At 41.6% G+C, this 576,716-nt stretch overlaps 6 protein-coding genes across 16 annotated transcripts; 2 read left to right on the plus strand and 4 right to left on the minus strand.

Annotated features, from left to right (window-relative positions):
• Window positions 1-33,515: 33,515 nt before the first annotated feature.
• Window positions 33,516-397,602, minus strand: KCNQ1 (potassium voltage-gated channel subfamily Q member 1). Of its 4 annotated transcripts, XM_054828304.1 has the most exons (18): window positions 397,053-397,602; window positions 351,023-351,113; window positions 306,174-306,300; window positions 304,332-304,410; window positions 303,285-303,381; window positions 302,509-302,649; window positions 290,958-291,068; window positions 288,832-288,927; window positions 286,432-286,554; window positions 285,248-285,389; window positions 283,896-283,922; window positions 281,521-281,586; window positions 277,467-277,587; window positions 147,894-147,969; window positions 140,924-141,018; window positions 140,194-140,240; window positions 139,302-139,363; window positions 33,516-35,577 (listed from the first exon to the last, which is right to left on the minus strand). In XM_054828304.1, the coding sequence occupies exons 1-18, from the start codon at window positions 397,448-397,450 to the stop codon at window positions 35,377-35,379; spliced, it is 2,100 nt and encodes a 699-aa protein (XP_054684279.1). In that variant the 5' UTR covers window positions 397,451-397,602; the 3' UTR covers window positions 33,516-35,376. The 4 variants fall into 4 exon arrangements, with proteins under 4 accessions (XP_054684279.1, XP_054684280.1, XP_054684282.1 ...); XM_054828305.1 differs by lacking the exon at window positions 283,896-283,922 and having other exon boundaries at window positions 397,053-397,601; XM_054828307.1 differs by lacking the exons at window positions 351,023-351,113; window positions 397,053-397,602 and adding an exon at window positions 316,071-316,290.
• Window positions 397,603-422,016: 24,414 nt separating this feature from the next.
• Window positions 422,017-465,003, plus strand: TRPM5 (transient receptor potential cation channel subfamily M member 5). 2 transcript variants are annotated; one of them, XM_054827730.1, is made up of 26 exons: window positions 422,017-422,110; window positions 423,536-423,604; window positions 425,055-425,226; window positions 426,193-426,373; window positions 427,898-428,064; window positions 431,442-431,622; window positions 434,042-434,106; window positions 436,008-436,199; window positions 437,504-437,606; window positions 438,518-438,636; window positions 439,272-439,622; window positions 442,078-442,209; window positions 443,403-443,526; window positions 445,547-445,692; window positions 446,447-446,559; window positions 447,990-448,085; window positions 450,468-450,726; window positions 451,983-452,101; window positions 452,621-452,753; window positions 455,165-455,339; window positions 457,929-458,097; window positions 458,798-458,976; window positions 460,324-460,456; window positions 462,535-462,607; window positions 463,736-463,826; window positions 464,881-465,003. In XM_054827730.1, exons 3-26 carry the CDS (start codon window positions 425,110-425,112, stop codon window positions 464,973-464,975), a joined length of 3,513 nt encoding a protein of 1,170 aa, XP_054683705.1. In that variant the 5' UTR covers window positions 422,017-422,110; window positions 423,536-423,604; window positions 425,055-425,109; the 3' UTR covers window positions 464,976-465,003. The 2 variants fall into 2 exon arrangements, with proteins under 2 accessions (XP_054683705.1, XP_054683706.1); XM_054827731.1 differs by having other exon boundaries at window positions 439,416-439,622.
• Window positions 464,755-472,221, minus strand: TSSC4 (tumor suppressing subtransferable candidate 4). 3 transcript variants are annotated; one of them, XM_054827734.1, is made up of 4 exons: window positions 472,133-472,221; window positions 471,458-471,584; window positions 470,509-470,581; window positions 464,755-469,448 (listed from the first exon to the last, which is right to left on the minus strand). In XM_054827734.1, the coding sequence occupies exon 4, from the start codon at window positions 469,358-469,360 to the stop codon at window positions 468,314-468,316; it is 1,047 nt and encodes a 348-aa protein (XP_054683709.1). In that variant the 5' UTR covers window positions 469,361-469,448; window positions 470,509-470,581; window positions 471,458-471,584; window positions 472,133-472,221; the 3' UTR covers window positions 464,755-468,313. The 3 variants fall into 3 exon arrangements, with proteins under 3 accessions (XP_054683709.1, XP_054683707.1, XP_054683708.1); XM_054827732.1 differs by lacking the exon at window positions 470,509-470,581; XM_054827733.1 differs by lacking the exons at window positions 470,509-470,581; window positions 472,133-472,221 and adding an exon at window positions 471,920-472,115.
• Window positions 472,222-478,084: 5,863 nt separating this feature from the next.
• CD81 (CD81 molecule) lies at window positions 478,085-515,454 on the minus strand. Its single transcript, XM_054826071.1, has 8 exons — window positions 515,278-515,454; window positions 502,852-502,966; window positions 490,306-490,403; window positions 487,261-487,335; window positions 484,416-484,523; window positions 483,401-483,502; window positions 482,998-483,087; window positions 478,085-482,296 (listed from the first exon to the last, which is right to left on the minus strand). The coding sequence occupies exons 1-8, from the start codon at window positions 515,341-515,343 to the stop codon at window positions 482,234-482,236; spliced, it is 717 nt and encodes a 238-aa protein (XP_054682046.1). The 5' UTR covers window positions 515,344-515,454; the 3' UTR covers window positions 478,085-482,233.
• Window positions 515,455-524,725: 9,271 nt separating this feature from the next.
• On the minus strand, window positions 524,726-557,686 carry TSPAN32 (tetraspanin 32). 5 transcript variants are annotated; one of them, XM_054826072.1, is made up of 8 exons: window positions 557,479-557,686; window positions 555,274-555,388; window positions 553,835-553,932; window positions 546,759-546,833; window positions 532,994-533,095; window positions 530,581-530,673; window positions 528,858-528,941; window positions 524,726-526,625 (listed from the first exon to the last, which is right to left on the minus strand). In XM_054826072.1, exons 1-8 carry the CDS (start codon window positions 557,530-557,532, stop codon window positions 526,530-526,532), a joined length of 717 nt encoding a protein of 238 aa, XP_054682047.1. In that variant the 5' UTR covers window positions 557,533-557,686; the 3' UTR covers window positions 524,726-526,529. The 5 variants fall into 5 exon arrangements, 4 of the variants coding, with proteins under 4 accessions (XP_054682047.1, XP_054682048.1, XP_054682049.1 ...); XR_008577210.1 differs by having other exon boundaries at window positions 526,590-526,625; window positions 528,858-530,032; XM_054826073.1 differs by lacking the exon at window positions 546,759-546,833.
• A 7,776-nt stretch (window positions 557,687-565,462) lies between these two features.
• On the plus strand, window positions 565,463-566,917 carry ASCL2 (achaete-scute family bHLH transcription factor 2). Its single transcript, XM_054826076.1, has 2 exons — window positions 565,463-565,989; window positions 566,098-566,917. Exon 1 carries the CDS (start codon window positions 565,463-565,465, stop codon window positions 565,976-565,978), a length of 516 nt encoding a protein of 171 aa, XP_054682051.1. The 3' UTR covers window positions 565,979-565,989; window positions 566,098-566,917.
• The last annotated feature ends 9,799 nt before the right edge of the window (window positions 566,918-576,716 follow it).

The raw sequence follows: 576,716 nt of genomic DNA on the forward strand, positions 1-576,716 counted from the left end.
AAGTGTGAGGGGAGCACCCACCCTTCATCATACCCTGAATTCGGCCTTTTGGCACATTTTATGATGACTGATTTTTTTCGGTTTGTTTTTTTTCTTACTAAAGCTGTATTTGACCCCCCTTGAGGACCGTGCTGGGGCAGCCCCCCCCCTCCCTGCACTACATCGGGGCTGGGGCTGCTGACTCCCTCCCTTAGTAGGGACAGCTAGAGGAAGGTGACTGGTGCACGCAGACCACAGCCCCACAGTGCCCTCGATGGGTTCAGCGTGGGGGGAACGGGACATGACACATGACCCCTGCCTTGTTGGGGGGTGGTGTGCAAAGCCCCCCCTGCCCCAGCCGTGGGCCATCAGGCCCTGACCCGGAGCTCGAAGCTGTGGCTACTGCAGGGAAACACTTCGTGGTACATCTTGCCCAAGCCCAGCAATAATTTACAGGGGAAACGCACAGCAGTGCTGGGAAACCAGCAGTTCCAGCTCCCCGTAAAACGGGAAAAAAGAAAAACAACAAACAGGCAAAATACCCAGCATTTTGGCATTAACGCTTTGGTGGCAGTGCTGTTGCAACCATGCGCTCCCAGGCAGTTTGTGGGGGGCACCCCCATCCCCTTGGCCCATGAGCGGGTTAAAGCCATGGGATCCACACGCAGCCTGATGGGATCAGGGCACGCGTCCCCACTCAGCATCCCAAACCCTGCACTGCTCGGGGAGGGGAACGAACCGACAGACCAGGTCCGTTCCCAGCTGCAGCTGGCACAAAGGTTGGGGTGCTGGAGAGCACAGATGTCATGCAGGGATGCAGGAGGGGAACAGAAGTCCTAGAGGCACAGGTTCCAGCTGGACAGATTTGTTGCTTTCAGACCCCACTGCCTGTCCTGTCACCTCCCTTGGAGCATTGCACCCCCATGCTGGACCCAGTGGCAGGGGGGTGGGGGGGGGAATGAGGGCATTGCTCCCCAGTCCTATGAGCTCTGAAACACGATTCTCTGTCACGGAGGGGGAGGGAGCTGAGAGAATAAGGCTCAGGGTTTATCCAAATCATCTTCCCCTGGCCCCCGCAGCGCTCGTTTCTGCCCCCCCGTCACAGCCGCCAAACACTCGTGGCTGTAAAAGTAACATTGATTACCTCCAGCTCCATGATCGCTTAATCAGAACAGGATTATTTTACGCACCCGCATCAGTGGCCGCTGACTCAATACGATTTTCCCCCCCTTTGAAAAGAAAAATAGCTTTTCCCTTTCCCTATGAAAGCCAACAATACCCGGAGTGAGGCAGCTGGATCCTCCAGGATTTATGGGCTTTTCTCTCGCTTTCATGAAAGCAGGTGCCTTTGGGACCTCCATTGTCCCAGCCCCCAACTAATAATAGGACTTTCTGCAATGAAAGATCCCTGCTCCAAGCTCCCAAATACCTCGGCCAGAGGAGCTGCCGCCTGCCCGGAGGTGTGCCCAGCCCATCCCGGGAGGAAAGCTCTCACCCTGGGGAAGCGTTTAGGCAGGGGGTTCTCTGTTAAAGCAAATAATTCCAGCTCGTAGGCATCGTCTGAGAGGAGCCGGCAGGTTTCCAGCCTGCCACAGGGAGGGCCGCTTCCCACAGCCCCCCCGGGGCTCCACTCTCCTCGAGGGCTGGGGGTGCGGGAAGGTGTGCGGCCGCCCGCCTGCCACCCCCTGCCCCACCCAGCCCGGCCGGCCCTCCTCGCCCGGCACAAAGCACACTGCCCCTATTCTTTCGGCCTTTGTAGCCATATGGCAAATCCATGTAGACACAGCCAACATCCATTTATTCAGGCACATAATGTCCCGCAACAGGGAACAATTGGAACTTTGTTTGCTTCTATTATTGATGCGAATGGGCGACAGAGAGAGAGAAAAAATCATTTAACTATAAGAGATATCCAGCTAATTATGAACCATATGTGCCTATAGTTTCAAAGCAATCCAATGAAGTTCATTTTAAATCTAGACTACTTTATTAGTACAGAAGACAGATGTCTCAACAGTACATGCTTCAGAGGAAACCATGTAAAGAAGTTCTTGAAATATTTAACTAGGACTCATTCATTGTCAGAGGGGCTTTAAAGTGCCCTTTATCATGAGAATGCATAGGCAGAAGCGGAGGGAGGCTGCTGGTTGTTACCACCAACCCACTTACCCCTTAGCAGTAAATCCCAAATTCCACTTTGGATTTGAGGACAGGAATATTTTTGGAAAGGATTCAAAATATGAGGAGTCTTGAAGGACCGAGCTTGCCGCTCATTACAGCTACAGAAAGTCAGGTCGTTATTTGAGCCGCCTTAATCCCAGGCTGAAGCCAGCTACACAATTAGAGGAATAATCTACCCCAAATCAGCACCGCTCCCTCTCCCAAGAAACAGAGCCGCGTGTTTGGGAGATGGCTACTGCAGTTCCTCCCCTGCCCCAAGAGAGACGGAGACAGAGACAGGAGCATTAATGTTGTCGGACCTCCAGAGATTTGTCTCATATGAGCATCTCTCGATGCAAATCCTGTGGCAGGTACCTAAAGGGAAAGGGCACTGCAGGAAGACTGGAAGGGAAGCTTGGCAGGGGAAAGTCTTTCAGATTTTTTTAAAATATATATATTTTTTTATTTTTTTTTTTTTTAGGAAATGCAATTATCAGCAAACAATCTTGGCAAAAAGGTTAGGGCTATCTTTATGAGCACAGCAACATCTACCAGTAATTAAGCCACTTCAGTTAGATGAATGCAACATATGGTTGACATGGGGAATCATTCTCCTTCCTAGCCACAACTTTTCTTTCTGGGCCAAAACTTGTTCTATTATTGCTTAAAATAAACAAAAAGCTGCTTTCCACTTCTTGAGCAAATATTTGTCACTAATGAGCAGGACGTGTAGGTAACAGGATGGGGGAAAAAAACCAATCACTTTTAAAGAATAATTTCCCACGTTTGGGTCCAGAAATAAAATAAATTCACTAAATGCCCAATTCACTTGCAATGAGTTGCAACTGCTTAGTAGGATGGCTACACGGGGAGATCTGTGCAAAGAATGCCTGCAGGGAGACAGAAATTGAATTGATCATGTTTAAGCAGAGAAACAAGTATGAACAGAAAGAGTGCATGCATATATACGAACACATACAGATATATATACACACATGAAATAACTAATCGGGGAGCTGGATTTTTTTTAGTCACCTTGTGACCTATTGTTACAGAATAAACTCTCAATGGTTTTCCAGTGTCTTCCCCTTCCACTAGCCCAGACCCTCTCAGAAATGTTCTTCTTAACAAGCATTTTTGGAACAAAGCAGGCCAAAACACAAACCAAAAGTCTTTTTGTAAGATGAAAGGATGGGATTATATCTCTTATTCTGACTCATAGCAAAAGGAGAATCAAGTATCTCCTCTCCTGTCACGCAGTATCTAGTACTAAAGATCACACAATCTCTTTCAGTCTCAGCAGTGAACTGCTCAATGAAAAGAACTTCATGTTTTTGTTTGTTTTTTAAACCAAGAGGATTTTTAGCTATCTATTTCCAAGAAACTTTTATTGGGACAGATTTGGGGGGGGAAAAGGGAGAAAGATAGATGCTAAACAGTTAGATGAGCTGTACAGAATGTGAAAGTCCTGAAGCAGGCCCTGATGAGAGATAAAAAAAAAAAAAACAAACAAAAAACCACAGCTCAAACTCTCTTAAACACAGGACAAACTAAATTTTGGAGCCACTTTCCCCAATGCGCACAGCCAAGCCTCTGCTCCAGGAAAACCTGTGGCCAGTGGTGGTTGTGCAGCCTCATGTCTGCATCCATGGGGTCCCAATCTATAGGATGGGGATGCAGGGCGAGGGAACAGGAGGCAGGGATGGGGGGGCAGCACCAGAAAACACCTAGGATGGGGATAACAGGGCACAGGTGGGGCAGAAGCATGGCTGAGGCACACTGGAAGAGGCTGGACAGAGGGCACCAACTGCCTGTGTGCGTGAGGGGAGAGAGAGAAGACGACAGGCCACGACATTTATATTCTGAATTATATATTAATTTGTATTCTGCACATTCCTTCAGAGGCTGCTTGGCCCCAACACACCTCTGCTGCCAGCAAACACCCATGAAACTCATCCGGTACCATCCCATCCCTCCCATCAACTCATCTACAGATGGGTGCTCATGATAATCTGCTGGGTTTTATCCCTGTGGCCCAGGTCAGTGTGGGATCTAAAATGCCCTAGCCTTGCTAAGGAGGCACTAAGCTTCACATCACCCCAGGATTACTCACTCTCCCCTACCAGATTTGCTTTAGCATGCTCAATGCTCTCTCTTGCACACGCACTACACTCCGAATAAGGATTGGGAAGGAAACACTCAAATTTTGGAGGTGTCTGAGCTGTCTGTATGATTTCAGCCCAGAGCCTTTGCTCACGGTGCATTTTCACAGGCACGCACACCATTTCTTCCCCCAGGACGCATACTACCCACTTCACACAGCGCTTTCCCTTACCAAATGAATCTGGGCTGTGCGGCAAAGGGGAAATTGCTGGGTAAACTCCTGCCAGAGAAGCTGAGAAAGTAAAGCAAGGGCCTGCAGGATGCTTTTGTGCTTAATCCAATGCCAACAGTTGGATACAGGTTTTTTATTCTTTGGAGGACAGTTGGCTCCTCCTGACCTGCTCCTGCAACAGAGGCTTTGTGCAGTCCTGGGAAAGGTGCTTGAAGCTTTCACAAGCAGCCACTAATTGTGCCTACCTTTGTTGGGTATCTGATACGAGACGCTTGGGTCCAACTTGCAAAGGCACCGAGCTGTGGTTGGGGTCACCAGGCACCAGGCTCTGCACATGTTTTCAGCCCAACCAAGCCCAGGACTTAGAAGGGGTCGGCTATGAGGTACCTTGGACCAGCGCTCCAAATTAATTATTAGCTCCCATCTCTTTTTCTGTTGGGTCCCCATCATTACACAGGGATAGTAACACTCACCATTTATATTTTAATCCATTAATGTTTGGAAAGTGCTCAGATATTATTGTGAGCAGCACTGTATAAATCTGGTGGGGAAATTAATAATGTCTTTGATCAGGGTTTGAATAGTGCACAGTTAATAAGACATAGCACCGTCCATTGCACAGTGAGAAAAACAAAATTGAGCAACTGCTCATTAAGTGAGCACCGTTCACTCTGTGCACTCAATGCAATCATTTAATTAGAAGATTTTATCATCGTGCGCAGACACAAGGGGGCAGAGCCAAGGCCCTGTCTTCCCTCATCCTCAGCTGTTCCTCATCAAACACACCAGAATATTTCTTGAATGTAACCTAGAACGGAACCTAAAAAACATTAAATATTTTTTCAAGCCCCTACACTAACAGAAAGCACTACCTGATGTTTGACAAGTCTTTTCACCTCACCACATCTTTTTTCTCCTGCCTGTCATTCGTCCATCCCACTCTCACCCTGCCGACTCTCCAGGAAGGGGGGGTACAGGATGACCTTCCAAACTCCTGCAGGCTCAGCACCCCCACCCCAGAGCATGCTCTCCACCACCCTTGCCATCACAGCAAGCCTAAGAAAAAAATCACTGCTGTGCCTGGCAACAAGGTGGGGGGAAGGAGAAGAGTTTTTCAGAGCTGGAAGATGCTTTGATCGCGACCATTTTCGTTATATAGGATTAGAGGGACATGAGCGCACAGCTCCTCTCTGCAAGGGCTGGTGGCAATACACGTGCAAGCTAGCCACCTTAAAACCAAACAAATGGAAACCACAACCATCCTCTCCCAAGAATACACCATCACCACCCTGTCTGTTTTTACATGAAAATACTGAGGAAAATTCCCTGAGTCATATTAAATAGCTGGAAACATACTGCCACCTGAAGTCTATGGCAATTTACTCCAAAAAACAATGGACACAAATCAAGTTGTTTTTGTACATCCAAGGGTAATTGGTTTAGCAAAGCCTGTTTTTCCTAGGACCTTCATTCAAGAAGTTTTCAAATGTGCTTCTAGTTAACATAGCTTCAGTTTTGCTGGGGCTGTACAACATCCCATCTCCTGGCTGGTGATCCTAAAAACTTTGGATCTTTTATCTTTAGGTTTTGTTCTCACACAGAAGAGTAAGCACCTGGTTCTCCATTTTGTTCTGCACATCTTTAGGCCAAACCTGTTTCTTCATCCCGCTAACCAAGAGAGTCTGAATGCGTATCCCTCCAGAGAAAGAAGCCTGCCTTTCATGCCAAGACCAAACCTTTTGGAGCTATTACAACCAGGCTTTTCTGCCCAGAGAGCTGCTGGAGAGGGTGTGGTGGTACCTGGAACCCACCTGTGCACTCCCAGACTCTCATCCCTCCTCTCTGCCAGCCAGGACTGCTGTCCTGTGCCGTGCAGGTGAGGAGCCCAGGGAGCGCAGCAGGGGGTTGGCAGCACCGGGGAACACAACGCGTTTAATTTGTGCCAGGATGGCAAAAGGCACCTCCCTGACACAAAGTCCACCCCTCTGCCAAATGTCACATTCCAGCACCCAGGGACATGAGCGGGGTGGTAGGGCATGGCCGGGGGGGGATAGGGGGAAGCCCTTACCCCATCAGCACAACTCCCAAGCCAGGGTGTCCTCCGAGAAATGGCCAGACACAGCCTTTCTACAGCATAACAACATACAAGCAGCAGTTTGCGTATGCTACTGGGTGTGCAGCACAAGACAGCACAGCTCCAAGCAGCAGCAGCCACCTCTGCAGGGGAATACAGCAGTAGACGTGGGGATAATTTCCATAAAAATCACTGTTACCAAACACCCATAAAACATCGTATGCAAACACACCTTATCAGATGGAATTAGCTGCAAATTAAAAGATGTGCTTGTTGGTTTTGTGCCTGTCTGCAGGATTTTGAAGACTTGGTACAAAAATTCTATTTAACCATATTAAATTAAAAAAATTTCCCAATTTCATTTGAGAGCTATTAACAAGCAGAGAGAAAATACAGAATTTATATCTGAAGCTTGATCTGTGTTCACCGAACTATTCTCTCAGAGAAAGGACAACAGCAGGGAGGAGAAGAAAAAAAAAAAAAAGAGAATAAAACTTTCCCAATTATCATATTTCCCTGAAATTTGGCTATACAGAACCTGGATAATTACAGGCTGAGGAGAAATATTGAAAAAAGTCAGTACGGAGGCATTTTTTTTTCTTGACCCTGCAGACTGTAACAGGAGATAAAGAGATTGACCATTTTGGGAGGAGGATGCCTTCATTTCTCGACGTGACTGTAGATTATTTCGGCTTCAGGAGACAAGAATGTCCCTTTAACATCTGACCTGGCCTTTATTTAAGAGCAGCACTTCACGGTTCAGGAAAGACAGACAATTTTCTAATTCTCAGCTCTGCTGGAGGCTGAGGCAGCAACTTCCAGACAGGACACCTGCTAACACTAGAGAAATGGCATTATTATGTCTACAAGTTTACAAATCTGAGGATCAAAAAGCCTTTGCTTCTGCTGCTACTCCACAGGCCAAGGACGACGACTTCTTCAAAACAGAGTTTCACAGAGGTTTTTCTCCCCCCCCCCCCCCCGCCCCAAGAAATGGTTTCTTTTCACTTTCAGCAGATCAGTTTCCACGTGAAAAAGTCAATAGTCAAAGAGTTTCCTAAGTTTCATTGGTGTGTAGCAGAAAGGGGATTAGACCTGGGGCCTTTTTACTGGCAAGCCTTTAAGCAAATAAAAGTTTTTGAATTCTTAGAGAAACAAATCTAACTTAAACAAAAATCCAGAATATATGGGATTTGCCCCTCCCTGACCCAAATTAAAAAAAAAAAAAAAGAGAGAAACAATTACTAAAGATTTAAGGGATACTAGGGTTTAATCTTTGTCTACCATATTTTTGCTAGCTATCCCAAAGGGAATGGCTGTTTCCATATTAGACCATATTCACAGTGAGTTATTAAGCCCTAATATCCAGTGTGATACAATTGTTAATTTTTAATAGATCAATTCAATCCAGAGCGGTGATTCCCCAGCAGTGACAGAGGCAAAAAGCAGACTACATGCACGCCACCTCCCCCCCTCCCAGTTCAGAGTCCTACCTGTTAGGCAAAAGCATTGCTTAATTCCTTCTCACCCACAAACCCCAAAGCTGAAGCCTGCAGTTTCTCTCTTAGGTCACAATCAAATCACAATGGATGATGATTTTTTTTTTTTTAATGGATACTTTTCTTAAACTCCAAAAATCACAACAGACAGATAATTCAAAACGCAAAAGTTTAAAATGTAGCTTAAAATGTATCTGTATATGCATATAGATATATAAACATTTTGTACTACCTGCCAGCCAAACGTTGCTCCAGAGCAGCTCCCCCAGCCTGCAGACGTAGATCCAGGTGTCTGTGCCAGCAGTGTGCCAGCAGTTTGCCAGCATGCATAACACCTGGATCAGCATTCACAGGCTGCCTTTAATTAAGAAGAAAACTTAAGAACTCAGGCAAAGCAGTTGGCTCATATGCTCCAAAGTCAGCAAGAAACCATCAGCATCTTGGTCTAGCAAAACAAACCATACAGGAAAAATAAAGTGTAGATTTGTGACTGAACACAAAATGATAAGCTGTTGACTAGTTTGTGTCTCTGCACTGTTAAATAGTTTTAAAGACTTTTCTAACACTAATATATTTTTCCCACATCCCCTCCATCATGGGGACAGGCTGGTAGCACTTTTAAGAGACCCACATACCTCTGTGAGCCCAGTTTGCAACTCTCCTCTGCCAGGCCACTACTGCCATGTCTGTTTTTACCATAAGCCATCCTACAGCTCTGCCTCTGCACACTCCCAGGGCCACCAGCTTTGGTCCAGCTGAAAACCTTGGCGGTACCTAGCCCATACCTAGCCCCATCTGCAGCTAGGGCAGATCCCTGGGTCTTTCCTACCACTGAGGGATTTGCTGTAGAATACATTTCCAAACCAAGCACCACACAAAATGCAGAAGTGCCTTAAAAATATGGCTGAGGGAAAAGGAATTGGTGTTTTTTCTTGCTGTGTTAGCAGCACAGCAATTGGAATGCTTACCCAGCTGATGGGTCTTAAATAACCCTCCTTCTAGCTGAGAGTCCAGGAGTCAAACCCAGGCCTGCTACACCAGAGGCCAAACCCACCCTGCTGCTGGGTGAAGAGGGCACAACCTCCTTTCCTTCCTCCCCAAGTTACAGAGCCTTGAGTGGGGGGCTTAAATACCCAGGAGAAGGGGCAGCCCCAGCCCATGGTGCCACCCTGAGCTACCCCTGCTCAGCTGAGCTGCAGCAGCCGATTGCCAACATGCAGTGAGACACCTTAACTTGCACCCCGATAAAAAGGAGACAGGAAGGAGTCTGGGTTTCACCCCATGCAATTGCTGCAAGCACTGTCTAACCATCTTTAAAGATGGAAAAAACCCACCCTACTTTTGCTCTTTTTGCACTTTTTTTCCCTTGTTGAGAGCAAGCATTTAGGTACAACCACTTTTAAAGCATTTCAAAGGCCACAGACTCTGTTTGGGGACAAGCGCATCCTACTAAACTTGAGTGAGGCCCTAGAGACTCCCGAGGAGGAGGGCACACCTCTCTCAGCATCTCTGCCTGACCTGCTGCAGTGGCTCTCCCCTCTGCATCACACGTTTTTAGGTGGCTGGTTCTCCCCAGGGGGGGTTGCACCACGGCTGCCCTTCTGTACACCCCAGTCCCCATCCCCACCACCAGATACCCAGACCTACGGTGGCACCTGCTCCCCTCTTCCCATCAACAGCAACACTTGCCTTTTCAAAATGAAGTTTTAAAAAGAGAGAAAACACTTATTTTCATCCCAAATCCATCTTTATGACACTACTGATGGCAAGATGCTAGCTAAGAGAAGCTTATTTTCCCATCACTCCAAGAAGATGAATTTTCCCTGGATTCAGGCAAAATCTACCCTGCCTCCTACCCAAAATTGCTTGTGCCAGCTCAGGAAAGAGAAGGATTTGCCTTTTTCCTGGGAGGAAAGTGACAGGCGAGGTGAGGAAGGAGGAGAGTTTTAAAGGGAGGGAGTGAGGAGGCCGAGCTCATGCACGGATTTTAATCTGATCACTTCCCTGTCAAACTAATCCCTGCCTGACTCAGATCGGATTTTTAGAAACGTGCCTGGAAACCAAAAAGCAAACCTCATTTGAATGAAGCACACACTCCGCAGCCCCCATCTGCAAAGGGCCGCAATTAAATGCAAAAAAAAAAAAAAAGAAAAAAAAAAAGAAAAAAAGAAAAAAAAAAGAAAAAAGGGAGGGGGGAGAGAAAATTAGCATTTTCCGCGGCCATCTGGCATGAGGAGCAGGCGATGGGGAACAAAAGGAGATTTAGGCAAAGGGGAGAGGCGAGTGTGCCATGGCATTGACCTGCAAATGAGCCTTTGTGAGCGAATTAAAGCTTCCCGGACCCCCCGGGACACCCCAAAACAGGCACCATTACAAACCATCCGGACAAAAACCCACTCATCAAAATTGTCTGCGTTTGAAGGGGGGAGAGACCATTTAAATCTGCACCTTCCCTGCCCCCACCCCCTGTAATAGGCGGTTAATAAGGGCTTGGCGGAGGGGGGCGAAGGGGGACACGGCCTTGCTGCACCCCCGGCCCTACACCCCGCTCTGATGGTATAACGGGGCGGGGGGGACGGGACACCTTAGAAACGTGTCTCGTCCGTGAAACCCAACCGAAACGTTATTTATAGCCCTAGCACTAAACAATAGGGAAGGAAAAAATAAGAAGAGGGGGGCATTTGGTGATATATTAGCTTCCAGATGCTGTTTACTTAATTCCCGGGGGGGGGGGGGGAGAGGGTTTTTTGAAAGTATATTTCTAAAGCAAATATTAATCTTTTTTTTCCCCCGGGGATGGTAGAGAGAAAAGGGATAATCGGGGATGCCATGGCCCAAAAAGAAATGGAAAACCGTCAGGGTTAGAGCTTTTGTCTCCTATCCCCCTTCCCCCATGACTCTTGCCTTTAAACTGGGAAAACTTGAGGATTTTGAAGTGAAAGCTAAGATTTTGGCCTGGGGTAGATACATGAAAAGCGGGGGGACACGACCCATCTCCCCCCATCCCCTCTCCAGAAAGGACTAAAGTCGGGGGCCAGCTGGGGGAAACTTGTAAATGAAATGTGTTTCTTTCATGGTCCTCCCCCCCGGGGGACAGCCCCATTATAACCCACCAGCTATATAGACTCAGCTGCCGCCTCCCCGGCCTGCGGCAGGTACACGGGGGAGGGGCGGGGGGGGCTGCAGCCAGCCGGACCCCTCCACCCGCGCCGGAGCTGCACGGCCCTCGCCTTAGCTGGGCTGGGCTTTGCAAAGCCGAGCGGAGACCCTCGCTCGGGGAGGGGAATGTGCATGTGCATGTGCATGCACAGATGTGTATGTTAGTGCATGCACGTATGCATGTATGTGTGAGTGCATGTGTGTGCGTGCATGTGTGCATGTGCACGCGTGTGCCCCCGCGCCTTGCAGCAGGTGAGCGCTCTCCCCCCTCCATGCCCCGCGGGCTGAGGGGGGGCCGGCGCTCGCAGCCCCCCAGGTGCCGCTCCCCCGGGGTTTGTTTGCAGTCAATATTCATGTGTTTCTGTCACCGGGGCGGCTCTTTTCACAGTGATCAGCCGGGCAGAAGGCTGAATGACAGGAGACTCGTGGCTCGGCTGCTTTCGGGAGGGAGGAGGGATGGATTCAAGCCGCCCAACCCGCTGCCTTTGCTTTTTTTTTTTTTTTTTTTTGGGGGGGGGGGAAGGCTCAGCCCCTGTGGGAGGGGTTGTCCTGCTGGGGGCCGTCACCCTGCCCTGGGTGGGGACGAGGCAGCGGTGCTGGACACCGGGCACCATGTGCCTCCCCCTGTGAGCAAGCAGCTGGGGCTTCAGGGGGACCTCCACCCCAAATACACCCACACATGGGGACTGTGGGCTGCAAGGGCTGTGGGCCTGGTCGGTCACCCCCCATACTGTGTGGTGTGGGTGACCTATGGGTGCCCAGGGGTCCTCCATGGTGGCCGTTGTGGGGTTGCTGGAGGCTGGCAGAGACCCACAGTGCAGAGGGGAGCCCCAGGATGGCCACGAGCCGGGCTGGCTTGAACAGGCAGGGTGGCACCGGGGCTGGAGGGTGGGCTACCAAAACCTTTTGGGTTTTTCTGCACACTGAGGACCAGGAGACCAGCAGCAGCCTGCACCTTGCACCCTGGTTGCTGAGGGCACTGCGGTGCCATGGAGCAGCACCGCTCCTCCGGGTGCACAGCTCTCCTCGCCCCCCGGGTTATTTCAAGGCTGTGCCGGCAGCGAGGGACGAGGGAAGAAATTCCACTCCCAGCTGGGCATGGTGGGGGCTGCCCTCCGTGGCGGTGTGCATGAGCCCTGTGATGGAGGAGCCGCGTTTTGTTCCTTCTTGCTCGCCCAGCAGCGCTGCTCTGTGTGCCTGTGTTTTGTTTGGTTTTGTTTTTTAAAAGTCCACAAACTTGGGATTTTCTGTGTAACTTGCGGGGGGGGGGTGGGGGGGGGCGAATCAGTATGAGGGAGCGCCCTTCTCATTGAAACTGGAGGTGAATAAATTATGAGCAGGCGAAAATTGGAACAATGTCTCCGAGCGAGTGTTTTCTAGAGAGTTACTATTCCAGGCTTTGAAATCAATTGATACATAATTAGATTCCTCAAGAGAGGACAAACAAGGGCTGCCATTCACCCCCTCCTTCTCCCACATGCATCCCAAAGAGAGACCGGAGGCTTTAGCAGAAACCAGACAGCCAGCATTCTCCAGCACTAAAAACATATTCTGGCTTTGGGTGTTCATTTAACAAACAGATCCTTGAACCTTGCTTCTGTTTTCAGTTTATTTCGACCATGTTTCTTTGTGTTCAGTTCATTAAAACATGTCTCTTTTGAGATCTATTTTTACATTTCAAGAATCCAGTATTGTACTTTTGCGGTGGCAGATGGCCCTAGACATCCAAGCATAAGCTCTTTCCTGCTTTTTTCCCCCTCTTTCTTAGGTCCTTTCTGCGCTGCACTTGAAGCTGTTAGCAGCAGCCATTCCTCTTTGCAACGTCTGGGGCTGGCGCGTGGTTCAGCACCAGGGTACAAACGTGTTACAGTCCCCACTGTACCCTCAAGGTGTATTTTAAGAGGAGCAGATGTTACTTTCTGTAAGATAAGAGCGCTCCACAGCTGGATAGGTCCTGGTGATGTGGGTGGCATGCTAACTAACTTTGCATCTTCACCTCGTGTTAATGTTCCGTAGTCCCCCACATGATTTTATTAGCTGTTAAAGTTGAGTTTCATTCTTGAGGGAGAGAAAAGGTAGATACAATAGCAAGGCCACACAATAGGATGCCTGAAACTAAAGATTTGGTTTTGTGAAAGTGCTCTGAAGGAATGGGAAAAAGCATACAGTGATTAGAAAAGACATTTTAAAGGTTATTGAACAAAACACCATCACTTCTGGCCAGGTGGGCCACCAAACTGAAGGCAACGGCTAAGCTCCTCTGTCTACCCTTGCAACTGATGTACTAGCAACAACAACTTCAAAATATGGTATCAAACATGGATCAGAGTGCTGAATCTATTAGCATAATTTATGTCAGCTATGAATAGGATTTTAAAAACCCACCTGTACCAGCAACAAGAAAAAAAAAGCTGCCTGAGCTGCCATAGACCCATCTCTCAGGTGAGGTGCCAGTACTATAGCCTACAATCAGTTGGGTGTCCTAAAGACATTACAAACAGAATGACAAATTCCTACGTGTTTTTAAACAGTGGGATCTTTAGGAGGGCGTAAGGTAAATCTGACATAGGTGTTGTTTGTAAATTAGGCAGAGGTAAATCTGTGTCCTCTGTAATAAAAAAAAAAAAAGGCTGAGAAGTTTTTCAACAAAGATGTTTGGCTGGATAATAACCAAAGCAGAAATGCTCAAATACATACAAGGCTATTTTATTTACATTTGGTGCATGGATGGTATATATTTATATCTGCATGTGTGTATGTGTGTATTTCAGTATCTGATTTTGTGTGGTTCACTGTTTTACCTGGGTTAAGCAACAGGCTACAGGCAGAGCCAGCTGGAAGGTCTCAGTCAGTGCAGGCAAGACTGGATTTTGCTGCTCCGTGGATGGTGCACACACGTGCCGACACAGTCTGCTCCCTGATGGGAAGCACGACAAGCTCAGGAGCACACAACGCTTCTTCTGCAAGGTGATGCTCTTCCCTGATGGCTGCTCCTGTATCTCAGCTTTGACCACAGCGGTCACGGTGCTGTGGCATAGGCAAAACAGCCTGCAGGCCAGTTTGCTCTCTTAAGCAGTCTGTTGCTATTTGCCCGCTCTGTGTCCTGAGCCAGCCCTGGAAAACTGTAAAGGAGGAGAATATGGGTTGGAATTAGCCTCAAAGGATTTTGGTTTTTCTCCCCTCTAGCCTTAGTGCAGTCTAGAAATCCCTGCATACATCTTTTTCCCTTTCTGGTGAATTAGGACAGGAGATTAATATATATAGCTGGGTGGAAGAGGTTTCCATTGCTGCTGCAATTCCTCTTGTGTTGCTGGCCCTCCAAGGAGTCCCGGGTTTCCAGGAGTACGCAGGAGGGGATGCGGCAACACAACCTCCTTCCCTTCCCCTCCACGTGGCTCCCCTCAACCTTCTTTTGATGGTACCACACTCAGAAGTGAGAAGTGGCAGAAGAAATCTCTGTTAGAAGCTATTTCCACCTCACAAAACACCTTGGACTTCTGCAGGCCAGAAACCATACTTTTAATCTCCTTTCAGTTGCCTCCTCCCTCCACCCTCCAAGTTCAGGAGGAGCGTGTAGGCGGAAACCATTTGGGAATGGAACAACCCACAGGCTTACAGCCTGGATAGAGGGGACCTTGGCACCAGAGAGTATTAGAGAGGTAAGCAGGAAGCGCTCACGGGGCAGGGAGTGTTTTGGACTTGTCAGGAAAGAAAAGAAAAGAAAAAAAATCTCTGCAGATCCAAGCTTGATTACTCTTAATCCTTCTTAAAAATACCCAGGTCCTTCCAAAATTTGCTTTTTTCCTTCCCCATTGTCTTTGTTCTTGCTTGTCTTGATGAGTTGCTTAAAGTGTATTAGACAACTCCAGATCTTTTACTGGTAGAAGCATCAAAATAGAGGATAGGTAGTATATATCCACTACAAACTGTCCCACAGTTAGCACAGTCCTCCAGAGTGACCTGCCAGATAATGGCTTTTGAGAGGAGCTTAGAGACACCTGGAGTAGCCATTTTCCCCCATTGTACATAGAAAATAAAGATTAGATAGGGCACAAGGATGAGCTAAGAATATAATCAAGGGCAATGGACAAACTGCTGTCATATCACTTATCTGTGTTTCTGACTTCAGGTCTACTCCTGCAAAATGGTTTGTGCAGATTCCCCTGAAGTCAGTGGGTTTCTGCACAGGTGGAGGAGTTCCCCGTCAAGTATGGGTTTGTGAGTCTGGGGTCTCAAGTCACTGGGTCTTTGGGGTGGTTTTTGTCTATAAAGCAGCTGGCCCTTTCTGAGTGCTAGATGCAGAAATCAGGTTTTTTTGATGCATAGGTCTTGTCATGAGTCTTTTCTTTGTATGACCTGGTTTTCTTTTAAAAGTTTGATCATTTTCGTGCAAAAGATGTATTCAAACCAGTCTTGCATCAAGGACCACTAGAATTTGGAACTGAGGACAGTTGTTAGCACTGTTTGGGCCCTGTCTCTCATCAGAGCACGATAGCTCCAGCACCTGTAATCAGGGACATGAACAGTGACGGCAGAGGTGATGGTCACCCCATTTCAAGCATCAACAGCGTAATGGGGATGGCATTCCCAGAAACAGCCTCTGCTTAAAAAGAAATGTGGCTATTCATGGTTAAAGAGATGCTCTGACCGACAAAGCACAGCCTTACAATTCTTAGTGCGCGTTTCGCCCCCGCAGCGGGAACTGCCCAAATCACGTCGCAACGTAAAATGATGGAAAAAAAATAAAATAATAATAATAAAAAAATCACATCGCGCAGACTACAGCCGGCGTGGGGAAAGGACCAAACGTGGCAGTTTCGGAAGTACCTTCATTTCCCCCCGAACACACCCAGCTCCCGCCGGCCGCGGAGCGGGGCCCGGGGCCGCAACAGCACCGCGTCGCGTGCGCTCCCTCTGCTGGCCCCGCCGCGGCAGCGCGCGCCTCCGCGCCCCTCCGCGCGCCTCCGCGCCCCCGGGGCGGGGAACGATGAATTACCCTCCCGAAGGGCCCCCGGCCGCTCTGCTGGGCTACGGCGCGGCTGAAAGCAACCACCGCAATAAAAATTAATTAAATAATTAAATAAAAACACACAGCAAATTTCTTCTGGGGAGGGATTAAAATCCCCTCGCCCACACTGGGGTGCTGGTGTGGGTCGGTGCGTGGCAGGCAGAGGTGGGAGAGGATGGGAGCCTTGGTGCGCAGCGCCCCCCCCCCCCAGGCATTCTAGATAAAAAGTAGTTTGAGTCATTTTCCAAAGTGTACATTGCAACCAAGCCATACAAATGCATTTCCCCCCCCCCCGAGACTGCTGAGCATCCACCTGGAAAAGGAGAGCAGAGGAAAAAACGTCTTAGGCTCACACCATGTCCCATTGCAAACTCCCCTCCCACTTTGGGTGGATAAGGGAGCAAGGGGGAAGACAAGCAGAGGCACTAAGGTACATTTTCCCATGTGCTCCTGTGTTTCTGGTGAAGAGGCATGTGCAGAGCCCTTAACATCGAGCAAGAAATGAAGCTGTGACTCCAGACTAGCTGAACTGGGCTGCTGTGGAGACAACCCATGCTGTCTCCAGTTACAAGGCAAGCAAAAGAGTAACAGGTAAAAAAGGGCAACAGATAAGCAAGTCTCTTTCGGACTGAGACACCTGGCCCAAGCCACCTACCAGGAGCTGAAGTCCCTTGCTCAACCCCAGTGAGGTACAACTCCAGTGTCAGTGCTGAGCTTAACACAGCTGATTTTAGTAACAGCTACAAGATCCTAAGGGGCAGAGCTAATGATACTGGAGTGGGAAAATGTTTGCACTACTCCTCACAACGGTTGGACTTTTCAACCAAGATGTATGGCACTGGAACTGTTCATATCTAATATTACCATTTCAGTGCAGCTCTTCAGAATTACCTTGTCTTTGAGATAAGGGAGGCAAATTGCATTGACTTTAAAATTACCAGTTGAGATTCCTCAGGTGCGCTTTCACAACCTTGAGAGTTTTGTCTGTCTTCTCAGACCAAAGGTGGCAATAAAAAAAACCTTCCGACTCATTTGATATTTAAGATGTTTATCCATGTGGTAGTGCTAGAAATTTTGGGTGATTAAAATTTTACTTGTATTTCACTGAAATGTATTCCTGTATTCTGTGCAGGAATAAACAGAGAAATTTTTTACCCTTAATTGCCATCCCACTTCCCACCTACTCCACCCATCCAAACCCAGACGCCAATCTGACTGCTGCAATTAGAAGAGAAATCACAGAGCAGTGAGTGTTTTAATTGGCCACAGAGTATATGTGGCACGTTTAAATCTCTAGTGATAACATAGAGAACATAATGAGTAACCTTGATGATTTTTTTTTTTTAAGATGAGTATGTACAGTTTTAAATTTATTGCACAAAGAAAACACTTGAAGTGATTTTAAAATGAGGATAATGTTTTTTTCACAATAGCCAGCTGAGTGATGGTAAAATTAAAGCATTTAAGTGTTGATCTTTGAATAGATTTTAAATACCGTGTCATGTTAGATAATGTTTCATTAATAATAACTGCTGTACATGTAATTTGGCCAAAGAGAGGTGGCAGAGTTGTTCTAGGAGCAAAAATCTACCATTTTACAAACCCAAATGTATTTAAGAGGAATATTTAGTAAAAGGGAAAAAAGGTAACAAAACGTACAGAATCCCAAACTGGAAAATGAGGGAAAAAAGGGATGGGAGGAGGATTCAAACAGGGGAGATAAAGCTCAAATCATAACAAAAGCTACCTGAATAAACATATTAGAGATCTAAGAAAATATAAGACAACTAGTGAGGCCAACACTGGGAGTGTAAAGAAAAAAGTTTTAATCAAAGCAGTGAAGAACTGCAGGGTTGTGACAGTGTTTGGAAAATGTGGGTGCCTCACGTGGGGCGATCTCAACTGGTCCTGATTTTCAGCTGGCCGGTGCTTTGTTCTTGACAAAAATCCGTGTTCACGAGGGTTCAGGCTAGGTTCATTGAAACACAGGGACCTAACATGGCTGATTACAATGGAAAACTTGCCTTAACTCGGTTTTGTGCTGTTGAATACGGAAAGGGAGGCAAAATAAGCACGTGGAATTGCAGTGAATGGGGCTGCGGAAGCGGCAGCAGCCCCAGGGGAGCCCTGAGCTGGCAAAGGAGCACACAGGTTATAAACAGACAGGCTGGGGATCAAGTCATTGCGTCGTGAAGGAGGCAGCTTTAAAAAACTGGCCCAATCTGATCTGCTTTGGCTCTTTCCTAGAGGACAGCCACCCTCAGCTGAGCATCTGCTGAGACACCTGAAACATTTCTCCATCAGTAGCAGCTCACAGCATTCGTATAGCTGCCAAATGGCGTATTGATTCCCCTGTACAGTATACCTGGTTAAAACCTAGATGTATATATGTGGATAACATCAGAGATGGCAGTGCTTTTTTTTTAATGGCTCAGTGCTTGTTTTCTGCTTTTGATTTTTGCCTGATGAAACAGCATGGAATAGGCTTCTCAACTAGGGGTAAACTTAGCTAACAACTCCAAAATACACCAAAAGGAAAATACCAGCCTAAACTCTCCTTGCTTGTGGTTATCAGAAAAATGAACTGTGAGGTGTTTTGTACACTCTATACAGGTAAATACAGAAAGATTAAAACAATAACACCACCACCCCACACAGGTGTCCCTCCATCCTCCTTGGGAACAGCTTAGTAGTGCTACTACTCACCTAGGACACGGTCTTTTCCAAGGGTCCCTGCAGAGGGAATTAGGTAAGCAGGGTCAAGCAAAGGATCAGCAGGGAGAAGGGAAGCTTTATTCGTGGCTCTATTCCTGCTTCTCAAATTGCTGGCCATCCCACATCTATGAGCATCCTGGATCTAGCAAAGGGCACAGCAGCGCTCAGAGGCTGCAAGCTGAAGTCAATTATGTGCCAGGTGTGTACAAATCAGTTTTTGTTGGCTTTCAGGATGCTTTGCAATCTGATCACGCTTCCTGGCTTCCCCCCCACCCCCAAACAGAGAGGTCAGAAGCTACTTTTTGTAACAAAAGACCTAAGATTCTCATGTACTCCTATGGCTTCAGAAGCTGTGATTCCCAGAAAACAAGCCACTGGATGATCACTGGTCACAAGTAATGGCCACGTTGCCATTTTAAGCGGCGATGTCTTCCCTGGTTGTAGCCTAAATACCATTCATGTCAAGCTGTAGCGTGATATCTAGCAGTGAATTGGTGTGGCAGGCTGGTTTCCTGGGAGACATCGACCTTCATCCTGCAATTTGTGTAACCAGAAGAACGCGAAGCCTGGCTCAGCTCCCAGTGCATCCCCTTACAGTATTTTCACCCACTCCAGCAGCAGGTACATTAGGCCTGGAAGAACAGTGCATTTGTGCAATCTCAACGAATCCTCATTGCAACAAGAGTAGAAAACGCCTTTTTGTTTCACCTGCGAGCAGTGAATGTGTCAGAGAGGAGGCACAAGGCAGCTGGAGGAGAAGCAGTCCTTTTTGTTTTGCGGACAGCACGTTATCTAACAGGAGCTACCAACATGTTCAGTAGCTTTCTATCCTAACCTTTAAGGCAGGGTAAAGCTAGAAGTGCCACAAATACTCTCAAAATAAGTTCAGAAGAAACTACCATCTGGGTAGTCCTTGTGTCTGGCATTTTCTCCATATGCTTAGTAAAAGATGACATATTTTGCTATAGGTGGGGGCCCAGTGTTTGAGATAAGCGAGTTACAGAAAGTCCATCTTTTATATTTAGATTTTTAAAATATATTACGCAAAGACTTTTCGGGGGGGGGGGGGAAAGACAGAAGCTGCTGAGAGGAGCCATTGGCATCACCCTCACCCTCTGAGGAGAACAGGAATGACACACTCGCTAACCCTGCGTAACATTTTGAAGAATACAAATTGTTCTGATAAACCTGCATTTTCCCCATGCACAACTGGCTTTGATGGAATCCTACTCCTATCAGTTGGTTACTCAGCAACTTCCCAAGAACCCAAAACAGTATTAGTCCATAAAACACTTTCTTGGGCTCTTTTTCTGAGGACAAGAGCTTAGAAGAGGAGGGGCTGAGTACTTCTATTTCAAGTTACAGTTCAGTAGGCAGATAATTCTTCTAAACTTGTGAAAGGACATTAATCAGCACAGAAATGAGAAATTCTTACGGATAGCTTATTCTCCAGTTAGAAACTGTAGGGTTTTGTATAATTTATTTTTCCTAAATATAAGCCATTGTCTACTGCAGAGATGATGGACAACAGTCTGACCCCTCCTGGCAATTACCGTGTTCCTATAGACAGGTTTTCGCAGGCTTGGAGCCTGATCCATTCACCATCGGCTGCTGGATTTCACACTGTATTAAATGTTCTTTTTTGCAGAGGTCTTACTTAAACAAGCTTCACTGGCACAGTGAAACGGCTACCCTAAAATTCAGATTCAAAACAGTTTCCAGGAATCGTCTCTTCCAGTAATTTTACTGCTAGAACGATCTTGTATAGCTCTCCCCTACAAAACGTGGAGCCAAACTCACGTCGATGTAAGCCACCCAAATCCAGGCTGCATTTCAGATCTCTCCAGTGGGTTTATCTCACAGTGCACGTGATGCGCATCTGCTCACTTCATAAAACTCCTTGTCATTCCTGAAATTGTGAAACAAACTCCATCCTTTCCTGGAATACCTGTATTGCTAGGCTTACCCAACAACTTTAAGTAAATACCTTCATTTTGGTTACCAGGCAACTTAGTCCTCAACAACAGAGCAAACCCCATCCCTTTTTCAGGTTTTTTTTTTTTCCTTCTTTAGATCTGTGGATTACCTTGTCGTAACTTGTTGGTTATGACAGCTAGCCACAACCAGAGCAAAACTGTTATTCTCATTTTGTGGGTATATTAATTAAAGCCAGGCAGCAGGAGGAGGACTGCTGCTGCTGTGGTAGGGGCCTGAACTACTCCTGCAGGTAAAATCTCTCCCAAACTCTATCTGAAACTGCACGGGTAAACATAGCTACATTAAATACAAAAATATAAGTTAAAACAACGTGAAGGCTTCTACAATTCAGAACAGATTTTATCCTTACTGTATAACTTACAGGTTTGGCTGCACACTTTCTAAAGCCATTGAAGACACTTGTTCTGTGCATCTCCCGTTCTGCCCATTTGTCTCTTTGCCTGGATCGTACACCTAGGCTGCCACGACCCATACTTCTACTCCGACCCTTAAAGAGTTATTTTTAAGCAAATGCTCTGCCTTTGTTCTGTTTCCACACCAGCCAGCAGCTGGTGCCGGACACGTTGTAATCAAGGCCTCGCTTACGCTGCGACAAGTTGGTCTCAAACTCTGTACCAGGCTTCCTGGATTTCTTTTGGTCTGGCAGAAACAAAATTCTGCAAGAGGATTTCTGTGAGCTCGAGATGAAAAGAAAGAATAAAATAATTTACAATCTCTGCCAGTGGTTTTGATAAAAAATTCAGTGCTCTACTCTGCCTGCTCTCCTCCAGCTTTCCAGAGAGCTGCATGGTTTTGCAGTATTGGCGCCCGGGGTGCAGCAGGAGGAGGTCCAGGCAGTTGAGCAGGGCTGTTGGGGCAGGCAGCATGTGGTGAAGCCCAGGGCTTGTGTCACGAGCACGTTAGGTGGGTAATCCTGGCATTATGATTGGCCTCAGAATCGTTAACGTTGGTATCGTGGGCTCACAGTACCGCTGGGCGATGTGCCAGTACTCGGTCTGGTGTGATGTGGAGACCACTCAGCGCCTAATGAGGTAAAAAAACCCCAAAGGATGCACCAGACTGTTTACAAAGTACATATTTTAGCTTCTGTGTTTTTCCTCTGCCTTACAAGGCTGTGATATACAGTGTCGGCACCAACAATGCCATAATCTGGCAGCCGAAGCGCACAGAGTCATAAAGAGCTATTTACTAGTTATCAGACTTTTCCTCCCCCTGCCCCCCCTTCCCCCATTTGCTGCTCATTTCCTTATCCAGCCCGGCTTGCATCTTGCGAAGGGCATCTCATTTGGTAGGACACCCACTCAGAGTGAATCCAGACACGTTCGCTCAGTCACACAGATGTCAGACTTTACAAGAGCATCCATAGTGATGCAATAATATAATAATTAAATATAATAACGATTACAAGCCCAATCCAAACCTCCCTTGATGTGAGGGGAGCTGTATCAAGTCCAACAGCACTTGCCAGTGCCAATAGTCTGCATGAGGCCATGTGTAATTAAAGAGTAAGAGGATGCTGGTTGCAGCTGTGGAGGTGACAAGGCTGATGTAGTTCAGGCTGTTGGAGTTTTCTTTCCACAAACCTAGAAACAGGACTTTGGAGAAACTGTCAAGTTTGGGAGCATTCTCTGGTGGTCTGCAGAAACATCCTTCATCACCTGCCACAAAAACGTCACCCATGGCTCCCCTCTTACAGGTTAGTGTTACGGACAGGTTGTGGTAGCATCTGTGTGGGCTTCGAAGGACCTAAGCATGTCATCTGGCACACTGCTAGCATTGGCTAGAGAGTGATGAAAGATGGTGGAACTGGAGATGAGACCCCAGCCCAGAGTGCAGCTGGAAACAGTGCCAGTGGCATTGCTGTGCAATTTTAGAGACTATAGGTGCTGTTTTGCTCCAGAGGTTGACTGCAGTAAAGCACACACAAGTTGTATTTATAAATATTGCTGGATTTTAAAGTTTCCTGGAGAAGCAATGCAAATTTGCAAATCCAGAAAGAATATTGTTGGGACTTGTTGAAGTGCTCAATATAAACTGTAACATGCAAGCCATTAAAATGAAGATACTTGGCATTCGCATTCACACATATGGGCCTTTCAAAACCATTCTTCTGGTTTGGCAGCTCCTATGCTCCTTGAATGATGCACAACCTACTTTTATATGTTCCCGTAAGATGCTTCTGCAAAGTTGGCATTTTTTTAAAAACTTGTGGAGAAGAAATCTGACGAAGAAGCACAGATCTGATGGAGAGAAACTTCAGAGACCTACTTCATTTGCATGAGTCCTTTTGCAAATCATGGCTGATATCTCCGCTTTGTGTTCGGTTTTTCGTTTGGCTGCTTCTGGATGCGCAAACCTGGAAGCAGACTTTTCAAAGCAGCCCTGAGCCAGGCTTTGCAAATGAAATGTCAGCGCTGTCCGAGGCCGGGGACACTTTCTGTGCTGATAAGCAACTCCTGTGAGTGGCCAAACTGATCCATCTCCTGCTCTGACAGTGCCATTGTCTAACCTGACTGTTGAGCGAGGCTTTAAGGCTAAGCAGAGGATAAAACCCTACAATTGACCATGTCCAATGACTGCCTCCATCATGTGACATTTCCTCCATGTACATAAAGGCATAATTGACACTTTGGACCTTGCAGATGTTTTGCAATTCATTTGGTTCCCACAAAGATAGCAGAAAGTAAGTCTCGTGAACTGGCAAGACCGTGTTTTCCTCTGAACACGTTCTTATCTCTAAAACGTATTTAGATGCAAATTGCATCATGTCTATGGCCCCACTTGTTTTGTTTTGCTTTTTCCTCTAAACAGACTGCAATATTTTTTTAAAAGTATATAAATATTCAGGTGTTCCTAAAAAAACTGAGTCCATTTGACTTCTTAGCAAGTGATCTGCATCATGCGTGAATGGCAGTATGTTCTGCCCTCTGCTCATGGCACTCTGCTTTGTGCTTCCTAATTTAATTTGCCTTTCTGACTCTTCAGTGATCCCTTCCAAAGAGAAACCTCTTTGCTAAGAAGCCATTTGCTGTGCTCTCAACAGAAGCAGATGTTATGAACAACTGGTTGGCTTCGTCTGGGTCTCGGAGGTGCTATGCCACAACGGCATAGCAGCGAGGTCAAGTGTGGCCCTCACGCAGTACAGAGATGTCTTAGTACAAACCTAGCAAAATTATCACCTTTTCATGTAATTGAGCAAAGCTTCATCCTCTGTGGCTTGTCCTTCTTCTCTGTAAAATGGGAAAGATGGTAATTCCCTCCTGATTCGTTAAAGATTTTTCTTATAAGCAGCCTTTGCTTTCACAGATGGAGACCTCTTGTGCTTAGCCTTACAATCACAACTCCTTTCACCCCGGTTTGTTCCTAATTAGCTGCCCTGAAGTGACAGGGCTGTCCTGGTTATCTGCGGGCAGAGACCAGAGGACCTCAGTTACCATGGCTGTCAGTCTGCACCTACAACAGCACTAAATGTATTTGAAATTATTTTTTAAATACTTGGGAAAGGACAATAAGACAGACTTGGACTCCTGAATGAGGATGGGTCTACACCTTTTTAAAGAAAAGTTGTCCATTTTAGTTGTGGGAGGATTAAGGCTGTGAAAAACCTCAGGGAAAGGAGTGGATCTTGGTCTCTTCGTGCCAAGATTGAATGACTTTTTGTAAGATAACACTTGAGTCAGACAAATTGCTGGGCTTAGCAAAGAGTAACTGGGTGAGATCTATCGTCTGTGTCGTACAGAAGTTCAGAGCAGATGCTCTAATGGGATCTTCTGCCTTTAAAACCTATGAAATACTGGAGCAGCAGGGATGTCCTGAGTCACGTGGACCAGTTCCCTGCCTTTGCAGGCAATCATAGTCTATGATCTCTATCACAAATTAATCAAGTGACATCTTAAAGCTGGGAGGTTTGGCCCTCCATATTTACAGTGGGGTGCTGTTGCCCCTTCTCTGATGTTTAGAAACCTTCAAGAATGTACTATTGGACAAGTTACATGTTTGTTCTTGCGGTAACGTTATTCTTCGGGTGAAACAGCACTTGTCCTCCCTGTATATATTTATCAAGAGCAACCTTAGCCTTTTGCTTTGCTAGGTTAGACAGAGAAACTCCTTACACAGGTTCTCAGTTCCTCTGACCGCCCTTTTTACTTTTCTTCTGCTCCATGCCACTCTCAGGAAAGACTCATCCAGCTCAAGGAACCAGACTACTACACAACACTCCAGCTGAAGGCATGCAGCTTCCACAGTTTCTAAAGAAATACCTCACCTGATACTATGCTCAGACCGAGAGTACCTTTTGCAGGTGGGGACTGCCCGCTCTGGTTCATCTTCAGTTGTTCTCATGTTCTGAAGCTGGAGAGATGCTGAGGGACCTCAGGACTGCAGACCTCATCTCTGAGGTTGGAAGAGGTTGGAAGAGGCGAGGTAGGGAGGGCTGCAAGAGTGGGAGAAGGGTTGCACGGCTGAGACCTAGTTTCCAATCTATGCAATATCAGTGTACGGACCTTCTTTGCACGCTCACAAACGCCACAACCCCAGGTGATTTGCCTGTACCTTCCCAGCTGGCCCAGCTCTGTTGGCCAGGATGGAGGGCTTCGCACCTACAAAGATAACCCAGAGACTCTGGTGGAGGAAATTGCTGATAACTTTCAATAGTTAGATAGAAAAATAGGAACTCTGTCCAAATCTATAACAAAGCGAGGGTATTTCCAGCCCCTCCTCCTCGCTATTGAAAGCTGCCAAGCAAAACACAGCTAAGCAAGCCTTGCCCACGATCAGCTCTATCTCCTCTTGCATATGGACTCCAGCGTGGTCTCTGCTTCTATGATCACATGCCATCTCAAGCATGTGACAAAGTAAAAACACTTAGTGCCATGGCACACCTAATGAACAGGTCAGGGGCGAAACATGCTGCAAATCAGAACTGAATTTCATGAGAACGTTTAAAACCAGTCTTCTGGCCCAGGGTTACGTGTCATTGTCATTTTCTGCCACCAGCTCTGAGGTCTACAAAACAAAGGTTGTTTCAGGCTGGGAAAACCCTAACATTTTTTTCCTCTTTTCCTCACAGTAGATCTGAAATAGTTTAGGCAAATCTTTTTTAAAATTGCCTTTAGGTTGTATATATATATTTTACATGTGTTACTTTGAAAGTAAAATCTCCAGACAGTTATAAATGAGTGAAAATAATGAATCGGACTTAACATTGTAACAAACTTACCACGATAACAACATATATATGTTATTACTCTTTGATACATAGATAGAGAACCTCTCTTAACTGTTATTGCTGGTTTTCTAATACGTGACCTTAACCTGAGATATGATGCAGTATTTTAAAGTTATTCATACCTTGACTTGAAGAAAGCACTTAGGCCTGCAGTTCAGCATATTTATGCTTAGACATCACTGGTATTTCCTTAATTGTGTGTTTTTAATACTTATTTAATGATGTTTTAATTTTTTAAGCAAGTATTTTTAACTCCATTGGATGAACAGCCTACCCTATGCAGATATAAGATGAATTTGGGGGATTTTGGTTAGCTGTGACAACGACAGATATCTGAGGAAGGTAACATTGCTAATATAACTGTTCTGCAACAGAGTAAAGAATTCGGTGGGACATATGTCTTTTATTGGTGGAGAAAACATCTATCTACTACTTCTGTTTGCTGATTAAGCTATCATCTGACTTACATTGCTAAAACCGAATTTAAGAGTTCTATATATAGTCCCTGTGCTTGATCGTGGTTATAGTCCAGACCCTGACTCTTTAATTAAGCAGAGAATATCAGCACTCAAAACCCACAGTCACTTCAGAAGAAACCCCTTAGAAATCTAAAATGATAGTGAAACTCCCTTCCCCCTCCTGCCCCGCCAAATAGTTCCCAGCAAGGAAAAATCCAGAGACCTTCAGTCAATGAGCAGACCTACTTCTTCAAGAGCTCACTTGTCTGTGGAGGCTTTAAGCTTTTTTGGGGCCTGGATTAAAAAATGCAAACACCTAAAGAAACTGAAGCAGACAAATAAATAAAGTCACCTCAGTGCTTCACGGATACCCTGGCTTTTGCAAAGGCTTGTCCAACCACAACCTAAATAATTCAAACCATCGTTGTCAGGCAGCAGCGCAGTCCTCCTCAATAGGCACTTGCCTTATCACTCTACAGCAGATGCTTCAGCCAACCATTGGATATTGAAAACATAAATAGTGAAACAAAATTTGGAGACAATGGTTTCTGGGCCGGGGACAAAATACTGATGGATATTGTCAGTCTCGGAGTAACCAAGCAGCAAAAGCTCAAGTGACAACAATAGGGAGGAGAAGAATAGGGACAAGTGAGGAGCCCTGAATCTCAATAAGGCCTGGAGCTGCACATGCTGCTGTTACCCTAGAAACTAACCTCTCCCCTGAAGAGGTTTGCCGGGGCATTGTCCAGGGGACACAAGATGTGTCATACACCAGATGGTCGTGTGCTGTATAACTCAGTTATCTGAGCGGTGGAGTGGAGGAATGCACGCTGCAGAGCGCTCCGGAGGGCTGCCCAGGGCACCATCTGTTCTTTCAGACCCAAGGCACTGCTTTGGCTTTGGCTTTTTTTTTTCTCCTTCCAAGAAAGGAGGGGAAAACAAAATTAAAATGATTCACCATTCAGAAGGGGGAAAGAAAAAAAAAAAAAGCTTAATACAGTTGCCATATCTAGCTTTCATTTAGCTAATTTTATCCCTGGGTTTTATGTCAGGTGAATTGCTTTTTTACGCCTGGGAGAGCAGCAATTATTTCTCTCTCAGGAGTCTATCATTTATAAATAAAACCCCTTTGAGACCTCACCGGTCATTTACCATCTGAAAACCCCCAAACGCTTTTAGCCATATGTTCTCCAAAGTCTCCTCTCTCCTCCCCAAAGCTCCCTGCGAAGGTTTCGGCAACGTGGGGGAAAGAGCATTTTTCTTTTCCAGGAATTGTTCTCCCCTTCGGCTGGGAAGGGGGGAAGGAGGAAAACAAAAAGTCAGAGTCGAAGTGGCGGTCTGAAGGACTGGCGTAGGAAGGAAATGTTAATCACAGGCTGCGATGCCAAGGAGCAGTGACTAACGCGCCTGCGAGGTGCAGGCACCAGGAAACATCCCGGGGGCCCGTCTCAAGTGCCAAGGGAGCCAGCCGACAGCCTCGCTGCCTTCCACCAGCTTTGGATCCGGCCCCGAATCAACTTGGGGGAGTGGGAGAACCAGATGGAAATTACGGTTCAGGACACTTCAGGGTACTTTAAAGGTGTATTAAGGTTTAACACTTGGGTGCAAGAAGATCAAGACAGGGTAGTAAAAGCGATGCTCAGGTTGCGAGAAACAGGGACTGAAACGTGTGCCTGGGGCAGTATTTTTTGCTTAATGACAGGACCTGTCTTCTGGTCCACCTTTCTGCTCCCCTGCTCCTGGCTTCTCTCCCGTGGCTGCTGAGGAACCCCCACCTCGCTGCACAGGAAAGAAAATAAATGGAAAATCAAATATTTGCTTGATTGCCGACTGAAATAACAGAGAAACATTTGCAACCGTTTAAGCAAATGCGTTATTTAAAATCTGCTCTGTAATGGCTGCAAGTGAGCACATGTCGTGCTGGCTGCGAGTCCGCAGCTCCTGCAGCATGGGCAGAGGAGGGTTTCAGTGGGGTAAGCACATCTGTCATTCAGATTTTAAAAGGCACACTAGGATTAAAAAGATGTTGCGGCTTGCAGAAAACTCCCTCGTGCAGTTGCAGTCAGTCATTATGTGGGTAACTCTTACCTGATGGTTCCCAAAAGTGATCTGAAGGGCACGTATCCCTCTGCCCATCAAACCCGCATCCAGTGTTTCAATTAGCACTTAGAAAGAAATCCCTAGGGAAATCAAGGAAAAGAGATGGAATCAAAGCAGAAGATTTACATACAGAATAAGGGCCAAGGATGCAAAAGGAGTAAAATCTGAATCATGTTTACAGGATTTATGTAAAAATCTGAATTACCTTTATAGACAGCTCAGTTAATAACCCCATTAGGCAATCATTAGGACTAACAAATTATTAGGCAATGCTTAAACAACAGTTGCAGACGATAGCATCTCAGAAGCTGCTTGTAATCCTAATACTTCATATGAGCTTATCATTCTTACAGCACTGGTAGTGCTTGTAACAACTCTATCTAACATATTAATCTTTCCGAATTAATGATCAATATACTCCTAAGGATATGACATACAGCAGGACTGAAAACTGAATTTATTTTCCTCCTTGGCTTCTTATTTTTTGTTTCCTTATAAGACTGCCAGCACAGAAAGCAGCAGTGATGCATTTCAGCACAGCTGGCTTTAAAGGTTGTGTGAAACGCACAGGCACTGGGGGTTTGGAATGCGATGCTCCCAGACTTGGGAAATCATGGCAAGAAAATCTCTAAAGATTTTTCTGCTCACCCCTGCCAGGGATTTGCCCCTCTCTGATCCCAAAGATCTCGCTGAAGGCTGCCTAGCCCACTTTCTGCACCTGGCCGAGTGATTGACCAGCAACTCGACGGGGTCGTGGAAGCTTTATTTCCTTTGTTCCATGGGTGTCTGCCATGGAGAGCCAAGTCTGGATTAACCGAGCCTAAATCCCTGGGCAGCTCGCCAGAGCAATGCTAGCTCTGAAGCAAACGCAGCTCCAAGATGGTTTCAAGACCGGCTTTATAGATCAGTTCTTCTTAAGCACAAATCCATGGGCAGAGAGCATAATGCCTCATGTCAGGCCCCCCGGGAAGCCTCTCCCCGCAGGCAGCAGTTGCTAGCCCATGCAGGAGCAAAGTGAACTTGGACAATGCCATTTCTTTCGGGCCAGCCCTTCCCCGGCAGCGCTCCCTTGCCAGCAACGTAGACATCTTTTCACTGGACACCACGCCGTATTACAATAACGCACATGGACGTGTTTCATAATACGCCTATCTGGCACCTGCGTTTTCTTTGTTGCGGTGCCAAGCATTTTGTTGGATTAGCTTTTAGGTCGCTGTCATTTGGAGCAATATAAGAAAAAACCACTATTTCCCAACATCTTTCAATAGCTGATCCAAAGGAAAGGTGCACCAAGCCTTGCAGGAGCCACCAACCCCCAACAACATATCTTCTGGGAGTCCCCTCCTCACCCCATGAGTTACAGGTTGTCTTCTGCTCCAAAGTGCGGGGTTACATCTCTTCCAGACCTCTGGGTTTGGGGGGGGGGGAGAGGGGACTTTTAGCCTAGTTCCTGTGGAAACAAGGTTAATGCACTCACGCTGTGTTTGTTTTGCCTCCCCCTAATAACTTTTGAACCTGTCAGCCTTGTTCAACTGAACTTGACAGAAGGTCTACAAAATAATTAAGTTCTTACATGTTTTGTGAAAATAGGCACTGAGGTAGAAGCAAGAGGGGCCCAGTATCAGTGTCCTTGCCGAGGAAAGGCTGAGCACAAATGCACATCTCATTGGGCACCAGGGGAACAACACAGAAAACAAACCTGCTCCACATTGCAACCGCAAGAAAAAAGCTTCAGCTGAAATTTGCACTTCTTAGACATCAAGGTCAGCCCATGGACAAGACAGAAAAAAGCCAGCGTTCATAGAATTAATTGCTATTTTGGATTCAAACTCAACAACCTTTGATTACTGCATGGGAACGAATCCTTCTTGGGACATGGCTAAGTGTCACCTCCACATGGCACTGGCGTAACAACTCACTGCCTTTCATGCACCTTCGTCAGAGCTACCGCTGTTCAGGGAGCCCAGGATGCAAAATGTTACACAAGCACTTTTGAATTAAATTGGAAGACATTTAAAAAGCCTTTGCTGTGTGTGCAGAAACATTGCATTGCATCTGTTTGAGTGGGGTAGGTAAGGAAATTCATATTGCTGAAGTGGAAAGAAATACCTCTAATTGTTGTGGCTTGAATACGTGAGTGGCATGCAAGAGTATTATAAACCAATGATTTGAAAACAGAAATGGGAAACAGAAACTTGTGAATTCACATGGCTCTGTGATCACGAGGAAAGCAATGCTGCATACACAACAGAGCCCAGCTTCCACTGAAAGACCATGGAAAGATGTCTTTACTACACATTCTGAACTTGCAAAGGCTTACATTAACGTGCACGTGCATGGACTGAGTAGTCCCACTGCAGGCAATAGCCCAACTCCTGTACATAAATGAAGCACATGAGTACATTTTCCCAGGAGTAGGACGTAAATGGGAGTTGCATCAGACCTGTAATCTTTTTCCTTTTCCTCTCAATGCCCCTCCTCTTCCCAAACCACCACCTCGTCAGTAAAACAAGAACAGTAATACACATCTCAGCAGGGTACACGAGGATTAGCTTAAAATGTTTTTTACCTTTTCTCCTTTAAACTCCCAGAAACAAAAATCTTCCTGTATTTCACTTTTTTATATTTCAGAAAGCAATTTGTTTCTTGCCCAGACCTTTTTAGCTCAGCACCCTGGAATATTTCCACCTTCCTCAGAACTGATGGGTGATAAATCAGCCCATGGGTGTCTGCTAGCAACAACAGCCCTTAACTTGCTGCAGTAAAACGGCTGTTTAATCCACTGACATCCAAAGATTTCTGCCTCAGCTAGTATTTGAGTGTAGTGCTGGCCCATTGCATTAATTGAAACGTACCTGCTTTAAAATGCAAGAGTGAAAATACCGGACTTCTGGTCTTCTTTTGTAAGATACTATGTCAAAGGGGATCTAACACCCAATATCCTCTAATTGTCAGTCTGGCAGCAGGCACTTCTAACTCTGAAACTCCTTGGGCTCAGAATAATAAAGGCTTTACATATAGCAGGGCTCCAAGGTGGCTTTTACCTCCTGAGTAATTATTTATATGAGAGTGGTACCTCAAGTCCCCAGAGAGCGGGTCCCTTTGTGCTAGGTACTGAGCAAACATATAGAAAGGGGCTGTCCCTGTCCCGAAAAATTTGTGGTCTAAACAGACAAGTGGGCTGAGCAGAGGAAAGCAAAACAGATGTGGCCAAACAGGTGAAGTGACTCACCCTGAGGTCACACTGTAGGTTAATGCTGATGCCAGGCACAGTGCTTCTGTCTCTTGAATCCCAACACAGCCCCCTAACCAGGAGCCCATGCTTTTGCTCATCTACTAAACCTCCTCCCTCACACACATCCCCTCCTCCTCCCATTAATCTTTCTTTTTGCAAACTTGCACGGTCATCTGCCTCTGCTGTGGAGTGAGACAGGCTGAGCTTTCATCACCACCTTCAGCTGGGCAGCCCCATGTTTCTCCTCCTCCGCTAGTCACTGGCTTCCTACCTTCTGTATCTGGCATCCCCTGGTAGGCTGAGGAAGCTGAGCCAGCTCACATTTTTTAAATGACTTTTTTTTTTAGCTGACCTTTAGTTTTTTAGGCAGGGACGGGGGTCCAGGCCTAGCTTCCACCAGCCTTGAAATGCAAACTGCTATTGAGCTGCTCTAAGAAAGAGACTCCCTTCTGTAGCCTCAGATGCCTTTATTTTAACAAAGTTTACAAAAAAGGGGTAGAAAATTATCAAGTCAAGGCTTTGCCTACCTTACAGTTTCCTTTGCTTCCTTTCAAGCAAGCTATTTAAAAACATTTCCTACCCACTGAAAAAAAAACCCGCTCTGGACAGTTTGGATGCACAGTGGACAACAGCAGGTAAGGTTTCAGCAGAAACATATACTCACTGGTTACTTCAGGTTGGTCCGGCGTTGGACTGTTCAGCTCATCTTCCTGCTGCTGCCGTTCCTCAATGCTCTGCGAAGGAAAGATGCTGAGGTACTTACTTTCAGGAGAGGTCACTGAGGTATGAAGCCCCAGCAGGCAAGATAAATCCATTCTGGTCCTCTGAGCAGAGAGGTCAGACCTTTCTCCGGTGAGCACTTGGGAATGGTTAGCTCCAGGCAGCTGCACAGCAAATTTGGATGGCTCATTTTGTGACATCCCTCTTCAGCCAGGAAAATGGATCATCTTCTTTCTTCTTAGGGCGAGGTGGATTATCAGATTTCAAGTGGCAGATCTCAGAGCTGGTGCTTTCCCTGAAACGATCAGCTGGACCTAGGTGAGGAATCACCGACCTCGTGACAACTCACCAACAGCCTTGAGAATCTGTAAAACCTGGTTATTCCCAGCATTTTGGTAACGGTGATTTTTGGATGGACATAGACAAACTGACACATCAGGAAAGGGAAATTATCTTTCGCACGAAACATTTGCTATGCCAGACTGTTATCACTGAGATTAGCTGCTGAACAGAAAATGTAGGTATGGTCTTGGGAACGAAGAGGTAGGAATGGATGCATTTTCTGGTTAACACAATGCCCCTAGAAATGCACAGACCTGGCTGCTTTCAGCTAGGGCTACAACACACTCCCTTCTCCCCAAAGCCATCCCAGCTGATTAAGTCCTATTTTTCTTTTATTTCTTTAGTAAAGAATCAGCAGAAGGTTTCCAGTCCTGCATTGCAAATAAAACATCTGTACATTGTACAGTGGACTAAGAGAAAAAAACAAAAACAAAGCTTTCCTATGTGTATCAAGTGTTTGGATTTTAGAATAACCAAAAGACATGGCACTCTTGTCCTGTATTTTATTAGGAAATTAACAGGCTGATTGATAACCTGAAATTACATAGTGAATCTCATTTAAAAAATGTTCAAAATCATGACAATAATTTTGATTTCTATAAAACATAATGCCCAGATACAATTCCTGTTTATGCCTGTAAATTTCTACACCCTTAACATTTATCTACTGCGCAGCAGCGAGGCTGGATAATTGTAATATAATCTGTGACGTTAAATACAGTATACTTTGCAGTCCAAATGAAGGAGATGAAATGTTGAAAAGAAAGCCCGGAATACGAGCAGCACTATGAGAAGGTTCCCTGCGATCTCAGTTCACTACACATCGGTATTTCAGACTGCTCAAAGATATTAAAGACTGGTGACGTTAACTGCTGTGCAAAGTTATGAGGCTTTAGGGCATCAGTTTTCCAGGAGAGGGAGAGTGACCGCCGTGGGGTACAGGCTCTGCAGTGAGGAGAACAGGGTGCACTGGATGTGCATGATGCTCAATGTGCAAGAGCTGATAAATCTGTCTACATCTCCCTCTTTTGCCAGTGGTATGGGCTACCACCCCTGCCCCCCCCCACGTTGGACTAAATAGCTTTTTCTGACACTCTGTCAGCTTTAAAGATGTTCCACGTTCAAAGCAGGGCTATTATGGTAGAGGTACCTTAGTAATCAAAGCCCAAATCCTGCTCACGTTGCGTACGTGAAAAATCACACTGAGCCAAGCACTGCTGGCTTTATGGCAACTATCGTGGGGTAAGGTGGTTCAGCTCTGTGGGTTGTAGCTGAGGCCCTCAGTCCTCTAAATTAGAGCTGGCACCTTTCAATACCAAATTACGCTTGTAGGGAGTTGAATTTCTGAAGACATTATTCAGGAAACTATCAAATTGTCGTATTTGCTGTCTGGATGAGAGATGCTTTCCTGAACTGGGGCCTTGATTCCTGCGAGGATTACGGATGCTCAGCGAGCGGCCAGCTCAAGCACTTGACCAGCAAGTCCAGTCACTTCAGCCTCTTGTACTATTCTTGGTGACTCTAAGCTAAAACCCAGTAGATTTAAGAAGTAGTGGGCCTTCTTTTTAAAAAGCTATTTCAGGACAAGTACATTCAGACCACTGTGTTTTCTATTTATATATAAATTCTTTGGCAACAATTTTCTAGAAAGCAGAATAATTTTTTCTATGTAATACTTTATTGTCTCCCCATGAAAAACTGGTATCTTAAAAAATCTATAGCACTTTCCACTATAAATAGTATTGTTCCAGATTAAGGATTAGTTCCTCCCTGAAGAAAAACAGATTTAAAAAACCTGGTCATTATCTGATAACTGTTTATGTAGCAACATTAAAATAAAACAGAAAAAGAAAATCATTCAGTATGTGGTTTGTCATTCTCTAGAATCTTAGTGTACGTTTATACAATAAAAACAACATAAGTTATCCTAGTTTGTTTTAAAAACCTTAGTAGTAGAAATATATTGCTATCTGCAGATTCATAAACAGAATGCACTTTTTCCATCTAAGTTCAAGTATTATTAGAATATTATTATTACTATTATTATTATTAAAGGAGCTCTAAATCCTTGCCATTTGCCTGTCTTTACATCGTTTTGGTCTTTCTGAAAAATAATGAGTTGTGATCATTTATTTGTGAACAAAATCAACGTGGAGCTTCAGTAAGTTTTGCCTGGTAGAAGACGGCCTGGCAATCCTTCGGCTACTACGAGCGGCTTTAGAAGAGCGTATTTGAGACTAGTGGTATAGATACAGTAGTCGCGTGTTTTCTTGGATGGCTGAGGGACTTAATTCCTTCCAGGTTCTCAACGTTCAGTCCCATTTAAAGGAGTAGGGTGGGAAGAACCCAACCCGGACTTATATCACATCAAGATATATCATCTTCATTTCTTCTCGGTACTGTCAGTTGCTCATAGGTCGGCAGGGTGTTATTAGGGAGGAAAAGATCCGAATTGACATTGTTGCCTCTCTGAGATGACCTGTTGTTCCCTTGATCCCCCTGCTGACGGGAAACCAGATGATGCAGCATATCTGTGATGAGGTTCAGTTTCTGGTCCATTTGTGTAACCTACAAAGGCAAAGGGAAGGTTTGTTTAGTAGTAGCACGTGAGAAAATTGCAGCAAACCATGTGATACAAATGCAATATTAAAATGACAGTTTTCTTAATTAGGATCACAGCAACCTCTAAGAAGACACCACAGATTCACAGTTCATCAAACAGAGCACTAGAAATTTAATGCAATAGGTCAGAGTTGGATGAGGACAGGCCTGTTAACAGTCACCTCTGGGTATGTGCTTTGACACTCATTTTATACCTGGATGAACACATGACAAATGGGCTTTTAAAGAGCTGTGCTGGGATAGAGAACGAAGTCCCAGAAATGGGATTTTTGTTATTAATGTGTCCATATTTTTTTGAAAACATGATCAACATGCTCCTGTAAATATCTGCTCTAGTCGCAGTGATCTAATCAACTCTATGCTAGGACTGACTGATGCTCTTTGTTACATTTGGGCCCAATTACCAGCTCAGGCTGCAAAATGCCCCACAGATATTTTTGCTGCCGTGCGTGTGAAGCAGCTGGGGTCTGTGGCAAGAGCTGGGAGTGGGGCATGATTTGGTTTTACACTCTCACCTCCCCAGTGACACAGCGTTCCGTAGGATTGCCGTTTGAATGACATGATTCACAGCAAGCCAGAAACTCTTCTAAGATGGGTGAAAGCTAATTTTTCAAATGGGGGGCTGCAGGGGAAGGTTCAGCCTGAATCCATAATGCTCATTTTCTTCTACCTTTAGACAGAAGCTCCTTAAATTATTTAATTCCTCTTTTTTTTTTTGCTTTTTCTGCTCTTTCTTCTAATCTTTAGGAGAAAATATAATGAAAAATCAGGATACCTAATAAGAGGCTAGGTTATGGATTTGTCCAAAATTTAAACTCTATTTGGCGTACATTCCTGGTACTCAGAAGAAAATCAAGAATGAAATGTTTCTAGGAGCACCACAGATTCAGTCTCTGGTTTCTTGCATTTTCCAGTCAAGAAATAACCTGTTTCACCCCTTTTATCTGGCATGGGAAGCCTCCTCTCTGGCTGACTCCAATGTACGGAGCGAGATGTCCAGAGGGGAAGATGGGCACTTCCAGCTTCAAAGTCCTGCCCACTTTCTGCCCCTTGGCATGGCAAGCATTGAAATTGGGCGCTAAGAGTCTGCCTTACCGCCTCCTACTCTCTTCTACAAGCGTAACGAGAAAGCGTCAATTTTGCCATTGTAGTCTCTGAGCCATCGATCCACAGGGATCCTAAAACACTAAGTAAATTCTAGGCAAAAAGATGTAATACGTTTTAAAAAGGGAAAAGAAAGTAAGCAGAAAAAACATGATAGGAATAAATTGCTGCCTAAAATATCTGCTAGAAAGTAGTGAAAGGCACATAAAACCGCCAGAGAGAGCATGAGTGGGAGCAATTTATATGTGCCTGGCTATCATCCAAGTATCACACAGGATAGTAAAAGACAGTAAGGCTGAGCAGAACATCAACAAACTCGGAGGATTTCAGCAGAGACTAAAATTTTTCCACCGTAGAGAAAATGCTGGTTTTTTCAAAGACACTGTACAACTGGTAGAGAAGCAGATACAGTGATTTAAAAATATGAGGTGCCAGAGATTTATACTTTGCAGCTGGTTTTGAAAACATTAGCCAAAGCACCCTAGATGGTACATGAAACACTAGTAATTCTGGATGGGAAAGGCTGTTGAAAGATGAGATTCTTCAAATGAGGAAGCTGAAGAACACGTAAGTTCAAGATTTCTAGAAGGAAATACAGATGGAAAATTGAGCAGATCATCAGGTTTTAATTTAATCACTATTTGTTCATTCCCTTAAAAAGAGGCATGCTTTGCCCAAATGGTGCCCATCACAGATAGCAAACTCATGATGCTCCAAGCGTTGACAGTACAAATCAGTGCTAGTGAAGCCTGCAAAAATATCTCATTCCTCCATTCCCCGCTGCCCAGGTATCACTTGCTTTCTGAGACAGCTGCACTGGAAGGACTGTAGTGGAAGACTGCAGACAAACGGCTATCTTCAAAGTCCGAAGGACTTTTCCTCTAACCAGAAATGTCTTTTTGCTAATTATTCTAAACTAACCAGGGGATTTTTTCTATATATATTTCTTAATTTGTGATTCCAGGCAGGGATTACCAGAGGAAACACAGACTGAAGATATATCTGGAAAATGTGCATTTATGAAACTCTTGCAGTGATGAGCTATTGAACATGACAGTAGATTGGACTGAGATCTGGATAGTCCTTCAACAGCTGTGCATCTTGGTGATGAAGTACTGGAGAGAAATGAGATGTGAATATTCTTGCTGGGAAATAAATTCCCAGAGATAATTGTCTAATTTTTTCTAGGGAACAAGGTTTGGCTGCTGCAGCTGTGGAGTGCAGGAGGCCCACAGAAGCAGAGGCAGAAGCTAATTGCTATTCAGCTGAGCCATATGAGATAAAAAGTAAAGACCTTTGTCTTCCATATTGCTCCTTATTGGGGTAGGGCTCTAAAGCCACAAAGCTTTTCTGGAGGGAGGTCCAGATAGCTGGTTGTGTTTAGCTGTTGTTTAATCAGTTTTGCTTTCCAGTAAAGCAAGCCATTTCCCAGGGAGTTCTGCGCCCGTGAAGGGCTTGCTCCAAGACACGCTGAAGTCAGTGGCAGTTTTTGGCAATCACAGACTTCCAGTGACTTCAGCGGGCTCTGGATCAATCTTGGACTGAATCGTTAATCCCAAATAGTAACACATTCTTTGGATATTACAAGAGAAGGAGCAGTCTGGATTTCTGTACGTTGCTTTGCTCATGCTTCCTGGGGCTGGATCAGAACAGATGACTACAGGACGATGGGCCCCCCTCCTTGGTTCTGACAAAGGGGTGTCTGCTTAAAATATGAGACATTTTAAAGAGAAAAGTAAAAGCCACCAGAAGGCAACTTCTACTGTCATCACAGGCCTCTGATGTATAAGAATAAGAGGCTTGCTGGTGAATGGCCTTGCTTATTAGCATGCCCAATCTGCCCCTTGTCATCCAAACACACATCCTGAAATATATTGTTCACTTGTTTGCTGCAGAGATAATTATACCCACCAGAAAAATGTCATCGTGTGCAATACTCTTTTTATTAAACTAGTTTTATGCACTTAGCATGGAGAAGTGTATCATCTCTCCTGAATCATACTTTCAAACACATTTACTTGATTAGAAATTAACTATGATGCCAGAATGAATGAAAGTAAAGCAAACAGAAAAACTGCTGATGTTGCTATAATCTTAACTGCTTTGGACAACTCTGATCCCTCTACTTAAAACAGCAAACAGTGTTAATTATGTAGAAAAATAACTCGGACTGATTTGTTTCTTTTAGGAAAAACTAAGTAAGCTCTTTCTAGCTGATTTATGTTTCATTAGAAGCATGATGTTTGTATGATCAAATTCTTTATATGCAAATAATTTCCTTTGTATTTTACAGTTATTGAGTAGAGGAAGTGGTGTTTGAAACTCTTCAGAAATTACACACCACAGTTATTCCTAAATCTTACTGAAATATTGTATGAAAACAAGATTTTTCCATCCTCCGAGATAAGTTTTTTAAAAATAAAGATCTAAGGATCATAGATTGAGCACAGATGGAAAGAAGCAGATTTAAACAAGTTTTGAACCTAGCTCTTAGAAATTAATGAAAAAATCCCATCCGTGCAGTGCACTGAGAAAAAGAAACCAACCCAAATAGTTCTTCACAAAGGCTGAAAGATGAGAGCACAAGTCTTAAATGGCACATCGTGAAGAAATGTAGCTATGTTACAGAACGGATTTTTGCTCTCCCTAAAAAGTCACAGAGGCACGTGACTACGCTGACACCCCACACAACTGACAAATGGCGATGATGTAATTCCTGTGAACCAAAAGGTCCTTTTAGGTCATTTTTTCAGGAGCAACAGTCTTCTACAACTGGATATAAAGTGACATGCCATCTTTGTTTTTTTTTTTTTTTTAGGATTCAAAGGCATTTCAGGAGAGGCTAGTGAACTTCCCTTGTGATGAGAGGAGAGAACAAAATAATGAGCAATTTATCTATTAAAATTCCACAGATCTTCACATTACAATCATTTTAAATGCTCTATAATTTTAAGGATTCATAACAAATTCATGGTACAATTCAGAACATAAAATGTAACAATGAACTTCTTTCCTTGCTTTTTAAAACAACAACCACCAAAGAAGCCTGAGTAGCTCCAGGGAAATCTGGAGGAGAATCTCCTTTATGCACCCCTGTAACGGAGAACTAAAGAGCAGCACTCTGGAGACCCACTCCCAAAACTAATTATAGGGATTTACTGGGAAGGGGCAAGGACAGATGGAATTACGGAGCTGAGGGGAACAGTATTTTCAGCCATGGATATTCAGGATAGTGGGGAAGCTGAAGGACAAAATTTGGTGTCTGGCATAATTTAGGCCACAAAGACCACAAATTAACAGTAAGTTATGCCAAGTGCTGCTCCGTGATCTGGAGGGATCAAGGTTCATTAACGCTGTTGATTAAAGCTGTCTCATCTGCCCTTCGTTCTCATTCTCAGAGATTTCTAAAGTAAATATTATTAAGGGTAAAAATCACAGTCCCTTTGGACAGAATGGTGGTTTTTAACTACCTATGTCCTTAACACGGATGACTGATTAAACAAATAATTCGTGCTTAATCAAGAGATTTTTTTATCAGCAGAGTGCTCACTCAGTGGGTTCAGGGGGACCGTGCTTGTTCTTAATACAGAAAGCCAAGTGTGAAGCTGCTAAAGGAGAAGAGGAAAACCAGAACACAAGCAACACTGAACGAAAAACGTGATAAAAGAAAATTTCAGCTGCTTTTCCAACATGAGACTCCCCAGTCTGCTACTCTGACTTATCTTGTCGTTCATTCTTGAGGGTGCAGCTTTTTAGCTCAAAGTGAACCATCTCTTTAAGGCACTTTTTCAAAATACCTGAAGATGATTGGGGAGATCTTCATGTATTTATCACTCCTGGTGGCCTGTTAATACGCAGGACCCTATTGCTCTGCAGTGTGGCAAACTTCTAGGGAAAGAGAATGATGCTTTCGCCATCTGTGCATCCTGGTAAGCAGTGTTGTACAGAATCCCTAATGTGTTTGCTATTCAATAGCATACTCAGTAATGAGCTAGCTTTATATTTCAGAAAAACACATAAAAATATCCTATCTATTAACAAAATCATTGTCAGGCACACGATTCAGTTGAAGAAAAGATAAGAAGCAAAAAATACTCCAGAACTTATGATACTTGTTAATGGTAATGATATGAAGGACGGTATCAGTATCGAGCAGTACTTAAGGAAACAGTGAGTGTGTTCTGCAAGCAAAGGTGTGGTTATAAATCACGTTTTTCTTTGGTGGGATCCATCCTATTTAAGTTCTTGAGAATATCTGAGGAAACTACAGAGAGCAGCTTCCCTGGCTCCTCTTCTTGCTAAATCCCTACACATTTTGATATCTCAGTATTTCTAAAAGTTGATGCTTTAGTTTTGAGGACCCTGTGGACAGGAACAGATACAATGTTAAGAGTGGCCTTCTAGAGAATTTCAGGGATAGGTATGGGAATCTTCACAGAGGATTTATTTTAAACATTTCTCTATAATAGTGGCAGGAGAGACCAACAACTTCAGTATTATTAAAGAAAGTTTCTTTGTTCAGGTACATGGTTCTTCAAAAATCATGGAAAGAGTCTTCCTTCCATTTACAGTACCCAAGATCCCAGATTCTTGCAAATCCTCTTATCAGAGCTTCTGGCTTCAATTTGTTTATTTTGTTGCCAGAGATTAGGCATTAGTCTTGCTGGAGGTTATATACCCGTTGCTGAGGTGTTTATAGGAGAATGTAATCTGCACGAAGGAAGATTTGTTCTCCAGGCTGTCTGTACTTTCTCTTGAGAGCTGGCCAAAGAAGGGAGTATGCGTGCAGTGTCTGGGGGAAGGATAGAGGAAGCGGAGCCAGTGAGAAAACACTCCCCTCTACTATAAGATTACTCATCGCTAGAAAAATATAAAGGCTGAGCTTCTGAGGAACCAAATAAACAGGTTTTGAGGGTTGCATGTGACAAATCATTTTCTAGTCAATGAAAATATTATATGAACCACTGTCTTAACAGACAAATAAAATGGATAACTTTGAGACAAAAAGCATCTTTGGAAAGAAAGGCACTCATTACACACTGTGTCCTAAAATCAGCTCTCTTGCATAAAGCTATCAGTGCCAATCTCTTCTTCGCTTTGAGATACTAAAAATTGTTCTGCTTTTTCAGTAAACCGAGACTGTTGCTGGTCTCATCTTACTCTGCATTTTTACAATAAAATATTTCTCCTACACTTCTCAAAGTGTAAAAAAACCTCTTATTTTTTTGTAGTAGTAACCCTTAAATGGTTGCTGGTAATTCACCATTAATCAGGGTGTGCCGCTTGTGCTTTCAACAGAGGGTGATGACCTGGGACTGGGAAGAAACTTCTGAGTCGTTGAGTTGGGGTCAGAGCTGAGAAACAACCAGGATTTATAAGCCGGCTGCTGGCTCCGATTCTCCACAAGTTACCTTGATATCAGAGTGAACTGCTATTAAAAAGGGCTTGACTTGGCATAGTAAATTCCTAATGCACTGTATAGAATTACAGTTTTATCACACATTTTTCTTAATTATGTTGGGAAGTAAAACAAACTGGTAACACCAGCATGTGGCCATTTGATTACTGACTATAACACTCGTGGCATTTTAAAGTAGTTTTTGTTTGTTTGAAGAATTTTGTCCTGACCGTGCAGCACAAGCTGTAAGGTACCAGGTGCTCAAGCTAAAGGAAATGGGAGAAATGACAGGGTTGATTTATGCCTTCTTTCTTTCCATCAGAATTGGGAAAGCAATTTTGATAAGCAAGTAACTATACTGCAGAGAATTATTTTTCCTTCCCAAATGTCCTTTTCCCTGAAGAAAAACATCTTTTTCTAAAAGCTTCCTCAAAGTTTCTGGAAATGTGACATCTCTGGTTAACTATTCACTCAGCTCCATTTCTTTCATGTGGATTTTCATGATTCTTAGTGTAGATTACATGTAGTGTAGATTTCATGATTCTGAGTGTAGATTACAACCATAATGTCGTTTTTCAGATTAGACGTCTCCCTTGAATTCTATTTGAAATCAACAATAGTAAGAGACATGCTCTGACAGGTCAAAAACTGGTATGAAGAAGCCACTTCAGTAATGTGTGATTAAATAAATAATATAATATAAAATACAGCATATATGTTACCAAACACAGAATATTGGCAGCATGTTTTCATAACTGCCTCTTTTATGATACCGCCCTTTTCCCCCAAATCAAAATGAAGATGCAGCCTTCAGGAACAGCAGCAGCTGAAGAGGATGTTAAGCAGTAAACCAGAAACCTTCACAGCTATCTTTGACTATTTCCAGCGCCTTACACACAACTCGTGTACATAATCCTTATGTGAATAAACGCTGCAGATCAGCAGCAGGCAAAAGTTCAGGTACGAGAGGTCTATTAAATAAGAAGACCTGCAAAGACACAAGTGGCAACAACAGATGCTGTGCTTATATAAGACAGCAATTCCTTTAAGATCTTAAAATTTACGAGACATAAAGAGAAATCAAAAGTTACTAACATACAAGTTGATTTAATTTTTACATGTCACTTTCATAAAATTACCTGGCTATAACTTGCTGCTTAACTAAAGGAAGCAAGGTAAGATGAATATATACCTCTCCTTCTAACAAGGAGGTCAGTAGGACACTGGCAAATGGAAGAATTAAGTTACAGGAGAGTCAAATACACTTGGCCATGGACTATTATAGAGTACAAGACCTCGAAAGCTGGAAAGCTTTTGGGGCAGTGCTTATTTTAGAAGTGGAGAAGATTCAGAAAGGCCCAAGGGTAAAAAAAGTCAGAAAGGCGTGACCTAAAATGCTGCTAGTCAAGACAGAAACGAGGACCACAATGGATGTGGCTGGAGGAGGTGGTAAGAAGCAGAGACTGGATACGGCTGCTACTTGAGAAGAGAGAGCTGAGAACGGTGGCCCTGGTTCAGCGCTTTTGTTGTTGCTATTAACAACTTCTTGCAAAAATATTTGGCTTATCTGAAACACCCAAACTGTTGGAAATCAGCTTTTCTTGAGAATTTTTCTTTAGCTCTAGGTGTAGATTTGGGCCATGAAGCCCCTCTGCCTGCTGATGGCTCCCCAAGCTCCCAGGCCAGCCCTGCTCACCTCACAAGTACCGCGTGCGTGCCCAGATGTGCGCAATGCTTGCAGATCTATCTGGCATCCAGAGGGCTATGGCCAAGCAATTAAAATTTGTGGTTGACTCTTATTGTAGATAAATGAGACAAGACTTAAAACACATGGAAATTTTCAAGTTAGGACAGTGTCCAAAATCTACAGTCTTTGGCCCAGCACAGCGTCAGGATACAGCATTTTTTTCTCTAAAATATTACAAAGGTCAGATTTTTTTTTTTTTAACCCTTTCCTCTAAACAGAGTAGCAGTAGATGAACAAGGGAGCTTGGAATGTTTTCCTCTCCTTGCATGAAGCCAGGAAAGTGAAGCTTAGGGTCTTGTCTCTAAATATAACTTTTATCAGAAGCTACTAAAGAAGATAAAATCCCCCTATCCTATTAACTGACTACTCTGGATTTTTCAAGAATTTGCTTATCTTTGTTTACTATAGTCCCACCTTCAGGAAATAATATCTCTTTGACCAGACACAACTGTCTTCCATTTAAAAATAAGACACATGTTGGCAAGGAGAGAGGGATTCTTTCCTTATAAGTGAATCGATGATACCAAAAGTATGAGACATCTATGCGTCCACAAAAATCACTGGACATCCGTCATCATAAACAGTTTCTGAAATTATGCTTAAATTGAAATCCAGCCTTATGGAGGGTGTCAAACAGACTTGAGATAACAAGAAATATAAGGGAAGTATTCATCAAAGAAACCAGGAAAAAAAGCCCCTTATCTTTATACAATAGTTTGGATATAGTTATAGAATAAATGGTGGTTATTAGTGCATCTTATATCCAAAGCACTGTGTAAACCTCTGTGTATCTATACAGTACCAAACTGCAGTAGCTACGTACTGTTATTGCTATCACAAAGTGGGGAACGCTGAGGCAGTAAAGTTAATGGCCCATCTTCAGATATGCTAAACATCTTTAAGTTCAACTTGGAAGGAAGAGCTTTAGCAAAACCTTAAAAATCTTCTCCCTTGCCCTGGACAGATCTTCAGATCTCAAAGAAAATTTCAAAGCACTTTTCTGATTTTTAATGAGACAGAAGGCTGGAAAACTGATTGCTTTCTCATTCTCAATCACATTCTTGTTCAGCAAAACATTCCTACTTTGGGTCCTTCTGGTTGAGCACCCCGGTACCTATCTGAAGGGGAAAGACAGACTCTTTGTTTAGCCAACAGGCACTTATATTAGAGATGCTTCAGTTCCACAGATGTGAAGAAAACTCCCCGTGGTACTTGCCTCTGGAGGACTCTTTCTGCTGGTTTAATCATGGCAGTACAGCCTCTGAATATCACTCCATATTTTTGTTGTCAGAAGTTTGGCTATCAGACAATAGCTTTCTCCTAGCTGTAGATTCCTGTTTCTAACATGAAACAGTGGCATATTTACAACACTTTAGGGTTAAAAAAAAAAAAAAGTAAAAGACCCAACTAGCATAAAAATATGTCCCAAACTCTTCTCCACAACAAAATAACCCCCAACCCAACCCCCCCTACCACCCTCACCAATTAAAGAAAACAAAAGTGACTAATCTTGACCTCTCTCCAAAGGGGAATGTTTTCCTTCTTGAATCCTTGGCTCTGGCTCTCGTATGATACTGGGACTATGACTAATAACCTCTTGCTGAGTACTGCTGATAATTTCACCATCGAGTAGCTGTTCTTGTTCTGGATCATCATAGTATGCATTTAAGTTGCCAAGATTTTATTTTTAAAAAAACAAAGAATAAGATATACACTCACAATCCCTAGTGTTAGAAATACATTTTTCAGCTTTAACTGTTAGGTTTTGCCTGACAATTTTTCCTCCTTCCTCCAAACTGTTATTTTTCAGATGCCTGCTATGAAACGGTTCCCTTTTTCCTTACTTTCTCTCAAACACTTTTCCTAATTCAAACCAGATTTGAGACTGCTGCTCTTTCTAAAGCAAATATGCCATGTATCACATTGAGTTAGGTCAGCATCGCTTATGTTGTGTTTCACACTTCACCCAAATGAGGCATCCATAGTGCTTTTCAAAGGGAGTAAAGCCAGATTAGGTGCACTGGGTTTTCTTGTTGGAATAGAAAGTGAGATGCATTCACAGGTCATGGATCTGATCTTATAGCATGGCATGAGTAGGGAAGGGCACCACTGTCTGCTTTTTGCTTGAAATGTTAAAAACCAAGATGACTTCAACTGTTTTTTCAAAAACAGATGTTTGGCCAGTTCCTTTTTTAGCATCTGTAAATCCGTAATGTACTCATAGTTTATGATTTGAAAGTTACTATATGGGCAAAAAAAAAGGACATAAACTCCTTTGTCCCTAAAATGAGCTTAAAAATTAATAACCATGCGATGACTTCTGCAGCAATCAAAAATGGAAGGGGAAAAGGAGTGAGGGAGAGAAAGGGAGAGAAGCAATTATAACAACAGCGAGTTTTGAGATTCCCTGAGGGCTGCTGGTAATTAAACCAACGGCAACATGAATCTCCGTTTGATGTGGTCACGAATTTGTTTTCAAAAGAAAAATCTTTAAAAAGATTCTTTCAAGAGAAATTTCTAGAGAACAAGCTCAGCATGAATAATTAGACCAGAAATACTTTGATAAATATTATTATGGAGAAGTCATTTATGGGCCATGGCATTTGAGCGTTAGAAATCCCGGTGATAAATAAGGTGGCAAGTTTGCTCCCATTCTGAACACATGAAACCAGGGCTGTATTCTTGTACGCTTGAGTCAGCTCCTCAGAAAGGAGGTGGCCTCTTACTTTGCCATTGCATTAAGCTTTACAAAGATGCAAATGCAAGACAGAAAATTTCAGTGGGAAAGCTCAGTGGAATGAAAGAAAACCACACACAATTCCAAAGGCACTTTTCATTCCCAGGAGCTGCACAGAGATCAGAGGTGAAATTTATCGGTGATAAAATGTCTGCGAGCCCACTCTACTCCTCCAGCCTTTCCAACCACCATTCAGTTCTGCTGAAATCATATCCTTGGAAATACCTCCTTCAGAATACTCTAAAAATAAAAACGCTTTCATTTTGTAGAAATGTGAGCACTCAGCAAAAGCACTGAAATCCAGAGAAGATGCAGGTGCTCTGCACCTTCTAAAATCAAGTTGCCTTGGACACCCCAAAATGGCATTCCATTTGTTTACTGACTGCTTCAAAAAGTGGAAGCAGATACAATCAATCACAAGCCAACAAATAACCAATGAGTGAACCAGAACCCAATATATTTACCAGTGGAAACCCCTGTTTAAAAGGAAAAGAAACTGCCTGTTGGCTGTCATGGCATTATTCATACAGGCAAACTAGCAGATCTTATGGATACCAGGAGCAAAACTACAACAAAGGCAACCAACTGCTAATGAAGAAGGGTTTTCAGTCAAATTTCATGGGTCATACAAAGTCATTACCATGCCTGCAGGAGTTCAACAGCTCTGCCAGTTGAATTTGGGGGAAATGAAGTGATTATTTTGTTATGCATTTTGTACTTTTAGACATTTTTCTTTAAATTCTAAGTTCTGAAGCCAACCGGCTATGCAAGAATACTAGCTTCAATTTCCCGAGTTAGCTTCTCACCAATATTATTGCAGAGAAAACCTTAAAAAAAGGTCTTCAGTGTACACCAAGGTCTCAGAAACTAGATTTTAAAGACTCTGATATTTCCTTTTTTTTTTGCTTAAAAACAACCTTATGGCTTTAAGCCAATTTCCTAACACTTTGGGGGCTTGACTAATTTTGAAAACTAACAGACAGATTGTTTGGCTACTGCTGGTAAGTTCTGCATGGGTTAACTTTCCAAATCAGTTCCATTGCAGGTTTCCCTCTGGTTTTGAGTCAGTTAAAATATCAAGGCTCTTCTCCATAACATTTTAAGCTATAATGACTTCAAAAGTAAACAAATGTTTCCGATAATGTGTTTGAAAAAAATAATGGATGACAAAGAGAACAAAAAATCCTTAGTGCTTTTCTTTGTCAATAGTTTCTTCTAGGAACACAGCCAGGCTGGGCATTTATTTGGAGTGGTAAACAGTGACTCAAAAAGTGAATCTATTGGCAGCGTAAGCAACTGTGCAGTGGTAGAAGCAAAAGGCTCACAGTCTTTCCTAGCTGATTAATCATCATGACAGGCTTGAAGACTAAATGATCTGCCCAGCTTCAGATGTTAGATGTGCATCCATCTCTTGCTATTCTTCTGGTTCATAGGCAGTAGCCTGGATCGTTCATTCTTAAGATAATGATGATCATTACTGTTCAAAACAAAAAGGATTTGGGCTTTGTAATTTTATCCTATGATAGACGAGGCTTCTACACAAGATAACACAGTACATAAAGTCTAGACATGATGAAATACTGGAAGATCCTTCAGGCAGAGGTGGTGACAGTCTTGCACATAGAGCTTTGTGATGTTTCCCTTCTCCACTCCCACCCCCTACCAGAACTGTTATCAATTTCGCAAAGGAGGAGCACGAATACATAGCTGGATCTTTCCCCTCAAGCCCCTGCCATTAAGGGCTGCTCTAGCCCCTGTAAAATCAAACCCAAAATGTAGCTTCTCTGCAATGGGAGGCAGCATCTGTTTATGTAACACGGTAATGCCCCACAGCATTTACAGATAGGAACAAAGAGTAGTGATATGACGAAAGCACAGGAGAACATCAAGGTGGCAGAAAGAAGCTACCCAACCCTGTCTAAGACAAAAAGTGCTACAAGATCGTCAATGGTTGCGGGTGATCAGAGACATCACTTTAATTCTCATCTAAAGGATGGTCCTCCACAGAGGGACCAAGTTTGTCTTGGGCGTCAGTCAGGAAGGACTTCATTGGCAGTGGCACTCCGGGAAGGGGACATCAGGGAATCAGCTTTCTGAAGCAAGCTGCAGCCCGTTCCTCCTGGACATTGACCATTTGTGTCATAGAAGCCAGACCATGCTTTACTTAGAAGATCTGAGTCTTCCGCACAAACTGGTTTAGCTGCAGTCATTTCTTATTTTCCCTTTGTGTATTTTCCTTGAAAGAGTGAAAGAGGTTACTACGGAGTTATTTATTTCCCTTCTTCTGCTAATCTCTTTTGCTAAGTAGTATCTTCCTCCCACTCCCGAGAGAGAGAGTAATCAGCTACTCAGTGGAGAAATTCATTCACCCCTAATCATTGCAACCCTTGAAAAGAGGTTGTCAGACAGCACCTACTAAGGACTTTACAGATTAAAATGCTAACATCATTCTGCATTAATTAAGACATTTTCATCCATTTTCATGGATGGCTTTATGTGATTCGGCTAACAATTCTAGGTCTGATACATCTGCTCTGAAATGTGAAAGGAGTTTAATTCAGTCTCAAGCATCACCGTTCCTTTCAGGTATAAGTTGCTCCTTTTTACCTTATAGTACCTGCACTGTTGATTTATATATTCAAGCAACAGTCTTTTCAAGTCAAGAAATAATCTCAAATTATACCTAAGTTTTAAGATAGATGCTGAACAACAGTGGGAATAATAAAAACAATAAAAATACCAGGTGCTTCTGTTTTCATTTTTGACCTCCAAGCTTCAAAAAGCTTTATGATACACAGTACTCACAGCTGAGGAAGTGGAAACAACAGAAGGTGAAACGACTTGCCTCAAGTCCTGCAGAAAATGATGGCTGAGTCAGGAACAACACCTTCACGGCCTGAAAACCCCACAATAACCACACTCGATGCATCTTTCTAGATGGGACGTGGGCTGTCGTGACGACGCAAGTGTCTGACACTGCCTTTTAAAAGCTGATTTACAGAGAAGGCAGAGGAGGTCTGGTTACATTTATCCCTCTCTGGCTCAGCCAGTACTCACAGTGTACATTTGCAAGTGAGAAGACCATGTGTGACCAGCTCCGATATGCGTTATTTATATAACAGTTCTACTGACTGAAAAACTAATAAATCCACAGCCTGCAGATGATGTGCAGACATACAGACACATCATCACAAATATCATTTTATCTTGATTCTTTGTCTTTTTTTTTCCCTGCTGTGGCACAACAGAGCATCCAGTACAATAGCAAAATAAGCCTCTGGCTATAGAAGAAGCTTGAGTAAATCATAGTGGTTCTCCACATGCAACTGACACAGAGGAGTAAGTGTCATTTTCCAGGGAGACATTTCTATATGAGTATTTCACATCAGTCAAACTTTGTCAAACCTGTTTGTGACGCAGTGCTGCCGGGTGCTCAACACTTCCCTTACTCTCTGAGTGCCCTTGACACCCAGGCAGCTTTTCAGTGAGGAAGATCCATGTATTCGCGAAGAAGTAAGTACATGTGAAACGCAAAGTCTATAAATTTCCGTAACAGCGACTGCACAATACAAGAGGTCAAAACGAGGTTTCTCTCCTGATGTATTGTAACCATGGCCTATTTATAATTCTACAGTTAATTTAGGGCTTGTATATCCGTGCTGGACAAAGAAGCTTGCCATGTGTAGAAAATGACATGAACTCAATCTTTGCAGACAGTCCCAGAGCCTACAAATGCTTTTGTTAGTACGGTGAGCACCTGTACTAATTACGCACTTCACTCACTTGGGGGTCATTGCTCACGGCAAAGGTTTTAAATCAGCCACCCCAGGAGACAGACATCATTATACTGCTGGAGCAGCAATTCTGATGCTGCAAAACTAGGCAACCCTGAAAATATACTCACTCTCTGAAGTCTCTAAAGGTGGAAAACTGTAATACCCCATTGCTGGGCACAAGAAGACAGTCCAGAACGTTTGAATGAATAAAGAAATTGAAGGACTAATCAGATACTGTTGTTGAAATCCAAAGTTTAGCATTATTTTTAGATTTAAATATGCATTCTTCTAACTTTCATGTAAATGACATTTTTTCCATCTCTCATTGTATAGTAATGCCTGACCCAGCAAAACTTGTAAACATGTGAGAAATGTCAAATAATTTCATTTTATTCACTTTGTGATTCATAGGTGCTATTTATGTACCTAAAATTATGCTCAAACTCAAATGCCAAGGTCAGCGTTCATTTTTTTATGGATGTAGTTCCCCATTCAAAATCATCTTCAGCCACTGCAGCTCTCCCCAGGCGGTCCCTGCTCACACTGATGCTAATCAGTGCTGGTACTTCCTTTAGCTCGGTGTGCAAAACTTGAAGAATCAATGGCATATAACCTCAAAGCCAGCATCTAACTGGTCAGAGGGGGCAGAGATACCTGCATCTCACATTCCTCTTCTCCTAATCTGTCAGTCAGCACTTAAAACCCATCAGTAGATTTCTCACTGGCAAATCACAGAGCGGAAAGTTATTTTAGGGAGGTGCTTCCTTCAATTAAATACACTCCAAGGTTTCATGCTGTCCTCAACATAAAAGTAACACCATTTCTACCAAAGGCAAGAAGCACCCATGGTGTGAGCAGCGTTCTCCACCCAGCTGTTTACAGGCGCTCTGCACCACAGTACCATACAGTGGGGGAAGTAAAAGGGGAGAAGGAGAAGAATTTGTTCAGTAACAGCAAAGAACAGGAGCAAGGGCAGAAAAGTAATGAAGGGCAGAGAAAGGATCTTTGAAGCGTTCAGTGTTTTCACAACTGCATCTTATGGGAATGTTAAAAAGGTTTTCAAGGATGTGAATGACCAAATACACAAATTCTTCATAAGGTGCTAGGAACTCTAACATTCAAGTTAAAGGCAATGAATCAATTCATTTTATATCAAATTATCTCCAAACTCTTTAATCCATGTTTCATCTTGTAGTTTACAAGCACACAGTATAAATTTTCACAGGCATATAGACACAAATTTTCTTTACCATTTGCGTGATCTTTTTCAGTCAGATTCATTAGGAAACATTATAAAAAAAAAAAATCCCTTGAGGCCTGTGTACCACATGAACCTCTCCCTCCCTCCACTGTGACTCAGGAACAGGACATAGAATAGTTTGAGCGGAAGGGACCTCAAATATCATCTAGTTCCAAACCCCCCTGCCATGGGCAGGGACACCCTCCACTAGACCAGGTTGCCCAAAGCCCCATCCAGCCTGGCCTCGAACACTTCCAGGGAGGGGGCATCCACAACTTCTCTGGGCAACCTCTGTCAGTGTCTCACCACCCTCACAGTGAAGAATTTCTTCCTTATATTTAACCTAAATCTACCCTCCTTCAGCTTAAGGCCATTAACCCTTGTCCTGTCACTACTTGCCCTTGTAAACAGTCCCTCTCCAGCTTTCTTGTAGGCCCCCTGTAGGTACTGGAAGGCTGCTATAAGGTCCCCCCATAGCCTTCTTTTCTCCAGGCTGAACAATCCCAACTCTCTCAGCCTGTCTTCACAGCAGAGGTGCTCCAGCCCTCTGATCATTTTTGTAGCCCTCCTCTGGACTTGCTCCAACAGGTCCATGTCTGTCTTGTACTGGAGGCCCCAGAGCTAGATGCACCAGAGCGGAGTAGAGGGGCAGGATCACCTCCCTCGACCTGCTGGTCACGCTTATTTTGATGCAGCCTAGGATATGGTTGGCTTTCTGGGATGCAAGCACACATTGTGAGCTTCTTGTCCACCAGTAGCCCCAAGTCCTTCTCCTCAGAGCTGCTCTCAATCCATTCCTCGCCCAGCCTGTATCCATGCTTGGGATTGCCCCAATCCAGGTGCAGGACCTTGCACTTGGCCTTGTGGAACTTCATGCGATTTGCATGGGCCCACCTCTCCAGCCTGTCGAGGTCCCTCTGGATGGCATCCCTTCCCTCCAGTGTGTCGACCGCACCACACAGCTTGGTGCTGTTGGCAAGCTTGCTGAGGGTGCACTCAATCCTACTGTCCATGTCCCTGACAAAGATATTAAACAGTGCCGGTCCCAGTACCGACCCCTGACGGACACCACTCCACATGGATATCGAGCCGTTGACTGCAACTCTTTGAGTGCAACATCCAGCCATGTTTTATAACAATGTCTCCTAAAAATACAGTAGTCCCAATTTGCTTCTCTTTCACCCCACAGTAAATGAGGAGTAAACTTATTGATGCCAATGGGATTAAAGTAATGTAAAAGGCCTGAAAACATGGATCACTGTTAGCACTCATAAGAGTACACTCCAAAGGCTCGTCCATTTGCACACAACATATCCCCTATAGTAATAGTATATAGTAAATAGCACATATCACTGCAAAGAACTCACGTGACTAAATGGTTTAAAGCAGATCTTTCTTCAGTGCACAGAGAGCATTTTCTTTTACTCTTTTAAAAACCAACCCTGGCATAAAAATTCTAGCCATGTCTTCATTCTTCTGTTACTTAAATTTCCTAAAACTGCACAACTTCACAGAAAACATACTATAAAAGAAAAAAAAAAAACAACCGACCAAACAGAAAACACCAAACCTGGCAGAATGTATTCAGAGAAACTATAGTTTTGGAAAAGAAATGGCCAGGTTTTTAGTATACACTATAAAAGTAATGATAACCAAAAGGTTATCTGAAGTGTAATTTAAAGAAATGTGTTTGCATTGTTTTCAGTTAAAACAATCCCGAGGCCATGAGTAAAAGTTCCGAACTGCAGGACAGTAATGAGTTTGTGAATCAGGACTGTAAATCCCCTGTGCTGCGAATGTGGGAGCCATCAGGAGCACACACGATTGAGTCAGCAGTTACCAAGACACATACATACAGCACAGGCCACTCAAGTCTCCAAACTGCCATTTATCATTTCCTGAGAGAACAGTTTCTTGGCAAGCCTCCTTTAAAAACATTTTTTTTCCAAAAGAACCGACCATTCCAGCAGGCTATGAATACCACTATAATTTGGTCTATTTTTCATATCAAGTAGACTATGGGCTCTGGTTTTCAGTTAATTAAAGAAACCTTTTTTTCAGATTTCCAAATGTTGTTTGCAGCAGGGTAGATCCCACAACGAGCCAGCTCTAAAACAGTGCCAGTCACAGCCTGAATCAGATGGAGAAGGTGAAAAAAAAAAAAAGACATAAATAAAACCACGGTTTGAAGTTGCAAAGCCCAACTTACATAATGCCAAATTTGTTCACCCTGCCAAACTGTTAACTTTCGTCTCTGATGAAAATAGCTGTCTTGAGCTTGACTGCATTAATACTTCAGAATGTGTAATGGCTCAGAGCTGTCGGTCAGAATTTGGACTCCATCTGTTGTCGTCATCGTTGTTGTTGTTGTTATTAATATTATTATTACTACTACTACTACTGCTACACACTAATAGCACTTAGGGGCCTCATCTGAGATCAGAGCCCTGACGGGCTATGAGTTCTCCGCACATACAGAGAGAAACAGCCCTTGTCTTGAAAAATGCATGATCTGAATAGATGAGATAAAAAAAGGGGTGGGACAAAGATCATATTTTCATTCCTGTTTTATACATATGGAACTGAGATACAGAGGGATTAAATGTCTTGCCTGTACTCACACAAAAAATATCTGGGGCAAAAGTTAGGAATTGAACCAAAGTTTTCAAGTTCAAATCAACTTCGTCTTCCTTTATTAACCCTATGCTTACTAACTCCAGGACGGTACTCAAATCTCTATTTATAAGCTGAGACATCAGAGCTGTGTTCAGCCTTTGGGCACACAGGGCCTAAGCACAGGAGGGGAACAACATGCCTCTAACCTCTTGTAAGAATATGTATGTTCACATAGCAATAGTTACTTGTGGCTTTGCTTCTTGAAGCTTTACAAAAATCAAACTTAGGAAATAAAGTCCTATATTTTGATTTCCTATTTGGTGAAGGAAGTCTGGATTTTGCTATTTCTCTGCAGAGTCCTTTGTGCAAGCGGCCACAGAAACAACAAACTGTGCCATGCTTCAGGAAAAAAGTAAATAATCACTTAATGGGTTTCTCTAAACATCTGACCTGCAGTTCACACATTCTTACTAAAAAAAGAAAAGAAAAAAGGAGTAGTTATACATGTTTTAGTAAAGAACTATTATATTACTTTGTGTTCAGAAAAAAACCTAGTAGTTTTCTACTTCAGAAGTAGTTTCCTTCTGAAAATCAAGTAGTTTCATTTATTTTTTAGATTGTTATATAGAATCAGAGAATATCTCAAGTTGGAAGGGATCCAGAAGGATCATCGAGTCCAACTCCCTGCTCCCTCGCAGGACTACCTAAAACTAAACCATATGACTAAGAGCATCATCCAGATGCTTCTTGAACTCTGACAGGCTTGGTGCCATGACCACTTCCCTGGAGACCTTGTTCCAGTGACCGACCACCCTCTCAGTGAAGAACCCTTTCCTAATGTCCAACCTGAACTTCCCCTGACACAGCTTCATTCCATTTCCTCGTGTCCTGTCGCTGGTCACCAGAGAGAGGAGATCACCACCTCCCCCTCCCTTGCCTGCCTCTACCCTAAGAATGTGCGATTTTAGAGGCTCTCACTTTGGCCAAATAAAAGGTCAAGGTTTTGTTTTGTTGTCAGTTGGTTTGTTTGGGTTTTGTTTTAAGAGAAAGAATAAATGTACCTGAAATTAGGACAACTTCCAGACAAATTTCAAGTCTTCATTCCAAAGTATGGATGTAGGAGAGCATCTTAAAACACTTACAAGATTTAAAAATAATCACAATAATACAGGCAAAATTATGTGTCTCTTCCTAACTTTCTTCTTGGGATGGCTGAAGCTTTTCAGCTGAAACATTCCCAAAAATTTTAGTCTGAGATGCCCAAAATGGAAAACTTTGGGTCAGATGGTAAAAGGTGCACACAACTAAACCAAAGTCTTACAGTGGGAAATGTCTTATAAAGTTTTGGTAAGGCTCTGAAGCACTCCCAATGCCCAAGAACAAGCAGGTGAGTACACATAATAAATCCCAAAACACGTTTACATGGGAGACCAACTGTGCTTCATTACTTGGCTTCAATACCACACTTTTGGATACTTTTACAGAAAAGAAGATTGTCATTACTTGCCCTGGTCAGTAAACAGAGTTTCTGTTGAATGGGAAATTATGGCATATGACAATTTTTTTAACCTCTCAAAATACTGAGATATTTCAAGGAGTGGAAATTGCAAACTATTTTAATTTGGAAACACTTACATGGCTTTAGCTTCATAATGAATGTTCATAGTACTGAAATATTTAATTAAAAAAGTAAAAACCCTATCGCTATCCCAAAGTGCCTAAAAGGAATAAAAAGATAACAAAACAGACTAAGTGCAGCATTTCAATGTCCTTGGATTAAAATGCTGATCACAATGAAACAGTCTAAATCAATGATTCCAAGCAGGTTTGACTGAAAATGTTATCCAAGCAGCCTTGTTCACATGTGACAAGACAGAAGTTTGTACTGGGACCTCTATTTTTTTTTCCAAAAGGCTAATTTTTGCCAGCCCTATCTAAAATAAGGTGTTTAGGACTTCTTACTTTTTGAATAACCCCCCTTCTCCCCAACAAAACCCGACCATGTCTCAGTCCTTCCTTGCCATTAGCTTGTCCTCCTGAGATGTTGACACAAGTGCCTGTTCATTGGGGAAGCGCTTTGGAGTGGGCCTCTGAAGAACCGCCTGTCATGAGGGCTATCAGTTTTAAAATCATTTACAAAACTGAAGAATTTCCTGTTTCTGTAAGTGGCTCTAACTAGTTCTTTCCAGCAGAAATCCCTGGAGAGGCAAATTGTTTTTCCATGTACAGAACTGCAACAGCTAATGCTGCAAAATAACAGGGCTTCCAGTAACCTACGTATGGTCCTTGGATGGCTGAAGTGCACCTTTCTACCTCCAGCTTTGCCCAAGGTGAGTAGGTAGCAAGTCCTACCGGGGAGCCTTCCAAAGCAGACTGTGTTTTGGGATCGCTGTGTAAAAATATGATAGGATGGGTGTCCTCTAAAGCCAGTGAAACCTTTGCCATTGACTGTAAAAGGAGCAGAAGCACAGTTGAGAATAATTATTTTTTTATCAACAACATATTTACTTTAGGATTAGCCCCAGGAGCATTCAGGTCAGGGCTGGCCCTGGAGACGTTTCAATCTGAACAGTCAATTAGTGTCAATGCTAGTCTACTTTTTCAAGTTTTGATAAAAAAGTATCTCCAAGACTTTTAGTTGTGGAAATGGATGGAAAATATAAATCCATGCAATTATTAGAGGTGACAATTTTCCATTAAACTCTCGTGTTCAGTTTCAGTGATACAAGAAACCATCTTGATCCTATAGCCCAATTTGTTAAGCCAGTCTTGTACACATTGATCTAATTACCAGGGAAAATACAGAGGGGAAAGAAAACAGTAAGAGCTGGTCATGTGGTTTGATGAGACATGGGTCAAAAATCTTAGCCTGATTGTCTCTTGAGGACTGTATCAAACTCGGGTTTACCAAGAATATTCCCGCTCAAGAAGAAACACAGCGAGATCTGTAAGCTGCATGGGATAACACTGAGCTCCATGACGCAACCAGCAATACCAATGGAGACTCACAACCACACCTGACCAAACTAATGTACCACCAGAAACACTGTGTAGAAGGAATTTAATATAGAAAAAGAAGATTCTGAGGATCGCTGCATGGAAAATCTAGTTGCACAGGGCAATTCTGGAAAACATGGAGGGCATTGCCCTTTGAAGGAACCTTGCTCGGGGACTCCAGCATGTTCTGTCCACCTCCCAGGAATGCTTGCAGGTTGATTTGTATTCAGGGAGGTAATAAGGATAACACGTATTTCCTGGAAATCAGGGTGTGCCTGCTGACTTTCTTAATGAAACCTTTACCTCTGCTTCCGACAGGACTTTTGTACCAGACTGCCAGCTTGGCTGCTGGAAGCCCTCCTCCGCCATCCATAGGCATCTCCCTCTTTGGCTATAGAAGTTTCTATATAAATTTTAAAATCCTGTTTTCTAGACAGGCTCTCTACTCTGTGTAATTATGACATTGTTTCTGATATGAATGGTTCTCCTTGCCACCAACCTCCTCCCTGCCTTTCCCTCAAAATAAAAAATCCTGGTTGAAAACCAAAACAAATAGTAGATTTTATCACATAGAATTTGTTAATAATACTTTCCCTGAAATAGTTCCCAGGCCTTTTTTAATGCTCAAATAAAGGCCCAAACATTTACAGCCAGCACTCTGAGCCAACTAATAATTTATTTGAGCCATACTGAAAAGCTCAAGAGGGATTTTGAATGAAAAATTTAGTGAATAAACTGATAGCCAAATACTGCCTTGGAGTCCTGCCACTGTAATACACAGGATGCATGGAGCTCTGTTGGTGACCAAGGCATACAATGAAAAACAAACAATCAGATGATAGTTGAGTCTTGTCAATCTAAAGCAGAAAAGAGAATGTCTTCTAGTAAACCATGAGCCTTAATATTTCCTAACTTCAGTGGCACACAGATGACTGGGTGTTAAACTCCTACCGCATTAATTTTTTTTTTTTTTTTAAGATATTTAATCATTTGACAATGAGATAAGAAAGGCAAACCTCTGCTTTCAGAACTTCATGGGAAACTTACTACATGGAGAATTCCCAAAGATTTTACTGAGTGTTCCAGAATCTGCATGTACAGACCAGGATTAAATCTTGTAGCATTAGATCAGAAAAGACAGGTCTTTTTAAAGTCACTTCAGAACTTTAAAATTTCTTTGAGGTAGCTGAAACAAGATGATTTTCAGGGCTTAGGCTGCCATCTTGCCAAATGTAAAATAAAATATACGTCAAGAAGTAAAGAATTTTAAGGCATGTAAAGAAACAATCTTCTCAACTGAGTTTGTTTAAAATTTCTTCAAATTCATTATTTTGCAGCATTGTGAACCATGACCATGAAAAAGGTCATTCTGTAACTGAAAAGATTTTTTTCTTCCTCCTTTTGTTTTCTCTCAGATTTTTCACCCTATTTTCTAGCTGAAAGAAAATGAATTCATATAACAGCAGCAACATGAAACAATAGTCTTTACAATTTACGGCACAGTAGTTTGTTTCCAATATTGCAATAGATTGGAGTTTCGTGCACCCTGTGGCTTTGGCTGGACTGAGAGGACTGGTTTAGCCTTGATTTGAACCTGCTGTTTACAACACACTCTAAGCCCTTCCCATACAGCAGACTTTTAGTGAGGGCTGTGTGAAAAAACCCTCACTGCTAACCAAAACAAGGAAAAAGTAAAACATTTTGCATGTGTATATTTCTTTTTACAATTAGTTTGAGTGCAAAACGAAAGAATTTATATTCTGAGAAAATGTACATTTTACTCTGACAAAATAATCGTGCTGCTCTTTTGCTTGCTTTTTGGCTTGCATGTAGCATACAAAAGATGTGAGAAATTTCAGTTGTAGCCTATGAGGAGACTGGATGTCCAAGCTGTTGGGGTCTTTGCAGCTTTACTGAACTGGGCTCCTGGTGCCTTTTAAATATTCTGCCCCGTTAACCACCTCAGGGATATTCTGTGCATGTGTGTATTTAATTGATTGTTTCACCTTCTGAACTACTCGGAGATCTGGAAATTACTTTCAATGAGCAAAGAAACCATTGGATTCAACTCTGGAACTTATCTCAACCTCTGGAGACTCCAATGTTGAGCTAAATACACCAGGAAGCCTGGACTTGTATTTCAGCACTTCTGTTTCTAACTACAACCCAGAATCAGAGATGAAAATGAGCAGGAAAAACAATTTACAGCTAAATTACAATTAAAAGATAATTTAGCAAAACTAAATTGTATAGTATTTCAGGTGTCCCAACCGTCCCTTTACTGCGTACGCTTAAGCCCTAACCAAGACTCATGGATGTGAACAGCTATGTGCACTGAGAGTATTCCTCATCCGCTTCAATGGTATTTCTCAGGGTGCAGAGAGATAAGCGCAAAGGTACGTCTTGGTGATGCCTGGGCTCTAGAGCATACTCCATCTGAGAGCAGCAGAACAACCTGAAGAAGAAAGATGCTGTCATAATTAAAAGTATACAGCCTGGGCTCATGAGATTTGGGTTAGTAGGATCTTGAGTGGATTGTTTCAGAGAAAGGTCTCTGAAATGTGCAAAGAATTTAACTACTAGTCCCATGGTTTCGCTTCAATTTTTCATCCTCAACTGTGCACGCTTTTCCCTGTTGCCACAGTTCCCAAAGCGTAACATACTTCTTTGACTCGTAACAACACCGTCATGGACATGAACGCATCTTGTCTGCTGAGTGTTCACATTAGGCCAGTAGACGCCTACCAGCTATAGGGGTGGGAGGAAAACAGATTTACAATTGCAAACGTGGAGTTGAGCCTCCCAAATAGAAATGAACTGGAAGCAAACTTCTGAACTTTGGGAAAGTTTAAATCTGTCTTTTCTCAACTCACAGCACTCTGACTCAATACTCATCTCAATGGCTCACCGCAGTTTGGGGAGACAGGGAATAATATTTTTATTATTCCCATTCTACAGATGGTCGAACCGAAGCACTGCAAGGTTTATTGACTTACTCAGAGTTGCACAGCATGCTTGAATGGAAGCAGAACCCCAGCTGGCCTGATTCCCACTCCTGGGCTTTAAGCTGTTACACTGTATTTGCTCCTTTTAACATCTGATTATTTTACTGCTCTAATCAGCTCTCCATTTAATACTCAAATTATTTCTTTAAGTTACATTAAACCCCTTTGTCATGATACCCAGACAAAACTACAGACATTTTTTTCCAGAAATGCATGGGCAGAAATTTAGTTTCTTTTGTTTAAATGCAAACATGCATAGGGTCAGTGAGAGGATCCAGCCACTGAGAAATTAATTCTCTCCTCATTTTCATGTTCACAACATGAATTAAATTAAGAGCAGAAATTATTCATAAGTATCTTCACTGTATTGACTGCAAAACTAATAAAACATCGCATTTTAAATGCTTGTTACTGCATACTTTTGTTAGCATATCACCTCTCCCAGTACCAATGACTAAACAAGTAACATAACACAGTAATGTTTTCCCTGTATGACTCTCTTGCTTAAGCAAATATGAAATAGCTGGATCTTGGCTGAGGCTGTTATATAACAGCAGGAACACTGGTGAAGCATCTTCCAAAAGTGAGTTATTTATCTGGCCAGGGAGCTTTCTTCCCCCCACCCCCTTCTCTCTTTTTTATTTCTGTGCGCGCTCATGAACCTGACCCAACTTGTTTCCAGAAGAGACTCTGCGGTTGTTGTTGCCAGACAATGCCTGCAATCATTTTTCTCCAGCCATACATCCAAACTGGGGGGAGGGTGAGGGGGAAGGAAGAAAGAAAAGCTCTTTTGTTTGGAAGTGTGAAGAGCTCTGTCGAAACACGTCTCTTCAGGGTAGTTTTAAGTTGCAGAACTGATAAGAAAAAAACCCTACATAATGATTTCCCTCTGCTTGCTGTGCCTACCCTCCCAGCACTCTCCTCTGCTCCTGGTGCCCATTAGGAATGAGATAACTCTTGAAGAAAAGACCCTCCCGTACCTCAGCGGAGATGAATACATTCACTAAGCACATTTTTTTTTTTAGATTTTGTAACGTTTACAAAAATCTTGTCCCTATAATTCTCCCCCACAGCACCACCAGGTACTTCCCCAAAGGGCTTCTGTCTCCACATTAAATTGATGGAGTGTCCCAACGTATCTGACAGTCTCTGCTGACCAGGCTGTTGTGTTCAAAACTGATGGACTGTGGGGCTTCCAGAGGGGAGGGCCAGTGCTTATTTGGAGGCTCTCTTCCATCCAGAGTCTGAAACTTATGAGCTGGGGAAACTGCTGCTGGCCAGAAACCAGCCCAGACAAGTTTAAAAAAAAAAAAAAAAAGAAAAAAAGAAAAAGAAAAAAAATTCTCTTAATGGCTTATCAGTAAAACCATGGGATGTGCTGGAGTGTCTGAGAGTCAGAGAGAGTTAGCTTGCTGATTCAACGTGGTTCCCAAAATTGAAGGAAAAGCATCATGCATAAGCAAAAAGGGAGTAGGTTGCAAAAGCGGTATGTAAGAAGCGATGGAGCATCCAACAGGCAAAAGTTCTTCATTGTAAGGAGAGCGGGAAAACAAGCCAAATGGTTCTTTCCACACCGATTAATTAAATAAATAATATTCCTGCCAAAACATTGCCAACCACCTTCAAACTGAAGTGGAACATGTTCATACTGGATCAGCCTAGGAACGTAGCAGTTCCTGTCCATTCCTGTTTACAAATGTCTTTTTTTTTTTTAATTGAACAAAAAAAGGCGCCTTTGCATTGGAAAGAATTTTCTAGTGTGTGACTACTGTAATACATAATAAATCAGCCTGCTTAATCTTTTTCTGAAAGATGAACAAAATAGATTGGTTTTTGTTCAAGTTTGTTCTAGAAAAGAGCTGGACTTAATCCTTTCATAACAAGCCCTGAATCTGCTCATACACTACTTTAACCATTTTTCAGATAAAAAAAAATATGTACCGAAATTCCAAAGTACCCATGCCGCTAATCTGGATGCTGCTATGCTAGGCTAATTTGTTAGACCAGGTTTCTTTTCTCTTCAAGAACATACCAGAAGAAACAAATGGGAATGAGCAATCAGAGGAAAAACTACAGTTAGCTTAGGGAAAGGGTACTTTCTAGTTTATATAGATGTGCAGCCAATAATAAGCATAAGATGTTTATGCAACGAGCATCAGCATTTTACCAAGCCTCTGTCAGGCTGTGCTGTCTCACTGTTTAAAACGAAAATTCACTGCACGTGTGTTACTCTGTCTCTCTGGTCCAGGTGAATAATGTCCTTCAGAAAGGCAGGATGACTTGTTTCCTAAAAGGCTGTGGAAACGGAGTTCTCGTCTGAAGCTAATACTAGGCAGTATTGACCCAAGTATTCTTCCCTGACAGGCCTTAACACACACAGGAGTTTGGAGTCTCAGTGCAGCTTTCCCTGGCTCAGGTGTCAATGGCAGAGCTTATGTTCAGCTGAACCGTGGATGAGTAGTTCTGGGTTGATGAACTCTGCTAAAATATACAGGAGAGGCTTGAATTGACTGGAGTTTATCTCCAGCACAGCCAATAACTTTGAAAAGAAAGGGAAAATGTTTAGACTTTCCCTCCTCTCTACCTCAACAACAGAGTTTTGCATTTCTGCATGGTTAAAAACAGGTCTGAGGCAGTCTTCAGCTTTCCTCATGTGCCAGGGAGGAAAATATACCTAGAGGATACTTCTCTCTCCAATCCTAATCAAATCAATCAGTTACTTCTATGGATTAGTAACTTAAGGAAAAATAGGCAGGCTGAGATAGGGGCTCAGAGATAGACAAAAGCATCTACCACATCATGAAGAAACTCAATACATTCTTCCTTTACAAAACATGTCCCAGTACTCAGGGGGCATCTGGAAACTCACACGTTCCTTTTGAAAAGGTTTTACTTTCATTTTCTTCAAAATTACTAACAATTTTAACGTGCTTCCCCCCCCAACTCTGAAAAACCCCCACTTGAAACCCAGAAAAAATGTCATGGTGTTAAGGAATAGCCACAAACAACTTCAGGGGCTTTTTTGGACATTGGATGCACACAGTCCTTTCTCCACAAACACAGACGGTGATGATAACATGAATCTTTGGCACTGATGGAGCCAAAGGAATGCATAAGTTTGTAGCGCTGCTGCTACCAGCTTCCTCCTCACAACTTCTGTGAAGGCCATGGGAGAGGAATAATGTCCCCATCCCTTTACACTGATCCAATGAGCAGGTTGGGTAGTGTGCAGCTGACAAAGATTTCTTGAGGGCAGGGAAGATCGCTTTTGTTTCCACACGCAGCCCAGGGTCCTGGCTTCAGACCAGACCTCCCTCCTGTGACTTCTCTTGGGCCAGCAGACCTCTCCTACCTAGATGCGATTCAGAGGCCAGCAAAACTCAACTAGAGATCAATATTTTTTTCTTCTTAAGTTTGCTGGCGTAAATTGTACAACAGTTTCACCTATCAAGTTCCGCAGATGTGTCAGCACACTGCTGTTTTTACACAACACGCGATGATAAATCACTAATCCCAAACTAGCTTCTGTCCTTCACAGAAGTTTCCTGTTCTGAAAGCCCTCCTGTGCCTGATAGGTTCATCAGCTGCCGGAGAGATTGTGAATAAACTGTTCTTTATTTATGACGTGCTGTTCACTTCTCTGGACATGTGTTCTGCTTAGTTTTACAGCTGTAGAAATCCTTCAGTAAACAGATCCCTGTTTAATCACGGCATAGGACAAGAGCGTCAGAAAATGCTGTTACTCCAGGAGCAGAGAAGGGACTGATACAGGGCTGGAGTCCTGAGGCTTATATACTGCACGCTACCCCAGACAATGCTCATGTATTTCTTACCAAACACTACCTTCAACATACTTACAATATCATGAACAAGCCACTTTGTAAACCGGCGCTTGGAGAGCGTAAATTTTTGCACTAACTAAATGCAACAGTGGGAAATGACATTGTAAGTTCCGTGCTTACACAGCAAACAGCTAGGCTTTATGAAGGGAGTTATTCAGATAAGTAATAGCCTCCAGCTAATCTTTTCCTGAAACCATAGGGAAGGCAATAACCTTGTACAAGCCTGAACCAGCTGTCCCTTCCGCTTACATCTTCAAGTTGCCTGACAGTAAATTTATTTTTCCTTTAACCAAAGAACCCTTAACTGACTGTTTTATAGGGTTTGATCCAGCTTCCAAGGAAGCCAATGGCAATTGAATTGTGTCCTTAAAATGCTTAGAGAAGAAAATGAAAATTATCTGAAACCACTACATAGGCAGAAAACATTGCAGTGAGTACATGTATTAAGCAAGGTAGCAGGCACATACAACAGTGTATATAATTTCTAAAGGACACAGAAGCAAGTTCAGAAATTGTTCTGCTTGTACGTGATTGCTCAAACCAAAGGTAGATTTACTTTCATCTTAGTTAAAAGACAGAGAGGAAAATCCCTTCTCAATCATAAGTGAATAATTACAAGATGCTTGCAGTGACAAACATTTTCCATTTCAAATCCTTTCTTAAAAGTTAATTTCACAAGTATGAAGTCTATGTGTCAATGTCTAACCTAGCCCTCTTTTGAACTTAAGTTTCCTATGAATGCCATGACCCCCAATCTTCCTCGGGAGACAGCAGGTCTGTTCCCAACAACAGTAAACCTGGAGAAGCTCAAGAAGCCACAGAAAAACTGCTGTGCAGAAATGCGGTGTGAAGGTACGCTACAGGAATTCCTTGCATGTTTATATCACATGCATGAACAACAAAAATTACTATCAGTTGTACTATGTATTTATCAGCAGAGTCCCAGGAAAAACTAATCTGATCAGGACTTCAGGTGTACTAGACTCCATATTAAAAAAAGAAAGAGAACAAGGGGAAAGACAGTTCCTGCTTCAGATGTCTTCTAATCCAAGTGTAATACAGTGACAACAGACAAATAGATGAGGAACAACTAGGACATAACAGGCAGGAGGACAGGCAGTTTATACTGGCATGAGTTTTACAGAAGGATCTGAAAAAGCAGAATACCTTTAAGTTATTCATGGAGACTGACTCTGAGCATGTATATATGTGTCATATATATATATATATATGAGACAAAGTATGGGCTTCTCTAATGATACAGGAAGTAGGTGATGCAAACTGGTGTGAGTGATGAACCGAAGGCAAGGTGGCAGACAGGAAGGAGATAGATCACGAAAGGTCTTGAAAATTAATGTAAGTGCTATACGCTTAGTATGATGGCGAAGGAGTTAGAAGGATGCAAAGAGAAGGATGAAATGTCAAAGCTGTGGACTTGGAAACAGCAACAGATACTTTTTATGAATTAAGACAGGGTGAAATTGTTTCTTTTAACGTCAGAGAAAATAATGTTGCAATAACTGAAATTTAGATGACAGCAGCCTAAACAAGTCTTAATGTTAATGAACAACAATAATTAATATGGTGTGATCTAACTGAAAACAAAATGCTTGGGATTTTAGGCTGGATTTTCATCTGGGATAAAGTGCTATTTCCACTGAGTAAATGGTGTTACAACAGCTTACACCAGGTAACTACCTATGTCCTCACAACTCAACAAAACAAAAACATTTTAAAGAAACGTATAAAGTTTTTGAAGAAGTTACTTTGTCTTGCGTGGAAAGGGATAGGCTGAATATGCTTTTAACATAATTAAAGAAAAGTCACATGAGTTTCTATGCTGTTACTCAGTTTTGCAGTATTAAGTTCTGTACTATAAAAACATACTCTTTCAAGATTACAAATTCTGGCATCCCGTGTCCATAACTCATGTTACAAATGTTTACAATTACAGCTGTATTTACTTTTTTTTTTTCTCTCCTTACAGTGAAGCTGATTTATGTTAGCACTGACAATTAGAAGTAGGAAGAAAAATAAAATTTTCATCATCTTTAGTTTATCCAGTTTGTGATGGCTATTACAAAGACAGATGAAAGCATGAAAGAATCACCCATGGTTTCTTCACAGTGAACTGGATTTTAACAGGAAATGGCATAGGTACTCTCTGGCAACTTGGAAGCTCAGTTGAAAAAGATTTGGAGCTCTGAAGAAGTTTCCACCACCTTCTTCATGGGTTGTGCTTTGTGTCAGGTTAAGTACAGACTTTGACATCATCTGTACTTGTGTCTCATTTAATGCACAGCAGTGAGTTAGTATTAGCCTGTAAAGGCACGTTTTAACAAATATTTGTGTCAGCACACAAGTATATGTATTAAGAAGTATCTATTTTACATTCAAAAATGACAAAACATATCATTTTCATACTCAGAAAACCCCAATAATCAAAACCAATTACTGGAGACAACTGCACAGATGGAATAGCTAATACGAAACCCAAACATGATGCTCGTGAAATGTAGAACACACTTCATCCATCCAAACTGTACAAACTAGCAAATAAGTTAGGGAGACTCACACACCCCATAAAGCCTTCCTACTCATTTCTAGGAAACCCTTGTTGTTCAACATACTCAAAAGCTTAACAAAAACTTCCACAGAGATCTTCATTTTATATCTGTATTAATAAGTATTACATATGTTAAACATATATTAACAAACCTACACTTCCAAATGTCGCACAGCCCATGCTTTTGGGAAATCTTCACACTGCTGAGGACACTGAAGGATTCGTCCACAAAATAAAAATGTGGTGGCTTCTACTTGGTACAGTATGAAGTCATTCTGGATATAACACAATTCAGCACCTCTGGAGCAACACTATGTGAGTGGTCTAGATTACTGGCAAAGACGTATAAAGAAATTTGCCAAGACAAATTGGAGAATAACCTATTTCTCAATGATTCAACTTTCAAAAGTGTAAAGCTGTGTCATCAATAAACCCCAACTGAACTAAAATAAAGTCAATATTATCACTTATAATAAAAGCTATGCAACTTCATACTGGGTGGAACTTGTTTTAAAATGGAGATTACCTGAAGTAACCTCTGTTCCTTTTACAGGACCGCATTTCCAGCCACGTCAGCTACTATTGGTCACATGGAAAATTAGCACTAGAACAGTAGATGAGGCTTTGAAACTCTGCATGACTACTTACATGGTAAGGCCACCAGTGGGAAACACATCATAGCTTGAATAGGCTATACTAATTTTACATGCCTTATGTAACAATAGTTGGCCATTCATATGGAAAATTCGCATAATTATATACCATGTTAACCGAGAAATCCAACCTACGAGACAGTTTGTGTTTCTATCCCTTTTTCACTTGAGAGAAATTGATTGTGATGCATCCTTCAAATTCCTACTGTAAAATTAGGCCTTAGCACTGTAAAATCTCACAGTTTTTTGCACCAGAGACTCTAAAGCAAACTCTGGAGCTGAGCAACACAGGAATTTCTTGAAGTTAGGGCTCTAGAGTCAAACTTTACTCATAGCTCTTAACTACATCATATCTCAACTGTTTCGCAAATTCTGACAGAGTTCAAACCCAAGTATTGGCTTATCACCAATTCATACTTTTAAAATAGCACTTATTAAAATCATTGAAGATCTCTCCTTTGACTTCAATGAATTTTGAGTCAGACCCATAATCCATCAATCTCTGGTCTTCCCCCTAATCACAAAATTACCTGCAGGAATACATTTTTGCAATACAGCCCTCTGTTTAGCAGAACACTGGCATGGCTCCACAAAGCTCACTTCAGAGACGATACAAGTTGTTACCTCTTTCCATCCTCTTATGTTAGAAAAGAAACACTTGCTGAGTTCACGGCCCTCAGATTAAGAGCTATGAGATGCACAAACCAACAATATACTTGTTTTTGGTATTGCAGACACCTTGAATGTTAGACTATGAGAGAGACTAGGGGGTGGGAGAGGGGAAGGCACACAACAACGTCCAATGGCCTGAAATATATGAAGAAATACAATGTGAAGAGCGGGCTCTGAAAGTTAGTGTCTACTCATTGTGGAAAAGTGTTAAGGTTATGAATTTACAGGGATTTTTTTTTTTAAATGGGTTCCCTTTTCAGGCTTTGTTTTATTTTTGGAATCTGCAGAATGCTGGATTTGGCAATCGATCGATCAATACAATTGAACTGAGTTTCTGATGTCGAATAGCCCATGTCAGTACTGAATCACCTTTATGTAACAAAACCACTACCAAACCCGTCACGTTAGATGTCACAAACCAAAAGCAAAAGCAAGCCCTTGGGTAAAACTGACTTTCTTTCAGTCATGCTTTGTGCTAAACTTCTCCTCCTTGCTTGGAAGTTCAGTTAAGCCTTATAAACATACCAGGGCAGAAATAGTTGCAATTAATTGCTGGAAAATGCAGTCTACATCATTAACTTTTTATTGGCAAAAACATACCAAATCCTTTCCTGCACCTCATATGAATATATAACAACAGTCAACTACACCACAACAGACAGGCACTATAACTTATTTTGGAGAATTTCTTTCCTGTTTAGCTGTCTCTCAAGAATCCTGCTTTGGATTTTGGGGCTGGAGAAACAGTGCTCTGTTAACTTTACATTACTTCACAAGCTACTTTTCATTTCACCTGTTTCTTCCTGGAGTTACAGCTACAGGCTCACAAAATTGCCTGAGCCTGGAGAGAGAAAAATCAAAACCAAACCAAACCAAACCAAACCCCCCCACTATCTTCTTTGCCTCATCCCCAAATATCTCAGTTTGATAATAACGCAAATAAAGGGAGGTACCTCTCTCCCATGAATAATTTTTTTTTACCTCTCCCTGCAAGTCTTCGCAGTAGTGGAAGGTTTTATTAAACTGCATCTTGCAAGATTCAATGGCTAAAGTGACTCAGGCATCATTGGAGCTCAAAGTTTCTAAGTCTTTTGTCAAATGGTTAATAAGCATGCTTTCCTCCAGGCAAGAAGGAACAGATGCAAAATCCTCTTCCTTCTGCTTCTGAAGAAATAACAGATCCAAGCTAGGAAATGAGCTCACTTCTGCACTGGCATGCTCCACTTCACTTCAGACACTAGTCTCCTTTGTGATTGCAACACCTGAAGTTGAAAAGTTTCATTTCAACCACAGTAGTCATTCCAGCTGTCATAAAATTCAGGGCACTGACTCATTCAAGCAACCGATGGCAGTTCCATGTGGCAACATATGGCTCTTAGTTTTGGAAAGCAAATTTTAAGATTATAACCCTCACGAGGGAAATCTGTCTGGCAGTCGAGAGTACCATTTCCTATCATTATGGGGTTAAGGACATACTAAGTGGGTCTCATGATCTATAGAAATCTCATTAAGTGGACGTAGACATAAACATAATGGTAATGAAATACTTTTGGTGGTAATGTGACAGCTCCAAGCTACCCTATGTTTCTGCACTGATTATGGTCTTGGAAACACCTGCTTGTCAAGGAAGCCTTTTCCAAGAAAAGTAGAATAAAAAAAAAGAGAAATAATTTAGTAATTCAATGGCTCGATTAACACAACAAGCATCATCACCAGTCATTGCCTCATCCAGTTCGTCAGACAGAAGCCCATTCTCAGAAACATGGTAGTTTTATGGCTAAATGTAGAGTCCCTGTGACCTATTTGTTCTAAGTCCTTTGGATGACATAATTTCCAGCAAATAACAAGGAATTACTAAAGAGAAGCTAAGAGCAATTTGACTTAAAGCAGGGTATATTTTAAAATTTCCAGTGCAAAGAATTAATCAAATTTGTAAGATTTAGGAATATTTCATCCTGACAGAGATGAATCCCAGAGCAGCGGTGCATATTTGCTTGCTGCTTGCGTTCCCTGCCCAGCTGGAGGATTCCCTTTCTCCAGGAGAGTCCTGGGTGCCGGGGAAAGCTGACATAGATGATTGTATCACTATAGGGAGGTGCTGTGTGGAGAAAGCACAAGCAAGAGCCAATGACTATTTGTGGAGCACCCAGCCCCTTAGCTGATGCTGCAGCTGAGGTTAGATGACGACTGCCTGAAGGCTGCTCAACGTAATGCCCAAGCTGCAGGGCACAGACTGCCTATTTAAAGCTACCTTTCCACACTTTTAGCCAGATCAGATGAAGCACCAGCTGCAAAGGAGAACTGATAATGCTGGTCAAACATCGCGAAGCGCATTACAATGTTATTTAAAAGTACCAGTGTACCCACTTACTAAAGGACACACAGAGACAATGAAAAATTAAGTTGCTTTCATGAGGAGATGGGTAGAAAATGGCTTCCCTATCTGTTCAAAACATAAAATATTTCTTATTTTTTGCTTTCCACTGGGGACAACCTCAAAACCTTGCAAATCTATGAGCATAAAGCCACAGAGACAACCTCAACTCCTTCCTCTTTGGGACAGCAGAGTTTAGTGGCGAGGAAGTTATCAGGAAAAGGGGGAAACCTAGGTCCGCATCGGTGCTCTGTGTGATTCAAACCAAGAACCAGCCTTTTGCACCCCAGGTGACAGCCTCAGCCACCATGGCATTACCAAGTCCCGCAACCTCCTCTTTATGCAAAATATTTGCTGGAGCAGAGATTTCAACCACAGCCTTCTCCAGTGCATGCGAGCACTACTGGCTCCTCTAGAGGAGGCGAGAGGAGGAGGTCCTTTGCTCTCTGGTTTTCCAGGAATTCCAACCTGGGCCCCTGAAACATCTTCCCATTAAAGTTTTGTTGAAACTGGCATGGTCTTGGTTTTTTTTTTTTTTTCTCTCCTTATTTTCAGTTTTTACTAATTTGACACTCTCTAAGGGAGAAAAAGCAACAGCACGTTGCTGGAAAATTTTTAAACAGCTCTTGTTACAAAGCATGGCTGTGCCAAACCCAGGAGCAGAACCTAGGGAGTCTAGCAAATGGTCACAGCTCTAATCACTCAGCTGCGTGCCTTCATACCACTAATTTGTCACAGAAAAATAGATGGTGATGGTGGTGAGCTGGGCCAGATTCTTACACCTCTTTAACATTTATGACTTGTATTGCAACAGCATCTTTGGGATTTCAGGAAGCCTGGGGCCCTGTTATGTTAGGCACTGTACAAACAGAGAGTAAGATACAGTCTCTGCTCTTAAGAGCTTCCTGAGAGACTAAATAGACAAGACAGATAAAGGGGGGAAGAAAACCAGAGAAGTGATTTGCCCAAGGTCACATAGGAAGAGCTAGGAGTAGGTCTCAGATCGCAGGTCAATGTATTTCCACGTGTCCAAACCCCCTCTGCAAACAAACAGCTGTGACCGTTAAATCACTTGCTGAGCCTCTAAGAGCTGTAACGCAACTAACCACTGTTAACTACCCTATTTTTTCCTTCAAAGATACCAGGAGAAGTTCACCAGCATGACAAAGATGGGCATCATCATTACTGTACTCCCCAAGGACACAATCGATCCCAGAACATGGGGTGTGCAGTAGCAAAGTGCTGTGCAAAAGGGGTTTTTCACATCAGAGAGGCTTTATGCAGAATGTTACATTAAAATACACTGACTCTGAGGACTAGAGAAAACACCTGCTTCCAGTAGATCCCAAACACCATATAAACTCATCTGGCCAAGGGCTGAGGCACCCTTTGCCCTCCGGTGTTTTGCTCTTATACCAGATTCACTGAAGAGAGGCCAAATGCACTTTAACCCGTTTTGTATCATGTGTTCATACAGATACTCAGCAGATGCACGAGCATGTGCGTAAAGTTTCTGTCTTTTAAAGAACTGTCTTACAATGAAGGCATTATTTTTCATGTGGAATAACTGAAATGTAATCTGATGGGAGGCCACAGCTACTGGACTGCAAGGATATCCATTGTTCCACGATACATGTGCTCTACTCAGGCTGACAAAACCCATGATTTTTCACAAGAATTCTAGCAGATGCCAATTAACAACTGCTTTCTCAGAACCTCATGAAAAATTATGTATATTCTAATAAGTTCAAACGCAGTTCAAATGTTTCACTGTAGGCTTGCTCTGTTCCATGCTGTTCCCTGCCACCGGCGGGACAATCAGCTAGATGGATTTCCCTTCTGATCAACACATCCCCTCTCATGTCTCATGATAAATAGGGACCCGAGGCATGATGGCACCAAGGCCTGGACTCATCCTGCCCAGAAGTGCTTTATGTCAGAAGTCCAATTGGTTTAGATTCCTGGTACGGCCAATGGGACACACTCTGGAGATCCCTATTTCTAGACAACTGTAGGAGGGTAAACTCGTATGGAATGAGCCCAGGTTATATGACTGTATAGTTTTTCCTAAAATAGTGCAGGAAAATATATAAGATTAGAAACTGAATCTAGGCCAGCTGAGTCCAAGGGGTTCTAACCACAGAGATATCTTTGTTAGCTAATAATAATAACCAAATAAAGCATAATCACAAAACAAGCCGTGGATATGCGCACCCTCGCCCTCTTACCCTTCAGACCGCGCATTCCCGTTTGGCGCAGAACAAAAGATAAGGGGAGAGAGTTTTCCAAGTTTGGGAACCAGCGGCTGTCTCTGCATCGGCAAGCGAGGCAGTGCAGCGAGGTGGACACAGCTGGTGCACACAGCTGGTGTGGCAGAGCCATCAGCACCACCGCGCGCCTTCGGAGGCGGGTTTGCTCCGGACTAGCTCTACCCGGCCCCAGGGAGGGAGTGCGCTAAGTGTAATCCCAGAGCACATGTACAGTTTGGTTTCATTCATAACTTTCTCGTGTTCTGAGACTGCTCTCAACAACAACAAAACTGTAATAAATGGGGATTGTCAGATGATTGCTTCAAAAGTGCATTCGTGGTCTGAGCTAAAGCACCAAGGCAACCAGTGAGACCTACACTGCAGTATGACCACTGATTTTTTAAAACCAAACAATATCAAGTAATTCGGTGTCCAAGTTCACATTAGGTTTGTTAAAAACAAAAAGCAAACAAATCTAAATTCTTAATATACTTAGGAGTGTTTTCATCGCTCATTTAATTGACTTTTCCCCTAGAGCTTTTGCAATCCCACTGCGCTAAATTGTGAGGCAGGAAAGAGGATCTTCACTGTAATAAAGTCTGACAAGTTAAATTCTCCCAAATTGAGCAAGCAGAACAAAGTTAAACAAGATCTAGAACAACTGTATTCACCCAGGATACGATAAGCTAAAAAAAAAAAAAAAAGATAAAAAGAGAAAGAACTTAAAAAAAAATCTTGATAATCATTCTTTAAAATTATTGGAGTAAACAGTGATGGGTGCTGGTAGCAGCTCTTGTTGGGAAGTTTATGTGTCTGTCACCGTACTCTGACCGCCCATCCTAACGTCCCACTGAGCGTGGCAAAAGCAACAGCAAGAGTTTACAGAAGAATCTCTGGTGCTCTCAGTTAACAGTATTTTTTTTTCTTCTACTCTTTGCTAGTTAGTGTTGCAATCTTCGCAGCATATCAGGCTATCGCTAGACGTTCCTGAAGGGTTTTAGCACTTGGCTAGAAGACAGCAAGACACTTCTCTCTGTGTGTGAGGACACTGCCACACACTTAGTGCAACTGCTGCCCTTTCAGGAGGGGTATTCGCCCTGTCCTCCACTTGGAATGCACTTTTTATCACGTGGATACCTCTAGTAATGCAGAAAATGACTGGCTGTGCATTGAGCAGTACTTCAGGGACCGGAACATTAAAGATACAGATTTTGATCTATAAATTGCTGTGCAGTTAAGAGAAAAAGGGGAGGAACTACCACATTCCGTAATTGCCTGCAGCCCTAAAGGCAGCTGGGATCTGAGTCCTAGCAAGAAATGTTGAGCAGATTGCGGGTGCTGGCTTTGGGGAGTGGTTTCTCGCTGGCATGGGCGCCGGGCGTTGATTCAGTGCTGGCAAAAGCTCTCCTCTGCACCCACAGAAGTGAAATCCTTTATCACCTCTCAATGAGTGCATAATGATGGCAGAAAGCTTTTTTTTTCCTAGCTGATGACAAGGAAGCCTGTGAGGCTTTTCGAGGATCACAGAAAAACCCCCACAACCTGATAATGCCTTCTGTTTCTCTAAGGTGATCCTCAGCTTCATGTAATCTTGTTTGGGGAGTGAAGGAGATTCCACGGTGAGCTGGCAGGGAGCTGTGCAGAGCTCCTCTGAGTGGGAGCAGGGAGAGGATGGGTGGGCAGGATGTCAGATGGGAGGTACCACTCACAGCCCTTGTCCGAGTGACTCTAATTCCATCCTGTGCCGCTGAAACAAGTAAGCTGCCAGTATGGATTTTAGATGTTCAGAATTTATGGCTTGCATTTTAAATTTAAGGAGGCAACAAAGAAATAAAGAACAACTATCCTTCGTGATAAAGCATGGCACGTCTCTCCAACAGCAGCCACCTTGTGCTGCCTTAGAGAATACCTGGGGGAGTAGCTGACGTTTACACTGCAGCATATAAAAAGTGACGGCAGGGTTGCATTTGTTACACGCACACATACCACTCCAGGAGCTGCGCTTCTGTGTCCACTGCTGTTGGGAGTCAGGGAAACTACTTTCTGCAGTGCGTGGTTATACTCAATAACCAGAAAGACAGACCTTGAAGGGGCAGACCTGGACCCAAGAGAAAGATCAGGTCGCAAAATGCTGCCTGAAGGAACAAATTAGCCAACAGAAGATGAGATTAGTTTTAGTTTCTTCTGCTATAAGTTTTTCACCAGATGTCTTTGGATGAGGTAAGAGAGATTAACTATATCTCAGGTGCAAAATTCCAGTGTAATTTTCTGACAAAAATTTTAATCATCAGGTATTTATAATTAAAAATTGAGGCTTAAAGGGAAAACTATTAGTGATCTGTCAAATTCAGCACCATGGGACACAGCCTTCGTGTAAATCTTTTGCTTTGGTTGGGTTTGTGGGCTGAGGGTTAGGTGTCCCTTGGTTTCAGTTCGAGGTTTTGACCCACAAACCACATGGGAGCTGGATTTTCCTCGCGTTGCCATGTGAAACCAGGAATCAGCTCCAGTCTGAGTGCAAGAGGGCCCAGTTTTGCTGAGCAGTCTGGAGAACAGTCGCAAAATTTTCCACACACCTGGACTGGGGCTTTGAGTCTGTAACAAAGCTGAAAGCTGGCCAAGTTTCTCCTGGCTTTGTTACCAGGCTTTTTGCACAGATCTCTTATTCACTGCATTAATTTTATTTATTTTTTTTTTTAAACTGAACCATTGGGGGAAAAAGGTTGGAGAGAGGGAGGAGAAAATGTAAAAGAAACAAAAGCGCATGTTTGCCTGCGGCAGGGAGATGCAACGCTGCAGCAATCAGTACCACTGCACGCACCAGCAGCTACAAGCAGGCTGATAGCGTCGAATGTAGGGCAGTTCGGGGGAAAAGAAAAAAAAAAAAGAAAAAAAAGATAGAAGACAGCAAGAGCACTGTTTGTCTTGGCTAGTTAGCACATAATCCCCACCTGCATTTGATTCTGCTCAGTCTCCGGACTCCTCCCTCACTTTGGAGCCATGGCAATACAGGAAGGCAGGAGGGGAAGGGAGACAGAACACTTTGTACTAGCAGCCAGACCACTGTTTAACTTCTTCAGCCAAAAAACCAAATATGAATATGGAAAGATTTTATGGCGAGATACATCAACAGACTGAAGCGGTTCTGAAAATTCTTCTACAGTTGCTCATTCAAGGTTTTCAACCTGCGGACTTTTCTTATGATTAATCCCAGTGTTTGTTTTGTAGTAGCAGTACTAAGCATTTATCAAGTGATGTGAACCATCAGTTCTGCCACAGAGAGCTCTATCTGCTGGGAATATTTTCTGGTCTTCATAATTTGCATTCATATCTAGCCCTCATTGCTTTTTCAGTTTCACTATGGTTTGAAAATGAAACCCAGAAAATCATCTCTGTGCTTACCAGCACCGAAGCCTGGGTGCAGTGCACTAGAAATACAGCAGCCTTGAGCTTTTCGAAATGCACATACCAAGCAAAAACTCTGTTGCAAACTATACTTTTGTATGCACAGTAAAAATGAAATCACTCTTTTATTTACTTAAAAAAATTCTTTTATGTCAGCCTGCTTTTGCAGATATTCTCTCTCTAGCTGCAGAGCAAATTTTAGCAGCACCACTGCTGTGCACAGACTTTAGGGCCATACAGCAGTGTAAAAGATTAAATTCATTTTTTGCAATAAGAAGTCTTGCAAGCCTAGATTTAATTTATTACCTACCTAAAACGAAGATATGCAACTAAATAACTGCAGATTCAACGCAGAGCAGAAGGTAAAGCTAAGTATGCTGAATCTGGCAATATCCACCCAAATGATGCTGTGCAGAGCAGACAGGACATCCTCCTCCCTTATGCCATAAGAGAGCTGGAACTAACAGTTCATCTTTTTGAATGGAGATGCCTCATATAAAGAGACATCAGAGAAATTAGAGGTAAAACCTGCAGGGCACATGATGGTACTGTGACAAGCACTTCTGAACCAGAAAGTCTCAGAAACTGAGGACAGATAGCTAACAGCAAAGTGTCTCCCTGCACCCACAGGCATCACATCATTGAAACACCCTGATCTCTTTTAAAGCCTTGGGCACGGTAAACCAGTCTCAACTTTTCATCTGACACACAGAAAAAACAAAGTTTCTAAAAAGTTGAGCAAATCATAATTAAAAATGTGAAATACACTACTTTCACGAGTCATGTGATTTTGTACCAAAGCCTGCCACCGTAAAACCATGGCACCTAAAAGCAACTGCTTACAAACTGTTGAAAGTGAATGTCCAAATAGATATTCTAGTACAACTTTACAGCTATCCTGCACATTCATGTATTGATTATTGATTTTTTTCCATTCATTTATTTTTAATTGAAGGAGAGAATGGCACTCTTTAGTGGATGCTGCAATGTCAAATTACAAACATTTGAAAATGGGGAAACATAAAATTGACTGTTAAATGAAAACAAACAGCTAAAAAAGCAAGAAAGGGTAAAGACCAATTCAACATGCCTTCCTCCTTCCCATCTCCTCCCCCTCACAGGCACTGGGGAGCGTGCAAATGGAGGGCTTAGGAACCACAAACAATCCTGATCCCTGAGTCACTCCTGAGTCTCACATAGAGGAATGTTGCTGAATATTGCTATATGTACTGTATTGTTGTCCATAATGTAACAACACTGATAGCGTGACTTTCCACCTAAATATCATGGTGGGACTTTTTTTCTATGTCATTTCAGTTCTCTCCAGCAAATGATCTTTCTGTAGGTATCAACACAGATGTGTGTTTTGGAGCTAGTCATACAGATGCTTTTCATAGTCAGCAGACAGAAATGGGCAACTAGGTTGTAGCCTGTGCACTTTATTTCAGATGTCTATTTTAGGATGAGATGCATCATGCTCTAGATATGCCCTTTGCCCTCCCCTGACCATTGAGTCTAGACTTGCAGATGTCTTAGAGTAAAATACCCAAACGGTCAAGATGAATCGCCCTCCCTCTGGGCTGAAACCTTTGCCCCACTGCAGTGCATAAGGGTCTGCCATTGACTCTGACGAAACCAGAACCTCACTTCCCATTGCCCTGTCTTCGTTTCAGCCTCACTACTATACCATGCTATGTCACAGTCAACAGACCAAGAGTCAACAACTTTTTGAGGCTGTGGGCACAGTCTTTTCCAGTTTAGAAGCTAAAGATGCTGTCCAAAACCCAGTGGGAACAGGGATAAGCTGCTAGCAATAACAACTTGCCTCAGCTAAGGCAGTGGCTGCTACAGAGCTGGAGCTCAGGATGAGGTGAGAATGGGGAGTCAGTGCCTGGGTTCCCCGCAGCAATAATCCAAACCTTTACACCTCAGCTCGAACTGAACAGCCAGGATGCTCATCCTTTTCCTTCCTCATTACAGGAACATTCACCAACACAACTTTCTAATATCTACAAGAATCTGTTTTTTTGGTAGTTCTTTAACTGGAGCATCTTAAACCCAGCAGTGAAAGAAACAAATGTGGACTTTCAAAGCAGAGTAATTTTTGTGACAACCTTCCAAAAAACTATGAAGACATACTAATTTTTCTCAAATCAAAAATACCTTTTCTTATTCTCCCCAAATTTCATTATCAAAGCTTAAGTGGATGGGGTTGAACATAAGAAATTTTTGAAGACTGGTGTCTGAGGAAAAAAAAAAAACTGAAGAGAGTCAGAAGAAAAAAATGGTTTCTTAATGAAAAAAATTGATGGACTATTCAGGAAAGAGAAGCTATGGAATCACAATAATAAACCATTTTCAAACAAAATTTCATTGCCTTTCACTCTGTTAATTATGCTTCAGATTGCCCTAGATGGTGCCAGAAGCAGTCTTAGAAGTAGAATAAATGATCTTAATAACACCAGTTTGGTTTTGTGGAGCCTTTATAACTGGGTGGCACCTAAATAAAAGCATCTAAAGCACCAGAAGCCAATTTGCAGTTTGGTTTTGGATTCATTTACAATTTGATTTGGTTTTCAAACAGATCTAAGATTGGGGTAGGGTACAAAAACACAGAGCCCTCTTATTTCTGTGAGGTGGGCAAGGTTTCTATTTCACCATCACTGATTCGTGGTTAGCCTCTTCTTTTGGCTATTAAATTTAATCAAGATTATAGAACTGTTGGTTTCTCAAAGCACTGCTAGAGTTAATGATGCTCTGCAAACGTCTACATCTAAGCTTGTGCAGATGTGACTGCAGAATCAGGCCCAGAATTTGGGTAGACTAAGTACATCCAGAATAGGGTGACATTTACTAAAATACAAGATGGGTAGCTTAAGTGCTGACTACCTTAAGGTGACCTAGGAGAAGTGATCCAACATACCATTTTAAGTCTTCCACAACAGCAGTTTCACTGCACAGCTTTCTATTAAGAATTTGCAGGTAATGAAATCAGGCAAAAGTACTGACAGCTATATGAGCATTTAAGCCGTATGCATTTATAAGAGGCTTAAATAAGGAAAATTAAAACTAGAATGGCATAACAGACAGAGTTTAGTGTTTTTGACAATGTTTAAAATATTAATAAGATCCTTATGATTTATGAAATCCCTTAAGATGACTGGAGTATGAAAAGTGACATGATAACAACATGCCTGGTTCTAGGGTTTCTTTATGCTGGAAGCCATACATGTAGGGGCACATACCAACTTTCTAAAAACGTAACTAGGTCAAGTTACACAATTCTCAGAAAGGAAGAGGAGGTGGTTATTGTTTATTGCATTTAGATCTGCTCTGATTGTCTTTGTGCTGCACCTTCCTTCTTCCTACTTAAACTGAGAAAATGGGGACTCCAAGAGGTCTGTCCAGCCCAAGTACAAGGGTAACAGCTTGGCAAGACACTGATCCTTGATATTTTTTCTTTCATTTTAAAATATGTGTGTAGATATATAGAATCATAGGATCGTTTTGGTTGGAAAAGACCTTTAAGATCATTGAGTCCAACTGTTAACCTGGCACTGCCAAGTCCACCCCTAAACCACATCCCTGTGCACCACATCTACACAGCTTTTAAATACCTCCGGGGATGGTGACTCAACCACTTCCCTGGGCAACCAGTTCCAGTGCTTGACAACCCTTTCGGTGAAGAAATTTTTCCTAATATCCAATCTAAACCTCCCCTAGCACAACCTGAGGCCATTTCCTCTTGTCCTATCGCTTATTACCTGGGAAATGAGACCGACACCAACCTGGCTACAACCTCCTTTCAGGTAGTTGCAGAGAACAATAAGGTCTCCCCTCAGCCTCCTCTTCTCCAGGCTAAACAACCCCAGTTCCCTCAGCCATTCCTCACAGGACTTGTTCTCTAGACCCTTCACCAGCTTCCTTGCCCTTCCTTGGACACGCTCCAGCACCTATAGACACGGTCCAGCACCTAAAACGTATGTGAAAACGCATCATTTATATGTTTTAGCACATGCACACACAGACCTTATTGAACATTCATGGTCTCAGGTTCCCAGATACCCTTCTTCTAAATATATTAAGGACAATGACAGCGTTTTAGAATAAACCATGTTTCAAAGAAGGATCACAGAGATTATTAAGGGAGAAAGAATAAATCCTGTGATAGGAAAATAGGAGAAGTTGGCTTGTTCAGCCTCATAAAGCAAAGGCCAAGAAAAGATATCATGGCCCTATATGACTATGTCCGTAGACCATAAGATCAAATTGCAATAAACTGGTCATGAATAAATGTAGTTAAAACTAGGAATAGGTTTTTAGCTGTCTGAAGAATGAAATTCTGTAAGCTGCTTCCACATGAGGCTCATGGTGACAGGATGCCTAAGTGGCTTTCAGATGGATTTTGAGCGGATTAGGGAAGGGACTGAGTAATTTATAGAGAAAAATTCCCAGAAAATGTGTTTCTGATGGACATCTGTAGGTATCCAGTGTATTGGTACATACAAAGGAGTTTGAAAGGGGAATGTATCTCCATTTGTAGTGTATTTATACCAAATTAACTTCAAGCTTTCGTACCTTGTCATGGCCAGAAAGAATTATTCACCCTCCTGCCCTTGTTTCTGATATTCTCCTCCCTTCGCTGAACAACTAGAGACTGGCAGTAAGAGATGCAGACACACTCACACTTTATACCATTACATTCCCTTCAGTGTCTAGTTGGCACGTCCCACTGGCACTCACGAAACAGCACACATTTTTCCTTCAGGTCATACTGGCAGGTACCCTACTAGGTTTCCCTCCTTCCTCAGAAACAAAGGTTATTAGTCAGCTTTTTTGTCACCTGGGAGTTGTATTTCGTACACAATCTCATTTTGCAATGCCTTCATCTCTCCTGTTATGTTCCTATGGCACATTATAGTATGGCTTTTGACCTTCCACTATAAACTTGTACTTTTAGAGGCTGGTAAAAAGTATTTTGTGTGCTATGATTACAGGAACTGAAGGTCTGTGCGCTCCTGAACTGTGCATCTCTCTCATGGTTGCAACTGTGGGAGATTAGCCTCAAAGGCAGAAGGCGGTTCTTTCCAGCCCAATGTTCCTGAATACCATTACAAACTATTATAAAAGACCTGCATATCCATGGACACAGGCATTGGAAAAAAGTCAACAGACTTTTTGGCCTGGGTGACATTCAATAATTGCATGGGAGAAAAGAGCTGAAAACAGGTTTAGCATGGATTCATCTGAATCATGAATTAAGTAGAACATCCAATTCCTTCCTCACTTTGGCCCCTTTGAGGACAATTTTCATCCCAGACACTTCAGGGCCTCAGCTTTGAAATGCACATAAAGGGAGATAAAACAGACAGCTATCTGGCAGGCAAGAAATACAAGTGGAACAATGATAGGAAGTAGAAAAGGGGAAGAGAAGTCTGGCTTGGGAAGAGAAGACAACGAGGTTGGAATTGCAGTACCCCAAGGAATGGAAAGGCCAGGAGGACCTGACATTTTGTGATGTGCCTCTACTACAAAAATATACCTTCTGGATTTTCAAAGAACCAGAGAAGCTGCAGCTAGTTTATATTCAGAGATATGCTTTGAAACAGGTACGTTGCATTTTAGTGTTAGGAGAAAGCAACAGATAGATTTTCCTACCAAGAGATGAAAAATCACCCAAGGCGAAGATCAGAACTCAGGACCTTTTTCTCTCTGTCCCATATTTACTCCTCTAGAGGACACTGTTGTATAAGAGCAGATGCACACTAAATGCTAAAAAACACCTTTTCTTTTTTTTTCTTTTAAGAGACAAGACCCATGAATGTCTGGTATTCCAGGAAAGTATAAGTCCTCAATGATTTCTGCAGCGCACATATATGTTTCTTGGGTGTGAGAACTTGCTGAAGCTCTGGGTGGGTGATACGAGGGTTTACCACTCTGTAACAGCACGCTGCCATTGCCATCACTAAACCATCCATGGAGCCGCCATATATACAGCCGTACCTTCTCCTTCAAAGCACCACCTCGCCATGGTGGTCTTTAGCTGAGGGGGATTGGGTTGGGTCCAGTGGGCAGTCCTTCCTCTGTGCTCCCCTTTCTAACTTAAAAACCAGCACAATGACCACATAATTGCACCACGGAAAGAAATGTTTAGAATTTGTTAATGGGGAAAGAGAAAGGAAAGAAAAAGCTTGTAGCTTCCTCGGGTATTGAGGTGGAAATGGGGTAGATGCTAACTTGGGTACAGCTCTTTAATGACTGAATTAATAGCAGTAATGAGGCAGTTCCAAAGTTTATCAGATGACTGTATTCATTTGCTCTAAATATCATATTTAGTGATTTGTGCTGATTCTTCAGTTTGTGGGATTAGTTACAGTTCATTGTAAGTTCTAACTGTATTTCCATGTATTGTGTTAAGACCTGATTCAAGAGTAGTTTTATTTGATAAAAACCAGATGTTCTTAAAAGAGACTCTCTCCTTCACAGTACAAAACATTATTCTTAGCAATTGTATGTACCTTACAAAATTAATAAGCACAGCATCTCCCTGCGTGACATATGACATTATTATATTTTTCCCTGTTGAGGGACTTTTAAGCCGTTGGGGTCATGACCTCTGTGCCTTATGAGAAATGGAGAAGCACATGGTTCTAATTTTATCTTCAACCCTGCCCTCCTGCTGACATGTATGTTTACAATACGGTTCATCTGTTGACCCTTCACTCACATTTAAAATATTAGCTAACATTTTTCGGTCCCAATCACAACGGTGCATGGCGATTAGCTTTTAAGACCAGTTGTTTTCTTTATTGCCTTTTGACATGCACATCTTATCCAAAAGCCCTTGACTGTTTTTCTAATTTGAAAACAGCACCAGCCACAAAACCAACTCCAGTTTGCATGGACGCTTCTGTTCTCGTTATGACGCAAGGCACTTCAGATCTTTAAATACATGATATCGCCCCACTCGCAGAGGAGATGGAAAACGTCCCGCGGTGGTTAGAGATATCCCTGAGGAGCCGGCTGGCTCAGACCCTGCTCTTGGCCGCCTTTCAGTCCCGAGCCGAGGCGCGTCGGGGTGAGCTCAGCCCGATGCGTGCCCTGGGGGACACAGTCTGTCCCCCGAGTCCCCCTGCACAAGGCTCCCTGGAGGAGTGGCTGGATCCCACTACGGGCAAGTCAGGAAGAAAACCCTTCCAGAGAAACCAGCCCTTTCCCTGGTCTGTGTCGGGTGCTGAAAGAACTCACTTTTCAGCATGATGCAAAAGAAAGTGCAAGCAGATAAGGCTGACTTTTTGAAGGAGGGGGCCCTAAAAATGAGAGCGCTGTTTATTCTCCACTCTGTTTTCCCTTACGTCAGAAGGAAGGTGAAGGAAAAAGGAAAGAAGGATGGGGGCAGAGAGAGAAAGAGAGAGAAAATCTTATTTTATTTTCTTTTTAACAAGGGGAACACTTTAACAAGAAAAATAAAAAATACTTTCCTTTTCAATTAAAATAACATAGAAAATTTAGAAAGATACCTTTATCACTTCAGTCTCCTCACGATTTTTTGTTTTTCTTATTTGAAATTATATTTTTAAATTTTAATCATTTACATCAACAATGTAGAATGCACTTTGGTAACATGATTGTGAAAAGAACATAGAGCACTTTCACTTATATAAAGCAAAATTATCTACTTGGTTGTTTTCATCATACTGTATTAAATGATACCATATTAAATGAGCTCATATAAATGTATGCCTTAGCTTAAACTGCATAATAGGGCATCACATTCATCATTTGCTCAGTTCAAAATATTTTGATAATTCTGAAAGCTCAGCACTCTCAGTTTCCCTATAATCCACCGTCCCAGTAGGTATCTTCAATGTGTTTATTGATGTATTTGGCTTCCCATAAAAATTCTGTAAATAATTTCCAGACCTGAAATGTACCAAGCTTATTACGCTGCTAAAGAGACCTTCAGAAGTGTTAATGCCTTATTTTTAGGGAGTGAGAGCAGGGTCTCTTTTCAGTGGTTGTTATGGGAAGACATTTCAATGAAAACTGGGCAGATTCAGGATTACCTTGTTTCTTGGAGGAAGAGATATAGATACCACAGCTGTAAGTCAGGCTCTGAAAACACATGGTTCCTGCAGGTTTCAACCATCACATATCTCCTCAAAAACCTTGAGAAGGGCTGAATAACAAGGTAGAGGAAGGACAGAGAGAAAAAACTTCAGACAGCTGTAGGCTAGAGCCATTGCTTTGTACTGCGGAAAGAACCAGCAGAGAAAACTGAAGAAAGATGCTATCTTCACCCTAATGAGCACAGAAGTACACTCAGACACCAAGGAGACATTGTTGTGTACAGCTATAATCTCATGGTAACTGCAGAGAGATTTCCTGTCCTATATATTTGGGTAATCCCATGCACCCCCAGGGTTATAATTTGGCTATATATACACACAAATTTCCATATATATATATATTTGTTTAACAGCAACCAATGTATTCCCAAGCTATCCTGTAAGAGTCCAATCCATAAATAATCCCACTTGAAGTGTTGAAGTCATTGCTGTTCACAGTGAGTTGATATTATCTAGAGAACCAGACCCTAAAATTGTCTTTCTTCGTCACTCCAATGATTCCTTTAATCTTTTTTTTTTTTTCCCCTCTTTCTTGATGGCTCCAGTTGCCAGAACGGCAGATATCGGCCAAGAGACTTGGCAACCCTGTGTCTCAGTAGCTGATGCCAATGGCAGTTGGGGGAGCAGCACTGATGTTCAGCATATTTGGCTTTTTTCCTTTGGGTAATGAAGACATCATACTGCTTCTGCCCTTCCATCCCCATAACCTCTGATCCTGGATTTGGAGTCTCTGGGCATGAAACATGGAGCCTCTCACTGCTGCATAAAATCAATCAAAGCCAATGCCACCAGGGAGGCTGTTACTTGCCATGTTGGCAATTCACTAATGGCTTCCATTATCACTCCGGCGAGGAGGACAGATGGATGCAGCACTCCTGAGTCAGCTGCAAACTGTGATCAGTTTCCACATACAACTATTTCCAAAAACTTCTAACACAACCCATCTTTTCTTGTTTGCGTCTTTGGCTTATGCAGAATTTAAAACTGCATCATTAGCACTTTGGATCTGTGCCAGTTAGACAGGCATGACAAAACTGCATTTTTCCCTTCAATAGTTGGGTGCAACCCAACTTTTGAAGAGAAAAAAACAATCCATAAATTCACCAGCTCAAATTTATATTGTAATTTATTAATCTGTCACTGCAGGAGATTGGATTTCCTGCCTTCATTTCCACCAATACATAGCAATGCAAGTAGAGTACTCGAAGCTTTCTTAATGCCTGCTTGCTCACAATTCCTTTAATATTGTGACAGCAAAGAGCAGATATATTTGTTGCATAATACTTTTTCTATCAATAATGGTAAAATAATTAAAATATGGCCATACAAGTATTCTTTACATGCTTAAAGAAAAGGATCAGTAGCAGTAAGGCATAGTGATCACACAGCACTTTGCATCAAAGCCTTTCATATTGTACTTTTTCCACCATTTCTGAGCTCACCATGAAACTACTCATCAATAAGGAAAAAGACAGATTTTTTTTCAGCGTGACGACTTTTCCAACATGACAATGAATGACTTAGTACAAGAAAGAAAATCCAGTATGTCTCAGCTCTCAGTTCTCTGCTCTTTGCTTTCCACTCTGCCATTCCACTCTGCCATTCCATAAGTTAATGGACATTTTACTCTTCATGCAACAGTTTACAATGCTGAAGCTACTTCTTAGAGTAGTTCATGGGAACATACAGCTTTAAGCTATGGAAAACAGGCGGGAAAACTACACCAACAGCTACTTCTACTAAGGCCTGCCTTTATGCCAGAAGAGGTCTTTGACTGCTCCAGTTCTGATACAAATCTGCATTTTTGGTACATGGAAGAAAAAGTTCTTAACTTTCTCATAACAACATAAGCATAGAAGTCATCACATAGGACCTTCCAAGATGATAAAGTGCTGTTGTGGATGGCTAAGATACAGAAGAAGAGGCTGATGTACATGAATATGAGCACTCCTCTTCTGTGAACAAGGCTGCCACTATCAGCACATTCAGTAAAATGTCAAAGAGAGTTGTCTGCATAAGCTGAGTAAACCCATGATATAATATAAATTCCAATACAAAGTAAACTACTTCTCATATGTAAAAATTTGCCACTCTGGAAATAAATACTGTTAAGAAAATCCCTATTTTTGCTTTAAAAGAATTTACTTGTTTAGATCCATCAACTCTTTAGAAGATGGAATCTTTCTAGCTTTGTAGTCATGTGAACCAACTCCTAAGAAAAAAGATCCTCATACAGAACATCTCTCCACTCAAACCTTCGCTGCCCTGATGCTGAAGAGCACCACTAAGCATTGTGTATCCCTGCTGATCTGTGAGTTCATTTCTGTGCGTATTTGTGTGATTAGTAAACATGATTAGTAAAACACGAGAAGCCACATTTTGCTAACTTTTTATGTCAGCCCCGTGGTTTCAGGGCTTCTGTGGACCAAGTTTACTTGGGAGGACACTGTAAATGGTGGTGCTGTAGCAACCAAAGGGATCTGCAAGAACGTGCCTTGTAGTCACATTGGCTAAGGCCCAGTATATCAAGAAATAAAAAGTCAGGTGGGGCTGTTTCATCTTACATCTTTACGCTGGTTGCATTTCCTTGTTGTCCGCCTCCGATGTACGAATCAACACTAACTTACAGTCACTCACACAGATTTACTTGTATCTCCAATTACATCTGATTCAAATTTGACACTGCATGCTTCTAGCCTTAAACCAGTCCTTTTTTTGATTTCAGGTTGGTAAACCCAAACCAGACCTGCAGGGGCTTCTTTGAAGAAGCCCTGGAAACAGAGTCCTTCCAAGGGGAAGGGTGGGTTGCTGGGTGCTCCAGGGAGTCCTGCCAGCTGGGAGGGGAGATGGGCTGCAGCAGGTACCCCAGGGCTGGAACAGGGACCCTGGGGGGTACCAAGGAAGCAGCTGCAATGTCAGCAGCAACACGGCAGCGGACTCTGGCTAGGAAGAGCGTACTTGTCCTCTGTACTTGTAGGGGGATTACTGAACAAATTCAGTACCAGTTACTGCAGTGAGACATACAAGATCAGATCCTTAGTGGCAATCAGTGTAACTCCATGTTAAACCAATATATAAGGGGTTAAGACATGTTTTTCATGCACTCTTGACAGCTTCTCATTGCTACAAACCTCCTCTCTGCTCCCACTGCCAGTCAAGAAGAGGATGTACAAGACTCCTAAAAGCTGCTGACCTACTTAATTGCTTCTTGGCTGTGGCTGAAAAGCCTGAGGTACTGAGCTGAGGTCAATACAAGTACCAGAGGTTCAGCCACATTGCTACAACACATGCAAGAGCACTCAAATGTATTTGACTCTCCAAATCAATCAAACTTGATTATTTCTGATTCCTCTGACACATATGGCATCATCACCATCAGTTCAGCTCTTCTCCTGATCTGCTGTAGCTCACTGTTCCTCCTCTCCATGCCTGGTTTCCAACTGATCTTTTGTCTGGGACAGGACCCTCTCTACTCTTTTTTGTAAAAACTTAGGGAGAAGAGGGCTGGGTCTTGAGGTACTACCATAATTCAAACATTATGGTTACTATTAATAATAACAAGAGCAATAAGAATAGGCATATATGTCACATTAATATTAGAAGCTCTGTGTTGACAGTTTTACTTATGCAGAGGTAAACACTGATGTTTAAAACCATAAAAAGCATGGGAACGTTAAGTGTATGCTGACTTAAAAGGAGCTTGCTTGAACTGTTACAGCACTGTGGAAGACATAACAAGAAATGCTTCAGATACTACATATACACAGATTTATGCACACATACACTTGATCCATTTTTGCCTGATGGATTTTCACACAAATCCTTTGCTGAAATTCAGAAAACCATCAAGTTTTCCATTTACTCAGATAAAACAGTTACAAAACATTAACTCTACAGAGGGCGATTTGAACAGAGAAAGGAACTCAACAAAGTGAAAAAGTACTTTCAAATTCTAACCGTAGCAGATGTTGTTTTGGTCATTTCTAGCTGGCTGTGAAGTTAGAGCCCCAGAACTGTGGTTTCATATGTGGTTCAAGTGTTGGCTGTATTTATGCTGGGGAAAAAAAAAAAAAAAAAAAAAAAGGATGCTTGCATGCAGGACCTGGCATGCATTGTTTAAAAAAAAAAAACCAAAACAAAAACCCAAACTGTGGCTGTCTTCAATTATTTTCCATTACAGCATTGTCTGCATATAATTGCTCCATGTTTTCCATTCAGGAGTGCCAAATGAATGAGTATGTTAGAGTATAGGATGTACAAATTCCACTGGTAATGCTGCCCCATATCAGTAAATAACATGAAACACAATCTCTCTTGACCTGTATGATGTTTTTATACAATTAATCTGCGTTTTTCAAGTGTCCAACATTATTTACCGTATCTTCCATCAACAACTGAGACAGAGAAAATCCGGGCAATGGGAAGTTAGACAGTGATTTTAGTGAGGTCTTAAGTGGGGCTAAATGGTCAAATGCCTTGTAAATGGGCTGTTGCCAGACCGTGCAGACAGGGTTTTGGGGTTTGTCTTTTTTGTCTCGTTTTTAAAATCTGAGAGAACTACACATCACATAGGTCTTTTCTGTGCATGAAAATAAAGGACTTCCACAGATTTCCACAGATTTGAAGATCAGGCCCCACATGTCATTTTGGTTGCTTCCCAAAATCAACATTTTTATCACTAGTCTTTCTGTAAGAGGCTTTGTCTGCTACTTGGATCAGACTTATTAGGCTGGGGACAAGAGGAGCCCCCAGGAGCTGGTGCCTAGGGATCCCTAGCAGCCCCTTGTCCAAGCAGGGCTTGGGCATCTCTTCCCAAAAGCAGAAGGCATGCGACAGCCATGCACAGCGGGAAGCATATCGTGCCAAACACGTGCAGGGTCATTTCTATGATGGAAGAATCCAGGAGACATATTGTCATTTGCCAGCTGTTAACGTCCTCTGGCATAGAGCTGAGCCTGGACTCAGCTTGGTTGCAGTGAAGTTTTGCTTTATCATATCAGTACTTATTAACACCCATAATCAGAAAATATAGTACACAACCCAGAATAATTACATTGTAGAGCAGAAGTTAATATATCTGACCTATAAAAATACATGCGTGACTACTTCTGCCAAAGGGGTCTCAGTAAGCAAATTGGTTAGGTTTGGCAGTTCATAAATAAGTTGTAATTACACACTGGAAACAGCATAATTACACCTTAATTGCAACATAGCAGTACCCTTCTCTTATTACTCTGACCAATCTATCGAGATATATATGTCCAAACAAAATAAATCCAGGATCTTCACGTTATAAAGATTGTACTACTGCATCCCTTCCTTCTTCCTTCTCTGTGCACTGCCCCTCTCAGCAGTATTAGTTGTAGACTCGAGACTGCACACCCTTGGGTATAGCCAGCTGTGCTGCAAGATGGGAAATTTGAGCGTATGCTAGCTCTAAAATGAAACTCAAATAACAGCAGAGAAAACAAAACAAAGCTTCTCATGAAAAAGAAGACAGTCACACTATTTTACATTAATGAGGGAATGATATCCAAATGCAGACTGATAGTCCGACACAGAAACATCTGCAGAAGGTTTTGAGAAGGTGAAGAAGTTATGATTTGCTATGGAAAAATACTCAACTGCTATCTGAGCTATTCTTAATTGAACTTGACAGAAGACGTGTGCGCTGACACTACTAGGACACTCAGAAACTGAAGCTGGATCAGCTTCCTAATGGAGCAAGAGAGAAATATATCAACTGTTAAAGAGGCTGAATTTTCACTGGAATGGTGGGTTTTTTAAAAAAACTTGATGTGATGGGGAACAACAGCAATTACAGGACACATTGAACAGAATACATTTTAAGTATAGCCACTAATTCTTACTGATTTTGGGGGGAAAAAATTAAAAATACAAAATATAGATAGTTTTTAACCTAGTGGCATGATCATAGCTGAATATTTGGTTAAGAAAAGTAATTGGTTATTTGTTCAGACTAATTCCAAAAGACAAGTGCTTACTCTTAAAGCAAAAAGCCATTTTGCTAACAGAGCAGACTTTTACATGTATGACAGCTATCTGTGTGCTACGGGCTTTGAGCTTCTTCAGGCAGGATAGCTGCCTTCCGTGCCTTTAAGTAACTCCTAATACAATGCGGTCCTGATGCTAACTGGATCCTACTGCAAGAGAAACCACCCCTCCTGCTCCTCCCTCCAAAAAAAAGGAAAAAAAGGAAAAAGACTATATATCTGAATCTGTTTGATGACAAGGATCTGCTTCAAAAAACCACTCACTGCAAAATGGAACCAAGTCCTATTCTCATGCCCATTTCACATACAGCTTGCATCTAGTTAGCAGCTAAAAACACATTCCTTAAATATTTTCCTTTCCAGAAAGAAGACACCTCCAGTATCAACTTTCTCCGGCCCATACCATGGTAAACTAGCATTTCCCAGAGCTTTTAATTCTACCTCAAGCACCTTATTCTGTGAGCAATCACTCCGGCTACAGAGGAAAACTGCTAGTACTGCTCAGCACGTTGGGATGCACGCAAGGATACAGTTTTAGACAGCCAACACTGAAACAGGCCAGCTGGCTGTATTTTTTTGAGATGGGAATCATTAGATTCTCTCCTCAGATGCACATGCATAAACCCAGAACTCTTCCCATGCAAGGCAGCAGTGAGGGTTGGTGCATGGGCTCAGCTGGGTGGGGACCAGAAGACCCCTTGCAGCTCTTTGGGAACATCTCACTGTCTGCCAAGTGCTTTGTAGCATTTGGCCTTCGGTCGTAGATGCTAACGCTTGCACAATCTTGCCATCGTTTCTTATGAGAAAGGGGTAAGAGTAAAATCCTGGTCTAACTGAAGTGAAAGCATTTTTTTCATCAACTTAATTGACTTACATTTGGATGCCCCAATCTGTGCTTTGCAGTTTTTCACAAAATGGGAGTAACAGAAATCAAAGGCGTGGAATTGTGACTGCCACATTTTGCAAAACAGCACATGGAAATGAGTACAACTGAAATGCAGAAGCTGGTTCCATGTACAGCATTCCCTGCTATGTCTGAGCTCAAACCTGCCACGTCTGAGCTCAAACCTCAGCTTCAGAATAGGGGATCAGAAAACAAAGAAACAAGGAACTCTGTAATCTATAGTGACCTAAAGAAGAACAAGAATAAAAGCCCCAAGTTTCTCACAGTAGGTGAGAAATGAGGCAAATCAAACATGTGTTTCTTTTACCCCTAACTCTACCAGTGCCTTTCCATGTCTTTTCTACATGTAGGAATGGCACGTGTAACTGCGAAATAATAATTTTCTAGAGTGTGCCTTTTCAGCAGCTGTTAGAACATCTGGATAGAAATCCATCTGGTGCTTGGTGTAGCAAATGCCACCATAAACTTTCAGAGTCCCCTTCCTTTTGCACAGTTACATGAACATGAAATGGCAACAAGGCTCTGAAGTCAGTTCTGTTTCCAGGACAGGAGGTGGGGAGCTGTGAAAAGAAGGCAACTTTCAACACGGAACTTTGGATACTAACAGAAAAAGTCCTGATTCCCTACAGAGTCTCAGGGACAAGCTTTTGACTAGGTACTCCATCCACCCCAGGTCCTCCCTCCGCCCCAGGTCCTCCCCAAAGGCAGCAGCATCTCCAGAGAACTGTAGAGAGTTTGATTTCATCTCATCCCATTCTTTCCAGGGTATTTTTCCATTAGGGTTTTGCACAGAGCCCGCAGGATTAGGGAAGAGCCAGATCTGAGTCTGTCAAGTTGTGGTTCTGTTTTCAATGGTTATATATATTGTGCTCTGTGTTGAATTAAAACAACAATAAAAGTCCTCTCACTTGTTACTGTATTTGTGTAATGTTCAAATTAGACGGGAACAGTTATTTGAGAGAAACTAATCCAATACATATCCAAAACCACATCAGGTTTTAATATAGAAGCTATCTACTAACACACTGCATGGTCGAGCGGGAAAATTCAACCAGATCTGTATTACTCAATGTCAAAGACCGGCAAAACTGGCCCTTGTGATTGCCATCTCCCCCGCTGCCCAGGATAACAACATGAGTTCATATAATTGCACAGAGTGAAAATCTTCTAGGCAGGATGATAGCTTAACATGATTTTGCTCTTCAAAGGATCGGTCAGCTGCCTTCACGTTCACGATGGAAGTCCTGGCACCTGGGAGGTGAAATGTTAGGAGGTGGCTGGGCTACGCAAGAGTTACAGATGTGTGTTACTAGAAGCAGGAGCATCTGAAGTCTGGAAGGAGGATCCAAATTCAGGTTTCTGAGCAGTGTCATACTAATGAATATGGGACTGAGTTGTGAAAGAGCCATGGTTAGAAGGTATGCGGAGGAGTTTGTAGGCTCCTTGAAATATTTTGGCCCCTCATTTTCTGTATATGTGTAGCCTGGCCTATATAATTTGGATGGGGTCCAGAGTCCCAGGTGGCTGGTTGCTACGAGGGATGCTGATAACACAGGATCTGTTAATCAGATTTTGAGTTTGGCTACATGAAACAACTTCGTATTTTAAGAAAAAAAAAAAAACAAACAACAAAAACTTGCTACTTTTTTCAAGAGCAATGTGGATTGAAAACTGGATTTACACTGCACACGCAGAAGTCAGGTATGAGGTCTTAAAAAGAATTATCCTTCGTATTTACATAATATCTATTACAACAGTTTTTGATGTTTAAATTGGTACTAAATCATCTTTCATTAACGAGCTGTTCACTGCTAGCAGTAAAGATCAGAAATACTAATTGCAATCGAAAGTTAAAGATGACATGGGAAAAGTCCATAAAGTTTAATACTGGAACTGAACCGCAAAAGTTAGGAACATATATGAACTGGAGCTTTTGTTCAACCATTCAGAAGATGGACAAAGACTGGGGGGTGTTTGCATTGGCAGTTATGATTTGAGGACTTCTGGGGACTGGTACACTTGTAAAGTTGGATCAGAACTTCAGTATATTACCGACATACATATATTTAAATATATACAGTACATTACCCACATATATATTCAATTTAAACAGTAACATCTCCAACCTGAACAAGCCTTTTGGCAGATCAACATGGGCACAGTTTTGTTTTAGAAAGACACAGTTAAAACAAGCGCTGCTCAGGGCTGCATTCTGCCCTGAAGCTCCAACTGAATTAATTTCTTGTGTTACGTAGTTTATCAGGATCTTATCCATGGAATAGTTTGCTAAATTAACAGCTCAGAACAGATTGCATTAAAATGTTGCGGGTCAGGGGAAAATTAACTCCAAAGTATTACACTCCCGAGCCCAAACCCTACACTTACGTTACTGTGGATTTACGCCAGTGTAAATGCGAGTAGAATTTGGCCCCTGACCTTCTCCAGGCAGGTCATTATAGTTGAAATAGTAACTGATCTTAGAAAAACATTTTTGCTGCGAGGTATTTATTTCTGTATAAAGGTTTATGGAACATCATATTCTTTGCCCTTTAAGACTGATACTGACATATGTAAACACCACTGGGCTTGGTGTGCCATAGCTTAATCCAGCCTCTCTAAATCTGGCTAAAACAATGGAAATATCTTCTGAAACCATTGTGGGTTATATCCAATATAGTTAAAAACATCTGACTGCAACCGCAAATATGCTGGTATTTGGTTGTGCTATAAAAACATTTTTATGTCAAATACAACTGGGACTAATACAGTAAACTACAAGTACAGTTAACCCTTAGAATGAACCACATTTAGATGCTTGAAGGTTAAGGTAGTCTGCGTTGGTTGCATTTTCTTATGAAGAGCATAAAATGAACGTAGGGTATAAAAACTAATTACTAGTACTCATAGAGTAATTGATATTTATATAGCACCTTCCATGCTATACTATAAACACACCAGCAACGTTAGAAACTTCTGTAGCTACTAGCTATGGACCTGATCATGTTCTGCGTGCTTGAAGAAAATCCCCAGGAGTGCCCAAACACTGCTTCTGTTAAGTGACTAAACTTGTGCCCCCTTTCCTCTCCACACCTACATGTACTCACATGCATACACACATGAGGACTGTTTCAACTCTCACCAAAACACGGTGCTGCCAGAGGGCTAATCAACGCTTGGAAAAGCACAAATGAGGAGGGGAAGGGAAAGCAGCGCTAGGTGGGTTGCAAGGGGAGCGTTTAGCTGGCAGGTACCCAAAAAGCAGGCAAGGACATCGGGGGCTCTTGGTTACAACTAAACAAAAAATTTGATTTAAATAGAAGTTATTGAGAAACTTTGTTGAGGAAAATGTTTTCCAAGTAAGAGGTGTACCCCCATGAGAGAAGGGATAGGCCTGAGCATACTGCAGGATCTCAGTTTGCTGCTCTGCAGTTCGAGGCCCCTGGCAGTGCTGTGCTGGGCACTGGCTCAGTAAGAGCATCTCTTGCGACAGGTCAGTCTACCATCATCTGCTCAACACACAAATAATAGAAATGCGTGTGCTGTACAAATACTTTAATGTACATTTTTAGATAAAACTGGTATCTTAAAAGTTAAACTCACATAAATGCATAACCTGCAATAACATGTTAAGACATGCTCAGGAGCCCATGTACCATGACCCAAATGGACTCAAGCACCGCGAATCCTACATCTCATCAAAAGCCCTTTTGGACAGAGGTTGCTGAACAGTCTTGATATGGTGATACAAGAAGATACTACCCCTAACTGCCCCCTCTAGGTGAAGTTGTTGGTCTTTCTTACAGCAAAGTAGGTGGAAGGGAGCGCTGTGCCCCTCCAGGGACACTTTCCTGGAGCACAGGCATCACGGCTCAAAGCCCCGATCTGCCTGCAGTGCAGATGCTCAAACACTTGATGAAGCAAGGCTTGCGCCCTTGCACCACAGCAATGCTTTGGAAAGTTACATTTATTCTGTATTATATTAATAAGATATTTATTATGTATAAAATGTTTGTTTCATTCTTTGTGCCATTCCTAATTCTGTACAGCATTTGTATATAGCAAGAATGTTTCTCTCCATATACATTGCTTTGTATTTCTTTACACTGAATTTCATCTGCCACTCACTCAGTATCATGCAACTCCACACAATTAGTTTTAATTGCTGTTAGCTGGAATAATCTTGGATCCCTAGCAAACGCTGTCAGCTCACTGTTGTGCAGATTATTTATGAACACATCGAACAGCTCAAGCTCCAGGCCAGATCCCTGTGGGAATACACCACTACCTCTCTAGCCATTTACTCACAGCCGTTGCTTGCCATCGTTCAAATCTGTGAGTGATCCATGAGACCATTCTGAGACCATTTAATCGTCTTTGTCAAACCCCTCTGGCAATCCATACACAGCATTTCAAACAGGTCACTCTTGTCCACATGAGTGGTGGCTCCTGTATGTGCTCTTACACTATTCCCTGGCTGGGAAGTCATTAAAATATTGTTTCCTACTATAATATAAATCTCAGTTTTACACTTCTAAAATAAACAAACAGGGCTGCTGTCGACTCCAGCAGTAGTCATTTTACAGTTATGTGTAGAAACAGTGCAAATAAGATAACCTTCCCCAGCTGCCTGCAAATCCAAACCTGCCCAAGTTTCCCTGACCTTCACTACTAAGTCGTTGGTAACTTATTTCAATTAACTCACAAAATTAGTGCCATCTGGTTTTGTATCAGAAAGCAGGCAGTGGTTTTTATTTGCACATTCACTAGAAACTACTTCATCCTCACAGTCTAACTACTTGCATAACTTTAATAAGATCATATATATGGCTGAAGACACCGAATACCCCGACATCGGTTCATCAAAGCAGGTACACGAGCAGGTTCCTCACTTAACTGCTATCCCCATCCAGCCACACACTGAGTCTCACTGACCTTCTCACACATCTCTGCCTGTGAAGAACATGAACACCACCCGAACCTGGACCTGATCCTGCTCCATTCAAGTCAAAGGCAGTTTTTCCAGCAATGCTATGGAGGTACAAATGTAGTACTACGAAAGCTGTCAGCTGCTCAGCTAAAGCTCTCAGCACCTTCCAGAGTCAAACCAACATCTCCCTAACAGTTACATAATGAATCTGGATGCTAATAACTCAAATTGCCGTGTCTGAAAATATTACTAGGAAACACAGTTAGTTGCTACTGAGTTTAACTCAGCCATTCAGCCTTTTCCTTCCGTAATAACTTTGTAATCAGACGGGGAGTACTGAGCTCCTGTCTTTGATCGATGGTCAATATCCATCACAGCAAGAAAACAAATAACATCCCTTAATGCACTTCACCACTAGGCATCCTTTCTAAATGAGCTGTCAGCATTGTTAAATGCTGACATTTGAATTGCAGATTGGTTGATCCTTATTTTCGAGGTGGATAAAGCTGAACAGACCCAAATGTCAAAGGTTCTGTTATCAGTTCACATCATGATTTATCAATAGCTTCAACTGCATATTGTTAGTCAAGAATATGAGTCTCTGGTTTAATACCCAATGCAGAAGAAACAAAGTTATCCTCTACAATATAAACAACAAAGTTCTAGTACCTTATCACAGAGATGCATTTGCTTACTTCATATTTTGATTTGAGTATTTAAACTCATATCTATATATTTCAGTACGGAAAAGCTTGGTGAACTAGGTAAGAAAGTGTAATGTGTATTTTACTTTCTGATATCAATGAAATAGAGAAGCAGGCTTAATTGTGTAACTCCTCTGATCTTTATAATTGAGACCATCCCATTTGTACTGTATTCATATGTAACCGATGAAAGCAAATGAGTGGGGGATGAATTTATTTGATTTTCAGAGCTATAACAGCAGCTGGTCAGCAGGCTCAGTCCAGTCCTGTCTAGTAAAAGTGGTTCAGGACCGGTGAGGTTTAGATCTTTTATGAGAAGAGGTTTGGGAGGAAATGCAAATTATGATTCAAAACCAGACAGCTGGAGGGCAGGAAAAGTGGGGAGCAACCATGAACCATTAATAAGTGCTTGCTATTCTAATTAGTCTGCAATGAGAAAAGAGAGGCATATGTTGTATCTATTACCCTCGACCTACATGTATTTTAGTAGGGTATTTATATACACCCTATTATACCTATATATATTTTAACTTGTTTCTTTTAAGCAAATTATACCAAAATGAAAATCCTGCCAAGTTCTGCCGAGAAGTCCATCCCCTTCCTGCTTCTCTTCCTTCCCTTGAATGGACACTGCCAGCACGCTAGTGCTGAGCAACAGCTGAGAGACGGACAAGGAAAGCACAGAACGATCTTAGTGTAGCGGCAGTCAAACGCTCAGATACAGGAGTGACCCCCCAAATAAATATCCTTCTGGCTCCTGCAGAAGAAATTAGAAGGATGAGTTAGCACAGCAGAGCTCATGTATATGGAGGACAACACCACGTATCTCTGTAGGAAAGGAAAGAGCACAGCAAATAGCCATTTTGCATCCATCTGATTGCCGAACATCTTAGCTGGGGGTGGGGGGAACCTTCAGTTTTTCCCCAGGCAGAGGTAGGAAGCCCACAGCCTTCTGCTGAGCCTGGACAGAACTTAAAAGCAGACCACGATTTTCAAAGCTGACGGTAACTTGTCCTGTATTATCTCTAGGCTGCCTTCTCAGAGAACATGTACAGAAAATAAACTGCACAGTGGAGGAATACTTTTCATGCCTTCCATACTGCAGCACACAAAGACTCCAAAGATTTTATTAATTCAGTTCATCTGCACTCTCAAACCTTTAGGCAGTAGGGAGTAAGCTATTTATCTTTTGGTTTCTTGTAAGGAATTCACACTAGACTCGCTGCTAAATCATTTTCCCTGTACTACTAGTACAGGAAATTAACTATAAATGAACTATGAAAACAAATCATTCTGCTACAATTTTCCACCGATATTACTTTACAGTTTTAGTACATTTAGGAAAAGCAATATAGATTCAAAAAAAAGAGTTACAACTTATTTATATACTGATCCTTAAATTATGCTCTTTCCTCTTTTAACAGGTCCTACTTATAAGATATTTCTTGCTTATTCTGCAGTGCAATACTGAAGTTGGAAGCATCTTTGTGACTACAGCATCATAGCATGGTTTCATAGTCAACGCTGAAGACAATTTCACTTTGAGACTACTATTTACTGAAATCTGTGGGGGAGGAGAAAAAAGTCAGTTCCTTGTATTCTTTACTATAAAGCAAACAGCTTCTGACTGTTTATATAAATGGCGATATTGAGATATTCTGTGTTTTTTCATAATTTCCTCCCTTACAAACACTACTGCATTTCTTTAGAAAGATTCAACACCAAGGATTTATGCCTTCATTAAGGTCTATGTTTTTCACCTGTTTAAAGAAATAAGAGACGGCGCACTCTAAATATGGAACACGCCATTTGCTCTGAAAATGGTTTTTAAGCAACACACGGGGATAATTGTGGAGAAGTTCTGCAGTTCTGGGTGGAGGGGATCTACTCCATACTGTTTGAAACTCCCTTGATAAAGTCTTACACCAAGAGATTGTCAAATCATTTAACACAGAATATCTGCTTTTAATGAAATTTAATGTTAAACTACGAGTATGCTACAAGTTGGGATTTGAGATGAGCCATGTGGAAATGAGGTTTTCCACCGCTACAGATTGCAAGCTGGGACTGGTGGCTACAGACATGCCCATCCATTTTAATGTAGTTTACCATTTAGATAGCTAGAGTCAAATTCTACAGTGAGGATTTGGAGTTGTCATCTTTACAGGGGTGAGTGGGAGCAAAACGCGCTCCTGTTTTTTTCCTAGCAGTGCGGTTAGAACTGGTGGAGAAATGAATTTTTTTCATGAAAAAAAATAAATCTGCAAATTGAAATCTGCAATTCAAAAAAACAGTTTTCTGTGTGAAATCCTGAAGCAGGTATTTTTGTGTGAAATCCTGACTCCACTGAACTCAGGTAGAAAACCCTCACTTCCTTCACCGGAGGCACCATTTCACTTTTTGTTGGAATTTCTTTCAAATTAACATTTCCCTGCAGAAAATGTTTAAACTACCTTTCCCCTCCTCCCCCCTCCCCTCAGTAGGAGTTGCTTTTTTGCTAGAAGCATTTTGGTCAGGAGCTATAGACAGAAGCCATGAACAGATGTCCTCTTCGGGACCCTGCTGTGAGTTGGAAGAGGTTACTACTCTCAGCTGCTCAGCGCCATTCCCTGCTCTCCTCATTAGGGATCACCCCCACTGATGTGCTCATTGAACAGTTTGTATGACACTTCCTACAAGGCCCAGCTTCAGGCTGAGCCAGTTTCTTGGTGCAGACCAACAAAGAGCAAAACAAATGGAGTTGATTTTGCTTAAAACAAATGAGGGACCTCCTACACAACTTGCTGTGCGAGTAGATGGAGAGGGCAGCAGCCTTTGACAGGGGAAGAGCAGTAAGTAGCTAAAGGTGGTAACTTCTTCTGATGACATGGCTGGATTTGGAGAAGTCTGTCCATGGCTTGGAAACTAGCAGTCTCTCCAGTAGGTAATGCATGTAGAGTTAGTTTGACTTCAGAAAGAACCTGGCTCCAAGACATACAACTAAAGAGCATTTGTCCTGAAGGTGATACTACAGACAGCTACAGAAATTACAGAAAACAGCTACCCAACCTGTAGCTGATTCAACAAGAATCAGAATTAAACTAAATGATGGTGTAACTTCCCACTGAAAGAGACATTTTGTAGATTCATGAACATCACCATCCTCCAACTACCTGGATACACACTCGCGGGTGTATTTTGGGCGGTGAAATCTGCCCCACGTAAACCCTGTGCTGGAACCCAACTGCCCTCACCAGACAAGCAAACAAGCAAACCTCCAGGGCCAGCATTCCTTTCAGGAATCCAGAAACATTCATAGGGGTTCTCACATCTTCCTAACCACAACAAATAGTTAGTCAAGTTACCTTTGTTAAGCAAACCAATTTTCATTGCTTTCATTCAGACGGCCTTAAAATAGAATTCTTGCCTGCTTTATTTTGTCAGAAGTAAAGAAAACTGAGAAACTGTATCCATTGTTCCTTAAAAGAGCTTATTAGTGAAACAAAGACCTTTTTTTTTCCCAGTGAGTGCTGTTTGTGCAGTTACTTCATGACATTTATTTGGATTTGGTCCCAGGAGAAAAAGGCCAAATTCAGTTTCAGCATTTGCCTACTACAGCATAAACACAGTCATTAGTTAACAGATCTTTTTTGGCGGTCTTTATGTAGCCTCCAACATCAAAGCACGTGATATTCATGAAATAATCAAAGCAACATATGTACACTGAAGCATTGTACGTACATTATTTTTCAGTAGCCTAGCAATCCTCAGAAATTTGAAGAGGTTCTCCTAGGCCTTGAGCCAAAGCCCTTGGAAGTCGATGGAAATTTTTTTTTTTCCTTTGACTTCAATGGATGCCGAGTCTGGCCCTCGGATAATCACTGCCATGTTAATGGCAAACTACTTTCCATTTTTGTATTAATTTCCTGCTCAAGGAAGATACAGGGCCAAAAGCACTGGAGAATGAAATCGTTTGCCCTATTTCTACACAGGGCAGAGAAAGCCAGGGTAATAGCACTCAAATCCCCCCTTAGGGCTTCACTGATCCATCCTACCCATGGGATGGAAGAGCGAGTGGATATTTCCTTTGCTACAGCTCTTCCCCTTACTAAGGACGCTGTTAGCAGTACAAATAACTGCAAACCCTCACAGTGGTTTTTGTGCCTTGCCCACTGGGATTGGGAACGAGGCCAATTTCTTTTCTCCTCGAACACCGAGCTGCTGGCGGTCATTTCTCCTCCAGGTGCGAATTTCTAGGGAGATCCTAGCTATCTCATACCTGACTTTGCTGCTGAAAGGGGGACCTTGAAAGAACAGTTTTTACAGAAATTAACTGGGTTGATTAGGTCTTGCTTTAATAACCATTAACTAGTCTTGAGCCCAAGAAAATTGCTAAGACAGCAGAAAAATTGCTGATGTGAAAATTAGAGGATAATGGGTGGCAGAAGGATTTAGGAGGGACATTTGCAAAGGCACCGCTCTGACTGACCTCTCTTAATGCCACTATGGTCCATGAAGAACAGTGATTTTTATATTGCTAGGAGTCTAGATCGGAAGAATGAATGCACATGCAATCAGAAAAATTCTACATACTAGCACTGAGAGCTGCTCAGTGATAGAAGCCTTTAGGCTCAAGATTGGAAGAGTTAAATTCAGTTTTGCAATACTAGAAAAGAAAGCCGATGCCTTTGATCTAAAAAAACCCCACCAAACCACAAACAGACACATGGGGAGCCACTTACACACACTTTAACCTGAAAAAGAAAGGTGGACTGGTAAAGTTTTGGGTTTGTTTTTTGTTTTTTGTTTTTTTTTTAAAACTGCTGGCCAGCCACTTCAGCTGTTTGAGAAGGAACTTTACTTTTGACCACTTTTGTTCAACACTGCAACAGGGGCTGCTCCTTCCCTGTGTGTGCACATCAGTCCAACACAACCAAGCGCGTATCTTGGTTGTAGTCCTTCCTGCGCTGCAGTGGTACGACGAATAAAAGAGGTGATCTTTAAGCAAAGTGTGGAAAACAAGACTAACATTTAATAAGGCTCTCAAGTTCACTGTCTAAAATGATTGTGAATACATGGCCTGATTTGATTAAATTAAATCTATTTTAATGAAAGAAATTTGTAATGTTTACTGGCAAAGAGGTACAGTAGACAAGATTTGCTGAAGTTGAAAGAAGTGGCAGAGTTGGCTTGGGAGGGACATATATCCTTATGGAGAGTGAAACCTAAAACTAAACCCCCATAAGGACCAATGATCAGTAGTTTATTGTTAGCTGAGTGAAAACAGAGTTCTGAAAAGAGAGTGAGAGAGTGGGAGAGCGAGCGCATGGGCAAAGGACTACAACAAGGTTTGAATTTTACAAGAAGCAACCGACGGAATATAAAGACAGTATTCAGAAACATATAAAATCCATGAAGGTCAAATGGCAAATCATAATGAATTTTAAAATAAAATAACTTTGAGACATACTTGAAGGTTGAAAATAAAATGAATTTAGTGGAGCTATTAAATACAAGATCCAAATCCCAATGAAGTTGGTGGAAAGACAATCACTGACTCCTACAGAGTTGGACTGGGACCAAAGAGAACAACAAAGAAATTTCCAGTGACTGAAAAAGAATCAAGAAAATCTCAGTGGTTTCTTCACATCTGTGTTTGATAACAAAGAACACTGGCAATGTTCATGAAGGATGTGTCTGTGGGTACTAATGAGGACAAAGTAAAGGAATCTGTGAAGTAACCAAGGACAGGAACGAAATACAGATAATAAGTAGTAATGGATTATACCCAGAGATGAAGCACAGATGAAGGCTAATTTTTTAAAATACTTTGTGTTTTTAAAAGATTAATGTATATATTGGCAATAAATTAGTAAATGATATTGACATTTTTAGCTATTATTTTCAGAAATACTTTCTTCACAAAAAACAAGCCAGGACATGATTTGTGATGAAACAGGAAGGATTTAGACTGAAGGTCTGGACTCCTGCTTGTTTCAGGTCACTTTTTAAAAAAAAAAAAAAAAAAATCATATCAGCAATAAGCAAGCTAAAACATTTCCGAATATGAAATACCACATGCAATATAAGCACAGAGCACACTCACTAGATTTAAGTATGTCATCATCAGAAGGAGCTTAGGCATGTCTGAACAAAATTCTCTTTATCTTTGTGTACGAACATGCCCACTGGCAATCCACGGTTCTTTGTCTCAACACACCTTTAGGAATTGCAGTGAACTGGAGGAGTGTAATTTCCTAGGCTATCACCTCAGCAATCCTTTCCTGCACCCTACGCTGTTCCTTTGTTCCTGTAGGACACTGTCACAGGAATACAAATGAATACAAAAGTCTGGACTGATGAATACTGTGGGTTAACTGCAAATTGCTAAAGGTGTTTTGTACTGTACTTTGCTGTTTTACCTGCTACGCCTGTTCCAGCTGAAGAAGTTGGGAAGACAGGACAGACCCCAGTAAAGCATGCATATGCACTGTAGCGGAAGAAATAAAGTGGTATTTGCAAAGTCAGATGCTAACACTGTTTAAGGGAAAACCATCAGGATGTTATTCCTTTGGGTAAAACAGAAAAGAACAGATCATTCAGAGACATAAACATGCAGTGCTACTCCTTGAGCCCAAACTGACTGCAATTCTTCCCTCAGTCAGTCCCTGTGAAACTGTTACAATCTCATGACCCAGCTGTGAACTGCTCCCTTCAAAAGCAATTCCTCTGGGCATTGGGCTTCTGATTATCCAAGAGAGCCAGATGCAAACAGAAGACCTGCACCACATATTTTAGATGCTATTGAAATGCAAATAAGTATAAGGTATATTCCTTCTACTTCTCCTGGAGACACATATTTCAAGTTGTTTCATTTGCAATGCAAATTTATTAAAGGAAAATATTGTGCTTTAAAGTCACAAAGACGTAGCTTACTCTTAAAGGCCTCCAGACATTATCCTGTTTTCTACCCTCCAAGAACCAGGAAGACTTTAGACCTTTGTGGTTTCATAGGTAGGATTGCAAAAATGCCCTGTGGTACAAGCTCCTACACTTCAGTCTGAGCTGTTTTAAACGCCCAAAAAAGATGTAGCCTCTGGCTGTCCATCGTTTCCTCTGGGAGACGAGTTCTACTATGTCAGAGCTTTTCTCCCTGCTCTGTAATACATAGCCCCTACTGATATTTAATGATATAAACCACAACAGATGGCTGGCAGAGCACTGTTCTAAACTAATAGCAACTCTTTTAGGCATTTAGAAGCTTGAAGAATCTTGGAAGAATGCTCAAGTATGGATTGTAAATAACATAAAAGGGAGCCACTGAGATAACATTATAGATATTTTTGTCCTACTTAAAATTTAGCACCTGTCACTGTTACCAAAAAAAGTGAGAAAGATTTTATCAAAAACTGAAAAGGAGTCAAGGAAAACCCCTCCTTATACATAAACTGAGTTTTCTTTATGCACGCAGTAACATTTTGGCCTGCTTTCACAAAAAAACATTTTGTATATGCTGCTCTTTTAAGGTAAGACAAAGTAGCAGGTGATGGTGTTTCATGGTGTTACACATCCTGGCTGAAAATTCCTGAGGGAACATCCCAGTTTGGGATCCCAACAGGGAGGACCAGCCCAGTGTCCATTCCCCACTAGCCAACTGTGCGGACATGGCAGGTCCAGGCACGGGTGTGGAGCTGGGTACCTGGAGGAATGAAGAGGACATCACTAAATCTGACCTTGAGACAAAAGCCCCCAACACATTTGCTCTATCAAAGTGAAGTGAAGTTCAATGTCTCCAAAATCCTTCTCCTGAGCTCTAACAGTAACCTCTACAGGATATTTAAGTGTTCCACTCCCACTGACTTCAGCAGCATGTAGGTACCTAAATACCTCTTGGTACCTGTCCGGCAAGAACAAGAGCTACTTGCTTGAATAATTTAAAATTTGAATGAAGAGCCACTTTTGCCTCTTTTTCCTCCCAGTCCTTCCAAAACCCATACATTTTACTATCTTTAGACCAGAACTACCAAAAATCAAGTACAGCATTTTAAAGTCCTTTCCCTTTTGCTCCTCACGTTTCACTGGCTGTGAAAGCGGACAGTGATGTATTAAGTGCTTTGGCTAACGATGCTCCAGCCTGCGCTGCTGCGGGGCTGCACAGCTCGGCCAATAACCCGTCACTGCGCCGCCCCGGCTCAATCTGTTTTATGAAATGCTACTGTATTTTCTTACATGGAAAACAAACAATGCCCCCGAGCTGTGCCCCGATCCCCAGCAGCGATGCTGGGGAAACTAATAACGCCAAAGCTCAAGCTACAGGAGCACGAGGCTGCGTTTTTGTCATAACTTGCGTAGTATAACAGGGTCTGCAGAGCTGCTGATTTCTGAGAAAGAGCATATTAAATAGACTTTTATAGCTTGAAGGGTGGGGGGACAACGACTTTTCTGAGATTTTAATGAACAGACATTAAGGCTCAGACTATAAATGAGTCACTTGGAGGACTGGTAGGTACACACACTCATGTAACATTCCCGTTGATTTTATTTCCTGCAATTACTGCCCCTGGGTGGAATGACAGCTCACGGTTACGGGGCAGGGGCTGGCTTGGCCAAGAACCCTCTCAAAGGTGGCAGCTCTCCTCCACGCAGGCTCGGCATGCCAAAAGGGATGGGCTGGACTCGAGCAAACAGAAGTGTAAAAAAAATAAACACTTCAATATTTCAGTACTTTCAAAACTTTACAAGGTTTGTAAAAGGGAATATGAAATGCTCATCTATATTTAGGTCACTGATGTAGGGTTGAGTTTACTTTGTAAATCTACTACCTCTCCTTTTTCCCCCCACTCCTCTCCATGCAAACCAGGTGCCTTTCATTCTTAAAAGCACTGGTTTGGTGTTCGGCACAGTCTTCTGGCATCCATCCTACCTTAAACTTTGGGTAGGAGAAGCTAGAAGGATTTGCAGGTTAAAGAGTGAGAAAGTTCTCTTCTATAAAAATATCTTTTTAAATTCAAAAGTTCAGAAAAGTAGCAAAAGTTGTTATACAAGGGTTCAGTTCCCAGGTCCACACCAGAGGCTGGAGGACCACTGGGTCTGGGCCTTCTCCTTGGAACCTTTCCTCTTCCAGCTGGGCTGGAAGAACATTCCTGAGATGAGTGGGTAAAGCTGGTGTATCTTTACACTTTGATGTTTTTTCCCTCCTTTTTAGTGTTCACCGAACCAGAAAATCTAGGTCACAGAGAAGCAGCCAAATAGAATGGCAAACTGCATTGGCAAGGGAATCTAGAAATGACCATGTCAGGGAAAAAAGATGCTGCTTTAACATATTTATCAGTTGGGTTTATGATTTTTCTTGATTCTGGGGACACCAAAGTGTGGAAAAAAACAGGAAGGCAGTAATTTGAAAGAGAAACAGTGATAGATCAGGAAATACATAGTTAGCACTTTGTATTAAGTACTACTTATAGTGCTTTTCCAAAATATGCCTGAAGTCTTATGTGTTCAGCTCTGAGATCTATTTTTGGTTGTTGAATTAAACAGGAATTTTGCCAGTGACGTCTGACCGACTAGGGCCTGGCCATGGCTTTGCCATGCACTATTAAGGCTGAAGTTTCTAAAGCACAGTTTCTTGTGCATTACAAAATTCACGTCACCTAAAGTAGTTTCTGTGAACTGTCACTGTATTGCTTTTTGCCACTGACCACTGACACTTACCTGTTCATCTAAACATTTTTGGAGAACACATGCTGAGTATCTCTGAATCTTCCTAGAGCTCTGACTGCCAGATCTTCAGAGAAGTCTAAAACCAGCTTGGACTCGATGAGAGTTACACACCAGCTGGGAAGTTTCTTTTTGGCTTGCTATTGCCAAAAGTAGGTGCAGCGCTACAAAATATTTAGTCTCTTTCATTTTTATGTTCTCAGTAAACACTAACAGACGTCAGTACCCATCTACTCTTAATCTAAAAATAAAACTCATTCACACACTACAAAAACACTCTTCGCTATTACCATGATGTAAAACGGCCTTGCCTTCAAAAGCTCTGAACTGCTGATGAATGTAGTGGCACAGTTTTAAAGCCAGCTTAAAAAGAACAGACAGCAGCAAGTATTTAGTGGTTTTTTGGTAGCTCCTTCCACTTGCAGATCAGAAAGTGCTTTAAAAAGCAAGGAAAGTATCATTATCTCGGTTGCACAGACAGGAAAACTGAAAAATAGTAGAGATTATTCTCCTAGAGACTCCCCCACAAAGTCAGCGCTGGAATCCAACCTCATGGACATCACCCACTCTGATACCCTGCCCAGTGCAAGCCAGCCTCAGGGTGGTGAGGTGGCATCTCAGCTGCCTGCTAACAAATCAAACATTTGCCTAGGACTTTGGTGCCTGTGCATCTTCTATGAAAACCTACACTGACTACTTGCCATGCCAAGTTAACGACGGGGCTAACTCCCCCTGTTTCTGCAGATTTCCGTAGAACCTGAAGACCTTTCAAGACATGCTCGGCATGCTGCGCAGCAGGGTTTTTCTTTAAGAAGAGAAAACAAGGATCCTAAAAGTACAGAATAATATATCTTTTTCTTTTTTTCCCCCATGTTAAACAAGAAAGTGAACTGGGTCAAGCTAGGATATCAGTGAATAAAAATAGCTTTCTTCAGTAACATGCAAGAATCACTCAGGTAAATTGCAAATCTTTCAGAATTAAAGATTATTCTGGTCAGAGAAGTTGTGAGCTGAAGGATCCTCACCGAAGCAAACTCAGCATCATTACCTGAAGCTAAATTTAGCTGACACACCACCTCTCCATGTGGTTGGTAGGGCTAGCCTTGGTTTCTTGAGTGGTTGCTTTGATGTTACTAATTGTGCACAATATTTAAGAATTCAGAATAAAATTGTGGCCAGTTGGCTCTTTGATGAGCAATTATTCATAAGCAAATGGGGAGGTCACTGTGAGGACACACTGGGCGTAGCTGAGGTTAAGCACAGCAAAACAACTGTTCTGATTTCTAATTTGGGCAACACAGCAATTACTCCTCCCTGACTAACCTGGAAACCAAACAGAAGAGTTCACCTCTTCCTTTTATTGACCAGACAAGTTTAGTCACACATTTTTCTTATTCTATCATCACCACATAATTGCTTACAAATCTTCAAAATTAGCCCGATACTCTGACAGACTTAATATGGAAATGGTAAGAAAAATACATTATAGAGTTGCTTTCTTCATCCAAACTAAACAAAACATAACCTCACTTTAGGGCCTTTATTTTTCCTTAACATTAATGCAAATTTCCTTTTCAAATCATTATACTTTTACTCAACTGAGTGCTATATCCTTTGAGTGGGGGATGAGCAGGAACGACCCAGGAGGCAGGTGACCCTACACTCAGAACCTGATTTAGGTGCTGGTGACTGTAAGCTGCAGATAGGTAGGATGCCAAAAAATTTACAGGCTGTGTAATTCACTTATTCCAGAGCCATGAAAAATCACATTTGCTAAGAAAAGGTAAGAGTGTGAAAACCAGGGACTAGGATGGCGGACAAAGAGGACAGAAACAAAAGAATCAAAGCATACCCTTGCGTGAGAACAGTACAACAACCCCTGCCTGTTTGTTCATTGGGTCTAATTCATTTAGTGGCACCTGGTTCAGTCAACCCGTACTACCTCTGGTCTTTACCCCTGCTGTGACGATAAATACCGAGCCCGTTATTGTGGATGGTTTTGCAAATACATTGCCCACATACATAAGCTCTCAGGCACACGTCTAGTTTTTGGACCGCCTTGCAACACTTGGTCCTAAGTGCAGAAAAGATGTCTAACTCAGTTTCTACCACGCACATTACTTGTCTACACTTACAGTAAACAATGCTGACTACCAAGGTATACAACTCTGAAGTCCCAAACCAGGAGCTTCAAAAGGACCCAGAAGGACCTCTTCTTGAGATACTCTTCCCTCAGAAAGCAGGCTGACATGATTTCTAGTATCCCTACTTACAAGTTGCTTCAAGTTCAGGCCCTTGCTACAAGCCACATCATACCAGAAAGCAAGCAGAAGACTGACCTGTCGTGCCACTGGGGCTCCAGGATATTGCCGCTAGGACAAATACGACCCCTTCTTATCAGTTTGCTGGGGCCCACCTGAACAAGCAGACCTTTCTCTTCTGCAACCTGCCCAGGCTTGCCCAATGTGGACACATGCTGGAGGCTTTCTGCCCAATGCTAGGGGAGGTTGAATTTTGTGGAGGCCAGTGCTTCATTTTGAACCTAGAGGTGGCACTTCCCGTACAAAACGGCGATACCCGTCACAGCCCCCTGTCCCTCCTACATGCTCCCACTTTCAGTGGCTATTGAGAAGCTAAGCTCATAGATTTCTTTGAAAATCCAAGCCATAATGCACAGGAATGACATTTATTACCTTTCTATTTCTGACCTGATGTATTTTCTGCCATTATATGACTTGCTTCCAGCCTAATAGTACCTGTGTGAAAATCCTGCCTGCCCCAGAGCTCACACACCGTATGTGAATGGATATTGTCCAAAGATCTCTGCATAAAACGCACTCTCTGCAGTGCGTCTTACTGGTAAAAACAGTTAAATGTTTTACCATCTGACCAACTGCTGATGCGCATATTTGATTTTCCTGGCATTAAGCGAATTTAAGCGTTCTAGGCACAGAATCAACATTCTGGTAATTTTCTTATACTTTGGCTTTCCCAAGGGCAAAGACAGAAGAACACAGAAACCTTTCCACGGGCAGAGTCACTCCGTATTCAGTTCTGCAGGTTCAATCGGTATTAATGCAACCAAAAAACCAGGAAATCTTTTAATACTGGTATTGCAATACATGATTTCTTTTTTGTAATGTTATTTTCATTCTGTATCAGACAAAAATTTACTGCAAATCTGAAATACTGAAAATATTTTCAGAGAATGTGATTAAACAGTAAAAAACCCAAACAGAAAATAAAATCCGCCCAAAGGTAAATAACACAGCATTCTTCACGCCATGAAGTGAAAGCCCCGTTTACCTAGGCGTGCAGAACTGAAGCTTTAGAAACTAAGGGAATGTCTGCATCTTTTAATGCCTGTCTTGTAAACATCCTTTTCTAATACTGTCAAAACACAAAACAGATCCCAATCTTTAAATTAACTTGTCAGCATTTGTGAGATGCTAAGCTAAAGAGAAAAATACAGAAGCTGTATGTGGCTGCATATGCAGATTTTGTATATTCATGATGTTTTCTTTTGCTGTGTTGATGACCTCAGTCCTTCATTCCCATTAACCACAAGAGAGAGAGATGCACCTGTAGCAACTCAGAGCCTGGAAATCAAGCCTTTAAAAATCAACTTCAATTAGCATGCCTCCATGTCACCTGATGTACATCTGAGGCGAAAAAAGTGGATATGAAAGTGTGTTTGTTTTCCTTTGCCATGCCTTGCAATAAGAAATTTCATTCAATATTTGTCTAAGGATTTCAGTAGTAAGTAGAGAGTTTGTGGCAGTTCAGTGAATGTTTTCACAGTGCTGTTGTTACTGCAGTTGTAAAGTTTCACTTATGATTGAATGTTCGGGGCTGGTAAAACCCTGTGTCTCTTTACTGCTCACAGATGTGTCAGAAAAAAATTTACTAAATGCCTGTTTTTTATTACTGCTCCGCTGATCCTTTTTCTGTGGACATTCCAAAATGCAAGTTAAATCCGATGGTGAATGTATCTTCCAGATATTCACATTAAAGGACGTAATTCATGTAACATAAAACATACTACCATAACAAAGCTGTAAGATTTAAAAACAGATTTTTTGGAAGCAAGATCTAATTTCATCCCTCACAAATGTTCTCAATTCAATTCTTGAAATAAATATATACGTGTGCATATATGGTTTATACATATCTACTTTATAAAAATATATGCAGATAAATGTAGCTATCTGCAAAAGGAACTCACAGGTTCTGCCTGCCTCCGAGGGAATGTTTACAAATTTGTACATAGGCATTAAAGTCTACTTTGGCATTTTGTTCATTTACTTCATCTGACTTTGAATCATTTATGTAGCGTTTCCTGATATTTCATGGTATCACAGCCAAATCTCAGAACTCATCCTACATCCAGCGTAAATAGTCCTTTGGTTGGACAAAGCTGCCAGGAATTTTCTGCAAGTCAAAGGTCAAACACACACTGACTGTTCAAGGTCCTATTTTTATAAACATTAATGACCAATGACTACTAGGAATTTCTTTTCCTCTTTTAGGTCGATAACACACCTTTTTAAATACTAAGTTTTAGAAGGATGGCAGCAACCTGCCATCCCCTCCCGAATGGTACCAGAGTCTGTTCCACCAGTTTCACAGCGCTATCAGACTGGTTCACACGTGTTGGGTTTTTTAATGCCATTACAACTTCTGTGGCCAACTGCACAGAACAGATATAACTGAACAGTTTTTTTCTGGAAACACATGAAGCAGGGAAAGAAAGCACTTTTTCGATAAGCGGAGAGAAAAAAATCATTGGCATCTTGCAAGACCAATTAACTTCATGTATGGTAGTCACCTATAACAGATACTGGTAGAAAAATGTTTTAAATATACAGCAGCCCAATACAACTCTATGGGCTCTTGATCTTTTATATAATTGAGATGATGTAACTTTGCACAAAAAACTGTAATCTATTTCATCTAATAAACTTCAGATAAGACTGAAACTAAAAGTTGCCAATACCTCCATTCAGACTGGAAAGTATGTTAGATGTACCACAGAGCAATGCTGCAATCAACATCTTGATTTTATTACTTTACTCTGCTTTTGTGACCATACAATCAATTATTTATGTTACCAAAATGGATTTTCCTGAGATATATGACTAATAAACACTGATGCTCAAGCACCTGCAAAAGAAACATTGCTGCTTTGTAGTCTTTGCCATGAACATTTCACCTTCTATCATCTGAAATGATCTCAAATTCTTCTCATCAAAGTATATGTTACTGAGGCAAGGAACCTACTTTAGTACATTAAACACATGTTATAACATCAACTCTATTTAATCTTCCTGCCGTTTTCCTCTGAAAAAGATGCTGTCATGTATGAATATACTGTTCCTTTATGCATCTTCAGCCACGAAGCCAGCCACGTATTCCACAAAAGCTTTTGCCTTTGTTGTGGTTCACTGTCTTTTAAAATTATCTTTTCAGCTGTATTGGAATTAGTTATCATCCATCATGCTATGAATCCAAATAATAGATTTCATGAAAACAAAGCTTAATTTCATAGGTTTTTTTTCAATGGAAACAAATGTCTTTTATGCCTGTGCTGTTGCTAACCAGATGACAATGCAGATACTAAACATCTCCTGAGGTGCCAGAGGTGGGGGAAAAGTACCATCTCCTTCCAGCTCTCAGGAAAACGATCCGTGCCGGTATTACAGAAAGAAATTAATGTTAACCATACTGAGGTAAACACCATTTGTACAGTGATAGCATAAGACAGAGCTGTCTCATCAGATTGAATCTCCGTGACCGAGTACCTGCTTCTTTCGCTCAGAGCGCGCTTACTGTCCTTTCACCAAAACAGCTGTGAAATACATCAACTGTTATGAGATGAGATCCACCATATAAAAAAAAAATGCTGCGGCAATTCAGTATTAACTAGTTTTGACACAAATTACATGTGGCATGCACCATCTGGCTTCCTAAAAAAAAGCAGACAAGGCAAGGAATAGACCGGGAGACTCCACCGCCTTTCGTGACTGAGTACGATCAGAGAAAAGCAAGCTTGAGCAGCGGAGATTTGCTGCAGGTAATGGTATCAGGGTATAAAAAATGGCAGCTGTCAAAGGGATCCTGAACTTGTTTCAAAAGGTGCAGTAACAGAAGGACCTTTGCTAATTAAATATTCTATAAAGCAAAGGAAAAGTACAGGACAAACAATAAATCACACAGCCCCTTAGAAGTCACCGCGCTTTGAAAAAAACCACGGTGATTTTTATGTGAGGAAAAATATTTCAAAGTGAATATTCTGTGCAAAGCCATACGCAGAAAGCGTTTCTGTGTCGTGTAAACTTGATAGAGTTCTTCTGTTCTCAGCTCTGTGCCTCTGGGACCCTGTCTGGCACCATTTGACCTCCAAGGAGCTTTAATGAAAAGCACATCAAGCCCAAGCAAGGGACTTTTTGATGTTAGCACTGCACATCACTAAAGAAACCAATGCATTTCAAGTGGTGTTGCACCTCCTCTGGTAAAAGCAGCTTGTGCTGAAGACAGCAGCGTAGGAGTTTGAAAACGCAGCCACTAACTCTTGTAGCTCTCACGCTTGCACAGAAATGCCCATGAGTCTACTCATGACAATTCTCACGGGGAAAAAGACTATCAATGAGTTTATCTTATGGTCTAAGTATACCTCAGCAGAAAATGTAAAGTGCCACAGTGTTGTACATGAATACAAACTCCTTTTGGAATGAGTAAAATAGATATTGCCAAAATGGTGTTTCTGAAATTGGCAAGACATTACATGATGCCCACCTGGACCAGCAGAGCTGTCCCATGGCAAAAGCAGTTCAGACGGTCAACCCCCTCCCATCATTCCAGATGGACCGTGCTCTTTAGCTGAAATGCATTCCCCATAACGCACCTGACCAACCAGCCCTACAGCATGGAAACCCCTGAGTACAGAGTCTTAATAGGGTCTTAATTCAGTAAAGAACCTGGTTGAGATGGGAGAACCATAGAATTATAGCATTGTTTTGGTTGGAAAAGACCTTTAAGATCATCAAGTCCAACTGTAAGCCTAGCACTGCCAAGTCCACCCCTAAACCATGTCCCTAAGCGCCACATCTACATGGCTTTTAAATACCTCCAGGAAAGGTGACTCAACCACTTCCCTGGGCAGCCTGTTCCAGTGCTTGATAGCCCTTTCAGTGAAGAATTTTTTCCTAATATCCAATCTAAACCTCCCCTGGCACAACTTGAGGCCATTTCGTCTCATCCTATCGCTTGTTACCTGGGAAAAGAGACCAACACCCACCTTACTACAACCTCCTGTCAGGTAGCTGTAGAGAGCAATGAAGTCTCCCCTCAGCCTCCTTTTCTCCAGGCTAAACAATCCCAGTTCCCTCAGCCACTCCTCATAAGCCCTGTGCTTTAGACCCTTCATCAGTTTCATTGCTCTTCTTTGGACACGCTCCAGCACCTCAATGTCTTGAAGGTGTGTCTTCCAAACTTCAGTCAGATAATGCAGCAGCTCACCTGCACACACCAAGCCAAACTTAGCTGACCTCCAGAGACATTTTAAATAGTGCCTAAGCAGCAGACAGCATTGTCTGGTCATCAGAACTTTAGACTGATTCCTTAAATGAAACTTAAGCACTTCAACCAAAATGTACTTTTACAAATATGAAATAGACATTGCAAAATGTATTTTTACAAAAAATATTTTTTTCTGATAAAGAAAAAGTACCATACTAAAACTTTCTGGCACAAAATTCTCAAATAGCTTTTGAAAACAAATTTAAAAATTTTAAATTATGAAAAATGTAATGAGATTGCTCCCAAGCAGAATTACATATCCACCTATAATCAGTGCTCAGTTCCCCTCAGAGCGGAATACAGGTCACTGAAATTTACTGGCTCTATAGGTGCTACTGTCCTTAAGTGTAACATTGCCTAACTTGCTACTCATGATCCTACTTCTGATCTTAGAAGCAAGGTCATGATCCTACAACCCTAAAGTTAATTGGCAGTTTTTCCACACACTTTGATGTGAACCGAAGTGGGGCTCAAAGCAATCATGGATATACTTAAGTTCCTTTAAATCAAAGTGACTGCGGGGAGGGGAAGACGGCAGAAGCATTGCCCTTCGGAGCCACCCTGTAAAAATGGAAATTCTCCCTTCCTGAAGCAACTCCCATTCCCTGCATATCTGGAAACTTTGTCAGCAGTTAGTAAATTAGTTATACTTTCTCTCACAATTTGCTCTTTCAACCGCAAGACATCTATAAAACATCAGAGGTTGCACTATGAAAATATACATGTAATAATATTCAGTGTAAAATACTCAGTGTCATAGCTTCTCCTCAGTATTTATTTAACAAACTATTCTTGATGGACAAGTAATTACTCTTTTAGAAGAAAAAACCCAACACGTTATCCGGAGAACAGCTGGGAGAAATGCCAGATTATGTACAAGCACACAGATGAATGCTTTCATTGGAAAACAATGGAAAGAGATGTCATGTTTGGCTTAGGAAGAAGCGACAGCTATTGTTATAATCACATTAAATGCAGAATTTCCCACTTCCTATCAGTAATTATTTTTGTTCTTATTTTTTAGTCTTTCAAGGTTTTGTTCGTTGTATCTTTTTGAAGAAGCTGCTGAAGGAGACTCATATTTTCAGTAAAATATTGATAAAATGATGAATTTTGGGGTTCAAATGTAAAGTTCACAATGAGTTAACTCATGGATTTTTTTTTTGCCATAATTTCTGTAAAGTTACACTGATTGCATATAACCAAAGAACTTAATTCTACAACATTTCCATGAATTTGATACAGTTGTTGTGACTCTGATGGGTGCACCATGACCCAGGTGTCTCTTTGAGTAAGTGGTATTTAATTCAGAGACCAATGGGCAACAAGAATGAAGTGAGACAGGAAAACAGAAAGAAAAATAACAAATACCCAAAATGCCAGATCATGGGAAAACCCTCTGGAGAATATGAAACTGGTTGGTTATGCGTTGATTAACACATTTAAAAAAAAAAATAAAAATACTATGACACAAAGCCTTTCCCGGACTCTGTGTGCTTCCCTGCTTTGCCAACAGCTTCTCCCACTCCAGCTCCTTCTCCGTTGTCTCCGTCAGCCTGGGTTCGCATACTCTCCTTGGACACATCCCGTTTCAACCCGACTTTTGAGGATGTCTGCCAAATCACACTCCGTGCCTTGCTCTCTCAGACCTGTGCACAAGTCCGCCAGCAGATTTAGCTAAATGGCAGGAGCGTGGAAGTGACTTATTTAGATTTTTGGCCTCTCTCTCCCAATTTTATCTGTATCGTCAGCTGCACTGACAGTAGAGCAAAGAGGGTTATCAGCCATGACCTGAATGCTGTTGAGCCAGCTGCAAAGAACTTTTTAGTTTAAAATAAACAAAGAAAGCAATAAACAGACGGAAGGAAATATCCCATAGGGATTTAATGTACCCATATAATAAAGACTAGGTCTGCAGTTAGACTTGGGCCTTGCCAAACTAGTGTCAGAACCCTCAGCCTTTACATAGGTAGCCTGCAGTTTGGGTTTGGTATTTAGGCTCCCCACGCAATGTGCGGTGAGAGACGGGTGACTCAGGCTGGGGATGCTACAGGCCATGTTTTGAGCTGTTTTAACCAGCAAATGTAGCAGCGTTGAGAGGAATGTGTGCTGCGTCCCACCCCTCTGCGGCTGTAGGCATCTAGCAGGCTGCTGGGAAACATGCAGCTAATCTCAAGGTTTGCTGCCTGTGACACACTGGGAGATGCCGACATTTGGCTCTGAATTGATTTACTGTGAAGAATATCGCGGGGAAGGAGCTCCCATGCAAGTCTTCTGGGCTTTCCTGATGCCTAAAACTCATCACTGTTCCTCCTTACGCACCCAAGAAGCAGCGACTTTCTTATTTTTGCAACCAATTTCTCTCTAAGCAGCCTTCACAGTTATGTTCACTACGAAGGACCTGTTCCTATGACTGAGATGTGAGAAGACTTTTTGATTGCAGAAAATAAGAAAGAAATTACATGTGGACCTACCTTGCAGACATCTCAAAAACACTTCCAACTCTAATCATACCCTGTTTCCACTAATCTGTACTGCCATGTGAGATTTATCAGTAAAATATAGTATATACTATACAACAGTGCTGACTGCTGAAAGGGAGTAAAGGGCTGGAAGGAAATCTCATGAGTCCTGCATAAATGAATGGGACACATGGGACTCTGCTGCTTTTCAGCAGTCAACACTGTAATATGTAACTTATTGGCACATAAAGCAAGCTTCTGAAGTTGTTTAGCTCTGATTTTACTGCAGCGATCTGATCTTTGGGAATCTGAAGTTTTTGTCCTGGTAAATTATCTAGTCCTTATCCCCAGAGATAAGGAAGTTAAAAATTTCTAGCCATACATGGATTTTAGGGCATGTGGTTAGAGTCCTCTGCTTTTACACACTAAGCAGGATTTATACATACAGAGACAAAAGGCCACGGCAGTCGTGATTCAACTCTCCTTGTAAAAGCTGGAAGCTTCTTAAAAACAGTAAAGTCGCAGTTGTTTTTAAAGTTAGGAAAGAAAAAAAGCCCCTAACTACAAACGAGGACCTTTGTTCAACAAGCTACTTAAGCAGAATATAAATCTGAAGCAATAGTACTTCCAACTGAAGTGGACAGTAATCATTTATACTTACACATGGCATGTACTTAAGTACCTTGCTGAATTAAAGCCAAGTGTGCAACATTAAATTTGGGAACAGTCTTTTTCAAACAAAATGTTTTTACAATGAGCAAATAACCTTGAAATGTGCTACAGCTTAAGCTAGTGCTTCCAGAGAACGCAACCTGCTACAGCGAAGGTCAGCGGAGTCCAGTGGGTTAAAGCAGTGTAATTAAACCAGTGTGTAATTGTTTATTTGTGGTATGGTCAGACTTGCAAGCACATGCCAGGCAATTCTGTATTATCCCAATGTCTGCTCCCTGCTAAGTTTTATCATTCACATGCATTTTATTTTTTCATGTTTCAGTGAAGTGTTTAAAGGAGAGCATCTCTCCTTTAGATTATGGGTTAAATACAGCTATTGCTGTTCAGCTCCTGGCACTTTTCAGAGCCAGCTCTAGCAACTTACTGCCCTTTTCTCTTGTGTGCTTGTAGCCCTATTGACATTAACGAGACTTACACACTGGAAGGCAGAGTGAAAACAATCTCTGAAACAGCTGACTGAATTTTAAGCACCAGTGTATTGCAGCATCATCACTAATACCAAGGAAAGAGCCTGGCAATTTTACTCAGATTGGTTGCTGTAAAGGTACCCAGAACAGTAGCGCAGGGCAAGTTTACCTTTATCCCTTTGATCGCCTGGCTTCCCCTTTGCTTTTTAATTCCACTTCAGCTCACCCTCCTTTGAAGGTGCTATCTGGCTGGTTACAAGGAGGCACAGGGACCGGGAGTCCCCCTGCGTACAGACTGCTGCACTTACTACAGAGATGTGCTGCCTGACACAGTGCAAGAGGACCGTGACAGATTCAAGGCACTTGCAGCTATGGACATTCATTTATTTATTTTTATTACAGCTAATGTTTCAAAATCTTCTACAAAAAACAAATTAACACTTGGGTAGACATGTATATGCATACATGCATGTGCGCGCACACACACTTTAGTACAGAACTATTTTTTCATTTCACTAAATCTTCCTAATTTTTGAGCTTTCCTAGAACTATAGCCTTATCTAGCTAGTGCAGCAAATTGCTTGTCCACTGATTAGTAATACTAGCTCACCATACTGTTTTTTTGGCAGAAGCAAGTATTACAGGCTTTAGAAGACTGACAAAAAACCTCCCTTTCTACGGTCATAAAATCAAATCCTTAAGTGGGCATTGCATTTCCTCTTTCAGTTAGCATTGAACATATGCTCAACTGTAAAAGGTTTTATAATCATCATCAAAATGTATATTCAGAATTGTAAAATGGGTCAGACATTCACTCAGGTAATAAGAACGGTTGTAACTAATACGTTAGCAGTTGTATAGTCTATCCTATGCTTCCTGTTAGATGATAACTGTTTAGTAATTCTGCCAAAGTACAACTCTTGGGCTTGATTTTTTTCATGCTGAATATCTGCCTCAAAGTCTTTGGGAAATTTCAGACAAATTAATTGCCTTTTCTAAGAGCAATGTCAAGAAAAAATGAATTTATGTTAAAAAAAAAAAAAAAAAAGACTTTTTATGAAAGTCCTGGCCCTCCATCCTCTGAATCAGAAACCTCAATTCTGATAAGGCAACATTTCGGACAAAGGATGTGCTTTCTTGCTAATCATGTGAAAAACACAGCATTACTGTCTGGAAAATGGCAGCTTTTACCTTCCTAGTACAGAGATGCCAGCGGCAAATATCCCTTAACATTCTGTTAGCCCATGCTCCCAAGCAGCAAAGAACCAGGACTTTCATTTTGCGTGATAGTCAGGTCTGGTGTGGGTTATGCCAAGCCTGAAATCACCACAAGCGAGTGCAGGAGACTTACCCAGCACTGCCAATTAATCCTGTCTGAGCCAAGACAACACAGAAAACAACTCTGATTCAATTGCAAATGAAAGAAAGAAACATATATAAGGATGGAGTGGGAAATACCTGGAAAAAATTATAGCAGAGGTGAGCTTGGGAATGGTGGGGAAATGAGATGATAAACACGAGTGAAGTCTGGAGAGAGTAAAGGAAATCAACTTCCAGGCCTCGGGGCTTCAGAAGAAAAAAAAAAAATCTGGGAAAAATTCATTGAGGAGTACAAAGTAGAAGACATCAAATCTGTCAGAAAATGGAAAGAAAAGTCTGCATCCATCAAAATGCCACCGCCTGTCGTAGCCTTGAAAGGAAACCCCAGTTATCAGGGCTCACCAGTCCCTGGTGGCAACAAGCAACAGCAAACACGTGGGTTGTGTGTCTGGCCCTGGGGCTGGTCTGTGGTGTGGATAATAAACTACTACTGTTGATTAAACTGCTTTATTCATGTAGACAATAGAAGTTTGTGGGATTGGTAGAAGATCTCCAGCCCAGTTAAGACATCACATAACCATACGGTTGCATTTAATGAACCTTCTCCTTTGCTCTGTTAAATTTCTGAAAACCTAGTGAGTAACAATTTCACTGCATGCTTGTGTTTCGTTTTTTCCCAAGCTTTCTCTGTCTCAGTAGCACCCAGGATGGTGCTATTTAATTCCCTGAATTAAATAGCAGGGACTAACAAAGAACATGTTATTTGTCAGATCCTGTTTTACCCACTACAAAAATTGTAGGTGCAACTTTACTTTTATTTTCTTTTGTTTGTTTGTTTTCTCTACTCTATTTAGGGATATGCATAGCCATATTATCTTGCAAATGTATTGATTCTATAAATAAGATGGTCCAGTGCTTAACACAACATTTACTGCAGAAATTTTCCTCATTCCCTATAGCCCCTACAGCTTACATCTGCTCCGGTTGTATTCCAAGTGAGGTACATCACAGACCTATGCAAGAACATTACTATATTCTCATTACTGAAGCTATTAAGTTGCATTTAATGTATTTGTGATTAAGACTACTTCCACGACATGAGAGAACTCATTAGCTCTTTTTCCAAATCCTACTGTGTCAAACAAGTTATTCAAAATAACCCCCTATCCAAATAGAAAGGCAGAATGATAATCCATCTCTACTCAAGGACTTTATTCTCTAGTAAAACAATTTTATTATTCACCCATAGGCTATAAAAGTTTCTTTAGGAAAACCAAAGAACCCCAAATCTAGGCACTTCTAGATATTACCCATAATCCTCTTTGCAAAATTAAGAAGAAAATGTTTCTTCAATAGGTGGTATTAAATTATTTCCTTGAAAAGTCTGTTGAGGTCCTGGACATCATAGCAGAAAGTGACCTAATAGCAGAAAAGGTCAGGTTTGTGGTGCCTGCATGTGATGTGCTGTGGCACTTGCACCCAAAGGAAGAATTTGGACGTGACTACGGTTCAGACCGGGTATTCCCATACATCTCTGTCAACAGCAGGAGTGCCTCACCAATGCTTTCCATCCCACTCATGATCATGTGCATTGTATCCCTCCTGTTGGCCACCGTTCATCATCAACCTTGCGACTCTGCACTGACTGCTTACAAGAAACAATAAAATACCAGTATAATATTTAAAAAAATGGTTTATGTGTTTTGATTTCTTCTTATTTATGCATTCACAAGCTGGAAGAAAGGAATAAAAGCCTGAATTATGTGACTGTCCAGATCTCGACTGGACCTGAGCTGACAGCTGACAGCCCACAGGCTGTCTTCTAGAAATTGTTATATTTCAGTACGTAGCTCAGTATTGGCACATCTATAGCTCAGGGGCTGGCATTACGCGATGCTTCTGCCTCAAAACAGACAAACCTGTAGCTTGATGCAGACAAACCAAAGAGTGGAGGATCAACCACAATTAGTTAGAAAACAAACCAAAACCAAAACCAAACCCTTCAACTAGAGGTTGAAGACACAAATCTCATGATTTCCACATTTGTGTAGTTTTTATCTGAATTTTTGCCCAACAAGAGAACAGGAATAAGAAATAGATGAAGCACAAACTATATACAAGTCAAGGCAGGACGAAGCTTCTTGAATTCTTGGGGGACAGAAGGAAAGGTAGAAAGAGGGTATCAAGAATGATACTACAGGATACAAACGTTTTCATTCAAATTCTGCTATATGTAGATGAAAGGCTTTTTTTAATGAAAGACATATCTTTCAAACATAGCAGAAACACTGTTGTGATGCAAATTGTATTTTTAATTGTATTATAATTATTGTGTATGTGAATTCAGAGCTGCTTCTCTGATAACATTTTAAGTGCTTTATCAAGACAAGTTGTATCATCCCAGAAACTGAATTACTTGCCTCTTCCCCTCCCAGGAATTCCTCCTAGCAGGGCACTTGCAACACAAGATCAATATAATTCATTTCCCAGGGCTGTTCTGACTAGCACAGTTTTGTAATTTGTACAGACTCTAAACTTGCAACCAGAGATGTAGGCAGACACATTATTGCTGAATAAACATCACTTAAGTGCAAAGAAAAACAGGATGAATACTAGAATTGGGTCAGAATTCTCTGCTATAAATATGTATATTAAGAGCGCGCACGCGCACGTGTGTATATGTATATATATAAAAGAAACTGCTGACACAGCACTGTGGAAAGCACTGCTAAGAGAGCTTTTGGCTGTTGCCAGCAACGTCATCATAAATCAGAAAGATTCTCAGGAGCAAGTCTGTGGTTAACCTGTCTGAGGATACTGAACAACAGCCCGTTGTTGCCAGAAGAGGACTACTTGACACTCCTTGGCATCACCTCACACGCTCACTGAACTAGACTTTATACCTATTTCATATTTCTTGCTTAGCTTAAGCAGAGAACCAAAAATAACTAGTATTCCATAAAAATCAAAACAGGCACCAGTCGATATCAGGAAAAATGTAATGCTCTCTCCCCGATGGCTAGCAGTTCTCCAACCCATTTGTTTAAAGGCAAATATTTGAACACCTTTATATCAGATGTACTTTTAGAAAACCAGGAAGTAAGAGAAAAAGAGCACAAGAAATGCTTACTTCTGGAAAGGTTTCATTGCAAGACCTACCATCTGTGGATATCCCTGCAAAAAGCTCAGAATGGCCTAACTTGCGTAACGAGCAAAAGCAAGACATTGCAAAGCCACCTAGCAATTGCACCTCAGCACTGCACGCTGCAGCAGCCTTGGGTTCACCCCACCTACTCTGCAGAAGTTCTCTTGAGGATAAGGTCTTTCTCAGCTGCCTGGAAAAGGATGTTAGTGCTACAGTTCCACGTGTCTAAAATTGCATGAAATTAATTCAGGCCTTCGCCTCTTGGTTTTATCAAAACCAAGGTCCCATACTCCAAAAATACTGGGGCTTTCAGGAGTTTGCTACATGAACCATCATTAATTCGGTGATGCTTTCTGAGTAGCAACCAATAGTGGAAGAGATGTATGGTGCTTAGTAAGTGTTTTCTAATATTTTAAAGAAACATACTATAATGGCAAAGTTTACACAACTGTTACTTGAATGTAATGTTTATAGGTGCATGTTTCTTTTCTTCCTGTCTTTTATTCTGCCTGAGGCAAAGCTTCTGCACCCTGGAGTAACATGTGAATGTGATTTAGTGATCGTAGAGTGACAGCTCCGGTTTCAGGAAGATGAGAGCAAGGTGAATCATCTACTCGCAGGAATAACTATTTAAGATCCTTAACCCCCAAACTCAAGGTGCATCGGTGTATTTGCTCCCAGAACAACAGTACATCAAGATATTTCACATAAGATTTCATTCCCCGTGTGAACAACCAAAGCACACGGGACTCACTGGGAAGGAAACGAAGATGTGGGTAACCCTCACCTCTTCTGATTCCCCAAGAGCCAAGGAACATCATAAGGATCATCAGATTTGCAGGAAAATTCTTCCTGTTTAGTATTTTCTGAAGTTTTGTTTTGCCAAGGCTGGGTATTATGCCCCTTCCTCCCCCCCCCCCGAAGTTTTTAGCAATTTTGCCTACTCAACACTGTCTTGACACAAGGAACTGCTGGGATCTTAAAGACCTCAAACTGATTTCATTGTTGAAAGAGCCATTCACCCTGCAGCCTTCACGTACCTTGCCTGGTTACCTTCTGACCGAATACAGATCTCTCTTTATACAGGAAACTTGAGACTCCATGGCACTGTTCCAGAGGCTAAACAAAAAGAGGTTGTAAACTTTAACCAATCTGCCTCCCTACAACTAGCTACAGAGACTAATTTTCCGAAATCAAATCCTCTTGTCTGGAAACAGAACATACTTTTGGAAGGGCTTTAGGTCTACAGACTGCCATGAACCAAAACCAAGCTATTCTCTTCTTGCCTCGGGTAAACAAAGATAACATCAGAAAGTCTTTGACAGAAGCAATCAAATTTGAACACTTAGGGAAAGCATCACCACCAGCAGTGATAGGGAATGGACAAATTTGAGGTGAAAAGGAAAGTGAGGAAAAAAAAAAAGGATGCAATGTACTGTTCCCTATTGTGGGGAAAAGCCCTCTTCTCAGAGTGGAGAAAAAAAATCACTGAAAAAAATATGGAAACTTTTGATCACTGCAATCTCTTTCACCATTGTGTTTTAGAGTAGTTGATTATCGATGCATAGGCAATAGCTAGGGATGACCAAATAGCACCTGCACAAAAAGTTCTCATTTGCAATATTCCAATACTACAGTGATGGATCTCTAGCAAAAATATGCATATAAAACCTCAATAGTCAACTCCCCCTCACCTGCTTTTTGTCTTTATATTCAGGCTTGGGCAGTTTCCTGTACCTGTGCAGGAAAAGCAAAGCGAATTTGCAGGAGATACTCTTCCTCGGCCTCATCCCTCATAGCACAGATAGCATTTGCCAATTTTGTGCAATGAATAGAAAACAGGAACAGAAAGATCCCTCTTAGATACTTTCCAATTAAAGGTGGGTCTCCTGTTTGTACTTGAATGGAGCCTGATACATTTCATGCTATTATTATAAGGTTAATTACACCATTATCCCAAATTACAGATCGTTCAAGAACCTTGTTGAACTCTACTCTTTCTGTTTTCATAGAGATTAGCAAGGGTAGGTTTAGCTCTTCTGATGCTCAGTGTCCTCAGTGTGAAAAGCTGTCCCTCCAACCGTGGGCAGGCAATACGGCATTATATTCCTGTTCAGAGGAGAGGTAGGGGCTGATTTTTAAAGAGATGCTGAGGACCCACAGTGTCTGCCACCACCTCTGAAAACCAGGCTATCGGGAGATGAAATGGGGAGCAACAGAACTAGATCCTCCTATTGTGACTTTACTTCCTTTAGCAGCATGAACAATGGAAATCAACGCAGATATTAGACAATTCTTCCAGAGTCAGTCAGTTCAGCTGACCACTATTACAGCACATACATGGCTTTTCAGGTTTTTCATGAAAGTTTATCACTTTTTCTAGCTGTCCTGAGTAACTGCAACCCAGTCACTGTAAGCATACTAGCAGAGGACCAAAATCATGGTAGAAAAATTCACTAACAAAACACCTGGACAGTCTTGCCAAAAAAACCCTCTAAACATCTCCCACAATCATAATGTTTCTTTTTCCTTTTTTCCCCCAGTAACTTTCTTTGTTCTTAAACATCTATAACTGTTAAAGAAGTATTATCAATCTAAAAGCAAAGAATGTGTTTGTTGTTGTGTTTTTCTTTTTAAAAAAAAACTTTTATATTCAGCAGAGCTTTTTGATTCTATGCCCAGATACCTACATTACAAAATATAAGACAAAATTATAGGCACACAGTGTGCCAAGAAAATCAACTTAGCGTGGCTTGCCCAGGCTTTTTGAAAGAAAACATGCATAGTGTGTCACTATTATGATTTAAAATAGTTGGGCCTCCAAAGTCATAACACTACTGTACTACAGTACAAGGTGCCTGCAGATGCCTGTAGCAGCAAGCCAACCAATTAGCTTCAGGACTGCGATGAAAGCACAACTTTGATTTCTGTTCAATGTGTGTACCTCACAGCTTCATTTTGGTACAAAACAAACCTACAATGAAATGAAAGCAAGCTTAGGAGCAGGGCAGAAATAACCTGAGTCTTTTACAATAATCCTCGTTATTATTTACTATGGAGCGCAAACTTCTCGGTTTCAATGGAGAGAGGGATTTTCTATGGTAAAGCAGAAGAAAATGCAGTTTTACATTGTAAAAGGACTTCTGCTTCTCTGGGGTTTAAAACAGGGGTCAGAAAAGCTTACAATTCTCTGATCTCAAGGCTTGCTAGACATAAACAGGAGTTTGTACGTACATGCACACACATTATCTTGTCAGAGAGAGCCCTCTTGCATGCTTCCAACTTTACCTTCTACCTTCTGCATTGCTGAGAATCAGAACAACACCCAAAGAGCTTTTGGATGTGCTCTGACACTTTTCCAGACCAGTTTTTTGCAACTGGAAAGGAATTTTTATTTGTTGGCACCTTTTTTTTTTTTTTTTTTTTTTTAATACAATGCCCTCCAGCTGCTCTGGGATCCTGGTTAGAAGTAAGGTTCAAGCTGCTACAAGTTCACAGGTGTCACGGGATTCAATACAAGTTCTCACTAGCACAGCGAGGAGACACGTTCTGGCCCCAGCTCCCTCAGCCTCATGCGAGGGAGAGCTATTCCAGCAGTGAGAGGAGGATATAGACATGATAGAGGAAGGAGAGAAGATCCCTATTCCGTGAATTATTGCACAATAATTGCCAGCTGACTTTAGCTAATACAATTTCATCCTTAATTAAACCTCTAATTAAACCACACTCTGCCCTTACCTTCATACCACCTTCAAATTGTGTTATCTTTCTTAGATGATTTCAGAAATATATCTAGCTGTTTCTTAAACTGATGTGTACCATATTCTTCAAAGGGCTTCCTGGATGCTTTGCTGACTAAAATATTGGTACTATTCCTGACTGAAGTATTGGTACTATTCCTACACTTTTCCACCCGTGGCCTAAAGAGAAAGCATTTCTGAGTGTGACCAGTATGAAACCCACTCTGCAGATGTCATTTTACTCTGAAGAAATCCTTATATATTAAGGAGATAATCTAAAATAGTAATTTTTATTTTGAACGAATAATAGACTTGTAAGAGTCTTCTACCAAAAGGAATCTCAATTTAAAGTTATCCTGCCTGCCTTTACCAAGGTTAGCAATAAGTTCCTCCAGAAGAAACTGCGATCAAAACATCACACATTTTTTGAAATAGTACTACATATGTAGCAATTGCATTTTTCTGGACTGACATTTAACCCAATTTACTTCTAATAATTAATCTTGGTAACTGGTTTCCTTTTTTTTCCCCATCACTACAATCATACTACAAAAATGGATGAATCCACATTTTTCTATGACAACTTCTGAAGTTCTTCCTTGCTTTTTAGAGTCCTATTAGCTATCTACTAGTTATTTCTCTAGCACAGAAAATACCTATGTTTTGATTTGTTACTGCTATATTTGCATTGTTTTTACTTTATGTTCAAAAGCCTAGGCATGTATTATGCACAAATCTTCCAGGCTAGAATACTGTTTTACTGTTTGGCATTGATAATCCCCAAATTCCAGCACCACTGGAAAACAGAAAAGTCCCATCTAAACACGTGACAGGGCTGGAGGTCAGAGAGCTTACAGCCTAGATGGGCACCCCAGGCTCCGCTCAGGAGCAGAAGCCAGGAGGGATGAAGACGCCTATTCAAGGTTACGATACAGGTCAAAGCTGTGGAGAGATACAGGGCAGCTGGAGAGAAAAATGAATTTAAATTATTATCAAGTGAGAGCTGGACTAATTCCATTGCTTTATAATGTTTCTGCATTGCAAAGAGGCCATAAATCCCAAAGACTTCAACCCCCTCAGTGCATCTCGATGCCTCCTCCTTTTCATATATTCTGAAGACAGAACAATTCATTTTTTTCTAAGTTTTTCTGCTGCAGTCATCGGTTTAAGACTTATTTCCTTCACGGTTATTAATTGGCACAAGCCCCTCTCAGGAAGGGTGTGGGAAGGGTATGGAAGGGGAACTTCAGTGTAGAAAAATTAAGGTCAATTGTTTTTAGGACTTCGTTTCATAGAATAATTCACACTCCTCTAACATACAGCTCTTTGAATAATAATTTAAATGTAGCAGTCACTGATATATCTGATGAATTTACTTGTGTCCTAATTTAATTACACCTTCAGATATGCCATAAAATAAAAATGAAGTTGCAAAGGCTGCTGCTTTCCTCCTCTCATCTTGCAGCCCTTCCACCAGCAGTGGAAAGAAAAGGTGCCAACCCTGTAGTCATGAAAATCAGTGAAGCATTTGTAAACAACTGCTATGCATGTGCACTGTGCTTGGCCAGGTTTTTATGAGAGCAGCCATCTCGGGACTGAACGAAGGTGGCCTGTGTGTTCACTGATAATAAATATCAAAGGGATGGGAGAAAAGAAGGAAACTGTTTGGATTTAGAGCAAAATAATATACATCAAGCTGGACTCTCTGGATTTACCACAACTAACATAACCAAAAAACCCACTCCAAATCAACAACAAAAACGTTCTCATTCTGTTTCAGGTCTGATATGATGATCTGTTATTGATTTTTCACTGAAGTTGTACAGTCAGTGCACAGAAAACAAAATGAAGGTGACCTTGTTTGCAGGACAATCACCGCCCCTTTTGGTTCTCAAGTGTAGCACCATTAACTGATCCTCCTCCCCTTTCTCTATGCAAAGGAAATTACTTTCCACCGCCTTTTTTTCTAGCTGACATGGGATTCAGAAATCCCTCTACACAGAGATTCAGAGGGCTCAGGTTCAAAACCAGCTTTCTCAACCACTACCTTGGAGCAGCCTCTGAACAACCCATTCATTCTGAGCATCGTGCCAAGCTGGCTACAATCAAAAGCATGCTGTAAAGAGAGCTGAACCAGTGTTGCCCAAGCTTAAACCAGAAACAGCCGGACCTCTGCAAAGCATCATGCCCAAGCTAAAAAGCCATGCGTGGATGCAGTGCCACCCAAATGCTGCTAGATGGATCTCTGGGCCCCAGGGCAGCGTGCCTGCTGTGCACTGTGTCAGATGGTAGAGTATGGGGTTAGCGCTATAGCAGAAACTGCTGCTCCTTTGCATCGGTGAATAGGCACTGTGTTCCTTCCCCAGTCACTTCTTCTACCAAAATTCTCCTGAGAGTTTTTGGCAACATCTCTGAGAGACTGATTATTTGATGCCAAAGCTTGGCCAAAACTCCCTAATGCAAAATCAAGCAAACACAAAAGTAGAGGATCCCTGATTATGGCTCAGCCAGTCTCTTTTTGAGACATAGCAAAAATTATCCTTGCACATTTCCTTTCTAAGGTGTTCTGTAAAACTCCTCTGGTTGAAACCCTCTAGAAACTTGGGAGTAGCAGAATAAAGACTTCCTTCAGTACCCTGATGTCCACAGCACGCAAGCACAGACACTGGTGGCACAACTGGAAAGTTTCCAGAATAGTTTAGCTATGAGGAAGCAAGGACCCCAAGCTGACATTTTGAATTTATTTTACTCTTGGGGTTTTTGTTTTGACTGCCTCATTTGGCAAGAATATCAGACATGATAATCAAGCCAAGTCAGATGTCTTTGTTGCCAACATTAACTAGAGTGGCACAACTAATACTTGCATATCCAACTACCCCAGGACAGATAAGCTATGGCAACCAGAGACAAAGAACCGTTGAAGAATCTGCACAAAGCTCAAGTGAACAGGAAGAAAATCACACACGAATAGTGGCTCCATCATGAAATGATAAAATAGAAAAAGGACAGCCCAGGCATGGCAAAGAGCCAACCTGCACTTGAATTAGTAGACATGTACAAACACAGACATATATGTAGATGTAACTTCCGTTGTCAACATATTTTTTTAATAGGGATAATTTTAGAATATTTATATGGCTGTACACATTTTCAGTTTGGAAACAATGTATTTATTCACTCTTTTTCTATGGCTGGACAAAGGGCAGTATTTATTAGGTGTAGTGTCTGACAAAGCCTTTAGTGCTGTTAATCACACTGGCTTCCTTGATATATTAAGGCTATTAGGACTTAACTAGATAAAGATGCACATGTTACTAAGTGAATCACCTTCTATCTGTCTAATGGAAACCAAGTGTTGATTTAAGTGGAGTCATCTGTTTAAAAAAGAGAGAGAAAGAAATTGAAATAAACCCAAGATTAACAGATGTCGGAGAAGGGTCAAAGGCGAGCAATGTTGGATCCAAGACTTTTAAAATAGAAACTTATATGAATATTTGAACTCACTTGAATATTTCTCTCTGCTTGACTGTGCAAATATAGCATTTAATATTATTTGTGTAGCTTTAAATATTAAATGCATAATTATCTATACGTAGGACAGTTTCTGTGTCATGTAAGCATGTTCAGTCCTCTCCACCCCTAGGCTCCTGGGCTACAAAATTATGTTAGTGGATTAATTTCTAGACGATTTAAAATCTACTGTCTAAAATAGTCCCAGTACATTTATATTGGCTGGTTTGGTGTGGTTTATGTGTTTACATATGCTGTTCTCAAGTACTGGATGGTTTTAGTATTAACGGGCTATGATTATGTTGAACACTGCACTGGCCAATGTAACTATTCAAAACTAGAGGGGCTTTTAAACACAATAACAAAAAGGAATGCTGATCTGTGTCCCAGACACGGCTTAAGTTCAATTCCTGGCTGTGCCACAGGTGCCACTGTGATACCTCAGGCAAGTCACTTCCTGCACCTTAGCTGTAAAAGAGGGAAACAATATTTTCTTTCTCCCTTCCTTTCTCTATTTTGTGTGTTTCATCTGTCAGAGGAGGAGCTCTGAGGAACATAATGAAGAAGGTCCATCCTCAAGGGAGGCAGCTCATCGGACTATCACGCCCATGGCACACAAGGGCAATCCCACTCTGCCAGGCTGGGCTGCTGGCTGGAGCTGGCCAGGTGTGGCATCAGTTAACTGGGGAGAGAAAGAGAACCTGGGACACAGGTTCACAGCCCTGTGCTAACTGCTGAAACAGTGGGATACTTTAAAGACGTGTAAAAAGTCAGCATAATCATATTTGTTCCAGATTTTTATAGAAGTTACGCAAATCTTGATTTTCTCATTGAAAGATGAATTGTGGTTTTGTCACAACCCCAGTGGGAAGGACGCAGGAACAAAGAAAGGTTTGAGGAAGCTGTATTTGCCATCTTGGCTTCCTGAGCTCTAGGAGGGGTAGGTATACTTTGAACCAGGTGTTCGTATTTCTGCTTTTCATGGACTGCTTATTTTTCTTCTTATCTTCCCTCTGACTCCCATAGCTCGAAGTAGGAGTCAGACGGCAAAGGCTCCTTCTCCTATTTCTCTTCCTGCAATCTAAGCAGCACTGGATCATTTCGGGTTTGCAATTTTTATTTGGGGGTTGGGGGAACAGCTAGGGTGACAGAAGGTACGGACTTTGCGTAAGAAAGGGAGTATACTTTACTGTGAATCTTTTCCAAGAGCTGAATAGATTCCAACCTGAAAAGACTGCAGCCTGAATAGAGTCCTTTCAACTCCATGCACTTGTCCTCCCTGATACTCAACTGCAAATGAAAAAAAAATATTTTCATTCCAGCGAGATCACTCTAAAACTAGATCTTTGACAAGGAACAATTTCAACTTTGATGCATCTGACTTCAGTAAAGGTTCATCCCAGGGTATCAAAAGCAAAATTTGCCATTTACGTTAGAATGTTTTTTGGTTGCTCATCTGCAACACACACAAAAATAAAATGCAGACATGATCTTATAGTAATTTCTTTTCGTTTAACCTATAAGAAAGACAAATAACTGTCTTCTGTGTAGCACGCAGTGCGCATGTGTTGTTCACTTAAATCTCTTTTCTCTGATCTGCTCTACAGGGTATTTAGTCCATACAACTGTTCCACATTCTCTCTCGGCATATTCACCATGCATTTCCATTCCACATGAAATGTAAACAGTCTATGCACAAGAATGATGGAGGCTATGTTTCAAATCTTGCTTGGGTTTATCTTTGAATGCCAGACAAAACAGGCTTTATGTGGTTTAATAAAAGATCGAGTCATCTCAATTTGCAGACCTTACATCCACTTGCATACCTACTCAAATATAAACACAAACAGCTGATTCCCAAACCAGCAACTTATCTGAAGATTGTTTAAGATAGTATCAACTGCTAACACATTATTTCATTCCTCCATTTTCCCCCACAAAATTCCTAGATTTTATAGGATGTATTGCATGTTACCTAAAATTCCTCTGGGATTTCTTCTCTTAATAAGCACGTAGACAGCTATGCAGATCACAAGCACACAACCATTGCCAGTGTTAAGAATTCAAAACCCATTAATCAGATCCCAAACAGGGAAGAAAACAATGAGATTAAAAGAAAAATAACATATATATATATATAACACTTTGTATTTGTAAAGGTTTACACTCTGCCTTCAGCATCACGCTTCCCAACTACTGTCTGCATCCAGAAGTGGTAGAAATTTGGGGTAAAATCTACAGCAACTGACTTAAACAGAAAGTCTTCTCTTTAGGAGTATTTCACTTTTGCTTTTTTACTTTTCATGAAATATGTAGAGCAGTATCACAGATGACTGCATGCAACTCAAGGACCAGAGCTTAATTAGTCATTGCATTTGAATACTAGCACAGCAGCTGTGTGCTAGCTTCAACTACCTTCAAGTGAACTACCTTCAGTCACTCTTCTCTAGAATAAAGATAATATTTGTCTTGCTTAACTTTATTTTACAGCGTCGAAGAAGTGTATACTCAATTCCTGCAAATAAGCTAAAGAGCTGCAGGATCCTCACTGTCTGTGGCTATGTATATTCAATGCTAGATTTGGTTTTTTGACATAATCATGTTTCCTCTGATCCAAGAGCTGACACTTCAGAAACAGATCACAAAACATCACGATAGCTTATAACACTGCTCTGTAGGCCAGGTCTGTAACTATATCTAAGCCGCTGCACCTAGATAATATCCTATGGGTTATAGATAGTATTTAACACTGTGTATACTAAACAATTTCAAAATTAACGCAAAAAATGATTTTTTTTTATTTGTGCTGCAGTAGGATCTAATGATCTTCAAAGAGATACAATCAGTGCTAACGAATAGATGCAAATGAAGGCTATTCCAAAGACCTTACAGTCTTCAGGGTATGGTGCTGCAAAAACTCACATGAATGTCCTCCAGACAGGCACAGGGGTCTGCTTGCACAGCCTTCATAAACAGAGCAGGTTTAAGACACTGCACAGCAACGTTCAGCTGCGTGGGGCTGTATGGGTGACCAAATCCAGTGGCAAGCAGCTGTTAACAACAATCTAGCATAAAAATGGCTATACTGGACAAGACTGAAGTTTATCTCCCCAAGTTATCTTGTTTCTGGTGTTGCCAAAGGCTTATAGCAGAGTCTAAAACCAAGTGTAATAAAGTACATATACGTAAAATCATGCTTTTCTTTTTTTTTACCAACTCATCACTGACTACTGTTTAAAGTACTTGTTAAACTGGAGTTTACATACAGACATCCTGTTTAATAATCCTCAAGCGAGCCTTTCTCCACGACTTTGCCTAACGTCTCTCTCAGTTTGTTTCTACTCTGGCTACCAAAGCTTCTGGCAGCAGTGAATCCTACAAGTAATTATTCTTTGTTTTCATTTTTAACATGTATGTCTGACAATTTTATTTCATCGTAGCTGGGGAGATGGAAAGCATAGGATATTGGAAATGAAAATCTGCAGTTTGTCTTTGTTTACCCACTGAAATATTATCAGATTGGTGAGAAAAAAGCTATTAAAATTTTAGGGCTGCCTAATGACCTAGATGGATGAAGGATGTGCTTAGTTGTAGTCCAATTTATAGAAAATGGGCATCCTCCATCACAAAGTTCAGCACCGAAATTGCTTCCGTATGCTTGTACTTTGGCATCTGGAAAAAGACTAAGGATTAAATTAATAGGGATACTTAATCTTCCATATGTCTCTTAATATTCCTCCACATCCCCCAGGTTATTACTTCTGCATTATTGCAAGAACTACATACAGGATGAGTAACTGCTTGGCGGTGGTTCTTTTGATTTTTATTGATTTCGCATATCTTTTAAAATTTCCATCCAAACCCACAGTTTTTTGCTCTGTTTCTATCAGGAAGGCAAACACTCACACACCTATTGCAGAAGCTGCCAGTATTCAATACCTGAGCTGCCTCGCATATGTTCAGCCTGCAAAGTGCTGATTATTTCCATGCCAGACACTTTCTGAAGCCATCTCTTCCAACTCGTAACTCATGGCTCTAACCATAGTTTCCAGTACTGACCAGAAAGTCAGAAGATGGTTCTTTGTCAGTCATTTACCATCAATTTTTCAGCATCATTATTCAATTAAAAATAAAGCCAAAATGTCCCTATCCATTGCATACTGATGTGCAAGAGGGCCATCACCACTCAAGGCCTTTTTCAAAGTTTGCAGGAATTGCTACGTTACACCAGGGAGCACAGTGACTGCTCCCACAGGCTACGGAATACCATAAAAAATAAGACAAAAAACCCCACCAAGTTTTGGTCCTATGTTAGATAAGGCAGATATTTCACAGCAAGTTGTGAGACTGGCCACACACCAAGAATTCTTTTCGGTGAACAAGCTGTCAACATGCAACCTGGTACTTGTGAACCCAGGAAGAGGTAGATGAGAGAATACTTTTCTAAGTAAAATGTTAAGCTACCTAATGTATGCTCTTACGATTTTAAATACAGAGCGTTTAATAATAAGACACATATATGTACAGATTTATACTTCCATTTATGAGAGAAGTGCTGTCATGCAAGTAACACATCCGTGTTACCGAGCAAAAGTGTCCCACAACAGCCAACAGAAAAAATCCTCTCAAAAGCATACAACTTTGATAAAACTTAATGCTTCTTCCTACCCTGATGAAGGAAGGCTGAAATGTTGGCTCATTGAGGCTACCTTATATTTTGATCAAAAGGCCTGCTTCACAGCCTGCCAGGTCAAAGGAAAGATTCCCATCACCTTTAACAGGCTCTGGAGCATGTCCTAAACCTTTCTGCGTTGGATGGGCTGGGAGTTCATTATTAGAAGTGGCATGGTTACAATTTTCCTTGTGATACAATAAAACCACAAAATTATTAATGTTACAGTGAAATTCCTCTGCAATATATTACCCCAGTTCATGTATTTTTCAGCAAATCAACAAAAGAAATAAATTAGGTCTGAAACCTTTTGCAACAGGTAACTATTAGTTGATGAGGAAGCAAAAGCAGGAAAGAGCAAGAGTAAAATCAATAACTAGATCTAGACTTATTCTGTTCAGCTGGACTGTGTTTAACAGGGTTCCAGCTAAACTAGTTTCTAATACACATGGACAGAATCAATGCTCTGGTGAAACAATTACAGAATATTACTTAGCCAGAAGAAAATGTCATACCATTTATATAAATGTTGTAACATACACGTCTTAACCACTTTTTGAAAGCCACCTCAAATAAAGCCTTTGCACTTGCTTCTCTTTAAAAGTTTCGTACTCTGCACTCATGGTGAAAAATGTATCAAATATATGCCATATCCTTACAGTTTTACTGAACATGGGATCTATACGTTTAATAATCAAAGACATTGTAGATGGAAGGCAGAAAACCAAATCACCATAACCAGAACTCAAAAGAACTGTGCAAAAAAGAGAACTTCCTTTCAGTTTTGGTTTCCAAGATCAGATTTCCAGTAGGCAGCACTCAAGCAGCACAGTAGCATCTATTGTAGGGTAGATGCTTTCAAATGATAGATTTGTTTTTAATCGATTTAAAAAGTGGTGCAATCTGCTTTTAAAGTAAATCTGAAAGTTTGATATGATTCTCTGTTCAGTGCTGTGCTGCATGTTTGAATTTCTGCATGTTGGCCTTTGGGTTGGTACTATTCAGAATGCAAGGGTTCATGTTTTCAGCTGTATGCAGGCAAAATGTGCATATGCTTGGAATTAATATTGCCTTGCAGAACCGTTGGATTCACATTAAAAGGTGTCACATCTACATACCTTCTGTATGAAGAGTAATCTCCGTTTAAATCTCTACAACCTAAAATTTAGCCAGTAGATAGCATTACTCCTGATGTTCCATATAATTGAAAAAGATGTCAGTTGTGACCTTGGCAATACTGATATTAATACTGTACTTCCTGTAAGGAACAGGAATAATTCTGAGTATATAGAAGGGACATCCAGAAAATTGCTTTGGATTGCTGTAACAATTCTTAAAAGGCAAATTTTAAAGCGCCCAAGACATTGCAAAAGGTCAAGTCCTACTTTTAGAACAACTTAACAGAGAACAAAGCATAATGTCTACTGCTCAGAATGGTTTTTAAAATTTTTTTGTAAATCTGGGTTCTGTTATTCTGCTCTAGGAGGTCCACAGGCAGGACCTATTGACATCTGGGCAGTCTGGCAGGTAGGCACAACAGCCTGTCGAGAGTCCAGGGACTGCCAATTTTAGCCCTCGTTATATATTCTAGATGATTTTCTGCAGCGCCCATACTTAAGAGCGAATTATCTTAGAGCAGTCAAGCAACAAGCCCAGCTGATTACCTGAGAAGTGCAAGCTGCACCTGTCATATCGCAATTAATGGTCAGCAAAAGGTTAAAAAAGAGCAGATTAATTTATTCTAAAAAGTTAGCATTACAGTCATTTATACCCAAGCTAAAATTAAAGCAGTGAAAAGGAAAGAGGAGATGTAGCATACAGAAGCACTGCGGGCTTGTTCCTGGATGGAGCTGCTGGGCACACCCAGCATTAAACCACTGGCACACAGTGCTCTCTGCGTGAGGATTAACAGCGCTGCGCACACGCAGCTGCGCCTATCTGGAAAAACTGGTTTTGATTTTGATTTTGGTAGCAAGCCAGCAGCGGCCAGGTTTCTTGAGGGTAGGCTGAATAGTCACTCACAGATGTTTCAGGAAAAAAACAGAGAAGGCTGGTCGCCACAAATAAATTGATTTGCTGCTGTAATCCTGCTCAACAACGTTCTCTGAGGGACCGTATTGGCGTATCTACGTGCACACGCTTGGACCATTGCTACTTAGCGGGGTTTATGAGCTCAGCCTGGGCACTGCAGGCCCGCAGTTACGTGTCTTCTGCGGGCACGCTGGGTGCCTGGCACTATCTGCGCTCAGCCATGGCAATACACCTTTAGAACAACATAGCATTTGCTACCCACAGCTTTATAGCAACAGAGAACAATGGCAAAGTCAAAATATGCTGTGATTATACGTTGGATTGTGATTTCTTTGCACGAAGGCCTATTGGGTTGCGTGGTTTCTGGTTACATTTACAAAACCACCTTTTCCAGTTGCTTGCCAAAATTAAAAAATTCTATGGGAAGGAATCTGCAGGAAGGTTCCTGCAAGTGTGATTCTTCACCCGGCTTTTGCATATTAGGAAACAACCTTTAGTTACGTTATCACAAACTGTATATATTACCAGGTCAAAGTTTCACTCAGTGCACAAGATGAACAGACTCTGCAGATACCAACCCCCTCCAAATAAACATGTTCCTAAATTTAAAAGGAGAAAACATTAATTTTTGCTGATTTCCACACTTTGAATTTCAGATTTGTGCCATAAAGTATCATAATTCCTGTCAATATACTGCTGTTTGACTCTAAGCATTTTCTATTTAAAATGTCCCTTTCAGGTGCCTTCCCCTCTGTACTGCCAGCCACACCTGTGCCTCTAGAGCATGTTCACTTGTGCCACAAGTACAAAAGCTTTGCAAGAGTGACACGATGTCCCAGAAGAACGATTAAATACTCTTGAAGACAGAATTAGAGTTATTTGTAAAAGCTTCTCAAGTTAAAATCCACCTCCACAAAAGCTTGTAGGAATATACATAAAATTGGATTCTGCCTCTGCGATGTGCAAGTAGTAGATCCTGTGCTGACAGCAGGCATCCATAAGCAGAACCACCCAAAAGTTTAAAAAACGAAGGTTCAGGGTTTCTTCTCAAACCTTCTGCTTTAACACAGACTTTCTGACAACTGTACACCAGCCTTCTGCTGCAATGAGTATACTAACCATCACCGAGAAAGATCTACTAGAAGAACTCAGCTTATTCCTGTGGCATGGGAAGTACCGTGTAATTTCTCATTGTAGCAGGAGTGTCCAAATAATTTTAGAAGGCTATGGCTCATTTTAAACTGACTTAAAGGAGATTTTTCAAATGCACAAAAGGTGGTCAGATGCTAACACTAGCCTGCAGCACCGAAAATTTCTCCTTCAGAAGTCGAAGATTCAAAACTAATTCACAAACTAAATGGGATATAACTTTTTAAAATATGTAGTCACCTTAAAAACCAGCTGATACAGATAGCCTTTTTATAGTGCTCATCTCAGGAAGGATATAATTGTATGTTGAAAGCATACCAGGTACCATATACTTTACGGGAAAGAGAAGGCCAATCTCTGAGAGCAAATATACCAAAAAACTAGCTTTGGCCACCATCTGCAGCTGCAGCAAAAATGTGATCTCAGCATTGCCAGTGTGTTTTCATGTACACCACTATTTGCCAAGTCCAACCGAAATTCTCTATTTTTAGCCTTTCAGCTACTTTCAGATAAAATTCCTGCAGATAGGACTAGCTGTATAGGGCAGATAACATACAACTCTGAAACCACACATGACCTCATGCAACTGCAAAGAAAGAAGGGTCTGTTACTTAAAACAAGGCTAAAATTTAACCCGGCTATACTAAAATTAAACAGGGAGTGTTTTACAGTCCCATTACAAGACATAAAACAACAGTCACTATAAATCCACGGTGTACTTATTTGTAAGGATGTAAAAAGAGTAATTAATAACCCCAAAACAGCTTATCTCTGAGCCACAACACCAAAGCTTTCCCAGGCTCGTTGGAGATTTTACAAATAGCACCGAGAAGCTATTTTAGCTGTCATTTGAGAATTATTTGTCCAAACTGAAAAGTCATTGCTCTTTGTCACAGGTCACAAGACATTTTTTAGTGTTCCACACTTTTAGTTGACATTACGGAGAGAAAATAAATAAATGTAATCCAAACTTTCTGGAAAGGGCTTCCATGTGTAAGAACACTTACCAACCACAGATCCAAGTGAGCACTGCACAGTGATTCTTCTTCGTGCACAATGCACTGTACCTTCCTATCTTCTACTTCACCCTTTCTATGTGTCACCCTATATACCAAGAGGCACCTCTCCCCTTTAAAATGCCATTTATTTGGAACAGATTGAAGTACAGTTCTGAGTACTATCATTCGTAAGTAAGTTTATCATAAGTATTTAAGGAGAATTGTGTAAGGAATGGATATGACACAAGTGAATTAGTACAGATCAGGTTGTTCAATTTGCATCCTTTGGGATGCGTTGCTCACAACTCTTTTGGTTTGCAGAACATTTGCTGGATATTTCATCAGAACAAATCCTTCATGAGGTTATCACATACTTCCAGTTGTGGAAGAAACAATCTGAAAGCTCCTTTCTTCAAGAAAAAACCCCACTCCTTAATACCAAATGAACAGTTTAGCTACATGAGTGAAATAATCCTAAGGTAAAGAAATTCTTTCACCCTGTCACGAAATCACTATAAGAGATCTTCAAACCATTTCTCTTAACCCTCCCTTTCTTTCCTTAATACCAATGTAGGCAAACCTGTATTTTTTAATAACAATGTAGCCTCCACCTGTCATTTAATTTTTCAAACACTGCCAGCATTGAAATAAAGGGTTACAAATCACTTGACTGTTAATTTGAGATTATAGAACAAGTCTGATTTTTTCTGGCTTCGCGTCACTTGAAAGGAGAAACTCCATTTGTCATAACGAATGAAAACCAGGACAGAACAAGGAATTGTAGGTGGAGTTATATAAACAACAGAGCGACGATCAAAGGGAAATCTTAGGAACTGTAATATACCGAGGTATTAAAGGAACAGAGACTTTTACCTATTGAGAAGGAAGAAAGTAGAGCATTGAGACGTGTAACATATACAACTAAAAATCAAAAACCCAAGCGCATCCCAAAAGAGACTGAAATCAATTAGAGTCTGGTTTTTTTCTTATTCTGTTAAAATGACAAGAAAGAACTAAAAATGCAATCCGCAACAAAAATTATGCTCCATCACCTGGAAAAGCCAGACATTCAACTCTATTTTAAGCTGAAATTTCCCCCACATCCTATGAAACAAGCACTGTTCAATCACAGACCATATCCTCATTCACTGCCAGTCTAACTGAGGCTTACCTTGTCCTCCACCCTGTTCAGCCTGGCACCAATCGTGTTATTCCCTCGATCTTTGCTTTTTTCTGTGGAACAAGAAACATTTTCAAATTAATATATGGTGGTATAACAAAATAGCAGCAAGCCACAACAGGGTGTGTTTAACTAGCCCACCAACGCAGTGTAACTGAACACCTTTCCCAGGCTGGTAGTTTTATTCCTTAAAAGCAGCTTTTTGTTTCTTTTTATAGCATTAGCCCATGCCATGGCTTTTAATAGCCCTTAAGTTTAAGGCACTTTCAAACTGAGTTTTATGCTTTAACCTGGGAGAACAAAACTGTTCCCAATTTAGTTAATGTCTTAATTGCCATTTAAAAACAATCTGGCACTATGCAAAAGACTCTACAGACAGCTTGAACAATGCATTGGGTAACATTTTATCTTTTTTCCTCCCCTATGAACTATATAGAAACACGAGTCTGAAAATGACACTAACAGAGAGTTTTCATTCGCCAGACTTGTCAGAAACAAACTTAGTACTTTGTGCTCCTCTTCCAGTCTCTCTTCAAAGCTATCAAAGCTCTGTGTGAATATTATTGATTTCACAGGAACTCTGTAATCATAATCAATTGATCACAATAATTTTTTTATTGAAAATATGGTGAGTCTTGGAGAGATTAGAGCCAACATTTTGAAAAGTTCTGTGAAAGTAGGTGCTTTAAATATCTAATTAAGAACAACCCTATTTTAAAGATATTGATGACTAAATATTATTGTAGATGCCTAAACTTCAGACCACAACTGGTTGGCACTGTTTAAAAATTTGGCAATAAAATAAACAGTATTTTAACAAGTATTTTCCATTAATTATATCTTCATCAGATTAACTTTAGACACATCCTTCATATTAACTTACCTGAGACGGAGATAAAAAGAGATGGCTTCCCTATGGACTGGTCCAACCTATCAAACAAAAAGGATAATTTCTAGTTTTTATCAGCCTGAAACAGCATTTCTGCTGGAGGGGGGAGACCTCTTCACAAACAAGTAAAGGGAAATTCAAATAGTTCTGGTTTGTACTGTAAGTGAAGCAGTTGCTCTGGGCTAAGAATAGCTTGAAATTAAAAAAAAATAGTAACAAAATGGCCTTAGACTTATATTGGGTTTTAGCAGTTTTAACCACTGTAAAGTTTTACCATGCCTATAGCTTTTCCATGTGAACACCATTGTTTCCTCTTTTCCTTGTTCTTCTGCAGCTTGCCTGTTGCATCTATCTGTCGTCTCTTAGTTTGCTCTTAAGTGCAATTCTATCAGAGCAGCAACGGTATTTCACTCTGTACCTATAATACAGCCCCTAACATAGAGGGTTTACAGTGTATAGTCAAAGCTAGCAGGGACTGAGGCAACATATCTAAGTATAAAGAAAACTGCATGTCCTGATCAGGAGATTTTTAAGCTCTTCACCTTTTCCTTCCTGCATGAAAACTTTAATTGAATGTCATTTTGTATTCCGTAACTTTGCAGTCCTACCAATATGACACCTGTAACCCTGTCAGTTTTTGATCCTCAACCCCAATCACTGGTTTATTTACAAACATCCCTCTGTTGATGTTTACAGATACAGACACTGAACTTTATTGACATACCTCCTCTGTAACTCCTTGATTCGCACCATCAAGTTGAGGTGACCCTGCGAATACTGCTCAATAACGTCTCGGACATCATAGGGCTTTCTAGCTTGCTGTAAAATAAAAAACCAAAACCCATGCCTTTAAGCCACAGGGATGCAGGAATGGTAAATGGTAATGTAGATTTTTTTCAAGAGTAAACAGTAAGTTCTTTTAAGCCCTTTTAACATTGTGCAAACATTTGAGATATTTTGATTGTTGCCATGATCACACATTTTTTGTGGAATAATTATGACAGTTTTGATTTCATCCACCTTTTTGTTACTGCAGGTCTACATGCCTTTCAAGAGATTATCCACTGAACCCGAGGCCAAAAGAACTTGGGGCCAAAAAAGTATATCTGGAATTTTGCTGAGAAGTTTGTGGTCACTCTGGTTTCTTCCGGAAATAAGGTTCATACTCATCGGCCACCGAACAATAAAGAGGTCTTTCACACATGCAAGCCTTTATTCTCAGTCAGCAGCAAGACAGCTGGAGTTCTCAGATCAGCGCTTACCATGGGAAGGTTAGAGTAGGGTCCTGGCTGAAGGTGCATGACTGATTTCCTCTTCCAGAAAGACTGGCTGAGCTTTCAAATCTACTGGGAAATACTGGGAAAATATTGGTGCACGGAATGACCAGGGAGAAAGCCCTGTGTCTTGTAATTTGCACTTCATACATGGGAAGGCCTTAATCTGACCTATGAGTAACAAAAACACCTTTGTGTAGTATTAAAGACCATGATTTTAACCAATGAACACCAAGACTAACTGGAAAGGAAGTGAATGAACTTGTTGAAGTGCAGTGACAAATTAAAAATATCTTAATCCTACATCTAGAAACTAGAGTCCAGTCAGCATCAGAACTACATATGAGAAGCAGCAATGAAGCTCTAACACAACAGAGAAGAGGAGAGAGGAGAGGAGAAGAGTGTGTGTAAACTTCACACATTAGACTGAACAGTAACACCTGAACTTACGATTCGGTAGAAAACTTTTTCTTAAAGATGCTAATCGAATCAGTCAAACACTACAGTAACAATAAATGATATGCCAGCAGGTCGAGAGAGGTGTTTCTGCCCCTCTACCCCACCTGGAGTACTGTGTCCAGCTCTGGGGTCCCCAGCACAGGAAAGACATGGACCTGTTGGAGCGGGTCCAGAGGAGGGCCACAAAAATGATCAGAGGGAGGGAACACCTCTCCTATGAGGAAAAGCTGAGAGAGTTGGGGTTGTTCAGCCCAGAGGAGGGAAGGCTCTGGGGAGATCTTATTGCAGCCTTTCAATACTTAAAGGGGGCTTATAAGAAAGATGGGGCCAGACTTTAGCCGGGCCTGCAGCGATAGGACAAGAGGTAATGGTTTTAAACTAAAAGAGGGTAGATTCAGACTAGATATAAGGAGGAAATTTTTTATGATGAGGGTGGTGAGACACTGGAACAGATTTCCCAGAGAGGTGGTAGATCCCCCATCCCTGGAAACATTCAAGGCCAGGTTGGTCGGGGCTCTGAGCAGCCTGCTCTAGTTGAAGATGTCCCTGCTCATTGCAGGGGGGTTGGACTAGATGACCTTTAAAGGTCACTTCCAACCAAAACTATTCTACGATTCTACATTTCTGACTCATTCATTATGCTGTTTATAGATACTCTGTAGATAATTTTCAATGATTAGTAAAAACCTTGGTAACACCGAGTTACAACTTTTCCTTTCTTGCATCTTTTGAGAACAAGGAAAAGAGTTTACAGTGGTAGCTTTTAACATACCAGAATTTGTATCCCATTTGAGGTCTCAGAAATATTTTGTCACCTGTACTTCAAAAGCAGGAGATACCTCTGCACTGCTTAACCTTATTTCACAAGCTGCAGGTTTTCCATGCCACAAATACCTTCTTTTTTAAGCCAAAGGAAAGCAGGATACAATATAAAAATCAGGCTGTGGCACCTTCATTGAGTCTCCTGCACCTACCTGGGAGGTAGCTCCCACATTTTAGGAATCATTACTTTAATAATCATTACTTTAATAATATCACTTCATCAAACAAATTATATATTTCAGTCTGCCAGATTCCCCAAAGCCAACTGCAAACCTTGGGTGAATGTGAGATACTCTCCAGTGGAAGGCTAAACAGGAATGGGAACTGCTTCAATCTAACCAAAGAGCACACAGAAGAATTCCCAAGAATCCCAACTGCTTGCATACATATAAATCATAACATCCACAAAGAAAGAAATGTGATTCAATGATGGCTTAAGCCCATAAGTCTTTCCATGGACTAGTACTGTAAACATGACAATATAAAAAAAAAAAAAGAATTCTTGGATTATTTTTGTATTATAAACAACAAAGAGAAATCTGTAAGATCAGCTTGAAAACTCCAGGTTCAGAAAAGCTGTTCAGTAAGAACAAAGGTGCAGAGCTTTCTCCTGCTGTCCTTGTACTGTGATGCAGGTGTCTGACAGTAGAAAGAGTAGGTATGTCCCTGCCTGTTTTTCAGTTACTGGGCTGCTGCTTCCTCTTTAAAACAAGAACTGAAAACTTGGAGTAAATGGAATTTCTAAATGAAGCTTGATTTCTGAGTAGGATAGGGTATTTAATAGTCAGTACTGATTATTCTGTAATTATTTCATATTGAAAGCTGATCTTTCAAGAGAAAATACTCTTGATGTTGACAACATTTTAGTTTTGTAAAAGGAAAACAATCTGCAGCAGGCAATGGATGAGTATTAAAGAAAGAAAAGTAAAGCCCACCCCACAGCTTTCCTTAACTTCTTTACTTTCATCCCTCTGCTAATTAACCAATAATCATGGCAAAAATCTTCTTAAATGAGTTAAAATTTCCTCCATCATATACAAAAGTTTGCAAAAGACACAAAAGCCAACACCAAATATTAAATGTGCACCACTGGCCATGGCTGTTCCCTAGTAACTGCGTGCGCAGGGAGGCAGACCTGGGAAAGGGAGAGGGGAATCCGTGCAAGGGGAATTTCTGGGAAATGTAACCAAATAACAGTCAAATAAAATGGTTAGAATGTCTTTTGAAGCACACAACACTCTGAACTACATTGTTTGGTACAGCCCAGTATGGAGATTAGAAAAGATTACACGCACAATTCATGATTCATACCACGACAAATGAATTACATAAGTTGATGGATTATAAGACTATAAATGCAAGATTTTCCAGTGAAATTGTAACAAACCAGGCAACAGTTACGTCATCAGTGGAACTGCAACCTGTTTATGCTATGTATAGAATATTTGCCATGGTGAAAAACATAACACAAGTTAAAAATGTATTTTAGAAGGAAACTGTTTACTCAACAGGAAGAATTTACATGGAAAGAGAAAAAAAAGATTTCAAAATGACAATGGGAAACCAGATGAAATCCCTGGTCTCTGGATCTGTGATGGATATTGCAGTTGTATCCACGTACGTAAGTCTTAAGACATTTAGAAGCTTTCCTAATTGGAAGATAACAGTTATTTACTCATAAATCCAGCTAATGGAATAACCAAGTACGGTGATTTTCTTTCTGAAATTCAGTTGTAAGGTTAGACTGTGCCAAAGACAACTGATCTATAATTAATATATTAAACTAAGGTGGGGGTCAACAAAGCCTAGAAAACCATTAATTTCTAAGTACTGTTTTGCCTATAATCTATAGAATCCTTCCTTAACCGTGAGCCATTCACCTTAACTGAAGCACAGGACTTGTGTTGACTACTAGTAGAATATCATCTTTCCTACACAATTTGAAACAGTCCTACAGACTTTACAAGAGCATAAACACATCCATAAAAAAGGTATTAATTCTTTATAATATTATGCTGGGTTCTTACATGGACATTATCACATGGAATATATTCAAACCTGGACTTTAAAACAGAGCATAAATTTCTCCCCTTCTTTTAATGAGGAAATGATGCCCAAGTGTGATGCTTCACAAATTGCTTTTCATGTTCTTTGAAATTTCTTTGTATCCCTCTTTAGCTTCTCTTTATTTATTTTATTTAATTTTTTTAAACAGGAAGGCTCTGCTTTCTAACTGACTTTTGTCCTTGTGGTGCCACCACCCCATTATTAATGGACCTTTTAAAAAAATGTATTTAGGCAAATTCAGGCATACAGGTGTATCCTGCAAACAGCTGGTATAGTTTAAGAACCATGCTGGGTTCATGCTGGGACCTATTTTGCAAAATTTTCCTCTTCCTCTCCTTCTTCCTATGCTTCCCTTCCTGAAAATCTTCAGAGGCATCTCTAAAAAATACTCCTTTTAAGTGCTGGCCTTGCAATTACTTATGTCCAATGGACTTCAGCTGAAATTTGTGGGTTTTTTCAATAGTTATAGGAAAAAATATCTGATTTCTCTTTTAGGAAGATACATTTCCCATAAACACAAAAAGCTTAGAAGGCAAATATCTGCCAGAAAACAACTATGCAGACCTCTTAAATGCTGAAAGATACATTTTTAAAATGCATCTTCTGCTTTACCTTCATTTCAGATATTGCATTGGACTGGCTATTAGAAACTGTATAGTCATTACTTGGCACATGTTTAAACATTTTAATTTCTTATGACTATTTTCTGTGCATACAATAGAACAAAGCAGATTTACAACATACGTTTGCGGAAATAATAATGACAGTGGTTATCTCTTAATTACGGGAGAGATTTTCAAAAGCACCTTGTAGCTTGAATTTCCAGGTGACTTTGTGCATTAAGTTACCTAGGTGCTTTTGAAAAACTGAACCTTTGGTGCTCTCCAAATTTTTAAACTCGGTCATAATCTTGTATTCAGAAATTATGGAGAAGTATCACTTATCCCCAGTACATTCCTATTGGGAGATTCTGCTTCTGACAGAAAGAGCAGTGTATCACTTGTACGCAGCAGTGACTTGAGGTACATTTCACTTCAGCCTAACTGACATTTTTAGTTCTTTAGTAATAGCTAATATTGATAGAAAGAAGAAGAAGTGCTACTAAAGAAGGATGAGAGACAACCTTGTTGAGGTATTTTGTGGATGGCCAAGAGCAGGTCTTTTGCAGACGTGAAAGCGAGAGTTCAACTGAGAAGCCAGATTAGCAACCGGGGATACCGAGTACAAACAAGTTTTAAGTGTGAACTGAATAGTCCCATTCTCTTCAGTCAAATGCTTTTTCAGCTTCTATCAAATCATCTGCCGCAGGGGAGTTTCGTTTATTTGCCAGGTGGATAATGTTGCACACAGTGTTCAAGCATTTTCAAAATCTGTTTTTGACAAATACCACTTGGGAGGTAGATATATAATGTGTAGATTTCTTGTTTCTAAGCAGTTTAGTTAATACCATGGCAAATATTTTATGATCTAAATTTATGAGAGCAGAGATTCAGTAATTGCCACGGAGCAAAGGATCACAATCAGGTCTTAGAATGAGAATAAATTAAAGTTTAATGGAACTGGCCACATTCAGGCGGTTTTTCACAGAATGGCAGTGGACACATCACTGGAATGGGCCACGTCCCTTGCCAAGTTACAAGTGCTGGTAAGCAAGTGTTAAGGAGCTTCTCAACAAAATGACTAAAAAAATTATTTTCAAGTAGTCCAGACATTGTGCTTGTCTTAATTTTAGTCTAATAAAAATAACAGACGAAATGTGCTAGCAGAAACTTTCTGAAAGCGTTCTCTCCAAGAAAACCCCAGACATGGGAGATTTCAGCCTAAATAGTGACAGCCTGAATACATTATACATAGCTGAAATGAATTTCTGGAAAGCTCAGGCAACCTTAGCCATAAAGTAGCTCATGAATTTTAGTAAAAAGATTCAAAGTAGAAAATTGCTAAAGAATTCAGTGCTTCTAAATTTCAGTGAGGAAGTCAGAATCATCATTTTGAAGTACCAGCAAGCATTGCCTTACAGAAACAATGATCTCTTGGACTATTAGCCATCATCATCCTCGCCATCATCTTTTTGATCATAAACTTTGTGCCCTTCAGATGTGAAGGAAAAAAACCATCCTCCCTTTTTTGCGGGGGGTCTAGATTAAGGGCAGGAACGTTTTTTAGTCTATTGCAAGCAGTAGTGGCAAGGTCATATGGATGTGGGCAGTTAAGCCCCTCTCTTTCTTTGCCTTTTCACTTGTGAAGCCTGTTCTCCAGAGACTGTCCCTTTTTAATTAATTTTAAGAAAAGCAATATATTTCTTACATGTATATATTCACCTGGTTTAAATCAAGCTGAAGGCTGTTGACATGTGTTTTTACTGGATTAATGAAATTGATTTAAAAACCACATTCTTAGAAAGTTTGCAGTCAGAATTTTTTATTCAGAGCAGGCAACAAGGTTAATTAGCTACTGTTAAATGCTTACGGTATTGCAACATCACAGCAAGTGAAGTGGCACACAGGAAGCGTATGTCAGTGAGGTCTAGAGGAGTAAAGAGAACCGGTATCTCACAAACTGGGAAGGTCGTCTCCTACCTATGCAGAGGGGAGAAGGGAAAAGGAAGGCGAAACCTTCCAATACGCTAACAAATTTCCACCCTGGTTTCTTATCAGGACTTCATTATCATTGAGTAAGAGACAGAAACAAGGCTGAGGCAGTATTTTAATCTCTAATCCTACTGCCTCGGCATGACAGTAACATACAGCTCAGAATTAATGGAGACATATGAGAATGTTTGCACCACAAGAAAGAGACAGCGATAACAGAGGGTTAAGGGTCAAGTCCATTAGCAGAAAATAACATTTTAATTCAGGCTGCCTTTCAGGAGTTTAGCCTATTTCCAGTGCATCCACAGTTGACTAACCTGCTGCTAAACAACCACCCTATTGAAGGAGGAAGAGAATAGTGGGTGTAGCTCACCATTACTGAAATGAATTGTGTTAGTCTCTCTTAAGTTTCTAAAAGAAACAATGAATCAGGAGAATAAAAGGGTTGATTTAGAAAAGGAGCTTTCTATTCACAACTCACCTGAAACTTTTTCTTTGCCACAAAATACTGCATCCTACGAATCACCTTAATTGCAGCGCGGTGGTGTTCTCGTAGCCTGTGGGAAAAATGAGGAAGGTGAGTGGGGTGAAAGAGCATCTCCATCCAGACAATAAATATAACAGTCTGCAGTAAATGCTTCACTAACACGTGAATGTGTAATGTAAGTAGTTGCGATTCAGCCCGGGAGCACAACACACTATTATGTTGACCTTCCCCACCTTTCAAGAAGGCTATAAAACCCCAGGATTTTATCTGACCTATGCTAGGTTTGCATACATTTCACGGTAAAAAGAGGTGTACACATAACCTCCTCCTATGTCTAAGCGAACCTCCACCTATCTTTCCCAGCTTCATTTCCACACACGCACACACACAAAAAAAAAAAGCTATCAAGTTTCTGCATATTCAGCCATGCACAGCTTTTATATACAGTCACTCTAGAAATCCAGCTTTGGGGTTTTTTTGTGGGTTTTTTTGTGTTCCCTCCCCCAAGTCCTGTATTATATGTTTCTTCACTTACACAAATGCGGTTTTCAAAAATTATTTTAAAAAACACTTTAAACATTTTTGAGTTGTTGACTGCTAAACAATCCAAATGATCTTCTGGTAGCTGCATGCAACATCTACATACGCATGTATCTCAAATCTGAACTGTAAATGTATATAAAGACAAAAGAATCTGTAAGGTCTTTAAACAAATATATCCCCTCTTCATGCACATGAACTGAAAACAATTAAAAATAATAATTTGCTCTTTGTACTTTAAAATAACAGATTCTCATAGTATCTGACATTATTTTTTAACAGTTCATTAAGAGCAACAGATATTTTAAATTTTTCAAGGCTTGCAAAAATGATGTATTGTTCTTCTTAACATTAAAATATCAAATCAAACATTTAAGCTGTGTCGATGATTTATTCTACTTGCTCATTTTATTACTTTTATCAAGATGTGCTTGAATGACATTACTGCACAACCTTTATTTCCTTTTTAAATGCATAAATATGCAGCGTTTCTAACTCTCATCCCCAACAGACTTCTAGTGATGGCTTTGGGGAAGCAGCAGTAAAAGCAGAATTAGATACTCCAGATGCTTTGTCTTTATAAAATTATTATTAGTAATACAGATAGACCGGCATATTGAGATGTCACTAGGCCGTGCTTTCTGTCTGTACTGAATCTGACAGCATTCATACTCACTACGGGATGGAAAAGTCATATTTAAGTTCTGTACAGGTCTGGGTCTTTGGTATGATACCGCATGGTATAACCAAGCCTCTTCAGTTAACTATAACCTGGAATTTTAGTGAGTATTCACATATTTCCTCAGGACAAATTTCCCTCAGCAAACAGAAGTTCTGCATGTGCAAATGGTGAATGCCTGTCCTCTGAACAGCATGGCAAGTGTAGTCAGGGCATCCCCTTCCTGAAAACTCACACATTTTAGTGGGAAAATAGCTTTCTGCAAAGCCAAAACCAGAACCACAACGAGCTCTCATTTTCTGCTTGCAGCTACTGCCTCTCAGGTGGTTTCTTTCAGTTACAGAAATTATTCAGATTTAGCAATGACAGAAAAGATTATCGTGTTAAATATGGTTACTTTCCAAACTTATAACGTATAGCTTTTCACCGCAGGTCTACAGATCGCAAAAACTGTGAGTGCATTTATATAAAGCAACTGCCTCAATAATTATGCACCAACCCGTGAATCTGCAGTTGGATCTGTACAGGGAGGCCCTTCTCTCTTACCGCCTAACTGCGGTGTCTCGGAGAGACTCTCTCCCCGTCCCTGCTCCCGCAGACCTGACTGCAAGACACTGGTGCGTGTTACAAAAATGGAAACTCGCTCCTCCCTAACTGGGATGGCTGCCTGTTTGGATCAAGTCCCGGTGAACGGAGTTAGCCTAATGCTAGTTCACGGTATCTCTGTTCTATGAGCCCTTGCTGCAACACTCTGCTCCTAGGGACAAGGATGACTTCCCCAAAAAACGAAGGAAATTAAGTGTTTGGGGGTTTTAAGTTCTGATTCACAGAGATGGGAGCCAAAAAGATAAATGCTGCTTACTTTGCTATTAAATATCAAAGGCATGAAAGCGTAACTGTCATGCAGCTATACATCCTATACATAAACGTACACAAAAACATGACAAATAGAAATAAATTTCAACTGCAATAAAACTGCTTGTAGTATTTTGTTTTATGTTTCATTTCCTTTGGGGTGTTCTTCACAGTCCATTATTTCTAAGTACAATATTTTTCTTTGGGACAGACGGTCACTAGTAAAGCACACCAAATCCTTCATTCTCTATCTAGATGACGAGTCCGATCTATAAGCAAGACAGCCAGATAATAAAATGATATTCACCATTCAGTGAAATAACAAAACTATACCACCAAAATGATTTTCCAATGCAGCTACTTTACATCAGTCATTGTTCAGCGCTAACATGAGCTTCCATGCCAGGAGGGAAAGTTAATATTCTCATTTTATTCCTTCCCATTTCCAGCTCCAGTAGGAAACCTTACAGTAAGCTTGTTTCTGCTTATGCTGTAAAATCTAATTCTACACAACAGGCTGTCCTGATTCCCCAAGATTAAATGCTTCTGCGATGAGAGAAGGGAATAAAGGATTTAATTAGTAGCCAAGGTTATGATTCACAGTTGTTTGATCTCTTTTGCAAACTCGTAACAAATGTTTTAGTAAATTGAGAGTTTAACCATTAACTGGTGATATTTGTTTGTTCAGCCACTTGTGACATCTCTGAATTCTGGCTACAGAATGGCTGTCTGCAACCTCTGGGGACATACAGCGTGCTTAGATGCCAGATAGCCGCTCAATACATTACTGGCCTCAGAGCAAGGGTTTCGTGAGTACTTTTTTTTTTTTTTTTAGGAGTGTGGCGGGAAATGACATCATCTGAGAGTGCTACAGACAGCAGCAGCATACCTTTGCCGTGCTTGAATCCTCACAGCAAGCGGGAGACACCCTTCGGAGAAGTACTGCCATGCAGAGCGAGTCCCCGATGGCAGAGTCGCCCTTCCTCAGCCCCTACGGACGGAGTTTTCCAGGACTACTGGGATACTCCGGAGAGCCTGCCTGCTTCAGTGTGGCTGTGGGAGCTAAGCTCTCTTGTGATTGAAATCCCTTATCTTTTTACACATTTGGTTTTGCCTGACTTTGGGAGAAAGCTTGTTTGATAAGTGCGTTAGCAACAGGGTCCACAGAGAAGGTTTTTGCCCTTTTGTTAATGAGGCTATTTTCCTCTCCTGAGCGTTCGTCAGGCTTTGAGTCTTGCCCTCACCATACCCATTAACCTCATGATAACCAACAGCCGAAGGGACTCGCCAATCACCGTTTGAGTGATTCCAATAACCATCAGCATGTTGCCTTCAAAAATAAACTGAAGTAGTTTGTATGCCCATAAAATCAAGCTACAGATCACTGCATCCACTACTAGACAACATCTCAGCCTGTACCTTTCCAAAGAAAAAATTGCCAACAGCTTTCACTGGCTACCAATAATTTTCTTTCTCAATACAAACATGACATCAAGATCACCTTGAACACAGTACATACTGTGTGACATTTCCCATGGACTTAAACTCATAGAATTCGGTCCTGAAGCCACCAATGAAGCCGTAACATTGTCAGAACCCGTAGGAACGATCCAGAAGACTGAAGGAGGATATAACAACTCACCAACAACAGAAAACCATCCTGGTAGTAATAGGGTCAATAGATTCATACAAACCTACATGACTTGTAGGTATAAACTAGGTTTGCTTTATTTGTGCACTGAAAAAGTTAACCTGTTGCAGATGCAGGTACTCCTCAAAGCATAAGAAATGAGGATTAAAAAACCCTGGCAACAAAATAAAATGGATTGAGCATGCACATTACAAAAGAAAGCCTGACAGAATAAGACGACTAGAAATCACTAGTTTTTCCTGCCTCCTTTTGTTGTTAGGATACTTAACCTACAACAAGTCATTTGGAGGAAACCTGATCCCTTCATTAGTCCACCAGAAATCTGGACTGGAATTTCACATAATTTAGAAAACAAGCATGCCGAACAACGTCAGGTAATTTTACAGACGTTCTCATTTGGTTGGAAAGTTGTTATACATTTATATATGCCCCAAACTATTGTAACGGAGCTGTTTGTACATTTGACTGCAATATTACTAATTTTTTCACAACACAGCCAGCCAAAACCTCAATAGGTTTCCCAAGGTGTGGCTCACTCCCCAGTCCCGCACTCACCGACAGCCGCAGTGAATGTCACTGGCTTTAGCCAGCACCCGCCTGCCTCCTTCCTGCAAGGGGACCTGCAGGGTCACCCCAGAAAAATGTTTTCTGGGAAGAAGGCTAAGATTTTTGGTTACAAGAAACAGGTGGCTTTACAAAAAAGGGAAGTAAGCAGTTGCATGGTTTGGTTGTTTTATATTTCAAGAAAAATAAAAACTTTTTTTTTTTAAATGAAGTTTTAGAAGATTAATCCCTATTCTGAAATACACAGTTCTTTCACTAAAGAACAAGGAAGGAAAAACAATTAGTAATTAGAAATATTTATTGCCCTTACAAAGCTGCTGAATTTTATATCAAATCCTTCGTAATGCCATTAGAAGTTTGTTCCCCTTTTCATCTCAGGAAGGTGTTCTACATATTGGTTTAGTGTTAACAGAAATATTAAAGCAACAAGACAGAGGAAAGGTGGTGCTAATTTCCTATTTATAACACTTGCCTTTTTGTTCATTTGTAGAACATTTTATTATCAGGACCATAATGTCTGGCACAGACCTCCCAACGTACATGGACGCTGATATTATCAGAGTTAAAAGGTCAACGCTGTCTATTCAGAATGAGTTTAATGAGAACGAAAACTCAGTAGGAGAGAGCCACAGATTCATAATAACTTTTACAAAATGCCCATTTCTTACTAAACCTAACACTGATTTGAAGTCAAGCTCAGTTTTCAAGCATTTTTAAATTCTCTGCGGTCATCTTAAATTTCTGACTTAGGACAGAGCTGAAGTATTAAGAAAGAAGGCTGAAGTTGGTTGGCCTGAAGTTTTTGGCACTAATCATTATTTAGATGAACTTTATCTTTAACACATCAGATTTTAATAATATGTTGTGCATGTGAACTGAAATAATTTTTCCATTTAGGCACTGAAAGCGTTCCTTGTCACAGAATCTGGTGGACGAGGTTCAGAGTAACTACATTAAGCCATTTCATTGGTGCATTTAAGTCTAATGAAATCTTTCATTTTTAGTCCTCCAGGCGCTTTTGGTATAGAATTTGCTGTGGCTCAAGGTTATTCTTGTCTTTTCACACGTTCTGTCATTCTCTGCCCATTACAGTTGACTAGAGTCTCTCCGTACTAGGCAACGTTTTAGATGGAATAAATTGGAAGGGATTAGGTCACATCGCTGTGTATTCTGTAATGGGAAACGCTTGATCACCGTACACAGGAACAAAACGAGAATCACTGATTATTTCAAACAATGTGGGTGACCCAGCTTTTCCTTTGATTTGTTGCTAGAGCTTGGCAACTGTTGTTTGCCATCTTTATGATACATTTATCGTGGGTTCTCAAAATGTACCCTGGCCCATAAATGATTCACAAAAACCATCTTAAGGACAAACCAGTAAAAGCTGCCCAGAAGTGTTAGTAAAGTATGATGACACTTGCAGAGCAAACCAGTTACAAAACTGAAGTTTTAATATATGGGTTTCAGCCAAGCTTAGTGTTTACATAAATGCTCCCATAGCATTTTCAATTTATGAATGTATTTTTTTTAATGGACAGACATTCTTTACTAGACCTTGCCCTCTGGACTTCCCATCGATGCGTGGACGTAAAGTTAGAAACTAGTAACAAGACAAATGACATGAATTCAGCTATCCCCCACAGTCCTCACCTCCAGGATCTTCACAGGTTTAAATGCAATAGGAGCACAGAAATAATAGATATACGTAGAACAAGGAGAATCACAAATAGCAGGTAAGCTAGATGTTTAAAACTTTTTCGTCTTAGTAGTCAAAGGCATTCTAGTAATTATTGGCGAACAAGTAATCTGGGTATGAAAGATCTACATCTGCTGAACTCTTATTTGTGCTTGCAAAGTGGTCATGAATAGTTAAGTTTTCATCAAATACATTTGTTCATCTAAGCACTGAATAATTCAATGCAGCAAATGATTTCTATGAAGACATTTGATTAATAATTTCTATAGAATAGTATGTTTCAAGTGTTTAATTTTAAAAATACAAGCTGCTTTGACTTAAATGCCTGTGTCTTAAAATATAATTTCTGTTCCCTACCTAGGGGAATGCAGGGGCTGACTTCCCATAGGAGTATTAGTGATTATAAAGTAAAGAATCGCTCTGCAAGAATACTCTGTAAGAGTAATGTCAAATTCACTCTTTTGGTGAACGCTTCAACCAGTAAACATCTTGGTTATTATTTACTGAATGTGAACATAGCCCCAGGGGAAGTAGCTTAAGCTGAATTAACATTTGTAGGCTCCTCCCCACTATGTATTCTCCCAAATATCTGTGGTTGGTCTTTTTTTCTTTTAATTTAAAATAAGTCATTTTAAACCCACAGTCATCTTTTAATGGATTTGTATTTTATTTTACAGCAGCTTTCATGTCTCCCTTCTCAAAAGTCACTGGCTTAACTCAGAAATCCTTTCATGTAGTTCTAGCAATCCTCTTTACAGATAGTCTGGTTTAGCTTGGTTTCTGGATTTTTAAGAGACATACAAAAAAGAACAAGTTTAAAAAATAACATTGCCTTTGCAGGATTTTGATATTTTAATATCTTCAGTTCATAATAAAAATAGCCTACAATTATAAGAAATGTTTTAAAAAGGAAAAAAAAATGGTGTAGGTTTTTCATAGTCACGCCATTGAGACATGGTATGTAAATGGGGGAAGCCTTTGGAAAGACGCAGCCTCCCTGTGGGGCGGGCAGCTCAGCACCCACAACTTGGAGCATGATGTGATCTCCCCAGGTCTCAGCTGCATCTCAGCAGAGATGTGACACTGGCCTACGGCTGGAGAAAGGCCCACACGCTGGCTTCAGCACAGCACTGGGGCTTTTCTCCTGCTTTGGGAGCCTTCGCGCAGCAATGGCAGCTGGTGGGAAACGTGATCAGAGGCATTCGGCAGGTCAGAAAGAATCCCGAGCTCCGTGCCGGTGGCCTGGGAGAGGTGTCCAAGGGGCGGTAGGGAAGCAGGAGGTGGGGGTTCATATGGAAAGGGGAAAACAACCTCAAGTGACTTGACTTGTTTCAGGCACTAATAGCAATTTGAGACTCAGAGTGACTCTGGAAAATACAGCTCATCAGTCTAGTCCTTTAAAGTATGCTTATATCAAGGCAACCTGAAATTAACATTTAAATGCAGGCCTGAGAAGGGAAAGAACCATTACTCTCCTGACCTTTAGTTAGCACAGGTAAAAATAACAACTGCCATGTGGATCAGCAAGAGATGGCACAAAGCGCAGAATTTTTTCGAAGCTGTTTTTCTGATAGGCAACACAAGTCTCACAAGGGGCTTGGCTTCATAACTCACCCAAAGTACGAACTCTCTAATATCTATACTGCTGCACGATGACTATATTGTTGTAACTCAAGGTGGATTTTCAAGAACAGCTTTCTGCAAAGCATTTATGTGATACTGGGAGACTGGACCCTGGATAAGGAAGATAAACACACCCTTAAAAGCAAAGTTTTCAAGTGTGCTGACCCTCTACTCCATTCCCAGTTGTCCCTCTATTCCTCAGCATATCCTGACAAACGAAATAAAAACTGGTTTCTGACTAAACAGAAGAGGATCCAGAATAGCTAAGCAGCATAGGATTTTGGAGTGCAATGCTCAAATTTGTTCAGCTTCTCCTAGGGGAAATGGTCCAACACATAGTATATCCAGAACCAAGACAAATTGCTGTAGATAGAATAAAGATCATGCATACTTTTTCAGAGCTAATGGTATGCTGGGGCAAACAGATGTAGCATCAGAGATTTCCTTTGTGGTCTGCCCACAATGATGCTAGCTAAGAACATAACCCTGACTAGAAAAGTTTGTGTTGAAATCAGGCAAGAGCATGAGATTTCTTGCACATCCTAAATTGCCTTTGCTGTATATTTTCACAATTCTGTTTTTTACTTATGTCTGTTACCAGGGTACGAAAAGTTGTACAAAGGACATGGGGAAAAAAATAGGAAGACAAAATTATTTTGGGGACCAATTACCCTGTAGATAAAGCAGGAAAAAATATAAAAACCAGTTGCCATGTTGTCAGAATTGGCTATTGTTCCCCAACTTTGGTGATATCATTATCAAACACCAATTAATATTGACACCCATATCAAATCACAGTGGACCTTTATTCAGCTCTTTGCTCTCTGCATCTTGTTGAGTGGGAAGGCAGTTGCTTTTTCACATGGTTTCCAGGTCAAGCAATTTGAAAGTAACTAGACACAAATGAGATGGCAGATAAGTAAATAATAATGTACAGCACTGTCTTGCAGACATAGTCTGACACATTAAACTCCTTTTCTAAAGAAGGTGAAGACAAAACACAACAGAGCTGTAGTTCAGTGCACCCGGAAAGCCATGGACATTATTATTTTGCAGCGTCTGGCTTAGAGCAATCTTTTCAGGTTAAAAAAAAAATATTTTTTGCAGAGCTCATCATTCATGGCTCTGAATTATACAAGGAAATGCAGGGCTACCATCACTGACACTAGGAAGAAATAACCACATTGCCTATGGTTACTTGCCTCTCTATTGTTCGCCTGTTAAACTTACAATAACCTTTAAATATTAAACTGGCTGATGTTACACTACTTCATTATGCTTAAGAAGCTGCTAACACTAGATGGTAGGTCTTTGTTGTATTCATTGTAGGGAGTTACAAGACCACTGCAAACTCAAGGCTGAGTTTGGCTTTTCTGTTTGGCTTAAATTGCATCGCCCAGAATACACATCAGATACAACCTGCACACAAAAATATCTAATGCCAACTATGAGATGTAAAAGCATCAAAATTATGATCAACTCATTAATTATCAACTATTTGTTTCCACTCTACATAATACTTTAACATGCTAATTTAATATATGCTGTATCCCACATCTTAATTAAGACTCATCACGTAATACTACTAATAACGTCCCATTTAACCTTTTGTTTTGAGACAAAAGATATAAACTTTTATTAGGTCAACTACTGACGCAGTTCATAGGGGATCCATGGAAGGTCAACAATATCACACTGCTACTCATTTAACCTCACACAATGACTTTAGCCAGAACCTCCTTCAGTATTTTCCTGCATCTCAGTAACATATGTATTTTTAAATAATGGTGAATACAGACAAAAAAAGTTGTTTTTTCTTTGTAAAACAAATTACAAGCAAGAGGTTAGATTCACTCATACACCCTTGCAAGTTCAGGCTATTCTACCAAGGCAAAGTAGGTAAATCGGGAGAGTATTCAGCTGTTCACCACAAATGAAAGGCATCACACAGTTGTGACTGACAAAGCAAAGCAGCTCTCCTGTTGCAGAGACAGGAATTATAGCAGGAAAAAATCTCTGTAAGGAAAAGGCCATTGACCTGAATAGCAATATTTACATTACCAAAATCAGTGCTAATACTATTTCAGAAATCCTAACATTTTTCATGTTGTTTTCTACTACAGAGATGATTGGCAAATTCCCCTGCCACTTAATGATGATAAAGAGAAGCGGAAGTTGCTGCTGTGAAGCTGTTTCTAAGCACTATATTATGAAATCATACTGTATCAAAAAAACCCCATCATTGCCACAGAAATCAACTGAAAAACATGAGGCCAAATTCTGCACTGATTTACACCAGGAGACACTAGAAGGGACTGGAGGCTGATGGACTGTTAGGTCACCGTGGCTTCTGGCCTGCCATCTCTGTAGGGGCTCTGGATGTAACTTATGCAGAATGATATAAGCGTCTGCTCACAGCTGCATTTTTTAGTGGGTGTATCCTCCAAAAATAAAGTGATAGAAGACTATAAACGTAAGGGTGTTGCTATAGTTTGCGTAAGCCGCAATGAAAAGCATGGCAAACCTTGGATAGATAGCATTAGGACAAGGGGACTTCACTTCCCACATCAATGCCATCACTTCAGAAAAAAAAAAAAAAGCTGTTATAAATGTAGTTCAAAACTGCAATTTTTGCAACTGGAAGCTTTCTCAAGGATTTGTTATTTTACAATGGTGGAGAAACACATGGGATTTAAACTTGCGGAGAACAGCCTTTTCCTATAAATCACAGAGCGTAATCTGAAACCTAGAAACAGCACAGGGGCTCACATTTATGGATTTAAAACAGATGAAGAGCAAGCATGCTCTTAACCCTTTCCCCATAATTTCTTCCCAGTACAAAATGAAAACGAATACGCAAGTACTGAACAGAAATGAACTTGGTAAAAATCAAGATGAATACAATTCTGTAAACACGGAAAACTTCAGCTCTTTGACCAACTTCCCTAAGGACGCAAGCACAGAATTGTCCTAAAGCAAAGCACTGTAAAACTGTTACAGCATAATCCACTATTCGGACTGTTCTTTCATCAACTTTTATTTAAGCAGTTTATCTTGTTGAGATTAGGATCTCTCTTATAGAGCAAGACCTGGCAAACACAGGCCTCTGGTTTTGAATATCAGGCTATATTTCACTGGGAAAGAAGTAACTAGCAGCCTGTCGTCTCACCATAAGGTTATAAACTCCTTAATCAGGCAACAGGAGAACTAATACTAACACATTAGTGATAATTTCTCTTCAGAAATATGTAAGAGCATTAAGATGCTAGAAAGAGCGTTTATTTATTGTCTTTTAAGATCCCCAACCGTTTCTCTAACATTTTAGCCTCTCTTATGGCTCACTGGACAAAAAAAACCCCCAAACCCAGCACAGCCTGTTCAAACTTGAATCCTAAGATGCAGCCTTTTTTTTGTGTTTTTAAATAAAACCCCACAGCGTAACAGAATGGACTGGAATATCAGCATTGCCAAGAGGCATTAGTCTATACCTTGTCAGGGTCAGAATTCCAGTACTTCCAGAAATTCACTCACATACGTGACACAACAGTATGATTAAAAACAGAAATGGGCTCGGATTGAAATAAAGTATGATGCTACGTCATGTTAAATCTCTACACCAATGTAGCATTTTAGAGCAAACTCTAAATCAACCAACCCAGGACAGCTGAAAGGAGAAGAGGAAAGATAATTTTAAGCTCACTGCAAGATCACTCATCTACATACACAGTATTTGCCCATGGAAATCCAGCCTCTGTCCCTTTATTGGCTGCCATTCAGGGAAGTGGTACTTTTGTCCTTGTCTCCTGATGAAAAGCTAGGGTGTTTCAGTACTTCACACGAAAAATGGCTCTAAAGTGGCAATGATGGGCAGCTGAATCTTTTTTTAAGTGGAGTAGCAGCTACTTCAGAACATTAAACACAGTATGAAAATGAATTCAGTATTAGCTACTGGACATGTTATGGGAGCATCCAAAAAATGCAGTCATGGCTAAAATTTTGAGCTGTAATAATCAGAGAGGCAACATAACAAAACCTGAGCCCTTTTGAAATAGCTTGCTAAAACTGTTTTATGTAATTTTACTTGCAAAGAAAGATTTGGGGAAAACAGAGAGTGTAAGAGAGAATTTATATTATTAGCACAATTCTCTCTTCTGACCAACATTTGACATGTCAAATCATGTGTTAGCAAATCTCAATAACCATAACAATCACCACAATTTTTAGGGTTTTTTTTTTTAATAATTTCAAACCAAAGACTGACTTTTTCACAATCTCACACTTTTTGGAAAATTTAAGATTAGACCCTCAACTGCTTCACCTTCATCCTCTTATCCCTACAGCTTTTTAAAGCTGCAGTCCAATTTCAAATCCAACCTCTCTTGCTTCAGATGCTCAGATCCAGATCTCGTCTTTATCTCTTGCGAACCCAAGATGATATTTCCATACAAACACCTATGGATGTCCCCAGTGAGATTACCAAAGATATCTATCAGCCCATCTAACTAGGTTGGAATACACAGCTCTGAAAAATCTCATGAGGTACCTAAATAACTGTGATAATCTGACCTATTCGATATGTAACTAGATGTACAAATTGTATGAGTATGAAGGAAGAGGAACTTCACAGCTTGAAAGCCACTAAAAATATGAACTGTATCACATTTACTGAATTATTTGTCCAAAATGGCTAGATAGATAAAATGTTCTTTAAAGCACATCCTGTGCAGAAGTTCCTGCCTAAAGGTACAAAGTTGCGTTGCAGCCCCCATCTCACCAAAGTGGGTGCAGGATGACGTGCAGGAGTCGCCTCATTGAAGTCAATGGGAAGACACACGCCTGAACTTACACACTTGCTTTGCGTGTTGAGGGATCAGTAGAAACTTGAAAAATTTGTATATACAAGAAAACATTTAAGATAGCAAATGTAGATTATATATTGAGGAGAATTGTAGATACACACTTACTAACTAGGTTCATATCTTTTGTATGGGAAATCTGGCCTGAATCATCTGAGGTCTCCTGTTCTATCTAATAGTTAAAGAATATGTTGTGTTATTACTATTACAAAAAGACAGGAGAAATTTTATGAGCTGATATGCTGGAGACAGAAACTGGCTGGGACTGACTACTCTGGTATGTGAACTCCATTTGTTTCTGTGGCTTCAAAGCACGAGCACAGCTCAACAACGTGTTTTTTCACCTAGAATTATTCTCTAGTAAGTTAGATGTGGAAAACAGCGTGTGTTTTAATTACTTTCTCCCTCTCAATTCAGAAACTGTTAACAGCCTGTTGTACCTTTCAGCTTAAGTACTGTTACACAGAAAAATACATTTTGCTTAATATTTCCATGTCATTGTTTAAATATGTGATAGTGAGAATTATTTACAGTCAAGTACTTTGTTAAAAATATCATCCCACTTTGTAACTTTACAGTTTTGTAACACACACTTCTGCAAAGCAACATTTCTTTCATAAGGGTTGAGCTCAGCATAGCAGACAGGAATCTCTTCATCCTGGCCGGTTTTAGGTGGGCTCTATTTATTCTAGAAATCTTTTTTTTTTTCCAATGGTATCAATACAGTTAAGGAATCCAGTAATCAAAGAACTAATATGACCATGCATTTCTCTTGGCAGTATCAGTACAGAGAGAGTCAAATGGAAATGAAAACTAATGTCCAGAAGTGTGACTACAATCCAGGATGGACAGTCATTTGAGGGAACATAGTAGTAGTGGAATTAAAGAGGGCTCAGCATTGCCACCATTTGTGTTATACCTGTCTGAGAATCTGAAGATTCCCACCTCAAGATTAACATAGTACATCATACCACAAAACACATAGCAAATGTTATCTTGCTTGGCTGTGACACTGTGATAATTTACTTTCTTTGGGTGCAAGATAAGACACATATAACTCACGTGCATATATATGCCCACCCATCCACCCGCCCTTCAAATGTCTTACCTGCAAAAGAGATAGAATCAGAAGCAATTAGCCAAACTCTCAGCTGGTTCAAATCAGAGCTCCACTGATTTAATTAGATAAGCAATCCTGAAAGTCTTATTTAAAAGAGCACTTCATCAGGTCTTATCTCTTTTTTTCCTGCTGTGCCACTGTAAGGCAGCTCTCTTCTCTAGCCACCTTCCTTCACATTAACTCTTGGCCCCTCTCTTCTTTTCCTCTGACTTTCCTACACTTTCCAATTATCTTTTTCTCCCCTTTTTTTTCTGCATCTGTCCTATGGTTCCTCCTCTCTGTTGTATCGGTCATTAAGTTACTTATCCCCATTTTCACAGCCCTTCATAGCCTATTGTGACTCCAGCTATCAAATCTCCTGGGTGTCTTCACTCTGTGTGCTATCGCTCAATAATCATGCAGGCACACTTCCTTCCTTGCCACCTTTGTACCAAACAACACTGCAATATAACTTTTTTCTATTTCTCCTTACTCTTTGGCTGCGTGGCATCTCTTCACAATGGAACACAACTCTGAGAATATACCCCTCCGTATTTTGAGGAGCACAAACACTAAATAGAAGCATAGCAAAATTAGGCTTTCAATGTAGTTATTAGTTTTGTAACTGTGCCTTCTGTGTCAAGCTAATGACAGGGATGTCCTAAAACCAAGCAAGAACTTGCTCATTCAAACTTTTGTGAGGAAAAAGGACTTTATAAGACACACTTTTCCTGGTGTGCTCTTCCTAGTAAGCACTTCACAGATAACACTGGTAGTACAAGACCACAAATTATTTCCATCTTTGAATATTTCATAAAAATATCCATTAATATAAGCTAATATACATAGTAATATATTTATATGAAGGTATTCATTTAATACAAGGCAAGTAAGTTAATGCAGGTTGCAGACAAGAACTGGAGAGAAAAGGAATAAATTCTGAAAATACTGGAATCAAGAAGGTAATTTAAGGTGATGAGAAGTCAAAATCATGATTAACAAGAAGACTTTCAATAGACATCAGCAGTGATTCTTCACTGAAAAGCTTCTGAGAAAGTTGGGAAAATCAGTGGTACTTTTCTACCAGCTACTTTTGCACCTTGTATATGCCTCTCTATCCATGAGTTCTGCACAAGCCAAGAGCAGAGAGGAGAGTAGGGTAAGCATACGCAGGAACACTGAAACAAAATTAATGTTGTTTGTATTCTGGTGCTTCACAGAGTTTTTACCAGTACTGAAGGTGCTAGTGGACGATGCCACCCTCAAATGAAGAGCAGAGAGTTGACTTGATGGTTTACATTATTCAGGTCTTTAATTTCAGTCTTTATTATTACAACTCTGCTCACTTTGGGGATTGAAAAACAATTAGGAATTTTGAAACAATGGTGAATGGGAGTAGGCATGGCCTTACTGAGCCCATTGAGCAGCTTTCTGTGCAGCTTTAATACTGCTTTCCTCCCTGCGTTGTACGGAAAGAGAAAGCAAGCCAACTGTATTCTGCCTGCGGATGGTGCGATTTCAGCTAAACCAGGCTCTGAGGCTATATTTGCTCTTCCTCCCTTCTATGCCCTTTTCATTCATATTATTTTCCTCTCCTTCCAGTTTATGAAAGCATACTCTCACTGGATTAATCGACTGAGACCTTAACTAGAGCCTGAGCAATACTGTAGGTATTTGTGCAAATAGGTGATCACCAGGATCTGGGCTTTTCCACATTCAAAAGTGGAAGTGCATGGGATATTCCCCCCATTTCTCTTCTCTACATATCTTTATTACTCAACTGTTCAAGGTTTTTAAAATACAGAAGAACAAACATTAGAAGAAAATGAGAGTTGCCCTTTCTCCCAGCATTTCTGAGTTTGTATTAATTTTCCTGGAGATCTGCTGACAAACAATTCATGTATCCTGAATTCCACTTTAAAATCCTATTAAATGTCCTATAGTAAGCAACTACTAGGTTATCATAAGAGTTGATATCACATCATTAATACTGTTTCATATATGAACTGACAGCCTGGTCAGAACACAAGAAAAACCAAGATGATAAGTTGCTTAAAATTCAACCAAAACCAGACAAATCGCAAACAAGTTTGGGTAACAGAGTAGGTGACTACAGGCGGAGACTCCACCCTGGCGTGCCGTAATGGGAAGCTGTTAAAAATCACTGTTTGCTGGCTTACGCAAAAAGGCAGAGGCTTTTTACACAGCCAGCTCCTCGTGGGCAGAAAATGCCTGATGACAACATGCACGACACAGTGACTCTGTTGTGCGTCTCAGAGGTCAGGGACTTGGCGACGACTTTTTTCAAGCCAGGCCTGATGTCTGTTGGCAAACAGCTCTGTGGAGCTGTGACTGCTGCTCGTCCCCTGGGCAATTTATCCCTGTAGCAACGCCAGTGTGAGACCTGTGAAAAGTTACGTCTCTTCAGAATAGCAGGGCTTAACACGCAAGGCAAACCTGCTTTTTGCAACTGAGAATTGCAGCCTCTAGCACTTCTCAGTAACATCGGGTTTTTTTACACGTATTAAATAAATTCCTAAAGATGTAAACAGACAACTAACTACAAAACACTTAGGCAAATCCTACTGATTACCCATCTGTCTCAGAGTTGCCTTATACCTATAAAAGTCTGGCCTTTAATTGAAACAGAAATAATTTCACTTAATCTCAGACCAAACCAGAAACAAATGGTTTGGGCTTTGGAAAAGTTTCGGACTTTTCACATTTAAAAAGGCTTAAATATCTTTTCTTCACATGATTTTTTCTGTTTGCAAGCCAAGACCTAAAGCGCCAATGATGAAATGCCACAATAAAGAACATTTTCGCATAATTTCCAGTCTGAATTGGAAGCAGGAAAAAACAAACAAACAAAAAATCAGCTCAAACTCTTTTCCCACAAGACTTTAATGACCCAGTTTGAAAACTCATGAGATTTGGATAAGTGTGAGAGACTCCATATGAAGCAATCTTTACTCAAACTTCTGAATGTTTATCCACTGCTAATTTTATTGAGAAGACTAAGATGGCATTGCTCTCTAGAATGGATTGTCAAATTGGTATTGTTTGTCCTGTAACCAGATGGCCTCTGCCTATGTTTAACTGCAAGTCTAATATACCTAAGTATTCGTTCCTCTCTATTTTTTAAGTTTAAATACTATTCTCTTTTGAACAGTATTTACATATGTTGCCTGTGTGTACATATACATAAACCAGATAAAACAGAATCATAGAATCATTTTGGTTGGAAAAGACCTTTAAGACCATCGAGTCCAACTGTAAGCCTAGCACTGCCAAGTCCACCCCTAAACCATGGCCCTAAGCACCACATCTACACAGCTTTTAAATACCTCCAGGGATGGGGACTCAACCACTTCCCTGGGCAGCCTGTTCCAGCGCCTCACAACCCTTTCGGTGAAGACATTTTTCCTAATATCCAATCTAAATAGAGCAACAACAAACAAATTATTTATATTTGTATAATTAGGTGCCTAAATTGAATTTGTGCTGGGTTTTTTCATGTAGTTCCTTTTTCCCCCAGAGGTATGGAATGTCCTGAAATGTTTTATCCTGCACAGCAGCCTGTACTGACACCTCTAGCTGCTGCTTCCCAAGGACACATTAATATCAAGCTATTAGGACAATTATTTGCTTGCCGTCAGGCCTAAAATAAAGGCCAAATAAAATCCTATATGATTTTGCATATTAGAACGCTTTCCTGAATCTGAGCTGAAGTGAGTGCTGTTATGACGCATATTACTGAACAGCAACTGCAGGGTCCTTAAACATGCTTGCTGCTTAAGATTCACATTCAGACAAAATTAAAGTGCTAATGGGCTAAAGACAGGTTTTTATAGTACAAAGAGCTGTCCCAAAGATTGTTTTTATTCTAATGCTTGAAATTATTAAAGCAAAGCAATGTGAAAGTTCACCTTCAATTACAATAATGGGCATTTCTTAAATAACAATAGCTGCATCACAAATTAAACTATGTCCAAACTATATCTAGACAGTCCTTTACCATATTGATTTCTTACAAACTTCTAGACAAAAAATGGAATCTCACTTCCTTTCATGTTAAAGAGTAGACCACAAAATGATTTATCAGTAGCAGTAGCACAATCCTCACAGTTTTAACAGAAAAATAGCTTTATTTTCTTCCCTTGTGTGTATACATAAATTTTTATATATATATATATTTGCTTGATTATTGGGGAGTGCTTCTACTGAACTACAGGTTTAGTTCACTTTTTTTTTCTTTTTCAGGTAAGGAGAATATTAAAGCAGTTGGTTTGAAGGAAAAAGGACGTGGAATACGAAATGGAGGAAATGCTGTATCCTGTAAATGAGGTCAGGCCCTTTCAAGTTTGTAGATTCTTGCAAGGATTTTATATACAGGACTAATGTGTAAGCATTAAGGTGCTTTTCCACTTAAAAACAAAGCAGGTAGACACCTAACTCGAAGGTCCAAAAGACAGAAGAGTCGACGCATCCTGTTCAGTCAGTGGCAATTCAGAGAATGTAAGTGAGATAGATAAAACAACTTGTATGAATCCAGTGGAATAAAAAACCTGCCCTATTACATGTTACTCATATGTTACTCAGTTACTAAGACAGCCTTAAATAAAAACATGTGGATTATATAATAACACATAATTGTTTAGTTTTTTGTAATTTACTCTCACCTAAGTAGATAATTGGCAATGAGGCCTGAACATGAGAACTTTTGACCTGAAAGCCATAGTTGTTTTCTGAATTCAACAGGAACATACTCTCTCTTTTCTCAAGACTTTGAACAATTTACAATGGTAATGAATTTTTTATTAAAAAAATGTGCTTAGAGAAGATTGAATAGTTCTTGGAAGCTCAGCAAAGGTATCCAGCATGGTGGTAGCTATCTTTAAACAGGAAAAATGACAACATAGATGCTGGCATTGCCAGTGCTCAAATCAGTGTTCAGGAAGTATCAAATGTATAATCACCTGTTAGTGAAAGAGAACCAAGGGAATGTCCAGAAGAGCATTTATGCTTTGTTTTTCTCACACATCATAAAGTTAAGTGTTCAACTATGCATTCACACCAGTTCTTGAAGAGAACATAAAAGGCAGAGAGGTCATAATACAAAAGAATGTGCTCTAAAGTTGTTTCTCATCTTCATCCATTTGCGGAGAGCTGTTCTTTCACAAGGGTTAGCACGGATCTGTGACGGGGTGAAATTTTGGCCTACTGAAGTCAATAAAAGTTTTGCTATTGACGTCAGTGGGTTGGAATTCCTTCTATTATCTTTAGATACCTGGAGAGCTGCCTGAACATCTGCTGAGGTTGTCTCTAAAAAGTCAAAGTGCAGTTTCTTAGAAATACTCAGATCTGCTGGTAAGGATAATTTCATCCCATTAAAAAAACCATACAAATTAAGGGTTCATTAGAAGTTGCTGTGCCTGACTTGTTTGGTAGATTTATTATGGAGATATTAGATGAGAAAACATAATCAAATACTTTCTTGCTTCACATAACCACCTTTTTTCCAGACCCCTGTCAAAATGTGGTATATTAAGCAACTTGTCCAAGGTTACACAGGAAGCCTGTGGCAAAGCCAAAAATTCTGAGTTCCATGGAATTATTTGAACACGTTTCCTTTTTTTTTTTTTTTAAAAAAAAATACCAATCAATAATGAGAACAGGAGGGAAAAAAGAGGGAGGTACGTACTGGTGAACAAACATTTTTCTAGCCCCATATTTCCTACCAGCACAATGAATTAAAGCGCAAAGAAAACATAGTACACGCACACGTGCACAAACATAGAACAGGTAATTTCCCAATTTATGATCAGATATATATCAATACTTGGCCACAACATATTCAGGCATCTCTGCTTATAAAGGCACAAAGAACAAGCAGTGGTCTGCACAGGAAGAAAGCCCTGGTTTATGGTTAGAGCCAAAGCGCAAAACCCAAGTGCAGCACTGCATCTGCTCTCAAACCTGCCTGTATAACAGATTTTCTCAGTCCCCAGCTCTCCTACCTTTTTCTGTGCCTATGAATGGCAACATTTGTGTGACCATTTATAGCACAGTGACAAAACAAGAATGCAAAATCTGTATTAAAACAGAGAGTTTAGATAGATTTCTCTATAGCTGCTGATTTTCTCTCCTATTAACACCTCTATTCACATTTTGCTTCCATCACTCACTTTTTGTATTTAATGGAGTTTTCTTAACTAAGATTTGCAATTATACAGATTTCCCTTTAAATTTGCCATTCCGTGCAAGAAATAAATACCTTTTCTAAAAATGACTGGTTTTATAAAAACAGGATCATTGGCAGGAACACAGCCTCACTATGCTCGCTGATGTTAAAAATAAATGAATGGTATAGTCTAAGTTCATTAGTCCAAAGCAGAATTGACTGATATATAGGTGACATTAAACACTGCTTGGCCACACGCTCTTGCTATGTTGATGTTCATGCAAACTTAACAGTACCTGCCTGTCTCAAGGGTACGTGTCCTGAAGAATGCTTTCATTCTTTTAATATTTCACTTTATCTGCCATCACTTCAAGCAACTTGTATTCAGCTGAGCTAATACGAGTAATTTGACAGAACATTTTCAGAAGTATTATAGCAAGAAACATCCAGCCTTGCTATAAGACTGTGCAATGCTGCAACAGGACACAAAGCCCCTCCATCTCCATCCACATCCCTAAAAATCTCCTTTTCCCCAGACTGTGCAATGCACTTGCTTAAGGAAGCATAAGACGTCACAACAGCAACAAAACATACAATAGCATTTAAACGCCGACATTAAGCTCAACCAAGTATTTGCAGGGACTCAAGAAAGTTCTTGGTTGAGAGGAAAAAAAAAATTGCTGGGAAGACTGAGGAACATAAAATTAAAAACTTTTGTAAATGACCATACAGTCAGCATATTGGAACCAGACATGTATGGGGCTCCAAACTATGTGATTTATTTCCTGTTGAAGGGGGGGGAGGGGACAGAAAAAAAAAAAGGAAGAAAAAAAAGTGTTTCTGGCATTTAAAGCATTAGGGCAAACTCAATGTTTTCTTTCAACTACTTCTTCATGGGAAATTACAAATCAATTGTCTTGAAGAACTGGGACCTGAACTGATAACATGACCTAAAATAGACATGATGAGACTGGTCATAAAAAGTCATGAGAGTTGACCCACGTTAAAGGTAGAAAAACAGGTCCTAAGCTATTTTTTAGCTTTGCATTTAGCACTGGCTGAGGAAAAGCAGGATTAAAGCTGGGGGCTCCATGCAGGTGACTTCCCTGCTCTCTCCATTAAAACCTGGCTCCCAGTATGAAGAGCAAGATGTTAATACTCATTCCATACATTGATGTACGTGTACGTTGAATTTTTAAATTTGACTTGTTTGGACTCCTTTGTTACCTAAACATCAACAGTCATTCAAATTTTCCATGGAGTTTGCAGACACAAAAACTTGATGAGTTTATATGAGAAAGAGTCTGTCCAGGAGTCTGAAACAAAAGACATTCTAATTTAACTAAAAAGATCTTGCAGTTGCAATTCCATGTTGCTATGAATATATGAATGCTTCCACTGAGTGTGCTGGGCAATACCTCATGTGATGTAAAGCACCCTTGTAAGATTTTGTAAGGATGAGGCCTAAGGTTTTTTGCCCCCTTGTAAGTGAGAAACAGCTCACCAAAAGATTGCTTTAGGAAAAAAACAGATTAAACAGAGGAGTAACACATTAATTTTGCAGAACTTGATGTTAACCAAAAGACTGTGGACTGTGAGAGGTACAAATATTCAGCCTGATAATATTTATATAGTGAAGTTAATACTTACAAATATAGTGACAAAATAGAAAATAGGCAAAGCCCATGCAAGGAGACCCTCCGGATAAAGACGCCGTGTGAGATGGCATATTTCTACTTGAGGCACTTTGTCACCTACTTTCAAATTTAAGATTCCTCCGATAGACCTTCTACCCCACGTACTGAGGTCTTGTAATGTCCAAAACACTTCAAGACAAAATTTACAGCTTCTTGGGAAATGCTGGTGCAAATAAAAGCTTCACAGAAGAAGCGTTAATACAGTGAAGGGAAATACCCCTGGCAATTTTAAATTCAGATCAAACCTTTGTTCCAAGCTCATTTTCAAAGTGCGGTATGTCACTAGCAATTTTCTATTACAATGCCATGCTGTTAAATTTAAAGTGGTTTACCAGATTTAGGGAAATCTGATGTACTAAAAAAATACAAACAAGAACCCACTATTCCTGCAATGAGTAATAATCCTGTTTTTTCAGCTTTGCCTTCAGCATATTGCTGTCTCTGGGGAAGGTAAAATTCAAGCAAGAGAAAACAAGATTTTACTTTTGTCCTGCTTAATTTGCCAAGCAATTCTGTTTCTTGTGAATTTAGTAACATACTACAGCCTTTAGTGAACAGTAATCATTGGAAGTATTAGGAAACAGAAGCTAAGGATTAACCTTGCATTAAAACTACTGTTGACCTTATAAGAGTGATTATTTATTAGTCTGTGAAAATCATGACATAACCTCACAGCTCATATAACTATTCAGGTGTATTATAAAAATAAATAAATACCATCCTTCTACTACTACCAACAGTACTACATTTGAAATCACTTGCACTTAAATCACTTGAAGTTTTAATACTGATGTTTAACAGGTCAACACAAATACAGCATGAGATAATTGTTAAGATTAAAAATTAATTAGTCAATGTAATAATTGCTGCATGATTAAAAAACTGCCCGTTAAAAAGAAAGACTCAAACCTGCCTTGTATTTAAGATGCATCAGGAATTTTGCTTAGAATACATAGAGTTAAAAAGCAACTACTTGGTCGTACTCAGTTGTTTGTGCAGCACCAAATTTAAATCCAAGAGAGATTATAAGAAAATTTGCTGCAGGCTGTCAGACCTCATTAAGTTAATGGAACTGGTAAATTGGCTCATTTCCAGCACATTGTAGAAAGAAAAGCGCTTTCAGCTCAAGAGTGAAGGAGATCTAGTTTCGGCTTGGCAGCTAAAGGAGATTATTAGCTATAAATAATGGCTGCACTGAGATGACTTATATGGGATTGCTTGACCAAAATGAAGGCGAAGAGACAAAAAACATTAACATTTTGAAACGAATGATACAGTCTCTTTGTTGGATGGAATCTAGATCAGCTTTGTAGACATTTTCCTTTTAAAGCCTTACTATTTACAAACCCATCTAAAAGTCTTTGTAACAAGCTTAGCTACCACTAAACTCATTAATGGAGAGAAAATTCTTCTCTTTGTTGGGTCTCTGAATCTCTTTAAAAGATGTTATGAAACCAATGGTTCAGCGTGAGGCGGTGATGTGCTGTGATGTAGTCCCTAATATAAAAGTATTACATTATTTTGGTCTGAAATACTGTGGAGTGTTTTCAGAGCTAGGACAGCAGAAGGGGATCCAGGCAGGGCAGGGAGCAGAAATCAGTTGACTCAGGAGATGCTAGTTTCCTGAGTGACCAGAGAAGACAAGATGCTGAAGAATATGACAGAGAGAAATTTCCCTTCTGACAATAAGATGTGCATGGTAAGACATTTTTCTTACCTCAAATTTCTAAATGGTACACTTGCTTTTGACTAAAGATGACCAGATTATCCTCTGAATTTATATCAATAAACCCAAAAATTGTTTCTGAAAAAATTAACAGTACAACACGTGTCTGGATTGCAAACCCTTCAAAACTCTGGGCCTTACCTAGATACTGAGATCTGCAAAGTTCAAGTCGAGATTTCAAACATCCCTGTGGCCAGGAACTGGTTCTGTTTGTTTATTTCTAGTTAGGTTTCTCTCTGCTTTGAAGTCGACTGGGTATTCTTCCACTCTTCAGTGGTGAAGTTTTTTGAAACAGGTGTTGATTCACAGCACTAAAAAAACAACCAAGCCCTATTTCTTCTGCATAAAATGGGAACAGGATTCTACTGTTTACTTCACTCATTCTTTCTTTGTCCTCTTATTGTTTCTCAGGAACACATTTTAAAGGAAAATTAGGCCAATTTCTATGTGCATTTTGGCCTCAGCTGCTTTGTCAAGCAGTTGGTGCAGGGGCGCGTATGCGCTTGTGAGCTAGTTAGGTAAGAGCACCTGTCACCTTGCAAACTGGATTAATGTCACATAGATCCCTTGTCAGCATTGCACGGGAGGGACTTTTACTTCTGAGCAACTCAGTCCAAATTGAAGCCAACTACCTTCGCTCATGATACGACCAATTTCCCCAGGCACCCGGTCACAGTGGGCATAGGAGGCACTTCGGTATCTGTACATGTCTGCTTTTATTTTAGATTTACTAGTGAGTGATTAGTGAATTCTGCCAAAAAAAGTAAACATCGAGTTCCCTTCTTATGAATGAAAGCTTTATTATGGTCTAAAAATTTCTGCACAGAACATGCTGCCTCCACCAACCAGCTGAGCACCACTTTCACCAGGGATCTGGGGGAGGAATATATCAGACCGCAGGAGCACCAGTCATGTTCTGATGCCGTGGTGCCAATTTGACGAGTCAGGCATACTTAAAAAAAGGCACTTTTTACTTTTAATACTGTTGAAGAATAGCTTACCTCCTGCAGACAATAAAATGCCGTGTGTGATGTGAATGTTTCTGGAGGAATACTCGCTAGGAAAATTTAGTGCTTAGCTACTCTGAAACATGGTACCTATTTACTTACATTAAGAACAGCATTCCTGCAAAAAGTCCTCTCTACCCTTTAAGAAAGGATACATGAAGATTATATTAAATAGTTTGCCCAAACATTCAGTTTGAAGAGAAAACAAAACTGATTATTTCTTTTCTAAGCACCGTGCATGACAGAAGCCAGAGAAAAGGTATATGGAATTAACATCATGAAGACTAAAAATTACACATGAAAAAAAAAACCTACTCTAGTTTTGAAAAAGTTTTAACCTTTTTTCCCCCCTCATACACAGAGGAGTGAAGAATGCCTGACCACAGTTTCAATTTAATGTTAAATGTCAATATAATATTTAAATAACTAAGTAATAAAACCCCATGCAAATATAAACAGGCAGTTTCTCCTACTCATCAAATAATACAAGAATTTTTTTTTCCCTTGTAACTTTTCAAGTACATAAGTAGATTTAATTCTCTTCCATTACAAGATTATACACTTTATGTACTACAGATTTATAACAAAATATCTCATTAATGTACCCAAGTAATACAGACAGGATCCTGGTCAGCAAATACACCCCAGGAGACCTAAGGACTAAGTACCTTCTGATGTTCTTTAAACATCTAAAGTAAATTAGGTAAAACATACATGACAAGGTTCTCCAAACCTAGCAGCATTTGAGATTCTGCAGTCTAGTCAACCTCATCTTTTAACTGGACTTTTGTTACACTTATGGATTACGCATTAAATTTAGGCAAATCTTTTCTAACCAGCTGAATGTTATAAACCTTGACAAGAGTGAGGATTGTTCATATTTCTCATGATAAAGTTACATCACTGTTTTATATGGATTCTATGAGCCAGAATAAGTATGTAGATGCCTGAAAGCAGGAATGTCCTAATGGAGGTAAAGAGTGAGAATGGTTAGTGAGTAACCTGGAAGGAGAGAGGGAAGGAGCTGATGCGGTCCCATCCGCAGGCGGGGCAGGAGCCCAGCGCCCAGCTACAAGGAACAAAACCCAGGGAAACAGGGAGAGAAAGGAAGGAGCAGAGAAAGGCAACTGAGAGCTGCTCGAATTGAGGGAAAACAATTCAGGGAGATATTCGAGCACATGAATAGACTTGAGAGAGACTTGGTTATATAGTTCATTTCTTTGAGGAAACAAGTTTAAAACAGTCCAAACAAAGTGTCCTATTCTGATCGCAAGATATTCCAGAAAAAACAATATTCAAAGAACTGGGATATTGTTGCTTTGATATGCGCTGGTTTTTCTGTAGCTGAAAGTGTCAGTATACTGAATTTTACTGACTTTGTAGATCAAAGTATAACCTTGCATACAGCGGTGTTACACACTACATTGTATCAACTGCCTTCCTGTTTGGACATATTAATGGAGCATTCTTTGACCACTTGTCTACTGTAATTACATTGATTTCCACAGAGGTTTCACCCACTTCCAGCTGTTAATCATGAACCTTTCTGTCCTTAATGTATTGCAAACAAAACAGAAGCCAAAATTACTTGTTTGCTATTCAGCATCTGTCTTTTGGGTGCATATCAAGACTGATACCTCAAAGACATAGTCATTAAAGTCCACATGCTTGTTCATTATGACAATGACAAATAAACAAATGAGATGCTTATGGTGAACTTAGTAAAAAAAAAGTCTTCTTCAGTCACAAATTGCTAATCACTATACAGATAAGCAAAAGGAAAACAACAGGATACTACAGCAATTACACAACTTGGTGACTCAGAAATTCCACCTGGCTATGTAAAATACAGGCGAGTGGTACCTGAACGTCACCTTCCATGAAACATCTCAGCAATTCAAGGTCGATACAATTTATCAATGTAAATAAGCTGAAATAATTCATTCAGCTTTTCCTCAAACACAGAAACGTACTAAAAATCTTACATTTGCTAAACATTTCCCAGAAGAAAAAAACCCATTGATTTTGCACATCCTGAATTTTAACCTGAAGTTATGCCAATCACTTCCATACATCCATTTCTTGATGACATTTAATTTAATTTTCTGCCTCCATATAGCCAAAAATAGTTATTCATAAATAGTACAGAGTGAAAAAATATTTTAGAAATAATATATACATATACATAGCCTAAGTGTGAAAGATTAATACTATTTACAAAAAGGAATACATTTAAAAAAATAAATTACAGCCAAACACATGTGTTTTCAAAGTGCTGCATATACTGCCTTGCAGAAGTCTGGAGGTGTGGAGGGGAGTTTCAATAAAAATCATAAATGAGGAACTTCCTTCCAGGAATGAACTATAGGAGTATGTACTTAAAGATACTTGAAATTAAACTGAGAAGAGCATACCAAATATACCTTATTATAGCCACTTCTTTTTAAAAAAAAATTGTATCTCTGGCACTGATTGAAAACTAATGCTTGCATACACAGATAAAGAACACAGAGAACGTACAGATACCCTACCCTCCACATATAGTCAGATGTGTTTGAAGCAACGCATCACTTATACAAATAGGCCTACATTCTTTTACAGAACTTCATTTTCAACATTGAGATTATTTTTTACAACTATTCAGGATTAAAGAGAGGTCAATAAACCAATTACTTTGGGCAATGGCACAAAATAAGTACTAGTAAAGTAATTAATGCCCTTTTCATTGTTTCCACATCATGGAGTGTTAATAAATTGGGCTTTTGTCACTATCCAGTATTTTCTTTACAACAAATTTCTTCATTCCAATCCATCTTTTTTTATGGCTCCCTGTTAATACTTTAAAATACCAGACTAATTAGATTTGCATTACAACTATTAAGTCACAAGCTCCATTTTCATCTCTGTTCAGACTCTCTATTTTCTGATATTTCTAATGAGGCAATACTTTTATTTAAAGGGTGTGATCCTTTAAAGAATTTCTAGTGGCTTATTAGTTATGTGAAGAGGATCTTTCAGGAGTTCCCACGTATATCGCTTAAGCACAGCGCAGCGGCACACACATTAGCGATAAACACTAGCACACCATTAAATCCAAAACCTCCTGTAACCTGGAGTTCATCTTTTTACAGGATCAGCCTGTTTGTAACTGCAGCACTCTAATTACTCCCTCCCCTCATAGGATATTTTGATTCCTTTCATGCATTTGAAATGTGTTAGCTTGACCAGGGCACTAGTTAAACATCTTATTTACCTCTGGGAAAGGTGAAGAGAAAAAGCAAGACTGGGCAGTGTCGTCATCTATGAAGACTGCTGGGCGGAAAAGAGTGTTTTCCCCGTATTTCAGCTGAGTTCTGTATTTCCCAAGGAATCATCAATAAATACACAACTCGGTAAGGAGGCTGGTGTCACAGACAGCAGTCCACTCAAGTATTTTTTAGAACCGCCCACATGAAAAAGGCTCCTTTTCTGTAAAACACAACTTATCTCAAGTCAGGAAGAGGAAAATGGGAAAAGACAGTAATTTCTCTTCTGCAACATGAACTGATGTGAGTTTTTGCTCTGAAAGGGAAAGAAGCAAATACCTTGAGCATCTGCCTTTGAGAAGGAAATTGCAACAGTAGGAGGAGCCCTCTTGCTGAAAACACCGCATAAACCAAAAATCTTTTAAGGAATTTTTCTTCTTGGGAAGAAAAAAAAAAAAAAAAGATATACTCTCCTGCCTAGCTGCTACTACTGAGATTTACAGAGAGAAAACCAAGGTCACACCAATAGCAAGGCTTGGACCTCATCAGATATATGGAAGAATGAGAAACCTTGCTCTAAGCAGGCAAGCCAACCAAACTAGAGAACAACTGGGTTTCCTCCAGAACGCGAAGAAAACTTAAGGATCTCTGCAGTCCAGGCCTTTTGTACAGTAAACTACTCTGCATGGTAGGTAGCATCATGAGTCAAATCAACAGTCAGTACCACTGTACCCTAAACGCTTCTCATGCCTCAGAAACATGTTTGGAATTAGCCCTCCATCATCAGATGCTGAGATTCTACATGTTGACATAAATGCTGTGATGAGTTAAGCTACAGGCAGCACTGAGATCTGAGCGCATACGTCAAGTGTTTCTGAAGCCAACAAGAATTACGCCTGTATCTTAAATGTAACTTTGGCCCATGTGCATTTCTGGTCCTTCTCCTGTTTCTGAGTAGCTCGCGGTGAAGAGAAGGAAGGCATAAGAGCCAAACATGCCAAATGCAGCCTACATCACCACCTCTGCTTCACGTAGTGGTGAATGAAGTCATTAGCTTGAAAACCTGGATCTGGAAGAGGCTTTGAAACCACTTACAGCCTCCAGTATTCCACCTGGGACATAATTTGCCAAGGTGCTAAGTGGAGACAGAGCCAAGGTTCCTGGTTCAGCCAGCCCAGCTGCATGGCAAGAGCCTCCTGCCAAGAACATGGAGGTACAGAATTGCAAAGTCAGATATAAGACTGTGCAATTCCCACAATCATACACCCAATTTAAATCCCTGCGCTGATGTTTGTAAAAAGCCTTGAAGATGAAAAGTACTATGCACAATAAGTCCTAAGTAAAATTATTAAAACCAACACTTCATGAAAAGAGATTAATTATGCTATGACTGTTTGCACATGTGAGTTTTCCATAAAAATAGAAATCTGGGCCCCAGTTCAACCAAGCAGTTTAACATATGTCTGACTTACAAGTACACAAGTAGTCCCATTTAAGTTAATGAGACCACTCCTGCTTAAAAGTGGGCTTCACTACTTGGGGCCTTGGGATTAGAGACACAGGCTCAAAGAAACAGGTACCTAACACCTCTTTAAGCTGCTTGATCTCAAATAGTGACGTGTTTTCTCTACCTCAGAGGAACATAACTACCTAGATACCAAAGCTTCTGCCCATAAATGTCACCTCATGCCTAAAATTCTGCCACACGGAATGTACCACTATGTCCTGATACTGCCCTAGAGGTAGGCATCTACAGATCCTGAGGTAGACCTCTCCAGAGGTGTCTAGTGTTAAGGACACAAATACTGGATGAAAACTTGCCCAGATCTTGGCTTTGAAAAGGTATGACTTCTACCACTTGCCAAGTATTTAAAGCATTCACTTGGGAAGAGTGAACCCAAATTTCCCTTTTCCTTTTCCCACCTTTGCTCAGTACAAACCAAATTGAATGGAGATAACTCCAGTGGTACAACTGCCTGTAAAGCTTTTAACCACTGTATTGAGTTTAAAGGGTGCACAGCTACCTTTGAGGGATAGGCTTAAATACCATTTAAATACAAAATTCAGTAGAAAAATGAAAGCAAAGGTGAAAAATTATTGTTAAGCCCTTCAAATAAAAGATGTTAACATATCCAATTCTGAGTGAATACTGGCTTTTAAGGAAACACAAAATTCTCTAGATGGTATCTTTCAGTAGTTCCCATTGCAAAGACCATTCTTGTGGTTCCTTCATTGTATACACTTTTTTTACTGACTTGAAAGCACAGTTAACGCTATCTGCACTTACCTCGCTTGTTTAGATTGAGGATGAAATATAACAGCAACCAGAACTTTACGGCTTATCATATAGTTTATGTTTCTGAAGATATTTATTACTTTTATGTTCTTCATTCTTTAAAGGGTTGCTTGGGCTCCTCTTGAACTGTTTTCTTTAAAAGTTAAATTCAAGGTGTAAAACAAATCACAAAGCAAAAAGAGCTCAAGACTTTTCATTTTTTTTACTCTGAACAATGCACAATAACTGCCCTTTCCTGTAGCAACAGTCATTACAGAGAGACCAGGAGGAGGTTCTTTTCATTGATTTATATGTAATTGCCATCCTGAGAAAGAGACCCTACAACTGATTTTTCCTTCCTGGAATGGCTTATGGATTATGTACTGGCACATGGATTCATTGAAAGAGAATCAAAGGAAATTTCTCAGAAAAAAACCCCCCTCTCTTCCTTGTTTTAGTGATGCATATATCATTTAATGACACAAAAAATCTGTCAGACACTTATTAGTTCTTCTAGTGAAGCATATACTTTGTTCCCAGAGATCAAATGCTTTCTATATTTTCAGATCGATATAGCAGCAATTTTTTCAACGTCCAAATAACCTGCAAATTAAATCTACACAAATGTTGACATTTGGCAGCCAGAGCTCTCTTTACTGCTTGAGGAATATATGTTTTGCTTTGCAAGCGACCTTCAAGTGACACAACTAAGAGCCCCTAAAAGCCTTCAAGAAATAAATGAAAGAAAGGCGGCAATTCTGGCAGACAGAGAATATAATTTTAGGTAAAGAAACTTTGCACCTGGTACCTTCTTTGTGAAAAAAAAGTCATTTATCTGGAAAAAAATCCACTTTGAAAGAAAAGTCTGGATAAAGTGAATACTAGAGAGAAAGTAAATCACTTATCTTTTTGGAATAAGAACAATAGGGTTTTTTAATTACAGATATTTTATATAGAAGTAATTCAAATGCTATGTAATGAAAACTAGAGTGAAGTACAGAAACTAGCAGGAAACTTGTGAATGCTGTATTTAACAGCCACATAAACCACCTTTATTACTTGATGTCCTCTCGCATAAAAGCCATCGCTAAGTTTTTCTTCCTACATTTAATAATTTCCACTTGCTACTTTACTCTGCTTTGACATTCTCTTACACACACACACACACACGTGTAGATACACTCCTTATAGCCAGCTCTGTGAGAACTCTCCATCTGGTCTGCAAACTGTAGAATTTCCTTTCCCATCTATCTCAGAAATATAGTCCCATGACCCACGGGTCACCATCTGCTCAGTTACACTGGCACAATGCCTAGTATGCTTGAGGTAATGCCACCATCCTTTCCTCCAATTGTAAACTCCCAACAAGGCAGACATCTACCAGAGTGTTTGCACACAATGAGGCAGCTCCCAGTGAGATTATAGTTAAGACACCACAGAAATTCCCTTCATCTACAGTAGCCTAGGATGTGGGAATGACCAAAGACACATGCAGTCTCTCTTGATCAAAGGTCATTCGAAGGAACAAAGCAGTCAGTGCTGATGTGTCCAAGATAGCATAATATAACACACACACATAATTGTGTCCGGCATGTGTGGTTCCCCCCCAGTTCCTCTCTTAATGATCTTTGCTTCACTCAGTATTCATTTGCGTACAATCTCCTATTCTCAGGATGCCCTAGAGCAGAACAAATTATACTAAACATAAGTGAAATCAAACAAAGTTTTCATTGAGTACCATTCATAACATTTACAAACAAGTCTCTTGTGTTAAGTTTCACAGAAATAATTGGCAGGTTCAGTTTTACACAACTAGATATTTTTTTTTAGGTGTACCTATGCAATACAGTAACAAAAAATCTCATGTGACTTATTTATTAAGAATAAAGGTAGTGGAAAATTGGGACAGTTTTTATATCATAAAAAATCCAGTAGATAGGAATGAATATAAACTTTCATCAACTTATAAAGCGTGCATTAAGATATTTTTTACTTTTTTTTGCAAGCATTATTAGATTAAAAAAACTCCTATGAATGAATGTTCACCAGTTTCTGTAGTAGACATTATAGTTAAAAGTCTTCTTTTAAAGTATCCCAGTATTTTAAGTCCAGAGTAACTCCAGTGGCTTAAGTGGAATTACTGCAGGTTGATCTACTCACTCACTAAAATTCTCATAAAAATGAAAATTCAGTGTTCTGAACTTGAGAAAAACACTATTTTTCTGCTTTTGATTCACCTTCAGTTTTTAGCATAGATAAATGCCTTTTCACTTTGCAGTACACACTGGGCTTCTATTACAGAGGCACATCTGTTAACGAACAGAGAAATGCATTTGCAATTTACCTCTCTATTGTACTTCCCTTTTCTGTCCCACTGCTCAGAAACACTCTGTGCGCTTTTTGTTACGCGCTTATCTGTGGCTCACTAGCCAGCAAGTGTTTTGAAACAGGAATATGTCAAAAGCCCACTGGCAGAACAAAACTGAAATAGGCCGTTTTCTAAAACATTGTGCAATTTGTAGCATGTGCTTCTCCCTGAGCCATCATTTGAGCTTCACTACTCAACTACGTAACACTTTGTTCAGGTAACATCACACTGGCAGAGTAATTTCAGCAACATTATGCTTATTAATCTTCAAGAATGCCAGAGCTAAAAATAAAATCCCAACAGTGTGAGAATCTAGGCAGGGTTACGACAGCATTTCTCAAGGGATCAAAATGTCATTACGTTTACTCCTTAGAGGGAATTTTCTTCTCAGCCCTTCAATCTTGCAAGAGGAGCGGTCAGCCCTCTAGCCGGCTGCGCATGCATGTGCACGTATGCCGACATAGGTGTTTTCATCAGGATGGCTAAGCACGTTGCTAGGGATGATGCAAAGCTTCAAGGACTGTAGCCTGAATTCAACCCACTCAACTAAAGTGGGTTTGGGTGCAGAGTAATATACACAGAGAAGACCGCCAGCAACTCTCTCCCTTTTTAACTGTAGGAAAATGATCGTCACCAACGTAACACAGAAACTCGTGTCCTTTGAGCACTCCTTGACAGCACTAAATAGTAGCATCAGTGATTTAACTCAACGGTCATCTATGTTTTTCATGGGAAAACACCTTTTTCTTTCTGTCTGGGATTTAGCCATAGCAAGCCACTCCAGCTGCACTGTCAGATGAGGCTCCTGGGATTCATGGCAGGTTGGTCTCCAGGAGGTAGATTCCTGCTTGTGGGGATAAGGGGACAAAGCTGCCTACAATGACCTGTTTCTAAGCGAGCTGAGTACCTAAACAGATCGACTATTTATGGTAATCCAACTAAATATGCAGTTACTTTGGTGTCTTAATATCTTTGAAATGGTCTGAATTCAGAAGAAGCAGAAGCATGGGTTAGTAGAGAGAGGGAGAGCTGGAGCTGGTGGTGGTAAGGATGTGTGTGTCATTTCCACACACACATGTATGAGAGTCATCAAACATGAAGGAATGAGGAACAGCTTGCTTAGCTGGAAAACAGCTGTAAGTGACTCCTAGAACCTTTTCCGTGTTATATATTTGGAGTTAACTGTTGATTTTGCTAGTTAAGATCCATATTATTTCTCAACCTCTACTAATGTTTCCGCATGTGACTGGACTACACTTTCTTTTCATTATACCAATTTGCTAAATCGTCTTACTAAATTTTAAATTAAGGGACAGTTATGGCAAATGACTGGCTACAATCTTCTGAATTATTTCCTGCATTGTTACTTAATATTCAATAGCCAGGTGTCAGAGAACATAATAGGAAAACAGTCTGTGTAGATATAACCAAGGGCATGGGTTATAAAACGTTGTAGGATAAACTTCTGTGTCTTTCAGATAAAAGCACACTGTTAGTGTATTAACATTAAGGAAGTTTTTGCAGCAATTACTATAGGAAATTAACTTTGAAAAAAATCAAATTGCATGGAAAGGTTACGACAAACCCTCTGAGCAGAATGTGTAAGGAACCTGACATTTACTTCAGAGCATGACATGGATCCACGTTCTCAAGTACGTGCTGGTTCCATGCCACATCCCTGCCCCAGGGGACATCATGATTTGTCCTCGCTGTGCATTTCTTCAAAACAAGTTCGTTACAGAATTAACTGGTTTAAAGAAAGGTGACCATACAGAGCAGAAAGACGGCTGAAATATGAAATTTATTTTTTCCTGGCTCAGTGTTTATTTTTTTGCCTTGCTTAGACCATTCCAGTAACGTCGTTGGAATATAAAAGTAATCCACAAGTATGAGACTAGACCGAATGCTGATTAATATAAGTGTCTTAGATCCACAGCTTCGTGTATGAGCTAAGCTTGGGTCAGAAATGCCAAGTTAAATAGTGGCACAATTCTTAAGAAATAACTTGTGACTTGGCCAATCCGTAAGGAATCAATAACAAATTAAAACCAGTCAGTAGCAGTGAACTGAATAAATGAATCATTCTTCCCAAAACAAACCTAATAGTAAAGTTCATTTGTCTATCAGGAAATTAGTGCTGTATTTTTGAAAGGTGCTAAATTACTTTTAAAAGATATCATAAAGCCGATATTGAAAACCAGAACAGTTAAAAGGCAGCTTTCCAAATTGTTTCACTCTTACTTAATAGGTAAAAGTACGTGTTTATGCTTAGTATTTCATTCTTCAAAACTGAGTAGAAAATTCTTTTGTTTCACTTTTGAAATGTTTACACAGCACAGCTTTCCCAAGAAGCCTTCTGGAAAAGTTTCCAAAGGATTTGGGAAAGATTATAAAATAATGTAATTGTGGATTAGCTCTGAAGCAGTAACTGAACCCAGAACACCACTGGAAAATGGGCAAAAAGATATTCATTATGCAGTGTTAGCTGAAAATCTAGTTTGATAAGAATCAGGGCTAACAATTTTGATTTTTTTTTCCCCAGGAATTCCAGGAGTTGTGACTAAGTATGAAATTGTTGTTCAAATTTAAAGGAGTACAATATTGGGTTATTCCACATCAAAATAACATTTAACTAATTTTAAATGCATGCATATTCAAAATGTTGGAAGAAGGGGAAGAAAAAAAAAAGACTTGTATTAAAGGATTTTAACAGCAAATTTGTGCTAATAAATTGTGCTTTAATTGAGATTAATTGTATTCTCCCTTTGCAAAAAATTCTCAACAATACAATTAAAATCATATTTAGCAATTAAAGAACTCTCTGTTTTGCTGACAGCAAGGCCACCAGGAATCTTTCAATGAGCTTTGAATCAGTTCCTAACTCCTATTTCAAGTACGGTAACGCATGGAGCAAAATGTTTTCTTACTTTCTGTCAACAGACCAGTTCAGGTAAAACTGACCAAGAACAACCTTTCTTTTGGACGTTTAAGTATTTCCTCATATCGTTTCACATTATTACAGCTAGAGAGCAACTTCTTAGCTGAGGCACCTCTACCACAACTTACAAGAACTGTTAGAGCTGGGCTGATATGTGCAACCAAAGATCCAGCCCCAGTGCTCAACCCACAGCATCAAAACGCAGTGCTATTGAGCAGTAAGTGCCACGAAATATACTGCAAAGTGTACCATTATGCAACTGCTGGCTTCTTACTCCAATACCGCAGTCTATTTCTTCTTACTACTGCGGAGAAAATTCTAAATATGTTTACACAAAAGAATTTACTGAGTAGAAAGTACTGGCTTTTCAATGCTATTTTTTTCTCCCAATTCTCCATTGAAAATTTTCTAGAAATAATTTTTCCCTCCAATTAACATGTGTTATAAGAGCAGCAGAAAGATCATAAATTATTGTAGCTGTAGGCTTTTCGGTGTAATTTATTACTGAAAAGTCACGAGCACCGCTTTGGAAATGCCAGCCTGTGAATCTGTAAACGTAGGAAATTATGAACTAAGCTGGTCTCTTTTCCCTGAGGTCAATTAGAAATGACACCAGCAGACTTCTCGGTGACCTGGGGAGATTTATAGCTTACCACGTTAGGCCTATGGTTCAGCCAGAAGATTAAGATCAGAACAGCACCTGGAAGACTGTCATCAGTTAAGACAGGCTGGACCAATGGCTCCAGGCTAAAATGTGCACAGGAAAAGAGGTCATGTCACGTAGCCTTTGTTTTTACCAGGGCTAAGGCACATGTGGAGGGAACCCGTCTGAGAGAGAGCTGGGCTAACAAAGGTCTAATATACAGGCATTGGACTCTCCTGTAACAGGAACAAAGGCAGCAAGTTGTCAAGGCACTCTGACTTCTCCCGTTACTAAAAATCACCTCCAAAGATATTCGCTACTTGATGAGGCCTCATGTGATTTGCAAATCTTGTTCTTTATTGCTTTTCCATTGTGATTTTTACAAGTGCAGCCATTAGCTACAGAATGCCTCGCGTTGTAAGCCCTCACGATTTAGGATAAAAACTTGATCACTTCACTCTGCTGTGAGAATCTTATAAGAAAACAAAAAAAGGCTGTGTCTTTTAGCCATTCATAAATATTTTATAATTTGGTAAGAACAATAGCCTACAAGGTTAAAGTTCAGGTCCGTAGTAGTCAACGATATCCTTGCAAGACAGTAAAAGGGAAAGCTACCCTTTGTTTTGTAACAACTTTAGAAACAACTTCAGAAACAACTTCACCAAGGCGGTGGAAGCTTACAGACTTTCCATTGTATTCCAGTCAGTTGTGCGAGTTGCCCTTATTACAGCTTTGATAAATGACGTTTGCAACAGAAAAGCTGTTTAGTGTTTCTGAGCATTGCGAGTATTTAGATCCACGTCAGGTACTCGACAAGGACGTACAGAATAGTACACAGCTTAGAAAGCAAATGTCATTTTCTCAAATGACCACCGTTCAGGCTCAAAGAAATATTTGCTTAATTTCATCTACTGTACGTAGGCCCAGGTAGGAGGGCAACAGGGAAAGAGGAGAGCAGATCATAATGTTTGGGTTCTCAGTGTTTCATTGTGTTTAAATGGGGATAAAAGAGACATATGACTCACAGTGCTGTGAGGCTTAATTAATGCTCAGGATCCTATTTATAAGCTGGATAACTGAAAACCTTGGACAAGTAATTACTAAATTTTGGTACTTTTGAGAAGTCAGTACAACAGGTGAATTCTTTGTCTCTATTTTGTTCTATCCTTCACGGTATAAAATTAAGCCTTCTAAAAAAAAAAAAATTAATCTGAAAATGTCCTAACTGAGGATTTAGTAACTTAAGCCATGGTGTTCCTCATTTTGTTATTCTCTTTTGGTTCATAAAGTCATAGGCAATAACTCTAGACATGAATCTGAACACTAAGCTGTATTACTTATCTACCAGATTAAAACACATCTTGCACCAAGCCATGTGCCCAGAAAAGACGAACCCCAAATTTCTGTTTCCAGCTTCAGATTTGAGGATGTCACTTCATAGCCATCCATTTTTGTGCAAATGATTTCTCATTTCTGCTTCAAAAGTTGAGGCTCTCACAATGCCTGGACAGTTAGATTTATTCTTGTAGTTAAATATGGACAAATAAAAATGCCTTGATTTGACCTCGTTTGTATTCTGAGCTCCTCCTAGAATTCTTTGACTCAGCTGAGCACTACTGTAGTCTTAGATGGAATGGGAAATTATGATCCGTAACAGTCCTTCAAATTAAAAGAAGTACTTTTTAAAAATCACTGAAGCTTAACAAGTTTTTGATACAGGTTTGGTTATTTTATTTTTTTTTAAGTTTGTTTGATGTCCTTAGAATCAAAGAATAGTTTGCTCAACTAAAAGAACTGAAAAGCTTTCCTTCCCTTCCCTCACTCTCTTGTCTAAGAAGGCGAGCCAGTGCATGCCATGATATATTTGACATCAATCTACTAAGAACTAGAGTTTTGAAATGGGTAGCTAACAAGTCTCTAAAGTTCTATACATGCAAATAAATGGACTATCTATAGAAATAATACTAAATACCCACCTACTTGATGGAAGTGACTGAGAGAAAAAAAAAAATTACAATGAAGTTACAGGCATGACTTTGGGAAAGTCAGGAAAGAAGTAGGTGTAACAGTGTCAGCTGGCTGCAGCATTCATACGCAGTGGTTTTCCCAGCTGTTTGATTAGACAAACATCTGATAATAATCCTGGAATACCAGATACAAGCACAGAGCGTAGTGCTTTTCTTGCTGTTCACGATTGATGCAAATAAACATCACAAGTCTCTACTTCCTATCTTTACAATGATCTGTTCAATATGGACTTAAACTACATTTAGAATATTACTTTTTCCTCAAAATTTGATGTTCCTCACAGCGTATGAAATAGCTCCACAGTAACCACAGTCAGGATAAAATATAAATGTTTTTAAATGTTTCAAGCTGTCACATCTATGTCCTCCATGAGATCGGCGAAGGAATAAAGTCAAACAGCTCTTCTCCCAAGGCAACTTTTCCCAAGTGATGTAGTCCAGAGACTAGCTTGTTGGCATGTTATTATAATCAACTTTCCATAGCTTTTACCAAGGCATAATCCTTAGTATATATTTAACCAATGCAGATAGATTTTCAAGTCATACAACATAAAACAAGTGCACAGGGTGTTATGCATCATCAAGAACACAGTGGATAATGTTCAGTTATCCACTTCTTTTCTACTCCAATTCCATCCCCTTGGATGCTCTCAACTCTTATTTGAATGACCCCAGTGTTTTAGTCTTAATAACCTTCACAGCAGTCCATTCCAAACATTTATTACTCCTGGGTTAAAAAGTATTGCTCAGCTACATCTGTTCTTAATTTGCTTTTGTAAAAGTTTTGGGTTGGTTTTTTTTTTTTTTTTTTAAAATGCATGATTTTCAATGGAAGAAATATACCTAAAAGCTCTACTTAGGGAAAAAATTACACAGGCCAATGCATGTAAAAGGGTGTGGCAAGCATGCCTTTTGTCAGAAAGCCTAATTAATGGGCACTGGCTGATATTAAGAGCTTGTGGGCTTTCTTGCCAGAGAAATGTCTGTCATTTCTGTGGACGTCCTCCACTCAGAAGTTGAAATATATACACACAAAGGAAAAGGTTCATGCTGGGAATCCTACTGTTGCTCTTATTTAAGTATGTGATGAACAAGATATCTTGGACACATTCAGTTCTTTTTCCTTGCATACTTACCACGGACAGCATGTGGCAGAGAGGTCCAGTACCACAAAGATACCAGGGTAGCTCGGAATCCTGCAGCTCCAACCGCCGCGGGCTTTGGGCAGCTATGCAGACCATAAGCAATGCTGGGGAATCTGATGAAAATTAAATTCTCTGAAGCTGTATTAACAAAGCTATCTTGCGCTGAGATAGCCCAGAGCATGATTTATACCTGGCCAGTTTTGCTCCTACTTGCTCACCCTGTATTAATGCACAAGGGATGCTCATTGCTGTATTAGGGACTGGACGAGTCCCTGATCAGCTCACGGGGGCTGCGAAGGTGGACAATAACCCACCTCAGTGCTCCTTTGCTCACGGGCCATCTGCAATTCGTTGCTTTTTTCAGTATTGGCAGGGCTGTCTTGGAGATAACCCGTGGGCACTTTCACACACTGACAGATGCCGCAAGTTAACTGAATTGTTCCTATTGTGGGCTGCCCTGGATAAGCTGTAATACGGGGTGGGGGAAAAAACCTCAACAAATAAAATCAAAGTTCCTGCTAAGCTTCCAAGCAAACCCAAGAAGAGTCGCACAGACAGATTTTCTATTCCATTTTACATATCATGATCAGAAAGGGCTTCTGCTTTCCTCTGAGTCACTCTTTGAAAGGGCACTTTTTAATGCTTCATAGAGCAAAAAGGAGACTCTGCCCACTGAGAGGGAACTTTATGAAAGTTCACATCAATCGACAGCAGCAGCAGCAAAGCAAACCATGCTACATCTTGCTTCAGTGCCCTTCTGGCACTGCTCTGATTGCAGTGCAGACAGTAAACAGTAGTGTGTTTGTGTGCAAATAGCATTCTCCTGAATGATGTCTGCACCTGTGTAAACTGACATCAGTATCTTTTTTAAAAACTCAGTTTATTTAAGGAGTTCACAAGAGACACCTGTTCCGTGCACAGGCACAAATGACATTCAATGAGCTGGAAAAAAATATGTCCTGGGGTGGGAGGGCAAAAGTGACTTGCATGGCTCTATACGCAGGCATGTTTATATCTCCTGGTCCTACAGCAGACAGCTGCTGCTGCTTTGATTTCTGGTCTTCCTGGTCTAAGCTGGTATTTCCAAAATAAAATACAAGTACACTGAGTTTTAAATACTGGGGACGAATGGAAGAGAAGGGCTGGAGCAGGCCCCAGCCATCGCCTCTGAGAACAGCAGCCCCTCGGTCTCTCAAACACTATAAAATAATGACGGCTTATACAGGAGCTGCTATGGCAATTTTTCCTGCTTCGCTCTCTGGCCAGGCTCTATTCTTCTCTATGCCCTTTTACAGCTGGCACGCTACCTGGTTTTGGAGTGCTTTGGTTTCTTTTAGGGGTTTTTTGGCAGTTCGTTTTTGGTTGTGGTGTTTTGTTTTTTTGGTTTTTTTTTTTTTGAGAAAGGGCATGTAGGCTCTGAAGGTTTGGTCTCCACAGCAGTCACACTGTTCTGCGAGGACCCCGCTCCCATCCAGGACCCCTGCCGCAGATAAAATAAAGCAGGAAAAGACTATTTCTGCTCTGGAGGGAATGGAGAGACAGAAGCTGCTCACATCCCATTTCACTGAAAGCATTTCAAAGAAAGCGCCATTGATATTTGCAATTGCTAGCCACCTGGTTGGTTCTCTTTTACTGAAGTAATAGTTAGAGGAGGAAATCAATGATTTTGAAACACATTATTTGGAAAATTAATAGAATGCCCACAAAGTAGCAGAAGTTGGGTTACCGTGTATGGCCTTTATAATACACCCGTCAGAAGAGGCAAATCTGGAGGAAGAAATGTATTTGTGCCCTCAGACAAAAGCAGCCTTCCTGCAAAAAGAACAGCCTTGCTCATTTCAGTGAAATAACTATGGAAATCAGGTTTGCACCATATCAGGACTATGCATCCCCAAAGCACTGAAACCTTTTGCTTCCTTCCTCTGGCAACAAATAGCACATCTCATGTCAACACTTTAGACTTTTCAAAAATTACTGTAGAGCATGTCATCACCTAAAGTAGGGCAAATGCAACAAAAGATAACCAGAAGCTTATTTTAAGGCTATCAAATGTACCCATTTTTATCAGAAAAGCACACAAGACCTCACACCTCATTCACTCTCTACTATGTCCCTTCTTTGCTGATAAAAAGCATTTTCCGGAGCAAAACATCACTAATGTTTAAACACTGGCTTTTACTTCAATGGAATTTGAATGTTTTCATTTTACAAGTAATTTTGGCCATAGTACTGGATTAACAACTCACATCCTCTTGATGTTTCAGTGTGATTCTAGCATCACACCCTAGTCCTTTCCAAAGAAGGAAAAATCCCAATGTTCCCAATCCCAAAAAGCCAGTCCTCTCTCTCCACAACAGTAACGACGGGAGGCAGATGCACAACTACTTCTTAATCATGAGGAAGACCACATCACGAAAACAATGTGATACAGAAACAACAGAGGTTTAACAGTGAAGACCCCTCAACTAACTTTACAGTATATAGAGGTGTTAAAAGAAAACGCTTGAGAAATTAAGTCTGAAGTATATTCTTTCACATGATCATAGAATTGTTGAGGTTGGAAGGAACCTTTGGAGATTTTCTAGTCCAACCCTGCTGCTCAAAGCAGGGTCAACTGGAGCAGGTTGCTCAGGGTTGTGCCTAGTCAGGTGTTGAGTATCTCCAAGGCGGGAGACTCCACAACCAGCCTGGGCAACCTCTGACAGTGTTTGAGCATCCTCACAAGCAAAAATGCTTTTTCTTATGTTTTAACAGAATTTCCTGTCTTTCTTGACAAATACAGTAGAGTAAGGCAATTGTTCCTTGTGAAAAAGAACGCTTGTATTTGTCTATAGGTCTGTGCCCTGACATCATTTAACCGCAATACCATCGTGCTACCTAAGTGAGAGCCAGGACCAACAATCCATTCACAACTTGTATACTAGCAACAAGTTTATAGCACAGAAAAAGACCAAGCTGATTAACTGCTTTTTAATCTATGGAAATTGAAGACAAAGTTCCTTTCATTTGTCTTGTGATAAAGTCCAGGCTTTGACATTTTTTGCAGTGATTTGACTTTATTTAGAAATTATTTTTTTTTAAATATGCAGAATTGCTAAAGTCAAGTCCAGTTCTACAGAAAGAGCCCATCTCCCTCTTGAGGATATTTTAATTCTTTGAGATGACAGTCTGGAGAACACCACAATTCTTAGAGCTCTTGTCTCAGCATTTCACATACAAACCCTTTTGTGCCCTGTCAATTTTAACACAGCTTATTGAGAAGTTCAATCTAACCCAGATGTTTGCTGACAGAAGTTTTACAGGTGATGACAAGATTCCATTAACTCAATGCGCATGATGTTAGTTAATGGGAGTTTCTGAGAAATCTTATTCTATGCTCCTGGCCCTGTATCCTCATCTACTGCTGTGCAAAAGCCTTTTAACTGAAGCAAAAGACAAAAACAACGTTTGCACGAGTTACTGAGTTTTACTTACTCATATATTTCTTCTTAAAGTGTGAAACAGACATGTTATGTGATGGTTTGTGAAATAAACCGCTAGTCTGACAGCTAGATTAAAACTAAGAGTAATTGCACGCTTATAGATGCAGAATTAGACAGCTGGATGGGATTTACAAAACCACGTAAGCAAGCCAGGTTCCTAAGTTTTCTCTGGTATTTCCCAGATCCAATCAGCTTTAGAGTGACTCTGCGTGACAGTTTGGTCTTCCATTTCATTTTCTGACTGTAACACTCCAGCTACATGAGGCAGCGACTTGTCAGAATGGGAATCCATTACTTGGGGCTGGACCAGCCTCCCAATACCCATTCTGCTCAAAGGTTTGGGCTGCGAGGGGCACACAGCACTTGGGAAAACAAAAGCTTCCTCTCTTACCTTAGCTATCTCAACTCAGCTTGATAAATTAAAAATGTGTAACTTTCTGAACTATTATAGGCTATTTTTGTCCAATGTGAGGAACACATGCCTAATTGCAAAACCAATAGTTACTTCTCTTCCAGCGCACACCTTCTCTCCCACTGCATGTACCTATTCCTCTTCCTTCCTCACCCTCTGAAATTTCTTTATCGCTGCAAAGAGATATGGAACTTACATATTATGAGGGAGTAATGTTACTTTGATTGCTCATGGCACAAGGCCAGACAGCTACTAAGGCAAGTCATTATCAGACACACCAAGTCAAATTTCACCACTGAAATGGATGACAGAAAGGAGCACAGTAAAATGAAAGCAGAGGCACGAATTTAAAACTGTCATTTAAAGCAGCTAGGAATCCTGCAGTGCACAAGAGAACATGCTTCTCACTGTGTCTTGGAACCCTTAAACACATGGATGGCAGAGCAGAAGAGATTTTGAGAAACTACCCTTACCCTCCTAAAAATATAAGGTATACATCAACTACACATGCACCTCGGTCACATGGAAGTGGAGTACAAGAAATGCATCTTCTTAAAGAGTATTGATTCAAAGAGTATTGATTCAAAGAGTATTGACTCAAAAAAACCCCCAAAACACCAACAAAAAAAAAAGCAGGAAATTCAGATTCTGATGAATGTAAATCTGATATTTAAAACAATCACTACAGCACACCTGACTAATGGTAGAGCTTTACCTGTCACTGAGAATTTCCTTGATTTAACATTATTTCATTGTAATTTATTTTAAATTTCATTATATTATCTCAAGGGTGCAACAATGCAAGTCTCATTTCTTGACAATTATTCTTTCACATAAAAAGAGAAGTTCTTCAATATACACTATCTCAGAGAAACAGATTATCTCACAACTCATTCTCTCACATTCCCATACATCAAATAGCAGTTGTGAAAAAAAAAAAAAAGTTTCAAATGCATGGAAAAGGTCAAACATAATTTGCTCTCACACCAAGCTCTCTTACCTCCAGCCACTGCAAATTCAGTAAGTCAAAGTTGAGAGAAAACTCTCAGAAGAAGAAATCTTAACTTTTAGCCTTTACCTAAGTGTGACGACACTTGCAGGGTTTTTTTTAAGCCTCAGTTTTGACAGTGATGTGACAGATGAAACCTGGCAACTCACACTAATTTTCTGACCTTCCTCCAAGCTATGTGGAGTGAAAAGTTTTTAATGAAACAGACACTAAAATATTACTAGTGACCCCTGGTTTCAGAATTAGGTCTTTAGGGTGAAAATAAAATTTTAAAAAAATATAAATCAAATGTTGTAAAAATTTTCAATAAAATCATAAGAACTGGAAGTCCTGAGTGTAAGCTGAGAATAGAAATTAAAGGCTCTGAAACCTGCATGTATGCTAACAGAGCTGGTCAATGACAACAGAAGCCTCCAGTATTGTTTGTTGTGAGATTACTGTTCCCTAAATTTAAACTTTCTATGTAAAGACACCTTAGCAGTACAAACACAGGTTGGAAGAAAAAAGAAAAGCAAGCAACAAATGACACATGACTCTGGAGCAATACACAGGATGCATCGCCAGCCCTTTGTGATCTTCAACTTGTGGTAGGAATTCTTCCTCTTCTTCTAATTCCATTATTCCAAGGAAAGGCAAGGAGGTAAGGAAGAGAAGCAGAGATTAGCAGAATGTTCAGAAGTGATTTCACAGTAACATTTTACCTGAAGGCAAATAAGACATTAGTTTTCAATGATGAGTAAATTTGATCCATTTAAATGGAAAAATCTGCCTTACTTTCTTCTTAAAAGGCTGAGCAAAGTTTTCAGCTGACAACGTTTCACAGTGTTTCTAAACATGTGCAGACCACTTTCTGGATCTAACTGTTGAGAATACAGACCTGCAACATGTGAGAATTTACTTGGTGAGGGAGACTTCATGTATCAATTAACAATTTTGCACCTCTTAAGTGGTAAACATAGCGGTCATTTCACAATTCATAACTCACTATGGCTGCCCCATTTAAATTAAATATATCCCCAAATCCTGCCTCAGGAAATAAGTTGTGAGTTCAGTTAGTTTCTGAACAGCTTAAGTATATCATTAGTATGAAAATGATCCCTTTTTATGAGGTGCCATTATTTCATAGGATATACTTAATGTTTAGGAATGTGTACATCATATACCGAAATTATGTACAACATATAATGAAACACGTATAAAATTGCAGTAGCACTAGGAGCACCACTGCAGTTAGGACCTGGACAGACTCTCCTTTATAAACTTACATTTTAATAATACAGAATTTCAAGATGAAATCTGAAAAAAACCCTCCAAACCAAACCCAAAACATTTGGAGGATATGGGCTACAATTTGTGTTTTCTTCATACAGAAGCAAACAAAGAAATGCAAAAAAAATTCTGTCCTTAGTCTGTGGTACATTTTCTTGTTGGAGGGTGCAAAAAAGTGCTTTGCAGATTACAAGGTTTCTAGTTCCTGGATTTGAGAATATATTTTTTTTTTTTATTTAGTGTATTTCCTCACCTCCCCCTCCTCTTTTTTTTCCCCAGTGAAACTCGGCAAATTTACCGTCTGCCATAAATAAAAGCCTGCTTGTCGCTCTGCTTCCTTGAGAGAAGACCTTGTAGGGAAGTGTGACTATAAGTCCCTATAATTCCAAAAGCAAATGTTTCCGCTTTTCACTAGATCAGTAGAGATAAGCAATGTAATCAACAAAAAGAATGTCTATGAATATACTTTAGCATTGGGGGGTGTGTGCATGAGTGTAAAAAAAAAAAAAAAATCACAGCACACATACACTTTAAAATGGAATAGCTTGAATAACCATTTGATTTATTATACTTGTTTCTAAATGCATATTTTTATGACCAAAAGCAGGATGCTAAGTACATAATCTGATGTGGTGAAGAATGCTTAGAGGCTGTCTGCATGCCTATAGGTATAGGTATTTCTCATTTCATGGGATCATTGAACGCACACCTACCTTTGTTACTGTCAAAGATACGTCTCAAGCCACCTTAATCAAATCTTATAGAAGTTGCATCCTCTACTGCCCAGACAAAAGTTAATTCAGAAAATAACCAACTACCTTGGAATAATGAGACATAATCTCCTGGGAAAAAGATTAGTCAAGAATAACTGTAAAGCAGATTTTTGTGCAATGAATTTAATAAATGCATTTGCTCCAGAAACATGTAACCTGAAAAAAACCTCTTGCATGTCTGATGTCAAAACCAAGACTATTTATGCCTTAGTACATTGGAGAAATTGTTAATGCCTACGTAAAGATTGCCCCCATGGTGTTTCCAAGGTCAGCAATTTGCATGGAATTTGAATCAGAATTCAACAATGCCTGTGGAAAAAAGAGACTACTTTCTCCCTATTTTATGATGAAGTTCAATACTCAAAATATTTTTTTCCAAGTTATATATTTTTCAAGTTATAGATCACCTCTAAGAGCCAAAGAGATTTTACACTGTCCTGTTCTAGCTAACGCTTCTGTTAATGTTATAGAAAACTGCTTATGTACCACTGAAGTGGACATCTGTCTAACAAACTCCAAGGCTTCACGTCATCCTTCGGTAAGAAGTTACGCAGCAGAATCACGTTCCGCTTATTTACATATTTTTCAAGAACCAGCTTTTCTGTCCTTTACTCAACCAGAAATCAGCCATCATGGACAAAGGCCCTCAATTAAGAAACCTCTTAAAGTCCAGCAATGTATACAAAAGCAAGTGCATGCTTAAACCTTCTGCTGAATCAGCTGAGTGGAGAGAAGCAGGCTACACTGCATTCGCACAGGGAGAACTTTCTTAAAAGCAAGCCCTATATGATTCATTTTCTCCAGAAGTTTAGTAAAATGTATCTACCCATATGAGCTATGAAGCGAAATACTTAACATACTTTCTAATTAAAAATAGGACACAGCAGTGATCTACAAGTCTCTTAAAATTCCGGGGAGGGAGGAAGTCTAGCCTCATGTGTTGTAAACCATTAGATCATTTTCAGAAAAAAGAGTCTTTTTCAAAATTAGACATATGTTATGACTCTTCCTCAGTAACAATCCTCATTTTAATAACTCATTCATTCTTACAAAATGTTCTATAACAGAATCTTCACATTTCCAAACATAAATTCCCACTTGTCTTGCCTATTGATAAGCTAAATTTCAGAGACTTGAAATGCAAAGTGCTAGGTAAATAATTATATACCATCTAGAAAAGTATTTAAAGTGTTACATTAAACCATGTTATACTCAAATGTAAAGTTGCTTACAAGACTCAGAAGATTTCCAGAATCTAATACTGGAAGTTAGCGTTTTGTTCCAACTGTTTCTCTTTTGATTAAAATACTTACACAGCACTCACCAGTAGGCAAAAATAAACCATGTGTTTAACGCTCTCCACAGCTTTTGAAGCAGAGAAAAGCACGTTTCTCATATTGTAAAAGGATAGAAAGAGCCTACATCAAACCAGTTCAAGCTAACGGAAAGGGAGATCCTGGAAACAGTTAGTCCTGAGCAATCATCCTCTTGATGGCATCACCTCCGGGCAGGGCGGCCAGGCTCCCTGCCTTACTTACAGGTGGGGAAGGAGCAGGCAGACTCCCCAGATAATTTAATGCAACAGTCCGAACGTCTTTTGGACAGAATGGACATGCTTTCCTATTCTCCACGAAGAGAAATGTTCACGCTCCTGCTTAGTGTTAACAGTAAAAGCAGAACGTAATTGCTGGTCCATTGATTTAACAAGGGAAAGCCTTAGATTTTCTAACGTACCAAAATATTATTGCATGACAAATTCTGCCAAGTTTCAGTGTAAGAAACTGGAGATCCCAACAGGTAATTCTCTTTCTAAAGCTCTCAATATTACAGATATTCTTGCAAGTTACATCACTGGTGACTTTCAGCCCTTAAATGCACGCTCAGGCTGTATTTCATAAGAAGGAGACCAGACCCTGTGCCAGAATATGAAGTAAAGAATTCTAAAAAAGCAATTGTGGACAAGCTGAAAACAGAGCCAAAAAACATTAGGGGAAAAAACAAAGAACAAATCAAAACATGTCTTGGATACTGATAAATCAACAATACCTCAAAGGTATCATATCAAAAATATGATACCACCCTACAAATCTAAAACCAGGTCTAATATTTCACAGTGAAAATTAATGCAACAGGTTGTATGCTATACTGTTGTAAGACAAATTTGGTTTCCATTTTCTGGCTACTGGACAAAGCTATTTCTACATCCAAATGTAAAATCCAATACTCTATCACAAAATTTTTCCTACTCTCTTCCATTGTGGTCTACAAAGCACCCTGGAAGAGCCCCAAAAGCAATGTTTGCCCTTATTGCTGTACTTCTTTATGTTGTGTGCTCTGCAATTATTTAGACCGTTTAAAAAAGGAGAGGGAGAACAACTGTGAAACGCATTGTGCAACTGCAGATGACTTCATGTTAACCCCTGTTACTGGGTTCCACCCTCGGGTCAAATGCCTATGAGTCAGTGTCTAGCACAGATGAATGATGTCATCCTCACACCACCTCTTTAGCAAGAAAATGTGGTGGAGCCTTTCATTGTCTGATCTTAAGAGACCCTGGGTTACTAAATGAAGTTCCCCGAGATAAAAAAAGAATGTGCCTGAACTTAAAAAGACAGGAAATGAGCACATCACTCCAACACCTTTGAAATATGTTCTAAGAAAAAGACGGTGATGGATCATATACAGCAAAAATAACCAACGGGAAGCATGTGTTAAAAGTCAAAAAAAGATTTGCATACCCCGCTCCCCAAAAGCCAACAGACAAGGGCCATAAGTATCTCATCTGTCCATTATAATAAAGGCAAATGACCTAAAATGAAATAAAATGGATGCAATCTCTCTTTCAGGTACTCAAGCGATGATAGATCAGATATGCAAGGAATAACTTGAGTTCAGTGAAACCTGAATATAGTACACCTGTGTGGATTTAAGGAGATAGTTCGATATTGTTTTAATACACTGTAATGTGCAAATAATTGGTTTGATTGCAGTGCAGTTCTTCTGTCAAAAAAATCTTTGAGAAGAGAATCTTCAGATGCAGAATTACTGCATCTGAAACCATCAACTAATTAATCACTTTTTTAAATACAGGAAAGTATAGAAGCGAGAAAGAAGTGGAAGGGGTAAGGAAACAATAACACGTACTCCTGGATGAAGAACACAAAAAATTACTCAGAAAATATTTAAGGTGGAACCCCATGTGACTTCAAACGTGTTCCACAGTGCCTTCCTGGTTGTGAAAGCTCCTCTGTATGAGGGCTAGTATGACACGTCTGTGCAGGAATTGAGTTCTGCAAGGAGGAAATCCTAATCTCCTCAAGTCCAAAAATGGAGTTTCACAGGGGAAGGAGAAAGATGCACCAAGTAAAGCCACGAAGGGAAGCCTTCGTATCATAACTTTATAAACCCTGACTGAGAGTTCAGAAGTATGGATTTAACAGAGTTCTTATTAAACAGATCCAAGGTGATCCAGCTGCACATGGAAAGAAAAAGCAGCAGCTACTGTTTTCTGTAAAGTTGCAATACTAGGACAGGATTTTTATTTTTTTCCTAAATGTAAAAATTATGTTATTTCCAAAATGTATTTTTAAATAATGTGACAGTTGGTATAGGTACTGATAGACTGGTGTCTCCATGAGGGTCTAGCCACTGTTAATGTAACATTGGTTAGGGATACCGTTACGATGCTTGTTCTCTTTGCTAGAAGAAATATTTTGTCTTCTTTTACTCTATGCTCTGCTTTCTGAAAACAAATATTAAACCAGTCCAACATTCAAACAAACCATCTTTCAGAGGAATTCTAGTAGGAGTGAAATACATATAACGAGGAATATAAAGTATCAAATTCCATTTCTGTTTGACAACGTTGGCAGCTAATAAATTCAAATATATACATACATAAAGGTCCGCCCTTATTTACATTTTCTTTTCTTTTTTGTCCAGCTGCCATTTTTTGGCATATAGAAAACAATCCTCCTCTTTTGAGTTAGATTCCACTGTAACAATGCCCTTTCTTGGTAGTCCTCCCTCTCACCCTACACCCACAAATCATGATACAAAGCTGCTCAAAAATCAATCTACACTTGAGCAAACACGAGCCTGTTGTCTTTGCTTTTTTCACTCTTGTCTCTATTCATACTGTTTTGGGGGTTTTTTCCCCTCAAAAAACCAATCAATTGCTCCAAAGAAGAAAATCCATGCAATTTGCCTCAATGTGGAGCTTACCCTTCCCATTGTCGTGACAATTTCTATCCCTTGTTTCCCCATCCACCTTCAGTAGGTCTGTGGTTTTATGGTCTTTCTCTACTCCCACAGCTCCTGCAGTTGGCTACAGTCTGTCATTCTGATCCTAGCTCTGAGTTTCAGTCTTTCGTGTTATACTGGAAGCCTTCCCTCATCCTTCAAACAGGTTATATTTACGCTAGACTTTAATTTTCACGTTCCTTGAGCTCACTGTCCTCTGTAAGCCTTGATAGCAACCAAAATCATAGGCCTTCTCCAAACTGAAGGCTTCTTCCAGTCCATAAGGTTAACTTCCTTCTCTCTGTAGAGTCTGTTTTAAAAGATGAGCTGTACTAATAAACAGATAAAGGCTATTTAGAACTGAGGTTGACTTTAAAAATGAGCTGGATGTAGCTCAACATCTACAGTACAGAAAGAGGTCCCCGATGAACCCTCTAGAGCTTGATACGTGTGTTGTACATAAAGAAAAAAGATAACCATTGTGGTTGCTGTACCACATAATTGTCATTTTAAAGTGACTTTTATCAGGTGAAAACCATTTAATTTTTATGTGTATTTTTTACATGGCATGAAGAATCATCTTTCCTCCCTCCAATGGTGTCCCTCTGTGCAAAGATGAGATCAACACAGGACTAAGTGCACAGGCTATTTAAAGACATAATTGTATAATTTTAATATAATGCCAGGTGGTCTGAGTGTGTAAAAATTCATTATTAATGAAATGACGCTATCATCAATAATATTTCTTCTGTTTATGTATCACCTTACCAAAGTGTGTTAACAAAGCAAAATGCAGTAGTTCTGGATTTGGCTTAAAAAGATTATGAACATTTTATTACACATAAGCAAATGAACACCATTTTAGTTCAAGTAAAAAAGAGCTCTGTTTCCAGAGCTAAATGCCAAGATCTGAGGTAGCAGAGTTTCAGGTGTGGGTTCTGTATCATCCCTGTGGTAATTTCATCTTTCTCCCCAACGCTATGGGTAGATTACAGTTCCACTTCTTGAAAATCAGTTTTGCTAAATAATCACAATAATTATTGACATGCTATCTGGGGAAGGAAGGGTTTCAGGATTGCTGCTTTATTCTTAGATGGAAGAAGCACGAACACAGTAAGATAAATCTATGCTCTGCTCAGTTCATACATTCAGTGCCTAAGTATCCCCATAACCTGCAAGCTCTTCAGTGCACAGCTTTACTTAAACAACTTCAAATAGCATAGTAACAATTACATAAAGTTACTATACCAAGCTTCTGACTCTTAGGCTTCCAAGACCAAATATGCACCTTTGAGAAGAGCAGATGCTCTAGCTATTTGAGGTCTAGTAAATTTGATCTTCTTGGATGATTTTAGTACTGGTAAGAAATCTGGTGCACCTGGTGCTCTTACCCTTGGCAACAGTATGAAAGGCTGAAAGACGGCTTGTGTAGTCTGGCTCGGAAAGAAGGAGGATTTAGCCTGTAGTGTCTCAAATCTTAGTACACCTCTCATCTGAGTAGTGAAATACAGACAGCAGTTCTAGTGCTCAGCTTTTTTTACTGTAAACTTCAAATGATAGTCAGGCTGAAAAATTCCACTTGCTTTTTTCTGCACCTTGGTATAGAACTGAACTCTTCGAGCACTAAAAATGTTAATGGGCGCTTTCAACCCAATAGGAAGCCAGAAACTGTAATGCTGGTTTAGAGGCAGACAGGGATGTATAAATAAGACTATTGTTTCTATGGAGTAAAGCTTAAATATTGTTATATGGTAGTTAAAGCAGAGTATAATAGTCTATTGTTTCTATGAATAGGTTCTCCCAAGCACCAATCAACACCTTATCGTTAACATTAATCACTAGGATATCTTCTCCAAGATCAAACAAACACTTTTTGAGAGTTCAAACTTTGACTTCAGAAAAGCTTAGGTGTAATAACAGATTAGATTTAAGTATCGGCAACTATATCCTTATTCAATGAATCTCATTTTAGTGATTAAATGTTACATTAGCTATTTGAAAAGTTTTAGGAAGATTGTAAATAAATGTGAAAAAAAAAATCCAGCAACCAAAAGTCTACATTTGCCAAACTATCTTTGGTTCTGCTCTTAACATCTGGTATATGGAACCATAATCCCATTTCTATAAGGTAAGATTTTTAGAATTGCTCTGATTAACAGTATTGTTTTATCAATATACCAAGTTATTTCATTTTACTATGTTTGTAAATATGTTTTAATCTTCTCTTGTTGTTAGCAATGAACAGGCTTTTACTTTTAGAAAGAGGAATGCAATTCTGGATCAAACTGGTCTGCAGGGTAGCCAGGGTCAGATGCTTCAAAGAAAGAAATCTGATTTCCAGGCAGTTTTCACAAAACATTTCCCAAGCGCTCATATACTCCAAGGCTCAATAGTTGTCTGCAAATTGGTATTCCTTAAAGCACAAGTGTTTATACTCCTGAGTTTTTAAAAAATATTGGTTCTGTAATTCAAAGTTCTTTTTTCGGATATACATTTCCAATTCAGCTCAATACTCTTCTCAGATGCTACAGTTCTCTATCCTAAAGGTACAAGTCAACCTCTTCTACATAATGCAAAATTTGACAATAATTCAAACGTTGCATGTAATTTACAGTTTCTGTCACCTCCACTCAAAAATTCTCTACTTAATTTTTCTTATTTATGTTGCAAATGTTGTTGCGCTTTTGATTTTTTCCCTTAAAGGGAACATTGGTGCAATATTGCTTCCATCTACAATTTTTTTCTGTAGACCTGAATGGGATCACATGAAGGTCAATGCCAAATACTTCCAAAGAATTATTTTTATAAGTAATAGTTTTGTTCCTCTGTCTTTTCATTATTCTGCAGCGAGGAGCTTTTTCTACATTCAGTGCAATACAAAATTTGTAGGAAAGAATAATTCTGTATTACTAAGGGTTGCATCAGTTTGCAGAGGTGGAATACCTACTCCCCAAATAGTCCAATCTTCCTGTTTTCTTCCTTTTATTCATCTCAACCAGACAAAACAATGTGTTTTCCAACAGGTAAAGGGATATTTCCCATTAATGCTGGTTTCAGTACTGTCCCTGAGGCTACAGGCAGCTGCCATGTATTAGAGAGCAGCCCAGCTCTGCTCCCCACTGTGTTAAAAGCATCTCACCTCATATATAAGATACCGACTGCCCTGGCTGGCCATCAGTGCACTTTGAAGAACACGGGTCACAGCAGGACAGGGCACAAAAGGCCGCCTTCTGAACAGCCCTGCTTAGCTACCGGCCATGAGCCAGGGGCTGACCCAAAGACAGCGCCAGTACAGCTTCCTCCTCTCGAGCCGATTTTTGCAAAAGTCAGAGAGTGTGCGCTTAAGCACTCCCATCTTTTATGAAAAGGGGAGAATATATTTAATTATCCCCTAACATCATTCCAAGGACGTACTTCAAACTGATGCAAGACAATGAAGATTGTTGCAAGGTCCATTTTATCGCAATAAAATCCAGATATCTTGATTTCACCGAGTTTTCTTCTTGAAAAGTTTCTCTACAGCAGTAACAGTCCCCCGCAGCTTCATGTTATTTTTTTGTGCCTGAGGGTACCCGAAGGCCAACTGCACAAAAAATTACTTAGACTTCTTTCAGAAATCTCTTTCCTGAGATAACAGTAGCAAAATCCTTTCAACAAATGTTTAGTCCCTTCACCTGTAGCAACAGAATGTAAAATTGTTTGCAGTTCCTCATACTTTCCCATGGAAATGAAATAATTTGAGAAATTCTTGAAGACTGTAACTATACCGAGGTTTAAGCCAGGGAAGAATAAACTTTCTCTGCGAAAACAGTTCACATAGTCTTCCATTTCTGCAATACGTCCTGTGTGCTTAGGAATGAACATTTCTGTGCAACTGAAAGACAAACTTATTTAATGGTTTTGTGCTACTAAAATTAGCAACCAAATCCTTATCTTACTCAGCAAAGTCCACAGGGGAGTGGGCTGACTAGGACTGTACTCCTCCCAGTTAGTTTTCTTTCCAAAGGGCAGTTTTGGGATTCAGCTTTTTTCAGTTTATCAACCTGACCACGTATACTGTGGGCATGAAAAATAAGCAGCATTTTCAGATCTGCTACACACAGTATATTGACAACAAGGTAAAGAAAAAAAAGAGAAGGTGAGTTGCAAATGGAAAAAGAGCGTGAGTTGCTTTAAAAAAAAATACATAAACAAGCATTAAATAATGCAGGGAAACAAGAAGTCACAAAGCTGACAGCGACCAACATTAATTCTGTTTTGTTGATAGTGGTTTTCATTGATGAAATTAATATAAAGTGATGGCCTATAACCAACAGGAGGTAAGCTCTGTTAGACAAATCTTAAAGACAAGTTGTTGCTAGGCTAAGGAAAAATAAGGTGTGGAAATGGAGTACTCTGTAAAAGAAAGGAACCTGTTAGGAACACACTGTCACAATTCTGGTTAAGGCAGTTGCTGCATTTGATTTTAGCTAATAGAAGGAACAGCTCAACAGGACACAACTATTTGTTTAGAAGTTGCTTTAAACTTTTAAAGGTCTCTAAATTTAAAAAAGAAAACAAAAAAAGTCCTCTCCTTCTTAGATTCACAGTTCACAAGACAGCCTCCAGCCCCAACTCCATCAGTTTCTTGCTAATCTTTCTTTTGTGCCGTAGAAAACTGGGTGAGGTGATAGCAGCCTTCCAGCTAAAAGCTGGCCAGGATCCTTTTGAGAATCCACCGAGCAAGACACGGCAAACTCTCTCCTTCATGGGAAGGACTATAATACTGACATGAAAATCCAATAGTCTCCTATGATGAAATAAGTCTTGGTTTTCTTCTCCTTCTGAAGGATGAGAAGGGAAAGGAATGCTGTGGGTCAGCAAAACACTGTACAAAATAAGTAACGAACTATCCGATCTAACACACTCTCAGGTAGGATGGGAGACCCATCCCATACAGAATATTTTAAGTTTTCTGACAGAAACCCCCTTAACCTTATCATGATCTCACATAAAGTTTTGCTTTTGCTGAGAGTGCATTTTCCACTGATGGAAATCTAGCTGGAAGTTTCCAACAGTATCATTTTTAGGATGTATGCCAGCGCAATTTAATGTCCATGATGTCATTTGGGTCGATTAGTCCAAATACGTCAAACAAAACTGAAAATGAATCCAGTCGTCAGGAAGAAGTATCAGTTGCCTCCTGTAGCTAACCCAAACCAATGTTTATAACAAAACCAAACCACCATATGCCTCATGTAGTTGAGATAGTGAATAAGGGCACTTGGAGCTCTGAAGCTTTCCCGCTGGCTTCTTCATATCCTTACACATACACTACACTGCCCTGCCAAGAACTTAGTATGCTGGTTTTTGAGCCCTCTTTCTCAAACCTTACAACCTTTTTTCTTATCTACTACCTGTTATCCACATAAAACTGAGCATAAAAAAAATTAATTCCCACTCCCTCAGAGTCTGGACTGAGGATCCATGGGTTTCTACCAGTATGTTTTTATGGAATACTTGCCTCAGCTAGCTACTACATCCAGGGACGTTTTAAGTAAATAACGTCATTCAAAAGACATGATGGCAACGACATCTTTATGTTTGTTTTCATTCCTCTCCAACAGCTGAGAAAAAATATTTTGCTCTGCAAGTTCACAGAAACTAACATACCTTGCTGCTAGTGAAGTTCAAAACTGCATGACAGTGAATCCATCAATATGCACCTTGCAGGTAAACATGCTTGAGACTTTGTTCCATGAACAAACACGATTTGAGGGAATCAGCTACTTTCATTCTCATCAAGGTTCTCTAAATTGTGAGAAATAAGCTATTAGAGACATGTGTCTCTAGGTCACTGAATGAGTTTCTATTTTTGGAATTGCCAAGTGAGCAGACTTATCTCAGAAGAAAGACAAAAGAAACAATGCCAATAGTTTTGGGATCAATTCAGATCAAGTTGGCCACAATCAGGTAAAGTGACAAGTATTTTGTTATTGTCACATTGTCTGAACTTACAGCAAACAGTGGTTTCCAAGTTCCAGCCACACACTGGACGCTAAAGGTGACCCACGGCTGGGAGGATGCATCAAGCAGTTGTACAGATGGCAGCCTCTCACAGCAAGGATTATTTTTGTTACTCCCAAATCACCATTACAAGTATTTTATAAACCCTACTGCATTTATGCATGTGTACGAAGATATTTTGAACACTTGAGAACACTTGCTGACTGGTTCTGCTAATTCACATAGTACCTGCTGCTGCAGCAAGGAAGGCTAACAGCGTTAAAAACTTACAGAAGGAACACGTTGACCAAACGAATAATTTAAGGTGATACCTTTAAGTTGAAATACTGGATGCAGCATTTAGCTCTGCCTCTGTTGAAAACCAGCTCTGACACTTATAAAGCTTGTAAGGTGTCAAAATTTCACTTAATGCTTCATTCAACAATGAGATATGAAGTAGCACAGTGCCTTTTCCTACACCTCAGAGCAGGAGCTTAAACAGCCTAGGTTTAGATGCAAGCAGAGAGACATGTAGTGCTATTTTAGGCACTTCTATAGTATCCATGACACCTGCAAGGGGTTGGCAGATATGACATCAGACCCATGCCCTTCAGGAGAGGTAGTTGTAGATCAGGCAAGATAAGTTAGGTCACCTAAAATGGCACTAGGCATTGACACCTGAGTCTCTCCCAGTAGAATTGCCTTCTACAAAGCCACTGAGACTGCCATTAAATTCTCAAAAACACAAATCCTGATTTGAGTTTTGCTTTAAAATCTGAAGAGATTTCCATGAGGATGACGGGCTGCTGCTTATAGAAAGCTTGCTGCACCTATTTGATGGTTAAAACGAGATACTTGTTTTGAAAGCATTTTGCCAGTGCCTCAAAGTTAATCCCTGCACATGAAGGGCAGCTTGCTATAGCTCTCTATTCCCTGCTATTTTCTGCAGGGACGTTGATAAATCTAGTCGTTCTTCTTAAAGTACCGAGTCTATAAAAGTAGATGGGCTTGTCACTTGCCTAAATTGGGAGGCATCAGTGTTGTGTGCAAACAGACTGTCATACCGTCCTCTCTGTCTGTAGCAGCAGGGGGAAAAGGGGCGACAGAGGCTGAAGCAGAGAATGTGTTGCAACAAGGGAAGCTGAAGGATGCTGGCAGCAGTGGGAGTAAGGTGGCTTCCTTACTCTTTTGAAGAAATTAAAGTAGCAGTGTATGAAAAATAAGGAACAAAGTTTATTCTTAATGGAAAACAGCACACATGCGTTATTAATAAAGCATACACGCTTTACGCACAATGCCAAGTCACTCATTAGCATCAGTATACTCACATGAAAAGGTCAAAGACTGCACATTTTAGTGTGACCGAATACTTCTCAGTTTCTCCTCCCTGGGAAACAATTACAGGACACTGGCTGCCAAGAAAGGAGGATTTCCCTTGAAACAGTGGGCAAATGGACACTCTAGGTCAGGAGTGACCGGATCAGAGGGTGGTGGGAGCTATCCTGAGGGAAAGTAGGGAGGTTTAAGTGAAAGAGTCTAGCAGCACTGAAAACTACGAAGGGAGCCTGCTGACAGCATGTGTTGTACATAGACCTGCCCTTTCCTTACTCAAGCTTTTGGCAGGGCATCTGCTTACCTTTCATCTTGCAAAGCCCTAGCTACGGTTTGTTTGAGGTGCCCTCCCTTTTGTCTAGTTGCAAAACCGAGCAGTTTTTCTGAAGGTGCTCTGTAACTCTTCTCCTGCATGATGGCTTACTTCAGATAGCATATAAATTTCCCTCCATTCCAGGGGCTTTATTGAAGTATGACTAGACTATCCAAGATCTCTGAGCAGAAAAGAAGCTTCGCGTTTAAAATTGTGAAGGTAAGAGGCTATGTCAGCTTGCGGGCTCCTAAAACTTTAAACCTCATTGGAATGATTGCACTAGCCTGTCAAAACATCATTTGTCAACCTTACCTAAACTTTCCGCTACTCTCTGGTCACGGATTTTTTTTTTTTCTCACATTAGTTTTGTCCTTCTCCTGTGAGTACTGTTTTAAAGGCATAAACAATTACACCAATTTTACACCTACTGTTATTCTTGGGTCCAAACAATTTCATAACAAACAATTCTCGTGAGAAATATTACTCCAGGAATAGAGCCACACAACAGATAGCCAGATACCTAAGTAACATCACTTGCATCTACTGGAACACCAATTTCTGGGAGAGAAAAAAGAAGTTTTCTTAATAACAACAAATTCTAAATGCTTTTAAATGTGTTAGTTATTCCCCATTTTGCGTGAAGAAACTGGAAAAATTGCTTTTCTGGTATTTGACAGCATCTCTTATTGAACGCAACTTAAATAGGAGACAGATAGGGACAGAAAGGACTATATGACAGCCTATTTGCACACAACACTAATCACACTTGACATGTTTGTTTAGAGATCTCCTTGTATACTTCCGAGCTCGAATATATACTTTTTTTTTTGAGTCTTAAGAATAATTATTTATCCACGGCACCACAGCTTTATGCATGAAGTAGCAGTCTGACCTGGTAAAATACGGATATATTTTGTTCCTCTGTATTTGTTCCAAGCCAGGCTACTCTTTGCTAGAATGCTTCGAATGAGGACGTACCCTTTCATATCCTTTTAGTTACACAAGCAGGAGTTTCTATTTCCTTGTTTATCCTCAATGAAAGGGTGAGCAGTCAAGTCAAGCATTGGGCAATGCAGCAGATGTGCACAAAGCACCCATCTGACAATGGCCAGGGTCCCCACTGAGACTTTTGAGTAGAGAATAATTGCACTTTCTTTTGGCATGAACCAAGGGTACAAAATCACATTTACGTGTGCAAGCCTTTGGCCTCTCAACATGTGTTCTCAGCTGCATTAGAGTAGCTGGCGAAGGTCAGTTTGATTTCCAGTCCTAAAAGCAAAGAGTGATGGTAGGAATGTGGGAGATTGTAACATTTTAAAATATAGTATTTCCTCTCCTTCCAGCTGCACTTAGGTTTTCTTAGTAGGGTTTGCAGGAAAAAATCTTTTAGAAATGTCACTCAATAATAAGCAAGCTCAGGTTTTTCAAAACACAGAAAAAAAAGGAAAAAAAAGAAAAAATCTCATATTGCACAGAACTACATTTTTTATGCTCTCATTTCCAAAAGAAATCTCTCAAATTGACAAAGAAGTTCAGTATGTGGTTTCAGGTTATATGCTGTTTTCATATAATGACCCCTCCTGTGGGTTTTTTGATGTTATTTGCCTTTCTGCATCTCAATTCTTTCTAAGCATAAAGGACTCTCAATCTAATCTTCCATCTGCTACATCATTTGCCCTCTTTTTCCTTTCCCTTTTTTTTCCTCTTTGATCTATCTTTTTTGTCTTACCTCCTTTTCCCAACCCCTGAATTTTCTACTACCCCTTCTCATTTGGGCCTCCAGTTCTGGGAGTACTTAGCTTTTTGCCTTCTATTAGCAGCACGATAAATTTTACCTGAATCTCATCTCTTGAAATGGAACTGAACTACATCTTGATTTGCTACATTCTGGATGAGAATTAAGCTGCAAACCAAGAACCAGAAATAAAAACCCCCAACATTCTGCAGACAACCATACACACAACACTCTGGAAACAACAGTTCCTAACATACTGATGACACAGCAAAGAGTTCATCCTCTGAGATAAATGTGTGCTAGTTCCACATCTGAATAGCTACGGATTGGAAGGCAGTACTCAGTCAGAAACAAAGTGAAATTTGTGTGCTAAGTTCTCCAATACCTAGTGTAAAACTAGCTCACTTACCTTAAAATAGCAAGAAAAAAACCTGCTTTTCATACTTTTATAAAGACACAGAACTTCTGACTTTCAACTGTATGCTTAATTTTCATACCGTTTTGATTTCTTATGGATATAATTTTGAGAAGACAGTAGCAGATATCCATAAGACTCCCAACCTTTTTACTTGGCAAGACCTAATCACATATGACCTTATCAAAACAGAAACCCACAGAGTGCTTATAGGTTCATACATCCCATCAAACCCAAGACAGAGAAAATGGATATATTTCTTGAAAAGTAGATGAAAAGACCAATTAGAATGAAACCCCTTGACTAACCAGCTTTTCTGCTCTCCCTGCAAACTACTTAAAAGGTCACAAACTAGATATTTGAGACTAATCCACCAATTTTCTGTCCTTTTAGTGAAGAATACCCAACCCTTTAATAACAGGATTTTGCCTCAGCTCACTACTAAATTGATGGTACTTCACACTTCATCCAGCCTAACACTTTCTCCAGCACAAGATCCTTCCCTTGTTCTCCCTCAAAGTAACACGCTTAGTATAGTAGTTAGGTAGCAGTATACTACTCTCATTAACTTCTATGCCATGTTGTTAATGCTGGAAATGTGTCTGCACAAATGCAACCAATGCTCAGTGAGAGATGCATCACCACCACTCCATTTCAAACAATTTCTAACAGAAACTGCAACTATTTTAAGCTCACTTGAAAAGGATGTGACTTGCAGGGACATTTAAACAATTAGGTGAGTGTTTTGGGGGTTTCCTGTTGTGGTGGGTTGACCCTGGCTGGAGGCCAGGTGCCCACCAGAGCCGCCCTCTCACTCCCCTCGTTCACTAGACGGGGAGAAAAGGTATAACGAAATGCTTGTAGGTCGAGATAAGGACAGGGAGAGATCACTCACTAATTATCGTCACGAGCAAAACAGACTGAACTTAGAGAGGGAATTCATCTAATTTATTACTAGGCAAAACAGAGTAGAGGAATGAGAAAATAAAATCCACTCTTAAAACACTTCCCCCCACCCCTCCCATCTTCCTGGGCTCAACTTCACTCCCGGCTTCAACCTTCCCCCCCTCAGCGGCACAGGGGGACGGGGAATGGGGGTTACGGTCAGTTCATCTCACGGTGTTTCTGCCGCTTCTTCATCCTCAGGGGGAGGACTCCTCTCATCGTTCCCCTGCTCCAGCATGGAGTCCCTCTCATGGGGTGCAGACCTTCAGGAGCAAACTGCTCCAGCGTGGGGTCCCCCACGGGGTCACAAGTCCTGCCAGCAAACCTGCCCTGGCGTGGGCTCCCCTCTTCACGGGTCCACCGGTCTGGCCAGGAACTTGCTCCAGCGTGGGCTTCCCACGGGCCGCAGCCTCCTTCAGGTGCCTCCACCTGCTCCGGCGTGGGGTCCTCCACGGGCTGCAGGTGGAATCGCTACACCCCCTCATCCTTCCTCCATGGGCTGCAGGGGGACAGCCTGCTTCACCATGGCCTTCACCACGGGCTGCAGGGGGATCTCTGCCCCAGCGCCTGGAGCTCCTCCTCCCCCTCCATCTGCACTGACCTTGGTGTCTGCAGAGTTTCTTACATCTTCTCACTCCTCTCTCCGGCTGCAAAAGCTCTCTCTCTCTAAGTGTTTTTCTTCTTCTTAAATATGTTATCACAGAGGCGCTGATTGGCTTGGCCTTGGCCAGCGGCGGGCCCGTCTTAGAGCCGGCTGGCATTGGCTCTATCAGACACAGGGGGAGCTTCTAGCAGCTTCTCACAGAAGCCACCCCTGTAGCCCCCCCGCTACCAAAACCTTGCCACGCAAACCCAACACACCTGTAACAAAGCAAGTTTTGTGGAACCTTTGTTTTGCCTTTTAAAAATTTATTTTAAGAGCTCCCTCTGGCTCTAGATACAATCATACTGCTATTTGTCAGGACAGCTGTTCTGAAGTCAAGGTACATTGACTATGTGCGACCCCTGCTCCCAGATCACTCGGTGCTGGCCATCCTATGAGAGCGGCAGTTTAAGGGTTAAGCAGCAGAGGGCACAGACCACCACCATCTCGGTTAGCCCCAAAACAGAGCTGCCCACATGGACCGAAGCCTGTCAGGCAGCACTGCCTGTGCAGCCCTGGTCACTGTCACAGGCATGAGATTGTTTCCCACCAGAAGGTGGGAGATCCCCCTTCTTCCTCCCCATCATTCTCTGAGCTCTTTCCAGGTACAAAGGCAGTAAACAGTACCTTACTAGGCTGGCAGGGCTGGAACTGGCCCATTGCAGCTGCTCCCCCACTATCAGACTTCATGGATCGCAAAATTAACTGAACTTCCCCCCCTAAACTATCTCTTGCCAAATCTGTAATTTGCCAAGTGCAAGTTACTTGGCATTTACAAGTCCAGGTACTATATTTTGGTCTCATCTGGAAAAGCAGGTGCAGGAACAATAGGCAGACAAACTTGTTATGAAATGATTGGTCACATAATTGGGGACGGGGTGGGGGGAAGGAGACGGATCAGCCAAACCCCAGCTGCACAGAATAACGTGCCCTCGTGAACAGTCCAGAAGATCTGACATCGATTCATATGGGTAAATATATCCTCGCATCTATAAGATGCTTTAAGAAGGAAGGAGACATGCACTCAGACAGACAGACAGCAGTAACCATTAAAACTCTCAGCTACTGAAATACTTCTGGCAATTTCGATGCTTTGATAAAAATTGCCAAGCAGGGTGTTATGAAGCTGGTACATTTATAAACTCAGGCAATGAATGAAAAAAGCTCAAATGCGAGTTAGATACACCATGTATTTAAGAAAAAAACAACTCACAAAGACAGGGAAACCAAAGCTGATGGAAGCTGAACTGAAGTTGAATTAAGAGTGAACTCAAAGCTTCACAGCATGGGATGGTTTATTAGCAGCCTGAAGACAAAGGCCACAAAGCAGTTTTACTCCCTTAGAGAGAGGAGCCCTATTATGGAGCCTTTCAACTCCCCAAGAATTGCCTTTTAACTCTCCCTCCACAGTAGGACAAACAGGGGAAAGAAATTAGTCTTGGATGATGTTAGCTGTTTTGTAACTTGTAGTGCTAGTCCCACTGGAGCTCTTCTGACTCCTGTCAGATTTATCCTCTTGACATTCAAAATGGATTAACCTAAGGTATCTTTTTATAAATAAAAAACCCCAGATCAACACAACAAAACCAAACCCATAGCATTTTCTCCCTCTCCCTCCAAAAATATGGAGATTAGTTAGATGGCCAAATGATATTTCCTGGATTTAGTAGTAATCTCTCCTTGACTGTAGTGCTACAATTAAAGGAAATGCTGTATACTAACACAGAACCTGTCCAATCACCTACATCATGCTGTCACCTACCTACAGTGTAAATACATAAAAATATCCAAAATCTCCTTGTGCTTTCAGAGATCTCTAAGTCATTGACCCTGAAACACTATAGCAAAATGCATTCAATACATCAGTATATCCCGCTCAGCTTAAATTAGCGTGTTCTTACCAAGAAGAAAGAAAATTATTATTTTTCAAAAAATTAAGAACTCAGACAAATTACTCAACCTTATTCTGGCTATCTGGTGCAGCTTACTGAAGAGAATTTTCTTTAGATGTGCCCAAATTCTGTCTGCCTGAAAACATCTCATCCTTAGGTCTTTTGCTCTAATGCTAATATACAGCTAAGTTGTATGGCCCGTCGTCTTATATTATTTTGTTACTGTAGGTTCGTTATGAGAAAAAAAAAGCAATGTGCTTATTTAAACATCACTTCAGAGCAAAAGTAATAAATAGATATCTATCTTTGCTCCTGTAAGAAATGGACATGCCATATAAAGTGGTGTAACTTGCGAGTGAATTTGCTTCATCTAGGGAGGTAGAGCTCAAAGCAGAATTTGACCCACATTATATGGAAAAATGCTGCTACCGTTGTGGAAAATAAAGCTGTATGTTAGAGGAAACAAGAAAATCCACATGACACAGCGGCAATACAATGATCACGTAAAGAACTTGAATCTGCTCTCACAAGACAAATTTCATGAGTTTGTGTTGCTGGCCACAGGCTGTAATGCCCCACATGAGGTGCCATGTTGCTTTAAGAGTATTTTCCATAAATGCGTCTAATAGTATAACACATTTTTCACCTGTAGGGCACCAGCTAAACACCTCAAAACAACTAGCTTTTTTGCATTGTCACAATAGATTCTCATGGGGCTGACATGCTGAAAAAAAAAACCCTGACATGGTGAAAAGCCTTCAGAGGCAGGGCTATCTGATCAACTTTCCAACTTTTATCACGCTCCTGGTTTTATAGCATGCCTGGCACCATAGCATCTGCAAATTATAACTGTGAAAATGGTCAGTGTGGATTTTTCCATGTGATTAGCAACTATTGGATTCATGTAACTAAACCACTGCATGACGCCCTAAATATCTAAGGTATCAATGTAAGTTCTAGCAAGACAATAGTATCTTTCTTATTCAAAAGAGGAGCAGAAATGTTTAAGTGCTGAGCAAATATACAGTGGATTTATATCCTAACAAGAAACACCCAGTATTTCAAACATCCAAATTTTTTGTGTCTGCTGCAAGAGCCATCCTGAATCGCTATACTTTGAGCTATAATAAGGTGGTCTAGTCTGAGAGCCTTGTCAGTAGTCTTAGAAGAAGGATTGATGAAGAACAGAAATTGAAACAGCACAGAAGAATGTGAATGAGGGCAGAATGGAGAAAAAACTTGCACTGGCATGCGTTGTTTCACATTTAAACAGTATTATGCTAAAGGAAGAGCTAAACTGAACTTGTCATCACAACTATTTGCATGAAAAATAGTATAAGCAAAAAGTAAAAAAAAATATTACACAGTGTAAATAAAAGCTTACTGTGGTTTTTTTGCACAAATGCACGTGCATCCCTATATACATCCATACACAGAGACAACAGGCAGTCAAATGGGTCTGTCACTTAGGCAACATTTCTTTAAAGACAGAGATGCTACTTTCTGAACCTTCAAAGCATACATTGCAGCTGTATTGAACCTGTGAGGATTTAGGTCAAGAATACACACTAGCAAGGAATCCTTCAGGATTATGGCATGATAAAATGAACAGGTTCAACAAGTCCTATGCAGTAGTCCATGGGAGTAATTAGGACCCCACAGCTGCCCCCCTCCACCTTTTGGGTTTTGCTAGCAGGACACAGAGTTTGTTTTCCAACAGCATCTCCTCTCAGTGTCTGATTTGGTGTCCCTGACAATGTATCTGTTCATGCAGTTATATTCCAGCAGCCCCACAAAATAACAAGCACTGGTTTTGCTGATTTGAAGCCCTATTTATGCTAACCTCAAGATTCACATTAACAATTACTGTTCAAGCCTGACACTCATAGTTCACCAGCATTTATGTATTACTTTGCTGAAACTTTTTCACATGCATCCATACTGTTATTTCAAAGCATGCAGAATAATCTTTTGAACAGTCTCTGCTGAACAGCTAAGCACACACTTCGTGTTTTGATCAGGATTCATTACACAAAGTGTAGCAAAATACTGAAAAGTGTGCTATTCATTTGGTCATGTACAAAAACACCCTCCAAATCAACTCTATGAGAAGTGGAGAGTTTTTAAACTGGATTTCATTTCTTAAAATGTGGGGTCTTCCATTTTTATGACTTACTGTAATTGCTTCTCTCTTCAAACTGGTGATTTTGTCTAGTAATGTAGCAGTGGAACCGATCAGTTAAATGAAGCATGAACTGCAGCCTGCAGAGAGCTGGATTAAAAACTGCTGAGTTTTCAACAGGATCCTTAATCAGAAAGGGTTTCTTTTAGAGGAAAGAAAATGTAAGACATAGGGGGCAGGGAGAAAAGGGGTAGGGATGGGATAATAGTGCTCTTTTAAAAACAGCAATGCGTTTTAATTTTTATATAATACGTAAACCCACAGCATCACAATTCATAAACATGTACTTCCATTAATGATTATTAAAGACTACCATCATGGCTTAATTCTGGCTTTTTCTATGTTCATACTGCAACTTTTCACACAGGCTGCCCACAAGACTTATGCAAGACAAATCATTTAACAGCAGTAGCGGCCTTAGCCTGCTTTCACCCATTCTAGCTATAGTCATATACATTCACAGATGACCCCAAGATGCTAAACTCACAATGTGTATTTTAGTTTTGCATTGCCCTGGAATGAATAACCTTAAAGGATCAGGAGGCATCTGTAAACTGTGGCTTTTGTGCAGATGAATAAAGTCCATTTCTCGAATAGCTGGACAAGTGAAAAGAATGGGACAAGGAATGAAACGAAGGAAAAAAAGAGAGAGGAAATGTCACGTTGCTTGCCCGCAAGCGCTGCCAAATGGACATACTTGGAAAGCAACCCATTTTCCCAGTTAATGTTGAGGCTGTTTTCACTGCTCCTGAGCTCCTTTTTCTTTTTGTTAATCCTGTGCCTTGCAAGGTTCATTAACCTTGTTTACACAGAAAGGTTGGGTCAGACTGACATGCTAACAGAATGCACGTATATCTGCACATACACATATATACTTCAGTTTCTTTTTAACAAGCTTTCTAACTAAAAAAAAACCTGGAATGTATGTGGGCTTTTTCCCCACTTCATTTAAAAAAAAAAATCAAAAACAACTAGCAAGTATAGCACGCACTTTTACAGAGAGAACTAAGCAGGAAGCATGAACCCAGAAGAAACTTTTCACTAATACTTGGTCCCTTCCTTCTCTAAGGTTTTAGAGAAGCAGCACGTTACTCCAAGAAAATGGCAGCTACAGATGGACCAGAACGCTACCTCATCCAAAGGCGCCCCAGAGCCCGGTATTAAATCCAAAGACCAGTGCAACCCCAAAGCAAACACTGAACTGCAATTTGCTGGTTTACCTGGGGCAGAAAAGAGATACTGCAGCAAATTTCAAGTTGAATGCCTCTAAACCAGTACTGGTATCTAGGCTAATGCAAAACAATGTTTTGAACATCTCTGATGTATGTGAAAGCCTGAGATTACCTCAAACAAAATCCTGACATGGGGCTTAACAGAGATTTTTTTCCTCATGGGCTATACTGAATCACATGTAATCCTGTTTATTAAAAGGGCACTTGGTAGGTGCCTTCCAGTGGGTCTGGAAGAGCTGCGCGGACATTTTATGAGAGAACTGTGCACAAACAGAAAGAGATGCAGCCCAAATCTAAAGAGATTTTAAAGTGCAGATCTTAACACTTCTGGCTTGAGAGAAGGTGAAAGCTCAGAGGTCTGCCTCTCAGGAAGCACCATGACAAAACAAAGGGATAGAAAGCAGTTTCCCAAGCAGAGAAGCATCTTTCCCTAGAAGGCAGAAAGATAGCACTGCCTTTTCACTTTAAAAACAGAGCATTTTCTCTTTCATTTTCCTGACAGAGTTGTCCTGTTTTTTCGCAGACAGCGGAAGCAACTCGATCATCAGCGTGTCTGCGGCACTCTATGAGCCAGTCTGACAACACCCAAAAACCAGCCTGCAGTTGGACTGTTGCGATCAATACGCATTTGACAGAGGTATAAATGAGAGACCTAACACAAGCCTGTTGGCTTTGTTAACCAAAATTTCAGTTTTATGAGACTTGCAGGCTCCTTCATGTGGGGAAATAAACTTACCATGATTTTAAACAACTCAAATGCTGCTGAACAAGAGCTGGGTATCAACGGTACTGCGGCCCAATGTTGTACACAAAAAGCAGTATGTGTTTTTTGGAAGTCCCTTTCCACTGCTGATTCAATAATTCATGGTGATACAGTAATATATAGAAGAACTGTGCCTAAATGTTAGCACAGCAACAACCTTACTGTTTATTCATCAAGTCTCCTATGCTGAATTACCGTATCCCAGTAAGGAGTCTATTGGTAGTCTGCAAAAAGGTATTTGGAGAATCTACAGAAATCCCATTTATGACTTTGCAATAATACTGTCTGTCTTGATCTTGCCAAAGTTCACTTGAGTTTATGGAGGAAAACTACAGTCAAATTCTTCTTAGCCAGCTCCATTATGATACAGAGAGAAAGAAAGAAGAATAAGATACTGATAGGCAAATCAGGTACAATTCTGCTCCACATTAGCCTTGTTTTAATTAAGTCAGCTATGATCTCATGGCAGGATAATGTTTTAACGTTGGTGTTTAGGAGAAAGGCTTACATTGAAGGCTAGTTTGGCTGCCTTTAGTTAAGAATGTGATTCATGTGAGTGGGAGAAAACAACGCAGCAAAATCTACATTTTTGTGTGCATACAGAAAATAGGAGATTTGTATGCCAGAGAAAGAAACCAAAAAATAGAGCATACATCTTTTGTTTACTTACACTGTAAGGAAATTCACTACAGGAAGTGATAGCTTGTCCCAACAGCAACATGACTATTAATACAATACGAAGTCCATACTGAGTATTCATGCGTCATACGCAATTGGTGCTTGTTTAATCATCTGTCATCTGAATTGTGCACATTCGTTTCACTGCTCTGAATTAACAATAATATACCATGCTGTATTTACATTTGTGAATAAAAATAACTCTAACCCAGAATGTTGGGGTGGTTTTTTTTAATAAAACATAACATAGTCTGAACTTCTTAATTACTATAGTGCATCTTTCATTCTTTACAGAAAATCACTTTATAGAGAAATTCTGAAGATTTCGTTACTGAGGCTCATTCATTTCTAGTAAGAACAGATAATCTGATGGTTTCTCAAAACATGTGTTTTAAATTCTGAATCTTATGTAATCTGTTTTCAAGGCAATAACACATCTCTTCAAATAATAGCCAAGCTGAACACAGTGTCCTATGAGCTATGCAGATTTTCACTGGTAACTTATACAAGTGAATCGGACAAATGCATTAAGACACAGTTTGTAGTTAAGCAGAACGTACGCTCTGAGTTTCACTGGCCTGAAACTCCTGATTGTAATGAATTTCCATGTACCTATTTAATACAGGGGGGAAAATCCCATCATTATAAAAAACAAGTTTTCACTGTAAGGCAAACAGTATCATTTACAATATTATTCTGTCACTGATGAAACTTAGAATTTCTTGTCTTACTTTTTTAAATACAACCAGATGCAGAACTGATAGGCAGAAACCCTTAAAACAATCATCATCTCTCTCAAGCTGCTTTCTTAGTAAAGATACTCTAGAGCTGTTCAGATTAGTTTCTTCGTTTGAGTTGTTGTTTTGAAAAATTGTTATTTTGCTGTATATTTTTCTCATTTTGCATCATACTGCCTGAAAAAAAAACCCGTTGATGCCCCTTATCTCGCCTACATCTTCCAAGACCAGCTGGGACTTCAATGTTTTTTCCAAAACAATACTTTCGCTAAAAATATTTAGACTTTCCCTTAATAACACAGGATACTAAGTCATGTTTTCAGAAATGACTTAAGAACTTGCTAGATTAAAGGCCTGTCTACACATGGAATTATTTAGTAATGACTGCTTAAGAACAGCTATTCCCGAATAACTCCATGTGTAGACACACTTATTCCAGAATAAGGTTGCCTTATTTCTATTTAATTTAGCCCATCAAAGTGTGTTAAGCTAAACAGAAACAAGAGTGTCAGCACATGGAGTTATTCAAGAATTGCTGTTCCTAAATAATTCCATGTGTAGACAAGTGCTTGCAAAAACTGAGGATCAGCTCTGTTATCCCCAACCACGTTATCTCTGGTATCACAATTAACACAAGGCACTTTCTGGTATATGCAGTGCTTGTTATTCTGTTGCTTTCATTATTTCAGTTCAAGAAAAAAAAATCATTTTAAATTCAATGTTTATTGTTAAATGTGAGCTGAACACATACAATTATATAGTCACTCTTTTTTTAGACATTAAGTAAACATTTTGGCATATTTTGTTTTCTGAACAAACAAATCTTTAAGGATGGCATTTAATTCTTGTCAACTGACCGTGCACAAAAAAGCCAGCTCTTTATGAGGTACTAGAGACAACTGAAAGTAATTGGGATTTGGTTTTCCTGAGATGGAACTAATATGTCCAATTGCTGAATTAACATTTGGATAGTCATTCCGTTTTGTTTCAGGTAATAAAATAAAGAATTTGTTCATCTTGTTAGAAAGACTCCCTACCGGGTAATCAATCACAGCACATGCTAAAAATCAGATTTTCAGCAAGGCACAAATCTGTCAAAGTGTAATTATTACTGAAAAATGTTCATAAATGCCTATAATTATTTGACTTAATAGTAACATGTTAGGCTTGTCTGGTATACGGTGTTAGTGACCTCTAGGCTTTTACCTCTGGAGACCAAAGTTCAAATCCAAAGTGAAAATAGATTTTGATAGTTCTACAGCACCCAGTAGACCAAATCACAAACCCCAACCCAGCCGGGTGTTACTGGAAGCCTATGGTGGGGAACGACCCCTTTGCTGGAATATCAGGGGTAAAGCAGATGCACTTCAGTGCACCCCTGAAACTCCCGCAAACTGTGCTTGATTCTAGCCATCATTTTAAGGGACATTTTCCATGACCATGTGAAGATGTGAACTACAAAATTATATCTTTTATATTCACCTATAATGCCCTATGTAATAAAATCAGTATGATAGCGCTAGTGTTTTGTCTAGCTGAATCATTGCTTTGTATTAGCTAAAACAAATGTATGTTCTTAAAAACATTCATGACTTTATTTTAATTTTGTGTAAAAGCATGTGCTTACAGCTGAGAATGAACATGTGCCCATGATTTGCCCTAAATATACTTTACCACAAGAGGATCTCAGAAGGGAATAAATAGTTAACAGAAGAAAAAAACCCTAACATTGTCATTGTTATAATAATTTTATCTGAAATTGAAATTAACTACTTTTTTTTTACTGAGAAGGTTCAAAAAGCTTACAAAGTACCTAACTGTCAGATAACCAACATGATATCCTTAATATGTGACTGGATTTTAAAAAAAATTGAAAGAAGTGCTAGAAAAGTATATGCATGGAGGGTTATTCTATATAATCTCCTATTGCTGAGACATGCACTCACAAGGTGACAAGCACATAGTACTAGTCCTCTTTCCTTTAGCGTTATCGTCCAGGCTTTAACTAAATGTTCACTCACAGCTTTTCTGTCACAGCCCTGGAAACCTGAGTTCACAGAGGGGACCACTCATTCTATTCTATAAGCATTTTGTTTTCTCCTGCTTATGAATTGTGAGATCCCTTCTTTATTTGCTTCACATTCTCCAACCCTTAGGATGAATACAGAATGATTAATTACTTCAAGGTCTTTTCCATGAGTGAATATAAATATTTTAGAAATATCACTACATTTAGCTTCAAAACACTCCTGGTAGCCGACTGGTATGACAACACACTCACTTTGCAGATCAAAACTAGAAAGGCTGTGTGATTACGGCCAACAACATCAACTAACTTTACATGTGTAAAAGCTGAATTTTTCAAAATGAAGGTACCTCTCTGCTTCCATGATCTGATCGACCTGAGGGCAACTGAGGATACTTGAGATGATTCTACTGGAGTCAGCACCAGGACCCACTGACCATCTATGCTGAGCAATTCATGTCTTCGTAGCATCTTTTTCAGTATCACCGTACAGTCTATCTGTATTTTTGGTCATGAAATGAAGAATCAATTGCAGTTAGCATCACATGACAGTTGACAGTCAAGTACCGCTTCCATTGATTTCAGCTGCAACTACTAATGTCAACCTTTCCCAAATTCAGATCTTTAGATCTCACATTCCACCTCCAGAAAATGGGAGTGTTTTATATTTAAAAGAGTTCAGATCACAAAAGAATTCAGTAACAGAGATGAGATAAAAAACAGTGAATGCTCCCCTGGGGAACCCAAATATCAGTGTTTAACTTTTTACCCTAGTGTTATCCTAATACCAAAAAATGAGTGTAAAAATGTTACAAAAGCCACATGTGCAATATTTTGTTATGAAATCTGAAAACTGCGTTGGTGTTTCCAAAAGGTTAAGTAAGCTTACACTACAAGATATGAGGGAAAATGTGATGGCATTATAAGAAATGTTTTAGGAGGAATCACATAAAGAAAGTGTCAAATAACAAGTACAGAACTAATTTTTTCTAGTTAGCATTGTGACTTAATACACACTTTCTAAAAGCTGAGCAAACAGAAGATAAAAGACTAACTGGGGGGATTTCCACAAAATGCAAGCCTGTATTTACTTAGTCCAGGTATTCATTTAAAATAGCTTCTGCAGTGTAAAGTGCCATTAACGCGCTGCTAATTTCAAAACACTGTTAGATCCATGCTTAGTATAAACCACCTTATATACCAGAACTTTTACTCAGTCATTATTCTCAGTGAATCCAAACAGGATGCAGCTTAATGGTTTACAAGACTTTTTTAAAAATGAAAAACTAAGCACAATGTTTTGCAGGTTAATGAAATCTATTCACTACCTACCAGAGATGTTTAACATAGTTTTTGGTAGAACTGCCATTTCTGTGTTTTAAAAAGTACATTTATAGCTCACCACTTCTGAGATCTGGGTCTGGATTTTACATTTATGATTTGTTGGGGTTTTTTTCCAGTCCAGAGCGCTTACTCTGAAAGGATGCCTATAAAAACAGAGATGAATTTAGATTATCCGCCTTGTAATTATAAATCAGAACTACCTCCTCAACTTGGGCTTTGAGTAAATTCCAAGAGATAATATCCGAATAAACTGCCAAGATTTTCTTACGGCAGTGTTCAGAAAAAAAGTTGGTGTTAGGCAATTTTGACTCAAAAACTTTCACAGGCCACTGTGGCATAGCAGTGCCCAAGCCAAAGGATGCTTTGCTAAACCTGAGGAAAAAAAGAAAAAAAAAAAAAAGAAAGAAAAATGAGGCTCCCTACTTTGGTATCTTGAGTGAAGCCAGCATTAAAAACAAAACCTCAAAAAAAAAGCCCCCCAAAGAAAGAATTTTCTGTATTTGATATGCCAGTGAAAGCTGGTCTATCACAGAAGCCTGGCTTGTCATGAAATGGAACATGCTAATTATACAAATGGAATACAATCGAAAGAGGTAACACCTATCAACCTAAAAAGGAAAAAAAAAAACCTGAGTATAATTTTTTTTCAGGTAAGGATCTCAAACCTGGGTATTTATAGTGAAATTCCCACATTCATAGATTGGTATTAAAAAAGCCCAAGTAACTTAAGAGCCAACCATATATGAATCCTAAACGTGCCAGGAAAAAATAACTTTTAGCAGTCAGATTATTTTTATTCAATATCTACAAAGAAGTTTAACTACCTGACTCTACCCTCCAGGTTGGAAATCACTGCCTCTCATTTATTTACGGAGCAGCTCTAGGTAATATTTCCAAATTCTACACTTTGAATACTCAAACTGGTCACCCTACTGCAATGATTGGCAATGCCAGATCTTTCTTATATTGTTTGCTCTGATCTTTTATGATTCTTCCTCATTAGTCTCAGAGCAGCTTACTACCCCACCTCTCATCCTCCTACATCCAGGAAAAACAACATCCCATTCTCACTTCATTGCATGGAAAAGTTGATGTTACAGCCTGTTCTCAACACTCCACCCCACCAAAACACGTCCCTTCTCCTCCTTCCACTTCCAACACCACTGAGGCTTATTCCGTAGCTTCCAGGGAGGAAAGCTCTGTGCAATGTGCCACTCACATTTATTATGGATAAACATTTTTATATTGTTCTCAGACAATATTATTAAAAAGCTTGAAAACTTCTATTGTCAGCAGAAAACTGCAAAAGCTTAGAAAGGAACACAATTTTGTTAAAATACAGGACTTTCAAAGTTCAAGTTAAATGTGCAGAAAAGCCACATTTGAAAAAAATTCTTTTTCAAAAATAATAGTGCCATGTTGATGTCACTCTTCCTCCTTTTTTAAAGTCCCTGTCTTTTTTCCCAATTAGCAGGCATGCCTTTCTTGTGAGTGTTACAGGTCTTGCTGGTATGGTAAATTGAAATTAGCAGGGGAAGGACATTCCGTCTTATTGGCATGTTCATATCTCTAAAAATTAGATGGCAATTGATTAATTTTCAGATATCAGCAGAAGTCTAATGGATTTATCCCTCAACTTAATCTACTTGAGTAAATTCAACACTAATTTTTAGGTAAAAACAAAGAGAGCAAGCAAAGAAGCAGCAGGTAAATGCTTCTACCAAACTGTCACAAGTGGGAATTCCTCTGCTCTGTATTTAAATTAGGAAAAGAACATTTATCTCAGGAACAGGCTTCTTCTATCAGTTTGGAAGTAGACAATGTAAATTATTTCTGGCAAACATTGAAAGCAAAAGAATTCCAGAGTGAAATGTATTCATGAAATATTTTTTCTAACTTTGAATCTAATTCAATATCCAAATTTTACCTTTATTCTCAAATACACGAGGCTACCATTCACTGTAGTTACCTCCCAAAATATAATAAAATTAAATTTCCACCTCAGCTGCTACCTTTCACTGTTCCCTTCAGAATCCAAAGAAATGCAGAAGTGAAAGCACATGACTCACTCCCACCACTAGCAAAACTGCTTACCATTTATATATTAAATCAGAGTCCTCTGCATTACCTCTTCTGTCAGACATGCTTTGGGTTTGTTGGGGTTGGGGTTTTCTGCATATAAAAAATTCTTACTTAATCTACTACAGTATATCTGTAATTTACCAGTAAATCAAACAAAAACTAACATAAGGGTGAATTTAAAGTGTGACTATTTTATTTTGCTATTTTTCCTCTAAGTATAACAACCACCGGATTTAGAAGCAGTTAGCTGAAGTATCACTCGAGTTCCACGGCCAAAACTAAAGGCATTATCTTTGGAGTCAATGAAGTCTGCAGCTGCTGGAATCTGGAATGGAATGCATCCTTTCATTAGGCTGGTGCCAAATTAGAAATGCCTGCTCATCCAAATGAACCATGAATGCAATACTTTAGAAATATCTGCTCTTCGCATGTAACTCAGCATGCTAGAGAATGTGACAAGCCTCGTAACACTCCAGCTTTGGCACTTCTGAGGGAACGAAAAATGCCACTGCCAGTGTCCTCGGCTGAGCACTCACGCTGTTGCCCTGTCCTAGAGGTGCAAAAGCAGACTGAAACTCAGGCTCTGTTCTCAGCTCCACACTGCTGCTCAAAATAGAATATTTTATTGTGAGATTACTTGGACGGAGAGAAGATCATAAAGCCCCAGATAACTAAAAACAGAGCTGGAAACCACAGTAAGAACCAACAGGCTGTTACCCTGCTTAATTTAAGAGCGTGGAAATATGACTTGCTGCTGAACATCACAGTACAAACGCATCTCCCTCAGGTAACACACTCATGCTTGCTTGCTGCCTTATCAGCCTAAAACTCTATCTGCTCTTTCTCTCTCCTTCTCTGAGCATGTTAGCCCAGAATCACAGGTTGCAGAAGGATTCAAAGGATCTATGCCTTTTCTTCCTTTCTTCCTTTCTTCCTTTCCCCCTCCCAATAGACTAGAACTTGCTGCCTTGCTAGCATGTTGCACTGGCTGAAATTTCTCAAGCAGTGAAGGATTCAGTGAGTCCAGGCACCTTTACATAGGCAGACAGAAACTGCAGCAACTTGCTGAAGAAATAACAGGGGAGAAAATGAAATTAATCAAACTCTTTTGTCTGTCCCTCAGCCAATGTTCAACGTATGTTATCCTTGAACATTCTACAGCATTCAGTTTTAAAAGCCTCTAAGCACAGTGATTTCAAAGCCTGCTCAATGGAGATCACTCCATGGGTAAAGTGCCCTTACGAAAAAAATCTTTCTGAATTCCTGAACTAAAAAAAAAAAAACCAAACCTTTAATTTTTATCACTTACATCTCAGTGGATCAAAACTTGGGGTTTGTATGCTCTGGACCATATCCATGTAACTACAATAAATTAAAAATAAAAGGGTTATTTAACCCAAACTCACTTGCACGCAATTCTGCTGATATTTTACTGATTATATCTAAACTTATTACTAAGTATTAGTCAGAGAGTATGGTTAAATTTCTCTGACACTTGCACATATAAAATACTCTCATTAGCCGATGCAAGAAACTGTAAAGGCCAGAGCATACAAACTTCTATCATACAGAATCGCGGTGTTTATTATCACAAGCAGTCCCACTGAATGTCACAATTCATAATATTCATTAAAAAAGAAAGTGCTACAGTAGTGAACATTACAGCCACTTTGACAACCCTCATTTGCAACAAGAAGTCATTAGAGAAAGTCTAGTCTTTGAACAACTAAGTCTTTAGTCATCTTGTTATTGCATATATATCTGACAACTTATACTATGAAACAAATCCTAAAATTTGTTTATTATTCCCAGAATGACTTAGAATCGATTGTACATGGTATACCACACCACTCAGGGGAAAAATACAACAAAATAAGGGCAAGAAACCTGCCAGCACTTACAACAGACACCTTAAAAAAAAAAAAAAGTCAAACAAATATTTCCTATAACTATGGTTGACAGAAGTAAGACACAGCGTGGCCTTCTCTCAAGAAACAGCAGAAACCCAAGCTTGAGAGTTGCTCACGTGTTTCACATCACAGCCAGCTTCAAACAGCCAAACCAACTGATGCTACCTTTCCAATATTTTTAACTTATTGTAATGAAAAATTGAAGGAGAATTCGTTGTGCTCCTTTCTTTGATTTTACACACACATACACACAGAGATAAATACGTTAAGCAAGCAGTGAATCAAAACAAGAAGCCTATGTTCCTGATGCCACCATGGAAGGAAGCACACGCATAGATGCATGTAAAGTACCAAGCGAGCGGTTGCTGCTTGGCAAACATCCGTTAGTTTCGCAGACTGATGACAGCAAACATTGCTGTAACTTACCTCTAATATGGAGCTTTCAATCGGTACATCAAAAGCACTTTCCAAAAAAGATGCATCACTTCCACTTCTTCAAACAGACAACTGAAAGTTGCCCATCACTATTTCTTAAAGGCAATAACGTGCAAAACTAGTATTACAACTGACAAAATCTTATCCTAACTGGAACCAAGAAAAATACTGGATATTGCCAAAGATGGAATATGCAAGGTGTGCAGCCACTAAAGATGGAAGTGGAAAGAGAAGCTCTAAGAACAATCTGAGCAAATAAAAAGCTCAACCCCAAATCCCTGGTTTGTTGCAGACACTGAATTCAGTCAGGGCACCTGCACTGTGCAGTGCCAGAGAGCAGGACACTCTCATCATGTCCTGTGTCACTCTCAGAAGCTCCACAGGCAGTTTAGGAAACAAATATTTTTTCTATTTAGGAAGGAAGTATTTTGTAGAAGAATATATGTAAAGAAATACTGCTCTTGTTATTCCCATAGTGCCCCAATGAGCCCTGAAGCATGAGAAGTTGTCCACAGCACACAGAAGGTGCCTCCCTCCTGTACCCCAATCCAGAGGAACCTCTCTTTCTGGTAAGTCATGACCTGTTTTGGCCATGCAGTAAACCCCAGAAATTACCCAGAAAGGCATGCACAATATTTCTGTTCTTAATACAGGCACTTCAGTATGTGCCAGAGGGTCTCTACAGCATGAGACTAAAATAAGGAAAAACAAATAAATTTAATTAATTCATTTTCAATTCCAATATTCATGAGCCTTCAGATTTTGCTGGTTAATTATCATACAGTATTATATCATAATGACAGTTATTATACCAATAAAAGGCCACATATTGCTATTTAAATTTTAAAAGATTAAGAAATGGACTACTTGAGGTAGGTATGTGATTTAGCAGGTCACAAATCTTAGCTTTTTTTATTGCTGCAAAATCAACTTGAATTCAAGAGATATTAGTTCCTTTATGCCCAATAAGTTTTACCCTTAGGTGTAAAATTACTATAATAGACATCATTCCACTCAACTATGAGCTATAAAGACATTACAGAAAAGAAGTTACAATCTATACAAATATATAACAGCTCCACTAGGCATAAAGATTAGATCCACATGCGACTTTACTAAATGTTTCAAACGTTACATCACTAATTATGTGATACTGTCACTTCTGGTAAACCACAGATGTAACATGAAAAATATTCAGCTTGGTCTCATGTAGATCTTATCTCAACTTGCAGGTTCCAAAAAAAACTGAACCAACCCTTTTGATCTCTGCACTGTATTAGCTGTTAGCTTAAGAGTGAGCTTGCTGAGCCGAGGAATTTTTGCAAGACTTGCTTCAAATCTCCACATGATAGAGGTAAGAGGTTGCACTTTAAATATGAAATGCTAACTTTCATTTAAATCACATACTGGAGCGTTTATGTAAATCATCAAGGTTAGCTTATGTTTTTGGTATTAGATACAATGTCCCTTAGAGAAGTCCTTGTCTCTCTCATTCCTCTGGATTTTGCATAAACAAAAGTAAAGTTCAGTTCAACAGCTTGCTGTCATGTAACTAGCTTAAAATTAAAATTTCACCAACAACCACAAAAGCACTACATCAAAACATTTTATTGGAAAAACCTGCGGGTACAGGTGATATTGAATTAGCTGTACCTCCTTTAAATAACGAAGGTTGAAACTTCATCTAAGTTAGTATTTCATTCTTCCTTGGTCTCCAAGGTTTCATTTGCAGTGCACATGAATCAGGTTTCAAAGGACAACAAGATTTCACTTGGGCACAGCAGGTCCCAAAGCAGACGCTAATCCAGCACGTGGAGCGTGGCTGCTGGGTGGGGAAAGGGATAGACCAAGAAATAAAAAAAATGTGACAACAAGGGTGCAGGAAAGGGAGCCAATGTTCAGTGGAAGGAGAAAACCATTGAATGAGCAAAGCCAGGAGAGAGAAGAGGAAAGGAGAAATAAACATCAAACTGAATGAAACTACAGGAAGAGAAACCGAAATTCTCAAGTTTTACATCCAGTGATTAAGAAGCCAATTTCTAACAACTACAAAGCCTTTACTCTTTGGAGCACTGCCTTTTTGATGATTCAGAGTAGTTCACACAGACAGTACTTGGTACCAAGATTTTATTACTCCTTCAGGTACAATAAATTTCCTATGCAGGCCTCTTGGCAGCTGAGGGGCTACAAGTGATGCTGAGAGAGCTGTTTGCAATCTCTGCCTGTCCCTGCACGTGGCTTCTGGCCCGTCGAGATAAGAGCTCTCACTGGCCCCCGACCCCTTCTGCTTGGTGGACATAAACACATCTGAAGCACCGATGGAGGTGGCTTCGCAGAAAGCAAGCTTGCTTTTGGCAGTCATATAATGCCAACATCCCACAGCGATGAGCAAGATCCGGAAAGGTGCTTTTTTCTTTCTCTCTGCTATCTTCCTCCATCTTACTAATTTTATTTTACCATATAACTGGCTACTACACAAATGTTCACAAATCTCTACAGTAGCTGCTATCATCATGCCAGCCACCCTCTGAGACAGGACACCATACCCTACAGATCACTAATTTGGATCTAATATGGTGAGAGAGTAGCTTCATCCTGGAGCCTGCTGTACCTGAACCTTCCTGAAGGAAGGATGATGGGGGAAAATCCTGGCTTTCTCACATCTAATACCTACAGAGTGAAAATTCAGTCTCCATCATAGCCGGCAGACATTTCCCCATGAGTTCAAGAGCACCAAAGAGGTGTAAACAGGTTTTCATCTCCTTGGCCGCTGGCTATAAACACATACAGAGAAAGAACAATAAAGAGAGTCCACAAAGCAGGGTGCTAATATTTTCTTCTATACTGGAGAATACAGTAAACAAAATTCAACAGTTGCTCTGCTTAGGTTCTTCAACCCTTTTGTAAAACAACGGGAAGAGGAATAGGGCCAAGGTGTTGGTTGGGCAGTGCAGGAATTCTCCTAAGAACAGTAATCTGTAGAAGAAACAACCATGGGCAGTTTTGCAAGGCTGAGCTGATTTTTTTCCCTGGGGTTTAATAACTGTCCTCTGCAGCAATGATAGCAATAAACACAAGGAAAGAATAATCTCACAAAAAAGGAGGAATAAAAAGCTGCAGAACAGCAGGCAAAGCAGCAAAGAAATCAGGAGAAAAAAAAAAAAAGATTTATGAAGTTCCCCCTCTTCCTCTTTTGCTGCAATATACATTAATCAGAACTCCTGTCTTTTTTTGGGACCTTGATGAAGATGAGGTGAAACCAAATATGTTTAACGATGTCTGAAATTAGGCATGAAATTGAACCATTGTTTGATTCTGTGATGCCTTTGCTTTCATAAGCAAGGCAGTTCTTTAAGCCTGGGTGGTACACCAGCATTCACTGGGAGACTGCTGAAGGGAAATATATTTTGCTTTCATATACTGTTCTTCTTCCTTTTTAAAGCTTAAACTGACTAACTGGTTTATATACATCATCTGAACATGTTGCATAGATGACAAAACATAATATTTAGGATAAGTAGGTAAGGACAAAGAAATGTCAGAATTTTATAACCTAAGAGTAAAATTGGAGAAAAGAAAGAATATAAACAAAGAAAGGTTATCTAGGAAAAAATCACCATGAAGTGATCTAGAACAGAAAAATTCTAAATGCATTGGAAAATTTTGGAATTAAGTTATTTGAAAATATGGGGTTTGATGCCTTTACAATACTACTCTGATATAAAAGCTTAAATTGGGGGACTTGACACTCCAACAACTAAGTTTATAACCGTTTGCCTTGTATATGACTTGATTTTTAAAGATACTGATACGACAGGCCTGGAGCTACTCTGTAGTCATTTGTTATTAGTTTATATCAACCTCAATGCTAGGATTAACAGCAATATAGTGGGATTAATCTGATAAAGCATACAGTGGAGGGAAGGACCACCTGCATTTCTATGATTTCAGCAACCACATCACAGAATTCCTTCATCAATTCACTCAAGAGCTGTGCAAGTACCAGTTTGGTTCCGGCTGTTCAAATTCTGTTGGAGGACAGCTCCAGAACCTCACTTTTGTGCAGGCAGGTCTTCCTCTCCCTTGTCCAGCCTCAATTCATTCACGACTAGCTGATATCCATTCATGCTTTTACTAGCAGTTCACTGCAACCCTCTTCACTCTTGGTTTTTCTAGCTATTACTAGCAGAACATGGCTACTGGTTTATTTTCTCCATATATTCTTCAGTGTATATCACTCAACTTCAGGGTTGAGTCCTAACACCTACAAGCACAGCTCTCCTATTTCTCACTGACAAACAGGCAAGAGGTACGTACACTTCAGTTACTGTATAAACCACATGGGACTGATTGCTGCCTTGTTAGAAAAACAGCCCGAAAAAATAAATGTAGAGTTTTGGATAAAAATAGCAGCAGCAATGTCAACTGTTCAAGAATGCTTTCATACAAGCTTTCTATCCCTGTTTAGCCACAGTACACACATCAGGGATAAGCATCAGATATGTAAGAAATGCATGTAAGATTCACCCTGGCTTTTTTTTAATGTACGTATTTATGTTAACTGAGTACATATAGATGTACACACACACACATTTTAATACAAATTTTTCCTGTTAGAAACCATGCATATTTATGCATGCAAATGCAGCCAATTTTCCCATGGATCATAGCAGTTGAATTTGTAGAACTCAAGTGCTGCGTGTTTGCATGCAAATGAAAGAAAAACAGAGAAACACAGCAGGAATTGGCATCTTCCATACAAATGATGTGTTGTGTGTATTAACAAATGAACAGCACACTCCCAAGGGAGTCAAAGTGCATGGATCAGAAGTTCACTTCCTTGCCAATTTATTTCAAATATTTCACTAGTTGTTCTTGCTGCAAAGAGCACACAAATACATTTCATGTCCAATCAAACCTCTTCAGTTTTTAAACAGTTTCCATTCTATTTTTAGGAAAAAAAAATGCACTAGAGAAATAAACAGAACATTAAAAATTAATTATTCCATGTTCTGTGGCAGCATAATATGCATGCGCCTTTGATTAGCTGATATAAGTCAAGTTAAATGTATCAAAAGGCTATATTATGGTTGTAATTAATTCATAACAATGGATTTGAATAGTTACTCAAAGCAATGGCAGTCACAACTGAATGTAATAAAGCAATTCCAAAAGTAATTTGAATGCATAGTTTATAAAGCTCCTAGAACTCTTTTAAACATATTTCTTTGATTAGAAACAGCTGACGTACAACAGTATATTCAATTTTTCCAGCTATACTTCCAAAAAATATTACATTCATAGCATAAGGTGAACTAAGTCATGCTATAAACGCAGGCTTTGTGCATGATTTTAACAAATCATAGCCCAAAATATATCAATGCCTAAAAAGCTCTATATCCAAAAAGTTATCACAAAATTTCCCAAGCAAGTTCAATTATACTAGCTGTCCTTAAATGACAAGCCTGCTGGATTTTAGCAAGGTTTTGTGAGTCAGTGGCATGTCAAATATACACAAAACTATTAGTGCTGAGCCTCCACTTTGCCACTGTCCTCTCTTCAGAAGAGGACTAGTCCCCAAAGGACCAGTCCGACTCACAGATCCACTGCAACTCAGAAGTTTTTTGAAAACATCCTCTACGGTGTCAGAATACATACATTTCCCATTGAAGCCAAAAGATGATCAGCTCCTACTTGCAGTATGATTTGAAAGTCAATATAATGTTAAACTCCACATAAACTAAACCTTTCAAATGCAAGATATATTCTCTTACCAAAGTAACATTAAAAAAAAAGCACGTGTGGCTGAGCAGGGGGTGAAGACAAAGACTACATTTTCCTGCAGCTTGTGATCCTTAAAATAAAGCAGCATAATATCAGTTACTTCTGCATCTTGTCCAAACGTATGGTAAGTACCATTTGTACGTAAGGGCTTTTAAAAATTTTGGTATCTATTTATGCTGATGAAAACTTTCTTCCATGAATAGTTTCTGTGAAATCAGTGTGACTTCTAGGCAGCACAAGGCACTACTTCAGCGTGAGCATGGACATCAGAATGTGACCGTACATCTCTGCTTCCTTTGAAACTGATACAGCTAGCCCACACTTCAACAGAATATCAGGTTAACACTTCAAGGGGCTCATAGAAGTGTACAGGGCAGATCCTCAGCTAGTGAACAGATTCAAGAGCTGAGTGAAAGAGAGTCTTTTTGTTCTGTGAAAACATATATGATTTCAGAAATCTTTCCCATCCCAGAAGACAGGAGGGGAGGGGAAAAAAAAATCAAAAGAGGATTTTCAAATAAAAATGTAACAATGCTCCAGTTTTGGTTGAAGTACTTTAAAAGTTGGTTTTTAAATTCCAAGATAGGTTAGCTTGTACTTCATTACAAAGTGTTGCCTGAGCATGAAAGACCTTTTATTTAAAAAAAAAAAAGTCAACAGGGACATTTTGACTATCTCAGATCTTTTTTCCCCTCTTTTTTTTTTTTTTGACTTGAGCCATAGATCAAAACAGACTGTGTTATAAAAGCTTTTTTGAAGATAAGCCAGATTTCTTTTTTGACAGCTCTCACCTCTAAGAAATTCACAAGAAATTGCTGACTGGTTCTAATGATTGAACTTCCCTGTGAAAATTTTCCCAAATCTATAGCTGAAGCCAATCTTCATCAAGAGTCACCCATGACCAAGCCAAAAGCCTCTAAGTAATTTAAATGACATTCTGTGAACAGTAGGGGATTATCATCATTGCCAGGAGGAAAAGAGATGTTCTTTCCTGGAAAGTCCTGACCAAGTTTCTAAAGAGACCTCCATATTGAGAAGTCTAGACCTCAGACTAAGTCAATGGAATTATCTTCTTCAGGGCTTTTTCAACATGGAATATGTGTTTCAAAACGATTTAGGTAGTTTTCCAAATAATACATCCCCAAATTTTAAAGCTTCTGAAGAAGGGCATATATGCAGATACTAAGGGACAACATCTCTAGGTTTTCTGACTACTGAGGAGGGAAGTTGAAGGTGCAGGATGAGCACTGAGTTGAGAGCAGCCCTCATGGAAACACAAGAATGAGTTGGTGTTATAGCTTGTAGATGTATGAGAGCAATAGTGCTGTGCCTAAGCTAATAACCCCACCTGATGCTGTTATGAAGAATGAAGAGACATCAGAGAAGCTTGAAAGAAACAGCCTAATGTTCAGCAGGGCCTATACTCACAGTAAGCTAATGAACCTCACTAGAAATAAGGTCACTGTATAATCAAATAACTGTACAGCACTGCCTACTGTGAGTCAGCCAGAATCTTTTAGCTCCTATTATCCCAGGTATTAGGAGTTCAACAGTTAACAGTTATACTGGTCCTCCCTACAAAATACTTGCAGCAGGAAGGACACAGGTATGAACAATCCTTGACCATGCATGAACTCGCCAGACTTGTTCAGTATTATCTACTGAATGAGGCAGGGAATTACAGAAGGGAAAGCCTTATGCTTGAGGCCAGGGTATATATTCATCCAAGAAAACTTAATTCCCTCTTTACCTTTGCAACACTGAGCACAACATTTCAATACAATTTTTATTTTACAGCCCTTAGTGTGCTGTGGATACACAAATTGAGACACCTGGGATCTACTACAGACCTTGAGTGGAAGTCAGCAGGACTTGATGTTCAACATTTGCAGTAAGGAAGTGTAATCTGGAGGAAGTCTTAAACGGACTTTTAAAAATGGAATTTTAATTCTGGATTTGTTATTGATACTTTGTTATTTTTGAAATAACTCTTCCTGCTGGGTTGACAATATTAATGGAGATAAAGCTGATAATACATGGATGGTGCTCAGTGATAAGGCCTGCCAAACAGAACAAGACTACCTGCTCTGGATTCAGTATACACTGAATGTTGATGATAAACATAATTAAGCAGCTGTCCTACTAATTAAGCCCTGATTCCCAAAAGCACTGAAATCTGTGCATCAATCAAACTGCTAACAATCAATGCTCAGCCCTAAAGGAGCTTTCGCACTCAACTCCAGCCCTTCTACTTCTCCCTGCGTAGTCACTGAAACTACAACAGCCTCCGGAAATCAAAGACCTCTGGCCCCTTCCACTCCAGCCCATGAACCCAACAGCTTCCTCAACACTGTGCCTCACCAGACAGCACCATTTCTATAGATTTACATCTATTTTGAAAAGACAACTGGCAAGAAAATCATGGTCACTGACACCAGGTTACTGTTAGGCAGAATATCTTTTCTCAGACAAGCCACCTGGGAAAGAAACAAAGCTCTTGAGCTAGAGTGCCATCGACAGAAGGTCTGTTACACTAGAGAACGGCCTGCTCGCAGATTCTCTGCTAAAATCCATGAAGCATTTGTCAAATATACTGTCTCTGGATACTTCATCTTGTCCAACTTGTCTGTTTCTCTTTTTGCTTGGTTATTTTTTTCACTTTTACTGTTTCATGATACAGGTTTTAGTTGCAGAACTTCTTTGAATATTGCGGGAAGGGAGGAACCAGGTGAAGAATAACCTTTAATAACCCATTTAGTGCTTTAATAATCCCTAACACAAGTTACATCAGGACAGTATACTTTTTTAGCAGAGCATCGGGTACAGAGGCACACATTTATAGATGGCCCCTGTACCCGAATAAAACTCAGAATAGAACAAGTCACCATTCACTGTAGAGATGATCTACACAGTTGTGTGCCTGGCTGGCGTTCACAGGATTCTCCCGTAAACATTTCTGATATGCTGTTGTATGTCAAGCTAAACTCCAAGGGTGACAGAAAAGGATTGTGGTCTGGGATTCTTGATTGGCATGTGCTGGAGAAGAAAGGCAGATATTTTTTGACCTAACCAAATTGTCCTAAAAAAGGTATGTCACGATTAAGGTTATCTTTTGCTGACGACTTTTAGCTAGTTGACTGAAATTACTTTTGCTTCGCCATAGAAGCAAAATGATGTTTAAAGGGAGTCTCACTTGAGTCAAAAATACATTTTCCCCCCAAATCAACTTTCTTAAAAACCAAAACCACAAAAAAGTGTTTCTTACACCACACCACCACTGCACCACCCCCCACCCACCCCCCTTGAAAAAACCCCAAACCCAAATGAACCTGAAATACTGAAAAAAAGTAAAAAAAGGTCTCACTGAACTCAAGATAGGATGAAGAATATTACTGAGTTTAGCAGTAATTTAAAAACTGCAGTTCAAATGTCTACTCTAGAGATATATGCTGCTGTCAAACCAATTACTGAAACTTACTTGAAGAGGAATTATGCTAAATATTTTATTACTCTGCAAAGCATAGATATGCAAAATTCTGTACTCTAGACTAGGAAAAACTGTAATAGACCAATTCTGAAAAATGACAGGCTAGACTGAAAGACAGCACCTTCTGTACTTATGTATTAGCTGAGTCATGATGTTGATGTTTCCTTGTATTGGTACAGCCTTTTGCAATACTGTGAAGTTGTATTTCAATGGAGAAGTATGAGACTGGCATATTACTGAGGTCTGTTTGATATACTCTCGTGATAGGAAAATTATTAAAGAAACTCAATCTCTGGGCTCAGCTTACAGATTTTGATTACTTTTCAGATTTTTAAGTTTAAAATTTTATAAAACAAAGTGAATTATGAAAGCAAAAAAAAAAAAATCATGTTAAACACTGTAGCCCTCGGGCACTCTTGCCTACTCTTGCTATAAGGAAATACACAACTTGGTTTCTGTTGCAGATGATCTGCGATGTCCCTTCTATGTTTTATTATGAAGCTGATAAATGACTTGCTAGAAACATGGTGAAAGCTTTTGGAATTCATTGTGCTATGGAAAACAAATTAGAAACTCAACTTGTTGCATGAGGGATTACCCTTCACAGCATGGCCTTTATAATGTGAAACTAATTATTGCAGGGAAGATTTATGGTGTTTACAGTCAAGAATTCAGGGTCAGTTTGACCAAATTCATGTAACTTTAGACCTCAGGCCTGTCTGACTCGAAATAGAATGACAACTTCAACAAATTTAAAGATAAAAATAATACTTTTTTTTTCTATTGAACTGCTTAGCAAGAAGCTGGGAAATAGGGGCTAAATAAATCTAGGCTGAAATATTTAATCTGAACGTTTTTTCTTTCTGAACAGGCAGATAATGCAGTGTGTCAGAAAAATGTGTTATAATTTCTGTAGTTAATTTAACAGGAATCCACCAGAGTGTTAAACCCAGGAACCCTCCAAGTGTTTTTATACAATCATTCAATGATCTAAATATGTGCTACTGATCTGGAAATATGACTGGCTGCATAACGAAGAGGCCAAGCTGTTTATCTTAAGTGGATCATTAAAAGTGACTTAAATTTTAGAACAATTAAAAAAGCCAACATTTAATACACAGTATCTAACAGGGAAATTGGTTTATCCTAAACTATGAAGTGAAACAAACACTTAACAGAATAGCAAGTGATTTGTGTGTCAAGAAATTATTTCTAGTAGATAAATACTTATTTTTAAGGGTAGGACTTACTGCATTATATTTTGTTCTTAAGATATATCAAATGTTTTCTACCCGATTTACTGTCCCTCCTAGCTTAGGCGCACAGTTTCAACGTGCTTGAAACAATTGTCTTGTACATAAGAGCGTCCTGCCTACTATATATTTTTCCCAGATCCTCACATATTCAGAAAAGGATTTAAGCTTGCTCTTTAAATGATACAGTAGCTCCTTCAACATGATTTAAGAACCTCCTTAAGCTTTGTTGAATGAGGACTGCTGTATCTGAACCTGCAGATCCTGGCTATATCCAGTGGAATATCTTCGGCTTCTGCGAACACCCATAGGAGTTAAGCAGCTGCATGAATAATACAATAAATGGCAACAGCTAACTTATTTCAGTTATGCTTCCAGCCATGTTAAAAAGTGGACAATTGCTGGTGAAAGCAAATAATCCCTGAAGCAAGACACAGGTAACCCTACCAAAATCAGCATCGCCATTTTCAGCTACAATGTCTTACCTCGCAACTGTTGACACAAAGATACATCACTGTTTATGGAAGACTCAATTCAGTCAAACCACTCTGGTTTATCTCTATCCAGAAGAAATGCAGGAAAGTAGATCTTTCAGACTGAAGAGCTGATGCATAGCTAATCTAATTAACTGTGTGTCTAATAACATTTCAATTTACAATGTTTTTCTTGGAAAACACTAGCTCATACATTTAGCAATGGCCTAAGCACGACCTGAACTTCTCCTGTAGCCTTACCAGGAAGTGATACCCACTAAGTAAAGAATTTGGAAGAAAGCTGGTCAAAACCAAGGACAAAATACTGACTCCAAAACCAACACACAGAGGAGAATTACAATGGGACCATACTCTTATATTGCTTAAAGTGATGATAAAGACTGTCTGCTGATTTGATAACTTAAGAAATATTACAAGCTTATAGCAATAATTATTACTGTGATAGGTTTTATCCATCATAACTTATATCAATGTTATTGCAGGCTGTTTGGAACTGTATTGTGGTGCATCAAAATAAGGTCCTAGTTATAATTGCTTATTTGTCATCAGCAATGACACAGGAGCAAAGAAACACCTCTTGGCTTTCAGATTCCTGGATGAGTTTGCGATATAGGCAGTATACATATTCATTTTGAAATCAAACCATCTGACAGGTAGTGAAGTGATGCTCTTTTTATCCTTTTTTATTATATAACCTTAAATCAGCCACTTTCAACTAAAAAGTGACCCATATGTATTATTTGTTATCCATATTAGCAGCTAATGAGAAACAGAGAAATCAAAGGGAGATTTTTTTTTTTTTTTTAAAGAGGTCCACACAGGGGTGAAAGGTGCTCTGGTTTCCCTGAGGGATCCCACCCTTTTCCAACCCAGTTCCTCCACCTCTATCAGCAGTAGTGCTACTGTATTGTCCATAGATTTCAGTAAAGGCAGCTCCTTTCCAGGCTTCTGGAATCCTAGTCAGAAGCAAGAGCAAGATCTCAGTACCGCACTGACAGCCAACGCAGGGGCAGACACCAGCAGACAAGAGAACACTGTGCCAGTGGCAATGGGGAATTTGAACACCTGGTCTAGAATTTAGTGCTACAAGAGAATTGGTAGAAACGCAGTTGCTCGGAGCCTCTTACATGCAGCTACTGCTCAAACAGAAGTGCTGCCTCTGCCCCAGCACACATATTTTGTGTCCTGCTTTTGATGTTAGGGAACATGGTACCCTGATCCTGAAGTATCCTAGGTGTCTAAACTAATACCTGCGCCTTGACTGTAAAACCTTCAGTGGCCCCATGAACTGAAAGTTGAAAGAATTCTTTTTATTTTCCCTATTACTTGTGTTGAATTTCATGTTGCTGTGTATAAGATTTAGTTACTCTTAGAAAGAATCTTATTTATATGATTTTAACTTGTCTATTGTGATTAAGTAATTTGTTTTTATATACAAAAGCTATCACCATTTCTTAAGAGAGCTTATCAGCTATGTTGCAGGTAGATTCTAGCACATATTAAAAATAATCCCAAATTTGGCATAGTTTTAGAATAGCTGTCAAAGTTTGGTTCAAGAAGCTCATGAATGATGTATTCAAGTCCAATATATAACTTAACCAGACAGCACTACACACTCCTGAAATGGAAACACTTACTATATTTAAATGCTTTCATAAGGGACTAGGGTTATCAAATTATTCTTGCTATTTGCCAGAATACTCAGAGCTAAAATAGAACTGCATTTTAAATGAAATCATAGACAAGCTATTTGTTATGTATAAAAAATAGACTAAAAAAAATCTAATAAAAATTGAAAAGCATGTAAAAAAAAATCTGCAGACTGACTTTTTTCTGCTGTACACAAATTCCTCTGAAGGAACGCTATTTTTAGCTTACCAATTGAAACAAATATTTCATAGATGAAACCCCCTAGAATGGACACTCCGAAGAGTGAGGTGTTCCAACCCACATTTGGAACACACTGCAGGCTGAAGACCCACTCCCAGTGTGCGCAAGTTTTTCTCAGCTATTCAGTCTCAGAAACAAAGACAGCAGAAGAACTAACACTGTAAGACTTTCTGATTAAAAAAAGCTGCAAGTCAAAGCCTTGGTCTCATTCAGTTTTTGCCTAATTATTTGTAGAACTTATTAAGCAATACAAACTTAGTATTTCAAAGATCTGACTCCTATTTAAAATGATCAACCCTTCCCCCCTTCCTATGCACACATACAACTATAATTATACTTGCAAATATAACGTCAGCAAACCTGACAGGCCACATACTGGCTGCTCCTACTTTGCATGGCATCACACATTTGGGTTACGAATCACCAAAGTCAGGTTGATGAACAAGCATCGCCCTATTCATCGGAGAACCAGACACTTCGTAACAAATTTCCCATTTGAATGGAAGGAACAATGCTGGCAGAAGTCCCAGAACTGCTCACACCACGAAAGGAACAATGTGACAACAGCATGGCAGGTTTACGATAAATATTTCAGAAATGTGTCTTTTAGCAGGAAAGGATTAATATAGACCTTGGGGATAAAAATATTCCCAGTAGTGTCTAGTTGGCATCTCCTCTATGCAAAATAACAAACACAGCGCAGAGGGTAATTTCTGTTTGTCTGAATGCAAATTCATGCCTATTAGGACCAAAATCAATCGTAATTCATTTTCTGGTCTGTCACTGGGAAAATCTGAAGAAAATTGTGTCATTTAATTCTTTGTTCTGAAAAGCTCATCTGCGTATTCTTTTCCAGGATTTTTAATGCGCATCCAGTGCCAATGGGCAGGATGGAAAATCACCTTGATAGGAACTGGGTGAACAGTTCACCATCACCATTTCCTCCATTTCATTTCAATATATGATTTAGCAGTTTTCACTTAGTGGGGAACAGGGGTTATACACAAGACAATAAAACGCAGAGGAACCTTGCAACAAACCCAAAGGCACTCCGTTCAAGCCTGTTTTGCTAGTCACCATCGTGAACTTGTGTCCCCAAGTAAATAACAAATAAACCCCTCAACAAAATAGAGATAAAAGAATACTTACAACATTCAGGTACAGTAAAACAAGCTATTGTCAAAACTGTAAGTGCTTCTGTGTGTATGGAGTGAACTTTGCTTAATGCAAACCCCCTCTCTGTCAAACTGGTAATGAACACGAGATCGTGCTATTTGGCTGTACGTCAAGAACACCACAAACTAGATCTTGTTACAATCTGGAGGAGGTATACTGAACATATAACACAGATTATTTGTTTATATAAAAGGAAGGCCCTGCACTGCTAATTTGGGCTCACGATGGCTTTAAAAATCCCTAACATCTCTGTCAGCATTTCGGAGGAATTATATGAAAAGTACAGCCTAAGAGGCAGCTGGCCTTCACAGTGAGGTTGCTCTTGAAACAAAGTCACGCATCTCCAGTGTGTTTCTTTGCTTTTCTCTGTAATATTTAAAGTTGTCATCCACTCAAGGTTAGGCAATGTAAAAAACATACTAGAGAGAGCGAGTAACAGCTCGCTCTTACAAAAGCACAGATATTCCGAAATGAAGATGCTTTACGCTGAAGTTCTAAGAACAATATGTATCAATAATGTTACAATTACCAAAATTTAGTCTCATAAATATTTATTTGAGTATAGATTGTTTTAAGGCAACATTACGAGTAATGAATTTATGTTACTTCCCTGCTAGGGGGGAAGAGAGAAAGGTCTTTAAAAGGAAAAAAATATGGTAAATCTTTTAACATAAGCTTTTGCTATCCAGTGAGGTTCAAGCACTATTAGTTGATAAGACACTGAACACTATCTACACACTGCTCTCTGTTGTTCAGATAAATAAAATACTGTAAAGTGATTTTTGTATTTTGGACTATTTCATGCACCACAACTCCAGGTGCCTCTTTTCTGGCTAACTGTACATAAAGTTTTAGGCTTTTGGACTGCCTCTACAAATGCAAAAATGTCGATTCTTTGTGCACAGGAAGATTGAACTCAATTAATAAATATGTATGTATAAGGCATACAAATCCAAATGCACTTGATATTACATTTTGAAACTAGAGAGAAAAAATACATGCTATTATAGTCAAGGAACAAGGAATGCATAAACAAAAAAGCAACGTGCATTTTGTTAAAAAAACATGAGTGACAAGAACAGGCAACACAAAACAACTCAACATTAACCCACTATTACAAATTCAAGATGAGTCGTCTTTGATCATATGGACATTGTTTGCATTATTTAGTACATACAGTTTGATTCAGCTGTCACCTTTAAAGAAATGTATGGAGTTCAAACATATAGGCACTTTATGCAGCATGGTGGTATTGTTAGCATGCCAAAATTGGCATTTGTTACTAAACCTGGGCAAAGCTCTTCACTGCTACTACATTTCATTTGTCATACGGATAGCTCTCCTGGGTGAGCACTGGAACTATTCTCTCTTGCCTGCCCTCTTCCTCCAAAAGAGCTCCAATTCCTTCATGTGACAGTAACATGTGAATTATCAATTGAAGTTCACGCTTTTTCTAATCTAGCTATTTCTTCTTTTAGTTGCTAGTTCTTCTACAGGTGATTATTTTTATTTTTTTTTAAACTAATTGATTAGACATTTAATGGGAATTCCACTACTGCCCTACAAGAGTGCACAATACAGAGTGAGAAGGCAGAAGTTTGGCAGGAAAGCTGTCGATCCAGATCATTACCTAAATTTACTCACCTATTGACTCTAAGAAAGCTATGCCTATTACACTGATGATAAGCTTGAACTGTGCCCAAAACAGTAGCAGAACACCAAAAAAGCCAGCTAAGAGCTCTGACTTCACCACCAAGTGAAATCAAGTACTTATTACCCCAAGCAGAGCACCCGAAATGGAGAAGTTGACAGAGCACATCCCAATGTAACTGTTGACAAACCTTTTTCGCTCTATCGCCAACCATCACTTGCCCATCGATCACAGCTTAAGAAATTCCTGGTCCCTTCTGTAACCTCACCTAGACACACTCAAACACACCTGGTGGGTCAATGGAGACATGCACAACCTCAAATCAATGAACTAACTGGTGGGTTTTTTGTACGCCTCGGCTATTGACACCCAGTATGTCAAGGAAACAATGTGATTTATAGCCACAGCAGAAAAGCTGCTTCCAATGTTCATGAAAATACGTATTAGCTATGGACATGAATAGAGTACAGCACTGTGCAAACAAAGGTCATTAACCTTCTTGATCAGACTGTTGAAGCAAGAGCTAGAATAATATGCCATTAACCACTTTAATCTACCTTATGTTCCAAAAATAACACATTTTACAGCAGAACATTTTAAGTTACAAGTGTGTGTTGCAAGCACAGTATTACTGGTTCTGCTGATCTGCGCCTATACACATAGGGCCAAATAAATTTTTTTGTCACATTGATTTAAATCTGAATTATTTCCCCAGCTTTGAATTAATTGGCCTGGATTCTGTGAGCACGATATAATGAGGGTTTAGGTTCTCCTAATTTTGTGATCATATGTTTTCTGATAATTTTATAATTATAATCTAAAAGTAAAGTTTAAGCAATACTTTGGATTGACCCACTGACAGCTGGACAACACATGATAATGAAGAGACACACAAATGATGAGGCGAATCTTCACAGCTCTCTAGATGGCATTAAACTACACTGACACAGTTGTATTTCAAAGCGATGAATCTTCCAGACCCTGAAATTTTCATGTGATCAAAAATCCTATAATACTTCACACACTTTGGAGAGCTAACACAAAACAGAGCTTTGGGAAAGGTTCACATAGAGGGAATAACTGCAACTCTATCACCATGGTGCCATCCTGCATGGTCTCAGCAGTCCCTCTGTTTCAGTCCTGCTTTTGCTGGTAGTAGGATGTATACACAGTGTAAGAGCCACGTGCAACTCTAGTATCTTCTCATGTGCTGATCACCCTGATATACTTAGTATGAATGGACTGAGTATGCGTTAAAGAGAATGTACGGCAAGAAACCCTGTGATTGTACTATGCATGAGGAAGCAGGTTTGGAATGTGACTTTGAAGGTAACCACTCATATCAAAGTGATCATTTAATTTTGCAAAATTTATCTAAAACCCTTCAGTAATAAAACAAAAACACAAGCCCAAAATATTTAGGAGACACTTGGCTCTGTGTACACTTATAACCTTTTCTTCTTTAACATGAATCATGGTGGGAAAGCAGTCTCTTAATTTCTTCAAATTTCTCCACTCTGAAGTGTTTGGGCACACCAAAACACGTAATTGTACGACGTCCCAGTCACATAACCACAGCATCGAACAGCTGTGACCTAAAAGCAGGGCTAGACGTTTATGGAAGACTGTCCTTTATACAGTAATTAAAGATGCAGACCTATTCAATACAGGGATATTAGTAATTTTTGCCCACCTTTGTTTTGTACAAAGTCCTAACAGTATCTGCACTGACAGGAAACAAAGGCAGGAACAAGACAGCAAACATAGACCTTATCACCAGATTCTCTAAGTAAGAATTTATTTCTTTAAACTATCTCCAATTCCAAAGTACGCTGGAATAAGGATGGAGACTTGGTGCAGAGCAAGGAATCTATAAAATGAAGATGTATATGAATGTATAATCAGAAAAGGATAGGATGAGAAGTCAGTTTGAGTTTAGTGAATAAGCACGCTGCTTATTTATGCCAGCTTTAAACCACTATTATTGGCCTCCTGACTAAGAGCACCACTGCCATATTCCATGGATAAAGCACTCCTAGAATGGCTTAGTATGCAAAAGAAACCCCTCTCTGGTTCCAACTGCAATTATTAATCTTCTAATACTAAAGCAGCTACAGTCAGAGTAGTCAACGCACTGGGAAGGAAGGGCAGTGGGATAACGAACGTCTTAATGAGAAGGGAGCATTGTTGAACTCCAGATTACCAGCCCATTAAGCAAACAGTAATGACCCTTGTTGCAAGCAGTAGGTGAAGTGCTGCAATACACAGAGTACTTTGCCATTGCCTAAGACAGGGTTTTGAATACTCCAGTAACTGAAACTCCTAAGATAAAACCAAGACACTTTCTGAGCAGATGATTTACTGGTTAAACAAATAAACAAGTTATATATGAAAAGTAATACTGCAATTGCCCATTCACAGATTATTTTCTTTATTTCAATTTAAAAAAAAATGCCAAATATAATGCTTTTATATTTTCTGAAATAAATCTCTAAAACCATAAAGGCAAAACACAGTATCTAGTGATAGTGTATCACAGAATGACTACTCAGCTGCTCCAGATGCAAGCAGCTCTCCATCACACATTATCAGCAAGTATCTCTGACCCAAAGCTAACATTTAGAGCATTTTTTTAAAGATTTAAAGGAAAGAGGAGATACAGACAAACGTGCAATCCATCCCCTCAAGAGGATGGAGATTCAAACCAAGGACATAAAGAAGGTGCATATGTTCGGCTGGGGATACCTGAAGAGGTGGGGACATGGGAAGATAAATATTCATAGTCACTTTTGAAGTACTAAACATGCATACCACTGGAGTTGGCTGCCTAGAAAAAACAATCATAGGGAGTGAAATAAGAAGCTGTCAAAACTTTTGCCAAAGCCTGAAAGTGAAATTATTTTCTTTTTAATGTTTACAAAGTCACATTAAAGAATTTTTTAAAAAAAGTTTTATCCTTACCCTGGTCCTCCCCACAAAGAAGGAAGGATAAAAGGACTGCCTTACCTGTAACACTCCTCTCATATGCTTCACAATCCCTATATGCAACACTTAGACTGATACTTGAAAACTTCTGTATGCAGAAGTCTGATGACTGAAACCATCACAAGCTAACTAAACGATTTCTCCTGTTTTTGTAAGAAGGAAGCATGGGCCTATGCATGCTAAACTTGTATTTCCTTGCTTTACTGACACACCACCTCTGAAAGATGTAAGTAGAAATCAGAGTTCTGAACAGCCAGGGGGAACCTGGGAGGGATATACACAACTGATGGGGATGCTTGCAGCACTAGTTTTCTAAGGCACAGGTTCCTGGATTGTTCCTTTGCCCCAGAAAAGTGTTCGCTCCTAGGAATTTACTTGAGAGAATAGAATAGAATAGACTATTTCAGTTGGAAGGGACTTAGGATGATCATCTAGTCCAACTGCCTGACCAATTCAGGGCTGACCAGAAGTTAAAGCATACTATTAAGGGCCTTGTCCAAGTGCCTCTTAAACACCAACAGGCTTGGGGCATCGACCACCTCTCCGGGAAACCTGTTCCAGTTTTCCTGACCACCCTCTTGGTAAAGAAACGTTTCCTCACGTCCAGTCTAAACCTCCCCTGGCGCAGCTTTGAACCATTCCCACGCGTCCTGTCACTGGATCCCATGGAGAAGGGCTCAGCACCTCCTGCTCCACGTCCCCTCCTCAGGAAGCTGTAGAGAGCCATGGGGTCACCCCTCAGCCTCCTTTTCTCCAAACTAGACAAGCCCAGAGTCCTCAGTTGCTCCTCACAGGACATTCCTTCCAGCCCTTTCACCAGCTTTGCTGCCCTCCTCTGGATGCATTCAAGGACCTTCGCATGCTTCTTAAATTGTGAGGCCGCACCAACGCTGAACACAGCGGGACAATCACCTCTTTTGATTGGCTGGTTACGCTGTGTTTGATGCACCCCAGGGTGCCGTTTGCCCTCTTGGCTGCCAGGGCACACTGCTGACTGGTATTGAGCTGCTGTCGACCAGCACCCCCAGGTCCCTTTCTGCAGGGCGGCTCTCCAGCCACTCCTCTCCCAATTTATACTTGTGCCCAGCGTTACTCCGTCCTGGGTGCAGAATCTGGCATTTTGACTTGTTGAATTTCATCCCATTAATCATAGCCCAATGCTCCAATCTATCTAGATCCTCCTGCAAGGACTCTTGTCCCTCAAGAGAGTCAACAGCACCTCCCAGTTTGGGATCATCAGCAAACTTGCTTCTGGTGCATTCAACTCCTGCATCCAGATTGTTGAGAAATACATTGAACAGAACTGGCCCTAGAACTGAACCCTGAGGAACACCGCTGGTGACCAGTCGCCAGCGGGATGTAGCGCCATTTACTACAAACCTCTGAGCTCTGCCCTTCAGCCAGTTCTTCACCCAGCGCACTGTGAACCTGCTCATCCCACAGTTGGACAACTTGTCCAGAAGGATGCTGTGAGGGACAGTATCAAAAGTCTTACTAAAATCCTGAAAAACTTCACCCACTGCATTCCCTTCATCAACTAGGTGAGTGTCCTTATCCTAGAAGGATATTAAAGAATCATAGAATACCAGGTTGGAAAGGACCTCAAGGATCGTCTGGTGAAATCTTTCTTGGCAAAAGCTCTGTCTAGACAAAAGCACCTCCTAGACAAGATGGCCCAGCCCCCTGTCCAGCTGAACCTTGAAAGTGTCCAATGTTGGGGAATCCACCACTTCCCTGGTGAGATTATTCCAATGGCTGCTTCTTCTAATTGCAAAAAATTTTCCTCTAGTGTCCAATCGGAATCTCCCCAGGAGTAACTTGCAGCCATTACCCCTTGTCTTTTCCATGTGATATCGAATTGGTCAAACAGGACTTTCCCTTTGTGAACCCATGTTGACTGTGCCTGATGATTGCGTTATTCTTTAAATGCCTTTCAATAGCACATAGTATGATCTTCTCCATAATTTTCCATGAACTAAGGTTAGTCTAACAGGTCAGTAGTTCCCTGGGTCTTCCCTCACACCCTTCTTGTAAATTGGAATAACATTGGCTAGCGTCCAGTCAGCAGGGACCTCCCCAGACCTTTAGCAGATGATTGAGAGAGGTCCTGCCATAACATCCGCTAGCTCCTTCGGTACTCTGGGATGAATCCCATCAGGCCCCATGGACCTGTGAACATCGAGCTCGTCCCTCACAATTTCAGTGTCCACAAATGGTAAGTCACTGGTTCCTGCACTCATGGTCCTCCGACTCAGGAGACTGGGCAGCCCAAGGTCTATCCGTATAAGGCTGAGGCAAAACCACATTGAATGTCTCATTTTGTCTTCATTCCTATTAGTCAGATGACCATTTTTAACAAGTATCAGTCCAGTGTTTTCTTTAGACCTCCTCTTGCTATTAACGTACTTAAAAAAGCCCTTCTTGCTATCTGAAATAATACTGGCCAGTTTCAACTCTAATTGAGCTTTGGCCTTTCGTGTCTTCTCTCTGCATATACGAACCGTGACTCTGTACTCTTCCTACAAGGCCTGATCTTGCTTCCAGAGATACCCAGAGCTAAAAGCCATTACCTGGAGCCAGGAGTTAGGGAGCTATTAACATGATCGGTACAGAGTAGTGTTTTTCCAGGAAGCCAAACTGGGTTGTGACGTCAGCCTTCCAACGTTTATTCTCTTCCCAACAGAACGAAACCTACAAGCCATTTGATTTTTCTCCAAAATACAATACTCAAAAATAAATCAAGCATTTCTGAAGACATCGTTCTAAATGGAAGAAAGGACATTGCCAACAAAAATTTTGTTCTTTAAAAGAAAATAGCAAAAGGATCTGACACTACTGCACTACCTAACTGTTGCCAGCTGAATTTAAACAAAAGGTTGGCCTAAAAGTAAGTGTCAAGTCTATACATCCTCTAAACCTGGGCGGGGAGAGTTTAAGATTTGGATTGGAATTCTGCAGCACAAGCCCATCTTTAATTAAAATGAATTAGATTTAAGAAGGAGAAAATAATAAATACATAACTTAGACTCCTGTGTTGACAGCAGTCTGTGTGCCAAGTTCTTGCCGAGGGCAAATTTCTATGTTCAAACTATAAGACTATAAAATAAGGACTTATCATAAAAGTACTTACAGATGCTTAACTAGAGCAGTGCTTTCAGAGACTACTATAACAAATGCCACCTTGAAAAGACAAGGTCCACAGTCCATTCACCCTATGGACTGTATTTAATTGCAGTGCTGATTCAACCTTCCTCTTCCCAAAGAAACAACAGAGCACCACTATCAACTCTAGTATCTCAGATGATGCACATTCCAGTAATCCTGCAATGATGTTCTACTTATCAATCAGTTGCAAGAGGCTTTCTACTTATCAATAAGTTTCAAGAAGCTTTCTGAACTGACTTTTTTCCATCTAAAGACAATGTACATAAAGCATGGGTATAAACCAGCTCTTGCAAAGTTAAATACCTAAATCAAGCACAATGATTCCAGAAGAAGTTCTGGATAAACACATAGCAAAAAGGAAAGTAAAAGGTTCAGCCAAAGACATTTCAGAATATGGTGTGTAAACTTTTTTATAAGTCTAATTTTGGAAGACAAAGCTTTTCATTTTGTAATGAGACACATTGTTTATAACAGACTAGAGAGCCAAAGGTAATAAAATGAGGCACTACAACCTTGAAGGTTATCTACAGCTGCCAGGAAGCTTCCAATTAAGATGAGCCATTTCAACCAGTAATCAGAAGGGAGGCAGTAGGGACACATTACCATTGGCTTTCCCTCTCCAGGGCTCTTATCAAGCCCTAATTCTCTCTTCCTGACTGCACAATAATCACCTCTCCCTCCTCTACCAGGGAAACGCAATGCTGGGTCTGTATTAGGCATAGGGGTATATATTTAAAAAAGACCATCCACAGCCAAAGTAAGCCAGAGATGTGGTTTCAAGATTATTCAAACTTTGGAGAAGTTCTCCTAGAAAGCAGCTATGAAATATGACTGCAGACACCTTTATCTACTCACAGTCATGCCACATAGTGCAAAAGGGTACCTCCAAAAGCTGAGCTGCCAGGCTAGTGCCAGCCATATGTCCATGCAACTTGCACAGGCAAATAAGACTCGTTCATGAGGGCTAATGCAAGCACTGTGAATCCTATCCTTGTGTCTATCACTTTAGATGTGTGTCTTGGAGATTTGTCATATCTCACAGAATCATTTCCCATTTGACATTCTCCTGTAGCCAGAGGTTGAACCTAACACAGTTTGGGAACTGCACTTTGGTCTCTTTGTCCATGTAGCCCTGTGTCCTGGACACAGCTAGGTGGCAAGGCTGATGGTTCGAGGATATCTGCTGGATCGCCACCGAGGTAACAGCAGTCGCAACAACTGTTTCACTTACCCCTTCATTCCTACACTTCTTCTGTACTTACTACAGGTCAGAGATGCTACAGAGGCTGTGTAGCTGGGCCTAAACTGGCAATATACCAAACAGTTTTATGGCTCTCTCAAGTTACCCGGCTATTGTAAAGGGGCTGCAATTCCTTTTAACATCTGGATCAAGACTAAACAGTCCAATGTGTGATTCAAAAAAAAAAAAAACCCAAAACAAAAAACCCACCAAACCAAAAACCCAAACACAAACCAAACCACCCCTGCTTGCAGCTTCATATGTCTTCTGTATTTCTGTCACTGTGACCACTGTTACCTTTAAACCAAATATATAGCATAAGCTACATAACTGAGCCACAAGTGCTGTTATAAACACAGGATTGAATTTCATCACAAACTTTTACATAGTTATGGAAAAACACCAGGTTGATGAACACACAACTGGTATTTGGGGGTTTTTGTGGTTTTACTTTCTTCCCAGTGAAAAAATTTATGCAGTAGCATTGTTTCTTTAATAGCACAATTATTAGACTTACAGGTACCTGAATGGTGTAAACCACCAAGGACAGCAATGAGAATTACTTTGCTTAAGTTCCTGGAAATTTGTGTCTCAGTAATGGTCTGAATTTAAACAAAGTTAACTTTAGTTTACAGAGCAACAGAAAATTTCCTAACAGTAAAATCTATTAGACTGTGAACCAGTCTCTTAGGGAATGCATGATCAACTTGAGTCAGATAAAAACAGACAGTCTAACACCAGAGGGAAAATACAGTAGGACACAATCCTGCATTTGCAAGAGTATTAGCCAAGATGATCTAAATGGTTTTCTTCCTTCTTTGATTTCTGCAAAGTGTGAATTGTTCATAATGTGATTGCAGTGGAATATGTCAAAATAAAGTATTCAGGACCCCACACATACATTGGCTATCAGTTGTTCCCTTTCAGCTTTCCACAGCCTTCTTCCTACCAAATATAACAGTACCTTTTAACCAGTCCAAAAGGAACAGAGCCTTTCTGCAAGGCTGCAACATCACCCTTTCAAAGCCTGTGCACCCTGGAGTCACTGCATCCTACCGAGTACGCACACTTTGAACTTTTCAACAATTCTTAACACCTACTGTGTCTCTGCTTGGTCTCTTGTAGTAGGATTAACACAAGTATGTGTGACAGGAAAAGCGGCTTTGATTTGCTTGTCTTCAATTCAACGGTCAGTGCACTATTTCTGAACTGCTCAGACTGCAAACTAGCAGTGCACTAGTTCAGAATAACCATCAGAGGTTAATTATTTCACAAGCATCACAGACATTTTTTAGGTTGGTTTCAAGTCAGCATCTGAATTAGACCTGAACTTTTATCTTTTCAAAACAACAACAACAAAGACAAAACCCAACAAGCCTGGTTTCTCCTTTGCAATAAAAACATTCTTAGTCTCCACTAAACCAGGTACGTACTGTTCATCAATATCCTTCATGCAGAAAGGTTTACCATGGTTATGAGAAATTTACAGCAACAAATCCTTTATTCCATTCTGCTTGCAGAAATGACTAAAATACTGCTTTAAAGGGGTAATGTGTCAGTTCAGGAAAATATTCAAGAATGTGCTTCATTCTAAGCATATCAACAATCCCATTAACTTTAATTAGATTCAAGGAAATGCATAAGTTGTTTGCTCAGTAAGGATGTGATTTGTAAAATCGTTAAAGCATTTGTTAAAGGCTTAACCTCAAGTATATACCTATACGCCCTACAAAATGTACACACCACTTCAGAAATTTACCCAGAAAGCACGATGGTGGTAAATACTAGCAAAAAGTATGTAGAGATGCCACAGAGAAAACTTTTTCATAGAAATAAGATTTTCAAAATAAAGTCCATTACTACTTTACTTAAGGATACTGCTTTGAAAAATTCTTGCAGATGTAGAAAAAGTTCAGGGACTGGAGGAGGCCGCAGGTGACTCAACAATTTTTTTATACTCAGAGGAAAGAGAGAGAAAAACAGTTCAGGTACAGTTCTCTGCCTGAGGCCACAAAATATAATTCTATTACAAAACAAACGGTAAACATCAAACATTGTTCGTCAAAGGGCATAGTAAAATAGTCCAGGATAGTTTTTGACCTTGATGTCAGCTCCTTCTCAGGGTTTAATGTACTTCAATAATCTATGCAATATTTTTCACCAGCAGAATGTAAAAGGATAGTAAAAGTGGGTATTGTCCTTAAAATTAGCCAAGGGCGTCAGTCACAATTTCCTATCCTGAGGTTTTCATTCTATAGTTTTTAAGGAAAATTTCAATCAAATTTCTCTTAAAAGCTTACTCTAACATTTGCTAAAATAAGATTTTAACTAAAAGGTTTTAAACAAGTTCCTTTTCATCATTATATTGATTAGCTTTTGCACATGTTTCAAATGGACAGTTATATTTAATTTCTTCAATTAGAGTTTAATTTTACATCTTCATTCTCCAGTGCTAGAAAGCTCTGCACTTCTTAGCAACTGGAACGAACACTCTGTGCGTGGTCAGTACTGCAGTACAAAGTTTTCATGTAACTTTGTGTTTAGCAGGCATATATCATTTAGCAAGTCTCTCCTACAATGAAGCTTTTTTTTGAAAACAAAACAAACCAAATTTTATTAGCTTAGAGTACTATTTAGGTATCATGAGAACAAATGAAACTATGACTGCTGTAAATTGTAAATAAGTTGGGGCAAACTGGCACTGGCAGAGTTACTAAGAATAAAACCTGTACTTTATTTCTTAGTTCTTATATGTTCCTAACTTAGCATGAAATGCTTGCTTTATTGATGCTTTGCTGAATAGAGACTTATATCTTTGAACTGCCCTGTTCTGATGCTTCTATGCACTCCAAAGCATGCGTCTGCCCTGCACGGAATTACACCATGTTGAATACTAATTCAGAAAACTGGATGTGTTAGATGTTTCTAATGTCCCTAAGGAGAGGACATGAAGCTTTTTAGCTTGGTGTGTATCTTTATATCCAGCTTTCTGCAGGCCGGTTTCTAAGAAACACATCCATCGTGCTTACCTGCACTTCTACCGCGCTAATCAGCCCCCTCCCTTCCTGCACCACCGTTCATTATCACGTTACAGCTGTTGGGTTGTCTTCTGGTACGTTCAACTTCAATGCCAGCTTCGGTACTAAAGTAATTCAGGTCAGTTTAAAAACCATAATCACAAGCACACAGATCTTGTTGAGACTGGCACTGTTTCCACTGCAGCAGTGTCTGGACCCTCAGATGAGCGCTAAGTTTTGATTATGCCATCCAGGCACTGTACAAAGACAGCCCCGGCACATAAGGTTACAGTTCAGGACAAATCCTGGAAACAAAACAACGCTGAAAACTGTGGATAAAATCTAAGGCCTGCTCAAATTTCTGGCAAAACCCCTGCTGACTTCCATGGAGCCAGGAACCACGCACCTCCTATCTCACAACAGAGGAATGCTATCATTGAATACGAATTTAAATGTTGCCTGCTGTGGCCATTTTTGTGCAGCACGCAAAATACACACATCACTGCTTTGTAGCACTGAGTTACCAACTCCCAAGGTTGCCCAACCTGCCGAGGCCACTGATGCTGTTGAACTAAACCCAAGTAAACAAGTGTCAGCCAAACTTTTCTTTTCTCCTTCCCTTCCCTGAGCGCTCTATGCAAAACACTGGGGGAAGGAGAGGGGGAGGAGGCACAGATTATGTTTCAAATTAAAATAAATGCAGTTGTTCCCAAACCAGTCTCCAGCTGCCATTTGTTGTCTTCTCAGAGCCACAATACAGGTTGTCAGTACTTGAACTGCCACCTCAGAAGAGTTCAAGGACAGGAATACACAGGTTACGCTGCTGAGATATGGAAAAGCTGAGTGTAGGAAGCCTGTATCATCCTCCTGCACCACGCACTTGGAATTTCCTCAGCATCTTTTAATTATATGACATTATCGAACCAAAATAAGAAAAGCTGAGGAGAGGAGGGAGAAACAAAGAAGAAAAGACAGTCAAAAACGTATCCACTAATGGGGAAGAAACAAAAAGGAATTACAAATTATTTTCACACATTTTTTTAGAATGCATTGGTAAAAAAAATACTCTAAAAGCTCTTTAAGTCAGTTTCTTTAAAAAGGCAGTCTGTGTTAAACACAATATTTCTCAATGGAATGCTTTCTACCAGATTTCACTCTAGCATGTAATGCTGATCAACTCATTCCTGGTCCAAGACTGCTGACTTCCCACCAATGTTTACCACCAGGATTATCATCTTTAGGAACTGCAGAAATAATGGTATAATGAATAACAGTCAATGAATCAGGCATGACTTCACTGCTGAATTATCATAGAATCATAGAATTGTTTAGATTGGAAAAGACCTTTAAGATCATAGAGTTCAACCATAAACATAACACTGCCAAGTCGACCACTAAACCATGGCCCTAAGCACCACATCTACATGGCTTTTGAATACCTCCAGGAAAGGTGACTCAAGCACTTCCCTGGGCAGCCTGTTCCAGTGATTGACAACCCTTTCAGTGAAGAATTTTTTCCTAATATCCAATCTAAACCTCCCCTGGCACAACTTGAGGCCATTTCCTCTTGCCCTATCACTCGTTACCTGGGAAGACAGGCCGACACCCACCTCCCTACAACCTCCTGTCAGGTAGTTGTAGAGTACAATAAGGTCTCCCCTCAGCCTCCTTTTCTCCAGGCCAAGAATTGTCATTGGTAATGGAAGACACATTTGGGAAATTAAAAAGCTTTCAAGCTATTACTTTAGTTTGTTTCAAATCCCAGACAAAGGAATGGAAAAGGTGTCAACTTTTCCTTCTGAAAAATAAAAGTTTCTTACATTTGTTACCAAACTCCCAAACTGGAGTTGCACCATTTATAGTAAAATTGCTTTCAAGCCCACATTGCATTCAAGAAACGCAATGAAAACTGACAGCACTGTGGATCTGCCCTTTGTAAAAGAGTCTCTGTGGTTACATCTTTAATAATTCTAGCGAAAGACGAAAAAAGGAATTAATTTGGTGAAAATGTCGATATGCAATTCCATGTAGTTCTGATTTCCCACACAATGTTCCTATTGTTGAGCTAGCACTTCAGCCAAAGCTGATGGCACAAGGTACAGCTACACTTGCACACAAACAAAAACATAACCACACCAATTAATTATCGTGAATTCTTTAGAAACAATCCTCACTGTTAGCAGTGCCAATATACAAATGCCCTACCTGAAAAGCAAGTTGCCAAGTGGCTTTGCTTTCATCATAGCTACATATTAAAGAGTAAACAACATTACTTCAGGAAAGATTTTTAAAAAGAAATGGGTGATAATTTATTAGGTGTTTTGACTACTGTTTTTCTCTTTTGTGAACTTTGCTTTGGTTGGTTTGCAATGGTAAGGGAGTAAGGGGAAACCAGCTGAACATAAACTGTTTGATTTGAAAGTCTGCATCTGTAAAATTCTGAGAGAGCCTGAGGGAGGAGGTGATAATTCAGTATCTTATAATAGCAGGCAGCATAGAGATCAAAGAGAAGGAGGACTTGGCTGAAACTATGACTGCTTGCCTGTGTGAGGTACTAGTAAAAATAAGGTATTTTTGATGCCTGAAGAAGACTGAACTGTAGCCCTGTACACCTTCCACTTTCTGTGCTGTTCTGGGCTTTCTTGCAGCCACAGCACAGTAAGAGCCTCCCGCTGACAAACATGTCTTTGATAAAAGTTTGGACTAGATGTGAAGGCTAGACATTGTACATTTGCACAGTCTTTTAATTGAAAATACAGTTTTGCATATAACTAAAAGTTGGGGCTTTTTTTCCAGCATACAAAGACAGAAGCTAGGAAATTATGGAAACTCAAGCTCCTTGTGGTACAGGTAGAGATTGTATCACTGTGCAACACAGAAATGGGTTCCTATGCACCAAATCAGCACGTGGACTAACATCCCAGTACGGAACACTGACTTTTTAGAAAAATGAACATTGACTTTTTCTAAAAAGTCAGAGCAGACTATTTCACAAATTCTGTGTTCCATTTGGGTGGTTTTTCTGCTGATGTTCATTAATTATGCCAGACTGCAAGCCTCAGGGTGCGATTTTGTACGTCTCTGGGAAGACTCTGGAGGCTGGCTGCCCTGTACACGCACACACTACTTCTTTCTGTAAACCTAAGACAATTGCATGCCTAGTACCGCACATGTTTATCCAAATGCTACTTAAAACTTTCTTTTGCAATTTTTTCAAGGCATGCAATTGCCAAAGAGTGCCTAGATTTCAGCTTTCTATCTACATCCTATCACAATAGCAAGTGATCCAGCCCAAAGGTAGGCATTTCTCGAGATCGGAGAAACATATTCAAGTAGAATACACTGGGCTTGGGATGCCTTGAGGCGCTCTCTCCTTTTTTTCACACCTCTTTGGATTGCACAATGGTGCTGTTAGGACGGGCAGCTCTTGGAATGATCCAGGGGTGTTGCACAGATGTGGAAAGGGCTTTTGCCTTAATTCATGTCCAACTTGTTATAGACTCAATAGAAAAAACTGCATTCACTTATCCATAAGCTACAAATCACTCGATGCTCCAAAAAACACTTAACATAGTGCTTAAATCCTGCCCAAGCCAATAGCTGCGTAATATCCACTTTGAGCAAGCATGTCAAAGCATTTTGCTGAACTACAGCTTTAGAAAACAATGTAAGGCCCACTGAATTCCACTGGCATGACCTCAGCAAGTGAAAAATAAAACAAGAAAAAAATTTCCTCCCCCAAAAATAAATGGAAGTATGACAGAAGCAGAAGGAGCGACATCATCATATACTTGTGCCAATTATGGCCTGGGTGCTAAAATGACAACTCCGCTGAAAATAGATGTGAAAAAGTGATACCATATTACATTGATATGTTGGGAAAAATAACGCAAAAAGGATTCTTCATCCTATATCAAGACATCCAATGCTGTTACTGACAGTTAAACCATTTGCAATTCAGATAACAACACCACCACCTCAAGGTTCCATGCAAATAAAGAAATAATTTATCTAGCAAAAAGAATTTACTAATTAATGTGCTTATAAATAGGTTCTTTTAAAAAGCATTTCTTACTCTCCTCCAGACTTTTCAATTTGTATGCTGAAGCAAGACTGCATGTTTCAGATCAGTAAGGCTTTTTTTCTCACCCCTCTTTGTTTGTTTCAAAGATGCTGATTAATCTAAATTACTACATATTGGACTTTTAAATTGTGAATGTTTTCAAGCCAGTGTCTGCCTTACATCTACATTCCCATTTAAGATATAAATATTACCACAGAAAATGCTTTGTATATAAAGCACTGAAAAACATATCACACAAAGAAGAATAGCCTGTGTTGTATATATACGGCAGACAAACAAAATTCCATGGAAAAACACACACTGTAAACATCAATGCCTTCCCATTGAGGACAGCTGCTGTAACACAATCCAGGATGCCTGCTGCCAGGATTTTCCACATGAGTGCATCTTCTTTTAACCGCTGCTCAAACACTGGCTGAAAGAGGAGCTGCTAGACTGAACATGTGTCTGCACTCGGACGACAAACACACGGCACAGCAGTGGAATGCAGAGCAAACCTCGGGATTTGGGCGGGAAACGAGCTACCCCCTGTCTACCTTTGGGTTGAGTTCACAAACGCTTTTGCTCTGGTTTTCAGAAATTCATTTTATGCTTCCCGATAAGAACTAAGCGTGCACGTTTGTGAGAATGCATGTAGCGACAGAGATTTGAAGTAGAAAGCATCAATAAATGAACCTCAATTTATGACAACTGTACCAAATATACATCTCCATTGGTTGCATTGGCTGCTGAGTAGAAAGGAAGGATAACTCTACTGGACACATATTAATTTTTTTAGATTCAAGAAAATGGATATTGGCAGAAAACTTCAGAGATATAAAATGCTGGGGGGAGGAGATGAGAATAGGTCACTGCAGAGAATCTGTTTGTAGTATTAAACTGCAAAACAAGTCACAGATTAGATAGCAAATGGAATCGAGTTTCCCTGCACAAAAAGCACCTCAGCTGCCAAAAGTACAAGAGCAATTAAGGAGCACAAATCAGCTTAAAAGCAGAGAGGAATAAATGGTGTCGAAAAAGGGAAGTGCTCACTTGAATTAATGAGTTTGTAAATGAACATACACACACATTTTTACATACACACACCCACAGCCTTTCATGCCATCGGGGTAAAGCATCCTCACTGGGCATACACCAGGCTGAGGGGTCTGCTCGATGCTGGGCTCAGATGATCTCTAGTCTCCCCCAGCTCAAAGGGCTGAGGTACTGGGTTGTTTCCTTCTGCTGCATACTTTCTGCTACCCCATTACAAAAATTGAAGCCTTTTACCCAGGTATCCTAGGCAATAAAAAAACCACCACCCATTCTTGACATATTTCTCATAGGTCAAGCTCACAAACATTCTAGATTTAAAATACCAGATATGTACCAGCCAAAGCAAACACAAAAATCATAGTAAAAGTTGTTTTAACTAGTGAAACAATAAAGGTTTCCTTTTTATCTGTGCCTCAGTTTCTTCACTATCCTTTAGTCTATTTTGTGCATAGATGAGAATCCTCCAGGAAGTCAGAACCGTCCTCCCTCTCCAAAGCCATCAACTGATCTGGTTCCCTCTCTCTGGGTGACGAAAGGAAACAAAGACAGAGGATGTATGTGTGTGTGAGAAAGGTGATGTACAGACCAAGAGAGAAAATTTAAGGAAAAATTGAAAGATCGAAGCTTCAAGGATTTATGTGAACACTTTGAATTTTTAAAGTGTATTTCAAGCTTTACAGAAGGGCTTGAAACTATGCGTAGCCTAAGTGTTAAGAGTTAAAAAGAGATGCCAGTGCTTCCTTAAGTTTTGTGATTCAGCAGGGCCTAACTCACAATTTATGACCTTTTCGAGGCTGGCAATGCTATGATTACTCAACCTGGCTCATAGTTGGCAGACACAGTCCAAACAAGAGAATCGGAGAATCTCAGTTTTAATCCCTGATCTTTTACAGGGATTCAGCTGGATCTGATTCAGCAACACATGCAGGCACATGCTCTATGTTAAACAAAATGTTACCTCCATTGAAGCTATTAAGACTCAGAAAGCGCTCAAACTGCGTGCTTAACCAATTACCTAAATCAGGGTCTACATGTTCACAAGACAGCTACTCCCAAAAATTGTGTATTCTTCCTTTGGCTTAATTACCAACTCAGCTGAGTGTGTTTGGCATTTTGCGGGAAGCATGGAATGGTCAATACAAGAATTACTGTTCAATAAAATGTATAGTACAATATTTAGTTGTAGCAATAAACAAAATTATCAGTGCAGCTACTAGAGCAGAAGCAGAAAGCACAGCCTGACAGCTTCCTGCAATCTTAGAACAACCCTTTTACTTTCACCATACCTTGTCTAAGAAAATGTTTCCCAGAACTTCTAGCTCTAGCACATCTTCTGGTCATTGACTAACCCTGCTAAGTCTAGTTGCTTCAGTCTTGGCATGATTTAGTCCTAGCACCTCTCAGCTTCAACAAATGGGGAAACAAAGATGAAAACAAACTGCTTACAATCTTAAGAGAAGCCAGAAGGAATCCCACACTGATCTTAAGATTCTTTTGGATATAAATGACATTAACACACAGGCAGAGCTAAGAAATACATGAGCTGTGAGATCTGTTTTAGGAATCTTGATGAAATTTCATTAAAGAAGAAAACTAAATGGAACTATGATGTTGAAAAATTAATAATCTTAATACAGGAGATGGATAAAGTGATATCAGACAGAACAGAATAAGCACAGGATGTAAGGTCACTAATTCCAAAATATATGAGTCATTGAGCACACCTTGAAATACTAAAAGTCTATGCTTTCCTTTAATGTTAGAATTGCTCATGATTTCCTCATTGACATGGTGGGACGCATAGTAGGCCAGTAAACACTGGTACTTTCAAAAATAGAACCAGGTACAGTTGGAGATTAAGAAATTCCCACTTTTTGGATCTCTTAGAAGATCACCTTAAGAAAATGGAAGAGCCTCAAACCATTAAAGAGAAAAGTTTAAGCAGCAAGTATGTGTACGGGACGACATTTATTCTTCTGTGAAGCCACACCATTTAGAGACCAAATTCCTTTCACATTTCACATAAAAATGTGAACCCCTGCCTACAAAGTTAAAGGGATCATGGCATGCTTTACTGTGAGGACAACCACTGAAGTCTGCATCCCTGTAAATGAATATCCACAATATCAACTAGAGACAAGAAGGTACCTGGCGGGGGGAAAGCTCAGCATGAGCACCAAGGGTCAGACATGGCTATGCGCAATCAGACATTTAATGAATTGCTGCAGACAGCTGCTTACATAACTGTCAAGCTGTCCTACCAGCCCTTCAAAAGCACTAAGGCATTTCCCCTTCTTTAAGGGGGGGAAAAAAACCCAAACATCCCACTCTGAAAGATAAGAAAAGCAAAACTCATAAGCTGCAATAGTTGCAATTACTTATATTAGCTTATGACTACACGGATTAAGCTTTAATTATTACACTGTTGCTATTTGTCTACTATTGGATGTGTGGAGAAACCAGTTCTAACCTGTCAGATATGATGGACTCATGTTTTCTAATGTTTAAAGAGCTATAGTTTGCCCTTGCCTTTTGCCAGCAGTATATTTCCACAATTAAAGGAAGTTATTTTATACTATTTTAAACAAAGGTTGAAGAAATTTGCCGTAGGAACAAACTTCCTGAGTTTCATTATCCAAAGCTTTAAAATGACTGGCAAGCTTCACTTTTGAGTCATATAAGTTAATTGATGACACCATAATCACGAGGAGTAATGCTAGTCTAGTCAGGTATTCTTTCTTCCTGGTAAATACAATCCAGGATACCCTGAGGGATTCTGCTAAGCACAGATGTAGAGAAAAGCACACAGAAAAAGAGGACAGGAACACATTTTTCAACATGTCTTTTCCCCTTATTCAACTGTCGAAGAGAACAAACGCATTGTCCAATGGGGATTATAAATGAGCCTCTGCCCAAAGTTAAAACTGAGCTTCCGAAAATATACATGCTACCACTTTGAATTTCATCCTTCAGATATTGACAAATTTTATCCTATGGCAATGATTTACAAGAGAAAAAGGTATTTTTAAAAATCATTTAAATCCACAAGACAGATTATGAAGTTATACACTTTGTCTTTCCAGTGAAAAGAAGGGACAAAAGGACAAAGGAATCTGGCCACCGATTCATTGCTCATGTGGTGTACACATGTACACTTACTATAGGGCTTCACTTTATTAAATTACAGGCATTTCCCAACTTTCAAGCTTAGGTATCGTCTCATCCTCTAATAGAAGAAATAGTTGTATGCACAGAGGAATTTACAAAATTTGGTTTCTTGGGCTCCCTGTGTGGATTATGCCTTGTCTAACAGTAAGACTGAATGCAGACTAAAATCTTTCACTTCAGTGGAGGAACCACCTGCGAGCTCTCCCTCTTCCTCCTCTCCTACACAACTGCTTATTTCATGAAATTGAGTAGCATTTCAACTTAACTCCTATGAAATTAAGGTAAGAGCAGACAACTTGTTCAAAATCTATCTGGGGATTGGTGACTGGTGACATGCAGACAACAGGATCACACTGGCCTTCTTCCTCGCAAAAAAGATGATTTATGCAGCAGTGCATGCACATCTGTGGGGTTTTTTCCTTGTTAATCTCACCTACTAAGGAGGTTAAAATAAGGGAACTCATGAAGGAGAAGTCATCTGAATCTTTTTTTTTTCTTTCCTAACAGTAAAGTATGTCGTACAAGATGAAAATAATACTCAGCCCAAAAAAATATACAAAACAAATGCTGTCAGCCATGATAAAGAAACCGTTAAAAAAAGAAAAAAACCCAACTGCTCAAGTACCATAGTTTTCCAAGTAAAAGCCCACATTCTACAATAATGACCTCAAGTGACACACACCAGGAGATGGCAACATAAACTTTAGGATTATCACCCATCTGAGTCACTTACACCCTGTTTACGTTTAGTTGAAGGCTCAGTAGTTCCAGCACTATTTATAACGTTTTGTCTCATCTTTCAAGGGGTTTTCCTCCCTCTATCAATAGTTTCCAGAAAGCAGGGAGATTTCTGACATGCTAAAGTGACAGAATGCTACAGGTAGCCTTGTTCAGGAGCAGAACACTAAAGCAACTAACGATGAGATCTATCAGCTTTTAAATATATGATCTCTCTTAATAGGATACAGGTTCCAAACTGGAAGTTAGACAACATGCTAAGCTGCTATTTTTCCTCCCTGCATTCTCCTCTAAGACCTATTCTCACCATGGACCTATGTTTGAAATGTGTTTGCAAGGCTAAGTTTGAGACCTATCCTGCAAGACTTGTTCGGGATGTGTCATGACAGATTAGGATTAAAATCACTTTAAAACTATAGTTCTGAAACTCTGTGCTCATGCAACATCACCTACAAGGCAAATCAAGCAGATTCAGTTTCATGTTGAGAGTAGTTGGATCTTTCAAACAAAAAAATAGAAGAGGAACATGACCCAGGTAAAACACTATCACTGTCTAACAAATTTAATTTTCAATGCTTCCCAACAAGCACTGAAGACAGTAATTGCACTGAGTCTTCACTAATTGTATTGAATATCACCCAACTGACCTTTCCAGGAATGCAATGAGCAGGGATGTGAAAGAGGGAAATGAGGCTTCTCAAGTGCTATCCTATCTCCCGTCCAAAACAAATTTGGAGAGATCTCCTACTCAATCCCTCTCACAGAATCAACAATCTTTAAATCAATTCCACTTTCCAACTAAAATCCTTTGTATCCAGAGTTTTTAAAAGATATATTATGTTTAGATTTCCTTTTATTCCCCAGTCCTGAGGAGATATTAACAAAGTGTGGAAAGTACTGCAGTCATCTCATCTATGACCTACATTATCATATACATGCATGTACGTATATTTAACCTGTAAGAACAAAGCACTGGGTTTATCATACATACACAGATTATTATTTTTTTTTTTTTCCAAAAAAGGATTACAAATAAATCTTTCCTAAAATCCTGGCAGCCATGCTACTTGGAGCAGCATTGGTGAATCCTGCTGAAATGCAAGACTCCACTCATCCACTCATGCCACCCTACAACACTAATTTTGTCATCCAGTTGACTATTAACCCATGGTTGAGTAACTCAAAAGTAGGCATAATTTCATACATAACATGACTGCCCCCTTGTGTCAAGCTAGATCCCCTTCCTTTAGTAGAATGATTTCTCAGAACATCTCTACTTATTTCATTTCCTAATATGAAAAGATATATAAAAAATAAAATTAACTAGTTTCCTGAGTATGAAACTAGAGCTCTACAGTTCTTGAAACTATGACAAAACAAAACACAGGGTATGGATGATGGAAAGCAATTTGGAAATTTGCAACATATATTTCCAAAGTGATACAATCCTACATCACTGACAGATTTATTAACAACAACTGAAAGGGAAAAGCTGTTTCCCTCTCAAAGCTGTTTTCTTTACATAATCCCTTTTTTCTTATAGGTCAGTTATAAAATTAATTATATGAAATCATATAGCAAGAGCGTTAGTTAACTTCAAGCTAGACACACAGCATAATTCACTACTAGCTCTGAATACAGAAGCCTACGTCAACATGCGCAACATACCATACTCCAAGCGGAAAATTTACAAAGGACATCAGAGGTCCAAGTGGGCACATAGACATATACAGGATATATGCTTACATTTAAAATTATTTGCTCAAACAAAACACCACCTTTGCCAAACACATTCAGTTTGCAAGTTCTGAGGGATTCATAAAGGGCTGTAATGTTTTTCTAATGAGAATTTGGTCCTATGCATAATTTACATATATTAGTACACGACGTGCTTGGAAACTATTTCAAATTATTTCAAATGAGTTACGAAATGCTATGATTTGTTCTTTAGCATAAAGAACCAAGAGAGTTATGTGGGATTTATGCAGGTATCAGTAACCCATGTGGCACCTGCAAAGTGCTAAACAGGGCTCTGGACTCAGGCCAGATAGGTGAGTGCTGCCATCAAGGAAACATGGACAGATTTTTATGCTCTTTTTCCCTTTTTTTTTTTTTTATGTTTATTGTTAAGCCAAGAGGGTGAATGCCAGTGAGAACCGGTCGATGATGCTAGCAGATGGCAGGCAGTCAGAGTTAGATTAGATGTTTGCCATCAATAACCAAGGGAAGAACTGGGTGCCCTTTGTTTATGAGTAGGGGAAAGGAAATTTAAATAAATAAATAAATATAGAGGCCCTCTGCCCAAGGAAGAGAAAACTGAATTAGAACTTTTTCCCCTTTAAAACCCAGGCTACAAAACTGCCAGAGAAATTAGCCATCTCCATCCTACTAGCACATACCCTGTGGGAGGACACACACTAGTTCGGAGTGACGGTAAGGAAGATGAACAGGGGAGAAATAAATGATTTCCTAGCTGCAGAACTCTACTCAGAAGTCTGTGTCTTCTCTACATAGAAGTCTGGGAGGCAGGATAAAGCACTGACGTGGGGAGAAATGCTGGGCCAAGGTGTTCCACTGAACCTTGGAAAAGGGGAACTCTGAGGGGAAAAGTGAAGAACTGAAACGAAGCGGAGAAGAACTGAGTTGAAGTGATGGAAACAAGCAGCATATTCTAGAAGATCAGTATTGTTCAAAGCAGATTTCACAGTTCTGTATCAGGAAACCAAAAGCTTTTGGATAGAAAGGTAGAGGAAAAAAAGGACAAAGTTAATTTCCTAGAAGTTGCTTCTCCTGAACACACATCCACAGCCGCACAGTTCCTAGAGGAGTACCAAGTGTCAAGGTGCCTAGAACACAGCATCACTAATTTAATATCTGAAAAATATGAAGCCATCAGGACATCTTTAATAATCTTTTTGAAATACACCAATGCCAATAGAATTTTAAAGGCATCACATTCTAAACATAAATACGTCCAACGGTATCATCAAGATCAGCCAAATTTTCTCCCATATCCTCAGCTCGTTTCCTCCCTCTGTCACTGCTGACTTGACTATCCTTCCTGTTCACTGAAGCTTATATCCTTCAATTACTCTTTCCTCTTCTCTCCTTCCCCTACAATCCACCTGCTTTGTCACAGCATCTCCGAGACCTCTCCCCTTCCTCTCCAACCCTCAAAAAAACCAAACCAACCAAACAAAAAACCCTCAAATTCATTTAGGCATTTGTAATGCTCCAGCCTTTCAATGAACTGACCAGAGGAAGTTCAGACGGGACAAGGGGAGGCCAGTAATTAAGGTACAGCTTTCCAACTCATTTTACTTTCCAATTATCAAAAATCTTTCTCTTTTTTCAGTCTCTGTGGTAGATCTGTCACTACTGCCATGAGCACCTTGAATGTTTTCTCCATCACGTGTAACTCTGTATAGCTATCCATCTCATTTCTTTACTACATGTTTTATTTGTTCTGCATACTACACAAACGTCCTGCTTAATCAGAGAGGAATGGAACTCGAAAGCTTGCAATTCAGATGTGAACGTTCCCAGACCTCAGACTCTTGGTTTGCTTTTATCCTTTCCTCCCCTTCTCTCTTTTTTCCTCTTTCAGTTCTTTTTGACACAGGGACACCTTGCATGCATTAAAAAAAAGCCATTAACAAATGACAGACTCCTGCCATTCAAATATTTCTAATAATTCATACTTTTCTTAGGGGATCTGCAAACTATAATGACTACAGCTCCATTAGGCATGATTTATATTGCAATGCTTTTTGAGAAGTTCATACCTTTAAACTGTACTTCCCTCAGAAAAAGAGGGTTCTTAGAAGTACTGTCTTAAATATGCCATTCGTGGTAATGCTACAAGGCCTATAGTATACATTATTTGCCAATTCATAATTTACAGTAAAATACCAAGAGCCTTCAGACAAAAAGACAGAAACAATTAAGAGCTCTAATAATCTGATCCTGCTGTTTGCAACAATGATTTAAGATTATTCATGTGTTTCAATATGGAAGTGATTTAACATAATTTAGCAAACCTGAGACCTACATTAAGATGTAATAATGATGAATGGATGAAACACAGCACACACACAAAAAACCTCAGAGTCCTGCAGAGCAAAGGAAGTATCCCTTATCCCTGAAGACCTGGCAGGTGCCCCCATGTGGGTGGCCAAAAAAAAAAAAAAAGGAAGACTGCAAATAGTCTTTTTAAAAAAAATAAAAATAAAAGATCAAGATTCTAGAGCGTAACAAAGCGTGTGGATAAGAATGCATTCCAAATTAGTATCTGAAAATGTTACATAGACAGGACTGGATTAGGTTTCTAAAATAAAAAGCAGATGGACCAAGAACACTTACTAAATTCACTAAAGAACAAATACACTGTGGTTGCATCCCTTGGTTATTTATTATCGCAGCAGCCATTTTAGGAATATTTCTCGTACAGTACTTTCCATGACCATGGTTCTCAGCACAGGCTCCACACACACCAACAAGCCCAGTGCAAATCCTCTAGGACAAAGCGCACGTGCAAACCTTTACCCTTCCTTCTAAATAATAGCATTGCTCACAAGGCCTAAACATTTTGAGGTATTAAGTTAATTAATTAAACAAGAAGAAGAATAAAGACTGGCATTTCAACTTTTTAGTGTATTTATCACAGCTAGAACATAGATGAAGTTTTATAACATGTTTAATGATGCACCTGACTTCTTATTTCCCCTGCATTACTTACTCTATGGAATAGGTAATAACAAGAACTATTAAATATTACAGTTTGAAAAATAGCTAAGAGTACAGGATGGAAAGAGAAGAAAGAGGAGAAATTAATGTTTGTGCTGCTGACCCAGAATTTCTCAGTATCAGAGTGTAATTTTTTTTTTTTTCTAAAACCAGATGAGTACAGGAGAACAACAGCCTATGATAGCGTCTATTAATCCCAGTTTGCCAAATTTTCCTCAATACTGTGCCAAGATAGAGTGGTGTTTTCAAACTGAGCTTTCTCTCTGTCCCTTTTCAGGAGGGACAGGTAGAGCATAACATCCCCAGACAGGACTCGGTGTTTGCATGCATACTGCCAACCACAGCAGGACTCCAAATCCAGAGTGGGACTTCTGGAAACTGTGTTGGGTTTGCGTGGCAGGGTTTTGGTGGCGGGGGGGCTACAGGGGTGGCTTCTGTGAGAAGCTGCTAGAAGCTCCCCCTGTGTCTGATAGAGCCAATGCCAGCTGGCTCCAAGATGGACCCGCCGCTGGCCAAGGCCAAGCCAATCAGCGCCTCTGTGATAACATATTTAAGAAGAAGAAAAACACTTAGAGAGAGAGCTTTTGCAGCCGGAGAGAGGAGTGAGAAGATGTAAGAAACTCTGCAGACACCAAGGTCAGTGCAGATGGAGGGGGAGGAGGTGCTCCAGGCGCCGGAGCAGAGATCCCCCTGCAGCCCGTGGTGAAGGCCATGGTGAAGCAGGCTGTCCCCCTGCAGCCCATGGAGGAAGGATGAGGGGGTGTAGCGATTCCACCTGCAGCCCGTGGAGGACCCCACGCCGGAGCAGGTGGAAGCACCTGAAGGAGGCTGTGACTCTGTGGGAAGCCCACGCTGGAGCAAGTTCCTGGCCGGACCGGTGGACCCGTGAAGAGGGGAGCCCATGCCAGGGCAGGTTTGTTGGCAGGACTTGTGACCCCGTGGGGGACCCACGCTGGAGCACTCTGCTCCTGAAGGTCTGCACCCCATGAGAGGGACTCCATGCTGGAGCAGGGGAACGATGAGAGGAGTCCTCCCCCTGAGGATGAAGAAGCGGCAGAAACACCGTGTGATGAACTGACCGTAACCCCCATTCCCCATCCCCCTGTGCCGCTGAGGGGGGAGGAGGTTGAAGCCGGGAGTGAAGTTGAGCCCAGGAAGATGGGAGGGGTGGGGGGAAGTGTTTTAAGAGTGGATTTTATTTTCTCATTCCTCTACTCTGTTTTGCCTAGTAATAAATTAGATGAATTCCCTCTCTAAGTTTGGTCTGTTTTGCTCGTGACGATAATTAGTGAGTGATCTCTCCCTGTCCTTATCTCGACCCACAAGCATTTTGTTATGCCTTTTCTCCCCTGTTTAATGAATGAGGGGAGTGAGAGAGCGGCTCTGGTGGGCACCTGGCCTCCAGCCGGGCTCAACCCACCACAAAACCAATACAATGAAAGCACACATGTGGCAGCTCAGCATCCTAGACTTCAGGTAGGACAGGAGAAGAAAAGGATGCGTTTCACCTCTGCAACCTCCCTATGCTCCCAACACAAAGCTCTCGAACACTTCACGTTCAACAAGGGAGGGAATTTGACCCCTGACTCACAGACCTAGGTGAATAACGAATGCTTCATACAAACCTTATTTATTTGGTTTTTGACCCCAACTGTGGTCAGCTAAGCACCGCTGCCAGCTCATGTCACTAACAAACAGAAAACTGATGTCCCGCACTGGTGCTGTCCTGCGTGTCCCACCATCTGTGGGACAGCCCAAGACAAGCTTCCATTTCGTGTTAAAATCAACTTTAAAATAATGGATTGTGAGGGACACAAAGATATTTAAGGGACTGGAGCATCTTTCTTATGAGGAAAGACTGAAAGAGCTGGGTCTGTTTAGCCTGGAGAAGAGAAGACTGAGAGGGGATCTTATTAATGCTTATAAATATGTAAAGGGTGGATGTCTAGAAGAAGGGGCCAAACCCTTTTCAGTGGTGTCCAGCAACAGCATAAGGGGCAACAGCCACAAACTGGAACACAGGAAGCTCCATCTCAATATGAGGAAAAACTACTTCACTTTGAGGGTGACCTAGCACTGGAACAGGCTGCCCAGAGAGGTTGTGGAGTCTCCTTCTCTAGAGATATTCAAAACCCGCCTGGACACGATCCTGTGCAACCTGCTCTAAGTCATCCTGCTTTAGCAAGAGGGGTGGACTAGACGATCTCTAGAGGTCCCTTCCAACCGCCACCAATCTGTGAATCTGTGAATTTTCAAACCATTCACCACTGCCTAACGCCTGCAAAGTCCACCATACTGAACCTACAACTTGAAAAGAGATATAATCATGGGGATAATTCAAATAAGTTTCACTGCCTGTATGTTAAAGGTTTCAAAGTGAACTTACTCTCAGATATAGACAAACAAGTCATTTCCAAATGCAAGATCTCACCAGACACAGCTCTGTGTTCACTGCCCTTCGTATTCCTGTGCGTAAACCAAACTTTGGTAGTGATTGAAAAACATTTTTGGCATCCCCTGGTATTTTCCATTCATACACAGCCCGTATTATGGATCTAGCCTGCCTGAAAGTGCCACGCCTCAAAACCACACTACACCTACAAAACGCAGCACGGCAATCTCCTGTAAACCAGGAATCACTTAATGAGTGTTACGTTTCTGCTGTGCTCTGCTCACTTCATCGGCTCTCTGCAGGACATTGCATCACACTGAGTATCCCCTGCCTTTATTTTCAAGGCTCTAATTCATATGGGCCCAAAATTCCTAAAAGGTCAAGTCCTTGGGATCCCTGCCACTCCCAATAACTCCTGTTTTCGGGAAGAGTGACATCTCTGTACCAATGACGCTTGGCCGCACAGGAGATGGGTCTTGGTTGTGGGGCAGGCCCCTGAGCAACAGGACATGAAGACAGACTGACAACAACAGTTACCACTTTCCGTTCCATTTCCCTTTTGACATTATATTTATGCATTTTACATATGGAGAATAAGGGAAAAAACTGAACACAAACACATCAATTTTCCTTGGGAAAGACAGACGTAGAGGAGTAACCGGACATAGCGATGACTAGCTTCTGTATTTACTTTTATCCCAGGAGGAACTCAGTAACCACAGAAATGGGTGTGATACAGGAACCTGAGAAAAAACACAGACCAAAATACAACCATGAGCAACAGGTCAGGTGCTTTGTTTTAGTTTGCTAACAGTGTGACAACTACTGTAAGGTATTTAAGGTATTTTGCCTGCAACACAATGAAAATGCTTTAGCTTTTCCCAGTTTAACTTCCTGTGGTGAGCAAAACAAAACATACAGTTCTACACATGAGAATGACAGAAAGTCCCAGTGTGAAATCACAACTATTTTCAGTCCTTGCAGTCATGTGAAGAAAGTAAATTTCAGTCACCAGCTCCATGACCTCTCCAGGGCAAGCGCCCGAGGCCAGGCATGCTGCACCTCATGCATCCAGTGTCCAGGATGATGCGTAGAGCCCCCTTGAATTACAGCTCTGGCTTGGATTTGGCAAATGTTTCAAACAAACCCTTCCACTGCAGTAATCAGGCATTTTCCAGCAAAGCTTTGCTGCATCAGTAGAGTGTTAAGCATACTTGACCATGTTTTTAACTTTGGGGAAAAAAGTCATCAATAGAGATCAGAAACAGCAACTGCAAAAGAAACTCTTTAATGTGTTAATGCTGTAAAAGGATCTCCAGAGAAGTACAGCAAGAGGAAAATACTACATTAATTATGAACCGGGTCCTGATCATACTGGGAACAGCATTTACTTGTGAAAAAACCTGCAACTGCAGTATTTATCTTCGTAAAACACTGTGGAAGGAAGTTAATAGAAAAAATCAACTTGTATTGATAATATGTTCGAGCAATTTTCAGATCAGTTTTGCACACAGAATGTACAGCATGCAGTTTCCTGAACAATTATAGTATTACAGCAGGTAAACTATCCCATTTACACCTTTAGGAAGTGTTCTCCTGTGTGTTAATACTGTTACAAAAAGGTATTTTCCTTCAGCTATTGCTGTCCTGTTGCACTATCCAGCAATATGTAAACCAGCTGTCGATTTTCATTTTCCCAACATAATGCATTTTACTACAAAAGATGCCCTCACAAGACCTTATTAGAAATGAAATGCTATCCAAGTATTAACATACAAGGGTCCCTTGGGTCACACGTGCTATTGGTTTTTAATACCATAATGTTCCATGCCTGGATTTGATAGTTGAGCTTGGAATGAGATGATTAGGTCAAAAATACATTAGATAAACTATTTGCTTGTTATGCTGTGTTGGTTTCCAGCTCTGTCTACCCCAAACACAATACAAATATCTGTAAGTATGCTCACATCCACAGCCATTGTTTCACTAATTAAAAAAAATGTTTACAAATGCTAACATTATTACCATTATTAGAATTATAATTCTGCTAAAAATGCTCATTTACTAGTCTGTACCTGCACATGAAATAAATCTCAGTGGTCAACTATGCCTCTTGGTTGGCACATAAGAATCTTGACAGGCATTCCTACAACCTTGTACTGATATCAAATTGATTCTTGCTGGAGAGACGCTGTGCCAAATCCAGGTATGTTTGCTACACTGATTTAACATAGTATACGCAGCGTGTGGGGGCATAATGCTGCCTGTAGATTTTTAAGTATGCTAATTTAATTGCTATTTAAAAGCATTACATTTTATAACCTCATAATGAATATTTTGTTACCACATTAGCAGAAAACTATTATTTGTCATAATATCAATAAACCATTAAATGCAATTTCTATCCTGTTTAGTGGATAAAATAACTCCCACCAAAAGAAGCGCACACATTATAAACTACTCAAGTTTTGAACTTCTTTTGGAAATCCACAACATCTAAACAAAAAGTAAATCCATTCTCTTAACAGAAAGAGAATATTTATTTATGCTTTGAATTTTAATTCTGGAGTTAACTTAAGATGATCATAAATTTAACTTTTTAAAATGACAGATAAAAGAGGGACATTTTTATTGTTTCTCTTTCCTCCCCCTCCAAAAAAAAAAAAGTTTTTGCACTTATTATTCTGCATGGTGCTTAAAGTAAACAATGATAAAAGTTAGTAAGTGGAGAGTTGCTTGTTGTTTTTACAGCATAGGAGCCCTGTACTTCTGAATCACTAAGCAGCTGGAGTCTGGTTTAATTACTTAACATCAATCAAGATGTAAACCAGCACTTGGAGACCAAGGAATGCAACGTTCATCTGCAACACAAAAGAAATAGCTAAGCTATTTTAGCTTCTGCCTAGACGGTTTGTACACTAGGAAAAGTCAACACATTACTTTTATACTATGTCAGTAACATAAAATAGCCAAACAGTAATTTTATGCTGTACTTGAATACGTAAGTGACAATTTGTAGTAAGGGAGAAAAGATCATGAGAAAATTATTTCATAAAGCCTTGTAACCTCTAACACGGAACATATTTGTTCAGTACTACTTTCTGGCAAATAGCAGCACCAGTATATGATGGCACTTCCCTCTCCAATAAATAAATAGATAGAAAATTAAAATAAAATAAAAGGAGAGACGAAGTTGCAAACTCTAGGTTCCTGCCTGGATTTTTCACCTGTTAACTCCCTAAGCTTGTGAAATACAATTCTTTTATTGTGTTTTTGCTAATATTAAGAACACAGCACAGCAATGCTGCATTCAACTCGATGGAGCGCTATACAGCCTGTCTTTTACAAGATCAAAGGAGATCTAATTATCTAATTATCCCTTCTGGTCTTCAGATCTACACACTCTATCTAATCTATGAAAAAAGCAACCACCCACCATTGCGCACAAGAACTTCTCCCTAAAGATAAAAGAAACAAGTAACCACATGGGACAGATGTTAGCCACGTTACTTATTGCGCTGTCGGAAGCAGCTGAGTTACTACAATGTTGAGGGTGAAATAAGACACCGTGAAGATCTGCCCAAAGTCTTCAGCACATCTCAGGTAATCCATCTACAAAAACGAAGATTATAAATAGCCGTCTGCATCATGGAAGACACGATCAGTCAACTTCAGCCAAGTCTGTAGCAGACATTGGATGCAGAACACAGAAACTGTGTGCTGGGATCCAACCTATTAGATGCTATACAAACACAGAACAACAACAGTCCCCGACTCAGAGTTTCCATTCTAGGCACAGGATGACAGATTAAATATATACATACAGAAAGATGCACTGGCACCTGGAAATAAGATATCACATTTGTCTCAGCACAGCAGTGGCTACAGTACTGTTCAGGTGCAGGGAAGATTTTCACAGTGATTTTGAATCAGGGCAGCTGCACACGAAAATGCATGACACTGGTACTATTAGCTCAGTGCTACAGTGGGAATGCCATAGCTATTTTGGCAGTGCTTCTAGCTGATATCAATACCCATAAGCCAGAAATAAAATTCTTATAAAGTCTGTTAAACATACTAAAATACCCATTTGCCTTTCAACATTTAAAGAGACAAGTTTATGTTCTCGTCCACTACAACCACCTAGCTCTTGAGCTGCAGATAAGCTCTGCAGCCCCCTAAAACTGGGACTACCTAGCAAACTAACAATTTCTTAACTTAAATCAGTTAGATGCTTTGAGTCCTTTTTGATGACCGTACTGTGGTCATCATTGCTTACTTAAGGGATTAGCCATATTTAGGACCGGATTGCCACAGCTCTTTTCCTCTCCCTTGCAACCTGCAATGAGAAACCAGAATGGGATGATGCCACTGAAATCAATACAGTGTCTCATTTACCACCGTTCTGGGCTTTCCATCTGAAAAAGAAACTTTCCTGATTGCTTGTTCAACCAGCTTTAGGGACACTTCATATCCTCAAGTGGCTCAAAGCAGCTGAACAGATGAGAAAAATCAGATTATTGATATGTCCAGATATCCAGGGTCGATTTCTATGGCCAAGTTTATGGTCAATTTATACCAAAAGCACAGAATATAATGATGCTTCTCTGTACCAAAGGGAATAAGTCAGGGAAACAGTCCATACCCCCACTTTTTAGAAAACTATTAAATCAGCAGAGATTGTAAGCGGCATTTCTAAGGGAGTTTGACTACATACTGAAACACGCCGAATGAAAAAGGGATGCTGCCCAGCGTACAGCAAGCACCAAAGACTCTCCCTGTTGCAAGTGAAGTAAATGACTGAAATATCAGCACATAACAGTAACCAGAGATGTTTGAACATTAAGCTCTGGTCTTAACTGAGGTATGTTCTTACATACAGTTGCTATCACTGCAGTTCTTCTAACATGCCCTGTCTTTAATGATAAAATGAACCTCATGCAAATCATGGTTTAAATATTGTTAGCAGCATTTCAGAGAGAATTCTTGTGACAGCAGAAGTCAGCCGTTACATCTGGCCACTCGAGAGTGGAAAAAAAATATTTGCTCAGACTTCAGAGCGTCATTTTGGTATAGGATAGGAAGATAAAAGCAGGAATCTTTTACAATATGAGCTAGCAAGTCAAAGCAAATAGGGATTCCACTCACTGATAATCCAACAGAAGAGAGACAGTTATAAAACACATTGAGCACTGTTTGTTCCAGGCAACGGTGCTGTATCTCATACCAACAGATTATATGCTAGTAATTAAAACATAGAACACTTAATAAAAATCTTAAAGGAAAAAGAAAGAAAACATTATTTCCAAGAAAAGGCAGTGGTAACCGCAACACCATGGATGCTGCACTCAAGAGTTTACCAGCACACTTATTTTGATTATTTCAATTACATTTCAAAGTGTCCAAAAGCATTCATTTCAATCATTCAGAAAGATCCATCTGTTATCATTTCCTCTTAATCTGGGAATTATTAAAAAGCACTTAACTTGTTTGCTTAATTATTTGATCTATCATGCTGTTTGACAAAGAAGGGTTTATTTTTAAAAACACCTCCACCATTGGAGACTGCCATTTACTTGTAATACAATGCCTAAAAGCTCTACCACACATAAGACGCTGATGAAGATAGTACAAAAGATAAAGCTGATGTCACGACACAGTTTTTGAGGATAGAAATGCACTTAACAGAAAGTGCTTTTTGTTTTTAATATAATGCTTTATTTTAGTGTAAGCCTACTATATTAAATCTAAGATCACAGCAGTGTGCCACTGCAAGAAAGCCTCCATTGAAAATTTATTTTATATGTATACTGACAAAACCAAACCTTAAACTAATGAAATATATTTTCATCACTCCAATAAAGAGATACATTAAACGGGTGGGGGAAAAAATCATTAAAACATCAAGAATTATTGTTATTTTGACCATACAGACAATAACAGGATCACAAATGTGCAATGTTAGCAACTGCTTTCAGCAAGAAATACATTCCCTGAAGTCAGCTGGATCCACAGTAATTCTTTACACAAAAAAAAAAAAATAGTGAGAAAGATGTATATGAAGTAATACCGTACTCACAATTTAAAGATCAAGAATTTTGCCGGCAATTTGCATAGTTAGAGAGTATCTTGGTTTACATAGTCTTATGACAGTAAGTATTCGTTTGGCATGATACTCAAGGGATTAGAATTAGGTTTGGGTTGTTCAAGAGGTCTCACCAGTTTCTTTAACCTTTGTGAAAAATCAAGCTACTTTTTATATAAAAAGAGTTTAAATACTGTATCCAGAGACAAACTTTGACTTAGGTTTCAATTTCTGAAGCAAGTTTACAATACATTTAGAGATAGTATTTCCCTAAAAGATTACTCTTATTAAGAAGCAGAAAGAAATACCAAACATTGTTACAGCAGAACTGATTAACAAACCACTGTCTAATGAGCTGCTGAACCCTAAGAATGGGCAACTATAGAAATATCAGACATCAAATTATTTTTGATTCAGTAGCATTTCTGAAATAGTCACGGAGAATTCAGAGCTTTTTTAAACTTCTTTAAAAAGGTTAGAAATATTTATATAAATATATATTAGATTGAGAGTTCTTCATTATTTTCTTCTCTTCCTTTTTCAGGTCAATTCCACCCACTTGCCTCCCTCCCTCCCACTTGTATCCTTGGAGGCTGGGTTAATTTCTTTTTGCTACTGCAGCTAATGTTTTTAACTAAAAGTTAAAAAAGGTGCTGAAATCAAACAATTACACCAACACATGGAAAGGACCTCTTGGCAGCCGAGGTTCGATTTTCCACTGCTTTAAAATGCAAATAGAACAAAAGACCCAATGAAGTGAAACAGGGAACAGGAGACAATATGGGAACGCACTGATTAGAGAGAAAGAAAACAGTGAGAAGTCCAAAGGAGAGGTGTGGTATTGCTACAGTCTAGTTTCCTAATTCACTTTTACAACAGAACAGACCACAATGATCACTAAACAAACCATTGAAGAGCCAAGACTTATCTCAAACACCACAATGGGTACTGCATTCTTCAAACTGTTACAGTTCATTTTACAGGCGAGATCTGTAATAGCCAATTACACAGATTGCTCTGCTTGAATCTACTTCTTCAGCTTATAAGATGTCTCACATAGAAGGAAAGCGCAGTCACTCTTCCATGCACTATCTTATTCTATATTTCCGCACACACCTGCTGCAAATCTGTTTTTTCTATGACATTTTAATCACTTTCCTGTTTGAACATCAGGTCTCAAAGTGCTTCTATTATTATTTTTGTTTCCTCAAAGGGGTAGTGACAAATGATTAACTGGTATATCAATCTTTCCACATGAAAGATCTCACATTTCTAATTCCACAGAAACAGGACTACATTTAGTACAATATTTATTTCAAAATAGATTTAAAATACAGCCAGCAGTATGTCCTGTCCAAAAAAATCCCCACACCCGCATTTTTATTATTAGACAAAACCAGTCCTATTAAATTCAGCAGGAATCTACACCTATGTTTATAAAAAGAGAATATTTTTTGCATAAACAAGCAGGGCACTGAAATACAACTTAAAGGGGATTTTAGGCATAGCTTCTTACAGCCCTTTACCAGTAGGGCTAAAAGATAGCATTGCCTTTCCATGACATAATGCAAGTGAGAAATCAAACTCAGCCTCATTCTTTTTTAAAGCCATAATGATGCCAAGTGTTTGCCTGTCAGTAACAGTAGGTACCCCACACTTTTGCCAGATTTACATTATCTGTCAAAAGGAAATATTTTTCATACTGTCAACTAAAAGTCACTTTCCAGTTGCATGCCTCCAATTAACTGTGTAATACTCACTCATGTATTTATGACTTTCAAAAAGTAATGTTTATTCTGGAGTCACTTTTCTGTGGTTTATGGATAAACTAATTCATGTTGCAATAAATATATAATTGACCAGGAAATAGTTCTATGAATCCCAAATCCAGGCATCCTTAGATCAAGAGTTTTATATTATGCTACCATTTCTGAAACTGTCTTCATGCTTCTGTTCCTCTGATAGACTATGAATTGCTTTTAAGACCTGAAACTAGAGATATTTGCACTTAATTTTACCTTTCCATGCTAATTTGTTTCCATAGCTGGTGCTGTATTTTTGTTAAGTACTTGGTTTTAGACCTGTGTATGGTTGCTTATTTCCTTATCAACAAATCTGGAGCGATCATACTGTATGATGGCTTTAAGGAAATAAAATGCTTCACAACTGGGGACATCAGAACAAAATAATTCATCTTAGGTTCTCTCAGGCACAGCATAACTTTCAAGCCTGAATTAAACACACACACAGACATGGATCTGAAATGACTAACCACTTTTATTATACAGAAAATTAGTATGTGGCTTTGCACACAGAGATATATCTATTGCATAATTCTAAATTTGATCCTTAGTTCTACGCCCACATGTCTAACATGCAGGTCCTACTAAGATGTATAACCAGCTCTTAAATATTTGTTCCCTAGGACTTTGAAACGAAGAATGAAAAAGAAGCATTTGTCTAAATAATTCATGGAAATTGATTGGTCTCCAGCATCTAGCAACATGGGTACCCAGTGAAACCCAGCACAGCAGCTTGCTTTTCAACCGCCTCAAATGCAAGCAGAATACACAACCCAACAGTAAAACAAACATTAAAATATTTTTCATTTCAAAACATTTGGGATTATCTGTTACCTAAATGCCAACACTCCAACTGACATTACAAAACACAGGGTTTTCACCAACTTTTTGCCAAACCCTTACATCTATAGGCTGATCTGACATTGTTTCAGACCTTTTAATAAACTGCATACAAAATAAATGCACTTCTAAGTTCTCAGACTCTACAACATTTTGGCACCCATGCTTCAAAAGGACACATTTCAATTAATATTTTATCCAGTTTTGCCTTTAATCCAATTTATTCAGTTTTGAATCTAAACCCAAAGTCTTAAAAGAAACAATGCTTTCCATTTTCTTCCACTCTAGAAGAGATTCAATTCTGGCAATATATGGGGACATGTTTTGTACCATCCCATCACTCATGACCTAGAGCAATCTAGGGAGATTTCAACAAAGGTTACAACCAAATATTAAGGAGGTAAAAGAGAAATATATAAGTTACTAATAGCCTAGAGTGTTAAATTGGTAAAGTTCTTCAGCTGATACACATTATCTATATCCTGAAGTTTCCCACAAGGAGTCCATAGAAAAAAATTAAACCTCAGATATTACACAACTTGGACTTAAAAGTGATGGAGCACACACCTTATTATTTGAAAAACATCAATGAAGGTAATAATGAGAAATAACTAAATCATTCTGGAATCCAAAAAAGATAATGGAAACTCCTAGCACCAAAGCTTATTTCTCTTAAAGAAAGCCTGTAATGTTGTGGTAAATTAAAGTTTAAAAAAAAGCTACACAAAGGAAACTTCTAGATCTGGTTTTGCTGCTCCGTTGTTCTTGTCTAAGGCTTGAGGAAATTTATGACTTCCTCCTCCTGCTCGTGCCACTAAGAAATCTTCCAGAATACAAGTCTCCTAAATCGTCTGCCTACAAATATATGTACATTTAGGTGATTTGGCTAAAAATGCAAGACCTTTTGTTTGGGGGCAGGGAAGAGTCCTCCGAAATCTACTTTTTTTAAGAAATGCCCTTCTAAAATGGCTATAAAAAGCACATTCATGCTTCTCTGTTATTTATATTGCATAGGAAGAAGTCCTGAAAATCGGCAGCAGTCATTTCTGCATGTTTTGTACCTCAGAAATATAAGTATGCCAAGAATTTTCATCTCTGGTTTCACTGTAGAAATCCTCAGATTTCTAGGAACAGGAGAGGGAAAAATTGTCTCATTCCTCTGCTAGAGAACATACTGTAACACATCTACTATGGTAAATAATAAGCATTTGTCAGGAGCTTGAATTAAACAGTGACAGAACATCTTTTTTTTAAAAGGCATTTGAATAAAAAGCTTTTGCAATTCTCAATTTTTTAGAATAATCTGAGAACCTGGAGATAACATTTTAGCATAAAAGATGTGGAAAATCTTCTTTTAAAAGGAAAAAACCTAATAAAATAAAAAAATATACAGGCCTATTTCAGATCATTTTTATGTACCACAAAGCAGTAATAAAGATCAAACCAGATCTTTTCTTCCAATGCAGATCATCATTTGACTGTTAGAGAAGGTGCTGCTGAAATGGAAAGGCTGGTATTTCACGTAAGCAGTATTTCAAAATTTGCACTTTACAGCTATTTCACTGGAAAATGGTGGAGAGAGTAATATAATCTCAACAGGCAAGTACTCCCACACATTGTCTCCATGTGAAAATATTGAGGCTATCAACCACCAGCTGCCCACAGACATTAGAAAAAACCTAAAGCCTTGTGTTACAGCCAAGTGAACTTTTCTTTAGGTCAGCACGAAGATTTACTGGCACTCAGAAGAGTATACACCAACTTCAAGGTAAAAAGAGTTTGACGCAAATATCTGAGATAGCCCTATCAGCTCCTCCCACCTGAATTGGCTTCTCTTGTCTAAGTCAACTAATGCACAACTCAATAGCCTTGACTTACTGTGAGATGTGAGTTATTGGGGTCAACAGTGTCTCACCCTCCAGGTCAAGCTCATCAGCAAAGCTGTTGGTCCTGATGAAGGGTCCTGTGTTCACATCTAAAAACGTCGGGCTTTTTTTCACTGTGAGGAAACATGCAGATAACAGTTAAGGCAATAGCATTCAGCTTTTTTGAGAAAGGTCAACCACTTGTTTGGATCTCTGAAATACTGTACATTTTAACAGAATATTGAAAACAGAGCTTACTACAAAAAAATTGCATATACCACAGAGTTCATGAAAAGTAAAATTTCAACTCTTCTTCTACCCAAAGAATTTCAACTTCTGCTGAAGATTTAAAGCTATTTTTTTCTTTTTTTTTTGTTCATATTCCTCATACACTAGAATGTAGAGTATCTATATCACAGGCAGCTTCATGCATTATAAATCTTACTGTACAATACTCAGCCATACCATGGACCACTGCTCTACAGCAACAGTGCACGAGTGCAATTCGATGACAAAATCAGGTCCTTTTCATATCATCTCTGCTTCATGTTTTAGTTTATAATACCAGTTTCTGAGGTGCAGTTAGTGTGACTAAGATCCAGAAACCAGGCCTAGATCAACAAAGGAGTCTAGACATTTTCAAGGTGAGCAGTCAGCTCCTGTCCTGCACTGTCTGAGCCAGTCTACTGGTTCCCAATCCCTCTCTCACTTAGGCACAAGGATGCCTCATCGATGAGCCCAGACATGAGACAGGTGAACAAGATGTTCCGTTCATCCAAGATGAGGTCCTTCATGGGAAGGCCATTTCACAAAACTTCAGATATTGCAAGTTTTTAGTGGCAAAGTTACTTGTTAACCAACACTTCCAAGTTGCATCCAAGAAATTAGGCAGAGTATCGTAGATTTCATTTTTAAACTCAGGCTCCTAAATTCTGCCAGACTCTAACATTAAGAACCCTAAGTGCTTTTTCCAGCATAATCCTAACACTTCTTAGAGAAGCCACAAAATTCACATATAAATAAAACCACTATCATATTTATACTTGCACTTGTAAATGAATTTTATAGGTAATAAAAGCAACAAGTAAAATTCTGTCAAAATCATAGGTAGATTGTGACACTTCCATAGAAATCTTTATCTGTGCAACTGGTTGGATCATTCAATGAAATAATTATAGTGTTGTAATTTACGAAGTCTCTACTGTATTAAATAAAATACTTTATGATATAACAGTAAATAATGTCCTGCCAAAATGCAACAGGAAAGGTAAAGGAATGCAGCAGAAATAGCTAACTTAAATGCAGCTGAATTTAATGAGAAGTGGGGATATCAGGAAACAATTTTTTTTTTCAAAATGCAATCATTTTACTCAAGTAAGTAGATATCTTCACGTGGCAGAAATGGATTTGAATTTCTACAAATAAGGAGAAGAGAAAGCGTTATTATATCATTAGGCACACAGCCATTCAAAATTACAATGAGAAAGTTTGCTCTCCAGAAATTGTAATAGGAGAGGAAGACCTCTGAAATCACAGTTTAAAAAAAAAAAAAAAAAAAAAGAGACACTACTGCCAGGAGATGAAGTTATATTTTAAAGACAAATTAAAAACATGGGACACTTGCAGCACTTAAAAATGAAAATTCTATAGTAAGTTTTAGCAAATGTTAGCTTCCTATATTTTGTTTTAGTGTCATGGTATTTAATCACTTCACTGTAGCCATCATCCAAGATAGTGCCTGGGAAACAAGCAAAATAATTTCAGATTCAGATATGCAGCAAAATGTCTTTAAAACAGACTCCTTTTGGCTTCCACTAAATTAGTTTTCAATGTTTTCATTTCTGCAAGCTATAAATGAAACTTTCCTGGTTTCTAGGAAACAGCCTTTTTAGTTTTCCTGATGACAAGTGGTAAAACTGCTGAACCTAAAACCACATGAAGTGTTTGCTGAACACTCACTAAACTGTGCTTATGAGAGATACAATACACAAAGTACACAAGTGGATTTGCAGAAACAGCTATTCTTGGATCATTCACAGTTTTTGCTTTTCAGTTTCATGGGAGGGAAGAGAAGGAGTGGCACAATGAAAAAGGAACAAGAAGTCAAGACTGTATCTCAGCCTATTTGAAAGTGCTACTATCTGAGAATACAGAGATGAAGAGCTGCTTAATATGAGGCAAACATGGTATCTCCCTCTCTCTTTTTATTTTAAAATTTTCTAAGATCATAACTAAGATTGGTCAGTTCTGGTGACTGGTGCAGCCCTCTGCTCTTTATGCTCTCATTCTTAAATATATGTTGCTGCTTCCAACATAAAGGAGGAATCGCTCCAAATACTACCAATGCAATCTGCCTGCACAGAGAAGGGAAGGGACCAAGGAAAGAACACGGTATTAATTACAGTTTCCCTGCCACAAAATGCCTTGAAGCAAGGCTGTGCTGGTTTTGGCTAGGATAATTTTCTTCATAGCAGCTGGTATGGGGCTGTGTTTTGGATTTGTGCTGGAAACAGCGTTGATAACACAGGGATGTTTTCGTTACTGCTGAGCAGTGCTGACACAGAGCCAAGCCCTTTGCTGCTCCTCACACCACCCCACCAGCGAGTGGGCTGGGGGTGCACAAGGAGCTGGGAGGGGATGCAGCTGGGACAGCTGACCCCAACTGGCCAAAGGGATATTCCATACCACGTGACATCATGCTCAGCATATAAAGCTGGGGGAAGAAGAAGGAACAGGGGGATATTCCGAGTGATGGTGTTTGACTTCCCAAGTAACTGTTACGCATGATGGAGCCCTGCTTTCCTGGAGATGGCTGAACACCTGCCTGCCCATGGGAAGTGGTGAATTAATTCCTTGTTTTGCTTTGCTTGCGCGCATGGCTCTTGCTTTACCTATTAAACTGTCTTTATCTCAGCCCATGAGTTTTCTCACTTTTACTCTTCCAATTCTCTCCCCCATCCGCTTGGGGAGGGGTGGGGGTAGGAGTGAGCGAGCGGCTGCGCGGTGCTTAGTTGCCAGCTGGGGTTAAACCACGACAGAGGCTCAAGCAGACCACTAGGGAGCATATGCTGCCACAGCGTATTTTTTTTTTATTTATAAAAATAAATTCATAGCCATTTGACTTTGGAGGAGTCTTTCCCATAAAGCAGTGTTGAAAAAAAAGTATGTTAAAAAAAGACACTAAATTTCCAAATCAGTAGGCTAAAGGAAAAAAAAGGAAGCTTTAGAAACTCATTTTCAATGGATAATAATGAATGAAAAGAAACAGGAAACAGATGTAGTGAGGGACATTTACTATAATTCAGGGGTTTCCAAGCTTTATTTTCTCTATTTTTGATGGGTAGCAGCAGCTATGGTAACAGGCATGACTATCCAACTGATAAAGCCGAGCCAAGTACTACACTGAAATGGCAGAAAATATACTCCCCACAATATGAGAACCCCTGCTTTAAAACAGAAATTCTGAACTTTCTGGAAACATTCACGGTCAGGTTGGATGGGGCTTTGAGCTACCTGAGCTAGTTGAAGATGTCCCTGCTCATTTCATGACTAGATGACTTTTAAAGGTCCCTTTCAACCCAAACAATTCTATGATTCTATGAACTTTCAATCAAGGATTACAATCACAGTAACAAGAAATTACTGATGGGTTTTCTATATTTCTATATTACCAACACAACAATTTTGTATATAATATGACATGTATGCAGTTGCTTTTCTGGTAGTGGGGTATTTGGCTAGCAAGACAGAGAATAGTTTACACTTTCTCTTTTGCAATCACAGACAAAATATAAAACACTTCAAAGCATTTTTCACGGAAAATCTGAGTTTTAATTAATGCATTTATAAAATACCTCTGTTCTACAGAATTTTTTTTTATTATTTAAACATTTGCAATTTACAACCTGAAAAACTTTCCAAACTCAAAATTCTACTGACATGCCTATGCTTTCTTTAAAAACCAGCACTATAATTTTCTGTGCCACTTCAGGCAACTCCAGACAGAGCATTGGAAAGACTTAGTAATTAACAAAGGTGATGGAGCAATGAATTATTATGAGATTTACCTGGAGAGGAAGGAGCGCTGGAAGACTGCTGGTCTGTGGAAAAGGATGGCCAGGAGCGCTGACAATCTGAGTCAGAGTAAAGATGCACATAAAACAAAGAGATAGGAGATGGGAGGGGGGAAAAAAAAAAGAAAAAAAAAGAAAAAAGGCTCCAGACAGGCAGCTGAGGAGATGCAGACATACCTAAAATACAGAATATCGTACCTGACATCTTTAAAAACAAAATAAAAAGTACTGTGGAAAAGAGTTTGTATGAAACTTCTAGCATGTATTACATGTTAGCAGAACATTAAACCACCACCAGGGGAGGCATCGTGTCTCTTCAAAACCATTCTTCATGACACTGTCACCTGCTGCAAGGTATTGCTCCCTACATGCCAGTCCCATTTTGAGGAAAGTAATCTATATGTTTACCCCCTCCTTCCTGACTTTAGGGTTTCCTCAAGTGTTTCCCTTTGCAAAGTGTACAACCTCATATGGCTCATACCCTTCACAATATAGCTAGCTCCTGGTCAAATTTCAGTGCTGTCAAGTGGACAGACCAGTACTGCCACCCACGTTTGAAGATGCCTGACACATCCCATTAAAAGCATTTGAAGCTGCCCACTTCAACCGTTTAAGCCAAGTGCCTGCCTCAAGGTGAATTTCTTGGGGAAAAGTTTCAGGCAAGCAAGAGGAGTCAATGATGAGAAAGAGACTCAGCAAAACATAACATTTATGCTATGTTTCGTTCTTTTGAATAGTGCTATCCTTTTAATAACTACTTCATTATTAAGAAATGCCTGTGGACTCGCACCCTAGGAAAGAGTGATATTTTTCAAAAGTGTTGTCTTCTTTGCAAAGAGAAAAACTCTCAAAATATAAATGTATTGGAGTTGAAAAATCTGGAGAAAAAAAAAAGTTTTGCAAGTGTTCTGTCACTGCTAGGTATGCTCCAGCCTTGGCTCTTGGGTCTTTGAGAAGAGACAAGAAGGTGGAAATCTCTGGTTGCACAGGGATACTGGCAGCGAAGCCAGAAGGGGATCCAGGAGCATGCAGACTTGAAATGTAAGTGGGCAGCCCAAAGACAGAACCAGAATTTACTGAATATGAAAAAGCAGCATATGGATATGTGACTACAGGCTTTCTGAGGACCACATTAAAGCTGAATAAGCATCCTTTATTCTTGAACTTCCTAATTTCTTGCTTCTGAGCTTTTGACTTGGCAGCTTCAGTTTTCTGTGTAGGTAATCTTATTCACAGTAAGTACAAATACACTCCTCTCTGGTCTTTATTTCTTTGAGTCACTGTGAGAACAGTGTTAGGTAACCTCTCAGGTGACGCTGCCTGGCTAAGAAATAGAAACTGAACCTATGGTGGCTGGCAAAGCTCTTCTGATATTTCCCCAGGACGAAGACATTTCTTGTTCATGTAAAACAGTTGCCTTCATGGCTCTTGCTGCTCTCCTGAGCTTGTTCCACAATGCTAACCCCGCTTTTACAGGAGAAAAGTGGAAACCGGAAAATGGGTAAATCAAGGATTGGTCAGAGGGAGTCAAGGAGATTCAGTTTGTTTTCTGCTATTTTAGCACCTTAATTGCACCTGTGTTCCACACGGATTCAGAGGAGAAACTGAACCTTGTATTTTCAGACAATTTAAGTCGGAGCATCCATGCACTCAATTACTGAAAAGAAGCCTCTATTGTCTGTAGTGGCTGAGACAACTTACAGGTGGCTCACAGCACTCTCACTAAATCACAGAGGTTTTGTGCCCAGACCTACCTCTAATCCTGGAGTCTTTGGGGAACACTCAGTTGTTAAGAAAGTACCTAAGCAAGCACATTAGAAACATCACAGGACTACATGGCTGCTTAAGTGATCACAGAATCCAGTCAAATAGTAAAATAAATTATTTAATTTATGGGTCCCTATCTGTTCACAAATATCTACAGAGCATTTTTACAGGAACAGATGCATGTACTTCAGAATACACAACATCGGAGGTCAAATTTGGAAATTTTTCTTCTATTTCAATCTATTTGTTTAGAAATTAATTCTCAGCTATATGTTCAGATAACTACTAGATGAATTATATTTTATTTATATGCAGATTATATTTTTCTATTGGTTATATACACAGGAGCAATTTTTCTCAATCATAGAAAACCAGAGATCATCTACTTATATAAATGAGTGCTCACTTTTCTTTTCGTAATGAAACTGTGGGTGCAATTGTGATTACAAGTGTGACAATGCACATTTTTGTCTGTCTAGATCTCCTTGGCTGCAAAAGATTTCTTACAAACTATATGGCACTAGACACACATGAAAAGCACTGCAAACATTACATTGTCATAAGCTGGCATGCCATAGACAGAATTATTTTCCTCAACTTACCAAGCAATTTTAACATTCCTGTTTGTCCTGTATACTTGTAACAGTTTAGAGAGAGCAGAACACAGATAAAAAAGAAAAAAAGATAAGTGTCAGAAGAAATTAGAGAAAATCCTTTTATTAAAAGCTATAGAGATGATTTCTGAAGTGGCAGTAGTAGGCTGCCTGGAAATCATATTGTCCTTTAATCAACTTAGAAACTTAGTGAGTGATAAAAGGTGGGACTTGACAAATCTAAGCATTTGTACAGTTCATTCATTGGACTGTTTTGAAAAAAGGTATCTGTGCTCAAAGCCTGAGACACAGACTAACTTAGTACTTGTCCACCTTTTAACAGCTGTGTAATTTCTACCACCAGATGCAATTCGCAATCATTCCTTAACAGAGGCCAAGGAGGAGTGGAAAAGCATGGATGTTACAGAACAAGACAAGACAGAAGCGTACCAAAAAAGTGCATGGAAGGTGAGACTTTCTGCTTGAACTAAAATACGCCTGGTGCCAGCCCACATTGCTATCTGATTTTAAAGGTCACTAAATTTAATCAGGTCAGCCAAATTCTTGTTAGGAGAAAAAACATAAGTACTTAAGGTATCTATAATCAATAAAACAAACCTTAAAACTCAAACCTCATTCTCGCTGCCAAAATTTGAGCAATGCACAGTAAAAACTTCTAATAAAAGTACATTTGTAAAAAAGCCACATTGTAAATTCAGAGTTAGTCTGGAAGTTCATTACAGCTAATGCAACTATAACTAAGCTATTAATTATAAGGTGACTATCAAAGTCCTTTCTTCATCTTCCTCATACAGTACCATTTTGTATAGTCACAGTTAATACAGATGGTTCCACATTTATCTTAAGTACTTCTGCTTTCAAAATTTGATTCACAGCCTACTCCACTGAGCAGATGGCAGGAGCACATGATGGTTTCATGTACCAGACTACGTTCAGTGCAGCCAAGACGTGTCAATCCTTTTTGGTTGACATACAAGCACAATAGTAACACATCTTGGGTAAATTTCACACGGAAAAGCTGGCAGCTAATCCCTGTGGTTTCAGTAAGTTGCAGTATTGGGGAATGTATGCACTGGCCTCAGAGACAGTAGCTCTTCTGGCAGGTAGAAATGACAAATAATCTCAGTTTGTCTGCAGTGGAGCATGCTTATTAAAGGAATAGTTGAATCTCATCCAGAGAAGCCAGCAAGCAAAGTCAAAAAGCAAAGTATTCTTGCTTTAGAATGACAAAAGCTTGTTGTGTCCTCATCCTCTCTCCTACAGATAGTAAAGAGGACCTGTGTGTAAATCACTAATAGAAGTCATTACAGTTACTGGCATTTTATAATGGAATTTCTTACCAGAATTTTCATATGGTTCAAAACTGAAATCAGGTTTCCTGTCCTCCGTCACATGGTCATAAGTGATGTGTGGAACAGTTAACATCCTATCTGGAGAAGAAGGTCCATTGTCCTTGTCTAACTTAAATTTCTTCTTTTTAACCTAAAAATACACATACATTAAATTGACTTGGTTTGAGTACATTTAGGTCTCTCTTCAGTAATGTCTTCAATAATAATGCAGTCCCCAATGAGCTACGAGTCAAAAGAGTGCCTGACCAATTACATTTTCATGATGCTACACTCTGCGTTTCTCAGTAAGATCTCCCCCTATCCCGCCAAAACTGGCTAATGACTAGAATTCTGCACATTGTCATCAGCAAATCTCTTGCCTGCAGTAAAAAGGTCTGCTAGCTCTGCAACAGTTTAAATAAATCAAACTATTCTAGAACATCTTTACTACTATATGGATACAATAAATCATACCTTCAGCAAAAAGCAAACAGATATATTGCTACAGAACTCAGATGAACCTGGGATACTAGGGAAGATTTTTGCACAACAGCCTCTCCATCCAACTTGAGAGTACTGTACGATACTCTTACAACAGAGAGTATGAAATATTATGTAATCTAAAGATTCTGACAAAGGGGTTTTGTTCCTGTTTTTTAAACAAAAAATTCTGAACTTGTGGAATCCGTTGATATGAAAATACTACTGTATGTAGGCACGGGATGTCTTCACCATAGTTTAGAAAGCCACAAAATCAATATCTGAGAGAAGCAGCAGTTTTGTTGGTGTTTAAAAAAAAAAAACCAACAAAAACCCTCCCAAAAACCAAACAAAACTCAAAACAATTAAAAGTTACTGTTTTGAAAATAGTAATTTTCTTTTTTTCCTTTGCTTATAGTTTTCCAAACAACACCAGTAAGTTACTGATTGATGTGCCTGAGTTAGGTCATTATTACTCTTTTCCAAACCCATAGATCCACTAAAAGAGTTAAGCCTGGGAACTGAAGCAAATTATGTTATAATTTAAAATGTCTGTATACTGAAAATCTCAAAACTGAAGTGAAAATGAAACTTTGAAACAAAGTAATAATCTGTAAAACAAACACAACAAATAGCCTCTAGAGAGTAAACAAATTCTATCTAATTTAAAAATTTTACTTATTACTATAATAGGAAATGTTAGATACTGGTACCATCACAGATTTCTTCGGTTTTGGACTGGGTGACAGCAAATGATAATTTCTGGCAGGTTTTCGAATGTATATTTTCCATGTAGAAGAGTCTGGGTTTTCTGCTGCATAGCATCTCCATGCAGTCTAGAACAAATGTTTTTAAGCCACAGAACAATTAATGCAATTGGATTTGTAGCTATCTGTACTACAAAGTAACTTGAAATTAGCGTGTTAGTCATTCTTTATTTAATAGGATTCTTGAATTTTCCCATTGAAAACAAACTCAGCATGTTTAGAATCCTTATTTAGTAAACAGAAACTACATAGTTTGAACTGGGCAAACCAGAAAGGAAGATGTCCTTTCAAGTGCAACTTTTGTTCGCATTAGCAACAAAGAAATAGCAAGAGAGAGTTCTAGACTGGACTCAAAAGATTGGGGTTGAATTTCTTGCTCTGCCCCAGTTTCCCTCTCTGAGCATTTTGCCTATTGCATCCTGTGTTTCAGGCTCCTAACACAAATTGTTCTTCCCTGCCTCACAAGAGTACTGTCAGAAAAAGAAAAAAGCAATTGTGATGTGGTCAGTAGGACCATATTCATATGAAGAAATAAGACTGACAGCATGAGGGAGCAGCACCAGTGGTTAACCAGGAGCCAAAACCCAAACCCAATCCTCCCTCTTGCCAACCACCAATGATTAAAGTACTAAGACAAACAGGAGAAAAAGCAGGGCTAGGAAACAAGACCAGCCAGAGACAAAACACTACTACATTCTCTCTTAAACGTGTAAATATATCAGAGTTGATTAATAATTAGTCTCCAAATTAAAAAGGTAGATCCTCACTTACAAACTACATGAAAAAAAGGACACACATATACGTACACAAAATCTAAAGTGGGAAAGGCCAGAAAACATTAGATGAAAGAAACAAAGCAAGGCAGAATGACAGAGGAAAACAGACAGCAGTCGGAAATCAAAGGATCAATCACAGGATCAATCGCCATATAATTCATTCCTACCATGGTTAATAGGATACTGAAAGAAACAACTGGCCTCTAGAAGAAAACAAGGAGTACAGGAAAAAAGTATCACTCATTTCAGCTGCTGTCTTGTCTTGTACTTATTTCATAAACTTCTTGTTTCAGAATAATCTTTTTGTAAGTTACTTGTAGAGCACTTATTAAATTGGGCCTTTAGAAGTCTGAGACTATTAGTAAATCGTAATTATCACTACTAAGAACAGGTAGTCAGCAACTCATTGTCCATCCTCCACTCCTCCTTAACATTTCAGATGGAGCCAACTACAACATTCTGGACATGCAGTCTCAGTCTTCCCAATAATTTGGGGTTGATTTCCCAAAAGAATCAGTAGGAACACTAAAAATCCATTCTTTGTAAAACCATACCTTTTTTTGACCATGCAGTCCAAATGAAACACACTGAGTCTGAAGATTTTTGGCTAATCTCTGGCCATAACCAGGGCCCTAAATTTAAACCTTTTTCACATTAACTCTGGGACTGTTTAGTTTCAAGCATAAACTTTACAGTTAGCTACTGTTTCCATAAAGAGCCTGACCTGGAAACCCATGTTCACTCATGAAGCTAGAGAAATAAGTCATATGAGAACACAGAAATGATATGGTTTAAGTGTACATCTAGATTTCTTTTAAATTTGATTCTTGTGCTTCTAAAGCTATACGCAGACACTGAGTGAGACAGGAAAAGCTGGAAAAACCTAGAATGAAACAATATTAATTCTTCTCCAGGGTGAAATGCTGGCTTCACCAAAGTAAAGGATAAAATCTCATTGACCTTACTGACACTGAACTGCAACTGTATTTTTAACAGAGGGGAACAGAATTTTTCTGCCTGTATGTTATCCTAAACAAAAACCCTGATTTTGCAGAATCCCAGTGGTTCCCAGCCACCTATCCTGGAGCTGAAAAATTCAGACAAGATTTTACTATTTAATATTCTGACTTAATTCTTATAAATTTGAGATTTTTAAGAATTTATTAGCCTCAAGGAAAATGAAGCATATCTGACATTTGTCTTTACAAGCAACAAAGTATTTTTTAAATTTTACATTGTAATTTTACATGAAGCTGCTTCTCTGGTTTTTATTACTGCAAGCATAGTATTTAATAACATTTTCCCCAGGTAAATTGCTCAATAACTACAAAATAGCCTTCAGTTTTGATTTTAACCAATGGAATTAAACAGTTTGCACTGATTTAGGAGTGAGCATTTCTGCTCATTAGTTTACATTAAAGGTGGGATTTCCAAAACCATTTAAAAGACTTGCATCTGTAACTCCTATACAATTTTTAATGGGAATCAGGCATGGAAATATTGCCAACAGTTTTGAAAAAAACTATAAATGGAAAGAAATGATAGTATGCAAAATGCAGGAACTTAGTACCTGTATGAGAGAGGCAGCAGCTGGAATTTGACGGTTGAAATGCTTCTGCCTTTGTTTCTGTTGTACCTTTAGGGCAAAGCCTGAACCAAGAATCCCCTGTGGGAAGAAAGAAAATACAGATCTAAATTTTTAATTTTTTTTTTAAGGGAGGGAAAAACCACACATAAGCTTACCAATTTATGTTGCATTAATAAACTTCTATTCAGCATCATAAAACCTAACTAATTATTTAGAGGAAATAATGACTTAATACTGTTAAGTTGCTAGACTCAGTTAGTATTACTTGTTGAAACCAACTATGAATGCTATCATGCCCTGATCCAAAGCCTGTTTAAGTTAGCTGGACTCAAATGGTAAAGAGTGTGCAAAAATTATATTTCATACCCTCTAAAAGCCTCATAAATGCTTGTGCAGGGGAGCGACAGAATAGGGAGAAATAATAACCTGATGTGCCTAACTCCATTTTTATGAGAAATTAAGTTTTGGCATGGCATGATTCAGTTCACAAGAAAGACCTTTTAACTGTAGTATGATAATTTCTCTTTCCATATGTTAACTCATGGTAGGAGGGGAGGACAAAAAAGAGGAAAAGGAATATTACAAAATGGTCAGGACTTCAATGAGTTCAACACAAGGCCACCTAATCCACTCTCAGGACAAGGGACATGGACTAATGCCACTGGATAGTGTACAACCCAAAATAGCCTCCAAATGTAGCATAACTATTAAGTCCAAAATTAAGTATAGAGCAAGTCATTTATGTAGTCATCTGCATAGCTATACACATATTTAATGGAAGTTTTAGTAACACAGATAAAAATGAGATGATCTATAAATCAGCTTACACGACTACATCTACTCAATAAAAGCATAATGCATTTTCTTCCTATGGTAGTTGAGGTGTCAGAGCAGCCAATGATCTTGGCTCAGCCTCTAAGAACTGTATTACTCAAGTGTTTTGAAAGGAACAGGAAAGACCCTTCCTGTTATGTTCATTTAGTAAAGATCAAAGAGTTAGAACGAGGCGGGGGGGAAGAATACGCTTTAAAGGCAAACTGATGCTGAAGAGTCTAAAAATCTACACTTAATTACTCTCCTCTGCAAAAGGTTGTGGACCTTTCAAGTAATGACTAATTTTAAAAAGCCACTGGACTTTTAATAGTTACTATTTCATATTGTGAAGAATTTTTGTGATGGTACTGGCATAAAAGTATTCTTCTCATCCATCCCGTACTTATCCCCACTGCTTCCCTGCCACAACTACACTAATATCTGCTAATGCAACTGTTGGTGTCACTGAAGTGAAAAACTTGCTGAAAAATAAACATTTTAACAGCATGTTTCAGGTTGTACAAACATTTTAACAGCATAGTTCAGGAGTATTGTTAAATTTGTGCAAAAAAAAATACTCTTAACTACTTTTGGCACTGAACATTTTGGGTTTTCAAACCACAGCCCAGGTTTCGCTAATTTTGAATTTACCCTTGGTACTCAAGTGCCTTGTTTCTTGTTAGAAAGTACTTGGGAACCAGTTTTCAGTGCAAACAAAGTGCTGTAACACTTTTACAAGCTCAGCCCTAGGTTGCTTTTAAAATTGGACTTTGGCCATGGACAGATGCTAATTTGGCAAAGAGCTGCATCAGTGTCCCTGGCTGCTTACTGTTGTCTCTCTGCCAGTGACACCTTTTCTGCAGCTTTGCTAGAAGAATGCTGTGTATGAGAACTCTCCAGGTCACCCTGAACCTAATCAGTTGAGTAAACTATGAGTGAATGCCTTAAAAAGCCAAAACATCACTAAGCCACTGAGTCCAGAAGTAATTAGCATGAGAAATAATTTCCTTTACGTTTCTGAGATGGGCAGAAAAAGTATTTTAAATTCAAAATCACTTTATCAAATACATACCAAATCTAGTGTTGCATACAATAAACACTACATGTTTACCTTTTTTAGCTACTTATAGAAGCTTTTTTGCTTCTACAAGCTACGTATATTTTAACTACAAAATAAAAGTTGAATACAAAGCTTTCATAACATCATGTTAAATGAAAGGTTAAAGAATCAATAACAAAAGTTTCCTCTGATGACTAATGAGTCAAATTGCCAGCAAAAGCAGAAGATAACCTACCGCAGGTAGTGCAAAAAATGAAATTGCGAATACTGAAAAACAAGATGCAATGGTCTTTCCTATCCAGGTCTGAGGCACTTTATCCCCATAGCCAATAGTTGTTACAGTCACCTGTGAAGAGAAATACATAGAGCATTACAGGAAGTATTAATGTGGCAGTTTCGGGTTGTTGTTTTTTCTTCCTTTTTTAATTTATTTTAAAGAAACATCAGTCGTATTCCCAACTCTCCGAATGACAGTGTGTGTGACATTAATGAAGGTAACTCTTCTCTCTGGGTTTGCTTCCCCACCTATAAAGGTACAGGAAATTGAATTACAATAAAATACACGTTTAAAATCTTGTAAAGTAAAACCATTAATTTAAATCTTCATGGCTGAGGCAACTGCGACATGGGCTGCCTACCCACGTCATACACTTTCCTTAGTGGGAGGCTGCCAACAGTTCTGAATTACTGATTTTCTTTATGGGCAAGAGATGTTTGCTGAGAGTATTACAAGGCTGTTGCATAGAAAGAGTGTGTGTGTGTGTATATATATATAGTAACCATGGACTACGATTGGGGTCAGACATGAAGTATTCTAGAGAATAATATTGGTATAAATAGCAAGAGAAGCTGAAAAATTTCCATGTAGTAGAGATCCTGAAAACATAGTCTAACAAATCACTAATTCATATAGTACACCAAGAGCAAGAACAGATAATTTAATGCACACATGCAGGAAACATCTGTTGAGTTTGGGTTTCAAAACACTGAAGTAAAGATTACCACTGGGGTGATGTAGAATAACAAGGCTTAATAAGTCATTATTTGCATGAGCTCAAGGAAAGAATGGATTTGTTTGAAGCAGGAGGATACATTTGCCATCTGAGAGCAATTTAAATTCACCTATTGTCCTTGTTTTGGCTGCGATAAATTTAATTTTCTCGCTAGTAGCTGATATAATGCCGTGTTTTGGGTTTAGTATGAGAATAATGTTGATAACACACCGATGTTTTTAGTTGTTGCTAGACAGTTGTAGTGTCTACACTAAGTCAAGGACTTTTCAGCTTCTCACGTCCTGCCAGGTGCACAAGGAGCTGGGAGAACACAGCCAGCACAGCTGACCCAGACTGGGCAAAGGGATATTCATGCTCCGTATATAACTGGGGAAGCTAGGTGGGAGCTGGGATTGCTGCTGGGAAACAGACTGGGCATCAGGGTTTTTTTTCCCCCCATAGGTAGTGAGAAATTGCATTTGTGCATCATTTTTTACATTATTATTATCATCATCATCATCATCTTCCCTGGTTATCTTAGTAAACTGTCTTTATCTGAACCCACAAGTTTTTTTTTCCATTCTCCTCTCCCTCCTACTGGGGAGGGAGGGGGGAGCGAGCAGCTGCGTGGTGCTTGCCTACTGGCTGGGGTTAAACCTCAACATCTATGTCACAAGCTATTTCTGAACTTGGAAATTAAAGCGATTTTCATCTGTGACTTTGAAGAAGCCTAACCAAATCAGAGCATGTGAAACCACATAAAACTCTCAAGCAGTCGAGGCACACCTCAATTTTTGGTTGTTCAGGTTTTCTTCTGACGGTATGGGCTTCAGCCGCCCAGGACCCAGAGAATGTTAGTTCCAGGCAATAATATACATTCCCATCTTGTCCTGCAGTTGTTCCTGCATACTACCACTGAGCTACTGCAGAAATGGCGAGGGCAGGACCTCTAGGGGAGGAGAGAAAGGAAGGGCAGATTTATAGAGGCAACATGTTTGCTAAGGGAGTGAAGGGATGGAGACACTAGGTTTGGGGAAATAGAGAGCCATGACAAGTGCTTCAGGACAAGTGTGGCCGTCAGCCACTTTAACAATTGTCCATTCCTACTAAAAAATGGGACACCACAGGGAAATCCTGTGGATGTAAGTTCCAACCTGAGCCGTACCTCAGAAAAACACAAAGCCATCCATACTTAAACCGTCCACCTCCTAAGCAACGTCATTGCATGTCTGTCAAATAAACAACAAAGGGAGTACTCTAGCTGCTGGAGGTGGTGATGTTAAAAGTTTGTTGCAACTTTCTGATACTCAAAACATTCAAGTATTAGCATTTAATTTTTAATACAAGTTTTTAAAATGTGGCTTGTTTCCAAAACTGTGTTGTATCCTACAAAAGTTTTTTAAGAATACATATTAAGATATTTTAAGACATTATCTCCTTACCTACATTAGAGGGTCAGTTTAAAAAAAAATTAAAATCATAGAATCATTTAGGTTGGAAAATACTTTTAAGATCATCAAGTCCAACCGTTAACCTCACACTGCCAAGTCTACCACTAAACCATTTCCCCAAGTGCCACATCTACACGGCTTTTGAATACCTCCAGGGATGGTGACTCAACCACTTCCCTGGGCAGCCTGTTCTAGTGCCTGACAACTGTTCCAGTTGGTCGTGTAAACCAACCCATGATCAAAACCCCCAAAATTCTGCCAGTGACACCAGGCTTGGAGCCAGGTATTGATCTGCTGGTTCTTCCAGCATGTCTTACCTCATCACCCCCTGCAACTGGAAAGACAGAGAACACTACTATTGCTCCTGATCCCTTAACCAGTTGTCCCAAGGCTCTGAAGTCTCTCTTGATTGCCCTCAGACTTCTTATTGCAACTTCATTGCTGCCTGCCTAAAAAATCAATAATGGATAACAATCTGAGGGCCATACCAGGGTAGGAAGTTTCCGCATCACATCTTCAACCCAGACCCCAGGGAGGCAGCAGACTTCCCTAAGAAGTGGGTCAGGTTGGCAAATTGGGCCCTCTGGTCCCTTCAGAAAGGATAGTCTCCTATGACAATGACCCATCTTTTTTTCCTTTATGGACATGGTTTTGACACAGTGCATAGGCCGACTTAACCTCAGCAATACCTCCAAGCTAGATGAACCATCGTCCTCGTCATTGTTCGGTTCCACTTGCAGAGCCTCATATCTATTATGCAAGGGCACCTGGGAAGGTGGAGTAGTCACAGAGAAGACGGGCCTGATGTGCCAGGCAAGAACTTGTCGTCATTGTCCCCTATCCCTTAAGTAACTGTGTTCAGCCAAGCAAAGAGAGGATAGCGAATCCTCTGTATCATGCATCCTGTAACAAAATCCTAAATTCTAGTTACAATTTACTATTCAAAAAATGTGGTGTAAAAAAGGAAATATAATTATGGGAAAAGTGATGTCTTCTAGCACCTTCTTACATAAAAGATTATGAAAGAAGATAGTGGGTTATGCTTCTGTTTTTGAAAAGATTTACAAATCCTTGTCAGTGAAGTTTTATCAACTATTCTGTGCTACAATCTAAACATCATGTTGAAATATATACATTAACTAGAAATGTGAAAAGAAATAGGTGCTTTTGAGCTGACTGAAGTATAATTGAAGAAAAATTTCATATACAACTAAGTAGTATTTGTCTCTCTTCTCCCACCACCACCCCGCCCATCCCTTCTGAATTGGGCTATATGAAGCATCAGTAACACAAGAGATGTGTTTTCTGTGCTGTTTGCTTAGGAGTTTTTTTTTTTCTTAAAAGCATTTTGGAAATTGGGTTGCAAATCAAAGTGTGTGTTTAAGTTACATTTTTCTCTGCCCTCATAACTCTAATCCATCTACAAATATATTGTATTCCAAAATTACATTTTCTTCCCCCCCCCCCCCGATATATGCTGTTGAAACCTTACATGCCAAGTTTCTGCCCTAAATGCATTTTTACAGCCAGATTATAACCCCCTAAAGAGTACAATACTAATTTTATGGTTGTAAAATAGGATCTTATAATGGAAATACTGACTCAACTTCTACTCTAGCATAGTAAATATGTTGACATAATTAAATTAAATTGATACAAGAGCTCACACATTAAATTTTCATTGAAAAGCAGCATGTAAAACTAATTGTTTTAATTAGGAACAAAATCATAATCATCCATTGACTATTTCACAACTTTGATGTGATGTACATCACCACAGGCTTTGGTATTAAGACTAATCTTGTTCCTATTAAATACGCATCAGTAGTCTGAAAGAGGAAATACGAAGCAAAAATTCACACAGCGAGAAGAAATAGTAACGTTCGTCAGCACTGAATAGGGAAGGGATTTTATTCAAGGCTATCAGGCCAAAGTGTGCACAGCAAACTAATCAGGTGAGTAACAACACTCCGTTGATGAAATCCTTCCTGCAAAAATTTTGATAGTTAAACAGCTACAAAATACAAGAACGCATGATTCAGAGATATTAAAAAGGCAGACATCACAGGACTGAAGAAGAAACACAAGCAAAATGATTAAAAAAGCCAAGCGTTAAAGCAAATAAGGGAAACTCACCTTATAAAAAATACCTTAACTACTTTGTTTGTAAATTTGCAGCACTGCAACTTCAAAATCAATTGCACTAGGTGTTGTTTTGCATACCAAATACCCCTCAGAATTTTCTGACCCACTCGGAATACCCATCTTGATTAAACCAATACAAGAACAACATCCAGTGATATACCGGAAACATTGACTGGCTCCATGACTTCTTTGCAACTATAGTAAATTGCAAAATGGTTTGAATGCTCTCCTGTACGCCTAAGTGTAATGAACACATTAGAAGCCTTTCTACTGCTTGACATCTTATTCAGTCAACTGCATTCATGCAAGTTGAATATAAAGTAGAATCTTTCCAAGTTGCTGAAACCCATGCAGCACAAGTGCAAACATTAGACACTCATGCTTTTATTTTACTGTGAACTATGCAATCTGTATAAAGCTAAAAAACCCCTTAGTGATCTTTCAATATTCTGAATCCTTTTCCAAATGACAATATTTTTTCTTCCTTGTGCACATAAGGACATTGGCAATAAGAACCAATTCACGAAACAGCTTCCACTTTCTGCTCCCAATCACCTCTATGTACATTGCAGCACTCTGAAAAGATTCGAGTTACATCCTTCTGATGAACAAGTTAAGAGACTATGTTCTACAGGACACAGATGTTTTGAAACATTGGAAATAAAACTGTAATCCAAAGCTGAAAAAAGGACTCCCTGGTCACTACCAATACAAACATTTAAAGGGTATGTTTGGATTCTTTTTCTTCTTAAAATTTCAAAGTAATTTTCATACAGTTAGCATTGCAGGCTGGCACCATCATTCTTGATGCAGTTGAAGTACATAACTGATATACAACCACATCTGAAGGACACTGAAACACTTCTAATAACTTAGGATATGAAATTAAATAGAACTACACATCCAACTGCAAACACAACAAACAGAATATATTAACTTCAGTGTGTGTGTCTCAAATAATAGATCCACAGTGCTGCCTAGCCATCACTCTTGGATCTTACTTTAATACCTCCTCAAGGTGTCATTTTCAGTCATCAATCAGTTCCAACCTCCTAATCAACCGGTGGCCCAAACTAAGCATGTCTACTTATGAGACCTCAGAGATAAAACTAGAAGAATCTTAAAAAACACAACTGATGAAAATTAAGTTGCAGCATTGAGCTCAGCTAAATTTGCAAAGTCTATTCTGCACAATGAAGAAAAGGGACTACAGCAGCTTTAACCAAGTCAGTAAGAATACAAAGGGTTGAAGGTATTTTCTGGTTGCTATTCCTACTTTCTGACTAGTTCAAGTCAGCAACATGATATCATCTCATTCACTGTCTCTTAAAAATGCAACTCCATCTGAAAATTAATTGGCTTTCTGTTCCTGTTGGGACATATTCATGAATCTCATGCTTTTGATGGTACCAGACATTCTTGTAGGCTCCTGTCTTCATATCTGGAAGATAAGTTTCCAGTCTTGTTTTTCTGTTCCACCATTTCATAGTCTCAGTTTATTCCTCCCCCCTCTTCTGTTGCCTCACTCATGCAGTACACACACCTGCAACACAGCACGCTCCAAAGGCCACTGAATCCCCTTCTCGGTGCGTTTAGCCTCACAAAAAAGGCTGTTTTCACTCATTCTTGTAAAATAGTCTATTCGTCCCCTTGATCATCTTGACAGTAATTCTCAAGGATGACAAGACACAAGGCATAAACTTGCATAGAGAGATTTGTTCATTAGTAGTGAAGGTATAGGCAAAGTGTTGGGGTTCACCTGTGCTTTTTCTTTTTTTTTTTTTCTTTCCCCTACAAGCACCCCTAACAAAATACTAAGGTGACTAAATCAGGTAAATATATTCCAGCAAAAAGACTTAAAATTTCCTAGGAAGATGGTTATTATCTTTTTTTTAATTTGATCGTTATTATGATCATTTCTACTCGGAGTGAACAATTTTAGCTCTGAATTCAGTAGTAAATGTATACATGGACACAAGCAACACAACTCATAGGAGATCCAGCAGCTTTGTATCCTAGCCTGATAATTAATCCACCATCAGCTGCTTAGATTTTACAGTACAGCGATAGGCACTTTCTTTGGGAGGCCGCAGCATACCAGCCCCTCTCTGCTTAGCGATCAGATGAATGGGAAATGGCGGGAGGTCTGCTGCCCACCATCAGTCACGCTGCTGGCAAAGTCAACAGCGAGCTCTGCCTATTGGACTTGATCTCACCAGTGTCTCAAGCACATGCAGGTCTTAACCTATAGTAGAGGAGTTTCTCTTATCTAGATCTATCTTATCTCTTGCTCAACAGACCATTTCTGTACTAAGAATGTCAGAAAAAGCAGCCAGCTGAAGTAGTACCCTCTAGATCTCAGTGCGATATTGAAGTAAGTGCTGGGGAGAGGTATCAACACATGCAGATAGTTTGACTACAATTTCTGAACTGTTTGTGGAAATTCTGCAGCTATTTGTTTTCCATTCAGTATTAGTCCTACATTACGCCTCACAAAATATAGTAATTACACTGAAAAGAAACAGTGTTATCTAGGTACAACAAGGGAAAAAAGAATGCTTAAGCATATACAAGGTAGCCAAATATCTTAGGAGGAAAGTTTTAAAACATCTTTCTACGAAGATAATTCTAGCCACATGACAGGAGAATCAGAGTGGTTAGTTTCAGCCTCCTACAGACCCATTTCAACAGGAGCACAATTTGTGTTAATTACTGAAATTTAAATGAAAGCTAAATTCCTTTATTATAATTATTTTTCCTAGATCCTGACATAGAAAATTACCTATATTTTACTTTACTTTTGTTTCATCAAATGCAAAGCTACTGTTGAAAATTTCTGGATTCTTCTAGATATAATTTTTTCCTAGCTCCTTGATATCTTTCAATAAAGGTTTAAATATTTGGGACTTAAGAAAGTAAGTCCCAAGAGTGTTCTCTAGATATAAGAATATCTATATCTGCACTTTGTAAGTAAGAATTTTAAAAGGTTTCTCCACACCTACCCCACAGATCTTTATTAAATGAGAACAAAAGGTAGTTGGAACTGGTCATGGAATTAAAGCTCAGAGATGAGAAGGCAGTTGCAAGATGCAGAGATTGCATACAAAAATAATTTAAAAACACTAACACTTACATCTTCTGACCCCCCGCTCCAAAAATTCTTAAAATAACCAACTCCCTTCCAAAAAAATCCAAACACTTCATCCCAAAACTTTGGCAGGGGAGAGGATATAACAAGCCTATAGTTGGTATTCTTGACTTGTAAACCACAAAAGAAATAAAAATGAAGTGTCTCCTTCTGTCTAACATTGAAGTCAGTGTACAGTCCTCAACAGCTTTTTCAATTTAGAAAGGGGAAAAAAAGGGTTCTGAATAACACAAAACCTCTTTTATGTGGCAATTTTTCAATATTTGTGTTCAACTATTTATAAATTAAATCAGATTTGCTCTAATTTAGCAAAAATTCCATGCACATGTAGTTTCAAGTGGCATTTCCTGTAACTTTTCAGCAAAGCTTTCCCGCAATTTTGATTTTCAATTTACATTAAACACATATTGAAAGGCTTTGCTAAATAGGAACATGGTTTTATGTATGCTTAGAAATAAAGAGACTTATCAATGTTTTGTTGAATTAGGTCCTTGGTGATAAAGCATATATCGATGAATTAAAGGAATAAGAAACTCTTAACTAAAGCTGGTACTTGCAGACAGTTGCTCGATCAAATTCAAACCAATTCAAAGAAACAGGCACCATGTAACATCCATGCGTGACTATATTCAATAATCGCTTGTGGCAAATAATGTTCATGATCAAAGAGACTGCTAGCACAATCCACATAATGGTTTTCCTGAAGGATGTTTGTTCAGATGTGAAGGTTGGAAATTGTGTCTCATTCAGTGGATATCAAAAGGAGAGGTCCCCTCAGTCTGCCTGAGGCACGACTGAATTTAATGCTTGGGGGGAGGGGGACACGGGGGGGACGATGCCAAAAAACCAAACCAAAACAAAACAAAAACCCAAAAACCACACACACAAAAAAACCCCAGAGACAGTGAGTCGATAACATTCCTTGAAGGTGGTCATCTTTCACAGATTTGGTGAGAATATTTAGTATCTTTTTTTTTTTTACCATCTTTTCTAAAAAAAAAAAAAAAAAAATTCTTTCTATTGTCCAGAATCTATACTAGGTCTTTTAAGACTGTTAGTCTAGACATGAAGGACAACATACGCAGACTAATTTTGAATACTTACACTGGGGAGCTGAAAGATGCATCATGTTACTTCTATTTTACTTGCAAATATTAAACTTGTCTTTTGAAAGACACACAGATATGCAGCCATTGGCAGAATTATTTATACAACAGGCACTGCATTCAAAACCAGTAATAATACAGACAAATTGTTACTCTATGCCACAAGGTAAGCTTAGGTTTCTTCAAGAAGCCCATAAACTGGAACAGCAAATAGCTACAGCCAGAGTTCTCAAGGAAATGCAATTAAAGCCCAGGAGGCCAACTTGCATATGGAAATGGAAAAGCAATATAGATTTATAAATAACAACAATGACAATGAAGAACATTTAATTAAAAGTTATGCACCCTATGGGTATGTCTATAGTCAGCAAAGCATAGTAATATAAAAGTACCCTATTCCAGATGCAGTTTAGTTGTGGTAACACAGACCTTTTATATGGTTTACTTTATGCTATGCTACCCAAAGAACTTGTTTAGTAGTGTAAGCATACGCTGAGATAACAAAAAAGTGCCACTTTGTAGAGTGAGAAAGGGGCTGTGAAAACTTTATCAAGTACTTTTAGAAGTGTTCTCTACTACATAAGGTAAGTGCACTTTCAGAGAAGTAATACTAGCCACGCTGCCAGACAGATCACATAACTATGATTTGTCTCTGAGATAGGAGCTGTGAATTATCCTCTTCTGTGTGTCCAGTTCAAAACAGACTGAGGTTTTCAGTGACCAGAATTTGTGGTGTTTAAGTGATTCTGAAAATTCTGGTTAAATATAACCAAAAGTTTTGAGACCTCACACTTTGAGAAGGTTTTTGTGTGAGTTTGAGACCTTCATGAGGAAGCATCCTGATACTTAATGACCTCCCAGTTATTGCTTTAACTTTACAGAAAGTAACCTAGCAGAAAGCATGAAGAATATTACAGTATCAAAACACCAGAAATGGACAGATCTGAATCCATTTCCGTTTTGGTTTGCTAAATCCTTTTAGCAGTGAGCACAAGTATAGCATCTGTCTTCAGAGAAGAACAAAGACACTGAATTCTATTTTTAATATTAAAGAAATTACACTATGGGTTCTCTGAATGCAGTCTCACACTTCAAGTGGCATGCTACAACATAATAGAAGTTGTAACAGAGAAAGAATATTATCATAATTAAACTTATTGATTAAATAAGTTTGTTGTAATTAGAAAGATAAAATAACTGGCTTGCCTATTAACTGAGCAATAATTCCCTGAAAAGAGAATATTTCAATATCCTGACAGATTGTATCGCTTCTGTTGAAGGCTTTACTGTATTTTCAGTAAGCCAGTCTGGTCTGTCACACACTCAATTTTTAATGCCGATGTCAATGACAGCACGTGTTTTAAAATGCAGCTACATCTGCCACCGTTAATTACACAGTCATCTGACCGCCGTACTGGAAAATAAAAATGCCGTGATGACATGAAAGCATTGCAAAAGCTACTTGCAGAAAGCCACTTCCTTGTGCTACACAGCAAGTTTTCTGATCTTAAGAGAGGCTTTATTTAACCATGGCAGACAGCAAGAGGAAAAAATTCTGCAGCAGATCTTAGTAGAAACCTAAACAATATGCATTTCAGCACCAGAAACCTGTTCATCAGTAGATCTTTCCTTCCTGAAACAGCAAGTGGTACTCTTTGTAGAGAGAAGACTATGTAAGCACACACACACTGAGGTTTATTAAAAATACTTCTTAAAAAAAAATGTTTTATTAGTGAAACAGAGGTGTTAGCCCTATTGGTCTTGTACTAGTAGTCTCATTTTTAATGAAGAAAAAAAAAGTCTTTTCATTTAAAACAGCAAAGAGAAGACTCTAGAAAATCAGCACATCTTGAAAATGCAAACATGGAATCATTAGTGATGCCTACGCATTTTAAAGATCTGTAGCACTTAAAGATGACAGCTTGTTTTATTAAGCTACATACAATTAAAGCAGATAAAACCAAGTCACTGCTTGAACGCTAATGATAAACAGCTTCCAAAAAGTACCTTCCTTTGACCTGTAATAGGAAAAGGAAAGGGAAACAATCACAGACGGGAAATCCCAGAACAGAGTAGCCAACCTAATTGCATATCACGCAAGAAAAGAATTATTACTAGCAGAAGCAACAAAATTAAAACATTTACTAAAATATAATCTCAGAATAGAGCTGCCAAACTAGTAAGTACATATAATAAATTAAAAGAGAGACAATTGTCACTAGCAACAGCAAGAAAGCAGAACTTTATTAGCAGAATTAAAGATACATCTACATCACTAAGTATGGCAGAACCTTAGAGAAACCTGAGAAAACACTGAGCAAGATGGTATGTTGACATAGCACAGACAAATGCCACATAAGGATACTAAGTGCATTCCAAAGCAATATAATCACTTTAAAACAGTCCTGTGCCTGGATTTCTTAAGTATCTCAGATGCTCCTTGTTCTGGAATTAGTCCATTCTGAATAAACAAGGAATTACTGTCCCAGGCCAAACTGCAAATCATAAACACCTGTTGAGTTTGTTTCGTTTTTAAAAAAAAAAACAAGCCACCCCAAACACACACACACAAACACCCAAAATGCTAGCCCTGATTTAGCAAGACTCTTACCACCTTAGAAGGTTGAACCCTACCACAAGAAAGGTAGCAAGAAGTAATGACTATAAACAGAAGGGAAGACAGGATAGTGAAATAAGAATAGATGTTTCTACATCTTGTATACATAATTTGATCACTTTGGATCACATAAGACTATAAACATCAAATAGAACTACTGATCATCTATAGTGCTTTCTCAGTTTCATGGAATTACAAAACCAGAAAGTGTACTGAAGTAATAAGAGGCCATTTCAAAGTGCTGTTCTTACTCCACGCTTGCTTGAACTTTACTCCATATTTGAAGGTGTTAACTACTTTTAGTACATGTGAAATTGCTATACTTACTACTCCCCACCACAGGGCATCTGCATAGCTGCCAAACTCTGTTTCTCCAGAATCATTTACAGCGTCTTTTTCAGCCAGGTACACAAAATAAGAGGAAAAAATCAGGCCCAGAAATCCAATGTAGAGAGTAGTTATCAGTTCCTGCAAAGAGAATCAAAATAACAGCATTATGATATTGTTGAGACACTTAAATTACTTATTACTGATATTTTTTAAAAGATAATTGGAACAGAAAAATGTAATTTCAGCAATTAATAAACATTGACACCGACTGCTTGTTGTGCAAATTAACAAATATCCACTGAGCTCAATGGCGAAAGAATTTAGACCACAGCTGATGACGTGATCCAGCATGCACATTTCAAACACGGAGTCAAAACAACCTCCTTACTTGCAAGCATGACTCATTAACCTTTAGGTCACCAAAAAGTAGTTGGGTAATTTTTTAAAACAGTGTCACATTCAAAATAATTTTGGAATTTAGATATATATTTTTAGAAATATTCAGACTACTTTTCAGAAGTCTCATTGTCTGTGGTTAAGTTCAACTAGAAGTCAAAAGTTTGTGAAAATGGAGGTGAATATTTTTGATCTCTTAGGAACTTTTTGTCCCTTGAACAAGTCAGAACAACCATACTTGGTAAAAATAAATGACTGCATGCCACCACACTAAATATATTTGACATCATCAGCAGCATGTCTGCTTATATGCTGTTCTGAATATAAGGACTTCTGCATCAATTATTACGCCACTCCTCAGAGTACTCAAAACTTACTTGTCTGTGTATGAACACTACTGATCCCAGCAGCCTCCACGTACCACCCTGACGGTCAACATGCAGCATTCGTAAAATCTGCAGAAAACGGATGCCCCTGGAACAAAATTTTTAAATGAATGAAGAGTCTAAACATACAAGAGAAGAAATAGAAGCAGGGAGAAGTCTGTCTCTTCCAAAGAACCGTTTTGACACATACACATAGTATTTCATGTTAGACCTAGCAGCCTGTCTCTTTTTAATCCATTCACCATAACGAACAAGATGAAAGGTAGAAGACAGGGTGGGGAGATTGCACAGGAGGATGGACCTTTGTATACATGGCTAGTGAGAATAACTCAAGGATTCAGAAATTTTGGAGACAAACTGTGAATGCTTTAGACATCATCAACTCATATTTGACCTGCTCGCCAGGATGGGAAACAACATACAGAAACAGTTAACTAAAGATCTGAATTCCTCACCTTTGAGGAATTGCATAGGCAATTTGCACTAGACAGTCCAATAATATTTTAAAATATTCTTTTTAAAAGAGTCACTACAATTCTAGACCACCACTGCAGCTAGTGTGCAGAGCACAGTACGCTGCCCTGTACTCTCTCATTCAAGAAAACCAAGTAGCGTGACCATCCTGAGCACAAGGTAGATTCAGTCCATCAGGAATTCACAACCACTAATTTTTATGAAGAAGCACCTTGAAGACGTCAAAGACTTGAAGCACGAAAGCGTTGCTATAAAACTAAGCCAAGAAACTAAAATAGGATTTGGGTAGAACCCACCTAGTTAGGGGAAAGGGGGCAGGGGTGTGTGCACCTCTACCCCCACCAGACATAAACACATTATGACCAGACAACACACACAAAATTTTATTTCCCCTTCACTTAATGGGATGACTGTTTCACCTCCATACGTGATTGGTGATCTGCTCTGTTACATGACTCTCTGAGCAGTGACTTGTTTTCTCCTGTAAGAATTGAAATAGGAGGTAAAAAAAGAAAAAACCCATCACCTTACTCAGCACTATTTTCTTTTATTGCATATAATTACCTGATAGCTGAGGTTGCAAAGACTTGACCTTTAGAGCCCACACAAAGAACTATCATGGAAGCAACGACTACAATTAAATCTGGAAAATAAAAGTCAATTGAAAAAATGAGTTAGCAGCATCTTGCAATACTTCTGCAAGACTGTTACTGGAACCAATGCCAATATTACTTCAACAATTTGAAGAGTCATCCCAAGTTAAGATTTTTGTTTATATATCAAGAGATCTCTGCAGTAACATATAAAGAAAATATAAATGTGTGATATGACAGAAAGGTGTTACTGGGATGGGTCCAAGATGGCCACATTCTAGAGGAATGACAAGAGTGAAATGAGCTACTGTAAAGCAGCCTCAGCAGCCTGGAATCCTTATTAGCTATAACCCATGAGGAATTTCAGCAGTTTCTACCTATTATCTCTTCTGTGTATCTTATTTTCTCTGCTGGTTTAGACAGTATTTTATTCATTGACAGAGGTTTTGTGTTTTATTTAATTCATAAGACTTACTATTATTTTATATACATAAGCCTTACTATTATTTCATCTGTCCACGTCTAAAAAGGGAGAGAAAAATTGGAATTACTGTATGAGACTAATTTACTTTAAGTCGGGCATTGCCCTTGGACTGTACTCTAAGTCTCTGTGCCTCGAGCCTAGTTAATTTTGTAAAGGAACCGTATTTTGGAGAGTGAAATAGTTCTTGATACTGGGAACAGGAAATTTTGTTTCACTTCCCAATCTGAAATAAATTGGATGATGTTTCAGAACCCCTAGCGTTCTAGGTGTCAAGAGAAAGGGACAGAGGGCAAAGATGCAGTCAAAGCCGTTTTATAGTTGCAGTCACACCTGCAATACAGTTGTTACTTATAAATAGGCACAAAGAAGCTAAACTAATCTATTTTATGATTATAAAAATATCCAGATACAAAATTGCGTAAATTTTCAGCAAACTTGTAGATAGCTTATTAAAACCTATATCCTCTACTCAACAACAAATAATGCTTCCAAGTAGTGGAAAAAACTATGTCACAGAACAAGGATTACTATGCTTCTATAACAATACTCCTCTTGCAAAATCTGGTTTGTTTAATCTATTTATATTTTAAGTGCCTCAGGGCTAGGGTCTTTACATATCTCTCTCAATATTGGCTAACAAAATACAGATTGATTTTGGATTATTATTTTTCTTTCAGTGAAATTGTTAAATGCATGACAATCATTCTAAAAAATAAAATAATGGTTTGTGACATATATGGAATATATGGATGTAATTTCTAAGAACACTGAAGTCAGTCGGGAAGACAGCTGCAGTGAATATCAAGGGAAGTCAGGTGCCCAGTTCCAAATGCATCACTGAAAACTGTATTTTAATCCAATAGATACACAAAGTATCCACAGTGCATCTATCATGCTCTACCATGCAGTATGTAGCTCAATTAGAGTGCAAAATAAACTCATAATAAATTATTCAAATGGCTGTTGGGGAAAAAAAAGAAAGGCTGTTCAGTATCTTTAAAAAATACAGTTGTAGCTATTGTACGGTGTCTGGGATCCTGAGGTCACAGGAGACAGGACTACGGCCAAGACTTATTTCTGACGAAGCATCCAATCACTTGCGAAAAAGAAAACACTCTGCTCTTCTGGGAAAACAAATCAAGCTACATTTGTTCTCAAATGACAATGCCATGGATTCCTGAAAGGAAATTCATATCTACGTTAACACTAATGACAAAAGCTCTTGCTCTAAACGTGGCTACAACTGCTGCAGAAATTCCACTTCTCAAAACTTTCAAGGACAAGTTTTACTCAGTCTTTATGTCAACTTTGCAAGCTGTGCATACTCACCAATGATTGAAATAGGCTTCCTAGCAAAACGAAGCCTTCCCCATATTCCAACATATTTACTGCGGCATCCTGCTGACCATAACCGAACCACATATTCTGTTCCAAAGAATACCACTAATACAATTTCCTAAAAGAAACAGACAGGGAACTAGATTAATTCTCTACTGTATGTCTTTCATCTTTTTGCAGAATGCATTATAAAGCGCTAAAATAAAATGTAAAATTTGGAAGGTGAAAAAAATGTCATCTGTACCAAAATGATCTAAATTAACATAGAAAAACCTGTAAGAGTAAAGAAAGAAAAGATTAAGAGCAAGTTTAAATACTTCAATTGCATGCAGTTTGGCTTGTCTGCACACGCTAAAACCAAAAAACCATTCTGTGCAACTAATCTGGTCTAATTCAAACAAAAGGTTTCCTGACTGAGCCAAAGAAAACAAGCGGTCTGCATTCAGAAGATGAGTATTTTGCTAGCATATTTCATTTCGGGAAGAGGTGTGCTTTACATTCCATTTACCATATCAGCTTAACCTCCCACTTACTTATACTTTTTTCAGTCTTCCTTTAATCTCACATGGATTGAAGAAAGATTTCTAATACCCATTACCAATATGTCAGTTTCCAGGTGCACTGAAAACATAGTGAGATCTCCAGTACGTCTTTCCCATCCTCTTATCAACAATTAGAGACTTCAGCAGCAACACAGGTCTCGTCCTGAAGCACTGCTGGTATCAAGCTATGTGTTACCCACAGGTTCACAGATTGGTAGGGGTTGGAAGGGACCTCTAGAGATTATCTAGTCCAACGCTCCTGCTAGAGCAGGATCACCTAGATCAGGTTGCACAGGATCACATCCAAGTGGGTTTTGAATATCTCCAGAGGAGGCGGCTCCACAACCTCTCTGGGCAGCCTGTTCCAGTGCTCGGTCACCCTCGAAGTCTATGCTAAGGTATGACTTTGGAAATGCCTACAAAGTGATAGATGTCAAAGATATCTGACATTCTTCTTGATTAGACAGAGGTACAATTATGTCAGATTTGGAACTTAGTCAACATGCAGATAAACCTTGCTTTTCTACAGACTGGCTGAGCATGGCATACTCCGCAGAATTTCCTTGAGTATTGCAGGGAGCTGCAATGCTTCCTTATTGGCAACTCTATTAATAACTGGTCTCATTCTCTATCAGAGCCAACAGCAAAATCTACTAATTGGAACGGTAACAGTGGCTTATAATTGAAAACACACAGCACATGGCATAGGGAAAAAGTAAAGCAGAGAAGCCAATCATAAGGTATGACAGTTACATAGGATATTGCAGATTAAGAGAACACGCTGCTTATTTCATACAGTGATGTAATATAAAGAACAACCACAGAGAAGATGAAATGCTGCTGAACATTTTATCCAGCCTCCTTACATTTCTGCAGGGCACACTGCTGCTTTTCGTAGCAGATTGGCAAACAGGACTCAAGATGGTACCTATGATTATTTTCTAAATGAACTGAAATAACCAGGGTACAACCGTAGTCCAGTCAAGACGAGTGGGAGTCATATTATCAGCTTCAAAAGTGCATGGGACATTGCCCTGAATATGCAGTAAAATAATAGATCTGTACACAGCAAGAGGAAAAATGTTATGCATCAGTTGACTTCACTATAGCCTTTTTGTGGCTCTAAAACACCAGTCTCCTGATGGCGTAACAAACTGCTCATCTCAAGGCACTACAGTGTTGAAGTTCGACTCTGTGACACTTCTAGAAAAGCTAGAAGAACATTAGCCAGGACTCTTCCGTTTAGTTTTGACAATCTCATGACCTGTGCAAGATGTCAGATGCAGTTGAACAGCCATCACGATTGTTTATAGTCACTTGTATTCCAGTTAGACTTTAAAGATATAATGAAACTGTCCAGATCATTGGTTGTAATAAACATGAAGCTTGGACCCTTCAACCCAGCCAAGAATCTCTTCTGCAGCTTCATTCTGAAAGGATCCGCCAAAACTCTTAATCTTTTTTTTTTTTTAATATTTTTCAACAAAATACAGTCAGAATTAATGTCATATACCTAAAGAAACAGCATCTGCAGCAGATGCTTTAAGTGAAGCCTGTGTCTTATGACAGAAGCTTCAAACACAAGGAAATTCTCCCTTTGCCTAATTTCACCTAACATCATTTATGAACCTGCAGTGAATGACAAAATTATGAGCCTTGGTTTACACAAGCTGCTGTTGAATTGTCACAGCAAAATAAAGCACCAAAGGCTGTCTTTTCTGATCAGGTGATTGTATTTGTTTCACAGATATGGTCAATAAACTCTAATATGCAAGTGCTGTTCTGTATGCAAAAAGGCTAGTACGTCTCCTTTCATCACTACCACGGAGGAAACTCCCTTAACAAAAGACAATAGCAACTGTACAGGGAGCAAAAACTGTCCTTCCTTCAAAATAACTAATTTGAGGAAGGAATGTATGGCCTCACATCATATGTGTTAGCACAGACAATACTGTTCAGATATCAATTTAGCAATTATGGAAAGTAAAAGAACTACAACAAAAAATTATCTTGAGAGGCAAAAAAAACCCCAGAGAAAAGTTAATGTTTTGGCACAATGAAACCACAAACAGCACTCTGACCAGGAACCGTGGCCTTGTCAGGATCACAGTTTCAGTTTTATAGCAAGAAGGTAGAAAGTGAAAGCCTGGATTGTGCTTTAAAGAAGCATGCATTCTCTGCGTAGAAAATTTGCATTGGAGTTGTGCGCGTATGTTTTTTAAAGGCCCTCCATGGTTCATTGGATAACAGGCACACCGGCAAGTATGCAAATGGGGGCTGTCCCAAAGACAATGCGACAGACATGCAGTCAATGGTTACTGTCATCCAGCTCTTTGCGTGACATGCAGACAAGCTTAGAGAACATTGATTGTCCTATAGACTCCGGTGACTGGAGGGAACGACCAGTCGGCTTACACCAAGACACATTTTTCACTCCTGACGTTTTGATAAAGGCTTATTGACCTAAATGAGACCCAAGTTATTCAGGGAACATCGGGGGTGAAAGTGCACAAGCTGTTCTTCATGGTCATACACAAAAACTCCAGGTATCCATTAGCAACTGGCAAATTCCCCCTCCCCTGCCCGTGGCTGTGTGACAGACAAAAGTGTTTTTAATATCTTGTGTTGCATAAATCTAATAAGTAGTCTCCTGGGGGTGGGGGAGGCTGATGATTTTCTGTTGGTACACACTTATATTAGCAGCCAGAAACTTGCAGACAATGAGGAAAAAGTACATTAGAAAATTATGGCTTCCTGAGCTACTAAAATATTGCCTATATTTTCCCAATTAACTGCTTAACATGAAACTTTACATTAACTAGAAGGGTGCCAACCTGATTCTTCATTCATTTATGCTGGTGGTAATTAGGGCTAATTCCATTTAATAGGATTTACCCTGTCAGAGCACAGCAATGCCTCACACCTGAGAACTTCAGCAAACCTGAGTTACAATACAGATTAATTTGGTCCACTGTTTCTTTGATACTTTCTCCTAATTGTCTGCTTAACTAAGTGCACCGTAAAAAAGTTTGTGCTTCTCACAATGAATCAGCTTGACTGAAACATGGCTTCAAGAAGCTGATACAGAAAAATGGAAAGGATAAAGTGCTGAGCAGACAGAGAGGATGTAAAGAATGAGTCAAATAACAAACAAAGCAACATTCAACACAAGGGAAAAGTTAAAATACAGAGAAAATTACTGCCTGCAAAACACTAGTGGGGGTGGGGATTAAAGCTCAGTGGAAGAGTTTTCTTGCTTAAAATTAGACACATAAGAACTGCACTGTGCAAGGAACACGCTCAACCTTATGCAACTTAATTGTGATCTCCTTTCAATAAGGTGAAAATAGAAATACAACACCGAGATTTAAAAAATTTATTAACATGGTAAAAAGAGCCCTCTGAGATGTAACAGTTGTGTACCTTCATACTGTGGGCATACAGGAGCCCTCTTGCTTAAGAGGAGAGACCGTTTTTTCCTTTTAATTACCGATTTATACATGATACCTTCACTTCTGCCTTTCCTCCTGCTCAACCCAAGCATATGCTTCATGCCTTCTCAGCCACATGATCCCAACACAGCCAAGTCCCAGATTAATTCTGGATGAAAAGGTAGAGAAGATGAACATGAGATAAACGTGTATATTGCTTTTCTCAAGAACTCTATCAGTGTCAGTAACTCTCCAGCTGTGAGCAACTTACAACATGTAAATTCACAACACTTTCAACTACAAGGAACACATAGACAAGACTAGTGTAACAAGCCTTGGATGTTTTTACTGTGGTACAGTGCTTGGTGAAACTACAGTAGATCTCCAGGTAGCCATTTAGCAGATGCCAGGGAATTAAATATTTCTCATAAAGACCAGTAAAGGAGCTTGAATCCTCACTGGTACATTGGTGCAGGAGTGGGATTAGCATGCAGGGTCCATTTCAGAAGTCTCACGACAGATTTTTTCAGTGCATCTCACTACTCACTTTCAGAGTTTTCACATGGAAACAGAAGTTCCTTTGAGTTGATCAGGTACTACATGAACAGCTTTGGGAATTGCTTCAAGTATAAAGAAAGAGCCATCAAAACATACAAATTATCCTCAGTCCAAGACAGACATGTCATCATCTGGCTAAAGTACAGCTCTCATCACCTAATGAAGGACCATAGGCAGGTCCATAAAAAGAGTCCCCCAACAAACATACCCATGCTATCTGTCATTACAGCCCATATCTCCACAGTTCCCATAGAATAATCACAGTTTCATAATAAGCCCCCACATGGAACACACAGAGAAGGGCTCAAAGAACAGCTGTGATGAAAAGCCAATGTATTAGGTTTGACTTACACTGAAAATCTGGACCTGCTATGGATGAGGACACCTTAACTATTGCCCTGACAAACTTCAGGATGCCATTAGGCAAAAGAACAAGAAAGTCCCTTCCAGAGGGCAACAGGGGAAAGTTACTTATGAAAAGGACTGTGATGGAATTGAAGGAAGAATCAGACTTCCGCTATGTGACTGGAGAGTCAGATCTATCAAAACAAATACACACAAGTATATTAGCAAAATGAATATCTGTTTTATTTGCTAATAAATGCATCTTGAAAAGCCCTTCCTTTACTACTCCACCCCCACTGGATTGGAAGAGCTACTATCTAACGTTGGGAGGCATCCAACGTCCACACTGTGAGATAAACTGCAGTAGCAACTCCAGAAGGAAGGACAGAGTCCCTAAACTTAGCTGAAAGAGATGTTTTTAAGCAGTTAGACAGATTAAAAGCTTGGGGGGGGGGAAACCACAACAAACCCCTGACGTAGGATGGATCATGACACCATAACAACAGCTATTTAACAGATACAGAAATTGTCTCTGGAGGCTGAGAAAGCATCTGTGTAGAAAATACATTGCCTGAGGCTCTGCCTGTAGACCTCAAAGCTGTAACTGGTCATGGACTATCACAGAGGTTCATGCAGCCATTTGATGTGGGAGGACTGGATGAGGTCATCTGAAACTGGTTATGAACAAGAATGCCTTGACTCTGAGTCTAGACTTTTTTCAATGAACTCCATAAATATAAAAGTACATATACATGGTTTAGGAGCAAGGAAGCAAAGCATACCACTATCTTATTCTCATTGGCTACTGAAGACTGAAAATCGAAGGCAACATACAGCTTATTCCATCTGCCATAGAGGTGGCTGCCCTAAGAGGAAAGGGAGGTAACAAGCACAGGAAAACAAGAGGCATTAATGAGGGGGATGACTTTAAGCCTCATAAGCACATACTTCTTGTACTGTAAGAACTTCCTCCCACCCCTACATTTTACTGGGAATACAACTCCTACCCACCTCTGCCATATCACAAGCTCTATTACGTTATACTCGTTGGAGGGATCAACCACATTATTCCCACGATTCTTTCAAAGCTGGCTTCTTTTGAATTCTAGTTTCAAGGATGACAAAGTTCCCATGAATTCCTTTAAACAAGGAAATAAGCTCTCCCATAGCTTACATAGGGATCGCATGCCAACCAGCATTACCTCAGCTATAAGATTCCTGTGGCACCACTTGCACCGATACCTATTTGTAAGGCAAGGCAATGGAAGAGTTCTGCTGCCAACAGTAAAGTGGAACAGTAACCTCCGTGCAATCTCAGGCAGCAGTAGTGGAGCAAGGACACTGCCAAAAGTTTTGTTCAGAATTCGTGACAACGAGATTTCTGAAGGAGCCAAGAGAGGGGACAATAGATCCGCTGATGCTAATGCAAAGTGACGAACGGGGCACTTGCCGTCAGCCAAGGGCTGTGGAGCTGGATTGGGCAAGAGAGAAACAGGCTCAGCATCTTTGCAAGCAAGGATGCAGCATATCCTCTACAGCTACCGAAAGGTCAAAAAAACCCAGGAATGTGTCTCCTGTAGAGCATAGGTTGCATTTACACTCAGAGAAGGGTAGCATGCAAAAAGCAAACCACGGCAGGCTACACGTTAGTTTGGAGAGAGCTAGAGTCCACTTCACAGCACACTGTTCACCTGACACATCAGGGCTTGGAAAACGCTTCAGACAGCACTTGTGTATAGCCAGAGCAGGGTATGCAAATTAACAGCAGCAAAGGCAACTGTTTCTTCTAATCTCACTCATTTTGTATAGAGAGGCCCCTCTTTGTTCTGTTGAGAAAGGCAGGATTTTTTCCTGAAAGCTGTACTGTGTTTTCTAAGATACACAGAACAGCAAAATCAGATGGCTGAGGCAAACAGACAAAGACAGACACCAAGCTCAATAAAGTAAAAATCCCAACTTGATGAAGTACAGATCAAAAATAAAATGTTTTTTCATGTATATAAACACTTACTGATTAACAGCAGGTGCCAAAAGCACTATTTAGGATTGGGGATTTTTCTTCCCCTACTTCCAAAGATTTGTAAATTGCATCTTTTCAAGTGAAAAACAGCAATGATAAGTTTTTTTAAAAAATGGTTAAAGCCAGAACACTCGGTGTTCCTTCCTTTCAAAAAGCTTACTATCATTTGCTAAAATTCTTTATCTAGCATATTTGGCACCAAATGATTAAACAGACAATGGAAAACAAAAACCCCATGGTATCAGTATCACATTTCTATCTTCAGAGGCCCATAATTAATCATAAGAAGTTACTGGGCATCATTAAAGTCCCCTTATTAATGTTTTTAATTAAGATGAAATAATATTTACGTAAGCGGTCATGTTCAGAAAAAAATGGACACCTACTACGAGGCAGAGTTAGAACAGTTGACTGTGCCGAAGTTTTTCTATTTTCTCTTAATTGGTGCCGAGAGCAGAGAACAATAGCGCTGGGACCAATAAGGAATACTGCGGGCCTGCAATTTTAGGTTGAGATTTTCCAAAGGCTCCAAGCAACTAAATCCTACTGAATTTCAATAGGAGTCAGGCACCTAACTCCCTTAGGTACATTTAAAAAGCCTTTAATTGATTTCCTTAGCTCTCTCCTCACTGGAAGTTTCAGCCAAATCCAAACGCGGGCAGCTGAAATTTTTCCACCACCTACAAAAGGCCTCAGATGTCGGTGGTGTAACCTTGCACATGAAGGCGCGGTCTCAGAGCACTGCTGCCTTAGAACAACTTTCCACACCGTCAGCCCTGCACAAGTCTCTTCATAACGCAGATGTCTTTAGCTTTTGAACTTAGTTGCTAATGATATCCACCAGGAATTTACAGGAGTATAATTAACCTGGGCTTGCACATTTAGTTTACGATACTTGTTTTAGTGGGGAGTTCTCCCCCATCACAAAGCATGCTCAAGAACTAGACTTTAAACCCAAAGTATTTGGCAAGAGAAAGGAAGTGTCAACATGCTAATACTGGCGTAAAAATGATTAAACCCCCCCACTCCTTTCTGTTTATTTCATGAACCTCTTATTCAGGGCTTCATAAAAGTCTCTAGAAGGAATTCCTACAGGTCCCTCTCCTTCAAAGTGAAAAATGCTCTGGCTTCTACCCAGTGCAGCATATGCTTAATTTTATATCTCACTGAATTCAAAAGAACTATTCACCTACTTAAGAGTAAGAACAAATACACACAGTTCACAGAGACGCATACTCATTCATTAGTACATACAATATGCTAATATGAGTAGAAAGGAACTGTTACAGACCATTTAAAAAAAAATCAAAGCCAAGTTTTCTATATTTTTATATTACAGAGAACCTTTCATATTAACGCTATTTACACAGTGGCCACTTTCCCCAATCTGATTATTTTTATCCTGTCAAGTATCTTGTTGCATGCCTTTTATTAAATGACCTTCCTCATTCACTTTTAAAAAAGCTATTTCATGTTCACTGAGCAGTTCATAAGTCCTCCCTTTGCTCCACAGCTAACTTTTAATTTATTGGGGGACCTGATGAAGAGACTGGTTTTTTTCCAGCTATAAATGACAGGGCAATAAAAGCTATTGTGTCTTCCAGCAAACCATGTTTCTCTTACACCCTTAGACTGTCACTGTTACAACACTATTCCTTTCTGAGAGAAAATAAATATCGCACAATATCTCTTACCTGAAAGCAGAGCCACATGAAAGGAAGAATCTGGCCATTATCAGCCCAGCTTAACCTGCAATAGCTTCACTTTGTATACTTAAAAGGGAATGTAATGGCAGATTGCATTTTTAAGATGTAATGGCCAAGCTCTGGTCACCTGCTACACAGTTTGGTAGCAACACTTGAAATCTAGTGGTTTCAGACATGCTAACGTACTTTTTTTTTTTTGTTTTAGGCCACACTGTAATAGCAGCCAGGAAGCAACAATACATTTTAAAACAGAAATTAGAAAGATTATTGATGAAAAAAATTTTTGTTCCATTGGTTTTGAAAAGCAGAAAATAACTAAGCTTTCTGTGAATATTCATTTTTCAACCTTACTCATTTCTTTTCATTCTATTAGAAAAGGGCAGAAAAAAGAGGAAAAAGACTGGTAAAGATGGGAAGCTAGAAATCTCTAGTTTTCAATTATCTTTTACATTAAATCAATGTTTGCTCTTGAAAAATGGTCTTTTTTAATGTATAGAGTTTTTAAACAGAAGATGTATGTCTGCAGAATCATCTGCAGATTTAAGGCATGAAAGGGAATACTTTTTTATTATTAAGCAGAAAATTTAGGAACAACATTTTTCTCTCTAGAAACTTGCAAAACAAGGACTGTAAAAACATAAGTTTTAATGAAATTAATTTTCCTTTTTTGTTGTTTCTCTCCCCCTGTACGGTCACCAATTGTCCAAGGATATCTACATTCCCACTCTGCAGTAAACCTGACCTCTGAAGCTCTACTAGATCTCTGAGTGTCTTTCTCCTCCAAAGTTGACAGCACTGCACACTCATCATCTCAACCTCACCCACAGCCCAGCCTTTCTGACCTACAAAGATTTTTCAACTTAATTAAGGGCTATCCAGAGTCCAAATGAAGAGAAAACATATCCACTAGCTGTAGCAATAACCCTTTTCATTCCCTGCATTGGCAAAAGTCAGGAAGACTGCAAAGGTACAGAAGATCAGAGCTTGTCTTGTTATCCACCTACAGGTTTCTCACAGGGCTTTAAGCAAACCACATGCAGTCTTTAACGCTGTTCCCAATCAGAGAAATCCACTACTCTCACCACTCTCGCCCACACAAATGCTCCAAGACAAGGAGATAGTAGCACTATGTATGGAAGTACAGCTGGATATGCACAGCAACATCATGAGGCCCTCACATCTAAGTCCCATCAGCTATTACGAGCTATTTCAACAAATTGCTCCTGCAAAAGCAGGTACAGAGTACGCTGAAGAGGAACTCTTTCTGAGGAAGTTCAACTTCTTACCTCTCTTGTGCAGCAAGACATCTCCTCCAAACCCACCCTCCTTCCAAGAAGGGTATTAGAAAATGGTACTGCGTGACAGACAGCCTTGTTCGGGATTCTCAGCTCTGTCCTTCCAGCTCCTTTACGTGGTTTTCGGCTTTATGGGACCCTCTCTGGGTTGTGGTATGTGTTCCGCAAGTAGGACATTTCCAGAAGAGTGAGAGGTCACCAAAAACAGGATGTTACCTCTACTTCTGCATCTACTCATGTTATCCTCTTTTTCTAGAAGCAGCATGTTTTCAAAATTCATCTGCCAAAGTAAGATTTCTGGCCTGAGCAATGACCATGCTCTTCAATAACAGTTTAACAAAAACTATATTTCTAGTGGACTAACACTGTTTTCAACCACCTCCAGATAACAAAAGGAAAAAAAAAAGTTTCTTTTTTTTTCCCAGACTGGCAGGACAGCGTTACAGGATAGAGACGTCAAGTTCTGTAACAAAATCCTACAAAGTCAGAAACAGGGCATGTCCTTTCACACACCTGGGCGACCGCCGCTCAGTTACTGGTATCAGGCTCAGCGTTGATAAGAGTTCAAGTGTCATATTTCTGTTTGACATTCCCATAAACACAACCTGCTTTTGCCTCAACATACTTGAGCTCTCTCCCAGGCCTGCTCCAGGGAATACGCATCATGCTCTTCCACACAGCTGCAAAAACAGTCACACACTAAACCTGTAGTCCAGGCACTTAATACTCCTCACAGGAAAACACATGTGCTAGTTTAAGCTCATAAAAAACCTCTCAGATGCCATATGTACACAGCACATTCAGTCAGCATTTTACAGTTGCCTCTAAAATTTGTGAAGGAGGAGAGGAAAATTATTTGACATGCAAAATAAACCTAACTGAAGGCAACAAAGTCAGCATTTTCAGCTAAGTGGCAAATACGTTTTACATACTGAAGGCAAGTAGTTTCCTCCCCGTGCCAATTTCCTGTGCTCGTTCCAATCAGCGAGCATTAAACAGTTGCGGCTATCATTCAGCGCATCAGGATTATAGCATACCAAAATGGGAAGTTAATTTATACCAACCAAAGCACATGATTAACTCAGTGCAAACTCTCCCTAGAGCTTTGATAACGTTCCAAATGGACCAAACTAAACTTACATTTGCAAAATGAAGATATAAGCCAGATCTCTCTGAAGTTGCATACCCCATTAACCAAGCTACCGTTATGTGCAAAGACTTATATTTTTACTCGGATTCATGTTTCTATCAGTTTTGGGTCCAACATAAATAAATGGTGCAACAGAGGCAGCTCTCTGCAGAATTCAAAGTTACGAAAGCAGAACTCCAGCTCTGTGAAACTCCCTTCACTCACTATCACCTTTCCCCTGCTCCCTTTACAAATAAAGGACAAGTGCACTATTCATTGCTGGAAGAAAAAAAATTCTTAAAAAAGCCATGGTCTTCTCAGTGGCAGCTGGTCTGAGCTTCAAGACATCAAATACCTCAGGAAACTAATAGGCATTATATGGAATGAATTTAACAAAAAAACCTCCAAACTGATATTTGGCAGAATTCAGCAACACTGTACTCCAAAACTCTTTGGAAAAGGAGGGACTTTATAAAAGCAACGCCTAAGACATGTCAAGAATAAACTAAAGGCTCTGCAACAGTACATAGGCTAGCAGGCAGCTGATGTAGCAAGCAAAAGACACCCAAACCAGAAGAATCCCTCTGTGGAGTGGTAGTTAAAGAGAAAAAAAAATAATTGCAACTTAAAGGAAGGGGCACAAGGAGCATGGTTTAGAGACAGATGAGCTGCTTCTGTGCTGAGACACTGTACAATGCAGGACAGATTTAGGATCTACTTGAAAATACACCTTATTAGAACAATCAAAGCACTGGTTATGCATTTTAAATGCATTAACATATGTTGTGGTTTAACCCCAGCCAGTAGCCAAGCACCACGCAGCCTCTCGCTCACCCCTTCCTCTCCAGTAGGATAGTAAGGAGAATGGAAAAAACCCACCTCGTGAGCTGCAAAAAAGACGGTTTAATAGGATAACAAAGAAAGAGAATAACAACGACAACAACAAAGTGATGCACAAATACAATTGCTCACCACATGCAGAAGGGAAAAAAAACCTCAACCAACCAAAAAAAACCCAAATAAACAACCCAATGCCCAGTCTGTTTCCCAGCAGCAATCCCACCTCCTGGCTAGCTTCCCCAGTTCCATCCAGAGCATGACGTTCTATGGTAGGGAATGGTAGGGAATATCCCTTTGCCCAGTCTGGGTCAGCTGTCCTGGTTGTGTTCTCCCAGCTTCTTGTTCTGGCTTAGACTTAGTCCTTGACTTAGTGCAGACACTACAACTACCTAGCAACAACTAAAAACATCAGTGTGTTATCAACATAATTGTCATCCCAAATCCAAAACACAGCACTGTACTGGCTACTAGTATTAACTCTATCTCAGTTGAAACCAGGACAACATATCAGAACATCCAACTGGTTGCAGTGGAGCAGGACTTCATATTGCATTACTATTGCACTCATGTTTCTAAAGCTTGAGGCATATCTTTTCTTTACGTGAGCTATACTTCCAGGTGATTCATGGCATGATTTTTTTCCCTTCAGAATAGCTGAATTTTCTAGGGCCTTTTCTCTGATCTGAGATTTACTGATTGCTTAAATGGGGAATCAAACTAAACACATCTTTGGAAATGCCCAATTTCCAAACTCTTTTTTCCCCAGTACCTTATGTGATAAAGCAAATGGCAGTCTTACTCCACAGCCAGATGAATTCTGGCAGTAATTATAAAAACATTTTTGGGTTTTTTTGTTGTTCTTTTTTTTTTTAATAAATGTCAAAAGATCATCCAATTTTTTAGCCTTCCCTTTACATCATCTCTGCAGTTCTTAATACTCACTGTTTCAAAAAGCTGGTTTCAGTATGCCTGTCCTGCTTAAGCCTCTCAAGATCCCATCGTGTTAGATGTAAGTTTAGCCTGGACACCAAAGGTCTTACTGCCAAACCAGAGAGCTAAAGTTACCAACTGGAACCAAAGATGCTCGTCCTACCCGAGAAAATACTTGTTCGGCAATGGAGGAACTAGTAAGAACTGACACTTGTACCAGTTGGCTTAAGAGAAATGAAGCAAGAGGCTACATTCAAGAAAGGTGACTCCTTGCTTTAAAGCTACTCAACTTTAGTATTTACTAACCCAATATGCAAGCCACCACTCTGTGACAAACAACTGAAACGTGACATTTTTCACATCATATCATTACTGAGAGGTGATAGTGTTCCTTCCACTGTAAAATATTCTTTTAAAACGGTATTTTCTCAGTATGCAAAATAAATAGTTATCGGGTATGTTCTTTTCTAGGACTAAGGGGGCAGAAAAAAAAAGGGAGTCTTGATGCACAGCAATCAAATACTGACACGAATAGTGCATGTGATGAGTTTAGATTACATCCTTTTTTAATGGATTTACAAAAGGAACAGTATCTCAAGTGACCAAGACCTCTAGAAGTGATTGAATGTCAAAGGTTTTAGCCAACCTTACAGATCTTACAGGAGGAAGAGGCTACTTAAACTGAAGTTCAGTTTGGGTAGTTTTCTAGTTTGCTTAAAGCATCGGTAAAGGTGGCTAAAATATGGAAAGCAGGGTCAGAGGTCTGTCCTCTGCCGAAGGGAGCAGTTACCAAGGCACTGAAACCAAACTCACCCGTTTGGCCAGTTCCTTCTTGGTGAATTAAACAAGTGGGTCTGCCACACTCAGATAGATCTGTGTCCTATTTCCAGCTCTGCTAAAAATGGCTTTAATGACAACCTTGTGTTTGCCCTTTCCTGAACACATAACACATTGTACACTTAACTTTGTACAGAAGTGTCAATTGATGTACTGTTCGGGGTGTAATTAATAACAATTACATTACACTAGAAAAGGGACTGCTTTGTGTACAATGTGCATTTCCTCATCAGCTGGATGGCAAAAGGAAACTTATTAGACATGAAAGTATGGTACAGCTGTGTCCCATAACCGGGTATTTGAATATTTATAAGCTATTGCACTTGGGATACCAAAGCTGATGACATGAATGCATGTTTTAATAAGTCCATCAGCAAAGCTTTCCTCATTAGAAATCTGCCCCTAGCATATTACATCAGAGAATTCTGTTATCATGAACCATATTACTTGTCCCAAATGGCATACTGTTTAAGCCAGAAACATTATGCCTATTTAAACAGCATGCTTTACGGTACTCAAAGTGGTAGAACTCTCTGGTAATACTATCTGTGGTTTCACACCTTTTAAGTAATAGTAATGAGTATTTTATGCTATGAAGACATGAAATGTGTTTATCTCGGGTGCTAAATCACCCTGAAAAATGCTATGAAAGCCCTCTTTATAAATACTTTATGAATGATTTGCAGACTGTGGGAATTATTTTTTCAACAAATTTGATTATTTTTATGTTTAAAAAGATAGCAAACAATGGTGGCTGTAGAATAAGCAATCAGTTCTCGGCACAGTTCTCAGTGCAACATTGAGTAGTTACCACCACCTGCCTCCTAGTATTGCTGTGAGAAGTCATGTTTTACTGTTTCAATCTTAAGTACAGTATTAGATGTGGATACATTTTTTTTTTTAACATGGAGAACAGGGTGAACAAGCTTTGAGGAGAGAGAAAAAAAATCTATTGCAAACTAGAGGTATTTGTATACTAACTGGCTACTGCACTGATGTTTTCCATGGAAATTCCAGCCGCATTAGTTTTGGCAGCAATTAAAGACTACTTCTGGAATCCTTAACAACATTCAAGGAGTTCCTTTTAACTTTACTTCATGTTCTGTAGTTCTTTCTACTCTTTAAAGCAAGGAAAGCATTTTTGGGTGGGGTTTTGTTTTTTTTTTTTCCAACTTTCAACTTGTTTTACTGTTAAAATAAATACAAAGATAAGTCAGTCAGAATTCAGGCTCAAAGGAACCCCACTGAAGTATTTATTCCTCTTTGAGAGGAGCCGAGAAGCTCCTCTTTTGCTCAGGTTGCACCTCTTACGGTTGCTTAGTACATTGTGCAACTCTGCCTGTGAGCCAACACGATCATAAGACTCAATGATAAAAGAAGCTATTCAGAGTTTTGGCAGGAAGAATACTTCTGACATTTTGTTTCATCTAGATCACAGGATTAGACTTCAGCTCGGGGCTTTAACACTAAGCTGCCTGTGCTACATCACGTAGAGCTGATTTCTGACACCTCTTCCACTGTAGATCACTTTATTCTTGAATATTCCCATCCAAGTCAATGGGATGGACCCTTGAAGCAAGCTCCAATCCATAACAACCAAGCACAGTTGAACCTATCTGTTGAAAAGGGAAGATTACGCCCTTACACTACACATATCTAAGTATTGAGCCACATAACCAACGATTTATGCTTCTTGAAAGGAAAACACAAACAAAAGCCAGCATGTATCCAGGCATCAAAAATGTAATTGTACTATATTTCAAATACCAGCCAAACTGTTAAAAGCCTATGTGACCACGTGATGTATTTCAAGCATGTTCATAACTACAAAACAATTACACAAACACCATTAGTATTAATACCGATTAACTAATTTAATACTAACTGCCTGGCTAGAAAGCGACTTCATGGAGAATGGCAACTCCAAATACTTGAATAGACTAATTATACATAGCTTTTTTTTTATATATAATTAATGGAGAGGAATAGTCACATACAAAGGGAAATTCATCTCAACTGTCCTAGGCACCTTAAGATGTAATAAACTACGCTTTCAGGAGCATCTATCCTTTTCCATGAAGGGAAAGCCTATGTGATTGGCTTATGCTACCTAAAAGCTGCAAAAAACTTCAGAGTGTGCCTAGAACTGCTTTGAATTCTCCAATAAAGTATTCTCAGCTAGGAGCAGTGGTATAAAGAGCAGAGGAAATTTACTATCGGTTCTCACTTGAAGGAGAGGATTATGAGGGGTTTCTACGGCTGGTCTCCTTAGAGAGGTCCATGTGATTACCTTGTCTACCTCCAGTTTCCCTCTCAAAACTCCCAAATCTACTAGTTGATCTGGACAGATCAGAAGGTCAGGCATGTCAGAGGAGATTTAAACTTCCTGAAAGTGTTGTGAAAATAAGGAGTCTGGCAGAAAATACCCTCTCTACAGACTGATAGAAAAGATTAATCACATTCATTGGGATTCTCTAATCTTTACAAAACATCCAGCTTTAGGAAAACTGAAGTTTCAACAGAAGCCATTCAGCTTCACAAAAACAAAAAAACCCAGAAAGGCAGGCAACCATCCACTTCAAGACCGCCAAAGCCCCCTAGCTTAATTTTTTCTATAATAATATAATTTTTCTATGATTAAGTAGAATTTTTCCTATTGATTCCTGTAACCTATATTTACCACCCCCCACCCTCCCCCAAAAAAAAGGTGACTAAACACAAATCACTTTTAGAAAGAAATTTGTTGAAACTACAAAACCTTTTTCAGTATCAAGGACAGTTCACTTGCTATGAAACTCAATATGAAGTTAAGAGTGAAACAGAAAAGACTTCCTCCATGTCCTCTCTACCACCACCTACCCACATACTTCTCCACATTGTTACATGACTGTTTCCAGGTAGGAAAAAAAAAAAAAATCTGACACCTAGTTTCAATGGTTTAACTCCAGAGATATAACTCTTGATTCATCAGAGCATGAGCTCAGCAGAGAAAGCAAAACAATGAATCTTCATTGAATAAGGAATATGTATTCATCATGTAGTCACTTCTTGAATCAACTCTGATTGATTAAACTTCTTTTATTAACTGATTTCAGTTCATCTGGTTTGTTAACATCTATGTAACCCACCTAGGGCCCTCGAACATCTGCTGCCCTTGTCTGACTTGTTTTAGGAAGCTCAAGCCCCTTTGTTTATTATAAAGATTTCTTAGATTTCTGTTGAGACTTTTAGATTCCCCTGATCTTTCTTAAGAACTATGGCAGCTAGCAGTTCTTTTTCTCCGTATAATCATTTACTGCTGTTGTCCAGCTGAGCTGATCATACTTCTCTCATTCACAGATTGGTAGGGGTTGGAAGGGACCTCTAGAGATCATCTAGTCCAACCCTCCCTGCTTGAGCAGGATCACTTTGAGCAGGTTGCACAGGATTGCATCCAGGCAGGTTTTGAGTATCTCCAGAGAAGGACTGCACATCCTCAAACAGAAATCATGGGTAGTGCTTCTCAAAGATTGACAGCTCTGCTGGTCTTCCATAAACGGAGACATACGGTTCAGGCTTATGTCTGTCCACGCATTTTCACTTTCCAGTTCATTGTGGTCATAACCACCCACTGAGTTCAAATATTTACAATCAGGAGTAGATGTCAGTAGTGGGCAGTGTCAGTGGTAGACAGATCAAGTATTTATTTGTGCCCCACACAATTAGGATGTTGCTCTTGGGCCTCGTCTAAGACACTTGTCTGCATGCATTATACTTACAGAAAAGTTACTGTGCACTACATTCATTCATTGGCATATGAAAAATACATAACGATGTCCTCACATGCAAATGGAAAAAAGTTTCCATTCTTCAATTTCCTCCAAATTTTTGAATGTTACACAGGATAGCATGAGCTGATAAATTTTATGGTAAACAGAAAAAACAGCATACCCAACCACCATATCCTCAGTATAGTCTCTGCATACCGGATGCTGAAATTGTTCTGCAAAAATCAATTGGGAATTTTCCTGTATTGTACACAAAAAATATGATCTTTAACTGATTTCAGTGATGTTAAATAGCTCAAGACTTTTACACATATTCACCAGTTATTTTGAAGGCTTATTTGTAGCCACATGAGCTGTTCAGAATGTTTTTTTGAAATTAGTCAAGAGTTAATTGACTCAAGATTTTCGGGGTGGGGGGTGAACTTTCTAGAGTACAAGCCACAGTATGTTAACACAGGCGGTATCTCACACTATACTGGGCTCCACTAAGATGAAAGGATTAGAGGATTCACTGTATAATAAAAAGAGCTCATGTAAGCAAAAGAAATAAATATTTACAAAAAGAAAACTGCCTTTAAATTCCTAAAACCCACCCCACACTGAAGAATCACCATCATATTGGACAGAAACATGCCCACAGGGAAGAGCGGGGCATAGGGGAATGAGCACAGGCAATAGCTTTCCTTAAAAAAATATTTATCTAAAAATAATTAGATAATCTTTGACACTTGAAACTGCTGAACCAGTCAGTTCTATTTCATGTTCAGCATCATACTATTAAACTAAGTCAAAAGTTTCTGTGGTTACTATCAGATGAAATGAGCTCATTTCCCCTGAGAATTGGCTACACTGACCAGATGTCTTTAGCCAGCTACTCCCCAGATCGAGCAGGAGAAGCACATGCAATGCCTTCTCTGTTACTATGGAGATGTGTTTTCCCATCCACTACACAGCCGGGCGTATAGTAGCTACCAGCTGTTGTCTCGACTCGTGCTCCATCAGGAGTGACTGAGGAAAGAAAGTGGGAGACGTAGGACTGAGCTTCTCCCAGCCCTCGACCTCATAAACTTTAACCACAGCGTCCAACCCTCAATCTTCTTAACCGCCGCTTGGGTTTGTTGCTATTGTTTAAAGCTGCCTTACAGTGCTTCCTCCGCTGCTTTTACAGTCTCGTAACAGGTCTGCGGCAGCACACAACCACTTGGTATAACATGTTCGATCGCTGGGCTGGAAACTTAAGGCTTCCTCAACTTGCACTTCTAGCCCAACATTCCCATGTAAATGGTTTTATGAGCTTAAATCTAAATCTCCAGCAGTAACCCATTTCAGGTTCCTGACATTATTCTCGCTCCATACTTTCAAAGAAAAACTTTGTGGATTAATGGCTCCCTATCCTTCCTGCAAGGCTGGTTAATACCTTCAATTCCCATTGCTTTTTAACTCCTGTGGAACTTTAATCCGTCTCTGACCATGCTGATGAGCTGCAGAGAAACAACACTGGTTAGGATTTTCATTCTTGCATTTTCTTTTTGAATGCAGCCAAGTTCAAATGTCTAATTATAACATTGCAGAGTTAATGATCAATTTAACGAAGGCTTTAGCGTATCTTTGAAGTCATAACAACAAGCCAAAGCGGGGTTTAAAACGTTAACTGCACAGGGAGCCTGTGTAGAGAACTTTCTTAGGATTATCTCTCTCACTTAACAAAGTTGAGACATTTCAGAATACTTCCAGCAACGCCATGGCTTGATCTGGTTGCCACATAGCACAGAGCTCTAGCTGGTGTTTATTTTATAGCTCTGAGCAGCACCAATCATTACCCTATTAATTCAAGCATGTTTAATTCAATGTCCTTCAACTACTCAGTCATGCCTATTTGTAACTTTTAAGCAACTACAGAAAGGTACAGCTTGTCACCACATTTATACCTAACAGGCGCTAATCACTAAGGTTAGATATACAATATAAGTAGGGTATATATTAAGACAGCTACAAGTGATGTTCACTTAAATGCATGATATGCAGCCTATGCTCCTTTTGCTTTAGGCACACTTCTTTCCACTTAGCACACAGGCTGAATTCGCCTTCAGATGTACGTAGCTCCTGCTGATGTCAGTGAGCTATAAATACACATCGGAGGACACACTCTGACCTGTTTACTTTTTTAATCTGACATATGTAGCCACTCATATTTTGTATATATTACGCACGATTGCAATGCTGAATCAGCACATCCAGAAATAACAATAAGGGCATGCTCAGCCTGGAGTAGCACACAGAGAAAGCAAGCTCCTCCTCACTTTCCTTTTAATAGCAATCCTGCCAGTCAGCATCATCAGGTGCGCTTTGCAGAGGGCTTTTTGTGTGTCCCCTCAGGTATCAGACAAGGGTGAAGGTGAAAGGCATTAACCTCTTGATAAAAGGTTAAGCAAGGAGTATTAGGACAGCAAAGGCATTATAGATGAGGGGGGCAGCCATTGCTGGTCCTCCAAAGTGAGCTGAGGGTGAAAAAATCAAAACCTCAGGCTGGCCGCAAGATCTCCACCAGCACTTTTCATTTGCACTACACTGAAGAACGGGGCTGGACATTTTTCCCCTTTAAAATTGCAAGTGAGGGAAACTTCCATAGCAAGAAGCAGAGACAGTCTCTAGAGCCAGGCACTGTCAGAGGAACATTTCACAGGTTTGATCAATCAATTTAACAGCCGCCCTGTGGCTTGCGCAGAGTGACAGGGCTGTAATGAAGAACTTCTAGGCACACAGGGGCTTATATATGGGGCATTATCAACAATGAAAACGTATATATCTTTTTTCCCCAGCGCTGCAGTTATAGACCACAATAATTGTATGGTGACATGTAGGATAAGTAGAAGCTGGATAAACTACATCAGTAAAAATCAATGCTTCCTTTCTAAACCAGCCAGTACAATCAGATTTCCTTTCAGACCTCCTGGGAGATTACATCGTACTGCTTTCTTCATTTAAACCCAACTTCCCTAGACCTTATCTATGTGGCAATTTCCACTTCATGGTAAGTTTGTTCATTACATTCAGGTACTTACCCTTACAGCCCTGCCACAGCAAAGGATTACAGATGCTTGAGTCTAAGGATCACTTAAGCTCTGACAAAATGTAAAGCAATAAAGAAGTGAGAGCAGTCAGCCTGCATCATGCTAAAAAAGGCTTTCAATGACTACCCAAGTACAACACTGCTGCAACAAGACCACGGAGTTGGCTTCCCATTTTGGGGGGAGTTCACTTAAACTCCAGAGAATGCTAGTCTTTCCAGAGATGATCAGGGCACTTACATTCCACAGAAGGGGATGATTTTTTTTGTTCTATTTTTAAAGCAATTTTGCTAGAAAAATCACATGATGAAATGGTATTTGGACATTATATCACAACCATCCCTACCATTCTTTCAAAGTGTACAACACAAATATTGTACTGCAACAGCAGTACAGAACTGTGTAGTTACAACTGCATCCAAAAAAAGGGAATGAGGTATCAAATCTGTTTGCTTCTCAACACTTGGAAAGCATAAGGACTTTGCTTAAACTGCAAAAACAAGCAAGCTCTTTAGCTCTCCTGAGGACATATAAGACCCTAAAATCAGGGGTTGCTTCCAAGGCACAAAATTTTTGGTTGGTATAGCTACACAACAGCTACCATTATGCATTATATCCTGAGACAAAGTCTTCACAAGTGTTTCAGTGGTTTAGTAACTGCTATCATATCTTCCAAAGTGATGTAAGCACTAGGAGGAAAATTTGCACACCTGTAAAGAAAGCTGGACTCTTTAAGCATAAACCGTGCCAGAGAGATGGTGGTGACAGGACATCTGTCAACTGACACTTCTTCACCTACATCAGGAAGATTCACCCATGTTTTTTAGAGATTTTAGAAGCTTATATTTCATTTCAGAAATGCAATTAGGCCTGCATTTGTCCCACTTCACTTTCAGTTCTTAGCTGGAAAACCCATGGCTCCATCGATAAATCTGTGCAGGAGAGGGGCACCTCCAGAAACATGCCGAGACCCTAATTTTGACATGTCAGCCTCAGGTTAGATGGCATACATTCATCTTTGAGCCTCAAGCAAAAGCAGCACTCAGGTTCCTGAGAGCTATGAAGTACAAACAAAAAAACCACCCAAACCAAAAAAGAGCTTTGCCACACCACAGTGAGGTAAACACACTGATTTTCTGCCAGATCCAACAGCAGGGATAAAAGCTCTTCAGTAGACCATAAAATTCTCATTCTATTGTATTAAGTTAACCTGAGACCAACAAAAGTTTAAACCAATGATTCAGACTGTAAACAACTGCAGCAGCAGAGGAGCTGCTGCAGATCACTGTCTCCCACCTCTTATTGGAACAACACTCACTCAGGGGGACAGGCAGGTGAATTTTTGCATCTGTTGATCCTAACTCAAAACAGAAACCATCTCATAGATGCTGGCTTAAAGGTTTCTTTTTGAGACAGAACCACCTCAGTACAACGCAGCATCTTACCGTTCCTGCTCCTCATTTATGCATCTCAGATTTTGAACACCTAAAAAATTCAGGAGAGATATTCCTCCATTTTAGGCATTATGTTTTGTGGTGCAATATCTATTGAAAAAGGTGCTACTGCTAGCTTGTCACTTTTTGTGCCAATTTATCAAATGGTTTGTATCTAGCAGATCATAGTTTTAAGCTTTTGGCACAAGAAAGCTCCTTAACATATTTATATGATGACAAAGGCCTCTCTCTGTTTAAAATCAACAGTTATGTCTTTCTCTGTCAAAAAGGGACACTGTTTTGAATCATAATCACTGCAGACCCCACAAGTGCAAAAGAAGTGGCAGGCACCATGACAGTACCTCACAAATACTAAAGAGAACGACCTGCAGTACAAGGCTCTTACAGCTGCAGTCTTCAACGTTTTCCTCCAGAACATTGCAATGTACAGGTGCTCCAGACAGTATAAACACTAACAAAAGCCGAAATCTTCATCCAAACAGGACTAAGGAGCAAGGTTCAATATATATGAGAGAGGCTAGACAGTATCATCATTTCTCTTAACCTTTTCCGTAATGGCTTGTTTACGTAACTAAATGATGTATTGATTGCCAAATATGTTTAAATGCACTTACTACAAGACATGCACATTGCACTACAATAATTTTTGATTAATTATATCAATTTCTAAACCAGATAGCTATGTAACTTTTAGAATCCACCTGTTTTGATTCATCTAATGCCATGCACTACAGCAAGATAGAAATAAAATGTGTTATTTAAAGCTTTCCATAACAGCACATTTGTCAACGATACTTGATCAAAGCGTTTGCTTTGACTGTGCCATGTTTGTTTAATTACTACTACTGCTTATTTTAGCCCATACTAAAAGAGTTCTGAAGAACATAACCTGGGCAGATGCCAGAAGAACGTGGCTTTTAAACATAACCTTATATTCAAAGAGCGAAATGAAGCTCTAACAATATAAGCAAGCAAAATTCTGTCATGTACACAAGCCTTTCCTGTGCATTTTTTATCTTTTTTGAAAGATTTAGTGGCAAAACCAGGATTTAAGTAGTTTTCCTTATAAATATTTCAGAAGACAGTACAGAAATTCATGCATGGTCTATTGCAAGAGCTATTGGAACAAATTTAGTTTTACTTTAGTATTTTGATAATCAGAAAATGAAGGATTTCACATCAGAGTAGATTTCACTGACTTCTGTGTGGCTTGCTTTCTTGAGGTCAAGTCTTTTGGGAGGGGTGGTTTATTGTTTTCGTTTGGGGGTGGATTTTTTTTTTTCCATCTGATGCATTTATCTGTTTACCAGAATCACATTCTCACACTTCAAGGTGTTTTCTGACTTTATTACATTGCCATCATTTTTCATTTGATAATGGTCATTGATTCTGAGATATTGCTTAGAATAAATATAATATCTTTCTACACTCAATGTTCTCAATTGCTCTTAACTGTTCTTTCTAAACTGCAGGGTACACTGACACAAACGACTGCAGAATAAGAATCACATGTGATCAAACAATGCACATTCATAGATACGCAGACTGTTCTGTGCACATCTACTTAAACTGAAGGGCAAAGAAAAACATTTACAGCAAATAATGAGGTAAAGTCTTTTTACACATTTATTGTGCAGAAAACTGTAAATATATTTCTTTACTCTGACTTGGTAGTAACGCTGCTCTGAGTAAGACAGTGACGATACTTTTCTGAACCCCAAAGGTCCACAAAAGGCCACAACTTGATTTCAAGTGCACTGAAAAATGTAACAGGTAGGTACCAGACCTGAATCTAAAATCCTGTCCATGTGCAAAGAAGGAATAAGTATCTGTAGCTCACCATTTTAACTTATAAGTGAAACCTTTGTATCAGATAAAGCTTAACAGCAGCACTGCAGGCACTGACATTTTGGGCTTACAAATGTATTTTCAGGCCTAGTCCATATATATTCCTGGTGCAGCTGGCAGGGAAGATCAAAGCAAAATGCAGCTGAAAACACCACTTTTCATCTGACTTCAAGGTTTGTCACGTTTCACATTGCTAATAATAAATCTGTCCCTGCCAGCTGAATTAATTACACCACCAGATGAACACAGATTTCACAGGGCAGGACCACTGAATGGTTCAAAACTTGGAAAGGTGCTCCAAATTTCAGGTGGTGACAAACACACAGGAAATTTCCAACCAGCAGCGGTAGTTACCTGTTTAAGATCCTGAGAGCAACCTCTCTAAACACACCTACATCAAGGCTACTGTTAGCACCACCAGCAGCACTATAGGAAATTGAAACAAATACAACCCGTCATTCTTGAAAACAGCCAGTGAAAGATTTTAACGTAGCTGTTCTAGATCAGCCCACTAGCAGTGTCTCTCTACTTTGCACTCACATTAAAATGATGTTTTGTACAATTCCACTTCACACAGAAGAGGACTTCTGGCAATCCAGGAGTCAAAAGCAAGCTCACAAATATTTTTGTTTCTTCTAGACAAAAACAAATCTCCTCAAACCAGACTGCAAAGAGCAAAGGCCTTTGCAAACATAGAAAATGCCTTCAGCTACTTAAAATACAATGTTTATTTTACTTCAAAGATTTTTAGACTAAATTACCTTAAAGCAAAAAGTGCAAGCAAAACAGTTTGGTCTTTTTTCTTTTCTTTCCCAACCTCTTAAAACATGCTGGTTGGTCTAGACCTACATATCACAGGCTAACATAAATAACTGCATCTTTCATAAAATTTATTCCACAAACAGGAGCTAGACCACTGGACAGATGCAGTAGCTGTATTTTAAATATTTTGGCATCCTTTTCCACCCCTGTTTCCGTCTCCCCGCACCTTCCTTTTGATCTGGCTCCACCCCAGGAGTCAGTCACCTTCCCTGGTGGGTGGATGTAATGGCACAGCTCAGCTCAGCCAGATTTTTGAGGAAAGTTTCATTCCCTCCCTGCTACTTGATCAAGAGACAGAAGAGGTACTGCCCCGGGCTGAGGTTCCCCTTCACTGGCTCTAGTTGCGCTTTCCAACTTGTAAATTAATACCTAAAATAAGAAGCCAGTTGACAGAAGAAAACAGAGGGTAGCACAAAAGAAAAGATACCCTATTTATTTGACGGTTCAGACCTCTGTCATTAAGTGCTAACAGGTACTTTGCTACCTACAAAACAAAGCACAGATTTGGAGAAGATTGTCCTTCAGCTCAGCCCACCTACAGCTTTTATTCTTCAATACTTAAGTCTCCATATCACATGTGGGGCCAAAGCACCAAGGGGTCCTCATTTACAGCCAGCTCCAAGGCACCGCAAGTAGCATATGAAATAGCAGCAGCAATCATAGAAGAACCTTCTTGGGAGTTCACGGGACCCAAGGTGGAGATTCGTGAATTCTTCTCTTGCTCAAGGACAGGCTTGCCTACTTTCCTCCAAGGTCTTCCCCAGCTAGGAAAGCACGAAATACCTATAGGCACATTCCCTGAAAATCCTGACAGCCATAAAGGTATTAGAGAAGATGGAAGGCAGGTTGCAAATTTTATTAGCATTTACTACATTAACTATTACAGATTTTTCTTTCAAGAACTGACATTGTCAGAGAGGTTGAGAATCCAGCTATAGACTCTTAACACTTTCTCTTAGTCTTTCCTGCAATTACACCTTATCCTTCCATGGAAACATTAGCTTTCATTTTGTAAAACGTTAAAGTAGACTGAAGAACCACAGTTTTAGAATTAGCCCATGAAATAAAAAGCGATATATTCAGACACACGCTCAAGCGTAACCCTGCAACTTCCTGCTTTTTTATGAATTTTCTGGCTTTTGAGGTAAAAGTAATGAATCTAGTAGTCTAGCACAGTTTAACAAGTGATACAGTTTTCAAAAAAAATTTTTCTCTTGGGAAAAGGCTTGTCTGGTGACATTGGCAGCTCTGGCGACTGACCCCTAGGGAAGTGGGACAGTCATACACAGATGGGAAATAGCTGGGAAGGAGCTACATGGAAGCACTGAAACGTTAGACCCTACCTAGTGGCTGAAAACTCAAGTGCGAGGTCCAGATGCTAAAGTCTGAATGTGTTAGCATCATTGTTAGTGAACTGATACTAACTGACAGATAGATTATATTACATAAAGTTCAATTTCTGGCTGCCCACAATGGCTCCTAATTCAAACAAAGGCCTGACAAGCTACCGACAATAAATAAATCAAAGTAAAAAGCACATTGCTTTGAAACTTTAGCCTTAAAGACGGGAACATTACAGTAAGCTCGTTTGTTAAAAGGACTGCTTGATTTTGACCTAATACTACTTTACCAAAGCAACTGAAAATTATTGATTTCCTGTGTTATGAATTAAGATGAATAAAAAACTAAGAGATTACAAATAAAAAGCCTTCTTTGTTCTGTATATCACTTCCGCTATGCCAGTCAGTCAGATGCCATTGTTTTTCCTCCTGGTCCCACGGCACATGGAGGTTATCTTACTGGGAAAGAAAACAAAATGAAAAGAGAGAAACAAAAGTCTTTTCCAAAATTTTTACTGTTTGTTTTCAGTCTTACATCCAAGACTAGGAATAAACAAGAAAAACAGTAGCAGTTTTAAAGAATGCCCCACACTAGTTCAATTTTCATCTCTGTTTTAAAATGTTCACAATTCTTTTGGTCCTAAAGCCTCCTGGGCTAGAGGCTGGGATTAATATTTACATAAAAGTGATTAAAAGACATTTTAATTCAAAAAAGCTGAAGCGCTTCATGAGCTGCCTCTTCCATGCAGAGTTTGTTCCAACTCTTAATCAATGATATCTATACGCAGCTCTGGACCCAATAAATGTTTCTGCACTGTCTTGAGCCACAGAATGCTATAAGTTGTGGGCAGCACCGATCAAGGAAGCCAGAGGAGAACAAAAGGATGCTCCCTACCACCATGCAAAAGGCATGCTAGAGTGATCTCTGCTACATCCCTGCCCTCTTGTAGATGGCAGGCAAGGAACACAATGCAAGCCAAGTGATACTGTGCATGGAAGCCTAAATGCACGTTCAGAAAGGCAACATAAGTCACTCGCAACTCAAAAGTGGCAGAAGCTGCCCCAAATTTGAATCAATATTGGCTTTCTGTGTGTTTGAATTCTCCACGCCTTGTAGGCTGCTTCAGTTGGTAACAATTTTTAAGATCAAGGTAGGGAAGGAATGACAGAAAATACAGTTCCACGATGAGTGACATCTGCAATTAAGGAATTATAACACTCAAGAAGTCTGTGTTCCAAGAGGTGACAGAAAAACAGAAATGACAAGAAGTATCTAATCATGTGCTGCACCCCTCATCCAAGCCACTTAGCACTTTTTCCTCCACCTCTGACACCTTTGCACAAAAGGTTTCACTAACAGTCTCCATCATCTTGCTTCAACTCTCCAAAGCAACTATTTTTTGTAAGTGAAAAAGCTCTAGCTTGACTTCTTCAAATATTAAGGAAAAAACCCTATTAGCAACTTTCTCAATGCCACACCAAATTTAAGAGCAAGGAGAAAGAGACAATTGTTTCAAGGAACAGACAACTCAGAGTGAGGTCATCAGAAAGAAGAGATGTTTCTCCTGCTTGTGTCCTTGTTCTGTCCTTAAACTAAGACTATGCATGATGCTGTTCTGCATTTTTATGTCATTCTATGCTCAAAGAGGCATAGCAGCAGAATCTCCCTCTTCTCATCTGCTGTTTTCTAGATGATCACCCTAGCAAATGCAAGTAGCAATAAACTCCATGTTTTAGGAAATCTACAGGAACCATAGTGCTGAGGAGTTCTTATATTAAAAAGACATTAAAATCTAGCCCCCTGTTACCTGACTCTACTTAATGGAGATTTAAAGTGCCAGAGGATATTTGAATTAGCATCGATTCCCTCTCCCTAGCGCAAGCAACACCACAGTGAGAAAAGGACTGAAAGAAAACACCTTACCCTACACATTTACAAACACTAGTCTCTTCTTTCCAAATGAAAGTTAATTGCAGACACAAAATCGGAAGAAATCAGCAATTTAGATACAGATCACAGACCTCATTACATATCTACAACGATGTGATTTGGTTTTAAAGACAGAAACATCCCTGCACATCAGCCATGAAACAAATGAAGGTGCCTGGGATGTGCAACCTAACGGTCCCTTCTGTCCAAACATTTAGAAACCAGAGTTCATATGCTTTCCAAAAGCGGAATCAAGTCCTGAAACAGCTTTCTCTTAATGGCTTCACTAGCATATCAGAACCATGGTTTGTTGACCCTGAGAAAGTAAAAATTGACAGGCTGCCTGTTTGTTTTTGAGTTTTGTCATTTGATTGAATGGTGACAGCGCGCATTTTTGTGTGACTTGATGCATGGCTGAGCTTCTCACCTCTGACTCTCATTGACCATTAACCTGACATAAGCAATTAAGAAAAGAAAAGGAAATTTCATGTTATCACTACACTACTCGAAAGCATTTTTCCTACCTGTTAACGTGGAGTTTCCTAGTATGTTACCAAAATATAAAAATAGGGCTTTGTTTATAAAGAGTTACTCATTTTGATTACTGCTGCAAACCTTGTTCTGCTTTTAAGGTCTACAAGATCCCAGATCTATTCGCTCCACCTTACTTACTGTATCACATATATATTCCTAAGTGCATACCAGTGGGAAGTTTGACTTCAGTACAGTCAGTATAGTGCCTCTAATTTTCTTGCATTTACTTCCTTGCAGATGAGATAGCAACTCACGAAGCTTCCTGTTCAGAATTTGGAGTAAGGGAAGAATTTTTTCTTTACATTCTTCTAAGCTGTGTTTGCTTTAAAAAGGCAAATGACTCATAGTGGTTAAATATTTAAATATTTCACTAATGAGCTGGATCCTAACATGCAAGTATGAAAAGACATGTCATCATGTCTGGGGGAAAAAAAAAAAAAAATCACACTCGTGGCCAAGCAGCTTTTTTTGATTTATATATTTACATATACACACACGCACGCACTAGGAATCTATAAGGTAAATTGCTATCTCAGAACTAGTCTACACACACGTTTAGTATTGGTATTCTCTGTAGAGATATGTGGGGTTTGGGGCTTGGCTGTGTTTGGTTTTTTTCCCTTTTTATCAAAATAGTTGCAGTAATTCAAACGCAAATGCCCTGTTATTGTATTAATAATAATGATGACATAATAGTGCAATTATACCCTATGGAACTAGGCTATACCGACACATGCAACCATGTGCTCATGATCACTTCAAAGACAGTAAGAGATTGAAGATATTACCACACCCAACTCTTCATTACTGCACCCCTCATCTTGGAGATTACCACCCACAAAGCTGAACAATAGTAACCCATTGTGGAAGTGCTCTTAGCCCTCCTTCCATCTAACCAAATTAGTTTTAACCATCTTTGGTGGTAAACAAAGCTTTCTGGGGCAGCAAGGCACTGCAGCAGACTATGAAAGCAAATGCAGTACAATCTAATTCTAGGCAGAGTGAAATCCCGTTGAGGGGCAGCAGTGAAGAGCTAGCAGATGACTGCTTCTTCAGCTTTTCCAGAGAGACATGCTTCTGCAGCCCTATCTACACCCTGTCTGTTCTAGCCGAGCTTGAGCTTTTGTTTGTAGAGACAGCCTAGCTGCCAATTTGAGTTCAATAACTGGCTCTGGATTATAGTAGGCATGCCTAGACCTATAGGATAAAAGTAATTTCAGTCAAGTTGGTCTAAATCAGCTGTCAGGCTGATATCCTGCTGTCCTGCACCAAAACAGATGCAAAGTAAACATAAAATGCTACTTAATTTGTTATTCAGTCAAATCAATACAAGAGATGGACAAAGCTAAGTATGTAAAATAAGGGCCAAAATCTCCGCTTTCATATTAAAAAAAAACCTTTCAAACTTCTAAATTAAGAAATTAAATGAAAAATTAAATATATATTTTTTCAGTGTGATGATTGCTGAGGTCCATCACCAGACCTGAACACATGGAGCAGGCCAAACCTGGGACTTCTGTAAGTTATGTTCTTTCTCTGCTCCAGCGCCTGGCTGCACAAGAGGGTACGCACACTTCCTCCCACTCACCTTTTCATCACATTGTCTGGGCTGCAAGGTCTACGAGGGTAGGAACTATCTTTCAGAGCATGTTGGCCACCTCTACTAGGTGTTGTACTTGATCTTACAGGCAGGGCCCTTTGAATGGGGTGTAAGTAAATAATAATAATAACCTTTCTCAGAAGAATAGCACACAAGTCTGCTTGTAACTTATATTGCAGATAAAGTTTCCATCATGTTTTTAACCATCAAAAGCTAACAAATCTTACTCTACAGTTCCACAAACACTTTAAGCCAGTACTGCTGCCAAAAGAAGCAATTTCATCTGGCCAAAAAAAAGGTTAGTTTGAACCCATCTGGGTTCTCCAAGGCAGTTTACAACATAGCTGCACAAATGCTTGTGTTGGCACAAGGAATAGAGCAGCAGGACCGTTTCTTCAGGTGGCAGTGCCAGTTTATGCAGGCCGAAACCCATTCTTGAAAGCGCAGCCCAGGTTCTCTGAAGGATTTATCTTACAAGGCCAAGTTAAGGTGGAAAAGCTATGGGTCACCCAATTTTACTCATAAAACTGCTAATACTCACCTCCCAAGAATGCTGCAAGGTTAAGTACATTTGTGTTTGTAAGGTATTACAAAGTACGATTAGTAAATATTTAATTTTCTCTCCTCCCTTTTCCCCTGCCCTGGCCACTAAGTATAACTCGTTCTGAGCTTCATATACTAAATCAATGACTTGGAACAGGTCCTAGAAGGTAGCTGTCAAGCTCCCTGCCTGTAGGCCAGATGGAGGTCAGTCATCATACACACGTATTCCGATTTAAAACTGTTCTGCAATGTTGCAGCCAAAACAGTATCTAAATACTTTGTACCCACGCTGCTGTGGGGAACTGTGGAATAGTCAGATTACCTCTACAGCAGCCATCCTTTCTCACCTTGTTCTGGGGAACAGTTGCAGAGGGATAAAGGACAAGTAAATCAACTCCTTTTGCATGCAGTCCATGTGCAAATGCATCCTGTCAAGCTGACAGGAACAACGATGAAAAGGAGTGTTTCTGAAAGGTTGTTAACGGCATGCTGGGGGGGGGGGGGGGGGGAAGGTTAACCTCAATGTCATTAGCATAAGGGAAACACCATCAAAGTAAGGCAGTACATAGCTTGCTTTCACAGACGATATGAAAACAGGCATTTTGGTTATTTTGTTAGTTCTTCAAAGTCCTGCAGTTTCCAAGAGCTAATAACAATTCTTGACCCCTCCATCATCTTAGAAATATGCTAATGTTTGATGGGTCAGGTAGAACTACCTGATGTAAACAATACACTAAGGTACAGGTCGCTGAAATCAATGAACAACTGGCATAGCTGAGCAGTGCAGAGGTTTTAGGACATCTGTCCCAATGTTTGGACCCTGGAGGCCACTCAGAGAAACCTACAGAATTTACTCTGTTGCAGTCTCTGATGCTGTCACTACCAGGGCACATGGGCACTGGTCCTTGTTTGCAGCCAAGGCACAGGACATGCCAGGAATGCAGAACAGAAAACACAGCATGCGGCAGCTCTCTGGACTATCAAAACTCCTCCAGCAGCTCAGTATAAACACCAAGTTTTAAGCTCTACCACAAAATTAATTTCTTTTATAAGCTCAGATAAAGTGTAAATGCCCATGCTATGTATTACTAGCCACTGAATCAACAGCTCTAAAACTCTTTCGCAAGACCTTTCTAATTACTGAGATAAAACAGGACTGGGCCTTGTATTACAACAAGAACAATCCTAGAAATTCTTTGTGCAAGACAAATCTAATAGAACTGATGCTTCGGTCATGCTGATACTTTTCATACTACCAAAATAAATTAGATAAAAATAAAGTTAAAACATTAAATGTGAGATAAATACAACTTGCAGTTACATAAATCAAACTCTCATGCTTCCTAGATTATTCCTAAGTACAAGCAGACACTGTTCAAGAATGCTTTCCTATTATGCCCCAATCCTGTTAATATTTATGAACACAGGAAGCTCCACTGAAGTCATGATGACTACTCACATGCACAAAGTTAAACATACTGCATAATTGCAAGTCTCATGCCATAAAAACTTCACTTATAAATGTAGAACCTAATTTGGTCACCTATACCCATACACATAAAAACCCCAGCATATAGAGTCTTGACTTTTTTTTCCCCCCTCTCCTAAAATCTCTCAGTAGGGCTGGAGGATCTACTCAATATAAATGAAATCCAGCTAGAATTACTTTTTCTAATAATTGCTAAAAATAGAAATATGTTCTATATACAGAAAAATATATATGTAAAGAAACATACATATAAATATATATTAAGAAATAATAGGGTGATCTCTGTACCTTCTTGTTCCTTCTGTGTGCACAAAGTCAGGTATTTGTCACTTTTTTCATGGTGTGGCAAGTTTCTAACAGGATGTTCATTTACTCATTCCCCTTCCAAGAACAGTTAGTGCTCAATGCTGAGATGGTCTTTCCTACCATCAAATGCAGAAGACAAGAAATGAAATAACAAAGTTTTGCAAAAATGAACTCATAGAAGCTTACTTTAGAAGCTGCCAAGAAAAAGAAAGCCACCAAGAAGTCCCCTTGCTTTTGTTTAGCCAGTTAATTGAATCCACTTAATCCGACATCGTGAAATAAAATTCTTAATACATTCAATTTGTTTGCGTTACTTTCTCTTTACTAACTCCTGGAACCTCCTTTCTTCCAAGACACTGGCACTCACTGCTCTTCCGCACTACAATTACACCACACCTGCAGAGTTTATTCCAGTTTTGCCTACTAAGGGCCACTTAAAGCCATTCAAGAGCCACCAGCTAGTGACAGCTGGCAAACTCAAACCTGTCTCAGTAGTCTATCATATGTAATCAATTGCAAATAGAACTTCAACAGACTCATCCCATTATTTCCTAGCTAATTCCCCCTGGGAAAACAAGCCAGCAAGCTTCCACTTTGAATCATGAAGCTAGTTTTGCCTCTGTCCCTCCCTCCCAACTTCTTCCTTTCTCCTCTCTTTGCATCAGTTCACTGCACTGTTTCAGCTTTTCAGCTTGATATCCGTTATGTTATGTCAGCTGTTACATTACGCGTAAAACAATAGACTCCAGCTGGCTGAGGTCAGATGTGAAAACAAGGACCTAACAAAGCCATAGACCCTCCAGTTATACTGAAATTGAGATACACACTGAATGTAGCACTTAATGACAAACTCCTTTCCAGACATTTGGGCAAAGCATAAAGGAAACACCTGTCACTGCAAACATTGCACACTAATCCAGATAAACCCTAAATTTAAAAATCTTTCTTTTCGCTACTTGGCTCTACTACGCACCAGTATTCCACAGTTTAAATTTTTTTCCAAGATGGAATTTGTATTACTCTGTTTACTAAAATATTAAATAGTGAAAAACTGCGTATAATTTCAAAGAAAATATGTTTACCATGTTTCTTTCAGAGTTACCAAGCAAATGCTCTGAGCTTGACATGGATTTACACCCCAGAAAAGTTTAGTCAAATTTTAACCCTTAAGTAGAAAGCTCAACAAAAGCGAACAGAAGATGTAACAGTGAATGAAACCTACTTTTTTCAGTGATGGTATTTTCCTGGACAGACCTTTGAACAGAATTTACTGGAGTGCTGCTATACTAAAAATAAAGAAACAAAACACCAGTGTACTATGTGACTTCTGAGAACAAACACAGGATCTTGAGAACAGGTGAAGTAACAACAACTCTGGAGGCACATATCCCCCTATTTTTCAAAATGCTGCATACAATATAAAAGCAATGTTTTCTGAAGACTGTCACACTACTGTAATTCACATATGTAAAAGCCAGGATGCTTGCTCAGCGCAAAAGGACCACTTGGCACTGTGCTCGTTTCAGTCTTTGGCCAACACCCACACACTGCCAGTGAGGGAGATCACCATGTCAGATCATGTAGGCCACCAAGCAGCCAGCAGACGGCACCGATCTATCACCAGTGGTTCATGCTGGCCTGCAATCTGTCACCAGCTCCACCATGAGCTTGGGGAAGGTCACTCTTCCCAGAGCCTGGCTTAATCTTCAGAGTTTGAGCCCCAACAAATGCTTGGTGCTTCATAGCCATCTCATCCCAATGTACTGTGGAGATAGATGCTAAATCCTGACTCCTCTACTCACAGTGACTTAGTTGTAGCCTTTATTTTAAATGACAACATTCAGGTATAGAATCATAGAATGGTTTGGGTTGGAAGGGACCTTAAAGATCATCTAGTTCCAACCCCCCTGCTGCGGGCAGGGACACCCTCCACTAGACCACATTGCCCAAAGCCTCATCCAACCTGGTCTTAAACACTTCCAGGGATGGGGCATCCACAACCTCTCTGGGCAACCTGTTCCAGTGCCTCACCACCCTCACAGTAAAGAATTTCTTTCTAACATCCAATCTAAATCGACCCTCCTTCAGCTTGAACCCATTACCCCTTGTCCTGTCACTACACTCCCTGATAAACAGTCCCTCACCATCTTTCCTGTAGGCCCCCTTCAGGTACTGGTAAGCCCCAATTAGATCTCCTCAGAGCCACCTTTTCTCCAGGCTGGACAATCCCAACTTTCTCAGCCTGTCCTCATAGGAGAGGTGCTCCAGCCCTCTGATCAGCTTCGTGGCCCTCCTCTGGACTCGCTCCAACAGCTCCATGTCTCTCCTGTACTGGGGCCCCCAGAGCTGGACGCAGTACTCCAGGTGGGGTCTCACAAGAGCGGAGTAGAGGGGCAGGATCACCTCCCTCGACCTTCTGGTCACACATCTTTTGATGCAGCCCAGGACACGGTTGGCTTTCTGGGCTGCAAGCGCACACTGCCCGCTCATGTTGAGCTTCTCATCAATCAATACCCCCAAGTCCTTCTCCTCAGGGCTGCTTTCAATCCATTCCTCGCCCAGCCTATAGTCGTGCTTGGAATTGCGCCGACCCACGTGCAGGACCTTGCACTTGGCCTTGTTGAACTTCATGTGGTTCGCACGGGCCCATCTCTCCAGCTTGTCAAGGTCCCTCTGGATGGCATCCCTTCCCTCCAGCATGTCGACCACACCACACAGCTTGGTGTCGTCGGCAAACTTGCTGAGGGTGCACTCGATCCCACTGTCCATGTCACCGACAAAGATGTTGAACAGTGACGGTCCCAGTACCGACCCCTAAGGAACACCGCTCGTCACTGGTCTCCACTTGGACATTGAGGTGTTGACCACAACTCTTTGAGTGCGACCATCCAGCCGATTCCTTATCCACGGATTGGTCCATCCATCGAATCCATATCTCTCCAATTTAGAAACAAGGATGTCATGCAGGACAGTGTCAAATGCCTTGCACAAGTCCAGGTAGACGATGTCAGTTGCCCTTCCCTTATCCACTGACGCTGTAACCCCATCATAGAAGGCCACCAAGTTTGTCAGGCACGATTTGCCCTTAGTGAAGCCGTGTTGGCTGTCACCAATCACCTCCTTATTTTCCATGTGCCTGAGCATAGTCTCCAGGAGGGTCTGCTCCATAATCTTGCCAGGCACAGAGGTGAGACTAGTTCCCTGGGTCTTCCTTTTTTCCCTTCTTAAAAATGGGGGTTATGTTCCCCCTCTTCCAGTTGGCAGGAACTTCGCCAGGCTGCCAGGACTTCTCAAATATGGTGGAGAGTGGCCTGGCCACTTCATCCACCAGTTCCCTCAAGACCCGCGGATGCATCTCATCAGGTCCCATGGACTTGTGCACCTTCAGGTTCCTTTAGATATTCTTGAACCTGATCTTCTCCTACAGTGGGCAGTTCTGCATTCTCCCAGTCCCTGCCTTTGCCTTCTGTGACCTGGGCAGTGTGGCTCAAGCACTTGCCAGTGAAGACTGAGGCAAAGAAGTCGCTGAGTACCTCAGCCTTCTCCATATCCTGGGTAACCAGGTCGCCTGTTTCATTCCGGAGGGGACCCACATTTTCCCTCGTCCTCCTCTTATCACTGACATACCTATAGAAGCTTTTCTTGTTGTCCTTGACATCCCTGGCCAGACTAATTTCTGTCAGGGCTTTGGCTTTCCTAACCTGATCCCTGGCTGCTCAGACAGTTTCTCTGTATTCCTCCCAGGCTACCTGCCCTTGCTTCCACCCTCTGTAGGCTTCCTTTTTTTGTCTGACTTTGCCCAGGAGCTCCTTGTTCATCCATGGGGGCCTCTTGGTGTTGGTGTGTATGCCACCACAGAACTCCAGGTACAGAAATACATGAAGAGGAATATATATTTTTTTCATAGTTCTTAGAAAAGGCAGAAATGGAAGTAACCAGTTTTCTGCATCCAAGCTTATCTTTATCAAATACACTCTCCAGTGTAGCAAACTGAAATTAGAATTCAAATCCAGAACATTCTGAACCTCCTAGAAAAAAATGTATGCAATACATATAAAGAGAGTTTTATTTTTTTATAAAAATCACAGCTTATTCTTATCATATACATCTCAAAGTAATTTTTGGTGGCAACTTCAGAGAAGTTTAGCCAAATAAACTTTTTCTTTTTTCCCCACTGAAAAGGAAACATTTAAGACAACAGCAAGAACATACTGGAATAACATAATATACTGGAAATCTTCCAGTACATTAACAAGTTTAGTATCTATTTCCTTCTCCTCCATGCAAATACTCCTCCAATTCATTTCTCTGAAAGCTTTAATTGTTCTCACTTTTTTCTGAAAGCCATTCACATGACAAGAAATCAGGTAGGCCAAACAGCATGAATTTTGTGGCTACAACCACAAAGTGGCCAGAGTTGTCCCTGGCAGCAACATTAACACAGCCTTTTTCTTCCACCCTTCTCTCCCAGAATTATTTCTGTTGATTACTTGTTTAAAATTCCTCAAGCCCATGTGAAAAAACATCTCTTTATTAATAGCTCACTTCTTCCAAAAGATATTTTTATCTACTTCAGGACATCATCCAAGGTCTGAATCCAGCCACCCCAAATAGGACACAGCATGGTCCAATGCTGCCCTCTACAGATTTTTAAAGGGAAACTATAGCTCCCTTCTACAAGTGTTTGATTTTTAGCATATGTAAAAGGAAAAAGCAGCTCATCTTTACCTTACTGGTCTTAGGCATACTTACCTTCTATATTACCTCTTCATTCCTTCCTCACATTCCTCTTCAGCTCAGACTGTCTACACCAAACAATGGGCTTTTTTTTTTAAAGCCCATTTCATTAAATTGGTTCAGCTGTCACTACAGATAATCTTGTTTCCACTTTAGAAGCATCTGATTTGACTCCCTCAGATCTGTTCAGAATGTACATAAAGCAGAATTTAAGCTGGACTAAAAGCATATTCATGCAACCTTCTGAACCAAATTAATTAAAACCCTTGAACATCACATTTACATTAAACAATTCTCCTGCATAGACCAGGAGAGTTGACAAGGTACTGCTTTGTGAACAGCTGGAACAAGTTAAGATGTTATTACCAGCAGCATTTCAAACCAAGGCAGCTGATTTTGCAATGAAGCAAATTAGAAGCACTCACAGTATCTGCCAGCACAGCTCCTCTACAAACATCAGAACCACAGACTGAAGTGCAGTGAGAAACACCTGAGTTCAGATTCAGAGGAAGCTACTTGTTCCAGCTACTAACTATACTGTCACCTAATTAAAAGGGGGAAGGTAATTTTCATTTCTATTCATGTTTCTGAACCTTCAAATCCCTCACATTTGGCCTTTTAACTACAAACTAAAATGTAGAGAAGGTGACTTGAAATGAAAGCTGAGATTCTCAACTTCAGCTATCAATGGAGTGACAGAAAGGAAATGCTGCAGTGAGCGGTTCCCTGGACAGGTGTATCTGCAGGTCTAGCAAAGGAAAAGGATTAAAGGGCACAAGTCCACCATGCACAGGTCTTCTACGCCAGCTGACCTCACTCTGGGTCAGACCAGGGGACGTTGCTAAGGCTGCAAAGAAATTTCTTCACACTCTCAGCTACAGTTGTTCTTTAGAGAGAGTCTGTAGACTAGATCAGTCTGTAGAGCTATCACCAGGCATACTTTACAGACATTAATCCCATTTAATTTTTCAAAAGGATGAAAATACACCAATGTCCAGATTGTAAGTCTCTGTCTTGGCTTTCTTAACCAAGGAAGCTAATCAGAAAAAAAAAAACAAACCACCAAACAAAAAAATCCAACCCAAGAACTGGAACCACTTCAAACTATTTGAACCATTTGTTTTCTGTGAACACCATCTTCAGAATGACAAGCTGTAGGTATTTTTCTCTTTCTTTCTCACAAGACCCACAAAACACTCCTGCAAACAAAACCCAAGGCTTATACTCAAAAGATTATATTAAAAGAATAAATAAAAACTAGATTTCTCACAGGCCTAGACTCTGTGCCACTTTCTTAAATGTAGGAATAATTTCAATACCAATAACATAAATGTCAACCACCCAAAACTATTACCTTTTATCTTAATTGATAGTCTTTTTAATATTTAAAAATTGTTTAATCTCTTCAGTGAGAAGTATGCTAAAGTAGAAAAGGAACTCAGAAAACAGAAAGCTGGAAAGAGCTTATACTTTCATCATAAAAACATACCCTTCCTTTTTTTTTTTTTTGAATCAATATTGAAACGAGATTCCTACAAGAAAATAGCTTTTTCAGGCACACTGAATATCCCTTGGTTCAGCAGAATATTTAATCCCCTTGGATCAGGCACTTGGATTTTCTTAGATCATGCTGAGATAACAGCATTCTGCTGTGTTCTGGCACCATAAAATCCTTGCTTATGAAAATAAAAGAAAAATATGGCCTCTCTGGGAACATACATCTCTGAATTACTTTTTTCCATAGTTTAAATATTGTAGTCTCAAAATCAATTTTTACACAGATATACCACATTCTCTTTATGAGTCATGGCAAAAGCTCTCCCGCACCACTATTTTAAATGGGCCAAGTGTACATAGACCCTTCAAAATGATGATCCTTTCACAGTCTTGGCTCAGACTCCAGTTCATGCTGGGCAAGTGCCAACGAGCAACTGGAGTCAAACCCCCTCCAACAGCACCATCTAGTGAAAAAAAAAAATAAACACATGCAAATTTAAACAGTTTTCACTGCATTCTGGAAACTAACAAAAGGCCAATTCTCTCCTAATCTCCCATTACAACTGCATTTAGGTATAGCTTTCATCGAGACTCTTTGCCTTGTGAAGTGTGGTGACAAGTAGAGAAAGATTCAACAGCTAATTGTAAGCTTTTTGTCTAAAACTGGAACACTGCTTGGAACACATAAACTTTCCCTTGTTTATTTTTCCAATGTTAAGCTTGCATTTTTCTTATTGTTATGAAAAATAAAAGCATTTTAAAATGCTTTAAAATAATTGATAACATAACATCTTCCATTTCCTCCTCTGGTAGCTGGAAGTGATATTGTAAGACAAGCAGTTCCAGAGTAAACATGAAATTATATATATATAATCTCAACAACCTTTTTAGATCTCATTTTCATATAATTGTAATATCTTGCATGACTATATTATTGAAGCATGCAAGTCTTGTTCATGAAAAAGGGCACACTCAGCTACCAGTTTCACAGGTTTCAAAAAGACTGCTGAAGTTGTGTAGGTGCTTAGATCTTTCACAGGGTCAGAGCAAAAAACTTTTGGCTATGTGGAGGAAATGGAGCAGTGTAGCTCTTAATTGTGTTTTCAAGGGTCTTGTTTGAATGGTTTTTCAGTCGGGAGGAACAGATTCTGTACTTTTCCCAATGTGCATCTTCAATGCCATGCAAATCACGAGAGGGCTGTAGAAGGGATTCTGTAACAACAGTAGTTTAGAGATAACATGCACACACACGTGTGCTTTTATGGTTATTTCATCTCATTTTCAGGATGAATCAGATTTACAGTGCCCATGCAGTTAAGCTCATCTAATCAGACTTGCCCCATGGGGCTGTTCAGCTCAGCACACCCACATACTAACTCTGAGCACTCATTTCCAGACAATCAGCCTGACAGAGTCATTTCTTGCATTTTCAGACCTCTGGCTGCCTGCTCAAAGCCTCTCCTCCCCACCCAAATACAACAAGTCCACAAGTCTCAGGTAGGCAAAATTTCAAAGCATGACACTGCACATTTGGTATCACTAACTATTTCGGACTTATATTTGATGCACCACAAAGCATAATTCATTTAGAGGGAATTCTACCCTACATAGAAAACTACGTCTAAATAAAAGGCAGTCTGCTCTTGGACAAAGCTTCAGTAATTTTCCCTTTGGAACACAGGTAGGGAAAGGCGGACTCAATTTCATAATCTTCAAAAGAACGAACTAAAAGTCTCTAAGTGTTACTTTAATTATTTTAATCTCACAGAGCACAAACTCAGGCTGTGTAATTCAAGTTTCATGGAATGACTTGAGGTCTCATAAACTTCAAATTCCACGTAGCCAAAGGTTCCCTCCCTCTCACCATCCCAGTTAAGTCCAAGCAGAAAAGCCTTCTTCAAGGTTCCCATACTCCCCCCAGTAGGTTGTTGATCTCCTCTGAGATCTCTCTCACTCAGTATTAGTTTGTAAATCAACTTGCTTGCCCTTCTTTGCTCACCTACGACAACAATTAGTTACCTACTTTAATTGTCTGGCTCCAAATAAAAACTATTATTGTGGTATAACTAAATGTCCCCCTACAAACACAAAAGAGAAATTAATTCCTACTGCAAAGCAGCAGAGTGCTCTCCTAAGCTTTAATAAGTGTCCTTACATCACCATTTGGGTTGGAAGCTTGAGCTGTGTTTTTTCCTGTTTTGTTTTTTAATCCCTGTATGCTGTTACACTTTCTTTTACTTCGTTGCATTTTACAGTTTCTCTTCAACCACTCATCTGTGATTAACTCCCCCCTTAAGAATTCGGTCACATCTAATTTTGACAGCTTGTAATGATACATTAGAATGAAAATAAAACCTTAAAATAAGAACAGAATACAAATTTTTTTGGGGTAGACGCTAACGGGAATCAGATTCTGGCATTTCTATGTTTGTTGCAAGGTGCCACAACTCCTTTGAAAGTCCCACCACAACTGGATAAAGCAGAAAGAGCACACTGGCCCATCTACCGCTTTGGACCAATGGATCACTGTCATCCCCTTAAGTTTCTTGAAAATTGCCACAGTTAATCTTTTAAGAAAATATCAGAATATGCCAACACTGAAGAAACAAACAACTGCTGAATCCTCAAGAAATCATGATAGTAGGATTTCAATGTGTATTGGGTTTGCATGGCAAGGTTTTGGTAGTGGGGGGGCTGCAGGGGTGCCTTCTGTGAGAAGCTGCTAGAAGCTTCCCCTTTGTCTGACAGAGCCGATGCCAGTTGGCTCCAAGACGGACCCGCCGCTGGCCAAGGCCAAGCCAATCAGCGCCTCTGTGATAACATATTTAAGAAAGGAAAAAAACAAGTTAGAGCTCTTGCAGCCAGAGAGAGGAGTGAGAAGATGTAAGAAACTCTGCAGACACCAAGGTCAGGGAAGAAGGAGGGGGAGGAGGAGCTCCAGGCACCAGAGCAGAGACCCCCCTGCAGCCCATGGTGAAGCAGGCTGTCCCCCTGCAGCAGAAGGATGAGGGGGTGTAGAGATTCCACCTGCAGCTTGTAGAGGACCCCACACTGGAGCAGGTGGAGGCACCTGAAGGAGGCTGTGGCCCCATGGGAAGCCCATGCTGGAGCAAGCTCCTGGCAGGACCTGTGGAGAGAGGAGCCCACGCCAGAGCAGTTTTGCTGGCAGGACTTGTGACCCCGTGGGGGACCCACGCTGGAACAGTCTGCTCCTGAAGGTCTGCACCCCATGAGAGGGACTCCATGCTGGAGCAGTTCATGAAGGACTACTGTCTCCCGTGAGAGGGACTCCATGCTGGAGCAGGGGAATGATGAGAGGAGTCCTCCCCCTGAGGATGAAGAAGCAGCAGAAACAACGTGTGATGAACTGGCCGTAACCCCCATTCCCCGTCCCCCTGTGCTGCTGAGGGGGGGTGGAGGTTGAAGCCGGGAGTGAAGTTAAGCCCAGGAAGATGGGAGGGGTGGGGGGAGATGTTGGGGGAGGTGTTTTAAGATTTGATTTTATTTCTCATTCCTCTACTCTGTTTTGCTTGGTAATAAATGAGGTGAATTTCCTCTCTAAGTTCAGTCTGTTTTGCCCGTGACAATACTTAGTGAGTGATCTCTCCCTGTCCTTATCTCGACCCATAAGCTTTTTGTTGTACTTTTTCTCCCCTGTCTAGTGAACGAGGGGAGTGATGGAGCAGCTCTGGTGGGCACCTGGCCTCCAGACAGGGTCAACCCACCACACAATGTTAAAAATTACCTGTAGTTTTACTCATGATATAGAAGAGGAACACTGATTCACACTGCTTAGAAATCAAGTTAATACGGAATAGCATGAACACCCAATACGTACTGGATATTACCTATCTTGTATGTAATCCTGAATGCATTGCATACATATTACGCTAAATGTATTACACACATACAGATAATACATACTGCATACAGTATGAACACACAAAGTGAGTTCCATGATTTCATGGGGGGGGGGAATGAGACATCACTGGTTATGCTGTCACTAGAAGTTGTTTCACTGACACCACACACTGTGTCCATGTAAAATATTATGACATGTTGCAAAGACGAGTGAGAGATTATCACAAGTGAAATTCATCATAGAAATTGACAGAAGTATCCACAACTACTAGTTATGGATAACACACACACACACACAAATCTGTACAAAAAGAAAACCCTAAACCACAAAACAGAAAAGGTACCAGATGCAGAAATACATGTACAGACTCTCTTCGCTAGCAGCTAATTATTATGTTACACCTAGGAGTTCAAATATCTTACAAGTTAGTTAAAAATTTGGGCTACATCCGACTGGCGACTGGTCACCAGCGGTGTTCCTCAGGGTTCAGTTCTAGGGCCAGTTCTGTTCAATGTATTTCTCAACAATCTGGATGCAGGAGTTGAATGCACCAGAAGCAAGTTTGCTGATGATCCCAAACTGGGAGGTGCTGTTGACTCTCTTGAGGGACAAGAGTCCTTGCAGGGGGATCTAGATAGATTGGAGCATTGGGCTATGATTAATGGGATGAAATTCAACAAGTCGAAATGCCAGATTCTGCACCCAGGACGGAGTAACGCTGGGCACAAGTATAAATTGGGAGAGGAGTGGCTGGAGAGCCGCCCTGCAGAAAGGGACCTGGGGGTGCTGGTCGACAGCAGCTCAATACCAGTCAGCAGTGTGCCCTGGCAGCCAAGAGGGCAAACGGCACCCTGGGGTGCATCAAACACAGCGTAACCAGCCAATCAAAAGAGGTGATTGTCCCGCTGTGTTCAGCGTTGGTGCGGCCTCACAATTTAAGAAGCATGCGAAGGTCCTTGAATGCATCCAGAGGAGGGCAGCAAAGCTGGTGAAAGGGCTGGAAGGAATGTCCTGTGAGGAGCAACTGAGGACTCTGGGCTTGTCTAGTTTGGAGAAAAGGAGGCTGAGGGGTGACCCCATGGCTCTCTACAGCTTCCTGAGGAGGGGATGTGGAGCAGGAGGTGCTGAGCCCTTCTCCATGGGATCCAGTGACAGGACGCGTGGGAATGGTTCAAAGCTGCGCCAGGGGAGGTTTAGACTGGACGTGAGGAAACGTTTCTTTACCGAGAGGGTGGTCAGGAAAACTGGAACAGGTTTCCCGGAGAGGTGGTCGATGCCCCAAGCCTGTTGGTGTTTAAGAGGCACTTGGACAAGGCCCTTAATAGTATGCTTTAACTTCTGGTCAGCCCTGAATTGGTCAGGCAGTTGGACTAGATGATCATCCTAAGTCCCTTCCAACTGAAATAGTCTATTCTATTCTAAAGATAATATACCATGCATGAAGATACCTTAAACAGAAATAGTGTGTTTGACACTAAATTTAATATAGTATATTCTTATTCTTAAAGTATTCATATTAGGTATAAAAACTTAGCATATTGAATAAACTGAAAAAGTTTATTATAATTGATGGGTATTTTAAGTGATCTTTTCCATGTTAATTATGATATAATACGTAACACTGATATTGCTAGTGCACAGCTACAGGAACTATTTTTAACAAACATTTAAATTGCAAGTTAGCATTTTCTCAATACTGTGACAGTGTTTCCATAAGTAAAATAATGGTTATTTATTTACAAATAGAGAAATCAATGATGTAGCCCACCACTGAGGTACAACAAATTTATAAATGTTTTCTATGTTTAAAATCATGCCTCTCCAACTTCAAAACTAAGGTTCTTGAATGAAATCTAAGCTGGCAGGAGAGTAATACTCTTGGAACATTTCTTGATACATATCTGTTCACACCAGTGTACTATAAACAAAAGAACTGTTTTCTCTACTGAAGTGACAGTGCATAAGACAGGTACAGCAAGTTATCTTAGCCCTAATGTCAAAGAATACACATGAGCTTTCCACTTGTGAAAGAAAGCTGGATCTGACATGAACTAAAAGAAAGAACTTCCACTTACTTTTTTCTTCCTCCTACAGTCAGGTGTCTGGTCTTCAGTATGGCTGAAAAATGGATTAACCTGAGCAATATGAGGGATTCAACCTTAATTGGAACAGCCTTGTGTGTTGGACACAATATAGATGCCCTCAGAATAGGCCACATAGGGTAAGACTTGGGTTTTGTACTACCATGACTTTCGGCGTTTCTGTGGCTTTACAGATTCATTTTGAAAAAGCACAAAAGCCTCGTCAATTAAACCATAAGGAACATTCTGCTTGATACGGTATTAGCTCAGGAGATCAGAATTTGCACATGAAGAACATGCATCAATCACATTAATGTCCGCATACATACCATCCAAAATAACGTCCCTGTAGCAAGAGCTGCATACTGTTCAATTGTAGAAAGCACGCTGAAGATAAGGCATATCAGCACAATAAGGAAGCTGTAAATAAAAAAAAAAATTTAAAAAAATTAAAAACTGTAATGCAGTCTAGTAAGAACCTAGAGGGAGGACAGATAATTATGCCATTACAAATTATCTGTATACACAGCAATATCATTGGTATTGGATTATCTTAAAACACAGCTGGTAACTTTTGAGTGATCCTGCTTCATGTTGGATTGTTTATTTCTCTTCAGACACTGAGTTTTTGGTTTAGACATTATCAAATGAAACCACATACCAACATTAGCTTTCAACTACCTCTAAGACTTGCTGTTTCCTAGCCCCTCAGGAAAACAGCACTCCTTGTTCTTTCCAATTGTAAGGGCTACTATGGCTGAATCACCACCCCCACTCCCATTTCAAATATTTCCCTTTTTGCTGTTCCAAATTCTAATAAACTGCAAAGAGAAATCCCAATTAAGCCAGAGCTTAATAGGGTCTGCCCACACTGTCTTTTATAAACAATCCCCAAAAAGCCCAAGATAAATAAAATCTGACATTTGGTATCTGAAACACAGCCTAGGACTGATTCAATTTTTAAATAAAATAAAATTTCAAATCAACTATCAGAGAGAGAGTAGGAATTTAAGGGTTTGTTCCCTGGTTCCACCTGCCTGAGTGAGTCCTTTGGGAGGGCATCCTGGTTCCCAAGGTAAGATTTGGGACAGCCAGGGAGTTGCAGCAAATTCAGCCCAAGTGCCTGTCGCCCCCGGGAAGCCACTTCCTCCAGCTGGGAAGCAAGGCTGCCTGGCCCTGCAGCTGCTGCCTTCAAACACCTTCCCTGCACAGCTTCAGCTGTGCCCACCACCCCACAGCACTGCTGCTTGCCTTCAGCCAACATAATGCACTTGGGAAGCAAAACACTGAAGACCCAAACTGGAAGCTATCCACTCCACACTGGGCATAGGCAGCTTCCAGCTCCCAAACAACTGCGTGTTTCTTTTAAAAAGATGACATGAGTAATGAAGACGACTTAAAATATTCACTTAAACACAGAGACAGTTGTTAGAGATATTTTTCATAAATCTGTTGAGACAAACACCACCTTCGCATTTGACAGAAACTCGTTGCAAAATCCAGTAACTAAGTCACGCCCTCCCTCTATTACAGATCTTTAAAATGGTTAGTATTTTTTTTCCTTCAGAAAAACAACAACAAAAGAGAATTGACATAATGAATAAAACTGAACTTAAAAAGAAAAATGAAACCAGGACATCAGTGGCTGCAAATTGGCATGGCACAGCTGGAGTCATCTGGAGCCTTTATCTTTTTTCACTTAAGTGACAACTTCATAGGGTGAATCTTTTGAAAGGCCAAGCACTCAGGAAAACAACAGTGTGTCAGGGCTGACATTATAAGGTAGATTGCCCAATGATCGGTTCAAAATACTGCACATGTAAGTCCACTGCACACATAGACAAATGATATTGTAAACACATTACAAAATCGTGGAGAGGAAGTTTGTAGGTAACAGGTACAAAAAATTCAATTAGTAAGTGATAACGATTGGAAGTTAATAGGATAGAGATTATCATATATTGACACAAACATACATATGAGAATATACTTTTACCTAGGCAAAGTATAAATATATGGCCATTTGGTCATTCTTAAATAGAAGGTGCGCAACAGGACATGGGAACACAAAGATGAGCCAGTCATTTGAAACATAACATAAACATTCCCCCAGCATCCAGCCCTATCTGCAACATTCCCACAATCGCTTAAAATCAATACAAGTGACAACATGAACACAAATGGGTTCAGTTAAACGGAGGCAGCTAAGGGTCTCTGGATAAAAAGTCCAACATACACAGAAGTACTAGTTCAAACGAGTTGCATGGGATGGTGTAAGATGCCTCACTACACCTTGAACAATAGCAATTAATACTTATTATATCCCTTAATAGTAGCAGACTTGTTAAAAGTGTAACCCGGCCAATACATGAAACCACAAGAGGGCAGCAAAGCAAAAACTATCCCATTTCTGAACTTTTCCTAAACAAACACAACTACAGAGAACATCCTAAGGATTAAAGGTGAAAGTTTGTGTGCCTAAGTGACAGGAATATAAACTTAGGGTACATTGTTTGCCAAACGTCTTTGCTTGTTACTATTAGAGAAAGTGAAGGCTGACATAAGAACTCCACTGAGTGCCAGTCAGTGCATCACGTACTTTACAGGTTTTCATGCACATGGATCCATTTCAGTCTTACTAATTTTATCTATTTCTTTTTTACCCCCAGAAAAACTCTTGATATTTGTTGTTGTGCTCTTTCTAGGCTGAAGCATGAGACAGCTTCACACCCAGAAATACACATTATCCCAAGCGCAACAAAGATGCTTAGTCAGATGTTAATGCCAAAGAAACAGATAAGAAGCAGCAGAGAGATGAGGCCTACAAGCCCCAGTAGTACAGACCTGCCAGTGGAGCACCACAGCTAAGCTACTAACCCTGTCACACTGGCATCGCTATTTTGCTTCAATTGCACATAAGGCACAGATGATGCAAAATTAAGAGATAAAAAAATACACGGTCCTCCTGTGGCATCAGCCTGCTGTTTGTTTCCTTCCAACACTTGGCTCCTTCCCTGTTTTTGTTTCAGTACTAGTAGATTTCCTCCTCCACTTTTGAAGTGTAAGAAGGGAGTGAGGCACCAGGAAAATGGAAAACAGGAAAAGTTTCTTTTTTCTTTTTTTGACAGCTACCTTCCCTCTCTTCAGCCAGAAGTGGAACACAGATTCCCAGTTACTGTCTACTTTAACTTGCTGACAGCAGACAAGTCCACAGTAGTTAAACAGTTACAAACAGCAGTTGCAAGGACAGACTCTGCCTCAAACTTTATGTAAAATCATCCTGGGGAAATTTAACTGTCAAGCCTCAAAAAGCTTCCACTAGTCACGTGAGAGCTGTGATTTTTCTCCCCCCAAGTATTCAGAATGTAACTGAACTGGCGTGAATACTCACAAGGAAGATCAAAGGTGCAACCCTCACAACAGAAGATAAAATTTCAAAGTCCAGAAATTGATGTATTTTTTCAAAGCAAAAGTTACAATTTTCACATGCTCAAAATAACCTTATCACTCTTAATATCGCTTTACTGTGATCATTATTACTACATTTTCCCAAAAAAGTACTCACCTTGAGAGAGATGCAAAGCACGTAAACTGTTCATCCAACCAGTTAATATCAAACTAATGGGCAACTGAAACCAACTTTACAATAAGCAGCATTAGAGAAATTACTAGTAGACAGATGTATCAATCCTACCCTAATCAATCACATAATTCCAGATAGCTAAGTTAAGAGAGCTTTGGTTCAAAGTAAGCCTCACTTGCATGTCAAAGCTCTGTGGTCAGTGGAAAGACACTGGACCCCTTCAGGGAGCATCTCATATCCCATGTGAAACAAGTTACAGTGCAAAATGTTTAGTTTTTTCAGCTGTTGAGCAGGTGAAGGCTCTATACATGGACATTTAGATTAGACAAACTGAATGTAAGCTCTCCAGGGTACATGCTAATCCCAAAACACTTAGACTTCACAGAACAATCATGTACTCTTCACTAGGTTGTGGCCAAGCTACTTTACTGTAACATAACAAGGAGAAAACCACATAACTTAACGAGCCTTGCTTATCTGTCTCACAGTAAAAAAATTAAAAATACCCTAAGTCCCATATATCACTCCAGGACTTAAAAGATGTAAGATAGATGAATGGTTTAACCAGTAACATCAGCTGCTCTGGAACACTTCGCTAAGCATACATCCCCCTGCTGATTTCACAAGTTGCACATGGGGTAGCAGAACAAACATTCACCATTGCATCTGCCCTAACAACTCCAGTATATTACCTTTTTCCTCTAAAGGAGAGCCAGACAGCAGAACACTGGAATTTCTTTAACTCTAGCAGTCAGAAAAGGCTTAGTGTCTTGGAAAACACCAATCTTATCTCTTGAAACCTGTTGCTTGTTTACCTTCTATGCACAAATGTGACCATCTTCAAGAAAGGAAGCAGAGCAATGAGGAATTCAGGCTTTCATCAGCTCTGATCTAACTCTTAGATTGTGGGGCCAAGCAGGCATTAGAGATGAGGCGATAGTGTGTGAAGTCTTTCATATTGCCAGTCCTACGTTACAAAGTAGCATCTGCCTGCATGTAGATAAATCACAGATACTGCATCAGTACATGCTCTCAAAAATACTTAGCTTTGTGGTTAACTCCTATCTAACAGTGATATATTTCTTTTAACCGCAAGAATTTTTCAAGTCTCTGATAATCTCTGTACCTCTGGATGTGAAACCATGAAACCACTCTTAAAGCAGCGTGGACACTAACACAAAACAGCAGATAGATTTTCATAGACTCCATTTTCAGTAGACTATTACAAGGCGACCCGTTTCTTCCCAGGCCACCAGCACTGTTTTACTAGAAGCTGGTTTCTGTGGTTGTCTTTTCAACTCAGTTTTTACAGGCACTGCATACCTGGTAGAGTCATACCCAGAAATGGAGCTACGTCAGCATGCAGCCCTCCAGTAATACCTTGAGCTCACGTATATCCAAGCTAATATATAGACTTGGGATGTGTGTCTATGCTATACTACCCATTAAAGAGAAAAGTACATATATAGACACAGGTATATATAAACTTACATGAGACAATGTGTGCACAGATGTGTGTATGTGGGCAAACATATAATAAATAATAAAATTTGGCTTACTCCATGAAGTCAGCCAGATGATTTAGATACTTTTTTGTCTCAAATGGTTTTGAGAAGTCAGAGCATTTCCAGGAAAGAATCATAAAGCTGATAGGTAAACATGACCAGCTAGTATATGCGCTATATTTAGCAATATATAGGAAATATATAGGGAATATATTAAGAGCTAAAGGTGGATTTAATTGTTCTAGGATATATTTCAACTTTGAGAACACATCTAGTCTTAGGGCTTTTTCACTGACTTCAGTGGCACATTACAAGTAGCTATCAGTACTTTGCAGCCTCCAGCCCCGAGCTGCTGCTGCTTTTTTTTTTTTCCCTCCTGTATTTAACTACGGTTTTAGAACATTAGCATGTCTTTTTTGTGGCTTGAAACAATGTGTGGAATGATCAAAGGAACAATTAACCACTTACTGATAGATAACAATGCTCATTTAGTAAATGTCACAGGTAGGAGAACTGATAAAGGTTTATAAAATATGTCCAGTGATACGACCAGGAACATTTAAAAAAAAGGTGCATGAGACAAGCTGGAAGTACTTACTCACCAGATTAATACAGTCTCATGTACACACAGCCATTATCACCAAAACCAGTATTAAAATGTGGGTGGATTTTATTCCTTCTCACAGTGTATCTTACATACTCTCAATGGGAGTCTTTCCATGACCTGCAAAGGTTGGCATTAGGCCCTATATTAAGCTGAAACCTCAAAAACATTTCATAGATGAGAAAGGAGATGCAAAGTTCAGCTCAATTTATATAACACCAACTTGAGTTCTAACCCTCCAGGAAGACAGCCAGTTTTTCCTTGTTCAATGTCCCATAAGAGCTGGCTTAAGTCTGCTCTTTACTTTCAAACAACTTTTATTCATTACATCTATCAATCATGAAGGTATCCAACTATCAGTGCCCTTACATACAGGGAATATTATTTTAGCTTATAACTGTTGGATCTGCACTCTTTTTTGGCATGAGGTTAATAGCTAGTTGTAGTTCATCCTCCCTGCCTACTGGAGAAAATAACTGAAACTAAAAAATCACAGAATCATAGAATATCCTGAGTTGGAAGGGACCCAGAGGATCAGAGTCCAACTTCCAGCTCCACACAGGACCAGCCAAATCAGAGCATATGACTGAGAGCGCTGTCCAGACGTTTCTTGAACTCAGTCAAGCTTGGTGCTGTGACCACTTCCCTGGGGAGCCTGTTCCAGTGCCCGACCACCCTCTTGGTGAAGAACCTTTTCCTGATATCCAAAAAAAAAAAAAAAATTCTGTAAATAAAAAAAAAGTCTTTTGGGTCCTTCTATGTCTTTGGTAACATTCTACATAAGCCTCCTTCTTCAGCCTGTGTCTGCACCTTACTTTTGGGCAACTGGACTGTCTTTGAACGTACAGCTTTGTTCAGTGACATGCATGATCACCAACTGTGCAACTTCCTCACCAACCCCCAACTCAGAGGGTGATTATGGTTTTTTGTTTTGTGCGGCTTTGGTTAGTTGGTTTTTACAGAGTAAATAAATTTTTGCCATTTAACTTTTAATTGTGATAGGTTTCACTGGTAAACAAAGTAATACAAACAAAATTTAACCTTCTCTAAGCATACAGCTTTAAAAGAACTGGAAGTATGACATTGAGAGTGAACAACACGAGTGCACAGATTAAATATGGGCAGATTCTTATCTTGATCATCATAATTTGCAGACCATAAGGCTGCTGCATATCCAGTTCATGTTAGTTCATTAAAACATAAGACAGCATCATTATTTCATCTTTCATCTCCATGGCTTACACATACTGACATTTTTCAGATTGTGACCACAAAGGTCAATTGTATCATAAAAGGACATTTTCATGCAGCTTTTCAGGCAATAGAAAGAGTTACTGCAATGAGGATTTAGACAGACAACTTCAGGTAAGACACACACTGAAGATAGGGGATCACTCTGTCATATTCCACGCCAGAGAAGTAATTCCCTACTTAATTGTCATCAGGAAGATTCTGACAAAAAACCTGAAAAGGTTTATATTACTACTAGTCAACATAAACCCCTAACCACCTCAGGCAGTACTGCAGTCATTTCCACAGTGCAACTAGGTAAACATTCAAACTAATCCATTACTCCAGCTAGGCATCAAGTCTTTCTTGTTCTTTCATTCAAGCCATTTTAGGATTGCCTGAGGAAAAAAAGAATTCTAATCAAAAGTTAGAAGGGGAATAGGTAGAACTTGTCAAATGGAGGACAGCTGACAATAAGAGAGAGGAAAGGACTCTAGATCATAAACAGCATTGCCAGGAAGCTCATACAGGACGGCAATTTATTTTATGGGATCATCATCAAGGTATAGTGTCAAGTACAAATACCAACTGATGCTTTTTTAAAAGTGAGAAACTCAGATAGGGTTGTTTTTTAAAAAAGAAACAGGATTTCACCATGCAGAGAAACCTTTCATTCTTAATGAAATTCATGCACGTAAATATCCTGTATGTATATCCAGGTCTTACACTGAACTCTTTAGCAAGTCTGAACTGAACTGGAAAGACACTAATTCTGTCACGACTATGAACTATGGGCGCACAATGCCAGTCTACTAATAGAAGACTAAATGAGCATTCAATTATGCAACTGGTGGATGTCAGAGGTCCTCCATTTAAAAAAAAAGTGTTTGTTTTTAAGAGAACAGTCTGGTGAAGGTACATGATTAGAATGAAGGAGCCCTGTACTTCAATTCATCTTTCCCCATGCCTTTGGCCAACTTTGAAATTTTTATTAACACATGGATTTTTCTTCCAAAGTATGGCTGTGAACTATCTAATCCTTGAACGAAAATTGCTTAACAACTGCATTAGCTGTGCTGCCTAACCAGTTCAGCTAATTTGCTTAGGAGAAAATCGTTTAACTTCCAAAAAATATATACATTTTAACTTGGGTCAACAGCCATTAAATAGGGCAAAATATGAAAAAAAAAATCACTGTAGCAAATAGTTAGAAGAGACCAGCAACCTACACAAACTATAGCTGAAAGTGAACCAAGTTGGTTTGTTGTTTGTTGTTTGTTTTTTAAAAAAAAACTACCTTAGTCTTGATAAAAAGAGAAAGGTGGGGATTTAAATCTCTGGTCACACAGGCTCTTTGCATGGTTTTCCTCTAAGGAATTGTCTTATCTTTTTCTAGTTTGTTTTTGAGGCAGGGGAAGGAAGGAGGAGTACAGCCCCTTGCCATCATCCAGCTTCTCTGCAGCATGAAGATGTCCAGCAGAAGAGGAAGTATACTTGCATTCATGCAGAGAAGCATGATTCCCTCCAGGAACTGGCTACAACAGTTTCCTGTACAACACATGCTTCCTCTCCGTTATGCCCTACACAGGTCAAACCAGTAGACAGATCACTATTCTCAGTTGTCACTTGCCATCAAAAAGCCTTCAGCAAAGTGCAAATGCTCTGTTTGCGTTAGCTTAGGTCTATCAGATAGAGCTTCCTGTTAATATGTATTTGTTCAAACTGTAAGGCAAAGTACAGTTGGTGCTTCCTGAAGGAAACAATGGCATAATTTTTAACCAGCTCCTTGACTTCTTGTCAAAGAAAGACTGTCTTCTAGCTCCTGCGTGAGAAAGTGGTTCTATTGTACAAGAAAGATCATACAATACAGGGTAGTCTGATACTAAAATAAGAAGAGGACAGCTATACAGCTAATAAGCAAGTCTTCTATCACACTTACATGGCTCTTCTGGGACATTACTGTCTGTAAAAATAATTTAAATTATGGGCAGTGTACCAAAGCAGAAAGCACACAATGAATCAAAATTTATTTAGGATACAGCACCAGAATTATTGCAGGAAAGGCCTTTAAGGTCTTGGCAAAGGGTATGATTGCAGTAGAAATGCAAACCAGACATCGAGATCTTTAAGAGGGAAGGTTAACTGCCCACAAAAAGCAATGTTATTGCATCCTGCAACGAGGTATCGGTTCCTTTGAGAATAGGCATGGTTGAACAGGAAAAAGATTACATGTACTGGGTAAGAAGCTTAAAAAAGTATATGCTGCATTTGAAAACAAGTGTGTGACCCAGGAGATGTGAACCAGTAGACTGCAGGAGCTTCAGCAGCGCTTCTCAGATGGTTCATAACAAGCTTCCAATGTGTCTGAGCCATTAATATGAAACCCCAACAAAGCAACTTTACAGCCGCAGAAGGAGTAAGTGCACATGCGCAATGGGAAAGGGCGTCACCCAATACTACAAATGGAAGAATTTTTGCAGTTCTTTTCACATGCACCTCAGGCTTAGCAAGAGAAAAATATGTCATAGTGCTCTGACTTGAAAATTAGAAAAGTACAATGAATATACCGTAAAACAATGAAAGATTTTCTCTTATTCTTGTGGTTTGACAAAACCTTACAAAACAGGAGAGAAAGTGTAATTTTAACAGCTTATTTTGCTTGGAATATCTCGTCCTCACTTTTTGTCACTCCAAAATACCACTAGGACACCAGTACAGTCCTGTGTGCTGTCCTCATCCTCTCTGTTCCACATACAGGTTTGCCCAAGTCCTGTAGCAGCCCATCATTCAAAGCAAAACCCATCATCCAGTTCCACCGCTGCATACCCGTTGCCTGCAGCTCTAACACGCTGCCCATCTCAAGGTGAGCACCAATGCTAAATTCAGCCTATACTTGGTTTTAAGCATGTATGCAGGTATAAGCAGAGCTGAACCATGGCCTTCCGCTGCCGAGGCCAAGTCACTTGGTCACCAGCAAAAGAACAGGTAACATCCCTCAAAGAATTTGAGACTAAATCACCATTACACTGTGCTGCAGTCAGGGTGGACATCTGCCTTATTTTACACAATAGGCATATTTAGCCAAAATCAAACATGAGTTGCAAACAGGGTCTTAGGACAATACATCAGTTGCACACCACTGCTGAAAGGAAACCATTTGCTCTTATTGCAATAGAGTATTTTCCTTTTTATCAGTCAATTCTGGATAAGCTTTCATTTTAATGAGAGGGGAAAAAACATAGAAGTATGTTCTAGAAACTGAGGACCACAACACCAGTAAAATTTGTTTTCTAGGTGGAGTTTTATACAGTTGGCCTGAGGGCTCACTACACCACTCTGCCACTTTTCTTGTAATAGCAGGTTCAAGGCAGCAGAGTTTAAAATAATTTAATATCCAAATATTAAGAGAATACTACTAAAATCTCTGAGACTTTGTAAAACCCAGCTTCTGAAAAATTGCCAAGCCTAGACTATTACTCTGCTTTGCTGTTATCAAACCTAAATTAAATAAATATGTCTAAAAAAAAATTGTACTTTTTTTTTTAAATAAACTTTAAATTACTTTCCCTAAATACACAATATTTCTTTAAACGAGCAACAATATCTACTCTTAATGGCTTCTCTTGTTTGGGCTGGCTGGACACTATTTTGATAGCTTCATCTGACAAAGTATTTTCAAGGGCTGTGTGTACTACCCCTCTTTTTCTTTTTTCCTATTTATTTTCATCACAGCAGTATTGCTGCAAATCACTTTCCCTCCCCAATTAAAGATCAAAGGACATTGTATTATACTTCCTAAAGCATATGCATCTTATAATACTGCAGAAAACCCAGACTTGGTCAGCTTCTCAGCTCACAAATTGCTTGCTTAGTAACCAGTTTCTGGATATTGCACATAGCCAAGTAAGAAATCTATCTCTACTAGCCAAGTAAGAATCTATCCTATCCCAAAGCAGTAAAACAAGGCAGAAGAAAGGAAACATTATCTCCACACCTAAGGAGAGAGGCACCATCCCACAATGTTGTACAACTGATTTACTAGTGCACATAAACTTGTATACTAATTTTATTGCAGTACAAATCAGGACTTATGCTTCTATATGTTCTATAAAGAAACACCCACATTGCTAGTTCACTAAAGAACCTCTACGACAGGAAAACAATATTGACATTTTTGACAGCATCCTTTATTTTTAGTTGTGAATAGAGTAAAACAGGGACTAAAAAGCCACAGACAAATATACAAATGGGGAAGAAGTAATCATACCTTCAGCTACTGACCTGGATTAGATACTTAATTTATTCCAAATATCACAAAAGTGATACCAGACCTGAGCAACTCTGGCCTACCCCCTTCACCTGATCCTCTAAATGCCTTTCTATGCTCTTTCCTCCTGAAACAACTATATCTGAAAGGTACTTTCATCAGTGCTGGCAAGTAAGATGAAGACTGTGAGAAAGATCTGGAGCTGGGATAACCACTCTCACTGCTGTTTCCATTCTGATCCTCTGCTTTTATTATCTATAGGTACAGTTGACACATGCTTTCACGGAAATCAGTAGTGCCCCAAAGAAAACAAAGTAACATTAAAAGAAAATGGGTCAAGAAAATTATAATCAGTTCAGAGGCCTGCATCCAAGTGACAGCACAAAGTGATTTAGCGTCCAAAATTCTTAAGTTTCAAAATGAGACTTCAAACTTGTCCCTTCAACTACCAAAGAACTTATAAGAGAAATTAAGACGAAGTAATCAAAGGCGTGAGATGCTTAATATACTGAACCTTACAGGAAGGGCTCTTATTCAGGAATACAGTGGCTCCACATAACATAACAAAAAAATCAACTATTAACTGGACATACAACCCTGCTGTGCTCACAGTAATGGCCTCACTGCTGAAGCTGCCAGACATGCACTTCATTTTTCCTCTTCCACAAACTTCTCTGTAGTTGGAATTTTGAAAGACTTGCCCACTATAATGATCAGAAAGTTTGGTTATAAAATGCATATTTTACATTATAAATATTAGTACATTCCTTTAGACTGTTTTCCCCAACCAGCACCAATTAAAAGCATACTTAATGTAACATTATACAAGAAAAATACATCAGCATGCATATACCTAACACCACTGCCAGCTTCAGCTTCCCAAACATCATGCCTCCATTCTACAAACCATGAACCATTTAACCATTTCTGGGACTTGTCTTTTGATGCTGCAGAAGAAAGAAACCCTGTTTATTTTATAATGAAATCTCAAATTCCCAGTCAGGTAACTTCAGGAGCATGGATTTATCAAAATTCATTAACGAAAAAGACACTTGAGAGATAGTAACATTTTGTGGCACATCTCAAGATGGGCCACAGCCTTAGGAAGGGAAAGCTGGCACAGTCCCTTTAAAGTAAGGCGTACAACACCACAGGGAGCGGGCAAATATTTTGCTATGTGCATAAATGTTATTTTTCACTTGTAAATGAGGCCTCAGATTCAGAATTCCAATGGATAGCTTTAGGTACTTTCTTAAAATTCCCAACTTTTGCTGCTAATCCCAAGACCTCCACAGTACAGAAAAAGGTCAGTGCACTCATGTAAACCAGCTCCTTGGGCTATCCATCATACTAGCCGTGAAGCAATCAAAAGAAATGAGGGAAAAAAAAAGCCTTGGATGGAAACTCCCTCTGAACTTTGTTATTTTATTCTGTCTCCCTCAACTTAAAAATAAGCTGTATCATTTTAAGGTTATGATTTGACACTATCCTTTAACATATAGTTGGCCCCATCTGAATTCAATTGGACATTGAGCAGTCCAAACAGTATTAGAAGAAAAGTCAGCAGTACAGCATAAGCCTGAAGGACATGGCTTGATTACGGACATTATTGAAATGGCACCTGTGCCAATGGAGAACTTTTCTATGCAGTTTCACCTTCGTCAGTACAAACAAAGGCATTGTTCTACTTGGAAAGTCTTTGGCAGCAGATTTGGGAAAATAACAAAGTATCTCTAATGTGCATAGCACATAACATTTGTTTCACAATCTGATGGAGCAGAATTAATTTCTTGACCAGCCGACAGGATATGCTTAATTAAAAAAAAAAGTGGAAGGCAGCTTTCTCAGTACACCTTTTTTTTCTTCTCCAAGCAATTGCCTGGGCAGATTCCTACTCTAGGCATCGTGCATGTGACTACCGCATGAAGCAACACTGAATGCCAGAAACTGGATACCAGTGCACGCCTCTGGCTTTTACCTTTGTTAGATATTGTTTATTTTTTTCTTAATATTTCTTAAATACAGTAGATGGTGACACATATTTTGACTATCTGCTGCACAAAGGGCCACAACCCTTAAAAATATAAGTAAATAAATACCAAGTTCCCATCCCATGGTGTCTTCCCCATAAAATAATCACTTTTAGAGAAGAGAGTTATTACAACTGGTTTCAAAAAAAGAGCCGAAGGACAACTGATTTATAAACTTCACATTTCCACATTTCCTTTTATATACTGTTTCCCATTGCTCATCAAATACCAAAAGAAAATCTTGCTACTGTGAGATATCCTAACAAATTGTGTTGATATGAACTCCTAATTGGGAAGGAGGGAGCAATTTCACATCATCCATCTCTGACATTTATGGAAGAACAGTATCTTACAACAAAAATATATTCTTTTCATTAGAATTCTGACTCCAGACCTTCATTTGAGCTCAGAAAAACTTAGCGTTGCCGATAACGAAGTAGGGCACATCAACAAACAAAATACTTATGTTTGAGCAGTGAAGTTATAAACTCCCTCAGCAATACACTTTAAAAAAACCTAAAAATACACCATTATTCTGAACAGTGAGAAACTTCATCTGAAATAGCAATCCCTGAACTTTTAAGTGATCCATGAAGTTTTTGTGCCTTGCTCACATTGGCACAGAGACATGTTTCTCATTCACCTCAGTCACTGAAGCGTAAGTTAAAATAGCATTATCACTCCCACAGTAAAGATGACTTCCAGAAACCATCTCCTTTTTAACTGATAAAAATCACCTGTTTGAAAGATTATTTTTTTCCCCCCCAACACTGACTCCTTTACATAAAGGTTAATTGTCAGATAGATTATTGCTGTTCCCTATCATGATTAAGGGATAGGAGCAGAGGAACAGTTTGGGGATGGCAAGCATCATAAGTCAACCATTCGTAAGAGTCGGGAAAAAAGGTTCAGTGCAGAAGAAAGTCTGTCTGGAGTAACACAGGCACAGGAGAGGCGAGGCTCCTGAGGGAAGACTCCAGCAGATGGCCCCAAAGCAGCAGCAAGTTCTCAGAACAGCTCATGGACATCGAGTGCCATTTCCAGTACTTTCCTGTGCCCACTGCAAAGGCAGCTGAAGTCCCGACTCCAATTTGGTCTGCTGGTTCTGATGCATTTGAGGAAGTACCCTTGTTTTATTAAAGTGAGTGAAAGCTTTATTTTATTTATGCATTTCTTTTTTTAGAACATAAATTAATACACAAAACTAAATCTGGTCAAAGTTGTGATCACTTAAATGGACATTTATTTTTTAAACTTAAGTTTTCTAAGCACATTGTTTCTATTTTTCATCCTTCCCTCTTTCTGCCATTAATTGTAAGAAAAAAGCCTTTTCCCCTCCCTTTTTTCCATCAAAATGGAAATTTTACATTTCAAAGAAAAATAATAATTATCTACAGCAAGTTTTCTTTTGAGAAAAATACTTTTATGTTGAAGTGTTTTTCAATGGATATCCTGATCCTGCCCTTCATAACCCATTAAATATCATTTCAATGGGACAAAAATCACACGGTTACAGTGCTGCACAGCTTTTCAAAAGCTTCTTCCATTGTGATTAAAAAACTTCAAATCATTGTAGAAAGTATTTTAGGCAGACATTTTCCAGTAATAGCAGGTCAGAAAGAGGGCACTGCACATATTTCATTACATGTCATTACTCACACACTTCCAAGGTTAGTTGTGTCAAAGCCCTTTTAAGAAACTTAGGAATGGTTTCTCTTACATCTAAAAGGCACATGCTCAAAAGCAATGCATTCTGGTTAAAAATGACTGCATTCTAAAATGAGACTTTCAGGTCCCTCACGAAGATGTCTTCCTTACATCTCTTCCTTCAGAAAATTTGTTTCATTAATCACAGCTGAAAACCAAACCAGCTTTCCTCTGTGTTCAGGAAGGCATGCCCGGCCCCAACGCAGCTGTGCTGATTAATGAACTTGCTGTCTAAGAAAATAAAAAGATTAAAAAGAAGTTTCCAATGTTTCAACTTTTTTTTTTTAATGTGACAATGGGATGAAGAGCAGCAGATGCTAGCATATTGTCTGGTTCATCACCTATATATTCTTTAGGCAGACAAGTCTGTCACAGGGTAAAAAAGAACACTGTACAGGGGGGCAATCACAGCACTGCGCCAGCTAAAACACTGTCCATAAAAAGCTTTTAGAAGTCTCGGAAAGCTGCTTGGGGGGGGGATTTTTTTTTTTTTTTAATGTTTACTCAGCCTGGTATTCCTGTTTAAGTTATAGCCACCACCACTTGTTTTATTATTGCTGCACCATGAGAAGGCTTGGAAGAGAATTTTGTTTTCACCATTAACAATCAGCCTGTAGTTCATTAAAAGTGGAAAAAATGATTCATAAAGAGCCATTTACAGCTTACCTCTCTATCTATAGTAAACACACACACACACACTAGTGATTATAGAGAGCCTCAGAGCTACCTAAGCAATTAACATCAAGTAAGGATGGCCATCTTTTCCATGCTTCACAATATACACTGTGGCAAGATAGGTCTAGTTCTAGGCAATAAATTTATATTGAGAGATCTCCTCTTCCATGACCTTCCGTACTTAGTATTTTAAAGAAATTCAGTAGTATCTAGTTCTCTTATTCTTTTTCCTAAAATTCCACCACCATCTTATTTGCCAGCTATCATCTAGTCATGTATTAAAGTCTGATACTTCAAAAATATCTTACAAACCAAGAAATTCAAGTTCTGCATAACTTCTACGCCAATATACATCCTGACCTCAGGCAGTTCCCTTGTTCTTACAGATTGACCTTTACTGAAAGCATACTACATACTATGTATTGGAAGTTTGCAGACACAGAGCATGTTCTTTCATCAGGTTAACACTGGAAAGAAAAAAAAAAGATTCTAGCTACTTCCTAAGCACATGTAAACTTCCACTGCAGTGACCTATGTAGCAATTATTGTCTTCATTTGCTAGCAAAGATGAACAGCAGAGAGATTAAGTGACTTGTACAAGGTCATATAACAAATCTAACGCAGAGCTGAAGATAGATGCCCAAGGACCTGGCTTCTAACAGCGAGTTTCACATAGTTAGATTTCCACATGCTAGCTGGGCCAGCTCTTTGCACCGAGGAAGCCAGCAGGCAGGGGGAGAGCAGCCTCCTGTCTTTGCCCACTGTGGCTTACATTTCAGTCAGCATCCCCCAGGCATTCACCAGTTTCAGAGCAGGCACCACCAAGCCTCGGCACAGACACTTGCAGGGGATAAGGACTGAAACTGCTTTGGCCACACCGAAGGTTCCCACCCTCATTTTTAACATCCATCTCTGCATTTTCCTTTCCTACAATAAACACCACTGACACTCCCCACAATGCGACCATGATTATAGGCTTTGATGTCCCATCGGAAACGGCTTAAGACTTTGTCATGACAGCTAGGAAGAAACTTGACAAGCTACGTAGGTTTTTAAATAATAAGAAATTTGCATCTTTTGGAAAAGGCTTACAGAGTCTCTCGCTTGTAAGCATGAGGAGAAAGTATTTGCTTGATAATTTCACTCAAAGGAATGAAAGCACAAAGCAAAAGTTGATAAAGAGTCCCTAAGCTGGCCTTATGACATTGAGAAAATGATAGAGTGGATAAGCTGAAGGCCTTAAAACCCGAAGTCATATAGCTTATATCCGAGACAAATGGAAAGGGAGAGACCACTGGTAATGCTGACAGAACAGTGAAAGGGCAAAATCATGAGATTAAAAAAAAATTAAAAATAGTCAAAGATAAAACAAAGTATGAAACCAAATACAAGAAGATATTAACTCAAATACAAGAAGATGAGTTCTATGTGGCAAAAGGAACACAGAACACTGTATCTCTCCTTGCATTTTGTACTAGAAAATGCTCAAGGTATAGACATATACAAGGACTTAAGAATCAGTGTTGAAGATAAAACCTCATGTTACAAGCTTGAGCATCAGGGAAGAATCAGTGTTTCCCATCAATATTTGGAAAGATGACTGTGCAGCAATTATAGCCAGGTGATTTTTGCTTACTAAATATTTTGAGATTTAACTAACAAAGGGCTGAACACACCGTTCTCTGAAGAAGCCTTTTCCATTCAATTAACCTCCCAAATACCAAGGGTATATTACTTTTGCACACACACTGCTCAAGTCCATTGTTTGATTCAGGATTTTGTGTAAGCAGACATCTCTACTTACGCAGAGACAAAGAGTTGCACCACTACAGCAGGCACAAACACAGATCCCTTTCCACCACTCAATCTCTGCAGCAAGACAAATCCTCTCATGAGCATTCTGTACTGGGATAAATCTACCTATTATAAGGCAGCCAATATTTGCTGGGGTTTTCATTTACTTTTTTTAAACCTATGTGACCTTTTAAATGTTATGATGGACAGGTCTTCCAGTATTTCTATAAGGCCTTAACACTGTAACAGGTTGTGGAACCAATGCAATAAGGAAATGAGCATTTGAGCAGTGGTCCAAGCCCAAAGAGATAGAGTGCTAAGATCATCAAAGCTGTATGAGCTGTATTTCTTCTGTAGAAGAAATCAAGGGCAGGTGTGAAATATGAAAGGTGTTTTACTTCAAGTAAATGACAGGAAGATTTGGGTTTTCTGATTTTATTTTGGGAGAAAGGGAATAAAGAAGGAGAGAAGCTAAAGAAGTGACTTCAGGTATTTTACCCAAGTCAGCAATAAAGCCATCTCTAATCCAAAGCCAAAGTAATACAACTACAGATTTACTGGTATTTGTGCACATCATACAGATAGAAAGAAAAAGTGGCTGACTTGCAATCATTTCAGTGTATAATACAGCATTCTAAGTTGTTACAACATCACGCAGTACCAATACAGAATAATTAGCCACTGTCTTGTCTTCACTCAGAATGAAGCTTAAGGCTTAGATTCATTGTGTGTTTCAGGATGGAAGGAAAGCAGGATTAAAAACTTTAGCCATACCATCTGTTCCATCAAAGATTAAGCTTTATAGGAAATTACTGTATACCTCTAAAATCATAGTTCAAATTATGTTAAAGTCAACTTGTCTCAGTTCCATGAACCAGAGTTTATGGATCAGTGTTCCAAGTAAAAATTTATCTTTTCTCTGCTACACGTCTCCAGTTTTAGAAGGTGAAAGACAGCTTGGTTGCTGGAACTACACAGAGCCTGAAAGGGAAACCACAGCATACCCATATGCAGGCACACACATTTTATATCACGTTTCCTTTAGAAGCTGAGGAATTATCTTACTCTCTGAAATTGCAAAATGTTCTTAAAGTTTTATCTCTTGTAGTCTATCACACATCACCACATCACCCTGAACACACTTGATATCACCCATCTTGGAAACTAGACAGGGTCAGGCCCAGTTACTGCTTGGACTAGAGACCGTTTGTGAATACCAGGTGCCACAGGCTCCCAAATCTTGGCTGGAGTTGACACTTGGATGCAATGTCAAGGGCATCCAGAAGAACTTCTACTGCTACATTAGTAGTAAAAGACTAAAGAAGGGAAATACAGGCTTATTGCTGAATGGAGTGGATGATTTAGTGGCAGCAGAGACAGATAAGGGTAAGGCACTGAATGCTCTCTTTGTCTCCACCAGCAAGGTCTCCCTGACCTCTCTGCTTAGATGCAGAGAGGAGGAGGAAGAGATAAACTACCATGAAGAAATCAGGATCGAGTTAGGGATGACTTAAGAGAACTCATCCTATACAAGGCCATAGGACCAGACACATTGCATCTCAGGGTGCTGAGATGAACTATGTCACTGTCATTTGTTGCTCTGGGTAAGAGGTAGGGTAGAGTCCCCTGACAGCTGGAGAAAGGCAGATATTGCACCCATCCTCAAAACAGACAAAAAAGAATACAGCAGAGACTTTTCTCTATGCAACGGCGAGAGCTGAAAGAGTCACAGCCTACACCACTATTTTCAGTGTCCTGCTGTAGCTACGACTGCCACGAACTAAGCACTCTCATTCAACTCTATTAGAAGTTCACCCTCAAAAGCTATATCCACCGAGCCACAGACACAAGGGCAAGAAGCCAACAATGGAGCAATCAGGAAAAAGGAAATCCCTTGCATCACAAGATTCATCTGCCTGAAACCATCTGGAAATTGACTCTTCAGGATATAAAGTTCACAGCATACTTTCTAAAGAAATTCAAGCAAAAAAGATACACAAGTTTCCTGGGCTTTGACCCAGAATAGACTAGAACATCCTTCTCTGTTCGATATAGTTCAGAGGAAGATTTAAGTGAGAGGTAAAAATTTTCCACGCTCAGACAGCCAGCCCCTTCCTCATCCTTCTCCAAACAGTTCCGCTTACTCTACTTATTTCCAAAAGGATTAAATCCTGTTGTTTCATATCTCTGGGGTGATATGGTGAACAACAGAACTCTGTGAACCCAAAAATCAGGGGGAAAGATGCAACAGCTACTCCCTTCAAATCAGAGGTTTGGAGGAATGAGTAACTTATCAGCCAGCACACAATCATGAAGACTGTCTGGTAGAGTAAGGCTGCTGGCATTTTGCAATTTCTAACCTTTTTTAGCGTGAAAGGTGCAGAGGATTCATAGTGCAAGACTGATGATGCTAGTAGAGTCCCATAAAATCCTAACAATCTTTTCCCATAGGTTTTGGAAGCTGGAAAAAGTGACTTTTGTTTCCACTAGCAGAGAATCCTTGCATGAATGAGTCAATTAGATTTAGTATAAGAATAAAGCCATTGGTGCTTTTACCATTGTCCACAAGCCCAACACAAATGTAGCAGGAAGTGATAATCACTCCCCTGTTCTTCCTGTGTGAAATTGTATTTGTCAGTCCTCGTAGAGACCAGAAAAGAAAAAATATGCATTAATTTTGTAGGAAATGGCTTGATATTTTCCTTAAGAAAGGCATCATTTGTTGATGGCAACCCATCACAATAGATGCTACACTGAAATTTAAGAGTAAAAAAAAAAAAATGCTTAAAAATTAAACCTCACTTCAGACCAAAGAAAGTAAGAGTCAACATAGTGTGCTTTAACCAGCAGACCTCACCAAGCGCCTTGAAGGTAAGCAGGGCAGACCTGTCAGGCAGCATGCAGGGGTTAAAAAAATTGCATCAAGACTTTCTTAACTACCAGTTATTCTTCCAGAGAAGACCAGGCTGGTATAGTGTCAGATCGCAAACATTCAAACACACACCTTTAGCAGCTGAAGTTACCAAAAGGTCCTAGACAGTAGGCTTCCAGGCACTGCCTCTGTCATGTTTCGAGGCGCCTCCCCTGCCCCTCCCCCCCCCCCCCCCCCCCCCCACTATGACCAAATCCTACCCAAAGGATTTGGGGCATTTTCCAAAAAGCTGTGGAATCTAAATCCTGTCTCGGTCATGACTTTAAGGGGAAACAGTTGGTGACAATTTTTTTTTTTCTTTCTCCATCATTTTCTAGTCTTCTAAACTCACTTTTCTCCTCTTTCTCCTGCTCTGTCGCTGTTACAAAGGGAACAAGCAAGCATGGAAAAGTGACCAATTGAAAATATTTTTCATGGCTTACTTTTGGTAATTTTAAAAATAAAGAGAAGCAGAAATTTTCAGAAAGAGAATGTTCAACAGGAGGACACTGGGAGGTTTGCAGTATGTTTTGAATTTTAAAAAATGCTGTCAGAGAGCTAATTAGAGTTAGGAAGTCTTCAAACCAGGTTTAAAAAATGCAGATATAGTCCAAAGGGGTGCCCTCAAACATTCATTGTTTTGTATTTCTGGAAAAAGTATCCACTATATCTGGGGAACTAATGGAACTTTTGGGCAATCAAAAATAATTCATTTCATTTTGGGTCTTTCACATGCTGTTGTCTGTTCAGGCTCTCAAAGTAAACTAACTTCATCACACTTTTGATTCTTGGTGAAATAACCAAATGCTCAAATTCATCAGTTCAAAGCGAGTTCCTCTTTTACAGTTCATCAGCTGCAGAGACACTGCACACACAACAGCTCAGAGAAGAATGGGCTCAAGGACACACAGATACACCATAGTCACAAACTGAAAAAGACAGCAACCATGGATTACTTCACTGAATACTGTGCAGTTGTAGTAGGCTCTTAGGTTTGCAGATGCAAACGGCAAATAGCTAAGGGCATGCCATACTTATGGGGGCAAAGAGAAAAAAAGAAAACCTCCAAGCCCACAGAGCAGTATAATGCAAGAGCATGTCCATCTGCAGAATGCCACACATTTATACCTACTTTGATGGCACTCTAACAATCCAGTTTAGATGAGCACACACCAGATAACAACCCGTCCTATCATCATGTGCTATTGTTCACACACAAGAGTTCTTCCTAACACCGTTTAAATACACAACATGGAAACTCTTGACGCAAACGGCCTTTGTTTCTTCTGCAAAAGATTTGTGACATTAACTCATTAACCATAAATATTTAAAGTGCAGCTTGTAACATTGTTTCCCCTAGACCACTACGCTGCTGTTATTAAGGTGCCGCTTTCAAACTTGTGTTTTATCTGAATGGCTTTTTACCAGCGGTTCCCAAATAAGGCAAGGAAGCATGTCCAACACGTTCAAGGTCACTGTTTGCATGTCAGATTGCACTGATGGTTATAACTGTTGTGGTTTTCCACCTTGAGAGGACAGGAAACTAAAGGTCTTTTGGGTAATTAAATGCACATGTAGAAACAATAAAATACACCCGTAAAAAGATGAGTGCCAAGCTTATTAACGCAGTCTGCTTTGCCAGAAATGGCAGCTAGCTCTAAGTGTTCTTAGACACCTTTTGCCTGATTTTTTTTTTAAGTACTTCAAAGGTGCAAACAATCAATGCCCCTAGAAGCCCCACAGCAAAAAGTAGAAAAAGGACACCTGAAACTTTCAATGTATGACTGTTACCTGCATGCTTTGCATTTTTTTCCTCGTTCCTAGAATACTGTGTTTTATGCAATGTAAGCTGGCTAACGAAGGCTACTCTTTGTTGTCATTTGTACATAACGTTCATAAACAAAAGGGGTTATGAACAGGTTACTCTGAACAACAATTATGCCAAACCAAGCAAAAGAAAGCAGAATATTTTTGAGTTTATCAGTTTCTCATGTAGCTGTTTTTCCAATACACTATCTCATTATTGCTTTCATTTGAAAAGACACTTATCAACTATGATAAATTATTTACAACCACAAAGGACAATCAGGAAGCACAGGGACTCCACAAGGAGTCTAAGAAAAGAAAAAAATTGCAAAAAAGAGGCAGGTGGGGGACTGAAGAGCAACACCACAATGTTTGCTAGGGACTGGTGAGATTTCTACATGTCATCAAGTCCTCTTCTAGGCATCACAGGACAAAAGGCATAACAAGGGACTTGAACAATAAGGTAGCCTTGGGAAGAATACATTTAACATCCCACTTATTTCAAGACGTTATGAGGACTTGATTATTTGTGATGTCCCCTCAGAAATGCTCTAAATATATTTTAGAAAAAACCTAGAAAAAGTCTTTATATAGTTTTTAGTCTTTCTTGAGAATTTTTTTTTTGTTCTTGTTCATCAGCTGAAAGATACAAGAGTTCAACTTGAATGCGTATTCAAAGTTCTTCAAAGAGAGGAACACAAGTGCATACAACTTACCTAAAGATGATTTTCACTTTATTCGTGCTGTTGAACAATTTTCCTTTGAATTTTCAATCATTAGTATCCATTTATTTTGAGGTTAAATTGACAGTGCTGAAGAAAAAAATTTCTCATTCCAAATTAGGGTTTTAATTAATCATTAAGTACTAATTAATTTCTCATTTGCTTGGTTTGAGGAGTCTTAAGATATACTTCTATTATCTTACAATTTCAGTCATCTAATGAAAGTGGGGAGTTTTGCGTTCTTAATTTTTTTTTTTAATTGTCCTTTTACGAGTGTCACTTGCTTCATTAACATTCGGAAAAGTTCACAATTGCTTGAACTACTATTCCTGGAGGTCTGGATCACGAGACACAGGCTGCTTAGTATTTCTACTTGCTTTCCCTTTTCTCTTCCAAAATGTCCTCCCCCAAAAGAAAAATGGACACTGAAAACAGAGAACAAGATGTAGGCCAAACATAGTTTAGTTTCGCTGGCCCTAGTTTTATATTACTCTAGAGAAATAAAACCAAAAACACTTTCCAACATTTTGAGTCAGTTTTCACCATCAGCAAGACTGTCTTTACAAGAGACTCAACAGGGCATTCTAGTTCTAAGTACCTGAAGAATATATAACCATAGCTATGCAGCCTAGACTATTTCAATATAAGTTTTCTTCCTCCTCCAACTTTGTCACCTCAGCTATTGTAGACCTTGAAACTAGATTTAAACATAACTGTTTCCCACCCCAAACAAATAGGAAAAGTAAAGTAAGCCTGAAGATTATGCAATGATTGGTAACTTTCAACATCTTAACTGTCAAGATTTAAATCAACAACATTAATGATTTGAGTCCCAGTGCAGCCTGGCAAGAAAAATTAATATGTGGTAGTATCAGAACATTCTAAATATTTAGTGTATACACTATAGAATTCATTAATAATTCTGAAATGTAGGTACTTTCCTGTATCAGCTGTAACAGTGAGCAGTGAATACAAAGGTGAGTTTTTTATGGGTATGACTTCTTGTTGTTCTGGGGTTTTTTCTTCGGTATTTTGGGTTTTCTTAAGTTATTCAGGACGGGTTTTCTCCAAACTCCTAACTGCACAGATCCCTTTAATTGCCAGAGCTGTGTCGTCTAAGTAGCAATGAGAATGGCACCCACAGTTCAAAAAAAATCAATTAAAAAATCTGTCCATGGCACACAAATGTATTATTTATACTCTAGATACAAAAGTACAGCTTCCTGTAGCAAATGAAATTACTTAAAGGTCATTTGTTATCACCACCTGAAGCTTTGCTGATCCAAAAGCATGCCAGAAACTGAACCATTGGTCAGCCTGGTTCCCTGGTCCCTGTTTGCATCAGGCACCACAGACGATACAGCCTTGAGAATGACAGATTTCTGGATCTGATCTTTGCCTCAGTTGATATGTTCTCAAGTAAAATATTTGGAAAATATCTATGAGTTAACAGTACAACATATACATATTGAGTTCCAAAACCATTTTTAGTTTGACCTAAAAGGAAGCACGTTATTTTCTTCTGTTTCTGGGCACTTTCTTTCAAACAAAGCAAAAGATAGGTCCACAGAAAGACTCGGATACTGTTTACACACAGGAGGAACTTATGATAGTACTACCATCGATTAAGAGGTTCATACACTGATAGGTGATTTAGGCTGAGGATCTGCAACTGCAATATAGCACTGCAATAATCCACGAGCAAGAACTACACTTCTCATTCAAGTAGCTCAAGAATTTGGAATAAAGTTGGCTTTGGATTTTAAGGTGCAGTGATGCAGACAGCAAAGTATAATTTAGCTTAGAATGCTTTCAAAGTAACGGGAGAGAAGGGAAGATGACGATCAACCTTAATAAGAGTTTCACTGCAATTAATTGAAAGTTGTATGCAAATCCATTTGCCAGGTAGCACAGAAATTCACAGCACTAAATTTGAGTTAAGGAAACTATGCCAGCCAGCAATAAGTTAGCCATCTTAGCTTCTAAGTACACAATACAGACACTCTATAGCAGTACATACACGATACCCAATTGCCACCAAGTAAATAAACACTGTACTATAGGGACACAGATGTTTTAAAGAGATCTGAGATAACGTATAAGCAAAAATTAATGATCGGTTCTGGGCTTCTTTAACTTTGGCAGAATATTTTTCTTGGAGGAGGGGTTAATTTCATTTTTGGGGCCTCTTATTTACTGAAACTTTAGATTTACCAGAGAGATGGTTCCTGTCAGCTGCCTGAAAACCACATAGTAATAGTGGATTCATAAAAGCCTTTGTCACACACCTGAAATCACAGCTTTTAAAAGGCTCGAGAGCTAGAGGATTATAAGAGAATGCAGACAGCAGTCTTCAGGTGTGGTAGCTCCATTCAACAAGCAGGCTCTCTAAGCTTTTACACCCCTGCCTCAGCCGTTAGCCACACACTAGAACAGGCTCTCTATGCTGTGGAAACACATATCAGGATGGTAAAGAAACAGGGATAAACAAGTACCCCCTAGTATATTGCTGCAGTTATCCGGCCAACAATGTTTGAGAGAGCTTGAAGTGCTCTTTAAAACAAGGATATCTAGACTTAATACACTTCCTCTTGGGTTAAGTTTTCATTGTGGTGGCAAAATTATCTGTTTAACTTCACTGCTTTAGCCGGCATTACACAAACCTCTGCCCCTTCTTCACTCCGCATTTCTCCTCAGCTTTCTATCTCCTCTTGTTTTTCCTAAAGTATCATACAATCACAGAACAAACATGCCTTTGGCAGGCACATGTGGAAGACCCACAGGTCAAGAAGATGGAAAACAAATGAGAGTGCATCTCATCAGAGGATAATGTATGAGTACACTCTGAACGAACACTTACACAGTGCCTTTTGATTACTTTTTTTTTATATTAATCATTTCAAATATTGCATCACACTGAAATCAGCTAGAGTCCCACCTATGGGGAGAACTAAAACTGAAATACCACAAAAGGGGGGACATGACACACACAATTAAAAAAAAAATTACTGGAAGAAAAACAGATTGTCATGCATAACTCCCTGGCAGAACTCAAACTGAGTTATTCAGTAGCCTGGCACCCCCATCCCACCGGCTGGGCTGCAGGCTCCACATTGCCTGGAGATGCAGGCTTCAGCTCACTGGGCTGGCTCCAGGCAAGGTCCCTTTAATGAACAGGATGTATCCCAGCACAGATAGCTGTGCTTGAGGCTAGCAAAAAATAAGCAATTATTGTGGAGGTTGTCCTGTGCTACACTTCATCAGGAGACTCCAGCATGATCCCTGTTATTTATTGTTTGCATTGCCCTAGCACCTAGCAACCTCTACCATGAAGCGGTGTGGTTTGGTGCTAAACACTGCACACACACAAAAAAAGATGGCAACCTGACAGAAAAGTTGTTTAAAAGATCAGCTGTGCTCAAAACAGATTACAGAACATCTAATATCAGCACAGAACTGAGAAGGTAAAGACTCAGTGCCTTTCAAATGGTGCAAGCATCCAGCCCATTAATCTTCAGAATATACACTCAGATATTCATAGCTAGGTGTACCATAACTTCTGCAGAGCTCATATTCCTTGAACTCCCAGCAAATCTCCTGGTTAACAAGACTGGGTATGTAGATGCATTTTTATTACATACTGGGTTAGGGAGAGATTTTACAATCTAGAAACAGCGCATGTATTAAGTATTAAAGGTTGCTCTTCAAAGTTTATGTTGACACCAGAGCTTACAAGCAGTTCAGAAAGCATTTGGTTGTCAAGCTGTTGAAACTACGGAATTGCTGTACTGGTTATTTTATGGTAATTACATAGCAGAGATCCGGCGTCTTTATTAAAAAGCCACTCCCATTTCATGAGTAACAGGAACTGCTTGCTCCAAACAAAAAATGCAAATCCATTCCCTGGCTAGATTTGTGAATGCTTAGAAAGATTTTGCTTGAAAGGTAAACATTTGCTGTTTCATGCCAGAAAAATAAAAGCTAACAAATACCAGGAAACAGTAAAAGAAAAATCAAGATGAGAAATGAAAAGATACACACCTCCTATCCATTTGAGCAAAGGCAGCAGTGTAGTAATACTGCCAGGGTACTCCGAACTAACAGACTTCAACTGGTGACCACTTAAAAACTGATTCCAACTTCTGCTTCTGTTTAATCACGCACAGGGAGCCAGCCAGCAGTAGCTTGGCAATGTATTATTTCAGTAGGAGTGTTCCTCTCCATAAGCCAACTAAAGGGACATCAATAGTTCAGCATTTCATAAACCAAGGCAGTTTCAACTATGCAATTCCTCATGCAGGAGGAAAAAGAAAAAACCAAAACCCACACTAAAATCCTGGCAACTGGCAGTCACAAGGAAAAGCAGTTTCCTTCCACTTTAAGCATGGACTGAGTTTAACACGTTAAGTAAACAACTGCTCTAGCTTCTCATTGCTGCTTTTTCTAATCTAATACACATCTGCTCTCCCAAAAGTCCAAAGAAGTTGACACACACACACACACGAGAGAGAAACAAAAATGCTGAAGGAAAAAGAAGAATTTCAAATGAAGACAGATATACATACAAAGAAAGGAAACAGGGAAATTATGTTTGTAGGCTACTTCAGATACCAGACATCAAAACAGCACATTAACAGGCATACACATTTGTAGGACAGGTAATGGCATCTATTCTCTACATGTACATGTGCGGCACCAAAATAAAGATGCCCTTGTTATCACCTCTTTTAGGTGCCAACAGGACTGTTCTACATATTATTTTCTTCCTCTTCCCCAATTCATCTACATGTCTTTTGGCAATAGTTGCAAACAAGTTGCCCATCACAACAACCAGCTTCCTTGACCATCTCATCAAACAGGATGAAGCATTAAATGCAAACAGCAACACTCACACTCTTAGAATTGGTTATTTCTGGTCAAGCCTCATTTAAAGACTTTCAAAGCTGCTACAGAGGGTGAGCAAACAGTGTTCAAGTCAGTGAGGGATGTTCCAATGTATCTTCCCTAGCCATGTATGAAAATCCCACCTAAATACCACACTGATTAATCTGGGACACAGCTGCTATTTAAGGAATAGAGCTGAGATCAGAGAAGCAGCTTCCATTGCAGCTACTCTCGATTAACTAACTGCTGTCAATCTGCTCCTTGGCAGCTGCGATAAAGTACACTTTTTTTCATACCAGCTTCTTGTTTGAAAGTTGCAGTTCTAGAGTAATTTTCAATAAGAAAACCTCTTGGATTTTTATTTTGTTTAAAAGTAGCTCAGATGCACTTTTAATTGCATTTAAAATGCTTGCTTGACATTTCAAAAACCTGCACATCTACAAGTTTCTACTGATCCAGTTGTAGATCCATGTGGAATTTGATGCCTGCTCAGATGCAGCAAGCTGACTTCAAAAAAATGTAAAGACATCTCTCACAGGCAAAGTCATCTACAAACGTTGATGCAACTGTTCAAAGTGACTTTATCTCTAGCTCAGTTCCCTAAAGTTGGCATGAATTTTAGTTTTAAGTGTGTGGAATGAATATAGGACCATTCAGTGAACATTAACTCTGAAGTTTCTATTTTTACATAAATGAATAAGCATTAATGCAATGTTTAAAAATGCAATCTAAAAAGATTAGGTAATACAGAACTCAGTTTCAGCAGCAATGCTAAGTAATTACAATATAGCAGCATCTATAGTTCAAAAAACCAACTCTCTAAAATTCAGTATCTTAACATTGCACTATACACCTCCAGTCTTTCTTTTCTTAGGATTCCAATTTGCACTTTTTTACCTGTTGAATTGCTCAACCTGAATTCTTCCTGAAAACAAAGTATTTCTGTTGAATTTTACATTCAGCAGAATATTGCTTGCCAGAAAGATCTAACACACAGCGTAAAACAGAGTTGCTAATACCAGATGACGTTAAACAAACAGCAACTCTCCACTGCCCAGCAATTAAAATTGATAAGAGGCCTGTGTTCTTCAGGATTTCTTTTCAAGTCTAACAGTAAGGTCTGGAATTGCCAGCCACTGAAGGTTTTTATGACTTTGCTTTTTATGAATACATGGCCTAACAGGAGATAAGAGCTTTTGTGCACTTGGCTGGTGTTTGCCCATGATCGAGACTGTTGACTGGGGGTTTATTGCTGTGAAAGATGCCAACAGCACCCCAAGGACAGACTGGGACATTCCAGCACTTGTCAGAGAGGTGCCAGTTTCTCCTTAAATCAAACACCACTGTGATCTCACAGAGCCATAGCAGTGCTGATAACAGCTTTAGACTTGGATGCCAGGGGAGAGAGCAGTCAGATTGCGTTATTCACTATAGCTAGAACAAACAGCCTACAACTTCACTTTAACTTGTGGGTTAGGGAGGAAGAAGGATCAAACTGTATCTATGATACAGTTGTTGGTCAGTCCCTGATGCCACTGCATTAACATATATCCTGGGGTACTGAGAGCAAAGTGCTCTAAGGTACTACTGCAATATCAGGACAGGGTAAACTCAGAAGTACAGACTGCCTACCTACTTGTATTGTCACATTACCCTAGAGCCGTGAATATTCCCACAGTACTAGATGCTGTAAAGACATACAAGGTGTGAAGCTCCCTGCCCCAGAAGATTATGCTATAGTACACAGCAGCTATGTCCATCCAGTTAGGCATAATCACTGCCTCTGTCAGGTTCAGCGCCAACTCTGGTCCCAACACCAGCTAGAATTTTTAGTCCCTACCTACGCTAATAAGCCCTGCCTCTCAGAGGCTTTGCTAGCACAGGCACAACCCTGTACTGTTGTGGCTACCTAGCTTTTGGGCCAGAACCAACTCGTGTCCTGCCAGTTGGCACAACTGCAGGGTTTGCATATATGTTCCCTCTACCTTCATGCTTAACGTAGCCAGCCTGATTTAGCAGTCACAGCTCAGTTATAATCCACGTTTAGGTCTATGAGAGCAGTGGAGACACATCTTTTAAAACCATCTGGATTTGTATCAAGTTTCTTAGAGATATGAAGTGGAATCTCATTGTTTCATGCAGGTCCATTGGGTGTCGACAGAGCTAGTCTCTTCTTCTCCTCTTCTGTAAACAAAGCGATGTGAAGCAGCCAGTAAAGCTGCCTCAGACAAGTTGCAAGGAAGAAGTAAATTTAGAGGCAGTGCTTATTCCTTAGTGTCTAGGCTATTTTTCTCCATTTCATTCCATGTATTCAAACTTATTTCAGTTCATTAATATAAAGAAGTCACGTTTACACTTTGTGAATGAAAGTGTACATTGTCTGGCTTTCCCATGGCTATTTATCTTCCTTGCATTGCAATAGCACCACTTTCCCCACAAGTATCCTGTAAAAAACACTTCATTCTTCCCTACATTTATCATAAGATAAATGGAAGAACAGGGAAAACTGAAGAAACTACTTTCACCACCATGGTCTCTCTTAACTGTATAGGAAGACAACTTATTCAAAGCAGAGCTCAATTACTAAATACTTTTTAAAAGGCATGCTGTGTAATACTAGTTTTATTTTATAAGGTAGGTGCTAATCTCAGTGGTGCAGGCAAATTTTATTCAGGTTAATCATTTGCCACCTACGGGGCACTTTACTCCAACTGATTCAATTTCTGCCTTCAGTTCCTGTCCTAAACTCACACAATTTTCCCATGACTGTAGTATTCCATGGCCACTGGTGGCTAAAATTTAGCAGAATACAAAGTCTCTTCTACACACCGCATGGCTTTAGCATTGGGGAGGGGTGGGAAGGTAAGGAGCAGGCAAAAAAAGACACCATATAAAAAGGACAACGACAATGAAGTCTGCTTAACAAACAGATGTGGTGTTTGAGAGAGAGAGAGACTGCAATTCCAATGAACAGACAAAGCCCTTCATTTTAGCAGCTAGACAGCTTCATTATCAAATTGCATTTGTTATGGGGGGCAGAGGAAACCAAAGATACACATGGCTTTTATTTTCCTAACATCGCAAGACTGCTTTTCTTCCTTCCTTCTGAAACAGCATTTGTCCTGAAGCCAGGTGCAACCAGTACACCTCACAGCTAGTGGCAGTTGATGGATTGATTCTTTTTTTTTCTCTAAACAGGTGGCAATTGAAACATGAGGAGCTCATAAAAATATCCCTTTTAACAGAGGAGATATAATTGATAAAAACAAACAGGAGTCATGACTAAATAATTGTTTAAATATTTAAGATCAGTTGAACTACCATCAAACAGGGTAAAACCTGAGTTTAATCTTATGCCTTGAGTTCCCATTTGTAGAAGAGACAGAGTGATGGCCTCGATCTCCATTATAACGATTTTTGCAAAGTGCTTAGTAACACTCAGAGTTATGTACACATATTTGCACACCTAGGCGCACATATAAACACACAATCTGGAACATCATGTAGCTTACTGCACATCAGAGATTTACCTAACAAAGAACCAGAACAAAAATCCATTCTTATTTCTGGATTCAGCTGTGGCAACAGACTTCTATTAAGTATCTGGATGACATTTTTGCCTTTGCCTCCCTAAGTTTTCATTGATAAATTATCAATTCAACATATGCAAGCACTAGTCAAAAACATCTAAAGTTTCAGTGTAGGGAGGAGGAATTACAAAGTTAAAATCCAATTAATATTCTTGCCTTTTTTTAATTGGAACAAAAAAAATACTTAAAAAAATACTTAGAACATGCATTTGTGGATTTTTTTTCCCCCCCAGAAAAATTTACACAGAAAGAAAAAGAGGTTACTAAGCAGTAATCAGAGCTCTTAGAAATACATAAGTTGCATGTACAATGCCTCCACTGTAGATATACAGGCATCCCACCACAAGCTGAGTAACTCCACAGCTTTGTCACATTTGGCAAGTGAGCCCATGTGGTGTTCCTTCTACTCAGGACACAAGTATATCTGATGAAAGGTTTATCTTCTCTTTCAACTCCCTATCAAATACAGAATTCAGTGCAAACAAATTCTTGTGGGAAAAAGAGTGGACACAGTGGAATTTCAGCATCTCAGAAGTCTTCAGCTGACAGTAGATAACATTATTACCCATTGTTAGAAATGGTTCTTGATAAACACTTTCAGCTAGCAGCTTCCACATGCTGAGTCCTACCCATAGGCAAAACTCAGAGTCCTTCAGACCAACAATAACCACAGAACCGCTAAGTGAAATACCACACAAGCTCTAATCATAGGTGCAACAGCACAGGACTTGATAAAGGTAGGGACACTGGTCCAGGTCACCATTTGACAGGTCACAAAAAAGGAGACATTAAGATAATCAGGTATGTTGAATTCTGGTGAAAGTTGACAACAGACAGATACTTTATTTCTGCAGTCTTGTGAAAGATCTTAACATACTGCGTTAACTCAGACCCTGCAGAGAGACTACTCTGATCTCTTTCAGCTTCACACAAACGACTTTGAGGATTATTGAGAAAGCCTGAGTTTATCTGCCATGGACCATCACACGAGTGCATGCCACCATATATCTGTGACAACCAGGCAGTACCCAGTTAAAGCACCTTATGCACATAGGTACATCTCAGCTGGAGAAGGATTAACCACTAGCCAAAGGTCATGTCAATTAACCCTACTGACTGAGCAAAAGACAGGGTGATTTTGTCACCCATTCACCTATTACAACGCAGCTCTTGATGCTGGGTAACCTGTCTTGATGATCCCATTAACCACCTGAATTTCAGGGACACAATCGCTACTGCTAATAGCTTAGAGATGGCTCATGGACAAACAGAAAGCCTAAAAAAGCCTCAAAAATAGTCACAGGCCATGAGGAAACAAGTACTGGTCATAAAATAATCTGCTAGTAAAATGAGACTCAAAGGCTGATAGACATAGAATGCCCTTCTTATGGATTTTCAAGGGTATGGCTATCACCCATCAGTTGTGGATGAGATCATTCAGCTCTGTTAAGTCGTAGATGGGTTGACACCTCCTTTCATGACAAAACTAGAAAGTTCTTGCAACTTGTCAGCCCTGAAATACAGAAGAAACTATTCAACAGCATGCTCAGTTGTGAGTCTATCTCTTGCAAACAGTGGTACCAGAAAAGGGGTGGAAGTAAACACAACATACACACACAAAAAAAAAAAAAGGAAAAAGATAAGAAAGAGAGGGGAGAGAGAAATAGAGAGAAGCACTCTGGAGAATAACAGAAGTGAAGCAAATTATTTCTGATACCTCTGTCCAATATCTAAGCATCTGATATTTGCTATCAAGGATAATAAACTAGGCCATTCTCAAAAAGCTGGGAAACTACTTTGAGATGGAAAAAAACAAAGTAAACAACAGTCGTGAACAATGCAGACCCAACTTCATGCATGCTACCAGATGGAGGAGAGCTTTAACAATCAAGATGCTCTCTAAACTTCCCCATAGTGAGACCAAGGTAGAGATCCACTTCTCACGAGATACCCAAAGCACACAAGGTCTTTGCTTCAGCAACAAGGCTGTCACTGCTAAGGATTATGATGCCAAGAGAGTAAACATAAAGGAGACATTTCCTTTGAAACCCTGATACAACTGTCATTTTTCATAGCTGTGTGAGAAGAGCCACCCACCACACCCTGCTAGATCTCCATCACTCACCGTTAAATCAGCCTGTAAATTCAGATATGGTGGATTCAACTAACAATCTATGGTATGTAATATTTCATCCCAAAGATCTTTGCCAGGTTCAACAGCAAGATAGAACAACCTGGATGGGAAAGGAGCAGTTCCTGTTAGCACAATAGTAATGCATTGAAAAGTCTTAAAATTGGACTCCATATTGCTGTAAGCACCTTGGAAGGATCAATAGAAGCAGCACCTCAACAGCACATGTCCTTCGTGTATCCATGCAGATAAAGCCCTCAGTGTCAAAGGAATCTGGCCATCACAGGTAGCACAAAGGCCAGAAAATTACCTGCTGAGATGCCATTGACAGCAGAGAAGGTGGCACCTCTAACAAACCTGTTCTCAAAAAACTCATAGCTGGTTTTGGATTGAACTAACATGAAAGGAGCAAAGGTACTTCAGGGGAAAAAATAGAAAGGCTGGGCACAGAAAGAGCACCAACCCTCCCCCTTACACACACTCCCCAAATGCAAGAAAACTCAAGTGCTACAAGGTTAAGAAACTGCCCAGCTCCCAGGATTTGCACATATTCCTTTCACAGTGTGAATGCAGAATCCTGAACACCTGTCACAGCAGGATCAATTACACCTTGATGAACCCTGATATTCATCTAGTCTGTGCTTAACGTCTTCTAGGGAGGAGATTCTACAGCCTTTCTAGGTAATGCTATTCATTGCTCCGCTACTCCTCCCGTGCAACAGGAGAAATTCTGAGTATGCTTGAAAGACCATTACTTCTTATCTAATTCATCTGAACATGAAGAACACACCTTTTTCCTTGTACCTAGGGCAATTTTTTTTTTTTTTTTTTTTTAAGACTTCAAATCATCCCCCTTCCACTCTCACACTGCTGTTCTTTATGCTAAGCTGTCTTTCCTCAGGTCACAATATCCTATTTTCTAGTCCTTGGGTGGCTCTTATTCTCCCCCAGACCGGTTTTTTGGTTTTGGTTTTGTTTTTTTTTTTTTCAGTTAGTCTACACCTTTGCTAAAATACAGTACTCACAATTTCCATTTACTATCCACACAGTATCAATTTCATGAACAAACTATGTTCACAAGCAAACAAGGGAAGTATCAAGAATCTAATAAAATATATACATGACAACATCTGGTTTTCCTCTAGCCACAAACCCTTTTACTCCATCACAGTCTGAAATTAAATTGACAGATTATTGGGTTTTGACCAATCTGTTGACTGCTAAAATATGTTGTATAAACTAACAGACTGATTTCCTCTGAGTGCTTAGAAATAGTTTCATTACATGCTAGGTAGTTTCCAGCAGAATTCCTCAAGAGAAGAATCCCATGGCACTTTGCATACATTATTTCAATAATGACGAACACTGATCATATGCAGAATTCCTGAAATGAATGCTGTTTGTTTGAAGAGAAAGGCAGTTGATATAAAACTTTCCTCAGAAAAAGGAGACTACCTCAGCAGATGCTAACAGCTAGTATCAAAACCTGCTTGAATGTTATCTACCTTATTTTATATAAGAGCTATAAGCCAGTGTCCCTTTACTCTTACAGATACTATCCACTGAAAATTTCCAGAGATTATGCTCTTCTCATAGTACATCACATTTTCAGTCTGCTCAATTTCTCACTCTCACTTCAGTGAGACTTGATGAATGTATAATGGTTTATATTAAAGCCAAACAAAAAACCCGCCACAGAAGTCATCAAGAGATAACCTCACTGTTTGACAATCAGAGTGTAACAAGCAATTCACATGCCCAAGAAGGGCTAGCATTAACACAGTACAGCTACAGCCTTGCATTTGCTGCAAAACCTGCAGAATCTGAAAGCCTTGTTTTCTGCCTCATTCTTGTAGCATTTTTCTCATTTTTATGGTTCAAATACATCGTTGTCCAAATAAGATCATGTCATAATAGTAAATAAAAGCTACGAAGAGCTGTCTTAAACAACCAGAACTATGAAGGCATACAACTAACATGATTATGTAAGACTTAGATGTCTGTGCCTGTCACACTCTACATACTGTTGAAACAGGGAGCTCACTGTTTAGCACTAGGATGCTGGATGACCTGTTGACATAGAAAACATCAAGTGAGCAGGTTTATTTTGTGTGAAGTGCTAAGATAATACATTATCAATACTTTCTAGGTCACGGATAAGATAACAGCATACAATCACATGAAGTTTACTTACACTACAGATAAAGCAATAAACATTATTACTCATTGTCAGGTTTGACAGCATTTCAGTGTCTTCCAAGACAGGAGTGAAAAACAAACAAATCAAATAATCTCAACTAGATCTACTTAGGAAGGATAATAGGAAAAAAAATAAAATTAAGAACTATTTGCTGAAGCTTGTAACAGACAGATAAAGCCTTTGTTCTACAGAATATAAACATCATTGATTCCTAACACGATCAGCACAGGGCATTCTCTTTTTTGAAGCCACAGGATGGAAAATCTTTCCTCTTGTCTCTGTCCCCTGTCTACATTGCCCTGCACAGATAATTGGGCAAAGGCATTTGAAGGGTGTAAGAATGAGATTAGCAGCAGCAGCTATTTCCTGCATCCATTCTCCTTTGCTCTACTTGTCAACATCCTTACAGGAGATGAGGTACCTTTACTGCAGCCCTGAGTTAGACTGTGGTACCCTCAAGGGTTATTGTGAATAAGAAGAGTCTAGCCAATTCCAGCCCATTTTCAGGCACAGTTTCACTGGGAAGGGGATAGCTGCTGCAGGAACAAACATATTCTTGGAAGCTAAATCCTTACTTCACAGAAGGAAGCTACTTTCACAACAACCACTGCAGCCTTTGTTGTAGTAAGGATGAGCACGGGTTCTGTAACCTTTGCCATGAGTACCATGACTCTGCTGTTAAACCTACTCTCTTTGGAGAGAATTCAGGGAAGTAACCTGATGAATGATTTACATTCTGTTCTCAAACTGTGACCCAATTTTCTTCCCTATCCAACCCATATAAAATTACATAATATTAACATTGCAATGAAAAAATACTGTTAAAAATTGAAAAACCCCTTAAATGTATCCCCAAGACTGCAGGGAGTACATTTGCAGAGGAGACAAGTGACTTCTGAGTACTGGAGTTACACATATTGAAGCAAGCGCAATCTTCTTGTGCCAGTTCAAGACTGCTGCCCAACAGTGAGCAGGTTATTGCAAGTGTGACTGTTCTCTCGTCTAAACAGAGGGGACAAGTCTGTGTTCTTGCCCAGTCTAGAACACATGCAAGCAGGGAAGGACAGAGAGAGGACCATTTATTTTTATAAAGCTACAACAAAACTACTGGCGAGATGGTGAAAAACCTGGGTATATATGTTATGTAATTTCACATATTTACTACAGGCAAGAGACAACAGCCATGTGGAAAAAGTTCATACAGAATTAGCACTGTAAGATGCTTGGTCTTTCAGGAAAAAATACCTTATTTTAAATAAAATAATTTTAACCGAGTTCTATTCATCCTGTGAACAATGTCTGGCAAGTAATTTTAATTGCCCTAATTTTGGAGATGTGTATGCAAGTTTTTGTCTTTACTATTTGGTCCTTACCTTTTATCTTTACTAGTTGCTCCCACTGGAAAGTAAATATCTATTTGCATAGTGAAGCTAAACAGATGACAATCATATTTCTTGCAGAATCAAAACAGATATTACTTCAACAAAATGTATTATACTTTCCTATTTTTGCAAAAGAAAATGTATGCTCTATTTTTTTTCAGAGCACATTAAGAGTAAAGTTAATAGATGACAAACAAGAGCACAACCTGTTAGGATAAACAGATAAATATTTTCTACTATTTCAAGGTCTTAATTAACTAAGAATGGTATATTTCTCATTTGAAATAAGCACTAGTCAAGTTGTATAACAAAGCATTTACTTTTTAAATAACCCCAGCAGAAAGAGGCACACAAAAGAAAAGGGATTTTGCAGTTAGGAGTAAAACTTTTCAGTTTTCTATTACAAATATGGCAAAACTGTATTGTCAGATCACATATCATAAGTCCACTGGCATTAGCAAATCATGTGAGATTTATGCTCCTATTGAAAATTTTAACATGGAATCAGAATCAATATTTGCAGAAGCAGAAGAAACTTAAAAGTATGCAGAAACCCTATCCTAGGTTTCTTTTGACTTTGGTTAACATTTTTCATAAAATATTAAAACATCACATTGATTGTGAAGAACATACGAGGAAAACTAAAAAGACCTACTCTAGGCACATTGCTAGGAGTATCTAAAGGCCACCTAACCATTTGCAGTATAATTTCCTATTTTCATTAGTTGATAGCTTTTGAAAGGATAAAATTCCAAGGCCACAGTTTTGGTGCTCGATGTATTCCTTGCATAGTCACACACAGAGACACATTCTTTTCTTAAACTCAAAAAGGATTCAGCCAGTTTTGAGAAAATATGTGTTCATTAACTTACACAACTGGCAATTCTAACACTAAAGCAGTCTAGAGTAAAAATTTGCTTTTGGCATAGTGGTTGTCCTAAGCTTTAAGAAATCATTGGCTTCCTCTGTGCCTGCCTGGTTTTTATCGTAATTTTTCCAGATTCCAGGCTTTCTGTTGTAAAGTATGGTTGTTAAGAGAGGAAGCTGCCATTTAAGAAATGTGGGACAGTACTTTTGGGTTTTTTGTGGGGTTTTGTTTAAAAGAAAATGAAAAAAAAATACTGAGTACTTACACTATACCTACACACTTACCCAGGTCCTGCCTTGCACTCTTTGCAATTTCTCACAGCTCTTTGAACATACAAAACAACTGTTACTTTACTATACTGTACCATGAAGTAGGGAAAAGAGGAAGATGAAATGTCCATGTGTCCTCAAAAACTGATCATGCTAGACAAGGGAAAAGTTCGCACCAAGTACCTCTCTAGTCCTCCAGGTGTGCACAAACTGGTGGCCGGGGAAAACTACTTGATTTAGAGCAGCTTTAGAATTTCCTATCAAAAAAACCCAAACAAAAAAATCACTGTCTAAAAACACACAGTAAAATTAAGTGTGACTACTAAAGCATTGAACGCTCCCTCTGTTATTGAAAATATATACGCACATATGTATTTCCTGGTAGGAGGTAAAATACAGTAGCTACTACCATAGTAGAAGCTTGCGAATACACATGCTCTCCCATTATCATTACTGGTATTATAATGGTTCTCAGAGGCCATTATGCCAGATGAAGCATGACTGTGTGAGGAGAGCTAGTACCTTACCTAAAAACTCAAGTAATCTACACATTCTTCTTCTGTAACTCAACCTACCCATCAGGCGCATTTGCAGCTGGCAGCTTTCCAATGCATTTGAAGCTTGTGTTGGACCTCTTGGTGGCAGGCAGAAAACACCTTGCCCCCAACAAGATACGATTTTCCATCTGGAACTGAATGAGCAAGCGTTCACAGCTTTTGTGTTCAGCCACTAATGCACATTAAACAATCTATTAACACACAAAATTAATGAGGCAGTGCCAAGTTTAAAGTCAGCAAAGCACTGTGCCTGTGCATAGTTCCCTACAGCGTATGTTGGCACCGTTGTTTGTAATACATCCAGCACTCAGGCATTTGGAGCTCAGCCTAATTAGTTCACTGCAATTGAATCTCAACTCTAGCCTTGATTCAACTGCAATGAAAGTTTTGAAAGAGGCCAATCTACACAGCCTTGCACGTTTTTTTCCCTGGCACTTGAAGAGCCAGGGCAAGGAAGTGTGCCAGAATTGCCCAACCAACCATTTGACAGATACACAGAAATGTGAATACTGCACTTACTGATCTTTAAGATCATTCATGTGCAACTTTTAAAGGTAGAATAATTCTTTTCCTGGAGGGAAGCAAACACCAGAGAAGGACTTGAAATGTTATACTGGAAGGATGATAGGAAAAGAGAGAAGGCCTGCCCCCAGGAAAGCCTGCCCAAATTTAATACATTTATAACTTTCATGTGTGCATTACACAGAACTGTTTCTCCACTGCACGCAACTAGTCTCCACTGAGCATTAATATTCAGAAGTTTACAACCTTCTGCTTCCATCAGTAACTCAAAAACCTAAACATCAATACAATTAGAAAAGCCTTTTTTGCCCCCACAGAACATCCCCCGCTCACACAGCTTCTGTGTCTGCCTGCAGACCACAGGTCAAGATGAAAAAAAACTTGTTGAGTGTCAAGTAGTCGACCATAACATGCTATTCATTTCAGAACAGAAACTGAATTTTCATTGTTATTACTAAAGACAGTGTGTCTTCAAAAGGCATTTTAATAAGAAGATACCCAGCTTTTCACCTTTCTTCAACAATCAAAATAGGTTGCCACAATCATTTTCATACAGCAATCATTTAATGCAAGAAATTATGCAAAGATGGTGATTTAGTCAAAGTGACTTCCAGACATTAACTACTAGTGGTTCACATTGAAAGGATCTGGTATCCGTTACTGCTTTTCTTTCTGATGACAGTCAATTACTAAGTAAACTTGGATTCCCCCCACACACACTTTTAGTCAATTATGCAGTTATTAGTATCTGCATTTCTTAACCTGAGAACTTCTGTCCCACCGGGAAAGAGAAATGGGGACCCCTCCTAACCTGTAACTACACTGTCACTCCTGAGGTTGTCCTGGCACAGACTTGGATTGGTCTCAGTGACAGGACAGCCAGACAGTCCTCAGCAAAAATGAAACTTCTGTCAAGTTACAGATTGGGAAACATGGCACAAGGCAAGAGCGGGAAGCTGTATACTGGCCAACCCAAACACTGTCTCAATCACACAAGTCCCAAAGAAGCACCTTCATGCAATATTGTAGCTCAGGGGCTAAACTGCGGCATGCAGCAGGGAAGGAAGGAGGAGCAAAAACTATTAAGTCACATCACCTCACCTGTATCCAAAATTAGCAAAGACTCAAAACTTTAATATCTGGCTGATCAGCAAACAGGGCTGACCCTGCAACAGCAACTCCTAAACATTAGCACAGTCTTACATGTACAACGAGTTACACTAACGGGATAGGCAAAAGGTCTTCCCTCCTCTCTGGGAATATGTAAAGTTGGCTTTCCAATCCCTTTTTGTCTCAGATAAAAGTGTTACCAGACATATTGATAGATACACAGTGCTAGGTTGCAAAAATGTCCACTCTGCTGCAAATCAAAATGCTAGACTGTGGAGTAGGGCTGAGGGAGGAAAAAAGCTGCAAATATCACCTTGTTTCCACTTCATTTTTCCCAACTATAGTCCTTGAGCATATGTGCGACCTCAAAGATCTATATAAGCCACTGCACAGCTGGAACACACCATGCTTTTGAAAACACAGTGACATGTACTAATAGGCAGATTCCTATCATTACAAATGTATCTAGCATGAAAGAATGGGAGTAATGGGCTCCAGTAATACAAATAAACACTAAATGCTGGTTGCAAGCAACAGGAGTTCATCTAGACATCTAGACAAAAGTCATCTAGAAATAAAACAAACATTTGTTCACATCAGCCTCTGCACAAGAAGCATAATCTCTCTCTCAAACATGCCAACATAAGGGGGCCAGTTTGACCTCAACTGAACTACCTCAGTCTTGAGGAGACAAAAAACCCCCACAGCCTAAACCTGCATCTTCCTGCAATTAACTGCAGCAGAAAGAACATGACTCTGATCAAACTATTTTTCTTTTCTTCCACTTAGAAAATCCATGCTTATTTTGGAGGATTTAAATCTCCTTTTTAAAATAGAAGTAATAATTTGAAAGTCTGACTCCAAGCTACAAAAATCTCTAAACATCCCAATGTTCATGTCCAAAATAGAGTACTTTGTATGTTTCGCCCCTTTTTTCTTTTGGACTGAGTAAACTGAGTGAGTACATGCACACACTAATTATTTTATGGATCTTTTTCCCTCCTCAACAATTTACACCCTGAGTATGAACCAGTAGGTTTGGAAGTATGTTTGCAGTACATTTGGAAAAATAACAAAAATGGGATTTTAAGATGGAGTTATGCTTCTTCCTCACAATATTGTATGTAAACAGCACTACGTAAACACTGCATTGCTTTTAATGATTGATTACTGTAAGTCCCAATACACACGCAACTGGAATATTCTGTCTACCCTTGCTTCTTATCTTTGCATGCATACACACGCAGCCACACTTGTGAGAGTTTGCCTCTTTCTAGACACCAGTCTCCCAAATCTCAACTACCAGCCAGTCCAAGCTTATGTAAACATCTTGGGATTCGAACAAACTCAATGACAATCATTGCTGATTAAACCAAACGTATACAAAGGCAAAGTAAATTGAACCAGGTACACGCATGCAAAGATAAGATACAAGCTGATTATCTTGCATGGCAACAAAGGAGAGCTGCCATACCGGAACAGACCAATGGTCCATTGGCTTCCGAATTGTTCCCTCTGGTAATGGCCAACACCTCAAAGCGAGGAGTCAACGTGCAGTGTACGTTGCCAGAAATCATTATTTGCCATACTGAGAACAAGAGAAATCAGAAAGATCCTAACTTATGTTTCTTCGGGTACATGTTAAGATATTTTAAACTACTTAAAGAAGGTAAGAAGCTCTTCCCTCATGCACTTAAATCTAAAACAATTTTTTTAAGTATCTGAAGATACTTTACTTATTCTTCACAGTCATTTCCAGCACTGGGACACAGTCTCAGGATTTCAGCAAGCCACTATGAGGGCAAAATTTAGGCTTCTTTTGTCCCTCCACCTCTCTTCACATAGCCTGAAAACTTGATTCGTTAAGGCCACAGAACATGTCACCTCTCAGAGCCACTATCCCAAGGTGCACTACTATGATAAGTGTGATAAGATGCCTTAGCTCCGAAGGTCATTGAGAACAGTGGCACTCGGTCACTTCCTCACCTCTGACAGCCAAGAGGGGTTTGGTGGCTCTGGCAGGACATGTCCAAACATGTGGCCATACCGCAGGGCAAGCTCTTACTTGCAAAAACCAAGTATCCAAGCAACCACCAGCTGTGTTTGCAGAAGCTGTGCATGTAAATCTTCAACTGTCAAGCACAATTTACCTGCACCAGTAGAATTAAGTGTATGTATACTATATGCTTAATATATTCAAATGAAATTTAATACAACTTCAAACCAAGTCATGTAGCTGAAATAAAAGTTTCTATCACCTCCACTAGTATTTTTAGGCAGTTTTTTCCAGTGGTAAATTAATAGCTGATTTCCCATTCCTTCTCCCCAAAGAGACTAGTTCCACAGCCTATAAAAATCTAGTATAAGTGAGGCACAATAATTCATTTCTAATTCTGCTCACTTGAGATGTTTCTGCTCTTTGCTCTGAGCAAAATAGACAAATCTCAGAAAAGACTTGTGCAGAATTCAATTAATTTAATCAGTGACTGTAATATCCAGTTATCCTGGAAGATTAAAAACATCAACAAGAGAGAAAGAATATACATTTTGTATCCCGGAAAACAGGTATTTCAGCCATCTTTTGAAAGAAATAACAATTCAGAAGTAATCAGGTCATTGGCCTCATCTAGTACAGCAACCATCTATTGCTGCACAAGATAACCAGACTCCATCCTTTAGATCAAGGGCTACATGAAAGGCTTTGCTGCACACCAAAACATACAGCAATCTAAATAATATGAAACAAACATACCAACATGGAATCTGTGGATTAAAGCTTTGTGTTCAGCTTCCCTTTTCTAAACATTATAATAAAAAAAATTAGGAAAATCAGTCCTGAATATCAGTTTTTAGCTGTTAGTATTCTAGATACCACTGACTAAGATTCCTGAGCAGGAAAAGGGTGTGACAAGCAATTAGTAGATGTAGCTTTATTGCTTGATAAACAGTGTTTCAACAACCAGCCAGAGATACAGGTCCAGAGCAAGTTAAATTGACTATTCCAGGAGTTGTTTCTAAATTTAATAATTTCGGCACTAATTAAGAACACAGCCATCCACTCTGCAAAATGTAGAACAGTGCAATAGATAGAAAATGAAGAAGCCCGCAGTGCTCGTTGCTCCCATCTTGGCCAAGACCCTCTAGTCAGCTTTGTTCTTTGTGCCCTGATTTAACACCATTCCTGTTCCCTTTCCTTCCCCTCTGAACCTTTAAGATAGTGACCAAGACATCCCAGACAGCTGAAAGCCTCCAGAATAAAGCAGGGGGTAGCCAGTCACAAAGAGGCAACAGGCAAATGACATCAGTTTCTTAAGCTCATTTTGGCAGGAGAGACAACCATCAAGGTCCTTGCACATCACAAGTAAAACCCAGCTTAGCTCTCTATGAATTTGTATGCTGACAACAAAATAATTGTTACTTCCTCCCGTGGGACAGAAATGCAGGCATGTGTCTTATAACTCTGAGTCCTTTTTGGCTCTGCGGCTTGTCACTTGTAACTAACTGCTTGCAAAAAGCTAGCAAACCACAAGCAAAAATCAGATCCCATGACTCCTCCAGAGTAGAGGCTAAGACACGACCGCTCCTCTGGATCAGAAAAACTGTCTGCTTTGTCAGTTGATTTTAGTAACAAAATTCTGCTTTGAAGCAACTATTAATCTACCAATACTCAGCAGCTGGCTGGCAATGGTTGTACTCAAAGCATTCATTCCTTGGCACAGCAGAAAGCAAGCTTCCCAGGAGGTTGCTTTGGGAGCTCAGAAAGCAAGAGTTGGAGAGGTACAGACCAAAGATCAGTAACCTAAACCATTATTTAACAGGCACAAAGAGTGCAGGCTTATCTACCACATAAATAAGGAGAAGTTGGGATGGCTGAGAACAGTACAGACTCAATTCCCTCTGCTGGTGGAAAACAGTGAGGCTGCCTAAACATACACACATGGTACTTGCAGATTGCATAGCAAGAAACACACGAGGGTGTTAGTACACTCGTCTGTCTCTTCAGAGTCCTAACTGAAGTAATTTGCACAATGCTTAGTAAGAAGCTTGAGAATATTTACTGCCACTGTCATTCACCATTGCAACAGAAGAGCTCTTCTGGAAAGAGGGGAAATGCTAGGGCTAATGCTTACACTGTAGATAAGTATATATTGGGGGGAGAGAGGCAATGACTTCCCATACATATTACAATCTCTTTCCTAAACTAGAATTACAAAATCTTAATTCTTGCACAGATAGGATTAATCTACACTGCTAATAATTGGGGGGGGAAAAAAAAGGTTAAAATTCAGGCTAGAATCTTAGGTAAAGGGATCTAACTTTTTTTTTTTTGGGGGGGGGGGGGGGGGGGGGGTTGGATATTCCTAGGCCTACTGTTAAGGTTTAGAAAAGATTAGTTAAGATACTAAACACAATTTACTGTCCCTTCTATAAATAATTTGAGATGCTTGAAAAAGGTCAGAAATCATAAGAGATGGCTGCCTAAAACTCCTTTTTAGAAAAAGAAAAAAAAAACCAAACTATTCCTGAAAGTGTTTTACATTGATCAACCACAACTATTAGACACTTCATAATTATGGCTATTAGCTGTTATGTCATCAATGGCATTATCATAATGCTAAAGAGAATGGAGCCCACAATTATCTCTAGCAGCTGCACAGAGTCATCTCCCAATTAAATACATTCAGATGACAGCTGTTTTTCCTCCACTAAAATAAAGTTAGTACCACTTACCTGACTACCTAAATACTCTAGAATCCTCAATGGTGGATTATAAGCACGCAATCCTGAATTTACTTAAAATAATACTTAGAAATAGAATGCAATAATTAATCATAAAACCTGATTTTTATCAAAGCCTTTTGTCTTAGGATTTTGACCATAAAATACTTTACCTCTCGCTGTTGTAATAAGCATGTATATATGTAGTGTATATATACACATATACGGGTGTTTGTGCATGCATACAATAAACAGACACTACAATTCTGCCTGACCTTATTACCTATATTTAACATATGCAAATTGCTCAAGGGTCATGCAAGCCTTCCACAACACCTCGATTAAAAAGCACTGATTTCTTCTCACAGAGGCACTTGTTGAGATCCTTGTGCACCGCAGGCCTACCACACGCTGGCTCAGGATGGACGCTGTGCCCATAGTGAATATTATACCCAAAGCAGTTTTCAACTTGCCTGCAGCTAAGCGGCTTTAACATCCTCCAAACATCGTCATCCTCCTTCCTGTCTAAAAATAACAGCGATAGCATTCGTACCCAATAGGACAAGGAGTTAGAGCAAGGGGCAATAAAAGAGGCAAGGAAAAGGAGCATCACCTGTCTCTCATTCTCCTCCAACAGGAGGATAACACACCTATTCAGTCAGAAACAGATACTGTGCAGTAAGCTGGAAAATCAGGAGTCACTGCGTTAAAAATTACTAAAGAATGGACTGTTACCTACTTAATTTCCACACTTAGAATGAACAATTTATTTCAACTCCCATGGTAACTTTCTGAAGAAAATTGCCCGAAATCAGCTCCTGCTCTATCAAATAGCTATAACCCAAGAGCTCCTGAACTGAAATACAGCATTTCTGTTTAAAATAAGAGAAACTTTCCCCCAGAGTGTGAGTTTTTGTTTTGCTTCGCACCTGTGGAAAAAAAAAAAACCACCTCAGAAGACTGTATCTGCAAGACGTTCAAGCCTCGAGCACCGGGCTGGTCTGGAAAGCTCCGTGACTGAGAGGACCGCCGCTCTCCCGCCTCCGCGGCGAGGACGAGCCCTGTGAGGGGAGGGGGGGCACGGTGCAGCGGTCACCTCACGCTTCAGGGACGGCGGGCAGGCGTGAGGGGCAGCCCTGAGAGCCACTCGTACCGATGGCCGCTCCGGGAGACGGTTTCTCCGCTCCGGACAGCCGCTGCTCGGCGCAGGTTGACAGGACAAGCCGCTGTAACGGGAGCCCGACGCGGAGCAGGTGGGCCCGGCGGATGGCAGGGAGCGGGGCGGGTACTCACACGGTGAAGTGGTACACGAAGCACTTCCAGCCCGTCGGCCGCTCCAAGAAGTTGTAGACCCTGCCCTGGACGCTGCTGCGGCTCAGGAGGGGCTTGCGAAGGCTGTAGATGGAGACGCGGGGGTCGAGGCTGACGGGGGGCCGCGGGCAGTCGGCGTTCACCACCACCACCTCGCTCCTCAGGCGCAGCGGCCGCTCCCGCTCCGGCTCCGGGCTACAGCCCACCGGCGGCTGCCCGCCCTGGGCGGCGGAGAGTGGGGCGTAGTGGGCGTTGGGGGTGCTCTCGGCCAGCTCCAGCGCCGAAGGCTTCTTGCCGAGCGTCATGCTGCCTTTCCTGGGCAGCGACAGCCGGCCCAGGCTCCGGCTTTTCTGCTCGCCCGGGGGGGAGCTGGAGGACATGGCTGGGACAGCTCTGGGAGGCCGGACGGCGCGGCGGTGTCGGGGCTGCGTTGCCCCAGGGAGCTGCGGGCCGGCGCCGGCCGCCCTCTCCCGCCGCCGCCGCTGGCTCGGCCCCCTCGGGGGCGGCTCCCGGCCGGGAAAGGTGAGGAGAAGCCGCGGCGGGGGCGGACCCGGCCTGCAGCCCCGGTGCCGCCCGCCGGGGGGCGCTGCGCGGCGGCCCCGGGCCGGGAAGTGCGCTACCTCAGGGCGGGAGCCGGGGTGTCCCCTCAGCCTCACCCGGCACGCCGCCTCTCGGGCTGCACCTACCTCAGGGACCTGCCCTAAGCCCCGGAGGACACGGGCGGGGCAGCGAACCCTGGCTGGAGTGTGGACCCCCTCTCCGTGTCAAGCCGCTCTCCTCATTGCTGACCTCGACCTGTTTCATCGGACCCCGTGTCACCAACATGGCTGCACAGAGGTGGCCTCTTACCTTTGCGAGGCACAGCACACTGCAGGAGGTGACAGGGTAGGGACCAGGGAGAAGCCTGCCAGCTCCCCAGAAGCGCAGCAGGCTTTCCTGCCTTCTCAGCCCATTTGGCACCTGTGGGGACAAAGTCCTACAGTAAGTGTTTCCCAGGCCTTATGACCTGTCAGTGGCTTGAGCTCCTGGGGTACAACTCCTTATCTTAGATTTAGGACCACCAGAGCCTTCAGGGTCTGCTGTTCCATCCCTTTTTGCAGAATTTCATCATCTGGGAGCAGCAGAGCTCTGCTGGACTTGGGATCCTCCAGGAGGCTCTTATTAATATGAGTAACAAGAATAAGGGCCTGGCCAACAGGCCTTGCAGTCCCTGGTCTTACTGTAACATAAGGGAGCAAATAGCTGAGTAATTGGGCAAATTGTAGAACTCAGTAAACACAGTTCTGCAGACTTGCAGCCTCTGCGAGTTGGGTGTCACCAACACCAAAAACATCTTGTCTTTGTGGAAGGGTGCATGTGTTTGGTCGTTAATAACAGGTTATTTTAAAGGCTTGGATGACTTTTCTGTGTAGTAGAATAAGTTATGATTTACTTAACTGTGGTGTGAATTGATTTGTCATGGTAATAAGAGCCTTTTTTGCACCAATTAGTTTACAATTTCTATTCCCAGAGCGAAAGAGGAGGGTGCTCTTTGATCTGGAGTGCTGGAGTTTTTTCCTTCTAGCCCAAAATAGAACAGAACTAGTAAGAGCTATGTTGAGTTCATGGTTGATACTGGTACTCAGACAAGAATGTTGTGGGAAGATAAGGTGCTAAATAAAGTTAAACAAAAACAGCCCTGCTAACTGCAGTTTCATTCAAATGTCAGGTGCACGTATGGTAGGGGAACTGGGCAAGATCCTTTACTAATGAAAACAAGCAAGACTGTAGGCTCTTGTAAAGTACTAATTTATACCCGTGAAGGATCTGGCTGCTTCTTAGGAATACAAAACCAGAAGTGTTAAAAAGAGAATTTGCAAAACTTGTTTCTAAATGAACAACATACTAACCAGGCTTCCCCCCTCCACCAGAGCAGAAGAACAAACTAGCTTAATAAAAACAGCATTTCAAAGGAAACTTTTCCTGCATCTGGTCAAAATAGAGCCAGGTTTCTCTATTTTGAGAAATTGTTCTTTCTTGCAATAAGCCTGCAAGAAAAATGACTAATGGAAGAAAGAATGTCATTGCTACCCGTGAAGGCTCACTGTTTGAGGACTAGCCTGATAAAGTATTGGTATTAAAGTTAGCAAATGTGTTTCTTTATGCAAGTGTTCCACTTTATTTTAAAGATCAACATATCATCTGGATTATACAGGACCTTATCCAGAAACCAGCTGCAAAACCTAATTTACAGAGTTCAGCAAAACAAGAGGCTGTATGCTTATATGTACATTATGTTGTTCTTCAAAAAACATTTTCAAAATCTTTAAAAAATGACATTATGTTGTTATTTATTAACAAAACAGAGAATAGAACCCCCAATATATCTGAACCTAAGAAAATGGAATTTCTATATGACTTACACAATTTCCTTCCAAAACAAAAGTTAGAGAGGTATTATGTACTTAAATAGCTAAGCAGGGAAGAAAATTAAGAACTAAATTTGATCCTTAGTGTTCAGTGAGAAACTGTTCCAAGCAACCAAAGTTTGTTTCAATAATTTTCTCACTGCAAAACAAGAAAAGTCTCAAATATATTCCATAGCCCAATATATTGAACTGTTTTTTCAGGACAGAAATATTTTCATAAGGTTTTGGGTTGGACCTCTAATGTTGGTTAAATCTTTCAAAGAATCATCACAAATAAAGGATTTTTAAAATAGGTAAAATCAGTATTTTTAATGTGTTACTAATGGATGATAATGTTTATTTTATATAGTAAAAATAATTTTGTTCCATGATTCCCAGCTAGTTCATGTTACTGAATGCTAAAACATCTGTCTGGCATAGGTGAAGGCAAGAGCAACTTAAAAGTGTCAAATCAATGACAACTTGTGATGAGAATCCAGGGAATAATTATCTTTAATATATATTAAGTTACCAAACCTATCTGTAACATTTTCAAGATGAACACTTTAGCATAGTAATGACAATTCCGGTTTTTCCCCTTTATAAGTAGCCATGTCTTGATATTAATCATGTTCATTTTACAAAACAACAGAATTATTAAAGTGGAAGAAGAGAAAAAAAATCCAGAGAGTACAGTGTATACATGGAAGGGCTAAAAATGGGAAGAGGAGGCAGATGAGTGTTAAAATATGTTTATGGAGCCACGTTGCTAGGCTTTGATAATGAAGAGAGTTGGAAAATATGTTGGATAAAGAGAATATAGGTTTTAAACATTCAGGTGGAACTACTACACTGAATTGTTTCTTAGAACAATAATTTAGTCTACTTTGAGTATTTACAGAACTGTAGCAAAATAAGTAATAACCATGATATTTGTTATTTCACAGTTTGCAAGTATTGGTTTAGATCTTTATATCTTTAAGAGGATTTTGATTCTAGAAATGAGATGTGGTAAGTCACTAAAGTATGATGATAATACCCCAATTATGCTGATGCTAAAGCTCCCAATTCTAGTAATTTAATCAGAGCAGGACTAGAAAAGCATTTCTGAAAATCCCACCACTGGGCTATAGTAGATCAGAAGTATTTGTACCAGCTTGGGGCTGTGTTCCTGTTATCCTGTACCAAATTATGACTGATCTTATGGATGCATTGTCAGATATGCTCATTACATGCTATCTTTTCACTGTGTGCCTGCCATAGTATTGTGTAAGATCATACTGCTAAATCACTGCTGAATGTTTACAAGCCGGAATTGGTGCAGCCAGTTATAAAGAGACACCTTGATCTTTTATGTGATTACTTCCCTGTGGAAGCTAAGACTCAAACAAACAGTAAGTATTTGAGTGTTCTCTGTCTTCTGAAAGCCTTTAACACTTACGTTGCAATTACAGGTTGCACCAGTTCTCCACTGGCATGGAAATCATCTTATTTGCAGTTAGATTACTTTTGGGGATGGTTTTGGTTTGTTTTGGTTTTTAAATGCCATTTTCCATTTCTGCCCAGATGTAGTAGGGGTCATGTTAAAAAACTTTTTTCACAGTAAATCAAGTCAGTAGAACATTTTAAAAACACAGCCAGTGATGAAGGTAAATGCAACTCAGTACTGAACTGAGAATAAAGTCCTAGATTGTTTATATATTTTCAGATAGCAATAACTGTATGATAATAACTTTTGAAATATTTTCTATCAATAAAAAAATTCTGTTCACAGAGGTGTGTCATTACTTTAGAAATATTACTGTTAAAACAACTGCAAAACAACTAAAAACCTAGACCTCAGACTCAAAGAGGATCTTGAAAACACAACAATAACATGTTGAACAAATAAACCTCAGCCTTATGATTCAAAGCAGAGACAAGGGAATTGGAAAGAGATAAAAGAGTTCACTTCATTTTCTAAATCCTGGGAAGACTCTGGCTTAGCCATTTCAGTGGGGAGACGGGAAGATATGTGTAAGTTTTCATCCATTCATCAAGTTGCAATTAAGAACAATTTTCTGAGTACCTGTACATTGTACACCTGTCCATTTTTCATTGGACACCTTGGTACTCTTATTTACCATTCTTTTTAGTTGATCACAATCTATTAATATACAACTGGTATGCTTTTATGCCAGCTTAATTTTAGGTTTTAAATTTAAGCAAAATCTTTGTTACAGGCTCCTGAATACATTAATGCTTCTTATGTATAGATCTAGCAGATTTTCCCTCATGACAGGCATTGCTGGTCAAACAACTTGGTAGCACACCAGTAGAAACTCCAGATATGGAGAGGGTAAATCATTTGAAACTGCAGTATGCCCCAAAAGCCTGACCATTAAGATAAAATTCTTTTAATGTGCAGTAATAACTAGCGCCTTGTGGTCCCATAGCTGTATGGCTAGGAAGAATCCACAGCTTAGTTCAGCTCACTTTTTCCTTCAAGTGAATTTATTCCAGCTTCCTTGATCAGCAAGATCCACGTTTACTGTGTCATTGCTCTACCTGCAATTTAGACATCTATTAACCATTGCTGTCTAGGCTTTCTCTGAGTCAAAAAAACCAGTAGCACCATCAAGAAGTACCAGGGTAAGCATGTCTAGGGAAGGTGACACCTTTGCAATTCATTTGAAAAGCACCAGTACAGTGCTGGTAATTAGGACAAGTGCTGGATAGAAAGACACAGGAGATGTTCATCCTTAAGAATTAGAGATTACAGCAGCCTAGTTGATAGGCAAAGTATGTCCCGGACCAAATGCTCAATAAATTGTTTCCTGAAAACTGGACAAAATAGCCTTGTCTCTTCTGAAATGCTGCCTTCAGTGCCAAATTAACTATCTACAGCCAGGATAGGACTTGGAAAAACAAAAAGAAGTACATGTTCCTCCTCTTGAAACAAATTAACAAAGCAGGAGCAACCGAACAAGTTAGCAATTGATCAGTCCTAAGTCAGAGACCCTGTTAATGAATCACTTCACTTCATAAAAAGACTAATCGCTGTCAAAAAAGACACACTTTTTAAAAGGTTTTTATGCAGTCTGCTCTTCTGTCAGTCTCTTTCAAGACAAATGGGGCAGACGGATAACTTTCTATTTAGAAAGTTTAAACCTGCTTTTAATTCTCCACCCTTTTTGTTGTTGGGTTATTTTTAACTGTGGATGCAGTAAGTTTAGGACTCTGGTCAGTAGAGAGAAGTAACGTTGCAGAACGGAGTAGCACGCACCCGATATTTGGAGTTTGGAGTCTATTGAGTACAACAGCTGACAATCCTGATTAATATTATCTGTTTGAACACTGTCTTACTCCATAGTTATGTCTATGTTTATAACCTCTTTTTACATCGTTTCATAGGTTTTTAAAGCATATTCGTGCTGTTCTGGCAAAGAATGGTATTGTCTACCAATGCTCAGGTTTTAAGTCCTAAAGCAAAGTTTCAAGAAAGGTTCTGAGCACATATTTAGACTTACAGCACACAAACCATTGTTTTGTTTTCAAGTTATACATACATTAAAATGCTTAAATGCTCCGCAACTTAAATTTGAACTTTGCAAGGTGGAAAAAAAAAAAAAGAATTGCTATTTGTCCATCTGTGTTGGGTTTGCATGGCAAGGTTTTGGTAGCGGGGGGGCTGCACGGGTGCCTTCTGTGAGAAGCTGCTAGAAGCTCCCCCTGTGTCTGATAGAGCCAATGCCAGCTGGCTCCAAGACGGACCCGCCGCTGGCCAAGGCCAAGCCAATCAGCGCCTCTGTGATAACATATTTAAGAAGAAAAAAACAGTTAGAGCGAGCTTTTGCAGCCGGAGAGAGGAGTGAGAAGATGTAAGAAACTCTGCAGACACCAAGGTCAGTGCAGAAGGAGGGGGAGGAGGTGCTCCAGGCGCCGGAGCAGAGATCCCCCTGCAGCCCGTGGTGAAGGCCATGGTGAAGCAGGCTGTCCCCCTGCAGCCCATGGAGGAAGGATGAGGGGGTGTAGAGATTCCACCTGCAGCCCGTGGAGGACCCCACACTGGAGCAGGTGGAGGCACCTGAAGGAGGCTGTGACTCTGTGGGAAGCCCATGCTGGAGCAAGCTCCTGGCAGGACCTGTGGAGAGAGGAGCCCACGCCAGAGCAGTTTTGTTGGCAGGACTTGTGACCCCGTGGGAGAGACTCATGTTGGAGAAGTTCATGAAGGACTGTAGCCCGTGGGAAGGACTTCACGTTGGAGAAGTTTGTGAAGGACTGCTGTCTCCCGTGAGAGGGACTCCATGCTGGAGCAGGGGAATGATGAGAGGAGTCCTCCCCCTGAGGATGAAGAAGCAGCAGAAACAACGTGTGATGAACTGACCGTAACCCCCATTCCCCGTCCCCCTGTGCCGCTGAGGGGGGGTGGAGGTTGAAGCTGGGAGTGAAGTTAAGCCCAGGAAGATGGGAAGGGGGGGGAGGTGTTTTAAGATTTGATTTTATTTCTCATTCCTCTACTCTGTTTTGCCTAGTAATAAATGAGATGAATTCCCTCTCTAAGTTCAGTCTGTTTTGCCCATGACAATACTTAGTGAGTGATCTCTCCCTGTCCTTATCTCGACCTACAAGCATTTCATTATACCTTTTCTCCCCTGTCTAGTGAATGAGGGGAGTGATGGAGCGGCTCTGGTGGGCACCTGGCCCCCAGCCAGGGTTAACCCACCACACCATAGGATTAGTCCTGCTATTTACAACATTTCTATTGTCTTCAACAGAATAAGTGTCCAAAAAATAAGTTAAAAACCCTTCCAATTCAAACTGAGCAGGTGTATATCTGCACCAATACTTGGTAAACTCTTATTTTTTCTTGTCAATGAACATTCACTTGTATGAAAGGCCAGTTCCAGCCAACTGGATTTTGGGTTATGTAAACAAAGATCCACATTTTTTCTACATTGTTAGCCTGTTCTATTTGCTATTGTTGTTGTTTGACCAAAAGTTTCCAGGTAGAAGTGATTCTGAAGAACTCAGGTCCTAAATGTTTACTTGTTTATGAGCAGGACTTCTGGGCAGAGCCCTTGAAGGGCTCACTGGCAGTAAGAAAAAAGTAGAGCTAGAAATGCAGCTGAACTGCTTTGGTGCATCACATCTTACAAATGTCCCTCTCAACACTTGTTTCCTGCTCCCAACCTACTTGCAAATCTTGAATAAAGTGTCAGTGGGAAAAAAAAAAAATCTAGAACTTGTGAAGGCCTGATAAAACTACAAGAGGAGACCTTTAGAAGATCTTGGTTATGATTTCTGACAGCCAGGCACACTTGTGCACACATGCATATGTATTCTCTCCAGTCTGTTTCAGCAGTTGCCTCTGGTGTCCCATCCTCCCCAGTTCTTTGATGTGGTTAATCATTCAGCAATTTTCATAATTGAAAAAGGATTCTTCTGAGTATCACTCCAAAAGAGAAAACTAAAGAGACTGACAAAAAAGCTGCAACATTCATTTTCATCATTAAGGCAGATGCGGTATATTTTAATCTCAGAAGCATGTAAGACTCAACAGGCATTTGATTACTCACATACAGGCTGCAGTATGCATATTCTTACACATGCAAAGGTATCTGACGGCAGAGTGATAAATGGCATTCTTCAAATGAAGAGATCGTTACATCATCTTCTTGCATGAAACGAAAATTCTCCCCCTTGCATTAGTCACAAACTCTCTCTTTGTTAGACTTAAATCAGTGTCAAATAACACTGCTGATTAAGCTGCAAATAAATAACTGAACTTTTGAAATTCTGAAATCCCCCCAAAATTTTTGCTCTGTAGTTACTTATGGAGGGCACTATACTTAATAAAAGGATGTTCTGGTATTTCAGGAAGGGTTTCACTCTTAGCAGTTGAGAAAGAAATCACTAGTTATCACTAAATCTCTTCCTGGTCAAGGAACACTTCCTGCTTGTGACCGTGTTAATCTGTAACATATAATATCCTACTTCACACGTATGGAATGACTTGAGATAATCATTCTTCTTCAGTAGAGCCCACTTAGCAACCCACTTTTGATGTCATGAGTCATCAGTCTGCCAGTTAAGCATATCTATGGTTGAATGTATCTTTTAATTGCAGGTAGTTCACTAGAAAACTTCAGTGGGAGGTTATACACATGTAATGCAAGGAATATAACGCTAACTGTGCCAGAAGCAAAGATTTTTCAAGCAGTAATTCATCAAAGAGCGTTCTAATGCCCCAAACAAAAAAACAAACCAACCAACCCCTCCAAACCCCTCCCCCCCCCAAACCCCCCAAAAACCAAAACAACAAAGAATAATAGAAAAGGTACTAGCAATGACTCCTCCCCTGCCACTACACCTTTTCTCAGCAGGTAACCTCTCAATGCAAACAAAATGGAAACTATAAAACTCAGTAGATAGATCACAGGAGACCTTTGCGACAATCATCAGCTCTGCCAAACTGGAATTTCAGGTTGCTTTCATCTCACAAAATAAAGAGTTTTCTTTTCACTAGTATCATTCTAACAGGTAAAACTAAACAATGCAACATAATTTAAGGTCTTGCAAAAATTCTTTTAGCCTGTTCCATAATTGGCATTTAATGCCAAGTTCTAGTCCCATCCCTGACCTTTTACTAATTGGCTTAATTGTCTTTGTGTCCACATCTTCAGTGTCTCAGAAGCACCCTCACTTATATTAGTCTTACAGTAGCTATGCTAAAGCTAAAGCTTGCTGAATTTGCGCTCTGCAGAGCCCAAAAACTTTGTGTGTGAAGAACACCACAACTTCTATAGTATTGCAGAAGTATAAACGGGAACATTAGAGCGCCCTTGTCATATCCCTGATTGCTTGCCAATTACAAATCAAGTGATCCAAATGGTAGCATAACTGCTTTTTAGAAAGCACTTGCATTCATAGTGAGGCACTAACATTTGTTAACTGGGCTATTAAACTGCTGTTAAAATTTGAAATAAGATGAGGGCTCTGCTAAAGTACCATTCAGTGAAAAACTAAGCTTATTGGTTGCAGACTATCTGAACCACATCCAAATCCTATTCTTCTCAGAAACTCTGAAAAGAGAATAATTGTAGTTGCTTTGTACTCCTCAAAAGAGCAACGCATAACCTTGCTGCTAAATTACAAGTCTCTGGGAAGCAGATGTGCTAACCTCACTAATTCAGTGAAGAGGCAACAACCCTCCAAATTCATATCCTACCAGGAGAAAAGTAGTTGCTTTTTCTTGACAAAATCTATGATATAATTAGTTAATTCATATTTCCTATTATTTCAGAGCTCATTATAAAGCAACAATTCGTTTGACCTGCAAAGCTTTTTTATTTTTCTTTAAAGACACCTAATACTACTTCAAAATAGCCTTTTGAAATATTTTTGTATATTCTATTCCTGGAGGTCCCTCTAGTGGCTAAAGTTTCAAGTTTATCTGGTCTGGCTTAATAGGCTACAGGTGTTTTGTCTCATTTTTTTGCAGATATTTCTCATAATAGACATAAATACTTTCTTAACATTGATAATTCATCCTTCTAAATAAAAAAGTGAAATAAAAAGATTTGTCACATTAAGAAAAAGGAAAAGTAATTGGCACTTTAAGAATAAGGAAGCTATTTCTTACAATTAGAAAACTATGTGTTACTGCTTGCAAGTCTGCTCAACTTTGCCATTCAATCACAGGCACAGTTGGTTTTGTATTTTTTCTTTTACAGGTCTACTTTAAGACAAGGGGAGGTAATACCTTATTATCAGAATGTCCATTCGCTGCTCAGAGGAGCTTCTAACTCCTTTTTATTTTTTCCTCTTTCACCTGACAAGCTCTGCTTACTGTACCACTGTCCTCACTTTCAGCTGCACCCATTTAATAGTAAGTGACCACAGACATGCATGCCTGTTTCCAGCACAGAGCTAGCTGGTCACAGCCTAACTGGTCCTCAGTGGGACAAGCTGCCTTATTACAATCACATAAATGGCAACAACAGAATTGTTCATTGAAGTGTTACATTTTAAGCTAGGCAAGAAATAGGACAAAGTAGCTTATAGAAATCATCCTGGTTTTGAATACAGGACACCTGATACTCTAAAGGAAGGGTGATTCAGTGACTTATTTTGATGCAACAAAATCCAAAAATACAACTGTTTACTGTAAACTGAGTCATAATATGGTAATTTGATGCAGCCGGGGATCTGACCCTAGCATCTTTTCAGTACTGATTTATACGGTCTTTTCAATATAGAGGGCCCTCCTGTTCAGTTTTCACATGGTCTTATAGATTATGCTTAACAGCAAATGAATCTCTTTACTTGTAAAGCAACTGTCTCTCCTGCACTAGTAGTTTAGGACTCCCAAAATGCTGATTGTGCGGTAGAGAACATGAGAATATTTTCTAAGAAAAAGGCTGACGGCTTAGCCCTTGTTTCCCATTGAAAACATGTCTGTGATTTGACTTCTGTTAATAATCTAGTCAAATACTTGAAAGAGAATAGCATAATATTTGACATTTACCATTACAAGCAATGACACATGAAAATTAAATCCTAATGAACTTAGTAGTTTGATGGGTAGTTGTCAATGCAAAAGAAAAAAAAGAAAACAAAAAAATAGGCTGGACTTTAACTTGATACATTACCAAGATTGCATAATAAATAATAAGAAATTATCAAAGAGAGCACCAAATTCCTGTAAGTATATTGAATTTAAGAAAGTATTTTCAGTCCTCCATCAAAGAGGAAAGTTCCAGTCTCTAATCTCAGACTAGAATGACTGGAGTTCAGCTCCCAGTTCTCCCACAGACTTCCTGTGTGACCTCTGGTGTGTCATTGTTCTTATTTGTGCCTCAGGTTCTTAATTTCTAAATGAGATAATAGCACTGTCCTCCTTTGTAGCTGTGATGATAAATGCTGTAGCATGTTAAGCACCCAGATTTGCTGGGGAAGAGGAGAAACAGCATTAGTCAGTATAAAGATAGGGATGCTTTGGAACACTGTACAAAGTTCTGGTGTGCAAATAGAACTAATAACATTGGGATTTTAAATCAAGACGTGTTTTGAATGGAAACACAAACTTGATTGAATGCTCTAACTGCTGCTGATACCATACAGAGATTCTTCCTCTTTTTTACATTTGCCGTTGCTGTTCAGCACGTGAACAAACAGGGAAATGGACATAATCTGGCTTATCAGCCACACAGTAACAGACTTAGTTGTCACCAATAACACTGATCTTTTAAGTTACAAGCCAACCGTTGTACAAAGAAAAAATAAACACAGTCCATCACCACATCAATGGCTGGGGTTAATAATCGAAGGGGGAGAAATGGGAATCTCTTGAGGATGCAGCAACTCAAATATTATGTTAGAAGACACAGTTCAACTCAATGAACATTCAAATGAAAGTTTCACCTTATAGGACAAAGGAATGTAAGTAATAAGTCATTGCACGTACACTGGCAGTGTGAGCAAGACAGTGGGAAGAGCTGAATAAAATGTCGGGAATTTGCAGCAGAGCAAGTGCATTCGACAGCTTACAAAACTTTTAATCTCGAGCATCTGTAAGATAGTAATCAGTTATGAATCTCCACACTCAAGCATTATTTCCCTCTTAGCAGATTGATGTGAAGGCTGGAAAGCTACCAGGAAGACAGACAGATGCACAGGTTTGATGACTAGTCAGAGTGGCCAGCAAACCTTCTTAGAACCGTCCAGAAAACGTAATGAAACTGTCTAGGAAATGGTTTAATAATAAACACATTTGCTTTGAACAGAAGGGAGAACATGCAGAAAAAAAAAGTTTGCCTGATGGAATACTGCAGTTTAAATAGTACTTAGAAAGATATAAACATTTCAACAGAGAAGACACTTGCAGAAGAATTGTCCAGGAGGGACTGAGATGGTCTTACTCAGGGTCTGGTACAAGAGGAGTTTAGCCTCAGACTCAGTATTGCTCCTTAATTGTAGATTAAGCTAAACAAACCACTTAGTTCTGATTAGAGAAGAATTTCTGCTTGGGCTATGACTTTCACAGTCTCAGCACCTAGTGCTTTCTGACAAAACCGTTAGTCAAATCCAGACAAAAATAGCCAGTGCCTTCACATTACAATCTGGTTCAGCTTTCAGAGAACATTTCTTGATTCAGGTCCTGCTTAATTTCAGGGTTTTATACTTCAAGCAACTGTCACTGTTGTAAAAAAGATCAAAGATAAAGGTCTTTTTATGACTGTGATGCAATGGAATTTATCACAATTATATTCCTAGAAATATAAGCATTAACAGAAACAAGGATAGTTAAAAAACAGTGACATATGGACGTATGAAGGAAATTTTAAAGCAATCCAGAATAATTACACAGGTCATCATGAGAGAAACAGAATCTGCTGTTCTCTTGAACAGACAGAATTTGGATATCTGACTGTTTTATATCATTTTATATTCTAACAAAAGGATGTGTCAGAGATATATTTTCTAAAGGTTTTAGGAATAAAGAACAAAGGAATCCAGACTTGTGAAAAGAAGTCCTGAAAGAAATCCAGAAAGGCGAATTTAATTAATACCTATGAAAACAGCAAAATCTGTATTGAGGACACTGAATATTTATGGCAAACATCAACTTATGCTAAAAAAACCCAAAGCCCCAACACAAAAATATAGGAATTATGCCACTTATTTTGACAGAAAAGGACAAAAATATTTGAAGAAAGACATTACTATGATCATGAAAAAGTTGAAAAGCTTGGGCACATCTTTGGCTTCTTCAAAGTAGCTTTGATTCACAGCAATCAACTGAGCTGCAATAATTTATACCAAATGAGGTCTGTTATATATCAAGAAAGCCCCACAGGCAAGTTACCTAAGAAAGCATGGTGATGCAACATTTGTACACTTAAACACAGAATAAATCCCTTAAATGAATTAACTTTAAAGGCTGACATGCTGCGCACCAAAACTTGAAGTTATCAGTGAAGATAAGTGGACAGTGTTTGTTTGAAAACCTAAATCATTAAGAGAGTGCTTGGACTGCACACATGTGCTCTGGGAAATTCGTTAAAGATTTCTGTAGCTGGGGAAAGCACGTGACTCTTCTCAAAGGGAATGAAGGATTAGTTACTGATGCAGTTACTCAACTTCCAAGTTATTGCAACAATTTGAAAATTTAATTTAGAAATTACAGTCACAGCTGAAGTCCATTCCTGCTGGTTGTCTGTTTCTGGTAACTCTATGCTCCCCTACTGCCACAGAGAAATGCATATTATTTGCACCTCCATCTGTTTCACAGGGCTTATTTTCATTCCAGAGAAGAGCTATTGATATCATTACACACTAGCAATGTTTACTTTTATTGTCACAGGGACTGGTGTGCCAAGTAATCTGGTAACATCTTCCTCTTCCCAAATAGGAAAAGGGAGCAGCAGCAAATAGCATTGGTAACAATAGCCACCTCAATGCAATTTCACTCTGCAGATGGATGGTCATGCCTGTTGCAAAGGACAGCCAGCAGGTAGGATCACTAACTATACTACGTACATTGAGAGATGTTCATGATTCAACCAAGAAGAGATTATTACTTACTTCACGTTCTCCTTCCCCTTCATCATCTGTGAGTAATCAGCAGTGATATAAAGGTCATTGCTACTCTTTCTTCCTTTTGAACAATGAAGTATATGTAAAACTTCCAGATTTTCTGTATCAGGAATTTCCCAAGCTATCAGTTGTTGTCCTTTGTCTATGTTCTAGATCGCTTTCTGTAGTTTTTCTTCTGTTCAGCACTTTGGTTTTCTTACATAAAGAGTAGCTAACTTACTGTATTTGTCCTGTTCTGCAATTAGACATCAGCAATGTTCTATTATTGTGCTCTCCACTGTTTAGACAACCTTTTAGCTTGCACTGGGAATAACCCTTTGAATTTTCATAGACTCTTGTATCATCTCGCTGACCCTTGGCTACTGTTTTGGTCTGATATTAGCAGACTGCAGAACTATTACAGTCAGGCAGTTGTCTACTATACAGCTGTTTCTGAGACAGCAAAGTACAGAGGTGGACCCATGACTTCTACTCTCCTGCACTGTAGATTACTACTCTATGGGATTCTTCTACAAGCCCCATGAGTTTAGGACATGAGCATCTGCTAATATAACTGTAACACTGTGCTACTCAGTTTTCCTCTTTCATGTGTTTACTATTCTCTCCTCATCCTCAGCGCTTGAGGACAATTCCCAACAGTATCTTGGGGCACAGATGATGTCTTCAGGTTTGTGTTTATTTTGCTTTTCTAAACTTTTCATGTAATTTTTATTTTAAAGATTGTATTCAGAACAGCAGATTATCTGAACGTTAGGTGACAGTGTTAGGGTAGAAAAACCCATCTTTATATGATGGTTTCTGATAAAAGGCAGTCAACTGCGTGTAAAGACTCTACATTCAGACAGGATCACAGGGAATGCATCCAGAAATGCTGACAAGCCACAGTGTGGCTAATTTGATTCTTCATTAACTCTTCATCTTCATCTGGGAAAGCATCTTCTCCTAGTGAGTTAAAAAAAAATAAAATCAATAGATAATAAAGGTGAAAGTCATCCTTGTCTTTGGTAAATTCTTTGAACTTTGTGTAATTCTTTTTATTCTAATGGATAGCTCAAGGGAACTGCTCATGTAAATAAAATTAGGTACACACATTCTCAAAGCACTAGATCTATTATCTTCAAAATAGTCTTTTTAAGACCTTCATAGACATAAACTGAATGTTTGCTAATTAGTATCACCCCAGATGAGCATGTAGCCTGCTTCACTTTAATATTATTCCGCATTTTACGCTACATATGTTTTTGTTTCATCAATATTATAATCATAGCCAATGTGGAATAAGACACAGCATATTGATAGTAACAGTAGAAGTTACGCATTTTAACTTTTTTGGTAGCTGATAATAATTCCATAGAATTCAAGTTTTTAGCTGTTTTCATGAGACTTGTGACAAGTGAAAAAATGGCTTTTTAATCTTTTCTAGGCTTGCATTCTGTAATTAGCTAGAAATTGCATGTTCATCTACGTGGGTTTTGTTCTTTTTTTAAACAAATGTAAATAGCACTGTTATATCCTCAATAGATAGCTCAACACTCTTGTAATTGTACAAGCTTTACCCCAGCTATGTTCCAATTCAACTTAATAGCAGAAATATTAATAGGAATTCTGTTAAATTTCAAACTTGAGCACCTCTGACAACATAGTAACAACTGAAATGCTATTCTCAGCTCTTGCCTCCTGCATAGCTCCATACTGTGACATAACCTATGAGGAGATGGCTCATGAATCTAGCATCAACTGTGAAACTTTTAACTTCCTGGAATTGTCAGGGTGGCCGATTTAAGCTTCTGTTTGCTTGCCTGAAGAAACCTGTGACAGCACCATAAAGTACACTGTGTAAGCATATTTCTAGTTTTATTTAACTACTAAGGGCATTTTACTGTGTCTTGGTCATATGGGTTACTTGGAGTAATTGGAACTTTTTAAAATCTCTTTTTGTGACAGATAAAAATTCATCACCCCTTTTATATTTAACATATTAAATATTTCATTGTCTAGATAAAAGCCTTGCCTGGCTAGTGTAACAGTGAGGCATCCCATTAAAGTTGCGATACATTAGAGCACTACAAACCTTGTCCCTGCGTAGCATCACATATTCAAGATCTGTAGTTACATTGCTACTATGATAAAACAGAAGCTTGCACTTCCAGAAGCAATGGCATCTCTCTACTGAAACTGTGAATCTATCCACCTCTCTGTAAAGTTCCATCTATAGAAACTGGATTGATATAATGGGGTTTTTTTGTTGTTTTATTCTCACCTCACTGCACCTTGGATCTACTGGTATTGAAACCTCCCCCCGCCCCAAAACCCCAAACCACTCGACATTGTATTACACACTGTAGAAATGGAGGGGAAAAAGCATTTCTTATAATAGCAAGTTTGCTCTGTAATTGTTCTTTTCAGGACCAAATTATGCCGAGTGAGGCAGAAGCCAGTTTAACACAACTCAGAAAGTTTGGCTGTTGAAGAAGACGACGTATTTCTAGAGTAGTCAGGAGGCATATAAGGCTTAATGGTTTTGTTGGCTGGTTTGAGTGTAAGTTTAAACAGGTCTCGATGAAATACAAACAACAAAAAAATCACTGTCTGTTGTCTAAGAGAAGAAATCTTTTGTTGCATATACCTTGCTTGCAGCCATCTGAGAAGAGTAAAATTCATCTATGATTTACAAATCAGTTTAGTCAGTTATGGTCCAAACCTTTAGAGATGACAGGGAATCTTTATATTCTTGTTCATTCTTTCACTTCCAAGTTCCATCTCAATAAAAAGCAGAGGTTGCAGGCAGGAAAATAAGCTGACCAAAGCAACACTTTGAATGTGTATAAACATCAAGTGAAGGGAAGTATCTGTTATTCTATTTCTCTCCTACAGCATGTTAAACTCTGTCAAGTACAGAATTCACCACATTTGAAGATTTACCTCCTGCTTATAACTGGTTATTGCAGTGAGTACACCTGCAAGTGGAACTGCTATAGACACAGGGAAAGCGGGTGCATATGGGGAAGCAACAGAGGCTTTTAGTACACAGTGAATTTGACCGACTTGGAACTTCTGTGCCAGCACAGGCCTCTTGTCCATCTGCAGGCAGGGATGTTTTTTTGATGACAAATTTGGTGGCCTTCTATGATGGGGTTACAGTGTCAGTGGACAAGGGAAGGGCAACTGACGTCATCTACCTGGACTTGTGCAAGGCATTTGACACTGTCCTGCATGACATCCTTGTCTCTAAATTGGAGAGGCATGGATTCGATGGGTGGACCACTCGATGGATAAGGAATTGGCTGGATGGTCCCACTCAAAGAGTTGTGGTCAACGCCTCAATGTCCAAGTGGAGAACGGTGATGAGTGGTGTTCCTCAGGGGTCGGTACTGGGACCGTCACTGTTCAACATCTTTGTCGGCAACATAGACAGCGGGATTGAGTGCACCCTCAGCAAGTTTGCCGACGACACCAAGCTGTGTGGTGTGGTCGACACACTGGAGGGAAGGGATGCCATCCAGAGGGACCTCGACAGGCTGGAGAGATGGGCCCGTGCGAACCACATGAAGTTCAACAAGGCCAAGTGCAAGGTCCTGCATGCGGGTCGGTGCAATTCCAAGCACGACTATAGGCTGGGCGAGGAATGGATTGAAAGCAGCCCTGAGGAGAAGGACTTGGGGGTATTGATTGATGAGAAGCTCAACATGAGCCGGCAGTGTGCGCTTGCAGCCCAGAAAGCCAACCATGTCCTGGGCTGCATCAAAAGATGTGTGACCAGCAGGTCGAGGGAGGTGATCCTGCCCCTCTACTCCGCTCTTGTGAGACCCCACCTGGAGTACTGTGTCCAGCTCTGGGAGCCCCAGTACAGGAGAGACATGGAGCTGTTGGAGCGAGTCCAGAGGAGGGCCACAAAGCTGATCAGAGGGCTGGAGCACCTCTCCTATGAGGACAGGCTGAGAGAGTTGGGATTGTTCAGCCTGGAGAAAAGGCAGCTCTGGGGAGATCTAATTGGGGCTTACCAGTACCTGAAGGGGGCCTACAGGAAAGCTGGTGAGGGACTGTTTATCAGGGAGTGTAGTGACAGGACAAGGGGTAATGGGTTCAAGCTGAAGGAGGGTCGATTTAGATTGGATGTTAGAAAGAAATTCTTTACTGTGAGGGTGGTGAGGTACTGGAACAGGTTGCCCAGAGAGGTTGTGGATGCCCCATCCCTGGAATTGTTTAAGACCAGGTTGGATGAGGCTTTGGGCAACGTGGTCTAGTGGAGGGTGTCCCTGCCCGCAGCAGGGGGGTTGGAACTAGATGATCTTTAAGGTCCCTTCCAACCCAAACCATTCTATGATTCTATGTTCTTGAGTATCCCAAACATATAAGAATAATTGAGGTCACCCCTTCTCCCATACACTGAAGCAGTCCTTAACAACCTTAGGTCAACCGTTTCCATCTATATGCCACGTTCAGACACTTTCTTCTGTGCCTTGCAGTGTTACAATCTCCTCATTCATTTGGATCTGATCCGAACTTATCTGTAAGTAACCTGAGGAAGAGTGCCGAAGAGCAAATCAGCAATGATTTGCTGCAACTATGGGTTAAAAATCAATACTATCCAGAAGACAAAAGAAAGGGCAGGCTTCCTTGTAGTGGGTGACAGGCATATATTTAAACTCTAGGGTTGGCAGGGCTTACTATATGCAAGAAATCCAAATTTCTGAAAAAGAGATTTAAAAAATACATTATAGTGCGTTCGGTGGGTCTGATTTCTAAATGTGCAACATGGCCCAGTGAACTCAGGTGCATAAGCCTGAGGCTTCCTGAAATTCACAACCACATCCAAATGCAGCTTCAGTTTTATAGTTAACGGAAAAGATAGAGATTCATGTCTTAACAAAGGAAACACTTAGAACAGTTGATGAACAATTTTGCCATTACCATTTTGGCACAATGCACTAAGTTCAAAATTGTGTCTGCAGTTTTGTTATATTTAAGAAACAAACCAGACTAAATTATTTTCCTAAGGTTTGGACTTCTCAAAGTACACCTTGTATATGGTTTATGCAAAAGAGATTCTGAGGTTTGAATATACTTCCCCTTCAAGCTTACAACATTTGCCTAGAATATACTTCCCCTTCAAGCTTACAATATTTGCCTAAAACATTGAACAAGCTCTTATAAATAGGAGATGATGAAAGCAGTCCCACAAGGAAACACAATGAAGGTTCCCCCCCCCATAAAAATTGCTCTTTTCTGTAAAAGAATGCATGGCTACAGGCATGAAATTGAAACAAAAAATGTACACATGACAAACTTGAACAGAGGTAAAGATTATTTTAGCATAGCTTGTAAAGTAGAATTTATAAAGACTGGTACTTAGCTTAAGGCTAGGGGCTAACCTTGCGATGTTAGCTGTTGGCATCAAGAGAAACATTTGTGAATTTTTGCAGATTCTACAAGTATGATATATTAAGATCTTAACAAACAAAAAATACTAGCTGATCTGAGCAAAAGCACACTAGATTATTTCAAGCCTTTCCAGTTCCCAAGTGGTTGTCCTTTTTATTTTCTAACACTTCTGCTTTCAGTAGCATTCATTGTGTCGTTTGCTTTCATTAGTACTCATTTGCCAGCGTCCGCATACAATCCAGCTTCAACTAAAATTTTCAGGTATGGTTTTGTCTGCCTTATCTGAACATTGCCCTTCCTGAAGCACTTGTTTTGAGTTGGAACTATTCCCACGTTCTTGTATTTTCTTTCAGCATGAACTATGGCTGTGGTTTCACAATACATTATTTTCAGGAGTTTGCATGTCATGCTGTAGACCACATTAGTGAACTGATTTTGCTGAAAAATGACCTGGCAAAAATGAGTTCTTTTTAAGTGAACTCAGCCTGATTCACTGTGAGGCCACACAAAGAGTTGTGTTGGCACAGCTTCAAAGTGGGAACAAAGTGGGAACTGCTCTGTGGGAACAGAGCAGTGAAGGTCCAGGAGTATTTGAAACTAGTGTCAGCCTCCCCCAACACCCCATATACAATGTGCTATGTAAGCACAGTCCCTTTATTTCAATCAAGCAGTGTTGCTGTGTGTTTTCTCTCATCTGTTCCATCTGCTCCTTCCATTGTTTACTTCCCTGATGTCTACATTTCCCTTTTATCACCTCTCTACCCTCTCAGGTTTTCTCCCCAGAATAAATTCAGTTCTATGAAATTCACTGGCTGACATCCATATGCAAATTTCTGCAAACTCACTAAAAGTACATTATTCAAATAGCCTCTGGTGCTCTTTACTGTGTTAAGCAGATGAAGACAGAAACAAAAAAGACAAAGTACCTATATTTGCATTAGCATTTTGCACATTCATTTATTAAAGGCTTGGCGCTAACCCTATCGAAACCAAAGCACAATCCACTCTCCTAGAAACTAGTGGGAAGGCTCCTGTGAATACTTCATTTGCCTCCCATACTTGTGTCTTGGCAATTACAGGAAGGATCAGGCTCCAGAGGTATACCCTAGAAATGTTAAAACAAAGCCTATGCTGCTTCAGTAACAAGGCTCTCTTCCCACAGGTTTTATAGCTTGTTGTTGATGGGGTTTTTAAAACAATTTTTTCCTCCTCTGACATTTTGTTCTGATTATTAACTATGCACACATACAGTAAAGAGGAATTACTTAAAATAACATTCTATAGCAAATGCTGTTCTAGAAAGGAAACTGACAACACTGGTGTTTTTGGAAGCTGCTAGTGGGGCCAATTCACATAAATATATCTGTAACCTTAATCCAAACTTCTATTTTACTAGGCCACTTCTATGCTTCACTTCTTTGTGTGATTTTGCTTCAAGTTCTTTGTTTCTATTAATGTGTGCCCCTGTCTGGCCCTGTGTCTGCAAACTCATAACATCTCCGGTTAGTGAACACATTTCCAAGGTTGCTGTCAACCTCAAATAGCCTCTCTCTCTCTGTCCTAGTCAAAGTATGGAGAAACCTTCCCATGGGTTATTTGCTGTGTACTTGTTGCATCCCTCCAGCTCTCATCTCTGGCATTTAATGACTTTTCTTAGCCCTCCTGTCTGAACGTGAGAGAAGTTCAAGTTGCACCTGTTGTGACAGTCACATTTCTTTTGTTCCCTTTTTCTATTTGTGCAATTCTCGAAGATTTATTTGCTACAGGCATGACAAAGCCCTATGCAGGACAGCTGGCCATGATTTCTGCTGTTGTATTTCACCATCCTAGGTCTTTATGCTTTATTTAGCAATCCCTTGGCAATCATGGCAGATGATTCTGCTTTGTCATTTGGCTGTGATGCTGAAACGTTTCATGCATCATTACCAGAATTTGAATGTGCTAATTCCCGACAAACATTTTCCAAAGCTACAACATAAATATAAGCAAGATAATGTATATAATTGCACAGAGATGTATATACATCGGTCTCTCACACAGATATGTACGCATTTATTTTCCCTAACAAATACTTCTTTTTGTCTCGCATCACATATTTTTATTCCCACGCTGGGTTTAGATATTTTTCCCTTCCCGGATTCTAGTTAATGCCTTCTCATACCTCCCCTTCTCCATTGCATTTATTCTTGATTAAATACTGCTTTTGTTTCTTCACACTTAAAGATACACACCAGTTAGAGCCCATCCAATTCATCTTTGGAGCACATGCTGAAACTGAATATGAATTTTGCAGTCTTTACTCTGCCCTTCACTTCTCCAGTTGTCTTCATTCTGATCCCCTGCATCTGCTTTGTTCTTCATATTTATTATGTTTTAATTCAAAACAGGAATGAAAACACGGCTACTATTGGAAGCAAATAATTCCATTATACTGTGGCTGGCACTGGCCCAGTAAACTCACTGATGCAATTTTCCTTGAGTGAGTACTTGCACTAAAGTCAGTAAGAGCATTTCCATTAGTAAAGTTACATAAGTGTATGTGTATCTTGGGGATCAGAGCTGCAGACGCATATCCAGCTTTTAGGCTTGCGATAACATGCAGGTTAAGGTCAAGTTCTTTGGGTGACAATATACAGACTCCATCACAATTGAGGACTGCGGCCTGGTTGCTTTACTGGCTCCCTAAGCATTCATTCTGTCCAAGGAAGTGTTTCTCAGAGTGTGGTTACTGCTGTATCCCTGGGCAGCCTTGTTACCATTCTTCCCTTAAGCCCCTTACTTGCTGTTCGAGCCACAGATACAAAGAACGCATCTTTCCTACCATCCTTTTGCATTGCTAGCCTATTACATTCTCCTTTTCCCTTCCTGCAGTCCTCTCTATTTTTGGTTACACAATTCTAATTTGCTTAAGCTCTCCTTCTTTTTTAGTGCAAGGTCTCTGTCCTTGTTGCTCCTGCTCAAACGTTCTCCAGCTGGTCCATAATTCCCTTGAAATTTGGCACCCAAACAGAATATTGCAGCTAAAGCTGAACAGCTAAGTGACTTCACACAGGCTATCCATTTATACTGTCCTATACAGCATTTATCTCTTGCAAGAACAGCACAGCGTTACTCACTTAACATTTGCTCTGCCTGTAACCCTTAGATCCCTTCGAACAGGACTACAATTTAGCTAATGGTATCCCACTAGGTGTGTTGGAAGCTGATTGTTCCTGCTCAAGCAAAGTTCATTGTACTTGTGTCCATTGCAGTTTCCTCCTTACTGTTCACTTGCATCATTACTGTGAGCCCTCTCTTTTTTTGACCAATAGTTAAGACTCACTTTTCATTGGAATCGCTAGCTCACCCTGCACCAGGAAGGGCACAGTAATTGGTGTAGTTTTCTTTTGCTCCACGTGAAAGCTTCCTTTAAAGTTTATAAACCAATGGATTTGTTCCATCTGCCACTGAACCTAAGAGGGAGCTTTGTGACTGATTTAACATCAACAGTACTGGGCCCACTGTATTACTATATTTAATCATTTCACCTACATATTCAAATGTACTCCTTGAGTGGGTGGAAGAATCTGATAGTGATTAAAAGTCAGGGTGTGTCCCAGCCTGCTGATCAGTGTACTAGTATGAAGGAGGATTCTTACTACTGCTAAGTCCTGAGAGCTAATGACTACCATACGCCTACTCTCTTAGTCAAACCATTACCCTTAAAGACAACAATTGAGGTCAAGCCATCCTTTGACTGGGCCCGTTTTCACAAGATATGTTTGAAAGGCTCAAATTTGACCTCTCTTCCTTCCATAGACACAGCCTAACTCTGGTTAAAATCTAAAGGAAGGAGGAAACCGACCCACATTCTTGTCACCCATCTGGAGGTGAACCATCTGTCCTTTGTTACCACAGCAGGAAGAAGAGCTGCATATTTGCAGTGGGCTAAGTGGCAGTGACAGTAGCTGGAAAGAGCCTCTGGAAAGCCGGGGGAAATAGCGAGAGAAGTTGTAGAGGAAAAGGAGGCTGGGGAGAGAAGGCATAGCAGAGGAGGGGTGAGGAAGCAGAGGAGGAACAACAGTCCAGAAAGGGATGTACATAGGTGTTAAAATGTTTCTTTGTGGTTCTGATCTCATCACTTTTTCAGGATAAATTCTTCAGGAAAGAATCTCTGCAGGGGTCCTCCTTGTGGACTTTCTCTAAAGCCATCGCAAGTGTCCCCCTGAAGTTATACCTCCCTGCCAACTTCCTACATCCCAGAAATCTAGAATGCCCAAATAAGAAGTTAGGACCATCCAAAATGGAGGACTAAACAGCATTAGGACCTGCAAACTTCATTGTCACAAGCACTGGTTGTACAATGGTACAATTCTAACAGCTCCTGTTTATGAGGTTAAAGCAATAATGATTCATGAGACTGGCTGACACCTGGAATGATTTAATCAGGCCATCCCTAATGTAAATGACATTGACTCACATTTCCAGATGTAGGTGGAACTGGCAATTGTCTTTTCCTCATAATTGTCTTAACTTGCTTTGCTAGTTAGAAATAGTTTTCTAGGTTATATTTCAAATCTGTTAATCATTAGAGGTACATTCTTTCCATGGATGTTTTTATTTATAGATGGGAACATCTAGGACAGAATTTGACCTACAAACGTAAATATGTAGCAGCAGCCTAGATAGAAAAATCTGTACTTAAGTCTGAACCAGAACTAAAGTAAGATTGCTCTATATATACACATATGTACACAAAATCTAAAATATGAATGCACAGATTGGGGCAGGCAAGATTTTTGTGGCTTTCCCCCCACACCTTATGTATTTCTGATTGCTTGCCTTTAAGTAATCTTTTAATTAAATTTAATACAATGGCATTCTCACAGATAACTTTAAATATTAGGATAAAAAGAAACTTGGAATTTTCTAAAAAGTTCAACAGAAAATAGTATATGGAAAGGGAGAAAATCATGGAGTACCGGTCATCCCCCATTGGTATTTCATCCAGCTGGGTTTATAGCCTTTGTCTTTGCTTTCCTCCCTACCTTTCCTCTCATTCAAAAAGTGCTTAGACCATGCTCCTCTTTCTGGCTATCTGCCTATTCTTTCCCAAGGTATGGACCTATTCCAGACCCTTGCAATTAAATAATACTCCGTGATGTTACGGTGATGCAAGCTGACCATCGTTAAGCTGACTGCAGTGGAATGTCATGACTTCGACCACAAAGATTTGACCCAATTACTGTGACCTGACTCGCAATCTAGTACAGCCAGAAGTCTCAAAGCAATAGCCCCTGAAACCACTAGAGACTTATGTGAAAGCTGGAACCAAGCAGAACAAGACTGAATTAAATCTAGGAGAAAAACACTCCAAAAAACTGTAATTATATTACAGTTTGTTAATACATGCTTACTTTGCTTGTTAGAGGACGTTGGGCGAGATGCCCACATGCTTTTTAAGAACAGAGGTCTTAACAATCCAGGAGGAAGTGACAGAGCTGTCTATATCCTCTTTGAATATATATTCAAATATTAGGGCATAAAGCAGTCTGTGTGCTGACTGATCAGTACATAGTAAAGCTCCACTGCAGTGCAAAGTGGTGGTAAGGTTGAAGGTGCAGTGCTTGAATGGATCCATGCAGTGTTCTCCGATTCTGCCCATAACACCGAGGAGTTACACTGCAGTAGCTGAGACAGCTATAGAGGAAGGTAAGGAAACATTTAATGTGGTGAGCCTTTGCATCTGCAAATCTCATGCAGCAGGTCTTTTTCTGGTGATTTTGTAACATTCATGATGTAAGGAATTCCTGTTTTGTTTTCTTCCCCCACTTGTATAGTATCTATAGAGCCGCTTTTAAAATCTTCTTCCCCATCCCTTTAAATACCAAAGGAACGTTTCCTTGCTCCGTTAGCACCGTTGGGTGGAACACTGACGTGGAACGTTTGCACCTGTACATTACTGGAGTCATACTGAAAGTCCCAGTATTTATTCCTTGGAGGTCAAACAACAGGTAGAATATAAAGCAAGAAAAACTGTCAAGTGACCAATCTCACTAAAAACAAAAACAAAACAAAAAATAGCAAAAAAATGCAAGCTACTTGGCATTGCTCATTGGCTTTATCTGTAAAAGCTCCATGCAAAAACTTAGGAAGTATCACTCCATAATAGTCCAGGATCTCATCTAGTGTACATTCTCAGCTCCATATAGGGCTACACTATATTCTTGCATGGATACCATTCAGAACCCTGCATAATTTTTGGACTTGTTTTGCCATTCTGTCAGTACCACTTTTCTGCTCTTGATGCTGGAAGACTTCCTGGCTTGGAACATGAACACAAGGACAACTGTAGAAGATCATAACGAATTCCATTTAGCTCTGTATTCCATCACAGACAGCAGCCTGCAGGGGTGCTGAAGAAGTGGTATAAGAACAGGATGGAAAGATGAAATAATACTTCCCCAAAATAAGCTCTTAGTCTCTAATATCATGGTTCAGAGACTGCTTGATTAAAAAAAAAAGGGGGGAGGGGGGGGGACACGACAAAAGTAATGCCCTGTGTAGTGCCAGTTACCAGCTGCCTTCCTCACTTTCCAGACTTATAAAAGCTTGTGATCAAAGCTTCTGCATCTTACCTATTTTTGTCCCCTTCACTGTTGTTCACTACCATTAAGAATCAGAATTCCTAAACTGAAAATCAAATAATGTGCTATTTCTGGAAAAAATTAATTATCAAAATGCAAGAATATTCCTCATAAATCTCAGCAGCTCAGCATCTTTATTTCAAAAGAGAAAAGTCACGCATCACCACATGATCAAAGTTTGCAAGCTAGTATCTACAACTTGACTTAAAATTAAACACTTGGGCCCTATCTATGAGACCAAATTAACCATCAGCTTACTTTGTAAATTGCTATATATTCCAAGTTAATTGCTTGTGTGTAGATATAAATAAGTGTGTGCTATCTAGGACAGTGAAGAATGGTGACTAAATGTACCCTGGAAATTCAGTCCTGAATACTTTTTTTCTAATCAAAACCTTTGTTCTGTCAGCAAGTTCCAGGAAGTGATTTCTGTACTTTAGAATAGTCAAAATGTGTTGTTATGACTCCATATTAACTATTTTTCCCCCAGAATACTGCCTTCTATACTCTTAGGAGATAAAGCTGCATCTCCAGTGGAAAAGTGGACTCAAACAAAAAGGTGGGCTTTGCTGAAAGTACCATTATTGTTAATCCAAAAGAAGATCTTTTAGGTAAGACCTTTAATTGGACTAGTCTGATATCCTAGTGTTCAGAATTAATACTTAATTCTCTCCAGAAGTGATGAGCATGCAGGCAGGGAGCAGACTGAGTACAGCATCTTTAAAGCAGTGACCTCTGACAGAAGTTTGGGCGGGGGCAGAGGGATACACAGGTGTGGAATAGCTGTAGGGGAAACAAGTCATGAGAGGGTCCATAACCACTTTTCAGAGGCAGATCAGAGAAAAAGGCAACTCCTTTCTGTTTCACAGAAAACATAAAAGAAGAGAAGAGAATACAGAGGCAGCAATGGTGAAACAGCCAGGATACAGACTTCCAAGAGACTTTCCAGCCCAAGGGAACAGCTGGAGGGCTTGCTCCCTCTACTGGAGCATCCTAACAGACCCACAAGAGACTTGTTAGTTTGACCCACTTATGTCCACAGCAAATCTCTTGGGCTAGGAAATAAAGATTGATGCAGGGTTGATTACCATTGCTGGCTTACTGTCACAAGGACTTTTAAAGTACTGACTACATACTTCAATATGCATATGAAGACAGAGGGCAGAGAGCTATTTCATTGCCTCTTTTCAAAAAGAAACAAAATAGAGCATACAAGCTGTAATTATAATTTGAAAAATACAGATTTCATCAGTTCAGTCAAACTGGAACGTAGGAAAAGCAACAGACCTTTTCAGTGCCTCATGTAATGCAGAAGAACAACTCATTATATGACCTTTGCTCTAGGATAGATTACTCAGCATCATTCCTGAAGCCATGTATAGAGAAAAACACCTGCCTTTTTGAACTGTATGTTCTTGTCAAGTACACCCTGGCCTTAAATACTTTGGCTTATGAAGAAATAGCCTATTCCTACAGCAAACAGAGAGTAAACTTCTCCTAAAGTATCTTCACATGAATACCATGTCATCATTTTGTTATTTAGTGTTCATGTTGGATAACATAAGTCATAGTAGCATGATGCATAACGACATCAAGAAACCATGACTCAGACGCTCACTGACACAGCTCTACTCTTGCTTGAAATAGTTTATGGCTCAGCCTCCTCTTTCTCTGTTGTAGAATTAGGGTTACCTTTGGGCTCTGAGATGCCCCACGTGACTTTGGGCAGATTGCAGGATCTTGCACCTCGCAACTCAGCTTTCTGTCTGCTACGTGAGTGTCAAGAAAGCCTTACTCCTTCATGCCTTTTCATAACTTGTTACATAGCTTTGGTTTGGAATCTGCCTCCTCCTGTATATAATATCCAACATTTGGTACAAACACCTCCAATTTTAGCTGAACCTTATAACCATAACAGTAAAAGAGTAAAATACTGGACTAAAACTCTGCTAGATGTAAATTAATGGCTTTTGTGGCCTCTCCAGTTTAAACAGCTTCTCGTTTTCCAGTTTTCTGTCATCTCAGTGAACACCTTGGTCTACTGGTGATCACCTTACAAATTCAATGGAGGAAATGGAAACCAAGCTCTGCAGCAGTGACAAAGAGGAAGCTGTCAAAAGAGAGCTACCGTACTGCATAGGAGAAATAGACTTCACAGCTTCTGGGAAGAAACGCGGAAAGGTACAGCACTGAGGAGTTTTAACCCTTTAACACTATTGCTGTTGTTCAGCTGTTACTTCTTAGCATTAAGTGTAGAGAGTGTAACAGTGAGGGTCAGTGTGCCACATTGCACTCAAAGTAGGGACCATGCCTTCCTGAACATGAATGTGATTTAAAATAAGGCCTATTAATACACAGAAATCAATCACTTGAGTTGCACTGACATGCTACAAGTACAGTTGATCACTTCTTCCTTTAAAAAAAAAAAAAATCAATCATATGCCCAGATTCCTTCATTCTGCATCATTTCCCTGTTTTAATCTTTCTGCTAAAAACTAATCACTATGGTTTTCAACATTTTAAACATACTTTTGAGCCATTTCAAGACTCTCCTGAAAGTTCTCTCTCTCTGTTCTACTAATATGCAGAGAAGGATGTACATGGACAGACCCACCTTCTCCCTCTTCCCTTGTGTACATTAGTGCTAGAGCAGAAGGAATTCCTAGAATCAGAAATCTGCCTTAAGTGGTTTTTTTCATTGTGAAGTATTAAGCACAAAGCCAAAATATATACAGGACAGGAAGAAGCAATAGATTCATGTTACACATCCTTGAAAAACAGACATGAAGTCAGGCAAATATTTCAGCTAGTGCAGAAACAAGAAATGCCTAAGAAATTTCTTGGCTTTGTTACACTGCCATGGAACTGAAGGCAGTTCAAGAGGAATAGCAGCATTAAAGAAGAGAGCAATATGTCAGTCTGCAACACAGAATTAACCCATAGAACTGACCCAATTAGTGAGATGACAATTATAGAGAAGCCTGCTAAATTCATCCTAGTATTTAGTTCTCTGTCAGGTCTTGCTCAAATTTTTCTTAAACAACCCAGTTGATGGTAAGTTTCCTTCTGCATTCACCACGAACAATATCTCTACTGTATCGTACTGTCCCATTGTTATTCACTAGTTTTTTGTTTTGCTTGTTGAAGTTTATTAAGGTCCCGAGTACCATTCATCCTGGAATTATATTCGAAGTTATGCTCAACAAATGGAAGCTACCTGCCCCCAATTTGGTTGTCTCTTTAGTAGGGGAAGAAGAAAATTTCCAGATGAAGCCTTGGCTACGGGACACCTTAAAAAAAGGACTTATAAAGGCTGCTCAAAGCACAGGTTAGTGCTTTAGGCTTTAAAGAAGGAATTTATATTCCTACTGGATTCTCACACTTAGCATCCAGTGATATTTTAATGTCAATGGGCTTGCTCACACAATTATTTTTGGAAGTTCAAGGCTTTGCTGAATGCAACCTACAACCTGTATTTAAATAGCTTTGGAAATTAAATTTATTGTATTAGAAATAGCAAAAATAAGTTGTTTCAAACCAAAACCATTCCTGAAGTGTAAAATTACCTGATATTATTCCCTCAGAGATGACACTAGAAAGATAGCATGAGATGGGACCACATACATTTTGGTGCCATAGTCTTTGGTGCCATAGCAAAATAATTCTTAAGAGAGCATAGCAATTTAACTTCAACAAGAGTGAATTTAGGTCAAAAATAAGAATTCTTGTTTTCTCCATTCTCACTTTTTAAGCTACCAAAGTCTTGTTACAATATTTTTTTTAAATTTTTGAAGATTATTTTCTTCAAATCTAAGAGTTGAATAGACTTTGTTAGTAAAACAGCCTACGATTAGACTCAAGTTTAAACAAAAACACCTTGGTAATGTATAACACAAAATAAGTCAGTCCACTTTCTCCCTGGCTGTTCACATGAATGACAAGAGTAGTGAAAAGCATTTGAAGACAAAACCAAACAAATCAATGTCTGGGAACATGCATGGAAGTGGCTTTCATTTCAGATGACATTTTTTTCCCTGTAGCTTTATGAAAATACCTGCAAAATGAAGTGAAAATATCTGTAAGCATTTCACAGCAAGCTCTTGATTTAGCTTCACTGGTCTAGACAAGATTGTAACAGTTTTGTTTTTTGTAACGAAACAGCCCTGTTTTGGTACTTTTGTACCACACGGATACTCTCTATCTCCAGCTGCCTTCTATACTTAAGACTAGGCAGCATCAAGATCTCCAGTTCCTTTATGTTACATATTTGAAAAAGGTTGGTTAGCTGTTTGCGTAGGGTTCTCCAAATCCTTTGTCACCATAACAATACTGCCGTAAATCCTACTCTCCTGAAAAATTCACTCTCCAACACACAGGAACAAAAGAGAACACCAGATTAGGTAGGTTATGGCCGAACTCTTCTGCTACCAGGTGAGGCTGTTTAGTTCTCAGTTCAAGCCAACAACCCATTCCTTTGCTTTTCCTCGTGCAACAATCAGACCTGCTTGGTATAGTGATGTTTCTGCTCGTATTTAGACAGTAAGTGACTCTAGACTGGACACAGCATTCTTGATGGGTGTATTGACATCAGAGTAAAGATGACAACACTGCATCACATGGTATGTGAAGCACGTTTGCTTGGGCGTACAATTTCTTCTTGTTTTCCTTATTAAAGTCTTACATACTTTGTATGTATTCTAATTCTAAGAGTTACAGTCCATCAAGACCTGTCTACAGTTTATCTATCTAAAAAAAAACCCCTTAAATCTAGTACTGCAAGTAATGTTACCTGACATACAAACATGTTCAATTATAAAGAAATTATCTAACTATTTTTAAAAAATAATTTCAGGTGCCTGGATTTTTACTAGTGCTTTACGTGTAGGAATAACAAGACACTTAGTGCAAGCAGTCCGAGATCATGCACTGGCTAGTACTTCATCCAAAGTAAGAGTGATTGCCATAGGAATAACTTCACTCAGAAAAATTCAGCACAGAGACATTCTGGACAATGCAAAGGTATTTTTCACTTACTCTACTCGTGAGACAGAATTGTTCAGAAGTAAGCTTCACCTTTACAAAATTTGGAAGTCGTAGGTAGAACCATGTTGATCTAACTTAAAAACAGGAGTGGGGTTTAAAGTGTGCTTTGGAGGAAAACAGAAATAAAGAGCAGAAAGAATTATCAGACCCTAGTGATTCTGTGCCTCGGTATGCTTGACAGCAATTCTGCAAACATCCAGCAGATGACAGCATTAGACATTAACTCAGCAACCAGAGTAAGGATGAACGTCAGGAAAAAAATCATGCATCATACAGTATCTTTAATATTTTTTTTCCTTGTCCACTTACTGCAGAAGCATTTACTCCAAGCTATTTCATAAATACTGTAAAAAGTATATTTTCTAGTTTGGAATATAAAATATAAATATTTCAAGACCAAGTTTTCTGAAGTAATCATTGAATTGGTGTCTAATATGCAAAAACTTGCTCAACACACCAAGCCAAAACTGTTAGCCATGCAGGATTTCTTATAGTTATTTGGGCTCTAGGGACTTCACAATTTAGGTCAAAGCAAAGTTCTTTGGGGAAGAAAAAAAAAAAAACAACCAAACCCAAACTACAAACAAAAAAACTCACCCAATGAAACAGTTGCTGAAGATGTCAAGACAAGTTGATGCTGAATTGACCTGGAGGTGGAGGGAAAAAAAAAAAAAAGGCATGATCTTCTTGTCACTGGATATACAGTCAGTCCTAAGCAGAATGTTATAACAATAAAGTAGGTGTGTAATGACAATGAATGACAGTTCCCCTGTGCTATTTTACTTCCCTGCAGAAGCTAAGACACAAGTGACAAACACAGCCCTTTGAACGCACACCTAATTCTTCCCTCAGGCTAGCAACTACCAGCTAGCAGCTGGGAGACTGCCAGACCATATCAGCAATTTATTGCCATTGGGCTTCCCTTTTTCCATCCTTTTTGCTGAGGACAGCTACCTGTGTGCTCTACCAGCTGGGACTCTTTAGCCGGAAGACTTTAACCTATTTGTGTGGCTGAACTGGTCCAAAAGGACCTCAGAGGAAAGAATTCAGTTCATTGCATTTGTGAATTTTGTTCAGGAAAGTTGCTTTGGCAAATGTAAACTATTTCACCTCCCTCCTAGGCTAAGTGATCAAAATGCAACTGGATCTTTCCCAACCAGCAGCTACAAAATGAGTGCACTGGTCTTTTTGTTGCATTAGATTTTCTCCCCCTTAACTAAAGCCCAAATTCTTTGTCAAGGAATATTTCATGTAGAGCATTCCTGACCCTATTACTTCTGGCACTGCTTCTACCCAGAAACATTCTGGATTTTATTCAGTAACTTTAGGACAAAGGAACTATAGACAGGGATGTTGATCTAAACCCAGTTCTCTTTATACTTGGCACTAACACAAGCAGCTTGTTGTATAAAATAGAGCTAACAATCCACACTAGCAAGGAGAAAAACAAGCCCTGAAATCAGTGGATCCCTCCCATCTCTTCTGTGTTATTAGTATGCTTTAAACATCATTGAAAGATCAGTTCCACATTTTCAGAGAATAAATAGGAAAATTCTCAAGGGCCTTTTTCAATTGGTGGTTGTGCCTCTGGGTCATAATCAAAGGTCAGATCTTTGGCAAGTAGGCTTAATGTTACATGGCAGCAGAATATAGGCACACCCTCTATCAAAACAAAATTTGAAGGCAAATTAATTGTGTCAAGAAGCTTTCCCCAAAAATGAGAGACAGAGAGGAGATAACAGAAATTTGTGCACTTGCTCTTTGCAAAGGACATGCAAATTTACTGCTTTTCTTCCTGGAACAGCCTCTGCTGTTCCTGCTCCTCCCAGAGCCGCTGACAGGGAAAGAAGCCATAGGAACATGCCTGATTATAGCCTTTTTCACCTTGCTTTGAAGAAGATTTCTCTTTTCTAGTTTGACTGTATGCAGTTCCATTTCAGAAAGCCACTTAAGGGCATGCTATGCAGTGTGGTCAACTCTTCTACCCGCAGCAAGAAGGAGCTTGTCCTCTGGGTTACTTAATGCTTTCATGCATCAGTACTGCTCCTATGAGCTCCTGGTGGTATGTTCACTGCCTCTCCAACAACAGCCTTAGCCTTGGCTGTGGAGAAGAACCTGAATAACCCCTGGGTTGGACTTCCCCCAGGATTCAACTGGGCACCCGCTCTTCCTAACCAACACTGCCAAAAGCTGAGATTAAAAAAGGCTCTAGATAAGACCTGGCTTTTAAAAACCAGAACATAAATATCTCTACCATACCTTAATGACAACTAGGTTACTTGCATAGTTACACTGCTATATCTAGAAAGGCTTTAACACCTTTCTGTCCACAAAATTAGTGGGAGGAAAATGTACTACACGGTCACCATGGCCAAGCTGACAGTCTGAGTTTTGTTCATCAACTCAAAGGCTGCAGGAGTTGGAAAAGAGGCATGATAGAAGGAAATTCAGATTTTAAATAATTGCTTTAATCTGGCTTACTTGCAACAGGACAGTGATTATGAAGATGAAAAAGAATAACCAGGCAATTACAGCCTGGCTTGCAGCTAGGAATGATATATCAAAGTGGATGTGTAACAATGGGAAAGAAAGATTTATTAAGGAAGTAAGGGGAGTTTGAAAAAGTGTGTGTATGAAGATCATACGTAGTGCAATACTTAGAACAAAAGACTATAAGAAGGGTTCTGTTTTACTCAGACGGTGATTTTATGCAAAAATTCATTAATAAATTTTTTCAAGATATAACACCCCTCACCCAAAATAAAAGATAAGATTGCACTTTCTAAAGTCTGCCTGTCACTCACTCTTTTAGAATGCAATTTCCAAGATGAGAATAACCACTAGACCTCATATAACCCTGTCAGTTAAATAAAGCTGCATTTAAATTGATATGGACCTATAGCAGGCTAACTCATCTACTGGGCTAAACACAGACAAAATGCTACTGAAATGAATAGGTTTGCCCCTGTTTATACCAGCTGAGACATTAGCCCTCCTAGACATTACAGGTCCATCCACAATTATTGGGTCTTACGGCCCCTTTCCATTTGTCCAACAAACATTTCCAAAACCTCTGAATGAATGCCTGCGTTCCAGAGATGATGACTGATGTCACTATATTTTGCAGAGCCCAAGAGGAAAACTTCAGGGATTTCAGCTTTCAGTCCTGTCAAATCTGGCACCTTTCGGAAGGAACACATTCTCCTTCTCTACCCTTTTCAAAGAGTCTATTCGAGTGTCTCAAAGGTGGTGTGCTATGTCACAGTGCAGACAACACAAAAATGGAGATGAAGCACATAAAAACATGAACTGTGTTTTGTTGAGAACACTAACATCTCTCCTCCTCTCTCTAGAATGAAAGTCTTGTACGCTACCAATCAGATGATAATATCCAAGGCCCACTGTATTCCCTGGACCACAACCATTCCCATTTTATTTTGGTGGATCACATAACACCACATGAGCCAGATGGAACCACTAAGCTACGTCTCACCTTGGAAAAGCATATTTCAGAACAACGTACTGGATATGGTGGTAAGTAGACTCTATATAGGCATGCTGACTTGAATAATATTGATATTACAGTGACACTTCTGGGCCCCTGGCCTTATCAAAGGCAAGTCCAATTCTCAAATTGGACAATCATCTACGTAGGCAAGATCAAGTAAACACATTTGTCATTGTGTAAGTCAGAACTAAGGTGACTTCTGAATTTGAGGAAGCTGCTCTTTGAACCAAAAATCCTGACTTTTATCACATCTCCTTAAACATAGCTCAAAGCTGATCTTCAAAGCATAGCTGAAATTGCCTTAAAACACAACAAATGGAAAATAAATCCAGCTTTAAGTACCTTACCCAGTGACTCTAAGAGATGGATATTCATTGTTGTATACTTTTATCCTTTCTCACACACAGGGTCTTGAATTGCTCCTACACTGGAAGAAAAGACTTGTTCCAAAGCCCTCTGAAATATTTTAAGCCATATTTATTTCAGGATAAAATCTTATCCTGTATAAAAAATGTAGCATCTAATGGCCATCTAAATCTATGTGACCTTTGTTTATAATGAGAACTGACTATTGGGCAGGCCTCCTACTGCCATTTGTGGAAAGAATTCAGTTGTAGTGCCAATACAATCACTTTTACCTTTCCTTTGTTTCTGTACTACTTGCAGTGCTAGCACAGCTGAAACATAAGGGAGAGCTCACTTATTCGCACTTGTATGCATCAATGGAATATTCAATTACATAGCCCATAGCATGGTTGCACAGATGTACCTGAGAGCATGAATGCACCCGAAGAATGCTTATCTGGTGATGCAGATAGGAGAGACCGCAGGTGGGCTGTAATGGCAGGCTGAGGTTGCAGTGCTGAGAATTAAAAGTAGCCTCTTTCTGCTTGCAAACTAAATCTGACTGAACAAATCTCAGTGGAACAATTTTCTGTCAAAAAATGCTGATCCATTTGACAAATATTTCACTGGAACATACTGAATTCAGTGATAGTTTCTGTAAACAAAACCAATATCATTCATTTAAGCTCATTTATATTCAAGCTGAGCAAAGCTATGTGACTTTACTGAAGTAAAACACTTTAATAAGGTCATAAAGAATTTCCCTATTTTAAAAAAATACCTAGAAGTCATTCAGAGGAAATTTTTTGATATGCTGAATATTCTTTGCGGTTAAGGACTTCCCACCTTCCTGGCATAAAGTCAGAATCTCCCCCCCCTCTCCGGCTAAGTGTTATCTAAATCTATGGTAAATAAAGAACATTTGAATCCATAAACTTATCTTGAGGAACCTGTAGTCACAGAGGTCACTCTTCAAACTAGAACATCACCTTATTGAGGTATGGCAACGCTATACCATTCATTAAAACAAATGAAGTTACTTGCCAATCATGTCCTGGCTACAGCTCAGTTCTACCTTATCTCTGATCCAACAAAGTAGTAAGTGGCGATCTTTACACTGCTCTGGGAGACCTACAAAGGGAAACATCAAAAAATTGTTTGAACCAAATGCCTTTTATCTTTCAGCTGAAAGAGGCATTCATCTCATGATGCTACTGTTTTGACTGAGCTCTTATAGACCAATCCATAGTCACCTTTGGATTACAGAGGTCAACATTTACAGTATAAACCATCTAGAAATAAATGGGGCTCTGTCGGAGGATGGCTAAGGACAGGGATGCCAACATAGTTTCTTCCCCTGCTGCTGTGACATGTTATACATTTCATTAACATTTCTTTTAAATGTTTAATATTATGTTATTAATAATCACATATTAGACCGTGCTGAATGAAATTTTAACTGTTTAAGCAGAGTCATAAGGAGCATATGGTTCCTATCAACTCACATCTGACCCTAGCTGGTCTACAAAGTCAGCCTCTTCATATTCTTAAATCCTCCTTTTATCAGGCTCTTCTCCTGGATTCCAATACACCTTCCTGCACATGCTAGGCACATGCATAACACCTGGGACAAACTCACAGCTTTTCACTTCTAACTGTATCTTAACAATGGTAGCTGCCTCTCTGAAAACCTAACAATCTTGCCTTGCACCCTAATGCAGCTCCATTACTCCACTATCTGATCACCTTGCAGTAAATACATAAATTTAAAAAGTCAACAGTGCTATAACATACAGACGTGCCAATATCCATATTTCGTAGCCACGATGTACTGAGGTGAGAACGGACTGGACTGCTTGCCAGGGATCATGCAAGACGTCCAAGGCAAAGGTGCCTTTGTCCTGAACCTTAGGCTAGGACCCTATCTGCTAGGTCACAGTGTTAGTCTCTTCCTTTGCCACTCGTTTCTGCAATTGCCTGCCTTCTGCAGGCTCACCAAACCAGATCATAACAGGAGAAGTATTTTCAAGGAGTCAGCATAAACACAATAGTTTTGTGAAAGCTGTTAACTTTTAAAAAATTAAACCATCTATTTCCCAGGAACAGGTAGCATTGAGATCCCTGTGCTTTGCTTACTGGTAAATGGAGGACCAGGCACACTTGAGGTAAGAAGCTGTTTGCAACTTTAGAATAATAAATTAACTGGTGCTAAGTAATTAATGGAAAATCTGGCTGGATGACAAATGTGTATTGGCACTTTACATAAATTCAAAATTCATATCTATACACCATGAAGAACTGAATTCTGTTAAAATTAAATTTGCCAGTATTTGTTTGGGAGAAATATTTCCTTTTGAATAGACACCAGCTGATCATTAAAGCTTCCATTGCCAGCTCACACAGGGGAATAAGGAATCCAAAACAAACCCACAGAAGCCAGCTCCAAATCCAGCGAAATAGAAATACGGTGCTATTACTTGAGATCACAGACAAAAAGGATTATTCATTCAGTGCTGTCTAGCACTAGTGAGACAACTGTCTCTGTCACAGAGCTCAGAGGAAGTGTAAGACCAGGTTTGCTAGATATGCCATTTAAAACTATAGTGTCCTAGTTTCACTGAACAAAAATACATTGTAAGGATAGAAGACTGGAGAGTTGTCTGCTAACAATCCCATATCTTCTTCAGCAAAGGATAATTTTTGATTTTTTTCCTGAGTAGTTCTACAACTTAAAGAACCTGTTAACCAGGAGATACTCTTCGATTTCTATTTTCTACAACTTAAAGAACCTGTTAACCAGGAGATACTCTTCGATTTCTATTTTACTTTTACTAGTATTTTATTTTGCTACTTTGTAGCAGCCTATATGTCCACATGGCATTTTTTTGTATAATACTCTCAGACGAAAGGTACACTCTACAGTACCTTTAGAGAGACATTTAACCATAATTTAAAGTTTCCAAGTGATGAGACTCTGCCACACAAGCTGGTAACCTCTTTCAGAATGACGACTCATTTCTGGTGACATTTTCTCGTTTCAGTTTCCAGTCCCTGTATCTTGTCATATCTTTGTCAGCTGGACTAAAACACACACTGGTATTAAAAATCTCACTGTTTAAACTAAGATTGTGTCACCTCATGAGAGCTTTCCTTCTAGAAGCTAAATATGGCAGTGTTTTCTATATCTTGGGTGTTGAAAAATCACCTATCACATCCTATAAACCCTCTTTTCAAATTTTTAGAGAATAAAGTGACTTGGAGACGAAAGATGACTGGCTGGAGCTGCTCTAAATTTACATGTGCTGGGAATGGATAACTGATTATGCTTTTTTAGAATATCAATTTCTTAAATACAAATTGGATAATACATATCGAGGACTACAACAGTTGTTAAAAAAAATAAAGAATAAAACCCAAGCCTATGCAACAAGCGAATCAATAGTTAGATTCTTAGAGTCTCATTAGCTTCTTGCATGACTCCACAGTAAGAAATAGATTGGCAGCAAATAGTCATTGTTGCAATTATGATGCCATGGCCTCTGCTTTCCTCTCTCAACAACCTGCCTGACTCATTCTAATTGCACAAGTAATAGAATGATCAGCCTTTAACTCTTGTAGCTGCTATGCTTCAGTGGTTTTTTCCTGTGGCCCAATGTTGTATTCCCACAGGAAAATTCCTGATTTTCAGAAAGTATCGCCAGGTTTAGCAGCCAGAAGAGCCTGCTAAGAATTTCTGTATAGTGCTCCTCTTGCACTTGACTATGCTGAAACACAAATGGCAAGGGGAGGGGGGAAAAGTCAGGGACAAAGAGGTTTAATGCATTGTCCAAATCAGGTTGCTTAGCTACTCAGTAGATGTATCATGAAAAGAAGTATAGTCAGGGGCCTCCACATGGATAACCTGCTGCAGAATCAGAAAAAAATCCTAATAGCTTAGAGGAGTCTGGACTGACTATAGCAAATCTGGTTTAGGTACACGTTTAGTCCTAGTTTGCAAGAAATCCTTCTTTTGAATAACATTTTCTTTCCATACATGAATTCTAAAAATGTACTTTTTAAACTACAGAGAATTTGCAGCGGTTTGGAAAATTCTGCTCCCTGGCTTATCTTAGCAGGGTCTGGAGGTACAGCTGACATCCTAGCTGCATTCATGAATGACCCGCAGCTTATTATGCCAGAAGCTGTTGAAAAGCAATTTAAGGAGAAATTCCCTGCAGAAAGCTTCTTGTGGAAGGACATTCTCCAATGGACAGCAACAGTGAGCTTATATGTTTATATTACACACATCATGTTCTCAAGCTCTTTCCTACCATTTCTAGCTTGGGAGGTCCATTCAGTACAGGTTTGACAAGCTGCCCAGAGGTTTTGGGTACTGACACTGGTATCATAGAATACCTCTCTAACATTAAAACCAAATGCTCAGTTGATCATACAAACTACTTTGTCCTAGTGATTCAGCTGAACATTTAGGGCTCTGTCCTTCCTCAATTATTTTCTCAAGTAACAGCCAGCACCCAGGAACACCACAGTCCTTCTGGAGGACACGAAGCATTATTTATGCTCCACAGCTGTGGAGCTTGTGCAGCTGTGACAGAAGAGACCTAATTCATGATCTACAGTTGTTAAATGGAAACCTTTTAATTATGGAGAAGCATGAATAAATTAAAAAGAATGAAAGATGTTTAGAAATTATCCTATCTAATGTCAGTTATGTGAGTTCTTAAAAAAGAAAGACAAAACAGATTCACAGATTTTCCTTCCTCCTTGTCTTGAGGCACACTTGCTGTACTTAAACCACTGTGCATAAGTGTTTAAGAAACAAAAACCACTTTGAGATTGTCTTTATGTGAAGATTTAAGAGCACCGTGTGCCTCTGAGATACACCAAGTCCAATCAAACTGACCCACTACTTATTCTTTGCAGTCCCTGTTGTAATCCTTAGCTTTAAAATTTCCATGTATTAATTCCATTAGGGAGGACTTTGCCAGCTCACTAACACAAGGGGATGGAAGGGCATCTAGAAGCAATATTGCCAGATGCTTGCAAAGTCTCAGTGCAGCTGCACTGCGAGAAAGAAAAACTCAGTAGAGAAGCAGAAGGAAAGAGTACTGTATATATCAATATTTGATGACTTTTACTCAAAGAAGATTTAGAGACTATACTTTTAAATAAACAACTCTGAGAGCAAAACTTAAATGTCAAAGCAGGAAAAGGTAAAACAAAACCATGGCATGCTGGCCACAGCATGACTATGAGTCAAATAGGAATGCGAGTTAAGGAAAGATCTTTTAATTAAAAGCACTGCTCTGGTTCTCAGGATACCCAAGTTCTGTTCCTCCTATCCTGCTAGGTGATTTTAGAAAAGGCAGTAACTCGCTCCTTGTCTTAGCATGCACTTATATATGGGAAACTGATAATGTCTATCTTCTTGCCAAACCTCACCTTTACAATTAGAACAGAAGTTTTTGGGAAATATTGTATGGGTGATCTCCACTGGGCTTAGGCATTAATATATAGCAGTAGGACAACGTGCAAAATGATTTTTGTTTCGACTCCCAATAGATTCAGAACATTATTTCACACCAACATCTTCTAACTCTGCACAACTTTGAGCAAGACAGTTCAGAAGAACTAGACACAGTCATTTTAAAAGCTTTAGTAAAAGGTAAGAACAATAAACACAACACATTGTAATACTGGTCTTATCTGATGACTTCTGTGCCATAAACGTATTTCATTCTTGTCCGGAGCAAGTTCAGTTGGCTGTTGGATTCAGATTTCATTTCGAGATGCAGAGTTTTTCTGTTTGCTTACTGACAAATTAACTGTGGCAGTTGCCATAGCTCATGTAACCTTGCTTTAAACTCATGTTTGCTTTTTAATCTTATGCTATTGTACAGTACTATTTTAATCGCTCCTTTATTTCACTACTTGCTTCTCTTAGTAGTAGAGGTTATAGAAGAACTGAAATATACTGGAGCAGTTATTCCAATTACAAGCCATTAAAAAAACCCAACAAACCAAACAGACTACCAAAAACCAAAACAAACATCCAAATCCTCAAAAAACATAAGTAGACTTGAACTGCTTTAGTTCCAGAAAAAAATCCATTTCTCCTATTAAAAAAAAAAAATAAATCTTCACTGTATCTTCTGAAAGAAGACATTACTTGCTCTGCCATCCATTTCAGTTTGTGCTTAGTTGTTTGTGTTAGCCTAAATTTAGCATGGGGGAAAAAAAGACATTCTATTCCCAATATGCTAATTGAAACAAAACAAAAAAAATAGCCAGTCCTGTCCCCCCCTTTCCACAGACCAGGGTCTCTCTTAAACATCCTACAGACATTTAAACTTAATATTTTAACAGAAAATTCAGCTAGCAAAAAATAATATTTTTTAATATTAATATTTCCTAAATTAGGAAAAAAATCCCGTGAAGGGTTCTTAGTTAAGCATCCCACAGATCTGTAATAGCTGAAGGAGAGCTTATATTGTTAATCAAATTACCAATACTGTATTAAATTAAACATAAGAAGTGTAAAGTACTGAGCTTAGTTTCATTTTCTATTTTTGCCAGCCTGTAAAAGTCACAGTCAGGATGCTCAGGAATATCTGGATGAACTGAAGCTGGCAGTGGCCTGGAACAGAGTGGACATAGCTAAAAGTGAAATATTCAATGGTGACGTCGAGTGGAAGGTACCAGGTTTTATTGTCTTAGAGGACAATCAGTGTCTAATCCAGTGTGTTCAGGACACTGAAACATCCTGATAGAAGGCTTCAGTTTTTAACACTACCTGCGTTCTCCACTAGGAGATTGGGCAGCGGCAGCACGCTTCCTTAGGCTGTTTGTCTTTCTGGTCCCTTATATAATAATGGCTAAAGAGAGAGGAACAACACAGTGGTCACAGTCTCTTTCTTGAACTCTTTGGGGGCAAAAATCTTCCCCCTCTCCCTTCTGTACAGACCTTTAAAGCAAACAAACCTGAGCTTGCAAAGCAAAAGCAGCATGCAGATATTACTGTTAGAAGATGGCAGGAAGAATGTCACTGTTTCCAACAGCTGTATAAATACCCAGTGCGGTGGGTACCTAACATCACCACAACTCCTACTGCATGCTATTTGTGTTGATGTTTTAACATTAATGCTTACCTAGACATTTTGTCACAGAGAAATGAAGAGAGTTCTACCTCTCTTTCTCATTGTACCCACCGTTGACCTCACAGAAGACGAAATGGGCATATCCTCATGTTAAATCTTACCTCCCTGCTCATCCAGCCATGATTACCACAAGAAACTTCTTTTTTTTTTTTTATCCCCCCCCATCGATCTAGTCCTGTGACCTGGAAGAAGTGATGATGGATGCTCTGGTCAACGACAAACCAGAATTCGTAAAATTATTTATTGACAATGGGGCTAACATATCTGAATTCCTGACATATAGTCGTCTGCAGAGACTTTACTGTTCCATTTCTCAGAAATGTCTCCTCTACGAACTTCTACTGAAGAAACATGAAGAAAGTAAGCTGACCTTGGCAGGGCTCACTGGTCAACAGCATAAGGAGCAGAAGGAGATCTGCCCACTCTTCACTCTCAGTGAGGTCTCTAGAGTTCTCAAGGATTTTCTCCATGATGCATGCAAAGGTTTCTATCAAGACCTCAGACATGGAGGCAAGAAGAAATCTGTGAGTTACGACCTTCCATCATCGTCCTGCTCCCCCCCAATTTAGAATTTGAAAAATTTTAACTAGGTCTAGCCTTTGGGAGTGGGGCAGGGAAAGAAAGGGAATGTGAGAGAAACAGTCACTTCAGTTTCTCATTCCTTTTTTCAGCTCATTACTATTACAGCTAAAATGGTTTGATCTTTTTTTATTTCAAAATTGAAAAGGAAAAGAAAGGAATTTCTAAGATAGACAGGTTGGGATTCCTCTTTCTCCCCCTCTGCAGGTGGGGTTTTATGGAAGGCTTTATTGTACCTTGAACTAGTGCTAAGATATGGCCTCTGTTCAGGATCTGCAGAGGCCCCTGTATCTCATACTCTTCTAGCGCAACTCCCACAGACCACTCCTCGTTCTAGCACCTTGCACGTGGAGAACAGTTTGTTGATGTTATTAGCCTCACATGCGTAAGAACAAGTTCAATGAAAGATATATGGGGAATATGAAGAGATAGATTAATGTTTGCTAAGGAGTAATTAGACATAAAACCAGCAGTCTGCATTTCTCCTACAGAACTTCAAGCAGAAGTACTTGAAAGACAATATTTTCTAGGAGAAAGACAAGCAGGCGATGGCCATTTTCAATCCCAGATCTGAAAATGGTAATCTTTGTATGTAAAACTATTGCCAGATTTATACTGTGTAGGGTTAGATTGGATATTCAGTAATGTGCAGTACATGATATTTGCCTTTAGATCATTATAGTCTTGTTATTAAGTGACCTAACACACAGCAAGAAATAAGATTGCATGAAGTGGCCCTGGCGAGCACCCTGGCCAACACACAACAAGGATAACATGTGATGGGTACCACTGTGGAACGTCTATAGTGCACTGTCCGCAATTGTGCAATAGATATATCATAATTTTTGCATTTTGACAGTGTATTTAACATTGAAACTCATAAGTACCAAAGTTCCTGCGAGACCATTGGAAATAAGTTGGGACTCATGATTTCAAAACAGAGAGGTATAGAGAAATTTCATTAAGATTAGAGTTTTAGACAGACTAAACAATTAAACCTTTTGGTATCTACTCAGTTCTAGTTTCATCTTAAAACTGTTTAAACTAAAAAATAAATTAAAAAATAAAAAATCAATTCTCACTCAAGAGCTTCAATTGCTCTTGCTTTGAAAAAGCCTAGGTAAATTAATTAGTAGTATGCAAAGCTAAGTTTAAATCAGAATTTCTTTGTTCACAAGGACAGAGAATTTGGGGCAATGCCTCTGAAGTCATTAAGCGGGCTCCAGACTCACAAATTTTACAGAAATAAAAATGTGCCCCCAAAATCCCACTTACCTTTGTGGGATTTGGCAGTAAGTGAGCTAAAGCCAAGTGCTGCTGTAAATAAGGCCCAATTCAGACACCAGATCACCCTGCCTACCAGCTTTTTTCCTTTAAAAGCTGCTTCCCATGGCTGCCACCAATGGCTCAATCCCATTATCACTGGCAACAGACAGAGCATCTCTGTACTGGGAAACCAGTGTCACTGCTGCTAAATTGTGCATCTTATTTCAAGTTAGGAACTAGTGGTTACAAAGAGTGATGAGGCTTTTGGATATCTTTGTCTCCTGTAAGGTTTTCAATGCAATTCAATTGATTAAATAGTTCACTACAAACTGAAGGAAAAAAAAAATATCACACAACACCAACACTCCCAAAAAATGCTATTAAAATAAACTTGAACAGAATCCCATAGTTTAAGTGATTTAAAAAAATATATCCTCCCTCACAAAAACTTGTTTTATTAAAAAAAAATTCACCCTGGCTGCTTCTAGTTAACACAGTAGATAGAAAGGCAGTTTTTAAATATACTTAAACCTCAGAACTTGCCCTAAGTTGCCATACTTCCTCTGGAGAGTTTTTTTAATGAAATGCTAAAGGAATAAGCAGTGTTCTACTTAAAACACTCCCTGCATGAGAGAGAGGTTTCTCAAAGGAAAGACTAAAAAGAGGGTATTGACGTACTCTATTCTTGTCCTGTACAGGGCCTTGGTGAGATTTATTTCTGTTGAAATAAAATGCCTTTTGTTCCCTTTTCTCTGAAACCATGTCCTCTGTGGCAGTTGAGCAGATTCCAATATAACTGAAGGCAAGCTCAGATTAGTTAATCACAGGTTTGTCTTGTATGATATTACACACCAGTGGTGAAACCCTGGCCTTAATGAAGTCAATGAGAGCTTTACCATCAACTTCAATGGAGTCCCAGTTTCATCCAGAATGTTCTCACACATATTGAGTTATATCAGGGACACAAGGGTCCTTTGATTCAGTACAGAATGAACTAATTACCTCTCAGTCCTACAGAAAAGAAAAATCAAAAGAATATGAAGTAGCTGGCCAGGCCAAGAGTAGCTTAGATCATGTCATTTGCATGGAATGAGACTACAAAGCAGGTTTTAATTTCTACAAACCATATTTCAGGATAAAATGAATACAAAGCAATTACCTGAGCCCCTGGATATGAACCAGAAAAGCAAAAATCCTTGGAGGGATTTGTTTGTATGGGCAGTACTTCAAAACCGGCACAAGATGGCAAACTATTTCTGGGCTATGGTAAGCTTTGAGCTGTAGCTGCTTCAGGCGAAATATTGGCATATTTCAAGTATATGAGATAGCTTTTGCTCAACCTTGTAGCTCAGATGACAGATAGGTTTATTTCTAAAATAGAAGAAGATGTGGCATTTATAGGGCCCTTCATCTCTCATCAGAGGGCCTGACAGAGCAGGAGGGCAGAGCAGCAGCAGGTGTAAATCAGCACGGCCTGGGCCACTGCTGATTAACTTCAGCTGCAGAGTTGGCTCTCCTCTTCCTTGCTGCTGCTGACTCACTACTCTCAATCTCAGGTTTTGTTCCTTCTACAATCGGTCAATTGTTTGGGTTCTAGCACGATTGAGAGGGAAGACGGCGCAATCGAACATCTTTAGCTTACGTGCTGTACGCGCAGGGAGCAACAGCATCACGCTCTCAAAGGCTGAGCTTCAAGCTGGTATAATTGGCTCCTGTTGTACAATCCTCCACAACTGAGGCCCTGTCTGGTGCATCTGGAGTGCAATGCCATAGCTTCCCTTCCCCCCGCTAGAGCCAGACACAGCTATGGGGCTCCATCCCTGATCTTCCAGACGGCTGCATCTGGCACCGGGGAAGTCATGGAGGGGGACAAACTGCAGCACAGCTCTCCAGCCAGCGAGCATGTGCATGCAGACACATCTGCACCTTGCAGGGCCTTGTGTTCGTGGTGCTCTATTACCAGAAGGCACGTTTCTCTGCTGTGTGCCACTGTTGTGCCTCTGCCAGCTATGCTCCCTCCTTTCCCATACATCCTTATGCAGGGTCTCAGCACAGCTATGTTTGAGGTATTTTGGCGCTGTGAGACTGTTTTGCTCTATTTCCATAATGCATTCTTCTCCTTTCAGTCTTTGACCCTAAATCAGGCCCCTCTAAGGTCAATCAAACCCAGAAGTCTCCAGTCTTTTAAGCCACAAGAACTATGAATATGTGGTTTTCAATTCCCAAATATCACCAAAACTGTCATTTTGATGGACATTTTTGACTTTCAAGTTTGTATTTGAGGGAAGAGTCTTCAAAGATGAGACATGCATGAATTCAGGGTTGTTTTGATGGGGTTTTTTTGGGGGGGTATGTGTGGGTTCTTTTGGTTTTTTTAGATGTGTTCCTTAGTGAAGTCTCCCCAGTTCAGAAATGCCCTCCAGTGTATGGTAACAGCAGCACCCCTTTCAATTCTACAGGGTCAGGAGGGTGTAGCTTCAGCTCTGGCAGCCTGCAAGATCCTTAAAGAGATGTCCCGCCTGGAGACAGAGACCGAAGTAGCACATATAATGAAAGAGGCCAAATATGAGCAGCTTGCTGTTGGTAAGTAATGGCACCTTTTTAACACCATCAAAAATTTAATAAGTAACTGCTATTGGTAGGCAAGCAAGTGAAAAAAGTACTGTTTCAGTTGTAAAAGGTTAACTGTCATGAATAATTTAACAGGCCTGCAGCACAGGCAGTCCCAAACATTCAAATACCACAGAAGGACTTAAAACCCAATCGTTCTGGAAGAAAATCAGTGTTCCAAGACTGGCCCCTGGGATGCATGGAAGAAATTACTCTCCTGCTGCACACTGGTATTTTAAGTGTCTGATGTTAGTACAAGGTGTGTTACAGCAATGGGCAAGATAGAATAACCAAAACGCTTCCAGCCTCACAGCAGCCTGGTTTTCCTGCAATATCAAGCTTGCTCTGTAAGGGCCACTAGAGCAACAAGTTTTAAGGTTTGTCTTCACTGCTAAAAATAATTTGAGATTACCTCACCCAGAAGAGGGCTAACTGCACTGCAAAACTGCAGTGAGGCTCAGACTGGTTTCGCAGCGGACAAGCCGCCACTCCCTACAGCAGTAAGCATTCAGGCATCTGCAATGCCAGAATGCCAAGCCCTCTCCCTTTTGCCTGATTTAAAAACAGATGTCTGCACATAAGCTTCCCTGTTGATTTGACTTCAATCTAATTCATACCTGAACATAGCACTGCTCTGAGCAGAGGGCTTTAAAGTATGCCACACGTGGAAATGCAGAGGCTCTTTCTCTCCCCTTAGAGCTAGTACATCAAGCAGCTGAAGGCTCATGCAGATGTTGCTACATTATTTATACACAGATCACATATTCTCCTCTTCTAACAGGGCCATTATTATTTACAGAAAATAAAAGTCTGGTTCTCATATAATCACAGGGCTTGAGTAATTTAGTCATGGAATTACAGGGCCTAATCCAATACACAGAAGTCTGCTCCTTGGCTTTGGTAAGTGTTAGATCAGATCCTCAATCTTAATTTCTAGCCTGGATAACACTGTCAATATTAAGAAGAGCGAACATTCTTTAAGAATGATAAATACCACATCAATTGCAAAAGAAGGCTGTATATCAGCTTATTTTAAGTGAATTTGATCCATTCCCCAGCTGTCACAGTGTGTAGGCTGGCCTAGGAAAGGTACTGAGATAATGAAGTGAATCAGCAGAATGAAAAAGACAAGTCAGATCTTGTGTAATGAGACAGCCTTGACTTTCTGGACTACTTATCCTACTTTCTGAGCTCCAGGACCAGCTTCTCTGGAAACAGAACTACACCACAAGCCTAGTATTATTTTATGTCAAATAGCTATGTCTTAACACCAAGGATTTATTTGCTACGAGCCAAAGCTGAGGTGCTCCTTTCATTTAGTCTATTCAGAAGAGTATGGACAGTGTGGCAACTCATCCTTCAAAGTCTAAGCGGATCACCCAAAAGATACAGTTTTTTGCCTAAAGCTCCACATGAGGCAGCTACAGATGAGGGACTATAACAAATGCTGACATGTTTCCAAGAAGTTTCTGATGCTGTCTGTAGAAGAACTGAGAAAGAAAAATTTCTCCTTAGATCAAACAACAATAAGAAACCCCCCCCCCCAAACCAAATGTGTTAGAAGCCCCAGGCTGAGAAGGGAGCATGCAGATAGAAAGAGGTGAGAGAAGTACTGAGAGATTTACTCCATACCTTTCTGCAAATAGTGGGAATTTTTAAATTACAGTAATTTTTTTTTTCACCAAGGAAAATCTATTTCATCTGCCCTCTGCCCCGACACATGTACACCCATGCATAAAGCCATTGCTAATTATTCTTGTGTCCAGCATCATTCCTTTCTCCTTCCCACCTCCTCTTAGCACTCTCTCAGGCTCTTTTCAACTACTTCAGCCTTGCAGAAGTCTCTGGTGCAGCAAGGAGCATCTGGCAGTGCTCAGGCTTTGCTGCCACCACGCTGCACCCCACACACATCACTCTCTTGCCTTACATTAATTTTTTATTTTTTTCTTTTAAATTACAAGATCTGTTTGTCTACGTTTCCTTCATTTGGCAGAACTCTTTAGTGAATGCTACCACAACAGTGAGGAGAGAGCATTTGCTCTGTTGGTGAGGAAAACTCAGTACTGGAGCAAAACTACCTGCCTTCAGCTGGCTACAGAAGCGGATGCAAAGTCCTTCTTTGCACATGATGGTGTCCAGGTAAGTTTTACAGACCCTTCCCTCGCCACCTCTACCCCCAGGGCCTTTAAGAATGATGTGGGACACAGAAGAGGCTAGCACAGCAACTGAACAGCCCCATGAAATGTATTCCCCTAAGACACATTCTTCAGAGAGGAGACTCTTCCTTCTCCCTAGTGCCATATGAAAAGAACGTTAACCACATCCCTGACAAAGCAACACATTCCCCCTTTCCCCTCCCTTTCATCCAGTTGGCCTGCAGACCAGTACGCAGAGGAGAAGTTTTAGCCCTTATTCCATCCTGTGCTTTTTCTTCCTTGCTCACAGAAAAACATCAGGAAAGCACTTTAAATCTGCCTGAGGCATAATGAAGCTGCTCCAAGATGCGAGATAACTCCTTGTTCAGACTCAAGGAAAAGTGCACTGATAAAAGTTAAATCACTATTCAGCTTTGCCCTCACAACCCAAGTTCTCTCCACGTACACTAAGCTAAATTAAGAGTGATGGTGCTTTTAGCTCCCAGTGCCTGACTTGCACTTTATTAGTACTACAGATGTCGTTTAATTACACTTGACTTGCTATTCCTTCCACTGTCCTCTTCGCATACTCAACATCTGCAGAAGAATGCACAGAGCGCCTGTTTGCTCTGAAGGTGTGCCTGCTCTTTAGGTTTCCAGAGTATTCACTGTCTTAGGAGCTATAGAACATAGGTGCACTTCATCTGCATGTATGTTTTTGTGATGTTAAAGCCATCTCTTGTTTTCCTGACTTTCAGGCCTTCCTGACAAAAATATGGTGGGGAGACATGTCTAGAAGCACACAGATCCTGAAGTTAATCTGTGCATTCTGGTGTCCTTTCCTAATCTACACAAACTTAATAGCATTCAGGTACAAACATAACTATTTGGGTGCAAGTAAGGGATGAAAAATAATCCATAAAAAATATCCAGACTCAAAATTTCTCACCGAAGTGACAAAACCAGTAGTACCACCTCAGAGTGTCAACAGGACTGCACACTATTAACCAAATCAGTTTTCTATGGGACTGATTTGTGCATCCTGTGCTAATGCCTACTCTAATGCTCAAAAGATCAATGCCATGGGTTCACATAGATCACTCCTATTTTGCACAATCCACAGAAAAGCCTGTTGGAATTCTGTCAGCTCCAGATTCTACACAGTAACATGTAGCATATCTCCAGGTATAGCACCATCTGTTTCTAGATTTGGAGATGCCTGGTTCAAACCTCAGTATCTTATCTAGAAAAACAGCCATCATAAAGCAGTATTATCAGCCACATGCCTTGATAACCATGAGTTAAGCTTTAAAACACAGGACTGACATGAAATCAATTAAGATTTTCAAATCCAATGTCTTATGAGATCTCTTTGTTAGTCTTCTGCAGGCATAGCTTTGGAGTTTGTAGTTTTCAGCTTTTTGTCACAGTGAAGATGGCTAGAATCTTAGGTTTTCTTAAAAAAAAACCAAAACAAAACAAAAACCCCAACAGACAAACAGACAAACAAACAAACAAAAAACAAAAAAAGAGCAGCCAAGATGCTCAGGCAGTCATAAGAACATCCAAGAACTGAAACTTTAAGAAAATCTCCCTAGATTGTGAGAATCATATACAAATCATTAGCATTATGGAATGACATGCTATTATGAAATACATGTTTCTTAACTATTAAACTACTTAAAAAGCAAGAGGAAAACTTGTTTGGCACTGATGACTTAAGACTTTCCTTCTGCCAGTATCACTTAAGATGACCTTCTTGTCATAGTGGCTGCCAGATTCACAAATTCAAGTAATTTAATGTGAAACTTTTGGCAAAGTTTTCATGGAAAGGTTTAAATTATGATTGATAGTCAAAGTAAGCCTTTCCAAATTTGTTCTGTTGAGGACATTTTTTGCCTCCATTCCCTGGAAATGCAAGAGTTGACACCACGTTCCCTACTGCTTCTGGCATTTCCTCTTAATTGCTACTAAGAGTAACCAGGAACAGAGCATTGGAGTATTGCCTTCTAGGACTGACTGAGGGGTTTATTTCTGCTGAAATCCTAAGTAATTTGAGGAGACTGAACATCCTGCTCCATTTTTGTGAGGCATGCCAATTACCACTTCTCTGAATCTTGTGGGTGACTTCAGCCTTCTCCTTACAAATAAACAGAATTTGCAGAGGTAAGGACTATGCATTATTTGATAGCTTCTCAGTGGAGCAAGTCCAAGATAAGTAGCAGTTCTGTATAAATGCCAATTTAGCACTGAAAAATTGCTAACCATCATCTTTCAACTAATGAGTTTATTTCCTTACAGTGAGGAAAAACAATCAAAGAGTGAGCCAGAGCCATTTAAAGAGCTGGACAGTTTAGATACAGAGAGGACTCTCTTTTTTCCCAAAGAAGATGACAGGTAAGTTTAAAACCATTAGTTAATGTAACTTCTGTAACAACAGTCACAGAACAGGACACTTCTTGTGGATTAGTGACCAGCTAATGATCTAAGGTGCAGCTGAAGGAGCAAGAAGGTCATTACTCCTCAGAAAGTGCTGTGCCCTCTGATTACTGCTGTCGTTGCTCTCTAAAAGGAATATAGAAAATAAACAGGGATATATCACTGTTTTAAGTAGACACAACTTTACTTGTTCTGAGGAGGTAATTTCTACAGAACAAGGAATTGGCTTAATACCTGGGGGATCAGAAAGCATTTCCTGAGATTCCCTTCAGCTCGTGATGGCTGATATACATTGGGTTTAGGAACTAAGTCCCTATCAGATTACCGAGCTGAGCAGAAAGAAGGTTCTCAGCAAAACCTTACATTATTTGAGTGCATCACTACATACTTTCCTACAAAGGCAGCAACAGAAGTACTTGCAAATATCAGTACCTGGGAATTTTATATTAAGTCAGCCTCCCACCATACTAGTAGTCTTCATTTATATTGTAAATGATGGGCCCTGAGGAACCTGAAATACAACAACAAACTCCCGAGTTAGAGGAAGCAGTACACAAACAGGTAACTGAGCACAAAGATTTTGTCAGTCGCTCATGGTCATTCATAGATCTGCAATTCAGAACTCCTGAATCCCACTCTATACCTCTGCCACATGTACATCTCCAAAACCTGGGAGGCCACAAGGACTTAAGTCAGGATAGGAAGACTTCTGATTAGCACAAAGTCCTCTTAATGGCTAAATAGCCACTTGTATTAAGCATGTGGTTTCAATGATTTAAAGAGAACTTCAGAACTATGTGAACAACGGTAGCAAGGAAGCTTCATCTGCAGTATGAAGTGCTGGACCAAGTCAGAGTTATTAGGTTCTATGTTTACCTCTGGCATTTAACTGCCGGTATATTGGAGAAAACCATTAGTTCTTCTCTCTCCCTCCCTAACCTATAAAATAGGTGTAAAAGCATCTGCCTCTTGGGAGCTATTTTTAAGCAATGTCATAAAGCACTTCCATATCCTGAGTGAAGCATGGTTTGGTCATCACATTGTGCATTCCGATTGCTATTATCTTAGCAATTTATTTTAACAAAGAGTCTCTCTCCCTCCCAGATCTATTTCAGCATCTTACAGCAAAACTGCAATTGTCTGTTTATGATATTAGCCTGTTACCATGGGAATGTATCTTATGATGTCATAAATTGAGAGGTAGTACAGAATCAGGCACGTAGAAAAGACTGGCTGTGAGAAGAAACTTTTCCTTGTAACAAATGTATTTAATAATTAGCAAGAATGTCAGGGGAAATTAAAACCCAGTGAAGAGTCATTGTTTATTTTTTGTGAGGTGAAATTGAAAACATACCCTAGTGTGCACATCCTTTGTTGGAGATCACACCTCTCAGAGTCAGAATCACAAAATTAAAGATCCAATAACATCCCTAGTTTACACAGGAGAGCAATTTATGTGGAAACAAACATCACACTAAGATCAGATTGCTATTTAATCCAGGGAACTTGCATTTTCTGCACAGGATAATTTCCATTGCCAATAGATAGCACTTCATGTTCCAAAACACAGCAAAAACAACTGTAGATGTACAGGTTAAATTTCCCTTCAGTTACCAAAATACTTGCATAATTCCACAATAGTCAAAGACTAACTTAAATAAATTATGAGGTCAACCTTTTTGCTAAAAGGCTTCTATGTTACTTTTTCTGCAATTTAATTTAATTGTAAAGGACAAGATACCAGTGCTTACAGTTGTGTAAAGGAGTAAAGTATTTCTTCAGTAGTTCGCTCAGACTTCAGCAAGGAGAGCCAAGAAACACATACTTAGTATGATCCTGCACTTTTGAGACTGGGTCAAAAAGAGGAATTGTTTAAAGTCACAGCAACAACAAGAACTTCTGCATGCAAACACGGCAAGAAATTTTTAGACCCCAAATAATTATGAACCAACTCGCAAACTACATTGGCCATTTGCTCTTCTTTCCTATTATTTAGGATGATGCAGAGCGATTAGCCCACTTCCCTCTCTCCTTCTGTATTTGCACAGTGTTTGTACTATATGCAGGAACACAATGAAGTTACAAATCAACACAACAAAATTGATATAACAATATGCATTTAAGTCTGATGTGACTTTGTTTTTCAAAACCTTCTTTTCGACTTGAAATATTTCTGCTATAGCAACGATTGCTCTGACTTCTACAGCCTTTGTCGTTGCCACCCCCAACATCTGCCTGTTACTATCTTACAAGAAGCTTTATATAGAATAATACTGAGCCTATTCCCAGAACTAATTTTAGGAAATCATCACCAAACCTATACTCTTTTTTGTTTTGCAGAGGAAGTGGCAAACTGGAAAAGCAGAGCCCTTCTGAAAACACAGCGTGGGTGACATTCATGTTTAGTCGGTGGAGAAAATTCTGGAGTGCCCCTGTAACTGTATTTATGGGAAATGTTATAATGTACTTTGCTTTTCTGTTTCTATTTGCTTCTGTCATTTTACTGGACTTTAAACCACCTCCACCTGAGGGTCCATCTGCTAAAGAAATTATACTTTACTTCTGGGTTTTTACCCTGGTCTTGGAAGAAATCCGACAGGTCAGTAATCTACAATATCTTAGTAATAACAGAGTAAAACTTGAGGCAATATTTTTAATAGATTTACAATTTGTACAACTGTACAAGCTCAAAGATTTCAAGTATCAGATGCAGTTTTGCACAAAAGAACAATGCAGAACTTACCTCATCCAAACCACTCCACCTTTCTCTCCCAGAGCAAGGTCTTCCTCCACCATATAAACCTGTAGCCCCACCTCTGTTTTTCCATCCTGCTTCAGCCATAGCCAAGTCAAGTGGGCAGCTAAGATTCAGGTGTCCTTCACTTTGCAAAGTATCTCTCTGATTTCACTTCCCAGAGCTAGATCCTCCCAGCACAAATAATGTAAGTTGGGAATTGTTTTCTACACCTGGAAACACAGCAGACAACTCTACATCCTTTTAAGAGATTCTTCCCTTCTGGGGACAAATAAATTAATTCAGATTGTGTTTTTCCTAAAATACTTCTCAACTCGAAACATTAGCATATCTCTTTTTGGCTTGCTTTTCTTGAAAAAGCAAAACAACCCACCTTCTCCATTACTCTCCCAGTTACTGGTTTTGGAACGTCCTCAGCTCAACAAACGAAGTAATGTGTGATCAATGGTGCTAGCATGTTGCCAACTGTGGGTGCATAAAGCTGTCCTCTCTAAACATGGAAAAGCAGTTATAAACATTTACTCTGGAAGAACAAATAGGTGTTATTTAAGCAACAGGGACAGTGAAGGGGATCCCAGTTTGTAACAATTTATTTAAATTATGCAGCAAGGCTATAATCAGAGGAGGACATGGAAAATATTTGGATCAAAGAACATTTCATTATAAACCTGTAAAACATGAAGAGAGCCAGGCTAAAATCCAATTCAGAAACCTGACTCGTAGCACTCTCTGACAATTCCGGTATACAAATGTCAAATCTGTTCATGCTGTGTAGACAGCAATGTCTAGAAACTGAACTTTGGAAGTTGCTGTAGTGTTTAACAGCCCGAATGCTGACAAAATCTTAAATCAGGCCTCAAAAAATCTTAAGGCTAATATCACAAGAATGAAAAGATTTGATTTTTTCCTTTTTCATCCAACTTTTGTGTTTTAAGACAGTAAACCGAGCTTATGCTTTCAAGCTTTTTTTGCTATTACACTAGGAATTTGGTTTTGCTTTTTGCAATGAAAGAGAAAAGGGAAACATATTATGTTAAAACTCACAATGCAATAGTGAAACTTGAAACAGATCAATACCAATGATTATTTCTCTTCTTCAGAGTTTCTATACAGATGAAGACACAAATTTAATGAAAAAATTTAAACTGTATGTGGAGGATAACTGGAATAAATGTGATATGGTGACCATCTTCCTCTTCATAATTGGGGTAGCCTGCAGGTATATATCTGTTCCATGTGATGTGGTCAGCATCAGTAGCAAGGGCTACGTATTGCAACTGACAGGAGAGTCTCATGTCCATGTGAGGACAGTCTGTGACATTTACTTTTACAAGCTTTGAGACATGTTTCTGTAATAAAAGCCTCTAAAATTCTGTGGTATCATAGAAATTGCTCCAGAGACCACAAAAAGACATATTGGTATATTCAAACAGATGTATGGGAATCCGCTTTTTAAAATTGTTTCTGGCAATCACTTTTACTCAATGTATAATTTTTTTTTTTAAATAAATCTCATTGAAGCCAAGACAGAGAATACAGTGTCCCACCATGTTTTGGCTATTTCTCATCAATGTACAGACATTATGTTACATTCCTCTTACAGGCTTATGCAACCACAGCCCTGAAGCGCTTGCCTTTTCCTAACTAGGCTATGCCCGGAAACTGAATGTAATATTTGAGAAAATACCTCTCAGCAGTACTTGCTGAGATCTGATATTTCATTTCATGTGTTCTGCAGGATGCTGAACTCGACTTTTCAAGCTGGCCGTACAATACTTGCCATTGATTTTATGGTGTTTACACTTAGACTTATACATATTTTTGCAATTCACAAACAACTTGGACCAAAGATCATAATTGTGGAAAGGATGGTAAGTGTGCAGTCTCTCTTGGATAAATACTCATGTTTTCTGAAAAATGGAGAGTAGGAAATCTTCTCTTTACAAAGGAAATCAGTTTATAATCTATATTTTTATATTCTTAAGACTTGTCCTTTTGCATATATTCTCTTATTTATCATGAGTATTAGATGCAAGAAGTTTGAAATAGATCTTCTAAAGAGCTCTGTAGTAATAAGTTGATCCCAATTTACTAATGCTTTTACCTTACCTAACAATTTAACCTCAGATTTGGCAAATGAAGAGTAGAGTGTCTTTGACTTGCTGCTATTCCTCCTACTTCTTCAGCTGTGTGCTTTCAGAGCAAAGACCTCAGACAGACGACAGGCCACTTACAGAAGGGCAGGGCATTTACTGAATGACTCTGCTCCGCTTGGGGAAATAGATTATGTTATTTGCAAGAAGTGTGAAAAAAATCTGTGAAAAAGGATAGGAGTCATTCTTACTTGTATTTTGTAGCTCCAAGTTACAATGAAAACATGTACTAGTACTTTGTGAGCATATGTTGGAAGATGTTGATAAAAGATTTTTATTTATTACCACTCTCCTGCAGGAGATGAGGCATTAGGACTACAGTTACTGTGCTTGGGTATGCGTTGGTATGTTGAAGTAGCTTTTTATTTAGGCATGTTAATCCTCTAGGCCAATTAGCTCATGGTAACTGATTAATAGGAGTTCATCTAATTGCAAGTGCTATTATAGAATCTACAAATATTTGATTTGTGACTCACAGCAGAGCTCAGTAAAAGCCCTACAGTCTAAACAAGCCTATATATTGAATAAACATAACTACCAAGCTATTTGGATTTGTCTACAAATGCAATAACTGGAACTCTAACATGACATTTGCTTGGAGTAGCAAAAGGATAAATGGCAAATAAATATTTGTTCTTGAACATTATCTAGCTTACAGCGTTAGCAGACTTTTACTGTACAAGAACAAGTCAGATCTACAGCTCCTAACCCTTCCTTCCTGCACACCAAGCTAAACGTGGGCCTTGAAGAAATATGGTGCTGTGCCTATTATATGGGCATCTGAAGTCATATGAGATAACACACAGATTAAGAAGATGCAAATAAGAACATAAAGAGCACCCTAGACAAAAACCATAAAACGGGACCTTTCATCTTCCCCCCCATCCAAGCCAAAAGAATGCCTCGGCTTTGGTAGCTCAATGTTGAACCTTACATCAAATGAAAGAACAGTGAAAGTTGCTTCAGTAAATGATACCTTTTTAAAAGGTTTATCAAGTGCATTCAAGCAAGATCATTTACCTTACCTAAACAGAGGAACAATCCAAGATCATCTCTTAGTGTCTTTTTCCTTTTTAACCTTGCTACAGAATTGCTGAAACAAGTCTGGTAGCTGCTAAAATGGCAGTTCAATGCCAGAACAATGCCCGTTCACAGAGAAAGTGCAGGTTGGAAAAAAGTATTTCCAGACTTGCCACCACTATCTCTTAACTATGACACCATTACAGTCCTGCAGCATCACTAAATTGTAAATCATTCAGAAAACAAAATAGATTGGTGAAAGTCAGAGAGACATGTCTTGCCTGGCTTAGAAACCATGTTTCTTAACAAAACTGCAAGTAACATCCTGGAGGTCTGAAATGCCTATGCTTTTGGGTAACTGCACAATCCAATAATCTAATTGAAACAAAGCTACTGTCCCTAATGAACTCTGTCAGATTAGATGGGAAGAGGATGAAGTGTTCCTCTTCCACCAGGGAAAAATCATTGCACTTGAAATACATATTAGATTTTTTTTTTAAAGTGGTTTAGGATTCAATTACTTCTGCTTCTGTAGAGAAACACAATGTTTAAAAGCAGGAAGTCCTGAAAACAATCCCTCAGATGCATTACTTTTAGCTTGAAAACCCAAGACAGAAGCTACCCGATCCTTACAGCCTTCAGTGTCTGCTGTATCAGTGGTTCAGTATTCATCAATGAGCACCAACTGTTACTAGCATTCACTGCTGCAGCAGAACTCTTGTAATTCACAGTAAAGCAGTTGGTGGTACTGTGAGATCTCAGAGAAAATCTGCATTTTAAAGGTACAATGAGATTCACTTAAAAGAAAATGTGTTTCATTTTAAAATGTTAGATGATTAAAAAGCAAGGTTTTAATTTTACAAATGTCTTTAGCAAAATGAACTATCGAAGAAAAATGCTGATTACAGGCCAAGAACACTCTATGATAACAGCAAGGTGAAAAGAGGAATTCTGTGCATGGAACTGTATCCTATTCCACATCCTTTAACCTAAACAAGCTCGTAAAGAAATGTAATTATTTGAGCCATTTTCATAGAGAAAGACTACCATTCTTTGACTATGCTGTTACAGTCACCTCTCCTTTTCTCCCCTCCTGCTCTCTTTTTTAGATGAAGGATGTTTTCTTCTTTCTATTTTTCTTGAGTGTGTGGCTCATTGCCTACGGTGTGACAACTCAAGCTCTACTTCATCCCGATGACAGCCGAGTGGAATGGATATTCAGAAGGGTGCTTTATCGTCCCTACCTTCAGATATTTGGCCAGATTCCACTGGATGAAATAGACAGTGAGGAAATTTCTTTTCCCCCCTAACTTGGCCATCTTTGAATGCACACTTCTGATTAGAGCATGGAATTCCTTCCCAGTATTGTCTTTTTTTTCCTCTTTTTTTTTTTTTAATCTTTGTCCTGCAGGCCAGAGCTTTCACATTACTGTGATATAAATAGTGTATTTGCAAAGAGATAATGTGCATTGTGGAATTACATTCGAGCATAAAGGTTGGCCCTATTTAGACAAGCTGTCTGAAGTATTCACACAAGGATTTGCAGTTTTAAAGGCTGGCATACTTTCTTTCACTTCAATCCATTTCCATTCAGTTTAACCTAGACCCAGATAACCCTGTGTAAACTGAAATAATAGCACCTCCATACATTTTGGCAGTAGCTTAACGTGACAGTGTTAAAGCACTACAGCTCTGCCCATAAGCAAACACTTATGTTTTAGAATAAATATTCCTCTAGAGCACTTATTGACTCTGGAGGTAAAGCTGCTCCAATCAAATAAAGCTAGTAACTGCATATATGCAACATTTCAAACAAAACAACATAAAAATAATCACAAGACATGGAAATACTTGGACATAAAAGTTCAAAGGCAACATTTCTGATAGGCAAGCAGGTAAAATACATAATAGGTCATCTCCTAAGAAGTCTGAAGTAATGCCACAGCATTTAGCCAGAATAACAGTGCTAAATGTCAGTGGCAATATTGAAATGGGATTCAAACTTGAGGTAATATAGACGGAATCAAAAAAATCCCATAGACAGAAGCAAACCAGTAAGCATTCTTTCATGTTCACTCCACTTAGTAAGAAAAAGCATGTCTTAGAAAAGCCAAAAAAGTCTGAATGAGACAAGAGAGCCAGGGTGTGATTCATCTCACTTAACTTTAAATGCCTACAGTGTAAGCAGGCACAGCACAACCAGTCACTCTTATTGCCATTAAAGTAATTAGAGAGAAACAAATATTTCTGGAATAGGATTCATCTGATTTGGAAACAGGTCAGATGTAGAATCATAGAATCATAGATGTAGAATCATAGAATCTTTAAGGTTGGAAAAGACCTCCAAGATCATCAAGTCCAACCGTCAAATGTAACATTCCCTAGAAATGTGTGTTTCTCTCCGTTGAGACTCCAAAGGGTGTCTTCACCTGGATAAATAATTGGTTAAAAGACAAAGAAAAAATTAATTAATTACATGGGCAACTTCCAGAAGGGAGTCATTTGTCCTGGGGCCCTCTGGGGCTTATTCTGTTTAACATCTCTATGAAACATACAGAAAAGGAGATGGGTAATGAGGGGGACAAGATTTGCTGACAAAACTACATTACTGGATAGTAAAGACTAAAGCTGATACCTCAGAGTTGCAGAGGACCCTCATGAGTGCTAAATCATCAAATGAAATTCTGTGTAGATAAATATAAGGTAATGCACTTGGTGAAAGCAGTCCCAGCTGTGGTGAGCTTTGATACAACTGCGTGCTCTGAGGAATACGATCATGGGGTTACCTGTGGCAGTGGGGAAAATAATTATTAGGGAAAAAATGGAGAACAAAAAAGTAAATATTATTATGCTACTCTAAATTTGTGGATTTAATTCATAGCTGGAGACAGGATACAGGGTTAGACCTCTAGTCTGATGCAGTAGAACCATTCTTACTAACCTCGGCTGCAAGCTCAGATGTACAAAGTAGTTTAAATTTGGAACGAGGAACTCCACTCCCAGCTTTTACTGAGTTTTCTCCTCTAACACGTGTACTAGCATGAGGACTCCAAAGGCACGAGTATGTGGGAGAACACAACTGTGAAATACTCAAAGGTGGTGTGACTTTTGGAACTCAAAACTAGTCTAAAAAGGATACGGCCTTTTCAGTACAATCCCCCTTTGCTGAATGTTACTGAAAAGCCAGCTGGGACAGCCATCTTGCCACTGAACGAGCAGCCAGGTTCTGGAGGTCTGCGTTGTCCAAGGGTTGCAAACCTCTTGCACATTAAAGCAATGTCTCTTCATGTACATGACATGGTTACATATTCACAAAGTTAAAGACATTGAATATTAATTTGCATAAATAATCTTTGAACTGCAAGAATTAGCTCAGTAGCTCAAGCAGTCAAAGAACTGTTCTTTTAGGGTTGAGAGAGTCTTGTATTTACAGTGCTACTAGTTGTCAACAAGGGCAGCACAAAAACATTACCACAATATTGGGTTTAAGCTTTTAATGACTGTAAAATATTCAGAACAAATTTATGTTGTTGTTTATATACAGCCAAGATTAAATCTCATTTTGGTAATCAATACCATCATTGTCCTTGATTTGTATCTTAACAGTAAAGTACTGAATGTACGCATCCATCCATGTCACTAGTTCTTAAGAAAAGACATGTAGAGATATTAGTTCAGTTTTTAATTGTATTGAAATAGCTATGAAATGTATTACTTCAAGACTCAGGAACAATTTGGAATTCTTGTCATTCTTTGTTGAAGGTCACAGATTTTGCTCACCAAAATGCAAAGCTTTTGTCTCCACTCTAAGAAATACATGTGGCAGTAGGATTTGTCGAAGCTATTTTCTTATTTCTCTACCTTCTTTTGCAGCATCACGAATGTATCCCAGGAACTGTACACCTAATCCACTGCAGATTCTGCAAGAGAACTCGCCATCATGTCCTAATAGCTATGCCAACTGGCTTGTCATACTTCTGTTGGTTGTCTTCCTACTAGTCACAAATGTTCTCCTTATGAATCTCCTCATTGCTATGTTCAGGTAAGAGCAATTTCAGTACGTATCAAGACAGAGGCTGCAAAGGTTTAACTGAACACCCACATTTACTACATTGCTGTTGGCTATTCATTTTGGAATACTAATAATAATACTAATGGAATGGAATACTTGGAATACTAATAATTTTCCTAATAAATATTATTTGGGGATTTATAGGTAGACTTCTGTGATCATATAGTTCTTAAGTTCTCATCATCCTTACTCTAGCCACACTAAAGTAAAGTAGAAAAGAAGCCTCTTTTACTGCTAAAAATTCAATTAAACATGTATAGAAGGGTCTGGATCCCTGGCTGTGCTGCAGTACAAGTCTGCAGGTGCAAAGCAGCTGTAAACTTGGCAGACTTAACAGTGGATAATCTGCACGTAGGGGAAATGCTTCATGTCAACACGGCTAATAATGATTCATTTGGTTGAAGAACTGATGTGGCATGTTTGCTGATCTTGCCTGAGTGAAGTGGAATTACCATTTTTTTAAAAAAAATGTAATTTTTAACGTTTGAAGACTGCAACTGCAATTATTTTAATATCTAAGAATTTGCACAAACTTTAGATTAAATTAACACTACTTGCTGAGCTTGCTGTTCCTTTTTTAAAGTAAATGAGGAACTAAATTTTGTAATAATAAGCTTTAGCTTGTTGTGGTAAAAACAGTTACATACTTTTGCCCTCCCCCCAATTACAGTTACACTTTTCAAGTTGTTCAGGGCAATGCAGACATCTTCTGGAAAATTCAGCGCTACAACCTGATTGTTGAATATTATGGCCGGCCTGCCTTAGCACCACCATTTATCATTATTAACCACATAACTCTGGTTCTCAGAAGAATCTTCAACAAAATGGAACACAGAAAAGAACATCTGGGTGAGTTGTCAAAAAAATTCTAACAACTGGAGACCCTGACACTCTCCTAGGTCATGCTGTATAGGCAAAACAAAAGAGCAATTAAGATTTCCTTAAGCCGAGAGTCACAATTTATTTTTAACAATGAGTATCAGGAGAGTACAAGTGAAAAATTAAGGCTTATAATGTATCCTCTACTATAAATGGTTTCCCACAATGCATTTCTTTATGCACTGTAGTTATTACAACAAAGGGGTCAATATAGAACTGATTAAAGGGATTTGATTTCTGAAGAGATAACAATGGAGAGGTTTAATGAACAGTTATTTCATCTGCTCCTGAATTTTAGTAAATATTAAGTACGGACAACCCTAAAAACATATACCAAGTCTAAAAATCTAGTAGGATCAGTGGAATTTCCCAATACAGAGACAGGGACAGTGAGCATGCTTAGAGAAATGGTGGTCCCTTAAAAGTTTTAATTAAAAAGGCAGATGAAATTCACCCAATTACAGAAGGCATTTGGGGACTTTCCCTAGCGATGGCAAACTTGGCCCATCTAGTTTAATAGCATCTGATAATAAGCCTATTTACTCCTCACGCACAGGCTGACAATGGGCTTTGGAGCACAACTGTTGTCAGACTGGACCAATGCAGAGCCCTTTGACTAAGCTCCCTTTCAGACATGCTCCTTCTGGCTATCAAAGTATACTGCTGAAGATTCCTTAAAAAAAGAAAATATCTTTTTTTTCCCTAAGAAAGCAAGTACCTGACTGCTCAGGTTATAGATTCAGCAATGTTTGGAGCAGCAGCAGCATGCCATTTACCAATCTTCAGGAAGATACAAAACTAGCACGTTACATTCAAAATATGTCTGTGAAATTAAGATCTGTTATTGGCTGGGACACTTGACAACAACAACAGACTTTATACTTCAAGGTGGAGGGATTTATTCACAGTTTGTCCTTCCTATTATAATTATTCTAATAAAGAAGCTTAGATGATAAAGTACATCCGAACATAAAGCTCTGCTCATTAAATACTTTGGGGCTAAAATATGTCAGAATCCAGTAAAGTTGTAAATGAGTTTAAATGGAACCACCAAAATTGGTCCAAGCTGTTCTTTAGAAAAGTCAGGAGTCATATCCAACTGCAAAAAGGTCTATTGCCTTCCATCACAAGAAAAAAAAACAACAAAAAAACCCATAGAAAATACTTACTTTACACTACATTTTCGTAACATGACACTCCTGCAATGGCAAAGGGCCTGCAATGGCAAGATGTCACTTTTCTTTAGCATAGCAGCCTTCCATTACTAGTATAAGAGAAAAAGGAGTAAAACAGAATTCTTTTTTTTTTCCCCTACAGAAAGAGATCTTCCAGTTGGCCTAGATCAAAAAATCGTAACATGGGAGCTGGTGCAAAAAGAAAATTATCTTGTAAACCTTGAACAAGAAAGAAAAGAAAGCAATGAAGAAAGGCTGAAGGCCACATCTAATAAGTATGTTGTTCTGACCCACAGTAAACATACCTTGCAAGTCTTCAGCTTTGAATGAGATAAACATGCAGGTGCTTGTAAAGCTTATATGACAAGTCCAACTAGGATGCAGTTAGGAAATACACAGGCCATGAAAAAATGTGAGAAGCCAGCATCACTACAGTATTAGAAGAGTTTTTGGCAAAGTACGTAGAGTTACAGACCTGTAAGCTCCAGCCAGATCTGCAGTCAAGCTCAATGAAAATCATATTCATGAAGAAATGGTGGAAGAATAGTTCCTTGGCTATACTGCAGTGCATGCACTTCCTTCCCCTGTAGGAATACAACACAGACTTTTAAATTAGACTTTTGAATAGCTTAGACTTTTGAATGGAAGTTTAAGATATCTTGAATTACCCCCAGCCCACAGATGCAGAAGAACAATTATTTACAGCTTTATGGCAGGAGACTACAGTTTTCCACAAGAAATGAATGATATTGGCTCTAGAATTGTATTTAATTGAGTCTCTATTTAAATACTTCTCTAAAATATCTCCCCACTAGGAATATCATTTAAATTGGTTTAGTATTCTAAAGGAAAAGTCCTAAATTATTAATCAGAGGTTTACTCCTTTACATGAGACACAAAGTAGTTACAGGCAGGGAAAGCAGAAACATCTAAGGCAATACTGAAAGCCAGACAGCAAAGCATTCTTTAAAGAAGCTTTTAACACCTGTTTCAGCTGTTTCCTCTTATGATAAAACTGACTTCAAATAGAGGCACAATGGGTGTGAAAGTTATCATCATAAGAAAGTTCCACAGAAATGTTCTTGTGCTGTTTTCTTTCTGTGCTGTCTTTCAAAACAAACCTCTGTCTGTCTAACTCACAGAATAGTTGGAGACCAGAACAGCTTACATGAGTATGTTCTTGGAAAACACTCTTCTCCCTATAATCTACATAGACTCTTAATTCATAATAATTTAGAATTATTACATTGGTTTAAACGTTATTCTCATAAGCAGATCACTGACAAACCCTAAGAATGAGAGGTCAGTTGTTGAGATCAAGCAATAAATATGTGTGCAACTGCTTCCAAACAGAGGGCACAATTATATTCTTTCCAGTTTTAAAGCTAGAAAGCTTTAAAGACGGTACATTGTAGATTACATTACAGCTTGGAGGGAAAAAGTAAGAATCAGTCTGGCTTCACGGTATTTCAGGTATAGCAGAGCCAGAGACTGGAAAAGGTTCAGATGAACACCACTAAACCCGTAGCTTTTTATCTTTGTTCTTAGGTGGTAGCTGTGTGTATTTCAAATCTTATGCAACCCTCTGAAAGCGATTCTTTGAACTTTGCATTGAACCAATCCCAAAATGGATTAGACCGATCCAGCAGCAGCTTTTTCACACAGATCTGAATGGAACGTAACCTGTTAGAGGGAAACTTTGAAACAGTAGTTAGGAGAAAGCAGAGAGGGATTTGAGGAGTCTATGGGGAATCAGATGCTAAGAATAAGGAACCGATGGGGGAAGAGGTGAAGGATGCAGAAAGCATGTGGACAATACAACGATTTGGAGGCACTATGGGGAAGTTCTTTACACAGTCCCTTTGGACTGCATGGAAAAAGGGATTTGAATGTCAAGCCAGTTTCCAAAAATGAAACCTCATATAAATTTTAAGAAGTCACTCATCTCCCCTGTCTTGATGGAAAATGTTGTGGCCTCAGTTCTCACACCAGGATCAGTTTACATTTGGTACAGGTGGGACATAAATGGCTGGAGACAGAGCTGGACCTAAGGCTCCTTTCTGCTGTCCTTGATTTCCACAGCAGCTGGGGCTCAGTGGCCCTCACTGGCAGCTGAAGACTGCTGTAATCTGTGTGAGGTGCGTGAGAGGGTTCCAGAAACCCTGCTTTGTTCAATAAATACTTGCAGGAACACCTCAAAAGGATAAAACTTTAAGGGGGCTCTGGTATATCTCAGCAGCACAGAACTGCCAGCGAGGGGCCATGGCTCTAGGAAATTATGTGGGGTTTTGTGTTTTAGGATTTCTTCTGAGGCCTTTTGCTTTTGCTCAGTGTGTCTGCTTTGTTTCAACAGGGTGGATAATTTGTCTAAATATTTTAGTGGATTGAAAGAACAAGAAAAGCGGTTTAAAGTTATGGAAGCCCAGGTAAGTAATAGTTTATAGGCATTTATATCAGCTTTAGGATTTCACCATGTTTCTCATTTAATGGTGGTTTGGCAGACCCTATTTAGGGATAAAGGGAAGGAGAAATGGATCTGTATTATGGTTTCACTTTCCTTATTGTTTTCTCTCTGGTGATATACATATGTAAAGAAACATTTCTGACCTCAGGTAGAAATGGGAATACAGCATTTCTTGCGCTCTTTGCTAATCTACTTGAGAAATGTTTACTTCCTTCACTAAGGATGCTTCTGGAAGAAAACGCTTCATCTTCCCCCCTCCATTCTCTTCCTTCTCCCAACTTTTTCTTTCTTTAAAACTGTCAACTTTGAAAATACCCATATTCTGTCTCATCTGACCTAGACTAATCATAGAACCTTAAGGTTGGAAAAGACCTCTAACATCATCAAGTCCAACTGTCAACCCAACACCACCATGTCTACTAAACCATGTCCCAAAGTGCCACGTCTACATGTTTTTTTTAACACCAAATCTTCTTGAACATCAGTTTTTCTAATTTTCTTAGATATCAGACACCAACTGCTCAAAGGGAAGTGTCTAACGTACAAATGTAAAACACAAATAATAGAAGGAAACCGTATCTTGAGCTTTTGATGACAAACCCTTGAAATATAAACAAACATCTTTTAAACAGTCTGAAAATGCTCAGCATTACCATGTGCTACGTAGCACAACTGTTACTGTTTTCTTTGTCCCTAGAACTCTCCAGTGTAATTTTGGCCTCGCTGAAAGTTCCTTATCTTAATACTCCCATTACAGTTTCCCTCCCTTTTCTTATCCATTTTATGGCTTCCTGAAAAAAGTCATGCTATTCAATGAACAATGTCGAAATCAAATACAGGTCCAACAGGAACACACAAGAAATGCTTTAATTAGATTGTGCCAGCTTGAGATAATGCAATATACTCACAAAAAAAGGGGAAGGTATTTACTACAAATCTTCCTCCAAGACAGTTCAACTATTTCTTTAAATAAATGCGATATTTCTGATCCTGCTTCAGGCTGCTGCCTAGATTATCTTTCTTGCAAATTTAAGAATGGATAAAGTACTGCAAAAATTAGCTGACGTAGAAATCACTACCTATTTTGTAGATTTGCTACTGTACAGCTGTTATCTCCTCAATGGCAGAGGTTTTAACCAAAACCAACCTATTATGCAACCAACCAGCTCCAACCTATACATGTAAGTATTGAAAACAATCATGAAAATGCTAATTAATACAGCTGAATAATTTAGTTAAAAAAATTGCAAGGGGAAAAAAAAGATTGGAAAAGAACCACATAAGGAGGTACCTAGAGGTAATGGGAATATGAACAAGGAACGGAATATTCATAATTCTGAATGAAAAAATTACCTTTTGCAAAATATATTTAAAAGCTTTGGGGAAAGGACCGTCACTTAGTGCGAGTTAGAATGATCTCACACAACTTTAAGCATGAAAATAAATATCTATTTGCCACAGGGTTTCTTGAGAGGATTGTCTTGGGGGATTCTTGAGTCAATGAGATAGTACTACCAAAGTATTACCAAACTGTTTAATACGGATATCAATAATCCTTAAAAATAAAAAGTGAGCAAGCCTCCTACTTTGTTTTAATCAACACAGCTCGTTTGCCTTCAGAGCTGCTACTATTTCTGTCAGTTAAGAATCATGTCCTGTGTCCCATGGCTCCACTGTTTGGAGTTTAAAAATTAGAGGCAGAAACAGATTGTTTCTCAGCCACTGCAAGGTATCCAACACAATAAAGATTTTGGATATTCTTCTTAATGATATATTTCAATATCTACCTAATACTATCTATTACACAAAAAGCCCTCCAAAACCTACAAGCTAGAAGAATGAATATATACTACATAGGAAAAAGAAGTAGCTGGAAACTCAGCAAAGTCGTGACATGACAAGACCTCAAGTCACTCAGACTCAATTAATTATGCTAGAAGCTTATAAAACATGTTTGTAAATTGCATCAACATTCCAGTAAGAAAAACCATCCTGTAGCATGCTTCCCTGACATATTAATACTGTAACTGCATAAAAATCAGAAACTTAAATAGCTGGAAAATAAAGAAGAAACCTGTTTTTATCATTTACTGAGCAAATGCAAGGTAATAGAATCTACGGTATCTTTTTATTGTGGATTATTTTAAACATTTTAAAGTTTCTTAGGCAATTACTATTATGTGCCCCTTGTCCTAAGGCTTTTAAACAAGCACACGGCTTTTACAATCCTATTAGGTGTGATGAATGCCAACACAGAAGTGCCTTTGCCAGAAAGAAGTGAGAGAGAAGAGCGTGCAGATCAGTCTGACATCATATACATTGATAATTAATTTTTTTCCCCATTTCTTCAGATTAAACCTTCTGTCCTACTGAACTACTGTAGAAGTAAAATCCCAATCTCATGAAGGCCTAAGGCCCAGCTCTCAAAGCTTTTATGCCAAGCGCTGTCAATGTTTAACACAACTGAGGATTTCCTGGTCCTCCTCCTCCAATTTCTTGGGCTTTCTTCCCTCCTGCTCCTGTATCTTGGCCTGTTCTCCAAACCTCCGTTTCACAAATCACACTAAAAACTTTCTCCTGCAAGACAACTCTACCACCGTATTTTCTAAATACAATCTGCCTTCTATTCTCCAAATACCACACCCTCAATCCATTGTCATCATTGCTAATTTCCACATTTCTCTGTTCAAGGGAGTCTCCCTTTAGAAGAGTGATCATTTACGCACTAAAACCCAAGCCACTTCCTTGGCCAAGAAAGCAAACTCACATTTCTGTGTTGCTTAGAAAGGAAATCAAGAAATAGTTTCCACAGGAAAGGGCCTGGGATACTGAACTATTCAATCCATACAGTTCCTGGAGTTCTTGCAACCCTCAAACAATTGCACTTAGTCTTCTCTTCTCACACTGGCTTCTGTGAGGTTTTCTTTGCTGGTATTCCTTATTGAGAGCTCCTCGCTCATCCCCAGAAACTGGAATTGCATCACACGGTGGCTTGCAGTCACTTCCCAAACAGAAAGCAGGTGACCCTCCCACAGCCAGACCCCCAGCCTCCGCTGCTTGCTTTTTTGTTTCAATGTCAGATCATAGCTGCTGTTACAGCAGACTTTGCCTTTATGTATCACACCACGTGGAACACTGCATCTACACCTAAGCGGTTTTCTGATTTCATTTTACTTTTCTCTCTCAAAGGTCAGGAAAAAAAAAAAATAAAATCACTTAGACTTTAAAGTAAGAATGTGTAGAAAGAATTTTCCTACAAACCAGGGATTTGCACTGTTTGACTTTTTTTTCATTAAAGTTGCATGTACATTGGCATACAAAAGCTAGCTGGCTTTATTAGAATTCTGTATGAAAAGATACACCAATAAAATGAATATTACTACTGACTTTAAAAGGAAATTTCTCTGGAATAATATAAACAGCATCAGAAGGGGAGAAGTATGGGGATGTGGTCTTTCTTACTCTGAGAAGCTTCAGCTGAACTTAATTTAGTCTATGCATATAACACTGCTTCTGTGCAACAAAATATAGGATGTGGAAAAGCTTTCTCTGTTACCAGAGGTGGGGAAAAAATAATAAATGTATCTCAGATCTGATAAAAATACCTTTTCAACATAATCCTTTTATTAATAGATATTAATCTTGTTATGATGTCTTCATAAAATAGGCATTTGTCCAGTTTATGCAGCTGTGCCCCAGACCTGTGACCCCATTAACAGCGATGAAATTTTGGTACTGTCCTACCTGTTCTTTACCCTAGGCAAGCAGAAGTTCTAACACCAGTAAGTTTGTACTGAGCTACATTTTTTTGAGGTAAATAATGTAAATCTTAAAACCAGCATGCCCCGCTCTTGGCAGGAGCTTCCACTCTGAAATGGCTATTATTTTAATTGTGATTGGCACATTAATTATCCACTGGAAACAACAATTTCAAATGGATAGATTTTGGTTATGTCCGACTCACATATACTGGAACAACCGATGTATTTAGCAATGACCCATTAATTAATGTGCATCAAACTGTATACTGATGAGAAAATACATTCTGCTTTTAAAATTAAAAGGTGAATTTCAAAAGATGGAACAATATTATTCATTTTACATTGCTTTCTGCTTCATGATGCATCTGTTCAAACACAAAGACCCAAATTATTTGGGCCTACCAGTCAATTATTGATAAGACGCTGACACCCCCACAGAGGAAGTAACCTCCTCAAATATCCTTCAGTTTGAGCAAGCACAGCCTAGCAAGAAAGATCACAAATTCTGAAGAAGTAATCTTTCACTACATGGTTATAAATACTAACGTTTGGGTTAGTTAATTTAGAATACTGGAAAAAAAATGTCAGTATAACCTTTCAAAGAATTTAATCTTTCAACCTTATTTATAAAATTTAATAACACCCTGTGTGAAAAACGACTATATTTGACATTCATTACAGTGTGATTCATTGTATGAGGTGACTCATCCTATGAGGTGATTCTCTATATACTGTAAAATGATTGAAAATGTTAAACATGTGAATTTTAGAATCTAAGACTTGAAGGAGAAGTTACAAGCCAGTAAGCTTAAAGTAACATTCCAGAAGATTTTCAAGACAATTCTCAAATCAAATAAGCTGAGTATTTCTTAAAACTCCTATAGCTGCATTAATCAGCATGGTTCCAAGAGATGAAGAAATCAAGCTACAACTGATAGTTTATTGAATCCCGAAGAACAAAAAAGTATCCAGTTCTGGTATAAATACCTCATTCCCACCAAATCCACACAGAATCAATGTGGAAGCAGTGCCACCTTGGAAAGGACATACAGAGATGCAGGCCAAGAATCATCACATATCATACCAGTAAGGGGAAAAACTGCTGCCCAACAACAACTGAAGCTGTTGTGAATTCTGACCTACACTCAATGTGGTAAGACTTTGCTGAAGCCATCCTGAGTGTGTCTTCACCACGATGTATCCAGAGCTGTTCCTCTCCACAGGAAACACTGTTTTTTAAAATCTTTATCATGTAACACTAAATAAGGTAAATATTAAGCCAACCTTAATAAAAAATTGGTTTTGCCAGTTCCCACCTGGACCCTCCAAACTCATCGAGCACCGTTGTGCTTTCAGTCTCAATGGCAATGAGAAAAAGATGTATTAAAAAAAAAGTTTTTAAAAATTAATGTTTTCCTCCCTGGGACAGGGCCAGGATAAATCACATCTAGTGGAAGACCAGGTTTTATTTTCATTGTTTAAAAATCTCTACATAATGAGCTCATCATCTTTGTTCCAGGATTCTACATGACTTGGGAACAGCTCTAAATTTGGGGGTTAGCAGTAAGCCTTGCAGCCTTTTAGCTAACACATCTTTTTCTTTGGCTACTTCAGCTCCAGAGCAAGCCCCAGGGAGCTGCTCAAGCAAACAAAGTGCCCCTTATTCTCTCCTACTAGGGTGCAACTATCCTGTGCCCACAGACTTCTCACAAACAAGAAGTCTGGAGTGTATTTTAGGTAGCTTAATTTCTAACAATATAAGATGTTCTTGGTGGCTACAATGCAAACCATTAGACAAAAAGCTATCATATGGTTTCCAGATAAGAAGAAAAAAAAAGGTCAGAGAAAAAGCCAAACATATCCAAAGACAATACAAGTCCTTGGATGTCTCCAATGTGCTCCATCCTTCAGGACTCTTCCTCCTCCCCTTCGTCGTCTACTTTAGGCCGGAAGTGTTTCCTATTCTTCTTCTTGCTGCAATGGAATCCAACCGTTTCCACCGATGGCTCTTCACTTGTGCCACTAAACCTTGCACTAAGCTTACCTTCCGTACTCAGGTCCCCTGTCATCATGTACTCCTCCTCCTCCTCCTCTGTTGCCCTTCCGCTTCCACTATCTAAGTGCCCCAGCTCCACCTTATCCTCCTCCCTCAAGTCATCAGTCTTCTTAAGAGATTTTCCTTTCAGATCTGTTCTCATGTGTTTCTTATCATCCTCCCCTGATGCTGTTTTCTTTTCCAGTCCATCAACACCCCTTTTTATTGGTCTGGTGAAGACAATCCTCCCAGCTCCACAGCTGGAAGGATCCTGGTTGAAGTATGGGGTGTAGCTATCTTGGGTAGCTGAGCTTTGTTCCTCCCCTCTTTTCTTCAAACCCTTTAGAAATTCCATGGCCACTGCCCTGTTAGTCTTGTCGCTAGACTCTGAAACTCCATCTAGGCTGTATTTGGTCCAGCGCTCTGGGTGTGCCACATAGTCAGGCACCGCAGGAGAGGTTTTGGGAGCCTGCACTGGTTTGGTTTGCTTTCCTAGGCCTTCTGGAACTATGTTACTTGAAACTGTGGTTGGAGGCAATGGACGCTTAAACCTCCCATCAACAACATTATCTTCTGGCATCGAGGGCACAGACAACTTGGCCGCCTCTTCCAGGCAATCAAAAATGCTCTGGCTACGGAGAGAGAACGTAGAACTCATGCCCCTCAGATGGAACGGCTGGACAGGAGATCTGTGACTGCTGTTTGAAGAGTCGGGGATCTCCCCTGATCTGTAATCCCCATCATCTACAGATGGCTCCTCAGGAGATATTGTATCAACTTCCGCTTCATCCGCTAACCCCAAATCATCAGAATCAGAATCGCTGAGAGACACTGTGTCTGAGGGCAGAGCTCCTTCGTAGTCTGTGGCACCACCAGCCACTGTCCCCAGAAAGGGTTCACCTGCATCCTGATCTCCCATCTTCGAACTGTCACTCCACTGAGGTCTTTGATGTAGGCCCAGGAACAGCTCCAAACACAGTTTTCCAAATGCCCAGCAAGTTTAGTGCCTAGAATACAAAGGAGCATAAATATTCAACTGTGAAATAAGAACCAAGTACGAGACTATCATTCTGTGCCATGCAAAATCATTATTACTGCAATATCACAGGCAGTTGTACTTCAGGGATTCCTAAGCAATTTTGCTTGAAATAAAAACATTATTTAAGGAATGAATGTGCATTAAAATTGAAGACTTACACAAGACTCAATACAAGGATGCAAAGTAATTAAAAACAGCATTACACACCAAATTTCATTAAAGGTTACAGCAGGTCCAATTACTAAAAGATGAGCTTAAAGTTTTTGAGGAAATCAGAATACCCCATAACTGTCTTACACGTCTTCCAAGAGAAAGCAATGACCTCTCCCAATCACACCCTGCATTTATCATGCTGTATAAATCCACAAAAACACATCCTAGTCTCTCACACTTTCTTTTGGCTGATGATCCTTCACTGCATTAGCCACTTTACCTCGCGTCCCAATAATCATCACGTTCTGCCCATTACAAAGGACACTATCACTGATCGAGGCCAGTGGCAGACAAGCCACAAAAATATCAGGGCTACAGTTCCAGGATTGCTTTAAAGTAACATAAAGTACAAGCTCCACTCCCTTCCCTGGGTTTAAGCTCTCGTATCATTAATAGACTCCTGGAATCACAAAATGAGCTAACTCAAGAAATCAAACCCACTGGATTAAGAAAACTAATTGCACATGCCATGCTTGTGCATGGAAACAAGGGGAGGGTGCAGCCAGGGGTCTGCAAGAGCTGGCCCTTCTGTCAATAAAAGCGTGATTTGAAGCCTGACTTCCAGTAGTGGCTGAAATACCTGATTCACTCTGCCACCTGCTTGAAGGGAACCTCACAGAACCAAGGCGGCTGATGATCACACCACTGCTTGCCAGGCAATTAGTAACAGAACTGGCAAACACACACTTCAGCTCGCAAAAGCATGAAGTACAGAAGCAGTTCTAATATATTATTAGAATAAGCTCAGCTACCTAATTATAGGTTCTTCTGAAATGATACAGTAAACAGACATGGAAAGTCTGTTAGTCACTCACTTTCTCTTGAGACTGAGTCAGCTTCCCCTCCTGAGGGTCAGTTAAAGCCACCAAAGATCTCAGCACTTCCACCCTAGAAAACAAACATTTCCATCAAGATACTGGAAATGTAGTTTTAGAATGAGTTTTAAAAATAATTCCTTCCCCCTGAATCATCCAAAGCTGCAAAACTGAGTTCTAAATCTGACACAAACTCATGCTATTATAACAGTCTGCAGATATTCCTGGATTTTTGGCAAGAGAACAACACACGGCCTAATAAGGCAGGCACCACTGTATTTACTCAGTCTCCACATTCACATTGCCAGCCTTATTCTGTAGAATGGAAGAGAGGTTTTAAAAAAATAAAACTAATTTGCATGTGCAGTAAGCCATTACTAAATCAGCAGTATTAAATGCAGCTAAGAAAATATAAAAATAATAGTTCTGCGTTGCAAGGACTAAACGCTGTAAAAAAGAGACCATGGATACCACAGAGTTGTGTTTTCAAAGAAAGGTCATATTCACAGTTAGGGCCAGATTTTCGTGAGGCATTAAAAACAGATAAACTTTTGAAGAATTCCACAGACCAAGTGCTGTGTTCCATGCAAAGTCTGTCTGTCTTTAACAAAACGGATCCATCTGATGTCTGCTTTTGAAAACACTGCCCTCAGTATAACCCCTAAATAGGAAATAATCATCTGAAAATCATACATCCTTCTGCTTAGTTTTGTAACATGTGAAAGTAATTACTACAACCCAAAAGAAACACTGAAGCACATAACTGAATACTAAACCAGCTGTTTTCAGATGGCAGTAGAAGTGTTCATCACAGCCTGTGTATCTGTGCATCTCTCTTCTGAGGGCAGTTACACAAAAAGGAACAATTTTGCTCCTAACAAGATGTTTTAGCCTTAACAGCACTAGTAGCCAAACATACTGACCCTTACAGCACACCAGACAGACTTACAGCTTTGTTATGGTGATGTGATCACAGTGCAACTCAGATAGCATGGTGTCCCTCTGGATAGGAAGGTCCCCATTAGACTCTTCCATCCTGGTCTTACTCAGACAAGCTCTGTGCATCCTCCTGCAGCCTGCAAGGAAAACAGAGACCCCAGTCACTCCAAACCATGGCCAAGAGTCCGCTCTCATTGCAGAGACAGCACTGCAGCAACGCCTGCTGGCAATCCCCTGGCAACCGTAGCACCCTCCCTCGGGACGGTGCCCACAGAGGCTGCTAGGCCAAGACAGAGGGCTGCAGCCCCCGGACCCCGACACACACCTCCAGCGGGCACCCACCCCAGGGAGGAGGAAATGACAGAGCCCACGGCCTTGTGCAACATCACAGGTGAGCCCACAGCCTCAGCCGTCCTGCCTGCCCACGCAGGGCCCAGTTCCCTTCCCCGAGCCGGGATCCTGTGGATACAACCTCGCTACACGCCTCGCAGGCCTCTGCGCGCCCGGGGGCTGACGCCCTCCTCCAGCCCCCACACCCTTCTCCTCAGGACACAGGGGCGCCCGGAGCCTCCTCTTCCGCCGCCCGCCGCTCCCGCTCAGCGCCGCACACGGAGGCCGCCACCCCACCACCACCTCCGGACACACAGCGCAAACGGCGGGGAAGGGGAAAGGAAGCACTCCGTACCCCAACACAGCGCGGGCCCAACACCTCCTCACAGCGGCCACCCGCCTTTCCCGCCTCTCCCCCCAGCCGATGGCCACCGCGCGGGGCGCGCTGGGACACTGAGTCCCTACCAGCCGCCTCGGGGCGGCAGCGCGCCGTGGCGGGACTACAACTCCCAGCGGGCAAAGCAGCGCGTAAGGGGAGGGAAGCGGGCGGTGCCTGCCCGTCCCCGCACCGCCTCTCTCCTTTGCGTCCTGGGAGGTGTAGTCGCCCGCCTTTCCCCTGGCGGAGGACATTTTGAGAGCCGGGGCGTGGGGAAAATATTACGGGCCTGCCGCGAAACGGGGCCGGGCTCTCCCCTCGGCGGCGACGGGGGGACTACAGCTCCCAGAGTCCACCGCGCTGCCCGCTCGCCATTTTGCAGCCTGTGAGCAGATGGGGAGGTGCCGGCGCTGCCGCCTGTGAGGAATGCTGTCGGGGTTTACCCGTGCAGCTCGGAGAGCCTGTGGTGCTGGCGACTGGGAATGGCGGCGCTGGTTCCGCCGCCGTGGTGGCTGAGGCGCGACGGCCACCCCTCGGGCTGCCCGGCGCCGGGACGGGGGCGGCGAGGCGGGCACCGCTGCCTTCTTCAACAGTCTGGAAAAAACATGTCAAGCAGAGCTTTTTTTCTCATCAGAAAAACTGGGTTTGGCCACAATGAAAACTCAAGAGGAATGTCTTTTTTTGTTTTGTTGTTTGGGGTTTTTTAATTTGTATTTATTTTCTAACCAGAAAACTCCAAGTCACTTGGGGCATAAAACCACTATAAACATAAAAACATTAAAAATAAAAAGGTTCCGTTTTCTGTCCCAGAAGAACATTTTTTGTGTGCGCATCGAGAAGTGGAAGTCTGTCTGAAAATGCTTTATTGGTGTTGGCCAAAGATGCCTTTTTTTTTTTTCCCCTTCTGCAAAAAGTTCAGATTTTCAGTGGGAATATATTTCCCAAGTGGCTTCGATACTTAGCTTGTTTACCCTGCATTAAGGAAAAAGGAAAAGGCAAGGTTTGCTGTGCTGGTGGGCTGCGCCAGCATGTGGCCCAACAGTTCGCAGGGCTTGTTTCCACCCTTTCCCATGGCTTGCTATAGGTCTGGCTATAAGCAAAGCTCATCTATGCCATCGTTTTGCAACAGAAGGAGAAAAATATGATGTAGCCCCACTTTGTCTGATTGTAGTGGCACTTTAATTTTCCTCCCAGGCATCCTAACCCTGCTGCATCACCCATTGCTTTGCCGACAGCTGTGCTAGAGGTAAGGCTGCGGCCAAGGAGACTTCACTGGATCCCTTCAAGCAGGGCCTCACTGTGAGTCACCCATAACATAAACTGCAGCCACTTCATTTGCATTGTCAGTTTTTAAAATACATACTTTTGCCTGCTGGAGTGTTGCTAACTACGGTAATTTATGGCAAGAGGTCTGTGTTTGGAATGCATTTGGCAGCAATGATGAGGTTAGCGCAAAATGGCTTATGTTTGGCTGGAGTCTTGCTGTAGTTTTAAAACAGCTCTGGAGGTGTTTCCCTGTTTGGTGATCCTATTTTTTTAATGTATACGTATGTGGTAGTACGGTCACAGGCATTCCAATGGCTTGCAGGCTGGAGGGAGGAAGAGAGGAAAATAAGAGTCCCCTGGTAGGCGAGCAGGGATGGGTAGGAGGAGGGTGGTAAACAGGCAAAGGGACCCAAGAGTAAACCACCACGGGTGAAGGCTACCAGTGCTCTGTGACACTGTCAGGGTGTTGGGGACACACCTGGCGCAAGCCTCTGAGGGTACAAAGGAGCAGGCAAGAGCATGTGGGAGTAAGCAGTAGCATGCCCCATTTTTGTAAGGCTGGAGACAAGCAGGGAACGCCATGGACTGGTGCAAATGATGTGCTCTTTTGTTTTGAACCCTGGTTTTAGTGCTAGATTAGGGGCTCAGAGAGGCATCCATCACCTGTGGATGTGGGCACCTTTGGAGACAAGCCCCATTCCACCATTTCCAGCGGCTACAAGCTTTCTTTTTTTGCCTGGGTGCTGTGTATGTTGGCGACCAAGGTCACTAGAAGCTGGCTGTACCCATTTTCTCCTTCCTGTCTTTCTCCAGAAGATTTAGTATTGCACACTGTGGACAACTGGGGACAAGCTGCTTTTTCTCTGGTGGCTGAGGACAAGACAGTTTGCAGCAGTGGCTATGCTGGTGTGTTGGGATTTTTGCTATTGCTTGGCGACAGCTGAAATAAAAATAATGAGTCAGACTCTGAAGACGATCAGATGGTAAAGTGTTTTCCCCTTGCTGGCATGAACTAAGGTGGGTTGAAGAGGGGTGGGGGGCTGGAAGGCAGATCTGAGCTGCAGCACGGGACATCATCCAAGCGAGCGGGCCATGTCCGGCGTGCAAGCTCTGAGGGGCCGGCTCCTTCGCAGAGATGGCCCCATGTTTCTGCGGGAAGCCAGCACGGCCCTGCGTGTGGGGGCAGTGTGTGCAAATGCATACAAGTCTCAGCCCCGTTACTGGGCGCCTGATGCTGCTTTCTTGCAAATAAATCTGTCCTCTGGCCCCCATCCGGTAACTGTTTCCGCTGCTCAATGGCAGGCTGCTGCTGCATTCCGAGCCTGAGGTAGGCGCCTGGCAGGGAGTGCTGGCCAGGTCCCATGGCTGTAGGAAACCAGGAGGCGATTCCCTAGCAGCCGCCCAGATCCTGCGAGCCAGACAAAGCAATCGGATGCATTTTCACCATCTCCTGTGTCTGGAAGGAGTAGGGGTTAGTCTGTTGTGGCCACGCGCAGCTGACGCTGGAGCCCCTGAGGGCAGGCGGGGAGGGAAAGGAGTATTTTCCTGCAGGCAAAAAGCAAAAGCACAGTAGTGACGACGGCATCCTTCTCACACCAAGCGAGGATGGGTACAGGATGAAGGAAATAATTTGAGTTGCTCTCTCCAATTTGCAGGAAGGAAGGCCTACAAATAGCCTTGAAATCCCCCATGGGATGAATTTCCAGAATTCAGCCCTTGACACTGCCTCTTTTCTACACCGAGCTTTGCTTACCTGTTTTATTTTGCACTTTGATTCTGTTCTGGCTTGCCTGCTAGCAGGTTTGATTTATTCCAGTGTTGTTTACCCATGTTGGTACTTTTTCCCCCTAAGGTAACTACATGAAATTGGTTCCTGTGGAGTGAGTTTTAATGCAGGCAGGCTATGGAGGTCTTTATCAACTTGATTCTTCACAGTAACAGTGTTATTGCCGGCTTGGAGAGGACCTGCAGGGAGAACCTGCAACCCCTTTTCTGCTAGAGACACTGCATGTGTGGGAGGGAACTGAAGTAATTTAAAAGCAAAATTAATACTTTCTACAATTATTTGAAATTTTAATAAGAAACAGAAACAGTTGGAGGTCTCTGTTCATTTCGACTTAGCTACAGACTTAGCTGTACTAAAGAAACCCTTCTCCTAATTCTTGCTTCTCTTTTTTCTTTCCTATCATTGGTCCCAGTGTGCCTAATACTAACAGCAGTAGCAGAGGGCTGAAAGAGGTCGTTGGAACCAGCTGAAGGCCTTGAAGTTAACATTAAGGAAAAAACCACAAAACCCTAAAACTCCTCAAACTTCTCGTTAGAACATGACCTGTAGGAGCTTCATTAACCAACACAACTTTGTAGTCAACACAGGGCTTTGCATTTAACACCAGTAACCCTTGCCGGAGGAAATCTTACCAGTTTACTGGCAGCTGGCAGGCAGGGTGTTGCGCATGCGCTGTCTTGCCTGGCCTAAGACCAACACCTCTTCAGTACTCAGCCAAGCTGTGTTCTAACATGAGGGAATGCCCTAGCAAAGCAGGGCCAAGAAACACCGCTTTTTAAAAAGAAAAAGAAAAAAAAAGTGTGATTAAACTCTTAATTACAAATGTTACTTGCAACCACTGGCAATTGAGCTGGGCCATCTAAAGCCAGCGGAGAAACGCCAGGCAGTCCACATTGGCATTCCTGGCTGCGAAGTTTATATACCCTCTAATGTATCTGCAAGTGTGAAAACAACACGGGTTTCACTTATGCAGCAGTTTTAGCAGCTGGGAGGTGTTTTCTGTGTGCTCCAGGTCCCTGGGCTTTGAAGTGAAAGCATCAGGCTGCCTGCATTAGGCAAGCTGCCAGAGGTTGGCTGAAGCGCTCACACCAAAACAGCATGTCTTTGTGCCCTCCTGCTTAGGTTATGCCCTGTGCAAGGTAATCTGATGCACCCCAGGTTGAAGCTGAGAGGAGTGGTCAGACAAAAATACACATTAACACCGCACTTCTAGTTCAACTGCAGAGCTGCTACCAATGCGATTTGGGGTTTCTAGCCTGTGTCTTTATCACTTAATTAAGAGCTGGTCAGGTAGTTAATTGTTTGCCTCTCCCCTTCGGCACCCACCGATGACAGATGTTCCTTCACTGGGGGCTGTATTTCCACTCTCGCCTCCTCTCTGGCGCAGCCACAGCTTCCCAGCCCTACTGCGGCCCTGCCAGTAAATGAGGTTGTTAAAATCACATTTCTTTTCAGAACAGTCTCCTCTGTTGTCAGCAGCTTGCCCTGGAGCTTAAACTCGCTCCTCTCCCCTCCCTGGAAGGGCCATGCTGCTGTGTCCAGCAAAGGAAATGGCGGTTCAGAGCAGGAATGTGAGCACAGCCACTGCCTAATGCATCCTTCATCGCTGAGCCTGGCAAGTGGAGCTGGCAGGTAGAGGGAAGGTGCTTTCCTCTACAGAAACCTCTGCCGTAAACACCCCTCGCATGGGAGAGCTGGCTGGTTTTTTTCCTTCCTGTGGGAATATTGCAGATCTTGGTTAGAGCTTAGACAACCTCTTATTAGGGAATGTACACAAGCAATTTATACCTGTTAGTCACAGCTCTCTTAGTAGGAAACAATTAGGCACATTGCTACTTACAACTCAAACAGCCCAAAACAGGCTTAAAAATAGAGCTCGCCAAAGCAAAACACACCTCTAAAACTTCTCATTAGAAACAATCCAGAGTGTTATTTTAAAAAAAAAAAAAAAAGTTTGGGAGGGGGGAGGAAGAGAATTCCACTGGAAAAAAATTCCAACTTGGTCTCGCTTAGAAAAATTCAGGCTTGTGTTTTTATTATGTGAAAATTCTTGGTTCATAAAAGATTCCACAGTCATATTCCTAGAAATGGGAAGTCCACAGTAAGGTTTCCAGTGATTTTCCAAGTCCTTTAGACCTCTGGAGAAAAACGTTTAAGAGATGCGTAAGCCAGGGTTGTCGGTGCAATAGGAGAACAAGTGGGCTGCAAGGGTTCCACCCACCCCTTCCCCTCACAGTGGTTTATCCGTGTGGCCTCACATGCTCCTACACAGCAGGACTGCTGTTTTCCGAGAATAACCTGTGTCTTCACTTAACAGCACCTTAAAGGGGCCTGGTTTGCCTTGTCCTCTCTCAGCATCTCTGCTCAAGCACCATGTACAACTCATCTGTTTCGAACACGTCAGTGTTAATACTCAGACCTGAGGTCCAGAGGGGACTGCATTTTGCCAAGGAAGGTTTAAGATCTCAGCTATGCTTCCAGGCTGAGCTCCCCAGACACACGCCCTGGATGCCAAATATGTGCTGTGCTTTGCCAGTTGTTTTCCACTATCGTTTCTCCCCCAGTTGAACACTAGCCTGAGTCCGACAGTGACTCACATCAGCTTAATCCTAGCTCCAGAGGAGGAATAATGTTATCCCCATCTGGAGTAACAACACAGCACCACAACACAAATGTTTTAAGGCATGAAGCAAAGAGCATGACATTCATGGGAAACCACCTAGAGGGTCAGCTAAGGACTGCATTCCTTGCAGCCGAAATTTTGCTTGAATACAAGAATGAGACAACCCCGTTCCCTCAGAAGACGTGGCAGAAATCTGTACGCGATGGAAAGAAACAAGATCTGCCAACACATCATTAAAAATCCACTAACAAAGGGGTTTGCTTTGTTTCTTTTTTATTGTTTTTGAATATAACTTTTTTTCTTTCCAGAAGTCATTATGTCTGACTCTATTAACATTCAGGTAAACAAGTGACAGAACAACAGATGGGCATGATCTCGTAGCACGGGCACAGCCGCTGGGAGCAGGGCTAGCCTTTCTTTGCAGGAGCTGAACATCGCTCTCCCTCACCCGGCATTCCCTCCCTCTCCGTACCGGCACAGGCAATGGCTGGCGGCCACCGCAGGACATCCGTGCTTCAAACACAGCGAGATGTCCAAGAAAGGGCAGAGAAAGGTAGGCAGTTGGGGATCACAGCGCTGGCCTCCCCCCTCATGCTCGGCCGGGCTCTCCCTGATGGTGCGGAGGGGCAGGCAGTAGCAGCAGCAGTGGCATTACCAGACCATCCACAAAAATCAGACCAGTCCCCAGCCGGATGGCAGCAGAGGGCATTTTGGGCCATTTTCGGTCACTTCAGGAGAAGCCCCTTGAGCGTGCGTGGTACTGCCACTGCAACCCCCTTATTTTGCAATCCCCCACAGCTATGCCCCCCCGTCCCTTGGTGGGAGAGGGGGGGAACACAACTGCAGCAGCCACTGCTGCTGGCGAGCAACATTTTTGCCTTCCCTCAGCACCATTCTGGATGCCTCCCCAGCCTGCCTGCAGTCCCCCCTCCCAGAAGCTGGAAACCCCCATGCTGTTGAAGCCTGGTTCACAAAGCGTCCTGGTGTTAAGGTTAACTGGTTGTAAAATGGCAGCGGTTCATCACACTATGCACACTATGAGAAATGTTTATTAAATTCATTTTTTGTTTCATTTCTTTAAAAAAAAAAAAGGCAGAAAGAAGTTAAACACACTGCTTTGTGGCATGCTCCACAGTATGAAAAAATCCCAAGCATTCAGTTAAGCTGTCAGCAGCTCTGTTTGACCTTTTGATGCACTCTTTGAATTTAGACCTGTACAGACGACTCTCCTCTTCCCCACCAGCCTCCCCCTCTCCGCCTTCCCGCTTCAGCTCACAGCCGTTTTCTCAGTTGTCAGGAGCTCCAGGAGGATGCTTCCCTGGAGAGGGAGGGGTTTGTATCTATAGCCCACAATTTCATCCTTAGCTTGTTTTTTGGGAGTGTGGAGGGGAGCAGGACAGGCCCATGTTGCACAAACGTGCAGGTATGCAGGAGCGGGTCTGAGACAGGGCAGGCGTCCTGTCCTACCTAGTGGGTTTTTCCCCTTCACCTCAGCCAGCTTTGGGACCAACCAACTGGCAGAAGAGCCCAGTCTTGCAACAGGGTGAGTCCCCTCAGCCTTTCACAGCTCCCCCTCTGTTTTAACTCAGGTCCAGCTTCACAGGAGGCTGGACTAGAGGAGACCTAAGTGAGTAGTTTTTTCCGTGAGGGTTTCTCAGCTGCTTCATCATTCTTAAGCATGATGGTTCCTCTCCGTCCCTCTTCTCCCAGGGCTGACCCCTCCTGCTGTGGCCATCGAACATGGGGACTCCCGGTTAGTAACTCTAAAGAAAGCATTACCCTCTCCCTGCAAAACTTCTTCTGCCCCCTCCCACGACCTTCCAGCCCCTGGCTGCTCCTCTCCTGCAGCACCTTTCCCACAGCAGCCGCAGGGACAGGAGGTGGTCCGCCGGAGCTCCCCGCAGTGACAAGCCACCTCTGAAATGAGCCAGAGAGCAAATTGCAGCCTGTGCGGCACACGGTCTGAGCAAAGATCCTGCTCTTCTTCCTCCCACCGCTGTCAGACTCCCTCTCCGAGTACCACTGTCTCCCAATTGCTCCTGCCTGGGACAACCCAGACCCCTAAAGCTACAATGTCCAAGGACACATCTGACCTGCACTGAGACCCAGTCCATCTTCAAACAGAGCTCCAGCTACACACACAGCATCAACTGAATACTGAACAATATCAAAAATACAGTATAAGGAAAGAAAACAGAATTGAAATGCTTAATGGCATATTTATACACATTTATCAACAGTCAACAAAAAAGGCGGTAAGTTACACATCCATTCTGTACGCTAACGATTCCAATGCACGTATATGTAAACACACATGCTTGGTTGATGCATATACATATAGCCACATAACAGAGTAGATGACCTGAAGGAGCTACACTGGGGAGCAGGGGAAGGGTTTACCTACTGCAAAACTTCATCTCATTCTCAATGTGCACAACGTGGACATTCAGGGCAGTGTTGCTTTAAGGCTATTTCTAAGGCTGAATCTTTTCTTGTCCAACCCCTCAAACTGAAGTTCTGTTGAAGCACTTCCTCCTCTTACCCAGCACAACTTGAGATATATGTATATATTTACCTATATACTTTTTAAAGGCCCTATATACTAAAAGGCAGGAAGAGGAAAGGGGGGAGTGGAAGGGGAGAAAAGCCTCTGAATGGATCAGTTTGCCCCAGTGCAGGAATTTCCTATCCCGTGCAGTGGACAAGGTATAGTTTAAAATGATTGCAGGTCTCCCTCCCTATCCAATCTGGAGCTCTTTGTTCCAACGAAGGGGGAGAGCAAAATACTTTCAGAAACGGAAATAATTCCTGAAGTGGGGAAGGTGATCACTAGTTTCAACTCCTCCCCTTACCTACTTCGAGGTGGCAAAGAGCTGAGAGATACTACCGTTTCCAGCTCAAGTGCCCGTACGGCTAAGGAAAAGGCTTTGCTTAAAAATATATATCTATAGAACTATACATATAGATCATCTTTTTAGAGACACTCTGATTTTATTACATAGCTCCTGGGTCACTCTCCCCCTCTATCTACACGGTAACAAAGTGGCATACAATGGAAGCCACATACATCGAATTGGCAATCAAATCTTACCAGGTCACAAGAAAGTGTTTCAACTGGTGCGATCTAAAATGTTGAATTCCCTTGCTTTGATAAGCTGATCTCCTGCCGTTGATGTAACTGGAAATGTAAGGTCTTGAAAATAAACTTTTTCTTTTTTTTTCTTTCTTTTTTTTTTTTTTTTTTTTTTACAAAATCAGGTTATGACAATTTCCCAGCAATGTTACAGTGTGCGACAATATGCTATAAGAAAGATTTCATTGAGAGCAATGCAAAGATGAAATTTTTAAACACATATGCATATGGCTGGGAACCCCCAAGTGCCATCCTGCAATACATAAATGCAGGATTTCTAAGATTAAGGACTTTTTTTAAAAATTTTTCTTTTTTCCAAGGTCATTTGTATGCAAGCATTAGCTTAACAGTGGAAACTTAGTACAGAACGAGACTCTCCCAAAAACATACGTCTATAAAGAAACATTGAAGGAGGTTAAAAAATTTGCTTAATTTTCAGTTTGTTACATTTGAAAAACTGGGACTAAATTCAGCCCCAGACACTGATCCTTTAATGTAACGAATCAATGGAAATGAGTCAATTTATAAAGTCATAGCCCCAAGGAAAAAAAAAAAAAACAACCACAAAGAGACAAGAGAGTCCCCACTCTTCAGAGAATAAAAAAATTTAAGCATGACTTCTGTTAAGGATTGACCTAGCGCTGCAAACAGGTCAGAGAGGAACAACACGCCGGCGTCTCCCCCGGGACACATCACACCCAGGCGACGGGGGCTGTTTCCTCTCCTCTCTCCCAGGCTTCGGGCAGTCAGCCAGGCTTCCCTACAGACAGCTTGGAAACGCCAGGGACTTGGGGTGATGGTAGGAAAAGATGAGTACGAATGAACGAAAACGCTAAACCCTGCTTCAGCATCCAATTACGTATATAAAAAAAGTCGGTGTTGAAAAAGAGAGTAAAAACCAAGGCAAAGTTTTCTGCTAACAGGCTGCAGCCTTCTCCTCTGTACATCTTCCACCAACGTTACTTCTGAGTTACAGGGGGTGGGGAAGGGGGAGGAAGGACTTGATCTCCTGCGACAGCAGCTTTCCCCATCACACAAAACTGATGTGTAACTAACGCAGCCACAAGGATACAGGAAAATTTTATTTATTTAAAAAAAAAAAAAGTACTTCAAAATAAAAATGGTAAGTACTGTATGGTAATATTGGAAGTATTTATATACATAGTTTTCTTTGTCTTTTGTTGAAATGTCTCCTGGTTGCTTGGTGGCACTTGGGGTCCTCTCTAGCGCCATCCGCCCTGCTCCCCCCTTCCCCTCCCCGGCTCTCACGGCTCAGTAGACGGAGCTGTTCCTTATGCCACAGCACAGCACCATGCTCAGGATCATTTCGAAGATCTGTCGGGAGACATAGGGGCACCAGTGAGGCGCCAACCCATACGACCTGGGAGCTCCCCCTGTCCCGAGGTCCCCCACTCTGTGTACATGCTCTGGTGCCAGAGATAAGGGCTGAGATGCTCTCTTTCCACTGCTGGTTTTGTTAGGAGTCGGCCAATTCGAGATAAGATGATGTTCTCCCCTCTCTAGCTGGCAGCGGTGGTGGTACGTTGCAAGGCTGCCAGCTACGCAGCAAATGCTTCGAGATCCCTCTGGCATTACAGCCCAGCCTTTGTGCAGGCGCTGGGTTACCAGCCCATGCCGCCCACTGCTCACCAGGGAGCAAACCCACCAGGCAGAGAAAGCAAATCCTTTCCCACTGCAGACCCCAGTGACAAAACACAGTGGCCTGAGAAACGAGCAGTTTTGGAGGCAGTGAGGAGGCTCAACAGTCCTCTGCCCTGGATGGGGTTGCAGGTGCTCCTGTTCTACCACGCTTGCCAGGCACCTGCCCTAACGTCCTGACTCCCCAGAGGGACGATGAAGCCGTCGGTCTCGCAACATCCCAGAGCAGCTGGGGTGCAGAGGGCTGGCGCCACACACTGAGCCGCAGGGGCGTCCGGAGGAAAGGGATGGATCCAGCCCAGATGGAACAGGACAGGGGCACCCCAAGGCGGCTTTTCTCATCCCACAACAGCAGGACACTGTGCAGTCACACTTACCATGATCACGGCGACCACGATGGCAGCGATGCCAATCAGGTACAGCTTCCCGGAGAACAACTCGTCAATTTTTTTGTGGCAGTTCGTGGTCTGAAGCAGAGAAGCATGCCGGTCAGAGAGCCTGCTTTCCCCTCACCCAGAAAAGCAGGTCTGCTTCTCCCTGGTCCCACTCGTGTTCCTGGCTCTAGGACTTCCCACCAGACTTCACCCCTCCGTGCCTGCCAGCCCCCTCAAGCAGGAACAGCAATGGAAGAACCAACAGGAACCTCTGATATCCCTCTGCACCATCCCCAAATAAATGAAACCTCTACCCTTTATCTAATTCCCAACTAATCCCCAAATTTCCCTGGCAGCCAGCGTTTCCTTGCAGGAGCCACACTGAGCGAAGAGCAGCCGTGCCTACCTCAACAATGCTTTTCAGGATGGAGTCCTTCTTTGGGCAGAGGTCGTCTCTCCACAGGGGAGTGATAACTCCTATTGCATGATCAGGACCACAGCAGTCCAGCTACATGGGAAGAGGAAAAAAAACAAACCAAAACACCAGCATCAGCAGACACCAAACACTAATGCAATGCTCTCCCCACCATTAAACATCCTTGAAGCCACCCAATACTGAGAAGGCATCTTGGAGGGGGAAACAAGGGAGGGGGAATAACACTCCAAATTACATTTTTTTCTTTCCATGCAATGCAGCTTCTTCCTACAATAATCCTGGACAGGTCTGGCATTGGTATCCAGAGATTTTGTTTCCTGCTGAGCAGAGGAAGTATTGGGACTGGTTCCTCAGAGCAACATTTTTCTTCCATTGAATTTTACTTAATCAGGGGTGCTGAGGTAAATGAAAAGCAACTTAATTAGAGCTTGGGCCAGACTTCCCAGCACAGCATGAAGGATAGAATATCAAAGAGGGTGCAACTCTGTTTCTTGACATATAAGAACAGCAAACTTGACAGACTAAGACCTGCATGTAGCATCATCTGCTTTAGATGCTGCTTTTCCCATTCATTTTCCTGACCCCCATTTTTAATTCTCCTTTCTCCCACATTCTCATTTCCTCTGGCTGCAAGAAAGTCCTATGGAGAGGAGATTTCTACATAGAACTTGGAAAGCAGGCAGCAAAATCCCAGTGCTGAGAATACATTTGATCCAGTTCACTCCTACGCATCAAAAAAAAAAATCCAATGTTGCCTTCATTCACTGCCCAAGGACTTGTAGTTCAAATTGTTTCCTCTGCCTTGGCAGGGAGGAGCAGTTTATGCACAGCAACAGTGGCTCCTCACCACTTACCCACTGACAAACCGCATACAGAAGTTAAGCGGGTACAATTCGCAGCACGCAGGATCCTACCCATCACCGGTGGCTTTGGCCAACTGCATGTAGCCTACGCAGAGCGTGCAGCAAGACCGCTGACATCTTACCGTTTCATGAAAGGTCTTCACTACAGCCTTCCCATTGTTCATCTCCGGTTCTGCCATGAGCGCTTGTTGAAACGCTTGATCGTAGAACTGCTTCACATCTTTGGCTATCTAGGAAAGACAGAGGAAAAACTCCCTTTCAGCCAGAGGAGAAGGAGGAAACCCACCCAGCAGATGTGCCTGAAGGGGACAGGTTCCCTCTAATGACACTCACAGGTAGATGAGCAGTATTTAAATAGATTTGGATCCCAATTATTTGCACAGGTGCATGAAAAAAGGCCTATCTTTCATAGGGCTCAAGTCCCTCCAGCTGCAGTGTGTTAAGAGCAGCAAATACTAAGAACCTCATCCACCAGCCAGCCCATTCCAGCCAATACTATCCAACTGCTCCACAAGCTCTCTCTAGCAGGCAAAGACAGCCAAGGCCTGGAGGGTGAACCACAAGATCTGAGATTTGCTGTTGCACTCAGGGATGCAGAAACTGCTTGTTCTGAACCACCCGCCATGTAGAGGCAAAGCCAGCAGGCAACACGCTTCCCACCAAAGCTGCAGAGGCAGGACGCGCTGCCCAAGTCAGGAGGAGGTGGCGTTGGCAAGCAAGGCCATCTGTAGGTACAGGCACTGCAGCTTACTGTCTGGCTCGGAGGGGATAGCGGGAATTTGGGAGAGATTACATGGTGTCTCATTTGGCCAAGAAGCTTAAGTGATTTTAGATGGATGTCAAACTCTTGCTGGGTCCCTATGTGGAGCTGGGCACCCCAGTCCTGTAAATGGTTATATGAGAAGTCTCATCCTTACTCTAACCCTACCACCTGGGCTGGTAAACTGCAGCCACCCATGGGCATCTGCTCCAGAACACAAAAACACCCCCTCGTTTTCAGGGAAACCGGCCTTGTGGTTTCTCCTCTAACACTCTCCAATAATTTGGGAGAGACAGATGAAAGGAGCACGTGCAGGAGAAGCAAAAGAAAAAAAATACGAGCAAGTATGACAGGGAAAATGCTTTCTAGAGCATCTGCTCTTGGCAGTGCAGGCTGGATTAGCACATGAAAAAAGAAACTGCAGCAAGAAGCAGCATGATTTCCCTCAATTATCCCAGCATTTCTCTGTCACTGCTGAAAAAAGTTTGCTTTGGAGGGCGACGTTCTCCGATCAAACCATTTGAATCTGGTACATGGAAAAAAAGATAAAATAATAATCCTACTTCTTGCCTCCCCATCCTGTATTAAAGCATCTCCAAGAAGGCAGGCTGAAGGAGAGACTGCCTCCAGCTTCATGGAAGAGCATCCTGTGCCTACATGACAGGAGATGACTGTCCCCTCAAGGGGCTGCAAACCCAGGAGGAACAGAATCCCCACTGGGAGCAGCTCTCGGCAGCTGGGATCACTCAGCGCTTCCCTCCCGAGATACCCCTGACCGAGGTGAGGAGAAGCAAGCCACTTGCCTCAGGAGCGGGGACTTCCAAACAACCCATTCATCACCAAGGCTGCAAAAGCAGCCGAGGCCAACAGGCTGCCACTGTTCATTTTAAACTGCAAAATTATTTTCAAGTGGCTGAGGTCATTGCTCTTGTATTGCAAGAGCTGCAAATCCAAAACTTTATGCTTTATGCTCTGATGGCCAAGTCCATGGAGAGTGACAGCCATGGGTCCCTCCTTACTTAGGCTTCACTTTTTTTGGTGTCTGTTCAGTCGCACATCTTGGACTCTTCAGGATTCATGAACTAACATCTGCAGGAGGCACACCCCCTCTGCAAAGGTTAATTAGCTTGCCAAAGTTGCTAGGGAACAGCACCCTGCCTGCATAATAATACGTTTAGCCACGGAAGAGTTTATTCCGGTGAAGTCATGCTCTCTCCGGTGAATGACTGCAAGCGTGTTCCCATTCACAGCCAAGCTGGTCATCTGTGGCCTACACGCATGTGAAAGCTGAGCAGGCCACCACTTACTTACACAGCTGGCTTATGTCTCTTAGTAAACACATTTCCTACTCGGCCAGAGAGTCTAACCTTGGCTTCAAGCACAAGCAGTCCCCTTCTCCTCCAAACCCTCGATGGCCAAGTGATCAATGCCCAGCCCGCTGCTTGCTGCGGCATGGCCATGGTTGCCATACATTCATAGTTTTGCTCTTTCAGACCAAACTCTGCGTGTGTGAGAGCACACGTGACCATATTGAAGTGAAGATGAGCAGAAAGGGAAGGTGAAAAGCTGCAATTTTCAGTCCTACCCTTTATCTAACCTCCTCCAGCCAGAGGACCTCATCCGAGGAGTCCCTAGCAGGTGCCTGGGACAGACACATGACTTCTACCTCTCATGCGTGCACAGCGTATTGATCAGCAGCAAGCTCAGCCCGGGCAGATGAACAGCCCCAAGTGGGTTATATGATACCGGCAAAGAGCAGGAAGCGTCAAGCAACCCCATTAACGCAGACGCAGGCTCTTCCTGGACAGCATTCCCTCCCTTCGGGGCCATGCAGCTGGGTTTGTTCTTTGCTCTTTAGCACCCAGCATGTGCAGATGGCTTCCCTTCATGACTTCATCCACAAATCAACTCACACTGCAACTGACAGAGTGGCAGCAAGGAGGAGACCCAAGCGAGACAGGGCTATTTTTATTCCAGACATTGCACTATATACCGTAAGGGGCAGCTGCTACCATCAAGTGCTCCCATTTAAAGTTCATCAGCCAGGCCCATGAGAGTTAGGCAACCTGCCCGGATCACACCGCTAATCCAAGCCCCCGTGACTCAGTCTGGGAGCAGCTTACGAGCAAAACAGCTCATGCTGGGATCTGCTGCGGTTCTGCCCCAGCCACCCAGTACCACAAACACAAGTTTTGGAGTCATCTTACTTGGTCTTTGTTGACAAATCCCCAAATTCCAGCCGCAACCTCACAGGCAAACAGGATCACCAGGCAAGTGAAGAACTGCAAAGACAAATCAAAAGAGGGACGCTTAACATATCTGGCTACAAGCAAAAGCAGCAATTAGGTGGGTAGAGGTGTGGAGCAGCACTTCTACTGACTGAGGAGATCAGAGCAAGGCATTGACTTCAAACCATTTTATCTCTCTTACACATGCTTAGCCCTAACACATTCTCCTATAACTCATCGGATGCCACCTCACGTCCAGACTTCCCACTGGGACGGCTGAGTGGGGATCAGCAGAGCCTTTCCCACACAGGGACTGGCAGGGAGGAAGATGCCCTGTGCACTGCGAGACACATTGTTCCTCTTCAGGAACCTGCAGGACCATCCAGACAAGCTTCTTGCTCTGCCACAGATGCTCCGAGGATGGGAATTGCCAGCGCAGGGTTAAAAGCACATTTCAGCTGCTGAGGAGCTGCGGGGTGTCAGGGTGTGATTTATGGCCAGCTCTCTTGGCATTCACAGCCCTGCAAGGCTACTGCAGTTTTTTGCATAAATACCCACACTGATGTTTTCCCACAGTCCCACCCTGTTCATGCAATTCCAGCATTCCCCCTGCCACCCCCACAAAGCCTCCCTCCATCTTTTTGTTCAGATCCCAGGAACACGTTTTGATGGTCGGACTGTTAGACTGGGAATGGGAAGCCATAAAGCTCATACATCAGAGTCAAGTGAGAAGGCACGGACAGGCACGCTCCACACGCGGCCAACGTTACCTCTGTGACACCACCACCCTCAGTGACTTCCTCCTGGGAAAAGCCCCAAACTGGGAGAGTTGCCATGGGCGTAAAGAAGTAAAAGAGGTGAATGCAGTCAGGGGAAGACAAAAGTCATGGTATGGAGTGGGACAATAGCCCCTGGCTCCCAGGCAGTCTCTGTTCCAGACAGATTCAGGACATTTTCTTCAACAACAGAGGAAACGGGAGTTTCCAGAATGATACGATGACCGGGCTCTCATGTGCAAGAGCAAAGGGTTATCAGCAAAATGGAAACAGGACTATTGACCTGACAGGAGGAAAGGACTTCCAACACCCTTGTCCAGTCCCTGAACAACCAACTCCTATTTAAACACCTATCTATCACCTGATTCTCCAGGAACATCTTTGGGGGACTGGGTCCCACATCCCCCCAAGGAATCACATCGCCCTAAATCGTGGGCGCAATGCCACTGTAATTCTCTGGTTAAGCACTAGGGCTCACTCTTGCGGTGGTTACCCTCCAGCGAAGGATGGCTCATTTATCCCAGATATGAAGGTACAACTTCCCGCAGACTCAGTTCTGCAAGCTGGCTGCAAAACACCAGAGATGCAGCTTGATGCTCTGGGAACGCGGCGGTGTTCCCAGCCAAACGGTCAGACGTGCCCCAGCCCCTTCCCGGGGAGCAGAGCCCACTCCATGCTGAGCAGCTCCCTCCTGCCTTCCTCGCATCTTGCTGCTCAGCTTCCGTGTCACCTTTGGCACAGGATTTTGATAGCGTGGAGCTTCCTGGTACTTTCCCCTTCTGCAATAAGCCTATAGTCACACCATCAGCTGGCTGCAGGAGAGGAGAGAGAGGCTGCTTCCCTGCAATACCCTGAAGACACTGCCTGGAAATGTCCTTGGAGCACGGGTGGGAACCTTGGCCTGCAGAAAGTGTCATCACAAAGTGTCTCCGACTTTCTCTTGGCAAGGCAAGGTGTGAGCAAACACAAGGTGTGAGCAAACATGGGCAGTGCACAGCAGTTAGAGCTGCTAATTTCAGCCAAAGCAGCCGGTTTCCCTGTCAGGCCTCAGGTACCTTGTACCATCTGCCCTTCTAATCCTCTTTCCAACTTCAAGAGGGAGTGAGGGGTAATTCACGTTCTGTAATCGCTTGTGTTAACAAAAAAAAAATAATCCAAAGCTGCCAGACCTCGCTACAACAACCCCTGTCGGATTTGTGCACCAGCTCCTCCTATTCTCAGCAGCAGTGATAATGCCTGCAAACTCCTGCAGCAGCTCTCATCCACCGACGTTCAGAACTGCTTTATAAAAGCTGGTGAGAAGCACCCCCTTCTTACTGGGAAACAAGCAGCATCTGCAGGAGCAAGGGAAAGCAGCTCCATTTCCCTCCATCCCAGCTGAATCCACACCCATGGGTCACTACACCACCACCAAGAATCTTCCAGCCCAATGAAGCCAAGTGCTGCAAGGTCCCTCCAATTTTTTTTATTTTTTTTTAAGTTTTACCCCCCTTTTTTTTTTTATCAGGTTTAAAGCTGAACCAAATGTGAGAACTTGCTTTAAATAAATGGGTTTCCCTTACCCCCATGGCAAAGGCTTTTGGTGTCGCTACAGTTTATACAATTAAGCTCATCCCGTGCCAAGAATCCTGAACTGCTGCCTCACATCAAGGACGCCTGTAGCACTTCAGTAATGGATTTTCCAGGATGTACCTAGACGTCCTCACTAAGATATTGTGGGAAATCTTTGCTGTTTCCTTGTCCAAACAGATAAAAATAGTAGATGATCCCTTAAAAGAACTGGAATCGCCACAGGCAGCCTTGAAACAGAGTGGAAAGGGAAGCTGTAGGGGACATCAGGTAAGAAAGAGGGTTTAGTGGGTGCTTGGTAAGACAGCCAGACCACAGGGGGGATAAAAGCATGGGGGGATTTCACATTTAACAGAGAAAATGAATCTCCAAGAATCCTGCTGTTCGCACCTCTTCTGCTATGCTGCTGGCTTCAGCCTCTGTCCTGCAGCCAGGCAGGAGCAGGAGCTTGCAGCACGCCTGCCAGCTCAGCCGGCGCTCCAGCAGGCTGGGCAGAGATGCCCGCAGCCAAACCGTGCTGCCCTGCTCCTTGCAGAGGTCAGCTAGTTCCCACCTCCGTGCTCACGCATCCTCCCAGCCCCGTTCACCGCAAAAGCCTCCAGCGAGGGAGGCACAGCTGCGTGCCGCCCGGCAGGGACATCACGGTGCCAAGCGGCATCCAAAGCTTTGTGCCTCTCACCGTTCCCAGAAGGCACTGAGACTCCTGAATAGCGCCGTAGCATCCCAGGAACCCCACAAACATCATGACAGCTCCGACCGCGATCAGGATGTAGATTCCTGCGAGGGAAAGAGAGAGAGAGGTAAGCACGTTACTGCAGAGCTTTGTACGGCAGCATCGTGGCACCTGGCCGCACGTGCGGGCTCCCCATGGCAGCTAATTACAATGTGCATAATTAAGGCCTAGGAGATACAAGTAGAGGTGGCTGCCGACATAGTAGAACGACACGACGTACGCAAGTCAGATCTCAAAGTGTTTGAGGCTGCTAACACCAAAACTTTAAAAACCCCATCACCCCCAAAATGAGAGCAGAGAGCTCGAGTGGTAAAAGGCAGAGGACATAGCAGGCAGGGCAAAGGCTTTACAGCGTCCTCAAAGCTGCAGGACGGGAGTTCCCATGGCATACATACTGTTTTAAATATTTAAGCAAAGGAGATGAAAATGATTAGTTAGCATATCTTTTAAAATAAACAATAAGACATATGGTTTAGTTATATTAAACATCATAAAAATATTTATCTGGCTAACATTTCAAAGACAGATGAGCCACAAAACTAAGGGAAAAGCACTGCTTAAGCATCTCATTTAATATAATCTGGCTTTTGTTTGTTATAGGTTTTTCTACAGAGAGGAAGACATTTTTTACTTCAACTTATTAAATTTGCACAGTCAACTTACTCCATAACTAGTTCAAAGCTTGGAAACTAGGCATTAGGGGGGCTCAGAAAACAGAGGAATGAAAGTTTATTCATCCAGGAAACAAGAGCTTAGCTCAAGGCTCAGGTCTGCTCCTGCTAGTAATCACCATTGTCTCACCAACCACGAGATTGGTGAGACCATGGTGATGACTCAGTCCAATGCTAGAGCTCAGTTTCCTTTTCCGAAAAACCACAGCTTTCTCCTGGTGTATCCTGTATATTTAGTGCATTTTTGGTTAACTAATACTCTCAAGTATTGTGGTTCTACTACTTTGTAAGTGAATCCTACCTTCCATTCAAAAGAAATTTGACACATGCAAAAAATAATCAAAGAAATAATTACAAATGAGGCAAGACTGCAGTCACCATTTTTAACTGAGAAAGAGGAGAAAGAAACCAGGATGAGAACAAACATACACGGGGCATCCCAGCGGTAACAGCAATACAGTGAATCTTGCTAGTGCTCAGGAGACACATCCCTTCAATTAAATGTTTTCTTTTGCTCAGAGTCAAAATGTTTTTATAGTTATTAATCAGTCTGTCAACTCTCCTTTAGGAACAGCACTAAAGTGTAAAGAGAGCTCAAGATTAAATCTGCTTGTACATGCTCATCATGTTTAAGGTTTTTCTTATCTTTGCGGCTTTTAAACAATCTTCTGATAATTAAAGTGCAAAGTCTAAAGGGTACGCGCTGAGAGCAGAGCCAAGTCAAGGTAAACCGTTCTCTAAAAAAACCCAGATACACAATAATGGTCTCAACTTGTTTAAAATCCCCTTAGGAATACGTCAAATTTGGGAAAGGGTCAACTTCAGCTCCAGCTTCTTCCCTCTTTAAAACAAAAGCCACCAGCACCCAAACAACGCAAGGGCCAACTCGGCGAGAGGAGGCGACGGAAACGTGGCCCCAGCAGCCCCGGAGCAGGGACCCTCCGGACGGCGTTTCTCACCAGCACCGCGCTCGCACAATGCCTCCCGCTATATTTAGGCGGCGCGGGAGGGAGGAAGCCAGCTGCAGGGGAAGCGCCGGCACAATGGAGCGTGCTGACCCCACAGGAAGCCCCTCGTCACAAAACTCGACGGGCTCCATGGCCAGTGACAACGACATCCTCACAGCAGCGTTGCCAGTAGAAGGAGGGAAGAAAAAAAAAAAAAAAAGCACGAGTTGCACTTCCTGATGTATACTGAGAGGGCTTCAGCAGCACCCCGTGGCCGCAAAAACCCAAAGGGCAGTTGGGTTGCTGAAGCCCCCTACGAGGGGACGGGACACCTCCTTGCTTGAAGGTGCAAAGGGAGGGGAAAAACAAGCAGGAGAAACCGCTCAGTAGAGTTTCTTGGAAAGGATGGGCGAGCAGTTAAAGTTTGTGGCCCTGCCTGAGGTAGAATTAGGTGATTTTATCCCAACAGTTGGAGATGACATAGGGCTGAGGGATCAGCAGTGGCAGCTGGACAGCCAGCCAGCGCGGTGAGCTGCAGGCTGGGGTGTCTGCAGGGAAGAGGGGCCCCAAAGGTGCTAGAGGTGACGGGAAGGCAGGAACACATCCTGTAAAATGAAGGCTGGCTGCTGGATGCCTGCCAAGCTCCAGAGAGGCTGATGGAGATGTTTGGACCGTATATAACTGCTGTTTCAATAAGAACAACGCATCAGCAGTGGTCTCTCAAAAACCAGTCTGCTTATTGTCACCAGAGTCTGCTAATGCCCAAGAACCAGCCCTCACCGCTCCAGCTGGTACCAGTGATGTTGCTGGTTTAGGTTTTCAACCCAAACTGCATCAGTTTTTTACATCTTACAGCTTTACATCTTGCTTCTTCATTGCAAGTCCCTCTGGGAAAATCAACTTTGCTCATCCCTGTCTGCAGTAGCTTCTGGCTTTTTCTCACATTAGGTCAGCAGAGAGGAGACAAAGCTGGGTTGAGGGCAAGTCATTTCAACGTCTGAGAAGTCACCATTCATGCTAATCACCTCGGTAGATGGATAACAAGCAGATGCAGCACATCTGGAGACCAAGCAGCACGATGCTGCAGGGACTCCAACGACCAGCTCACTCCCATGGATCGTCAGAAGATTTAATTCTCAGATTAAACACTGAAGACAATTTCCAGGCTGAACAAATATAGCCAGGAGATCACAGAATCATACTGCAGCTGGAAGGGACCTCAAAAGATCTGGTCTAACCTTTTGTGAGAAACGGAGCCTAGAAGAGACTATCTAGCACCCTGTCCAATTATATCTTGAAAATCTCCAGTGATGGGGACTCTACCACAGCCCTGTGGAGCTTTTTCCAGTGAATCACTGTTCTCGCTGTAAAAAAATGCCTTTCTTATATTGAGATCATCAGGAAAACGTAAGAGCCACTGGCGGCTAGGAAAGAAAGTTTTGCTCTGAAAACAAGGAGATAAAAGCCCAGTGAGAACCTCAACTGATGGAGGAAACTAAGAGGGAACAGAGACATTTGCTGTTTTATAGAAGTCTTCTGGAGGCCTCTGTACTTGCTTCTTGCTGGGATTTGTGCAGCTTCAAAAAAACAAAACCAAACCTGACCTGCTGAACTCCCACCCCAGACAGGCTGCGCAGACCTTGGACAGACAAGCGAGGTCCCGGCTTCCCACTTCTCTACCTGCTCATGCTTCGGCAGCTCCTCACCAGAGCCAGTGCCGCTGGCAAGCAAGCAAACAGCAAGAAGTAAAGGAGGGAAGGGAAGAACATGTGCACCACATGCGGTTTCCTGACCGGAGCTCAGTGGATGCGACCGGTGGGGTGGGAGCAGCAGGAAAGCACAGCCAGGCAGGGGAGAGGGCGGCAATGACTGGCCTGAACTCCAAAAAAAAAAAAAAAAATCACAAAAACCCTAGAAGGCCCTTGGGATAAAGGCCAGCTTCATTCCCAGGCACAAACAAGTGGCCGTTATGGAGTCGCCTTTTGTTACCGAGGGCCAGAGTACTATGGCCTCCTGGGAGGCAACGGAGCGGCACTCTGCTCTGGAGTTTATTTAAAAACGAGCACAAGATATTTAATGCAACAATAGCGTCTTGTACAAAGAATACTAGCGGTGTTTCTCCATGGAGATGCCACGCTGAAGGCTGCAAAGGCAACCAAAGTGCCCAACCACACGCTTTGGGTGGTGTTTATTTTCCCACACCCATCCTTCCCCTGAAGGGACGGGGTCGGTGGGGGGGTCTCTGCCTCCAGACTGGGTGCCAGGCAGCTAGGGTGCTCTTTCACAGCAATCACAACCCAGACGGGAACAACCAAGCCCTTTTCCCAGAAAACAGCCTGACACATCTTAGCTTTCATTCCTGGCAGACGGCAAGGATGACGGCCAGCATGGTTTGGGGCTCCACGCCTGTGAGCAAGGCACCTGTCATCCCCATCCTGAATGGCGCATTATCCGTCTTAAAGCCAGAGACTTCCCCAGCCCAAGCCTCCTCACCACTTAAGCATCAGAGATGGGATTAACTCCTGCTAGCCTGTCCTGGGTGGGAAACTCTCCACTGAAGCAGCATCCACTCCTTCAGGGCTCCACAACTGGCACAATTCTGCATTAGCAAGGCTCCATCTGCCTTTCACATGCCACTTCCCAGCTCATTTGTACTGCAGCTTTCTCAGGGGTTTTAAAACAAGAAATGCTGTTTGCCATAAAAAAATAAAATCAGAGAGGTATAAAATGCAAACCGCAGTGCCTACAGTCATGCCGCTCCATCCAACAGCGGCAGGAGATAACCCTGGGAACAGCCAGAGCTGCAGCAACAGGCAGCGTGAGCAAATAATTTCTAGGTGTTCGTGGTACCAACATGCCTCCATGTCCTTGAGCAACGTCACAGCGTGATTTCTAACCCTACGGCACAGTTCTCAGATAAGGCAGTAGCAAGCACGATTGCTAAAGCTGCCACGTGTACCTACTGGCCCACGAAAGCAAGCCGTGAGCCACAGGACCTGTATCTTGGAGCTGGGGAAGTCACAGGAGGACTCGCAGGGACGGGTGCTGTCAATATTGCCTGGAGTCCTCTATCTTCCTCTTGAGACGGAGCCTTAAAACAGAGAGCTTTAGGAAAGAGGGCCAACCAGTCTTAGTTTCACCTCCTCATTACAGAGAGACTCAGGGTCCTGTCTGAATTCAAAGCAGGAGCACAGCAACCACAATAGGATCTCTTCACTCAAGAGCATCAGGATGTAATACATCAGAAAAAGCAGGAATGGACCAAACGTTGCCCCCCCTTCCCCGATACAACCAGGGCACGTGCAGCTTTGGGCTGCAGGGACCTCCTAAAGCTTTAGCCACATGGAAAGCCCCTGAACATCAGACCCAGGGGATGGACAGTCATTGAGCACTTCTCTCTAGATGGTGCTAGGTGGGGAAGAAAAAAAGCAGCAAGAGGCCAGCTTAGTTCCCAGCTCGTGCGATACCCCCATGGATGGCCCTTTGCCTCTGGGGCAGGTAGGAAGCAGGATGCTCAGTTCTGGGAGCAGGGAATGGAGAGAACAAGGCAGTATTCAGTGTCAGTACTTGCTCTGGCATTAAAGCAGCATAGCTGGTGCCTGTAGAGTTGTAAAACCCATGTCCTCTCCCTGCTGAGAAGTCAAAAAACAAGTAGAAAAAAAAGTTTTAAAAAAAAAGAGGAAATAATGAAAAACAAATAAAAGGAGGAACAAGCACAGCAGAGTCCCTCTAAAACAAGCAGGGAACAGTCCAGCCCTCTTTCTGTGCCCCACCAACCCCACCAGAGATGCTGTGCAGCTCCAGGCATGGGCATTCCCGGGCAGCACCCTACCTCTCCCCCCATTTTGCTCCTCTCCCAGCAGCTTTAACTCATTAAGCTAATGGAAGCCAGCCTCTTCCCCCAGGTCACCATGGCAATGTTTCCAAAAGACAAAAAACCAAAAAACCCCCAAACCAACCAAACAAAAAAAACCCAACCAAAAACCTGAACTCCCCAGCACCACATCAAGCTTCCCAGGAAGCTCGGGTGGCTCTCCACGCCATGCCTGCCCTCCCCATGGGATGCACTTTAAAAAGGGGCTGAGAGCAGAGGGAAGAGAGATTTTTTTGTGTTTACCCTCCCAACAGACCAGCTCTCAGGGGAAGACTCTGCACATCCAAGAGTTTTTCAAGCTGCTGAGGGAGGGCAGGCTGAGGTGCCTACCCTGCCATGGGTCCTGGCCTGGAGATGCTGAACACCACAGGGCTTGTCACCAGCCCTGCTGCAGGGAAGGGTGGGACCATGGGACGATGCTGGGATGGGGACTCCCATGCCACACCATGAAGCCTGGAAGAGCACCCTCTCTGTACCAAGAAGTCCTGACCATGATGTGCTTCCTTGTGGCTTGGGGACAAGATACAGGCAGGGAGCAGAAAGTCCCTCCAGGATGGGGTGGGAGTGGGAAAGGGGTGGCTGCCCCAGCCAGCCAGCCAGGGAGGGTCTCTTGGACATTTTTGTCCAGCTGCCCGGTGGAATTGGCCCAGCAGAGCCAACAGTGCTTTCTTGGAAGTGGAGTGAGAGAGAGGGGGTGGAAAAAGAGAGGATTTGCTGAAAGACAACCACTGGGAAGCCCCTCCATTCCTCTCCACCTCCTTTCCCAAGAAAAACATCGCTGCTCCCTGGCTGCTAATGACTTCCAGATGGAGCAACAGTGTCGCAAAGCATGGAGAGCTCTCCTGGGGCTGTGTGGCTCACACAGGGAGATTAAAGGCTGTACATGCTGCCCTTGTCTGCAAGAACAAGGCAAGAAGGAAGCAAAGGACACACCTCTGTCAGCAAAGTGAAGGAGAGATGGAGAAAACCCCAAACAACGTCCTTGTCTGCACACCCGTACCCAAACAGACTCCAGACAGAGATGCCACAGTCAGATTTCTTTTCGGAATCGCTGGAAACTAATCGCTGGCTTTAGTTTCGTAACATCAGCATGCCGGCCAGAGCTGGGAGGAGGTCTACTGCACGTCTCCAGGACCGGGATGGACAACAGTGACACAGCACAGGAGACCCAGAATGGACAAGTCAGCCCATCCTCTGTTGCCCCAGACTACAACGCTTCTGGAGATCTCTACATGGCCTGTGGTCTCTCTTACCCACTGACAGAGCCCAAATCCCACTGGCGGATTTCTTGTGGACTTTGCATGCCTAAACACGTGGCAGGCCTTCAAAGGAAAACTGTCAAAGCTATGGGTCTAAAGAGCTCTGAAGAGCAAGAAACCACCTTTGGCACAGGTCTCCGGTGGCAGAGCCAACAGGACAGGACAAAGGAGGAGGACAACTACATTATTTTTAGTTGGATAGTTCTGAACGCAAAAATAACCCAAAGGCACCAATTCATGGCCTTAAGTCATAACCAATTTTAGTCTGCAGAGTAAATGAATCTCGGGAGCTGGTCACAATGAAGGTAGACTGAATTACAGTTAAATACAAGTTGCTTTTCTAATAGAAATTGAATTCTACGACAAGAATACAAGAAAAGGATTGTTTGTATTGTCAGCTATATGGTGTAAGCCAGATACTTAGTGGGAAGTATTGACAAAGTGTTTTTCCTCAAAACTACTATTTTTAAAAGAATTCCACTGTCATTGAAGGAGTTGATCTGAAAGTGATTAGAGGAAAATCTAGAACCAGTAAATCTCAGCCTTTTTTTTTTAAGGGATTAAATAATTAAATTGCCCTTAACTGTAAATAAGTTTATTTCCAAGAGAGAAAAAAATGCATGTACTTCTATTTAAGAAAACCCCAAATGTATATATATTTTTTTAAATAATCTGTTTTGCTCACTGTAGTTCAAACTTTTGTTTCCACTCCCAAACACGCAAGCCTGGCCACAGCTCGCGTCTCTACTGGGAAACCACTGACAGACAGAGCCTTGAAGAAGTAGAGCACAAATGGGTGAGATAAGAACCCTGTGCTGAACTAGCTGTGTGCATCTGCAAGGATTGCTGCAGCACCTCACACCAGGACAGAAGGTGGTAAAAACCCACTGGTGTTTTTACAGGAACTAGAGACCAGGATTCTTGGGCTCTTCTCTAGCCCTTTCATAACAAGTTTAGCAAAAGATTTGCTGTTGAGTCTAATCCCACAACATACAGAAGTTGGCACCACCTTTGGAAGGTGCCTAATATTTCTGGAGGGATGGGGTCAAGGATGGGAGCATGAAGAGAAACCAAGAACTCCCCATTGCTCATGGCAGGTCCGCACCCACTGTAGCACTCCTGGCTTCCAGAGCCTTTGCACCACACCAGAGCTCAGTACAACCCCTTCTGCAACAAACCCCACATCTCTGAACCCCTGGACATCACTGTTTTGTCTAAGGCAGTCCTGAAAAGGCTAATTAAGAAAAAAGCTGCTGTTATGGATAGAAGAGAGTGCCTCCATGACTGCTTAGCCAACACAAGTCTGTTTGGATGATGTGCTGGGATGCTCTGCACTGCTGGCCGCATCTGGGACCCAGGGCAAGAGTGGCCAAAGCATCCTCACATGCCGTGGGGAGAGTGGGCAAGCCCTGGGGAAGCTCAGGCAGGCGTCCTGATCCCTATGCACATACATCCTGCCACTCGGCGGTCCCTCCTCTCCGCAAGGGTCAGAGCCCCGAGGCCAGCAAAGCCTCACAACAGAACTTCCACAAATCCCGAGGACACCCATGAAAGCTTGCCAGCAATGGATGCTGCGCTGACTTCAAGGACAAGCGTGCAGATGCGATTGCAGTTCAACTCAAACGTGTATGCGTTTGCGAGAAAGACTTCAAAGCATCCCTGTGCTTTCTGGCCCATTTCTCCCAGCCCTGTCTGCGTGAAAAGCAGCTTGAGCTCATTTCCAGGGCAGAAATCATTATCCTGGATTGTATTTGTACGGAGCAGGATGGTGAAGAGTCCGTGATTCACCTCATTAGAAAGCCTGTGTTCCCATTAGCCAGTCTCCTCTCCAGTGCTACCGCAGCACACCGCTTCGCCGGCATGCTGGCCACGTTAAAATTAGCCCAAAGCCATTGCTGCCCCCAGCTGTGTTTTCTCCTTGTCTCCCCAGGCTTTGCTGCCTGACCTGCTTGGAGCTGGATCCACAGTCATTCTGGTTGCTAGGCAAAAAAAAAAAATCCCAAAAAATAAAAAATAAAAAAACCCATGTTGCCTTACTGTTGGGGCAGTGATACCCAGCAGGACGGCAGGGAAGGGGAACGGCGGGACCAGCCTCGGCAGCCAGGTTTAACCTGCCTCCGTGTGTCCGTCCAAAACCTTACACGCTTCCCAAGGAGCACCGGTGCCGCCGTGCTTCAGGGAGGGGACACTGCCCATCAGAGGATTTACTAATAAAACACGAAAAAACTAAACAGAAGCAAAACCAACTCCCTCCTCACCCCCAGAGCTACATGGAAAACCGCACCCCAGCTCTGGATGCTTTTGCACTCCTCCTCCCGGCTGGCCCTGCTCCCAGGGCCGAGCTAATTAGAGCCACGGGTCGCGTTGCCCTGTCACTCGCTGTGAGCGGCTGGACGCAGATTTCCTATTTTGGATCTGGCGGGCGAGAGCAAAGCTGAGACCATCCGGCTGCCACGCTCCCCTCCTGGCCGGGTGGCTTCAGGAAAGCACAGGAATGGCGGGGAGCAGGGATGAGCACCCGGCCACACTCCCAGTGCACAGGCAGCCCAGCAAGGGGGGAAATGTGAAATCCAGGGGTGGGGATTTAAGGCAAACGAGCCAAAGCTTTTATCCCTGCCCTGCTAAAAGCATTTCACTTGCAGCGGCCATCTCTGAGCATCACGTAACCAAATCCCTGAAGGATGGGGATCCTGGCTTTGCCCTGTCACATTATCTTCAGTATCATCCCACCGAGATGGGGCAAAAGCAGTAAATCCAGTGTCACTTGCCTCTTCAGGATCCCCAGGGGCTCTTAAAACCAGTGACACCACAGCACCAACTGATTATGGAGAGATCAGACTGCTCGAGTTTGTACTGGTATCCGCAGAGATGGACCAGCTCAGCCTTTTCCCACAGGTTCCCACAACTTACTGAATCACCATTTTGTTTTTTCTAAAAATGGTACTTTATGTGTAGGATCAATAACTATCCAAGATGTAGTTAACTGGTTGTTAGCATACACCTTATCTGTGCCTCTAGCTATCTTGACGGATGTCTTCTGACCCACTATCAACACCTTGCCAGCCTCCAGACACGCAGAGCACTTCAGACAGAGTGTTATGAAAGGGCAAGAGGCAAGGAGGATTTTAGGTTTTTAACTACAAATAAAGCAAATAAATGCATATTAGACCATAAGCCTAGCTCAGATGAAGAGTAAGTATTTTCCTTTATAGTCACAAAAGCATGAAACTACGGTGCTCCAGCTCTCCCCATCCCCGGTACCGTTTGGTTTTTACAGCACTGAAGCAGTTAACTGGCCATTTGCTGGAGCGTTGGGTCCACAGCCAAAATGGAAGTGCCAAAAGCCAAGACTGCAACAAGTGGTTAAGAGATCAGATGGTTTGCAAGCTGTGCTGAGGAAAAGCCCACAAACAAGAGCTTGTTTAATACCCTCCCAAGCCAGCCCACGAGACAACTTGCTGGATGTGGTGCCAAAGTGCTGGGGGTGGGGGGTGGGGGTGGTATCGCTCACAGGAAACCCCAATCCCAGGAGCTCCCTCCTTGCGGGCTGGATGGGTGAGCGGAGGAACAGCTGCCGGTGCCCACAGGGGCTGCAAGGGCGGCTGCCTGCGGCCATCTGGCTGCAGGGGAAGCCGAGGGCAAGGACCGCTCCTCTCCTCCTGCTCCTGTGCATGGCCGGACCCTTCCCTTCCCCAGCAGCTCTCCCCTTCGCCTGCAGCAAACTCTGCAGTGCGGCCCAGAGGAAGCCCAGCCCCTGAATGAGAGCTGCAACCAAGAGACCTGAGCATCAGCTCCCCATGGTGAAAACCTGCTGTATTTCTGAGGACAGATTAAGCCCTGCAGCAGGCTGAAGGCAGATAAGCATCATGCCTTGTACCCCGGTTGCTGCTCTGCTCCCTGCATCCTCCTTCTCCCACTTCCCCAGTGCCATCAAATCCCACATGCTGACCAGCTGTGTTAATTATTTTTCCTCTCCTGTGACACACGGACACCCCGGGAAAACAGACTTTACAAAACAGCTTTAACTTCAGGGCAGGGGAAAGGACACAGAGAGAAACCAGAGACACCAAAGCACCACTTTCCCACTCCACCTCCTCACCAAGTACAAACCTCACGGTGCAAGTTTTCCTCCTCTGACAGTTTTTATTGCTTCCCCCTGTCCTGCAGCGGCACGGCAAAGCCTGGCCGGCCTTTAAAAGCCTCCTGACAGATCCCGGGACCAGTGCCCCACACCAGACACCAAAAAGTGATTTGCAAGGGGAAAAAAACCCTCAGCTCTGAAGGCCAACCCCAGAGAGGTTCCTGCTCCCAAAGCAGGAACATTGTGTGCATGTGTATGTTGGATGCCAGAGGAGAAAAAGCAGGGAGTAACGGTTGTGGAGGGAAAAAAAAAAAAAGGAAAAGCAAAAAGAAATCCCAGCCTTCAGACTCCAGAGGGCTGGCTGGGAGAGGCAGCAGCTGAAAGAAATGCTCTGCTATTATTACTGCATGGAAATTACAGCCACCAGAAGGAATCCAGGCTGATCTGTTGCTGAATATAACTTTAAAAAGACAGCCAGCCTCAAATCATGAGCGTCAGAAAGCCAGCGCAGTGCTGGGACCTGCAGTCTGTTCCCCATCGTCTTCTAAATAACAAATGCCGAGGACAAAGACAAAACAAAAAGGGGTGAAAGAGCAGAAAATGCCCAACAGGCGGGAGGGGAGGACTCAGCCCCCACACTCCAGGTCCCCCCAGTTTTGGGAGAAATATGTTAACTAGGGAGACATCAGCTGTTGGCCCCCAGAAGGAAGGAGATGTTTGGGCTGATTCCTGGAAAGGAGAGAGTTTAATTTCTTAAGAGTTCAATTTTAAAAAGAGAAAAGGGAAAATCTACAAAGCAGAAATGCTGTAAATAGAGCTCTGGGTGTGAGGCAGGAGAGGGGAGACAGCAAGAGAGGGAAACCCACCGCTATTTACAGCGGGAGTACCGACTGTAACCAGGCATAGCCAGGGAGAGGGCTCAGGCATGCCGTGCCATGGACAAGCAGGGCAAACCAAAGGAAAACCCTCGCCAGAAGGCAATTTCAGCTACAGGTGAGGACAGGACATCGGATCAGACGGGTCCTCGCCCCGGCAGCTTGCACTCCAAGCCGGCCCCTGCCTGGCAGCCAGCCCCTCCTGTAAGCTGCTCCCCCTCATCCAGGAGGGATTGTTGGAGAATAGGGCAAAAATAGGGGGTTTAATCTTCCAGCAATCCAGCATGCTGTCAAATTAATAAAAATCACGCTAAGCTTAACCATAACACACAGAGGCTCCACCTGCCCCTCCTGGAGAACATGAGTCACGAGCTCGCCAAGCTTCACTTTCTACTGCCAGCCGCTCTGTCGGCTACTTTTACATCCCTTTGGATAGGAAACGAGACACGCTTCCAAGAAGTCCCCCCTCTTCCCAAACATATTCCAGGATAGACCGCAGCGGAGAATGGCACCGGAGAAAGCCTGCTATGTTGCAACACGTCTCTTTGCGCTTTTAGCTGCTGTGACTTTGGATTCTGCGCTTGGGTCACAGCCAACGTTTAATGAACGCTTTGATTGGCATGGCAGAGGATATTTTGGGGAGTACAGGGGGAGTGGGAGGTATTCTTAGTCCGACGTGCCTGCTGCTCACCCAGAGCTTTCCGCCCTGCTTTTGGGTGCGCTGCAGTCCACGCTGGGGCTTGACACCCACGCGGTGACACCAGCATCCCCCCAGACCTACTTACCGACGTAGAAGGTGTTGGGGGCCTGCTTGTCCCCCAGCTGCAGGTAGAGGATATTCGTCGTCTGCGAGTCATGCCGCAGCCACAGGGCCACTCCCAGGATGATGCCTCCAGCCAGCTGGGGAGAAAGCAGAGGGAAGCAGGCATTACCCACCGCTCCAGCTGCAACGGACCCAGGGCGGCGGTTTTCAGGCAGGAGCAGAAGGCTTGCTTTTCATCTTTCTGCAAATTCTTCTTTACTTCTTTCACGTACAAGAACATCCTTCCTAACCATCATCCCAGCCCTGCAATGTGCTTTACACCCCGTACCACGTGAGCCACATAATCCTCCTGGCTTTACGAGAACACCCCTCGCTCTGGGGATGTGCAAAGCCCTTTCCAGTTCCTGCAGGTGATTTCTTTCCTAAGAGCTATTTTATTACTCCATTAAAATGGAAGGCTCAGCCTTACCCAAGAAGCGCGAGATGCGCGACTGAGGTTTTTAGGAGAGCTTTTCAACAGAAGTTAGGGTCAGCTCCAACTACTCCCTTTTCCCAAGGGGCTGTTACTGCCCCATTTCATTTCTCTGTGATGTACAAACAGGGTTTGGGGTTTTGTTTGATCTGATGAGAACTGAGCAGGAAGGATGGGGAGACTGTGACTCAGAAAGCAGGGGGGAGCATCAGTTTTTCCCTCTGCCCTCAGTCTCGTGTGCACATTACTTTGCATCCAGGGTCAGGCTTCCAGTCTAAGCAGACCTAGTGGGACGGAGCTTTCTGCATCCCCAAAAGCTGCTCTGCCTCGGGGGAGACTCATCTAACCAACGTGACACCAAAAGGCAGTAAAACTGCTAGCAATGCAGAGACAGAGGCATCGTGGCTTTGAACTGCTGCCATGCGTGCTCGCAAGGGATCCACGCCTCCAACCTCTCTAAAGCACGCTCCTCATGATGTCCACACTTTGACATTTAGCACAGTGTTTAGGAGCATACAGATAACTAAGAAACCATGCTCAGTGGGACTTGGTAACATTTCCAGCAGCATCTTTGTGTTACGTCCCATTACTCCACACCCCCTCGCCTCCACGGGTCTCGGGGATGTCCCACATCAGGAGAGGACAGACAAAGATTCGCACTGGCTGCCCTCACAGCATTGCTTTGATTAATATCTAGTCTTCTTCCAAGGTGTCCCTTGAGCACAGGAACCCCTGCGGCCATCGCTTCCACTGCTCGGTTCACTGCCTGTTTTATTTCATAACGCGATAGAAAAAGAGAAACCTGAACGCAGCTCCCCGTGGGTGAGCCGTGAGCTGGGACCATGCTCTTCTGCTCCTCCGGCACGTACGGCTTTCCTTAACATCCTAATACAGGATTGAAGCAGAGCAAAGCCTCGGTTCAGGCCATGACACAACCATGCCGCTTTTGGAGGCCACCATGAAGATGCTTGCTGGAGCTGAGCAGCTCTGCAAGCCAACGAGGCTGAAACCGCCGCCTTGGCCATGCTGGTTGTGTGGCAGAGCACCTGCACACACGTGTGCAAGCAGACACATGTGACAGAGCTCCCAGGGCAAGGATAAAAAAAACGCTTCAAACACAGGAGGAGGTGTTCTGCCTATGGAGCATCACCCCAGCTTGCCGCTGGAGTATTTATGTCCAAGTAACGGGTAGTTTTATGACTGACTTCCTCACTGTTTTCTCTTCCAGGGAGGGGTGGGGAATGGCAGCGGAGGACAGGAGTGGATCGGAGGCATTGCAGCGGGGAGGTGTCACTGAGAGGAACTCGAGCCAGAGCATTTCCAGCAGGACTCGCTGTGTTCTCCATGACACACACACCCCCCATTTAAAACCATGAGAGAGACGGGAAAAAATAAACACGTGTAAAAAATCCCAAACAAACCAAAATCCTTAAGAATTCAATATCACATTTACGAAAGGCTGGAAGCACCCGTTCCAATGCTGATTTAATTTTGAGTGTCCTAAATCTTCAAAGCCATTCATCTTAAAAAAGGGAAGATAACTACCAAGAAGTACAGAAATGAAAACATTTTTTTCAAAAGGGTCTGAGTCAGGTCACTACAAGCATGAGAGACACCATGAAGGTCACATTAAAAAAAAAAAAAAAAAAAGAAGAAAAAGAGAGAGACATTGCTCAATAGAAATGGAAAGTCTCCAGTTGTGCAAGCACAGCAGAGCCTCGGTGAACGCACGAGGACTGGGTTTTGCAAGGCAGGCTGCTGGTGGGAGTCTGGCTTTGCCCCTTGGGAGGTCAGCTGGTGATCTTCCTCCTTGCTTGCTTCTGCAAATCCCAGCCATGAGATTTCTACAGGGGTGCCATCAAACCTGGGGCAAACCCACACAATTTGTGCAAAACGCAGGGCAAGCTGACCTTGGGGCTTTTTCAGTTACTGGAAGGAGAAAACCCCCACCAGCTCCCTGGAGAGGGAGGGAAGATTTTACAAGCCTTTCCCCAATTTGACAGCAAAATAATCAGCTTTTAACACTTCTCCCACAGCAACCAATGCAACTTCTCCACCGGCACTGTCCCTCATCCCTTTTGCACTTGGGAGAGTCCAAGGTTCTCCAAACACTTGATACAGAGAAAAAACACGAAAGCTGTTCCGTGCTCAAATCCAGCTCCAAATAAGGCAGCTTGTGGCTTCACAGAAAGTTACCCAAATCCAGCCTGGCACGGCTCGTTCGTTGTCTGAGGACATAATGAAGCCCGTGTTTATCCTCTCAGGAGGAGAAGAATGCCCCCAAATTCATCAGTGCTACTCTTAAAGTAAAGGTCTCAGTGGCTCCCAAGGGAGGAAAGACCCTGAGGAAGATTGGGGTTTCTCTGCTGGCTGGAAGAGGTGAAGAAAAGACTGCAGCCCTTTCTGGTTTGGTCTTCCCTCTGGAAGGGGCCAATGCTCTGCCCTGGCACGCTGCCCTCCGTGCCCAGCAGTACCCACCCCAGCACCCCCTGCCACCCGTGGCAAGGCTGGGGCGACACCAGTGCGAGGAGAGGCAGCTGCTTTCCTATCAGATTTGCCCCAAAATGCCCAACAGAGAGCCAACAGCAGGTTGCAAGCTACCCTCAAAATATTTCTTAATCATTTGGGAGCATCAGCAGACGGGATAGAGCCTCTTCTAACTCATCAAAGCCACCGCAGCGGTGAGGTCTGCCTACGGCAGCCAGCTGAACCATCTCCAGATGCCCCTGGTTTCAGCCCGAACGTGCCCTGGGAACACCCCATGCCTGTCCCTCCTGCACCGCCCGACTCCATTTGCTTTTTTAACGGAGCACAGAGGACCTTTGAAAAGAAGTTTTAATCCAACAGCAGCTGGATTTCTTAAGTGAACGTTGCTTTCTCTTACTAATGAAAACAGGGCTTAGGCTATGATGAGTAACTTTTTCCATGAAAACCATACATCCTTCCATCACCAAGAAGCGCAGAACATAATTAAGGCATCTTTCTTCCCAAAAGAAAGACGACAAGAGGGAGAAAAGCTCGTTGGCGCACAGCAGTAACCCTGCCTTCCACTGCACTTTGCCTGGGATAATCTCATTTTTAACACAACTTGTTCCAGATATAAGCTCGGTATTTTCTTCCCTCCCCATCCTACAATCGCTGTTGTTTGCTGACACGAGAGCCAGAAGAGCTCCAACCACCGACGGCAGCATCACACTGGTCTCCGGGCTGCACATCCTCATACATTAAATATCCCTTTTTTTTCCCCCCTGTAGGCATCCATGAGCAGGTTACCTCATTGCTCTGTGCTTGCCCAGCTAGTTGGAAACACCTCAGCGGCTGGGGCCATCACTCGTTGCAGATATACCCCCAGTGCCCCAGCACAGCTCTGCATTTAAATTTTCGAGGACTGCTTTAATGAAAGCAATAATCTAAGAGCTGCAGCTTCAGCCACGCCAGCACTCCATCGCTCTTCGATCTGCATTCCACGAGCCAACCTGCCCAGCTAGCCGTTCCCCTGAAGGTGCCTGCAGAGGTGGACGCCGCTGAAACAAGCAACTGCTGGGACTCCAACTCAGGGCATCTACATTACTTTCCAGAGCTTTAAGCGCTTCTAACTTTCTCGGCTGCTTTTACAGCTTTGCATTTCCCTTTGCTCGAGTGTTTTAAGCTCTCATTCTGCTGCCTTCCCCTACCTGCGCTTTTGTACGCCTTTGTTTAAAAGAATAGTAAAATCCCACAGACATACCCCCCAAATCCCAAAGGAAAACCACCCCTCTATGAAAATAACACCTTTTTTCCATCTTTCCTGCCCCTTCAAAAATCCACTGTGAGCCTAGAAGGGCACCCAGTCCAGGGCACAGGATCCCCGCTGCATCGCTAGTGGTGCCCAGGACAGGGTCGGTTCCAGAGATCGCGCCCCAAGCAGCCTGCCGGCACAGCAGAGGTGGCACGGCAGACTCCAGCATTTCCTCTTTACTGCTATTTTCCAGCTTCCAGAGATTTATTGCTTCTTCCAGACAGCCAGATTTTTCCAGCTGGATCCTGCCTGCCCAAGGCTTGCTTTTCGCAGGGACGCTGTTCCAGCTTGGCATGGCCGGGGGAAGCCCCCATCGGATGCTGCCTAAGGAAGGGAAAATGCAGACCTCCAGCCGCTCGAGAGGTGCTGGAGTGGCACCCCATGTGATGTGGGATCACTGTCTGAGCATCACGACGATGGCAGCTGTGCAGCCCCGTCCACTCTGCGCATAATGGGGTTCTCTCCTGGATTGTGCCATTCGCCCTAAAATTTCCCAGATCCAGCTGTGGGGCAAGGGAACAAATCCATCTTTTACAGCTCAGTCACTCCTCCTCTCCCTGAGAAATTCCCAGGGGTGCAGGGAATGGCCCTGTTCTTCCCTTTAACGTGGGGTACGCCATATCTGAGCTGCTCCCACCTTCACCCGCTGCTCCCCAGACACTCACGTACACCAGGACGTGCATCAGCCCCTGCTCCCTTCCGCTGCCCCCAGCCCTTTTCCTCCTGCTCCCTTCCCTCTGCCCCTCTCCAAAATAGGTTTCCTGGCAGGGAGGAGGAGGAGGAGGAGGAAGTCCTGGCTATAGGGTGGCTCACCAGGCATGTCAAAGCAAAGAAGACATCCTGCAGCTCAAGCCGTCAGAGGAGGGAAGCGGAGGTGCCAGCAGTTTCACAATGCCGTATTTTTAGCAACGCAGCTTCCCACGGCCGGTCCTGCCACCGGGATGCTGCTTCCCAACCCGCTGGAGCCCGAGGGCCAGGAGACACTGCAAAAACCAGTGCTGGCAGAGCCCACGCCACCATAACTGTAAAATACCACAGTTAGTAACAAGAAGCAGGATGCTGCTGAAAAAGCCTAATGGTTTTTAGCTAGTTTACGATTCAGGTAGATAATTGAGAGATGGGCCCGTGCAAACCGCATGAAGTTCAACAAGGCCAAGTGCAAGGTCCTGCATGTGGGTCAGCACAATTCCAAGCACGACTATAGGCTGGGCAAGGAATGGATTGAAAGCAGCCCTGAGGAGAAGGACTTGGGGGTATTGATTGATGAGAAGCTCAACATGAGCCGGCAGTGTGCGCTTGCAGCCCAGAAAGCCAACCGTGTCCTGGGCTGCATCAAAAGATGCATGACCAGCAGGTCGAGGGAGGTGATCCTGCCCCTCTACTCAGCTCTGGTGAGACCCCACCCGGAGTACTGCATCCAGCTCTGGGGGCCCCAGTACAGGAGAGACATGGAGCTGTGGGAAAGAGTCCAGAGGAGGCCACGAAGCTGATCAGAGGGCTGGAGCACCTCTCCTATGAGGACAGGCTGAGAGAGTTGGGATTGTTCAGCCTGGAGAAAAGAAGGCTCTGGGGAGATCTAATTGGGGCTTACCAGTACCTGAAGGGGGCCTACAGGAAAGATGGTGAGGGACTGTTTATCAGGGAGTGTAGTGACAGGACAAGGGGTAATGGGTTCAAGCTGAAGGAGGGTCGATTTAGATTGGATGTTAGAAAGAAATTCTTTACTGTGAGGGTGGTGAGGCACTGGAACAGGTTGCCCAGAGAGGTTGTGGATGCCCCATCCCTGGAAGTGTTTAAGACCAGGTTGGATGAGGCTTTGGGCAACGTGGTCTAGTGGAGGGTGTCCCTGCCCGCAGCAGGGGGGGTTGGAACTAGATGATCTTTAGGTCCCTTCCAACCCAAACCATTCTATGATTTGAGATTTTTAACAGGCTTTCATGCTGCACAGGGTTGCGTCTTCCCTTACACTGCCTGGAAGCTGAGCCCTTTGAGAGGACAGCACCTGGACCTCGCTTGGGGAGCCCAACTGGGGCTCCCCATGGCTCATCTCCAGCATAATCTTCAAAGCAGCCGAGATAGATAGAGTAAAACTGGATCCCCCTCCTTTTAGGTGTGCAGAAGGATGAAATGGCTTGCCAAGGCCATGGCATCTTGCTGTGCAAGAAGCCCCTCATACAGCCAGGAATGAATTGCTAATTTGGAGTTGAATGCTTTGCTCTCAGGTCATTTGTTGGTCTCCAGGTGGAGCAGCAGATATCATATTTTTCATTATTTACACTGTGCATAATGGAGCATCACTTTGTTGGTACACCTAGCATGAGTGGGGAAAAAAAGCAAGGAGCTAGAGATTCAGAACTTGATGGAAATTACCTTTGGAAGGGCAATACAAGTCCTTGCAAGATGTGTGCTAGGACCTTACAGGTTTTGCACTACCATCTCGAGGACGGAGGCAGGCAGAAGCAGAACACATGACTGTTGGTGGCAGATGCACCGGTACAGGCAGTGACGAGCCTGCCCGCACCCTGTGCCTCATTTCCTGGAAAGCAGTTGAATTTCATTTCTAAGGCAAATAGGTGTGACCTGTGGAAGCACTGAAAGGGCTTGGGGTGTAACGGGAGGCTGAGAGCAAACAGCAGCCCATGAACCTGGGAATACTGGTTTGATGCTCTTCATGTTATGATGGCGGGACTTCACACCAAAAATTCACTTAAAATTTTAAGGTGAGAAGCGCTACAGATCACCCCCTTGCTGCTTGTCGGGGTGGACTGCGGGATGCCCTGGAACACCAACACATCAGGACCCCCATAAGACTTTTTGAGGGGGTGTAAGAGGGAAAGTGACTTAATTCATACAAATGCGTTTACAGTTTGACAGCCACACAACATAAAAGCTTCTCTGCCAAGCTCGGCAGAGGCACTCGCAAACTGCGGTGACGGATAGGACTCTTCTTGGAAGGCGCAGGTGAGGTCTTTCCTTATGCGGCGATCATGCTTGATGGCCACCAAAGGTTAGGCTGAAAGTTTGCAGGCAAGGCCTGCCCAGAAATTGCAGAAAGTGCCTGTGTGAGGAGCCCCGTGCTCCGCAGGCAGGCGGAAGAAGGCAGCCTGCAGCCCGTGCTCTGCTCCCAGCAGCGCAGCCGCCGCCACCTTCCAGCAGTGGCTATTAATAGAGCTGCCAGACCAGGCAAAATTCTCCACTGGTGCCTATAGTTACCAGCCCCACAACACTGCAGGGCTTTTCAAAACAAGCTCCAGAGGAACACTCCCAAAGGAACAGCATGCCAGAGGCCAAATAAAGCTTGATGGATGGGAGAAGAGCGGGAATCCGGTACCAAAATTGTGAAGCAGTGTTGGGTAGCACCAAGTCCTTCAGGCTGCTCCCCACCACCACAGCCTGATCTCCACTACAGATAGAACACTGACATCTACCAGCAGGGTTTAATCGTCCTCAGTGGAGAGGAAAACAATTTCAGATATCGCTTTAAAATTAATTTGGCCCCATACATAAGCATTTAAGTACAATGGTAATACAACTGCTTTCCCTTTTTAATAATACAGTTAAAGGCACTTGCACAGTACAGGATCAAAGCGTTTCTCAAGGCATTGTACATGGGTTAATGCTCTTGCAGGAGATGAGCATTACAGTGGTTGACAGAAGAATAACCTCAGGAAAACAGAACAATATCCCCTCCAGCCGCCAGCGACGCTCACTCCTTGCAACTGCAGCCCAGCCCATTAACTGAAATCGGGTACCCCCGTTGGGCAGCGTGCCCATCTCTTCAGAAGACCCGCTTAAACAACCTTCTGCGTGCAGAGGCTTCAGAAGAGGTTTTGTAGGCGATGGTAGGACTGTGTTCACTTGAGAGCCCAGAAACACATCCCAGAGAGCCATCGAGCAGTTAAACTTGGGTCCAGGTACTGAGCCTACTAAGAAAACCTCTCCCTTGCCCTTCAAAGACAGGCATTTAACAGCTGCAGGGTCAAATGTACATAGAAATACATTTGCCTATACATCATCCCATGACACCAAACCCAAAGTCAGCGGAAGAAGATGCTGGGCCAGTATCACGTCCTCATTGCTTGCAAGGCTCTCTACGACTCCTAGGGAGACCAATAACCAAACCAAAGCCCACACTCCGCAGTGGAGCAGCCTGCTAGCCGCTATCACTAATAGCATTTAAACAGCACTCGGTGTAAGCCTGCACCCAAAACAAAACGCATGCTGCTTTATGAGCCCAGGGAGTTATTCCAAACCCGTGCTTCAGAGCCGCATGCTGCGTGAACCACCAGCTCTTCGTTCTCTGTTTAAACCTGTGAACAGCAGTAACCAGCCACCCTCCTTCTCACGTCAGGAGGGTCACAAGCTGCTCAGCAGAATTGTCCACAACCACAGACTGCAGCCACTTCCCACCATCATCATCTCTCATCACCAAAGCCAAATATCTTTGTGCACCCTTTGCAGACTCCAGGGGATGGCCGACAGATTTGCCAGTGTTGCACCAGAAAATACTCGTCTCCTCCACTCTGACCACAGTCAAGACAGACTTTCACTTCCACCTTTCCTCTGTTCCTGCCCTTCATCCCCTTTGCACCCCAACTGCACCACATTCCCTCAACACAAGTGAGAAGAAAAAAAAAGTTACACGGTGCCTAGAAAATGGCATTAGGAGCAAGCTCTTCCTTTTAATTAGACACCTTTCTGGGAGGGCAGTCAGCGGTGCTCTAAGACCTGGAAGGCTGCCACGGGCTGTATTAGCTAATAAGCTGGGCGATCCTTCTCCGAGCAAGCCAATTTCTCCTTGGTTATGTTTAATTACATTTTAAAATAGCTCTCTAGCTTCCTTTGGTCTCTCTAGGGACTCTTTGCAGTGGTGGTCAGTTCAGCCCCATGTGCTGGCCTCTGCTATCGGATTCAGACAATTCAGCAGAGCAGTTGAAGTCCGGCCATCTGCCGAGAGCAGGATGGAGAAGCAGCTCCATCCCACCATGTGCCCAGCCCCGCTCCGGACTGCGGGGTGAGCTGGGACTGCCCATCGCACCAGCAATGGGTACCAACAACGCTCCCTCTCGCAGGGCAGGGAAGCAGAGCATCGCCTCGCCACTGGCCACCCCAAGGTTTCAGGACAAGTTTGGAGCACTCACTAACCAGGTGAGATCCCTAGGCGCTGCCCGTGGATGCCCCCACCACTTCGGTCCTTCCTTCCTGAGATGGGCACCCGTTTGTATGAGTGGTCCGTGCAGCGGCCACTGCTCCCTCCTCAAGACTCACCCTGGACTGAGCAGGTAACCCCAGCAAGCCTGCCATCTTCTTTTCAAAAATGCATGCACAAAGGAAAAATAACCCCAAAAAATAAAATAAAACCGAAACATCTCAGGCAGAGAGGGCTGCCGAGGCACCCCAGGGAGCTGGCAGCAGGGCTGCCTTTTCCTGTTGCTTTTCAACACAACGGCTCTGTGAAACTCCCCTTGCGCTGCCAGGGGAAGGAAAGGGGGGGAGGCAGAGGGGTGTCAGTTTATTTACACTCCAGCAGGGTAGCAGGACTACTTTAAAACCTTATCGGAGTTTTTTTCTTATTTGTTAACACCATTAAGGCTGAGAATTGCTTCCTTTCTTCCTCTCGGGTGCTGGAGCTAGCTCCCATGAAACACAATGAGGAGCCTGACAAACTTTGGGCTCTGCCTCCTGCTTGTTTTCATCAACAGCACCCGACCTCAGCTGTGCAAATGAGAAGCAAATGAGTGTGAGGAGCCCAGCAGCCCTTGCATGCTAACCAGCTGGCAGGACCACAGGGCTGTGAGTGCCCCGTCTCGCACCTCCCTGGGGTCAGAGCTGGGGTCCCGACGCAGCCACCCTGCAGCAACGGTGCTCAGCATCAAGTCCAGCCCAAAAAAGGATCTTCACGCTTCAGTGGCAACCAAGGCATCCCTCCACAGCTGGGGACGCAAGGTTGGCTGCTAACTGCGTTCCCATGGTGGTAAACCTAAAATTCCCCTTGACTACTGGTTTAAAAAACAACACTAAAGGGCTTAAAAACCGAAAGACCTGGTGTTCAACCACCCTTCAGTTGGCCAGCCTTGCAGAAAGCATTGTTAATTCTTACGAAGCCGAGGCTCCCCATCTGCACCAAAGGTGGTCCGAGGGGACTGGCCGCGGGTGAGCCCAGCGTTAGGAGGTGTTTTGGTGAGCCGGTGGGTCCCAGCTCACAGGTACCCCTCCTTAGGAGGAGCTGGAGCATCTCCCACCAACCATCGCAGGGAAGCAGGTGTCAGGCTCCCTTCGCAGGGCAGACCAAGGCACCAGAAGTCCTAACAGAGAAGTTAAATGGATGGGCTAATTCCTCTTGGAAGCAAAATGCCCATTTTTAAAAGATCAGCTGTTTTGCAAACACAAACTGGGGCGAGCGAGCTTGCTCAGGAGCAGCGACTGTGCAGAGCCTCCTGCATCCTTCCTGCCGCCCGGGAGACCCTCCCTCCCTTGCACCTACACCCGGCGGCTTCAGTGACAAGAATGGCAGGAAATTAGGACCAGAAGGGAATAAAAAGCACCAGGATAAGCATGATAACTCGGAAGGAACAACATTTCAAAGACGACCCTACCCGCCTCCGTCCTGCCATTTTAAGGGTGGAGGAAGAGGTTAAAACAAAACAAACAACCCCACAAAAAACCACCAACCCAGGACTGTGCCACATTCATCTTGCAGCTGGCAACACATCAGGTATCAATTAACATTGTGTTGTCAGAGCTCGTCATCTCTCCCTTGGTCAGCGTTACACCCAGAAACAAGGCGACAAGGCCTGAAATCAGGCTGGATTTGACAGTGCCCGCTCCCACACAGCGGTAAGCCCTACCCCTGCCAGAGGTGGGGAACCCCCCCGCAAGAGCTTCACCACGCACTCCCACGGGGAAGGCAGAAGCTCCAGGCGGGCAGAATAGCACGCTCAGTGCCGAGGCAGGGTTTGCTCTGGAAGGCATTGCCCCCCTTCCCCACCTCTCCAGCCCTCCTTGCTGTGTTCGCTGCTGCAAGCGAATGTTAAGAAAAACCCCACGTTGCTCGTCAACAGAGCAGGGTGTCAGACAAGGGGTGCATCCTGACCACACAGCCAGTGCTCAGCAAGCGGTGCCTTGCCTCTGCGGGGTGGGGCTGGGCTTGCTTGCGAGAAAAAACAGCATTTTGAGGAATGGAAACCAGCCTATTTAAAAAATAAGAAAAGCGGCCTGCTTGGACACATTTCTTTGCTCCCGGGTGCAGGAGCAGGAAAAGAGCGTTTCTTGCCACGCCAGCCCCTTGCTGCCGGAGGGTGTTTCTAACCGGGACAAACCCAGTTTGCAGGGAAAGCAGGATACACCGCTTTTTGCTAAATTAGCCACATGTCTGGATGGATTATATCATGAGAAACTTTCTCAGGAAAGGCAACCTCTCCAGCCCAGGTAGAATTTGCATCCTAAAATAACTTCTCAGGCAGCAGAGGCAGCGGTCCTCAGCTCGGGCACGACTCAAACACAGGCGTCGAGGCGAGTTCCCGACGCAGTGCCAGGGCCACTGAGCCCCGTCCGCTCCCGGTGAGCTCTCGGGGCGGTGAGAACCAAACCAACCCTGATCGCCCATATTTTTTGAACATCCTCTCCTCTCCGGCTCCTCTGCGGTGGACAGCTGGGCCAGCGCCTCTCCTCCCTCCGCCTGGCAGCGTCCCTCCCTTCCTCCTCGGCTGGCTGACAAACGTTGCTCTCCCCAGCGCAGACCCACAGCAACAGGGGGTTTGGGAGCAGCAGCCCCCGGAGAGGACGCTGACCCAGTGGCAGCCCCCCGCCCCACTCCAGATCTGGCCCCCACGCAGAAGCAAGGCACCCCCTACCCTTCCGTGCAGAAAGGATGCATATAAGCATATCTCTATATATCTACATTAAAAAATATATAAATAGCTATACATGTGCAAATAAATATATATATATGCATGCATTTAAAAAAAATGGATAATCAGCTCCCCCAGCTCCAAAAAAAAAAAAAAAAGGCAATCCCTAAATCGTATCCCAGGCAGCCAGTCTAATGCTGGAGGGGGGTGGGGGGGTGACGACGACAGGAAAGAGGTTAAAACCAGGCGCAAGCAGACGAGCCATATTGGAGCCCCGTTAATTTAAAGCGCTGGGGTGGCTCGGCTCCCCTCCCTCCCTCCCCGCCGCCGCAGTGCCCCGGGGCTCACCCAGAAGATGAAGTTGAAGACGAAGAGGAGGTATTTGATGCACTTGGTGCAGCCTTCCACCCCCATGGCGGCGCGGGCGAGGTGGGCGGCAGCGGCGGCGGCAGCTCCCCTCAATCTCTGCGGCCGGCCTGGGGCGGTGGCGGGGACAGAGATACCCCGCCCCGCTCCCCCCTCCGCGCGCCCCGCCCCCCGCGCGCCCCGCCCCTGGGCACGCCCCGCTCCGGGGCTGGGGGTCCGCACACACGGCCCCCCCGAGTCCTGGGCCGTCTGCTTTTTCCCTTTTTTTTTGTTTTCTTCCTCCCTTTTTTCCTTTTTCCTTTCCCCCTTTTCCTTTTTCCTTTTTTCCCTTTTTCCTATTATCTTGCCCCTCTTTTTTTTCTTTTTTTCTTTTTTTCCTTTTTTCTCCACCCTCCCCCTTTATTTTCTGTTTGTTTGTTTTCCCCTTTTCCTCTTCTTTTTCCCACCCACCAGGAGCGGGTCCCAACAAAGACTTTCCTACACACAAGTGGCAGCCACAGGGGCAGGTGTTGGGGGGCTGGAGCACCACCAACTCCTAAAACTGACCACCATCCCTTAAACCTCACCCCTGTCCCCTAAACCTCACCAGGAAGCCTGGGGGTGCAGGGAGAAACCACTGTGGATGGGTGCAGGGTGCAGCAGGATTTGTATTTCTAGATACAGAAGTTTTAGGGTGCATCCATGAGGGGACCCCCTCTCCCTCAAAAAAGGAGAAAAGGATTTACATTAAAACTCACAATTTGAAATTCAGAGATGCATTTTCTTGTTCGTTTCCCCCTCCTATTTTATCCTAAGCTCTGATCTTCCGTAGACTTTTTGCCTAAGCTTGTAGCTCTATTACTGCAAGCAATTGCATCAAGTTCAGTAGAACCACTCAGGAGGTTTTCCCTCGGTTATTGGGTTGCATGAGCATCTGGGGGGCTTCAGGGCTGCCCACCAAAGAGATTTGGGTCACACGTGTCAACGGTCCAAGTAAGCCTCACATTATGGCTTAGAAATTTTAGTTAAATTTTAGTTCAAAAAAAACAAAGCTGTGCAACAGAAGCATGATGAAATTTCCCAATCTTTTGGCTGAAAGTCACTTTGGCCCACTTGCTCATCTCTGGAAATATAAATTGCTCTCACCCCATGTTATGCTTCCAGCAAACTTATTCACTTCTTCTAGGGGCAGGATAGTAAGTCACATAGTCAGAACGTCGGAGGCCTTCTGGTAAAGGCAGCAGCTAGCAGCTCCAGCAAAGGTCAGGACCTTCCCGTGCTAAATATGAACTCGGCGCCTGCCTGCAGTGTTGTACGTGGAAACCTGCCCTCTTTCTGCCTGGGCACTTTCCTCTAGCAAAAACATTTTGGGGAGCAGCTTCTGAGCCAAATATTCTCACACTCGAATCTTCCCTGCCGTGTATCCTGTAAGCAGGAACGTGCTGTTAGCTAAGCACATATTTCCTACACACGTACACTGAAAATGCATCAACTTGTTCCAAAATCATCACATTGCTCTCAGGGATGAGCTGCTCCTGGGCTCCATTGTGTTCATCAAACCCTTCTTTGCCCCTCAGTAACAGTCCATGGCACTCCGCAGTGGTGGGGACCCGGGATGAATAGAAGTTGGCCCCATTCCCCAATTACTTATGCTGAGTACATCCCTGATTGCGGGCTTGCCATGGATGCATAAACCCTTTGTCTCTAAGCCACATTCACTCATCCAGCCTTACCAACGAAGTCAGAGGTTCATGAGGCTATTTATGCATGTAATTGCTATCCCAAATTATCAGCGTGACCCATCTGGTTACAGCAATAGCCGTAATCCTGTGTGGCTCATTGATCCAAAGGATAACGGCAGGATCCTGAAGCTGCTCAGTTGCTACATCACAGCATCCCACAACATCTTTTTTTCTGAACCTTCCTCCTTTCCAGCTATAAATATTAAACAAAAAATACCCCTCCTCCCCAAAGAAATGGAGAGGTTGAAGATAGGAGGCTACATGACCCAAGGAGCCTCTTGCACACTTAGGTGTCTTTCCAGAAAAACTCTTGGAGAGTCTGTGTGAGGGAGAGGAAGGAACCAGCTGCAGACTGAGAGGACCTCCAGCAGCCTTACCGGCTACAAAAGTAAATGACTCTCAAATCAAGTTTTGTGCACTGGAGAGCCAGCAATCCCAGCTGCAATCACTGCCACAAAGTTGGCATTGAAACTGCTTCCAGGGAGCTCGGGATGGCTTTTTTTTTTTTTTTCGGTCACTGTTGCTTTTCTTTTCTTGCTTTCTGCCTTTTTTTCTCTTATGTTGGGAAGTGAGGGAGAACAGAAAATGAGAAATAAACCTTTTCATATCCTCCAAAAATTGTATTAGCAAACAATTGGGTTTGAAGCTAACACAGTCCCATTTCTGGGACTTTTTTTCAGGCTGTGCTGGAGCAGGTGCTGCCCAGGGCTCAGGTACAGGTGTGGCTCTGGCAGGGGGGGCAGGGGCACAGCCCCGCCATCTACATCAAGAAGCTCCCAGTTACAGGCTAAAGCCTACTGGGTCTAAACTGGGTTCACCTATCTGGCTGTACCAACAAAGTCCTCTCCAAAACTTGGAAGTTGAAAAGGATTTCAAGCTTTGTTCAATTTTTTTTTGTTTTGTTTAAGCAGTTCAGCTGAGTGCATTTGAAAACTTTGACTTAATGTACAGGAAGGAAAAAAAAAACCATGACCGTGGCACAGTGTCAAGATAACATATACCATTTCCCAAGATTACATGTGATTTCAGATATTGTATATTCATTTAACATGCTGTATTACTTGTTGTACAGTCCATAAAGTACCAGAACTGTGTTTCAAAGACTCTCAGTGGCTTTATCAGCTCTTTATAAAGTGCTGCTGTATAAATAAGTAAAACTAATTTGCACAAATCGGTGTCACATGCCGGCATCGAGTGTAAGTGCTATGAATAAGGCTGATGATTTCCTTCTTTAGGAGGATGGGCTTGGTACAAGTGCTCAGCGGTATGCCATGCTAATGCAGAGTCATTTACAGAGCAGCCAGCTGCAGGCAGGTCTGTGAAGAAGCTACCTACCTCCCAAGCCTTGCATCACTGAAAGAAAAAAATAAACTCCAAAAAAGTTAAAAAAAAAAAGCCTCAAAACCCCAAATAAAAAAAAAAATCTCCCTGCCCCCAAGCTGCCATTTGATTTTGCTCTCACAATTGGGTTTGCAGGCAGAGTGAAGCAGCAGAGAGTGGAGGCACTTGCAATGTGTTTTTCCTCTGTCTGCTGGGCTTCGGTCATTGGTTGGTTGTTGGGTTTTTGTTATCTTTTGTGAACCTGTTTATAAAAGTCAGTGTCATGCTTGTGGGTTTTAGCATAGCTGACATCTATGGGTATGACTCACCAGGGTCCGTTAGAGCAGATGTGGCTCGAACTGCCTCCCAGCCCCGGGTTTAGCAGGCAGTCCCTTACCAGCAGAACTCTGCAAGCCCAATCCCCAGGACTTCGAGCCTGTTTCTCCCAGGGAGATGCCTTCCAGGCTTCCAGCAGCTCCACCTTAAAAAACCCTTGTGTTTTATAAAAAATGATGGAGGGGGATGAGGGGAGAGGGCAGACCCACTTCCTCCCCACATCCTATGCATGCCTGGAGAGCCAGTGACCAGGGTGTGAAACAATTAGCATCAAGGCAGGCTCTAAACACCAAGCACCCCGGGGTCTCCAGGAGATTTGGGAGAGCAGATGGGAGTCCCTTGTCTGCTGGGGACTGCGGGATGGCTGCTGATGTGGTACTCTGGCTGCGTGGCTTGGGCTTGCGCGGCAATTCCCCTGCCCTCCTCAGAGTCAGCACAAAAATCATGGACAAACCGTGGGAATAAAATGCATGCCTTTTTGTGGGTGAGGTTCCAGTTAGCTTTTAACCACCGCATCTTATCTTCTGTGGAAAATATGACAGAAATAGCCTGGATTTCCAATTTACCTGTAGTGGTAAAAAACCCAACCAAACACAACCAAAACACAACAGCAGCATCACCAAAAATCTTTAAATAGGACATTTTGGAGATGCATGAAAAGAAACTCAGAAATGCATGCTATGGGAGGCTAATAGTCCCAAAGCACATAAGAATAACTTGCTAGGCAGCCAACACCACACAATACTGTTTTTCAAGGCAGGGGCCTGAGCAAGGGCAACCTGCAGGGCACGGACTGGCCTATGGCAGTGGGAAGACTGAGCTCCATTGCCTCAGGAGAGGCCCGCCTGCACCCCTGGCTAGCCAGCCAATGCCTTCATTTTGAGCAGAAACATTAAGAATCTTATCCACACTTCTAAGAGGATATCTCCAGAAAATCTTTTCAGTGCCCCAGCAGGAGCAGCTGGTGCTCGCCCCTCCAAAAATCCCTGTGCCCAGCTCTGCAAATTCAGCCGAAGCACCACGATAGCCTGGGGGTCGCGTTTACTGCACAGCCTTTTGGCGGGGGGGGGACGCAGCAAGCAGAGACCTGTAGCTGTGCCTGAAGTTTCTGTTTCTAATAAATTCAACAAATGGTTCCCGTCTGTGCGGTCTGTCTCTCTGCCATCTTTAAATATTTATGTCAACGTATCTATGGTGATGGGTCAGGTTATATAAAGAGGAGGAAGAGGGGGGGTGGCGGGGAAGGACAGCATCAGCAAACCTGCGCCGGTTTCCCCATCCAGCCCAGCCGCTCCCTCTTCTCAGCTCAGGCTCTGCTGCTTGCAAGCCCAGAAAGCGAACATTCATTTTTCTCAGGGCATCAGAGAGGGCCGAGCCACAGCTGGGCTTAGCCGTGCTTTGCGAGATGCCGTGGGGGAGAGCAAGAGCCCAGCCCATCGATGCAGAGAGCTTCTATTGTATAATCAATGTATAATTCATTAGTAGGTGAATAAAGACTGGAATAGCTTATTGCTGATGTAACGGGGCTAAAAAGAAAGCAAGCACGTCCGTGAGCAAGCTGGTGCGCACGGGGTTTAAACAATAGCACTTAGTGATGCTGAGGCGGGAGAGGGGGCATTTTGCCTTGGGATAACATAAACAACCCAGCCAGCCGGCTGCCAGCGACTCCAGGGAGAGTGACGCAGGGACAGGCATCTTCCTGGCAAAACTGCTGGGACTGACCTTTCCTTTTCACTTGCTGGAGTCCTAGGGAATAGCATCTGGTAGACGGGAGGGTATTAGGTGTGGGTGGGCATCTCCGGGCTCAGCTGAAAGTATTCTCCCAAGATGTGCCAATTCCTCACAAGCTGAGAGACTGCCCTGTATCTCATGGACTCATCCACAGGTCACAGTCCCTTCGACTCGAGCACACACAGGAGCTCCAGCCTGTCCAGGACAGCAGCACAGAAACGGCAGTGACGCCCTGGCCATCTGCCAGCCCAGGCGCATCACCGTTGCTGTTATCAGAATGTTCCTGGGCACAGCAGAGTGAGATGATAAGCAGTACAGCGAGCAGCGAAAGCAAAAGGCAGCCACTAACGAACACTAGACTCTACTATACAGTAAGGCAAGCAAGCCCCGTGGCAAGCACAGGAGCCTGTCAATTAATAGCTAAACAGCTAATACTAAATAGATAATAACAGCTATAAATTCTATCTAGCATGTTCCAATCAAACCTGTCATCATCTCGAACCCTTTGAGCCCCACGTTGGGCGCCAAAAAGGACTGTCATGGTTCTACCCCAGCCAGCAGCTGAGCGCCATGCAGCCGCTCGCTCACTCCTCCCCCTCGGGATGGCGGGGAGAATTGGAAGAGTAAAAGTGAGAAAACTCATGGGCTGAGATAAAGACAGTTTAATAGGTAAAGCAAAAGCTGTGCGCACAAGCAAAGCAAAACACAGAATTCGTTCACCGTGTCCCATGGGCAGGCAGGTGTTCAGCCATCTCCAGGAAAGCAGGGGTCTGTCACATGTAACCGTGACTTGGGAAGACAAACACCATCACTCCAAACGCCGCTGCCCCCTTCCCCAAGCTCCTTATAAACAGGGCATGACATCATATGGTATGGAATATCCCCTTGGTCAGTTGGGGTCAGCTGTCCTGCCTGTGTCCCCTCCCAACTCCTTGTGCACCCCCAGCCATCCCGCTGGCAGGGCAGTGTGAGAAGCAGCAAAGGCCTTGGCTCTGTGGAAGCACTGCTCAGCAATAGGTCCATATAACAAAAACATCTCTATCTTATCAACGCTGCTTCCAGCACAAATCCAAACATAGCCCCATACCAGCTACTATGAAGAAAATTAACCCTCTCAGCTGAAACCAGGGCAGCGTCAAAACATGCACTGCCTGCGTTGTTGCAAAACAGTCTCTGAGGCTGCTCCGGGGCTCCCCCTCCACGCTCTCACAGTCAGCCCTACCATCCCACCTGGTGCTACGTCTCCCAGCGGACAGGGTCAATGCTGCGGGTTGCTCAGCCTTCCAGAAGAGGAGCTACACAGTTAAGAAAAAAAAGAAAAAATCCCTTTTCACCCCAATATAGCATTTTACTAAAAGAGAGAACTGCAATGACACTTCACGTGAAAGTTGCAGGGCACGTGTGATCCGATCATGTATTCAAAGCAGCTTGCTTCTGACCTTACCTGCCTTCAGCTGTGCTGGCAGAGATCTCCTGCGTGGAGCATCTACCACATCTGGCTGCATTTCTAGAGAATTATATAGCCAGCTGCTTTTGCAAACACATTGCTTCAGCATCTGGTTAAAAAAAAAAAAAAAGTCTATTAACTATTTCTTAAAAAAAATATTTCCTATGTCTGCAGCTCAGAAACACAGCTTTACCCTGGCAGGAAATGGCTTCCTTACCACCCCAGCACCACAAAGGTCCACCCAAATTTGCCACTTATAAGGCTTCGGAAGAACTTGCTCAGCAGTATCTCCTTTAGGAGCATGCTGCAGGCATGAATCAGAGCTGCACAGCAAAGGGGCTGTTGCAGGAGAAAGTTATATTTTGATGGCAGTGGGAACTGGCAGACACTCAGTCAATGGGGCAGGAAATAGCAAAACAGTTTGGAGCCAAGCCAGCGCACCATGAGGCTGAAAGATTCCCACTCTGCTCACCACCCAATCCCTCTAGAGAGCCAGCCAACTGCTTAACCTGTGCTTTTCACAAGTGCTCTGAGCTCCTCAGGTTTTTTTCCAGGCACTGAAAAACCCAATTTGCAGAAGCCCTGAGCATCCTCAGCTGCTGTGCAAAGCTATGCCCTGTTCACCTGTAGTTCTGCACAAGTACGTTGAAAAAGCAGCATCTGCCACTCTTGGAGCAGGCACTGGGAAAGCTCCCCTGGCTTGTAAGCAAGCTGTGGTCAGACCACCCACAGGCACGCAGTGAGCCCCACATAAAGCCTCAGGGAGAATTAATGTTCATGCTGGAAAAGCAGGACCTGAGCAGTGTGTGGGCAATGAAGGATGGAGAGGAGCACAAAGGTTTCTTGCTGCTGCCATGGGCTGATGTTGCCCAGCCCCATGGGTGATCACCTGGCCTTAGGTTACTCCGCCTCCCCATGTCCTCAGATAGAGCTGGGGGTTTGTCTAAAATAAAAGGAAAAGGGTAATACATGAGCACAAGCTAATGCATACCCATAGAGAGGCCAAACTGTGATTGCCCAGGTGACCTTAGCAGAACTAATTGATAATTGCTGGAGCTTAATTGACAACTAATTCGAGCCAATTCACAATTAAATATCTAACTTTGCACTTTTGGTCTCTCTTTAACATTTTTTTTTTTTGCTCTTGCCTATGCCTACATAAATAGGGTTTCTTTCCTACCAGAGTTGGAGTGTTGACGTGCTTGTAACAGTCAGCTTCTACTTGTGCAAGCCCCAGGAAGGCTCTGCAGGTGTTTCCTAGCCTGGCTGCTGGCTTTGCATCCCTGCTGCTCAGCTCCATGCTCTTATCCTGACAAAATCTCTCTCTTGCTCTTCTCAACACTGGGTAAATCTCAGCAGTGCTTACAAATAGGTTCCTGGGGTTTTGCTCTGGTTGCATAAGAGCTGTAATTTACCCATAGAGAACAGCAAGTTAGGGACTGGTAAGTGCAAGCATATTGACTACAGGACAGGGATTTTTTTTTGTTGGCACAGCTTGACACCTGCCTGCCTCACAGCTTCCACCCAGCCATCCCTGGGTGCTGCTGTTTCTACAACTGCAAACAAAATGGTAATGCTGCACTTTTCTGCTACAGGTTTCAAAAAACTGAGGAGTAGAAGATATCTGCTTTCTTGCTCCTGAAAATGAGAGGGAGATGCCATCGCAGGGCAGCAGGAGCCCCTGCTGCTACACACAGCACGAGCTCTGGTAGAAGAGCGTGTCCAGCCAGGCACTGCTCTGCCACCCGCTCATTAAAGGTGCTGCTCCTTGCAGGGGAACTCCAGCAGTGGGTGAAATGGGAACAAAGATCATGAGATGGCCAGCGTGTACATACGGAGCAAGGTTTGCTTTTTTCAAATTGTAGTTTGTTGGCGTATTTTGTACCAAAAAAAACCCCTAAACCCCATGGCTGGCTATCAGAGGAAGAAAGAGAACTTCCAGCTCCCTGGGACAAGAAATTGCACGCTTCCAGTTTGCTACTTATGGGGAAGAAGAAACGATGACTCTCCAGGTGCATTATCACCTTGTGAGATGGTTTGGTGAAAGTCATGTTCTCATCCCTGCCGCAAGCATCAGAAATCATTACAGAGGTGTGAAAACAGCAGCTACATACATGCACCTATATGGCCAATGCTGGACAGGTGCCTCACTCCTTCTGATGAAGTTTCAGTGATCACAAGTGATTCAAAGGAAATGAGAGCTGGGGGAGGGGGATATGATAGACTTTCAGGTTTCTTTGTTATATATATGCTACTCCTGTTCATAATCATCCCTTTACATTAAAAATTGACCTGGGAAGGAGGAGCACCTAAAGCTTTAGCAGTTCTGGTGGTGAAGGTTTAAAAGGGATCTTTTCTACTAGTTGCTGAGGCTTAAGCAGGTAACCCACACCGATAACACAGACTCCACCGATTTGCACAATCTCCAATGGTTTTTTTGATATGGCAGAACATCATCAGCTGTCCAGCCAACACAGAGCAGTGGGCAAGACCTGACTATGTAGTGTTTAGCAAGTGAAACCATAGAGATTTCTTTCATATAAATATTCTGGTCTTTATTGCTTAAACAAGTCCTTAAGATTTTTTCCTGCTCCTGCTTGCATTACTCCTTATGAGGTACCTGCCTGCTGCCCCAGCAGCTGGTTGAGGGTAGGACGAGGCTGATGAGAAGCTCCGTTTCCTCCAAACAACCAACACCATCCTCTCCCTCTTGGGTGCTAAGGCACACTGCTGGGACAGGCGAGCACCAGCTGCCCGGGGAATATCTCTTCCCAGCACTGAAAGAATTACTGAAGGCTCTCCATGACGCAACCCCCTGAGCAATGCAGGCAGTCTCATGCACTGCACAAAAAGAGAAGGAATGACGGCCTTTTGCAAGAAATTTGTCTTTATTGAAGCAACCATGAGTCACATCAGCTGGCCTGAGGAATAACAATAGCAGTGGCCTGGACAATAGGAGCTGGAGCTCACAAGGGAGATTGTGTCTCTCCAGAAAGCGAGATACTTAGTAGTGTGTACATATATACACACACACACACACAAGTGAATCTTTCCCCACTGCTAGAAAGCGGATATGTTGGCAAGTGCATATCACCACTAAATCCCTGCAAGACAGAGGTGTGTTGGTGACTGCCAGGAGGTACTCTGGAGCAGTTTGAACTTGATCCTGCTTCCAGTGAAGTCAATGGTGAAGCCCCATTGGTTCCAAGGGAGCAGGATGAGGAGCGATAGCCCTTTCCCCCCCCCAACACAATTCTTTCCAACGCAAGACATTTGCAGCCACGTTAAAATGCTAAACAGGTGCTGTAGTCAGTACTGCTGTTCTTGTACGTGTAGCAGCCCCTGCCTGAGGGCCAGGACCTGTCCTGAACATCAGCATGGGGGTTTCCACGTTTAATCTCTATAAACAATTCCTACTTACTGTTTTTCTTGGCTAAAAGCCACAATGAAGGAGAGGGTGAAAGCTGCTGTTGGTTCAACAGACATTTCACACAGCCATATAGTCTACAGCAGGTGCTAAATCTAGTGCAATGCTAGGTTTCAGCTCAGAAGTGGCTCTGCCCCCTCGCAACAAGGGCAAAGCACATCAGGGAGCCATCATTTGAGTGCCGATTTCTCCATGTGATTGAGGCTTTTTAAATTTCTGTTTATTATTGAAAAGGTGATGTAAAGAGGATGTGGGGTTGGACATTGTATTGTTTGACTTGGCTGGAGATTAGTCCCGTTCTCTTATAGATTTAAGCTTTGGTCCTGTGTGTATGTGTAATGTCAAAGTCCTTCTGTATTGCACAACAGCATGGTGAGTTCATGAAGCTAGATAAACACAGAGATAAGGCTGGAAGTTGAACAAGCCCCTGTGAAATCAGCGTGGCATCAAGCTCTAGGAGGTTGACTAAATCCTAAGAATTAAAAAATAATGGCATATTGCATTAGCAAGGAGGAATACCAGAGGGATATGTCCTTATGCTGGTCATTTGTTTCAAAGCTCATGCCCTACTTTGTGATTTTTTTGCCTGATCTCTACCAAAAGCTCTGTAAATCCGGTAATATTTGAAAACGGGGGCAACTAGTCAATGATTGTTGGATGCCTACATACTTGAGCATGATCAGAAACGTGCCCAAAGTCAATCATTACAAGTGTCCAGGCTAGGAGAGCACGTTTCCCATCAGCAATGACACACTTTGTGTCCAGGTATTTGCTGATAGCACAAGATCGGTCCTGGGCTGTGATCCAAAGCCATCTTCCTAGAAACATTGCATCTTTGCGGGTCACAGGGAACTGCTCGGATGACAGTGCAAAAGAAGTCTGGTTTAATGCTGTGATTTTTGCTGGGCTTTTCTCTCCATTTTTGTCCTAAGGGGCTCTTTGTGTCATGCTTGTGGAGCTACAGCCCATAGGTCCCCCGGCGAGGCAATCTGCATCTCCAAGTCCAGGTGCATATCTCTGTCCTTGTCCGTTTTCGGCAAAGGTGTGGGACTGCTCTTCTGTAGAGCGTCGTCCGCTCTGATCAGCTCGGAAATGCATAACAGCTAGTAGTGCAGGAAGGGGACAAGCGTGACACACGTCCCACTGCCTGACCCCATGCAACGCCTTCCCGGGGGATTTGATGAGTGACTTCAGACATCTTCCTGTGCCAAGAGCTGGCTCTACCTGGTAGGGATGCCCGGGCAGTGGGTTTCTACCTCTCTCGCAGGATGTATTTGCCTTTCCGATCCAGGTTGCTGCTGAAGTGGATGGAGAACCAAAGGAATGAAGTCAGGATCATCCCATAAACCTAAAAGGAAACAAATGAGACGGGCACACAATTACATGCTGAACTGGTTACGATGCTCCATCTGTGCAAATAAGTGATCATAAATGTTGCCTCTTAGTCCACTTGGTACTTCTGAATTTATGTATTGGAATGTCACATTTTTCTTAAGAGAGCTGTTTTCCAGTAAAATTCCACATGGGAGGAAAAAAATACTCAACACGTGGCTAAAGCATCTGATTGGAATTAGCACAATATGGCTCAAACCCCATCCTAAAAATATCAAGAAATTAGATGAAACTAGGAAATTCAGATTTCAAATTCCTGCCACAAAACATTCCTCTACGCAAACATATCTCTCGCATGATAATAGCCTTTTGTAAAGATAACATAGGGAGAAAAAAACCCAAAACACCAAAACCCACAAACCTCGTGTATTGTTTGGAGCAAAAAACCCAACAAAACAAAAAACCCTAACAAAACCCAAACCCCACCCCATGCACGTGCACAGTTGTGGACAGTATCCTTCCTCTGTATTGTGATATTCTGCCTGGTATATCACACATCAGGATTTGCACAGGCAACGTATCAAAGGTAAGGCTGCTGTGGGAAGGATAGCAAGGGCTGTAACAACTTGCTCTTTCCTAAAAGTCTGCCTTAATATGCAAGCGTCTTTGCTTGCAGCTTGATCTGGGGACACGTATGCATTGTTGGCCAAGGGACAGTGACATCAGAGCCCTCGTCGCTGCACTTTGCATCCTGCCATCACAATAGCGAACCGTGCAGTGAGATTTCCTCTAGCACGCGCTTCAAAGACAGCTCCCTTATCTGGGTATAGCATCAAGCTGTGAAAAAAAGATACATATAATGAAAACACTCCCACTTTTGTCTGAATATAGGTGTAGTGAAATTCGTCCTATACCCGACAAAAATTAGAAAGTGATACAAAATATTCACACATGACTTCACATCTACAGCTCCATAGCAATGCCTGATGGTTTTCCTAATTTACCACTAGCAGTATAAAATACAAAAGTGTATATTCCTTTGGGTTTTAGTTAGATGGAGAAGAGTATTCTAACCCATAGTTGTGCCAAGGCAGACACAAGGAGTAAAACAATCTCCAAATGCACATTCAGTCAGGAAAGGTTGCCCCAGCTGGGAAGCAGCATGGAGATATCACAGCAGACCCTCCCTTCATGGTGAAGAAACTAGTCTCCTGACGTGTACTCTTTTCTGGTGTGCTTTACCACACGTGCAGGGCCCTCGTGTAGAGGTAATTACAGTGATACACCTCTGACAAGCAGTAGGTCGGCATACAAGGCAGGCTTGTTTTAATTAGCAATGCTCTCCAGCTCTGAAGGGACCATCCCCATGCAGCCACTGAGCCCCCTCACAGCTGAAAGACACGCTCATCTTGCAGCATTTCATTTTTTCTTTTGTTCTCGCCCAAATAAGACTCACAAATTCAGAACAGAGCCTTTCTACACAAGCCATCCTCTGAAGATGATCCTACCCCTCCTCTGTAAGAGCTTCCTTCAAAGATGGTGCCTGGGAGCCCAGGCAACACGCTCTGCTCCTCTCCTTTACAGCTTGCTCCTTACAAGCCCGTGCTTCACCCACCCACCGCCCAAGATGCACCTTACCAGGTTCATTAGTGGTCATTAATAGGATGAGACCTTCCCTTTCCGCACAGCTCTCCAGCTCCACTGCTGGTGCTCAGGAGCTTTCAAGACTTTCCAGCTCCAGCTGCACAAAGTAACTTCCCAGGCTGAGCTGAGAGGCAGCCAATGAGCACTGGGCAAGGAGAGGCAGCAAGTTTCCTAAAATATGGAGCTTTCACTGCATCTCCCTTTCCACAATTGCTGCTGTCTTCCCACCTGATCTGCAAGCCCTGCACCAGGTGATATGGCCTCTTGCTTGCAGGAGAAGATGTGCAGGCAAGCCTAGGTGGATAAAGTGCAAATGCTGCTGCAGCCTTCTCCCTGTTCCCTGCTCCCAGCTGCCGTGCCTAGTTTGGGCAGAAAAAACATGCAGCAAGCCTATTCCTGCAGGAAAACCCCTCCATCCATCAGCCTGGCTAAGACAGGTCCTGGCCCTTTCCTAATTTCCACGGTGGAGTCCACCACCACTTGTTTCTCTGCTGCCTCTCCAAAATCACCCAAAATCCTAGCTTCTGAGGGCTAATTTAGGATACGCTTTCCCCAGTGGAGCTTGCCTCTTGGGACCAAAATGTGAAGGAATAGACATAGCTACCATGAAGCTGATGGTGATGCCCAGGAGTGTGGAGACAAAGTCTGTGTGCTTCTTCAGGAAGTCCTGGATCTTTTGCAGGCAGTCCTGGGAGGACAGAGACACACCTTGCAGCACAGCACCATCTCAGTGGGGGGCTTCATCCCCCCCCAACAGCACCTGCCACAACCCCAGACAGAAAGGGAAAGAAGAGGGGGATGCAGCACTGCACAGCTGGGCTGCTCCATGGGCAGCTCTCCTTTTTTCTGCTGCTTGCTGCAACTTGGGAAGACAAACAGCTGCGGTGTATTTTCTATTACTACAACACACCTACGATTTTCTTGGTATGATGCATTTTGGACTGAGGGGGATGTATTTGCACACAGGTAAAGGTGGTCACACACAAGCTTTTTTCTTTCCGCCCACTGGCGAATGGAAAGAAGGAAGTGAAAAGATGGAAAAGCAGAGCACACCGTAATGCTAAATATGTTCCCCAAAGATACTAATGAACAGCTCAATTTTGCAAGGTGTTGCAAGCATTAATATGCATTAGCCTTAAGCATGCCAGTGGCCCCACGGAAATCTAGGAGGTGTTAGCCAAGAGAGCCATTTCAAGAATGCAAGAGCATGCCCTTGATGAAGTGATCTGCCGAGTGAGCTAAGAGCTCTCAAAGCCAAGAGTGAATGTACTGCAGCTACCAAACGCTGCAGTTCCCTGAGTTGCAAAATGCATCTTCCCATCCACCATCTGCCCATCCCCTGGCTCACAACCAGAGGAAATGCAAACCATTAACCAGGAAGGAACAGTCGCCCACATGGTGCCAGGTTTTGCTCTGCTCTCCCTTTCTGCTCTTTGAGCAGAGTTCAACCCTGCTTCAAGATGTGACATTCCCAGAGGCAGTGCTTTGAAACGCTGCCCCATGGGCTGACACGTGCCTGCACATCACGGCAGCCTGTTAGCACTTGACATCTTTGCTTAACAATGTTTTTGTATAGCTGTAGCGACATGGTTTTGTTTTTCCTAGGGACAACATACATATTGATGCTGGCGACATTAGCTACTTCAGCTGATTTGGCTGCTCCAGTGGAAGAAAAATAATCATACAATAGATTTGCTCAGGGAATATGATGTCTATGTTGCAGCTTCAGTGCAGAGGCAGTCTAATCCTCGTGGCTTCTCCATCAACCTCATTGAGATACTGCAAAGAGGAAGAATGAAGCATACTTGATGAAGCTACTGCTGGGCATCATCATCCTGCTTCACGAGTTTCTCATTTTAATACCTATTTAATGCCCCTGGGAAAAAAGAATTACAACAAATTCCACATATGCTGTTAGTGAGACACATTTTAAGCCTCAGAAACTAGTGTCATATGGAAAAGTCCAACAGTTCCTTTCAGCTCAGATACATGCCTATGACATCTCACACTCTGCACGCACAGGAGACGAAGAGGAAGCTGGAGGGAAGTGACAGGCTGCAAACAGAAGCATTTTGAATACTTTGTAGAGCTGCAAAGGAAACTACATCTGCAGGTCTGAGACCTGCTTATCCACTGGGACTCCCCCAGTGAGTAAGATGTCTCCTTACTGAAACAACAAAACCCCAACAAAACAAACCCCAACTCATAGTAACCCCAAACCATGAAAAAGCCACAATTCTCACTAACACTTAAACATCAGTGAGGTTTTAACCGTTAGTGAGTAGCAGCACACCCCTGCTGTGGGGTGGAAGAAACCTTTCCCTTACCTGTCCCGTGTCGCGCACCTCGCCAGGTGGGCATGTCGTGCGCTCGACGTTGGTCGTGTCCCCAAATGGAGAGTGCTTCCCACAGCACAGGAACTGGAAGAGAGGGAGAGGTCTGCCAGCTGCCCGCCGGGGCTCTCCCCTCGCCGCCAGCTGCTGCGGCAGGAGGTGCCACATGGCAATGGGCCACCCTTCCTCCCTGCCACCCCGGGCAGGGCTATACAACCAAGGCTGCAAGGAGCGAAACACATAGGTGTGCGATCAACAACTGCAGCAATGGAGGTTAAATTCAGAGGAGGTGGATGGATCTGGCCCCAGATTTGCCCATGCTCCTCCAGGACTGCTGCCTGGGGTTGGGGCCAAGCCCTACTTCCACAGTCACACCAGCTCTCACAGTGGCTGCTCTGGAAAATCCAGGGATAAACAGAGTCATGTTCCCAGTGTTTGTTATAGGCTAGGGGGGTCCCCAGAAACACCCACTGTGGAGCTGGTTTCTTATAGCCAGGGTGAACTGGCCAGCTTGGAGCTCTAGCAGAAAGAAAAGAAAAGAAAACGAGTAGAAGGACTGTTTCTCCATCAATTAAAGTGGCTGAAATAAGCAACTGATGAAGCAGGGTATTGTGCCTGGTTCTCCTTGCCAAGGGGGACTCCGGGTGTGCTGTTCTACAACCCCACAGAGCAAGTACCACCATCGTTGCAGTGAGAAACATTTGCTCTTTTCTGTGTTTTGAGAAGCATGGATGAAAGCCGTTTGGAAAGTACTTGTTACAATGACTTAAGAAAACACAGAAGGATGAAGGGAGTTGTGTGGGAGGTGCCTGGAAACATGCAAGCAGAGTTGACCTTCTTGTCCAGCCCTGCTGCATACCATGAACTCACTACCCAAACAAGCCCTGCTGAGTGAGGGAACTGCATCTTTTACTCAGCTGGGACTTTGGAGTTTCTCACCATGGGGGGACATCCTCACTCATTTCCTGTGGCTTTGAGGGCAAGCATCTTCCCTGTGCTCTAGGTAGCCACCCTCTCCTACCTACTGCACTATGGAGAAGTCCCCTGCACCAAAAGCATCCTGGGCGGTGGTTTTGGGGAACTTACTAGCAGCCACCATCATTGCAAGAGTCCACATAGCCTCCAGTCCTCATCAGCCATAGGCTTAAGGGTAGACAGAAACAGAATCATAGAATCATTTAGGTTGGAAAAGACCCTTAAGATCATTAAGTCCAACCATAAACCTAGTACTACCAAGTCCACCACTAAACCATGGCCCTAAGCACCACATCTACACAGCTTTTGAATACCTCCAGGGATGGTGACTCAATCACTTCCCTGGGCAGCCTGTTCCAGTGATTGATAACCCTTTCAGTGAAGAATTTTTTCCTAATATCCAATCTAAACCTCCCCTGGCCCAACTTCAAGCTATTTCCTCTTGTCCGATCACTCGTTACCTGGGAAGACAGGCCGACACCCACCTCCCTACAACCTCCTGTCAGGTAGTTGTAGAGTACAATAAGGTCTCCCCTCAGCCTCCTTTTCTCCAGGCTAAACAACCCCAGTTCCCTCAGCTGCCCCTAATCAGACTTTTGCTCCAGTCCCTTTGCCAGCTTCATTGCTTCTTCTTTGGACACGCTCCAGCACCTCAATGTCCTTCTTGTAGTGAGGGGCCCAAAACTGAACACGGTATTCAAGGTGTGGCCTCACCAGTGCTGAGTACAGGGGGACAATCACTTCCCTAGTCCTGCTGGCCACACTATTTCTGATACAAGCCAGGAAGCCGTTGGCCTTCTTGGCCACCTGGGCACAGTGCTGGCTCATATTCAGCCGGCTGTCGACCAGCACACCCAGGTCCTTTTCCGCCAGGCAGCTTTCCAGCCACTCTTCCCCAAGCCTGTAGCGTTGCCTGGGGTTGTTGTGACACAAGTGCAGGACCCAGCACTAAGCCTTGTTGAACCTCATACAATTGGCCTCAGCCCATGGATCCAGCCTGTCCAGATCCCTCTGTAGACCCTTCCTACCCTCAAGCAGATCAGCACTCCCACCCAAGTCGAAATACTTCTGCTGGACGATATGGAATTTTCCCCCCTCTCTCTACATGACTGGGAACACTAGAGAGGTGCATATCCACTTTCTCCTACCACGGAGAGGGAGTATGGCCAAGGGCCTGCTGAGACAGAAAACATAGATCAACTATGGTATGGAAGCTTTGAAGATGGCCCTTTCCTCCTGTTGATAATCTGGTTGGTCAAACCTAGGAAAGGAAGAGTAGGAAGGGAGGAGAAGGCTTTGCAGCAGGCTGGAGGATCTGGTTCCTGAGGGAAAACGTCATGCAGCAGAGCACAAGTGACAGTCCCAGCCTGCTGAAACCATCAGGAAGATACCTCAGAGCAAGGTTTTCTGCAAAGGCTGAAAGACAACTTACTGCTTCGTGGATGGCAGTCAGCTCGTGCCTCCTGAAGTTGGAGGCATTCCTCCTCACTTCCTCGTACACAAAATCATACACATCCATCATGCTGTCTTCCACCTGCAATGAAAGCAGAGATCTGTACATGCAAACCATTGACTGCAGACATCTCTGGAGGGAAATATGCTCCTCTTGCATCCCCCCAGAAGCTCTCCCAGGTATAGCAAGACAAGCAGTGCAGCTATTAAATGATCACCACACAGTAGCAGGAGCTGGTGTATGACCCACCACGCACCAAGGGGCACCTGTGACATGGTGAGTCCCACAAGAGAGGCTGTGATACGGCATGTGTACCACCTTCTGCTATGCATGGACTCATCAGCATCATGCTGGGGTGTCATCACCTGACAGCTGGAGCTTTTGGCCAGGTTTGGATTTAGTGTCAGAGAAGAACTCATGCCTGTGACCAGTGTGCCTCTAAATTCCTCTGCCAGGCAGGGATGACATCATCTCCCCATCCTGATGGGGGTCTGTGAGGACAGGCATACATGACCATGAGGTGCTAAAATACAAAAACGAGAGGACCTCAGATAGCTGGTGTTGTCCCAGTGACAGAGCAGTTCCTTTGCATAGAGCCAAAAAAATAATGGAGTGTTTTGGTGGTGAATCAGACCCTAAATATTTACCAAACATGTGAGAGCTCGCAGCTTGACAGATCCCAGCCAACTCCCGCTTGGGTTTCAAAGGAAAAAAATATGACAATTGCCTTCAGTGCCTGGAGTCAAAACTTTATTTCTTCCTTTCGTCTTCCCTCGCTTCCTCACCAGCATCGATCCGAGCAGGTCTGCAGGCAGCACTTGGCTTTCAGAAGGGAAAATCAATTGGCGATACAGATGGAGTGGGTGGCCGCATGGGAATGGTCAAGCACTCCTGGAGTGGAGCCATCTCTCAGCGAGGCTTTTCAGCTCAGTCTTAAGGGGCTGAGCTTGGAAATCAGGAGGAAAAAACCCAATTTCACGTGCTCAGGGGTGAAATTAATCAAGGCAATTACAGCCATTACTGCAATATTGCTCTACCCCACCCAGCTGTCCAAAACAAAAACAACTAATGGAGGCTGATAACCAGTGAGGAAGAGAGGGAGGTTGAGATTACTTGTATCTGACTCAGCTCCTTGTCACCAGGAACAGAGTTTAAAGGCTCACATTGGAAGATATTCCATAACTATCGACATGGCATAGAAGTGGAGGGGCTTGGGAGTTTCTCTGTGTTTATTTGCAGCAAAGCTGCCATATCCCCAGGATGCTCCATCACCCACCACGGATCAACCAGTTGGTGAGGCAGGAGCAATCCAGCTTTAACAAGAGAGGTCTGATGGCGGATGGTGCACAGCTATTCCAAGCCAAGGAAAAAGTCCTCCATAGCAAAGTCTGCGATGTTGAGGTGTCCCACAGAGGTGAGGAGGGAGGATGCTCATTTTGTCACCCCCATGTATCAGAGTGCATTGAGCGGGATGGACACAGCAGTAGGACAAAACCGCTAGCAGACTTGCGCATCATCCTTTCCCTGAGCAAACCTTAAACGCCAACAAAAAGCAAAACATCCAAGATATTCTAACTTCTTGTGGGCCACGAAGTAACTTTCCAGCAGCAGCAATTAAATAAATGGATTCAATAAAAACAGTATCCACTTCCACTGAAGAATTAGATTAAGAATAATGAAAAAAGAATAATCTTCTGACCTCCTCTTGTGGCCTTGTGTTGCTGAGGAAGGGAGGAAGAGCAGAGCAGCTGCCTTCTTAAGCCAAGAGATTATTACCTTTTGAATATCCCAACTTCAGTATAAGATGTGGGAATAAAAACTATTTTGTGTTGTGACAACATACATATCTATCTTGGTAAGATAATGGTGCTGCATGGGCAATTTTTGCCTTTTCAGGATGCTGAGCTTCCCTCCAAAAGGCCTAAATTTGGACGACTGACTTAAAAAAAAAATTAAAAAAGGGTTCAAGCAAGTTGCTAGGTTTAAGCAAGGGTTCAAGGGTTGCGAGCAATCCAGAAGTTTAACTACTTCTAAATGTCTACTGAACGTGAAATGTTGGGACAGGTAGTTTTAAGCCCTCTGCCTTGCCTGGGCACATACCCCAAAAATCTCATGAAAACTGGCAGAAATGTCCTTTGACTGCAATGTTTTTTGGGCCAGATCTGACTGTTTACTTTACAACTGTATTCAAATTAAATCAAGGTAAGATGAGACTGTCCAGTGATGTTTCATCTGCAAAGACCATCACAGGCTCCCTAGCAGCAGAGCAGGCTCTGACCATGCCACAAAACCCAATTCACCATGCAGAAAAGTCAATGCTCATTAGTGTTTTGTCCTGATAATAAACCTCAGGGTCCAACTGAGGCTGATGTCCTCCTCAGCAGCTTCTCAGGTGGTCGTTCTGCACTAAGCAACCTGGGAGGAGGGCAGGTGAGCTGCCCAGATGTTGGCAGCTGCTGGCTGCTGCCCGTAGCCTGTGGCAGCTGCCAGACTGGCGAGGTCCTGCTGGCCACATGAAACCATGAGAGGATTGATTTGATCAGGAGAGGTCCTGCCTAATGCAGTGGTGCACGTTTACACTTTCCTCATTATTTTAGGTACCATGCGATGACATTAAACATTGAGACTAAGGCTGTTTGAAGGATAAGAGTGGATAGGCAAGAATTGCAAAGATTTGAAAGAAATTGATAGGATTTGAAAGAATTGATAGGAAAGAATTGAAGGAACAAGATGCCCATAAGAAAATTATGGCAGAAAATTATTCCAACTGTTAGAAAAAATAAGGGAAGAAACCATGAGCAGTCACTGTTTCACAGCCATCTTGACTACAGTGACTACAGTGATGGTGATGATGATGAGGGTAATCTCCAGGTACATAACGACTACTAAAGACTTCAAGTGTACCCTGTTTCTGAGCTTGTTTGTGAGCTGACTTCTCGGTTATTTACTGATTATTTTTTTTTTATCATTTTGTCAACCAGCCTCCAAGAACTGAAAGCACAAGGGATTAAATGGAAAATGTTTTATAGCAATCATTCCTTTTAGAATGTGTGTCTGGGCAAGCCTAAGAATACAATTTGCTGATTAGTCGTTCTCAGGATTTCTATCTAGCAATTATATCTAGCATTTATTATCTGAATATGCTATGCAGATCCTAGTAAGGGAATATGAAACTACAAAACCATTTTTTAAAAGAGTGAATTGACTGTAGTTCCTCCACATCATCTTTCTGATCCTCACTAGGATCATTTGATTTTGGAGGGGAAAATTGCTGTTTTCAAACAACGCAGCGGTCTGTTTTCAAATATTATTGCAGAGCGCTTTCTCATTTAAATATTTCAGAGATAAGTATAAAGTACTAAATCTCAATATTTGTCACTGCCTGTTTCCTGTTGTGCAGAAGATCGTGCCACAGAGCATACGAGAGGTCTAGTTTAATAAGAGGAGACATACAAGAGCAAAAGATTGCACTAATGAACCATCATCTTTGCAACTTTTCTGACTGGGATGGGATTATGTTTGTACTTGGAGCTGCAGACGAGCTCTGAAGCACCAGTCATGCATGGCAGCGTCTATCCAGCCCAAAATGCTGTGCTAACTCTTGCATGCCTAATGATGTAAAAAATAAAACCTGAAAGCATGAGACAAAGTCACCAGGTGGTTTCATGACCTATTCTTACTTGCAACATTATGTTATCCAGCAGATGCAAGTTCATCCCTCTATTTTCCTTTGATCTGGGACATAACACAGTGAAAAGCTAGACTGCAGCAGTGCTTTGTACTCAACTGCCACCCACAACAGGTTCCCGTCGCACATTCCACTGACAGGCACCTTTCAGTCCATTGCCTCAAAATAACTTTCTTTTTCTGTTTCTTACACTGGGTGTTGGAGAGAAAAAAATATTACAAATAATCAGGGTGCTTTCTCACATGGTTAAGCAACAGGGTGCCGTCTGAGTGGTTATGCTGATCATGTTAATGACATGCTTCAAGAAAACCACAGCTGTGCCCCATTCTTTAACTCAGACAGTAGTTAGCACCTAATGGACTGATACAGAAAGGAGAAAGTCTGCCTGGACTTATTTTCGAAAGGCCTTACACTCACCCCACGCAAATACATCATTATGGTCAAGTGGATTTTCCTTTTCCTAGTGCTGTGCTGTGACCCGCTGCCGGAGGAGTATTTCTGGACTAAGCTCTCCCTTGCAAGGAGACTGCACCTGCGATGCTCATCAGTAAAAACCACCAAGAGCTGAAGATGAAGCATCAGCTGGGCTTTGGCTTAAGAAAAATCCCCAGGTTAAGCGATATGGGGGTCACACCTTACAGTCATTCTTTTCCTGGAAGATGCTGGGTGAAATGTTCCAGCTCTAAATTAGTTGAATAATTGCTGCCTCCCATTTCTGTCCACATGCCTTAATGAAACATTCATTTAGGGATGTTATCGATGGGTCGTTGGATACAACACATGGAAAATCACCACTGAGATTGATGCGGCTAACTCCAGCTGACTCAATAGAGTATCATTTTTCACTTAAAGTAAAAGAAAGAAGGAATTTTGAGATTGTTTATCATCTCTAAATCCTTTATCCCCCAAGAAGCAGAATTTATGGCTGCAGGAAGGCATTTACTCTAAGCCATTTGTGTTCTTGCCCTTGGCTATTAGAAACTAAAGCAAATTTCAGTTTCACTTCCATCAAGAGTAAAACTGACATTTTTGACTTGGGTTATTTATCATGGACATTTTTTACCTGTAACTGGATTTGGAACAGAAAGATGAGACAAGGAGGTCAGCCTTCAGTTCCTGATCGCTTTGCAAGCCAGAGGTGTCAATGAATCCCCCTCCCACTGCCAGCGAATACCTGTGCTAGACACTTTGATGTATGTTGGAAAACTAATGTTGACTTGTACCACGAACAGTCTGAGATCTACTCAGTGAGCCATCTTTGCAACAGTCGTTGGCCAAAAATCTCTCTGAAGAGCTGGAGCTCAAGGAGAATATAGTGAAAGAAGATGTCAGGATTGTCTCAAAGATAAGCCCACCTCTCTCCTTGCTGATTAACAGGAATGGTCTTGACACGGCAGAAGAGGAAGGCAAGCATGGCAAGCAGAAGGAAGATTCCTCTCCTGTGGCTCTTCATGCCTTTGACGTACCAAACCGAGCACATGCGCTGCAGCCTCAGAAGAAACTGCAACCTCAGCACTTGATGTTCTTTCAGCGTCGCCAAGAGGGACTACTCACTAGTGTCACTCGGAAATATCCTTTCAGCGGCTGCTACTGCAGACTTCCTCGCTTAGCTATAAACTGCAAGTTAGTTAAGATGTAAAATTGCAATAAAGTGGTTAACTTATTCAAAATCCTTCTTTGTTCCAGTAAGAAAAACGCTTCTGCATTTTGCTATCTCCACCTTCCCTTTCTTCCCTGGTGTGCAGGAATGCACGCGTTCACAGCATGTCAGGAAGGCGGCAGGGGGACAGGCAGGGCAGATGCAACTGCTTGGGTTTGGATACAGCAATGATGCAATAGAGACAAAACAGAAGAGGAAAAACTGCTCCGGGTGCCTTAGCCAGGTTGCAGAGCAACTCCCACCACGTGGATCGAGCACGTGGTAAGATGGGTTCAACCAGGCCTTCATTGCCGTATCTAACACAGCCATTACAACTTTCTGCAACTTTATACTTCCTTAATAGTATGTCAGCTCCCCTCCTCTCCAGCCTTCCTTAAACCAGTCCATCCCAGCTGCAGAAATCCGGCCAGCACTGCAAACCAGAGCGGCCTTTGAGGCCCCCCATGGAAAACTGCACAAGACAAGAAGGTGCTGCTACCCCTCTGACTGATGGTGATTTCTGGAGACAGCTGATGCGAGAAGATCCAGATGAGGCTTTTAGCTAAATGTTTTTCACCTTTTCTTTCCAATATCTACATATAGATATATATTTAATATATATTTAAAAAAAATAATATGCATTTCTCCCCACTTTCTGGTATCACAGGAGTACCAGGCAAACCCTGACCATCTTTTGGTCCATCACTGAGGAACTACAGAGAAGGAGAGAAAGCAAAAACCATCTTGGAACAAAAAAGTTCAGGAAAAGTGAAGCCTTACTAAGCTGCTTCTCTCCAATCTCAGTGCTTCCATCAGGTCCTTGCACAAAACATTAAAAACAGGAGAAAATGCTGAGCTGTTATACTGCGCACATCCTCCTCATTTCCCATCTCCATGCCCCACATGAACAGCAAAAGTCTAGCTGTATGGGAGCTATACATCCCGCTCAGCCAGCGGGCAGGGGGACACCAGAGCCTCATGCTCTACCAACCCCTGAGGCCACCTCCGCCCTACACGGATGCAGCCAGGACCATCCCTTTGGGACCGTGCCAGAGCACCAGATGATTTATAGGGAAGCGCAGAAAACCCAGGCATGCAGTTAATCAACACCAACAAGTTTTCCCCCTAAATCCTCCAGATCTGGGGCTGCACCGCTTGTGAGTGACACCAGTCTCAGTATTTCAGTCCATTTCATAACAGAACTGCAAAACCAACAGGCTACCAAGAGCCCACACCAATCCTTTGTGCTCCTGTCATTCAGACACATGGCCTGGCAATTCATGAACCTCCCAACGTCATGGTCAAATTATCTCAGCCATCCCCCCTCTCTCACCCACAGTACTTTGAAACCAGTGCCAGGCAAGACTGCTTCCCAACAGAAAATATCGAAAAACATTGAAAACAGTTTTATCTTAAAAAAAGTTGTGTCAGCAATAAAGCTAATCCCAGGGCAGCACTGTCACCTCCGAGCCGGCGGTGGCTGCCCTGCTGCGGCAAGCATGCTACAGCCGCGTGAAGGTTGGACGTGCCACGGTGGTGGCGACCATCTGAGCAGCCTCAGGTACCACGGCTGACGCTGCCGGAGATGGGAGGTCCAGCTAACACTCCGCCGCAGAAAGCAGCAGAAATGGGGCTGCGCGGGTTCAGCGTCAGGGCAGCGATAAATTATAAAACTCATGAGTGCAAATGCCTGTGTGGCACATCAGACAAAGGACAGCAGAGTCTCGCTGGGGGGAGCAGGCCATTATTGTGTGATGAGAACATAAACACTAGGAAAGAGTCACAATATTTAAAAGGACTAAGGAAGGGGGAGGGGGTTTCCCCTTTTTTGTTTTTTCCTTAGACTTCAGAGACTGGGAAAAGCTCAGTGCTTACTTTAAAAAGTGATTGTGCCTGGCAGAACAACAACAAGAGCAGGGGAGACATCAGATTATTCACAGTGTTTTGTCGGCCAAATCACTGTTTTTTGAAAGCACTCTTGAAAGACCCTCATGAGCAGCTACAATCCTGATCCAGACCCACTGAATCAGAAAACAAAAGGAAACTACCTGTATGCTTCAGGTCTGGTTTCAGAAAGCACCTGAACACACCTTCAGCTTGTGTTTAAGTCCCATTAAAATCTCTAGGACTTAAGCCTGCCTTTAAGCACTGCCTTCAGATGAGACGTACTGGACCCCATAGGAGTTTGCCCCAGCACGCGCCACTAGCGGGACCAACAGAAACAAACACGCCCTGGAAAAACCACAGACTTGGTTTTGCCACTGGAAGGACCTCTACAATCCTGCTTAAGAAATTACCCGGGAAGTGCTGGGTCACCCCTCACACACTCACAGAAACGAGCAATGCATGTGCAAGGGCTGATTTTGTGCATGCAAAACCAGGATTTGCCTCTTGGGGAGCCAGGCAACGCTGCGCCTGGCTTTGCAAAGGTGCTGGTGAGGAGGAAGAGCTGCAGACAGGAGAAGACCAGCACTAATCCCACATGCAGGGAAGGAAGGAAGCAGAGAAGCTGCTCTTTTCACGAACGGGCTCCAGATGTAGCAATATGTGTGTTGTTTAACAGCTGCAACTGTTAATTGCTGTTAACTGTTAACAGCTCTGCACCCCAGGCCCTGTTAGAAAATCACCACCTCAAAAGATACCACCTTGCTCACTAACAAAGCATAAAAACTCTGTTTCTCCTTCCCTTCTCCCCTACGAGGAGGGGAGAGCAAACAGGTTCCTTCAAAGAAAGTTTCAAGCAGAACAAGACTGCAGGAGAATCAGAGTATGCATGAGTGGTTTGTGCTCCCCATCCCATATGCATGTGGAGCCAAAAGCCACTGCTGAAACCTCCTTTTGAAATCACCCAGCAACTTGAGAGACCATTTGAAAATTAAGAGATTACCATATCATTGCAGTCAGTGCAAATCCAAGCGACCTCTTCATCCAAAGGACATGGGAAATCCACCCTTCGTGCCAGAAGTATGGGGAACTACTTGCACCAGTTTCAATTTTTCCCCTGAGTCGGGAAATCATAATTTAATACATTTTAAGCTAACATTTACCTGCAAATGAATCTCTAATTAAAAAGCTCGTTCTGTTGCAAAACTCCTTTCACGTTGCGGCAACTGTATTTTTGCCAATTCACCCTGCCATCCCGACCAGGGCTACTGGAAGGATCTCCTAAGCTGCTGCAGAGAAGGGGAACAGCAGAGGATGACGTGACATTGAAACTCCACCAGCCTCTTTCACAGTGAGGCCCAGAACGAAACCCCAAACCTATTTTTGTATTGGTAAGCAAGGGTATCAAAAGTCTTTTATACTGCAGCTGCAAGGCTCCCCTTTCCTCCAGCTTCTGCAGGTAGGTTTTTAAAGCAGCAGTTAATGGGTGAGGAGAGAAGGAAAGCTGGGGAGGAGGAGGAGGAAGCAAAAGCCTTCCCCACCAGCTGTGCCAGATGTGGCATAAGTCTCTTTTACGTCCTTCGTCGCATCCCAGGTCCCAGCTGCATTGGGCTGCACTGGGAATGACTAAGAGACCTCACCCAAACAGGCAGTAGTTTGTGGTAAAGGAGCTGCCATAAAAATAACTGGAAAACAAGACTCAGCTCTTCAGCTTCAGGAACCTGGACTTCCTAACATGGCTGAAAACCATTTGAAAACCTCATAATTTCTGTGGTTACCACAGCTGTTGCATCAAAGGTGCTCATGTAGAGTCATCCTCCCTGACCTCTCTTGTATGTCGTTAACTCATTCGCTTTGATTGCACCACTGGTGTCGATCCTCAAACAGGTTTGTGATGCTTTCCCACCGAGACCACATTTTGGCCAGATGGCCCATAGGGAGGGCAACCAAACATACTCCTCACCCTTGTGGAGACCCTTGCCTGCACTAGGTTGGACATGGAAAGGGATCAGCTCTCAAGTGATTTGGTCGAGGCAGAAAAGCACACTACAGTTTCACAGGGCCTTGGAGCCTGGGCTAGGGTGTTTCTGGAGCTGTGGGCTTGAGAGTGTGATGGGACAGAGGTGAAGGAGGAATGTGGGGCACAGCAAGTGAGGATGGGGCTCAGGAACAAGCCGAACTAGAAAATACTGAAACATGAATGGCTCAGCACTACTGCTAGCAGGAGAAAAGGTCCTTCAACAACCTCCAGATTACAAATATTTTAATTTCAGATTTTCCTCCGAGCAGCTGACCTGCCCAGAAAAGTTTTCACGCTTCTACAAGTGACAGCAGCACCTTTTCTGTTGGCACCTTTAACTAAGAGGCAAAGTGTGTCTTTGTAAACTGGAGGCTGGCAAGACAGGGAGAGGATCTGGGATATTCCTCTGACTTATTTGTTCTTCCCCATTTTGTTCACCGTTTTCTTTGCAGAACCTACCAAGCAAACATACTTTGATAACGAGTAGTGTATTAGTTCCTCATTAAAAGTACTCTAACACAGACAGACAGATGCAAAGCAGCCTGACAAGACGGCATGGACGAGGCCTGGACCTCACAAAACCTATTCATTGGCCACACAGATGGGTCAACAGAGCAGGAATAACTGCGTTGCTGAACAGAGGGATCAACCTTTTAGGGTTAGGCACGCTAAACCTCAGATCCATGATTTTTGCATGTTTGGTATATGTTATTTTAAGAATAAAGACAGGTGACATGGAGTTTATCTGTGATGCAGATAACTTGAAACTAAAACACATGGCATCTGTCTGAAAGAATTTGTCTGGGAGCTACAGAACATCACAAAAGCAGAAAAGAACAGGAAATGAGAAGATTCACATTTTGTTTACAGTGCCCATGTCTGAGAATATCGAATATTTACAAATAACTCTTCTTTTTCTCCTGTCCTGCATAGCTCCTCTGTAAGAAGTACTGTAAACAGGTCTCTAAAGGAATCACAAAGGCAAAAAGGACATCTTGCTTTCATCATGTTCAAACGACATTTCTATCTACTGCCTCTTCAAAATAACCATCAAAACAATTTTTCAACTGAAAATTGGGCTTTTCTATTTTAGATGATTTTCTGTAAGGGTCTGCTTTATGAAGGAAATTTACATTTTTAAAAAAAATTTTTTTTTTTTTTAATCAAGAACAGTAAACCACTAATAGCATCTGCCGTGGTTTGGTGCAGGAGGGACCTCCCAGCTCCGGGCTTGCAGAGGGAGGGGAGGGCTCCACTTTCAGCGCTGCCCGTGTTTGGCACCTCGACCACGGGGAGGGAGAGGACCAGATCTACTGACACCAGCTCCTGGCTGGCATTTCCAAGCTGAACAGGCTGATTTTCTGTCTGGCTTTTCACTGGAAAGTCAATGTATTTTGCATGGGAAAAATGCAAATTTTTGTTTTAGCCATGAACACAAGGGCAGTAGCCCCTCGGTGCTGTCAGAGTCACTGATTCAGGTGCATGTAATGGGCACATTCATCCATATTCAGTTTTACATCCCCAAATTCTTTTCCTTTCTTGGTAGCTATGTACATTCTGTCAATTTGGCTGAGTTTGATTTTTCCCCCCATATCACCACAACTAACTATTTCTGACAGTAGCGACATGCAGTAGCCTGGGGAGGACACCATTTTTAATTTTGTTCTTTACTTTGAGAAAGTCAAACAAACGGCTCTATAATGAGACTTCACGAGTCTTCCCCCTGCTCCATTTGGTTTTTTGTGCCACTGCACTACCTGTCTTTCCGTCCTGGAGGGGCAGTCACATCTGCATCTCTCTCTCACATCTGTATTTCTCTTTCACATCTGCATTTTTCTCACTGGTGAGACAGGTTACGTTTCAAGTGAAACCAAATTTCCATATGTTTTGTAAGTGACACTCCTAATTAAATCTTTCCTCATTTATATTCTGTGTCTCTGCATTTTAGGAGGCAGAGAAACCCAAGATGATCTCTAATGGTGTTTTAATTTTTCTGTCTTTAGAAAGACTTTACCCAGAAAGTAAACATTTTACAAAACCCCCTCATTTTGCCTAGTGGAAACTGTTTTGCTTAAAGAAACCCAACCAACCAACTACTAAAGCTAACCATAACACATGGGTGCATTTATGGGCAGGGCACTCAAAGCAAAAAACCAGGAAAATAATTTGAAGTAAAACCAGATGTAGTGATTAAGAGATACACGGAGAAAGTAATTCTTTAAATATTTTCAGCAGAATAAGTTTTGAAAGGCACATCCCTGTATTTACCCAATATACAACTTTTTCTTGCAGCCTTTTTACACCCTTCTCCATGTTTGTGGATTAAAAAGTATAACTAAATAGTATATTTGGATAATGCAATTTCACAAGACCAACCAGACACACTTTCTGGTGCCATTTCTTCTTTTCTATCACAGCTTTTGTTTCAATCTCTCATTATAAACTTCTGCAGAAGGAGGAAAGCGTGCTCAAGGCCTCCCTTCTGTATTGGACGTGAAACCAAAATTATTTCCATATTTCCAGTATGAATATAACAAATATGGAATGTTTTGCCTGAAACCAGGGAAAATACATAGAGAGGCTGTGGAAAGACTCTTTTTCATGGATGTCTCAGCTCTGATTGAATCTGCTTCAGCCAGCTAAGTATAGAGATGAAAGATGCTGTGCCATCAGCACTCACCCTAATGTTTCCAAGCAGTTGGACAAATTCAGGGTGGAAAAATCCACTGAGAGCATTAAAGGCAAAGGCACCAGCAGGTCCCACCAGCAGGTGCCTGAGCCACAAGCTGTTGGCATCTGAAGATGCATTGCTTTGTGCTCGTTGGGTTTTTATGCTCCTACCTTGGCCAACAGTGGGTGTGCCTGTCTGAGAGCAGGGACCTTTGGTCTGATCCAGTGTAGCCATCTGTGTGTTTCGAAGGATTTTCAACTACTGTGGCCACTGGTCAGCTCTGGACAAACTTTCTAGAGAAGCAGAACCTTACCCCTCACCTTAACCTTGACTTTGCCTTTTAGACTTCTGCTTCCAGAAGGACTGGATTTTAATTTTTGCACAGGACACTGAACCATTATAGGACAGAGCTTCTTGTCCCCGAGAAGTGCAATTGTCGTGGCATAGAATCATAGAATCTTAAGGCTGGAAAAGACCTCTAAAATCATCAGCCACCATGGGTTGAGTCTCTGGAGTTTTGATGGAGTTGCGCAGAATGAAATCTCATGGCCAGCCTTCTGACACACTGGTCTTCGAGCCGCCACACCATCTGTAACCCTAAAGAGATGAGCTGGCAGCATCAATGCCACCCTAACCCATCGGGATGATGTTTCACATCACTCATATCCTCATTGCTAGCCAGAACATTGCAGGTTGTGGCACATGCCTGGGGCTGGGGAGGAGGAAAACAGAGATGGGGACTGGCCCTCTGCATGAAACATCTATCAAATTCCCAAGCACTTATCTGAATTACTGTCAGATAATTTGGATACTTGCCTAAGATATAAGTGCTCTGCTTTCAAAAAAAAGTAGTAATGATTTTTTTTGCACTCCTAAATCTCTTACATGAGTGCAGGGATGTAGGAAGGGGAATTAAGACTGAACAGCAACAAATTCCTCTGAATGTGAAGAGGAATAAATGTACAAAAAGCAAATTATGTCAGATTAGGAGAGGGTTAAAAAGAAGTCTAAACTTCTTTAGGCTACTAAATATTAAGTTCAATTTCTGCTTTCCCCAGCAGCCTGTTACCCTGGCCCCAGGGGCATCCCAGACGTGGGGTAAGGGTACCCACTGCGATGCGCAGGGCTGTCCCTTAGCAACTTTGTATGCCTCCACTCAACCTCCCCAGCACCTTGCATCTCCCACACCATCCATCTACCACAGGACCAACAAGCTCTGGGCTAACAATTCAAGCCCCAGCTTTCTTGCAAATTTGACCTCATGCAATCTCTTTCTGGTCCAGCATGACAGTGACCCAAACCACCGTCTTTCACCCTAGTGTTTTTACTGTACCACTGCTGCCTGTTAATAAACACATCTCCTTGGTGTTTCTCCTGGCCGTTGCCAGAGACAACCTGAACGGTCCCAACCTGCCACCACCTTTGAATAGAGGCTCCCAACTGACATTATCAGGAATTAGAGCTGGCTGGAAATGACTTTTGAAAAGTCAAGCACCTCATTTAAAACAAACAAAACAAAACATCCCCTGCAAAAAAAAAAAAAAATCCCAAAGCTACTTAAAACAAGACTTGCATTTTGTTTTGCCTTCAGGACAAAGCGTTTGTCCTGCGTGAGGGTTTCCATGGCTTCTCCCTTCAGATGACCCCTTTGGAGAGGCAGCTGATGAAGGCGGCCCCGCTCTTGCAAAGGACGGATGGGACAGAGCGTGCATCTGATAGACCTCGGCATGGACAGCTTAATTACCACCAGATGTCCCTTTTATGGGAGAAATAGTTGCTACAAAAAAATAAAATCTCTATCTGATGAGATGCTGGTGGTATTTCCTAGCAGCCGATGCTTACCTCTGTGCTGTGCATGTATCTCCAGCAGGCAGCTGGGATCAATCCGTAGAAGGCCAGAGCAAAACAGAAAAATCCCTGAGGATAAAGAGGAAAAATCCCATCAGTTACAGCATAGGGAGAAAAATATCCATTTGAAAATACCATCGGGACGTCTTTAATATGCTCGTTTGAGCAAGTTTAGTTAGTTAGAGCTAAACATCCCTTTCTTTTAATATCCCTCATAATGCTGATTACTTAAAAGAAATTAGATGGACAATAATCTGATTCTCTGTCAGGAGCCCTCTGATTACACTGTGGCAGTTTGAAGGGGTTGACCAAAAAAGCACCTGGCAACCTGTGGAGTGGTTAACCTATTCTGCCCAAATTCCCTTTGGGAAAAAAAAAAAAAAAAAAAAAAAGGGAGACAAAAACATTATATTTACAGTATGCTCCTCTTCTGCAGCAGGACTGTGCCCCAGAATAGCATCTCCTTACTCACAGGATTCAATCCCCTGGATTTAAAAGTCAGTTATTGGTTTCAAAGAGGTGAAAACCCACACGAATAGTCCATAAAGAAGCAAGTAACCGACACGGAGAGCAACCCGCTCTGGAAATGGAGCTGGACTTTACCCTATTAACAAAGTGGCAGCTGCACGGCCAAGCCACCTTCCTTAAATCAGCACCATCCTAGTTAGACAAAAGGAGAACAGAAATATAAGCAAGGCCAGCAGCTGACCCTGAAGTGTCTAAACAACAATGGCAACGACGCAGGAGGCAACTTGACTTTTGTCTTCTTCCCTAGGCTTGCAGAGCCTGGAAGTTAGATGCGTTGTCTCTTTATTTGAACAAATCTGATCCAAAAAAAAAAAAACCCTGATGTAAACAGCTCTTGCCTGTTGTGACAGCTGGACCAAAGGATCTTGTTCACATTTAAAAAAAAAATTATAAAGGAAGGAAAAAAGTGCCTGTAAAGCATTTCAAGGCCAAATGGGCCTTCAAATACGAATCCACAGCTTAATCTTGGAATGGCAAAAGATGATGAATAAGCAGCAGTTAAAAATTATTGCCCTTACAAGTTTTTCCGTGAAGCTGTCCCTCTTTCAACGCAAAGTTATGTAGCGGGGGAAAATTACCCAACTGACTGCAGCTTATTTTAGATTCTAATTTTTTTCTATGACTGTTTTAATAGTATGATATAGCTGAAATCACTTTAAAAACATTAAATATTTCATGAAAGTTTACCAAATTCAAACTTAAGGAGAGGAAGAAAGGCATTGCTGCTACCGATTCTGCTTCACCAAAAAACTTTTGCTTAAAAAGTATGTTGGTTGTTTTTTTTAAAAAAAGCCCCAAACTTCCCCATATGCAGCAAGAAAGGAAAAAGTGTTACTTTAAATCCTGGAAACGAATGTGAATAAGCCAATAAACTGCCTTTTTCTGGTTCTTGTCCATCTGCTGCTTGCTGTGTTTCTCTGCTCACGGCAGGACGATGCCCTGCCCGGGGGCTTTGCTCCAGGAACAAGACTGCCGTTGGCATTTCCCCCCCTCACTCGCGGCGGCCTTGTTTGAGGCTCTGCAAAAGACGCTTGGGAAAACCCTGGTACGGCTCTTACGAAAAGCCTTAAATTATGTATGTCTGATCTCTGCTTTTCTTTTATTTTTTTGGCAGCTGGCTGGCCGTATAGGTGGTGAGATCACTTGCTGCCTTGCCAGGAGCTGAAATGGGATAACGGGAGAAATGGGACCCTAAAGGAGAGGAAAGTCTGATCAAATGCTGTCGTGAGAAGGGGGATACAAGTAGCGAAGATGGGGAAGAGCACGCAGGGTGAGATGCCACAGACCAAAGCACGTCAGGACGAGCCCAACCCCAGGCGGGGTGGGCGGTTCAACCCCTGCAGGTACAGCACGAATTGGAGCAGAGAGGAGGTGAGGTTACACGGGCACTTCAGGTTGCTCCTCACTAGGACCGGACCCTGCCTTTTGCACCTCCTCCAACAACTTCCCCTCCAAACAAATAGCATAACAAAGTCAACGTTTTCACCAAAATCAAAGACAAGAACAAAAAGAGAAAATTATGTCAGGTGAAAAAAACCAGCACTCATAGCAATGTGAAAGCTCTTCCACACATCGTTCCAGTAAGGGTTTGATTGAGAGGACCCACCGTGAACCTGGAGAATGGGAACAGCAGTGTGCCAGGGGCACCACCCAGATTTCTCCCCCTGTGCTCTCCCTTCCTTCCCCCACCAGCTCAAGCACTTACAACATCTCTCTGGGGCCAGAAACCCCAGCAGATTAAAATCCTTCTTCTCATCTTCCTTCCTCAGCTCCACCCCACATCTCAGTCCTTCACCTCCAGCATTGGCTCTCCCTTTGTATCTGTCTAGCTTCTCTGGGAATACCAAGATGCAGCCCCTTGGGAAGCTCCCCCTCCACCCAGCCAGTGTGGAGAAATTACATGGCTCCGAGAACATCTTATAAATGAATTATAGGCTGCTTTTTCCCTTCCCAGCCAAAAGGCTTTTGGAAGAGCCACTTTCTAATTACATTAGAAGACATTTGGAGGAAAAAAGAAAAAGGCAATGCGTAGTTTGCATACAAAATGTGGAAGGGTCGAGGCTGGTTCACCATCTCCCAGACCCTTGGAGCCGGCCGCAGGCTGCTGCCTGCTCCCTTTGCAGGAGGCAGCCACATCAGCCCCGTGGAGGGCTGTCACCGGCCAGACATCAATTACTCTTTTATGAATGACCTTGTTTCCAGCCTTGCTGCAAGGAACAATTTGTCTTCGAGAGACTTGGCAGAATCCACAGAAACAGCGTCTTGTCTGTTGGCGGCTGTATCTTCTAATTCACCTTTCTGATGCTTCCCCTTCAGTTAAGGGGGTCCGCTCAGGCAGGTGAGGGATCATTTAGCTCAGACTGGGTTTGGCAGAGCTGCCAAACCCCGCACACCCAGAGAAGGAGCCAATCTATTCCCTGCTCAGCTCCAGCTGCTTTTAGGTGCTGCTGTGGCCATTGCAAGGGCCAGCTCCCTGCCAGACTTCACAGCTCGGGGGGGCGGGGGGAAGGGGGGAGCTAATTTCAGATTGCATCCATCAGGTCGCATCCCTCCCTCCCTGATCCAGTTCACCTAAAAGCACATGATGTTTTTCCCTTTCCACATAGCAAACATGAGCCAGTGATCTCAGTCCAAAGGAGGAATCTATCCTCGGCTTCAGCTAAGCACATTGGCTCTGCCCGTGCCTGCTCCCCAGGGAGCACTGGCACATGGATGCCTCGCTCAGGAGTGATGCACCATAAGGGAGAGCATGGGAGACAGATTCATTGTGAAAGCAAGATGCTGAAGCGTGCTGCGGTGTTATTGAGGACCCTACACACTTGCCTACAATGATACACCTGGGAACAGTAAAGCAAACGGCCTGTGCTGTGTGCTGGCCCTACCGGCAAAACTGGGTTATATCAGGCATTCACTGAGGCTTTTTTCCCACAAAAATTGTTTGAAACCAGTGCTTGGAACAGCTGCTCCATCCTGAACACAAATTTTATTCCAGATGAATGTTTTTCAGACTGGAAAGTTCAGGTGTAAGAATTTCAGCTGGGATAGTCTGATGGGCATGTTGCTCCCTGCTTTTTTTCCCCCCCTCCTGCCTCTCTGTCTGACCAGGTATCAGCTTTTTTTCCCCCCTCCTGCCTCTCTATCTGACCAGGTATCAGCACATGGTGCCTTAAACCCCACTGGAGCTGGAGTCCTTTGTACAAGCAGTACTAGCAAAACTGCACTTTTCCTTCCTTCTCCTCCCCTTCAATAGTGACATGGCATTCAGGGGCCACGAGAGCTGCAGGATGTTTATGTTCAGGACTGACTCCATGACGGACCATGGATCACCAAAAAGCAGGGCTTGCAAGAACTGGAGAACAGTCAACAAGCCTGTTACTACTCTCCCTGTTTAAGAGGAGCTTTGGGGATAATAGTCCAGGATTTTAGAACTTCTTTTTTTTTAATATTTAAGTTTTCAGCTACTCTCTAAAACCCAGCTTCCTCGCAAGCCTCAGTGGATGCACAGTGGTGTCTGTCTGGTTTGGTGATGCTGCTAATGCAGCTAAACGATGAACTCCTGAGATATACATGCTTTAACCAATTTGACCTGTTCTGGTTTCTAACCACTGTGCACCCATTATCCTTCTTAGGAGAGCACCAGTAAGGCCTGCAAAGACCAAGGCCCCTCCTCTGTATACACACAAACCTCCAGATAGCCAGACAGGGTGAGTACTTATAATTTAAATAGACCAAAAAAAAAGTCAGTAGGGAAACCAAGACACAAGAAGGAGATAGGATCCACCCAACAGGTCAGTGGCCAGGGCAATGCTGCTCTAAGCCCATCTGCATCCTGGCTAGCATTTCCCCAGGGTAGCTGGTTTACCAAGTGGCATTGTGGTGGATTAGCCACATCAATGTAGACATCCCCGGAGCATGGCTTGGTTTCCTATACAGCCACAGATGTCAGGCAGCAATACTCTGGTGTCTTCCGGCTTTGATTAAAGAGTGAATTAAATGGTCTTCTAAACAAGACACATGCTTTGCAGGGGAGGAAAAGTCCTTTAAAATCAATAGTGGGGGAAGGTGAAAAATCCTCCCTATTAACAAGCAGAAAAAAATGCTACAAGTCAGGGGCTGCTCACTTTTGCAAGCTGCAGCCCAGTGGGGATCAGCAGGACAGGGTGCGACACCGACGACAAGTTTCAGAGCCCCACAGGGCTGAACCCCACTCGTGCCTGCAATTACATCTCACTGCAGCCACTGGGGGCTGGCTCTCCCTGCCTGCAGTTCTTGCTTGCAGATCAGAGACCAAATATGAGCCTTGGGAGGGGGTAGGAACTGATGGGAAAACAAGCAGCGGGCTGACCCTTGCTGTAAGATACTGACCGTTAGAACGGGGGGGGATAATTTATAGGAATAACGAAAGCTCCCCGATGTGATTTGAGATGCTGATGAGCTGCTTGAACAAGAGCGAGCAGAGAATAAGGTTGCTGGTGACCAGCTCTTGGGTATTTCCCAGGCCTCCCGTTAATTTCTGAAGGGTTGGGGCCGTGCCATCCCCCCCTCCCCCCCCGCTATGGCTGCGGTACCTGCTCCCTTACCCAGTGCACTTCCCCCGCACGTCCCGGTCCGAGTGCCGCGGCCCGGCGGGGAGCGGGGAGCTCACGGGCCCGCGGCCCCCTCCAGCGGCGGAGGCAGAGCCGGGCCGGCCGCTCCCGGGGAAGCGCCGCGGTGGAGCGGCCCCTCGCTCGGGTGCGAGCTGCCCCGTCTCTGCTTGCACCCTGCCCTGCACCTTCTCACGCCCCGCGGGCCCCTCACGCTGCCGGAGACGGTGGAAACGGGGCTTAAAGGCGGACAAGGGGCATCCCGTTGTCCCCTGCTGAGAGCAGAGCGGGATGGATGTCTCATTGCCACAGCCGCGGGGAAAGCACTCCTCACCCTTCCTCTTCTTCCCACAAGGAAATGATACCGTGTCCCCACTGCAATGGTATCAGAGATCCAAAATGAAGACGGCCACCTCCTCCAGAGGACCCAAACTGCGAATGCTAAAGCAAAGTGAACAGGATGCCCTAGGAGCCACAGAGAAAATTAAACAGTTTGGGGTTTCTGCCAGGCAGGGGTGTCTTTGGTGGCCAGAGCTTGGCTGCGTTACACCAAACTGGCCAGGCTGGGGGAGTCCATGGGGTGCTGGAGGAAAGGACCTGCTCGTCCTCACCTCCATGGCAAAGGGAAAGGAGAGCAGCATCAGGTGGCCCCCAGAGGAGGACAGCAACGCTGGAGTTTGCTGGATATATTTTCCTTCAACTATCCCTTCAAGAAACAGCTATAATTTTAACAACGTCTTTTACCTAGTGGCATGTCCCAAACCATACTGCACTTGGAGTAAGGCAGCCAAATAAACATTACTGAGAATTTCAGCCTATTTTCAGGCAGCCCTGACAATCTCCCCTAGCCTGTACATACCCATCTGTTGTTTGAGATGTGGTAATTGCAGGCACACAGTAAAGTATCCTTCAGCAAAAGAGAGGGGACTTATATGTACTCTGCTAGCAGTATTCATGGGAGAGACGAAAACTGTGTATTGACAAGATGAAAACATTAATTTCAGTAGGTACTTTGCACTAAGTTTTAAAGGTGGCTGCTTCTCATTTCCACCATGAGTATCATTTTTCCCAATTACATAGATTAGATAAATCTCTTGAAAGCTAGTTTATGTATGACACCAATGCAATTATTTTATATTAAGCATGGCTTCATGCACAGCAACCTACCTGTTAACTCCTGCCCTTCACACAACACAGCCAAACAGGCAGTGAACAGCACTTTTCCACTCATGCCTCCGGCCCTGAGGCTGGAAGCTGCTCTGTTCAGACTAAGCCCTGCGTGCAGGCTGTGTTTTTAAATACAGCAGAGCTCACAGTCCAGTTTACTAACGCTGGCATGGTCCAGGCCCAGACACTTCACTGTGGATGATGCAGAGGATAAAGGTGGCATTTCAGCTCTTGTGGTGCCCCTCCACCTTCTCCTTGGAGGCTGAAACTGAGGGTCCAGCCCAAAGCCCCTGTGCCTGCTGCCAGGCTTTGTACGTCCCACACCACCACTGTGGTGGATATTTGCAGTGAGGGGAAAAGGAGGGGGGCTAACTTTGCTGTCACGAGTCTGAGGAACAACACGGGACTCAAAATCACATTGCTAAGGTTTCCCCACACAAACCATGTGTTGACTCGGTGGGAAAAAAAATACGCTGGGAAGTGTCATCACTGCGACTGCTTTGGCAGATAAGCACCTTCCTTTGACCCCACTCTGAAAGCTGCATACACAGCACCTTGGCAAAAGAAACAAGGCGCAGAAGGATGCAGTTCTTAGCTGGAAACGCTCTGCAAGGTCATGCCTTTTACAAAAATGTCCCCTTGCAGCACAGGGTGGAGCAACAGGACGTCCTTCCCCAGGCATGCATGCTTCCGGGCACAAGGCAAAACAGCCCCCAAGCACCACATTTTAATGGTATCAGCCGAAGGTTACAAACCACACCCCCCCCCCAGGCAGTCCCTCCCGATACGCACCATGGCAGTGAGGCACTGCGATTCCCGCACCGTGGCGGCAGAGCTCAGCAGGGCTGCGAGGATCAGGGTCATGCTGAGGCAGATCCCAAAGTAGAAAGCTGGAAGGAAGTTGGACATGGGAGCTGTGGTCAGATACCAAAACTTTAGGGCTCACGGAGGCCTGGTCTGATGCGTTTGCCCAGACAGGGGACAAAAAGTGCATTTTAGGGAGCTGGTCCGAGAGGACCAGGTTGCAGAACTGGAATAGTTTTGTAATTTATTCAATAACCCCCATCTGCGTATGCTTTGCTTGTCTGGCAGGGCTGTAAACCTCTGAGCGGTTCCCACAGCTCCAGCAGAGTGAAGCACCCTAAAAGGGTGTTGGTCCACCCAACAGACCACAAGCTGTCAATTATTTCAGCACTCTGATAAGCATCCTCGCGAATGGGGGGAGCTGATGTGCAGCAGCTGTCCCACGGCTCCTATCGGGACTTTGCGTGCTGCTAATCTGGTGCAACACTCACCCTCTGGTTTCCTCCTGGCTAAGGGAGGGTCACAACCGGTACCCTGGGACAGGGCTCAGGGACCAGAGCGCTGCGAAGGGCTTTGCAACCCTCACTTCAGGGCTAACCGTGCAAAGAGTTAATGCTTGCAAGCAAAGCAAGGGACACATCGCTGGAGAGGGGTGGCTGGAAAGGGAGAGCCTGCAAGGCTGCATTAAGTGCCAATCTATATAGCCCCCCGTTGTGTGTAAGGAAAGGGAGAGGGCTGTACCTTAGCTTTGGACTAACATAGTTTTTTACACATGCCTTGTTAAACTGAAATTGAGAACCAGGATCTAGAGAGGGTATGAGCACGTTTAAGCCCCGAGTATAGCTTGGGAAAAGCAGCAGATGCGAGTGCAGCAGAGGCGAGCAGAATGTTTTAGTATCTGGGCTGTTCTCATATCTTTGCTCTAGCCTTGTACCCAAGACTCAGTTTATATTTCTCTCCTGTGTTGGGAAAAAAACCTCACATTTTCTCCAAAACCAGGTGTTTCCATGCATTTCTCCTCCCAGCCTCAATTTTCTATGCTCTGCTTCAACTCCTGTAATAGTCCCTCTCCCCATGCTCCCAGGGCCCTTCCAGCTCAGCTGCACCTTTAGGTCCGTCTTTGGCTCAGCCCCTGCCCCATGCTTTCACCGCAGCACAGGGGTAAGATGGGGAGATGGTGAATAGAGGGACAGGAGCGAAGGCAGCAGCACCTAAGCACTCTGTGCTCCCATAGCACCCTTCAGTGCCAGGCAGGCAGGTCTGACACAGAAAAAGGTGTCTGTGGGACTGCATCAGCCCTAGTGCATCCTCCAAAAGGCAGCCCCTGCCTCCTCCCGTGATGCCTCTGCATTTCCTTTGACTGCTCTGGGGGATTTTGCAGCTCCTGGGTTCACCAAAGGTCTCGGTGGGATGTGACCGTGACATACCTGCATAGTGGATGACCCTGTAGGAGTTGCTCTCCAGGGAGATGTTGCTGATGAGGGTGAAATGGAGCCCGTAGTGGGTGACTGTGCTCAGTATGGCAATGGACAACCCCAGCAGCTGGAAAAGAAGGTTTTTAGGAAGGGATTGACAAGGCAGCAGCTGCTGCTGAGCGCACACAAAGCTTTGAGGTGTATCTGGATACTCCTGAGTCCCATGCAGATGCAGACAGCATGATCTTCCAAAGACCACTGCATGTACCCCAAAATGCACATAAAAGGACAAATCCTGGACACTTAAGCATACTAAAGCTCTTTTTCTCTCTTGCATAATGAGCACGCATGACACTGCGCAGCCCACAGTCTCTTGTCCAGTGTTTGTGGATGAAATTCCCCACAATGTGAAGAAAGCCCAGAGGATCGATGCTCTTGCAGCACACTCATGCAGTCCCACTCTGCTCTGCATGTGCAGTTATGAGGGCTGCCAGCTTCAAGAGTGGTTTTGGGCTGGGATGATGTTCTGTGCTTTGCTTATTGCAATGCTAGTCCTGTTGCCTGCTGTTGGCTGTATTTCCTATTGTAGAGTGCAAAGAGCTGAGTCTTGTACTGCTCTAATCTGTGCTGGTTTCTGTCTCTGCAACACGCTGCCGGGCTGTCCATGTTTGTGTCCCATCCCCAAGAGCACTGATATGCCTAAGGCATGGGGTAACTACCAGCATGTTACCCTCCGTGCTGTCCAGAGCAAGTCCAGGTGATGGAGAGGGAACATTTCTGATGGCACCTGACTCTAGAGCACAGCTCCTTGCAGCATGACTGGTGGCAGAGCTGGGACAGAGGCACCAACAGCGGGACAGTTAAAACAGCTCCAGCTCTAGTGTAACGCACCTGGAAAATACAAGATGTGAGGCTGCTCCTAGGTCCCAAAGTTTCAGCGTTTTGTGCCTTTACAATACAGAAACACAAGGCAGCTACCCCTGCGTCAAAAGTGGCAGTTCAGTGTCAACATAATCCCCACTGCATGACATTTTCTTCCAGAGTAGACTAATAGCTTTTGCTGGAGACTTATAGTTTTGGAGATTAAATACATCCAAACCATAGCATTTTCTGCTTATAAATAACCTAATTTGTGGCACCTACTGATCCTTCATGCTGTGCATTACTGCGTATCTCGATCCACGCCCAGCAAAATGCTAAGTGCAACACCAGTTAGCTCAGATTTCTGAGAAACACCAGTCTAAAATCCTCCTAACAGCAAGAATGTGATTCTTGCCATCCACAGCGGCTGTGCCTTAGCATCTCCTCTAAACACCATTGGTACCAATCCTCCTTTGATTTTCTCCAAATGACATATTCTGCCATTTGGAAGAGAGAACAATGTACAGCCACTATAGCCAGTGGTCCTGAAATGTTGAAATTTGGACAAACTATAAATTTCACGTGTGGTCCGAAATAAGGCATCACCTTTCAATTATACTCTTTCCAAGCCACCAATCCTCTTTGAACTAAATACAGATGATGATGATGATGATGATTATTATTATTATTATTATTATTTTAAGCTTGCAAGTTTTGATGAAGTGAAAGGGCAACAAGCGCATACAACTTGAAGACATCCAGGAGAAGCGTTCCCAAATCTCCACCATTTCCCATCAGCTCTAACAGCAGATGTCAAGAAGCTCCCCTTGAATTTGCTTCAAAAGCTGATAAAAAGTTTCCCTAGAACTGCTTTCGCTTTGTGGTGCAGATCCACAGGTCTCTCACATATACTTCCATCGAAGCCCTGCAGTTTCCTATCCTCACTGATCCCACCTGCAGCTGACCAACCTCCCAGCGACAAGCATGACTGCAGCAGGTCCATCCTCCCTCTTTTGCTCCAAGGAGACAGAAGCAAATATCTTTTTCCTGAAAACCACCCATTCTGTCAGCACCAACCTTTCCCTTCTCCTTCAAGGTGGCTGCCGGGTTGTGAAAGAGCTGCAGTGGTGTGACAGCCCTAAGAAACCAGAAGTCTATCAGCAGAGGGGGGGTGACGCGGGCAACCGGTGATAACCACCCAGGGTGCGACGATAACTCAGGCAGTTGACTTTGCTTGTCTTCTGACCGCGAAAAACAGAACGTGGGAAAACCCGACCCTCTCCGAGCAGGGATGGGAAAGGCAACGGTTTGCCTTCCCCCAGTTCTGCAGAGATTCCCCCAAACTTGCCTGCTCACCATGACACAGAGGCTGGTCACCAGCAGCTGGCACTTGGTGGTCCTCAGTCCCATGGCTGCTTGTCCCCAGTGAGATCTGGCAGTTGGTCCCTCCAGCTCTTGATAAAGCCTGGGTTTCCACCAAAGAGAGGCATGGCCACAGCGGGGCCTCTCAGGAAGTGCAGTCCCCACCACGTGCCGATGCACCTCCTCCTGCCCAATTATTAAATCCTGTTTAGAGCAGCCGCCTTCTGCCTGGGCTTTCGGTGGGCTGCCGTCAGCTCCGACACGCAGCCAGCTGGGGAAAGGAGGAAAGGCATACAGAAAAGCAGCCTTTCACGGAGTTTGGAGCACAGCTCCTGAAAAAATTTTTTGAAACTGTTTAATCAAGAGTCAGTATCAAAATAGCCTGGTTTTTGCTTTCACTGGGATCCAGTTTTGCTTAATGAATATTGTCACTAACTGTTTGTTTTTTTTTTTTTTAAATCTGCATAAATTGTATCTTGGCAAAAAGTTTAGGAAAATGTTATTTAGAAAAAATAACCTGTTGTTTAAAGAAGACCTCAAAACCTCCAAACAGATCTGCGTAAGAGCCTTCCCTCCTCATTTAAAAACCACCACATGTCAATAAGCTTTGACTGAGACTCTATTAAAACTTTTACTTGCAGATGAGGGAAAAAAAATCTCTCTGGTAGTATTTTATTCAGGAAAATGGCTATATGTAAATATAACCCCCTGCTCAGGAGACTCTCCCTGTCCATAGACATTTTGAGTGCCTTAATCATCCCTAGATTCAGAGCTAGACCAGTGGAAAAGAGGTGAAACAGAATAATGGGATATAGCTGCACTCCCCCCAGGTAGCAAAGAAAGGGGAGAAAAAGGTAAAACCATCCCACATCAGTAACTGTAGCTACAGGAAAATGACAAAGAAGAAAAAGGAGGGGAGTGAAAAAAGGAAGGAAGATGCATTTTGTAGAGCAAAGAGAAGCAAGAGAAAGTGAGTTGCACAAAGCCATGTGCACGGGAAAAAGCATGACATGATTTTTCTGACTACATCACAAGCTTTCTTGCAACCTTTCTTGCAAAACATCTTGGTTGCAACTTCCTAGGACACCAATGAGACCTGCCACAGCCGTTTCCGAAAAGAGGTGTCCCCCATGGCTCATGAGTCGCCCTGGTGGGGCTCTCTGATGCCCAGCGGGAGACACCGATGTACCCACGCGTGCACAGAGCTTCCTACTCCAGCCACCAGCTGGAAACCACCTGAGAAAGACCAACAGCTGGACAGCAGGAAAGGAGAGCAGTGGGAAGAGGACTATAGAGAGAGGGCAACAAGATGGGGAGGTAGCTGATGCCCAGCCACATATGTTCAGGAGCAGGAACCAGACACCAGCCGCAGCAGCGCAGACCCCCCAGGAACACGAGTATAGCTGCAAGGTGACCATGTCCACATGGTCCCCACCATGTGCCAGGTGGGGAAAATGCCTTATAAAACACTGTGGTGGAGTTAGGACTGCATCCAAATGCAGAACAGTTAGCACCCGTCATTTCTTCTGGCACTACAGGACAGACGGCTGTGTTGTCACCTGCATTTTCAAGGGGAACGACCACCAAAGGGACACTGGTATAAAGGCAGCAGGGTTGGTCCACAGGTGGAGTTACAAGTTAAATCTGGAAGGGTTGCAAGAAGGTATGAAGCACAGCTCTGCGTGTAAAACCAGCTACAGAAGCCCGACCAAGAGCGATGGTGAGTTAGAAGCGAGGGCACAGCCGTGGTGCACACCGTGAGCACACCTGGAGCCTCTCTCACAGCAAGGGACATGAGAAAAACCATGCAGCCCATCTCCATTTTCCCCTAGACCCCAGTTTCCTTCCCCAGCCTTAAACGCACGCTATCGGAGACCTGTGCAAAGCCAGATCTCACACTAGAGGTCCCCACAGGCCAGCAGAAACCCTTCCCGAAGGCTTGGATGATTCAAGTGAGCTTTCTGAAGGGGATAGGCAGTTCCCTTCCCAGCTCCACAAAGGTCTCCTCTGTCCGTGCAGGAGCCTCGCACCTCACTGCAGGACCACCTGAGACTTCACAAAATCATCATCTACACCCCTTGGAAGTGCTCCTAGTCTCTCCACAAAAGATGCTCTACCTCCTTTTGTCTCCAGCCATAAAAACAGGCACCTTCACTGCCTCACCAAGCTCTCAAACCAGGTCTGTATCTTTAAACATCTGGGTTTAAACAGATGTTTCCCATTTTGGTTGCAAATGCCTATTCCTGGTAGTTTGCCCATGTCCTCTGATGCTTCAGATGCTTCTCCCACCTCCAGTGCTCAGCGCTCTGCCTTTGTGTCTGGTCCCTCAATTACCTGCTCCAGCACTGCGCTGGATTTGGGGGTGGAGGCATTTTCTGCTGTTGCTCTTTTGTCTTACTCTTTAGCCCATATATGCATGGCTTGAAAGATTTCTCTTTGGGGCAGAACATATGTGAATTTCTAACAGCAAAAAATGATAAACAGCAAAAGAACTTAGTCCTTCCCCCCAAAAGAAAGTCAATAGTGGAGCATTAGTAGATCTTGGGCGTTAAGATGTTGGGCTCTGATCGAGGGAGGCACATTCGGCACATTCAAGAGCACTTCTGAAGTCAGCGCAGGGAGAAGCATGCGTGCTCATCTTACATGTGGCCATCGAAAGGGGGTCTTTACAACACTTTCTACGGGATTAAATTCCCTCTGAGTGCCCTGTCATTGGCAGACACCTGCCTCGGCAGCTCTCTGCCCAGGGAGCCCTGGCAAGAAGCAGGGTGTCCCCCCGCCCCATCCCTGCGGGAAGAGAGGCAGGGCTGGAGGCACGCCGAGGAACTGTCCTCACAGCTGATGCACGGACTGGATGGCAGCGTGGGTTTTCCAGCAAGACTCGGCCTCCTGCCCACCCTGACGGGTTTTATCAGTTGTTCCCCTTTGCAAGAGCACAACGTATCACTCCCAAAGGCGGTGTAAAAACCACAGGTGATCACAGCTCCCGCCTGTGGCTTCCTCCCTTATCTCTGGTTATCAGCTGGAGCACAGAAAGAGGGTAGCAAGGCTGAAAATACCCTGGGGAGCCCAGGTGCCCTCTTCTTCTAGCCTTGTGGCAGCTTGCAGCCTTCTGTTAGGCTGTGAAAATACATACCAGCATCCACAGCTGTACAGGTGTCGGAAGGACGTGCCACCTCGTCCAGAAGGAAAGGATTGACTTAAGGGAACAAAGCCAGATCATATTTTTTCCAGAGCTAAAAACTTCCAACTCTCTTCCGAGCTGGAGAGAAATGCTGCCCATGCTGTCAGATGGATGTCCTAAAAGAGCTGGGGGATTTGATGTGTTAATGCTGCATGGGGTGGACTTGGGACACTAAACATAAATGGAGGAGAAGAGGCTGAATTCATGCTTTCTTGACGTCCACTTTTCTGGCTTTCGCTCTGTCAGTGCGATGATGCAACAGCAACACCCCAGCCCCAGCTGCTTGAACTCCAGCCACACAACAGGTAAGAGAAACCTCCCCTCAGCTTTGGGGCGTTGCTATTTGTGCTCCCAAGAAAGTACGGGTTGGAGGCAGGGAGAGGATGTTGCTCCAGGAGGCAGAACTACACCCATCATCCAGGCAGGATAGATCCATGCCAGGTCCCTGCCGCCTCTCGGGATCCTCCTCCTTTGCCAGCCCACACCACTGTTAGGGAAAATACCTCTCCTCCACGGTAGAAAATAGCTCCAATTTTGGCAGATTTACAAGTGTCACTGGCTCAGCCCATTTGGTCCCTCAGCTACTGCCCGTAACACGGCTACATTCACCCTAGAGCTCGCTTGTAAATAAAACATGCCCATATCAAACCACACCGAAGCCGTATGAATGACGGGAAGCCAGGGAGACCTCACAGCCCTCTGCCTTCCCAGGCGCATCACAAGGATGCATTGTAAAGGCTGCTTAGCATTCATATAGCACATACGCACAATCAAGGCAAAAAAATCAACTTTTAAACCCGGGGCTGTCTCTTGTCAAGAAGTGAAGGAGAGGAGAAAAGGGGGAGGTGCTGGGCTTTGCCAGGCTTCAGATGCACCATACAACTGCACTGTGAATGGAAACAGGGCTGGCTGGAGGCTGCCTTGGAAGAGACAAAACCAGAGAGAAATCATAAAATCTCCAAAGGACTTCTTTATTTATTATTATTATTTCCAAAGTGTGTCTCAGAAATCCTCCAGTGATTCCCAGGCATTTTGAAATTAATCGTAGGTGAGCAAAAAAAAAAAAAAAAAAAAGTCAGAAGAATTATTAAAAAAGTTCATCACGCCTAAGAAAGATTACATTTGAAAAGAGCATATGCTGAAGACAGGGAGTTCCCTTCAAAGAATAAACTCAAATAAACTTCTTTCTCCAAAAACATGAAACAACTGTACTCATAGCTCTAAAGCACTCCCCGCTACATAAACTGAATTATTTTTTTCTTTTCCACGTGGTATCTAGTTGCAAACCTTAACTGCCCAAGAACCAGCTGTGCAAGTGAGCGACCCAAACACACAACCTTAGCCCTGCTCCCAGCAAAACCAGCTTGAGCAGAGCCCAGCCTGGCAAGTGGGGATTCACCTGCTCACCAAGAACGGTGCTGCTCGACTGCCCCTCCCTATGTATTTGTGGCATTTGCTCTATCGAGCCTTATCACAACACGACCTCTATTGCTTTCCACTGAGGTCCAGAAAGTTTTAGGGAAAAAAAAAAAAAAAAAAAGCAGCAGCTCACATCAGCTGCCTGTAATGCATGAGCCACGGCGGGACTGACCCAGCACCTTGTCTGCCGCATTCCTGCTGACGCACCACGCTGGCCGAAGCCATGCAGGGCTGCAAGGTGTCCAGGCCAACCATGTGCTTATCACTTTTGCCTTACCTGTGCCAGGAGAGGAGAATTTCTTCTCCGCACCCTCTTGGGACGGGCAGCACATTGCTGGATGCTCTCTCTCCCCAGATTACAATCAGGAAGTTGATTGTGAACACAGACGGTGTTTAATGATGTCTTGTTCTACTGGATCTTACGTAGTGATTAACTTTATACAGAGATTTCAAATAAGATTAAGTTTCTCAGAGTACAAGATGCGCCTACCTCCAGACTATCAGAAAACCAGTTGTATTGTTAAGAAAGCAGTCGCTTTGTGCTGTGCTCAGGCCCAGATCCGACAGCCACATCTGGCTGGAAACACGTGTCGCCATCAGCAGCCCTAAAGCAAATTTGCACAAGTCAAGTCCGTCCCCAAGCTAAGCGTGGAATCACTGGGGCTGGAGGCTTCATGCTCTCCCTTGAGATTGGATTTACTGGTGTTTGAATGGTGCATTATTAATGAAAAAGAAATTCCCTGTAGCTATTTTTGTATGATAAAAATCCAGTTATTACTCTTGAGCGTGGCTCTTCGATACAGAAGGTTTTCTCTTGAACAGCTTCAAAGACAGCAGCTTCCTCTTTCCTGTGAGAAAGGCTTGCATCAGAAATTAAAGATGAGGTAATAAAAGAACATCAGTATTACTCCATTGCACTAATGCCCCTTCTGCCTAAGCCACTGCTGCTAGCGAGCGCAAGGCAAGCCCCCCGCGCCAGGCAGGCCAGCTTTGCAGATGCTGAAGACAAGTGCCAGCATTATGTGGCTTGAGCTGAGCAAGCGATCCCGTGACCGCTTGTGCACACAAGCATGTTTATGCATGCAAGCATCTCCCCTGCACTTCCCAGGAACCCACCAGGCAAAATGCTCCCGCCTGCACCACACACCACGAGCTTCTCCTCTGGGGCCAAACCCTTCAGACAAGCCGCGCGGCTGCTCATGGTTTTTCCCCCAGATCTATGGCATAGCCAAGAATGTCTTGAAAGCCACCAAATATGGGTGCAAAGCCTGATGCGTGCTTGAGCGGGATTTCCAGACACGCGAAGCACTCACAGGCTCCTTCCTGTCACTTCCAGGAATTTCAACCTGGCTGCCTGCGATGCTGCAGCTGGTCTCACTCCTTCAACCCACTGCCATTGCAACTGATGCCCGAGAAAAATATTTCTCTTCCAACGCAGTGGAGCTTTGCTGCTCCCTAAAATACCCCACACAGGCAGAAAAAAGCCTCCTCCATGTCACATCTAGAAATCATGGATGGCTCTTTGTATTACTATTTTTGGCTTAGATGCACCATAGGAGCAGCAGCAGAACGGTTCAGCATAGCCAAGGGGATGTAGATCCTTACTTTGATACCCGAATTGTGCTGCAGAGCCTCACTAGCACCTACCTGTGTGGTGACAGCTCTGCTGTGGGCATGCACACATCCCTGCCACCAGAGACACCAGCTTTGAGCATCTTCCTGGGAAGGGCTTATGTTCCCTGCCAAAAAATGAAGCCCCATAACTGAACTGCCTCAAACCTCCCCACCTGCACACCTCTGAGTGGAGGGACACGCTGCAGAAGCCAATTAACATTTCTCTTAACCTGATTTATTTGCAACAGCTGCTGCAAACCCTCAAGTGGATGAGCACCCTTCACCTTGTGCAGATGGTTACCCTGAGGGGTTGTGTGAGTGCCAGCTTGGTGGCTGGCACAGGGGAGAAGGCAGAAGGGGCCTGAGCTGACCCCACTGAAAGGGTCTGTTGGAGATGTTTTAGCATTATGCTGGTTTTGGGGCTTTCTTTTTTAAAGGCTGCGCAGGAGCAAAGCCCCAAGGACAGCACAGCTTGCAAGCCAAGAGTGGACTGCAGCCCTTGGGCAGTGGGTGCATGTAGTGCCTCTCCACCCGCTCTGCTTATTTAGCAAAACAGCGTGCAAGTTACTTTGCACCACAAGCTCCCGGGATACCAAGCAGCAGCTCCTTCATCCTTCCCATTGAATTCAGCTATCTGAAAGCACCTTACCCTGCTGCTCTTCCCCCCCCGGAGCTGGAAGACGGAAAGCTAAGTGGGATTGCTTGCCACGGCAAAAGGAAGCCTGAGTACAACCCCCAAGCCACAAAAGCTTTGCATTTTTCTTCTCCTCTCCATGCCTTTATCCTTGAAGCTCTTATTTAAGCGTGAAAAGTCAGCCTGTAGAGAGCGGCCTTTGTAAGACGACTCACGCAACTGCTACACTTTTTTTTTTTTTTTTTTTTTTTGTACGCGTACCAGAGTCCCGGCGTATCCCTTCGCTTTGCCAAACAAACGCCAACCTGCAGCGGGGTGCCCGCGCCGCTCCGACCCCGGTGTTTGACGGCAGGGCTGCTTCCACTCACCGCTCCGCGGGGAAAGCCCCGCGGGGGCAGCCGCGCTCCCGGGGCCGCCGCCGCTCCTCGACTGCCGCCGCCTTTACCCGGCGCTGCCACCCGCCACGTGCCCGGTTTTGGGGAGGGAATGGCGCGTTTGAAGGGGCACGACGCGGGACTGGCACCCCACCAGGGCGCAGGGGGAGCCCCCGGCTGCTTGTGCTTGCCCGCGCCGGTGTGCGGAGGGAGGCGGGATGAGAGGGGAGCCCCTCCCCCGAGTAATAATAAAAATTAAATTAAAATATTAAAAATACAAAAATAGAAGCGGTGATTAAAGGAAGAAGTTGCAGAACGAGGGAGGGGAGCGCACCCCCCTTCCCGCGGGCGGGGCGGCCGCGGAGGGGCAGGGGAAGGGGGGGGGGGGGGTGCCGGGGCTGCCGGTGCCACGCGCCGCGCGCGCGCGGGGGCGGGGGCGCGCACGGGGGAGGGCGGGCGGGGGGCGCGGCGGCGGCGGGCGCGCGTGGCGCGGCATGCGCGGCGCGTGCGGCCAGCGGGGGCTCGCGAGCGGCGGCGGCGCGTTGATAAGGGCCGTCCGGCGGCGGCGCCCGCCGCAGAGGCGCGGAGCGGCGGCGGGAGAGGACGGGGGTGGGGATTAACGCCACCACCCCCCCCTCCCGCGCTGCCCACCCCCTTGCCCCCATCTTTAAATTTAGTTTTTCAGAAATATTTTTTTTAAATTTTAACATTCTTTTTCGCGCGCTTTCCGCCAGCCGCCGCGGCCGCCCGGCGATGAACGGCGGGGCCCTGCCGTCGCTGCCCCCCGCCGCCCCCCGCGGCCGCCGGCGGCCCGCCTCCCCCGAGCTGCTGCGCTGCAAGCGCCGCCTGGCCTTCGCCGCCCTGCCGGGCACCGGAGCGGCGGCGGCGGCCGCCGTGGCCCGTCGTAACGAGCGGGAGCGCAACCGCGTGCGGCTGGTCAACCTGGGCTTCGCCGCCCTCCGCCAGCACGTCCCCCACGGCGCCGCCAGCAAGAAGATGAGCAAGGTGGAGACTCTCCGCTCCGCCGTCGAGTACATCCGCGCCTTGCAGCGGCTCCTCGACGAGCACGACGCCGCCGCTGCCTTCCCCGATAGCCGCGGGCGGGCGGCCGTCGGGGAGGGAGGCGGCAGCTACTCCTCCGCTTCGCCCTCCTTCGCCTCCTCTGTGCCCGGCTCGCCTTGCTCCTCCGAGGAAAGCGGCTACGACGCGGCGCTCAGCCCCGAGGAGCGGGAGCTGCTGGACTTCACCAGCTGGCTCGGGAGCTACTGACCCGGCGGGAGGTGAGGGGGGAGCCGGAGGGGAGGAGGGTGCCGCTTCCCCCCCCATCCCCCGGCGCTCGGGGGAGCGGGACACGTACCCATCGGGGCTTTTTGCAAATCTCTCCGCAGCCGCCCTCAGCCTGCAGTACCTCAGCGCCCTCGCTCTCCGCAGCAGCCAGCACCCCCCCACCCCCCCAAAAAACCAAAATACTCACCCCCCACGCACCCCGGCGGGACCCCTCTGGCTGCTTTCCTCGCCGGGTTCACCCGTCGTCTTCAGGCTGTGGAAAGTGCAATGGTGTAAATGACTGGCGGGGCTCTGCTACCTGCTCCGGGGCAGCGGCTCCGCCTGCCCGCCGGGAGCTGCCGACAGAGAGGAGACCCGAGCGACCCCGCTTCCCCTCACGGCTGCTTTCTGGTGTTGCTTTGGAGGGGTGGGGGGAAAGAAAAATTAAAACCACTTGATGCTTCCTTGTTTCTGGAGGGGGAGGGAATTTTTTATTATGTCAGATTCTATTTTATATGTAACTTGAACTGCCTATGGGAATATTGGTGTATGAAGACTTATTTTTGTACAAGAAACCTTAGAAAAAAGGGGTGAGGAGATGGTTCTATTTTTAGCAAGTCCTATTCCCTTGTTCTTGAACACTGCCAGCTAGAATGTTTTGGGAACATACACGGTTTAAATAAAAAGGTGGGTTTTTTTTTTCTCTCCAAACACTTCAGTATACGACTGTAAAGTTACATTGTGTCTTGACATCGTGTCTGAGTTTGCCTGGTGTGAAGGTCCACTTCTCTGAAAACTGAAGTTTTTTTAAAAAAAATATGTATTGAAGGCATTTTTGTATGCACTTGCTAGGATTTCTTAAGTTGTACATATGCAGTTTTTAAGAGAGTATCATATTTTATGTAAATTGACTTTATAAATAAAAATCTATTTATAAATGGCTTCAGTGCTGTAAGATGCATGTATTTGCCAGAAATGCCCAAGGTAACTTCTGCCTGAGGGGATGGGAAGAAGGGAGCAATGAGTGGCACAGCAGGGACACAGTTCTGAACCAGGTTTCACATGCAGAAGGGAATAAGGAACAGCACAGCATAACTTCCAGGCTTGCTTTCCCCCCTGCCCCTTCAAGTTTTATGAACTCGGCACTTGATGCAAGTATGGCAGATGATGTACGGTGACATGCAGATGTGTGTAGGAGACAGGGCAGGTTCAGTGCTGAGGACTCCTTTCCTGAGCATGCAGAAGGTGCTGCAGGCTGTGCTGCCCTTGCCTGCAGTGCTGGGAGAGTCATAGGAAGGTAAGGAGGGAGTGGGTATCTGAAGTTTGTTTGTCCTGGCAGCTACTCTCTGGAGTTAGGTTGGGGTATCTTCATTCAGGGGAGCAGCATCTGCTGTCAGTGTTGTCATTTAAAACCCCCACGTAACCAACAGTATCCCACTCTGACTACTCTAACTTCAGCTGCATGTACATACACTTCATCTAAGGCAATAAGCAAACATTAATTCCTCCATACTGTCCGACTGCTAAGCTCTGTTCATTACTTTTGGGCTAAGGCTGAAGATCTGCTTCAGTGGAGGTGAGCCAGAGGCAAGACAGATTGCTGTGAAACAAAACACAGCAATGATGGTATGAAAAACTACAGCAGAGGCTGTTACTTCCCTTAAAATAGCTCTAGTGAATGTTAGTAGTTGAATAGAGCAAAATAGGCTGGCCTATAGAATATGCTGAGCGAACACAAAACAGAAGGAGTTATTAAAATTGACCTACTTTGCAGGGACTGTATGTATAATCTCTGCTGCATAATTAGTGGGAAGGTAGAAGTTTTCAGGTGTATAATCACTCAGCAGTCCCAAATTCAGTGAGTGCGCTGTAATCCAGACCTATAAGAATACAAGAATATTCCACATATATGATTCCATTTGAAGCGCAAAGAAAAACCCCATGGGAAAAGTGCAGGCTCTAACAGCAAGTAGCATTTAGGAGGCTGCAAGCAAGAGCAATAGTTATTGTGCTTCAAGTTCATTCCCTGATCAAAGTTGCTCTAATAAACAGGCCCTCTGAAAGGCCTTGGAAACTGAAGCACTCAATAAATTGCCTGCAAAGGTTTTGCCCTGTATGGCTCTTCAATAGCCCCACAAGTAGGAGAGAAAGCTGTGAGGGATGGGGGGGTAACATGGTACCTTTCCCCAGTGGGGGTTTAGGGGCTTCATCCTCACAGTTAGCCTCCAAAATTCAGTCAGGCATAAACCCATGCAGATTCCTACATGCTTATTCTCAGTCTAAACCAGCATGCCATCTTTTCCAAGCAATTTAGAAAATCAGGACCGCTGTGTTTTTCTGCACAAGTGTCCCATTATGGCAGAGTACATTTGTTTAGAGTTTTACTACTGCTTGGCAGGGTGTTTGTTTTCCTTAGGAGCACTGATTATTTTTGTATTTCCAAAAGCAGTATTTAGCTCAGTCAAGTAACTCTCACACCATCATTACTAGGTTCATCAGCTCACCCAAGATACTGTTGCAGCAACATTAAAGCAGCATCAGCTGTAACTGTATTGGCAAGAAGTTAGCTGTAAATGGTTTTCACTTAAGCAATATTAATATATTAGGGGAGAAAAAAGAGCTTAGTATCATTAAGTTACCTTAATTCTGTCAGCCAGTATTTCAGTAGAAACTAAATAAAGGGAAAATCAGGAATGTACCATTTACTTTGAAAAAACCAAGATGATCAGGACTCTTCCAAACACTTGAAGGGAAAGAGGGTGCAGGGAGAAGCCTGTTTTAGAAATACAAGATGGACAGAGGGACTTCTTTCCCCAGTCATGGTGACCACAAGTCACTAGCAGATTCTCAGATCAAGCTGCTAAAGAGGCTGTGCCAGAGAGAAGGGTATTGAATCATTCTGCCCTTTTAAGAAAGCATTAGGGAGGATGCAAGGTAGGTTCTTTGGCAGTTGCAGAGACAGCAGGTACCTTCAGCCTGCCGGCTCACTCCTATTCTCTTTAACTGCAGCTGCCCGAAGACTACTTGGACCAAGTTGAGAAGATTCCTGGCTATAAAAACTCACACCTAGACCTCTCTGCTCCAGTTATGCAAATTAGTGCTAGAGCAAAGACTTGGAGATGAAAGCCCTCTGACCATGAGAGTCACCTGTAAACAGCAAGAGTAACACCAGATCTGCCTTCTCAGCCAGGTGGTTCCCCTGCCTGGACCAGCCACCTCCACATAACAGTGGGACTTTCAGTGTCCAGGTTAGCTGCCATCAGCCAAGGGCTGCCATGGGGGCTTCCGGGAAGCGTGGGTACCTGCCAGATTGCTACCCAAAACACTTGTGGCAGGGATGGGGAAAGTCTCTGATGAGCACATCAATTCTCTTTAGGTGTATAACTAGAAATTCAGTGCCTAAAATGAACAGTCCCGCTCCCCAGGAAGACACAAACCCAACCCTAAGTACAGGGCTACAGGAGAGTCAGATCCAGGCAGAAGAAATATGCTAAGGAATTCTGAGAATTAAGAAAAAAAGCTGCAGCAAGCCAAGGGCGCCAGGAGGCATAGGCTTGTCAGCATGCAGCTAAAACACACTTCTATACACCTCTCATATCTACATCCACCAACAGGTTCCTATTTTCCTGTTCAGCATTTCACAGGTCACAGACCTGTCTGATAAAGCAGAAACAAGTTGCAGGATGGTGTCAGAATTAGCTGCCCCTCTCCCTGGGCTGAAGAGCCCTTCAATTTTCAACCACGTTCCCTTCCTTTGGTATTTTGAGATGCTCAGGCTGCAGGTTTACTTGTTACCCAAAGCACATGAAGCCCAGCACATGGTAAAAATAGTTCCTTGCAATGAACCATGCATTATCATACTCTAGTGTTTAAATGATGCTGTCACCCTTCATGGGCAACCTCAGGTTCAGCTCCATGGCTACGCTCCTTCCAAATTTCTTCACATGTTACTTAAAAAGTAATTTTGTAGGAAAGGGCTATGCAGCCTGCTTGAAGGCTTGTGCACCACAAGAAGCACTAGGAAGCGGGCATGAGAGTACCCTGCAGCATCTCCACAGCTGGATGGCATCACTCATCCTTCTTGCAGGGCAGGTGGCTGCAGCAGAACTGTAGCACCACGGGGGTCTACAGGAGATCCCTGCTTCAGAGCACATTAAGCAGTAAGAATCCAATGGAGAGAGCTTTCTCCTGTTCCTACCACCACATGATATTACCAGCAAATACCAGCTTTACCACATATCCTCGTGCAGAGAACAGCCAACGGTTGGTTTCAATTTATAACAACTCACTTTTACGTTAACACCTCGTAAAGATCTTGTTACAGACCAGGTGCAGCAGGCAGCAAAGCTAGCTACTGCATATCAGCTTGCTTCTGCCTCCCTTCCCATCTGTGGGGAGCAGCCACCAGGAAAATACTTGTCTTGCCAGCCTTCAGTCTGCGTGGCAAGGCTTTTTGCCTGCCATGGTTTGTGTGCAGACGTCTGTGTGCTTAGTCCTGAGGTCATTTCACTCTTTTCATGCAGGTCACAGAATAGCTAGCTAACAGTAACATTTTCAGTCATTTCTTATCTGGATTGGATGTGGGCCAGGAGCCTGGGAGCGAGTGTAGCCAAAAGAAAGGCAGCCCCTTGCACAGTCAATGGCGGGCAGAGCTGGCCTGGCTTTGCCCAGTTTGGGCATCGGCCAACAAGGGTTTGGTTTTCTTCTGAGAAACTACTATCAACAAAGTGTTAGCCAAAGGTATACTTGGGGGTAATGGGACTAACAATACTAAAGCAGCACCAGCTGTAATCACAACTTAATGTTGCACCCCTGAGAGGCTATTGGTCAGTATAACAAATAACTTAAAAATCCTGGGGACACCACAAACCCCTAGCTCCATTTGAGCTCTGTGTGAGCCTTGGTTCCCAGGAATGGAGGAGCTCTGCCAGGTGCTTTCAGAGCATCCCTTGGGACCTCACCACAGGTTTTCTCAAGCTGATCCCTGGGGCTTGTGCTTTCGAGAAGTGAGCTGCTGCTCCTGTAGCTGAGTGAGGACATGGAGAGGTTTTACACTTACCAGTCCTCAGTCTTTTCTATTTTATTTAAGTAATTTCTTCCATCCATTATTTTCCCCATAATAAAGATCTACTGAGGAGGAGGCTAAAGCTAGTACAGGAGCAGGAGAAATGGCATAGCTAAGGCACTCCCAGTAAGAGGGTCTGCTTTCCTGACCTCTGCTGTCACCATCATCAAGAGGGGAAAATTGAAGGGGAACATCAGCACCCTTAGCTTAGCTGGGGAAAACAGACTGGCATTCCTGCTGTATTTTAAATGGAGATTCTGCCCTGGTTTTGAGTGAGACTATGATCAGGCAGAGATCATTGTTGATATCAGGATAAATAAATATTTTCTGCAGAGTGCTGCCTGCCCCCTCACTCCTGTTGTCACCTCTGTTTTGTCCCAGGGCACAAGGTGGCAGAAGAGTAAGTGTCCCACATAAGTCCTAGCATGGCTGGGCTACAGGTGAAGCAGGAGAGATGTTCTCATACACATCCCAGCCAGCTGTATTCACCAGCATTCACACACAATGAGCAAGAAAAACCCAAGACAAGACAGACATTTAATATCTGCCCAAGTTATCAGTGTTGTTTTACAACGGAGAAGAAAAACAGTCATGTAGAGGAACATGGAAATGAAACAGAGAAACAAGTGCAGGAAAGCAGTTAGTTGTAGAAGGTATAATGCATTAAATCAGAGCAAAAAGCACAGATAAATGACAAAGTATTAGGCTGTAACCCACTCCCAACTCTATAAATGCTTCTGTTTATGAGTAGATGTTAGTCAGATCAGACATGTGAACAGCAGAAAAGGAGAAACTTCTCATAAGACGATTGTTTGGCTGCAGGGACCAGGGCAGCACTTCAAGCTTTGACCTATGGGCATCCACCTTGCTGCTGGAGAAGCCTCAGTTCTCTCCCCTCGTGATCTTCTTTCATCTCCTGGCCACACCCCCACCACTTCAAGCCTCCAGTACAATAGTTAGCCAGTCACCAGACCCAGTAAATTGTGCTTGCTTTTTAAGTTGTTTGTTTTTGTTTTTTCTTTCTTAAGGGGAAGAAAAACCAGAGAGAGGCATGATAGCCCCAAGGGGAGTTCTGTCTTAAAGACACTGCCAAAAGAATGACCAATTTGTAAGTGAAATGTTGACAGATATATGCTAATATCTTTCTTGAGTGAAGCACTTCAAGATTTAAAAAAAAAATAAATTTGTCACAATATTAAATGCTAGGAGGAAGTATTGCAATACCATAACACATTTTCTCTTTCTCTCCATTTCCCGCTTTTACGGACAAAATTCCTTCAAGGTTCCACAAAGGAGCTACAGTCCCTTTAGCATAGCTATACACAGAAAGAAACAGGTGAAACCCACTAGGTAAATAAAAATCTAATTTAGAGTATTAGTAAATACATCATCTTGTTACCAGCACCAGACTTGCAAAGCCCTCCTCACAGGCTGCTGGCTCCCACACCCCTGACACCAGCCTGCCTTCAGCATGGGCTTGCTTATATCCAAGAGAAGCCAACTGGTGTCAGTGGAAGTGGTTGCTCCCCTCAGTGAAGCACCTGCACCTGATTCCCTGGCGAGGAGGCTCTGCACCGGCCGGCTGGCCGCCCTCACTGCTTCTCCTTGCCTGGGAGACACCTGGCACCAAAGGAAACCAGGCAATGGAGAGGGTGAAACATGCTTTAAGCAGCTTGAAATTTGCAGCGCGCACTGTACTTGGGTCTGATGTGAATGGAGGCAAGGATGGAGGCCGGGCCTTGGCGTGCCCTGGCATGGCTCTGCACTCGCTGTCTTGCCTGATTCCCCCAAAACCCCTCTCCGGCAGCCCAGATGACTGTCCCTCAGGCTGCATCCCCACGTGCTGCATGGACCTGGGATGCTGCTGAGATAGTTTATACCCTTTGGTCTTTTGTCTTGCTAGAGGACAGCCAGTAAAGAGGGGTGAGAGCAGAGAGGCTTTTGAAGTGGGGAGACCACAAAGCTCATTTAGGATGCATACACCACCAAAAAAACCCCAACCACGAGACAGTAATGACTTCAAACCAATGCTGACTGGAGTTGAAAACAGTGAGGTGCTGGCAGAAAAACTTCTGCCTAAGCCAAGTTCAGACGTGGTATAAGCTGAATTTGACTCTTTTAAATGGTGAACAGAGCTAATGGTTGCCAGCAGGCAAGTCTTGCCATTAAAGAGAAGTACACAACTTGTTAAAGGGACCTCTGAGCACTATTTCAGGCCCAGCAGAAATCATAACCAACCCCCTCTGTGCAGTAAAACCTGCTGGAGAAAGCAAGGGCAGTGTCCACGTCTGACACATCTCATGGTGGGTTGGGCCTGAGCTACATGGACAGGACCCTTGGTGGGATCTGAGGTATAGGACGGGGGCCGTGCTTGGTATGTGTGTGGCAGAAATCACCCAGGGAAGGAGCAGAGAGCTGGGCAGGGAGCAGAGGACGAGGGCTTCTTGGGCTGCCGGGGACACAGACTGGGGCAGGAGGCAAGGCAGGCTGCCTGCAAGTTGTTTGCTTCTGCTGCATTTGGGGGAAGAATTGGGGACTGTTCCTTGCAAGCGAACCAAACAGCCACCCGCATTGTGCTGCCATCTTCCCATCCCAACTTCTTAGCACCATCAGCCTCGTACCTGATGAAGTAGCATCATGGCTGTGTCGGCGCACCATTGCATCACTGCATCCTTGTACAGGATATGATAACCAGGTCTTGTGGCTGCTCTCTTCAGCCACTGCAGAGGGCACTGGTACAGAGACAGCAAGGAGCAGCTAAAGCATTGCCGAAGGAGCTCAGCGTAGGCTACTTCATCCCACTAGAAAGCCACGCTGCATGGCTGGATTACCCCTGGCTCTGGAGGAAGCTCCTGCATAGCCAGGCAGTGGGTCACGATGCACGCCTGCTTGAACAGAAGCAATCTAAACATCTGTGTAGCTCTTTTCTAGCAAATTGTTGTAAGCCAGAAGAGTTAAGGTAAGTGCAAAGTAAATTTCTTGTGTTAATTTATTCGTGCCCATTTAGATTTGTTTTGTTCTATTTTAATAAGAGAAGTGAGTTGAGACATCTATTGGAGAGTTAAAATAATTCACTTCGAGCATTGCTTGTTAGCGCGCGACAAAGCAAGTACTGAACTTCCAGCTAAGTTCTGAGCTGAGCATTATGGAAGTTATTGGTTTGCCAGAGCTGATTAAGTTATTTACTGAAAATAAACTAAGTGGAGAATTTATTGCTGCTTTCTTTCCCCTGATAATTTATTGTCTGAATTGAGATTTTTCCATATAGCTTTTTTTCTTCAGTAAAAATGCAGTTGCACCGAGTAAGAAGCATTTTAGAAGTGCAGCATTTGGGTTACAAAATGATCAGTTTCAACAGTTGTTTGGATGGAATGACTTTGGATTCAAAAATGTTAAACACTTTATTGAAATGTCCAAAGTTCTGCATGGTCAAAATATACAACAGACCAATTGTTGAAGCAAAAACTCCACTTTGGGTCAACTTATTTTAAAATTTCAGGAAATTTTCTGGAAATTTTGAAGCACCTCTGAATTATAGCATCAAAGTACAGTGATGACATCTGAGCTACCAGAAAAATCCTGGGCTCCGTCTCTATCTTAACAAAGTACTAGCAAGTCCGTGTTGGAAAAAGTCAGGTGGCCAGCTGAAAAATGGCAGGTTGGAAGAAATAATGTGTGGTGGGGTTTTGGTTTTGTTTGCTTGCCTCATGTATTGACTTGAGGCGGTAGACTTGGACCTCCTTCCTTACTGAGCGGCTAGAAATGTCAAGGAGATTCAAGCCAGGAATGAGCCCGGGCATGTGAGGGGCAATGCCCCAGGCTGCAGCCACCCCCACAGCAAGAGATTGCCCCCAGCAAACCCCATAAGAGCAGCTGGGGGCATCTGTAGAGCTGTGGGTGCATGGGACAGCTTGTCGCCAAACTCCAGCTTTATGCTGCTAAAGCATCTCAGGGGACAGGGGTCCGTATGGCGTAACAGCCCCAAGCACTCTCTGCCCAGGATTCAGCCCTGCTGTAGGATTTGCAGCCCTCAGCTTGCACCGGGGACCAAAAGAAATGTGCTGAAACACAGATGACTTGGCTTGTGTGTATGGAGGGGGTCTCCTTATAGGCTCCCCAGCCCATTTTTCTCCGCTGCTGCCTTCGGTCTTCCCCTTCCCACCGCTACTTAAAATTAACTTTGCATCATATATCAACCCACTTTCTTGATGCTTTCACCACGGGAGAAAGAGCTGGAAGTGGGAGGTGGAGAAGGGGGAGCAAAGGAAAGAAAGAAAATGGAAAAAATGGAAGAAAGTGAGAGGCTGAGGAGGGGGGAGGAAGGGCTTGAAAGGGCGGGGGTGCACAGGGGCAGGGTGACCCCCAGCTGCCCGGCATTGTGCCTGGCTCTATCCATCTAAATAAAGGGACCATCCTGACTTGTGTCCCAGCTGGGAGAGGTTTTTTTGCCTTTCGGGTTTAAGTGTTGTCCCCTCCCCCTGTTTGCTCCCCACCTCATCTCCCCCCTTCCCCCTCCCCGCTTTCATCCAGACTGCATCAAAGTGCCCCCGTCTCCCCGGGCCTTTCCGCCCCCTCCCTGGAGGCGCAGTGTCCCCTTTTGTGGCCCGCCACCCAGGCGACCTTCTCTACCTTCTTATCCCCATTTATCCCGCGCCCCCGGGTAAATAAACCCCGGGGCAAGGGGAGGGTGGAAGCTGGGAGGGATAGTGCTTGCAGGGAGAGGGGCAGCCCTGGGGCCGATGCGCCCTTTTGCACCCCCACTTGCCCCGGCGAGGCAGGGGTGGCGCGTGCCTGGGGGTGGATCAACCTGCCCAGCACCCTGCAGTGAGCCGGGGGCACAGAGAGATTTTCCAGATTTGGCCCCAAAAGAGAGCGCGTCCCCTTTTCCACCTTGTATAAATGCCCACAGCAGCCGGCTCTGCGGGAGGGGGCAGGTTCGGGTTGGGGTGGCAGAGGGCACTTGGCCACGGGCGTGTGGGCCTTTGAGGAGCAAATATCCAGCTGCAGGCTGCACCAGGGATGTTTGGTGGAGAAAAAGCCCCACATTTGCTGGTCTGGGTGCAACAAGAGTCTACCCACGGCTCGTCTTGCTGTGCCTGTGGGCTGCTTGATTCCCTCCTGGCTTTCCTCCCCCCCTGCACTTGTTTCCCTTTTGTTCCTGCTGGTTTATCAATCTTTATTAGTCTCCACTTGCTTTGGCAGAGCTCAGTCACCTGCCAGGGCTGTGGCTCTGCACGGGGGCTTCGCCTTTGCTGGCTGCAGGGGATGGCACTGCAATGGGGTCCCTTCAGTGAGCACCACAAACAGTCCCACCACTCCTCTTTTTCATCCTCAGGTCACCTGAGAAACAGCCCCCTGCGCGGCCAGCCCCTTGCGTCCCTGCAGGCAGGCAGCGAGGTGGTGCAGGGCACCTCAATTTCCCATGCACCAGGCAGGGATGCATCTGCCCACAGGGAGATGAACCTGCCGTCTGGAGTGATGGCACAACATTAGATGTTGTAAAGAAAGTGGTCTTGTTCACAAGTGTTTCCCAAGTTTTGGGCATTTTTCTTTTCTCCTAGAACAGGGTTTAAGCATCCATCATGCTGGGCTCTCCTGCATATAAATTTTAAAGCTGGTGAAGGTATTTAGAGATCATGCCCTGGGCGTGGTGTAGCTCTGCCGGAGGAGTGAGAG

Source organism: Grus americana, chromosome 5, assembly GCF_028858705.1.
Source record: "Grus americana isolate bGruAme1 chromosome 5, bGruAme1.mat, whole genome shotgun sequence".
NCBI classification, from domain to species: domain Eukaryota; kingdom Metazoa; phylum Chordata; class Aves; order Gruiformes; family Gruidae; genus Grus; species Grus americana.

Bases quoted from the DNA above. Each gene is read 5' to 3' on its own strand.
- CD81 (XM_054826071.1), bottom strand. From the start codon at position 515,343: ATGGGGGTGGAAGGCTGCACCAAGTGCATCAAATACCTCCTCTTCGTC. The intron at 490,404-502,851 runs GTAAGTAGGTCT...TTTCCCTCGCAG, and splicing joins CCCCAACACCTTCTACGTCG to GAATCTACATCCTGATCGCG. The intron at 483,503-484,415 runs GTAAGATGTCAG...CTTCCCATGTAG, and splicing joins TGAAGACCTTTCATGAAACG to CTGGACTGCTGTGGTCCTGA.
- ASCL2 (XM_054826076.1), top strand. From the start codon at position 565,463: ATGAACGGCGGGGCCCTGCCGTCGCTGCCCCCCGCCGCCCCCCGCGGC.
- TRPM5 (XM_054827730.1), top strand. From the start codon at position 425,110: ATGGAGGAAATGGAAACCAAGCTCTGCAGCAGTGACAAAGAGGAAGCT. The intron at 425,227-426,192 runs GTACAGCACTGA...TGCTTGTTGAAG, and splicing joins CTGGGAAGAAACGCGGAAAG to TTTATTAAGGTCCCGAGTAC. The intron at 428,065-431,441 runs GTATTTTTCACT...TCCTCTCTCTAG, and splicing joins ACATTCTGGACAATGCAAAG to AATGAAAGTCTTGTACGCTA.
- TSPAN32 (XM_054826072.1), bottom strand. From the start codon at position 557,532: ATGGGACTGAGGACCACCAAGTGCCAGCTGCTGGTGACCAGCCTCTGT. The intron at 546,834-553,834 runs GTGCGTATCGGG...CTTTATCCTCAG, and splicing joins CGCAGTGCCTCACTGCCATG to GGATTTTTCTGTTTTGCTCT. The intron at 533,096-546,758 runs GTAAGCATCGGC...CTTTCATTGCAG, and splicing joins GATACATGCACAGCACAGAG to GTGGAAGACAGCATGATGGA.
- KCNQ1 (XM_054828304.1), bottom strand. From the start codon at position 397,450: ATGTCCTCCAGCTCCCCCCCGGGCGAGCAGAAAAGCCGGAGCCTGGGC. The intron at 351,114-397,052 runs GTGAGTACCCGC...TTTTATTTACAG, and splicing joins TTCGTGTACCACTTCACCGT to CTTCCTTATTGTGCTGATAT. The intron at 291,069-302,508 runs GTAAGTATAGCA...TTCTCTTCACAG, and splicing joins ATGCCCTGTGGTGGGGAGTA to GTGACTGTAACAACTATTGG.
- TSSC4 (XM_054827732.1), bottom strand. From the start codon at position 469,360: ATGGGAGATCAGGATGCAGGTGAACCCTTTCTGGGGACAGTGGCTGGT.